The 572,261-nt window shown below is 41.2% G+C and overlaps 11 protein-coding genes and 2 long non-coding RNA genes across 16 annotated transcripts; 11 read left to right on the top strand and 2 right to left on the bottom strand.

Annotated features, from left to right (window-relative positions):
* Positions 1 to 104,925: 104,925 nt before the first annotated feature.
* Positions 104,926 to 115,183, top strand: ifnlr1 (interferon lambda receptor 1). The gene is made up of 7 exons (XM_049584097.1): positions 104,926 to 105,244; positions 106,279 to 106,405; positions 108,142 to 108,314; positions 108,415 to 108,599; positions 108,832 to 108,973; positions 109,927 to 110,054; positions 111,543 to 115,183. Exons 1-7 carry the CDS (start codon positions 105,196 to 105,198, stop codon positions 112,521 to 112,523), a joined length of 1,785 nt encoding a protein of 594 aa, XP_049440054.1. The 5' UTR covers positions 104,926 to 105,195; the 3' UTR covers positions 112,524 to 115,183.
* Positions 115,184 to 128,106: 12,923 nt separating this feature from the next.
* myom3 (myomesin 3) lies at positions 128,107 to 226,636 on the top strand. Its single transcript, XM_049584096.1, has 37 exons — positions 128,107 to 128,280; positions 131,416 to 131,542; positions 142,672 to 142,776; positions 150,344 to 150,497; positions 152,637 to 152,794; positions 155,577 to 155,669; positions 156,110 to 156,198; positions 162,566 to 162,610; positions 167,861 to 167,995; positions 168,079 to 168,240; positions 174,191 to 174,332; positions 177,207 to 177,406; positions 180,580 to 180,633; positions 185,342 to 185,469; positions 190,508 to 190,691; positions 192,323 to 192,497; positions 192,643 to 192,764; positions 196,306 to 196,493; positions 202,378 to 202,504; positions 205,348 to 205,529; positions 205,784 to 205,898; positions 206,152 to 206,308; positions 207,973 to 208,079; positions 208,432 to 208,476; positions 208,576 to 208,712; positions 214,296 to 214,440; positions 217,871 to 217,930; positions 218,506 to 218,573; positions 220,273 to 220,383; positions 220,624 to 220,711; positions 220,971 to 221,009; positions 221,240 to 221,345; positions 224,515 to 224,678; positions 224,770 to 224,806; positions 224,994 to 225,016; positions 225,126 to 225,181; positions 225,297 to 226,636. The coding sequence occupies exons 2-37, from the start codon at positions 131,436 to 131,438 to the stop codon at positions 225,564 to 225,566; spliced, it is 4,278 nt and encodes a 1,425-aa protein (XP_049440053.1). The 5' UTR covers positions 128,107 to 128,280; positions 131,416 to 131,435; the 3' UTR covers positions 225,567 to 226,636.
* A 1,318-nt stretch (positions 226,637 to 227,954) lies between these two features.
* fabp10a (fatty acid binding protein 10a, liver basic) lies at positions 227,955 to 229,023 on the top strand. The gene is made up of 4 exons (XM_049582703.1): positions 227,955 to 228,113; positions 228,334 to 228,506; positions 228,721 to 228,810; positions 228,921 to 229,023. Exons 1-4 carry the CDS (start codon positions 228,047 to 228,049, stop codon positions 228,969 to 228,971), a joined length of 381 nt encoding a protein of 126 aa, XP_049438660.1. The 5' UTR covers positions 227,955 to 228,046; the 3' UTR covers positions 228,972 to 229,023.
* A 77-nt stretch (positions 229,024 to 229,100) lies between these two features.
* Positions 229,101 to 234,686, top strand: srsf10a (serine and arginine rich splicing factor 10a). Its single transcript, XM_049582705.1, has 6 exons — positions 229,101 to 229,417; positions 230,930 to 231,034; positions 231,897 to 232,000; positions 232,123 to 232,291; positions 233,565 to 233,615; positions 233,697 to 234,686. Exons 1-6 carry the CDS (start codon positions 229,353 to 229,355, stop codon positions 233,968 to 233,970), a joined length of 768 nt encoding a protein of 255 aa, XP_049438662.1. The 5' UTR covers positions 229,101 to 229,352; the 3' UTR covers positions 233,971 to 234,686.
* Positions 234,687 to 236,165: 1,479 nt separating this feature from the next.
* On the bottom strand, positions 236,166 to 240,202 carry pnrc2 (proline-rich nuclear receptor coactivator 2). Its single transcript, XM_049582702.1, has 3 exons — positions 239,996 to 240,202; positions 239,239 to 239,457; positions 236,166 to 238,991 (listed from the first exon to the last, which is right to left on the bottom strand). The coding sequence occupies exon 3, from the start codon at positions 238,966 to 238,968 to the stop codon at positions 238,501 to 238,503; it is 468 nt and encodes a 155-aa protein (XP_049438659.1). The 5' UTR covers positions 238,969 to 238,991; positions 239,239 to 239,457; positions 239,996 to 240,202; the 3' UTR covers positions 236,166 to 238,500.
* Positions 240,203 to 246,852: 6,650 nt separating this feature from the next.
* Positions 246,853 to 251,621, top strand: cnr2 (cannabinoid receptor 2). The gene is made up of 3 exons (XM_049584823.1): positions 246,853 to 246,971; positions 249,145 to 249,240; positions 249,930 to 251,621. The coding sequence occupies exons 2-3, from the start codon at positions 249,171 to 249,173 to the stop codon at positions 251,012 to 251,014; spliced, it is 1,155 nt and encodes a 384-aa protein (XP_049440780.1). The 5' UTR covers positions 246,853 to 246,971; positions 249,145 to 249,170; the 3' UTR covers positions 251,015 to 251,621.
* Positions 251,622 to 254,228: 2,607 nt separating this feature from the next.
* Positions 254,229 to 266,651, top strand: akirin1 (akirin 1). Its single transcript, XM_049584156.1, has 5 exons — positions 254,229 to 254,604; positions 262,372 to 262,518; positions 264,374 to 264,502; positions 265,880 to 265,951; positions 266,080 to 266,651. Exons 1-5 carry the CDS (start codon positions 254,400 to 254,402, stop codon positions 266,088 to 266,090), a joined length of 564 nt encoding a protein of 187 aa, XP_049440113.1. The 5' UTR covers positions 254,229 to 254,399; the 3' UTR covers positions 266,091 to 266,651.
* Positions 266,652 to 267,729: 1,078 nt separating this feature from the next.
* rhbdl2 (rhomboid, veinlet-like 2 (Drosophila)) lies at positions 267,730 to 281,502 on the top strand. 3 transcript variants are annotated; one of them, XM_049584396.1, is made up of 8 exons: positions 267,730 to 267,776; positions 268,961 to 269,181; positions 271,859 to 272,102; positions 274,158 to 274,306; positions 276,387 to 276,499; positions 276,699 to 276,799; positions 278,932 to 279,135; positions 279,775 to 281,502. In XM_049584396.1, the coding sequence occupies exons 3-8, from the start codon at positions 271,872 to 271,874 to the stop codon at positions 279,952 to 279,954; spliced, it is 978 nt and encodes a 325-aa protein (XP_049440353.1). In that variant the 5' UTR covers positions 267,730 to 267,776; positions 268,961 to 269,181; positions 271,859 to 271,871; the 3' UTR covers positions 279,955 to 281,502. The 3 variants fall into 3 exon arrangements, with proteins under 3 accessions (XP_049440353.1, XP_049440354.1, XP_049440355.1); XM_049584397.1 differs by having other exon boundaries at positions 267,776 to 267,794; XM_049584398.1 differs by lacking the exon at positions 267,730 to 267,776 and having other exon boundaries at positions 268,762 to 269,181; positions 278,932 to 278,992; positions 279,074 to 279,135.
* Positions 281,503 to 284,965: 3,463 nt separating this feature from the next.
* On the top strand, positions 284,966 to 287,427 carry gja9a (gap junction protein alpha 9a). Its single transcript, XM_049583376.1, has 2 exons — positions 284,966 to 285,018; positions 285,508 to 287,427. The coding sequence occupies exons 1-2, from the start codon at positions 284,966 to 284,968 to the stop codon at positions 287,021 to 287,023; spliced, it is 1,569 nt and encodes a 522-aa protein (XP_049439333.1). The 3' UTR covers positions 287,024 to 287,427.
* Positions 287,428 to 288,658: 1,231 nt separating this feature from the next.
* LOC125892986 (c-Myc-binding protein-like) lies at positions 288,659 to 291,477 on the bottom strand. 2 transcript variants are annotated; one of them, XM_049583375.1, is made up of 6 exons: positions 291,288 to 291,477; positions 290,827 to 290,899; positions 289,655 to 289,703; positions 289,321 to 289,450; positions 289,178 to 289,230; positions 288,659 to 289,144 (listed from the first exon to the last, which is right to left on the bottom strand). In XM_049583375.1, the coding sequence occupies exons 1-5, from the start codon at positions 291,300 to 291,302 to the stop codon at positions 289,183 to 289,185; spliced, it is 315 nt and encodes a 104-aa protein (XP_049439332.1). In that variant the 5' UTR covers positions 291,303 to 291,477; the 3' UTR covers positions 288,659 to 289,144; positions 289,178 to 289,182. The 2 variants fall into 2 exon arrangements, with proteins under 2 accessions (XP_049439332.1, XP_049439331.1); XM_049583374.1 differs by having other exon boundaries at positions 288,659 to 289,230; positions 291,288 to 291,474.
* A 549-nt stretch (positions 291,478 to 292,026) lies between these two features.
* On the top strand, positions 292,027 to 310,757 carry rragca (Ras-related GTP binding Ca). Its single transcript, XM_049583373.1, has 7 exons — positions 292,027 to 292,427; positions 296,215 to 296,418; positions 298,057 to 298,256; positions 302,642 to 302,756; positions 305,013 to 305,155; positions 305,517 to 305,665; positions 308,713 to 310,757. The coding sequence occupies exons 1-7, from the start codon at positions 292,245 to 292,247 to the stop codon at positions 308,865 to 308,867; spliced, it is 1,149 nt and encodes a 382-aa protein (XP_049439330.1). The 5' UTR covers positions 292,027 to 292,244; the 3' UTR covers positions 308,868 to 310,757.
* Positions 310,758 to 323,745: 12,988 nt separating this feature from the next.
* Positions 323,746 to 538,330, top strand: LOC125893232 (uncharacterized). Its single transcript, XR_007449846.1, has 5 exons — positions 323,746 to 323,851; positions 325,986 to 326,071; positions 326,462 to 326,548; positions 440,066 to 440,162; positions 537,665 to 538,330. It is a non-coding gene; the product is annotated as an uncharacterized LOC125893232 (long non-coding RNA).
* Positions 453,960 to 461,341, top strand: LOC125893233 (uncharacterized). The gene is made up of 4 exons (XR_007449847.1): positions 453,960 to 454,036; positions 454,728 to 454,805; positions 461,092 to 461,163; positions 461,252 to 461,341. It is a non-coding gene; the product is annotated as an uncharacterized LOC125893233 (long non-coding RNA).
* Positions 538,331 to 572,261: the final 33,931 nt, after the last annotated feature.

Here is a 572,261-nt window from a genome sequence, read left to right as displayed (position 1 = left end):
GTTAAAAATGCTTTTCGGCAATAAATCTTATACCATTGGAAAGCCTGTTTATTTCCCTTTTAAATGGTGCCACATTTGTAAGGAACATGCATTTGTGGGATGAGCAGCAGAGTTGAGTATGTGGGTTGCGCCCATGAAAAATTTGCCAAATCTTCTCTGGCAATGCCAAACAGCTTTTATTTGCTGTTGCTATTGACTCTTGTTTTGAGCTTCTGGTACGCCCCAGCTCTGCTGCTCATCCCACAAATTCATGTTCCTTACAAATGTGGCACCATTTAGACTTATTAGATTTATTGCCAAGAAGCATTGTTACAACAAAGAAATAATCTACCATACACAAATGTCCTTACTTTTTGTGCTTAGTAAGATAACAGGTTCTTTTTAATTATACAAACTCACTTGACGATCAACACAGGAAACTGAACTGAAGGAAATAGCCTGTTAGCTAGTTAGCAGCCTGTTAGCTAAGCTAGCACACTGTCATATGTTCTCTCCAAAATCCACTCCAAAAGTTCAGTTGTTTTAACATACTCGCGACAAATTCTAGATCAAAATATTACAGATGGGAGGAGATCTGTAGCAGATACCACGACTATACCCACAGGAATAAATAGACTTCCGGTTTCCTTGTCTCCGTACAAGTGGAAACAAGGCGTAAGTGTATTTCACTGGTGTTTCTGACCGCAGATAGCTGCAACTTGGGTGTGCGTTTCTTTGCCACAATAACTTAGAACATTAATAACGTTACCTCTGGCAAAATACCTCAGCTAATTAAATCCCTGCTCTATTATAACAACATTGGTTATGTCAAAGTGTAGGGGAGACCGGGGATGATCGTAGCACTTTTTGTTTGAGGAAGTGTAACTCAGTGGGTTTTTTTGGTAGAGCTCTTAAATTTTGATACGTGGTACCCATATTTGTCTGCTATAAATAACACACACTTTGACCTCTACTACACTATCACAGATTATGGAAATTAATGTCAAATACAAAGAGGTATACAACGTTACAACGTATCCCAGTACCGGGGTGAGTTGTAACACTAGCTGGGGATGGATGTAACAATTAAATTATTGTGCTTAAAAAAGATTCACAATAGGCTAAATTTATTAAAGCACTTCAATGAATAATAAAGAAGGAACAATAAACTTGTAAGGATACAATAATTATAATATTAAAATTAATAGAAATGTATAACATAAATACAGAAAAGGTTGACGTTTGAACAGTTGAACAATAAACACTTTCGAAGAGTAACTATTATCTGAGCAAACTAAGGCATAATACCTATAGCCTATTTTTAATCTGATTGGCAGCTGTGGCAAATGTAGATGTCCTTGCCTGGGGTGCAGGCTTCGTGGGCCCAAAATCCACACTGTTTAAGAACTGTTACAACCCTCCCCATGCCCAGCAGCCGTGAAAGAGCTAACAGTTTTTAGCATTCAGCTTCAAAGCTAGCACTAATGAAACACATCAAATTAAACTAGAGAAACTACTACTTGAACCTATGTAAGTGAAACAATTGTACATACAACACAATGGACACTATGCAAAAAACAATTGTGATGAAAATGTTTGGTTTCTCACCTGAAAAACTGTTTTTGGCTCTAGAACAGACACATCTGGACTCAGAGACATGCGGCTTCACCAGTGAGCTCCAACTGTAAATGGGCATGGACTATGTTGATGATGTCACCACAGCTCATTTCTAATTGGCCAAACTGAGAGTGTTACAACTATCCCTTTGTTACAACCATCCCCGGTCTCCCCTATGCATGCGACAAATATGCCTGGAAATTAATAAATCCATAAATAAGTAGTATATCATTGAGTTGCATATTTTTAAGTGCTTTTGGGGGCATTTTGTACATTACTTAGAGTACAATGAGTCAGAACAGTGACATCATTCAATATTTTTCATATCTAAACATCATAATAAATGTATAGCTGTGTGGGGCCCAGGTGTGTGGCTCATGAAGCACAGTGTCCAGTGTCAAGTTGTCTGTATGAGCGGTTCTCGAGAAAGTTGCAAGCAGCAACACCACAGGCCAAGAAATCGGCTGGTTCCCAACATGCACGTTAGAAACAGGCGCTGTAGGAGTATTTACAGATCTTAAACAAACCTGAATGTGCTGCTTTTTGTTGTATTCGTTTTCCACTACATTTGATTATTTGATTTTGTGCAGCAGGTTGTTACAGTATGTTCGAAGCAAACAACCTGCAGTGAGTCACAAAAGAAGGGAAAGAAACTAGATTCGTTTGCTGCTTACATTTGTTTCGGTGTTTGCTTCCAGGAAGTTCATTACGGATTTAATTGGAGGGGGATGTCTCAGGGTTGTGGAAAGTTCCAGCAGTCGCAAGCAGAAAATTACTAATGGGGTTTAGCCATTGCACCTCTCTCACGGTGTCAGGCCAACAAAGCAAGATTTAATACCGTCCTCCCCAAATGATTCGACTCTACCCGCTGTCGTTTGAATCCTAATTTCGCCCTGATAGCTTCAAGTGATTTTTCATTTGCCTTAAATAGAGTCAGCATGCATTATTGACAGGATTGACATTTAATAGTAATTTCAAAAAATGGTACTTAAATGTCATGGATCTGGTGACATTAATCTTACCGTCACTTTAAAAAAGGACTGTTGCAAAGGTGTGTGAGTTTAAATACTAAGTGTAAATGTAGCTGAGGCCCGTGGTGCTCTGCTACAGTGCAGGAATATTCTGATAATGAAAAGAAGGGCAGAAGTGAAGGGCACAATTTAAGCTCGCCTGGAGACATAAATGGGAGGATCACTGTCCATTTAAATGCACCTGAGGCTGCTAGTGAAGGACAAACACTACAGATAATCCCACCACTCTCATGGTTTTTTTTTTTTTTTTTGCCTTTGCTGCTCCCACATTCCCTGACAAGCTGAGCAGGGCAGCAGAAACAGACATGTGGGGGCTGCTGTCTGACTTGGCAAGACCTTCCGTCGATGTGTAGCGGAGGGGGAAGAGCCGTCACTATCTCTCTGCCACAGTCGTCCTCCAGCTGCCCCAAACGGCTGCAGTTTTACAGGGAATAACCGGCACGTCATGGAGATCTGGTTCAAATATTACTTCATTTCAAAACATTTTCGACTCCACTTAACTCACATTTTCAACTGCCCAGTGATCGAGGACAAAGGAATGACAATAAAATGTTGTTTTCAAGCCAGACAGAGAAAACAGCAAAGCAGTGTGTGTGTGTGTGTGTGTGTGTGTGTGTGTGTGTGTTCAAACTGTGATATATTACGTATTCACCTTACCCTTCTGTTAGGTCAAATGAGATCACACTCTGTGAAAATGTTAACTAAGATTTACAGGCTGATGACAGCAGAGGTACAATGACAGAGTGCAATTAAGTCGCGCTCACACCAGAGGGGAAAACAATTCATCGCTCTGCATTGACTTTGTTTTGCATGAAGGTGCCTTTCTGTCACGTCTGCTAGCAAACAACAGAGAAATGCCTAAAAGCTGCTGTGTGGTTGAATGCACCACTAACAGGGTAACAAAAACAGAACCAAGTTTTTATAAACTGAAAGCAGAAAAACTGAACCTTTAAGAAGACAACAGATGATATTACATTGGGGATGTAACTTCCATAAAGTTGAGGCTATTACATAAGTTCCTAATTTGGCCTGACAGACTGTTGAAGCCAACAAAGCTTTGTAATGTCTGGTTTTGATCTTTGTTACAATAAATAATCTTACCTAGAGTTGAGCCAAAGACTCGGATGAACGATATCTGGTACAAATAATGTACTTCTGATGAGGACAAGTATCGTACGAGTAAAATGTGTCATGATCTGATCTGTAAAACCAAATGGAGCTCAATTCTGAGTTTGTTCTGTAAACAGTTTTCTAATGAACAGTAACTATAGCAACTTCTGATCAAACTATCAGTATCAGGCTTAAAGTAACAACTTCTGTTTAGGTCCCACCCACTTTAGATTTAAACTCCACCCACTTCCATCCTAAAGCCCGCCCATTCCGAGCACAGATATGAATACAGATAATCTAGTTGGTTGAACAGTTATGGACACAGATACAGATAATGGTGTTCTCGCTAATCCCTAATCCTAATCATTTCTGGCCACTCACTGGGATCATTTCTCCAAGATAAGCAAGGTGAGGAGAAGAGGACAGTGACATGTAAAGTGCAACACACACCGCCGCCGTACGCCGCGTGTCAAAACGCCCGCCTCCATTATATTCTATGAACCAACCCACACTGGCGCTGGCCGATGCGTCGCGCCGCTCTGCTTCAGCCCACTGCTCTGTTTCCAGCGTGGCCTGCGCTCATGGCAGCACTGCGAGAAAAGCCTTTTATGTACGTCTCGTCTCGTAGGATCAACTCCAGTTGTTTCAAATTTTTAATAAGACGACTTTGATAAGAAACTCACCCGTGAAATTCAAGTTGTTGTTGCCTCAAACTTTTTCCTCTTCTTCTTCCGTTACTAGCAGTTGGCAACCGTTGGCAACTAGTGTAGGTACAGCCACCTAGCGGGCTGGGGTGGGAAATACACGTTGACGGTGCCGCTGCGCGCCGCTGCCAGTGTGTGTTGGGGGGCGGCCCTTGATGGCCACAGCGCTGCGCTGGCAGCGGTGTGTGTTGCACTTAACTTTTCCTCTCTGATAGACATAAGGCACAATTATATCCTCTGACGTGCTGAATCTAATGTTTTTAGCTTGGTACAGGCACTTTGGCAAAAGCCAGTCATTACTCCAAAAGAACATACATTTTCTTACAACTTGCTTACTTACTACGACTTACAACATGACTGATATTAGGAAAGGAAATGGCAGAAAGGGATAAGCAATACAAATATGAACTAGCTTTACCTCAACTGCTCACAGTTCAGAACCTTAAACTGTTTCATAGATTTCACTTTAACCAAAAATGTTAACTGTTTCATCTGTGATCATCTAAAACTAAAACTTAACTGATAGTTCACCTGCTTTCATATCTTACTCAACATACAACACAACGACTTTCAGAGCTTCCTCCTCAACGGAAATCCCCAGTGCTGATTGCACTTTAATTGGCACTTCATCCGCTTTCACTGGGTACACAATGAACACTTAAACTCCTTTCTTCTCATAAATGAGACCTTAACTGCCTTTGGTGCTCACACAGCAACTAATACTTTGACTGTTTTCAGCAATTTCTCTTTCATCTCAACTTCTGTCAATGCTTACATTCAGAGTTTGGTCCAGAGTTCTGGACTTTTCGGTTTGGGCCAAACCAAAATTACAGGTGTGAAATCTCCCGCCACAACTGTCCAGACCAAACACATGAACCTTGGTCCAATGAAAAGAGGTGGTCTTGGTCCGGGTCTAACTAAACCATGGTTCATTTCGTTTTTGGTGTGAAAACATTTTTTTCTGGATGTTTCCAACCAATTACAGGAGGTTTAGCAGGCTATGGTCAAGTGTTAAGAGTAGTGAAGCACCTCAGTGTATAGTATGTGTTTGGGTTTAGCGACAGAATGAGTGATCGTGGCTGCACTCAAAGCAAACAGCAACCTCCGAGACTGAAAAATGAAGCCCTAAGGAATTTTGGAACAGCTGCAGTTCATTGAACAGCCACTTGGGGCTGGCTCCAGAAGCCGGTCAATCCCCATAGACCAATATGTTAAAATGCCCAACTTGACAGTAAAAATGAACATGCCACTTTGAGTGACAGGCTGTCTGCCGAGAGTGTCCTCGGGAGCACACAAACCAATGGGTGACGTCACGAAAGCCAAGTCAATGCTCAGAGCAAGTAAGTCAAGTTGTCAAATGGTGGTAAATAAATGTACCACATAGATTTCAGTTTGTCCATGAACAACATAACACAACAAAATGAGCCATGAAGAGGAGGAGACCACTTAATAAAGAGTCAACTGGCAAAATTCACAAGAACTTCAACACGTTTCAATTATTTTCTGAGAGGATGAGAGATCAGAGGATCGAAGAGCCCGTCTACAAACCAATCATTGTCAATCACAGGGAGACACAGGTCATGTAGGCAATAACGGTGGGTATTTCCTGTAGAGTTCTTTAGTGTACTCACATAATTGTAACGTGAAACTATAACTAACCAGATCAAATGTATACACTGATATAAAAATGTGAACCTTGGTTCAGACTTTCAGGTGTGAAAAGGCTCTGAAACTGATACACTTCAACTGGTACTCTTACACAACACAGCATGAGAAAAAAATGAACAATTTAAATAGTGTAACCAATTTTCATATTGATTTAAAAGCTCCAAAGACTCAACATGTTAATATATTGAAACTGTTTTAAACATTTCAATTGCAGCAAGGACTTGTAGTGTGAGAATGTGACTATGAGTTGCTAATTATAGGCTATTATTGATGAGGGTTTTTTTATACTGCATGGTGAAAGGTGCTACAGATAAACTCATGAGATAACCAAATGTTCTTTTAAAAGAAGAAGAAGAAGAAGAAGAAGATTTTCTGTGACAAACAACATATCTGACAGGAGGAAAGGAAAAAGCCAGAGCACAAACAGCAGATAATAAAGATACAAGCCAGCTTTTCTTTGTCTTCACCGCTGACAAAGAGAAGAGAAGTGACAGGTTCAGTCTCCTTATCCTCTATCCTAAACCCACCTACCACCACCTTTGGATGAAATCAAAGACTTTGCTTCAAAATCCCTCAGATGTATTCTGGGACAACAATGTCATATCACGCTGAGCTCAAAACAAAGGCAGAGACATCTCACCTGAAGTGTCACTATCTGACAAGGAAAAGATTTAAGTTATTGAATAACTTTTAAAAAGAAACAGTTCAGCGAGTTGGACATCTCATGCCTGCAGTTGTTTTGTTATATTATTTCAGTGGCTGAACGTCTCATTTTGTGGAATGAGGCCCTTCAAATTAAGACTTAAATTTAAACTCCTGTTCCCCCCTCGCTCTGTTCTTTTCCTTCCTCTCAGGTCTTGTCGGAACAATTTCATGGTTTGTTAAACATAGTTATTTGCTCTCAGGGTTCTGGTAAAAAGGAATGAAGGGGAGACGATATGGAATGATGTGTGAGATAGGTCTTGTTACTCTGTATAACTGATGGTGAATCACCTGACTCTAATTGTGCATTAAAACAAGTGAAATTTTCATGTTCTGTTTAGATGAGAAAGAAACAAACACTGAGTTTTGTACTACTTTTTTGTTGAACCAAAACTGGACTATCAAAAGCTGTAAAAGTCAAAATGTCATAGTTTAAAATGCCATTTAAATTTCATAGTATAGTATGCGATTAAAATGACATAAAAATGTTGTAGTATAGAATGCAATTAAAAATGTCACAAAATGTCATATTTTAGTTGCCATTAAAATGTCATGAAAGTTTCATAGTACGGTATGCCATTAAAATGTCATTAAAATGTCTTAGTATGGATTGCAATTAAAATGTTATTTAAAATATGCTATTATGTGAGTGTGTGATTAAAGTCATGAAAAAACGTCTAAGTTTAGCATGTCATCAAAAATCATGAAGAAACATCATAATGAAGTATGTCTTCAAAATAATCTTGAAAAAAATGTCATAGTACAGCATGTCATCAAAAATATTATAAAAACCTCATTACATGGTATGTTGTCCAAAATCATGGAAAAACGTCATAGTATAGTATGTCGTCAAAAATCATGAAAAAATGTGATAGTTTAGTATGTCGTCAAAAAACATGAGAAAACTTATTAGTAAAGCATGTAGTCAAAAATAATGAAAAAATGTCACAGTACAGGATATCATCAAAAATCATGAATAAACATCATGGTATAGTATGTCGTCAAAAATCATGAAAAAATGTCATAGTATAGTATGTCATCAAAAATCATGTTCAAAATGTCTTAGTATAGCATGTCGTCAGAAATCATGAAAAAAACGTCGTAGTTATAGCATGTCGTCAAAAATCGTGTTCAAAATGTCATAGTATAGTATGTCGTCAAAAATCATGAAAAAACGTCACAGTATAGCATGTCGTCCAAAATCGTGAAAAAACGTCATAGTATAGTATGTCGTCAGAAATCGTGAAAAAACGTCATAGTATAGTATGTCGTCAAGAATCATGAAAAAACGTCATAGTATAGCATGTCGTCAAGAATCATGAAAAAATGTCATACTATAGCATGTCGTCAAAAATCATGTTCAAAATGTCTTAGTATAGCATGTCGTCAGAAATCATAAAAAAAATGTCATAGTATAGCATGTCGTCAGAAATAATAAAAAAAAGTCAGTATAGTATGTCGTCAAAAATCATGAAAAAAACGTCATAGTCACAGCATGTCGTCAAAAATCATGTTCAAAATGTCATAGTATAGTATGTCGTCAAAAATCATGAAAAAACGTCACAGTATAGCATGTCGTCAAAAATCGTGAAAAAATGTCATAGTATAGTATGTCGTCAAAAATCGTGAAAAAATGTCATAGTATAGTATGTCGTCAAGAATCATGAAAAAACGTCATAGTATAGTGTGTCGTCAGAAATCATGATAAAACCTCATAGTATAGCATATCGTCCAAAATCACGAAAAAACCTCATAGTATAGTGTGTCGTCAAAAATATTATGAAAACCTCATTACGTGGTATGTTGGCCAAAGTCATGTAAAAACGTCATAGTAAAGTATGTCATCAGAAATCCTGAAAAAACGTCATAGTTAAGTATGTCGTCAAAAATCATGAAAAAACCTTAACCATAGTATAGTATGCCTTTTAAAGGTTGTAAAATATGTTATAGTATAGTATGCCATTAAAATGTCATAAAAAATGCCATAGTATTGTATGACATTAAAATGTCATAACAAATGTCATAGCATAGTATGTGATTGAAACTTTAGAAATATGTCATAGTATAGTATGTAATGAATATGTTATAACAAATGTCATACTACAGTATGTAATGAATATGTCATAACAAATGTCATAGTATAGTATGCCATTATAATGTCATAAAAAATGTCATAGTATAGTATGCCATTAAATGTCATTAAAAATTTCATAGTTTAGAATGTCATTGAGTGTCATGAAGAAAAATGTAATTGTATAGTATGTACACAAAAAACAAAGACAGTATAGTTTGCCATTAAAATGTCATAAAAAATGTCAAAGTATAGTGTCTCACAAATTGCTTCCAAATATAGTATGTCATTAAAAAAGTCACAATATAGTATGGAATAAAAATCTAATTAAAAAGTAAGAATGTACTTTGCCATTAAAATGTCTTTCATAAAAATTTAGTTTTAAAAGTCACAGTATGGTATAGCACAAAAAGGTCACAATATAGTATGTCATAAAAGGACATAGTATAGTATAGCATAAAATATGTCATAACATTGTCACAATATAGCATGCCATAAAAACCCATACTGTATGTCATACCCACATAAGTGTATTTTTTCAAAAGTGTTGAACTCTTCCTTTAATTATGAAATCAATACTTATCAATTAATCTGTTAGTTTTTTATTTAATTATCTTTTTTTTCAGGTGTTTTGCCTTTATTAGATAGGAAAGATAAGCATAACGGAGGTAGCAAGGGGCCACAGGTCAGAATTGAACCCATGGCTGCTGCAGCAAGGACAAAGCTTTTGTACATGGGGCGCTCCCCATACCAGGTGAGCTACTGGGTGCCACATCTGTCAGGTATTTTAACCATCGATCAACTATTCTATCCTTTATAACACAAATGTTTAAAAAGCAAAATCCCAAAGCCCAAGGTAATATCTTCAAATCGACTGTTTTGTGCCATGTACAGTTTAAGACCCAAAGATAATCAGTGTACAATGATGTAAAAAAAGAAAAGCAGCAAATCTTCGCATGTCCCGCTCTGGAGACAGCAAAGGTCTCTAATTTTTCCTCATTAAATGACTTAAACGATTATTCAACTGTCAATACTGGTGTTGAATGATGTGGATTGACTGCTTAATGAATTGGCTAATGGCTACAGCCTTATGATAATAAGTACTTTCACATCTACTTCTGTTGTATTAGGAGTCACCAAAACTCCAAGCAAGGCAGATGATGTTGTTCAAACTGGATTAAAAGATGCTCAAGTATGTCAGTGCTGAAACATCATGTTAACACTTAACTGAAAAAAGGATGCTGAAGGATGAGTAAGAAGATTTCATTTACGCATAATTTCCCTCCTCCCTCATTGTGATTTCCCCTACTTGGGTCTCCTGTCAGCACACTGTAGCTTTACATTAAACTCTGCAGCGGGCCAAGGACGGAGAGATACGAATGAATTTGTTCTGCACAATGAACTGAAAATGGAATTCTTTTCATTAATCTCTATTTGGGGACTCATTCATGAATTCTATTTTTTATGTTTTCTGGGAAATGACAGCCTGCGGGTTGCTTTGGAGCAAAAATAAAATAGCTCTCTTAGATGCAGACAAATTGTTTTTTGGGGAGGAAAACCCTGAAAAGCAGCACAGATGATGCATTTGTCATTGGAGAGATACTGTATTCAGCATGACAGACTTTCAGTCAGTGTTTACCATAACATCCTCGACTTTGAGAAGTTTATACACTGCAAAGTGGATTACAGCGAGTGAGAGAGCTGCAATATTCTCCTCTGTATCTGACAGATTGTTTGAGAAATTAGTGTTTAATATATTTGATTAGCACAAAGATTGATGACTGAATAATCCAGGCATTATGGAAACCCATGCTGCTGCGTCCCCTGCCGTTATCCAATTTTATGATTATTAAAACTTTAATGTGATTATTAAGTAGATTCTGATTTAGGGAAATGATACTACTCCAGCCAGGCTGTCATTTAATATTCATATTCAATTATACATTCTAATTAGATAAGTAATAGTAATGCTAGAAGCCTCCCTTTCCAGTCATGAATCTTGGCAGTGAACATTTTATCAAATTTTACTACAAATGCTGAGAGACAGAGCGAGCCTACGTTGTATGTTTTCGGCTGTGTGCTGTTATGTCAAGTCTTAAAGTGTGTGTATAGTGTGTGTTTCTGCACATGGATTCACGCATGTGTGCACTGAACAGATGCCTCAGCCCTCAGACACAGCACAGTGCAGCTCCAGTGTGTGCTTGTCAGAACATCCTGTGCTACTCGGCACTGCCAACACTTGAAGGTCCGCCAGGCCGGCCTCATCTGCTGCCCCAACACCTTGTTAGCGCCCAGAAGGCAACACAACTGCATAATCAGCTGCTAATACTTCTAAAAATAACACAGGCAGCTCGGGGGTCAGAAGTAGGAGGGCTATGAATCGACAGGTAGACAGCATGCATGTATCTATTAACACATTATACTGTAATGTACTGTGATGTTGGTTCATTTGGGCAGCTTCATGCTAGACACTTTTTTGTGAAGGTCACACTGGATATTTCTAAACAAAGCAAACAAGAGTTGGAGAGATGGAGCTGCATTTATGCTGTGCTTATATAAAATGGGGTTCAAGACATGCTGGGACTCTGTGAGACTGTTCTTTGGCACTGTGGTTGCTTTGAGCTAAATGCTAACATCCTGGTGAGTCACAATTAATGACAATAATAATATGCTGACTTTTAGTAGGTATAGTATTTACTATGTTCACATCAGGCCACCAGGAAGTGGGTCGGGCTCTGAAGCCATTTTAACACAGTGGCCAAACAGTGTAACTACAACTTCTGCGTCCTTAACAAGTTGCCCTGCGGCCCAAAAAGCCTTTGGGGAAGAGACATCTGTAAGTCAGTGGAAGCATTCAGACGCATCAGAAGCACAGAGAAATGACTTGTTTCACTATAGGGATCTGATCCATTTATCGCAAAGTCTAGAAGTGCACGTTTAAATCATTTTATCCTGATTGGAGGGCTACACAGGAAGTAAGCCACTTAGCCGTCAGAGGTTAGCCGCTAAGCCAACAAGCAACTGAGCAACTTTCAAAGGAATGAACAGGGCCCCGCCTCTATTGCAGTCTTGAGATCCCTCCCCAGACAACTTAACACCCATTCACACCTGGACCCACCTTATCCTAATGACACACATGATGGCCAAGTGGGTTGACGACTCACATGTGGCCTCAGTGACTCAATGACCTCAAGGGTTTACACCCACACAGAGTTTAAAGCCTGACTTTCCGCACCAGTCAATGAGAACTGAAGGAGCCTCTTGGATGAGAGGTGAAACGTCTTCAAGAAACTCAAGCAAGTCCAGTTGCCTATGATATAGCATTTAGGATTACCATGACTTGGATGACTGAGAACCTTCACCAACATCGGCTAATTAGCCCTAAACACAAAGAACAGTTGAGGCTAATGGAAATGTGATTAGTTTCAAAGATATTTGATCATAAACCAGAGTATTGACCTGCTGATGGCACTAGATGGAAAAAGTCAGAGGATTACCAACATTATTACAATTCATCCTAAGAGGGGTGCCTTTTTTTTTTTTTCAAAGGCTGGCGAAGGCATGACCCACTCTACTATTCCTCTGAATGGCTGGCACTTGTTGGGCATGAGGGGTGAGACTGGTTAGGGTTGGTGTATAAATGTAAAGGTAGGGCAGTCAAAAGCAGAGTATGGCACAGTATGGCGGGTCAGGCTTTTGCCATCCTAGGAAGAAGGAAAGATCAGGGGATCACCAACATTTTTTGACATTCATCTTCAATGCAGTGGCAATGCATCAGACAGTTGTCAAGATATTTCACTAAAAATGCCTTAGTGGTGCTGGGGGCAAAGTCATAGGATAACTCACTGCAATGCCTACCATACACTAGAGGACTTTAAAAAGACTTCAAAGAATAAAGTTTGACATACTCTCCCACTAAAATAGCTGAACTATTTTAAGTGGGAGAACAGGGGAGTGAGAGGCGAACCATTTCAAAAATCAGGATTTCTTACTTCAGTAAGTGCTGGTTGGTGGATCAGATACATGCCAAATTAAACACAGACTCTTGTTCACTCCATCAGTTTCTCCTCCTTTTCCACAGAACAAGAGAACCAAGACTCGTTCACGTTCTTGTACCTCCCCAGAGTCTCTTCCATGTTTACTGTCTAACCAGGTTTGCTACTTCCTGTTTGGTTCTGAAGAGAGCGCAGCTATTGGTTGTTAACAATGTTCACATCATTGATCTTCATGTGCATGAGCCAAGACTAAAAACTTGCAATTGGAAGTTCAAAATGAGTAAAATTCTGACTTAGAACAGCTCCAACTGAGTTTTTTGACCACCTTACACTTTTTACTCCAACTCTTTTATTCCAACTTCAGAAATTTGTCTGCAACGGTTATATTGATTAAATAGTTGGCCAGCATCGTTCAGATGACAGATTTATCCAGTTGGGAACATGAATGTCTGTACAAAATTTCTATTTTACAGTATCCCTAATACTTATTGAGATATTTTAGCATGACTGACCGACAGATCAACCCTGCCATCCCCAGAAGCTAAATCTACACCCAGTCCTATTAGTTTCAATCACAAATGGGTGATGCAACAATAGACCTACAAAAAGGGAGATATGCCTTTTTATCCTAAATTAATTTCACAGGCTAAAAAGCAGCCACAGCCTCTGTGGCCGAGGCCACTGAAAAGACATCAGGTGTGACAGCTTACAAGCTCCAGCTCTAAGCTGTTTCCATAATTCCTTCTCCCTTTGACATTTATTTCTGATTCTATGGGGGGGATGATAAAGTAGGGTCATAATTCCAATTTATACCCGAACCACTCAAATACGTTAGTCTGCACACTAAATCTGCTTGAGTTTTGAGTAAGCTGTTGACGAACAACATGCGATGCACAAACAGAGGAGCAACTTACAGCTGGGAAAAGTTAAAACAAGAAGCAGATGGTGATTAGACAGCTTCAAAAGGTTCTTGGGCATCAAGAAAATAAACATTTTGGGGGAAAAAATCTCATGCTGTGACTGATTTAATTGGCAGTACCTTTCCAAATGAGTAGTTTGAACTTTGGAAATGCAACTTAAACCAGGGGTCGTCAATGCTTCATGTATTAACATATCCTTTTATGGTGCATACAATATTAAGCTATTAAAATAATAATTATCATCTAATATATTTATACATCATGTTTGTTTCTAAGGTGGACAGTATTTCAGAGTCTCTTGCTTGAAAAGGCACAAAACAATCCATTGTGGCTCATAAGAATATTGTACACTTGAAATAATAATAATACAACTAATTGACCAATATGTTGCAATAGTACAGAACTGTTATCGAACTAATTCTCTCACCAGTATGGACAGGAGCTGCACAGTAGTTTAGCGTTAACTAGCAAAACTTCAATAGTAGCCCGGGCTATAATTTGCTTAAATCACTGAACTAGACAGGCCAATAATAGGGACAGGCGTCTATGTGGGACAGGCCTTTTATTTCATTTTACATAAAAATGTTGCTCGGTAAAGATGGGAAATATGATCAAAGTGTTTATTTGAACCAGTATATCGTACAAATATTTGGCTTCGAATAACATATCAATTATGTGTTATGACACTTGTTTCATGGCAACCGAGGATAACAGCACCTGGCATGCCGACACAACACCATATTATCCAGTTAAAACAATATACATAACCTATTAATTAATTTTAATGAAAAACTCTTTTGATCAGTGGACCTTTACAGACTAAAGAAATATAAATAACTTAGTGGCTTACAGCTTCAGACAAAGGGAGTCACTACTTGTTTTTTCGTCATGCCAGTAAATCTGAATGGCTTATAGTCTTCTCTGGTGCTCATGGTTTCAGTAAAATGAACTGAACTGAGCTAATGATGTGCAACATCTCCATAATGACAAAAATTAAAACATTTATATTTGTACGCACAATCTAAGCAGCTATCTAATGTAAGCTCAAGTGGGTTAGCTCAACAATCCACTTTTATACATCCAAAGAACGTGCATAAGAATAACTGCTTGGCAACCAGATCAGGCATTTAATTGAGACAGGCCTTTATTTGTCAAAATGTGTAGCCACAGTGGGCTAGTAAAAAGGACTGGGCGTTTAATTGGGACTAGGCTCTTAATTGAAGTTTTATGGTACTTGTAAATGTCAAAGCAGTACTCTTTGATGAACTGTTTTACAAATGGGCTGTAATGTAGAGTGGGTGGGTACTTCAAAGATGATATATGGTTTAAAAAGTAAAAGAGATCTATTTAAACCGGTATTATTTGAGGTAGAATAAGCATGGCAGGTTTATGACATTAATATTTGACAATACTTGTGATACTGAGTAATAAATAGTTGTATTCTAAAGCACTCATGCTGATTTTGCCATCTCTGTGGCATGATTGTTCTGTAGTGGCCCAACCTCCTTGTCAATTCAGTGGTTTAATGTTCAAAGGCATTGAGGAGCCTCGTGAGTGGAGTAATTTAACCCAGAATCCTGATGAAAGCTAATGCTAATTGTTATGGTTCCCACTGTCATAAATATTCATTTGTCAACACGGCCTAGCGTCTGTGACACACCACTTACTGCTCTCTATAGAGATTTACAGCTTTGAGGATGCCAGGGAGCGCTCCTTTTTAGTACGGTATGTGAGTTATTTCATCTTTTCACTGAGGTACTGCATTAACTCCACTTCATTAACTAATTTTTGTTAGGGGTTTGGCCAGTCTTACACATTACCTTAATTTATAGCTGTCTTTATTGCAGTGAAGTTTAAAAATAGTGGATAGGATCCACACTGAGGTCTGTGGATTATTCTGAGGACATTGTTTCTGGAAAGGCACATTGTAGTGGCACAAAGGCACAGTTGGGTTTTTCAATTTCATTTTTTGATCCTTTGAGCCCCATGAATGAAATGCCATTCTTCTCAATTGTACTATGGTGACAGCAGAGAGTCTCAGCGGCTGAAATCTCAAAACCTCTGACAATAAAAACCCAAACCATCTGGCTTGAATCGACAGAGTGTGAATATTTTTGTTATTCTCTATAAATTAAGTCTTTAAATCAACAGTTTGGATCTTTTGAAGTGGGGTTGGATGGGGTGATTATCCACAGTCACATACAGCAGGTGTCAGTCAGCAAGCCACCAGTTTGAAGAAGAAGCAGGTTGGAATTCAACACAGAAGATTAGCAATCTACTGGTGTTAAAGGATCAGCAACAAAATGTATTTTAGCCATGTAACATGGATGCTTCACACCCAGACAGAACAGAAGATCTACAGTGCCCTCCAAAAGTATTGGAACAGTGAGGCCAATTCCTTTATTTTTGTTGTAGACTGAAAATATTTGGGTTTGACATCAAAAGATGAATATGAGACAAGAGATCAACATTTCAGCTTTTATTTCCAGGTATTTACATCTGGATCTGATACACAACTTAGAAGATAGCACCTTTTGTTTGAACCCACCCATTTTTCATGAGAGCAAAAGTATTGGAACATGTCACTGACAGGTGTGTTTTGTTGCCCAGGTGTCTCCCAATTACATTGATTATTCAAACAATAAATAGCACTGAATGTCTGAGCTCAGTTTCAGATTTGGTACGATAGATTTTGCCTGTGCAGACTGCATTTAGAGGTGGAACCAACTCGAAAACCAGAGAGCTGTCTATGGGTGAAAAAGAAGCAACTGTGAATCTGAGAGAAGATGGACAATCAAACAGAGCCATTGCACAAACATTGGCCATAGCCAGTACAACCATTTGGAATGTCCTGAAGAAGAAAGAAACCACTGGTGTACTAAGCAACAGACGTCGAACAGGTAGACCAAGGAAAACATCAGCAGTTGATGACAGAAACATTGTGAGAGCTGTCAAGAAAGACCCTAAGACAACTGTTAGTGACATCAGCAACAACCTCCAGAGGGCAGGAGTGAAGGTATCACAATCTACTGTTCGCAGAAGACTTCATGAACAAAAGTACAGAGGCTACACCAGAAGATGCAAACCACTCATTAGCAAGAAGAATAGGAAGGCCAGGCTGGAATTTGCCAAAAGGTACAGAGATGAGCCTCAAAAATTCTGGGAAAAAGTTTTATGGACTGATGAGACAAAGATTAACTTTTTCAAAGTGACGGAAAGGCGAAAGTTTGGAGAAAGAAAGGATCTGCTCATGATCCCAAACATACAAGCTCATCTGTGAAACACGGTGGAGGTAATGTCATGGCTTGGGCTTGCATGGCTTCTTCTGGGACGGGCTCTTTCATCTTCATTGATGATGTAACACATGATGGCAGCAGCAAAATGAACTCAGAAGTCTACAGAAACATTTTGTCTGCTAATTTAAAGAAAGATGCAACCAAACTGATTGGGAGATCTTTCATCATGCAGCAAGATAATGACCCAAAACACACTGCCAAAACAACAAAGGAGTTCATCAGGGGCAAGAAGTGGAAGGTTTTAGACTGGCCAAGTCAGTCTCCAGACTTAAACCCAATAGAGCATGCATTTTACCTGCTGAAGAGGAGACTGAAGGGAGTAACCCCCCAAAACAAACAATAACTGAAAGAGGCTGCGGTGAAAGCCTGGAAAAACATCACAAAAGAAGAATGCAAAAGTTTGGTGATGTCAATGGGTCACAGGCTTGATGCAGTTATTGAAATCAAAGGACTTGCAACTAAATATTAAGTCTCATTCACTTTAATCTATTTTAAGTTTATATGTTCCAATACTTTTGCTCATCTAAAAATTTTGTGTTCCATTACAAATAATGCTGTCTTCTAAGTTGTGTATCAGATCCAGATGTAAATACCTGGAAATAAAAGCTGAAATGTTGATCTCTTGTCTCATATTCATCTTTTGATATCAATCCCAAATATTTTCAGTCTACAACAAAAGTAAACGAATTGGACTCACTGTTCCAATACTTTTGGAGGGCATTGTATACAATCAGCATAGTTTCAAGGTGGACACCCAAGATGAGTGTCACCAATTAAGTACCAAATATCTCCCCTTTTGTTCCTGAGATATGACAATGAATTATGGCCAGAAAAGTGTTCTATGCAGAATATTATGATGTCACAGTGAAATTGACCTTTGACCTTTTGGATATAAAATGTCACCACTTCATTATTTCGTCCTATTAGACATTTGTGTGAAGTTTTGTCATGATTATCATATGAATTCTTGAGTTATGGCCAAAAACATATTTAATGAGATCACACTGACCTTGACCTTTGACCTTCCGCCACAAAATTCTAATCAACTTATTTGTGGATGTTTGTGCCAAATTTAAAAAATTCCCTCAAGCTGTTCTTGAGATATCATTTTCACAAGAATGAGACAGACAGGGTCACAGTGACCTTTGATCACTGAAGTCTAATCAGTTCATTGTTGAGTCCAAATGAACATTTGTGCCCCTTTTTGAGATATCACAGTAGCAAAAATGAAAAAGATAGGGTCACAGTGACCTTGACGTTTGACCAGCAAAATCTAATCAGTACATCATTGAGTTCAAGTGGATATTTGTGCCAAATTTGAGATACTGTTCTTGAGATATTGGGTTCACGAGAATGAAATGCATGCAAGGTAATAGCAACCTTGACCTTATACTCTTGGCAACCAAAATCTAATTAGTTCATCCAAAAGTCCAAATCAGCCTTTGTGCCAAATTTGAAGAAATTTCCTCTAGACATTCTTGAGATATCGTGTTCACAAGTATGACACAGACAAGGTCACAGTGGCCTTGTCCTTTGACCAATGACTAGTCAGTTCATCATTAAGTCAAAGCGGACATTTGTGCCAATATTACTGAAATTCCATTGAGGCATTCTTGAGATATCATGTTCACAAGGATGGGACTTCGCCTCCAGTAACGGCTATCACTAAGGCGGACGCATTAAAAACAATAGCACTCAAAATGTGTGCTATATTTATAATATTTACCGCTTTACCTCACCGTTAGACAGCAGTTTTACTCGGGGAAATTAAGATATTATATCACTCTCTTCAAAGCCAGACCCCACTGAAAAACCAGTGATTTAGCATCACTAAACACAGGAGTTGCTGGTCTACTGTAGCCTCGTTTGTTTATCCAATTGTGTGATTTGGCATTTTATAAGGTATGTTCGGATTCACCAAAGTAACTGACCGAGGCAACAGCAGACCAGCAGCTTCTGTGTTAAGCGAGCCAAAATGTCTGTTTTTGTCAATGGAGTCTGGTGGTTTTGCCGAGAGCATAGATGAGGAACTGAAGGCATTAACGTAACAGATTTTTTTCAGGTGGGATTTTTTTTTTTAGGTTGCTAAAATACGTATTGTTAATGGCCCCATCAACAGCAGTACGCTGTTTAGCTTCCATGTTGACACTGCTGCTGCTTCTCCAAAGAGGGAGCGTGCCAACATCCATCTACTATAGACAAGTAGCCCATACAGCTCTACTTCAAAAAATCAAAACTACCCCTTCAGGGAGACATTCAGAGTTAGGTAAACACACCTAAACACACAGGTATACAGATCATGTCATAGAAGTGTTAACCCAGAGTTTTACTTGGCTTTGGATGGAAAAAGCATTGCTGCTGTAAAATATTTTTTCCCTGGTGAAGTTCTGTGACAACTGTGATTAGTTTTTGCACATGTGGGAGAATATCGGCTTACACTGCAGCACAGGTGTGCGGCTATTGTTTCTGGTTTAATCATTACGTTCTCCAGGCTGAGGGATGTTTGTTTAGCTTTTGTGTTTTTGAAGCAAGTCCAATCTGTTGTTCAGAAACCTGCATTTATGATTTTGACTGCGTCTCAATTATATGTGTTTTGATTCCCAAGAGATAGAGATACTTAGAATTTGATGCTATCTTGAATACAAAGGCTGTTTATGGGATATTTTATTCAAGCTTAGACAAGCAGTAGATTACTTGACAGTGTTGACAACACTGAAGTTTTCAGCTGTGCGTATTTTGTGTATATTGGTAGTTTGGAGTCGTGAGATGGGTTTTTCTAGGTGTCAGTCAAAATGCAAATGAACCGAGTGTTTTTTTTCATGGACTGATTCATGTTTTATACATACACATTTAAACACTGGACACAATTATATGTTATCTGTGTGAACAGGGATACAAACATATGCTAATGCAGGAGAAAGTCTATAAAGCACGAAAATGTACACAGAGAGTGCAGCAAAGCCACAAAACTCAGCAATCTATCCCAAATATGAATCCACTCGGGCAATAAATCAGACCATAAACAGGCAAGGGTTTCCAAAACAGTTCTATCATTTCTGCTCCAAAAACTGGACTGCCCTCCTCGACCACTGAGGCTGACAAATTCAGGCATGTGGTTTCAGTTAGCTCTTCTCAAACTTCTCTAGATGCAGTCTTTTCCTTTGTATTCCACATTTTTAAGCTTTTACTTAATAGCTTTTCTCTTTTTTTTACTGCATTACTCGGACACATTCACACCTGGGAGCTGCTCACAACTACAGTGTTTTACAAATGGACACTAAGCATTTCCACTGGAACAGCTGCATCCCCAACGGTGCTCCATAAAGGCAGTTTTTAAAATGTATTTTGTTGACGCAAACTTAATCATGTCTGTCCTTTCTCCTCTCTGCATGTCTTAACCACTACAGGGGGCACAAATTCCTCCAGGAAGCGTGAGGCCTGGTTGGCAGTGCCAGGACCACACTGGGTATGCCCAGTGCGGGACACAGGCAACGGGCATCACGCCAGCCCACGCTGAGCCTCCAAGCTGTCTGCTCTCCCTCACTGCTGTGGCAGTATGATGAAAGAAATACATTTACATTAATCATGTCGCCATGCTTCTCCAAGGACTTTCCCTTCCTGTTGTCCCTCTCTCCATAAAAAATAACACCCAAGACATAGCTAATTAGGCGTGGATTTTTTTAAAGCAGTGAACAGATTCAACAAGAGCTATTTTAAAGTTTGTAGCCGTTAATAGGCAGCTCTTCCCAGAAAAACAACAACTGTAGGAAATTAGTTTCAGTCATCAAAGGACAGAGAAAACTACACGGCCAGTACAGCTTTAATGGTAAAACACTACAGTAGTGGCAGCAATGATACTATAGCAGTACTATTTCTTATGTTTCCTCAGGTCAGACGTTATGACAAAATATAAGTTACGGGCCCTGATACGCCAAGCTGACGGTTGGCCATCAATCAATGTCAGGCTGTCGGTGAACATCTGTTGCCCTAGTTTTTGCGGTGTGTCCCGCACTGTTGGCTCTAGTTGGCCCTTGTCAGCTTTTTTTTGGGTGATTCAGCATGTTGAATAAGCATCAGAGATGGCGGAGCCCATTGCTGAATGAAATCACTCTGATCAGCAGTTCAACTCAGCGCACGAGAGGGAGTAAGATTGAAACAAACTTGTTTTATGAAGTAAGATTATGTACACATTGCATAACATTTGTTCTTTCATCACTGAGATGTGAGTTGATTCAAGACGCTGTGTGTGAGCATCTTGTGAGCATCTTGAATCTGTAGTGCCAGTCCTCCGAATTCCCTTTTTGAATGACGAAGACAGACTACTGCTGCCTGCTGCTATGGAGAATTATTTCCTCTGACATAGGCACAGAACATACATGCTATTTGGCTGTTGGCTTTAGTCTTTGTGGTGTGTTCAAGTGTGTATTCTTGGCCGAGACACAGGCAACATGAGGCGACACAACAGACGGACTACCCTGGCGATAGTTCACTGATGTCAGTTTGGTGTGTCTGGGCCTTTAAATGTACTACTAGGACTGCAGCTGAAGAATATTTTCATTCATTCATTCATTCATTCATTTTCTGTAACCGCTTATCCTGTTGGGGTTTGCAGGAGGGCTGGAGCCTATCCCAGCTGACACTAGACAGGTCGCTAGACTATCACAGGGCTGACACATAGAGACAGACAACCATTCACACTCACATTCACACCTACGGCCAATTTAGAGTCACCAGTTAATCTAACTTGCCTTTCTTTGGATTGTGGGAGGATTTAAGTTATACATTAGTTATCTTTAGATTTATTTTCTGTTGATCAACTAAACGACTAGTCATTATGCAGTATTGTTAGGCTGTTATTATATAGTAGTTTAATTCTTTCTAATTGTTTCCTCTTTCCACTCCAGCGGTACCAAAATGTTTGGGCAGAGATTATATTTATTAGCAGCAGAGCAATACATTCAACTTGGATCGACTACTTGTCCGTTTTGTGGCTTTTCTCAATTGAATCTCACTGACTCTATTAATTAGAGCAACCAAATGACTGGAGTGTGCTTCAATTTCACACACTGAGAGATGGTGAGCTGGGGATTCTCAGAGGGGCCATCAGCACTGCAAAATACAGCAACATAATGAACTTATCTTGTGCATTCACCAGACAGGCATTATAGGTTTTTAATGTTGGCATAATCACTTGATCGTTATCATAAACAGTCTGAGTGTAATGGGGAGTTTATCCTACTTCAGATCTGAAATCACAGCTGCAGTTTGATTTTTCTCTATAATTTTTAAATTTCAAGGCTGACTTTTGAGTTAACACGGCTGCAGGGGAGCATACAGCTGGTTACTAGTGGAGGGCAGAGCTCATGTGGCATTTTCTTTTTATTCATTTCACATATTTGCATTCCTCTTGCTGTTGAACATGTATGCACTAACTTAACATTTTAGGATTGACCATAAATAACACCACAAATGTATCCTTTGTGTGACACTCTTGCACTTCTTTGTACTATATTTAGTGGTATGTCTGTGAAATAACAATGATTACATAGAGAGATTAGTTGGATTATGCTAAAGGAGCAGCGTTGGATGTTTCAATGGATATTTTCAATTACATGATTAGCTGATCAATCAATTGGCAGAAAATGAGTGCAACTATCTTAAAAAACAAATAATAATTCAATGGTTTTCCAAGCAAATATATCAAACATCCTCTGGTTTCCGCTTCTCTAATATGAGGCTTGGTAGCTTTAGTCTGTTGTATATTAATTGAATAAAATAATTAAATCTTTGGACTGTTGCTTGGACAAAAATAACTTTACTTTTTAGAGAATACATTTATTGATTCATCTCAAAAATAACTGGCAGACAAAAAAATTATGAAAAAAGTTGTAGCCCTAGTTTTGATAATGTTTTGTCACAGAAATTGGTCACCATTTGAATCCATTATAATTGAAAAAAAAAAATCAGGATAACAAATGCTGTTTTCTGCCAAGGAGGAAATTAGACCCAGTTGTCAGAATAAAATGTTGGCATTGTATGTGTCTGCAAACCATGGTTTCCTTACATTTGCATGTTTCATATATATCATCAATGTTTGCAAAGTGAAGTATTAAATGAGGTGAAGGAATGTTGGATGGCATGACAGCTAGGCAAGATGCCTGCCAAGCTGCAGACCACTGTTGGAGACCAACAAACAACAAACAGGTTGTGATTTAACGAGTCATTGCGGAGTTTCCAGCTGCTTTTCAGCCAAAAATCATGGGTGTTTTCTGACAACCTGTCACTGTGTTTCCAGCAGAGACAGTGCCATGAAAAATGGTGATTTTGTTTTCCACTGAGACATCTATGCTGAGACTGTGCCTTCAAAACCATATATTTAAAGCCAATACATGATCTGAACCTAACCACACATTCACTACAGCAGTGGTTCCCAACTGGTGGGTCGCAGTCCAAAAGTGGGTTGCCGATCCATTCTGAATAAACCACAAGTGACTTGCAAACATGTCAAGTTATGAAAAGAAACACACTTGATTTTTAAGTGCAATAAATTCCCAGGACAGAGCTTGGCTGGAACCACTGAGCTATGGTATTGTTGAAAACCTCAGAATTCCATCTCTGTTTTTTGCAGATGATGTGTTTCTGTTGGCTTCATCCCACTGTGACCTCCAGCAAGCACTAGGAGGGAGTTACTGCCTCAAGCAAGGGAGTTCAAGTATCTTGTGGTCTTGTTCACGAGTGAGGGCAGAATGGAGTGTGAGATGGATCAGCGATTTGGTGTGGTGTCTGCAGTAATGCGGGCACTGTACCGGACCATCATGGTGAAGGGAGACCTGAGCTGGAAGGCGAAGCTTTCAATTTACTGGTCCGTCTATGTCCCAACCCTCACCTATGGTCATGAGCTCTGGGTAGTGACCGAAAGAATGAGATCGCTAATACAAGTGGCCAAAATGAGTCTCCTCTGTGGGGTGGCTGGGCTCAGCCATAGAGATAGGGTGAGAAGCTCAGACATCCGGAGGGAGCTCAGAGTAGAGCCACTTCTGCTTCGCCTTGAAAGCATCTGGCATCTGATCAGGATGTTAGGTGCCTCCTGTTAGAGGTGTTTCAGGCATGTCCCACTGGTAGGAAGCACCGGGGCAGACCCAGAACACGCTGGAGGGATTACATATCTCATCTGGCCTGGGAACGCCCTGGGGTCCACCAGAAAGAGCTGTAAACTGTTGCTGAGGAGAAGGACGTCTGGGGTACTTTGCTTGGCCTGCTGCCCCCGCAAATGAAAATGGATGATTGTTGAAACATAGTTTTAATGTATCTGCCACATAAAAATGTATATATGTAATGTATCCGTGGTTTGCATAAACGTAAAATGCTCATTACTCTGATGGTTGAGGAAACTACAGTACAAACCTTTCAATTCCAAAAACTGCAAGTGTCTGACAAGATGTTGAATAGAGTATTAATTTAAAATTGGATGGCATGAAAGACTTTCAAACCAGTCAGTAAATTACAAGTAGACATTCATAATAATATTGAAGGGATATCCTAATCTTAGCCAGATTCCTTTTGCAATAGCAGATGTTAATTAACATACTGAGACTGCAGTTGAGTGACAACTTGGCTCTGTTAATCTCCTCACTAGATGCTATTGAAGTCCTTGATATGTTTAAAACATGTTCTCAGATAGAGGGACAGGAAGCCAGCTGGCTGAGTCTTTTAAAAGCAAATGTTTCCCTCACGAACAGGACTCTACACACATTCAGTTATTGATCTGACCATCGGAAGGAGACAAATGATCATCGTTGTATCCAAAGCACATTTAGAAATAAAATGGCATGCCAGTGGAGGAAGATAAACTACTACACATGCCTCCCTTACCTGTGATGACCCATCCTGTTACATTACATTACAGTGTGGATACTGATGTCCTGTTGTTTTCTCAATATTACTTCTGCTCAGTCTTGGATCTAATACAGGAAAAATGACCATGGATGATCATGTTGGATTCAAAGATACAATCTGAGCACAGTCAGCAGATATGAGTCACTGTGTTTTCCAAAAATACAACAATACTTATCTATGAAATATCTACATTTAAATTGAGATTGTCACGCTGGGTACACAGACGATTGAACCATGTTCTCTCAATCTGCCCTTTACTGTGAAATCTTTATTTTAACTGGATATCCACAGGAGAAATGAAATGAACTATGAGCTGAGCTAGCTTAATAGGCACAAGCCAAAAGAAAATTATCCTCACACACTCTGTACATAATCACCTTTTAGTTCTCTATTACGGTTTTTAATGCTCCAATTTTCCTTCATCTGTTGAATTTTCCACCCTTTAGCCTACATCTGTTGATTAGCTGTGAAGTACTTTGATTTATATTCCAAGTCTGTAGGTCAGAAATAGATGTGCAGTTGAGGGTAACATATAAAGAGACCTTCAATAACACTTTGAAATACATAACCAAAAACAGTATCCGAGTCTAATTATCCATGTGGTCTGCAGAGACCCCGCAATGACACCCCAAGTTCATGTATTTTTTGGAGGAAGGCAAAAACATTATTGTTTACTCTGAATCAGAAAACAAAATAACTTTGAAGACCATCAACCCACGCTCACATCTTGCTAATTGCCCATGAAGTCATTTCCATAAATAATAGCTCCTGTTTATTACAAAGGCCCCATCTGTCACACGAGAGTAATCAAATGAGCACAGTGACTTTGAGCGATGGCACTTACGGGCTTATACTGGAATACGCCACCCAAAACAAATTATGTTTTGCAGCTCATAACACACCTATCATTGCAACAGGTAGAATATCCCCTTAAGTTCAGACTCATATCAAACATCACAATAGAGAATGAAGCAATAAGTCTTAAGAGACCGTGGTCTACAGTGATTTTAGAGCAGCTAAGGGGCGTGGCGGAGTGGTGCGCCTGTTACCCCGTTAGCTGCTCTAAAATCAGTGTACATCAAGGCCTCTCATGACTTGTTGCTTTTATAAAACAGTTACTTCATATAGTAGTTGTATGCCTCCACCAACCAGTCAAGTTCCAGTTTATATCCATGTCTGTCCAGACTCATATGTAGTCATGACAGTGGACAACAGGGCTGCCCTCAATAGTCAACCAAACGTCAACCAGACAGGTCATTTGTTGGCAAGAGCTGAGTGGTTGGCATGACAGGACCATGTGGGAATTTAATTTGAAGTGGCCACACTCAGCTGTAAGACAGGAGTCATTTTAATTTCCTGCGGTTATTGTACAGGCTAGTTAATAACATGTCGGGCAGGAAATCCAAAGTGTGGGATCATTTTGAGAAGGTGAAGGACAAACCCAAGGTGATATGTAAACTCATCTTCATTGGTCGACTACAAACATGACGTATCATCTGAAACATGGAAGTAGCTACATGCCCATTAGCCGCTTAGCACAATCATTACTGCTTTGCTGACAGCGTCATTAACAGGAGGCTCGCTCAGTGTGTGACGTGCACTTGTAGATAAAATATAGGCCTATATTAATGAAGGTTCATTAGTACGGTTTTGTATTTCTCTGTAATGTAGCACAGTGTTAACAATGTTAGTGATACTATTCTTTCCTTCTTTATTAATAGCCCTGCTATAATCAAATTAGTATCATAATCATGCAGGCGACTAGTCAACTAATGGCCCTAAACAACAACTATTGCTCGACTAGAAAAATTCTTAGTCGGCAGCAGCCCTAGTAGACAATGTTTCAAATATGAGTGTTGCTGCAAAGTAGCTACAAATCGCAAAACTTGGATGCTTTACAAACATCTTCAGCCCAGCAGCACCGAAGATCTAAACAATCAGCACACTTAAAAGGTGGACATCCAAAGTAAGTATCACCATTTCTGTATCTGACCAAATGTCTCCCCTTCTGTTCCTGAGTTATGATGTTGAATAATGGACAGAAAAGTGTGAATGTGAAGGTAAGACTTGATCTTTTGGATATAAAATTACTTACATCAAGTTTCATTATGAACTTGAACATAGATTACTGGTGTAGTTTGTCCACTTTGGATGGAGATAAAAGTCCAGACAGACAATTCTCCAACAAGGTGACAGGACACAGTGGTTTCGATTGCTGTTCAAACATGAATCCCTGTAGGCTCTCTGTGTCTTTGGTAGCATCTCTGTGTTTTTTTTGTGTATTAACTGAATGACAGCATTGCGTATTTTTGAACGTTCTTGTCCTTGCGGATGAAAAACACTTTGGGCTTTGACAACTGCCCTCTTTATTGCTCTTTAGCTGTGTCCCATATGAATGGACTGTAGTAAATGGACTGCACTTGTATAGCGCTTTTCTAGTCTTCCGACCACTCAAAGGCTTTTTACACTACATGTCACATTCACCCATTCACACACACTTTCACACACAGGTGGCTGAAGTTACCACACATGGTGCCTCCTGCTACTCAGTGACTATTCACACACACTCACACACCAGTGAAACAGCAATGGGGTTCAGTTTCTTGCCCAAGGATACTTAAACATGCAGACTGGAGGAGCCCGGGATCAAAACGTCAATCTTCCGATTAGTGGACAACAACATTGTACCTCTGAGCCACAGCTGACCAATAGGACAACAGTGACTAATTGGCACAGTAATACCGAAACTATAACATGGTCGTAGCTGTGTGGTTATAGAGTTTTTCTCAATGGCTTCAAGCGCAGCTGAGTCAGTCATAACCAAGGACAGGAACTATCCATTTCACATTAAGACTTTTTGCCATGTTATCACTATTTTAGGGATGGGAATATCTGTCTGTTGGCTATGCTGAAATATCTCACAAAGCCTACAGACTTTGCTGATCCCCTAACTTTTCATAATGGTTGCAAGTTTTACTTATTCAATAAAATATCTTAATATCAATTGAATGAACTAGAACAAAACACATTCATGGTTTTAGCGTTCCCTTGACTTTTCCTGTCGTGCCTCTATGAGGTTTGCATTTGTTGTTCTGAGTTAAAGGTCTTAACAAGTATTGGATGGACTGACATGAAATTTATTATTGAAATTCTTGTTCAAATTTATCCAAGTTGTGAATAGTGTATCCATAGAAGATGCACTGAATTCAGGTAAAAAGAGGGGGAAAAAAAGGTAAAAAAGGGAAATTTCGGTTTATTTCAACCTGTCTCCTATCGTCCTAAATTTGTTTCAAGTGACTAGTGACATAAAAATAATAGTTAGCATGTTAGCCGTTAGCCTAGATACAGCTGGGGCGCATAGTAGCGTCAGACCTGTTAAAACGTAAGTGAACGGGCATACCTTCAAGTGCAAAGTTAGTCCACTAAACAAGCTTTTTTCCCACAAAGACCGCCTCATATCGTTAGGATAGATGTCAGAGAACATATAGAAAACAACATGTAAACGTGTTGTCTTACTTTACCGGTGTGCTGCCATGTTTGTTGTTTACCATTTAGCTCTGCTTTCCAAAGTGCGGCTGAAATATCACGAGAACAAGCAGCGATCTCATACCGTACCTGAAATATCGTGAGAACAAGCAGCAACAGCTGGAAGGCAGAACCGGACAGTAGCCTGAAAAGTTCATTCATTTATTTTATGAAAGATTTATAGAATAATGGCTGACTTTTTGCCAGACTTCGACTTTGTGGAGGAGGAATTTGATTTGGCAGAGTTTGATGGCCTCCCTTATTTATTTGAGCCAGAATACACTGACGAAGAGCTTCGTGAAATTGAAGAACGGAGGAGGAGAGAGAGGCGCAACAGGTAGAGGACGAGAGAGGAGGAATGGCTGCCACAAGGCTGCGTAGCTCTGGAGATTGGTGGTGTAACGTTACCTGTGAATGCTGTACCCCAGTGCCCACAGAAGAGGAATGCCTCTGTTGCAAGGAATAGGACCAGCTGCAGCCTTATTTTCAAAGTCTGGATGTGACCGAGGACGAGACACCTCCACCTGGAGTAGTATCCAGCTGGGATATTTCGGCCGCTCTTTGGAAAGCAGAGCTAGAGGGATAAACAAACATGGCAGCACACCGGACAACACATTTACATGTCGTTTTCTATATGTTCTCTGACATTTATTCTAACGATATGAGGCGGTCTTTGTGGGAAAAAAGCTTGTTTAGTGGACTAACTTTGCACTTGAAGGTATGCCCGTTCACTTACGTTTTAACAGGTCTGACGCTACTATGCGCCCCGGCTGCATCTAGGCTAACGGCTAACATGCTAACTATTATTTTTATGTCACTAGTCACTTGAAACAAATTTAGGACGATAGGAGACAGGTTGAAATAAACCGAAATTTCCCTTTAAGTCTCATGAATGTAGCACAAAGTGAATGTAAAAGCAGTGCTCTGTTTATTTGATTTAGGGTTAACAGTTTCAATACAATTTTATATTTCACTTATCGGAGATGCCCTTTAAAAAAGGACCAGTCTTCTTGTGATGCAAAGAGCCTTCATTAGCTGGAATGAAGCACGAAATGTAAGTAAAAGCGTGCTCTGTACATTTAAATCTCAAAGTGCAATTAGATATTTTTTCCCTAAAAACAATAAATAATCACAACAATATTGATCAAAAATAATTGTGATTATCATTTTTACCATAACTGTGCAGCCGTATTATCCACCTCAACCTGCTACTATTGTAGCACTTGGTTTGCTACATTTCCATTTCCCCTTTCTTTTCTGGTCTTTTAACAAGGTGTTATACAAACAGATGCCAGCTGGTGCCCTGTTAAAAGTGTTCAGCTGACAGTGACATGAACTAGCATGACTGACTATAGCATCGCAGACTTCAACAACCTCTGATTAAACAGACCTAAAGCAGCAAAGCAAGGCAGGATGCTTAGATAGACATTCCAGTATTCTGCAGATATCCACTGCAAACACACACACCAAAAAAAAAAAAACAACACACACATCAGACCCAAAATCTTCACTCTGGTGCTGAAATTTTGGACATTGTCATGCAAGACCACTCCTCAGTGTTAGCACAAAGATACCCAAAATACAGTTTTCGAGGGTAGCTTGATGTGGACAGTGTCAAAGATGATATTTAGCAGAGTCAATTAAGCAATTCTATGCTCCATTTGACTGCTGACCGTAATGTCCCCCACTGTTTTCTGCTTCAGTACTCGCTGTGTCTCTCTAATCTCCATAGAGTGTTTGATTTAATATTGGTGTACCGGCAAATGACTGTTCTCAATATTGCAAAAAGGCTTCAATAAATGTTCAAGATGAGATAATGGCCTATTTGAACTCCTTCAGACTAAAGACAGCATTTTAAAAGACTGAATTTAAGCATATCCTAAGTGTTTCTGAGTGACTGAAAACATAATTAGGAACTGTGATTACATTTAAACTCTGATTAAATTTAAATTCGCTGTTCTATTTACAATAGCCCTTGATGTTACTCTCATTAAGTGGAATTAAAAATGACTGCATTCAAATTGAATAGATAAACTTGAACTTGAGTGCCAGGGGTTTGTGAGTTCCTTGATATTAATGGATTAAGATGTCAGCAAAGGCTTGACTCTTCACCATTAGTCCTGCATCTATTCATAGAATGTGTCTTCTTCCTAGCATGTGTTTTAATGTGTTACACCCTCTGCTACTACAGTATCATATAGCTTGTGGTCTTAAATATTTGACTCTACATGTACATTACAGTACAGTGTTTTGTGTTTTCAGTTTTGGTGCTGGTGGGGCCTCTTGAGTTCCATGACTTGACGCTGTTAGCTGCCTAATGGAGCTGAAGATGCCAGACATGAGGATTTTACTTTTGATGAGATGCTGCCTTGGGCCGAGAGACACTTAATTATATCTTGACAAACAAATCAAATTCTAATACTGTTCCCTGATGATAAGCATTTAGCAGTTTAACTACTGAAGTGACTTGTGGTGCGCCAACAGGTACGTGTGACTGATTAGTCAGTTCCGTAGCAAGTAACTCACAGGCACGGTTGGCTTCACCTGCAGTGTATCTCTAACGGTATGTTTGAGTGTGCATCTTCTTCAGTGATGGATAATTATTTTTCATGGACACATGAATCACACAGATCAGGAGTACAGCATGGAGATGTCATGCATGCCTTTATGAGTTGTTGACATGTAATTTTACTTCAGCTTGTCAACTTACTTCTACGTTTTTTTTAAGAATTCAATAAAGCAACAACAGTAGAGTTTCTTCTCAAACCATTCAATCAACAGTCAAGTGTAGTCCAGCTGACGGACCAACCAGTAGAACTACTGAATTGAGCAATGAGTAGATTTCCCATTAAGGACCCTGCAATCACTGGTCACAAATGTGCCCAGGGCTGTGTCCAAAATCATTCACTCATTCACTACTCCCTACTCACTATATATGGACTTCTGTGTAGAGCACTATATTGTGAGCTCATCTGCAACATTAAATAAAACACTTTCAGAAACTACTAAGGTCATTTTATCAGCACAGTTAATTACGTCATTGCTGTCGCACAATTAAAACATGTCATATCAACGTCGGCTGGTGAACCATCTATAACAAACACTGACATGCATATTTGTGATAAAACATGACATTATACTGAGCGTATTTTCCCCAAATTAATAAATAACGCTACAAAATACTTTGTGGCCATTTGTGTTGTGTTGTGAGATGCGCCGCTCTGCTCACATTAAACATAGGCCTATCGATAAAGTTACACTGGCAGGCGGAGAAGTGGAGAGAAAGCTGCACGATCGCAACCTGTCCGACTAACGCAAGTAATTTTATGTTTAACCTTCATTGTGTTGAAGTTTGTTTTACCAGTCAATCATGTAATAACTCGTGAATTTAATGTATAACATTATGCATTATGCCATTATGGCACAAATCAGAGCTAGTAGTGACCCAGCTAGCTAACATTAGCTAGTGCTATTACCCATACTCTGTACAGTAACTATGAAGCACTAAAGAAAATCTGTTGCCATTTTTTTTTTTTATCTCTTTAAGGACCAAATTGACAGTTTTATTACATGGCAAAAAATCTGGTAAAACAAACTTCAACATGTCATGATAAGTCAAACATTTACAGCAGGTTGTTAAAGAGCTGCTCTCTCTCCTATCGTCCGTCTCGGTGTCTGTCCCATATAGTCTGTCTGTTCCTTTGGCGCAATGCATGATGGGATCCATTGCTTGGTGTCTGACCATTGGTTGGACACTACTTTTCACGGTGCATTGTGGGATACTTTGAGTCCACTATATAGGGATTAATAGTTCCCACTATACATTCAGACAGCACTACAAAATGGTGAACTCACTATACGAGCAGTGAGTGATTTCGGACAGAGCCAAGATTTCCAGAAAATCTGCTAAATAACACACAAATTGATGTGCATTTCAATGCACTTCTTTTAGGCAGACATCACAATAAATGCCAGATGCCACTAATTCTCCAATTGAGAGCAATTAAAACATTACAGGACAAAAGGAAGCAGCAAGGTGACATGATTTTAAACGCTTGAGTCAAACTCACAGGATGGAAAACCATGTGATTTATTCACTAACTTTCCAATGCATCTTAAGGCATTTTGTATTCATAGATACAACTTTTCCAACTCAGTGAATTTTTTTGACAATATTTGGACTTTTTATTCTAATTCCCAGTGTTTCCAGACAGGTTTATTATGCACAAATTTAAAATGTGCATTTTAAAAAAAAAGGTGAATGGAGGCACACTCATTGTGTCAAACAGAAAGGTGTAAAAACAGCCGACACTGGTAATACGGCCAAGTAATGTTTTTCGCGCAAACCTGTGAAAGCCCCTCAGGATTACTGTTCCTCTGTTTTTAATTAAAGCCCTTCTAAAGCATGTAGGCTAGCAACCGCACTGTGTGGAGCAACATCCACTATCACTCCTAAAATACAAAGCATTTTGTTGATGTAACTTCAGTATCATTGTGTAAAATAAATGTTAATTTTCAGATTTTCATTTATCTGCCCTACACATACCTACAAAATACAGTGTGAAGCTTGATACCTCTGGTTTTTGTCACAAGCCAATCAGTGTCACCTCGAAAACTGATGGTGTGTGTGATGAACACACAAGAGGATGCAGACTTGTCATTGCAGTCAGAGTCCTGTCTGAGCGTGAGGATGAACAGTGTGGCAGCTCAGTCAACTGGAAGACAAAAGGTATGATTGGGCAGTTGAGTTGAAAGTTAATGTTCGCCCTGATAGTGTTTTCTTCTCGGCTGTTGCAGATTGATGGCAGTTTTAACCTTGACGTGTCATCAATCACCTGTAATACTGTGGAGATTGCTGGCGTGTGAGAGTAACTGGCTCGGGAGGAAGAGTGAAAAGCAACACCACTCCTTCCACACAATAACGACAGAGACCCAACTTACCAAGATGAAAAAAGGATCAGGGATGAAGGATTGAGTCGACACTGCACTGTAATCATCCCAAAGGGTGTTTACCTTCACACCAAGGATCAATGTTTCAATCCACTCAGGTCTTTGTAAGGATGAAATGATGATTAATGATGTCATTTGAAAACATTACTGCCCAGTGCAGGTAGAATGGGTTTTCACCTTTGGTACATTCCTTAATTAATTTATCTCCTTCCTTTTGTCTCCTCTGTTGCCTTTCACTAATCACTGTCTTTATTTCACCCTGTTGTCTTCTGGGGCTGTTTGAACAACTGTTAAATTTCCACAGCTAATTTGTAACTGGTCCGTTAGATTTTATCAGGATTCCTACCAAAACGGAAAGCAAGAAATGAAGAAATAGATTTTATTTGTGATTTAGAAAAATGTAGATTTTCTGGCAGTGTGGCTGGCTGGTGTGGTATTGGTTGATTGCTGTTTGTTAGAGCTAATATAGCGGTGGAGCTAGCACATTTGGTGCCCCAAGTGAGCACTAGCTTCCGCATGCTGTTTATAGGTGAAGATAACTAGCTCTCCTCCTGCCGATTTCAACACGGATTTGTTGTTTTTTTTTCATTTTCTGTCTCTCCACATACGCTCCTTACAGTAGTGCAGTGGTAGTTGAGTGGGCACCAGAGAAAAAGGCCTCTCTATTATTAAGTATGCTTTGCTACATAGTTATGTTATTGTGGCCTTATGTAATATTTCAAAAACAAAAGTAGTATTTGTAGAAAACAGAAAAGATAAACATTTAGATTTTTTTCTTCCCCGATTTGTGCCACCCCCTGCGGATGATGACACCCCTAGCATTCGCCTGTACTGCCTATGCCACTGGCTGGCACTGAGCTGAAATAATATAAACAGATTATTTTCCTGATTTATCAATTAATTGTTTGAGGAGCCCCCAGGCAGGTTATAGAGCAAAGATGCTGCAGGGGGTCGACCAAAATTTGTTTGATAGTTTAATTTAAATTCATTGTTTTTCCCCTCAAATTAAAATGTCTAAAAATTCAACTTATATTAATATTAATATAAGTTAATATTAATATTATTAGTATTAATATTGTTAGGACATTAAAAGTTTCACATTATAATGTAATATTTGGTCTCGGCAGGTGGTGTACCCATATACTCCAACTGTGATTTGACACTTGGCTATTTGCAATGAACAGGCATCAACATGGCCAAAAACACGGGTAACATGGAACTATATTGAAACTTTTCATTTTCTTACAAGATAAATTATCACGTTATAACATGAATCTATATTGTTATGACGTGAAAATATATTGTTACAACGTGAAAAACTTCTTGTTAGGACAATAAACTTTTCACGTTATAACGCAATACTGATCCATTATTTTTTCCTGATGTAGCAGCAGTATGCTTCCGTACAATTGGCTTATTCATACAAAAATAATAATATACAGTAAACAACACAGCCTTAAGAAGCTGTAACATGCAAATATTTGAATGTTTCGCTTAGAAAATGACTTTCAAGATTAACTGATTACCAAAATAGTTGCAGATTGATTTTCTGGCCAACAACTAATTGACTTATTGTTTTGGCCCCAGTTTGTTCCCATTAATGTCACACTATATAAGGGGTGGGGGGGGAAAAATGATACAACAATTTTTTGAGTGGCATTATTGTATCAATACAGGGATGCCAAGTACAGATTTTTTTATTATATAAACTGTTAATATTGCAAATACAGATTATACTTTTGGTACCCCAATATAATAAACTCAATTGGTAATTTGGTCCATTAGCTAAACTAAAAATGACTGAAGTGAGAAGAACAAACCAAAACATAAACCTTATATGAAAAGAGATAATGACAATGTTTTCCTTTAGGGACATAATTTACAGTATAAAAAGGGTTAGAAATCACAATATATCACAATCTACGTTATAGGAACACTCAGTATGTTGCTAAATGTTTAAAAACGCAGTAATATTGCATTGTGACTCAAGTATCGTGTATCATGGGACCTCTGGTGATTCCCACCCCTACAGTATATTACTTTTGATCTGAGTCATTTTAATGTATGTTTACTAACTTCACTTTGATTTTTGCAACCATCTCTGAAATAAAGATATTCAAATATGAAATCTCCTTTGAAGCGTTTTAAGTGTTGGGATCTATATTCAAAAATGTCACATCAGACAAAGACATAAACAAAGCCAGGCTTAAACCTAAAGGTCAACACCACAGTTACAGCAGCAATATGCAGCCAGGAGAGCTCTTTGAGTATCTAGGTCGCAAAACAACTTGTCATGCACATTCATACTGCAGAACAGGAATCAAAACTAATGAGCAATATGCTGGTAATCTACAATCAGATACTTATTACAAAGCTCTGATTTCCTCTGGTCATGTGACTTCTAAGACAACATTAAGCTGAAAGAGGGAAGAGAGACTGCAAACACTACAACTTCAGCATCAAGGGACGAGATGAAAGAGGTCCATGAGGAGCAGCTGGATTGTGCTTTTGCCTTTTGATTCTTGCCTCCATCTCTTTCTGTTACTCTTCTACTTCCCCTGTCTCGCCGCCTCTCATCTTTTCGCTCCCTTATATTCGTCTCCCTTTTTCTCCCACATTAGTCTCTGTTGTTGAGTCTTTGATCATTTGTTTTATCAATACACTGTCATCCTCGTGTATTTTTTATATTTCTGTCCCTAATGTTATACAATCGGATCTGATATTAAAGCTGAAACTAACTTTGTTTTCATAAAGAATGAATCTATGGATTATTGAACTGAATAACAGCGTACAAAACAATCAGGAAAATGTGTAAAGCGCTCACCACAATACTCTTAAGTCCAAGGTGATATATTGAAATATTTTGTTTTGTCTGACCAACAATCCAAAACCCCAACATATTTAGTTTATAATGATATAATGAAAAGTACGAAGTTCTCACTTTTGAGAGGCTGGAAACAGCAAATGGCATCAAAATTGTTTAATTAATTTCCTTTTGACTGACTGACTAATTATCCAACTAATTGCTGCAGCTCTAACAGACATATACACCACATACTGAGACTCAAGCATGCTCTCTCCTCTGAAGGAAGGTAGATGTTCACAATCAAGGCTACTTATACACTTATGCATTTAGAAATTGGTAGGGATGTCCCGATCAAGTTTTGTTGCCCCGATTTTGTTGACTCGATATGAGACATTTACTACTGAGTATCTGCTGATACTGAGTCCCAGTCCTTCTATTTTTGTATTGGGTGGTATTAGGCCCCAGCTGCATCACACAGGAAGCCAGAAAGAGTTGGTAATGATGTTTACAAAGTCCTTGGCTGGCGAAAGAGCTGTGGCCTTAGCCCAACCACAAACACAGTTCAGTTCAATAACAGGTAACGGTACGGTGGAGGAGCAGGCAGGGGACGTAGCCGTCGAGGCAGAGGACCTGGAACCAGGCAAGTACACAGTCAAAGCAGAAGAAACAATAGAGGACAGGCACCGGGTCGAGGCCAGGCAGAGGTTCAAGAAGTCTGCAGGTAAATTGTCACAGGACACACACACAATGGCGAGTGTGGCGACATGGTGAAAATCTCTGGGCTGTGGGAAACCACAGATAAGCAGACTGGAATATTCACACTGTAGTACTGTCAACGGATGGTAACGCCAAGCAGCCACAGGCGCACAGGAACCAAGGACGAGAATGCATGTCTAAAGGTCAGGGACAGACGGCTGGTGTGTTTAACAGGAAATCAGATGAAGCAGGTAGGTAAGAGGCAGGCAAGGTTGGCAACGGGAAGTCAGTCCGCAATAAAATGCTTAGAGTCTTGCATGAGTGGCGAAGAACAATCTGGCAACAAGCGTCTATACCCAAGCCTCACTAACAGGCGAACTGAGTTGCCTTGATGAGGTGGGAAAACCAGGGTGGATGGAAAATTACTGACTGGGAGCTGAGTGACAGAGAAAAGCAGGTACCAGGAAAGCAGAACTGTGATAATTTTCCTAGATAGTACAGCTGCACAGTACTGTTTCAAGTAGCTCCTTTAAAGTTAATAAAATCAATCCAATGTAGAGCCTGTGCTCGACAACTGAAAAGCACTGCACTGCATTAAGAAAAAAATCCCTCTACCAAGCTGTTCCTTAATGTTTTTCTATATATTCATTTTCTATTTATTTATTTTACAAGATAAGTAAATAAGTATGAAATAACAAACCCTCTCTTTAATCTTTCTGGCCTTATGGCTGTCTCGAGAGAATTTGTTCATTTAAGAGAGTATTCTCTAGTGTTTGATGCCTCAGCGGAGCCTCTGCCTGAGTTACATGAATGAACGGTATTTCAGTGAGTGTTTATCTTCATCATCTTTTGCAAGGATTAGGCCACATTAAAAAGTTACTCATTGGCTTTTTGCTTGGGGGTCTTTTGTTGCATTTGCAGTAGTGTGGTCTGGTTGTCATACAGTAGGCTCTGCACTGCTGTCTGTCCGAGCTGCGCAGTGAAAGACCATGCGCCATACAGTAGATGACAGCTAAACACCGCAGAGTCACACAGAGCTGAAATAAAGTGCTCGTAACTTTTGTAAATGACAAATAGTTAGTCTAGTACTGTGTCTGGCTGTTATGGAGTCTGGTATTTGCCACAGACGGGGCTCAGCCCCCGCTCATACACACACAGAGTTTACCGGAGTGAAGGAGAGATGGAGAGTTAGAGAGCTGACAACGGCTGGACATTGCTTTGCATGAAAGCTTCACGAGTAAAAACACAGCTTGTGTGACAGCTACGGTGAAACAAAGGATCGAATCGGGCTCTACATACCACAACTGGCCCCAATACCGATATGAAAAGAAGAGCAAATGCATCAAGCAAAACGATGGCCGTGTGTCACAAACTAAGGTAAAGACACATCTGCTTGAGTTAAACTTGCCTCAGTTTGAGTGAAAAATGTACAAGAAGGAGAGTTGAGAGGAAAATAAGATGCTGGAGTCTTGAAGTTCCTGGTTCATTTTAAATTTGCACAGTCAGCACCCACAAGTACAGTAGTCAATGTATGTCAATGGTTAGCTGAAGCTGACATCTATGCAGTTAGTGCATTGACTTTGTGACAAATAACCACAGACTGCGAAGATCCAGTGGTCAAACTCTCGTAAAAGCAACAACCATTTTTTTGGTGACTGACAGGCCTTAGAAGAACGGCCGTATTGTCATTAAAATGCAATAGGCAGCAAGTCTGCTCGTGTAATTAGCAACGTAAGCTGTCATAACAGATGGATTGCGAATGCCTGCTGGAGACGATGTTCTGCGGATTAATGTATCTGCTCCTCTGATGGTTAATGTTTGTTTGCTTTGTGGGAATGGGAACAGCCTCACAGATTTAAGATACCTGATAAGAACAAGGATGGTACAAGCTCTGTCTGTTGTTTGGTGAGATCTCTGCACAAGATGCATACTTCACCTTTTTCTTTCCAGGTATCAAACTATGAATAAAGGTGGAAGCAGCAGCCTAACAATAGAAAATGTTTTCCTAGCTCTAATTCCAAAGTAAGTAAATGTTACAACACCATGACTCAGGCATGATCGAGGATTTATCAGCCCAGATGCCAGGATATGTTGGCACTGTTAAAGCATTACGTTTGTATGTTTCTTCATATCAGCATTTCTAAAGTGACATATAACATGAGCTGACCTTGTCATCGGGAGGGGGAGGGAACGGTGGATGGTGTGACATCAAGGCGAGACACCTGCCAAGCTGCAGACAACTGTTTAAAAAAGGAAACAAAAAAACAAAACAGGCTGTTTATTAGTGAGTCATTGCTGGGCTTCTAGCAGCTTTTTCCCCACCAAACTTGGGTGTTTTTTAGCGACTCGCCGCTGTGTTCCCACCAGGGATAGTACCACTAAAAAGCAGGTGTGTTTTTAGCATTTCTAGCCAGGATTGTGCCAGCAAAACTGGGTGTTTAAAGCCAAAACATGGTATTTTGTTAACCATAAGCAAGTCATTTTCATGCCTAAAACTAACCACACATTAACCACAGCACTGATGAAATGTAAAGTTTCAATGTTCCTGCTACATAATATGCAAATGTGACAAATCTGTGGTTTGAATACATGTATGATGCAAACATTATTCCTGGCAATCAGGTTGGATCCAATTCAATCCATCCATCCATTCATTTTTAACCACTTATCCAAAGTTGGGATGCAGGGGCAGCAGGCTGAGCAAAGTATTCCAGACGTCCCTCTCCCCAGCAACACTTTCCAGCTCCTCCTGGGGGACCCTGTGGCATTCCCAGGCCAGATGAGATATGTAATCCCTCCAGCGTGTTCTGGGTCTGCAGCCTCCTATCAATGGGACATGCCTGGAACACCTTTAACGGAAGGCGCCCTGGAGGCATCCTGATCAGATGCACGAACCACCTCAGCTCACCCCTTTTGTCGTGAAGGAGCAGCGGCTCAACTCTGAGCTCCCTCCGGATGCCCAAGCTCATTACCCTATCTCTAAGGCTGAGCCCTGACATCCGTCTGAGGAAACTCATTTCGGTTGCTTGTATCCACGATCTCATTCTTTCAGAGCTCATGACCATAGGTGAGGGTTGGGATGTAGATGGACCAGTGAAACAAAAGCTGGGTTGGATTTATTCACATTAATCACTATATAAATGCCAGCATAGCCTTCTGTGTCGTTACATCAATTTCTCTTGGTTTTAATTTCACCTTCTTTGTTGTAGGAAAACTGCAACATTTCAATATTTTAAAGTTCAGCAACATTTGTAACTTTGTCACCACGCCATCAATTATGATAAACAAGAAAGCATTTCTATTTTCACTTTTGACAAAGTTCACTCATCTGTCTTTGCTAATCGGTACAACTTGTCTACCTTCCACAGTGGCTGCTGTCTCATCTGGCCCTATGACAGGAGTGCAGAAGCTGCACTTCAGCAGCGAGTGATTGGGAAGCGGCAGATGAGCTGCCAGCTTCCATTAAACAGCCTGCGTCACCAGGTATTTGCAGTGTCATTCAGAATTTAAAGCGTACACAGTCAGCAGTGACATCTCAACAGAAGACAGCTTGTCGGATTAAAAACTGCATTCCCTCCAATTAAGAGGCGACTAAAGAATGCATGATTGAGTGGTGGAGTCTCTGCGATTAATGTCCTGACATCAATTTGAAGCACTGCACAGGACTTAATCATATTTTTGAGGGCTTATCTCAGGTGTTTTTCTCCATTCTTCACACTGTCATTAAATAATAAATTACAATAAACTGTATCTCACAGATCCCTAAAACCTGAGTCAATAAATTATTCATACTACACTGAAGTTACATACATTTTATATATTTTCTAGTTTTTCTAGTTTATCTGTATAGTGACTGTATAACGTAACTGTAAATATAATTTAGTACTTCTATTTTGATTAGTGCAGCATTTATATACTTTGTTCTATTTTATTATTTAATTCTACTCTAAATATTTGAATATTTATTTATACATGTCTCTGTGTGCTGGCTTTTCATTGGTTTTTTCCAAGTATGTCTGCAACTGCTGAATATTTTCATCATTAGTTAATCTCTCAGTTATTATTTGATTATTCCAACAATAATTTAGTACATCAGTGTTTACAGAAAATCCAAATACCTTGACCTGTCTGACCGACAGTCTGAAATGAAATTATACACAACAGGGAACAGCTGCAAATTCTGCTGTGAGAAGCTGGAACCAAGAAATATTTGGCATTTTTCCTGATAAACGACTTCAACAAATGATTAATGATGATTAGTGATTAATTAATACAGACTAAATGTTTCAGCACTACCCTGAGGCATCACTGTCTAGCAGCACGCTTGTCTCATTGCAGTAACCTCTCTCACAGTAAACACTGTTCACATCATGGCTGGAAAAATAACAAATAAAAAGACATGATCAACGTGAACTGTTCCACGAGTTATTTCACAATGAAGTGCTGTATTTTACTTTCTCAGCGAACCCATTTTGTCTCAGTCTGCCGTGCTACATCTTCCTGAGTTAGTGATTAAGTGCAATTCCCAGAAGGACTTTCAACAATCCACATGAGAGGGAATACATCATAGGTGCATGATCTCATTTCTCTTATTTCATATCTCCCACAACCTCCGGTCTTGTGTGACCCGCAAATCAACTGAGGTCTTCCATCATTAAGGTAATTTCAGTTCTCCTGCTGCTGCTTGGAGGAGCCAGGAGAAGATTCAAGTCCAAGAAGTGAGGATACAGACCAGCAGGGCTGGGTAATATGGTTGAGATCAATATAGAGAGAGACTAATAAAAGCAAGCGCTCCACTGTAAATCTATAGTTTACTATATTGCTAAAATTGACCATTTGTCAAGTTTAATTGCATTTATCCCAACTTATATTACTGTGTTATTAATTTATGTTGAGCCATCTTTTAATGAAACAACCTTATTTGAGCCTTTCTTTTCTAGAAAACAGAACATGAGGAGTACTGACAGACATTATGACAGTCACCATATCCAGATATTAGACAAATCATAATATGGGTTGTAAGCAGGAGGCCCTGCTATAGCACTTAAAGCTTTGAAGATGGGCAGATGAACAATTTAATAACCTTAACAAACAGTGAAGTGGTGGAGGAAGTACTCAGATCTTTTTACTTAGCTCAAAGTTGTAATACTGCAGTAAACATTAAAGATGGAGAAGATCAGCTACGATTACCAACCACATGGACAAGCAAGATCATCTCTGCCTCCATATCTAGATCGGAGGCACCATGTCAAGCGTGGAGGAATCAAACACTGGTTATGATCCCAGGTGCATGGATCTTTCTGCTGAACTAGCGTCCCTCTAATCGCTGTACAAGTGTTGGGTAATACACTGAAATGAATTCTTTGTTTCACTTGGCTAAATCCTGCAATCCCTGAGAGCATTCTACCAGGTGACTTTTTCTCTATATGCGGATATGCCAGAGCAGAAGACTCTGGTGAGATAAGGGGGAGGAGGTGTGTATTTTATGATGAATTAGGACTAGAGTGACAGTGGAATTGACCTTTTGCTAAGCCTTGCCCCTCTGTGATGGTCCGACAAGCTGTCGGAGTGAGCATGGAGCCCCACTGTAACTAACTGCACTCCCTGATAAATATTATCATATTTTTGGAAAAATGAAAGAGTGATTCCAGAGAGAAGCAGACAGAGGGGTCTACAGTCTGTGTTTGAAGGATATATCCAGGATGTCAAACTGACTCAGCAGCAACAACAGGTTAAAAAGACAAAGATAGTTAGAAGCTAAAGCCGAACTATAGGCTACAGATCACAGTGTGAAAGTGAACCACCACATCACTGCTGATCGCCACACAAGACAATGAATATAAAGGGAAACTTCACTGATATTGAACCAGCTGTGTGGCATCACAGTGTGTGCAGATGAACAGGGTTTGGCTTCACCCCCGTGCCGCTGCCAGCACCTGGACCTCCACCGCTGCACAGGCAGGGATCTCCAGCGGAAGTCAAACAATGTTTATCTGCGCACAATGCAATGACACACAGCTGGTTGAATATCAGCAAAGTTTCCCTGCTTCCCCTCACTGGTTCCTGTACAGCAGTAGGCATTAGTAGACTATGTCTTCAGTAGCTAGCTAGCCAACCCTACACTTTTCAGGGTCTGATTTTGGTTTTGGAACAGGGAAGAAACGTATATCTTTTTCCAGCTTCTCCAGGTAACGAGTATCATTAATACACAACGTGTCCCAGGCACAACATTTAGCTCCAAATCCACAAAACCAGCCTGAAAATGAAGGAAATCTGAAACGATTGCATTAGAGTCCATGAAGCACAGCTGTGTTGTTGTCAGACCCTGGTCTGAGCCGGCATGATGCTACGTTATGATTGGTCAGTCTGCATCCTGGGGCAAGACCTAGCAAAGGGTCAATTGTTAGATGCTGTCCAGTTAGTGCTGGCCCTGCACCACAAAGGATGTAGAGGGGGCTAAAGAGTGGAGTTACTGCCCATGTTTGGGAGGAGCGACCAGTAAGGTGGAAGATAGAGCCAATCAATGGATTTTATTTCTTAAAAAACAGAAGCAGCTGTTCTCAAAACTACAGTTCAATCACTCCAGAAACAAGGGATTACCGGTAGGGCCGTAACGGTACATGTATTTGTGTCGAACTGTTCGGTACACGACTTTCGGTTCGGCATAACCCTGTACCGAATTATTGGGCGCAGGATATTATTTTATTTTGTTTCATTTTAATTCCATTTTTGTGAGCCGAACCATTTAAAATATCTAGTTCCCCGACGGACATAATTGAGTGACGCACCGAGTCCCATAAATCTCCGCTTTCACTTTGTGCATGGTGTGGGTTAAAATGAGTAAGGAAGTGATAAACACATATGCCGTGAGCCTGCTCCGCCTCAAGCCGGTCACCATACACCCGCCGCGAGCCGTTCAGCACCGCGGACAGTCGGACTAATGGGATGTCGAACCAATGACATGGACCCCATGGCAAGTGAGCCTGACAAACCTGAGGACCCACCCGCAAACCTTAAGTCCTCCGTTTGGGAACACTTTGGTTTCAGGGTAAAATACGAAGATGGAAATAAACAAATGGACAAGACAAAAGTGGTGTGCCGACACTGCAGAACAGTGGTCGGGTATGTACTTGGAAACATGTCTAACATGCTAACGCACCCGAGTTGGAACGTTAACCGGCACAACTAGAAAGAGCAATCTGGTGCAAACTACGATATCGTCGTTGTTTAAAAAGAAAGAGCATTTCCCTGACCATCGCACTAAAGAAATAATCAACACCATTGGAGTTGAGTAAAATTGTTTAAGCTGCACTTTAGATATAAGCATGCTTTGTTTACTGCACTTTAACAAAGTGGGAAAGCTAAGTTCCTAGTAACACTGAATCTGAGCAGGCTTTAAAGCTGACCAGCTGCACTATACTTTTTATTTTAATTGAGTAAAACTGTTTAAGCAGAAATTTATATTTATATTTTTCATTCAAAAAATGTGTTAAAAAAACAGCAGGATTTTATTTTTCACTTTTATATTTCTATTTTCATTCAAACAATGTGAAAAAGCAGGATTATATATATATTTGTTTCATTCAAAAATTGTGTAAAAAGAGTTAACTGCTGTGGTGGTATGTTTTAATAAGGTTACCAATAAGTAAAAGATATTTAATTGTTGTCTATTTTTTCATTACTGTACCGAAAAAAACCGAACCGTGACTTGTGAACCGAGGTACGTACCGAACCGAGATTTTTGTGTACCGTTACACCCCTAATTACCAGAACTATCCGAAAAAATGGACAATTATAAAGCAGCACCCAACAATGTAAGAAAAGGCAAAAAAGTAATAAATTACAGTGCACAGCTTGAAGGAGCTAATGGGGTCCCATTTCACTGGAGTTTCACCTTGAATGACTTCAAGCGCAAAAATGAATGATTAATTAATAAAAGTCCTGCACTTTTAACTTTGCTTGAGCAAAAGGTAAAAAAGTATAACCATCAAAATATACTTAAAGTGCCAAAAGGACAAGTACGCATTATGTTGAATGGTCAATTTGAGAATAGTATACATTACTGTACTAAAATTATTGGTGCATTAACATTTTCATTAATTTAAAACTGCAGCTGGTAAAAGTGGAGATAATTTTATACTTTATTCACTGCAAGTTGGTGAATTTCCCTCATCTTAATAGATTAGATTTTATCTGTGCATTATATTTTTGTATGATTAATTTAAATCTGCAACATAACTTAGTTATCAAATAAATGTAGTCAAGTAAAAGCACAATATATATTTTAGAGGAGTCGAAGTGTAATAGTAGCAGAAAATGAGAATACCCGAGTACAAGTGGTTTAAAATCGTACTAAGGTATAGTACTTGAGTAAAAGTATTGTGTGCCTCTCCATCACTGTCACTGAATGTATAATAGCAATAACGTGTCTGTCTGTCTCTGAGTGCAGCTGAAGTTCTGTGTGAAAGCACATGTCAGAGGTGAGTTCATTATTCATTCAGGAGTTTCGGGGGATAAGATGTTTTCTCCTTTCACCTGAACGGTCTCCTCACTCTTCCATGAAGGGTTCATACATCAATACACACACTGTGTGTTTGCACATGCTTGCACACATAAACTCGCACAGGAGAACTCTACCTCTGGAGATAAAGTTTTTTCATGCAAACACCTTTTTCTTTTTGCACCTCAGAAATGAAAAGTAAAGAAATGTTGCCAGTGTTGCCTGCAGAGCTCAGTGGCAGGTTCCCCCATCATCTGCAGCTTCAAAGGCTGCTCACAATTCTTCTATACAAGCTCATGCAACAAAACCACTGCCTGTTCACGGGTCTCTGTTGGCAAAAAACACACCATCTAAAGCCTCTTGGTGAGATGAAAAGAAAACTTTCTCTGCATTCCCTGATCAAGGTAGATCCCATTATCATTTGATATTTGTGTTCATTTGTGCACATTTTCTTCAAGTGGAATTAATTTGTATATTTGTGTATATATATAAATATGTAAATCGCTGGTGTGTGCGTGTCCTCCTCAAGCCCGGGTCCTCTACTAGAGACCTGGGAGTTTGAGGACTCTGCACAGTATTTTAGCTGTTCCTAGGACTGCAGATGTTGTACCTGAAACCACTCTCCCAGTTTGCGGGTCACAGTCCCCAGTGCTCCGATTACCACTGGCACCACTGTTGCCTTTACTTCCTGCATCTTCTCTAGCTCCTCTTTCAGCCCTTGGTATTTTTCTAGCTTCTCGTGTTCCTTCTTCCTGATGTGCTGTCGCTCAGGACTGCTACATCTATCACCACTGCCTTCTTCTTCTTCTTTGTTTGTCGATCAACACGATGTCCGGTTAGTTAGTCATCACCAGTTTGTCAGTCTGGATCTGGAAGTCCCACTGGATCTTAGCTCGGTCATTCTCAACCACCTTAGGAGGTGTCTTCCATTCTGACCTTAGGACTGCCAGCCCATACTCAGTGAAAATGTTCCTGTACACCATGCCCCCCCAACTTGGTTATGGCGTCCCATGTATGCTGTTCCTGCCTGCATCTCACACCCTGCTTTTATGTGCTGAACTGTCTCAGGTATAGGTGTTGAAGAAGATGAGAAATGGGCTTCTGGAACAAGACAGACAAGAGAGATGGACTAGAAAGGCAGTGGTGATAGATGTAGCAATCCCGAGCGACAGCACATCAGGAAGAAAGAACATGAGAAGCTGGAAAAATACCAAGAGCTGTAAGAGGAGCTAGAAAAAATGTAGGGTGTAAAGGAAACAGTGGTGCCGGTGGTAATCGGAGCACTCGGGGCTGTGACCTCCAAGCTGAGAGAGTGACTCCAGGAGATTCCAGGTACAACATCTGCAGCCCTAGAACAGCTAAGATACTGTGCAGATTCCTCAAAATCCCTGAACCTGAGCTTGAAGAAGACACACCACCACCCCATGTGAAGGGGGGTTACATATAAACACACAAACAAACACACACACACACATACACTACTGCGCTTGGCAAAGGAACAAACAAAACAGACACGGCCACCCCTTGAGCTAATCAAGGATACTAAGTTGAACCAGACAAATTTAATCAACACCAGAGTTAGAGTTAATACCACTCTAAATTCACAATTATGATCTTTCAATAGAGCCCCCTGTTTAGGCCAATCAGTGTAATTTTCAAAGCTGTAGCGTGCTTAACATCAGTTGAGGACCCTCATGAAGTCAGTCAAAGCATCACACTTGCGTCACTGTACACAGAGAAACACAGAATAACAGCAGGGTCAACTACAAAGTTTTGCAAAGGTAGTCTTGTCTCAAAGTGAACTAACTGGGACCATAACTTTAAAAAAGTAGATGGTGGAGGAACAGATAGGCAGAGAAGGACGATGCACACGTTAGGGGCTTGTTTGCAGGCTGGTTTCATGGAAAGAAGTCACAAGATGAGCTCAGCAGAAGGTTTGTTTTTCAAGCAGTATCTGCTGCAGTGTCTGACTCATTTCGTTTCTATTAGAGCACTTGAATGAATGGATGAGTCTCCCTTTTGTATGAAATAAAGATGCCACAGCAAATGGATATAATTGGAATGAGATCCCAATGAAACCGAAGTAATGCTTTATGTATCCAGGCATTATTTAGTACGCCTTGTAGCTGTAATAGATGTCTCAATAAATAATGACCAAGGATATGTGGGGCATGCTTACATGGATGAGTTATTCATTTACTAAGGGCTGCATCCTGTTTCAAGGTGTTTGTATGCAGGATCGGATGTGTTCACATGCTGATCTATGTGTCACATGCTTTCTAATCTAAATGAGCATTATTTGCAATAACGGGGAACACCTTGCCTTCCTCCCTTAGAAACTGTGTTAATCCAGTAGTGTGAAATTCCAGTAAAAGTTTTGAATATTTTCATATCACCAATTTTAATGTGATTTAAATAGTCTTGTTTAATATTCAGTGTCCTACAAGTCTTTAAAGCAAGCGATTTCTACACAGCAACAAAAATAAGATATGAAGGACTCACTGATTTCTTCGAGTTCAAATAAAATTCTTACTAGAAAGAATATTCTCTGTTGAATATATCAGAAGCTGCAAATTATCCCAAACATCTGCTGTGCTTTAATGTTCTTTCAAAAAGGAATTATAAGCTGTCAGACAGTTTCTCAGAAAAATATTGCTGAAAATTTTTAATACAGCCTTAAAAGTTACTCAGAATTGTTATTTACGGTATTTTTGCTCACAGTCTCCTAATGCACTGATCAACGTCTTAGATAAACAATATGACAACAGGTAACTTTGCTAACACAACAGCATGTAATAACTTTATATGGTGATAATAGGTGTTGTGTTTTAGCTTATTTTATTAGCTCCCAGTAGCAAAAAAAGATGTAAAATAAAATAAAAAATATATAATAAAACCAAAAACTTAAGAAATTGTTATAAAACAAAAAAAGAAGGAAAGAACAAAGAAGGAAAGTTTAAAAAAAAAACAATCAAGGAAATGACCTGAAAGAGTTTAAAAATTAATAATAATTCTGAAACATAATTTTAAATACATAATAATGATAATAAATTTAAAAAAAAAACTAGCTTTTTTCTTTTTTACCCTACCCTCTTCTGTAATCATTTTTCTCAATCTATTATTTTTTTGCAATTTATGGAACCTTTCTTGGGTTTCATGGGTTTGAATACTTGTGAAAAGACTGAAAACAGCTCAAGAAAAGTGACATCACTCCAGGTTTTAAAGGATTAAACATATATTTTTATAGGAGGACCTGCTATGAAAAAAGTTTGCACTCATATCAGATACTCTCTGATTTTATTAAAAGTGTGATTGAAAAAAACAGAACTAGCAATGTAAATTCTTGTTTTGTAAAATAACAATAAAGCTAAACCTTGAATTTCATGTAATAATCTCATGATACAGTAGATGAGTAAATACAGTATCTTTTCATTGGTTTTTGAAGTATAGCTGCAACCACTAAAAATTTAATCATTGGTTATTGACTCAATTATTCGTTTTTTTTGGTAACTCCAACCATCATTTAGTTCATCAATGACCAAAAATACTATAAAAAAATTAACGCACCAATAAATAGCATATACAACTGTTGTATATGAATAATTATTCATATATTTTAATGGATTTATTCAACAATATTTTACTTATTGTTACGTTTGGATAGAGAAGGTTAAATATCATGCTTTGTTGTGATTGAAGGAGCAGTGACTGACTGTGCCCCCTAGAGGCCTTGTGGCTCTGGTGCATTTGCAAACTGATAGTTGCGCAAGCAGGAGACCAATAGGAGCAATCATAATGCCCAAAAGAGAAATCATTGCACTGTCATGTGATTGAATAGATTCGTCTATAAGAAACAAATTTCCTCAGGGTATCTAAGTCCGTTAAAAAACGGCTATAGCGCCCGTGTGGAAAAATGATATAGTGAGATGCAAAAAAAGTGGACGCACTGACACATCTAAAGCCTGGCAAATATAAACTAATCACAGAGGCAGGGCCCACAGCTCTATTCTTCATCCCATTACTCATAAACCTCTCAGTTTCCCCAGCTGTCTGCTTGCCACAGATAATAAGGAAGCCAAACATTTTTCTCTCTGCTTTATGAGTCTCTCCTGTACCCAAAGTAGATGCTGCTTTTCAGATGTCTTCCTCTCTCCTGCCATAAAGGGCTCTGGTTGTCTTTGGAGTAGAATTGTGATGAGCTGGATACATTTCAAAAATAGGACCTTGCCGATGAGCTTTTGCTCAGAACGGAGGCCAAACATGCAAAATCACTTCTTACCTTTGTATAACTTTGATGTGTTGATTAAACCCTGTAGGTGGTGGTGACAAATGTCAAATGTGAGTGATTTTTTTCGGGATGTTTTTATTATTATTTTTAAACTTGAAATCAGACAGAACATGTTCAATGTCATGTTTGTAGACTATGCTCCATTGACTGAGAACAACTCCATTATTTGTTCCATGTGAGGGTGGTGTTAAGTGGGAGGTGAGCAAGGCTGTGAGAAACAGCAGGGTTTCTGGATGATATTTTGTCCCTGCCAACGCCATCTGCACTGTTGGAACAACTCTCCCTTTTTAAGCAGTCGGATCGGCCGCTACATCTGTTTGCGAATTCTCTCACACTGTTGACACCACTCACGTCATGCGTGTGTGTTCCTCTTCTATCTTTGTTGATGTCCTTTTTGAGTTTTACACTTTCAAGGTGAAGACATCTGTGCGACATATGAGGTCAGTGTGACGGGTCCTCATTGTGAGGATTAATGGCTAAAATTAGATTTATGATTAAGGGCTGAGGCTAGGCATGTAGAGCTGAGCCAATTTGTGAAAAATTATTTATAGCTTTATTAATAAAGGGCAAGCAGTTGTGTGGGCTGATGTTACACTTGTTGAATTGCCTGAAGTGCTTGGATTAGACTTTCACAGGCCAGCCTTTTCTGTAGGTTACCACAAATTACTTGTGGAGGAATTTCGCTTAAGTGTTAAATTATCCTCACCTGGTAGAACGGCTTTGAATGTTACTTGTCATTCTCATTTATTTAAACCAACTTGGTGTCCTGATGAGCTGAATGGTCTTATTTTACATCCTTTTAATATTTAGAGTTTTTCTATTGTTGTTTTATAGATACCTCAGTTATAGGATTCTGATGTATAGTTCTGTAGAGGTTTACGTTATACTGAGACAGACGTATCATAAGTGATCAGGCTGTATATTGCTTTAATTATTTCCCAAAGTGGCTACATCACATTTTTTTTATTCACTTTGTGTTGTAGAGCAAAAGTTTGCTGTGCAGATACTTCTAGAACTGGAGTTATTCTGGTAACCTTCACTTCACCAAGTCTCACTCTTTACTGGAAAACAGACTGTTGTCATGTAGTTGCTGTGTTTACGTTCTTTCATTCATTGTGATTGAGTGGCAATCACAGCAAGCGGAAGATTTTTGTGCAGTGGAGACCTTTTCACTCTGAATAATCTCTACCTGCATCTGAAAACTTGCAGGACAAAACCAAAGCAGCCAAAGCTGCCTAAAAAGCATTTTGTCCATAGAACATCGCTATAGAAGAGACATCTGTTAAACTGTCGACAGGACACCTTGAACTGCAATCAAGGTCAATAGTGACCCTTTTTATCATGAATTTTTGATCCATTGAAGTTTTATATTTGTAAAAAAAGGATTTAAAAGTCTGCAAAATCATCACAATCTATAGTCTACGAGCTCAGCAGGAACTCAAGCTCAAGGACCAGTGGGAGAAACATTACTGTGCATATTCAGCAGGCCACAAACCATGGAAGTAAACCCAGAAGCTTGAAACCTTTTTGGGTATGTACCAGGCTAGCAGCTCTCATTGGACTCCAAGGCGCCATCTTGGAGTTCGATATCCAGCTCTGACAATAAATCCAAGGTATAGGCTTCAAAGCTACATCATAACACATGAATGCACAGTGATATATCCTCCTTAAGTTCTGCAGTGTAGTGCTAATACAATAAGGGCTGGTTATTGTTTTAAAAAATTATGATACAGTACCAACACCAGTACTCTTAAAGTGATACAGATACCAATAGATTACTATGTTTGATACCCATAATGTAAACTGAGTGGCGTCTAGTATAGCAATACTTTCAAACATCTCGGCATGCTGAACTCCCAACTCCATCAATATGCTGGACTACACCACAGCATAGACTGTATGGGTTGTAGCTGCTGCTGCTGCAGGAGTGTGAGCTCCGTGCCAGCAACAGTTGTGAGAGTCCGCCCGGCCGCACACACAGTGACAGAGTTAACTGTTAGCATCACACAGCTAATATTGCCCTTTGGTTATTATCTAGTCTAACAATGAGGTTGAATCATTTCGTTGTCAGTGTGAGGTTGCTGGGACTGTTTAACAGTTTGGTGTTCGATGTTTGCCACTGCTGTTATGTTAGCTTATGCTAACTGGGCAGACATTGAATCAGGCCCCAGAAAGCTTTAAAACCAATTTTCATAGTGGACAAACAGTGAAATTACACTTTCCAAACCCATTAAGTGATGCCACTGGGCCCAGAAAGACTTTTTCCTGTTAACTCATGCACAAACAGGACCTATACATGCACTAAGTGGAGAGATGTCACTGGCGCTCCGAGCGGTTGGGAGGGCTAGTTCACCTCCTGGGCGCCACCTTTCCAGCCACCAGTCTACACTCCATATTTTGGTCGGGACGGGGACTTGAACAGACAACCCTCCAGTTCCCAACCCAAGTCCCTATGGACTGAGCTACTGCCGCCCCATTGCTATTTGATCAGTTTGGCGTGATGACATTTGAAAAGTCTAGAAGAGCCGCAAGATTAAAAAAATGTATCCCCATTTAAGTTAGAGGAGCACTAAAACAGAAGTAGCCTGCTCAGATAGTGGAAAAATCTCGTGCACTTGCTCTATGGGCCCAATAATGCTGAAGCACTGCTGATCACCAAATAATCTTATACATCACAGTTAAATGGTTTTGGCTTCATGCACCACTGAGCAACTTTCATAGGAATGAACAAGGTCCTGCCTTCAATACTGTATCCAGTTCTCTTTATTAATCAACGCATTTTCACGCCTGTTTCCACCACTAAGCCTGTTTTCTTCCACTGTTTTCCCCACATGAATACTGTAAAACCATCCTTTTGTCTATTAAAACGAACACACTGCACACTCTAAACATAGTTTTTTTGTCTCCACATAGCAGTTAAAATGCTCATCCAGTGAGAAAAACCATTTAGCAGATGAGCTCACAGCTAGAATTGGTTCGCCGTGGTTTGGTGGTCCTGAGCCAGATCAGGACACCATTTGGTCCATGGTTCACCCTGCTGGGTAATAATACTACTCACTCCGCTGCTCCTGTGCCCTCGCCATCTGGGGATTTAATGAGCCCAGAACGGCCTTGTTGATGCCAACCAATTGCAGAGCTCACACCCAGTCCTCCTGGTTAGCCAAACCCCAGCATGAGTCAGTAGCTTCATGGAAGCAGAGAAACGCATCCCAAACAGCAGAGTCAAGTGAGACCCTGCATGACGTGCATACTGCTGGAGCCGTACACACACACTGCCGCTCTCTGTCTCACATACATATATTCACACAGTGTGTGTGTGTGTGTGTGTGTGTGTGTGTGTGTTTGTCAACAGACTCTACATCATTAATCTTATAGTTATAACAATAATTGCTTCAAAAATGATGAGAGAAATCCAATGTGACAGAAAACACTCACACATGACTGAGCAGCAGGCTTAATAGTGTTGTATTATCTTAGTTAAACATCTGTAATTAGCAGGTCACACTGTCCGACTTTTCATTAACCCCTCAGAGTTCTCAGGCGTCTAATTCCAAACTATCTGTAATTGAGTAAAGTTTGTTTTTCTTAAAACTCCCAATTTCCACACAAGGACATCTGATAAGACTTCGAGCGGGGGCTCACAGTGGAGGCAGTTTACAGCTCCAAGTCTGGTTGAACTACTTTGTCTCGCAGTATGTGGCAAAAAGATCAATACTGCGTGTTGCTCATGTTGTGCCCTGCAGTGCTTTGAGTGGTGTCATCTTGACATAGTAGCAGCCCCAGCTGCTGATTCCGAGTGCACTGATGGTGGTGAAATCCTCCCTATGATCGAGGACTTTAAAGCAGCAGAGCTCTCCCAAAAGGCCTGAGTGGGGCTCTGTCAAAGCACTCTGATGCTGTTCTTCAGGCTTGGAGAGCCAACAGGGATTTCAAGCTGTATGCATTTAGGTGTAGAAAAAAATACAATAGAGTAAAGGAGATCTCTGCTGTTCTTTTGTATGGTTCTTATGTAATCCCAAACTCTGTTGACGTTCTTACATTATGTTTCGATCCTAAGAGAGGAGTCCAGTTGATTGCCAAAGCAGAAAAAGTATGATGTTTTACTACAGAGATGTGCTTTTATGCTTTGAGATAAGACATCTGTACATGAAAGGTTCTGTATGCAACATTCAGAGCATTGATATAGCAATACGCCACTATGAAAAGACATAGTGGAGTTATGGCGTCCTGAGCAGACAAAAAAAGTCAGTCCTCTTTGTGTGTTGCTGTCAAAGCTTCTCTGTGGTTTGTTGTGGCTAGCCAGTCTGGCTATGCTTGCATGTTAGTGTATGTGTGTATCGTGCTGGCTAGCTCATCGCCAACGCTTTTTACTGCTCTCCTACAGTGGTTACCACTGATATCAGGACAGCGGCTTCATGGAAGCTATCGCTCACCCTCTAGTTCCTTCCCATTTAACAGCATTAGCTCTGTCAGCAGCTCTGTTGCTGTTTTTTAGCACTGTTTATGGAGTTAGCACTGTTAACCATACATTCTGAAATTTTCATGCAGCCCCTTTGAAATTAAGCTTTGCATTAGTTTATGCAGGACAAGGAAGTCATACGCCCCAGCTGTAACCTGATGCCAGCCAGCCAACATGATCATTGCTTCTAATCAGTCACACACCAATCACAGCCCATTCTCACAACAAGGCAGTCCATTTAAATAAGGCCTCCTACTCACTGATACCTACTACACTAATGCTGCCACACACGGCTCCTGCTGCTGCTGCCAAAGCTTTGCCTCCTCCACCCCAGTCTCCACCTTTCCAATTCAGAGAGCTAACAAGGCTTAAAGGTTAAAAGGGTATTTTATGTCTTGCTTTGGGCCCACTCTTGTACACCCTGGGGGGTTTTCTGTATTGCGCTCCCTGTATTGGTGTAGCATGCTGCATGTCTGATCCAGGGAGCATCTTAAGAGTGGAGCCATCAGCGCCAAGTATAACCGTACTTCCATTTATTGCATTAAATGGTTAAATCTATGATGAGATTGGTCCTGACTGAAATGTCATAATTTTAACATTGGGGTGCCACAGAAATTAACCATATTTTCCAATTCTTCAAGTGATACATCAGAGTTAATAACTGCAACAACTTGTGTAGTATTAGTAGTTCAATATTGCATTAAGCCTGCTGAACTCAAATCACATGAGCGTCAACATATTTGGAGGCCAATTCCAGGAGATAAAAACAGGTTTTCTCATTTTGAAGTACAATGCTAATAAAACACAATCTACAAGAAAATGTTGGTGCCAATACAACAGCACAAAAGAATCCCTATCAAATTGTAAGCAGAGGGGAGCTTTGACAGGCTCTTAATCAAATTATGGAACCATCTGGTGCTCTCCTATTAATTTATATATGCTGATACAGGCATTAATTCGGGCCAACAGTGGTTTTATCGGATATCATCAAACTCATATTAATGCCAGATTTTTTGAAGCCCGTCCAAACAATCACACTGAGACTTGTCCTCAGTGGAAAGTGACAGGAGAAACACACTGCTCTACTGTGTGTAGAACAGTAAAGCTAATTAAAAGCATTTAGATGCATTAAAACCTCAGCTTAACTCACTGGTAATTTCCCCAAATATCTACACCCATGGGACGTCTAAAAGGCACCTACCTTTTATGCATTCAGGCACTATTTCCATACAGCTGATCGAACCCTTTGTATTGTTTATTTCAAACCTTTTATTTGTGTTCTCATGAGAAGGTTCCTGTTCCTTTGAGCCATGAAGAAACTGAGCACAAATATGAGAGGAGAATCAAAGACCTTTTTCATAAATGTGCAGCACAATGGCACAGCCAAAGAGGAACTAATTAACCATTTTTTCCATGCTTTTCTCTTAACTGACACCACACAGATAAAAGTGACTTTGCTGGCTTCTCAGTCATGTCTTTGACCAGGCAGACTTTGTCAACACAATTTAATTACTTCTTCATTGGTCACACAGAGGGCTTGTTTATTGATGTTCCCCATTTTATGTGCCTTTGATTCTGTTTTTCACTTTGTGAGACTTGCCTGTTATGCCCTGCAGTTGCATATAGCTAATGAGGAGCTTTGTTTGTGCCTGCTGCTTTTTTTTTTCAACACCCGATCACCGCCACATAGTCGTGTTCCCCTCTCCTTCTCTCAGCACACATAATGTGCCCTTCAGGAGACCCTAAAACTGTGCTCCACAATCTGCACGGAGGTGATCTTCTCTGTCTGTGCCTCTTCCCAGCTGAGACTGTAATTAACTTGCACTGATTGAGCCATCAAGCCCACTCGACGTGCGCTCCTGCTCATTTGAATCCCACAGACGAATCAACGTGAAATACAAGGCGTGCTGCTGTTTGGTTGATGATGGTTGTGCGGTTTCCTTTCTTCCTTTTAAGTTATATTGTGTTTCAATTTCAGACGACACTACCTCCATCTCAACAGACTCGCGTAAATTCCACCAAAGGTGAATGAAAAAGAAAACATCCGAGGATTCGATGAGAGCTCAGTCACATAAACACACGCAGACACTAACATGGTTTAATCCAGAGAGCTTTATTAGCAGTAATTTGGAGTTATCTCTCTGAAGCCTCATAGGCCCTGGCTCAGTGTGAGGCATACCACACAATCCACATGGAGGTCTCCCTATTGGGCCAAATTATTAGAGCTCAAAAAGACTCTTCAAAGGCCTTGCGACCTACTCTGACAACCCACAAGAGCTAATTTCCTGCCATGGGGATTGTCTGGGGTCAGACAGGGAGTTCTTAAAATTGTTTCATGGTACAATTATGCAAAGAAAATAAGCTGTGTTTATTGCTTTACAGGGACAAAAGTACAGCTGACTGAACTCATAAGTTTGGTTTAGAATGTTTAGATGCACTTGATGGGGTTTTTCAGAGGTTTCAGATCTTGACAGTTTTTTCCATTAAAGCAGTCACACTGGCTTAACTCAGAGAGCCGTCTCTTTAGAAATGGAGATTATCAGGACTGTCTGAGATATCAACTTAGAGTTATTTAGATATAAGGAATGACATAAATCATCCACAGAATGGACTTGACACTACTTTGTTGATATGGAGCTTTCCATGATGTTGTTAACGGAAATACATTTTATTCTTAGGGTGGGGGTGATAAAAAAACAATATAACACTGATTAGAATCAAAACTTTTCTTCAACTGCAAAACTACAAACTATGATATACCGCTGATAAACTGTATTGCTTCTCAATGTGCTGCAGTCAATCACATCACAGAATCAAAGCTATTTCTAATCAAAAGCATGGCAGTGTTTTAGCAACAGACAGCCCACTTCCCAAAGTCTGAACCAGGATTGCCTGCACATGGCTATTAACACAGGGTTGGCTGAGCTGGCGGCTAGCTGTGCAAACAAATAAGGTACTAACAATGGCAGTGCTAACAGAGCTAACAGTGTTAACATGGGGAGGGAAGGGAGGTGGGGTGTCATGCTTCCACAACGAAACCATTCTGCCAACATTGGTCAGGACGATGTTGTCAGTAGTAGCCAAAGCCTTAAATGTAATGAGCTGTTATGAATAAAATAAAGGTGACATAAAGTTGGACGCTTAAAGCCTTGTTTGGTTACGAAGTGGATGATTAATTCCCAAATGGGATTAGGCTACTTAAAGTGTGACATGTAGCAGCTTAGCGATGTATATTGTCAACTTTGCCGAAAACTTGTCCCATAAAGTTGGAAAACACCACAAAAACTGAACTACCTAAAGCATCACTTGCAGTGTTCATAACACCAGCAATTATACCCGAACAGCATGGTGCTCAAAGAAACATTCCAGCAACCAACAGTAATATAACTTTACCATCTGCTTTTCTAGCACTCATAGACGCATCACAAATGCTGTTTTGTTTTTATTTCATTAGCAAAAGCATGGTGCCCATACGCACGAGGAAATTAGGGATTTAAATGATGAATAAAACTCATATAAAGAAACAAACTCCCTGGCTGCAAACACAGATTTGCTTATTTTAGGCTGGCTTTAATATCAACAGAAATTGCAAATTCATTTTCATTTTTGATATCACAACATCACCCAGTACAAGTTGTGACTAATCACTCATTCATGTAACAACCTTGGTATATTCCTGTAGCTGAAGAATGTGAGGAAAAAACAAAATAGACAAACGGCTTGGCACTCAGAAGGACACATGGTGTAACAACTGATAAAATCCTGACTCTCTGTGCTCCTCAGCTGTTCTTCAACGTGAATGTCAGCCACATTTATCAAAAACATTTCCCCTCACTTGGCAGCACTGGTATCATGAAGTTAAATGTACACACACTGCCAGATGTAGCTGCAAAGCCGACACAGATTAGAGCATACATTGAAGGTACAGATTCTGTATCTCATGCTCCTGTGTTGCTAGCAGCAGACGTATGAGGAGAAGCTTAAGATTCTAGGCATTGTTTGGGAAACAGCCTGGAATGAAATTAGGAGAGACAGCAGTGAAATGAATCCTGGTTGGTCTCTCGCTCCAGCTAATCAGATAACAACAAAAGGCAGCAGAGCATGGGGGAATCTGTCAGCGGGAAGTTACGGTCTTGAAACTCCAAGAGAGGAGCAAAGAGATGGAGCAAGTACACAGCAAATGTATTTGATTGGGGATGAAAGGGTGCCTGAGTTTCCTTGGAGGACCGTGCATCTAATTGCTTTTGTTATGGATGCACCAGCAGGTGTCAGCAAAGCAAATGCTAACTAGGACACACACCAAACAGCCCCTTACATGAATTATTAACCCTCAGCCTGATGATTTGTTGGGCAAAACTGGAGTATGAGAAAGAGAAAGTTAGTGCAACCCACTGATCATTCATAAGCAGTTGGAGCTCTGTCATCTCGCTCCCAGCTCTTTCATAGTCAGTCTGGCACAAAAACACTTACATGGATGCGCTTACACCACAATCGCAGACAATAATGTCATTTATATTGTCCTCAAGGTAAAAGATCTGATGTTTCGGTATCTTATCTACCACGAAATACAAAACAAATGACACATTTGACCGTGTCAGGATGACTCACTGCCTCTCAGATATATAACAGCAGGAAGTCCTGACTCTTATATTGCCTTTCTTATCTCTGTTTTACAGAGAAACGACGCTGACGAACGACACTCAGGCAGCTGTTTGAACATGACAGCGTCTCATGTCTGAAACACTGTAACATAAACATGTTAATCAAATACTGAGATGTCAGTGTTTATAACTTCAACTGTCTTCAACTCAATTTGGTTGCAACATGGGCTCCATACAGTTGGTGTTGTTAAAGAGGCTAAGTGACTTTACTCCATTTGGGTTTCAGGGTATATTTAGCCCCTTTTACACCGCCAGATTTTCCGTGAATGTTGGGCCGTTTTGCCGGCCAGCTGTGAGTGTTTATACATACAGAGGCGAGTTAATCCGAGGTGCCCAACTTTCCGACTCGTAGGGTAGTCATATTGGCGGAACCCTTTTAGTTTGAACAGACCGAAGCGGCCTTCCGCCACGGGAGGGGCTGTTGATGACTTGTAGGAGGAGCTGTTGATGACGCTGCACATGCGAGCCACTGGCAGTGGAGAAACAGGAAACAGCTGATAGCAGGAATTAGCGAGCAGCTAGTAGCAAGAGGGAAATGCAAATCTGACAGACACTGCAAAGTTGAGCAACTGTAGGCTGTAAGGTGAATCATAAAAAGTCTCACAGAAACTGATTTCCGCTCCGACATCTGGGGACTACACGATCTTTACTTCATAAAAAAGATCAATACATGTTCAGCTAATCAGCAGGAGTTCGTAGCTCATAACCCCGCAAGAGTCCTGTGATCAGGGTCGTAATTCGGCACTTGTTCCGTCTGAGCGTAATGATCTGTTCTGCCTGAGCATAATGAGATTTGGTACGCGAGTGGTGGCACGGCCGTCACGTAATCGCGCTACACCAATAAGATCCCCGCATTTCGCGTCGCCATGGTTTCATTCAGCAGAAGAAAACAGACCTGGAAGTCCTCAAAAGTGAGCAGAAATGAGCTGAAACAGTGCTATTCACATCGCCGTGTCCATGAAACACGATGAGACAAATAGACCATAAGGTGAACTAAGCAAAAATGTCTTAAAACACATTTGATTCAATACCTGGGCATAACCGACGTATTATTACAACATAGCTACGGAATACGAGAAAGGTCATGTATTTTTTTTTTGTATCTCGTGATTACGACTTATTATTTCACTATCTCAATATAACAAAGTTTGTTTTCCCATGATAATTGTCAAGTCTGATGATTGCGCACTGGTTTAATGTGATCGTCTTGATTTCAGCCTACAAGAGCTGCCGTGGTCCTGCTAGATGCCTCCTGCTGTCATCATTAGTCACACTTCTACTGTTATTATACACATATGATTATTGTCACATACCATATATTTCCAAATAGTCGCCCGGTGGCATATAGCTGCCGGGCACCTAATAGCCACCAGGCATCTAATAGCCGCCAGGGGTTTGACCCCATTTTGTGTATTAAATGCCGGTACGATTAAACGCCGAAGCGATTATTTTCTCATTCATTGCCTCAAGGAAGGACAGCCCTGCAGGCAGGGAGAGAGCAGCTCGCGAGGGCTGAGGGACTGTTTGCGCTTTTACGCACAGGTCGGTGGTGAAGTGGCGCACATGACTCGTGCTACAGACGGACGGACGGATGGTCAGACAACCACGTATCTTAAACAGGTAATACATCTGGCTACATCTTTCCCACATCAAATATCCGTGATCACCTACACCCGCGTGCGTAAAAGCGCACACAATCCCGTGTCTTCTCACCGCGGATGCTGTGATTTGATGGCCCGGTACTCATTGTAGGCCACTCTTATAAGACCCAATAATAATAATAATAATAATAATAATAATAATGATAATAAGTTACTGTGGACCTATATGCCATGCCTTTTAATAGAGTTACCAGAAGAGTTCGCTGAAAAGCAGGTAATGGAGGCTGCTGAGCCGTTGGCTAGCAGCTAATGGTGCTAACAGCCCAAACAGTTCTACCAACAGCAACAGCACAGACAGAGCTAACAGGGGGAAAACCAGAGGGTGGCCATTACCCTTTTACGACAACGTTGTTGCTATTATCAGCAGTAACCACCATATGAGTGCAGCGCAGAGCAGCAGCAATTAGCTAGCCAGTGGGACACACACACAGCTAGACCGTCAACCACAATACAGAACAGAGAAACCCTACAACACTTATTGCCTCATAAAGAATAGCTTCAGTGTGGAACATTATGTGAAGTATAATCTAAATAAAAGACAAAGATCCCTATGTGCTCAGTTGGTTACCACTAGCCTTAGAGACTGGAAGGTTTAACGCCACTCAGAGGAGGACAGGATTTGTTTGTTGTGTAATTTAGGTGAAGTTGAGAATGAATTTCACTTCTTGTTTTACTGTACTGTATATAAAGACATAAGGAAGGCACTTCTCAGTAAGATGACCTCTATTTATGTCGATTTCATTTGGTTGGATGATCATGAAAAATTGTGTTTTTGTTTCAGAAGGGTAACCTTTGTTGTGGCTGAAATACTTTGCCAGGCCTGGCATAGAAGGCAGAGTATTCTGTTTCTGGACTGAGTAGTTAAATAACTTGTATTTTTGATTGTTACTGCAACATCATTGTAATGGTGTCTTGTAAACCCACGAGGCTTGGGCACATGTAAGTGTGCATGACACAAATAAAAATCAATCAATCACAACACACATGGTGGGAGCATGACTTCATTCTCTGCTCAGGATACCATTACTCCACTTTATACATTACATTAATGTTCTGAATGTCGTATGAAGAACCTTTAAACAAAAGCTCCGACCATTCTCTGCTTCCAGCATATCCATTAAGAAGACTTGCTGCTCTGCTGTGGTTCCTCATCAGCTAAATGTCTGGATTTTACATTCTTGGTCGAACAAAACAAAACAAAACAAGACAAGACTTCACTGTCTTTTCCTATTTTACATTTTATGGACTTACCATTCACCAAATTAGTGATAATATAATCAACAAGATTAAGTAATGATGAAAATAAATGTCAGTTGCAGCCCTGAATGTTACCATTAAGTAAAAATAATGATCCTCTGACTGATGATCTTTCTAAACTGAAAAAATTACTTGATAATTCCATCTGCTGATGATGGAAGGCTCGACAGCAGCTATTACTCTGACCTTGTAATGTTCTCTCAACTGCTGTTTCCAACATCAAAAATGAATTTGTGACTTTATTTTTTGGTTAATTCTCTGTAGTCGCAGAATGTATTTATGTAATCTAGAAATGTCCAAAGTCATGTCTGCAGTTTGGATTTAAAGCATTTCCTAACAACTTGTGCAGCAGCTGCACTCAGGTGAGTGATACCCAGGTAATCTTTTTCCAGAGGAGTACAACACACAGGAACAGACATTAAGCAGTAAGTAGCTCTGGATGGGGATTCATCATGTTTTTGCCTCCGAGTGTTCGGCAGTTGTCTGGAAAGCTGCTCTGACTGATGCTGAAACTGACTTCTGAAATTTATTTAGTGTAACAAAACTTGGCTTTAAAAGAGGCTTGTTGAGCATGAGCCAAAATTAAAAAAAGAAATGTTCAGTTCACTGGACTGCACAATCCACTGAGACATATTTCAACTTCTGTATTAGTGAAAGGAAACATGTGAAAATATCTCATAATGTGTGAGACAGTGTGTCAGTACTACAACACGATGGTTCTCTAATACCACCTGACAAAAAGTTGCATTTGACAAGTTAATACCTGAGGGTACCTACTGCCACCAGTGTTGTAGAGCCTTATGGACTAATTCATAATAGCTCCTGTAGATGCAGAAAGTGGTAATTATGGATCGTCTGTCATATAGATAGAGGCTGGAGGACGTGGCGGATGAATAGGCAGCCGTCTCTCGTGTAGTGTCAGGTCTATTTGCATCTCCATACCGCCTCAGTGCTGCTTTTAGCCAACAGCTGTCTGTCTCATGTCAGCTAGATCCTGCACTCTCTATTTCACTGCCACTTCTTCTGTCTGTTTTACAGTCTCACTCCCAGGATGAAGAAAAATGAGATTTATGCCTCAAAGTATGACTGACACAAGCGTACGACTCACCATATATACTCATAAAAGTCATTAAAGAATATTGAAGGAGCACAGATTTTGGTCCGCTGCTCATTTATTTACACCCTAATGAGGGATTTATACAGCGTCGAGTTTTGAGAGCAATTATTGAGAGCAATTATACTTTTGCGGTAGTGTGTCTGTGTCACTCTGCAGTTACACCTCCAAAGCACTAGTCCTGACATGCACCTCCCCAGAAATGTAACTACACGTCGCAGCGATGCAGACCTCCTGTCTATTTTTGTAAGCTGAAACCATTTCCCTCAGTGGAAACAAAGCTTTTATTTACTTTTATTTCACAGTTGAGAAACAATAAATTGTGAAGACAACAAAGCAACCACAAAATAGCTGTTAAGTCTTATGCGTGACTTATCCTGGCTTCATATGAGCTAGTCACTAGGCTAATTTATACAATGTAAAATGCCATAGGCCTGTGCTAATAACGTTAGCATGTTACATTTGTTTGGAAAACAGTTGTTTTGTCAGCGAACCCTGCGAATTGTGATGGAGCCAAATTTTGTAACATTACCTTTGTTAAATGTTGCTGCCGTCTCTGGCTTCACATGAGTAGAGGAAAAGTCCACTACCTGCTAGGCTAATTTAAACAATGTGAAATGCCATAGGCTTGTGCTAAAAACATTAGCATGTATTTGTGGGGAAAATGTGTCCAACAAAAGACAAGTGCTTTGTTTGTGAATGCTGCGAGTTATAGTGAAGCTGATTTGTGTACTTGTGTTTGAAATTGTCTCTATTAAGCTATGTTTAATGTGTGTTTTGAATCAACTAAACTTTACAGCACTTTGCAGAAACCGCAGCAGCCGACTAGTGTTTTAGAGGTGTAACTGCAGAGGGACACAGACACACCACTGCACACGTATAAATGCTCACAACGCGTGGGCGGCGTGCATAGGCTCTCACACACAATATAAATCCCTTTTTGCATAAATCTTTCAGCCTACCTTTCATTCTACATTCCTCCCTTGGTAATGTTGTGCATTTTTCATGGCCAGCAAATCGCAAAAAGGGTTTCAAATTATTGTCAGCCCTGACCTTTCCTTTGAAAATTGCCCCGCATGCACGACATATATTGTTAGTGTTTGTGTGTGTGTGCATGTGCTCAGTGAGTATTTATGTGTGTGTATATGAGCGAGATCCATCTCCACAAATTAAAAAAAGGAAAAAAAACCTGTAATCAGAATGCCACGGTCATTACCCTTCATTTCTCAAGAAAGAAAAAAATGAGCGGGTTTACAAAAATCTATTTGCAAAAGGTCAAACCAGACAGTCCAACACTTTGCTGTTTCATTTTCATTTTGTACCGCCCTCCTTCTCTCCCGCCTCTCTCCCCCTTCACTGCCTCCCAGCCCTGTCTGTCTTCCTCCAGAGCATTTCTCATCAGACAAAACAGAGCCTGTCCTGCTTTCCAAAGCAGCCATAGCGCGCAGCTATCAGCTTGTCACATCTTATCTGAGTTTTCGCCTTCTTTCCAGGGAGAGGAGACAGAGCTCCAGAGGAATCACGGCCCATGCGGATTCCCAACCATTAAATACTAATAATAAAAACAAGTCTGGCAAGTTCTCCTGCCGACCTGTTTCACCGTTTCTAAGTATTTTGGGAGTATCTTGGTCGCTGTTGGAGTCCATGAATTTAACACAGGACCGTTGAGTATTTCTGGGTCACATAGGGAGAGAAAGTTGAATTTGACTGAGTTTGGATACACAGAACACAAATTTCTTCATATGGCAGCCCTTATTTAGTCGGCTCTTACTGAAACGCTGGTCGTAATTGTTTGTTTCACAAAACAGCAGCTGATAACACTGACAGAGATCACAAAAATACCTTCAGATTTATTTTTCCATGTTGCACATTTTGCTGGAGACTGTTGTTTGTCAGATATTGTTGCTATCTAAATTGGAATATTTAACACAAAATGCATATTTTAAACTGGATGCTGGGCAAAAAATGCTCATAAACAACATCCAATTTTCTTTTTTTCCTTTTTGTCAGTGGTGCAGCATGTGTGCAGTGCCTTTTAATACAATACACAATGTGAGGATAGATTAGGTTATTGTAAAACCACTTCAATCTGTTTGCACCACAATCTTGTGAATCATGTGCCGATATTGACACAAACACATTTCTTATTCGTTGATGCACTGGATGCTTTGCTTGTGAGAAAATGTTTACAAAACCTTTATCTTAAATGTTTGAGAATAAACTGAAAGATAGACGTCCGTGACAGTCAATTCATCATGTTTTTATCTGGTTAACCCTCAACATATGACACCTCCTGCTTCAGACTTAGTGCTCAGGTGTGATTGCTTTGCACAAGGCTGAGCACATTCTGCTTTAAAAGGCGCAGGAGATGCGACAAAGATTACAGTGATGCTTCTTTGACATTCACTAACGGGAACAGGCATCCTTGCCAACTTCTGAGGCTAGATGGATATTTAAGAGCACAGAAAGGGAGGGAATGGCTGTGTGAAGAGTGGCAGATAACCTTGAGCAAGTCATTTCATATGTGTATGGCTTGGAGCCCTTGTGGAAGAAGTCCAAATTTACATAGAAATGTTCAGCATTTAGCTGACACACCTACTGTACTCTGAGTGACTTATTGTAAGCTCAACAACAGGGAAAGAAAAAAAGGCTTTGAATCTTAAGGGCGACAACATATTCAACACCCATTTGTGCCAAGGTCACACAGGAAACATTAGAAATTAATAGTCATTTATTATTCCTAAAATGTTTATCTATAATGAATTCAATTATTCAAAACCTTGGCAGTGGAAAAGGGACTAAAAAATAAAGTTATTTCTTAAACTAAGAGACGGCTTGAGAAATTCTGCCCTTTACTGTATCCAGAAGGTTAATGGAAAAGCGTCTTATTTAGAGTCTATCAGAACTGTGAAGTGGGGAAAACGGACACAGACACTGTAAATCTTTGATATCTGTGAGTCTCATTTATTTCCCTCAATCTCCCTCTTAATTAGCTGATTAAAAGTGTGAAAAAGTACTCATTTGGATTCTAGATTCATTAATATTTCCAAAAACTTGAAAGTGGTGAACAGCATGTTTATGAAACTTTAGTCATTCTTTCTTTCTTCATTCTTTCATTCTTTTCTAGTTTCCCTTCATCTCGAACTCAGTCTGTCTCCTTCATTACCTTCATCTGTCCGTCTAACCCTTTAAAGCCTGTTTCTTAAGGTGTATTTTTGCCTTTATTAGACTGTTTACAGTGGAGATACAGACAGAGATCGTGGGGGTATGACATGCAACAAAGGTTCCTTGCATGCCAACAACTACACCACCCTGTCTGTCTTTCTTTCTGCTTTTATTTTTGGAGTACATGCTCGGCATCAAGTCTGTGCGTCATCACCATGATGATTTAGACTCCTTCCAAGTTGGCGAGACCACAGTTGGAGACAAACATAATAATGAAGAAATTGATTTATGTAAGAATATTGCTTCTCTGTGGCCTTAAGCACGTAGTTGGCAACAGATGGAGAGAGAAGAGACTGATACAACCATCCTACCTTCCTCTACGTGAGTGATAACAGCTTGATTATCCTGGTTTAATTAATGGTCCAAATTTAAAAGTGTAGCACTCAGGAGAGCATTTACCTGAAGATTATGCTTTTCTATTTTTTGTTGCTAGAAATTTACCCCTGCCATTTCTTGGTTTGCCCCCGAGCTAGTTTTAGTTATTTTCCTCCAGTGAGGGAACGCATTTCAATAAACAACACCAAAATACACATTACTGTGTTTTTAAATATCTTTCTAAATGTAGTGGTTAATGTGCTTCATGTTGAAGAATCAATGCTTGATTAGAAAGAGGAAACAAGAGAGAACATTGAAGGGTCTACTTTGGATTTAAACTTATGTGTTAGCTAAACACTGAGCCCACACACCGTAGCCTATGCATGTGGCCTACACCATTGTGAGCATTTATACTTATGCAGTGGTGTGTCTGTGTCACTCTGCAGTTAGCCCAGAACACGAGTTGGCAGTGGGGTTTCTGTGAAGTGCTGTAAAGTTTAGTTGATTCAAAACACACCTTAAACGGACATTAAACATGGCTTTATAGCAACAATTTCAAACATGAGTACACAGATCAGCTTCATTATAACTCGCATCATTCACAGACAAAGCACTTGTCTTTATCTGGACACTTTTTCCCCACAGAGACAACAGCTAATATTTTTAGCACAAGCCTATGGTATTAGCCTAGCAGCTAGCAGACTTTTCCTCTACTCATATGAAGGCAGGCACAACAGCAACATCTAACAAAGGTAACATTAAAAAAATTCAGCTCCATTACAACTCACAAGGTTCACCAACATAAAAACTGTGTTATACTAAACACATTTTCAAAACAAATACAACATGTTAACGCAAGCCAATGGCATTTTACATTGTATAAATCAGCCTAGCGATGAGCAGAGATTTCCTCTACTCATGTGAAGTCAGTATAAATTCCTGAAGGATATGTTACACCCACAAATGTCATAACAGCCCACAAACGTAATAAACCACAAATGTAATACAACTCTGCAGCTTTGAATGTAATAATCCCGCAAATGTAATAAATTTCCCACAAACGTAATAGCAGCTGCCTACTACAAACATAACACACAATTTTCCACAAATGTAATAACCATTACATTTGCAGGAAATTATTACATATGTGGGAAGGTGAAAATCTAAACTGTAATAACTTCCCACAAATGTAATATGAGACTGAATAATGATCTTTGTGGTTGTTGTTGTTTGTTTGTTTACTTATACACCTGCCAATAGTGATGCGTGTGCTGACAAGCAACCCGCGGGTCGGGTGGGGCGGGTCAGAAAGTGACAGAGCAGCGTTCTGAGTAAGTTAGAAATAACTTACAGAAACACACACACACACACACACATTGGTCATTCCTTGTCAGTTCACAGAATTACTCTGTGGCAGCAAATATGCATTTAATTGGATTTATTTTATTTTCTTCTGCCTCTTGTTAATACAGATTTCTCTGCAGCATCTGGCCTACAGTACCTGTTCAGCACCTCGTTAGTTAGCAACTTGTATAAGCTGCAGATTTTTAGTATTCAGGGTTTATTCATTCAGTTAGATTCAAATTTGCTTTATTGGTGTAAATATCATAACAACAACATTGCCAAAGCATCAAGAATCAATTCAACAAAAATTAATGAATCTCATGAATTAAAACAAGAAAAGAGTAGCATAGTACTGTTAAAACTTGTTCTGTTTGTGGGCGTGCATGTGTGTTCGAGTTATATTATTGTATGTGTGATTTTGTATATGTGTGTCTATGGGGAAGAAATAATTAAAAGAAAAATAATAGTAATAATAATAATAATGATTAAAATAATTGTGATTATTATCACAATTAAGTTATCTTTTTTTATGAAAATAAATGATCATTTAATCATTAAAGATTCCTTCAAGACATGTTTTAACATATATAAATGTTTCTCTTTAAATAATAATGTATGATATAGTTTGTCCACAAAAAATTCAATTATCTTGTTAAAATCCTTAAAATGACATCTACACCTTCTCCCTCATTAAAAATGCTAGAATCTATCAATATGCCAATTTTATTCTTCATCCCAAAGGTTTCACTGTTAAGTCCATTCTCAGCGTATGTGCACGGGAGGCTTCAAGTTTCAAGTTTGTGATGTCACAAATCATGCTTGTAGCCCTTCCAAACAATGAACGACATATTCAAGTTTTTGGCTTTTGATATGCAGACATATTTTAATTAAATGGTTCAAACATAGGCTACATAAGCCACCAACATAGGCTTGTAGCCCTAGCCCTTAAAATCATATGAGCATTTTCAGCAGATAAATGTGAAAACAGCCTTCGAGTGTCAAGCTCTGCACATACAGTACAGGCCAAAAGTTTGGACACACCTTCTCATTCAATGCGTTTTCTTTATTTTCATGACTATTTACATTGTATTTTCTCACTGAAGGCATCAAAACTATGAATGAACACATGTGGAGTTATGTACTTAACAAAAAAAGGTGAAATAACTGAAAACATGTTTTATATTCTAGTTTCTTCAAAATAGCCACCCTTTGCTCTGATTACTGCTTTGCACACTCTTGGCATTCTCTCCATGAGCTTCAAGAGGTAGTCACCTGAAATGGTTTCCACTTCACAGGTGTGCCTTATCAGGGTTAATTAGTGGAATTTCTTGCTTTATCAATGGGGTTGGGACCATCAGTTGTGTTGTGCAGAAGTCAGGTTAATACACAGCCGACAGCCCTATTGGACAACTGTTAAAATTCATATTATGGCAAGAACCAATCAGCTAACTAAAGAAAAACGAGTGGCCATCATTACTTTAAGAAATGAAGGTCAGTCCGGAAAATTGCAAAAACTTTAAATGTGTCCCCAAGTGGAGTCGCAAAAAACCATCAAGCGCTACAACTAAACTGGCACACATGAGGACCGACCCAGGAAAGGAAGACCAAGAGTCACCTCTGCTTCTGAGGATAAGTTCATCCGAGTCACCAGCCTCAGAAATCGCAAGTTAACAGCAGCTCAGATCAGAGACCAGATGAATGCCACACAGAGTTCTAGCAGCAGACCCATCTCTAGAACAACTGTTAAGAGGAGACTGTGCGAATCAGGCCTTCATGGTCAACCACTGCTAAGGAGAGGCAACAAGCAGAAGAGATTTGTTTGGGCCAAGAAACACAAGGAATGGACATTAGACCAGTGGAAATCTGTGCTTTGGTCTGATGAGTCCAAATTTGAGATCTTTGGTTCCAACCGCGTGTCTTTGTGAGACGAGAAAAGGTGAACGGATGGATTCCACATGCCTGGTTCCCACTGTGAAGCATGGAGGAGGAGGTGTGATGGTGTGGGGTGTTTTGCTGGTGACACTGTTGGGGATTTATTCAAAATTGAAGGCACACTGAACCAGCATGGCTACCACAGCATCCTGCAGCGACATGCCATCCCATCCGGTTTGTGTTTAGTTGGACGATCATTTATTTTTCAACAGGACAATGACCCCAAACACACCTCCAGGCTGTGTAAGGGCTATTTGACCAAGAAGGAGAGTGATGGAGTGCTGCGGCAGATGACCTGGCCTCCACAGTCACCGGACCTGAACCCGATCGAGATGGTTTGGGGTGAGCTGGACCGCAGAGTGAAGGCAAAGGGGCCAACAAGTGCTAAACACCTCTGGGAACTCCTTCAAGACTGTTGGAAAACCATTTCAGGTGACTACCTCTTGAAGCTCATCGAGAGAATGCCAAGAGTGTGCAAAGCAGTAATCAGAGCAAAGGGTGGCTATTTTGAAGAAACTAGAATATAAAACATGTTTTCAGTTATTTCACCTTTTTTTGTTAAGTACATAACTCCACATGTGTTCATTCATAGTTTTGATGCCTTCAGTGAGAATCTACAATGTAAATAGTCATGAAAATAAAGAAAATGCATTGAATGAGAAGGTGTGTCCAAACTTTTGGCCTGTACTGTACATCATTCTGCACAGTGAGGCTCAAACATTCATCTGTAGGAACAAGAAGAAAACACATTTTTGAGTGGAGGAGGATTAAGTTATTATAAATCATGGTTTTTAAAAACTTACAACCTGCACCTGACCCCCAGTGAGAGCCAACCCATCCCGCTGTCCGAGGTGCTGAACAGGTACTGCAGGCCAGACAACAAAATAAATCCAATTAAATGCATATTTGCTGCCACAGAGTAATTCTGTGAACTGACAAGGAATGACCAGTATGTGTGTGTGTGTGTGTGTTTCTGTAAGTTATTTCTAACTTACTCAGAACGCTGCTCTGTCACTTTCTGACCCGCCCCACCCGACCTGCGGGTTGCTTGTCAGCACACGCATCACTATTGGCAGGTGTGTAAGTAAACAAACAAACAACAACAACCACAAAGATCATTATTCAGTCTCATATTACATTTGTGGGAAGTTATTACAGTTTAGATTTTCACCTTCCCACATATGTAATAATTTCCTGCAAATGTAATGGTTATTACATTTGCAGGAAATTGTATGTTACGTTTGTAGTAGGCAGCTGCTATTACGTTTGTGGGAAATTTATTACATTTGCGGGATTATTACATTCAAAGCTGCAGATTTGTATTACGTTTGTGGTTTATTACATTTGTGGGCTGTAATTACGTTTGCGGGTGTAACAGGATATATCACATACAAGACTTAAAATGCTATTTTGTGGAGGCTTTATTGTCTGCACTATTTATTGTTTCTTGTCTGTGAAATTAAAGTAAATAAAAGCTTTGTTTCCACTGAGGGAAATTGTTTCAGCTTACAAAAATAGCCAGGAGGTCTGGACTGCCACGAAGTGTAGTTACATTTCTGGGGAGGTGCACGTCAGGCTACAGCGTAGGCCGTGCATTGAGAGCCTACGCGGTATGTATGTAGGTACAGCACCGATTCGACGAAGTATAAATCCTACTTTACACAGTTACACAGGTCTTGCCTCTCTTCTAAATAGTGCTTTTTAAATCAAGATTTGTTACTAACTTAAGGCCACAGTTGGATACTTTTGTGAAAATTACTTTTTATTATGTTTGCTAAAACTGTCAATAACCTAAAAGAAGTGCATGAATCAGTCTGAAATCATTACCCTCCTTCTCTCCTACTGCATCTAATGGCACATGTTAATATCAGACCACAGCACAGTCAGCAAAAACCAATTGGAGCCAATGAGTCTTAAATGCAGCAGTCGATAATGTCAGTCATTCCATGAACTGCAGTCAAACAGCCAAACTAGGCAGCACTGATAAAATACTGCATTGCATATTTCTCTCCTCGAATGATTTCAGAAACATATTTTATTGTACAGTTTAGCAGTATATGAGAAAGTACAGGCAATGCAGCAGCAGAATCTTGATTTGTGTTTAATTAGTGCTGCCTAGTTTGACAGTTCATGAGCAGTGATCGACATGATTGACAGCTGCATTAGAGACTGCTCCACACTGATTGATTGTTTTCATTCACATGCAGTAAGGCCATGAGAAGCACTACAAGGCAAAAGAGGAGGCAGAAGAATATGATTTATTTTCACACATAATCTGTCTCAAATAGTGCTGTGTGAATAGCATATAGGAAAAAAGTTTTGTTTTTTTTTTGTTTGTTTTTTGTTAAGTGACTAACTACAGCTTAAATGACCTCTTCAAAGCTCCCAATATGAAGTTCAATCTAACTGTGCACGAAATAACTACTTGCCCTCATGCTCAGTTTCATCCCTAAAGTTCCTCAGACTGCAGATAATCTTCTATGAAAATTTTATGGGAATGGTTTTCTCTTCTAAGATTTCTGGATCAGACGCAAGAAAATAAAACCCAAAGAAGCCCTCATACAGATTTGGCCGTGCCATCCACAGATCATCGCTTGGGGTCATGGATACATGTCTTTCCTCTCTTCAAAGTGAACTCCTGGTGACTCCTGTGCTAATGTGTTAGCTGGGAGTCTCTCTTCTCACCCGTGAATTAATCAAATCTTTAGAGAAGGGCAAAACAGAGAGTAGGGGTGAGAGGAGGTGGGGAGGCGAGGAGCCAAGGGTGTCTAAAGAGGAAAACCGGTGTGTGTGTGTGTGTGTGTGTGTGTGTATGAGACAGAAAGATGTGCAATGACAGGGAAAGGAGAGGTGAAAGAAAAAAATAAAACACCACAGAATCAGAGATCTGAAAGCAATGGAGGTAAAAGATCAGCTCCACAGATTTACAGGAAATAAATTATTTTTTTAAAATTTTATTTGCAGCATGTGTGACTATTCTGAGAACACTAAGGCTGCTTTCGCACGTGTAGTTTGATTCATTCGGTCCGCACCAGAGGGAAAATATTATATATTGTAGTTTTGGTTGTTTCTGTTCACACTGACCTATTTTTTGACCACTTTGTTTCTCTTCATTGAAATTCATAATCCAGGGTTCGTAGAAAATAAGTGCAATTTTCTGTAATTAAAACAAATAAATTGCCCTGCTTATGGTTTGCCTTATCCCACGGTTTCTATTTTCTTTTCCTCCCTTTACTTCATTGCTTTTTGAAGTTGTTTCTGGGAATACCTCAAGTAGGTGGGAAATCTGAAGGATTGAGGATATACATAGAATAAAAAACTTCAAGAACATAACAAAAGATGAACAGAGCCTGCGGGAGTTAACGAGTCCAACTTCTACCTAGACAGCGTTTTATCCATATCCTTTTCTTTTTTTTTCATAGTTTCAAATTGTCCTTAATTCATCCGCATCCTGTATGTAAGATTCTCCATCACCTGAATATCGTCTATGACGGTCAGCCATTGTTTGTGATTTGCAGCGTCTGTCTACAACCAGCTCTTTGTAATTGCTTTTTTTTTCCAGCAGCAAGGACAATCTTGACCAAATATTGATCTCTATTTTGCACAGTACACTCTATATGTCCCAAGTACAGTACAAGACATGTTCATAACCACAGACCTCACAAAGAACAGAATGTATACCATCCCAGAAAGGCTGTATTTATGTGCAACTTCAGAAAGTGTGTGGACTTCCTTATTTTTATAGTCTATGCTTTTTGCAAACGAACCAAGAGGAGTGAACATGAAGTTCTACCGACGGACAGATAACTCATTTATTAGACAGACTTGGTGTTCGTCATCCTGCATCATCAGGACTCACATGGGAAATAAAATTCCGGTGACTAAGAGAAGCTTATGAGCAGCATTTTACTGCTTCTAAAGTGTTTATATTTATGTTCTTTGGTTTCACAAAGAGCTCATATGGAAATAACTGATTGTGAGCAGGCTATTAGACTGGGCAGGCTATTAGACTGGGAATCAATTGCATGTTATGATGATGACTAATATAGCGACAGGATGAAGAGAAGGCGTCCTGTACAGTAATGATTTGGGCCTTAATACTGTGGCGTCACCGTCACACACTTTTTAATGGACTTAATGAACAGACGAAGTACACAGTCTGATACAATCCCAACAGATTTAACAGCTTTTTAATCAGTGAAAATTCCCCCACTGACATGCATATGTGTTACACAGTTACATGTATGCATTAGCATAAATAGATTACAGGATATACATGGCCTTTATCAGGATCAGTTAATAGATCGCAGACAGATTTCACGATCAGCAGATGGATGTAGCTGCTGAAGTCATGTTAAAATCAAATATCTGCTATCATGAAATCCTGCGGTTGGTTTTCTTTCACACCATAAACAAACAACACCAGAGTCCATTTGGAAGCGGACTGAGACCCCTCTTTTTGAGGGTGTTTTCACACCTGCCATGTTTGGTTTGATTCAATTGCACTCAAATACAGCAATCGCACTCGGGTGTGCACCAAAACGACCGCACCGAGACCTTCTTGAAGAGGTGGTCTTGGTCTGGTTACAAATGAACAAATGAAATGCGGTTCGTTTGTGGTGAGAACGTGTTCTGACCTCGATCCGAACCAACTGCAGTCACATGACACATTGTTTGGGTTAAACATGAGCATGTTACAGTCCTGGAGGATTATTAATGTGCACCTCCTCCTGTACTGCCTTAATATGCACATTCAGCACATCCAATGCATCAACACATTGTTTTCTAGTTGGAGCCGCGCCTCGTTTTCAAACTGTATGGTTTGACTAAAATGAACAATGACAGCAATATAGTCCACGATGAGCAGCGCTAAAATCAACCTGCATAGTTGTCCCTCCATTGTGACATTAGAAAGTGTCACATTTATCTTGCAAGTGTACTTTATCTACTTTTTTCTAAAACTTAAATTTTAGAGAGGATCAGCTGCAGTGAAACCACACCTTAAAACATAAATGTTGTGCATAGACAAACATGAAGCACAATATATGGCTCAATTCTCTTAGAATAAAAAGTAAAAAACCTAAATTGAGTGTGCACGTATGTAGGAGTGCTGTATACTAACAATCCAATGTACTGTGTGGTGAACAAATCCTTTGGCCTGATACGAATGTATTGTTCCCATGGGGAGTTAACAGTATTCAAATGTTATGTGAATATACTCATAATTTCACTTCACTGTTTACAGTCAATTGTCAGCCAACACTGCATTATAGCATATGTAACATTCTTCAGGGAGATGACAACAGTAGAGAAACACCAGGAACTTATTATACAGCGATACGGACTTTGACATTTACTGTGTATTTATGGACTGATAAATTACCATATGAGAAGTTCTTAAAAGGGAAAATATTCCACTCAAAGGGTGGCGGTGTAATGATTCATAACCACCCAGATCAAAAACAATAATAATGAAATGACTAATGAGTACTTTATTTCAGCTTCAACTAAATTATAACTGTCACATTTTTCACAGCTCTGTGTTGTCGTGGATTAAAATCACACTGTTGCTCTCTTTGAGTTTCAGTGTTTTGCTCCACATTTGTCTCCAAGCTTTGAGTCATTTTTCTGCCTTTACAAGGGTTTACAAGAGAATACATACATGTGAATGTCAATTAAAGTGGTTTATTCACTCAAGATCAAGATCTCCTTAACACAGGGGTGTCAAACTCATTTAAGTTCGTAGGCCACATACAGTCTGATTCGATTGCAGGCGGGGCCGGACCAGTAAAACCATTGTATAATATCCTATAAATAACAAACACCTTCAAAGTTTTCCCTGTTTTTAGTTTAATCAAGTACATTTTAAAAGTGCAAATCCATTTACAAAACAGATGACAAACAGGCTGTGATTTCTTTAGAAAAATAAATGCAATTTCAACAATATGTCTCAGTTTTTCCACATTCAGTCAGTCTGCTACTCACTGTCATTACATGTGCATATTTCCATACATTTCCACTCCTGTGTAGTAATGCTGATATCACCACACCACTCTAAAGTGGAGGTTATTGAGGAAGCAGGTTAAGTCTTTACCTGCCTTACAAACCATTTACACATCAAAGGTTTTGGCAGTGTCCTAGCAAGAGGATTCAACCAATATTATTTTAAGATAAAAGTCTAATACAGATTCTTTTGTACTGAAGCTGCTGACTGACAATATTTTTGCACAGTGTTCAGTATCTTTAAAATCTGACCACAGTATGTATGCAATGCTTTTTCAGACCACTGTATTCTGGTCAAGGAGTTAAAATACTATGAGGCAGCATTTTACATGAAGAAGCTACTCACCTTTTAACTTGCTCCTAAAACCTGACACCTCTTAGCCTTCACAAGTACATCACTATTAGCTGTAAAGTCATTCAGTGGGCCTGATTGGACCCTTTGGCGGGCCTTATGTTAGACACCCCTGCATTAAGATATCTTCATCAAATAATAAGAGCCAAGGCCTTCTGAAGTTTGGACAATATTACCAGTTATGGTGCACCTTATGGCTTAAGAGAAAGGTCAAATCCACCAGGTCAAGCCCTGCATAATTGATTTGTATGATATTTAAAATAATAAACTCATATGAGGAAACAGAATAGAAGAGAAACTGCCAGAATACCCTATATCGTCTCCACAATGTGGCCACAAAATGCCTCCCCCTTCTGTTTTGTCTATTAAAAGTACAGTATAGTGCCAAAAACGGCCCCACTCATCAAATCAGACTAAATAAAGCTTTAAACGACACATCAATTGAGTGATCCCAACTACTATGCTAATTTTTTGCACTTTTATTTAGGTTTAAGTTTATTTGCACATTTAGATATAAATAAAACAGAAAAAAAAATAACAAACAAAAGCGGCACGGTAGTGTGGTGGTTAGCACTCTCGCTTCACAGCAAGAGGGTTGCCGGTTCGATCCCGCCCTTCTGTGCGGAGTTTGCATGTTCAGTTTGCATGTCAGCGTGGGTTCTCTCCGGGCACTCCGGCTTCCTCCCACAGTCCAAAGACATGCAGATTGGGGACTAGGTTAATTGATAACTCTAAATTGTCCATAGGTGTGAATGTGAGCGTGAATGGTTGTTTGTCTCTATGTGTCAGCCCTGCGATAGTCTGGCGACCTGTCCAGGGTGTACCCCGCCTCTCGCCCGATGTAAGCTGGGATAGGCTCCAGCCCCCCCGCAACCCTCAAGAGGATGAAGCGGTTAGAAGAAGAAAAAAAAAATAGAAAATAATAAAAACAGTTTACATGTGCAGGTGAGGTAGAAACACAGAAATGGCTTTTCATGGTACCTCAGCTACAGGAAAGAATGAAATATGCACAGATTTAAAAATACAACTTGATGCAAAGTGAAATTCCAATAAAGATAAATATCCACACAATCAACACTACTGAAGAGAAATTAACAGAACATCAAATAAATCAGTGCTATGTAGAAACACAGCTGCCACACAGCACAGTGATGATTTGGACAGTGCCAAATAATTTTGTCATTAACCCACTTGTAACTTTCTTTTTGTTTTGGGACAAGGACATAGAGTCAGTTAAAAAGTTCATGTTTCACAGTTGAGCTCCACAGTATCTTAATGAATACTGTCCTCTTGATGTACAATACATTGGTAGGTGAAGGTTATTGATTTGTCTAGTTGGATAAAAATTAACTTGATAATAATTTTTTACCACCATTCAGATGTTACATTGCACTTGTTTTTGCTTGAAACTTTCACAATTCATTTCTAATTTTAATGCACTAACAGCTATATTTTTTTATACAACTTCTGCTTCACACATTTCAACATTCCTCCACATTTCCCATCATTCCATTGCTGCCTTCCCGACTGTCTTTGCATCTCAGTCTCTCTTTCATAATCCCAGTTTAAAAGAGACACCATTGTCGCCAGTTCAAAAAAGGAATGCTTTCATTTAACCATCTTCTCTCACCAGCCAGTTGGAACCTTTTGTTCCATTATGTATCTTTCGTTTAATTTCATTTCAACGTTGACTGATTTTGAAGGGTGGTGTTATGTGCTTTGGCTTAAAGTCTGCCATGCTGTCAGAATGGGTAAGCAGCTTTCTAAATGTGAGAGAAACCCACGGGAGTATAGCCACACACAAAATGTCACTACCATGCAGAATAATCCTGGTGCTGAACGGCTTAGCGAGTGTAGTTTAATTGAGGATATGATGCTTTGCGAACAAGGACATGGAGGCTCTCTTCTGAACAACAAAAAGTTGAAATGAGGACTCAGACGGCTGGCGTTGAGGGGAGGAAACAAACCGCAGCATGCTGGGTCTCTGTCAACAATGTGAAAACCTGCTAGATGTTTAGTCAACTCCAACAAACTACCCACAATCATAAAGCTGACGTGGTGGAAAAAGAGTCCATGTAGCACGAATCAACCTTGGTGTTGTACAATTTGTTTTGGTCACAGTGGTAAACCTAACTTGAAGCTGGAAAATAGAAAAGGCAGGTGTAACAGTCAATTCATTTTGTGCGAGTAACTTTCCACTGTATTGACTTCTTCTTCCCTTTTTTTTTAAAAAATGGAGGAAAAACAATAAACGCAGCGAGAGCAAACTGTACCAGTCCTCGAAAACGGAAGATTTGCTCAAGGCTGTACACATCACAGATGGCTGTAACAATGACTGAAGCAGCCAGACTAACGGTATGTTTATATTCCAGGCATGTCATTGATGCTTTTATTCACACCGATTTGCAGTGAGTAAGCGAGCTCAGTGTTTTGAGCACAGATAATGTTAGGATGGATTCCTGCGACTGAGAAATAGCCAACATTGGAGCTGTAGAGAAGAAGGTCTGTGCAGCATGACTTAAAGAGTTTTCTGCTGTGCTGTGTGCAGGTCTGTTAACATTAAGAGACAATGGGCAAAGTTCTGTTTTTCCACCTGAACAGAACATTGGTCGGCCAGCTTGTTTGGTAACATTGGTGCTTGAGTTTGGTGGGGGTTTTTTTTTTACTAGTATTATTCTTTGAGTGATGGCATATGACAGGGGTTCTCAAACTTATAACTCACAGGTCTGCATCTAATTTTTACTAAAGGTCGGAAGTGTGGAACAATACCAAAATAACATTTAATCAACTGTAAAAAACACAACCTATTACACCCATTTTCAGGGTCACACTTGTATTTACAGTAAGGTTTCTACTGTCTCTTTCTACCATGAAAAATCACCAATAAAAGCTTCTGAACACAACTGGACTTCAGCAGGACTATGATCTGAAATCAGGGAGACATCAGCAGCCAAGTTTACGCACTCCCCTAACGTTAACATGTAGCTTCATTTAGCACTGTAGTGGTTGTTTCAACAGACCACAGTTCCTAGGCCACTTAGTTTGTGTTTTGTGTCGGTTTTGACTTGTGTTTCTGTTCCTTTTCTTAAGATCCACAGTACTCACATGAGGCAGGGAAAAAGCTTAATGAGGTTTATTGAGAATCCATAAAAGAAAAACAAAATGACAGGCCAAGTCCCTCCAAACTTACATCTTGCAGGGTCCACTACCAACACGACGTCCTATATCTATGTATTCTCATTGTATTCCCATCATTATACGTCAACACTGCATATCGTGGTCAAAAACTTATTACGATCCAAGTCAACACAAACTTCATGTCGTTTTACGCAAACGCTGTCCACAATCTCCTACTGTCATACACACAAAACTGCTTACGCCACCGAACCTGGCGTAAATAACTTGTGCCTGCATTCTAACACATAAATAAAGTAAATATAAACAGAACTTCAGTATAATCCACTACCATACACTATTCAAAATATACAGGAACCATTGTGTTAACTTAAATATCGCCAGAATCTATGATATCTCATATAAAGACAAAAGAAGACAGAAGAATAATATGTGCTTCAGCGGCTCTTTCAAGCAGGGGACCCCCAGGGGTCGCTGAGTGATTTCCCCAGAAAATGAGGAATAGTATACTCTCACCATTTAGTTTGCTACTGAAGTGAGTCCAATGTGATTTAAGTCACTATTCTGATCACAGGTTTTACTTACTCCACAGTTATCTCCTTAACTACAGTGACAACTGTAGAATTCTGGTCTTAATCATATCTAATAACCAAAATCTTTTCAAATGGAGACCCCTGAAGTGAAAGCCTATCAAACGGGGGTCTGTGATCGAATGTGTACCAATTTAGGGGTCCGTGACACAAAATAGATGAACAACCAATAGTGTAGGTTACAAAATGTAAACACTTGCAGTAGTATGCCTGAAGCAGATGACCATAAAGAAATCTGGCACACTATGTCATACTGTAGTCAGAGTAGAAAAAATAGAGCAGTCAAAATAATGCAACACAACCAATCTGGAATAATAATAAAAATAGTAATAAAAATAAATCACCTGTAGACAAAACAATATGGGAACTTCAGCTGTATCAATATAAATTGTAGTCAGTAACTGTAAGATGCAACAATTACCTGGTTGATCCTGCCTGACTCTCCCTGCTGACTCATTCTGGAGTTTTCCCATAGTACTGATACTGCTTCACTGCCAGCGGACGGAGGGACATAGGTTAGGATTAGTTTTAATATACTTTCTTCTCCCTTTTTGTCTTCTTTCAGCCCCTTCCCTCATCCTTTCACCTGTCAAACCTGTAGAGCATAGACACACAGACAGCCGACGCAACCTTGTCCCCTTATGCCCTGACAACACTTAATTTACTGGCCTGTATTCACTTTTGTATTCACTGTTCTTGCTGTTTTGTTGTGTTTTGTTTTGTCTTGAAATAAAACAAGGGCAGAAGAAACGGAGTATTCAGAACAGTCTGAAACCTGACGTTTTTGCTCACAGGGGTAACTTTTACATGTTTAGCTCATTATTTGAAACTTTGATCATGTTTAATATGACTATCTGTCATTGTAACAGTATACAACAGAAACAAAATGTGGAAAAGCACAACAGATCCCCTTTTAAGCAACTTAAATCCAAGTTCAAGACAGTCAAGACAGCCAAAATGCATTCCAGCCTGGTGGAGAAATGGTGTTGTTTGCCTGCAATCAGTTGCTTAAAACTAGGCACAGCTAATCGCAATTAATTAATGTCTCATCTCTTGTCACTGAGCCAGCATGAAACTGAGACGGACACAGCTCAAACAGTTATTTCTGACTCAGACACATTCTCATGACTACATTTACACTAGTTGTAGAAACTAAGTACAAGAGAAAATGAGACATGTTGTGTATCTGTGTCCACAGTAGTTGCTGCTGCCATGACAACGATGGCAATGATAGGGGGGAAAGAAGCCACATTAAAACCACATTTATCCAGAAACAGGATCATTGTGAACGATCTTCAGCTACACTGTATACTTTAAATCACTAACAGTTTATCGATCAACAGAAAATTGATTTTGAAATAGAAAACCTTACACTTCGTAACATCCATCCATCTATTTTCATCTGCTTATCCAGCATTTTCCAGCCCCACCTGGTGGACCCTGAGGTGTTCCCAAGCCAGATGAGATATGCAATGTCTCCAGCATGTTCTGGGTCTGCCACGGGGCCTCCTACCAGTGGCATGTGCCCGAAACACCTCCAATGGACATCCTGATCAGATGCCCGAACCACCTCAACTGACCTTTCGACACAAAGGAGCAGCGGCTCTACTCTGAGCTCCCTCCAGATGTCCAAGCTCCTTACCTTATCTGTGAGCCCAGCCACCCCACAGAGGAAACTTATTTTGGCTGCTTGCGTCCGCAATCACATTCTTTCGGTCACTACCCAGAGCTCATGACCACAGGTAAGGGTTGGGACATAGATGGACCAGTAAATCGAAAGCTTTGCACTTTGTAGTGCACGGTAATAACACAAGGTATGTGCTGGGTCCGATAACAGTAAAAACCTACTGTTCAGTCCAGACTTTGAGAAGCCTTGCTTTACAAAATATTCCCAAATGCCTCACCTTTGTCTTGCAAAGCTAAATATTAACTTATTCAATTGAAAATGTGCCTAACACTTTGCCTCCTTGACAATGGACTTTAAAAGACTCAGTGTGTAGGCTGCCCTTGTGACAAGTTCCACCCTTTCTGCGGCACTACAACATTTATTTCAGCCTTGTTTTTCCTTTTTAATGTTTTGCAAATCTGGAGATGGTAATAAACTGTATTTGCATGTGTTAGTGGTGTTACTTTGTAAGACTGTTAGTGTGCTCTGTAACACTGCATTGTTTGCTGTACTGGCTTGTCTAAGAGCTGTCATATTTTCCAGAGCAGTGTTTGTTCAGATGGACTGTGATTAAAAGACATGCTCTTTGGGGTCGAGGTTCATAACAAAGGAGGTTATATCATTATTTATAGCCCTGCCAGATGTTTTGAGAAATAGGCCACTGTACTCTGCAAATACAGACAAATATCCACCAGTACAACAAGAGACAATGCTGACTCCTGAGAAAGAAAAGAATCCAGAGTCCTCTCTGAAAATGCAATAATAGGAACAAATGGACTTGTGACTTGGAGGACACCTTATTCCTTCTGGAGGGCACATTTTATGACTCCTTCATAATTTGATTCCCAAGGTGAAGCGCAGATCAGTAAAATATTACACAGACTACGGGCTAGAAGCTGGTTTGTGCCTTTAAATTGTCACGTTTTGATTTGTGAATCCTTAGAGAGGCCCAGAGGGGACTTGCATTCATTTACGCATTATTCTGTTGTGATGTATTCTGTCTTTTATCCACGCATGAAATGTCCAATATGCCAGCCTCCCTGGGAAGAATGATGGATAGCGGTTGTCAACCCAGGATGACGCATGGGGCCTGTGGTAAACTCTGTCACTAGCCTGTATCATCCCCAGCTCTCCAAGGTGGCTGCTGCAGATCCACATCACTCACCAATGTTGAGTTAAAATTGACAAGGTTGGCATTAAAACCCTCACAGCTAAGTTCACTGGATATGGGCTGTCTGTACTCTAATAATCAATGATTTACTCAAGGCCTAACACATTAAAGTTCGCCCCTAACATGGACTCATAAATTTATATTTATATTAACTGAGCCAGAGCAATTTTACAATGACAAAACAGTTTGGGTCTCATTTCAATCACAGAGATGCCATTAAACACAAATTAAAGTTAACACGCTACATGCAAAGACTAATGATGGCACGGATTGAGCAAGTGGATCATTTAAATAAAGTTTCACCCTGAAAATTATTTTGGCCACAGTCATTTTGAAGGTTGATTACATTTGTGTGGCCATGTAAAATGTTTTTCAACCTAATTTCAGACTTCCAACATGGTGGGCCTACACCAGGTCTTCAGTAATTAACTCTCATCCTGCATATGCATTTACCACATTCCTGTTTACATTCAGTTTATTCATTTGCAATTACTGCGCACCTGTCTACCACAAATTTATATTAATTTTTAATTTATATATGTATATTTTATCCCTGTATTTTAACTTGATGAGCATTGTGGAAGTGAGCCTGAGATCTAACATTTCCATTGCCAACAACTGCTTCTCTGTGACTGCTGTGCATATAAAAACTTTAAACTAGTTGAAAAGACAGGTTGCCATGGAGACAGCTACTCTGACATCTTTTTCTCCCTCCTCTACCTCAAGTTGTTTCAGACCTGCTATTTCTCACCTGTCCACCAGCCGCCACTGGTGAGTTTGTCTGCTCCTTTCTGTCACCTCTTATAAAGGTGTGTTGCCTCACTGTACGGCCTTCACTGTATCTGTTCATGAGTCTGTGCTCCAGTGTTACACAGGTCTTATTCTTCACCTTTAATGGAAGTTGAAAAGATTGTTGCATTGGCAAGAAATCAAACACAGGGCCTGAGCGCGTCATCTGAGAGTTTGAGCAGGACTGATGCAATAAAGCTATCCTGTGATTGAATGGACAGGAGGTATTAGTTGGTCCTCTAGAGGCCCTGCTCCTCTCTGTAATCCTGCACACACCCTTGCACTGCTGACAGTCTGGCCACTGAGCACAGTTCTCCTCCACTTCCTGTGAGCTGCCTTCTTCATCTGTGTATTTTTGTGAGAACAAAAATGTTGCGGTCCAAGCAAGCAAAGCACAGCCACGCAAGGTCCTGTCAAGTCAGTGTTTACTCTGGCAGCAGCGTGCTCTAGTGACATGGGCTTGTCTGTGCTCTGACCTCGATGCTCCCTCTGTGAGACCAGTTTAACAGCATTGCAGTGGAATATGGCTAGAAAAACATTGGTTGTTATCAAGATATACCGCAAAACAAATTCTTCAGCCTGTTGGCTCTAAGTGACTCGTAACAGGGCACCATTGTCATCAGCAGCTGGAGCCTATCCCAGCTGCCAGGACTGACACACAGAGACAACCATTCATGCTCACTTTCACACCTATGGACAATTTAGAGTCACCAATTAACCTGCAAGTCTTTGGAGTGTGGGAGGAAGCCGGAGTACCTGCAGAAAAGCCATGCTGACACGGACATGCAGACTTCACACAAATTGGCTCCCCCACCCCAGGATTTGAACCCCCACCCTGGTTTTGAACCAGGAACCTTGCTGTGAGACAACAGTCAGTACGTTTACATGGACAGTTTTAATCGGAATGAAAGGCCATTCCAATTAAAATTGGTCATGTAAACGGTCATTCTGATTGAAAAATGGTCATTCCGATTGAAAATTAAATCCGATTAAAGGGGGTGGTTTATTCCGTTTGTCATTCCGAATGAAAGAATTTTGTGTGCATGTATACACTCAATCCTCTTTAAGTTCATTCCGGTCTTTCTGCGCATGCTTGTTTCCTTGCCCTTCTGGTGCGATGACGTATATAGTGCGCATAGCAACGGGATGCATAGCAACGGGCTGAGCTAGAGCAGTCAGACTCGTTGCACTCACCGGTTTCCATTCGCCACAGCACGGTCTTCTGCCTCCCTTCTCCTGCTCAACAGATGAAGCATTAGCAGAACAAGGTTGTTGTCGTACTGCTGCTTTAAGAATATAAGCAAAACACGCCCAAAAAAGGCACTAAGAACGGCTTCGTCAAGCATCTTGTTATCTGGAGCTAGGACTACAGTGTTTTCTTCCAGTAAACATAAACAGGTAACATCCGCCCCGCCCCCTATCCAATCAGAAACCTTCCCTGCCCCAAACCTTACGCAGACCTGAATAAAGGCGATTGAACCGTGTAAACCCTCATTCGGAATGAATATTTGAATAGTAAACTACCTGGAAACACTTTAATTCCGAATGATTTCATTCAGATTCATTTCATTCCGAATGAGAAGCCATCATGTAATCGTAGCCAATGTGAACCACTGCACCACCATGCCACCCCTTTCTCTCTTAGTGTTATGAAAAATGTTGATAAAGCCCATATGTTGCCATTGCCACCTGTTTGAAGGGAGTCAATTGGGCCCCATTCTAGAGATGGTCCATCTTGAACACAACTGGCCACAAATCAGCAATGGCATGGGTTGACTTGGCGTAGCCAAAAGTGCCAATGGAAAAGTCCTACTGGACTCAACTGGTAGACATGTAATCCATCTGTAAAGTACATATTGCTTTGTCGGTGAAGATTCTCAGCCATCCAGGTCATGGTAATCGTAAGTGCTGATATCATAGGCAACTGGACTTGGTTGCGTGGCCACCTGGCCATCATGTGAGTCGTTAGGGTCAGGTGGGACCAGGGGTAATTAGGTGTGAAGTCGTCTGGGGAGGGATCCCAAGACTGCATTGTAGGTGGGGGATAAGTAGTGTCATAAGCCACCCCCTCTCAGGTGGGTCAACGACTCACATTGTGACCTTAACGACTCTGAAACTAAGAGCTCACATGACCCCTACGACTCTGCAAGGGTTCCCACCCACACAGGGTTTATAGTCTGCAACTTTGTACCAGTCATTTAGAACTGAAGAAGCTTCTTGAATGAGAGGCGAAACGTCTTCAAGAAACGCAAGCAAGTCCAGTTGCCTACGACATAGGACTTACGATAACACATTGCTTTGTTTTAAGGCTACACAAGTCAAAACGGTTGGGAACCACTGGTTTAGTTTTGTATTGACACATTATGTGACTCGGCTGCCATCAGCAGTGATCAGGGGTCTCATTTATAAAACGATGCATAGGATTCATACTAAAAATGTTCATATGGACTAGGGATGCACTGAATATTCGGTAACCGAATATATTCGGCTGAATATGGCAAAAACTCACACATTCGGCATTCGGAGGAATAAGTTAAAAGCAAGGCTGAATAATAGCAGCGTGTTTTGATAACGCAATCAAACAGTGTGCCGTGACGTGCGGAGTAAAATGTCGGCAGTGTGGCGATCCGTCCCTCACTCGGATTTGTGACTAAAAATAGTTTTGAGCGAGCAAAATAGGCTTAAATCATTCAGCACGCTGTGTGAGCAGCCTACAGATTTCAACCACCAGCAGAAACGAAAGGCGAATCCCACCGATTGTGGGTTGAATGGGGGTCACAGACACAGACAGTAATGTATTCCTGTCAATACGGCTTACCGGCGACGGAGAAGTCGGCTCCAAAAATATCCTCGTCTTGGCGTCATGACTGCCCAGAAGTACCTGAACAGCCGAGCCAGCCAAACACAGGTATGTGACGTGTCAGAGGAGAAACGAGCCGTTCAAATTTCTCTATTTGCGGCAGGTAACGGCCCACAAACCTCACCGCACTTTAGGGACTGTTCTTTACTTATGAAGGGGAGGAGGGTGGCTGGTTGATTCTTATTTTATTTATTTATTTATTTTGATCCCCCCTATGTTCATCACTCACTGATGCTGTTTTTGAAGTATGAATAAGTCAATAAGTAATTTATTCCATTGAAATATCATTGATGTATTATAGAAAAGTGATTTATCTTTTTATAAATGACAAAAGGCACATCTGCCTCATTTTCGCTGTGGTATTGTGATACTACTCAGAACCATGATATTTTCACTGGTATCGTACCGTGGGTCCCAATTTTGGTCACGTGACAACACTAATCTGGAGGGGGTTCATCTGCAAAAACTAATGAAAAACTAAACAACGATATTCGGTACTCGGTATTCAGCCAAGCGTTTAATATTATTCGGCTTCGGCCACAAATTTTCATTTCGGTGCATCCCTCATATGGACAAAAATGGTGTGCCCCAAAAAATAATGGATAGTCTCTACAATCTGGCTTCCACCTCACTATCTGCATCGCCAATTTCCTGTTTCCAAAATGTTTGTACGCATGAGTCAAAGTTTCTCCCATCAAGTCTGTTTTTATAGATCGTTGGAAGTGACGTACGCCTCTTTCTAAGGTCTCATTTTGTACATACACTATCTTTAACTGAGACCCCAGACCTTATTAAACTGTTTCAGTCAGTGGTGTGTTCGATGTTTCTTGATATGCCTTTTAATATTGTTTCATTGCAGAGCCAGTGTTGGACTGTCTGATCCCTCTCATTCATGACCACTGGTGATCAGGTGTATGGAGATGTGTGGTTGTGTTGCATTATTCAACAGATGGAATACATTATATGAAGAAGCAAAGAAGTCAGGTATACATCAACAGTCCCATGTTGGAGCAGGGAACTGTGACAGACAGAACATATTAGTGTGCTTGCAATCTAAAGCAGTCATAGCCTCTACATTACATCAGCGCATTCCCCTCCTCATCCAAGTATTAATGCCATTCCATCAGTCAGTTTCCCCTTTTGACTCTCCACCCTCACAAACACCTCCACCCCCTGATAAAATTATAATGATCTGCTGTTAATTGATGGGTTTGGATAATGCCATGGCATAAGGCCAAGCATACACCACACAAATCACATTACTGATCAGACCAGGGGTCGTAGCCTCAAGACACATTGTAGATGAGATTTACATTTTAAAAAAATCATTTCTCATTAGCTTATGAAAAGGGCACATCACACAACACCATTACGCTGCCATTAGTGAGCGTGTTGTTCAGGGGAATCAATCTATTTTGTATTGTACTTGTTCAGAACTTTTTTGCCTTATTATAAATAACCTCCTTACCGTGTTGTAGTTAATTAAAATGTTTAGATTTATCTGTGATATCTGTCTCTAATGAGCCATAAATGCTGCAGGCACTTTACATATTTAAATGTCCATTAATGCAGAAGTAAAAGGGTGCAATTTTATGCATTTTAGTTCAGGCTAAGGCTGGTTTGTGCAGCCTCTGGTGAGCTTTTAATGGGAGTATATCAATATCTGTGTTGTCAAGGATTACCAGTATGATTTGAATCTCTGGCTTGTCTTTAAGGGAGTGATCTGTTTACCTGTCTGCGTAGGGCAGCTTGTGTGTTTTCAGCCTATCTTTAGAACTGTATTTTTATCTTGTTCTCATTCTGCCTGTCTGTAAACGAAGCAGCTCGTCTGTTTGCCCGTCTCTCTGTTTGTCGACCTGTCTGTCTGTGACCCATCAGCCGCTCAGTGATAACTTCCCTTAAACACTGTGTGAAACATACCTTTTGCTTTGTTGCTGAAAGGAACACTCAGCTGTCAGGTTTTCATGAACTTCTATCAATTTCACTTGAGGGACAGTTGAGGGAAATTGATGGTTGTTGTTGGAGCAGGTAGCAGCGAGAGGTTTTAACGGGAGACAGGATTCATGGCAGGCAGTACAAGCTTTATGATCGCCATCGCCCTCCCCCAACCAATCTCTGTGATGAGCAGGTCTCTGTTTCAAGATCACATGAACAAAAAATGGACTCTGTTGTCTGTGTTGCCTGTGTTTCTGTACTGAATGCCCACAGCAAATTTGTAATGGGTTTGTTAGACAATACACAAAGGACACTACTGAGAGACAAAAGATGAAAAGGATCATTTTCTACTCCATCTGATTTTTAATCTTCCTCTTCCCCCTCCTCCCTTTCCCATTTCATAAAAAGCTGTTTTTGTTTGGGGGCTACTGCTTTGAGTAGAGAAAAAAGGGAGAAAAGATGTGTTCAACAAACATTTTAACTGGAGGCCGAGAGATAGTGAACTTTTAAAGGTTGAAATAATAACAATAGTTTGGAACAGACGAAAGCCAATAGCCGATTAGTCATCCAATCCCACCCTACAAATACATTTTGACAATATTGGAAATTAACAGAACATCTGAGTCAGAGTAATAAATAACTACATAAATACATTAATCTGGAACTGAACACCAAACTAACCGGAAACAAGAAAACAGGTGGGAGTGACTTTTATCTTACTATATAATGACGAAAACTCGGTCTGTGTGTGGGTGTGTCTCTGTCTCTGTTCCACGTTTTTCTCCTCACTGACTTGGTCAATCCATGTGAAATTTGGCACAGTGGTAGAGGGTCATGGGAGGATGTGAATGAAGCAATATTACATCAATTGGCCAAAGGAGGGCGCTATAGCAACCGACTGAAATTGCAAACTTTGAATGGGCATATCTCATGCCCCGTATGTCATACAGACATGAAACTTTGCACAGAAATGCCTCTCCTCATGAGGAACAAATTTGCCTCAAGAACCCATAACTTCCAGTTATATAGATTTTCTGCCATTTTGAATTTTTTGAAAAACACTTAAAAGCGATCTCTTTCTAGGAAGTTTGACTGATCTGCATGAAACTCGGTGAACATAATCTAGGTACCAATATCTAAAGTTCCCTCTTGGCAAAAGTTGGAAAACTTACTAAAACTGAGCTTCTATAAGGTAATGAATATTGCGGAGGGCATGGCTCATCACATAAAGGTGTATAACATCTCAAGGGTTTCACCGATCACCACGCAACTTTGTAGGCATATGACCACACATAATCTGAGGGGACCCCTCCATTATTGACCCCATCAAACAAAATGGGGGCGCTAGAGAGCTAATTTCTTATCTAGACCTAAACGCCATATTGATTTTTACTAAACTTGGTAGATATGTAGAACAGGACGCCTCAAGGTGACTGGAGAAATTTAACTCTAATTGGCAACTGGGTGGCGCTATAACAACAGAAAAATGCTTAAAAATGGCTAAAATGCAACCAATTGCTGTGGCTCCCCCCGAATGCTGTTTGTTTTTTTTTTCTAATTTTTGGTATGACTAAGTCATGGTATGGTATGCTGTACATAATCATGGAAACTCAATCAGTCATTCTGTCTGTCCCACGTTTTTCTACTCACTGACGTGGTCAGTCTATGTGAAACTGCACATAGGCATTGAGGATTGGCATAGGTAGAAGGTGACAAAGCTACCAATTGGTATGGACTAGTTATTTATTATTTGTGGAATGTGCTACCTGATAAATTGAAACAAAGGACAAATATAAATCATTATAAAAACAATACATAAAAGATATTTTTGGCAGATATAAAGACGAGAAAAGGTTGTATTAGGGGAGTGCTTATTTATTTTGTAACAAAGGGTGGTACAACCAGCTCAGTGGCCTAGCGGTAGAGTGTCTGCCCTGAGACTGGGAGGTCGTGGGTTCGATCCCCAGCCGGGTCATACCAAAGACTATAAAAAATGGGACCCATTGTCTCTCTGCTTGGCACTCAGCATTAGGGGTGAGGAATTGGGAGGTTAGATCACCACATGATTCCGGAGCGTGGCACCGGGTCAAATGTGGAGAACTAATTTCGCACACTCAGGTGTGTGACAATCAGTGGGACTTTAACTTGGACTGTACATAAACTGGATTTATTACTTATTTATTTGGGTGGTAAATAGACGGGGATAGTTGTATATTAGTTGTACATAAATTTGGGATTTTGTTGAAATAATATATGAGTTAAAAGATGAAATGTAAGAAAGGGTTAAGGCATACAAGTTTTACTGCTACCTACTCATTTTCAGACACTGTTGTCCTTGTCTTGTTTGTTTTGTATTATGTTTTTTTTATTATTGTGGTTCAAAATCAAGTTATTTATTTATTAATTCATTCATTTATTGGAGCCTTCATGCAAAACAGTGATCAGAGATGGGCAGAATTTCTGTTACTTGTATTTGAAATATGTATTTCGATTAGTTTTGAGTATTTTGTAACTGGTAAACTTGAAACAAGATACTCCACAGTATATGCAGTAATTTAGCATTTTCCAAATGCTCAAAATACTTTCCACTGATTCATAAAATAAATAAAATAAGTAGGTCAAAACCTTGTAGATGGCTGGACTATGTACGGTAAATACTAGGGGGCTTTCAATGGTGGCATTCACTCATTCACAAACTTTCACTATAGTGCTTCAGCACTGGACCACTGTTGCAGTCCAGCCAAAAAATCATGTAAATACACACACAAGAGAATGAACCTGCTCTCTATGGAGCTTTACCCACTGATCATTTACCATAACCACCTCCTCTTCAGCTCCAGTTGGTGATGTACGTCCTTGTGTAACTGGTGGAGGCTGCACAGACATTGCTCCAAAATCAAACATGAATTCCAAAAATTGGGAAGAGGCATTCTCCAAAATGTTTCTGCTGCACCAGATTTCAGCACAGAAATCATCTTTCAAATAGAAAATCTGGTTTCTCCTCTCCCTGAGCCCTAATCCAGAGCCAGAACCTGCCCAGTCCAACCTGTGTTTACTGAATAAGATCAAAGGTTTCGCTCAGTCTCTCTGACTCAAACAGGCTGGCGAAGGTGAGAGATGCAAGATACATTTGATTTGCTGCGACAGTGCAAAGGATGATTCATTGATGATGTTCTTGAAGTGCAAAAGCTCACAGAAGTACATCACATCTCCTCAGTTTGTGTCCAACAACATCAAAGCCTTTCCTCCTCTCAGGGGTGCCACCAATGTGAATTAATTTGGCGACAAGGGGGAAACGAAAAGGATCTCTCACAATAAAATTCACTGAAGCATAGGGTGAAAACAGGGTGCCATACTGGAGATGTGTCAAACTGTGCAGCATACCATAGATTTCATATCATTTTTTTGTCTGACTAAGTTACATTGAGCTTCAAAGGAAGTAGGAGACTCAGGCACTGAGAAGTCCTGGTGAGAGGACATTTGGTTAAAGGCAGTTAACATTTTTCATCTTATTAACATATCATGAATAACACAGCATTAATTACTGTGGCTTTTCTGCATTAAGACCCATAAGGATCCAAGTACAGATGACATCATCCAATTTCCCTCAGTCAATCAATAAAGTACAGTGGTGGAAAAAAGTTTTCGGACACCCCATGCATTTGTGAAATATTGCATTAAGAATCACTCTTAGGTCTTCAAGTGCAATTTCTTTTAGTACAGTCACAGCCAAAATACTAAATAAATCCTAAAAAAGCCATTAAAAACTTAAAATTGATTGGTTCCATAAAAATACATAAGAAATTTTGAGTATTGGGTCATTTTGGTACCAGTGATGTAGGTCGTTCTTTTTATTAAGACACAATTTTTGTTGCCAAGCTTCGTGTCTACATAAAGCCAGCACAGTTGAAAGTTCTTCAGACACAAAAATGGCTAAAACAAGGAACTTAATGCAGGAAACACGCCTGAAGATAAAGATTCTCAGCCAGGAAGGGTACGGTTGCCGCCAGATAGCCAGGAAGTGCAGATGCAGTCCTTCAGCAGTTGGATACACTCTGCAGAAATACAGACGAACCAACAGCCTGGAAGACAATCCAAGATCTGGGGGTCCAAGGGTTTCTTCAGCAAGAAATGACCACATCCTGATCCGCATGTGCAGGCAAAACCGCCGAATGACATCACAGGAGCTTCAGCAGCAGTGGTCAAACCAAACTGGTGTCCAGTGTTCCACCCACACTGTACGTGGCCGACTTTTAGATCATGGCTTAAGGTCCTACAAGGCTATCAAGAAGCCCCTGATCAATGAGAGACAGAGGTTAGCCCGGAGTCGTTGGGCCCTGGCACACAAGAACTGGACAGCCAGGAATTGGAAGAAGATTTTGTGGTCAGATGAGTCCAGTTTTCAGCTTTATCTTCCTCCTACTAATGTGAGGGTACGCAGAAGGCCAGGCGAAGCATTATCTCCAGCATGTACAGTACCTACTGTCAAGCATGGTGGAGGCAGTATCATGGTTTGGGGATGCATGAGTGGTCATCTCACTGTCTGTGATGGCACATTGAACTCTACCAAGTATTGTACCATTCTCGAAACCCACATGCTCCCTTCTGCGCGTGCACTGTTCCGTCGAGGTAAAAACTGGATGTTTCAACAAGATAATGCCCCTTGCCACACATCCAAGGCCAGTAGAACTTGGCTGCAGGAGCACAGTATCCAGGTCTTAGAGTGGCCAGCTCAATCCCCGCACATGAGCCCCATTGAAAATCTGGATTATCAAAAGGTCTGTTTCAAAGCATAAACCAAAGAATTTAGAAGAATTAAAAGCAGTAATTCAAGAAGAATGGGACAAGATTACCCCTCAACAGTGTGAAAGGCTCATGGGGAACATGCCAGCCAGGATTAGAGCTCTACTACGTGCCAATGGCAGGACTACTAAATATCGTTTTGATGATGTGATGGTTTATTTATTTTTTGTTCAGTTTTGAACACATTCTCTGTTATTTGTTGACTTTGATACCGACAATGTTGAGAACTGACATACTGAAACTGTCAAGAATTTAGTTATGTTAGTTTTTCTTGTAAACAAACAAAAAAATATAATTTGTATTTGTTTGTATCTGTCTAATGCAGCCACACCTTTTGAAACACAAAAAAGATTTTTCCACAAATATTTCATGATAATATTTGAGATTGTGTAAAATTTTAAGGGTGTCCGAAAACTTTTTTCCACCACTGTATGTCTGATTCTGATTCTGATTACGTGCTTTGAACCACTCATAAGGTTTTCATGCGCTGGTGTACCAGGTTGAGGTTGGTGCCATTTTAATTTTATCAAGACTGATGGTGCTTTCAAATGGAGTCATGATTAAAGTGTTAATGAGTCCAAATGAATTCTCATGAATTTGAAATGAAATAAACCAGAAAAAAACCCTCTTTGTTCATAATATCTGGGGCCGTATTCACAAAACGTTCTGGTAAAAGAGTTGCTCATAGTGATGACCATGATGTCATCCCCTTACAGTTAAGGCTGGATCCTGGCAAAGATAAGAGTTATTCACAAAGCAACTTAGTCCTTAAGAGAGCTCCTAAGGTGAAAAACTCTTAGTAGGGTGAGGGAAAGACAGTGTCACGAGAAATAGTCTCCCAATGCTGAATGTTAATGAAATGCTATAGATTAGATCATGCAGGGATAATGTTTGTGGTCAATCTCATTACAGATGCGCTCACATCTCCCACCTTGACACAGTAACGCTTAAACGGCAGAAATGAAAGCGATCACAACACTGCGGTATTCAGCAACTGGAGAATGCAACAGTGCAGCAGTGATGACTTGAGTCTGTCTCAACCTTTCCATCAGCAGAGTGATCACACTAATAATTACAGCACTTTCAAAGTATCATATTGTGACGCAGGTCATTTAATTTACACTGGTTGTCCACACCTTGCAGGCTCACAAAAGGACAGCCAATCACACCTTACAGAAGAATGTATCCTGCCTTGCAATGGGGTCAACCACACCTCCTTATAAAAGGTAAAAGTTTCTGTCCATATAAATCATTCCTAAGTTCTAAGGAGGTTTGCAGCTGAGTGTGACGCCGTCAGGATGTGAGTCAGTACCTCCAAGCCTGAGGTCATGGTTTCCTGCTAGAAACCTGTGGATTGCCCCCTCTGGGTAGGGTGAGGTCCTGACCCACGTGGAGGAGTTCAAGTATCTCAGGGTCTTGTTCATGAGTGAGGGTAAAATGAAGCCTGAGACAGACAGGCAGTTTGGTGCGGTGTCAGCAGTGATGCAGGCGTTGTGCCGGACCATCGTGGTGAAGACGGAGCTGAGTCAGAAGGCAAAGCTCTCAATTTATTGGTCTATCTGTGTTTCAACCCTCACCTATGGTCATGAGGTTAGCACAGTGATAGAAAAAATTGTATCGCAGATACAAGCAGCTAAATGGTCAGCTAAAATGTGCTTCTTCAGAAGAGTGACTAGACTCAGCCTTATGCTGTGTTCATGCTATGAGGGACACAGCATCAGATGATGAGTCATTTTCAATAGAAGCTGGTGACCAAACACTATTTGCTGCGAATGGGTGTGACGTGCTACAAATCAAAGTTGAGCTGGCCTCAAGTTGTTACAGCATTCCAATGACGCAGTGAGGCGTTAACCATCATATGTTTTTGTTTCTAGCTATGATACTGTTATTTAGCTTAGTTAGCAGATGCTACATTAGCTTTATGTGCATTGCGGTGCACACTAAGAATGCAATGGGAAAGCAAAATGTGATGTTAACACGGGGCTCAGACATTGATCAAAAGCACAAATAATTTTTTGGCCAAATACAAACTTTAGATGACGTTTGGTTGAGGAGCTTAGTGGCAAGTATCAGACACAGACAAACTTTAAGCAACAACTCCAACAGCGACTCAGTGATAATTTAGCTTGTCATACTGTTGTGAACACAGCATTAGTGATAGCGTGAGGGGCTCAGACATTCAGAGGGAGCTCAGAGTAGAGCTGCTGCACCTTTGCGTCAAAAGGGTGCCAGCTGAAGTGGTCTGGCATCTTATCAGGATGCCTCCTGAGCAGCTCCCTGTGGAGGATTTACTGGGCATGTCCAACCAATAGGAGGCCCCAGGGTAGACCCAGAACATGCTGGGGTGATTATGTATCTTATCTGGACTGGGAACGCCTTGGGATCCCCCAGGAGGAGCTGGAAAATGCCGCCGAGGAGAGGGATGTCTGCAATACCTCGCTCAGGTTGCTGCACCCACGACCCAGACCTGAGTAAGCGGATGAAAATGAAGGGATGGACTCCTAAGCTAGATTTTTTATGTTAAGACAGGAGCTCTGATAGGGTGACCATATTTTGATTTCCAAAAAAGAGGACACTTAGCCCGGCCACGACAAAGCCTACTTAAATGATACTCGCAGTTTACTCAAAGATGCCTTATAATTTTTATATACAGTACAGGCCAAAAGTTTGGACACACCTTCTCATTCAATGCGTTTTATTTATTTTCATGACTATTTACATTGTAGATTCTCACTGAAGGCATCAAAACTATGAATGAACACATGTGGAGTTATGTACTTAACAAAAAAAGGTGAAATAACTGAAAACATGTTTTATATTCTAGTTTCTTCAAAATAGCCACCCTTTGCTCTGATTACTGCTTTGCACACTCTTGGCATTCTCTCCATGAGCTTCAAGAGGTAGTCACCTGAAATGGTTTCCACTTCACAGGTGTGCCTTATCAGGGTTAATTAGTGGAATTTCTTGCTTTATCAATGGGGTTGGGACCATCAGTTGTGTTGTGCAGAAGTCAGGTTAATACACAGCCGACAGCCCTATTGGACAACTGTTAAAATTCATATTATGGCAAGAACCAATCAGCTAACTAAAGAAAAACGAGTGGCCATCATTACTTTAAGAAATGAAGGTCAGTCAGTCCGGACAATTGCAAAAACTTTAAATGTGTCCCCAAGTGGAGTCACAAAAACCATCAAGCGCTACAACGAAACTGGCACACATGAGGACCGACCCAGGAAAGGAAGACCAAGAGTCACCTCTGCTTCTGAGGATAAGTTCATCCGAGTCACCAGCCTCAGAAATCGCAAGTTAACAGCAGCTCAGATCAGAGACCAGATGAATGCCACACAGAGTTCTAGCAGCAGACCCATCTCTAGAACAACTGTTAAGAGGAGACTGCGCGAATCAGGCCTTCATGGTCAAATAGCTGCTAGGAAACCACTGCTAAGGAGAGGCAACAAGCAGAAGAGATTTGTTTGGGCCAAGAAACACAAGGAGTGGACATTAGACCAGTGGAAATCTGTGCTTTGGTCTGATGAGTCCAAATTTGAGATCTTTGGTTCCAACCGCCGTGTCTTTGTGAGACGCAGAAAAGGTGAACGGATGGATTCCACATGCCTGGTTCCCACTGTGAAGCATGGAGGAGGAGGTGTGATGGTGTGGGGGTGTTTTGCTGGTGACACTGTTGGGGATTTATTCAAAATTGAAGGCACACTGAACCAGCATGGCTACCACAGCATCCTGCAGCGACATCCGGTTTGCGTTTAGTTGGACGATCATTTATTTTTCAACAGGACAATGACCCCAAACACACCTCCAGGCTGTGTAAGGGCTATTTGACCAAGAAGGAGAGTGATGGAGTGCTGCGGCAGATGACCTGGCCTCCACAGTCACCGGACCTGAACCCGATCGAGATGGTTTGGGGTGAGCTGGACCGCAGAGTGAAGGCAAAGGGGCCAACAAGTGCTAAACACCTCTGGGAACTCCTTCAAGACTGTTGGAAAACCATTTCAGGTGACTACCTCTTGAAGCTCATGGAGAGAATGCCAAGAGTGTGCAAAGCAGTAATCAGAGCAAAGGGTGGCTATTTTGAAGAAACTAGAATATAAAACATGTTTTCAGTTATTTCACCTTTTTTTGTTAAGTACATAACTCTACATGTGTTCATTCATAGTTTTGATGCCTTCAGTGAGAATCTACAATGTAAATAGTCATGAAAATAAAGAAAACGCATTGAATGAGAAGGTGTGTCCAAACTTTTGGCCTGTACTGTATATAAAATTTATATGTATGGATAGAAAAGTCAGTTATATTACAAAATAATATCTCTCAAAGACAGAAATTCAGATAGGCCCCAATAGGGGACACATACACACTAGAGTGTGGCGATCCGAGCCCGACGGTACCCGACGGGTCGGCCAGGTTTGGTCAAAAATGTAGCTATAAATTGTATTCGGGCTCGGGTCGGATTCGGTCAGCTTTCAGTGAAAATGTAGTGTAAAAATAAATAAAATCCTATTGTCTGTCCTGTTTATTGCTTGGGCACTGTTATTTACGTGACAACACCTGAACATAACACACACAGACACACATTGGCTGTTTGTTTCTACCTCTCCCCTCTCTGGAAGTCTCGGACCTCCAGCCACCCGCCTCCGCCTTGATTAAACGCTGAAAATAAAATAAAAGAGGGAGACAGGTTTTTCCTATTTTATCTTATTTTGTTTTATTTCTCCCTCTGGCTAGAAGCGTCAGACCTCCCGCCACCCACTCCCATCTCAAACACGGAGGTCTCCCTCTCCGCAGCCGAGCACCCACGGCATATGCCCGGCCTGTTAAATAGCCTGTAACAACTGTGTGACACAAACTCAGTGCTTTGGTCATTAAATAATGTCGGGCTCGGTTCAGGTTCGGACAGAAATATGCTGCCCGTGCCGCAGTCTAACACACACACACACACACACACACACACACACACACACAAACACACGGAAAACCGGACATTATCATCAGTTTATAAAAAAACCCCGGACGCCCCGGACGGGACGTGAAAAGTGGACATGTCCGGGCAAAAGAGGACGTTTGGTCAGTCTAAGCTCTGAGAATATTTGGAGAACATTTATGAATATGGCCCCTGATGTTTTTGTAAAGCCCACCTACTCTTTTTGTATTCATCATGGTTCTACAATGCAGACAACATAAAGACAATCACTACCTTTCAGAAGAGAATAAAGTAGAATATCGCAGTGTCAATTTTTGTTGTCTTGCACCTGTGTTCTCTTAAGTTTAGCCACTCGAACACGAAACATAAAACAGTTCAACATGTTCCATGTAAAGCCAGCGTGATCTCTGAGGTTTACAAATGAGGCAGGGCCCTTATGATTTTGCAGCCAGGTGGCATACTGTAATGACACCGGTTACAGGAGAGTAGTCAAACAACGGCCTTATTAAAATTGACCATCGAAGCAAATCACTGCCAGGATGTTGTTGCCTATAATAAGGTACCACTGACCATAACTTAGTGAAAACAGACAACAGCTGATGATGGACAGATTGTGTACACAGAGATCAGTACATGTAATATTAGGAAAAGACTGAAATCAATAAGGCTTTAAATGAGATTAGCTGAAGTAGACTGCCTCTACTTTGGTGGAATAAATCAATCTGTGCTTCACGTTATTCTTGCAAAGGCAATTCAGTAAAGGCTGCCTTCATGAGACATATTTAACCAAAACTTCATCCATTTAAAATCTGTCAGTCTGTCTGAGTTTAGATTGATTGCTTCTTTTGTATGCGTAATGGTTTGAATCTAAGTATATTTAAAAGTTCTCGCTGTAGAGGAGAAATTATCGCCACACTGTGTTTCACTGGCACTGGAAAAGCAGCACTCTAATTATGACTTAATGCAAATTGTTTAAAATCACTTTTACTTAGCACATGTAGTTTGAACACTTAAGTAAAGTCTGCAAAATCAATTTGCGTTGTACAAGATGTAACTTTTTATTCAAGCAAGACGGGGGAAAAAGCTTTGGTTGAACTGCTGACAACTTAATATAAAGAGACAAGGAGTCACGTGGACAATTTGCTTCATTTGAGGGGAAATGAGTCAGAGGGGGGATCAAAATTAACGTATATTAAAAATGCAACGTTTCCTTTCAAGAAACATAAAAGCTGCAAATACATAAATGTGACATAACTTTAAGGACACATTAAAGGCTCAGTTTCATCTTAAACAGCCTTTTTATGAATATAAATCAAAGCCAACATCTTTAATGGAGAAACACAGCTTTGTGAATACATTTAGTATATTTGGGGGAGTCCTTGTACAGACCTGTACAGAAAAAAGTATATGGGATCTGTGTGAATTCACCAGGCGAACGTTATTGACAGAGAAAAGAACATTTGGGGCTAGAATTTTCAGTCCACTGGAACAGTAGGCCCCCGAGAGTGCAATAAAGAAGGGGAAGCCAAAGGCACATTTGCTTGTCCAAGTCCTGATTTTACGAATGATCAGATTCCAAAGGTATGCATAAATTAAACTGCTGCCCTAACAAAGCAGAATTTATATCTTTGTATTAAAGACAGTAAAAGAAAAACACAGTCCCAACTATCCTAGGGCGAAGGGTTTAAACACCCACAGAGTTCAGACTCCAGTTCTCCCAAATTTTATCTTTGTGAACTTGTTGTTCTGATGAATTGTATTTTGATTTAGTCTGTAAGTAAGTAATGAGTGATGAGGTCTTTTAACTCCAAGGCTATAGGCACAAACTATTTTAAAATTATTAGTTTTCTCACCTATAGGAGAGTTAAAGTTTTTAGTACTAAACCAATTAAACAATCATTTATATTGGCAGGATTTAGCCATACTTCTGTATCCACAAGAGAGTGCAACAAGTGAGCTGGTAGGTGTCCAAGATGAGGATGTTACCCTGCCAATCACAACAGGAGGATGAAACCACTCGCAGCATTTTATGGGTGTAATGTTTGGGTGGCCATGCATGCCATTTGGTATTTAAAGTCATTACTCAGAGTTCAAACATCATGTGTATCTTCATCAACTCTTAAATCCACCCTTTAAACAATGGCGTCGACGCCTGACACAAGTGTACCTAAGAATAACAGTAACAATAGCTGCATTCCTGTCACAGTAGGTGTTCCTGTGCCAGAGCTCTAAGTGTATGCTCGCCTGTGTAGGAAATTAATTCAGTCATCGTGAGAATTATCCGTGAAGCATTCTTCAAAGGCTCAATGTTGACGCTTGCTTTGATGAAGCTACCTGTCCTTTATGTTCATACAACAACCTGGAAGTTCCACCTGCCCACCTCAAACCCTGGTTATCCCACCTGACCATTACCATTACTGAGACTATTTATTTCGTCTTTCTTGCAATGTTGAACTTGTACAAACCTTTTCTGATTATAGCAAAATACAAAAAGAAAATCAACTTTGTACCTTAGTAAAGTAGACATGTTGGAGTACCAGCACCACCATTATTGGAAAGATAAGGCTCGACAATGGTTGCCATTGGTAACCATTTTAAGAAACTCACAACCAATTCTTGGTCTTTGGCCGCCATCAATGGGCACTGTTGTACAAGAGGAAGTTTTTCATAGTTCCAAGAACCCAAAAATTACTTGTGTCTGAACCACAGGAACTAGGAACCATCGTTCTTGAAACGACATTTTGCGCTTGCTACTTTGTCAGCTCTTATTAAAGAGTAGGTACTCTCCCAACCCACTCACCATGATTGATGTAAATTAACAGTGATTGGACCAGACGTCATAAGTGTAGCTGCAATGATTGGTCAAACACAGCCAATGCTGCACTGGCATCCAAAGTTTTTAAAAACCCGTTAGCTGTTAGGGGTGAGGGAAAAAAGTTTGATACAGCATAATATTGCAATATTTTTGTGTGGCACTATCGTATTATCACACAGTGCCAAGTATATTTTTTTATTATATAAATTATTAATATTACAAATACAAATTAAACTTTAGGTAGCCTAGTAGAATAATAAAATTAATTGCTTTCTGATTCCCACCCCTATTAGTTGTGTAAACAACGGACAACACGAAACACAAACAACAGCTCATAATGAAAAAAATTTAAGGAAACTCTGACAAACGGACCAACAGTGAAGTCAAGGCTTTACTAAGCATAAATATGACAGTGGACATACAGTACAGGCCAAAAGTTTGGACACACCTTCTCATTCAATGCGTCTTCTTTATTTTCATGACTATTTACATTGTAGATTCTCACTGAAGGCATCAAAACTATGAATGAACACATGTGGAGTTATGTACTTAACAAAAAAAAGGTGAAATAACTGAAAACATGTTTTATATTCTAGTTTCTTCAAAATAGCCACCCTTTGCTCTGATTACTGCTTTGCACACTCTTGGCATTCTCTCCATGAGCTTCAAGAGGTAGTCACCTGAAATGGTTTCCACTTCACAGGTGTGCCTTATCAGGGTTAATTAGTGGAATTTCTTGCTTTATCAATGGGGTTGGGACCATCAGTTGTGTTGTGCAGAAGTCAGGTTAATACACAGCCGACAGCCCTATTGGACAACTGTTAAAATTCATATTATGGCAAGAACCAATCAGCTAACTAAAGAAAAACGAGTGGCCATCATTACTTTAAGAAATGAAGGTCAGTCAGTCCGGAAAATTGCAAAAACTTTAAATGTGTCCCCAAAAACCATCAAGCGCTACAACGAAACTGGCACACATGAGGACCGACCCAGGAAAGGAAGACCAAGAGTCACCTCTGCTTCTGAGGATAAGTTCATCTGAGTCACCAGCCTCAGAAATCGCAAGTTAACAGCAGCTCAGATCAGAGACCAGATGAATGCCACACAGAGTTCTAGCAGCAGACCCATCTCTAGAACAACTGTTAAGAGGAGACTGCGCGAATCAGGCCTTCATGGTCAAATAGCTGCTAGGAAACCACTGCTAAGGAGAGGCAACAAGCAGAAGAGATTTGTTTGGGCCAAGAAACACAAGGAATGGACATTAGACCAGTGGAAATCTGTGCTTTGGTCTGATGAGTCCAAATTTGAGATCTTTGGTTCCAACCGCCGTGTCTTTGTGAGACGCAGAAAAGGTGAACGGATGGATTCCACATGCCTGGTTCCCACTGTGAAGCATGGAGGAGGAGGTGTGATGGTGTGGGGGTGTTTTGCTGGTGACACTGTTGGGGATTTATTCAAAATTGAAGGCACACTGAACCAGCATGGCTACCACAGCATTCTGCAGCGACATGCCATCCCATCCAGTTTGCGTTCAGTTGGACGATCATTTATTTTTCAACAGGACAATGACCCCAAACACACCTCCAGGCTGTGTAAGGGCTATTTGACCAAGAAGGAGAGTGATGGAGTGCTGCGGCAGATGACCTGGCCTCCACAGTCACTGGACCTGAACCCAATCGAGATGGTTTGGGGTGAGCTGGACCGCAGAGTGAAGGCAAAGGGGCCAACAAGTGCTAAACACCTCTGGGAACTCCTTCAAGACTGTTGGAAAACCATTTCAGGTGACTACCTCTTGAAGCTCATGGAGAGAATGCCAAGAGTGTGCAAAGCAGTAATCAGAGCAAAGGGTGGCTATTTTGAAGAAACTAGAATATAAAACATGTTTTCAGTTATTTCACCTTTTTTTGTTAAGTACATAACTCCACATGTGTTCATTCATAGTTTTGATGCCTTCAGTGAGAATCTACAATGTAAATAGTCATGAAAATAAAGAAAATGCATTGAATGAGAATGAGATGATTTTGATTCATCAAAGCAAAAGAGACATTTCTATAGCAACCACAGGCTGGCTAACAGAACGTCACTTCAGCGACCCTACTGGTGATCTGTACGCAAACGGAAACTAAAGCTCTTGAAGGTATGTAGTTCTCATGGGAGCTCAGTTGTTCTGCCCAAAAAACACTTTTTAACACATAAAAAAACATGCACCCTAAAATAAATAAGTTTTAATATGGTTGCATTAGTGATATGTAAACACTGGCCACCAGAGAAAGCAGAGTTTGCATCATACGGAGACAATGACATCCTGCATTTGTGGAAGCACTTCCAACCTGTCCTACTGAGACAAAACAAATCAAAGAGGAAATGGATTCAACTGAAGGCATTTATTGTCAGTGCATGGTGGCATGTTATTTTAGGTGCTTGTTATTGAGGCCACCAGGAGAGGTTTGCCCACATTCTGATGCTACGTGATGTGGTGTGGCTTTCCCAGTCTCTTCAGTACGGTGATGCTGGGTTCTGTGACATTGGCCCTTGTCTCTGGAACAGCCTTTCTGAGGACATCAGACTCAGATTCAGAAGACCACTTCAAACGAAATGTTCTCATTTCATTATGTAAAGCACTTTGAGTTGCACTTGCTGTATGAACTGTGCTATATAAATAAAGTTATTGTTATTATTATTATTCAGCTGTACGTGAAACAGTATTCAGCTGTCTGAGGAGAACCAAGACAGATTGGAGGTTGTGGCTAAAAGTAGGGGTGATGAACAAACTGATGTTGACTTCAATGCTAAAGGATCACTAAAATCTGTGGTGGGAATCAGCGCAGAGGTCCACAAAACCAAAATTTCAAAGGGAGAGAACGTATGAAAAAGCAACCAGTGACTTGCTGGAGAGCATGACAACAGCTGCTCCACTGGTGTTTTGTATACAGCACCAAGAATTAAGGATGGACATGTTAACACTTATATAACTTAAGATTTAGGGTGTTTTCCCATATAGTTCTTTTGAAATGAACTGAACTCAATCATCTCATATTACAAAAAAAGTGGACCAACAGAAAAGGGATGCAGTTCTTTTTGTGTTCAAATTGTCAGTTCATTAGAAAGAGGACTCAGTTGTCTTTGTGGTCAGCTTCAGCTTTGATGGGGCCTCATTCCTCTTTCTGTTCACACTATAGCCTATAATATAGATATTGACATAGCTTCATTTTTACTTTGATGTGGCACTGCAGTGCAGTTATGAAGCCCCTCAGTTTCAGATGAACTTAAAATTGGAGGAAAACCTTCGTGTTTCTGTACACGCGTACTTGAAGCAAACCAAACTGGTTCGCTGCAGAGGGGTCTAAGTTCTCTTGAAGTGTTCACATATGCACAAAAAATGCTGAGTCACTGCTCTGATTTCAGTGAAAACACCCTCAAATTCTGTAGAGTGCAAAGAGTTTTGTTGAGGTACTCTAATAAACTTTCTTTTATGTCACCAGAACCCCGTCCATCAATCATATCACTCCTGTCACTCTCTGAACTCTTGCACATCCACATTCCCACCCGCACTCTCAGGCCTTCCTTTTGCATCCACCTCACTGTCCTGCCAGCCCAAATTTGATTTTTAAACTGACGTATACAGTAACTGCACAGTATCATAAGTACTCAAAATATAAGATTATTAAAAGCAGCAACAAGGCACGTCTCCCTGCTTGTTTTGAATCATCACTCTAATGCCATAATTGCGCACACCACTATTCATAAATGTATTCAATCAGCTGTTTATTTGCTCATTACCGAAACTGTATGATAGCATTTATGAACAAACATTAGGTTGTTTCAGCTTCTATGTACACAGTGAGCTAAAAACCACACACACACCTCACCATGTGTGTGTAAGCATGTTCTTTCACTTTCTGTCTTTTGCTGTTGAGAGTCTCGATCATTTCCAGTAAACTCGAAACCAGATATAACCTGATAGACGGGGAGAGGGAGAGGGAGAGAGAGAGAGAGAGAGAGAGAGAGAGAGAGAGACTCAAGGTGGAGAAGGGAGGAGGAGGAAAAGGGAAGTCTGGAGAGAGAATGCAAGTGGGCGGAACATACAGTAAGCAGAAAAACAGGAACAAAGTGATAACATATGCCAAAGTACACCTGCACACCTAAGTAAAGCCACTCCTTTCCCAGGACACATGAGAGATGGTTGAGGAACGGAGGCTAGAAAAATGCACTGAAACCCAAAACAGCTTTATAATATTTTACAGCCCTTTTGACATTGACTCTGGTTTTATTTTGGAGATAAGGGAGTTTTTGTTTTGTATTTGTTTTGTGTTCTTTTTTGCAGTATGTATTATATGTTGCTTTTGTTTTGAACTCACAACACAAGCGGCGGCAGCTTCAGAGTAAGATTTTATTTTTTTGTGTGACCCACATACTTGATGAAGATGTGGTCTATGAAGGTCATCATCCTCCTCCTGTTCTGCTATGGTGAGTACAGAGGGGCTTGTGTGGTTTTATGTTTTGATTTACAGATGTTGATTACAGGCAGTCCAATATTTAATGGGTCATTTTTTCTGACAAAGTAGTCCCAATAGGAGACATAAATAATCACAGCAATGCAATAAAGCCTCATAACGTATCTGACAGAGAGTGATTCCCTCTCATTTTAAATGAAGGAGAGCCCCAGCACACAATGAGGACTTTGGTCATTTTAAGTGATAGTGATTGACTGAAAATATGATTTCATTTCACAGTCTGGCTGATGTAATATTGACTATATCATTGTACAGCTTATAAAAATGCTAATTTTTAATGAACCACTCTGTGTGCAACAATCTAACGTCTTTCAAGTCTTCTATAAACAACATGAGCTATAACATTAAAACTGTAACATGCCCTGATCTGGTAAACCACCCGCTCCATTCATCATTAAAATGTGGTCTATGTATGAGTGACTCAAGCTGTAAAATTCAGGATGGCGTTTTGCATCCTTGTTCCTGTACGCCGGCACAAGACAAGCAATTATTTCCTTGTGTCAAAGAACAAAGCATAGTTTTTAGTTTCAGCCACCAGAAGAAGCAAAGTCCATCTTACATAATCTCCCCGTAGTCCTGGAGCCAGTGTATGTGCGTTGTATCACTCCTCAGGCCTGAGGGGCTATACTGTAAAAATTGAGTGACTGTGCCTCTCCCAGGACTTCATATATAGAGGCTGAGGATGCTGGAGCTTGAACGGCTTCTACAGATTGCGCTGTGATTGAAAATTTGGGCTGCAGCAGAACCCGAGGACTAATGGTTGTCTGTGGCTCTTGTTACAGCAGAGAACAGTGTCCTAGCTTACTTGCAATCAACAAAAAATATAAACTATAAAATATACAAAAATTATATAAAAATTGACATTTAGGTTAATGAATTTAACAGATTTTATGAAAATGAAACTAGGCTGACTAAAAACAAGGAAACAACATCAGCCCCGCCATATAACGATTCACAGATTTTGCCCTTGTGCCTTTTTTTCTACAGCTTGTCTTTCAACTGGCAACAAGAGAGTGTATTTTGTCTCCAGAAACTTTCAAAACGAGCTCCGCTGGGACCCCATGACACCGGCCTTCCCTGGACAAAAAGTCCTCTATACCGTCCGGTACTGGAGGTAAGACCCAGGATTATTATTATTACATCTTTACGTCCACTGCCCTCTTGCACCTTTGTGCCTCTATGTACAGATCCATACGTAGAGGTGTGGTTAAAGCAGGAAAAATGTTTTCGCAGGGTAAACACTCGCAGTCGAGGCACGGCACAATGAATATTTTGTAGGCTGGTAGCAAGAGTGTAACCCTGGTCACCAGATGGTCTGGGCTCATCTATGGGAGGAACACACTTTATAGAGACACAATGAATCCAACTTGAATCCAGCACATGTTGGATATTACAAAGTTTTTATCATTATAGTGAAAACAAAGACTATTATTTTACATTAAGGATAAATCTAGTGACATTCTTTGTTTTCTCAATGTGTACAGTGAATTACTGTACCACCTCAATTAATAGCCCGGGCTATTATTTGCTTAAATCACTGATAGCAACAGGCCTATTTCTGGACAGGCCTTTAGTTCCTAACTGTTTCTCAGCAGGAAATATAATCACTTTGTTTGTTTAAACCAGTATATCGATTATAAATCATTGATTTGATTTAGCTCTGACAGACAGCGCAGCAGGAAGAGTCATGACACTCAAGGATTACGGCACCCAGCATACCAACACAACACCACTTTATCCTGTTTAAAACAATTCTCACAATTAAATTCAAAATCAAATAATACAAGATTAATTCTTATGAAAAACCCTTTTGATTCTTTTAATCTGAGGACCCTTACAGACTAAAGGAATATTAAAAACTTAGAGGGTAATCGAGGAATGGACACATAATTTGACGTCAACAACAACCTGGTTTTAAACATCCGCAGAACTTCTATAAAAAATGAACTGCTTGGCAACCACAATTGAGACAGGCGTTTATATGTCAAAATGTGTAGCTACACTGGGCTAGTAAAAGGGACTGGGTTAATTGGGACGAGGCTTCTAACTGAAGTTTTACGGTAAACTGACTTACCTACAACCTCCATTGTTACCCAGAATAGAGACAAAAAAAAGATTATTCTCAGGAAATGATTCAGCCTTTTTTTGTGTATTTCTGCTTTTGAGGTACACCACTCTGCCGCTACGATTCAACTCAACAGCTAGCAACACTAAAGAACAGCTATAGGGCCATTTTCTTGCCATTATCATGGGCTGCACACTGCTCTCTTCATTGAGAGAAGATGCTCATAGAGCATTTTCATGGCTTTGATTTAAAAGTTTTCCCTTCCTCCATTTCACCCGGTCTCTACAAATGATCTCAACAAAGTGGAAATGTCATCTCGTCTAATTACTCATGACGCAGACTCCCAGACAAAATGTCAAGTGCCACCCCTATCCTATTGACTTTTAGCCCATCCACTGTCACCTGGAATTGCCGGAGAGACTTTCAGAATCAAATCAGCTGCAGAGGAAGACTAGTTTTACTATGCTCACTCAATATCAGCTCCTTGTTACAATAAAATGGTGTCATTTGTCTCGCTCAAAGAGGAACTGTGCTTAAATGATAAATGGCTGATTTGGCACAGCCAGGATGATCTTTGTGTGGTTGTTTCTCTGCAGCCGTGTACTGCACAGAATTGATTCAGATTGCAAGTTGTCACAATTTCACACCAAATGCTTAATAATGTTTATTTTTGGAAGTCCATGACTAAAACTAGTGAATACTTATCTGTATGAAATAGTTATTTAAATACCACATGGCTATCATACGCTACAGCGTCTGATTACATCGTATTGCACTTTTTACAGTGATGCTGAGGAGCAGCCGTTCCAGGTAAAACAAGAGTGTCAGAACATCACTGCTTTGTCCTGTGACCTGACTGCAGAGACCCCATCGCTTCATGATGTTCACTACCGTGCTCAGGTGTACGCCAACGGTCGAGTGTACAACAGCACCAACAGGTTCAAACCTATAGCAGAGAGTAAGAATCTCCACGCTCTATCATGCATGTCTTTGTTTCCTCTAAGCCAGATGTATTCTACTGTAACATGTTTTCACTCCTCGTGTTTGTCTCCCTATAGCTATTTTTGGTCCGCCCACGTTGTCTTACTACACAACAGTGTCATCCTTGCATGTTAATGTCACCCTGCCATTGGGGCCGAATGGAGTTTCCGTTGCGGACATCATCACCAGAAGCATAAAAGGGCCCTCCAAAGTTGCATTAGTTTATACCTTAAAAATCACCTACCCAAAGTGGGCTGTGCTGGTGAGTCTTCATTCAGACACTAGGACATACTGTACATATATTCATTCAGTCATATCATAATTTTATACGTTTACGCAAATTAAAGCAGTCGATCTTTAAACTGTGATGTTGTTATCCATCTGTCCCTGTTGTCCCAAATGTTTCTGGATTTGCCGTAGTTTTCTTATCCGTCTGACCTTTGCGATGGACTACATGGATCAGTTGTAATCCACATGACCCTCTGTGTCTCCAGGTCAACAAGTCCACAACTGGCCGGTTTGTCATCAACTTGAAGAACAACCAAACCAAGTACTGTGGCAACGTGATCTACAAGCCTTGTACTGAGCATGGTCGGCCAGAGAGTGAGAGTGCTACCTTCTGTGTCACACTACATGGTGAGGACAATGCTCAATACAACTTCTTCTACTACTTCTGAAACACTCTTAGTAGACGTGCATCGATCGGCTCATTAATGTAATCGGGCTAAAATTTCTAAGATATGTGTTACCAGTATATGATGTGCCCAATACTTTACGCAAATTTAAGGAGTGGATGAAACGATGAAAGTCAATAAATAACTTCATTTACGTCCCTAAAGGGAGCAGATTTACTATTATCATATTTACAAAAACTTTATTTCACTTGCGGCAATAGTGCGATACTCAGCATCTTAGTGGGAGGCTTTCAAGGACCCACCTGCTGTGGAGAAAATGTTGTGTTTTATTTTATTTTTTTTATTTTACTTGAAGTACTTTGTGCTCATCTCCTCAAGTGATTGCAGCCACTTAGAAAGGATGCAGTGTTTGGAAATAAATCAAGACAGTTTCTGTCACATCAGTTGCCTCTTTAGACGCCTGCATCTACCTCACTGGCATTTGGGTGGTGACCTCTCCCTCCTCTGTCATGCTGATGAGACATGAGATTAGATTACATTGTTTATGAAAGCTGATGCTCGTCTCACCTCAGCTCGCCTTATTGTTTATTCTCTACTGCTTAAACTGACAATTGGAGATGACTACAGACAACATATTACGAGGGTTCACGGGCAATTCCACCTTGCAAAATGCACTCAAAGCTACCCCTGAGGGAGGGGGAAATCCACCTCTATACGTTGCTGTGTAGATTTCCGTTGAGATAAGTTCCCTCTGAGAGGTACGTATATGTACCGATATGTCCTCTGTCCTACGTCACACAGGCATGCAACAATGCTACTCCCTGAAAACATGCCTAAGCTTGTGTGTCACTGAGAATTTTTAGAACTCCCAGTTTTAAAGCCCTTGAGGTTATCTGAATTTACAGGTTGTGTTTTCCCAGATTGGTATGTGACACCAACTGCCCTCTCCCTCAGGTGACCCTCTGAAGTTCTTGCCATGGCTTCTCGTGAGTGCTGCTCTTCTAGCCATAATCATAACCTCAGTTGTGTGTATGTGCAACTACGTGAAGGGTGGAAAGGAGAAAAGCTTGCCACCGTCATTGGTGAGACTATTCTTTCTTCCTGTCCTGTGTCCTGTGTTGGTGTGTCGACAAGGAAATGTTGCCTTACTGGCAAATCAAGCCCTCTGGCTTGTGTATTACTGCACAAATGTTCAGAGTCCTCATGTGACGCATCAACCTAAAAGTAATTAAACACTGTGGATGTTGTTTTAGCAATGTGCGAAAGTATTTCAGTGACTCATGGGGCATTCAGGGATGACAAATGCAGCGTGATTGAAGTCTTGTGTGGTGATGAAGACACAATTTTAACTCACATTCAGACGATTCATAAAAAAGCAATTTTTTAATCACATGGTAGCATATACAGAGTTCCCACACAGTTTTACCAATAAAGTTTCAAAACTTTTCTTTAACTTTTTTCATAGTATTTTACCCCATATTCATGACTTTATTTGAGTAGATTAAAATGGGTAGGCCTATATAGCAGTAAAAGTGTACATTATCGAAGAAGCACTTCCCAGGCATTTATGGAGAAGCTAACTGGTAGCATTTACTATCGTCACTGGCTTGTTGGACATATCTGCCACCAACTACCTGCATATGCCCACTGCCAATACATCAAACCAGCACATACAGTCATTTTGTGAAACACCAAGGCTGCATCCCGTTTTGGGGGAATGAAAACCAAAGATCCAGATGCAGATGTCAAGGCTATGTATGTTTGGATTATTATGTTGACAAGTTAAGCTAATGCAAAGGTGGAGGAACAACTTTGTTTGGTCTTCTGATGACGCATTGCTGCGCAGCACCTCCTGTTTGTGCTAGGGGCGGCACTTGACGCGTGTCATGTAATGCCACACCAGTGTGTTTTCAACTTGCGTGTCGTCTGTAAATAACCAACCTGATGATAGCCAACAGTTTGATCCATAGGCTGAGATTTATTTTGAGAAGACAGTCATACTGTCAAGCTGCCATACTGTATGACTGTAACTTACTGCAGCAGCCACACACTAAAGCTAATGTAAGCAATCCATCAGTAGTAACTGTCACAGCATCATTTAGCAATTTACCACACTGACAGTGAATATTTATGTTTCTTATGTGCCTCAAATCTCAGTGTGAAAGCTTTCATTAACCCTCTACACATCAGCTTTACTGCATTTTACTCTCCTGATGTGACAGCGTATTTCTTTAACCCAAAAGGGGCCACAACCTTGGCAATGATGCCTACTGGTCTGGTCTGTGTGCATCATGTAATACTGGTGACATTTCAACAGTCATTGTTTTGAGATTTTAATGAAAATATTCTAAGCAATACGCAAAACAACGTATATTTAAAACTCATCCAACACATTTTGTTAGCTCCAAACCACTTACAGGCAGGGAAAAATGCCCAATTTCATAACTGCTCGAGGAATTTCATGACTGCGGGAACCCTGCTATAGTTCCCACATTTTAATATGTTGGTCATCTACAAAAACCTGGCATTTATTTGACATTAATGAGTCTCTCTTCTTATCTTCAAAACAGGTAACCACTATCAGCAGCCCACCCACAGTACTGCATCCAGATAGGAATATCGTCATTTCCAAACCGGAGTTCTACGTTCAAAGTGAACAAACTGTTTACGCGACGATCCGGGCGAAGCCAAATATGCCCTCAGTTGGGACTGGAGGTTATTCCCCTCAGGACATCCCCTACCAAGCCAAACAAGGCAGCACTGGCTCCTTTGTGAGCACAGGTGGACACAGTCCGACCCCAAATACTGAAGACACGAGCGCCCAGTCCTCCGAAATCTACAGTGTAGTGGCTGTGGCTGTCCACGTGCCTGCTGAACAGAATGAAGGCTTTCAGCAGGCTATCAATGACAACAGACAAACCAGTAACCTGCCACTGTCCTCCAGTGGAGAAAGCTGGGATAGAGGGGGAACAAATCCAAAGATGACCTTTCAAGGAGGACCACCATCACCTGATCTGGACTCTTGTGAGAGCAATCCACTGCTGTTGCACACGGTGCGGGACACCAATGGAGAACTCATTTTGCCTTCACTCACTTTTAAGTTACTGGGCAGCACAGGTGACAAAGTATCACCACGTAACTCAGAGAGAAAACTCCTTTTATCTGACCTCATAGACTCAAAGGACGGGCCATCATTGGCATCCTTGCAGAGCTTCGATGGCTCAGAGTTGACAGACTCAGGGTGTGACGACAGCACTGTAAACACGCCAACCCTACCGTACTGCAACACCAATTACTGCCCATCTCAAATAGTTACTTCATATTTCCAACAGGGATTTCAGAACACACCATCTAGTGATGTCATATTTGAATCAGGTTACAAACAAAACTGGATGCCTTCATCCAAAGACACTTGTAAATACAGGACAAACTATCTGTGTAACCGGACTGCTTATGAAGAGGAGGAGGAAGGTGAGGAAGAAGAGAGAGGAGGAGAGGAGAGATCAAAGCAGCTCCTTCTCGGAGGTTGGGGGTTAAAGATTCAAGAATAATTCTCCTTCCTCTCTATAACCGTTAAGGCCTAAAACCTGCTTTTATTTTCCACTTACCTTAAAGACATTTCATCGCAGTAACAAAAGAGGGAGGAGGAAGTTAATGAGAGCACTGACAGGTACTTTGGTTACAATGCAGACTTTAATGGCTTTGCTGTTTGTTGTGCGGCAAATGATGCAGAGACAGATGTTTAAACTCTCCTGAAATATGGTTCAAACCTCTGGACCCTTATATACATTTCATGTCAAAGATGTGATATACTATGCTCTGCTGTGAATCTGGTATTATTTATTTATTAATCCACGATTACGAAAATAGGTATGAATAGTGTTGAATTGTGAGTTTACAGTTTATATGAAGAACTCAGTGTATATACTTGTAAAGCCCTTGTTTACTTGGTCAAATAACCACATTTTTACAAACAGAATTTGTATTTAAAAGATGTAGAACTGCTGGAAGCTGAACCCAAAGTTTACCTCTTTCATAGGTGATATAATCCAATCTTCTATTGTCATGTCAGGGTTAAGAAGGCAATGCAACCATGATATCCTCCTGAGACCCAAAGTTTTGTTTGGTAAACATTTTTAATTTCTCCTAGATATTTGGGATCAGTAGGACCCAACAAGTTAAAAAAAAAAAAACCTAAACACTGTCGATGATAATTAAGTCCCAATGTCCTCAAACAAGACAACGTTAAAGTCCCAACGTCTTCAAACGGGTACTTCCTAATTAACAGCGTCTTAGTTTGTTACTGTTGCTAAAATTGGTCAAATGTGTTGCCATATCAAACTATCAACATTATTAATCATAAATAAACAAGTTTCAACCATTAAATGTGATCAGGTTTTGGACCTTGTCCTTTTTTGTATCTGGATCGGCTACAGGCTGACTTGGCAGAGATGGCAGCCATTTTGTTTTTACATGGATGAGTGTATTGTGCTCTTACTACCACTAGATGGCACAGAAAGTGTCCACGAATGAGGACAACAGGTCTGAGTGAAGTGGAGTGAAGTTTAAGGTGCAGTAAACCCAAAATGTAATGTCCTCGTATGAGGACATGGAGTCTCAGGGGGATACAAAGTTCGAAGTGTCTCCTATTTTTATTATTTCAGTATATCTCAGTATATTTCACATCAACATTTACATTGTGTCTAAAGCTTTTGAGACAGCTAAAATCTGTTTTGTTTGTAATGGAAAAAACACATGATCACAGTCATCATGTTTGCACTGCACCGTAAGCAGTCTAAAAGGCAGTTTAAATTACTTTCTTGTGGGTTTACTTTTTCAAAAGGGCTGCAATCACACGTAGTCAGCACGTGCATTTGTGTGCCATCACTATGACCACACATTATTGCATGTTAGTACACGTTCTTAAATACACAAACTCAATCTGGTCACTTTTAATTTACACTGTGGACAGTCAGCCTTAAAGATTAGATATGAGGATAAACCTGATTACTTCGTGCCTGAACAAAGCATTAAACACGGCCGTCGCCCACTGTCACGTTCTGAGCTGTTTAAAATGAGACTCAAATGACTGAATTCCTGCTAGATATTAACATATTCCTATTTCTACACTCACCAACATATTTCAGTATTATCAGTGTTTGCATCTGTACATAAAAAAAGAGAAATGTTTTCTGTTTTTCTGACTCTCAGAGTTCATGAACTCATTTTGTTCCCCTCATTGTTTGCTGTTCTTTCAGGGGAAGAAAATAGAGCGTGTAAAAAACATATTAGAAGGTGGGGTCATGGTGCAACTGATAACAGTTTGGTTTTTAATAGCATGAGCTCAATCCTTTATACACAGTTGTAAAGTAATAATGTCAGGTGTGTTGAAACAGTGCAAACTGAGTCATGTATGGACACATTGTGGGGAACAATATAGATTGTATCGAACATCTGTACTTCTATTGTGTGGACAAGAGGGTCTGCCAAATGAATGTAAATGAATGAACGTGATATAAAGTTGCAACCTTGTTTTATTCTGTATTTACAGACATTATTTTCTACTAAAATATACGTTTGAAAGGTCATACTTGAAAGTTTAAGTTGCTAAGATTCTGAAAGGTGAACATTAGAGCAGTGGTTCCCAACTGGTCCAGACATGGGGTCCAGATTTCTCCTTAGTCATTAGTTCAAGGTCCACCCAGTTTACATTCAGCGTCATACTTCTGTTTGGCCATGTCGTTGAACTAGTTTGCCATCTCTGCCAAGAAGCTGTCCCTTAGTCACTCGCTCTACAGCAGAAAACGGCACTTCGAAATAAAAGCTCCGTGCTGGAATTCTACTGTACTGAAAAGTGAAGTGTGTTTTTACAAACTTGACTCATTTGTGAGTCAGTTGAGGTCCATTCAAACAGGGCCTATGACCCACTTTTGGGACATGACCCACCAGTTTGGAACCACTGCATTTGAGAACCTTTTCTCCCAAACTGTAGCTACCACAATCGAAAACTAAGAGACATATGTATTTCTTTGTTTGGTTTGGGGAAGGTTGTGAAAGTATTTTGAACTCCTTCTCTCTAAAGCAATGTCTTCACTCAGTTAAAACTTGCAATCCTGCTGTGAAACAACATTCTTAGTCACTAGTTTCTGTCCTTCGTCTCCAGGTGAGGTGGATAAAACGAGTCAATAATAAACTTGTGTGGCATATTAAATTTTTATAAAGTTTTGCAATTCAAAAGGGAAAATTCCTTACAATATGTTTACTGTCTCAGACGACAATAAAGAGGTGAGCCGGATTGCGCAAAGGATCCAAAGTTCACCTCAACAGCGTCTTGCTAAGTAGTGTGTGTGTGTGTGTCAATCAAGGAAGACAAGAAAAAATGTTTGTGTGTCTGCCCACACGGTTCCCTGTACACATCTAGCGAACTGAACCAACAAGCTGTTTAAATGTTTAAAGCCACAAAACATGATTGGCACCCATGTAGCAGACAGTAATTTAACTAACAAACTCTGTGTTACTGTCTTTTTATGTGGGAAACCTGGATAGATGGATTAATAGTTTTTAGATTATATCCTGCAGTGTTTGCAGAATTTCAGGGTAAGATGATCCAACTGTGAATCTGGCTTGAAATCATCTAAAAAAACGAAGGAGCAGCTTCTGTTACATGGGAGGGGATTTACCTACACGGTTCTTTCTGAGCAGTGAGAAGAGGAAGTGATTTTTCCATTTAACTGTCCAGCAGAGAGAGGGAAACAGCGCATCTATCTGCATCCACTGGACGTTTTCCAGGGGAAAATATAAGCCTTGGGTGGATCTCTGGTTTAATACCCATTGTGTGCTTGGTTATGTAATGGCTACCAGATAGCCTAATGGGATATTTCACAGTAAAAGCCTGACCTATATACAAACATGTGACTAGGAAGAAGTAATAGATGTACCAAATTCATAAGGATCCTTCCTTTGAGGTAACTAATCAACAGTGGGGGATACATATAGAACAACAGTCAGCATTATTTTTCCACCTTTATTAAGAGGTCTGACACAGACGTTGCACCAGATTTTCTTGCTGCCATCAGTTTGACAGACAGGGCTGTAAAAATTCTGTTATAATCTGTTATTACCTGTCATTTTAATTTTAGTTTTCGCTGGCTGATAATGTTATCACTAGACTATTTTATGCTTGTCCTTCATTCTCCACTGCATCAGTTCCTCTGTTTCTATTTTGGGCCTCAGTGCTGGAGGTGTCTTCTCTAATTTAAAATGGGTAAAATCTTCTTTCATTGGAAAGCTGCACGCAGCTCATTGATTCGCTTAGCCCCTCATTGTGCTGCACTCACTCTAAAACACATAGCTAAATGTTACCTGATGGTTTTAATAACATAGTATGCCATTTTGGTGTTGATGTGAGTTTGGTGGGACCAAAGCCTGTATCAATTGACAGATGTTGGATGTTCGCTGCTGCTAACCAGGCAGTAGTAAACTGACCTGCCCTACTTTTTTCACCTCGTTAATTCAGGTCATCATAATAACTGGGCTTTTTAAAGAAACTTAAGACACTCGGCTGCCGGGATATTTTGCAGTGGTATGTAGGGATATAGCCTACCAGTGCAATGGCTAAAGCAAAGAGGTAAGCTGAGGCAGGCTCTTTGGCTTAAGCCAGCTAGACATCAAGGTCATGAACATGACATCAAAGACAAGACTTGACAATTGCTAATTAATATGCATACGCCACCAACTGGACAGGGGTTTGATTTACGTAAAGCTCTCACTATTCTTATCTGTCAAAATGACAGGCAGCCTTCAGATTTTTCCACGATGGTTAAAAAAAAAAAAAATCAGTCAATGATGGAAAAATATTCATTTGAGTCAACTGACAATCACCATAATTCAACATTGTTTACTAGAGATGTCCAAAGACAATTTCCAGGATCTGGTGGTCTCAGCAGATATTTCATTTGTACGAACTCAGGGCCAAATAATCCTGATCCAGAATCCCTATTGTGTAGACGATTAAACAGAATATGTTTTCAAGGGGAACAATAAACCAAAACTCAGGTGCATTAGTCACAAAAACAGAAAATAATAATTCAATGTGACAAAAAGAAAATTTTAAAATATCTTGACAAACTGCAGTGACTGTGCACATACAGTACACGTTGCAGCACATTAGCTAAAAAGCTAATTAACCCTCACCATGAAAAATGTAAAAATTGAATCAATAGATCCTGCGACACTGTATCAGCAACAAACTTCACATTATGAACATGTCAAAAGCTCCAATTTATAGCGAGGTTGCCTCATAGAAATTACTTTATCAAAGACATAAATTAGACTGCTGCATGAATGCAAACAAGATATTTTCTAATGGTTCAACATTCACAGGTTAATGCTTGGATAAAACAAATTATACTTTTAATCTATGCAGTCAGCTGCCATTTCAAAGATAAAGCCATTTGGAGTTGGTTCAGACAGACGATTTACGAGGGCTATTGCTAACTTCAGCTCTGTATCTTCAACAGGACCAGGTACACAGCAAAGGTTTTGCCCAATCATAGGAAAATAGCCACAGTGGAAAAGGATGTTGTTGGCAGCTCATTTTTTTTTTATCTTGTTCTGTGCAAACAGAACAAAAAGTATAAACCAGCACGGCGCATGTTATACTTCATGGCCCTTAGGCATTCTGTGACCCTCTCTTCATCAAAGCCCAACCATGTCAATGAACACGATGCTTCTGTTCTGCTATTTGAGATCAAGTCAGCTATGCTGCCCTTGACACATGAGTGGGCTCTGTGCTTGTAGTGAAAACAGGGCTGATAGAGGAGCAGAGGAAAACGTAGGCATTGTAAAGGATGATTTAACATGAGCGGAGAGCTGAAACTGGCAACACACCAGCGGAGTTCAATGTTGCAACTAACACAAAAAAGGGGTGATGCAATTAATATGTGAATCAGCTCCTGTGAGTGGGAGTAAGTGGGAGGTAGATAGACATAAAAATTGGGCTCGATCCAGTCGAGAAAAATTTGGGACAACTACCTTCAAAAAAATCATGCAAGACATTAAATGGTGAAGTGGAGTGAACCGGGGAACAAAAGAAGATTCAAACTTGTGGCCAGTCATCCTGACAACACGCTGCAGGAAAAAGGAGAGCGTGTTTTCATGCTGAGAGGGATTTACGGCCTCTGGTGAGTTTGGAAAGGACATAGCACAGGGCATGTTGTCCAGCTTTTCGTCGTGCTCTTTCCTTTATCTTCCCATCTTGCTCTTCTTTGGACAGGTGTCTAAAAAACAGTCTATACTTGGCCGGCAGCACTGACAGGTTCTTTTCTTTTTGTCTGCCAGAAGGCTGTCTTTCTCCTCTTTCAACTCTCCACATCCCGAGAAGATCGAACGTGAGATTGCAGGGCAATCCCCCTGTGAGTGCCACAGGCATGACAGAACTTTGAATGGGGAACAGCAGTTTGAATGAACCCAATGCTTCTGCACAAACAGAATTTCGATCACAGCTGCAGATGTGTGCCTGCCCTGGATCAAGTAATGATGGCCAATAAAAGGGATAGTTTGGATTTTTTGAAGTGGGGTTGTATGACGTATTTATCCATAACCAGTGTATTTATTGCATACAGTAGATGGCGGTCACCTTGACCCCCTTTTGCAGAAGAAGACAGGAGTATCGCCACAGAAGCGTGAAATATATTGCTGTGAATGTAGCAGGGGCATAAATATATTTAGCCACCTAAAAAACAGCCCACCTAAAAAAATTCAGTATCAGTTAGAATATTTTCACTGCTTAAAGCGGGATTTATACTTGTGCATCAGCTCTATGTAGACCCTATGCATGTGGTCTACGCCGTTGTGAGCGTTTAAACTTGTGTGGTGGTGTGTCTGTGTCACTCTGTGGTTGCATCTCCAAAACACTAGACAGACGCGGGGTTTCTGTGAAGTGCTTGAAAATTTAGTTGATTTAAAACACACCGAAAACACATTAGAAATGGCTTAATAGCGACAATTTCAAACACAAGTACACAAATCAGCTTCACTATAACTCACAGCATTTAAAGACAAAACACTATTGTTTTGCTGGACACACTTCCCCCACAAATACAACATGCTAATGTTTTCAGCACAAGCCTATGGCATTTTACATTCTATAAATTAGCCTAGCAGCTAGCTGACTTTTCCTCTTCTCATATAAAACCAGGGACAACAGCAACATTTAAAGGGAAATTTCGGTTTATTTGAACCCGTCTCCTATCGTCCTAAATTTGGTTCAAGTGACTAGTGACATAGAAATAATAGTTAGCATGTTAGCCGTTACATGCCATTTTCTATATGTTCTCTGACATTTATCCTAACGATATGAGGCGGTCTTTGTGGAAAAAAGCTTGTTTAGTGGACTAACTTTGCACTTGAAGGGATGCCCGTTCTCTTACGTTTTAACAGGTCTGACGCTTCGGCTGTATCTAGGCTAATGGCTAACATGCTAACTATTATCTGTATGTCACTAGTCACTTGAACCAAATTTAGGACGATAGGAGACGGGTTGAAATAAACCGAAATTTCCCTTTAACAAAGGTAACGTTACAAAATTCGGCTCTATTAGACCTCACAAGGTTCACCGACAAAACAAATTGTCTTATACTAAACACGTTTTCCAAACACATACAACATGCTAACGTTATTAGCACAAGCCTATGGCATTTTACACTGCATAAATTAGCCTAGCAACTAGCACAGATTTCCTCTGCTCATATGAAGCCAGGATAAATCACACGCAAGACTTAAAGTGCTATTTTGTAGAGTCTTTATTGTCTTCACAATTTATTGTTTCTTATCTGTTAAATTCAATTAAATAAAAAATTGTTTCCATTGAGGGAAATGTAAACAATTTTTTATTTAATTTAAATTAAATTAAATTAAAAATAGTTTCCATTGAGGTGAATGGTTTCAGCTTTCCAACGTAGATTGGAGGTCTGCGCCACCGCAGTTATATTTCTGGTGAGGTGCACATCAGGTTAATGCGTAGGGTGCGGCGTCGCTTTGACGCAGAAGTATAAATCATTACCTTGCAATCAGACATCCCTTTCCAACAGGGAACTGAAGCTGTCTTTACTTTCTTAAAAACCATCTGAATGCTTATACAGAAACAGTAATTCTACCTATCAGAAAAGGGGAGTTGCTGGTCTACTGCTGCCTTGATCAATTACTTTGTTTGTGTTATTGTGTGACTTTGGCTAAAATATGTTGCTAACCCCACCCCCCCACACCCCCACCCCTGCATCAAAATCCACATATGCATATTCTGATTCTTTCTTCCCTCAAAATAAAAAACAGCACACAGTGCAATGTGTCCTTGAAACTTAATATCTGTCCTTGAATTTTCTTGATACAGTGTATTGGTAGAGATTAACATTAACATTTAATGACTCCTTTAACAGTCTTTTAGAAGGCTATTTTGGGGTACAGGCAGTTATGATTGCCTAATTTATTATGTTTACTTTCCACATCTAAGGCAAAGTTCCAGCATGAAGAGACAGAGCAAAGAAAAAAACTCCTCTGAAGAAAATGTGTGAAGATGCTGAGAGAATTTAACAAGGACAAGTTTGGGTGTCTTTGTCATAAAACTATCATCCAACACTCCCTATCTTGGCAGTAGCCATCTTTTTCTACATTTATCTTTTCTGATAAGTTGCATAGAGTTAACTGGGTTCATTGAAATGTATGCATGCCTCACCGCTAATGATTCTGTACTCTGATCTCCCAGTTTGATATGGCACCATGGAGTCACTTTATTACCATTTCTCATTTATTCATGAGATAATGGAAAGAAAAAATGTGATATTGAAAGACTGCCAAAGAACAGCCTGCCCCTCTATTTCTACAGGAGACGGCTTGCATGAGTTGCTGGTTAAGAATGTGTTGCAGACATATTAGAGAATGCCATCAGCAAGAATAATCACTTGGTTCAGGTGACACTATGGGAATATACGGAGAACACAAAGAAAAAGTTAAAAAAAAAAACCTCAACTTAAATATTGTTTTGCTCTGGCAAATTAGTAGCCAGTGATGTACAGTATCCATCCCTCCAGCATCATGTTGAGTAATAACAAAAGAGTAAATGGGCTCTGCAAAAACATCAGGGGCTGTATTCACAAATATTCTGAGACTCAAAGAACTCTGAACTTAGCATAAAAAATAGCAAGGAGGGAGTCCCAGCTTAGAGATTCATCTATCCATCGTCACCCGCTCATCCAGGGCCAGGTTGCAGGGGTGGCAAGCTGAGCAAGGTATTCCAAACATCCCTCTACCCAGAAACATTTTCCAGCCCCTCCTGGGGGACGCTGAGGTGATCCCAGGCCAGAAGAGACATGTAATCCCTTCGGCGTGTTCTGGGTCTAACCTGGGGCCTCCTACCAGTTTGACATGCCACAAAAACATGTAACACAAGGCACCCAGAAGGCATGCTAGCCTTTTTCGACACGAAGGAGCAGTGGCTTTACTCTGAGCTCCCACATAATGTCTGACTTCCTCATCCTATCTCTAAGGGTGAGCCCAGCTACCCTACATGAAAACTGTCTACTTCTGCTGCTCGTATCCATTACCTCATTCTTTCTGTCACTACCTAAAAAGCTCATTACCATAGGAAAGGGTCAGACTGTAGATGGCCTTGTAAATCAAGAGCTTTGCCCTTCATGACCACGATGGTCCGGCCTGTCACTGGTGACACTGCACCAAACCATCTTTCTCACGCTCCATTTACCCTCACTCATGGTCAGGACCCCCAGGTACTCAAATTCCTTGACTTGGGAAGATAAGTCACTCCCAACCCAGAGAGGGCAATCCACCATTTTCCATCCGAGAACCATCACCTCAGACTTGGAAGTATTGGCTCTGTAAGACGCACACTAGGCTGCAAACTGCCCTGGTGCACGCTAGAGGTTGTGGTCTGACGAAGCCAATAGAATCCACATCATCTGGTTCTGTTGTTGAATTAAAATGTCTATTTAAATGTTCTTTATGTGGACTGACAACAGCTTGTACGGCTGCATCAATTGCAGATATTTTTCTGTCACTACATTTCATGGATGTAACTAGGTAGTAAAGTCAAGTCAATTATATTAGCTAGAAGGAAAACACTATCCCCATTCTTTATCTCACCAAACTATATCTAATTGGTCAACTCTTTCTGCACTGAACAGCCATCAATTAGCACAAGACAAGGCATATTTGAATACCTAAACAAATCAGACGTTGGCGACTATTCAGAGGGAGGAACCAGGCTACCGCATAATGAAAGCTTCATTTAGCATCATTAATCTGTTCCTGTCATACAGCTGAAGTATTACTGCATATAAATGTGCTCTTGAAAGACTGATGACAGGTACTGTAAGGTTTATGAGCATCCAGCAGACAAACTTCATTCTACTTTTCTACTTTGACGTGACATAAGTGAATCACATCAAGCAGCCCCTTTCCTGCCATCCCCATTGAAAAGACACCTACCTCTCTCCCAGACCAAATCACTTGATGAATTCAAGTCTGCATGTAATTGGATGCAATCACATCGCCCCCTCCCTCTCCCCTCTTGCATTCTAATGAGCTCTTAATGGGTCCTTGATTAGAAAAAGGCATGAAAACAGCTGTCAAGGCTGGCCAGGAAATGATGGATCATCCACGAGACTTTGGTGTCCATTAAGGTATATTCTGGGCCCAATCACGGGTAGGTAAGACGATGAAGAGAAAGTTTTATAATACTGAGTTTCCGCTGAGACAATTCCCCGTGGAACAATTATTGTTTCAGTCGTGAAATTGACAGATGGCTGTTGAACACTGAGAAGAGTGTCCAGTCTGGGCATGCCCATATTTTTTAGGTTGCTCACTTTTTTTTAATCAAACCAAAACTGCATCTTTCACATAAAAAATACAGCATGTCTGGACAATCTCAGACCTCCACTCCTGCTGTGTTATTTGCTCAAAGGCATGGCAGGTAGGGAGGATGTCGATAGAATTAAGTGCTTCTAAGAGGAACTCAAGGAGAATAGCTGAATAGAAATGGCAGATTCATTATATCAAAAAAAAGTAGTGATATGATTATAGCATTGCTTGTCAAAATATGAAGAAGAGCTCCACATCAAAGACAGCCATGCCATGTCGACAATATTAAAATGTCTGATATCCCTTCACATCCTGGCCTCTGGCTCATGTCATGCTACATTTACTGTAAACATGAGCTGCAAACTGAGGAAAAGAAAAAACATTAACACTAGCCTCCGAGTCGTTATTACAAATAGGGCGTGTGTGGGGATTTGTTTGTGCTGTGAGAGCTCAGCCTTTATATCATATTAAATATTAAATATTAAAGCAAATATAGCAAATATTAAAGCTGCAGGTCATCAACTAGTGCAGTCAACTCTGGGTTTTCTCATCCAGCCACGAGCTTGTTCATGTGAAAGAAACGGGTGTGTTAATTACGAGCGACATCATCAGACCCATGAATGAAGTAAGCTGCTTCACAGGAGAGGGAACAGTACCGAAAGTGTCTGGGACTGCGAGACAGTAAAATGTCAATGGCGTTGAACATGAATGATACTTGATCTTATTACGGAAAATGTAGAAACATTGAAAATACTGTCCAAAAGTTCACTAATGGCAGAGGATTAAATTAGGTGTTGGTATCACTAGGCTGTATGTGATATGAGTATACAGTAGTTTTTGCTATTTAGTTAGATGATGATGAAACTACTCTGAATATGTCTCATAAAACACTTAAAATAATGCCAGACTGTTTCTGCTACTGAAGTAAAGGGTGGAGAAGTAGCTTAGTTAATGGCTGATGAGGTCTATTTGACCCAAATGTTGCATTTATGATAAAGGCAGCCGATCAACAGTGTGTGGATTATTTATTATTAGTTCTCATCACACAAGTGTCTGTTATTTTGAGCTGCAATGATGGGCTCAGAGTGTAAAATAGCAACACCATCACTGCAGACTACAATAAACTTTGCATAAGTTAAAATAGTGCTAAAATCATGTGTTTAGTGTTGTAAATGATCTCTGTGTTTGTTAGAAGTTCTGTTTTAAAACTGTGGAAATAGAGCCCTGAAACAATGAAATGATCCTCCTGACCTAAAACAATAAATAGGCTTCTCTTTTTTTACATGAGACTCTGGACTTGTGGCCATGAATACCTTTTTATTCAATGATTTGATTGCTTAGATGTTGGCACGTTAGCTGCTCAACATAAGAACCACAGTGAATTACCCCGATAAAAAGAAAACCAGGTTCGTAGTACTAAAAACCCAGAGTTAACCCTGAAGTTAGTCCTGTTTTGTAGTACAGGCCTCAAGAATGCCTAAAGGAGGGGCGTTGGTGGCTTGGTGGGTAGAGCAGGCGGCCCATGTACACTTAAAGCCCCAAGATTCTTTCTCAAATTAAATGTTTTCAGACACATATTTTAGTGCACTGTTCAGCTGCAAAAAGAGAACACTGATCCAGCTGGTGAGTGGTGCTTGATACTGCAGTTGACTATTTCCAACATGGCGGCCGGCTCACAAACTTATTTTAACTTTATTCTAATTTTACAGCTTAACAGTACAGTGAAATATTTTTCAGGAAAAAAATTTTTTAGGTGAGAAATAGGCAACAAAGTGACAGAATCTGAATTCATATCGGATCAGCACTGCCTAGTTTGGCAGTTTGACTGTATACGAACGTGACTGACAGCTGCATTTGAGACTCCTTGGCTGATTGGTTGAGTCTAGCTAATGCCATTTGAAGCAGTAGAAAGAGGAAGAAGGACATTATTTTTTTTCCACAGACAATCTGACTCATGTACTTCTCTTTGAATACAGTGACAATCCAGGCAAATATGACATAAAAGTAACCAACCGTACCTTTAAACTGAGTTAAAGGTAATAAAAATCTAAATCAGATTACAACTAACAAGATCAACTCTATTCAAAGCTGCAACAATTCTCTTGTGGTGGTTTTTTAACCCATAAATAAAATATTTCAGATTTCATGTCAAACCTTTCCTGCTGTTCCACCATCCTTCACTGCTTTCACTTGTTTTCCACAAAGTGACCTGACGGGTTGGCATATCACAGTCTGTTCTCTCCACAGTGACCCATACATTAAGAGTATGATATCCTTGGCATCTGTGATGTGCAGATAAAATGCAAGAAAATCCAACAGGGAATAAATGGTTGCCACATACTCCCTCTGACGCTGGCTTTTATTCATAATTTATGCAAGTAAAAGCACAGAGCGCGCATGAATTGTGAATAAGCATTAATGATTAATAAAACACGATAAGTCGTTCCGACTGTGCAGCAAATATTTATTCCTCGTCGGCCTGCCATACATGTTTCACCTGGTACATGTACAAATTCATTACATATTTTCTGCCTCAGGTGCTCTGGGAAAGTGCAACCAAATTGATTTGCATTGAATGTTCTAAATAAATCAGGCACTAAGCAGGCAGAAGCCGCGCTGGTGGAGTTTTTAAGCATAGGAGTACTTCGGCAACTTCTCAGTAAAAGTGTTAAAAATGTTCTAATGTGTCAGAGCCTTCAATAAAACAGCAGCGCCCCCACTTTCTACAATAAGCACTGCAAGGATTAGAAGACAACACTGACATGAGATGCTCCTGGTGGACCTGGAAGCTGAGGAGTCTTACAAAAGAAAGGGAACTAATAAAAGGTGGCCCTCAGCTGCTCTGTCCCTGTAGTTATTCTTAGTCTGACAGTCACTGCTGCTCTATGACGAGAAGAGATGGCCTGGCAACCGTAGCTTGTATTGTGTGCTGATATTCCAGAGGCAGGTGTAGCCTCTAAAAGCTTATAAATAACCCCCCATCCTTCCACACAACGCTGTGGCCTTGAGTGATGCCTTCTTTCCTCACAGCCCCTGTGAGCTCTCAGTCCTCTGTCAGTCAGGCCCGCTGGACACACAAATACACACACACAAAACCATATAACCACGACAACACAGATAATTACAATAAAAGGGGGCTTCCTTCAAATCATTTCTAGAGACAGACAGACTTTTCAGCACACACTTAAAATCATACAGCCAGAACGAAACTGATCACTTCAATAAAAAACTGGGTTTCCTTTAAGTTTTTGTTCGAGCAAATAAAACTTTTCAGAGACACTTAATATCACCCAAATGCACACAGTTCTAATGAACTCTAATGAACTCTGCCAGACACAGTACCCTCTTTAATGAGACAGAACAGTGGACAAGTTCCAAGAACTAATCAAAGATCACTGTAAAAGGAGACGAGGAGCAAGAACAAGAGGAATACAGAAAAGGGGGATGATGCAAGGACCTGTTCAAGTCCAATCATGTAGGATTAGTACAGCAACAACTAATGATACCAATACTGGCCACAGAGGAACAGCTTGAACCAATGTACAATAATTAAGCAGTGATGTATGGCACAGTAGAGTATATAAATATACACACATATATAAGGGGTGTAACAATACATCAATCTGGATCGATATATCGATTCAATGAGCAACAACCTTACCACACCTCCTTCCTAAATGCTCAAGCAGTGGTAGCAACCTAGTGCCAGGCAGGCAATGGTCAACAGCCAAGAAAAAGACAATGAGTATATTTACTGATAGTCTCATATCAAGGCCTCTGAATTAAATCAAAACAAACTCTTATCATAGCAGATTTTGTGCTGTGCACCAAAGTCAGAGGGATAAATTCTCTGGGAACCATAAATATACACTGCTGAAAAAAATTAAGTAAACACACTCATCTCAGTAAAACACCCAAGTCAGATAAACTTTAGGGATATCAATCTGTCAATTTAGGAAGCACAAGTGATTGTGAATCAGTTTCACCTGCTTTGGTACAAATGGAAGAGACAAGAGCTACAGTGGAGAGGCAAAAGCAAGACAAAACCCCAAAAAGGGAATGGTTTTACATGTGGTGGCCACAGATAGTTGCTCTCTCCTCATCCTTCCTGACTGATTTTTCTCTAGAGGCAGGACCAGTATCTGCTCCTTTGTGTGAGGAGGAACAGGAAAAGCGCTGCCAGAGTCCTACAAAATGACCTCCAGCAGGCTACTGGTGTGCATGTTTCTGACCAAACTGTCAGAAACAGACTCCATGAGGGTGGCATGAGGGCCTGACTTCCTCTAGTTCACCAGTGAACACCAAATGTGGCAGGTCTACCATTGGCGCCCTGTTCTCTTCACAGATGAGAGCAGGTTCACACTGAGCACATGAGAACGGCGTGAAAGAGTCTGGAGACGCTGTGGTGAACATCATGCTGTCTGTAACATCATCCAACATGGCTAGTTTGGTGGTGGGTCAGTGATGGTCTGGGGAGGCATATCCTTAGAGGGTCACACAGACCTCCATGTCATAGCCAACGGTACTCTGTACTCGGTAGTCTCAGGTGTTGCCTCTGCCATTATTAACCTTCTTCTTTTTACAGAGTCCAAGGTCAGATTTTTAATAAGGTGGAACCAAATGGTCCAAGTCTCACTGTCAGACTCATCTCCTATTTAACAGCTGACTTGTTCCTTTCCCTTTATTTTCCACTCAGATTTTCTGTCCTTCTCCCTCTCCTTCTCTGTCTGACATCTTGCATCTCTCCCCACAGCCCTCAGTCTCCTCTCTTGTCCCGCTTGTCATTTCCCAGCCTTTAATTTTGCATTCTTTGCACCCAGGTGGGACAGCGCTGAGAGGCCTGAAATAAATATATATTTCTCTTAGTGACATTTATTGGGCAGACACATTCATAGTTCCACTGCAGCCAGTTGTTCTCCTGAGGCCGTTCCAGCTGTTCCTCTCAGCTGTTCGGGTCATTTGGTCGGCCTCTCTTATTGTACAGTCTTAGCTGCTTGTCCTCTGAGCTGTCTGTAAATCGATCTGGTGGATGGAAATGATCTGTGTCTGTGTGCCTGTGGTGGTTTTGTGTGTCCAGTGTGTGTGTGTGTGTGTGTGTGTGTGTGTGTGTGTGTGTGTGTGTGTGTGTATACACAAGGGAGGTGTCATTGGTCTATATTTACCAACTTAAAAATGACAGAGCATTGTGCTGTCCACATTCTTGGCACTGAAGGACACTGTGCCCAGGGTCACCCTCATCACTTCATCACAGAGACAGGGGAGAGTGAGGTAGAGGCAGTGAGACAGACAGACATAATATTGACAGGTGAGACAGACATATTGGAGAAGATCTTCAAGGAGAGAGAGACAGACAGGCAGACAGAAACGGAAGTGGGGTATATCCGTCCTACAGATCTCTGACTCCCAGAGGACTTCACCTGTTCCTTTAAAGAAAGCGTGAGTGGGATTTCCTTTTACTCAGCCTTCATCTCGATCTAGCACAAACAGCACACAGCTTTTTTTGCCTTTCATCAGCTAAGACACTGATGCATTAGAGTGCATGATAACCCTCATTGGCATAGAAAAACCAAAACACTAAGCCCAGATAAAATGCGCACACTGTGCCTCCACAGTACATCAGCATAATGCTGTTAATTATTCTTCTTTCTTTGTATTGTCAGAAAGGCTTCTTTCCTCTTGTTGTTTCTCCAGCTAGTTGAACTTCTTAATGGTCTCGTCTTTTGATGGCCTCGGTGGATGTATCTTTTAATTGCTCTCTGGGGATGGCATAAAGCAAGCTCCTGTCGTGTTCAGACAACGCTTTCCCCTTCAACGAGTTGAATAGTAAATCATTTGTCCCCTTGTTCCTCTGTTGATAGTTTTTTTTAATATATTATATATATATATATATATATATATATATATATATCTCATTATCAGAGACCTGGAAACCGAGCACTCAATTGACTCCAGAGACTGAAAACTGCAGTGTGTAGAAAAGAGTGCCGCTTTGCTTTTGCTGTCGCTCCCTCCAGGGGCCCGGGCTCCAGACCTACCCATGGAGACTGATCAATTTTAATGTGCCAGAGGTCGACCTTCCATTAACAGTGTTCAAACAAACCTCTCTCCTCGCACCATAGTGAGCCTCAAAAAAAGCAACAGGGGAATCAGCTGGCCCTGTAGCATATTAGCTTGTAAGCTAACTCGCTGCTCTTTTCCACAATGTAATTGAAGGGGATGGGAAGAAGTAACACATTACGCTTGTTTAGGGTGCTAAAACAGGTGGTTGCTATTGGGAGTGGGTGAATGAAGCTATCACTCAGTCGCGACCTGATTCTGTTTGTTGGGCGCATTCTGCATTCACTTCCCCAGAGCAGTCGCGTGATTAATGATGGGCAGGGTGAGGGCAGCAGCATGGCGGACCTCAACTGATGAATTATTAGTGGCTCAGCGGACCACAAAGGGCTGATTCATGTAACGTGGGACTGAAACACACCTTCTCTCCGCACCTACACCGAAAACCACACTGGACTCCATTGAGATAAAAAACACAACATGATATGCAGAGTGGTTTGATTTGAAGTATTTCATTTTAAAATGGCTAGACAAATGACAAAAATGCAAAAACATCTGTGGATAAAATTAGGGCTCAAAATCAAGCATCCCAGTATTTTTTTCAGGTCTTTCGAAATAGGGCTGTATGTGGTACTTACCAATAGTCAGTGTATTACGTACAGTGGATGCCAGTCGGTATGCCCCCAGTTTGGAGAAGCAGACTGCAGTCTAGCATGGCTAAGCAATGCACTGCTGTGGATGGGGGTCAACCAAAACATATCTTAGCCACCTACTAAAAGTCCCACCTGAAACAATCAATATCAGTTGAAGTGTGCGCTATGCTCAGAGTATTTTCACCACTTTACCTTTCCATCAACAGCCTGTTTCAACGGGGACGCTGTTATTGATTTCAATTCCCCATCTATGTCTATCTCGTCAAAGCCACCAGGCTGTATTGGGAAAAGCTGTAATTTTGGCTCAATGAATACAGGAGCTGCTGGTCTACCACTGCTTCGATTAGATTGTGTTATTGTATGACTTTGGTGAATCTGAACAAACCATTTAAATGCCAAAGTCACACAATAACACAAATAAACTGACTCATCGAGAGAGCTGTAGGCCAGCAGCTCCAGTGTTCAGCAATGTTAAATCACTCTTTTTTTCAATGGGGTCTGGTTTTGAAGAGAGCGAGTGATTCTCCTGTTGAAAATCACTAACATTAAGGTAAAGCAGTCAAAATACCCTCAATATAGCATACACTTAAACTGATACTGATTTTCTACGTGGCTAAAATATGTTTTGTTGCCAGCCCCTCCACAGAGGTTGCTTAGCTTCTATGTTGGACTCCAGCCTGCTTCTCCAAACTGGGGGCGTGCCAACTGACATCTAGTGTTTGTAGTATACTGTCTATGGATAAGTACACACAAGTTCAGAAAATTACATCACTGTAATGAAACCTTTAAAACCAGGGGAAAAATACTTGACAAATTACTGCCTAATCTAACTCTAAGAAGGTGTCTAGTCTCATATGACGATTGATAAATTGCCCAGCTTCTCACCCTTAGCGTCAGGACATCCACCAAGGTCACAAAGACAAACCCACCTCATATAGATGTAATAAGAACTTAATCACTTAAGAAATGTTAATGAACATAAACATGTTTGTAAGGTGCAAATGCAACACCAAGCATCCATAGTTTGCTGAAATGCACAGTGCCAACATTTTATTCTGGCAACTAGGCTGGAATATTTGCTGTCTTCAGTAATCTTCAATATAAGCTAACAGACTATCTTTGAGTTCTGAACTGGGGATCGGACAAAACAAGAAGTAGAAAATGGGTCTGCACTTTCCATTATTTTGACATTTGTACATCGACCCATTGATCGATTATCAGAATAATAAACACTGAAAATATTCAGCCCAAGTTACTTTGAAAGTTCAGTATTTTCTGAAATGTTTTTTAAATAACTCCATATTTAAAGACTGTGTCTGTTTTCTAAGTATTGGATTTCAGACACCAATTTTCCTCTCTAAAGTGCATAAATGACACTTTGAATCGAAACCCATTTATAGTGAGTGTGTTTGGCGCTCCTTTGCAAATGGAAGTTGGGTGGCTGACACAAGTTTGATGTATGATTCTTTTGATCCAGGATGTAATTGCAGCAGATATTGATTCAGAAACATTATGTTATTAGAAGCACCCTGCTCTGTCTTTGGGTTGATTGTCCCGAAACACTCCAAGATATCAGAAGATGTGTGCCCCTTTGATAGCCCTAATCTTTCATAAAGATACATAGTGTAGTATGAGGTCCCATCTGAATACAAAGCACAATATAAATAGTTGTGTTTCTTGCCAAGGCTGAGGTGTCTACAGTGTAAAGAGGCCATTAATTTGGAAACTCAGCTGCACTCAATATGAAGCATACAGCTCCGAGCTGGCTACAGTGCTTTTAGTGTCTGACTGACTCCCATTGACTCTGTAACGCGCTGCCTCCTACACACCTCCGCTCACTCCTAGCCTCCCCTCCCCTCCACAGGTGCCAGTTGGGAGGTTACCATGGAAACCAGGGTGGTGATGCAGCGAGAGCAGGAGGAGCAGTCGTCCCAGATGTCTCACAGCATGCAACTGTCCTCGCAGATCAAGAAGAAGACCTTCACTTCCAGGTGCAAACATGCTCTCCTGACATCAGTGGCGGACGCGGTTTTCAGATCTTTCAGTTAAAGCTATAGTTGGTAACTTTCATGATATTTGCTGACATTGTCACTAAATCTGAACAGTGGGACAAGAGCAGCGTTGGGAAGGTAACTTTTGAAATGTGATGCAACAGATTGCTAGTTACCTTGTTAAAATGTAACAAGATATTGAACTATTTTAATTACTCTATCATTATATTTTATCTCATTACCTTTGATCACTTTTCAAACAATTGTTTTAAACTGGGCAATAAAGCTGAAAAATATCTGGGAATAGGCTTTGCCACAAGACATTCCTGCATGGCGAAAAGATCAAGAGTGACAGAATGAATGTTATGTTCAACATATAAACTTTTTACTGAAAAGAATATAGTCAGATATAACCCCTTTGTAATGCATGTAACATATGCACATATACAAACCAATAGCGTCTCTGCGATCATCTGAGCATTGATGCAAATGACTTTTCTCCGACCTGTTTCTCTGTGCAGGAGACAAACAAAGGAAGCGCAACTGCATAGCTGATACTAATTACATCAGAGCAAGCCAGCATCCCTCTCTCTATACCTGCAGCACCCAAAGCTTAGGCTGGCGCACCTATTAAATTAATCAGCTCACCTCTGCCCTTTCTTTGTGCTACTTAAATTACATAATTCTAATATCATAGCAAAAGAATGATAGAGAAAATAACAGTATTTTAATTCATGCCCTAACAAACGGCCAATCAGACCCGGGGAGTCTCTGATGTAGCTGTCAATCATGTTCATAACGCCTCCTGAACTGCAAACTGTCAAACTGGGCAGTGCTGATCAAATATGAATCATGATTCTGTGACTACAATGCCCATTTCTCACCTCAGATGTTTTCAGAGATATTTTATTAATTCATTTATTCTACTGTGTAGCTGTAAAATGAGAAAGTTTGTGACCTGATCGCCATGTTGGTAACAGTCTTGTGAAGCACCAAGCAATGTCCACAGACCAGATCACATTCAGTACGTTTACATGCACGCAGTAGTCGAGCTAAGCTCATAGCTTGGCTAATCAGTCAAGTCAGACTTCTTGCCTTGTCTGAGTATACATGCAGAAGAGAAAATAGAATTTCTGACCAAGTGCGTCTGGCTCTGCCTCGATAGGCAGCGCAGCATCCCTTTTAATATAGTGCGTACTGAACTAGTTCCGGATGACTCGAAGGAAAACTATCGACGAATGAAGAAGGCGGAGATGTAGTTTTCTCGTCCATCCAGAAGTGCGTCTTCTGCTTCTCGGCCGCCATGGTGTTTGTTTGTTTGTTTGTTTGTTTTTCCAGGAGTTACTGCACTGCTGCTACATCATCTCCTTCTTCTTCTGGGTGAAAGCCCACGAAAGAAAACGTGGTGCATGCGCAGAACACCAAGTCCGACTCCAGTGGGACTAAGTGGATACATGCAGCAATAGTTCCATTTTCAATCGAATTATCTACAGTAGGTATGTTAGTCGAGCTACAGATAGTCCAAATTCAGTCGGACTAAGCTGTTTACATGCATTTAAAAGTCTGGTTTCAGCCGGACTAAGCCAATAATTCCATTATCTCGAGCTGCATGTAAACGTACTGAGTAATAAAGTTATTTTTATAAAAGTTACCAACTGTAACTTTAAGGAATAGACAAATGCATCAATGTTTTTTGTCTTTTAATGAGATTTAACAATAGTAGAATACCGAATATCACCAGCCTTATCCTTTAAGCAACACTCTGCATAACTTTAATAAAGTAAAACAAGGTCAAAGCTCTGAGCTTCCAATCACAACCACAGTTTATAGGATTTACTGTAGATGGATTTACAGTAGAGCTCTGATTCTCTGCCCGAACCTGAATGGGCCTGACCCAACATGCCAGGTTCGGGTCAGGCCAAGCTGTGATATCTCATTATTGCCCCAGGCTTGAATCGGGTCAGGTTCCCCCTAATTTCAATGGCAGTTCTTATGCGTAAATGGCAGAAGTGTTAATGGACTGAATCAAGAGCGAAAGACAGAAAGATCTGCAACTGAGAGAGGGAAAGTGAGGAAACAACGGAGTAAGGAGACTTGGTTGGCAATGTTTCCGTATGCCTCCCCAACAGTAGGAGAGATGTGCGTAACCTGCAGTGAAGAGCAGTGATCATCATCTGCGCCATGGATTGCTGTGCGCGCAACAGGCACTGAGGGGCACAGCCCACTCTGCTGAACATGTCATGCACGAGTCGACAGACTATTAAAATAAAGAGGAGAAGAAGGAGAAGTAGTGTGAGGAGACACATCAACCCTTAGATTGTAATTAATGTTTTAATATTAGAAAACAATAATTTTAATACACTTATTTTACAGCCAAAATTTGGGTGTTTAATTAGACTCAGGCCCCAAACTGCTGCCGTGGGTCTGGCTGGGGTCGGGCATGGAAACTGTGTAGGGACTAATATTTTGGGCCTGATCGGAGCTCTAATTTACAGAGTTCAAGTGCAACAGTCAATGACGCATTAAAGGTGACTGCTGGGGAGGGACAGGAGACACTGGCTCATTAATTTTTAGTACTTTATTATAGTTTTCTTGGTTTGGGAATCTGATCTGCGAGTTCACTGAACACAAACACACTCCCCTAACCTTTGGCACACTGCTTCTGTACTTCCAGCCTAAAAAGAAGCCGTATAATCACCAGTATTATTTGGTAGTGGCTTAAGAGTTACAACCTGTAACACTACAACAGTGAGAAACATGATGTTCATCTTGAAGTCATTAAGTCTCATATTCAGCCATTAACCCTGACTGCAATTACAACAAGAGAAAACTTCTGCCAACAAGTTGAGATAATGCAGTTTTATTTCCAGAGCAGCATCTCTTGTTTCAGGCATTTTTCAGAAATTAGTTTCTTGAAATGAGACAAAAGAAGAGAAATAGCTGCATGAATATCAGATAAATGGCACTTCAGGCTACAAAATTCATGGGAAAAAAAGCTTATTAATGTGGGAACCAAGTTAAATTATCTCCTCCTCATAGGCAGATTTATTCATTTGTTTAAAAAAAACTTATGTTGGATTAAAGGATTAAATTACATATTTAGACTGAGATTGTTTTGCAATAAACCTGCATCTCACCAAGAGCAGAGGAAATTCGCTTGTATCAGAAAAAAAGACGCCTCTGTGGTGTTTACAGTTTCTGCCCTTCTTATAAATAATTAAGAAGGTAAATGTGATTAGTATTGTGTTGTATAAGCTGTCCTGATTGATCACAGCTGATTTGTTTTTTCAGTTGGTGGATGACAAAGTATTTATTAAAGAGAAACATATGGCAGGCTGGTTATTCTGAGCTCAATGAGACATTACATCCACCCAAGTATACCCTGTGGGCCGCTGGTGGTAGCTGCTTGCACAACACATTCACATACAGTATTCACAAACACAGTCTGTCTCTGGTATTAAGACGCCTCTGGTTGGGGATGAATTTACTACCTTAAGCTTTAACTTCAATACAGTGTTTCTCTACATATATATATTAATCCTCTGCAAAAACTTATTCTGACATGGTATCACAGGAGTTTTCAGCTTGTTTCAGGAGCGAAGACACACACTACCGGGTGGAGTACACCACTGAACAAATGAAGACAACTTTGCGCACAGCTGCAGTTCAGTGACTTTGTAGTGTTATCATAGCATGGATATGAGCTGGAGCGTCGAGTCTTGTAAATGAGAGGCGTTCCAGCCAAGTGCATTGAAAGACAAATATGAACAGCAGCAAGTGGGCCTGCAATAACGTAAACATTCTGAGACACATCAGCTCTTAAAATAAGTCTGATTAAAATAAGAAACAGACAGCAGCTCACTTTTAATGTCAGCCTGATACATGAACTGCTACCACTTTGTCCTGGGGTGGGGTCTGAGATATGATGTTACAGTCTGAGTTAATCCCTGACCTTGGAAATGGCGGCTGACAAAACAATCTTAAGATTCAGAATGAACTTCACCTTTTACACAAACACACAGAAAGTACCTTAAAGAGGAAAGTCTGGTACATTTCAACCCCTATATTCCCATGTTTTTGTGTCTTAAAGTTTAATGTGGGGGCGCCGGTGGCTTAGTGGTAGAGCAGATGTCCCATGTATAAGGCTGTTGCCGCAGCGGCCCGGGTTCGACTCCAGCCTGTGGCCCTTTGCTGCATCCTTCCTTCAGGCTGCAACATAATCCTTCAGGGCAATAGCGCACCATCAAGTACGTCCACTAAAGGTGCTTGTTTTTGCCACTGACAGGCCCATAATATTATGAAAGTGTCTAACAACATTATGGTGAAGACCCTACAGAGAAATAATGTTTCACTTGACCTCCTCCTTGATCCTGTCTGTTTATTATTGTGTCTAACGAAGTCTCAGTCAAGAAGAAGTCTCAGTCTGAAGTCTTGTGACAGTTGAGTTGCTGCAGGAAGACAGTAACAAACAGACTGGATCAGGTGAAAGGTAAATAAAAAAAAACATTTATTTCTTTGAAGAGTCCTTTCCATATTGTTGTCAGAAACTTTTAATAACAATCTGAGCCTGTCAGTAGCAAATACAAGCACTTTTAGTGGACGTGCAATGCTCTATTGTCCTAAAGGATTACACTGCAGTCTATTTTGTGGCTGCAAACTGCAGTGCTCTTACTCAATACTAGACCAATTTCAAAAATAGTTGTACCCATTCATCACTTAGGGCATTTTCATATTAATTAGGATTGATTCATTCCATGCCCAAGTACAATTGCCCCCCTCCCTCCCCCCTGCGCTTAGCTTCCACATTTGTACTGTTGCTCTGTACCTGAGTTCACTTGCGTTATCATCTGTGTGAGACTGTGGTCTAACTACAGTCGGGAAAAGGGTGCCGCAGGTCGACAATGATACCCCTTGGACCGTCATTAGCGGGCGCTGCAGGGCAGTGAGGCGAAGTTCTGCTCCTGGCCGGAGGTAGAGCCACTGCTGTCAGTCGCGAAGCTCATCCATCTCCCGCCAGAGCTGCAGGTCGTAGGCGGCAGCAAAGTCAGATCCATCTGATATAGAGGCATCAGTATTAAATTGGAATGGTTAGCGGCATGGTGATGCAGTGGTTAACACTGTCGCTCGTTTTCGCTGGGTACTCCGGCTTCCTCCCACAGTCCAAAGACATTCAGGTTAACTGGTGACTCTAAATTGGCCATTGGTGTGAATGTGAGCAGTCCTGTTATAGTCTGGCGACCTGTCCAGGGTGTACCCCGTCTTTCACCCAGTGTCAGCTCCCTGATGTGAAAGCCCTATTAGACATCTGAAAATAGGGTCAAGGTTAAAAAAAAATCCCAAAGTTTCCCTTTAAGGGGCTCAGAAAAAAATGAAAAAATGAACTTCTACATTCCCATGACACTTGGGCTGTTGATGAAGCTTATGCGGTATGACTGAGAGCACCATGAAACCTACTCAATGGACCTTGAGATGAGTTTCACACAAGACGTACTCTGTTTCTTGTGATGTTTCATTCTAGCTTAAACTGTTTCTGTAAGTCAATCCATTTGCTGCTGTTCAAGCCACTGACTTCACCAGCTTTAAGATGATCTCAAATTATTACTCAAGTAAAACAGCGATGTAATAGCCTATTCCATCATACTATGAGGATATCTGTGTCTCTTCCTACACGTGCACACACTCACTCACTTGTCACTTGGCCTTGTCCAGTTGTGCTGTGGCAGAAGGCGTGAAAAAAGGAAGAAGAAAGAAAATCACACAGCAGGCACACCAGTGCTCCCAGATGGTCCTAGTAAGATCTAATAAGAATCACTTCTGGACCTGCCCTAATAGTCTCTAGTCAAATTTGCCTCCATTTTCACAGGCCCCCTGCTGCAGTGTGTTATTAAATTAGGCTAACCTGCAGGTCTGCAATCTCCATCGCAGAATAAAAGGGAACTGGAGCCATTTTGCTCCTTTGGGATGATGAAAATAAGCAATTATTCCATCAGGGTTTTTCAGCCAAACTTTGAGTTCATCTTTGTTAAAAACAAGCGAGACAGAGAAAGCAGGTGCGCTGTGAAATTTATACTTAGAACATCCTCAGTGGGCTGACACTCAAATTTATCTTCATGTTAGATTTAACAAAGTAGCCTCTGGGTGGGTTTAGCAAACAAAACTACTAAAGAAGAACAGTTTTGCCCAAAGAGTTTAGTTTTAGGTGTCGGACTATTATAAATACAAGTTGTTGACATGTGTACAGCACTGAGGGCAAACCATCCAGTGCCTCTTTCTGAGTTACACCAAGTTAATATTCTGAGGAAGCATGTTGTTTATAAACACATTAATGCACAACTTCCACTCTCCTGCACACAGCAGCACTATCAGCACTCCCGTAAGTGTTTGTTTGCTTGCGTGGGTGCACATGTGTGTGCATGTTCCTGTTTATATGCATGCCGTGAGTGTTTGTGTCCCTGTGTGTATATATCTGTGGGCTGTACTTGAGCGATACTGCCCAGCCGTAGGCTTTGCGCTGCATTATTCAACGGCCCAAGCCTCTCAGCGCACACTCAAAGGGAACCTAAACAAAGGAAAAGAGAAAAATAAGACGGCAAAAGCAGAAGTTGTCCTCTGAATGGGGAAATTTCCCAGCTTACAAACAAAAGAAAACGAGAAGTCATGTCAATTTGCATTGCCATTTGTAAGATGGCATGTTGAAAGTAATGCCTGAGGCGAGATGTTAGCGGCAACGGTAGTTGGGGGTTGTGTAGTACACACCTGGGTAAATACACAGTTCTGGCACACAAGCTTTGAGATTTTTATTTTTGTATTTATCCTTTTCAATGGAGCTGAGCTGTGCTGTATGTGTTTTACTTCAATGTTAGGCAAAAGCATGCTGTAATTAAACAAGCAAAGCATTCAAAGTTAAAATATCCTCTCACTGTGGTTGTAATTACTCATATAATAAGAGCAACAGTCATCAGTGGATGAAGGGGGAGCAAAAATGAATCCCTCTCTTGTTACAAAAATGCCTTTCATTCCCTCATGTGACCTTGTTGCTAACAACAAATGCCCCTCTCCTGTTTATGGGGGAGCACATAGATAAGGTCAGCTCAGTTTATAGTTGGTGCTTTCAACTGAGAGCTCATGCTTTAGTGTAGGCTTACACACATGTGCCTGTTGTCTGTATGTGTGTGTGTGTGTGTGTGTGTGTCTGTGTCTGCATGACCATGATGAAGAGACTAATTTAAAAGGTCCTACAGAGAGAGACAGCAGCTGTCAGCGCTTTTGATTTAGGATCACTTTACTGTGTGTGTCTAGTGACTTCTCCGTGTGTTTGGTTCATCATGTTCAGTTTGTGTTCCAGTTCATCAACTGGAACACGCCCGGCCACCAGTTGACACAGACACATTGTGCATTAAAAACTGAACACTGCGGATAATTGCATGCTATGATGCCACAACAATTACAATTGTCATTGTACCATGAACAACCTATTGGCTCAGAGCCAAAACACTTGGCTCATAAACACTGCATTGTCATCGTTTGCTTACACGCACACATCAGCAGCCACTGTTCTTCCTGATTATATAAGCTCCCTGTATACAATAGCGTGTGTGTATTTGAACACCAGTGAGTAAAAGGGGAACATTGGCAGAGCAGAAGCAGCTGATAATGGTCATAATATTTCTCAGAAACAGGTCATAAACTGCCCTGCTTGGGTACTTGGAGTAGGCCAGAGGTTAAAGTACTGACATCACACTGTAAAAAATCCGCTGTTACAAGTAAAAGACCTGCATTAAAAATGTTACTGAGAATAATCAAGAAAATGTACATAAAGTAATAAAGGAGGAAAATGTCAGCTGTGACATTAATACTATATTTGATCATTGGATTATTATTACTTATGTATTTATGTAAAAGAATTTTACTGTTGTAGTTGGCTGAGTTAGAGCTCAATCTAAATTATCTCCATTAATTGATTTATATTTTGAAAATAGTGAGAAATGACTTCACAATAGAAACCATCAAATATTTTTACATGAAAAAAAGAAAAACATTTAAATGATCAAAATAGTGGCCAATTCATTTTCTATCAATCGTCCTATAGATAAATTTGTTCTCAGTTGTATTAGTACATTCTTAAAAATCGTAAAATAACGAATAACTAAAACTGTCAAATAAATGTGGTGAAGTGAAAACTATTTCCCTCTGAAATGTAGTGGAGTAGAGATTGAAAAAAAAAAGTTGCATCAAAATTACACATACTCAGGTAAAGTATAAGTACCTCAGTTTGTATAACCTTGATGCCTGAAAAGTTGGGACGCTTAATAAAAACAGAATGCAATGATTTGTGACTTGACCTATATTCAATTGAATACAGAAACTATAAACTCATTCTGAGTTTGATGCCTGCAATACGCTCCAATAGTTGGGAACAAAGCTTGACTCTTTATCAGTTACGCCCTAACAAGACCAAGTATGGGGCGAAACCGGTCGTTCCACTGCTGTAACTTTTAAATCCTCTAAACTAATGAAAGCATTTTAACTATGCATTCTTGACCTGATAATAGTGTGCCTGACGTAAGCCAGTGGCTTCCCTCTTTCCCATGGTTGACCAATCTGACTTCATTAGCAGCTTGCACTCACCTGGAGTTTACCACTTTTACAACCATGAGCACCCTATATTTAATCTGGGAACTGGGAAAGTTGCAGAATGCCTAAAACACACTGGAATATTCCACAGGTAAACAGGTTAATTGGCACCAGATGGTAGTATCATGATTGGGTATGTAAGGGCATCATTAAAAGGCTTAGTTGTTCACCACTATGTGAAAAACTGGGTGGGTTAATTGTCGAAGAGCAACAGTATAAGAACGTTTCTCAATACACAGTTGCAAGGAATTTAGGGATTTCACCGTCTACACTCCATGATATCAGCAAAATATTCAGAGAGTCTGGAGAAATCACTGCATGTAAGGGGCAAGGCTGAAAACCAACACTGAACGCCTGTGACCTTTGACCCCCAGACAACACTGCATTAAAAACTGACATTATTGTATAAAGGACATTACTGCATGTGCTTTGGAACACTTTGGAAAACCATTATCAGTAAACACAGTTGGTCACAGCATCACAAGTTCAAATTAAGACTCTACTATACAAAGTGAAAGCCATTTATCAGCAACATCCAGAGACCCTGCTGACTTCTCTGAGCCCAAGCTCAGTGGAGACACAAAGCGGAAACATATGCTGTGGTCTGATGACTCCACATTAAAACTGTTTTTGGAGACCATGGACGTTGTGTCTTCCATGCTACAGAGGGAGAGGAGCATCCAGACTGTTACCAAGTTCAAAGCCAGTATCTGTGATGGTATGGGGGAGAGTTAGTGCCCACTGCCCAATGGGTATCTGTGAAGGCACCATGAACGCTGAGAGGTACATACAGGTTTTGGAGCAACATATGCTGCCACCCTGTTGACATCTTTTTTAGGAACTTCCCCATTTACTCTAGCAAGACAATGCCAAGCCACATTCTGAATATGTTACAACAGCGTGACTTCACAGTAAAAGAGTGTGGGCACTGGGGCACCCACTAGCTCACCTGGTAGGACAGGCGCCCCATGTACAAAGACTGTGACCTTGCTGCAGCAACCACAGTTTCAGTTCTAACCCACAGCCTTTTGCTGCATGTCATCCCCACCCTCTCTCTCTCTCTCTCTCTTCCCCTTTCACGCTAAATCTGTCCTATCAAATAAATGCAAAAAGAAAATGTGTGGCACATTATGAAGTGCAAAATATGACAACCTAGACCCCAGACTGTTGAGCAACTGGAGTCGTATATCAAGCAAGAGTGGGGAAGAACTTCACTTTTAAAACTTCAACAATTAGTGTCCTCAGTTCCCAAACCCTTACTGAGAGTTGTTAAAAGAAAAGGTGATGTAACACAGTGGTAAACATGCCCCTGTCCCAACTTTCTTTTGGAAAATGTTGCAGGCATCAAATTCAGAATAAGTGTATATTTACAAAAAGTTAGAAAGTTCCAGTGAAAATCTTGTCAAAAGGGATTCACTAGTCATTGCATTCTGTTTTTATATATGTTTTATGAAGCATCCCAATTTGTGGGAATTGAGGTTGTACTTGAGTATTTAAGTAAATGTAAGTGGTTACATTCCACCACTGGGTTAGGCTTTGTACCACACGTATGAGAGACAACATGTAGAATAACCAGATAAAGTACTTAGGAGTTTTAAAAACATTGCATGCATTCCTGTTAAAAAAAACAAACCACACAGAAGAGAGTACACAGTTTATATCCAGCAGCTGTGCAACTGACAGTGCTGCCCTCGTAACTGACGTCCTCTTAACCCTCATCTGTGGCTTGTGAAGAAAAGATGGTTGAAATTACAATACATTCACGTCTGAATCTGCAAATGCCATTGTTATATTTAAGAAAACACTGTAGAACCTGTTTATACTGAGCAGTGACAAATCTGCTGTGCCACACAATAAACCACACTTTGTGGCTTACCCTGAGCTGCACAGATTGACAGAGGGTATTAGTGCGACAAACTATACTGAAATCTTATTTAAAAGGAGGGTCTGTCTTTCATGGATTTCTCACTTCTTTGTGGGTTACGTTGTTCTGTTTGATTTTGCTTTGTCAATGTTTACTTTGCCAGATCTTCACAACAGGAAGAGAGCAGACACAAAATATCCATCAAAGCCGTTTTCAGTCTGGAGATAAGATAGAAGTTGTCGGTTTTAAACTAAATCCCTGGAGTGCCTGAATAAATGAAACCCCATGTATATAATGTTTGCCGTCATTAACCAGAGCTCTCTGTGATGTATGGCCACCTCTGCTGTTCAGACAGGGAATAGGAGAACCACTGCTGCTTTCTAGTGGCAGAGGAGAGTAAAGGTCTGATGAACTTGAGGCTGGATAACGTGCCGTGGACCATGACAAAATGAACAGGCATGCTAATGTGAACACTCAATCCTCCCATCAACAGAATAAATAACTGTGAAGGAAGACAAGGGAAAACATATTTTTATTTTTAATCTTGCACCTGTGTCATTTGATGATATGCAAAATATCCTGTGTTAATCAGGCTGTGTCTTATTTTTCCAATGTTCTCTGATTGAAACAGTGATGAGGAACCCTCCTACTCTGATTACTTTCCCATCATCCCCGGTGACGTGATGTCCGTCAAGGAGATCCTGGGCATAGACACCTTCCCCCGCCACAGGACATGGTGAGATATAAGATCTGGCAAAATATAGTGGATGCTCTTGAGGGCTGGAATATGTGGATAAAAGCCCCTACTGGGGAGCATGTAGTTACACATCATAATACAATAGATTTTCCAGCAAATCTAAGAACTTGTAAGATTGAACAGGTAAATTAATCAGACATGAGTGTCACACTGTTGCATCAAATAAAGGTTACGTTGCCATAAAGCAGTCCTGCTCATTGATTAGCAACATCGTGTGCAACAGTCTCACAGTCTCCTGAGGACTTACAGAGATAGATACCACAGCACAAAGCTCTAACAGTATTGTCATATCACCTATCCATATGCTTGGTAATATGGATGTCCCAACAAACTTTACTTGGCCCTTATCAAACTTCTTTCATGTTTGGTATCTGATTATACTGAGCCCAACGCCATGCTTATATTTACAATGCAGCAGATGATGTGTAATGTAACAAGCTAAGGCAGACAAAACACAGTACAGTAAAGAAAGACCTGGCATCTGATCAGTGTTATCCATTAAATTATACCCCAGTATTGATCCTTAGGGCCCGACACACCGAGCCAACTGTCAATGTTGAGCCATCTGTGAACATCTGTCATCTTAGGTTTGGTGGTATTTCCCAAACCTTTGGCACTGGTCTGCCTTGTCGGCATTTATTCAGCCGTTTCAGCATGTTGTATTGGCTCGGAGACAGCGGAGACTTTCGGTGAATGAAATCACTCTGATTGGCAGTTCAAATCAGTGCACGAAAAGAGAAGCGAAATGAGGAAAGCAAACAAGCTAATAAAGTCAAAGACAGTGTGACATCATGTTAACTGGTGCTTTGAATCTGTCCTGACGATAGGGCGGCGCAATTAATTACATATTAATCACAATAATGGCTTCCCATAATTACATGAACATGACCGACTGCAATATTGACTTTTAAAATGCGGGCTCAACTCACAGAAAACTCCACTGCGAAACAAACCAAGTGCTTCCCAAACTAACTGCAGCCTCCACTTTTGAAGAGGCGTCACGCCTGTGTCAAGCTTTCCTGAAAGTTGCAACTGCCGATCCGCAAAATGAAAATCCTCCATCATCAACCAACATCATCATCATTGTTTGGACACTGGAGAGAACATTTCATTTGCAAAGATTGCATGAGAGGTGTCTGTGCTGCAAGGCAACATAACTGACTTGTTAAAACAATCTGAAAAACCACCACAATCTGCAGAATGATAAATGTATAAAGGCCAAGAAGAATAACGTCGCTAACATAACTGTACCGTCATTTCCTGTCCTTGTCGATTGCCAACTCAGACATTCCTACCAGTAACGCCGCAACAAGTCACATCACAGTATCCATGCAGCAGATACGTATCCATTAAAGATGCACTGAATTCAGGTGAATAATTTTATATTCAGTCTTATGCAAGGATTTGATCAGTAGCAGAATGTCAGTAAAAGCAGTGCTCTGTGTTTTTAAATGTGAGAGTACAATAAAAAATATTTTGTTCCTAAAAACAAGGGATAATCATGATAAATAATCATGATCTCAATACTGATCAAAATATTTATGATTATCATTTTAGCCATTATTTTGCAGCCCTGCCTGACTGCCTTTTTGTTTCCCTTTTTTTAAATGATGAATACAGACTACTGCCACCTGCTGGACAGTTATTTCCCCCCACCCAGGCACAGAACATAATGTGCTAGTTGGCTGTTGGGTGTAGTCTTTGTGGTGTGTTCAGGTGCAACTTTTTGGCCGAGATGAGAGACATTGTGTTCATTGCCACCAGTTCTTTGATGTCGATTTGGTGTATAGGCTCAAGACTTCTCTAGCTGGTGACCCCCAAATGTGACACACGTTTATTGTCCATAGGTAGCAAATTGACTTACTACAGAGCGGTTTATATCTAAATCATACAACTGATAAGCTGTACACCCTGCTGGAAACTTAAGAGCAAAAGTAGTTAATCTGATAAAAACATTTTTCAAAACTTCCAGCAGCCATCAACAACAAATCCATGCATGGGGCAGATTCAAGTCTCGTCAGCTTCAGATTAACTGATAATGAAAGTAATCATTAGTTGCAGCCCTACTCTAATAGCCTCCATCTGCAGCTCTCAGCTTGGGAACATTACTTTTTTCCCTCATTTTGGATTTGAGTCTTTTGTGGCCACAAAATTAGCAACACCTGTGAATGAGCCTTTTCTTCTCATGCTGAGCTGAAGGACAGTAAGCAAGCCTCCGCTTTTCTCCAGAGGACTTCCTTCCTGGATGATGTGTGCCTGTCATAAAATTATGCCTCTCCATTAGCAGTCACCACCGCATCCTCTCTCTCCACTCTCTCAAATAAAGCAGAGTGGGTCAGATTTCACTGGTGCTTTGCCCTGCAAGTCATTCACAGCACATGAGCTCTTATGCCAACAGAGAGTCTCAATAAACATCGGAAATCAGGGCTATTTCTTTGCTCTCATCTGTCTGTAAAAGGCCAGCTGGGGACTTGTCCCATCATTTGCTGTCTCACGGATGTCTTGAAGCCAATAAGCCATAGCCATTCAGCTGAGCCTTACAGTGAGATACTTTGTGTTTGTATTGATGGGAAAGAGGAGGAAGCCTCATATCCTGTCGAAAGAAAGCAGTGCTGAAGTGATTACTCAATTGACAGGAAAGATGCTGCATGTTTTCTTCACATTATTTCTACTTACTCATATTTGAGAATGTATAGCTATGAATAGCTGTTTTTTTTGTCTTATATTACAGTAAACTGAATATTTTTTAGTTTTGGACTGTTGGTCAGACAAAGAAAAAAATCACCTGAAGACTTAATTTTGAGTCCTAATTAACTGTGAAAGTGTCTTTTAATCAAGAAAATCACTGGCAGATTAATTACCAATGAAACAGTCATTAGTTGCAGCCCTCGCAGACAGTTGTAGAGACTAAGGACAGGAGAGTTGATTCCAACTGAGAACTGGTTCAAATTGTCGGATCCATCGAAATTGTATGCATCCAAGCTTAGCAATTCCTTTTATCAATGTCGGCATGTTTTTTCTGATAGTTGTGCAGTTGTGACCGAAACAGAACAATCCTGCTTCCAGTCTCTTTTAAAACCCATTTTAAAGTTCTTTTAATGACATACAAGGCTTTCAATGATCTGGCACTGTAGTATATAACTGAGCTTCTCACATATCTATCTGGCTAACTGGTGCTTTGAATCCGTCCTGACGATAGGGCAGCACAAATAATCAAATATTGATGATGACAATGGCTTGCCATAAATACGTGACATGATCAATTGACGTTTAAAATACGCACTGCACTCACAGAAAACTCCACTGCGAATCAAACCAATTGCTTCCTAAACTAACTGCAGCCTCCAGTTTTGAAGAGGTGTCAAGCTTTCCTGAAAGTTGCAACTGCAGACAGGCAAAAATCGAAATGTTATGCGTCCAAGCTTAACAATTCCTTTTATCAATGACAGCATGTTTTTCTGACAGTTGTGCAGTTGTGACCGAAACAGAACGATCCTACTTCCTGCTTCATTTTAAAGTTCTTTTAATGGCATACAAGGCTCTCAATGATCTGGCAACGTAGTATATCATGGAGCTTCTCACAGTACTGTACAAACAGTCCCCTCAGGTCCACCAGTCTGGGTCTTCTAACTGTCCCAGAGTCCATGGGTGATCAAACCATTTCAGTTCATGCTCCTCAGCTTTGGGACAGCCTCCCTCTGAGCATCAGATCAGCTGACTCTGCTCACGTCTTTAAAGCTCATCTGAAAACTGACTTTTACAGATTGGCCTTTCCTGACAGTTGACAGACTTCTTGTGTGTGTGGGAGTGTATGTGTTTGCAGCCATGTGTACATGTATGCATGTTTAATGGTATATATGTGTTTCAGTGTATATGTTGGTGTCGGTGTATGTATATGCTTATGTTTTATTAGTATCACTGTTTTGTATTTTCTGCAACTAGGAAAGCATTTTGTGCTTTCAGCTCAAAAAGTGCTCTATAAATAAAATTATCATTATCATTAATATTATTGGGCATTGCAAAACAATGATGTCACATTAATGCATCTATGCATCTGAAGCTTGCAAGAGGAAGGACTTGCAGCGGAGAGAAAGAAATATGACAACAGTGCTGCTTCTAATGTCTGTAATGATAATTTCAAGAAAAGGTTTAAACACCAGAAATATGCTGAAACATTTTTTTCCACGCAACATGGGCTTTAATTCCAAGACTAAATGTATTGGACACTCTATGCTCGAGTGCCGCTGCTTCCCAACCGAGTACATGTCCGTTACTGAGGGTAAATATCCTGATATAATAACGTTAGTGCCACACGGGCAGGGTGAGCACATTCTTTATTTGCCTAAGAAAAAGGTTACAGTGGAGCTTTTGCACACCAGAGTGAGTCACATGTGTGTTTCTACACGGTGTTCAGACTCAAGAGATAATTAGACAGTTGTGTTGACGCTAAAACCCTCTGTAAGCCCTCTTTTGTTCCCCTCCCCACACAGACTCGATAATGGCATTGATTTCAATAAAATCATATCAAATCCTATCCCTAGTAGAGATGAGACAACATATAACAAGAAGTTAAGACCCACAGAAGTAACAGGTCGACTGAAATTTTAAAATAGAAGGCAGCCGACTGGAAGCTGGACTTAATTTCCTGCCAGTACAGAAAGTCTTTAACTTATTAGTGAATCAGAATCAGAGAGGATTTCGTTGATGACATGTATGAGCCATCTTTTACTTTTTAAGTGTCTTATGATCTTGTTGCGGGGACAGGATTACTGCTCAGCTGTCATGGAGAGGATGTCAAATATCTTAAAATAAGTCCCAGAATAGGGAGGTTTAGGTCACCGAGAACAGGAAGTGAGGGGATTGTTGCCTCTTGTGATGGGATTTGCTTTACCAAAATCTCTTTTCTACTGTTGGGGCACCTTGTCCTGTCTAGGTCACACAGTCTGTGTGCAGCACTTTTACAGTTGGAGGCTTGGTGGCAGCGTCTTTCCTGTTCTCTAATCCGTCCAGAATAATGTTTTCTTTCGTCTTCAAGCCATGAAAAGAAGCTATTGCTGGCAACTGTAAGTGGGTGAATGGACAGAGGTCACAATGAGTATTGAAGGAGAAGATGGGTAATACCAATAGATTGGTTGCCAAGGAGGGAGAGTGAAAATGGGGGAAGTCATAGAGGGTGCAATCACACCCTCTTGAAAGATAAAACACATCTGACAGCGAGCAGCCTCAGCTGCAGCGACGTGGCCCTGCCAACTTGGCATGTCATTAGGTGCCCTATCGCACACCACGACAAGTGAGTGTCAATCCCATCTGCTAACATGCTCAGCACTAATTCATCTGTGTGGTATCCCCTTCAAATTTTTCCACTCGTTAAAGCCTCCTACCTCTTCAAACAAGGTAGCTTGCCTCTCGCAATTTCACCATCGAGCTTCAATTCTCCACAAATCTTATCCCCCTGAGAGGTGCTGAGACGAACATGGTATGGATGGATATTTTAAGGTGAAGGCTGGAAATCTAGCAATGCTGGAGATGATTGACTCCTCCCAGGATAAGAGAGTCAGGACGGAAGGATAAAGTTGAAAGCTCTCGAGGATTGGCACACTATTTCTGGAAAGGCCTAAGTGGTGCAGGATGGTGGAGCATGACATTTGTTTTGATTTGTGTGGAAATGAATGCACTAGATCTTTGTGTGTTGGCAAGTGTGACTCCAATTGCACATCACTATGTGACTCACATAATGGGTTCTCTACTATCTTCTCCTCATGCTGAGGGGGTAACATGTAAGTTATGCAGCTGAGTCATGCGTGCCTGGTTTGTCTTGGCAGGAGGGGCTTGCTGTTGTTCGCGCCAATAAGCAATATTAAAATTTCCATTTGGTGCAATAATTAAGCCATAAAACCCTCTCATACCCACTGACTTGATGTGTTCCAGTGGTTCATTCCCTCAAGGCTTAAAATCTCTGAGCCCACAGAGATTAAAAATACTGACAGGCACACTCTTTACTAAACGAGCCCGTGGCAGAAAAAAGTCAAAACCATGTTTCAGAGCCTCTGGGAGTGCGAGTGTGTGTGGGGACGCACTTGTCTGCATATGCATCTACGCATGCACGTATTTTTATTTGCATATTTATTCATGCTGTTTGTGCATTTTGCTAAATTATGGCAAGCATCTGTAGGGCCATTCATGCTCTAGTGGCCATCAAAGCTCAGAGAAGTGTTTGTGAATATTTAAGATTCTGTCTTTCTGTTTATTGTGGCAATGTGTGTGTGTGTGTGTGTGTGTGTGCGAGCGTGAGTGTGTGTGAAGTATGTATTCAAATAATTAAGCCCTGGGGACTGTCAATCAAAAGATGGTTCAGGATACACACCCCTCTGGTGATGAGAGTGAGGAGTATTAAAACGCATTTATAAGGGCAGTAAAATTCACAGTTGTGTGCGTTGGACTGCGTAAACTTCAATGCATATGGATGAACTGCATGTATGCAGGAGAATGTGCGATGTCGTGGACATATTGATATATTCACAGCTACAGCATGCCATTCACATGTGCATGTATTATTGACTACAAGAGGGCCTTCTGGTTTTGTTTGCAGCCTTTCCAATGAGCTCAGAGCGCAGGTTCAGCACCCACGGAGCTGGTGGGGATTCAGTGTGTTGCTTTACAAACCCCTAACAAGGACGTATATCATTAACTCTCTGGACCTATGCCACCTTGCTGCCCTGACAAAGAAAGATTAAAAAAAAATTTGTTTCTCCTGAGTGAAAAGACCGCCTGCCATCTCCATGACAACCAACCTGATGAAAGGGAACTCAAGGATGTCACACAGCAACAATTTGAACTGTCCACACCTGAAGGAGTCCTGGAGAGGCGCACATCATCATGCGAGAGCACCGGCAGCAGCGTGTCTCTTCACAGTGATGTGAATCAGCAGTGGCAGCGGGGCTTGATATTCCGCTCATAAAGACCAACTTCTACAAAACCTTTGAACGTGTGTGTGAGAATGGTGCTCATGTGAAATGACACGTAGGTTTAAATGGAGCAGCAAACCGCCCGACCTCGTCACCGAGCCTTTTAAACAACCAACTGCCAAATATCATAAAACTAGCGTTTGTCTGCAAATGGACCGGGACAGGAAGAAATGTTTATGTGCCAAAAGAAATCAATGTAAAATTGCCGTTTTGTTTCGCTCAGAGGTCGACCCGTGTTGTTACAAACCGTGTTCAAGCCTTTGTCTGAATCGCTGTCTCTTCTTCTAACCTCCTTTGATCAAGGTCTGAATTGTTTTGACAGCCTACTCAAATTTTCAAAAAAAAAAAGCAAATTACTTCATGTCCACTTCTGGTTGAAAATACACTGAAAATAAACACTTCAGCAGTAAAATGTGTGAGTTGGAAATTTCATTAATGGGTTGTTGTTAAGTTTGCAACAAGTACGCAACCATCTATGTGTTCTGCGTCTGCATTCATCACACTTATTAGCTAATTACAGTTACAAATATAACAAAAAAACAGTAGTTGTGAATATATTAAAATGGGCTGTGTTCCACCAGGGAAATCCTGAAGGAAACTCTGTCTGCCGGTGGAGAGTATTACAGAGAAAAGTGGACCAGGTTTGGGAACGAGGCTGAGAAGGTGGAGCTGGACGTGATCAGGAACCAGCATTTGTTACGTACACGCGTTGACACGAAGGCTCTACGCATGCAGGTAAAAGTCAAGTTTTGGTCGCAGAAATGTCCAAGAACTGTCTTATAATCAGCTTTGTAAACACAATAACACTTAAATTCTCAACCCTGTTCATCAAGTTCTTGACTAGAGGTGTTCTGATACCATTTTTTCATTCCCAATACCTGAACTTGTCATATATGCCTTGCCTATATGGATGTGGAATGATTGCTATCATGTTTTATGACACCCTTTGCAAAACATGAGTAAACACACACAGAGAGTAAACCCCATAGAAATTGTCAAATTGCTGACATTCTGCTGACGGCTAATATTTCGCTATATACCAGGTATCAATTCTTCTTTCTTCTTTGTCATTTAGGGCCATTAGTCAACTAGTTGTCCGCATGTTTTACAATATTAACTTAATTAATTAATAATAATTATAATTATTTATAATTATTTATAATAATTATAATTAATTAAATAATATATTTTGGGCGGGGCAACACAATGATTTGAACTCAAGGTCTGAGAAAGAATAGTATCACTAACATCATCAACACTGAAATACCAAACCGTACTAATGAACCTTCATTAATATAGGCCTATATTTTATCTACAAGTGCACGTCACACACTGAGCGAGCCGCCTGTTAATGACGCTGTCTGCAAAGCAGTAATGATTGTGCTAAGTGACTAATGGGCATGTAGCTACTTCCATGTTTCAGATGATACGTCATGTTTGTAGTCGACCAGTGAAGATGAGTTTACATATCACCTTGGGTTCGTCCTTCACCTTCTCAAAACGATCCCACACTTTGGATTTCCTGCCCGACATGTTATTAACTAGCCTGTGGAATAACCGCAGGTACCAGCCCTGGAAATTAGGCACCGTACACATGCTGCGTCTTTAGCTGCCTGGAAACAGCAGGTACTAGGCACTACTCTTGTGCCTTTTTTGTGCCAGCTTTCAAGAGCATGGCAGCAGGTTGTGTATGATGTTGCTAAGCAACCTTAACAAGCATCATGTAGCCTATTTACCTAAAATCCTGAGTGCAGAGCTGATCTTCTTCCAGGAGCTGTTTATAAGTGTGTAGGCCTATCGTCCGTAGGACAGATGTAAAGCTCTGGGTAACCCTGCACTAACATGATCAACCTTACCGTGTTCATCACAGACTGATATTTACCGAAGAAGGGAAAGATATCTGTCAGCTGTGACTGGTTTGTAACGTGACCGTAACCTAACATTTTTTTCCTGTGACTAAGTGACCAATGAAATCTTGATAACTAATGACCTTTCAGGTGGACTAACGTTTGGTCGACTATTAGGAGGCAGCCTTATTAAGTCCCCAGTGATATATAGTTGAGAACCACTGATTCAAGTAACAGATAAATGCACTTGTCACAATTGGTGCATGTACTTTCAGTTTTAGAATCTAATGACAAACTCTGTGTTATGTCATGCTGTATCCACTAAACTACTCATGATATTCATGCAATTAAATTCTATTAGTTTCTGTTCTGTCTGACTGTTGTGTCTGGTTTAACATATATGAGCTAACCAGCGCTTTAAGGGGCAAACTCCATCCTGTTTGGTAAATAAAATAAAACCATCTGATGTTAATAAATCCAATTTTAAAAAGTTATTTGTAGAAAGACTGTAAGACTTTAAATTTAGATCTTCCAGGTTTGTGATTTCCTATCTTTAATACACTAGAACATAATGTGCTTTTTAAAATGTCCCCTGCACTGAATAAAATAAATACAAAGTGAGTGTCTGCAATTTCTTTGAGATGGGCTGCAGAGTGGATGTTAAAAAAAAACACAGCACTGTGAAAAACAAGGTCACATCAGTGACCTAGTTTAATCAACTTTGATATATCAGAGATAAAAATAGTTGGTGGCTAAATATATGTATTTTTTCACTTGTTATTTACGAAGATGTTTCACATGTATCACATTATTCAGACCATTAACAGTTCATTTTTAATTTGTGTTTCCTTTGTTTATTTGTTTCTTTTACTTTGTTTGAATGACTTGTAAAGTACTTGGATGCTTGCTATAGAAAACAGAGTTTACTTGATAGAAATAAATATAATATATTTATCAGAACATTGCTTTTGCTCTTATCTGTAAAATCAGTTTATTCAGCATGTTCCCGGCTCTATCTGCACTACAGGCTGAAAAGAAAGCATCTGCCCACATGAAGTACCTGGAGCGTCTGAGTCAGAAGGCCCCAGACTTTCCAATCCCCCTGAGGGCTCACACTGTCTGGGAGGGCATGACGGTCACACTATGCTGTACCGTACAGGGCTGTCCACCCCCAAAGGTCACATGGTAAGAACGTCCATCTCTGCTGCACTCCATTCTTTTGGCCTCCATTGGCCTATGGTAATTCTTTTTCTAGGAGTTTCTGTTAAAGTCTCCGGTCGCACTGCAAACTGGTGTCATTTTAATTTAGTTTCTGCTTGGCTGGAGCGGGATAGAGCAGAAAAAGTGTCACGGCCCAAAGTTTTAACATTTACAGAACAGCTAGACAAGGTGTATAAAGATGTGCCAAACTGATATCTAAATTCAACAAAGCAGAGAACGATCAGTCAATTAATCAGTCAGTCAATCAGCAGAAATCTAATGGACAACTCATTTGATAAATAATCATTTAAAAGGGACACATGTCAATTTTTAACCTGCTTTGTATCATAACAATGTGGGTCATATGTGTAGATGAACTGTGTAAACTTCTCCCCAGCTTATCAGCATCCAGATCTCCCTTCTCATCCCTCAGCTCAAAACGTATCATCCAGTGGGGCTGTGGCTCGGACTTTAGATTGTATTCCGCATTTTCATACGCCCGCCACAATAGCCCCGTTCCCACCATACACTGTCAGTATGGTGTTTTTGGGACCAAAAGTAACCCTTCAGATATGGTACCTAGACAATAGAGTTCCCACGGCAGACGGTGTTTCATGTGGGCGGGGTTGTTGACACTCACTGCTCCGTCCAGCACTCACTGTATTTGCTCATTACTGGTGACACAGAGGGAAGTCTGCACCTTGTTTATCGTCCACAGAACGAGGCTGCATGCTGACATTTTCAGAACAAAATAGAACAGGCTGCAGTGAGAGTCTCTCTCTGTGGGATACTCAAAAATAGCAGGTTTGTGCATTTAGTCCTTCTCAGGCAAGCTCAGGGGTTTAGTGTTGCCGGAGCCCACAGGAATGATGCTCGTACGGATTGGGATATATGCCATCCCTATCAAAACTTATCTATATAAACACTTGAAGATCCACTCATTACTAAAAGCGAATGTCATATAAAAACTAATGGAAAGGCCAAAGTTGTCACAGTGAAATTTAAGGTGTGTTGACTGATTCAAGTCGTCACCTCATGCATTGAGTAACATTACAGGTTAACGTTCCATCTTTAAAGTCGCCAGCAGTTGACACAGTGAATTAAGTTATTTTTGCTCAGACTCCAGCTGCTGTGAGAGGCAGTAAAACATCCTTTCATTTTATAGTTACAGTTTACTATTAAAACTCTCCACAGTATGAAAAGTGGTTACATGAGCCTCAAAACCAGTCACAACTCAGCCCTGAGCAGAGTGACCATCCTCTACTGACCAATCAAAGGATTGCAGTGTTCACAGCTCCACCTTTTAGGTGCTGGAGTGCTAGGTATCCCAACAGAGGGAGGACCAAAAATGGGGACGATACAGAACGGTTCCATTGGTACCATCCACAACTTTTCACAGTGAAAACGGGGAAAAAAAGCGTACCGCACTAAACTACCGTACGGCTTGGTGGAAACGGGGCTAAAGAGTAAAGCAGCAGAACAAGAGGGAGACCCCTTGCTCTCTCTCAAAAGCAGACCAAACTCATCAAATGGTAAAACTAAGCAGTGCTGATCAATTAAAACCAAGATTCTGTTGCCGTATTGCCTATTTCTCCCCAAAACACAACTAGAAACATATTCTAGCTTACCGTTTAATTGTAATTTGAAATTGTTTGTCACCTGCCGCCCACCATATTGTTTCCTTTTGAAAAATGGCCAAGCTCCCATCATGTCACTGACCAGCGAAGGATTTATCGCTCTGGTGAGAGGTAATGCATTTTGGTGGTTGTAATTTCTACCTTATGAGCAAAAGCAAATGCTACAGCCCTTTTCTTCTTTTTTTCTCTGGTCATATGGCACCAGTTGCAAAGGATTTGTGTCTTTCTACAGTACAGACAGCCCAGTTTCATAAAAAGATAAATTAAGTAATTTATCACTTCTTAAATTTGATCTTTTGGTGCTTTTCTTTATTTCATGTTACTGCAAATTAAATATATTTAGGTTCTGGACCATCAGATGAATAAACAACTGAAAAATTCCCCTTTTGGCTGTAGGAAATTGCAATTTATCATTTCACTATTTTCTGACTATTGAAAAAAATATTGAAAAAGACAATAGTGCGTAGTTGCAGCCCTACGTTGTACTAATAATTCATGACTCATCCATAAAACAGTGACATACTGTTGAATTTGTCATGAGATCATTAGAGGTACACAGTGTGAGAGGTAAGGTGCTAGGTTAGGTAACACACATGTACGCAAGTGATTGAACACAAAGACAGACTCAAAGCCTATGAGCTGCTTGCAACAAAAAAGAAAATCATGACACTACAGTTCTGAACCCTGACTTGAATATCGCCCTCTGTATTAATATGAAATTACCTGAGTTAATTCAGGCAACGTGCCGAACTGTCAGCCTTGATACTTGAGCTGCTGTGAGACCTGCTGATGGATAGCCTGAGTGTGCTCAGTATTCATGGATCTAAGCTGAGATCCAGAATAACTTGAGGCTTGCGGGTTTCACCATCCCATATGGGACCCATCGAGCCCAATGAGCTGCAAAAGGCTGCCCTCAACAGTGCCCAGCACAAGACAGAATGAGAGATCAAAGTGCCCCGCTGGCTGTTATGGATTCAGCCAAACTAACATTTGATTAGTCAAAGACGAGCATAAGTAATCAGCAGGCAGGATCATGAACCATAAGAGAAGCCCATTGTTCACTTTCCCTTTGATATCCAAAAAACCTAAACTTTCACTGACTCTGATTTGTTTCTAACTTCCTGCCTCAGGTATAAGGATGGCGTGCTACTGAGAATGCCTGACCAGCCATGGAATTACCACCTCGAACAACATTTTGGTCTTAACACACTGGAGATCAGAAGGTAGGTCGCTAATTAAGGCTAAAAATCTTTGTATGAGTATGGGGTAGGGCTGATTAAGATGGGGCATGTGTGGGGAGCACGACCTTGCCTTTGATTAATTGAGGATCAAATTACTGATTTAAGAACCTTGTGGGTGAGGTCAGGAAACTGTGGTGTTATGAGATAAAAATGTGGCTGTCAAACTGAGAAATAAATGCTGGTGCTGTTTTGTAAGTTTGCTCCATTACCTAACTTCAAAGAACGAAGAGTCAATTAAGCTGAGTGGTCTCATGGTAAGACGCCACATCTCCTTTTGTCTTTATGTTGTATTTGGGATTCATTTAACAGCAATAACAACAGAGTAAAGTATGCGGCGGGTAAAAGAAAAGTGCAATAAAAGCATATATTTGTCACCCTACAGATACATTTTTATTTCAGCTACAGCTGCTTAATGTCTTTAGGTGCTCTCCTGATGACGCTGGCGAGTATAAAGTGATAGCCAAGAGTCCCCTGGGTGAAGCTATGACCTTTGCAACACTCGTGGTGAACTGTGAGTAGTTTCTTGTTTCATATGCTTGCTGGAAAATCATTATGGATACAAAGATGGAAATGAGTGAAATACAAGAGCTCTGTCACAGGCTCTTAACTGGTTAGATACAGAGACACAGAGAGGATATCGGTACGACAAGCTGTAGGTCATATGACCAGTCCAAAGAGCATTAAGTGCAGGATTTAGACTATGACTGCTTTTTAAACCTGGTGCAAACACCTTCAAAATCATACACCAGTCAGCATCAGCAACTGTATTTACACAAATAGTCCATAACTCCACATACAAACACTGCTCAAAAACTTAATACATTGATGACATTGCCCCTTGATAAATGTTCAAGTATAAACAGACAAAGAAGCTTAGTCATTTTGTACACAAGCTATAATACAGATAATAATGCAGTGTTGCATTTGAGGCAATACAAACCTTCCTTTTTATGAAATCATTAATCCCATATAATCTGTTTAGATAAAATTAATTACTTTAGCTCAGGGGTCTGCAACCTTTACTATCTAAAGAGCTTTTTTTTTGCCAAAACAAAAAGAAAAATAAAATGCCTGGAGATGCAAAAAAACATATTTGAGCCTTATAATGAAGGTAACACTGCCTATTATGAATTAGCATTCATTAATATGCTTTAACACAATGTGACTGCTCTGAAGTGCAGTTTTTATGATTATTTGGTTCGATAACTTTGCAGGGTTGGTGGTGAAAGCAAATGAACCTCTCCACTTATTAAAATGTTTTGTCTTTTTTGGATTTAAAATTCATAGCAAGCTTAGCTAGGGAGACACAACACCAGCCATTGCTCTCAAGGTTTGCCAAAACTTAGAGGAAAAGGCACAAGGCCATATATAAATCTGAGTTGTATATAAAACTGAGCCTACATTGATAGGGCGGCCTCAAGTGCCTTGTATAAACATACCTTTATATGGTGCATAAAATACAAGGTGATGAAATTTTAAAGCTCTTTGTTATTCAGTGTGTAGACTACATACGTTTACATTTGGCGAATTTAAGAAACACTTTCTGCCTAAAATGGTGATGAATGAAAATTAAAATCTGAAATATTAACATTATTTATTTCCATATAATAATTTTTTTTGAAGTCACAGGGAGCCACTTGAGAGGGGTCAAAGAGCCAGGAAGGCTACCCCTGCTTTAGATTAAAAAAAAATAAAATTAAAAATAAAAATAAAGCTGTCATAACCAAGGGAAGCAAACCTGGATTTACACTAACATATTTGGAGTAGATTATAAACAGAATGCTTAATCAATGCATTTATTTACCATATTTTATACATGTATCATGGTCATCTTTTATAATCAAAAGCAACTTTCATGTAAGTGGAAATTGTTCCTGACTAACAACACTTACTGATATTTGTAGATCTGAGTACCAGAGTCTGTAAATAATGTTAAAGCGAGTTCTTGCATTGCATTAAATATGATAAATCTCAATGAGAAGTCAGTTGAGGAAACTGTAAAACAGGCATAGAAGAACCTCAAGATCAACGAGGTTTGCGAACAAGCTTGAACATGAACATGAAGGAATAACCAACATCAGGACCACTGAGAGCACTGACCAAACCACAAACCAAATTACTGAATACACAACAACAAGCCCAGCAGCAACACAGCACACAGAGCAAAACACACGTCCCATGTGTGTGGCTGGCCTACCCACCGTCATCCACAATTCAGCACCACTGAGGGCAATGTTGACAAAACTCCAAAAGCAGAGATGCAGCTGCATAACATGATACAAACAACCAATGCCAGCGTTAAATAAACAAGAGAGTACTCACCATTAAAGTCAGCCAGGGTTGGAGTTGAAGCGTCTCAGGGTGGGAGTCAGTCATTTGGGATCTGCAGGAAGGTGTTTATCCAAGGTCAGCGGCTGGGCCATCAGTGTGTGAAGCGTGGCTCCTGGATGTTCAGTCAAAACCGTAGAAATGTTACCCAGCATGTCTTGGCAGTGACGTATAACCAGTCTTTGTCGTGATACCATCACTAGTGAGCGTTTAAAACTTTTGGATAAACAGTCTGAGACGCTGTGAATAGCTACAACACATCCAAGCGGCCTGTGGAAACTGGGAGGTAACAAACCGCACCTGTCCAGCATGAGCCAATTAGCTGCAGGGTCCGCACCATAACCACACCGGCATACGCCTGTTGTGCGCCGAGTACGTGGAGTCTCCTCACCATTTGACGTGTATTGTGCGCCGGAGCCGCCGCTGAGCAGTGACAGACAGCAGCAAATATGTGTCAGCTAGGTAAGCTACTGTGGCTTTTGCCATGTAGGTCGACATTGATTTGTTTGGTCAGCTGACAGTTAGTGGTTGCTGCCATTGGCCGACAGAAAACACTCAATTTAAACAGCTATCCCGGCCCTCGCCGTTACGCTAAAGCGGCGCACCGGCGCACTAAAATGTAGCGGACCCGCTGATTGCTTCAATGAGGAGCAACTCCGCTCACTGTGCCTTCCAATACCCATACTACTACGCTATATAATATGCCAGAAAAAGATTTAGTATATTCCAATACGTAGTAGGTGAAAGCGAGAGGGTCATAGTTCACAATGTAATGTTCGTAATGTAATGAGGAAGTACCATGTCCTGATTGTGTGCATACTGCATGCAACAGTGTGTACATTTTAAGGGCATCTGCAGAACTTACTGGAAGTAAATGTCAGACTTATAACAATAAATCCACTTGAATTCCATCAGTCTTTATGAAAAGCTGAAACACTCCAATAACTTCATAGAAATGAATACACTTTTATGAAATGAACACACGAACCATTAGCAAAAGCAGCCAAGGTGGTGCTAAGTCACACGCCATATGCTTTATATCATGGGTCTTCAACAGGGGGTCCGCGGCCCCTAGAGGTCCTCAGAGTTACTATTGTTTGTCATTTTTAGATTTTTTTTTCTTTTAACTAGAACAAAATACATACTTACATTAATGCAACCAATTATTAACAAAGATAAATTGACCAGTTTGTAAAACAAACAAACAAACAAAATAGACCCATTGCTAAGCCCCGCCCCTTTTTTGATGGTCCATCACTGTAACTAACTGCACTCCCTGAAGAAATATTATTACATTTTTGGAAAAATGAAAAAGTGATTCCAGAGAGAAGCAGACAGAGGGGTCTACAGTCTGTGTTTGAAGGATATATCCAGGATGTCAAACTGACTCAGCAGCAACAACAGGTTAAAAAGACAAAGATAGTTAGAAGCTAAAGCCCAACTATAGGCTACAGATCACAGTGTTAAAGTGAACCACCACATCACTGCTGATCGCCACAGAAGACAATGAATATAAATGGAAGCTCTGCTGATATCGAACCAGCTGTGTGGCATCGCAGTGTGTGCAGATGAACAGTGTTTGGCTTCCAACCATGCCACCGCCAACCGATGGACCTCTGCCACCCAAGCCTTCGCTGGCAGACGGGCGGGGAGCTCCAGCTCCAACGTTCATCTACACACACTGTGATGACACAGAGCTGGTTGAACATCAGCAAAGTTTCCCTGCTGCCCTTCACTGGTTCCTGTACAGCAGGGTTGATTTTTATTTAGTGTTACAATCATTGAAAAGCAAAAGCAGCATGTGTGTACATTCAGTTGTACCCTCAGTAGCTAACCTTAGCTAGCTAACCCTACACTTTTCAGGGTTTTGCCACAAATCCAGCTAGAAAATAAAGAAAATCTGGTGTGATTATGTGAGAGTCTGTGGAGCACAGCCATATTGTTGTCGGACCCCTGTCAGAGTTGGCAACTGCTACAGTATGATTTGCCAGTCTGCGTTCGAGGGGCGGGACTTAGTGAAGGATCAATTTACAGTACACAATGTCGATGACAGGCTGACTGTTACACATGAATCCTTATCAAATGAACCCATGATGTATAAATATATTAATCAGTCAAAAGTTATGGTTTTAATAGCTCAGTATGTAATGCACCATAAAGGTATGTTTATACGAGGTACTTTAGGCTGCCCTGTCAATGTAGGCCTAGTAGGGTGAACATGCTCTGTCTCTCTTTCAGCTGAGGGGTCCTTACCCTATAAAACACTGAAGAGCCCTGTCTTACATTTTATGAGCGTGCCTATTCTTCAGGCTGTCAAATAGGCTAATAGACTAAATTGATCATGAATGGAGATGTGTCAGAATCTGCGTGCTTTAGGCTGCCACCTCGGATGAACAATTTCCAAATTCTGCACTGGGGATTACAACGTGACTATCTCTTGTGACATTGATTATTTTGCCAGCTTTCAACAAGGCCAAAACTCATAACAGAGATACTAATAAACTGGCCACATGAATTGATAGCCTTGTTGTATATGTTGACCAATGAGGGACAAAAAAATTGCAGTAGGCCACACTTAAAGGTCCAGTGTGTAGGATTTACAGGGATATATTGGCTTAGTTTTCATGAGTGTGTCACCTGAAACTGAGAATCGTTGTGTTTTCCTAACCTTAAAATGAGCCATTTATATTTGTATACAGAGCTGGTCCACAGTCCGCCATGTTGTTTCTACAGCAGCCCAGAACGGACAAACCCAACACATTCTCACTCTGACCTCGTCACATATCGACTTATGGTCATGGACTTTCCATGTCCAGGTACGACATGCGTTGGTTGCTGACGTTCTGAGACACCGCGTCAAGTTCTGCCTGTTACATGCGTTGTCTTTTTTCAAAATACACTTCTGTTTTCACAGGAAATTTAACGTTTATATACAGTCTCTTTCAAAATAAACGCACTACATCAGTTCAAGACCATAAAAATTGGCATTTTGTTCCCTTCAACAACAAATGCACATGGTTAGGTTTTGGAAAAAAGAACAGGGTCTGGGTTTATAATCTTACAGGATGTGACCACTGCTCTCTCGGGTGAAAGTTGGTGTTTGTTGGACCCACTCATCCCACCTCCAGCCCACCCCACTTGGACTTCTGCCACAATAACTTTCGTTCTTGTCCCACCACATTTCCCTCTGATGCCCGCTGGGAGCTGTTAAACTTTAACAGTGACTGGCCGCGTATCACGCCGACGTTAAAGGAGGGTTTTTATCATCTGTGTCTGATGCTGCAAGTCACCGCCAAGAGCTGGATTTCCACAGCTTCAGAGTGAGACCAGGTCGACAAACCAATGCATGAATTTTCATGTTTTCACACTTTTGCATCTCCGTGTCGGCCACTGTAGTTCATCTACACGCCACACAGAAGTTTCATCTGTGAACTCACTGCTAGATGCCACTAAATCCTACAAACTGGACCTTTAATATGACATGTTTGAGGTAATTTAGAAATGGTGTCAGCACTACTTTGTCCACCACATGGCAGTAACGTTTATTTTTCAACTTCATGACATATCTAGTTCTTAAATATCAGTTCCATTTAACCATCAGGAATATTTGATGCTGCAGCTAAAGTTTGAAAAGTGGATATCAGCTACAGATATATTGTTATTAGATTTTTAAACTTTCGACTATTAATATTGTATTGGCCTCAGGAATCCAATATCAGTCGGGCTATGAAATGAGCATTTCAATTTTCACTTTATTTTGCAGGGGCACAGACTTTTATTGATCCCCCCGGGGTGCTGACACTGTCTTGGCCAAATTTTACCACATATCCGTATTTCCATCCTCCTAATACCTCCAAACCTCCAATCTTGTCATTGCTCAAGTCAGATATATTTTCTTCTTCTTCTTTTTTTTTTTTTTTTTAAAGAAAGCCCATAGGGAATGATTTCTACTTTGGATGCTATTTTTCCCCCCATGCACAGTGTAGTTTTCTGTCCCCGTTATCCTAGTTTCTATATAAATTTGATGTGTGGATGAGAATCAACACCAGACGAAAGTGATGAGTAAAACAGATCTCATTGCAGGATTCATGCATTATGAATTATAATAAGGACAGTGGTGACTAATAGGCAGACATCTGCAGTGAGCATCATGGACTTATATCATTGTGACAGAAACCTTCACAATAATCGTGTTTTGTTTTTTCTGTGCACCTTTTAAATGACCCACCCTGTCTGTAAAGGGCTCGGTGCTCTGCAGTGAAGTTCCCCAATGTTGTAGATCAATTAGACAGTCGGGGCTTTTAATGATGCACTTCAAGGTTTCTCCCTCTCATTTATATTTCACATGCTTTCTTCAGTTGTTAAAAATAGGTTAAAGGGAATATTAGATGTGACTTGCATAAATGTGGCATTGCCAGGTTTGATTTGTCTGTTGTGCCTCTCGATCTCATGCTCCTTCAGCTTCACAACATCTGTCTCTGTTTCTGTCTCCATCTCTGACCCTCGCTGCCTTTCTCCAATCTGTCCTGCTCTGCCGCCCTGCGATTCAGCATATCAAGGAGCCGTGGCTGGTTCAGAGTACTCGCAGACCCCCGGTAAGTTTCACACCAGGGTCTAATGAAAAGTGTCCCCTTTCATTTTCTCTGCCACCCTTTGAAGTTCTTTCCCTCCACCAGTGAACGAAGGGAGGGCTGAGTTAGCTTTGAAGACTGTGACGCAACGCTGCGCTCTGCTGTCCGTGCTGCACCTCATAAAGACAGATATGGATGCATTGAAAGGGAGCGGTGCATTGATGGTGTTTGTTTGTCATGGGAGTTTATGTTTCTGCGTGGGTGGGTGTGCGTGTCGATGGGTGTAAGTAAGACTATTTGTGGGATAGATGCTGTAGGGATAGAAATACTTACTACCAATTGAGCAAAAACGAGAGTCATGTATATTTCATTTCAGGGACAGCAGGGGATTTATTCCATTTTGCTCCAAGCTGTGGAGCATCTCATATTGGCTGTGGCACTCTTTGGCCTAGATTAGGCTCCACCATGTGTGGGGATCATGACATTTCCAGCCTGTATCTACATGATTGCTCAGTGTCTGATCTGGCTAGCTGTTGATGAGAGCTATGATGGTATTTTGCCTTGAATAAGGTTATCGCCAGAAAAACAAAAGCATCTTCACATCAAAAAAAACCTGTTTAATTTGACCCTGCAATGTGAATTATGACTGTTGCCTAAAGGAAACAACAGCAAACGTAGCATGATTATGTTTTAGTGTCAACCATTTCCTACCAACACTGATTTATTTTGATCATGACCACCATATCTCACTCATGTAGTTCTTCTTTTTAACTGTGATCACAAACAAAGCTGTTTACTACCCCAAATTTTTATGTTTACCTAACCATTATCGGCCAGTTTTGGAAGGCATTGAGTGATTCTGTCTTGCTGAAAATACAAATATGAGTTGCATGGCAGGCAGTGATGAATGGTATCATTTAAAGCTTCATATGGAGGGCCACCCACATCTCATAGAGCCTGTTTATACCTGGTATTAATATGGGATTTGGGTGATCCAATCACAAGTGGACAGCGCTAAATACAATTGTAAACAACCACCAAGATGTATTGTGATCCAATCACTCAAACCACTAGCCGAGGTGGTCTGGAGCACATTTGACCACATATCTGTTGTAGTATGAACTACATATGCCTCCTGATGCTTCTTGACAGGCACTAAGTCATAAATGCAGGATGTGGTGGTTGTTTTGATGGCAGTGTGCTAACACTCTAAAACTTGCTCATTTCACGATGAGTTGGACAAAGTGTTGTGTGACCATCCATCATTTTGCCCTATGGAAGGAGACGTGAGATTCTGCTCGCAGTGATATCTTCAGCTGTACAAACAAACCACAAGAAAGACAAGAGAGCATGCTAACTAGCAGCTAGTGAGAGTGTGGACATAATAACTGCACGGGGCCCTTTGACCTTATAGTGTAAGTAGTGTAGGCAGTAACCAAATCCAAACACAAGTGGTCAGCTGGAGATGCATGACAGACACAGGTGTGAACAGCGATGTCTCTTGGCTGTCCCCTTGTGTTCAGTTCGCCGAAACGTATGCTAATATAATCACACTCAAAGAAATACGTAAAAAGGATGCAAGGCCTTTTTATAATTTTTTAACAACGACTTTCACAGCATGCGAAAGTCTCCACAAACATTGACTTTCAACAAGGAAACCACTGTTAGTGTTCTGTCTGAAGCCCGTTATTTAAGTAAGCAAGTTTTCGTCACTTACGTCCCACACAGTTATTTTAACCGAAACCACAATCTTTTCCTAAACCTTACCAAACTGTGAACGTTTCACAATGTCACTGTGACTATTCATAATAGACTTTGCATTGGCATTGTTTTCGTGTTGCTAGCATGTCATATTAACACAATTTATGCCCACCACCATGTAATGTGTTGTTAAGAGGTTGCATCCATTCCACGTGTTTCTGTGATACTGTATTGAGAGGGCTTCTTTAGAACAAGCGGCAACCTTCGAGGCTGAAAAATTAAGTCAACACAGAAGTCTGAAAAACTGCAGATCCTCTACTGGCCACTTGAGGCTGGCTCCAGAAGTGAGTCAATCCCCATAGACACCCATATTAAAATGCCCAGCATTACAGTAGAAATTAACATTTTTACAGCATCGTACAAAAACCAGCTTTGCTCTGTAGCTTATTTCTCCATTCATGATGAATGTACAAGGGGTGAATGTTTATAAAACCTACCCGTTTACATTTTATTAAGGCCTGAATTTATACATTAATCAAGGGTGGGGCCACCTGAATGACACGCTGTCCTCTAGGTATCACTACTACAGTCTATGAGTCAGATCCACCCTTGTTATTTGACAGCTCCACCCTCTCGTCCACATATGGTCACTTTTGACTCCAAAAAAAACCAAGATGGTGATTGCCACAAACCGATGAGTGACGTCACTGAACTACGTCCATTATTTTATACAGTCCATGGTTGAGAATGAGACACAGTTCTTATAATTACCCTTTCACTCCCATCATACCACACACATATTTGACATTTCCCAGGTCCTGATAAAGCAGTTTCGTATATGTACATATTTATATATATCCTGTCAGTTATGAATAAGATTTTGAACATCATACAAAAACTCAGTTGCTTGGATGTGGGGAAGCAGACACCCAGCTAGAGACTGCACTTTACAACTTGGAGAAAAACAAACAGAAAAAAAACATGAGCATTCAGACGATATTTTTAAATTCACTGTTGAACCATATAAAGCACTCGCTGGTATTTGGAAGTAAAAACGAAGTTATATTCTAATCTCGCAGCGATTCATTGAAGTTCTGCTTGAATCTGCTGTTTTAATTGTCAGCCCGGCTGTGCAAACATGCAGTTTTACAAGGAAATAAACGTTCTTTTAATGAGCGTTCTGGGTGCATCCTCTCATTTTCACAACCAGTCGTGGCTTACATAACTGGATTAAAGTTGGGATATGTTTAGCTGTTGTCTGCTTCTTTGACTGCTTGTGCTGTTTGCCCTGTTGTCTAGCGTCACATTAAAGTCCTCACATCTCAGCTCACATCTCAGTCAGTAAGTCACCAAGACACACCAAACCAACATTAAAGAACTAGTGGCAATGAAGGCCGACTGTTGCATCACATCGCTTGTGTCTTGGCCAAAAAGTTGCGCATGAACACTTTGCAAAGACTACAGCCAGCGGCCAACAAGCACATACGTTCTCCATAGCAATCGCTCTCCACACCAGCAGACGTTGGTCGTCTGTATGTGTCACTAAAAAAAGGGAAAAGATGCTAGATGCAAGATGATAGTTAGCCAGTTAGCACATTTACAACACAACCCAATGTTAAAAGAGCAAATGATATTCACCGTGCACCAGTGAGCAACAACACAAATAATAATGAACTGTTTCTGCTAAAGAGCTTGATGGCTAATAAATAATCTTTCCTAATTTAAGTAACAAGTTTGATCGATCCCACGCCCACTTGACTTCAGCCATTTGTTTACTTTCCTCACTGTCATTTCTCATCTCGGGCAGAGCTGAACTGCCAGTCAGAGTGCTCCGCCTTCTCTGACACTGATTCAACATGCTAAATTGGCTGAAAAACAGCCGTCAAGGGCCGTCTAGCCCCAACCTCAAGAACTAGGGAAACAGGCGCACACGGCCTGACATTGACAGACAGCTGACTGTCGGTTTGGGATGTCAGGGCCTTTAAGAAAGTATCGATGGGCAAAGATAATTGTTCACATGATCCCATTTTCATTTAAAAGAAAGTTAATACTCTTAGATCTGGCCTTAAGTTGTGAGTAGATTGTAAATGAACTGGTTTAAGACTAAGACAATGCTCTATATGTGCCATTTTTTTATTTTACTTTGAACTGACGTTGCCAAACTTAAGCCATCCTACACACATCTAATCTTGTGAATACACCTTTGTTTCTGCAGAAGTAACATGTAGGTGCAATACAATGCAATAAATTCCCCACACACTCAGAAATTAAGTGGCAATCATTTTGAATGAAGCTTCATCAGCGTGTAATGGCCGTGGGGCCTGTTTGCTGCGTGGAGTGCTGAAGAATTGCATGCTGCCATTTTTATGTAACTGAATCTTGATTATCTCATACGGAGCAGATCATATTTTCCAACATGAATCACTCAATACACAAAAGCGAAACCAGGGTGAATTTATCATAATCATCGCTGCCACTGAGGGAAGGTTTGAATGATGAGAAACAAAGATCCAAGCGGTGTGTTTTTTAATGAAGCCATATGCACATTCCTGTGATAGCCCAGCCTGCTAAGCAGAACAAGATCATTATAAGAAACATGTCACAGTCTCTCAGATTCATCGCCGAGAATGGGGTTTGACAAGACCTCGTGGCACACATATATCTCTCACTTCCAGATTGTATTGCTTCAGTGCTTTGACAAGTGAGAGAATGGCAGCTGAAGGAATATCTTGTCAGGAATTGTTCACTTTCAAAAAAAAAAAAAAGTGTCACATCTTGAGCTTTCTCTGCCGTCTTCTGTTGTTTCCTCCAGGGGATGTCTCTTCTGGCTGTCCTTTGTCTCTTCGCGCTCTCGGATTAAGCAGAGGGTCTTTGTCTATTATGGCTTTGCAAGTCGGCATAAGATGGTCTTTCTAGTTAATTAAGACCCTCTAGGTTGCTTTGTTCAGTTTCACTCTCCGCCATTGGTGAGAGGAACTGAGCAAGGAAGAGCTTGTTACTGCTAGCTTTGCAGAGAATAATGAAAACCTGATGTCATAGCTCAAACCTGATGGTATAGAGACATCAGAGCTTTTTTGACCAGGTTTGGTGACACAGCAGGGGAGATGAGCTCTCATTTCTTATCATCAGGAATCAGCATACTTCTCCCTGTCTACCACTTACCTCCTGCACATCCTCTTCTTCCTGATTCCTCTCCCCTTTACCTGTCATGCCTCTTTCCTTTGCAGCAGTCCAAAGGAGGTCTGTGCAGTTTTATAGTGCGACAGTCACCTAAAATGATTACCATCTGCAATATGCTGCAGTAAGGCCGTATCTGAAGTGGACCTACTTTTCAATATCAGTTTTATCTTTGCCCAGCATCAGTGAGGAAAGCAAATGTGCTTAATGAAAAGTGCCTCTGTCCTTTTCATTTTTCTTTTTTGACTTTATTTTTTTACTTTTCTTACATCTTGCTGATTCATCAGCCAGTTTTCCTGCTATTTATTCATCTTCTCTTTCCTCTCCCTTCCTTCCCCTTAATCCTCCCTCCCCTCTCACCATGTCACCTCCTCCACCTTTGCTCACCCTCTACAGCCTTTAGGCCTGAAGTCGAGTTTGACACCACCTTCCCCCCGACATGGGTGAAGGAGGGTAACAGCCTCACCCTGCAGTGTACCTTCTCCTCAGCTCTACTGCCCTCCCAGCATGGCATCAGCTGGTTCAGAGATGGTAAGTACTGTTAAAGATGAGCCAGATGTTTGGCTTTTTAAATGTGTGCTAAAGGTTTGTCAGTTAATATTGTCATTCTCCAGGTGTCCAGCTGCATCCGTCTAACAATGTTGACATTCAGACAGTCGACAACAAGGCCTCCATCACTTTAAGGGCTGCATACAAGGAGCATGAAGGTGTTTACAGTGTTCAGCTGAGGACCTGGGATGACATCAAGGAGCACAGTGCTTTTGTCTATGTCAAAGGTGAGGACCAACATGACAGGTTTGGATGTAAAAACTGAATGTATCTTCAGTCTTTCCTAATCATGTAGCATTTGTAAAACGTTTGATCATTAAATTGTTTCTTAAACATCAAGTTATTTTTCTTTAGAACAGAATGTATCCGTAATCATTGCGTTTGAGTATAGAGGTTAAATTTTGAACACTGAAAATCATAGTTTGGCCAATCAATCTAAACACAACTCACTCAATAGCTTTTCCAAAGGCTTTCAACCATTCACAGTTCTTATCCGCAGATGGAGTTTCCATGATTGTGATGGACACTGAAGCTCCATACTTAGGCCATATGATGATAACTAATTCCATTCACTGATGAAAACTGAGAGATGGGGTGGGTTCGTAAACCCAATCTGACGTTCTACACCAAAATGAGAGTGCTTTTGTTTGGGATAACGGAGCGCTCGATTTCTACATGAATTAATGAGTGGTTAAGTTAATCACACATTCACACCATTCAGCATTCTGCTGCTCCGTCTCCCCAATCAGAGTGCCAAGTGTGCGGACTGTCGCTCCAAGAGTATGGTGCTCTGAAAAACTGAACGGTACATTCCAGCAGCACTCTGAATTTGTGACATCAACATTTAGGCAAATATGCTTATAAAATTCTTGAGAGTTAGATTAAAAGATCAATACCACTCTCATGTCTGTACAGTAAATATGAAGCTGCTGCCATTTGGCTTAGCTTAGCATAAACCCCAAAAACAGGCTCTGTGTCTGAGATCCCAAACTATGCATACTCAATATGTGTCAAATCGTTCAACGTACTTTTGTGTAAATAAACAATGGCATGTATCTTTTCAGATGCACTAAACCTGTAGCCTAATCACTACATCACTTTCTGAGAACCTCCTTGCTGGTTGGAGACACGTAACCATGGTAACCGGTGCCAACCTTCACACACTGGCAGTTTTACATTAATTTAAAAAATATATTGCACCTTGCAAAGTCAATTCTTACACTTAAACTGAAGTGTTACTGACGTTAAAGAGCTGTCTTGGTCGCTGTTCCCTATAAATGCTGTCCTCCAGTGCATTGCATTGTGGGATATTTATGCTGGTGTAGTGTCCTGTGTTTGCATACTGTATTATTTCCACTGGAAATAGCATCCAATTCATTTATCATTGGTTTCAAACAAAGGTTTCTTTCGCACATACTGTTTAGCGTATTAAATAGCATGTTAGCATCGTGTATGCAGCTGTCCAAAAGTATTTTTCTTTTCTTTAATAATGGCTATTTAATTTAACAGTATGGTACAGTCAATAAACAGTATAATTCAAACACCAAATGTGTAATACATGTTTAAAGTAGTTTGGGCCCTGAAATAAGAATTAAATGATTAAAACTTCCATTTACTCAGTGTCTCCATAATGATGCATAAGAGGGGAGAATAAACTTTTTTTTTCCCTCAGGCACACCTTGATGTTGAATTTGTTTTCAAGTCCAGAAAAGTAAGTGGCCCTTAATCATTATTGAACCACAATGGTGCAATTAGGCTCTAACTATTTTGGGAAGCCATTTTTCTTTGGGCCCTCTGCAGTCTACTCAGAGGTGAGATTGAATACATTTAAACTGTCATTTGTCTGTCCTTCCATAGTATATTCAGCTGATGACCCCTGATCCAATTCCAACAGTGCTAACCTGAGACTATTTCCATTTAAAAGTTTGAAGAACAGCTTTGCTAAAACAACACATTGCTTGTTAACTCCAGCTTGTTAGAGGCATTATTGTGCACTTGACACTGAAACAGGAACATGTTCCTATTAAATCCGCACACTTTGTGATGCTAAGCTTCCAGTCTGTTACCAACGACTCCTGCTCAGAGGTGTCTTTGTCTCTTTCTGACCTTTCAGTCATCAGTCTGGTTGAACCACTGCTCAACGTTTTGTTCTCCATACAGAACAAACCCCTCATACAAACAAATATAACTGTGTAGAAGACTTTCTACAACTATGGATGGATTACTGAATGGACCTACCGGGCACAGACTCAGGGGCCCACGTGGTCTTACAATATAGAATATCACAATAAACATGTATTGACTGGGATTAGTCTCAAAATGACCTCAAAGAGACACAAAAAGACAACAAAGAGATGCACAGGAACTGCAAAGACACAAAATAACCTTAAAAAGTCACAAAATTACCCCCCCTCCAAAAAAGTGCAATGACTACAGACACAAAACAACCAAAGAAGAACCAATATTACTACAGAAACAAATCGACTAAAAGAGAAACAAAATTACTTCAAAGAGCCACAAAACCATAAAATGGTGCATCAGGACTACAAAGAGATGCAAAACAACAACAACAACAAAAGAGGCCCAACCACCACAAACTCTGTGTCTCTCTCCTTCTCTGGCCTTTTGCATGTGTGTGCCCAGGGGCCCGTTGTCTCATAATCCACCCATGTATGCAACCTAAATGCTTGAAAAGTAAAATATGAAGTATTCCTCTCAGACGTCTGACTGTGTTAAATAAATCTTTTGTGGCAGGCAGTCTAAACTTTTGAATGGCAGTGCATCTTGTTCTTGTAAAGGTGTAGAAACAAACAAGTTGTGGTTATACGGGTTATTATGTGGTTATTCTTGGCCGTGCACTTTGACTGTCTGGAGTCTTGACATCACAAGCATCCCAAAATGTCAAACTACTCCTTTTAGGATGTTCTTTATAAAGTCTGCATCTGCTGTGGGGCACTATGGCAAGCATGTAAATAGCTGTCACATCAGATCAGATCAGAGAATCCTTCCAATACTGAGTGGTGTCTCTGAAGAGTCTGCCAGACGGCTTTTTTAAATGATATGTTTCATTCTGAAATGATCCATTTAGCGTTTGAAAAACCTGACAGATGCTTCAGAGTGACCTCAAGACCCTTGCATATAAAAATACCAGTGTTTTCAGAGGATGGAATCATCATTTGTTGTCCCAAGATGGATAAATAGTGTTTTGACTGAAACCTTCACTCAAAACACTATTTGTATTCACCAGATTTTGGTGCTACTTTCATTTCCTGTCAGCAAACTACCCTGATTCATATGGGGAAATTGCACCATCAATCAAGCTGTTCTGCTGTAGAGGGCTTGTTAACTTTGTTCAATGAAACTCTATATTCTTCACAGACTGCTATTTTCTCCCGTACATTGTTTGCCACATGCATATAAACCAGAGAACAACTCCCACTTGACTCATCAAACATTTGAAATGTGTCTGGGCAGCTCTGCAAGGAGCCTCAGCATCTTTCAATATAATACCAGTGCTTACTCATGTATGTATTGCACTCTAACTGCCACAGTCACGGTGTAATGTGCACTGAATCATTCATGAACCTGGTGGTGTGCACATGCATCAAAGATTAACATGCACTGGCCCAAATGCACACACATATGCAAACACTTTAATGCAGGATGAATCTTCCTGCAAAGCTCCCTTTAACATCTTGGCTTAGGACTCTCTTTCTTATAGAGGAGTTTCTTTTTTTTTTTTTTTCTTTTCCAGAGCTGGAGGTACTAATTAATGAATCAACAAACTTCTCTGCTTGTGGGTTTTCTCCTTCATTCACCCGTCATATTTGCATTACAAATACACAGTACAGGAGAGCAAAAACAAATGAGAGAGAGAAGGAGGAAGAGGATGCAAAGTTAAAACAGGAAAGAGGTGTCCTTGATGTTGGCTTGAGTCTTTTGTCGGGAAAAAAATAAAAACATCTATACCTAGCCTAAAGAAAAGGTTTGGGAACACATCCTATCGCTTCAATCCGCTTTGCATAATTCCCTCATTTCTTATTCTCCCTTCTCTCTGTCTCATCCACTGGTTGTGATTATATGCTGCATGTTGAATTGTTGAATAGCATGTGTTGATATATCTACCAGCCGTCATTATTTACTCTGTGGCCCAAATAATATGTGAAAGCCATGAGCTGGAATACCTTAAATACATTTTCCTCATCTGCTCTTGTTTTTCTATCTCATCTGCTTCTTTCCTCTTCCTCTATATTTCTGTTACTCCAGTCTCTCCTTCTTTTTCCTTAAGCAGGATTTATAGTTGTGCCTAAGCACGTCACCTATGCCGTTGTGAGCATTTATACTTAATACTTGTACAGTGGTGTGTCTGTGTCACTCTGCAGTTACACCTCCAGAACACTAGTCAGCGGCGGAGGTTTCTGTGAAGTGCTGTAACAAAACACACATTAAACACATTAAACGTGGCTAAATAGCGACAATTTCAAACACAAGCACACAAATCAGCTTCATTATTACTCGCAGCATTTAAAGACAAAGCACTTTTCTTTTGCCGGACACATTTTCCCCATAAATACAACATGCTAATGTGTTTAGCACAAGCCTATGGGATTTTACATTGGTTAAATTAGCCTAGCAGCTAGCCATCTTTTCCTCTCCTCATGTAAAACCAGGGACAACAGCAACATGTAACAAAGGTAACGGCACACAATTTGGCTCCATCACAACTCACAAGGTTCACTGACAAAAACAACTGTCTCATACTAAACACATTTTCCAAACAAATATAACATGCTAACATTATTAACACAAGCCTATGGCATTTTACATTGGTTAAATTAGCCTAGCCTCATATGAAGCCAGGATAAATCCCGAAGTATTAAATCCCTTAAGGATAAATAACACACACGAGTTAAAATGCTATTTTTGTGGAGGCTTTATTGTCTTCACAATTTATTGTTTCTTATCTGTGAAATTAAAGTAAATAAAAGCTTCGTTTCCACTGAGGGAAATGGTGTCAGCTTACAGAAATAAACAGGAGGTCTGCGTCGCCACAACGCGTAGTTACATTTCTGGGGAGGTGCACGTCAGGCTCAGGCTCCATGTTGACGCAGAGCCTACGCAGTAGCTATAGCGTTGATTCAATGCAGAAGTATATATTCCTCCTTAGTTTTTAGGGATCAGATAGCTCTGCTGCTAGTCCCTCTTGTATTTGCCAGTATTCTCCTTCTCCTGCTTCTCCTTCTCCTTCCAAGATAATCCAACTTCCCATGCATGAAAATAAACCAAACTTGGCACTCGGGTCCAGTCCCATGCTAAACTTCCTCAGCGGGAATAAAGGGCCAATAGTCCTGATGGTGGCGCTATGGCAACTGTTTAAAGCAGGGGTGTCAAACATATGTCCCAAAGGGTCCAATCTGGCCCACTCTAGATGATTATGATAAGAGGTGTAGGGTTTTAGGAGCAAGGTAAAAAGGGAGTAGCTGCTGCATGTAAAATGCTGCTTCAGAGGCGTTTCCACCCTGACCAGAATATAGTTCTAAAACAAAAAAAACAACCCAATACTCATAGATATATATTACTGACAGCATTTTGTATTCTGCCATCATGTAGTCTATTGCAATCAATGGAAAAAGAGCATCTTTAAGCATAATTTTTTCACTTATGGATCAATCAATCTTTGTAAAAAGACATCCCAGATGTTACCTGTGTTGTCTACCTCAGTGGTTCCCAACTGGTTCAGCCCCAGGGTCTAAACTTCTTCTTAATCATTAGTTCAAGGTCCACACAGTATAATATATTCAGTGTCAGGCTTGCCTTTGGCTATGTCATTGAAATAGTTTGCTGTCTCTGTTAAGTAGCTGTCAGTTAGTCACTCACTCTGCAGAGGGAAATAACACGTCAGAATTAAAGCTGATGAAGTATGCAATTTCTCCAAATTTTGTCGTGATAGCTGAAATAGTGACACTAGTCTAAAATCTGCCTGTGTACATATGTGCTGCTGTTATGCTGCACCCTGCTGGTTGGCTGTATCATAGTGTGATGTCACCTCTAAACTCTACACTAGTGAGGGAGATCAACTTGATAACAACTTGCTATCTGTGTCTAAAGGTTGTGAGTTCAAGTCCATAGGTATGTTTTGCACTTGTTACTGACTCTCTCCTCTTGATGCTGTTGCAGATGCATCAGCTGCAGTGGTGGGAGGCCCCGCCTCTCCTCTGGCTGTCCAGGTATCTGACATCAACAAGGACTACGTCTTCCTCACCTGGCAGCCACCCAGTGCTGATGGAGCCTCACCTGTGCAGGGTTACTATATAGAACAGTGAGGACTGGCCTGAATCACCATTCAATCGCAATTCAAATACTTCATATAATCATAGTGAATAGAGGGAAATAAAATGGCAGTGACACTGAAAATTTCTTCTTTAGCTCAGACACAGGAGTCCACACTTTCACCACAAGGTTCACTTGGTATAAAGGAGCACTTGACTGTATCGCGCAGCCTTCTTCAAACAGAAAGAGTTGTCAGTGAAATGAAGATGTTTGAATTTCCATTTCGATGACAATTTTAAGGACTGTTCTTCTTTACTTCTCTGACAAATATGTTGGACTATGGAGCTTATTGAGGATAATAATATATATCCAACATTCCATTTTATTCACAAGAGTGAATACAGACTCTTAATAACATAAAAAATTCTTTTCCCAGCGGCAGCTTCTGTAAAACCTGGAAAATGACCGACAGGTGTTTGGTTCAGCAGAGAAACTGTTATTTAGAAACAGGCAGTAGGACAAAGCTGCTTAAAGTTTGATGACTGAGTGCCAACTTAGAGAGCCAGCATATGATTGAGGGCCGCTCAGGAAAAGTGCAGGTGCCAGCTGTCCATCTAAATCACCAACTTTAGCTAACAGCACTAACACTGGTGACAGAATGTAATTCCTGTGACATTCATAAGGTGCCACTAGTTGGAATTCAACCAGTAGCTCTAACAAGTTGTAATTCCTACGTGACAGATGCTTGTTAGGAGGGCACAGTCTGCAGCAGTTGCCTAGTAGTGTATTGAATATAAGCTATTAAAAGTGGAAGCTTTGATGATTAAAATGATCTGATTAAAATGTAATGCATGCATTTCATTTCATGCTTGGGGGCTGCACAAAATGTTTCTGAGGGCCAGAATTACCCCATGGGCTGCACTCTGAGCAACAATGCAGCCGGAATATCTCAAATTAAATGTAATAATCTTAATTTGCAACTAATTATTGGTTTAATTATCAGTTCATCTGATTACTTTTTTGATTAACCAACTAAACATTTGATATATAAATATAAATAATATAAAATTGCCCAAGCTGACATAAAAAGATATCTAATTAAGTTCGATCAGTTGGCCAAAAACTCAAAGATAATTATTTTGCTGGCACATTAGACAAAGGGAAGTAGAATATCTTCCAAAATGAGAAGCTGGGACCTTTTTGCTTGGGAACATATTTACTGAAGAATGGCCAAAAAGATTAATTGTCAAAATAGGTGGATTGACTAATTGATCAATCAAAATCGTCTCTAAATAAAATCATTAAAAAAAAATAAAAAAAATTTAAAAAAATATATTTTTAAAAAAAAAACCTGAAATAATGTATGTATAATATATATAATGTATGATATTTTTTATATTTAGCATATCAGATTATTGAGGCTTTTTTTTTAAATTAAGAATTAAGATTAATTAAGATTAATTACTGGCTTATTGATTTGTCCATTCATTTTATCAGTTAGTTAATAATAACAAACTGCACAGTACAATCTGCTCATTGTTACACATGACCAAGGGTGTGTGTTTTATTTTAACACTGAGAATGAAACGTATGAAACAGGAGGTTTGGGGGTCCTCCGCCACAAAATTTTAACACTTCATTTACTGCATTTGTACCTTTTCTGAATTAATTTATGATGTAAAGGTCTTTGATTTCGTCAAAATAAAAGTTCTCTGCTACTTTCATGTTTTTATTGAAGGGGACAAATGCACATTTTCTATTGAAGGGACCATGTTCCCTATGCCCCCCCAAACTGGCTACTTTAAATGTATCTAGAATAGTAATTTGTTCTATCTTTTTTTTTTTTTTTTTTTTTTAGGTCAGCTGGGTAAAATGAGAGTATGCTTAAATGTTTTTTAACTGCATTTTATTTTACATTGCCAGAAAGACTAAGCACAAAGCTTGAGTCTCTTACAGTGAACTCACATTTACTAAATCTCCATAAAAAAAGTCTTATTTTTAGATTGTATATAAAGCCATTTCCTGTACTGTAAGTCAATAATAGACCTACAGTGAGACTATACAGCTCAACCTTGTCTCGCTCTGCGCACTGCTGGTGAGGAAATTGGATTGGAGCAGATAAAGATGATGGTGGCAGCGGCCAGCAGTAGTGTTGTTGTATCCATTTGGCAGAGTTCACATGAGATGAATGGTATACATGGTAATTATCAGCCCTCGACACAGAGTCAAAGACTCCCGCAGGAGAACAGGTGCTGCACTTATCACCAACACCAATCAATAAGGGTTATCCATTTGTGTGCATGTGTGTGTGTGCATATGTGTGTGTGTGTGTGTGTGTGTGTGTGTGTGTGTGTGTGTGTGTGTGTGTAGGGAGAGAGAAAGCTTGTTCATTAGTGTGTGCATTTTCTTGTTTTTGTGAAATGGAATTGTATATATGAAGTATATTTGTATGTGTGTTTTGTGTTCTTGCAAACCTTCTTTATTCAGTGCAGGAGTTACATCTCCTGAATGTTATTGGTTTTTGGGTGAGGAGAGGAAAATGTAAGATACTTCCCAGTTCCCTAGCAACCTCCTTATGGTTAGAAAACTGCACTATTTTCTGTCTTTGTTTATTGCAAGTGGCAGCGGTTTGTTATCGATGTTGTGTAATCTGAGCTCGCGTTTGACTTTAAAAATCAGTTTTTACTGTGTTCGGAGGCCCATTATTTACACATGATGGTCTCTGGTCACAATTATGGGTCTTGGTGGGATACTTACAGACTAAGATGTGTTGTTGTGCAGACTAAAATGCTTTAAAATTGTTTTTTTTATAATGTTACACTCTGCAGACTGCACATAACATTGTTCAGATATTATTGATTTTGTTCTTTGTTTACCTCTTATTGAAATGTTTTCCTCTCTTTCTTTCTATCCTCTCGTACAGATGTGACCTCAGTCAGGGTGAGTGGGTACGCTGCAATGTGCATATTCAGAAAATGTGCCACTACCCAGTGTTTGGGCTGAAGGAAGGAGCTCTGTACCAGTTCAGAGTTCGTGCTGTTAACCAGGCTGGAGCAGGGCGCCCCTCCAAGGCTACGAAGCCCATCCGTACTGCAGACCCCATGGAACCCAGCAGGACTATGGGTAACACATTACACACCCTGCCAGTCGAATTGCCACATGAGAAGCTGCAACATGTTGCATCACCACAGCTGAAGAAACACATATGGGTGACTAATTTCAAAGTGGAGATGAAATGAAAATGCTTTTTTTTTTTAACCCTTTTTGGATCACATCCCCGGACATTTTGTGCACCTGTTTAACAATATATGCCAAAAAAAAAACCAAAAACACAAAAACTAAATTTCTTTGTCATCATGTTTTCTTCCACTAAAACCAAATATGACATGTGCTTATGTAAGCTAGCACCAACCAGTTTCCACCAATAATATTATGACATCCACTCATTAATCATTTTGCAACTTTTACCCACACAGAGCTAGCGCTGCAATCCATCATACTCAGAACTCTGAAAAAAAAAATACCTTCAATATGGAAAAGTGCAATAGAACGGTACAATTTGGAAACTTTCTTTGGACATTTTCTTTATCTATATTACTGTACATAGTGTTTTATGTGTTTGTGTTGTGAAACGTGCTGTTTCCTTGATAGAAGTATTTGCAAGCTTGCTTATCTTTGTCTCGTGCCCCACCATACGAATTCACACAGGAACTGGGTGGAAGGAAAAGGGCCTAAAGGACTTTTTCCCATATTCTTACACTGGGAAAGAGACGTCTGTAAATCAGTAAATAAAATTTTTAGTTAGCATCACAACCCCCGCAAAATGATTTGTTTCTCTATTGCGATTTGGTCGGATATCATTTTGAAAGTCTAGAGGAGCCATACAAATAAATAATTTTATCACCATGTAACCAGTGGATTGTAGTGTTGTCTGCGTTGTGTTGATATGAAAAGGCCCAGACCATGGATATCTCTGGAGGCCATCTCCATTTATTCCTGACAGCTGACAACAAGAGGTGAAAACAAAATCCTCTGTCAAATACAACCATATAAACTCCAGCCCCTACAGAAATGAAGTGACACAGGAATACGTTAGCATAAAATGAACTTATAAACAGCTTAACAGCGCTAAAACACGGAAATTGCTATGAGGGCAATGTCACTTACCTCTCCCATGGAGCACAACAGCTAAAGGGGAGAGATAAGCCAGGACACACCCCTTTATAGGTGGGGTACCACCAAAGGTGAACGTAGGGGTATTGACTATGGAGGTCTGAGCGTGTCAGGTAATATCAACTGAAACAAATTTAGTAAATTTTAATACTTAAAGGGATAGTGCACCCAAAAATGAAAATTCAGCCATTATCTACTCACCCATATGCTGAAGGAGGCTCAGGTGAAGTTTTAGAATCCTCACAACACTTGCGGAGATCCCAGGGGAGAGTGGGTAGCAGCACAACTACACCTAATGCAGGCTGACGGCGCCCAGGAGGAGTTGTTCTGCTACCTACTCTCCCTTTGGATCTCCACAAGGGATGTGAGGACTCTAAAACTTCACCTGAGCCTCCCTTGGCATATGGGTGAGTAGATGATGGCTGAATTTTCATTTTTGGGTGAACTATCCTTTTAATATCACAAATGTACATTTGACTTTGTAACACATATCACTGCTGTATAACTGACCCTGGTACACCCATTCAAGTTACAGGAGGCCAAACCAGAGGTTAGCTGCCTGGCTTGCTAAAGTCAGTAGTGCGCTTATAATGTGGGAAGTTAAGGTAATTTATACCCAAGAAGTCAAACTTGTAGGCTTCAGGCACCACTGATCAGGGCCCTGCCTCCAACTCTGTATCCTGGTCACGTTAAACATCCATGGTTTCATCAAGACTTTAAAGCAAAAACTACAGGGTTCAACCAAAATTCATTTGTGTTGCAAAAGCAAAACAGGCCAACCACAGGATTTAATGACTGATATGTGATTGTAACTGTAACTCAAAAGCTACACCACCTCTAAATCAACATGCTGATCATGAACACTCGAGAAATCTTTACAATGTCATCCAGTAACGACGTAGGCTCTTCTTTCAGAGAAGCTAATAAAAACAGAGGTGTGCTGAGTTTGTGTCCCACACTGTGTACTTAACCAGCTCCATAATAACACAAAAGTGAGTGAAGCAACTATCTATCCCTGCTTTAATGCCACATTCAGACTCCTCTACCTGTTCGTAATGATACACGAGGCTCGGTTGCAGTCTATATTATTTATGTTCACACTCAATTATTTATTTTCGAGCTCACCTGAGAAGATAAATAAATATGTGATGCAGCTGAAGTGCAGCATGACTTGCTGTTACGTGGGTCCATGTAGCGCTAATGTTGTTGAGCTGCCAGAGCAGCTTCAATTCAACTCTTAAGTCCTTTAAACTCCGTTGGAGGGATGAGCACCATTCTTACAAAAGATATTTCTTCATTTGGTGTTTTGATGATGGTGGTGGAGATGATTGTTTAACACAGATATATTCCATAGTTTGGGTTGAGGTTTGGTGACTGTGAAGGTCATAGCGCGTGATTCTCATCATTTTCCTACTCTTCAAATCATACGGTGACCCCCAGTGCCCCAAACGGAAGCATCTGCATTCATTATGTTTCTAATGTATTCAGGTTTTTCCTTGAGTTTGTTGCCTGTTTGCATCTGCTACTACAAAGAGCATCAGCAATGTGTTAGTGGCTCATTCCTGCTGTTGCCTCACCTCATGTGCCTCGGTTGCTGTGTTTACACCTGCACAGATATCAGCGCTACGAGAGAAAACAGATGTGTGTGGATGCGGTGTCTCATTTTATAAAGCCGGAAGGTCCTCGCAGACGTTAACTGCGACAGCTTTTTAATGGCATCCATTTTGTTTCTTAAAAGATTACTTTTACGGTGTTTAAGGTTTTTTTAAATACTTTATACAGAGGAGGGATGAGGACGATCGAATGAGGAGACTTAACATGGGTCGTTGAGTGTGTGTGTGTGTTAGAGGGAGGACAGATGGGATCTGGTCAGATGCTGTGGATCATTAAACACAGATGAAGGACAGACAGGACTTGCCTCCAGCCTGCTCTCCATCCTTCCATGTTGCTGTCTCTCTCACCTCTTTGTGTCTCTGGCTGTCTTATCAGTGGATGCTCCTCTAACATTAGCACTAATAGTGTTATCATGGCTGCTCATATAACTTCATTACCCTGATATGACTTTGTTCTTTATTCCCTCTGCCCTCAACCTATCTCTTTCTCTGTCTCCCCGTGTCTCTCAGTGGTCAAAGTACACGGAGGGAGGACGATCACCATTACAAAAGATGATCTTGAAGGTGAGAATGCTGTATTTTTATTTCCTCGTGTATAATTTTGTCATAAAAAGATGCCATTTGAACATTTTCACCCCTGATTTCAAACAGCATCTACGTTTTACTGGCATGCAGGGTGCCGCCTCCTCACCTCTGGGCTGCCTCGGGCTCGTGGCTTAATGTATCTTCATATTATATTTAACAACGAGTTGCAGTAATTGTATGGCTGAGGCAATGAGCATTTTTCCCATTTGCAGAAGGGAAAAGAATGAACAGTCCCCCGGTGGTGTCCTAGTAAATGCACATAATGGCCAGAGGAAGTGTGAATGCCTGTGAAGGGGGCTGATAACCTTGGCAATGTAACTCACAGGCAGAGACAAAGGGAGAGAAGGAAGATGTTTAAGGAGGCAACCAGAGAAGACTCCATACTTCCTTTATCCTGTTCTTTAATGGAGCAGAAAATGTGTTTGCATGTGTTAGAGAAAGACAGAAAACAAGCATGCATATGTGTTTCTGCTCAATAAATGCATACAGTCTCTTTTCCAATAAACTTAAAGCATAGATTAAAAAAAAAAAAAAAAAAAAAGGAATTTACTTCCTTAGATTTAAGAACCAAAATTATGTGTTTAGGTTTATAGAAAAACATCCTGGTTTGGCTTAAAATAAGTACATTTATTATCAATATACATGACTACTGTAGCATGCTACACATACTAGCACACTACGTTGTTATTAAAATGACTTGATTGACTTCCGGTTTCACATGGCAAATAAACAGCGGCCTCCTGAGTGAAAGTCAGAGTTTGTTTGACCCGTTCACCTCCACTTCCACCCACCCTATGCAGACTATTTTGCTCTTTATACTACAACAGTTGCACAGAGTTTCAAAAAATGCCACTACCTGGTGTGTCTCATACCACTTCTAGATAGTGAATGGTGCATCAGTATCTGTTGCCGAGGACCACTGACCAAGCGTCAGTATTTGACTAGTTGGGAGTGAGACCTGGTTGCCCATGGAGAGGTAAATTTTGCTATCAGTCAGGCTTGTTTAAAAGCAAATCATTGTGTAATAACTCGGCATATGTACACCCATACTGTCCACACATACAGTACAGGCCAAAAGTTTGGACACACCTTCTCATTCAATGCGTTTTCTTTATTTTCATGACTATTTACATTGTAGATTCTCACTGAAGGCATCAAAACTATGAATGAACACATGTGGAGTTATGTACTTAACAAAAAAAGGTGAAATAACTGAAAACATGTTTTATATTCTAGTTTCTTCAAAATAGCCACCCTTTGCTCTGATTACTGCTTTGCACACTCTTGGCATTCTCTCCATGAGCTTCAAGAGGTAGTCACCTGAAATGGTTTCCACTTCACAGGTGTGCCTTATCAGGGTTAATTAGTGGAATTTCTTGCTTTATCAATGGGGTTGGGACCATCAGTTGTGTTGTGCAGAAGTCAGGTTAATACACAGCCGACAGCCCTATTGGACAACTGTTAAAATTCATATTATGGCAAGAACCAATCAGCTAACTAAAGAAAAACGAGTGGCCATCATTACTTTAAGAAATGAAGGTCAGTCAGTCCGGAAAATTGCAAAAACTTTAAATGCGTCCCCAAGTGGAGTCGCAAAAACCATCAAGCGCTACAACGAAACTGGCACACATGAGGACCGACCCAGGAAAGGAAGACCAAGAGTCACCTCTGCTTCTGAGGATAAGTTCATCCGAGTCACCAGCCTCAGAAATCGCAAGTTAACAGCAGCTCAGATCAGAGACCAGATGAATGCCACACAGAGTTCTAGCAGCAGACCCATCTCTAGAACAACTGTCAAGAGGAGACTGCGCGAATCAGGCCTTCATGGTCAAATAGCTGCTAGGAAACCACTGCTAAGGAGAGGCAACGAGCAGAAGAGATTTGTTTGGGCCAAGAAACACAAGGAATGGACATTAGACCCGTGGAAATCTGTGCTTTGGTCTGATGAGTCCAAATTTGAGATCTTTGGTTCCAACCGCCGTGTCTTTGTGAGACGCAGAAAAGGTGAACGGATGGATTCCACATGCCTGGTTCCCACTGTGAAGCATGGAGGAGGAGGTGCGATGGTGTGGGGGTGTTTTGCTGGTGACACTGTTGGGGATTTATTCAAAATTGAAGGCACACTGAACCAGCATGGCTACCACAGCATCCCGCAGCGACATGCCATCCCATCCGGTTTGCGTTTAGTTGGACGATCATTTATTTTTCAACAGGACAATGACCCCAAACACACCTCCAGGCTGTGTAAGGGCTATTTGACCAAGAAGGAGAGTGATGGAGTGCTGCGGCAGATGACCTGGCCTCCACAGTCACCGGACCTGAACCCAATCGAGATGGTTTGGGGTGAGCTGGACCGCAGAGTGAAGGCAAAGGGGCCAACAAGTGCTAAACACCTCTGGGAACTCCTTCAAGACTGTTGGAAAACCATTTCAGGTGACTACCTCTTGAAGCTCATGGAGAGAATGCCAAGAGTGTGCAAAGCAGTAATCAGAGCAAAGGGTGGCTATTTTGAAGAAACTAGAATATAAAACATGTTTTCAGTTATTTCACCTTTTTTTGTTAAGTACATAACTCCACATGTGTTCATTCATAGTTTTGATGCCTTCAGTGAGAATCTACAATGTAAATAGTCATGAAAATAAAGAAAACGCATTGAATGAGAAGGTGTGTCCAAACTTTTGGCCTGTACTGTCCACACATACACACATACAGTGTGGTCTGTAAGTAAGATGAAAGGAATGCTTTATGTCATTGGTTTAGCACTGGATTTGAAATTTGTTTAAATGGGAAGCAGACGAACAGTAAAGAAATTGTGGTCCTTTTCGTTAGTAATCCCCCAATTAAGGGAAATACATTTAACTTTAAGAATATTTAGGGAACCAATATTTATAGGACAAATTAAAATAAGATTAAACAGGGTCATAACATTAATGTTTGGTTGCAAATTGTTTGCTGTCACTTAAATCTATGACCTATAAACAGCGTGCATCCACTCAGAGGCATAAATATAGATGGTGCAGGCAGGGGCACTGGGGCCCATGAGGTGCAGGGGCCCAGAGAGAGCAGGTCCTCTTCCAATATGTAGGAGAGAGAACGGGGCCTTGCAGGTAATTCAGACTGCCATCTTAGATATATGCCTGTGTTAAAAAAAACTCACATTTAATATAATGTGAGTTGTAAGTGCCATTTGCTAGGCTATATGCGTTTGAAAAAGAATAACCCATCACCGTCATGGTTTTCTTAGTAACAATCTATAACAAAATATGTCATAAAATATATTCTTATTCTACACAAACTATAAATTAGCTATAAAAATATTCAATTTGGGGCGTCGGTGCCTTAGTGGTAGAGCAGGCACCCCATGTATAAGGCTGTTGCCGCAGCGGCCTGGGTTCGAATCCAGCTCGTGGCCCTTTGCTGCATGTCATCCCCTCTCTCCCCCTTTCATACTTACCTGTCCTGTGCATTAAAGGCAAAAATGCCCAAAAAAAATCTTAAAAAAAAAAAAAAAATTCAATTTAATGAATAATTCTTTATCTTCTTTGGTATTTTTGTCAAATATGTATATGCAATGATTATTTCTGGGTAATATGTATGTTGGTGTTATACAGTGTCTCCATTTTATCATGTGACAAGACAATAAGATTACACGGTAACAAGTTTCGGCACATAAATAGTAACTAGCATGCACTGGGGCCCATTGTAACTGCCTTACCCCACTGCATCTACTGCTAGCTCACCTAGCACCACTGAGCTAGTTAACCTTACAGCTCAGCCCAGTAGGACGCCATTCCTTTAAATACAACAGATAAAATACACCTTTAAGTGGTGAAAAAGAAATTTATTTATTTGAGGTTTTGTATCAGATATTTTGTCATCAGACTCGTCAGCTTGTGAAACACATGTTGAAATGAGGTCAGGCAACTATCTTGACCTATCATGAACAGTTTCCCCTCTTTGACCCTAAATCCCTCTTTGGTTTGGATTCTTCAGCAGCGTGTTTTGGATCATTTTCCTGCTGTATTGTCCTAAAATACAAAAGGCCTATGAGTCCTACACCGTTCACCCAGTGTGGCAGTGAACAACCACCTCACCCTTAAAATGAAGTATCTAACCTCATAGTCACGGTTTCATTTCAACTCCAATGTGCTTGTGTGCAGAGCTACTACAATGAAAAAATACTAACAGACTGCACTGTGCGCACCCACACACACTCACGCACACACAGGACTGCTGCTTCTACCAGATCAGCATCTCTCATTTCACCGCACTCTCTTTGCTGTGGAGTTCGTCTCTGATCCACGCTGCAGCTCGGCAGCTCTACAAATAAAGAGACAAGACTTACAGAAGACTTTTGACTAAATCTGAACACTTTCATCGTCCTTGAGTCACTTGGAGAGTCATTGAAAGTGTGCTGACTCAAGCCATTTGACTGCATGTTATCCGGTATACTTATGTATTAGGAATGGAGGTGAAATTCAGGGCAGCGAGGTAAATCTCACCCATTGTGTGAGTGACTCAAATTTGCCAGACAAAGCATTAAATTTCCTGATGCAAATATTTCAACAAAAGAGCGTTAAAAAAGGCCTCAGCAAGCACTTTTTGGACTCCACATTGTCATTCTCTCTGACCTTGTTCTAACTTTTTTCGTTTTCCTTCTCCTCTTCCTCCTCTCTGTGCTCTGCAGGTGAGGTCAAAGCTCCTTTCCCTCCCACAAATGTCCACGCCTGCGAGGTGAGTGACACCTATGTGGTGCTCAGCTGGACTGAGCCTGAACCCAGAGGCAGGGAGCCGCTCTCCTTCTACGTGGAGCGGGTCAGTATCTTCACGGACACACACACACACACACACACACACACACACACACACACATATAAATCCATATTACAGTTACAATCTTGTGTTTAATGGCAATGAATTTTGAGACACATAGGAGGTTTAAAAGCTGATGCACTGAAGGAAGCACTGACATCTGAAGTTTGAGAGCAGGCTGCTATTTTTGAGCCATGTTGTCATGGAGAACTTAAGTGATTTGGTGTGTTAAAAAAATGTTTCTGCCAGATCCGGGTGCTTTTTTGAATACACTGACAAGTATATACATTTTTATGCCTCCGCGCTGGCCATAGCTGAAGGTATAATGTTTTGGGTTGTCCGAATGGGTACTTCTGTACATCCCATTGCCATGAACGCAATATCTCAAAAATGCCTTGAGGAATTTCTTCAGATTTGGCACAAACGTCCCCTTGGACTCAATATGATTTGATTTTGGTGGTCATAGGTCAAAGATTAAGGTCAGTGTGACCTTGCATACATCTCATTCTCATGAACACGATATCTCAAGAACACCCTGAGGGAATTTCTTTAAATTTGGCACAAATGTCTACTTGGACTGAAGAATAAACTGATTTACATTTAGTGACTGGAGGTCAAAGGTCAACCGTGAGTGTGACCTCACAAAACATATTTTTGGCCATAACTCAAGAATTCTTAGGCTAATTATGACAAAACTTCACACAAATGTCTAATAGGATATAACTGATGAAGTGATAACATTTTATGTCAGCTTCACAGTGACATCATGATATTCTGCATATAGTACTGAACTCTAATGTTGGGTGCCCACCTTGAAACTGTGCTGATTGTATAGATCTTCTGTGCTGCTGGGGGGAAGTGTGTATGAAGGTGAAGGTCAAGGTCACATTTATTTCTATAGCACATTTAAAAAGACAGAAGTCACCAAAGTGCTTTCCAAGAACATTATGAAAAATTACAATACCATACAAATAGAATGATAAATACCAGAAATATAAAAACAGATACAAAATACCAAAAACAACAACATCAATTGCACATAGCAAAACCTGAGACAGAGCACACCTATATCACACAAAGTCAAGTCTGGCTCACAGCGGATTCAAAAGCCAACGAGAAAAGGTGAGTTTTTAGCGATGATTTAAACCTTTCCAGGGATTCTGCATGTCTAACATGCAACGGCAAGCTATTCCAGAGCTTGGGAGCAGCCACTGAAAATGCTCGGTCGCCTTTGGTTTTAAGCCTTGATCTGGGCACTTCAAGCAGCAGAAAGACCTAAGGGCTCTGACTGGATTGTGAGCTTTTAACAGCTCCACCAGATACTGAGGGGCCATTCCATGTAAGATTTTAAAAACAAACAACAACATTTTAAAATGTATTCTAAAATGAATAGGAAGCCAGTTTAAGAACATCAGAACAGGTGTAATATGGTCCCGCTTCTTGGTGCCAGTCAGGAGGCGAGCCGCTGCATTTTGGACTAGCTGCAGGCGACGAAGGGAGCACTGATCTAAACCAACATAAAGAGAATTACAGTAATCAAGTCTTGATGATATGAAGGCATGAATGACCCTCTCCAAATCCTTGGAAGAAGATGAAGCGTCTATATTTCACAGACGTGGATGTAAACTAAGAGGAACTTGACTGGTGCACAGACATATACAACTGTGGGACGGCAATTCTAGTTTAAACATTTCCATACAAGTTTGACACTTTCTTTGTGCTTATTGTACAGCAATAATAATAATGATGACAAATAATCATCATTATTATCATCATTATGTATTTTATTTATAGCCGCCTTTTAGAGCCCTCAAGGACACCTTACAAGAAACAGTTAAAAAACAAGCAGCAATGTGTCCAGACATCATTATATGAGGCAAAAATAATAATTATAAGAACTGGGTATAAAATCATCATCAGCGCAAATCTTAATTTGTGTGTCACCAATGGATCAAACCGAATATGCCAGCTTAAAAAAGTGTGTTTTCAGACAGGACATGAAAGTGGAGATAGAAACAATCTTATTGTGGGAGGGAGGTCCAAAGGTCGGGGGCAGAACGGCTGAAGTCTCTATAACCCACGGTGGTCAAGTGAGCAGATGGTGAAGTGACTTGGATTGCAGAAGAGGACCTGAAAGTATGGTGTGAGGGTGTGTAGATAAGGAGTTCAGAAACTTAGATTGTCTGTGAAGTTTTGTCTCGGTCATTGAAGTGATCCAATGTCTGAAGGAAGGAATGATGAAAACCACTCTGTCTGGAGTGTTGACTGAAGATGTTTTGTCATTCTTCAAAAAAAAATTATTTGGTCTCTTTGGTCTCTTTTCAGGACTAAAAAGGCATCAGAGGTCAAACTTCTTGAATCAAAACTCAGTTACAGTAATTTTTGACTCAGGTTTGTTGGAGATTAGACTTTCTGAATGATTGATATGGTCCTTTAGTTTAGTGGCAGTCTCAAGTATGTTTTTTGGTCTCTACAAGTTAATCTGCATTCCTTATTTAAATGAGGAGAGACCAATGGCTGCCTTGAAAGTGGGAAATTAGTCTAAGAATTTATGGTAACCTTAATAAAATGGGAACCAGTTACATGATTATTAGTTTAAGCTGCTGTAATTGATATTTGTATATAAAAAATGCATCAGATGGTTTGTGTAATGTAAAAAGAGGTCACTCTCAGTGACAAACCAACAAAAAAATTCACGTGAATCCACTTTAAAAAGTATTTTAGCATATTTCAGCATAATGTTGTTTTTTGTTTTTGTTTTTTTAAGGGTTGTTAAGGGTTTTTACAGCAAATTTACTGTTTTGAGTCAGTCTTGCTCTTATAAACCTACTCTTTGCTATCTACCTGATACCAAACAACAGATAGCAAATAAATCGTAAGGGCAAAAAAGGATGGCATTGACCACCTCGATACATTTGCACGTTATTATGTGCATTGAAAAATTACGTTTCAATGATGTGGTTATGTTTAGGCAAAACAACCTCTTGGTAATGGTTAGGAAAATATGTTTCATCTTAAAATACCTTGTTTTGGGGTGCACAATCCCAGCAGAAAAAGAAGCAATGTCTTAGTAAAAAGTAACAGCTTTTCATGGCACTATCCTCGCCGACTGGACGCTACAAAACACCCACATTCAGAGTCTAAAATGCTGCTGGAAACTCAATGACTCGCTAAAACACAACCAGTTATTGTTGTTTGTTGGTCTCGAACAGTAATCTGTAGCTTGGCAGCCTCCCACCATATAACGTTGCATCAGAGACATTGATATGATACAAATGAAACATGTAAATGTAATGTAGTGAAACATTTAGCTGCTCATGAGACAGATATTTCCCTCAGGAGTGGGTGGAGAGTCAAACAGAGCTAAAAGGAGACTTGCATTAGTCAGACTACCAGACACACAACTTCAAATAAATGCTAATCTTGCTCCAGATATGCTGGATGAAAAAAAAAAAAAAGAGAGAAACTGTTTGCCCCTAGGAGCCCTTTAAGAAAGTAATGAGCAGGAAAATGCCGATACTGTGAAGCTTCTTCATTAGTGTAGAAAACAAAAGAACACACACCCACACACACACAAACCTACAAAGAAATATTCACTAAAACAGTCAGATACAGAAAAGATCTTTCTCACTCACAAAAACACATGTACACAAGTTTAAATACGTTCAAACATGGCCCATTGTTGTAATCAGTAATACCTACACATCCACTGAACACAGTAATCAATGTTCTTGCATCATCAGTTCCTCCAGTCGCTCGCCGGGTCCGGGCAGTCAGGTAGTGGAGCATGAGCCAAATTAACAGCAGGCTCCTGACCACAGCACTAATTAAAGAGACAGGGGGAGGAAACACACACAATTCTACCACTGTGGTATCAGTTTAAATAGGAATTTGTGGACTCATTAAAAGCGAGCAGACCTTGATGTTGCTCTTTCGCGCTGTGTGCTTCGGCTTCGGGGGTTTGATTTTCTTGCCTGCGTGCTTGAGTTTTTTATTTTGTAAGTGGTGATTTAAAACTACCTGGATGTTAGATCTAAAGGTTTTGGTTAGCTCAAAATAAGCCAGAAGTTCTAGTTTTAATAATTAACGTAACCTGTTTTTAATGATACACACAAGGTAATGTCTAGAAAAGAAAATCCAGCTTTCTGTCACCCAACACATGATTCAAAGGATGGCAATATAACATTTTCCTCCAACATATCAACTGACCTATTCTATACAACAATAAAGGGCCTCCGCTCTCCAATATCAACCCAGACGCCCGACAGCCTCTAGCTCCAATAATCAGAAAACTGCCACAGGAAATAGATTTTTATTGGACTTTTATAAGTTGCCGGGGTAATAAAACTGTCAAATCTGTCAAAGGCATCTGAAATTACTAAAGTCTGCAGCCTCACTTCCGCTTATATAATGAAGGGAACATTCAAATATCCCTCTCGCCCTTAAGCAAGCACTTTATAATCACTGATCTCCAATATCCTTTTGTTAGGTTTTCCTCCTCAAACAGCTAAATGACAGTGAGGAGAAGAACTGAAAAGTAAGCGCAGACTATAAAAGAGAAGGCTCACCATCATTTGCCAAAACGACTAACTGACAAAGATGGATAATATATGTCAGGATGAGTCACTGGTTGTTTACCTGCATATCCATCTGTCTTTTTTACTCGCTATCTGAAATTTCTTTTGCCTTTCTGAATCTGAGAATGTATTTATCCTTCTGTCTGCATCTTTCTTTCACTATCACACCAAACTGCCAATCCTTATTCCTCTTAGCCTTTGTCTGCATGTTAAGTGGTTTGCTTCAAACCTCTGCAACCGCCAGTTAAACTACAGAGTGACTGTACAAAAATCAGAAAGCGTTGTTGGCCTTTTTAAAGAGCATTTGGCAGTCTTGGCACATGGATCCTCCTGCATATTTGAAGGATACTGAATAATGAACATGTCCTTGAGATAGATGCAGATAGATGCTTTTGAAATTATCTTTGTGTGCGTGTGTGTGCGTGTGTGTGTATGTGTGCGTTTTTATGTTGCTCTTGGATCAGTCTCTGGCAGGGACGAGCACCTGGGAGCTGGCCAATCTGGACATGGAGGTAAACTCTCCCAGGTTCCCAGTGTTTGACCTGGTCAAGGGCAAGCAGTACCGCTTCAGAGTGCGCTCCATCAACAAGTACGGTGTCAGTGACCCCTCCGAGCCGAGCGCACTGATCTCCTTGGGAAAGCCACAAGGTGAGAAATGTGCTATGTGCCGTACTGTAACTGTTCATCACTCTGCCTGTTGTAAAGGTCAATTGGATTTTGTAGAGGTGTACCTGCTGCAAGGGCGGCACAGTGGTGTGGTGGTTAGCACTCTCGCCTCACAGCAAGAGGGTTGCCGGTTCGATCCCGGGTGTGGGAGCTCTTCTGTGTTTGCATGTTCTCCCCGTGTCAGCGTGGGTTCTCTCCGGGCCCTCCGGCTTCCTCCCATAGTCCAAGGTCCTAGGTTAATTGATAACTCTAAATTGTCCGTAGGTGTGAATGTGAGCGTGAATGGTTGTTTTTCTCTACGTGTCAGCCCTGCGATAGTCTGGCGACCTGTCCAGGGTGTACCCTGCCTCTCGCCCAATGTCAGCTGGGATAGGCTCCAGCCCCCCCGCGACCCTCAAGAGGATGAAGCGGTGAGAAGATGAAGTACCTGCTGCAGTTGTGCAAACATATATGATCATAACAGGTTATGTTCAGCTTGATCTCCTAGGGATTAGTTTATATGAGATCATTTGTTTGCATGTGTTGCTGCACGCTGCGTTGAATGTGCACAGTTATCACTCAAGATTAGAAAGAGTAGTGATATGCGTGGTGATATGAATAGGTCTGTGATATGTTTCAGAGGCTAGAACTCTGATACTCATACACTTTGATAAAGTATAACAAGCAATGTGTTACCATAGAGATGTCTGCCTTCTTTCTAATATAATGGAACTAGATGGCATTCAGCATGTGGTGCTCAAAGTGCTGAAAAATTACATTTAAAAAACTCAACAGCAATGTCTTTTTCCAGAAATCATGACCTGGTTACTCAAGATAATCCACAGACCTTGTTGTGAGCAGTTTCATGTAGGAACTATTTTCTTTCTACCGAACTACACCTGCCAGCTGTATCACTACACAGAAGGAAGCGTGCGAGCAAATTACAGCCTTAATGTGTGAGAGCACCAGCCTCTCAAAGCACTTAATGACAATAGGAGTTAGTGCTACAGAAAGGTAGGCATCTCACAGCAGGTTTTTTGGGCACTGTGATAATCATGTAGGTGTGAAGCATGTTGGGACAGCAGCTTGTTGTAATGACAGGTTAAATATGTTGGTTAACACTCCTGTAAGCTGGCCTTTAATACCCACCTGGGCACTTCATCTGAGCCAGCTGCCTTGTTCACGTTGACTCCCCTCCGGACGGCCCTGTTTAGAGCCAGTCATTGGTTTGTCTGATCTGGAGTACTGTAGAAACATGGTAATACAAAATGGTGGATTCTGTGGACAAGGAAACGCTCCCTATGTAGATGTAAACATGTCATTTTAAGGTAGCCTAAAGACAACGCTCAATATTTTCACGTGATTATCCACAGAAGAGAACACACTTATTATCTTATATTCCATCTCTGCCAGTACCTCCCCCTAAATCCTACACACCCAACCTTTAAGTGCACTACTTGGGTAAATTATTTTGTCTCTTTCCACAAAGGTTAAACTTATGTGCATCACTATATGAGGTTTGCTCATTTCCAAAATTAAAGGATGAGTTGATTGAAATAAATCTTGTAGTTAATTTTCATTTGACGATTAAAGCTAAAGTTTTACGTGACAGTCTGTCCTCTGATCCCCATCAGCGGTGCCAGCTCCACCTCACTCTGTAATAGCCTACAGAGACACAGACACCTCGGTGCTGCTCAAGTGGCAGGAGCCTAAAGACAAAGACGACATCGTGGGCTACTACGTGTACTCCTGTGAATGTGGCAAACAAGACTGGCAGACCGTCAACAACAAGCCTGTGACCAATCCCAGGTAATAGGACACAACAACGTTAAAAAATAAAGAAACATTTCCACTAAATATTTCAGTTAATAAAGCCACACTGAACTAAAGGTGTAGTCATAGACCAGGATGTGACTCATATTCAGTCTGCCTGAACTTTATCCCCCCTCCTCAGATTTACAGTCCATGGTCTCAAGAACCGACGGAAATATGTGTTCAGGGTGAAGGCTGTGAGCCACGCAGGAAACAGCAACTACTCAGATGAGTCTGACCCCATCCTCGTCAAAGCCGCCATATGTAAGTGCACCCACGAACAAGGTCCCAAAAATAGCGGGCATGATATTTCCTTCAGGACACAACATTTTCTGTTGCTTTTACTAATCAAGAAACTCTTGCAGAGGTTTATTTCAAAGCAGGTAATATCAACTGCTGCATTTTTGTCAAAGGGTTTGTAAAGATTTCTTATTCTTAGAGCTACCCAGTGCTAACACAGTAAAGAATACAGATAGATAGATGCTCCACATTACATCAGAGACATTTTCTGTGTAACTCTGAGTTAGAGTTAGACCAATACACATCTTTTCTCAGCATGTAAGATCAAAAACTTTTGCTTGTGTGCAGTGCAGTGTTGACTGGATCTTATCTTATAAGTATAATTGTCAAGAACTTTCCAAACAGACTTATTGATGTTTGTAGTTTTCTTTTCAAAGCCTCAAGAGCCCTCTCTGATAATGCATTCTGTGAAGTTGAAAAATCTATTATAGAAAACTTTGCAGCTTGTCAGGTAAGACAGAAACACTTAAAAATGTTTAGTTAAAGGTCTTGTATGTAACTTTTTACGTACATTAATTGTTTTTATTGCCAGTGGGTGGATGGATTGTAATCTAACTTAAAATCTGAAACCTTCCCCGACTTTCTCAGTTGCCTTTAACAGCCTGTGGATGTGATGAACCTTGACCAAGAACCCCTGTTCTGGCAGCTCCCTTCAGCTCCCCTACAGCGCTGCAGTGTGCAACAGTAGCTAACAGCCACGAAATGGAGCCCGCTAACGTCAACAAATGACCAGCACCCACCACAACACAGAGGTCACACTGTGTTTCTGTTATATCTGTAGTGGCAGCAGTAGCCCAGGGACGGACCTTCACTTATTGCTGAGGTTTGTGCCGACTGAATTTGAGCTATTATAGTCACTAACTGAAGGTTCGTCTCTGGAGCTGCTGTCCGCTCTCCTCTGGGCAAAGTAATCTCTGAGCAGCAGGGAGTGAAGCTAGTAGCAAATTTTGCATTCAGTAGCCTGACACCCATTAACCAGTAACCAACCAGTTCTTTTTTTTTTTTTTCGTGGAAAAAATATAACCCTTTAATTATATAATTCCCTTTAGTCCATCGCTCCATTGAGTCAGTGAGCTTCAGGGCTGCATTCCAAAGTGTTCTCCACTTAGAGGTGGTGAAATTTTAATGTTTTGTGCTCAGTTCAATTCAATTCAATTTTATTTATAAAGCCCAGTATCACAAATCACAATTTGCCTCAGAGGGCTTTACAGCATACGAAAACCCTCTGTCCTTGGACCCTCACAGCGGATAAGGAAAAACTCCTCAAGAAACCCTTTAACAGGGGGAAAAAAATGGTAGAAACCTCAGAAAAAGTAACTGAGGAGGGATCCCTCTTCCAGGGCAGACAGACGCGCAGTAGATGTCGTACAGAACAGATCAACATAATAAATATACGATAATCTGTATGACAAAATGGTGTATAAAGTGAGACAAAAAGAGATGCAGGGCAAACAGTAATGACAATAGCTACAATGACAATGTAATAATAATGTAATAATAATAACAGTAATTTTGGTAGCATATGTTGTAAGTATATACCGATATATGATAGTATATGAATATTACAATAATAATCATGTGTGTATAATAACAGTACAAGTATGACTAATAATAACAGCAGCAGTAGGACGCATCAGGCAGGACCACAGCAGCAGCGTAACCACGACACATGATCCAGGCATAGCCGCGATACGAGGGAACCTGTGAGACAGTGGAGCACAAAGGCTCTGAAGAAGAAGTTAGTTAGTGACATGCAGTAAAGCTGAGTTTGTGACATGCAGTAATAGGACATGACTGTTAGCAAATGAAGAACCAACTTTTCAGAATCTGAGAGCGAGAGAAGGAGAGAAGAGGCTCAGTGTATTATAGGAGGTCCCCCGGCAGACTAGGCCTGTGTCAGCCTAACTAGGGGCTGGTCCAAAACAAGCCTGAGCCAGCCCTAACTATAAGCTTAAATAGGAAATCAAATCAAAAAGGAATGTCTTAAGTCTGCTCTTAAATGTGAAGACGGTGTCTGCCTCCCAGACCGAAACAGAAAGATGGTTTCACAAAAGAGGAGCCTGATAGCTGAAGGCTCTGGCTCCTGTTCTACTGTAAATGTCTTGCCTTTTATTTTAGTTTCTGTTGGCTTTGCTGACAAATAGCCGGCTAGCAGCACTAACATGCGGAATCGTGCCAACTGCCCAACCTCCAGTTTCCACTCGTTAGTCGCTAGCCTTGGCTGCTCTGCATGTTACATCACCTGGGTGGGAGCTAGCTAGCGGCACTGCTAATTCAGAGATTACTTCCATAGATTTTAATATTAACTAGAAACCGGATGTTTAGATGGCACCTATTCATTTCAGTAGTGTCTCTCCCGCTGGCTCCGCCTGCAAGTTTGCGCTGGGCTCAGAGACTTTACATTATGATGGCATCACATATTTTTAAATCATTTTTCTCAGCCATGGATCAAAATTCATAATAGAAAGGGTCATAACGACCTCGTTTGCAGTTCTAGGTGTCTTGTCAACACTTCTATGGACGTCTTTTTTACAATGGTAAATTTTTTCACTGCAATACTACAAGTTGCCACTAAAAAAAACTGACAGCAAGGCTGAACTGTATTCCTGGAGGCCTGATGGTGAAAGATGATATTTTGTGGCAGCCAATCAACGCATTGCACTGGCAGAAGGGCTTAAATTAGTGTGTCCACCTGGGTGTGTTCCATCACTGCTGATAAAAGCCAATCAGAGCTGGAATTTATAAATACCCTGAATACTGCAGAGTCATTTGTCTTGAGAGTGAATGCCAATTGTAACCTTTCCCATTAAATACAAAAGCCAGATGTTAGCGGGTATTAGTGAGTTTTGTCTGGTGGGAAAGAGGCTATAAAAAACCTTTAAGTTGGACAAGGAAGAAAAGTATGCTCGGGGAAGAACATCTTATAATGTGCGAAAACACTTTTTAATACAGCTGGAGTCATATTCTTCTTTTAGATTGTGCTCCTTCCAAATGTCAGTCTCCTTATGTTTTTCTGTGTAGCCGTCACCTGATGACTGTACATCAAATGAATGCTTCCTGTTATTGTGGCTGGTTTATAGCCATGTGGAGACGTACCTGTTGAAGAGCCACTGATCCTTCTTACTTCCTGCGTTGCAGCCTCAGATAATGTGCTCTGCAGTCTGCGGCACGTTACAATGATGACTCATTTTGCTTGCCACTCACTCACCAGAATATTCTCACATCTACTCTGCCACTCAGCCATTACCTGAGGATAAATGGCTGCAGCCCAATTCTTTGTGAGGAATACATTTTTATCAAACAGTATATGAGCTGAATATTTCTTCCTCTCTCATTCAGGAATGCTCAGTATGAGGCTATGAATTTGCAGCTCCAGATTGGCGTTGAAGTCGGCTCAGGAGTTATTGGCGTTTCTCGGTCTATTTAGCAAGAACGGTTGCCTGCTGAGATTTTTCTCCTCTATCACCTATATTTTTTCTGTTTTAATTCCTTCTGGTTGCTCCAGCTGTTCCCTCTGCTCCTTCTGCCATCGCCCTGTTGCTGTGCACTGAATCAGAGATGGTGTTGGGCTGGAGGGCCCCTGCCAGAAATGGGGGAGACCCTGTGCGTGGATACTACCTGGACCAGAGGGAAAAGGACATGACAACGTGGAGAGAGGTCAACGCCAAGCCTGTCAAAGAGAGGCAGTATAAGGTCAGTAAACCTGCAGCGTGATGCAATTATGGCATGGTGTGATGCTAGCGGTATGTTCACAGGTCAGTGAGTCGCTCCTAAGCCCTGAGGAAAAGCGCTGAGCTTTGAAGCCAATTTTCTGTAGCCTGTATTTGTCATTCAAAAAGGCAAATCTGAAGACTGACAGGTAGTTAGCCAGTTAGCACATTAACAACACAACCCAATGTTAAAAATAAAAATGAAAACTACCGTGCACTACTGAACATTAACACAAACAATTACAAACTGTTACTGCTAAAGAGCTCAATGACTAGATGCATAATCTTACTTAGAATAACAAGTTTGTTTCAATCTCACTCCCTTTTGATTTTGGTCTTTTGTTTACTTTCCTCATTTTCATTTCTCATCTTGTGCTGTGAGCTGAACTGCCAGTCAGAGTGATTTCATTCTTCGACAGGCTCAATTGTCTCTGACGGTAATTCAGTAGGTTGAATTAGCTGAAATAAAAGCCAGACACAGATGACCTGACATTGACTGACAAAACTGAATAAAATAAAATAAAATAAAATAAAATAAATTCTTTGCAATAAAATCCAAAAAGCAAGACATGCTTTTCTACAGCTCTTTGTTGAGTAGTAGACATTAGCATTTTGCTTATAGCACCTGCTGTGCCTAAGTACAGCCTCACACAACTGCTAGCATGGCTCCAGACTCTTGTTTCTGGTGCAGACTTTTTTTCTTTACATCATATGCATGAAGCAGTGTGGACAGAGGTTTTGCATAATGCACATGTGAACTTGCAGTATCCATAATGTACAACAATGTATTTTCTGTTCACTGACACATGTATAAGAACAAAGAATTCTTTTTTTTCAACTTTTAATGAGAACAGGGCAAAAAGAGTCAATAAAAAGTCCCTCAGTAAGCACAACGAAGAGATTTCTAGCACCAATAAGGGCTTTACTTTCAATAAGTTACCTCTCCATTTAGCAGTGGCCTCAAAACAATGGAAATATTGGCTAAAGCTCCCTCATCCACATTGACTGTGTCACTAGGCAACAAGCAGTGTCCATGGAGACCTGGAGGAAAGTTAAATCTTTAACCTGTCTCAGGGAGATTACAGGTGCTCCGTAATTAGACATTGTGCGAGTGCGTTATATGTGAGTGGTTGTTTTTAGCTCCCCAGAGAAACAAAGACAAAGCCAATAAGAAAGAAAATGACTGTGTACGAAGATTAGCCTGCTAAGTTGTGAGGTGCGGAGTCTTGGGGATTGAAGACCCTTTTCTCAGAAGGAACCCTCTGATGAGAACATGCAGCTCCACCTTTTGGGGTAAATGAGCAATTTCAACAACCTCACGTCCTCAAAAAGTCCATTCTCCTCTTTTCATATTACCTGCTGTATGATGTTATTTAAATTAGGCCTCTGAATCCCTGTAGGTAAAGTAAAATAAACTGAAAATTGTTTTTTTGTATCCTTTTTTTTAACGGATTGGAGCAGAAAATGTTGTGAAATTTAGCATGACTTAAACTGTGAGGATGTCACCAGTTCTGCCTCATCAGAACAAAAACAGATGATAACCTTTTGTGTTTTTCTCTCATTGGATTGAAATTCCATCACACACTATCTGAAAATATGCAGATAATTTATCCCAGTTAAAGTATCAAGACAACAATATAAAAATGCTACACTACAAGCCAAAGTTTTCCATTTAAAATTCTACTTAACACTCAGAAATAGAGTTCACAATAACAAAATGACTGCGATATCTACAGAAAATTTGAAAATATGGTATATAATGAGAATGCTATCAGTCAAATTCATCTTTAATTTTGTTTATTGTGCATTTTGTCTCTGTTGTGGCATATGAAAAGTGTTATATCATAGGCGACTAGACTTGCTTGAGATGTTTCACCTCTCATCCAAGGGGCTTCTTCAGTTCTAACGGAGTGATGCAGAGTTGCAGGTTTAAACCCTTTATGGGTGTGGACCCTAACAGAGTCGTTGAGGTCACATGTGAGTTGTTCACCCATCCGTCATGTGTGTTGTTAGAGTTATGTGGGTCCAGGTGTGAATGGATATTAAGTCGTCTGGGGAGGGATTCCAAGACTTCATTGTAGGTGGGTGATAAGTGGTGTCGTAGGCCACCTCCGCTGTTTAACAATGGTCGTTCCAATTTGACGTAGATGGCTTCTTTCACGCCTCTTTCAAACCATCTGTCTTTGAAAGACATATCAAGACACCACTTATCACCCACCTACAGTGCAGTGTTTGGATCCCTCCCCAGACGACTTCACACCCACTCACAACTGGACCCTCCTAAACCTAAGGACACACATGATGGCCAGGTGGGTCAGCAACTCACATGTGACCTCTGTAAGGGTTCACACACACACACACACACACACACACACACACACACACACACACACACACACAGAGTTTAAAGCCTGTATCTCTGTACCTCTGTTAGAACTGAAGAAGTCCAGTTGCTTACTGGAATTTCTCAATTGTGGGATCAATAAAGGTCTATCTTATCTTATAACACTTAAGATTACCATGACCATGGATGACTGAGAATCTTCAACAACATACACTAAAAATACGAGTGTTGGGAGGTGAAGAGAGTCTTTTAATCATAGCTGCACACAATTGTACAAAAGAGCAATTTCATATATTTAAATATCAGTTATCGTCAATGCTGATATCTCACAGCACCCATATATCAAAAATAAAAATACTACAGAAAAAAATTATCCTTTGAGTGATATGACACGATATATCACATTATTAGATTGCTAGTACTAGCTATTAAAGTAGATTTGTGTGGTTATTGTCAATATAAGGGTCGACCCCCTCTGAAGACTCACAAAGTTAGTTTTCATGAGATCATTTATCAGGAATGAAAATAGAAAAAACAAAGATCTGCTTAGCAAATTCATATCCACTTCTCTGACTTTTGTCTACAATCTTTTTTTTTTGTGGTGAAACTGGATCATTTTCCCTCTTTGAGCCTCGATCAAAGAAGAAGATTTCATGAGAAATATCTCTTCAGTGAAACATGACAACAGGCTCAGCTACAGGTCAAACATGTTTTAATGTAATGCATTTCATTTTATAAGCTTATCATAACTATTCTAATGTAAAATCCTAACCTGTAATGTGAATAGTAACTATAGCTGTCAGATAAATGTAGCAGAGGAAATGTTGTAGAGTAGAAGTAAAAGATGCATTCAAGGGACATACTCAAGTGAAGTCATAATTGTACTTAAGAATTGCACTTATGTCACTTAGTTATTCCCCCATCACTGCTAAAAGTAATTATAAATGGAGTATTAGGATTGCTTAACTGTAAGCAGGTTTGTCATAACTAAATCTGCTGATGTTTCCCACCCCAAACAAAGGCTGACTTCCCACCGGTGGATAAATGTCAGTGAAATTATTCAAATGCAGCCTGTTTGCCATCTAGTGGATGAAAGCTGTACTTTTATTTTGACAGACAACCTTTGCATTTCTCTGGGTAGACTGTATATCGATCTGATAAGAAGGTTGCCGTTCTATCTAAATGTGGTTAGAGCAGGATCTATAGATAATGAAGAGGGTGGTAGGTGGGGGGAAATTGGTTTTTAGATAGCGCTTGCTATTGCTGTGAAATAAGCTCCCTCTGGTTGTGTCAATTAGTTGCCAGGAGAGAGGCGAGAGCAGCAGCACAAGTTCACAACTGTTCACGGAGGCGATAAGGGCCTTAAAATCTAAGTGGCTGTGAATAGGAAGATCAATGAACAGATCAATGAGGCTGAATCCCTTCTCTTCCCAAAGCCAAAGTGTCTCGGGGGCTCAGCAAAAAAATGCTGTGGCAGCAGCAGCAGAGCTAATACCTTATAAAATGCCTGCTTGAGTCTGGTGTGACTGTACGCCCAGGGAACTTTTGCTTCTGTATGACATCTGATTTGTGTTTTCCTTAACAACAGCTAGAATAACAGTGTGTGATTTACATGAATGAGCTAAGTTTTAAGGCTGCATACATGTTTAAACAGTGCTTCAAAAAAGTAAAAAAAAAAAAAAAAAAAGAAAGAAAGAAAGAAAATACATTTAAGAGAAGTAAGTAAGTATGTTGTTTATACAATAAAATTCAGAGATCACTGATAACAGATGGGCTTTATTACACTGCAGTAATCAGAATAAATACAAATGAGATATTCCCTCTGGCCTCCTCTGCCAGGCTTTTCAGTTAACAAAGTTACAGGGACAGTTCAACCCATAATCAAACAAACATATTTTCCCTCTTACCTGTAGTGCTACTTATCAGTCTGGATTGTTTTGGTGTGAGTTACCGAGTGTTGGACATATCAGCTGTAGAAATGCCAGCCTTTTCTCTAATATAATGAAACGAGATGGCATTCAGCTTGTGGTGCCTAAAGCACAAAGAAAAATACATGTGAAGACCGACATACAGACCGTGTTGTGAGCAGTTTCGTATAGAACGTAATTTCTTTCTACAGAACTACACTTTCTGACCGTATCACCACACAGAAGGAAGCATGCATCGCCCTTCCATGAGCCTATGTGGAAAGCCTGGGACAGAGAGAGCAAACCCCCCTGCCCCTCCATGCGCCGACATGGAAAGCATAACTAAAAACATGCAGATATTTGTCATTTCAAAAGTTTAACTACTGGATACAGGATGTCCATTTATGGTGCATACACAAGATTTAGGGGAACACAGAAACTTCCCTTTGTCAGCAGCTGAATGTGAAAACAGTGAAGGTCAAACATCCAAGTGAAATAGCCATAAGTAAAAGATATGTTTGACTTTACTGAGACTTTAAAGGGGCTCTAAGCAAAATTTAGCAGCATGAGTTGTTATGGTTCTCAACACTGAGGTGGCTGTTGCATCGTCCTTCCACGCCCCTATGTGGAAAGCCTTACGCTAGAGAGAGCAAACCTCCCTGCCCTTCCATGCGCCTACATGGAAAGCCGGAGAGTAGCAGCAAAGACCCCCCGCGAACAGAACAGAGCAGCATCGATGACAAACAGAAATGACATTGATAATACAGACACAGCATGAAAAGGAGGAGCTGGGGTGGAGGCAGGTTGCAAAGCGGCTTGCAGAGGAAGCAGCAACAGTAGGCAGGCCAGAGCAGTTTAAAAAGGGGGGCCCTGAATGAGATGTGATCTATCAGCTGACTCCCTTCCATCAATCAGCTGCTCCATCAGTTGACTGGTCTGCTTGACATCAGCTCATGTAGCTGGGATGTGAGCTGAGGTTGACATCGTGTCCTGCCTGAACTAATGCTATGCTCAATTTCATGTAGCACTAACGAGCTAGCTAAGCCACTGAGACAGCCAAGGAGGACACCATTAACATTTAATGAGTCTTTCGTCCTTGAATAGGTGCACACCTCCTTCTGCGCGATAATATGGTTGGTAAGAGGAAAAATATGTAATTCTATTTTGGGGTGAACTGTCTCTTTAAACACATCAAAATTAAACAACGGTGTTTGATCATCTGTACCTTTGGGATTTGTCAAACCATTTAATGGAAAATTGGCAGTCATCAGTCACACTTTCACTCCTAAACACTTTGGATTCTGCCACCTCAGTGGCCAAAGAAAAAAAAGCAGTTCTCAACTGTACAACTGTGAGCTGTGAGATGTAATGTATGATCCAGGAGCACAGTTTTTTTTTTTTGTTTTTTTGTTTTTTTTTTAATATTCACACATGTCCCTAACTTTGGTTTGGACAAGATATTTTCAAGCCATTTGTCTTCTTTGAATAGAGTACAATGTAAATGTACATACTGTAATCTGCACCTGTTTGCCTTCAGCTTGACTCTGAGAACAGTAAAACCTTCTTAATCATCTTAGTGAATCAACCTTTCTATGTCTATGTATATATTTTCACAGGTTTGCAACCTGACAAGTGGACACTTTTACGAATTCCGTGTGATTGCTGCCAACATGGCCGGCGTCGGGAAGCCCTCTGAGCCCAGTGAAGCTTTCCTGTGTGAGAAGTGGACGATGCCAGAGCCAGGTGAGTTGGAAATGTTGATTCCCTTTCAAATCTTTCAGAAACTATACTGAAAATGCTTCTCTGCACACCGAAAAGTGTGACAGGTGCATCAGAGGGAATACAACTGAAAACACTCCAGCACACTGTTTTGCTCACTGCTGGTATGATTATATAAGTGTCATCTCCAAACATGTGTTAAGACACATAAAAATGAGTCACTTTGAATCATAACTTGTGTCCTTTAAGGTTTTTCCAAAACAAAAAAATGAAATTTTCCTGGTTAGAAAATGGCATTAACCCCTTTGCCTCATTAATTAAAAACATGCAAATATTTGTCATTTCAAAAGTTTACCTTCTGGATACAAGATGTCTACTCATGGTATGTACATGAGATTTGGGGGAGCAAAGAAACTTTCCTTTGTCAGCAGATGGATCTGAAAACAGTGAAGATCAAACATCCAACTGAAACAGCGATAAGTAAGAGGTGGCTGAGCTAGTGGCTAGCAGCTAACAGTGCTAACTTCATAAGGGGGGAACCAAAGGGTGGGTGCTACGCTTCTGCAACAACTCCATCCCAGTATCAGCAGCAACAGTCATATGAGCATAGTGCAGAGCTGCTGGTTAGCAGGTAAGCTAGCCAGTGAGATACACACATGTACAAAGATGCACATGCGGCTGGCTTAGGTTACCACAACAAATCATGGAAAAGTTCAGACTATGACACACAGAGGTAGCATGACTTCATTATCTGCTCAGGACGCCATTATTCCACTATATCTTTACACAGGAAATGGTGGTTTGCTGCTGTATTAATGCTCTGAATGTTGCATGCAGAACCTTTAACATTAGAATTAATCATTTCTAAATTAAGTTACCTCAGAGCATTGAGAATTGAAGCCTCCACTATCACCACCCTGACCTGCAGTTTCTTCTTGAGGCTGTTAGTTCACAAAGTGTGAGTTAACTGACCCTGGCCTGGAAAGGAAGGAAAGATGGATACAATGGCCATCCATCACCTGGATGACCCATTACTACTCACTAACATTTTCTTTTCATTAAAAATTACACCATTAAAAGAGCATACGGTCATCTCACAACAAAATAGATCAGGTCAAAACGGAGCAACTGAATAAAAACGGGATATTTGCATATTATGCCATTAAATTGCAGAATGGAGGCAGAGGTCAGCGGTGAAGTGCGTAACACAGCTGTGAAATAAAAGATAAAATGATGGGCTCGGGTTAGAGGTAGTTTGTGGAATTCATTATGTGTTGCATATGTATGACTTGTCCTTTACTACTGCCCTGGGTGGTGGCTAATCTGTCTATGCTGCTGAAGTGTCCTTGTGCAAGACACTGGATCCATTATCACCTGTCACCCTGTGTGTAGGTGCTCTGAAAGGTGGTGAACAAAAACAGATTTAAGTCAGGGCAGTTTTATTTATATTGTACCATTTCACAAATCACAATTTGTCTCAGGGAGATTTACAATCTGTACAGCATACGACACCTCCTCCTATCCTTCACAACCCTCACTTCAGATAAGGAAAAACTCCCCAAGAAGACCTATAATGGGGAAAAATGGAGGAAACCTCAGGAGGAGTAACTGAGGAGGGATCCCTCTGCCAGGATGGACAGACAGCCAATAGAGTGATCCAAGTGAGACTTGGATTTTACAGCAGTTGTGTAAGAGTTTGTAAACTTGTTTAACAGTGGACCCCTATAAATTCCTCAAGAATTTTCTCAGTTTTTGGGTTCTTTGTTCACCCTGAAGGTATGTGATAAGAACAGTTTTCCTCCCAAATTCAATGTGAACATTGGGTGAATAACTGATATACAAATGGTTGTTTGGAGGGAGAAGTATTCCTTTAATCTAGCACTTAAGAAATAATGAATAAATTGGTAATGGTCTTTTCCCAATTAATGGCAGTATAGCAAAAACATTGAAATATAAAAAATAAAAATTCTACACTGATCTGTGTTGTATTGTTCATACAGTAACAATACATAAAATCATGTTTAGTTTTCTTGATAGAAATTCTAATGAGGAATTTTGTCCTTCACTGTCTTATCTTTGATGTTTTATTCAAGTATCTTTATAGGAGAATAATAACTGTAAATAAAAATATACATTACATTACATGATAAGAAATACATTAGGAAGACAAAGAGGTTTTTATCAGCTCATCTCTTCTCTTATTTGGACTGTGGTGGCTGGACAGTAAAAAGACTATGTTTAGAGAGATTTTAACCTGAAACAATAAAAGTGGAGAAGCACAAATAGGATTTTGAAAAGTGAGGGGGCCATGCAACCCCTATCCCCCAGTGGAAATCTTCTACACACTTGCATTGTTATTACAAACACACACACTCACAGACTTGCCCACAAAGTCACTCCTGTATGTTGAGCAGACAGCAGTTCTGGCCCGGCTTCTATCAGCTTCTTGTGACATTAATATTGAAAATGGAGAGAGGCTCTCTCACACACGCCACTTTTAAAGCCCAGCTCATTAATCTTGGCAAATGGGCTTTCCTCTGTGCCGTTAATAATTTAAAAGTGACCGAAAATCATTAAGCAAATTAACTACCAAGTGCCGGCATTGAGTCAGTGGGGGTAGATTAAGGAAAGTCACTGTACTCATTTTGACGCTACTGTTTTTCTGATTTGTTTTTGTTGTGACTTCCCATTGTGACAAAAATGACCAGTTTGGTTGGTTTTGATATTTTTCTTTTAGGTCATTTCAGTGTGAGCTTTCAGTTTCTTGTCCACACAAACACTTTGTTCCTCTGCACTCGAAGCTCCCCTGCACAAAAGCATTGACCCTGATACACAGCTTGTCTGTGACCCTTGGTCCTTTCTTTCAGGCTGTCCCTATGATGTGGAGGTCAGGGAGGTGAGAGACGACTCCCTGGTGCTGCTGTGGGCTGCTCCGCTGTACGAAGGACGGAGCCCTGTCACTGGCTATTTCCTGGAAGTCAGCCAGGGTGACCAGTCTGACGATTGGACTACTTTGAATGAAAAGCCGATTTCTGACACACATTACAAGGTAAGTGAAGCTGTGAAAATGTTTAAAAGCTTCACTTCAGCATAACAGAAACTAAATGTACACTCATGCATTTGTTTTTTTAAATCATGCTTTATAATTTATCAATTACCTGATAAAGTATAATTGTATTTGATAGTGTAAATGCCAGTAAATTATTATTACCCTGCTTCAGTGTTTCATTCCTTTGTGATACTATGGTTGATGAATTATGACAATGATGTGTAAATATTTGATGTGTTTCTGATGACACCCAGGTGTCAGGTCTTCAGACGGGTCAGACCTACCGTTTCCGTGCGTTGGCTGTCAATGAGGCTGGAGTGGGCTCTGCTTCTCTGCCCACTGAGCCGGTCACAGTTCAGACAAAACCAGGTCAGCCATCACTGCTCCAGAAACACAAATATTGTAATTAAAAAATCACCTCCACAGCTTTTTGGAGCGGCAGGACCTGAGATACAATACATAATAGTCGGAAAAGCATTGACACACTCCAAACTGTATAGTAATTATCAGTTTCCTTCTTTAACTGAGTAGATATACGCTTATTTCTTGCTGAGAGTAAACATAATTGCTGATGATGTCTGCAGCACACTGCAGCCACACTAACCAACCCTCTCATCCTTAGGCACCAAAGACATTGAGATTGGAGTGGATGATGATGGTTTCATATTCCTGAGCTACGAGACCGATAAGACGGACGATGATAGCAAGTTCCTGTGGAGCAAAGACTACACAGAGCCCATTGACCCTGAGAGAGCTCAGGCAGAAATTAAAGAGAACGCGTAAGGGTTGTTCATGTGCAACACTGTATGTAGGAAACCTGTGGCTGTCTACATGAACAAGAGGTGATATTTAGAAAGGCTCAGTCCTCTTTATCGCTCAGCATCTCTGTGCTTTTCACACTAATTTTTCCTCTTACCTGTAGTGCTGTTTATCAGTCTAGATTGTTTTGGTGTGAGTTGCAGAGTGTTCAAGATATCTGCTGTAGAGATGTCCGCCTTCCCTCAAATATAATGAAACTAGACAGCGCTCAGCTTGTGGAGCTCAAAGCACCTAAAAAAATTAGGGCTGTCAAGTGGTTAAAAAAAATTATCTACTTAATTACATGGTCTGTGATTAATTAATCTAAAGTAATCGCATACATCAAAGCTGCTGGATTTTGGACACAATTGTCCCCTACCACCGAAACTGGTCTGCAGTCCATTGTCATCCCTTTGGCAAGGGAATTAGTTCGTCCATCTAGGCATGTTTTAAATGTTCCATTCATGGGGCCAAGCAGCACTGTCTCGTCTGCCTTCATCATGTGACAAAGCCTTCAATAATGCACTGGGTCAAAGGGCACCACAGAATGTGATTCATCAGCTTTGATTTTTTTTTTTAAACGTTATTGTTTCTGTGATTAATTAATCAAAATTAATTTGACAGCCCTTAAAAAATACATTTGAAAAACTCAACCGCAGTGTCTCTTTCCAGTAATCATGACTTGGTTACTCAGAACTTGTTGTGAGCAGTTTCATAGGAACTATTGTCTTTTCTACATCCACCACTGTATCACCGCACAAAAGGAAGCGTGCATCTACTAATGACAATATGTGCATTGCATCCTCCTCAGCTGAGCTATAACATTAGCTAGCTCATGGTGCAAGGTGAGCTAGCAGTAGGTGCACGCTTTCTTCTGCCTGGTGATACTGTTGGCGGGTGTAGTTAGGTAGAATGAAAATAGTTCCCATATGAAACTGCTCACAACAAGGTCTATGAATTATCTTAAATAACTGGCTCATGATATCTGGAAAGAGACATTGCTGTTGAGTTTTTCACCCATCTACTTCCATTATATTTGAGAAAAGGCAGACATCTCTATGGATGATATCTCCAACACTCAGCAACTCGCACCTAAACACGCTAGACTGATAAATAACACTACAGGTAAGAGGAAAAATATGTTGGGGCGAACTGTCCCTTTGGTGCTGTCTTTGGTTTGTTCAGCAGTGACCCAATAAATGCAGTTTACCCTGCAGCTTTAATTTCAATGTAACCAGGGCCATGGGATAGAATATCATATGCAGTATTACTTTTGTTATGTGTTTAAGTAACAGGATTTTAATAGAGATTATATTAACGTAAGATGTGTTTTTTGGAGTATTTCTCACTGGAATTCCTACTAAAGGCCTGTCTCTTTTAATTATCCCTTCCTTTAGCTTTAGGGAAGCCTGCATGCCAGCTCTCACACTCATTGATATCATTTAAAACAGTAATTTAATTTTAAGTTCAGCTGGCTGTAAGGCACTGGGATAACACTGTTGGGACAGAAAGTACTGTGAGTCCTGATGGCTGACAGCACAAAACAGCACCTACATCACCCACTGCTGCAGGATGGATAGATAAACAAGAAGCCCAAGGTGCTCTCTACTAGATGGATCTGTCTGTTTTTCAATTTGTCCATCAGGTCAGTCCTCACCTTCACAGACCCCACTGAGGAGGATCTGGGTCTCTACACGGTGGAGATGAGCGACGACCCGGAGCTGTCGTCCAGCTACGACTTCACCGCTGAAGGTAAACTAAAAGAGAGTAGAGGGTGAGGAGACTGTCTTGTCTTATTCACAACTTCATATCGGGCACAGGAGCACAGTTCAACATCTGTTGTCTCCTGTTATCGAAAAAGCTGACGGCAGCAGGACTTTTAATTTTAAGGGTTATCAAGCTTTTCTCTCAAGCAAATAATTATGCCTCTCACAACCACTTCCACAAGGTCACTCGTCCAACTAAGCATTTATTCTCAATCAACTTTCAGCTTAAAAGGAGAAACGTGCATGCCATTGTTCTTTGACAATATGTCGGTATTAAGAAATGTAGGTCCTGTTCAAAGTTTAATTAACCTTCTGCTACTTGTTTTACTTCTTCGTAGACCTTGAAAGACTCAAAGAACTCAGCTGGCAAGTCAGAAATCCATGTATGTACCAAAGACATTGTGCTGTATTATGGAAAAAAAACTGACATTTAGGAGAAATTACACATGTCCTGAAATGCCCTCTGTTTGTTTGTTTGGCAGTGATCGCTCTGAAGTCAGGCTGGCAGGTGGAGGTTTCAGAGAAAGGTGAAGTACGTCTCTGGCTGCAGACTGAGAGTCTGAGTGATGCTGCTGAGCTCCGTCTCATCTTCAATGACCACGAAATCTCCAGCACTCCGGTAAGGACTGCTGCACAGGTCATCCTGCAACACTGCAGCTCAGAAAGTACGAGCATGTCACTAACCTTGTCAGGGTTAGAGGGTTTTATATCCACACTTCTTAAAAAACGTCTGTATTGTGAGGTAAGGTATTACTGTAGTTAGATAAGAGTCCTTTAACCTTGTCAACCTGACTTCATGGTTGCCAGTTCTGGACATTTAATAGACTGTAGAAGGAGACATTTGCAGGGCCCATTTTAACCCACCAAACCATATGCAAATAATTTCGCCCCTGCATGGTGGTGAAGTGCGTGCGAAATGCTATACTACATTTTCACAGTCATTTAGCTTAGCACACCATTGGGTTGGCTCGCATTAACAGAGATTTGTAAATTATGCAATTTCTACTTATATGAGGGGATTAATCTGTTTTAAACTGCAAGTAAACAAGGGCAATGACAGTTAGAAACATTTTCCCATTCTCTTTCTTTAGCTGCTTGTTGGCACACTGCTGACATTGATATTGCTGTTTCTTTGCAATAAATGCAACAATACCTTGTAAAATCAATTCTGTTTAGCAGCCATGATTATACTGTGAAAGATGAAGAAATATATGGAAAAGGTTTTAGAAATAAGGGTATTAATTTCCATTACAAATTACAGTCAAAATAAACTATAAACGGAGAGATCACAATAGATTCATGAATACATTTATGTTATAATGATAATTTACAGTTGTATTCAGTTGTATTGGATTCATCACTTAAAAATATACTTTACAAGAAAATTTAAATTGACCTATTGATGGCGGATTTTCAGAAATTTTCTGTTTTTCTTCATTGTAAGCTAACATAAGGACTAGCTTGCGTAACTGATGTTAACGTTTTAAGCTAACATAAGGACTAGCTTGCGTAACTTAGGGTGACCATAGTTTGATTTCCAAAAAAGAGGACATTCGGCCGGCCATGACATAGCCTATTTAAATGATACTCGCAGAGTTTACTCAAAGATGCCTTATCATTTTAATATATTTAAAATGTATGGATAGAAAATTCAGTTATATTACAAAATAATATCTCTCAAAGACAGAAATTCAGATAGGCCTCTATTGGGGACACATACACACACTAGAGTGTGGCGATCCAAGCCTGACGGTACCCGACCGGTCGGGCGGGTTTGGTCAAAAATGTAGCTATAAATTGTATTCGGGCTCGGGTCGGATTTGGTCAGCTTTCAGTGAAAATGTAGTGTAAAAATAAATAAAATCCTATTGTCTGTCCTGTTTATTGCTTGGGCACTGTTATTTACGTGACAACACCTGAACATAACACACACAGACACACGCTGGCTGTTTGTTTCTACCTCTCCCCTCGCTGGAAGTCTCGGACCTCCAGCCGCCCGCCTCCGCCTTGATTAAACGCTGAAAATAAAATAAAAGAGGGAGACAGGTTTTTCCTATTTTATCTTATTTTGTTTTATGTCTCCCTCTCCTCTCGCTAGAAGCGTCGGACCTCCCGCCTCCCGCTCTCAAACACCCACGGCCCGCGCCCGTCCCGTTAAATACCCTGTAACTGTAACAACTGTGTGACACACAACTGTTATCACCAGTTTATAACCCCCCCCCCCCGGACGGGACGTGAAAAGTGGACATGTCCGAGCAAAAGAAGACGTTTGGTCAGCCTAGCGTAACTGATGTTAGCATTCTAAGCTAACGTAAGGACTAGCTTGCTGAACTGATGTTAACTTTCTAAGCCAACGTAAAGACTAGCTCGCTTAACTGATTAACATTCTAAGCTAACATAAGGACTAGCTTACTGAACTGATGTTAACGTTCTGAGCTAATGTAAGGACTAGCTTGCTTAGCTGCAACATGTGCACTAGTTTAGTGTTTATTCTTGTAATTTTTTGTGGATAATTACCTGCCAGTATCACTAGGAAATCTATCAAAAGGCCAGCTCTGGACTACTACTCTGATAATTTTGGCAGATAATTGTGGAACACTGCTTGTGTTTATTCATGACTGACATAACTGATGATTTATGCTTTTACTCTGATATTAATCAACGCAGAATCCTGTCCAAAATGGTGACCACGCTATGTAAAGAATGTGTTGCCTGTTGCTATTTTAACTTCTTTGACATGGAGGTGGCTGAGCCGTCGGCTAGCCATTAACAGTGTTAAGTCCATAAGCAGCATTAAACAACAGCAACAGTACTGCCAGAGCTAACGCTGTTAACCAAGGGGGAACTAGAGGGTGTGTGCACTACACATATCAGTGCTAACCACTGTATGAGCAGAGTACAAAGCGGCGGCGTAACACTGAACTAGCCAGTGAGATAGACACATGCACTAACATGGACGCATGGCCGGATCAGCTTATCACAACAAACCACAGAGCAGCTCAGACAAAGGAGTGTGACTTCATTCTCTGCTTAGGACACCATCACTCCACTATGTCGTGGTTTGCTGCTACAATAATACTCTGAATGTCACATAAACCTTTAAAGAAACATTTCACATTGCAGGGATCAATGAGTTGATAGTGGTTCGACCAAAGGGACACTTCCCCTTAAAGCTCTCATTTGGTTTCCTTTAAATATCAGCTTGAGGCCTAAGGAGGTAAAACTCTCCAACATATGTGCAAAGAAAAACATTGATTGAGATTGGAGAATAATACAAAACATATTTGCGTCACAGAACTTATTTTCTCCTCTTTCCTACCTGATAAATTATCTCATGACTTGTTAGATTTATCTTGTGACTAAACTATCTGACCTTGTATAAAAAGCCTAGATCAGCTACAACAGCTAAAAAGCTGCTTGGATCTGAATACTTTTCCCACCACTGGTTATCACGGCTTCCATGTTGACAGGAAAGGATGTGTGTAAGATACAGCGCTCACTGCTGATTGGTTAGAGCAAACCCAAACAAAATACCTCCCCTCCCTGGCGGAAATCTGCTAACATAAACACACTGTCAAGCTGAAGGAATGAAGTGAAACCAAACAACAGTTCAGTCTGATTATCAGGCTAAAAACTTTCCATTCATAAAATTCACAATATCAAATCAAATATTTTAAGTAAGTGACAAAAACGCGGCTTTAAAGTTTCTCGATCTAATGTTGAAAGAGTAGGAAACAGCACAGATGTCATGCAACTCTACAAGGCTTATGTAACACTGTGTAGGCGCATACAGCTGCGAATATGACAAGTCACTATGACTCGAAAACAGCAATTAGTGTTTTAATAAACATCCTGAAAGGCAGCAAAGATGCTGCCAACAAGAGATGAAGAGCAGGTGTTCAAGGCAGCAGAAAGGTCTGGGAGCTGAGATAATTTCACAAAGTCTGGGAGACAGGAGGATCAACTGAGCTTAAGGTGGAGCGCGCACATCTGGTGAATGTGTCAGTTTTGGTTGGATGCCAAAGAAAAGTAAAGGTAGAATGAAGAGACAGTTTGGACAGCTTTCTTCATTTCTTAGGGCAATAAATCATCAGTATCATCAGTATGTCATTGGGTAACAGTGGGTCTGTAGCAGTTGCTGAAATGGCTCTTTGAAACTACTGTGTACATGTAAGGCTTGATATGTAGAATATATTTAGACATGATAGACATATGTCCCCTCTGTTAGTGTATTTCATATGGCATTCTTTTGCACAAATCATTTGCATACTTACAAGAGCACTGAAAGCACTTAAAGGAGCAATGTGCACTCGCCAGCCACTTTATTAGGTACACCTTGCTAGTAACGAGTTGGACCCCTTTTGCTTTCAGAACTGCCTTAATTCTTGGCGACACAGATTCAACAAGGTGCTGGAAACATTCCTCAGAGATTTTGGTCCATATTGACATGATAGCATCACGCAGTTGCTGCAGATTTGTCGGCTGCACATCCATGATGACAGTCTTCCGTTCCACCACATCCCAAAGGTGCTCTATTGGATTGAGATCTGGTGACTGTGGAGGCCATTGGAGTACAGTGAACTCATCGTCATGTTCAAGAAACCAGTTTGAGATGATTTGAGCTTTGTGACAGGGTGTGCTATACACTGAGGTCATAAAGGGATGGACACAGTCAGCAACAATACTCAGGTAGGCTGTGGTGTTTAAAGGATGCTCAGTTGGTACTAAGGGGCCCAAGAAAATATCTCCCACCCACCATTACACCACCAGCAGCCTGAACCGTTGATACAAGGCAGGATGGATCCATGCTTTCATGTTGTTTGCATCAAATTCTGACCCTACCATCTGAATGTCGCAGCAGAAATCGAGACTATCAGACCAGGCAACGTCTTACCAATCTTCTATTTTCCAATTTTGGTGAGCCCGTGCAAACTGTAGCCTCAATTTCCTGTTCTTAGCTGACATTAGTGGCACCTGGTGTGGTCTTCTGCTGCTGTAGCCCACCTGCTTCAAGGTTGGACGTGTTGTTGGTTCAGAGATGGTCTTCTGCAGAACTTTGTTGTAACAAGTGGTTATTTGAGTTACTGTTGCCTTTCTATCATCTTGAACCAGTCTGGCCATTCTCCTCTGACCTCGAAAACACAATTATTATTATTTCCAGGTGTTCAAACACTAAATAAAACATACATAGTACATTATATTCTATTTATGTCAATATAACCCCCAAAATCCTACACACTGGACATGTAATATGTGTTCACATATCTTAAAAATGACCTCCAAATTCTTTTTTTTTTTCAGTGAAAGCAATGCTATTTGCAACAAACAGTAACAAAATTGTCCTTCTTACCCTGTTATTGACAAAATAATTTAGGCCTAATGCTACAGCAGGAAATGGATATGAAAAATAGCAACATGATGAATTTCACTCACTATTCTAAAGTGCATTTGGACCTCAGATGACCTAAAACAAAACAGTATAATCATCAAGGAACACTAACTGAATGTGAACAACCCTCCTCAGCACCAATATGTGTTGTGACACCAAGTTAAAAATAATCAACGCTGCCGTCAAGGTTATTGAACCGTGCACTGATGTGTCCACAGAGGGTGAAAGCAAACACAACACAGTATATTTATTGTGCTTTCACGACTCTGTCAGATACATTTTTGTGTGTCTATGTTTTGCCCAGCTGCTTTATATTCAGGAGCTTTCATTCATCGCTTCTATTTCATTTTCATTTATTCCATTATTTCCCAATATCAGGGCTCCATCTGAACAGTACTGATTACACGTTATTTCTAAATGATCACAGCTGAGGTTTGTGAATTCAAAAGCCATTTAGCTGATTAGGGCCCTCAGGCTTGCCATACATCACAAATCACATCCAGCGCTGAGGCCTATCAACATGCAAGGCATACACTTATCTCGATGAACATATAAGTCATAAAAATGAGCTTGAAGGCTACTCACTGTTTGTTTGTGTTTCTGTGTGTGAAGTATTTTGTCTTCAGAGTGTATTTTGTCATTTCAGACCCTTTTCATGCTCTGATTCACACTATATTCTTTCTGTATAACTACCCATCTACACCGTAGATTGCACACGCCGTGTCTACCTGCCATCTGGGCTCATCTGTCTGCACATGAACTCATGTGTACTGCACTGTATGTGTGTGGCAATGCTTGTTTGCTCTTCTGCAGCACCGTAAGATCAACTTTGACAGGGCCAAAGGTCTGGTGGAGATACTGTTTGACCAGCTCACTCCAGAGGACGAGGGCTCGTACACGGCTCAGCTGAAGGACGGCCGCGCCAAGAACCAGTGCACTTTGGTCTTTGTGGATGACAGTAAGTTGTTCACTCAGTTGACACTAAGTTGTCATGTACAAACTGTACCTCAATGAAAGATGCACTGGAGGAATATAACAAAGTACATTTACTCGAGTACTGAGGTAGTTGTACTTTACTTGAGTATTTCAATTTTATGCTACTCTAAACTTCTACCCCACTACATTTGGGAGGCAAATGTACTCTATTACATGCACTGGACAACTTTAGTTACTAGTTACATTCCTGGTTCAGAGAGGTACTCCAGCCGCTTCCCACAATCCAAAGACATGTAGTCTGGCAATAGAAAGTCTGGTGACCTGTCCAGGATGTACCCCGCCTCTCGCCCAAGGTGAGCTAGGATGGGCCCTTTTTCCAACAGGATAAGCAGTTACAGAAAAAGAATTAATGAATACCCAGTTGTATATACGGTAGTTAGAATTAGTCCCACTTTTACCAGCTGCAACATTAAAGTGATGAACACAATGATGCATCAATAGCCACCTTGATTTTACTCCCAATTTGTCAAATACAGCAGCTTGGTCGATGGCCTTCTACATCAGATACAGAGGCACAGAGGCTCCCTTTGGCAGCAGTATGAGACACACTAGGCAGGGGCATTTTTTGATACTCCAAGCAACTACTATAAAGTAGTAGTATAAACAGTGAGATAGTCCACATAGGGTGGGTGGGTGGGTGGCAGTGGAGGTGGATGGGTCAAACAAACTCTGGACTTTAACCCGGGAGACTGCTATTTGTGTCCCATATGAAACCAAAAGGGTTTTTTTTCCTCTTTCTTTTTATTAGATTTTTCAAATAAAGCACAGACATATATAAACAAATAAAGCCAACCAACATAAACAACACCTATACATAAAGACAGACAAGACAGAGGGGTATAGTAAAGAATATCCATACCAAAAAAAAAAACACCCTGAAAGAACAAACGCTGCAGTACATTACAACTAAGAATGAATAAGCTAATGAGTTTTCAAAAAAGAGACTGTACAACAAAGTGGTATTGACATCAACAGATGGAGCAATCAGTTTCTGCTCTCCATGGATAAGCAAGTCAGAGTTTCTGGAGGAAAGAGTGTAATGGTTCCCAAAATTGCCAGAACTTGTCTGATTTATTATTGAGATCATAAGTCAATTTCTCAGGGGGAAGCACAGCTGATATCTGTGATAACAATATGTCAACCATGGGGACCTGTGGAGCAGACCATCACAGCAAGATGCACGTTTTAGCCAAATATAAAAGAACTGTCAACAAAGATTTGAGATCCTTATCAAAGAATTTTTTTCAAAATGTGATGCAACAAGTAGAACAAAGAAGTTAATGAGAGCTGTTAACCCGTAACCCCCAAACGTTATTTTAATAACAACGTAGTGTGCTACTATGTGAGACATGTGACGTTACATTAGTAACAAATATACTGATTTAAAGCCAAACCGTGATGTTTTTTTTAAACCTAACCTTTTGCTTTTGTTGCCAAAACCAAAGGAAGGAAACCTAAAACAAATATGTTTACCCAAAACTGTCCAAAACTGATGATGAAACAGGGAAATGAGAGTGTCATAGTTGGACATGTAGGGCCACTGACGAAGAGCTGATGTTTGACAAGTTGGGAATAATATGTATGTATGTATGTGTGTATGTATGTATGTATGTATGAGCCATTCTGCCCTAATTATTACTTTTATTTTTGGTACTTTAAGGATTTTTAGATGCTAATACTTTTGTAATTTTTTTAATGCAGGATTTTTACTTCTAACAGCGTTTTTTTATAGTGATTACTACATTTACTTAAGTAAAAGATCTGAGTACTTCCTCCACCACTGAAAAGACGAGCACAAATGTAGAGGAGCAAAAGAGCAGACCAGTCATTAATGTAAATGTAACATTGCACTACCTCAATTTATACTGACACAGTGATAAAATGTTATCGTTACTTCCTGAAAGTGATGTAACTTCCCTTTAAACTGGGTGTTTGGTTCAGACTCAGGCTGTAGTTGCCACTGAGGTCATGTCCTCTGTCCTTTTTCTGTGAATTTTTTGGGTTCCGTAGCAACTTTAGGAACTATCCTATTATTATTATTATTAAATTGTAATTACTTACATTCATTCATCTTCTAACCGCTTCATCCTCTTGAGGGTCGCGGGGGGGCTGGAGCCTATCCCAGCTGACATCGGGTGAGAGGCAGGGTACACCCTGGACAGGTCGCCAGACTATCGCAGGGCTGACACAGAGAGACAGACAACCATTCACGCTCACGTAATTACTTACAATGGATAAATAAATCAAAATTTCCCCACCACATTTTTATTCCTGGCTGAGTAGAGAGGACTTTGAATGTTTAGGTCTTCATGTCGGGAAATAAAATGAACCAAAAAAAGACTATTATCTGTTTTTTAAAACCAAAGATATGACCCTTTGAGACACATAAACGGGATTCATTATTTTAGGAAAATATGAAGAAAGTTTGTGGGGGTTTTTATATTAAATAGATAAATAAATGATGGAACATCCAATATCTGGTGAAACTAGTTTCTAAAAAATACAATTTGCAATGCAAATGCTTTGGTGTACAACTGTGGCTTTTTTTTTTTTTAAAAAAAAAAAAAAAAAAAAGCTTACTTACTTAGATGAAGCAGCTCATTTGCATTTTCTCCCTGGAATTCCCGAGCTACTTTCATCAGAGGACAACCTTGATTACTGTAAACTGTGGCGGTTGTTTGGTGTCTCCAAATGCAATAACTTCAGTGTGTGTCTTTCATTTTTAAACTGATCTGCTCCTGTTCTGGGTATTTTTTGGACTAAAGATGAGTAAAAACAGAAAATGATTAGCCTGAGTCAGGTCAGGACTAATAATGTTGCAATTACATGTAATGCATCTTAATCACTCGACCACCAGGACCCACAAGAACCAGATAATTCTTAATTATAAATCAAAGCGATATCAGTTATGGGGCTAGATTAAGTTTTTGGGATAAGAAAGGTGGAGTCACAAGAGTTCAAAATGTGTGATGGTATTATTGTTTGCAGTTTTCATTAACATTCACATGTCCTGCAAGAGATCACATTTCAGGAAGTCTGTATTCATGATGCAGATTTTTCTGGATGGCAGATATCCAACTTTTTTAATTGCCTCCTTCTTTCAAGAACAATTAAGGGAGCTGATTTGTGCCACAATGACTTCAGCAGAGAAAATATTTTATACAGCAATGGCCTGTTCATAATTCATTTGATTATTTCTCTATCTGTTTCTACAATGGATTGTTTAATTCTACTATTGATTTTTGGCCACTGTCACTCAAAAATTCCTCGCCCATACATACACCCTTCCTAAAATGTGAATAAGAACTTTTTGGAGTAACACCTCATCATCACGTCTCCCCATACGACCTGTGTGATTCTGTGTTTTTGCACTCTGTTTCTATCTCTGTCAGAGTTTCGTCAGACGATGGCCCAGGCTGCTAAAAACCGACGTGACCATCAGAGAAAGTCTGGTAAGAAGTCTCCAAACATACTGTATAGTAAATACAATTACATTCAGTAGTTGCAACAGCTTTTTGACGACCTGTGTGTAGTGACACAGCTGACAAACCTCTCTAACTAAACAGTCACATAGAGAAAGAACAGGAGCTTCCTGTGCTACTGAACTCTGTGTTTTTATCACCTGAGCTCTCAGATGCGATAAGGAGAAACTATACAACTCTTTTGTGTGTAGAGGCCAATGTCCCGGTGTCCCCTTGCGCAAACAGACTATCTCACATCATGTCTACTACTCAAAGTCCACGTGAGACTCAGAGGCCACATACCACATTTTGTATATTTCCTGCAGACTAACTCAATAATAAATAATACAAAAATTGTTTACCACTTGGTGTTGTTAGTCCCACCAGTCTTTTCCCAGGCAGCTGTCACTGTCAGTTCTCTGTTTTATCACACAGCCATAACTTGCAGTAATTGCCACAAACTGCCATATTATGATGCATTAGTGTCTCAGTGGTTACTCCAAATAAATTACCGTCTGATGGTTGTTGTTTCTAAAGGGATAATCATGTGTTCTGTTTTTTCCAAGGACCGTATTTCGAGGAATACTTGTCATGGAGTGTAAATGAGGATTGTGAAGTGATTATAAAGTGCAAGGTACTTTTACATTTTACAGAAGAAATTTGCTACATGCAACAAGAGAACTAACCTAACATCATATTTAGATCATTTAGATTTCATGTTTAATTATTACTTATGAAATTACTTCTTTTACAGGTGTAAATTTGTGTTCCTAAATTAATTTGGAGCCACAACAATGTTATCCTTTTAGTATTACAAATGAAAGGAGTAGCTCAACATTTTGGGTTACTTGGGTGAAGTTGTTTAAGCACAGTAACAGTTTTTGTACAAGTCAAACAAACAAGATGTAACATGTTAATAAGTGAACTTTAGAGGTGATGGTAGGCAGATTTTGTTGGCACTGGACCAGTCTCATGTAGCCAGCGCTGCGTCAGTGCTAGAGAAAGTTCTGGAAGCATGCATTATCATTCTCCTGTAGGGGAAGAAGTGTTGTGGCTTGTTTGTGTTATTTTAAACCAATCATCATCGTCGTCACTAAGCCCAGGATGTAGTGACCGTGCTCTTGCAAAATAGTGGTGGGTGGGGGGCTAGTTTTGGTGAAACATTTGCATGTAAGGAGGTGAGTACTGTCATTAAAATGGCTAATTCTTTGCGAAAGAAAAAAACAGACATGTTGACTGTGTGATTAAACCAACAACAACAAAAAAAAAAACAGTTGATAATTGGTACGCTAAAGGTGAAGCCTGACTGTACTTTAGCTCGGCTCTGGGGGAGCTCACTGGACCTGTTAAAACCACAGACAGTTTGTTAATTGTAAATGGCTCTTGCAGAACATTATTACAAGATATCAGAGAACCTTGTGTGAAGTGGTAGTAAAGTCAGTCACTGCGACAAGCCGATGTAAGAGTAAAAACGTGTGGCAAATCAACTCCAACCGGCCGTGTTACAAAGCGGATCAACATCAGGCGTTAGAGTCCTGCAAGATGGAGTCTGGGCTTTTCTGAAGTGCGTTAACAAGTTGAGTTATTTGATGTAGACCTTTACAGCAATTTATTGAAAGAGCAAAGCAGCCATACCTTATAGCAAAATCCAAATGTTCCTGCCAATGGCAGGTTTATAGCCACAGTCTACATCTGCTGAGTCAGACTACCTTTGGACAGAGCCAGGCAAGCTGTGTCCAGTCTTTATGCTAAGTTAACTGGTTTGTGGCTTCAGCTTCATATTGAATGGACGAACCTTTTAGAGTGGTATCAGTCTTCTCATCTAACTTTTTGCAAGAAAGCGAATAAAGGCAGTCCCCAAAATGTAGAACTTTTCCTTTAAATTGGTGGTTCCCAACTGGTGGGTCACGGTCCAAAAGTGGGTCATGGGTCCATTTTGAATGGACCGCAAGTGACTCGCAAACTTGTCAAGCTAGTAAAAAACACACATTTCCTGTACAGAGCTTTTATTTTGGAGTGCTCTTTCCTGCTTTAGAGTGTGACAGCTACTTAACAGAGATAGCAAACTAGCTCGAAGATATGGCCAGATGCAAGTATAATGCTAAATATATTTAACTGCGTGGACCTTGAACTAATGGCCGAGGACAAATCTGGACCCCATATCTGGACCAGTTGGAAACCACTGCTTTGATTTCTGTAACTTTTTTTAACCAGTTATTACTCTTTTCAAGAGTAAACATGCTTTTATGACATGAATTAATTTTAAACCAGTCAATTTAAGAGGATAGCATTTACACTCTTATTCCAGGTATGGTATATTTATCCCCTAACAGGTGACAAATACAAGCAAGGACACGTCACTCAAATGGTTTAAAGAGGGTGCGCCGTTGACCAAAGTTGCGTATAACCAGTCATCAGGGGAGAGCACGTTCACCATCTCACAGGTATCCAATATGACTCTGCTCTGTTTTCAGACTTTAAGGTTTGGAGGGGACCAGGATAAACAGACAGTTGATGTTTATATGATTTCTGTACTGAATTTCCAGGTTCACCTTGGACTGTATTTTAAGTTTAAGTAAAAGTTGAATTTAAGTATTTGGTTGTGCTCCAGAGTTATCAATATTTCATTTCAGAAGCTATGAATATGTTTAATTTTAATATGGCTGATGATGGTCCCCCCTCAGGTTACAAAGAAAGAGACAGGCTCATACAAAGCTGTGGTGTCAGATGGGAGAGGAGAGGATGTCAGCACCTTAAACTTACGGGATAACGGTGAGACCCGACCTTGTCACCAGCAAACAAGTCTCCACAAACAGTCGTCCCCATTTGTTCCTGTGTGCATTTCAGCTGGCACATTTCCATCCATAATGGAAGTGAGCCGATTAATGTCTTTTAGTTTTCCCCCTTCTTATCTCATTACGTGTCCTCAGTATTCAGCTACCTACCTCTAATCTTGCGTTTAGTATTTATTGAGTTCCAAAAGCAATATAAAACACTGCCTGAGCGCTTAATTGTTCTTTTTTATTTACAGAGTATGACAAGCTTCTCCAGCAGCTGAGTAAACAGTGTGGTGAGTTATTCACAGTTGGAAGCTCTATCTTTGTGAAATGTGCCAATGACTTGTTTTTTACAGCAGGTGTGCTGTGTTGGGATGAGGATAATGCAACTGAAAGTCATGTTAATTAACTGTGTTGAGGGTTGTTTCAGAATATTAATGTGTTTAAATTCAAATCGCCAAGGAAACTCAAAATGTATAAGAACTAACCAGGGGCGCTGCCTTCTCTTGCTCTATCTCTGCAGCATTGTCGGCCAGCCCATTGAAGATTCAGAGCACCGCTGAGGGTTTCAAGCTCTACTGCTCACTCAAATACTACATAAGCTACCTGAAGACCACCTGGTACTTTAAGTGAGTCCACATGTAGAGCACCTCTCTGACCCAACACCCTATGTGCAGCTGCTACTGAGGACAAAGTGTTCCAAACTTAACTTAAATTCTGACCAACTTTAAGTAAGGCCTGAATGAATATACTGAAAATAATTATGTGCGTAAACACCTGCACAGGAAAGCAAATGAAAAGTAGCTAAATTTAACATACTTTAACACTTTAACACACTCAGACATTGATAGAACAGCCATCAGGAGCAACTTGGGGTTCAGTATCTTGCTCAAGAATACTTGAATATGTAAACTGGAGGAGCCGACTATCGACCACTGATCGTCCGATTAGTGGACGACCCACTCTACCTCATGAGCCACAGCCGCCCCTAATACATCTTATATCCTAAAATCTGAGATTCAAATGTATACTGGGCAAGCTAGGTTAGGTATGTCACAAATATGAAGGTCAGTCGCTGTCTGATACGGAAAACACACATCAACGGGGGGAACACCTGAGTTAACATTAGCATAGTAAAAGATTTGACAGCAAACTGGACCGATGTGAACACACCGAAATATCGTAGCAGATATTATAGTATGTTTTACAACCACTAATGCAATGTCAGCTGCTGACAGTTATCCTACAAGCTAACAAGCTAACAAACAACATAAACAAAGAAAAGATGCTAACTACACAATATATCCTCATATAACCATTTGTTTGATAGCCAATCTTAAGAAAAAATGACATACACTGTTTCATATGATATCCAACAAATTAGTGCCCGATAAATGGTGTCATCATGTTATGTACTTAATGTAAAGCTACGTACTTAACTTAAAGTTACATTGGTTAAGTTCAGAAAAAGAAACATGTTGACAATGTACCGTGAAATAACTCAAACTTCATTTCCTGGGGAAAAGTCCTGTAATTTTTGACCAATCCACCACCCCCACCTGCCTCCTTATGCAAACTTTCACTATTTATACTACTTCCATCTTTACACCCATCAGCGCACTAGTCACATGATCACAGCCCTCTCAATTAAGTGGGTTATATACAACTTAGTGTTTCATAATTAAGTGGGTTATGTACAAATTCTGCTGCACTACCTTTTGTAGGTAAACGTACAAACAGTGCATGAGAACAGCCTGAACTATACTCACCATTCTGATGCATCTGCTAGTCACTGATTGTGGTGCACAACAGACTCCTCATCTGATTCTGGGTCTGAGTGTAACTGAAACTAAAACATGTATGGCCGAATCTCTCCGATGTTTCCTATAATGCTAACACTAACCATCTTGAAGTGCACTTGTCTTACACTGGTCAACTTATGCCAAGCAACAGCAGTGGGCGGAGGCCAGAATGACTTAAGGGAGACAGCATAGATCTGCTTCCATCACCCCCCGACCCCATTTTTTTCTTTCTATGTGAAAAAATGGTGTTAAACAAAATCTTGGTCATAGCAGAGTATTTTTTAAGTTTTATAAAGTGTCCGTTTTGGCTTCAGCACCATCCAGCAGTAAGGTCACATTGTTCACTGATTGTCACAGAATTACAACACTGTAAATGCCAAGCTAAAGACAGGACGATGCACACAATACTGCAGAACTCTCTGACCAGCATGGCAGATTACTCTATGGCGTGCAAGGTACTGTAGGCAAACAACACAACCACAGTTGCAGATCAGAGACCACAGACCATAAAAAGGAAACCACACATACTGACTGCTGCACAGACACACACACACACAAAACCCAATGGAGGCAAGAGGTATATTAATTTGCTGTGACATTTCTCTTCATGGTGGCAATGTCTGGGGCTCCTTTACTAAAGTTCAGCCTCTGAAATGCTTATCAAAGTTCACCTAGCGACAGCTTAAAAAGTTTGAGATCTAAATGTGAAAGTACAACCTGATCTTGATGTCTGCATGCAAATGTTCTCATATGGCAGCTGGGACACATCTGGACACTGAGACACCTGACTCATCCTGCTTATCTGCTGTAATCCATAAACATTGCACATAATTCAGTGCAGCCAAACATTGTTGATACCCACAGAAATTTATTTAAACTTAAAGAGGAGGCCAAAAGTTTTAATGGAAACATTCTCCATAGATGTGTATGAAATGATTAAAAAAGACGTGTAAAATAACAGAGCAAGAGAGAAAGCAACTCCAGAAAACTGTTTCTTAGCTTAAACACTTAAACATGCATGTACGTGTCATCACATTGAAAGATTTGAAAGATCCAGTTGCATTAGATTTAATAGAATTGCAATTACTTGAAGGAACTATAGTAGTTACACCTAAACATAATGATTACATGGTTTATGGTGGAACTGCTTTCTTTAGTAAGGCTACTAGCACCACCTGCTGGAAACTTTAAAGATCGCTTTTATGAAAGAGTGACTGAAGAAAATCTCTATGATGTCCACCCTCAGATATTCCCAACCCTGCCAGTCTGAGCCCTAGCTGAAAAAATACCTGAATTTTCAATTCACCCCTGGACACAGATGTGCAGAAGGCCCCACCACATCTCTGTCATAGGAGATGGACAAACAGAATTTATAGCTGTTTAACCTCTTTTTTGTTGTTGTTTTGCGTCTCTTTGTGGTTGTTTTTCCCTTTTTGTGATCATTGTGAGTCTCTGTATCTAATTGTAGCTGTCTTGCATCTCTTTGAAGCTGCTTTGTGTCTCTTTTTTGGTCTTTTTATGGGGGGTTTCTTGGTCATTTTTAGTCTCTTCTGGTCAGTACGTGTTAATTTGAGCGATATTTTTGAGGTGAAGGCCAGGGGGCCCTGACATTTTGGGCCCCTAGGCCTGTGCCTGGTAGGCCCATTCATGTATCCATCCATGTCCTTCATTACTCTCCTCTGACTGAAAAATATGAGGTTGCAATGAAAAGGAAGAAAAGATGGTGTTTAATTGCCAGCTACATTTTGGACACATCACTTGGTTTTGTTTTGTTTTGTTTTTTTCGCATTGAACTGATCATAACTACCAGGAGCAGTGTTGGATGTGTCTAGTGACCAAAGAACCAACTATAGATCTGAGCACAGTGCTTTGGTGTAAGGGAAAATTAAGAGTATGTCTTTAACATGCATGTTTTGGTATGGATTTGGTTTTTGAAAGTCTGTCTAAAGCATACAAAGCAGTAGCAAAGAATAACTTTATATTTCTGTCCATTTAGGGAGAAGAGGATTGACCAGGAAGCCAGGACAAAGCCTGGTAGCAATGCGCAGGAAGTCTGGATTATAATCTCTAACCCAACAGAGAATGATAAAGGCAAATACACTTTGGAGATGTTCGATGGCAAAGAGACACACAAGCGGTTTCTTGACCTGTCTGGACAAGGTGGGTAGACAAAACATGTTGACATTAAAGATCTAAAAAGAGAAGATTTCAGAGCACATATGGTAATAGTTTGATTATTAATTATTTTCAGCCTTTGCTGATGCCTTGCTGGAGCACCAGAGGTTGAAGTAAGTGCTGCACAACATGCAGTAGATGATGCATCAAGCATGGCTTGCTGTGACACTAACAGAATGCACTGAGCAAACAGAGGTAATGGAGTTGAAAACCATTCACTGAGAATGTCTCAACTGAGATTATTGTTGTCTGATACTGTGCAATGTCATATTGATTCGACACTTTCTTCTCATCCCTCAGGCAAGCAGCCATTGCTGAGAAACGTGAGTCACATATTGTGTGTTAATCCTGAATTATTTCTGTTCACAGTGTAGGTTAAATAATCCCATGGTGGCTGTATGCAGGGAGTTAATGTTGCTTGTTTTGTTTCAGATCGGGCCAAAGTGACAAAGGGTCTTCCTGATGTGGTGGCTATCATGGAGGGCAAGGTACGACACTGTCAGAAAAACATTACAGACACGATTTAGAGACACATCCATGAGATTTTAACATTTTTGTGGTCTATAATTTATGATTTTTGATTGCTCCTCATCCTGTCCTCAGACTTTGTGTCTGACGTGCTTCATCGAGGGCGAGCCACACCCACAGATCATGTGGTTTCGGAACGACAGGGAGATTGTTGATCAGACCCATTTTACCATCACTAAAGAGCCCACATGCAGCACCATCACCATCCACAACATCACATTGGAAGATTCTGGAAAATACAGCATCTGTGTGCGCAACCAGTATGGCTCTGAAACGGTTGATGTGACCGTGAGTGTTTACAAGCATGGAGAGATACCACCAGCACACGCAGTGATGATGGGTTAAGACTGAAAGCTGAGTCAGAAATGAGGGATTTTGTGCTTTAGACTGAGAATTTTCTACATAGGCAGAACAAGGAAAACAAACATAGGGATGGAATGATGCTGGATTGTTCATTAGGAAATTTTACTAAGCATGTGAGATCTTATTGAGCCTTTGAAAAATGTCCACTTATGTTTAATCAAAACAGTAATCTCCTATAGTCTGCAAACTTGATATAATTTAATTTGCTAGACAGTGCATGCCATAAAAATGTCACATTCAGCCTGTGATGGAGATGCAGAACTGCAAAGACCTGTTAGTCAAACTCATTTAGCTGCCTTCATGGACATTCGATATAAATACTGTTTCTTTATTAAAGTGAGACCATGTATCTTTTGAAATGAGAAATTGCGTCATTTTCTTCCAGCATATAACAAGCTGACTTCATAAGCAGTAAAATGCACCATTAATCAATTCAGTACACTCCAAGGATTTGCTGCTACAGACTTAGCCTACTTGGTCTGTTGCATCCTAACCGAGTGCTGCAGGGATGACATCTTTTAGTAGGTCAACATGAGGTTACCATCACCCTGGTTCAATGGGAATTTTCCATAGGATATTGGATTATTGCAGAAAATAAGTTCTGTGTCAAAAGTTAGCAACCACCTTCTTTAAGACACACAAAAACCTATAAATTCATGAGTCTGGTATTTACTGAAGTATTTTATGTTGTACAACCAAACGTTAAATCTCTTAATCTTGTGTGAACTACAGATCTTACTTCAGGCATCTAACCAAAAACAGGTTCACATCAGATAACATTAGCTAGTTGCTAATAGCTACCATAAGTGACTGTATGTTAGGTAAAATGGGCTACAATTAGCTGGAAGCACATTAATCAGCAGGTTAGATTGCTTTATAGCTTCTGTAACTGACATGACATGGCCAGTTTGCTGACTTTGACTCCTCTCTACCTGTGCTGCTGTTAATGTAACATTTAATTATTTACCCTTATTGGATAATTGTCTTGATTTAAGTGTTCGCTAAGACTGTCATCACAAAAACTGCAAAACACTCTGTTACTGGAGAGCTTTAGGTGAATCATTGTCATTTGATTGTGTGTTGTGAATAAAGCAAATTCAAGTGATTGTAACTTGTGTATTATTTTTATGAACACTAATACCATATTATATATTAATATCCTTATTCAGATGTGGTCTACAACTTTTTTTGAGTATGATTTTGCAAGCACAGATTTTGTATTGCACTTTAAAAGCACACAGTCCGTAGGGTCATTAACCCTACTACTGGGCCCCGGTCAGTTGGGTGGACTCACATTAGGAGGTTCAACGACACTCTGTGGAGGTTGCAGACATTTGTTAGGTTTATTAATGTTTAATGAGTCCTGAAATAAAATGCATGTGGATAAAGGTAATGGTGTTTTAAATAAATCATTTTCTCATTGTGATCCTGCAGATTTCCATCCTCAAACTTTACAGTAAGTGAGGATCATGCAAATGATTATTAGCTGCAAAAGCGAGGGGCTTGTATTGTTTTTACCTTGTGAGTCTGTTATGTGTGTGGGGGTGTGTCATCAGGGCAAAATGTGATCCTGGCAACACCTATTGTAGCAGGAACTGCCACAGTTGTACCAGTACTTTGCCAGCATCACAACCGTCTAAGATGTAGTCATGAAACTTTACAGATGTATAGTGCAGATCAGAATGAAGGCCGACTGTAAAGATGGGTATGGTCTGGTGCCGGAAGTAGGGAAGAGGCCCCAGACCACCCCATTTCACGCCCTGGCTCGTGAAACTTTACAGATGTGTAGATGAAATCACAACCAAGGCTGAGTTAGAAGATTGGTGTGGCCCGAAAAAGGGCATCTAAAGTAGGGGGATAGGACATAAGGAAGGAGTCACTGGCCCCTCAGTATACACCCCCAACGCATGAAACTTTACAGGTGTGTTACTGAGATCAAAATAAGGCAGAATTTGAAGATTGGTGTGGCCTGAGAAAGAGTGTCAGAAGAAGTGGGTAGGAAATAGAGACAGGAATCCTTGCCCTCCACTTTATGCCCCTGGCCTATATTTGTTTTAACTTGATGATCCCATCACAAGATGGTGTCTAATTGGCATTTTAATAACTTGGCCTATGACAGCCAAAGCACCTTCACGGAATGATGTACATATGAAAATCTGTACCTTTTTTTTCTATCAGGAAAGTGCTTGAACACACCTGACAAAAATGACCATCTAAATTCATCTCTGGTGTAAGTTGAGGTTAGGCCAAACAGGAGTAAGTGAACTCCAGGTTGTTCAAACAACAGTGATTACTTCAGAGGGGTTTGTTACTCATTAGACACAGTTCTGGGACCCTCCTTGCTGTCCTCTATAAGAAGGTGCAGCACTACAGTCACATCCTCCACATTGTGTTGAGCTTCACACAGCTGTCTCAGCCTCCAGCCCCGCTTGGTAAAGGAGAACCCAGATCTTCTAGAAAACATGGACTTCAACGGAACATGGCAGGTCTACTCCCAGGAGAACTACGAGGAGTTCCTCAGGGCAATGGGTGAGACAACAAAACCAGGGACTCTGACAGACATACAAAAAATATGAATACATCTATTATCTTTGGTAGCTGAAGACAAAGTGGCTATTTTGATGTGGTCACACCGTTCTAATATTTATCATAACCACACAGTGGACACAACTTTGCAGTCAAGATTCATCAGTCCTGACCAATTTTTCTGTGCAAGACTTAACAAAAACATATGTGCTTTGCTCACCAGAGCTCCCAGAGGATGTCATCAAGATGGCCAAGGACATTAAGCCAATTACTGAGATCAAGCAGAAAGGCAATGACTTTGTTGTCACCTCCAAGACTCCGGGAAAGTCTGTGACCAACTCCTTTACCATCGGCAAGGAGGCTGAGATCACCACCATGGACGGCAAGAAGCTCAAGGTTCGTTACTTTAATTCACTACCTTTTATTTTTGATTTCTTGTCTGATTTAGTGCAGTATACATACATGTAAACAGCAAAACTGTGTGTATTTTTTTCTAAATGAAATGTTGAAGTATACTATTTGTTAGTAATGAGCCTACAGGTGTACAGTGTCTCTCATGCCTGTTTTGGGGGTTTCTGTGACATGCATTGTTTCCTCCTCTGATCCCCAGTGCATTGTCAATATGGAGGGTGGCAAAATGGTCTGCAAAACCGGCAAGTTCTGCCACATCCAAGAGCTCAAGGGAGGAGAGATGGTTGAGGTGTGGCACATCTTACCAGAACTCACACTTTGTGGTTTACCTCAATGAATTATGTAATGCCTCTCCTGCTCACAAATTAAATGTGTTTCCTTCTTCCTTATGCTTTTCAGACTCTGACCATGGGCTCAGCCACTCTCATCAGGAGGAGCAAGAAGATGTAAACTTGGCAGTGAAGAAACCAATGTCTATTTAAATAAAAGTGTTGCCTAATAAGTTTGGTTTGAATCATCTTTTTTTTGGGCAAATAGCTCCCTTTGCAAAGGTCCTTTGTATATCTGTCAGGCAAGCAGCAGGCCTAAATATATAAGTAAAAGAAAACAATGGAATAATGTAAATCTATATTACATAATAGTTTGATGAGAGGTCAGGTGTGTGTATGCCTGTCTTCGTGGCTGTACATTTCTGCGCATGCGCAGTGTGCAGGAAACAGTGTGACCACGTAGCTGAGTTGGTGTCGGCTGAGGTAAAGCAGCAGGGTTTGAAAATACAGCCTAAGTAAACAAATTCACGGCCGCTAAATCGCAGTATCGGGCCTTTACAAAATGGCGAGGTACCTGAGGCCGCCTAACACGTCTCTCTTCGTTAGAAACATCGCCGACGAGTCCAGGTATGTTGTCATTTTACCCCTGCTAACGTGCACGGACAAGCTAATGCTAGTCAGTTAGCAAACATATTTGTCATCACCAAAATAGCTACGTGACGTCAACGTTACGAATGTTTACAATCGGGGATGGACCTTAAAAGGTGTGGTAGTTATTTTTTAACCGAATATTGTTTCGGATATCAGCTAACATCCCATCATTCAGTACATTTCCCCGCATAAGGTTTGCTAACTGGCACCTAACGTTAGCAACCAAGAAGCTGGTGTTGTTGCTGCTGACGTCACACCACTCCCCCCTTAAAGCAAGATGCATTTTATATTATGGGCATACAGGTATATTAATAGTCCAGCGTGGCTGCAGTAATAGTCTGTGTTGTCTGGTGGGAATTACGTTACGTGCACATTGAAGACAAAGTCTATTTTTGTTTTAGACCCTACCGTTAACCCTTAATAAACGTCACGCCCCCAGTTGAGTCAATTATTAATGTTACCTAACAGGAGCATAAAATAGACATGCACCGGATACTGTTGCAGGCAGACTCCTATGAAATGTCAAGATAAGGTCACTGTACATTTACATGTCGGAAACGTAATAAAGGAAGGCGAAATGCCTCATTAAGCCTGTAATACTTGTAGTTTTCAACACAATACATTACGAGAAATTCAAGCCAATTAGGTGTGTGTTGCTGACATCTTTTAAAGTATAATTAATCCTCCCACTTAATGTTAAGAAGGCAAAAACTGTCTTCACTCAGCTATTGCAGACTTTTGTATGTATTTGGAATTGCAAATACCTCTCAAGAAGTACATGTTGTTTCTGTTATTAATGAAACACAAATAAACAATGTCGTTAAAGTTAACCCAAATCACAAAAGACATAATCTCTCTTTTGCCCCAAGAGATGGCTATCTGGCAGATAATTTGGGATTTATGTGTGCCAGTGCCAGGGTATTAAGATGTCCCCCTCCGAAACTCATACTACCACCCCAATACAGTGTGAATGGAATTTGGTGCTAAAAAAAATCGCAGTTACACAGACCTTGCTCTGCAAAGTTTTTAATTGGTTTTACGCAGAAGAAATAGTTCCCAGCAACTCATTTACATTTAAATGTGTTTCTGTTATTTGACCCTAAAATCTAGTGTATCCATGTTCAAAATCCTTGAATTGCTCATGTTGTAAGTCCACAGAACGTCTGAAATGTCACTGTAATAAATTTAGCAAAATGTTGGTCATTTTCAGGTAACTAACCCCCTGTGATTTGACCCCTCTGTTGAGATATAATGCATGCCATATCTAGCTTCAGTGGCTGTTACAGATGTATGAAGTTGGCTGGCTGGGTTTTTATTTTTAAATAAGGAAGCATACATTTGGAGTGAGACAGTAATTGGATATGTCTGCAAATAAGTTTTGTCATATGCTGTGCTGGCACCAGCTCTTGTGTATACCTTGAACACTGGGCTCCAGCTAAGCTCATATGTCAGCCAACAGAATAAATGTTTTATTTCATGACACTTTAGGCCAGAGGATTTACGACGTGAGTTTGGTCGTTATGGGCCTATTGTAGATGTCTACATTCCACTTGACTTCTATACACGACGGGCAAGAGGATTTGCTTACATTCAATATCCTTTATTCTTTTCATGTTAATTTAGAAATTGTGTTTTCACAAAGGGATTGTAAAGTATTTAATATATTTTTTGGGTTACAGTTGGTTCGGTGACACCTGACCTGACAATGGGAATATTTGTTTGTTTTTTAATGTAATTTTATTCTTTAGGTATGATGTGTTATCTAGTATATTGTTTTCATATTTAAACTTATTCCTAACCAATATTTCTTCTGTTGTTGTTGCCTTAGAATGATAAAGATACAGTTCTGGAGACCCCACACCAAAGAAAGTTGAAAGGCGGTTGTAGAGTAGATTCAAGCCAAAGACACCCAGGCGACAAGCGGTAGTGGAATTGGGAAAATAAAGAGAGAGCAAAAGCATGAAGATACAAAGAGGAGAAAAGAGAGCACCCAGGCTTCCATTTGTCTACCAAAGGGAGGAAAAGCAAAGTGTTTATTGGGCAAAGACAAGCAGGAAACCTCAAGTTCTTCTGCCAAGACAATAAAGATCAAGCTCAAGGTCAAAGGTCAAGCATGTTAAAGGTAACAGTCTAATGTTTTGTATCCTACCGAATTTGATCACCATCAATATTTGTCTTGTCTTCACAATTTGAAATCACAAGTGGGCCCATTGATTCAGTTTTATGTTTTTTAATTGCAGACTGAAGACAATGAAATTTCATTAATTTCACTTTTAAATTACCTGAAATAACTGATGTTGCACCACACTGATCTAACTCCAGTAGCTGTGTTTTATAGACTGCAGCTGCCAACCTGTGTGGCAGCCTTTATTTTTGTAATTGTTGTGCATGTGTGCAGCTTTTTCTGTCCCAATTTTACACATTTCAAAATCAAAAGGCCTTAACAATACAGCACATTTGAAGATGTCCGGGATGCCGAGGACGCTCTTCACAACCTGGATCGTAAATGGGTTTGTGGGCGTCAGATCGAGATCCAGTTCGCCCAGGGGGACAGAAAGAGTATGAACAGTTTGCAGTTCAAAGCAGCGCACATTTAACTTCTGTAATCTGAATTCCACATCATAACATACTGAGTTCATAACCACAACCACATAATGTTCTGATGTAAATTCTTCATCAAGCCCCTAACCAGATGAAGTCCAAGGAGCGCCATTCTCCTCGCAGTTTCTCCCGCTACGACGATGATCGGGATAGTCGTCGAAGACGGTCCAGGAGCCGTAGCTACGATAGACGCAGGTCTCGCAGCCCTTCCTATGAGCGCCGTCCCCGGAGGTCTGAGAGCCCTAGAGAGTGAGTTGTTGGTAACTTTGTTTTATTGCACCTACAGTAGCTCTTCAGACACTTCAATGAAAAACTAAATTGTTTATCACTTTGTTATGGAACCTATGATTTCTTTGTTGCAATGCTGAGGTTTATCATGTTATCCACACTCAACTGACCCTTCACTAAGCCCCGCCCCTTTGTGATGGTCCGTGAAGCTGTCAGAGTAAGCATGGAGCCCACACTGTAACTAACTGCACTCCCTGAAGAAATACCATCATATTTTGGGAAAATGAAAGAGTGATTCCAGAGAGAAGCAGACAGAGGGGTCTACAGTCTGTGTTTGAAGGATATATCCAGGATGTCAAACTGACTCAGCAGCAACAACAGGTTAAAAAGACAAAGATAGTTAGAAGCTAAAGCCGAACTATAGGCTACAGATCACAGTGTGAAAGTGAACCACCACATCACTGCTGATCGCGGGGATCTCCAGGGGAAGCCAAACAATGTTCATCTGCCCACAGTGTGACGACACACAGCTGGTTGAATATCAGCAAAGTTTCCCTGCTTCCCTTCACTGGTTCCTGTACAGCAGGGTCAGTCTTTTTTTCACTGTTATAATCATTAAAAAGCAAAAGCAGCATGTGTATACATTCAGTAGGCTATATCTTCAGTAGCTAGCTAGCTAACCCTACACCTTTCAGGGTTTGATTTTGGTTTTGGAACAGGGAAGAAACGTATATCTTTTTCCAACCTCTACAGGTAACGAGTATCATTAATACACAACGTGCTCCAGGCACAACATTTAGCTCCAAATTTTATCCAAACTAAGGTAGTGGGAAAAGTACTGTTTCAGTGTCGGTACTGACATGACATTATATTGGCTCTGGTATCAAATATTTTCAATACCTGACCCTAGTAGGGTTTTTAAGTGAACCCACCTGTGACTTAAACTAACATCTAGGTTACATAACATCACATGATACATCATAATGTCATATCTGAAGCACCATGTGTGGTTTTAGTTCAGGTGTGATCGTTCTCTTCATTCCCCAGCACACTAATAAAAAGAAAAAGAATATCTAAGTGCAGTTAACCGTAAGGTACTTGTGTATTCTGACTATTTTAGGCACTTTGGAGCTGGTATAAACCAGTTTGGTCTTTAAAAAAGCAGGAAGTTATACACTGCCAAATTACAAGACGTCATTGTTCCTCTATCCAGGAATAAGGTGGTGCACCAGGTCTTTTATAATGTCTAAGTTACACCCTGAAAAACTGGTTTGTGTTTTTGTTCTCTTTACAGATCTCGGTCCTATAGTCGACACAGACGGAGCAGAAGCCATGAAAATGAAAAGTAGGCTCATTGGTTGTCTTGTAGTATGTAAAATAAGTAAAGACTGTTGTATTATTTTAAACATAATGATCATCCTTCCAGGTACAGAGGTCCTCCTCGTGAGCACCACAGGACACACCATGCAGCAGGCTCACGTAGCCACTCTGCGTCCCGCTCCCCTTCACCCTCCAGACCCATGCCCAAAGGTAAAAAGAGCCAGTCCAGATCCCACAGCCCGGCGGAGGACTTCCACCCAACCTCCAGCTCCCACAAACAGCCCGGTGGACGATCCCCGTCACGCTCCTACTCTAGATCCCTGTCCCGGTCACGCTCTCGCTCCAGGTCGTGGGCTGGACGCAAGTCCGGAGGCCACTGACTGACTGTCTCACCAAAGCCGTGTTAATCTGTCTCTGAGGATGTTTCTGTTCGGCTACGATAAGTAGAGTGTTTGCATTTGTTATCACCACATTATGAAGTCTGTTGCCAAAGGGAAGAGAGCAGCAGGAGCTCAGACATTTGTTATAGAGAAAATGTTTTTTGTTCTAAAGTGATCTATGAAAGCACAGATGATCGTTATCAGTTTAAGCTCGGACTTGTATAATAAGAGTTGCTGAAGGTAAAATAAAGTTTGGCATTGCCAGTATTTTTGTACTCTGAGTTAGCAATATTTACATCATTTGTTAGTATGATGCCTGTTTCACTTTGGCTCTATTTTTTGTGTGTCATAAAAACACAAATTACTAACCTGAATTTCAGGCCCTGACTAACCAGTATTAACTAACTATGCTGTTCTTGGATGCCTGGTGTCACGGGCACTGTTATACTGCTGTATACTATAGTAGCTGTAAATACTGTTGCAATGGATGATGAATGGAATGACAGTTATTTGCTACCTTATACTTTGTCCAGTATTGTATGTAACAATATGTTTAAGATAAACTGTATTCATTTCTCTTGTACTTTGTTCCAGCGAGTGAAACAAAGTCAGTTGAATATTTCAAGTGTTCCTTAGTACTGTTATCCTAGTTTACTTGGTATGCTTTGTCAATAAAGAAATGAAGAAGCCTTAACGCTTATTTTCTGACCCCACAAGTTGAACTGTGACTCGGATTGCAATGAATGAACGCTCCTGCAGTCCAGGCTGGTCCGCAGGTCATTAAAATCTTAAATTCACTTTTATAAATATTAGGTCTTAAAAGTCACTTAATAGTGGTCAAGTTTGAATTTTTGCTGTCTTTATTGCCATGCATTTTATCTGATTTCATTCATTCATCTTTAATCCCTTTTTGGTAAAACAAGTCAAGTTGTTCTGTATTTAAGTCCACATTTCTGATGGTACACATCCTTAAGCCTTCCACTGAACCCAATACTGTCTTTTTACTTTATACTTACCTGTTAAGAGTACTGTACATCAGGCCTATTTATCTGGCCCAGGAGCAATCTGAGTGGCCTGGCCAGGGAAACGTACAGAAGCCCAGAGTCAAATTAAAGACAGCCAGTACTATTGGCTCTTACATCGTTACTTGCTAAAGGTGTGGTTTCATGTTTGTGTTTGCCACTTATCTAAAATGTACCTGAGGTAATCCACCTGCAGACAGTCTCGCAGGAGAGGGTGGACAGAGAGCAGAATGAATGATTAATACTGATGTCTGTGCTCTGTCGATAACATCGGTAGCTCTTCTTAATTGTTTTTCTGCACAGTAGGATGTTCATCGGTCAGATATGTGACTAAGAATATTTTATTTAAAATGTGAAACTGCTGTAAGAGGGGATTTATTTTCATGAGGGCGAATCAAGTACAATTTCTTGTTTTTCATTGTTAGTTACTTTGCAGCAACATTATTTAATGTTCAGGACACTCATTTAATTTGCTCCTCACATTACATTTGGGAACTATTTACTATTGCACAACTTATGTGCAGGTAATAAGAGTAATGAAGTTTGGCGGAGTGATAAACAAGAGGTGAGATGCCACTCTTGTCTATTGGGAGTTGTCCTTCCTTATTTGGGGAGATGGAAGTGGAAAGTGAAAGTTCCTTGGAGAAGCTGTCTGTGTTTTACTTGACCCACAGCCCTTTGATAGATATTTCAGTAACCAGTAAGCTTATAGATACGACAGGAGGCGGCAACCTGCCGTACACTATAAACATTGCTACTTTTACTACATTGATTTGCATTTGGTCATTACCAAAAGCTAAAAAGGTTTTTATAGGTTGCTTGCTGCTGAAAATGTGTGAAACTTTTCTGGTCCCAGCCCAACTGAATTTATGATGTAACAATCCTGCTGTAGATTAACTAATAACTACAGAAAACCTACCTTTGCAAAGGACAACATACATATTTGTTGAGCCTAAAAATTACCTGCAGTGCATTATATATGAAAAGCTAAATTGTCATGCTTTGGTCAGAAATGGCATTGTAAACATCTTTAAAACCAGTTAAAGTGTCCTGTAGACACCCTGCTCTAACAATCACTGGATATGATGGCAATGAATACATTAAGTCTATTCCTGGGTGATACTAATGCTAAATGTTAGCACCAGTCAGAAGATACTCAAGCACAGACAAAAATAGGGGGAGGGGGAAAGGGATTTATTTTTTCTTTTTGTAAAAATTTGTCATCAATTCAGTGCATTCTTTTACATTTGCCTTTTTTTAAACATCCAATTCATACCAATCATTAACAGGGCATTTTCATTTTATCTTCGGTGACATTTCATCAGGGGGGACAAATTAACAGCCAATTTGTTACATGTTTAAAATTTTGAATACAGGAGACTGCCATGCACAATTCAATCACAGCAAGAAAGAAAATGTTAACATGAACCCTTCGAACGTAGAACTTAAACAGCATGGGGCCAAGTTCAGTTGTCAGCTGGCGGAAGAACAGCTGAGAACTGAAGATGGTTCTGGTTTAAAAAAAAAAACAACAACATTTGGTCAATTTGTGGCATTGCCACCTAATGAAAATATTCAGTTTCAGCATGGATTTCAACTTAGGCACAAACAGGTCAACTCAAGATTAAAAGCATCACGCTTACAGACTGTAAGCACATTCAGAACTTGAATTCATACATGGGCAAGTCTCCTCTAGGATCCAATTGTGTTTTGCAGTTTTATGTCATTTGCACTACGCATATTTCACCCTACACTGCATAATACAAAACAATAAAAAACATGTGCAAGATCTCTGGAAAGATAACAGTGCAGGGGTACTGAGAAATGCTATAGGCAGTTTTTTTTAACAAAAATATTCTTCAGTATTGAAGTCAAGACACGTCCTTAGCATGTCTTATACATTCAGTGTTATTACTAAAAATACTTTTGTCATACAGGCCTCAAACTCGGCCTGCAAATGTACATATGCTACAAGTACTTTATACATTTCATTATTTCATTATTTACATGGCTCTTGAACACATTAACAAGCTCTCATACTTTGTTTTGTCATCTTTAGGCTGGCTATAAACACCAACAATTCTGCAAGGGGAAAGCAAAAAGAGCCTCAGAGGATTGAATCACAAAAATAGAGAATCCATAGGGAGATAGTCAATTACGCCTCCATCATTTCAATAGCATCCTGGCCTGTAACTTATTCAAAACTAGTCTGATTGCAGTGCAAGAGGGTAAACAAGAGGCAGAGGCAAGAGGCAGAGAGTGTCTGTTGATTATGGGATGGTCAACCACCACGACCTACTTTGTAAACATAAACACCAGCCTGCTGCCTCATGTTGAGTCCCTGGGGCCACTTCAATTCAGAAAGCGTCCTCAGCTCTGCCTTACACTGCTTACAAATGCATGCAGCCAACAGGACCACGTCACATGGCTTAGAAAGTGAAACTCAACAGTCCCACAACTAAGCCAGGCCCTCTTCCGCGTGTTAAAGCTGCAGCTCTGTCCTGAAAAGGCTGAGACTGAGGAGCATAACAGTACTGATTGGAACAGATGAACAGCTAGAAGTGACCCTGGGGGCTCAGACCCATTCACCACTCGGGCTGGCAAGGTTAGTGGCAAAGGCAAAAAAGCCGACCACATTTGTCCAAAAAAGGAGAAAAAAAAAAAAAATACAGCAAAAACATTGCTTTGGTTACAAACACTTCATACATCTTTCAACCACAACAATCAAGGACTTGTACAAAATAATGCTATGATAGAGTGTTGTAGGCCGAGGACCAGCCCAACTCCTATAGTGCATGTGCGCACAGCGCAATAAAAAAGGTACAGGAGTTGACAGTCCAAGGCCCGTGTGCCATGGTCTCTTTTTACCCTTCAGTTTGAGGTTATACTTTTGACCTCCAGTAAGATAGCTTCTTTCCCTGCAGAATTGCAGTCGAGTGTCTTTTCCCATTCCAAACAAGGATTGTCATACATAAATGAAAAGGCGGGCCCTAGTCAAAAAATATGCTACAAATGTGATTTTGCTTTAGCACCTGAAGCTTTAGAGGTGACCCCAAAGGCTCATCATAAAACTTGTGAAATGAAAAAGCATGTCTGTCCACAGAAATGGACCGTAAAAGTGATGGGAATTTACCTGACCTATCCTATAACCCTTGTTTGTGGTGGCAAAGCACACTCAATCTGCTTTTGACAGCCAACAATAAAAATAACAAAAACAGAAGTAGAAAGGATATCCAGTTCATCAGTCACAGAAACTGACTCCGCTGAAGGCATTACCGACCAGCAAGACTTCAAAGCTGTAATATTTTGAAACATTGGTTTAAAAAATTGAGTGTTGAATAAACATTCACAGTCAACATTACTGCAAATGCTCTCTACACCAAAAGAGGTCGATCTAAAAACAGCTAAAAAGTATTACAGCACTGAGGTGTTCCTGGTGGGTGAGTGGGTGCCCTCTGAAGAGTCCCAGTTCATACATTGGCTTTTCAATCGAGTGTGGGTATCCCTCTCAGGCTTGCACCTTGAGGAGGCTCTTGAGCTGGAAGGCCATCATCTCCCTGTTGTCACAGGAGCCTATTGGGAAGGACACCCAGTGGCTGGGGGGTTTGGGCAACACGCTGGGCGAGGGTGGCTCGCTGAACTTAGGCCCTGCGTAGCTTGGACTTCCCTGTGTTGCCAGGAGCGTGTTGAGGTGAGACACTGCACCCTCCCAGTTCTGATCATAGGTGGCAAAGCGGACAGAAGCATTCTTCTCTGCAGACGCGGCCTGCCGCGCCTCCGGAGACCTGTGGTATGCAACGCCTTTGTCACTTCGGCGGTGGCCGTGATGATGAAGACCACCTGCCCCTCCTGCAGAAGCTGCTACTCCGTTCTGGTCACGGCTTCTCTGCTTAGCCCGGCCAAGTTGATGGTTCTTCTTTGGCAAAGGGCGCTCAGGGTGGGAAACTGGAATGTTATATCTCTCTCCACCTCCCATACTGCTTCTGCACTACGTGTCACCTAAACGATTAAAATATATTATTACTTCAGTGCACTGAAATCTTTGGAATATATTGTGATCGATTACATTTCTATTTATTGTCAGTGTAAACGTGACAAAGCCTAATCCGTCCACACAGCACGTACACACTTGCACCAGCCTCGACGAAAACAAGCACAGAGGGTTACGTGCAGGAACACCAGACAGCCAAGCCTGCGCCGCCCCTCCCCCACACACACAGCCCAGAGCAAAACAGCCCCAGCTCACCTCTTTGTTGTCAGAAAGTTGATGAAGCAGAGCTCTCTCTTCAATCTTTCACCTCCAACCGGTCCCCAGGTCCTCGAAGTAGTCCTCTGTCTACTTCTCGCTGCACTTCTGTGTCCAGCAAGGTCTGAAGTTTTCATGTGCCAATGAGCGTTGTTTTCCCGTGGAGCCGAGCTGAACATCAATTCACCTCGGCACACGATTGATCCAAGAAGTCGAAGGCTATGGGGGGGGAAAAATGTCAATTAGAGATGCTAAATAATCTTAATAAATTAGCAGTGCTCGTCTATAATTTAGAATAGCATAGTGTTGTCTTTTATGATGGGACGTCCTATTTTAGAGTGCGTCATTGCATCCAGCAATGCAAAAAAAAAGAAAAAAAATTTAAAAAAAATCAATAACTGGTGTAACATTGACCACGAATCCTTTCGTCAGAACATAAACGTTATATATAAAATGATGGCGACTCATAACAAAATCTTACATAAGCGTACTGCGATGTTATCCCACTTTTGTTTGTGCGCCTAACGGCTTAATGCAGACGCTTTGTCCTACCAAGAGGATCATATAAAGTAGATCTTCTGCGACAAAAAGACGTTTAAATCATCATTTCGATCCACGTTATGATTTATATACACCCCCAACATTTGGTTAAGTAAATAACGCGTCAAAATTCTTGGTCACACTGCTTTGGCACCAAACCAAAACAAAGAAACGGTGAACTCAATATGGCGACGAGGCACAAAACTGATTCTCTTACCGACTTCCTCAGGCTTGGTTGTCGAAGCCTTTCGTCCGAGAAAATATGCGGTTTGAACGTTGAGATCCCTCGGCGGACTTTGTAAGAAAGCACAGCAAGCTATATTTCCCACAAATCCGTCGCCCTCGAAGGTTAAGTGGTGTTAACAGTGGCCGTAGGACGCCACTTCTTCCTCTCTCCTGACTCCGTCTGAATTGCAACAAAATGGAATCTACAGCAGAGATATGTAGCCCGTTCTAACCCAGATCTGACCAATCACGCGCCGAGTTCCACCGCGACGACCAATCACCGACGAGAATGACAGACGCATTCACGCCTGTTGCCAGACTGGTGACGTCAATCGCTGACCCTCCTCTCCTTTCCTTTGTTGGAGCTCCTGAGAGAAGTGAGAAAACAAGCGCTTTCAAAACGGCATAATCCGTCTCTGTGGCATAAAAATGAACTCTGCGCTTACATTAAACACCATATGATGGTTTAAATTCACAATACATATAGTTTAGTGTTATGTAACGTCAACCCTTTGTTCGAATAATAAAGTAAATGCGATTTGTTGACCCATTTCCTACTTTTTTCTGCGAGGTGACAAAAGGATTTGTTGCTCCTCAGTTCCTGTTTGCGCAGGAGAAACCTGTTGTGCTGCTCACACACAGCTGCAACAGGCTGTAATGATATGGCTCTTGTCTGTAAACTGCCCATCCCCCATGTCTCATCTGTCTTCTTGCTTTAACAAAACCTTGACCGTTTTATTGAAACCAGTCATTTAGCCCTCTCATCATATTTCAACTGGTGCAAGAGTAGTGAAATGAAAAGAAGAAAGGAAATGTGAACTTTTGATCCTTATCCATCTTCAAATATTGATTTACAGACTATCTTCTGAATACACAAGGTAGGCCTACTGTATGAAGTTAACCTTTGTGCCATAATCCAGTGTGAGCGCTGATACAAAGGCCGAATTCAGAGTTAAAGTACCACACAAATGAGCACCATATAAATGTCACACTGTTTTATACCTGTAGTAAGTCATTACAGGTCATTCAGTGGGAACATTCCTCCCCTTTAATTTTAAGTTGTGCTGAATTAACCCACAACACCTCAAATGGTTTTTAGTAGACTCAGGTTTGTATGGGAAAAAGATTGTTTAACTTGTAGAGAGTACGAAAATGACAGTACATACAAGACTATTTTGGGCATTTGCTAATATGGTAATGGAACTTCTTAATATTTTTTGTGTTATCTGGGCTCTTAAATCTTAAAATTTGCCCTCTATATCGTTCAACCAAAGTTACATTGTTTTATTGGATTCATTTTCTCTTCTATTACCGTTCAGCTTTTGGGCTTCATATTTCAATTTTTAGTGTTTCTTTCAGCACTCACTTAATGTTTGCTTTTGAAAGATGCCACTCTAACGTTCCTGTCTTTATAAGGACATAAGTCATGGGTGATACTATCACAGTTGTTTTTATGGGAGTCTGCAGGTCCAAGTCTAAAAAATACAAAACAACTACCATGATAGATAAACTCATAATATAGGCTACAAGTCCACGGTCAAAGTTCCCTTCTACTTTGTTTAAAGCGTCATAGGACTTGCGCAACACACTCTGTGTGTCAGCCAGAGCTCACAGCTGCAGGCCATGGAAGGACACTCCCCAAAGCTAAGCAACCTTTGGAAGGGGGGCTGTTCCCATCAAGAGTCAACTATGTATGGAAAGTAGGTCACAGAGAGGCTTCTGTAGGTCGTACATGACATAGTAGGCGGACAAATATCCATATTTCAGTCGCATAGGCTTCTTTACAGAAACCACAACATAGTTTCAGTATCCTACAGTCGGCCATCCTGGAAAGTGGAATGAAAAATATACGATTCAAAACAACAGCTGCTGTTTTTTTCTCCCCACACAACATCTAGATAAGCTCCATGCATACAGACCGACTCCCTCAGTCTCTTTCTCTCTGTCTCATAGGCCGTTTACAGTAGCCATTGGGTTTAAATGGTTGCACGTGAATTTGAATAGCCTGAAAGTTCTTGTGAAACACACCCACACAAAGTGAAGTGGGAAAGAACAGAAGCGGAAGCAGTTTCACACCTCTCAGCAATAAGTTTGACCCATATCAATGATCTTTTGAAATACTGGTAAACACATTCAAATGAAATCCCTGCTTTCTGTTGCCAAGTTCTCTTTTTCTTTTTCCCATCTAGTTGGTGTGGGCACAGTAACGTCACACAAAGGAGACTGAATGAACCCATACAAGAAACATACACTCCCATTATTGATTGTCTGCGTACAGTCTGGTCAAAGAGACACAACTTTGTCTTTTGAAATCCTTGATTTATGGCAGATAAGCAACGCAAATACTGTACAGGTCCAGTGCCAGGATACACGTAACCCTCGTTCCCTATTGTGTACCTTTAGCTGCTGAAACAAAAGAATAATGAAATCAACAAATAATGTAAAAAAAAAAAAAAAAATACCATTGACAGTACTGTAAAGTTGTTATCATGTGTTTCGAACATGAAAAAAATCTCATTCAGCACAGTATTTCATTTTCCTCCTTCAAGCAGGTAATCCTGGAGAATCGAGATTTTTACAGGCCCACACCACAGTGAAAAGTTTGTTGGATCAGTCACTCAACATTTTTCAGGCGCTGACATGTCTGGCCCCCAGCAGTCTTTAGAATTTACAATGTCTTAAAGCAACTGAAATGTTCAAACAATCCAATACACCTCTTTCCCTACAGGGATAGAAGGAAATGTGATGGGTTTATGTTTGTTATTACCAGAGGTGGAAACAAGTCATTGTTTTGCAAGTCATAAGTAAGTCGTAAGTCATAACGGGTAAATTTCAAGTCAAGTCCCAAGTCCTAAACTTTGACACTCATAATGTGTTCTTGACAAAAGTAAATGTCTACAATGGAGTAAATAAAAAAATCATATATGCTTTTTAAAATTTGCAGTTTGTTAGAAGTTTTTGTATCTCCATCGGTAAGTTTTGACTCACATGTTTTGCATACTGCAATTCTTTTTCTGTTAACCACCACGTTTTTGTACGCAAAGAAAATTAACTTTGGTGTCATGTTTTCCAACTGCTGCTCAGTAATGTCACATTGTTCTTCATGGTTCTCTCCTGTAACTTTGGTTACATTGGTTCAAACAAGTGAATCTGGGAAGTTAAGTTGCCTTAATGTTAGTTTATTCAGGAAATTTAGGGAAATGAACTGATTTGTGGCACACTTTTGATTTGGGGAAGGTATCAAATATTTTCAAGTCATTGGTGTTAAATTCCAAGTCGAGCTGCAGTCTTTTTCGATTTTGTCAAGTTGAGCTCAGAGTCATCAAATTTGAAATCGAGTTCAAGTCGTGTGACTCAAGTCCACACCTCTGCTTAGCACACATCAGTACAAGCAGGGTCATAGAGACCACTGAGGTCAGGTCCTTTGTATTTAGTCTGGGAATTTGAAAGTGTGTGTGTAATTTTTTCAACCTGGGTGGACTTCATATTCTACACTGAAGATCTCAAACATGGTGGGTATTTTATAATAATTTGACTATGTGAAGTTTTATGTTGAGTAAAAAGAGGATAGCACTTTATATTAAGGGTATACAGTATCCTCATAATTTTCTAGAGAGAGTTTCTGGAAAGAACTATGTAATATTTTTCTATGTACATGAAAAATAAACAATGCTTTGTGGAAGATATTTTAACAAGTATTGACTTTATAAACAAATGTTTATTTTCAAAGGATTATCCTTGAAATTACTATGGCTATATCCATCACTGGCCATGTTGTCCTGTCAAGGTGGACACAGTTGCCCCTCTTCTGCTCCGACTTTTCTTTTATCATGGAGATATGGCATTGCCACATTGGCACTGCAGTATCACAGCCATAAAATGTGGTTCTTGTTCTTGTTGTAAAAAAAAACAAAACAACAGCAACAACAACAACAAAAACTTAGCTGTTGTCCCATATTGACATCATGTCAACTAACAAATAAAATAACAGCTTTTCCACTTACATTAACTTTATGGACTCACGGAAAGTCCTCAACATTTAGATTAAAATAGTGCTTAATGTCATTGTAGCACAAAATATAGCCTAACATGTGCTCAGAATATTGAAAAAAACATCATATCCAATCCAAGTCATCTACAATGACCAGGTCATTAGAACTGATGAAAACTCTGAATAAACAAATGGGCTGCTAGCCCAGCAACTGCTGATGTGTGCTCACCTTTCTTCTCAACTTAATGTTTGCTCATCTTCTTTCTGATCCATAATAATCTGTAGAGGTGTCTTCCTCTCCAAAACAAACAGACCAGGCAATTTCAACTGGTAAAACCACTGAATTAAGCACTTTCACTTTTAAAATATCAGTGTATTCTGATGCTCTTGCTGCTGAAGGACAGCTGACTATGTAGAAATCATGAAAGTGTAAATGTCCCCATCTAGAGGCATGTTTAGTTAGTGTGTTCTTACTATCGTAGAACAAAATGACCTCAGTGGATGAGGACCTGCTCTGTATGTAGAAATAATTTTATAACAAAAACACAACAAATCTTATTTTCAGATGATTATACACTAAAGGAAACACACTTGTTATATTCTACTCCATTTCCTCCAATATACCTCCCTAAATCCTACACACAGGACCTTTAAATGTTGTGGAAAACATGACTGAACAGCTCAGTAGATATGACTCTTGACCTCAATGCCATGAATGCAAGTACAAGTAAACACACGTTTTTAATACCCCTTCATACTGTTTTGGTAAATGCTGAATGCTTAAACAGGAAATTAGGTTTTGTACTTTACAGTTTACTTGACGAAAGCCTGTTAATTTTGGTCTATCCATGTAGGCTACATTTGTAGTTCTCAATACCACTTTTGATTTACAAATTTAGAATTCAAGCATTTTACTACTGCCTTATAGTATTCCAAGAACCAAGTAAATAATCAAGTCTTATTAAATAATTTACTGTGAAATAATTTGATTTGTGTTTGATCTGTTCATTTTTTTTCTTGTGTTTTTCACATCAGTGATCTGATCCTGCTGTCTGGAGGTCTGTTCTGGCAATCTGGAAATGAGGAGAGGAAATTTGATTAATGGATTCAACCGGAAAAACAGCAAAGTGAGCCCTGATGTTTCTGTCCAGGGTGATTTCTAAAAAAAAACAAAAAAAAAAACTTTGGGGCAGGATCCAACCAACAACTGAACATGTCAGGCTTTATTCTGTCCTGTGGTCTGTGCTCTTGTGCTGCACCTGAACCAGACAGTGACTGACAAGAAATCTTATTGGAGCTGTGCTGTCTGCTCCTGTAATCTAATTTCCTGCCTTCTGGCCTGCTGGATCTATCAGCTGAAAGGAGGAGAGGACGCAGTGCACCAGATATCAATGTCTCATTACAAGACCTTTTTTCCCCCCTCCAAATCATAATTTACTTGAATGCCATCTAAATATAAAGATGACATTAAACATCCCTTCCTAACCTATTTTCCTCTCTTGTCATTTAATAAATTTGTTAGTCCCAGTTTCTGTTTCACTTAGCACACTTTTCTCTTAAATAGGATGCTAATTCATTTCAAAATGCCTCCGGTATGTGATTTCATGACCTGATTGAATTGTTATCGAACTACTAATCGACTTTATTTTCACCAGAGGGACATCAGCCAAATTAAACGGCCTTAATTGCTGAGGAAACTGCGTCTTGACCTTAAATTTTTTGTATTATAAATGATGAGGATGGAAACACTGAACAACCTTTCACTGCCAGGTTACTCCTGATGTCCACTAGCTTATGGCTGCTTAGCATTGCCCTCTGTTGTACTGTAAGCAGTACTACACTCTGACCCACCCACTAACATGGCCTCAGTGGGCGTTATTCAATTATGTAATATAAAAGAAGCAATAAAAATGATTGCAAAGTTGAAGTTGAAGAAAGCTGGTTTGTACACTTTATTAACCAAGAAAGCAATCAAATGTTTGCAAAAGAGCTCTTTACACAGTCTTCTCTCATGCACACAATTAAAATCTTTAAATTAACAAAGCAGACGTAATTAAAATCTTACTTTTTATCAACTTGCTGGTGCTTTCCATCCACAAAAGGCGAGAAATTTGGATATGTTTGTATTCCTTTAAGAAGTATGATGTGAGGGAGTGTTGTGCATGTGTGATGGTAGATACTGTCCGTCAAATGAAGATGAGTGGAAAGTAATTAGCAAAAGAGGTGGAAGGAAAAACTGTCACTGCACAAATAGGAATAATTCGACGGCAAGATGTTTTATAGCCACCTTGATTGGATGAGACAAATGAGGTTATGAATATGAGCATGAAAGTTCATTCTTAACCTGGGGGATAGTAGTATGGCACAATAATCTTAACTCAACATGAGCTTATCAGGTTATTAATGCATTAGAAAAACACTCACAGGTTTGTGATGATGGATTCGCAGCCAAATCTGATTTTTAAAGGTCATTTTGTGCACATATTTTGAATAAAGGTCATATGGTGCGTTTTTCTCTTCTTTTTTATCGACATGTTCTTCACACCTGCTTAAGTGCTCTCCTCCCCTGGAGTCCACCCTGACCCAGACTGCTGGAGAGGCAAGAAGTGTGTGATCAATACTGCTGGCCTTTATTACTGTGTAAATGTTTCATCTTGTCCCTTTCACCTTTTGCTGTTACAATAAAACATATAAAAATGGGACTTTATTGCTATTACTTTATTCTCCTCACAGATTCCAGTGTACATGTAGGTCTCTGTCATCTCTCCACATGTGTGTGTCTCTCTCTTTCTCCCTCCCTCTCTCTCTCTCTCATGTCATCACAACCACCCTCCTTATCTTCTCCCCTCACTCATGCACTTTGCCACCAGTCAGGTCTGCAGGACCGTGCGATCATGCTGTGGTTGCTCTGTGGCTGAGACCTGATTCGGGTGCTGCTATAGCAGGAAGCAAACAAGGAAACCAAACGTAACAAACGGTAAGCTCTTTTAAGTTTATTTTATCACACGTTTAAGATGCAGAAATAATAACTTCCTAATTTGTATTTGAAAGGTATTGCCATATCTATGAAAATGCGATTTACATTTCATTTTATTCACTGTGTGTATTCATGCACTAGATGTGTGCTACTTTTGACCTATTTTTTAACGCTTTTATTCTCTCCTGCTACTACGAAACACGAGACTTGAACTAGTGTTTTTATTTTTTCCCCCCATCTTGAGCCAGAAGGGCTTGTGATATTTTGAAATAATGTGGCACGGTGCAACACTGACTCAAGGGGTTATTGCCACACTGTATTTCACTGTGCATGTCGCCAGTGATGTGACTAAAATGGATGCCTGTATGTTTTTTATTATATATGGAGGTTCCTGTATGCACTGCTCCTGTATGCTCTTGAAGAGACAATCATTTTTATAAGTCTGACTGGTTCTTAAGAGTCAAAGCACAGCACTGTGTCAATCAATTTTTTCTGTCCTCACCACGAGGGAGAAAAGAGCCTGAGGTGGTGTAATATCCACAGTGCTTGCACCCATATGGCCTATATTGGGAAATATTGCCCCTCAAGCCAATAAAGGGCTTTCTGGAAAGTAATTTACTCCTACTACTTTTACCCACATATATATTTTCTGTGCTTTCATAAGGCTGTGTCATATTTATGATGAAAAACAGAAATAATGGTTGCCGGAATAGAATAAAAGGAAAACAAGGAATTGAAGGACACAGTGACCTGATTTGGTGAAAGTGCTCCCTTTAGTCTATAATCACTTATACTGCATCACATGCGCCAACTACTTCCCTCAGTCCATCAGTGTTTATTTTTATGTGATGTATGTAATATCCCAGCTTTATCTTTAAAATCAATGTGATTTACATTCATATTTTTTTGTGTGTTTAGATCATGTTTTGACTATAAAATATATTCCGTTTAAACCACTCTCTGCAAGCAATCATAGGGGGCCACTCTCTGTTTATCACAGCATTATTTACTTTAATCAAATCCCTCTCACACCGGCTTCCCACACATACTTTAATCTATTGATTGCATACAGGTGATGCACTCTGCAGCAGATTGCTCATCTCTGTGGTGACCTTCAGCCTCTGCTTTACCGTTTAGTTACAATACAGTCCCGTCTAATTCCAAAAGGGGGCAGTCTTCATCCTGTTAAATGTGATAATAGGCCAACAACATGAGGCTGCTGTTATGTTCATCTCTGCAGATAACTGAATGCACTTAGAGTAAAATCCCTGCCAAAGTGATTGTGGAAATATGGATTAAATATTAATTCTCTGGACTCAGTTAATAAAAAAAACACTTAAAGCACAGAGGATGTCTTGCAGAAAGAGATTTTCGAAAGTTTCATTGGGCACACACAAGATGCAAAGACAGCATCATCATATATGAGCTGCATGCTTAAACATTCGTGAGACATGCATTACATTCACATTGAAAAGCACCTTAAAAGGTTGCCATGTTAATCACACAGGTTGTAGTACATATTAAAGAAGAAGAAGAAGAAGAAGAAGGTTTTTTCTTGAATAAAATTTGGCAATTGTTCATTGAGTAAGAAGTGGTTCATGTCTTGCTTAAGGCTCCTTGCAACCATCTCTTCAATATCAGCCCAGGCAGATACTGTAATGATCATTGACCTCTAGATGACTTTCTGTCTTGACTCACAAATGTTAATGTTCCCTCTAAGCACCAAGTTCAATATTGACAAAGAGAGGAAAAGGCATTACATCTTCTACTTTATCTGTTTTCCGGAAGTTGCCTGTCTTATCCACTTGTATGTACAACTTTTAACAGTGGATGTACAACGTAAAACATGCTTGTCATCAAATATTGACACAGTGACCACACTGATTATTTCTTTTTTTCCTGTAGATGTTTTGATTGTTCTGTCTTGTCTAATCCATTTACTTCAGTTATCGTTAACTTATTGCTTTTTACTTGTATTTTTGTTTCTCAATATGACATTGTTTTTATGTGCTTTAGAAGTTAAGATAAAACTGAAAAGGCTTAAGATGCAGTACTTTTATTTTTAAAATTTCTGCTGTTAATAAGTCTTGTTCTTTTGCAACAGACAGGATCATAATCTATATAAAGAATAACATATTTAAATCATTTTCTTTATTTTCTACTTATAATCTAGTACTGGCTCATACAGTAACAGTTGCTATGGAGGAGTGGGAGGTTCACACATCTTTAGGACCCACAGAAGCTAAAGGGAATGTCTCATCCCCAATAGGTAAGCACCCTCAATCTGAAATGGGGTTTTCCAGCAAATGTAATACTTAAAGGAACAGTGTGTAACATTTAGGGGGATTTAGTGACATCTAGCAGTGGGGTATGCAGATTGCAATCAGCAGAAACTTCTCCTGGTTGGGATTCCTTCAATGTTCATTGTTCAACCAAATTATCTGCAGAGGTCTCTTCCACTCCAAAATAAAAGAACCATGCGTTTAAAATGAGTGAAAACACTGAATAAAGCATTTTCATGTTAGTGCTTCTCTGACAACGTGCTAATGTATGCTCACCTTTTTTGCTCTGATAACTTAAGATTCAGACATTTAGTAAGTACCTGTAGAGGTCTCATCCTCTCCAAACCAAAGAGGCCTAGTGATTTAAACTGGTAAAAACACTGAATAACGCAATTTTGCAATGGAAAAATCAGTGTTAGCATGGTGATGCAACATGGCGGACTCTGTAGACGAGGACGTGCTCTCTATGTTGACATAAATGACTCATTCTAAGGTAACAAAAGTACAACGATTCTTATTTTCAGGTGATTATACATTAAAGAAAACATACTTATCATATTCCATTCAATTCCTGTCAATATATCCCCCTACGTCCTACACACTGGGCCTTTAATGGTGCATTTATTCGTGCAGTTGTAGTTTCAGTACACTGTTTATACCTGTGTTTTTCTCACAGTGAACAGGTCTTGTGAGAATCTGGAATGCTACATGGTCCTCATCAAGGCAGAGAAGACAGCCATCGGCTCCATCTGTTTACTGGCAGGTCCCATCACACTGCTGGAAAATGTTCTTGTGTTGGGAGTGATCGCTGCCACAGCCACCCTGCGGCGGCGGCCTTCCTACTTGTTCATTGCCAGCCTCGCTCTGGCAGATGTTTTTGCCAGCTGCTTCTTCACCACCAGCTTCCTGGACTTTCACCTGTTTCGGCACAGCGACGGCCCCACTGCTTACCTCTTCAAATTAGGTGGTGTCACCATGGCCTTCACCAGCTCAGTGGGGAGTTTACTGCTGACTGCTCTGGACCGCTACCTCTGTATCCAGCAGGCCTCCAGGTACAAGGTTCTGCTCACCCGCCGGCGAGCTCTGCTGAGCCTGCTGATCCTTTGGAGTGCCACCATCGTCATCTCCTTCTTGCCTCTGATGGGCTGGAGGTGTCCCACAGGGCTTAATCCACCTTGCTCACGCCTGTTTCCCTACATCAACCAGGGCTATCTGGCCTGCTGGACCAGCCTCACTCTGGTGCTCCTGGCTCTCATTTTGGGGGCTTATGCTCTCATCCTGTGGAAGGCCCACCAGCATGAGTCCTCCATGACCAGCCTCCAGGGAGCAGCAGGCACAGGCCAGGCCCGCATGAGGATGGATATCAGGCTAGCGCGCACCTTTGGCCTGATCCTAGTCATACTAGTGAGCTGCTGGCTTCCTGCACTCTCCTTCATGTTGGCTGATGTCACTGTGATCCTGACCCACAACCAGCAGAGGGCCTTTGCCTTTTGCAGTACCCTCTGCCTGGTCAACTCTGCAGTCAACCCACTGCTGTATGCACTGCGCTGTCGAGAGCTAAGAGTTGCTCTGCTGCAGTTGCTACAAAGGCTGCGTATGTTTGGAAGGTGTAAAAAATCTACAGAGAATTTAACCCCAGGATTACCCTCTGCAGAAGACAACAACTGTACTGCCGTAACTGAGGATGAGATGCCCAAGACCAGAACCACCCGACTTAGCTCGATCTCAGATATGGTGAATGATCAGAAGCAGAAAATCTGAAATTGAGTAGCGGTGCAGGCAGTGTCTGTGTTTGTGGCAGCGTGCTTAGGGTGTAGAAATGGACATCGCTGAAAACTTCCCGTAGATTAAGCATCAAAACCTTCAATACAAATGAGCAGAATTTCTTTCGATCAGATTATTAGTGCTGGCAAAAACTTTAACTTGTCTTTTTGATCAAGGTTATTGCAGTAAGGCTATAACACAATAAATATTGTCAGTAGAAAGATCAGACAGTCTATGAAATGTAGGAAATTTGCTACACATAGTTTTACTTGCAGATACAATATACATTCAAAAGGCAGCTTAAGAGAACATTAGACTTGGCAAATATTTTGTCACCATTACACATTAGTTGCATCATAACACAATAAGTATAATTAACATGCTATAATTTAAAAATATAGTTAGAACTAATCACTAGTAGCAGATTCCAGTGGAAATAGAGTTTCTCATCTCTGTGCTTTGGTTCAGGTCAGACAAAAGGTTAAATTTATGTTGGACTGAAGTGAGATGATGTGGCCATTTGGTGTAGATTTCAGAGGTGACACGCCCGAATATTTAGAACATATGCATTTGTTCCCTTCAATAAAGACATGAATGTGGCAGAGGACCTTTGTCTTGACAAAGTTAAAGACATTAACAACATAAATTGAAGCAGAAAATGCACAAATTGGTGCATAAAAAAATCACCAGAATGCAGGACATTAGGTTTTTGATGCTAAAATGTTCTGGTTGAGTATCTACCCCCTTCACATGTTTCCCCCTCCAATGTTGAAACAAAACTTGCACCCATGATCTAACCTTTAACCTTTGACCTCACTGCCTCCCATGTCTGTGCTTTACCGCTCTCACTCCTATGACTTACACTGTGTGCTGTGAACTGAAGTGCTGACTTAACTTTTGGGCTCACCACATGGTAGAAAATTGGATTTGTTGTTAGTGTGCTTGTTTATGTTTGAGTATTTGTCCCCGAGTGTGCACGAACAGAGGACACTGTGGGTTATCCCATCTGCACATGAATGCCAGGACTCCACAAAAGCCCCATGCACGTGAGGATTTCACACAATGTTCACCACATGAGTCCAAGCAGTGTGCCGAGGTAAATGGGGCACATGCCAGGAAGAGAACGAGCACAGACACTAGAACACTCTTTGCGATAGTTACAACTGGCAGCTGCCGTAAAACACGTTGACACATTTAAACTCACAACTGCACGTACAAGACAGAACACATGTTTCAACCACAATTTCCACTGATGACAATACTCCATTTTGACTTGTTACATGTTTCTTTTTCAGCAAATTCTATTAGTTAATCTTGCTCTGTGACAAAACAAACAAACAAGGTGGCATGCTGAACACTGGGAGTCTGCTATGCCAGAAAATCAGCCATAATACAAAAATACTTAATTCTGTATGGGCAAGAGATGGGAGAAGAGAACAGATGAATGCAGGGCATTCTGTATGTACACTGTTCCCTAAAAGTTAAAGTCTAAAGCAGGGGTGTCAAACATACGACCCTGGGGCCAAAACCGGCCCGCCAAAGGGTCCAATTCGGCCCACTGGATCACCTTGCACACCTAGTAGTGATGCACTTGTGAAGGCTAAGAGGTGCCAGGTTTCAGGAGCAAGTTCAACAGTGAATAGCAGTGACCAGAATACAGTTCTTTTCTTTCACTTCAGTTTAGTGTGGTGATGTCAGGATTACCACGCACGAGTGGAAATGTATGGATTAATGCATATGTATTGACTGTGAGTAGTCGACTGACTGAATCGGGTCTAATAAAACAACCCTGCAATAAATCCCACCTTCATAAAGGTTAAGATTTTGTTAAAATTGTTGTTGTTTTAGAGAGAAGTGATAAGATTTGTTAGACTGTAAGCTGGCATTTGTATTTGTTCATTTACGTTACATGAATAATGGTAGATTGAACATTAGAAACACCTCTCACTGTAATGCAATACACTTCGACACTTGCAAAATCATTAGCAACTGCAACAAAAAAAGTAGTAGATGAGGAAAATATAGATGTAAGTATCATTTAATGGAATATCAAGAATATGATTGCCCATATTCTTTTACATGGAGATGCTTAAATGCTATTTCATTTTTAATTGCTAAATACTTCCCAGCAGTTTAAACTACTCTAACCTAGATTAAAGTTATAATAAATACTGCAAAACAGTGTCCCGGCTGCGTGTTTAGTTCTTCCCATGGGTTTTTTGATAACAATTATTACTTTTGTTTTGTTTGTATTTGCCCATAGTAATTTATTATGCACTAAAAACCCAGGATACACCTGTAAGAAAGAGTTTTAATCCCACTGAGAAAGTTACTGTCCAATCAGGTATCAACAAAGTTAATTTTATTAGTTTACCTTGTGTGCAGGGAAGCTTTTTGCAATATTATCACAGTCAGATGAACACCCAGTAGTGGAGACAGCAGGACATATAAAATTATTGTTGATTTTTTTTTTTTTTTTTTTTTTTTTCTTACTGGACATTGCCATTTTCAATAAACAGACAATAGATTGCAGTGTGTGACTGGTTGTTGATGCATGTGATACAATGGGAGTGGTATAGAGCATGTGGCTGATACTACAAAGATAAGATCAGATAGGACAAAACAAATGTGTCTGTGTTGTTTTAAAACGACACAGTTCCTGTTTTTAGTTACAGTGTACACGTTGCTGCTCAGGGACTGTATTTCAGGTCATCATCACCATGCAGGAACGTTGCCTATTGTAAAAGGGTATTTATCAATGAGATATCCTCAACCTTTGTGTTTGTTCGCCGGGATTATGTGAAAATACAATGTGAAGCCTGTTAGTTGTTGACAGACGGCAAATAAATAAATAAAATCTGCTTCCTATTGAAGGAGATTAATCCTAAAAGCACTTTTTAATCTACCTGATTTACCTGACCACCACCAGCAGACGTCTCGTGAACCTTCAATTTGAGTTCAACGGAAAGCGATCAACAACAACAATAGGGTTGGATGGCAAGATATCGCAGCGTAAGGACGCCAAAATAGAAAACAAAATCACAATTTATCCCACTGTTTATAAAGCAATGCGTTAAATGAATTAGGGTTTGGTAAGAAATTCTGTTTAGATCGGTGAAATAAACAATATAATGTGTTGTAAATATTTGAGAACCCCCCTCTTTTCGTCAATGGTACGGTCCGCCATTGTGACGTTTTAAAAATTCAGCAGGCAGGGCTGGCAGTTGGCTTACTACTCAGAGAAGAAGATCCGTTGTTGTGGAGAGGAAGAAAGGTTCAAGAAATTAGAGCGACGTTTAACGTACAAACCCCGAGCGTTAAACCCCAGTTTTTGCGGGTCGTTTTTCCCCCAACGTATATTTTCCCGTTTTGTTTAGCTAACATGGCTTGTGGAGCAACGTTAAAGCGGTCGATGGAGTTTGAGGCCCTCCTCAGTCCCCAGTCTCCCAAGCGGAGAAGGTGCAATCCACTACCGGGGACTCCTGGCACTCCGTCCCCGCAAAGATGCAACCTCCGTCCCCCAGTCGACAGCCCAACGCATTCGATGTCTCCTCCGGCCATAGGAGGCGAACACAGGCTCACTCCAGGTATGAACTGAAACCAGATTTGACGTTTTTTCCTGCGTTTCAGGGTGGGTGTCATGGGGGAGGGGGTTTGGGTGGAGTGGAATGGATAGCTAGCTAACGTTAGTTGAGAGAATCAGACTGGGGGTTGGAGGCTAACCGTTAGCTTAGCTAAGCTAACGTCAGGAAGGAGGACGTCGTCGCTTAAGTTAGCGACACAGATCGTTTTAATATAACTTACCACAATAAATCAGCTGATGCGCAAAAGCAGAGGTGGCTGTCTATCGGTATTCGTCGGAGGCATCTTGCCAGCTCATTGTATTGAGGGCTGATTTAGCTTAACTTAGACGGGCTAATGAGGGGCACATGAAAATACTAGCTTCAAAGTTCTTTGCATAGCTAAATCAAATACCATTTCCAGCATTGGAGAAATACAGCTAAATCACTGCCCTTTTCAGCTTTGCCTGTACAATCTGCAGCTATATTATGGACCAGCATGGCTATTTTATCTATTAATATATTCAACCTAACGTGTATCTAAAAACTGATAGGATTAAACAAAAGATCCTGCTTTTACTTTAACACATGGGTGACAGCCTAGCCTGTTGGCTCTCCTGAAGACAAATGGCATCACAGCAGCAGGCACATCATGGCATGCTGTTAATTAGGAGCTGCCTGGGTAATGTTCCTCGGCTTTAGTGCCACAATTGTCTTGCACTGAGGTGGGGGTTACCATTATGCACCACGACCATTTCTTTTCCTCTTCAGGTCTGGAAGGCATTGTTCATTTCCTTTATGTCTCTCGTCTACTCTCTCCTTGACTTGAAAAGCTCCGCTGTGAGCATTGGACGGGTGTGGGGCACCCAAGTAGACACAAGATAATTACCTAGATGCCTGCACTGCGATCCAGTGAGGCTTATTGTTTGTGCCAGTCACTCAGATTGGGCAGCGTGATAGCAGTGAGGCCTAATCCTTGCGCTTTTTGATTTTTAATTAAAAAATTGCTGGACGTCCTTGAATTTATGTGATTGCTTCATTGCTGTGAAATGTGAGAGGATGACAAGATGGAGACAGCTGTACTACCTGTGCTAAGCCATGCTGTTAACGCCTACATTGACATTATGTGCTCTACTGTGATTAGAAATCCATTGCTGATAGCACAGCATATTATAAGGAGCAATGTTAGGCTACGTATGGTGTTAGTTAGTCCTCCTGTTGCTATGATGTGTACTGTCTTCCATCTTGTCACTAAATATTGACAGTGAAGAAATCAGAAATGTATAGATGCATTCCACATAACCACTTTTTATTGGCGAGGAACTGCTTGGAGAAGAAGTGTTGTTTTGATTGGAGAGAGATCAATCCTTCATATTTACTCTGGCAGTGTGTTGAGCCACGTCTTTCTGCAGTTAAACTGGTTAAATGAGGTTAACTTCTCTCCATCACATAATCAACAAAGGTGAGGGCAAATGAAATGTTATTCCCCCCCCGTAGTTCTACGCTTCTTGACTCAGGTTTCAGTTGGTGTTCTTTTATGGACGATTTACCTGAAATAAAAGCGAAATGTGAGCTATTTGTGAAGATTATTTTCATTAAAACAATAAACTATAAAGATCCCACTCACCCCCAATTTGCACAATACTGCGTCATTTATAGGACAAAGGCCGTATCATGGCATCTCTTGTTCCTGTTTTTGCACTGGTTAAAAAAGTGCTTTATGGTGCACATCGCTGCAAGATGAGATTCGGGGGGTTTATGCACATCGCTCATAGAGAAAGCCAGGTTTGCTGAGTGCATTAACTCACACACAGATGTAGGTGTTGATAGAGATGGCGTCACAGCTGGCTTCCTGTGAAATGCATTTATTTCAGCTTCTGTTGAACCGTGTAACTATCATCCTGCTTAGCTAAATATTTATAATAACTGAGAGGTGTTTTGTTTCTGAGAAGGTAGATGGCAGTTCCTTGCAGATGCCTGGAGGTGAAGACATATTTTCTTGCCCCCACTACTGCTCACACTATTTATGCAATCTGACTTGCTTATTTGATTCCCTTACAGAGTAGTCCTCATGGTGGAGCTATGTTTATGTTAGTGCAGAAACGAATCATTGGGATCATATTTTTCCAGGTTGCCTGGTCTGACGTCACTTATTTAGCTTGAACTTTATGTGAAGAATCCAACAGGCGTCTTGTGCCTCTTGTTCCACTCCTCCCAGAGTTCGTCTGCCTAGCTGAATCACAGCACAGCAGCTGCAAAGGGTGAAGTAATGTAGACTTCTCTGCTGCAGACATGAGGTCCAGATACCAGGTATTATACTCACCTTCACCCAGAAAGAGGCCCCTCATGGGACTGGTGCTGCAAGCCTGCCTTTCTGCTGTGGTTTGCCAAGTGAAAGCAGTTTTGTATTAAGTGAAAGGTCAGCTGTCATCCCTCCCACCCGTCTCTACCCACACATGCTTTCCAACTAGTCAGGTTTGCTTGTGGTGAGAAAGGTTGTGTGTGTGCAGGCCAGACACAGGGATGTGACACTGCCAAGGTATCTTTGGGTAATTATTTCATAACATAGATAGGATCACTTTCTCTGTTCTCCTCCGCCTCATTCTTGTGTGGCCGGTCTGGGCTTGTGATTTGGTAGAATTCCCCCTAGATGAGGCTGTTTTTTTTATCCTGGGACATGATGTTATCTGAAAGGCTGGACTAGTTGACGTCTGTCATGGTTTTTTTTTTAAAGATTATTTTTATTGGCTTTTTGCCTTTATTGACAGGACAGAAGGTGAAATGGGGAGACAGAGAGTGGGGACTGACATGCAACAAAGGGCGGTGAGCCGGATTCGAACCCGCAGCCGCTGCAGTGAGGCAATGCCTCTGTACATGGGGTGCCAGCACTATCAACTACGCTCCCAACGCCCCGTCTGTCATGTTTTACAGCTTTGGGAGAAAAGTGGGCAGGGCATAGTTCAGGCCTGAATCCTGGGTCAGGCTGCAACACTGCTCATGTATTCTGATCTAAACTCGGCCTGCTGTCTGGTCAGGAAGCTCTTTGTAACTATTTAAAGTTGAATCTTTTGGACAAAGTAGTCACTCTTGAATTTTGTATTGTCCGCTGTAAATTGCAAATGGATGTTGCTGTTAAATATAAACCAGTTTTAGATAAGTTTCTGTTTCTTCCCACTTTAGCTAAAATGCCATCAGATTTGAGTAGTCAAAATCGAATATGTCTGGGGATAATTTATTCTTCAGTAACAAGCTCCTGCGAGCCATGTATTTAGTTGCCATTTCCCATGTCTGCTGTTTTCAAACTAATGGTCACTATTTCGTGCAGAAGGGCAACTTCGACTGACCCATAATACATCACAAGCTACTTCCTGGCAGTCCGGACATTTTGAACCCACCTCCCCCCACAATTCTTTAGCAGCGGAGGGTGAAATGAAATGAGTCAGCTTTGTTTTCTCTCCACCACCACGTCCAATCTATCTGGCCGATCTCCTGTCGTATTCACTGTTTGGCCTGTGCCTAAGCCTTTTAGCCGAGGCTTTCTCCACTGTGTTCCCCTGGCTCCCGGAAGTCTCTGTGATTGATTGCTTGGCCTGGTTGTGGCAGGGTCATTGTTGCCAAGCAACGCCCACAGTTGAGCTACTAGTAGTTGGCAGAGCTGGAAGTGACAGGCAGCAGGAGAGGGTTTTCACTTGTCAGTCAGATGTACCCAGGAGTAGAGACGTCCAATTGGACCCCTTCATTTAAGGCTGCTGTCACAGGTTAATCCCTTGTTGTCAGAGACTCAAGTCTGCAACTGTAGGTCCACACAAATAAACACAACATGGTGGAATTATACAAAAGTATACTGGCATATAAAGTTAGTTTTGGTTTTAGTTCTTCCTGGGGCCCACATGTTACTGACTCTCGCTCACCTGCTCATGCAGTCTTTGTTTAAACAACAACCATATTGAGAGGGTTTCCCCCAGGAAATTGGTAAGCGGTGGTAAGATCTGCAACCCCACACCACCCGACCAAAATACAAAGCAAAACAAAACACGCTACACCAGTGTTTTGTTCACACACAATATGTCCTCTACTCCTTGAAAGTCTGTGACTGGGCTTAATCAGTGGGGGGAAACTGACAACCTAAAGGACCACAGTATTATGGGATTTAATTTGAAAAATATGTTACCTCGATTTTATTAGCCAGTTACGTGATTTATTATAAAAATCCGTAGAATACACGATTATTAGAATTTCAAGAAATGCAGTTGGGGCTTAAATTATCGTTTCTTGTAATGTTTTGATAACCTGTTTTTTGTTTGTTTTTTGTTTTTTTTAGAATTAATTGTTAAGTCCATGTAATGTCAGAACACAGTTAAAAGTGCCCATCACAATTTCCCAGATCTGAAGGTCATTTTATGTTTTGCCTTGCCAAACCTACATTAAAAAATCCAAAGATATTTAATGTACTTCCATGTAACATGTAATTCCTAATAGATTATCAAAATTGTTGATGATTTTTCAGTCAGTTTATTTCTTGTTACAGCCCCTTTTGTGGGCTGGGAAGTATGTTGTCCTCCTGCAGTGACATGGCTTTATTATGAGTGAAAAGCCCTGTGGTAGCTAAACAAACAGCCCGTCAGATCAGGGTCCTGTATTGTAAATGCTGGAAGGTTTTAGAGGCCACATACAGCAGGAGGAGGGGGACGTCACCAAGGCACCAGTTCAAAAGTGCACGACCACAATATAACACAGCTGTCTTAAAATGGCTTTGTGGAGAAGATCTTGATTTTCTCACCGTCTAAACAAGTGCACAGATGAGCAGGCTGAAGTGGCTGCATGGCTTCTAGCTCTCTCCCCACCCAAGATAAATGAGGCACACAGTTCCTCAGATAGAGGTGCAGCATGAATAGAGACATCACCTCCTGTATGAATCGACTAAGATAAAGCCTCTTTACATTTGGTTATCAGCTGTGCTAGAGCCAGTGCTGTTTTTCTCTTGTTTTTCCCAGGACTTTTTTGAACTTTAACCTTATAATAAGATATGTGTGTACTGGTTGTGAACCGTGTTTAAGCTGTTTTGACACTGGACAGCAGCTGCAGCGTAGGCTTCATCCTTAGGAGGACACATTTGAGATGATAAGCGGCTAGCAGCTTTCTGGGCCTTTTTATAGCTTTCTGCATGTGTACCCACAGTACCTATATTACCTTTATTTTAATCACATTAATACCTGTAATTTAATGTGTGTATCTATGAGTTCAGTATAAATAGCTGCTTTGCATATAAAACCATACATTAGTGCACTGTCCAGATGGAGGGCAGGCAACTGAAGGCAGAGACTTTCAACACTGCACTAATGTCTATGATACATGCTGTTTACAGACATTCCTATTGATCAAATTGGAGAAAAACAAAGGCCACTTTAAATGCCAAAAATAGTAGGACATAAACAGGAGAAGTTAAAACAGGTTAGGACCTCTGGGAATGGTTGGCCTGGTAGGCAGAACGAAAGAGATCTAACGTTAGCTACTAACATTAGCCTGACAGTAGTGGACATTCATGTACAAAGTTAAAATATAAAAGCCTGTTACACTCAAGCACCTGGTTAACCCACCTGGCCAAAAACAAGATGATGTCATTTCAGTGGTGGACCCAACCACACACTAAATATTTATAGTCCACTAGACTATTGTAAGCCTTCATCGGCTTGCCATATAACTTAAGTAACATAAGGAGGTCTGGGGGAAGAGGTTATTTGCAACAACAATCATGTCCACATTGAGCACATTGATCAAGTTGAGAGAAAACTCATCTTTCTTCATTTTCCATGGCTCACATCCAACATGAGTTTCAGTTTTCTGAAAACTGCTGCCCACAGGTTCCTCCAACCCCTTTATGTAGTCACTGTCCTTTTTATATCCAATTCATGCAGTACATGGATTTATCATTTTCTGCACTCCATCTGAATTTGCACATCACAATAGGCTACAACTAACATTATTTTTATTATCGAATAACTATTATTCCTATTATTTCCTGCCTGTTTTGTCCAACCAACAATCCAAAATATCAAATGTGGTATCATGTAAGACCAAGGTAAGCAGCAAGTTCTCACAACTGAAAACCTAATGCAACCACTGTCTCTGTTAACTTGAGCATGGTCTAAAAATGTCACAGTGGAAATGCATTTGTGAGCACTTACAGCACGATCTTCCTTTTTTCCATTACCTCTTCATAGACTTAAGATACTGTGTGCTTCCTGTTGATCTGGTTTGAGTCTGACAACATAATGTAAACCGTGAATGGCAGACACTACCAGGACACAAATATTTGATATATATTCCTTGAAAGCAGCAGCAGCAGTGTACTTATAGTGAAACTGAGATAAGTGTGTTATCACAGGCAACATGGCAGTTTCACAACCAGAACCAAAAATTGTCGCAGTGTGCAAACAACACAATTTTCAGAGGGCCTGGTTCACTGCCCTCATCATACTGCGAACTGGTATTGACTCCAGTTTGTTGATGTGCTTTTAAATGTTGGTCTTGGTGCCATTTTCCAGTTTCTGTCCTTGTTTACAGCTCGGGTAGATTAAATGATTGTGACACCAAGATGAATCCAAACAAAGCAGGCAGTTTGGAAAGAAAACCACTTTTAATTACGTCCCTGAATGCACAACAATCTATCAAAACTTTTTGCTGCTGTGTTTTTTTACATTGTAAAACTGCAGTTTCACTCTCAAGGCCTCAGGAACATCAAAACAAAGTACAAGGTTATTTGATTTTTCTGTACCTCCTACATCTAACTGCAGATAATCCTCTTAAGCGTGCATACTACCTTCGAGGGAATGTGTCATTGTCACATGAATTAGCATGATTTATCAGGGATGTTCCCTTACAGTATGTAGCTGTACTATACCTTAAAGTTAGGCTAGAAGCACTCGTCATCAAGTAATGTCCCGTTTTAAATTGTCTGTGTTGCAGTCTTGTATCACACAGATCTTTCCACACAAATCAGTGTATTTTGTACATCTACCAAAACCTCAGGCTTCTATTCAACCACTAAATAGACCATGGAGGAATGAGAGGCCCTTACTTTGTTACAGCCAAGTAAAGAACACTGATTTATGTTATGACCTCAATGTAAGCCTCTCTGCCAGCTGTACATTGGCATAATGCCAGCGTCATGAAAAACTTTTGGAAGAGAAGTGAAAGTGATACAGTCACAGGATCAGAAAGTGTGTCTTAATGTCAGCTGTGTGTGCGTGTGTGTTTGTGTGTGTGTGTGTGTGTGTGTATAACAGCTGTAGTAGGCAGGCCACGTCCTGTCAGTGATTGTGTTTTGGAACCCATGTTAGGTGAGAGAAGGCAAAGAGGAAGTGAGCATAACTGTAGAATATCTTAAGAAAACTGGATGAGTACGCCTTCCCGTAATAGTGCTGGAATCCATTCAGCATTGTATGAGTGTGATTGTGGTGGGCGTAGTATTGAAAGGACGTGCATTAAAAACTAAACAATGAAAATACTGTTAATGATAATGAGTCACTGTTAAAGCCATTGAATGGTAAGCAACGGGGACAGCTACTACTGGACAGATTTGCCTTTTGATGATCAAAATAAGGCCTCTCACAGAGCAAAATGTTCTTCTGAAAACCTGTATCGAACTGTGAATAACCTGCCTAGCAAGCTGCCATGGTCAAAGTAACTTCTTCATGTCTTATCTTTTTGTATGACCCTGAGAATAAAAGTTTTTGGGTGTCCTTTGTCTTGGTTTAAACAATTTCTGTGCTTGTTTACATTTGCTCCCTACAGAGCAGATCTTCCAGAACCTCCGCCAGGAGTATAGCCGGATCCAGAGGCGGCGGCAGCTGGAAGGGGCCTTCAACCAGACTGAGGCCTGTAGCTCCAGCGATGCCCCCAGCCCCAGTTCCGCCCTCAACGCTCCCAGCTCCCCACCAGGTAGGAGAGTTTACCGTTGGCTGAATATAGACATTCATTTTATGCTTTTACTCCAAAGGCTACATCTTCTGGTCATGGACAATTTAAACATGTGCACTTTGTTTGTATTTATGCTAGGCTAGGTCAATTGGTGACTCTCAATTGGCCGTAGGTGTGAATATGAGCATGAATGGTTGTCTGTCTCTATGTTTCAGCCTTGTGATAGTCTGGTGACCTGTTCAGGGTGTACCCTGCCTCTTCCTCTAATGTCAGCTGGGATAGGCTTCAGCCCTCCCACTACCCTACTACTACCACTATAGGATAAGCAGTTTCAGAAACTGAATGAATGAGCTGTTGAGTCATCCAAGTCTGACTGTCCAATTAGAGGAACTCCTCTCTTTTTCTGTAGAGCACTGTTTAGACCAGTTTGAGGTTTTTGTTGACAGCTCTAGGAGGGTGTAAGAACATTTGCTGTACAGGTGATTAAATAACATGTCTGCTTTGTTTTCCGGTTAGCAAATCCTTGACCATCAAACCATTGACCAAAAAAAACCCCCAAAAACCCCCAGAATGACATCCTTTTGTAAGCTTACTGTTTGTAACAGTTACGAACGCTAAGGTCATTCGTTCTATAAGGTCTGCCAAAAGACCCTTGGCTGGACCTGCATGACCAACTAAAGTCCCAAGAGGCACGATACTGCTGCTCATCAGAGCTATGACAAGGGCAGAGGGATTGTGATTCCAGATGTGAGTTTGTGGGAGATTTATAGCTCTTGTGCCAAAACCAGCCCACTCCTGATATGGAGATGTGCCTCTCTCATCTGAGTTCGGTCATATCCTGTTGAAATTCCTGAAGAGGTCTGCAAATAAACAGCACTTTAATGGATAACAAATCAAACTGATATGAAGTGCAGAAACTGTCATGGAATTATATAGATTTACTGTGGTGATGTGAAGACTTCAAAAAAATGAAGAGATGATGCAATCTTTTCTTTTTAACCAGTTAATAAATCCAGATGTCATACGAATAAACATCTGCATCACAGAAGATTAAACCCAGAAAAGCAAATTTGTAATAGAATTCAATGATGAGAGCAAACAATGTTGAAGTTTCTTTTCTTTTTAAAATGGCAGTCCACAGAGGCATAACTTGTCTAAAGATTTTTACGATCAATTTGTCTATTGAAAATATACAAAGGTTAATAAGTACTTGCTACATTGGCACCTGAAATATGTGTGGGTTGCGACAGATTTATAGTTTATATCAGCCCATTGTTTGGTTACACATTTTCATCATAGAGAAAAATATAACTCATCATTTATATTGACAAACATGGTTACTTTTTGGTCCAGCTCCTCTTCAGAAACACATTTGTGTTGCAGCAGTAGGGATGCACAATTTGGCAGTTTGGGTGTGAGATGTAATCCAAGCCCCAGGCTTTCGGGCTCCAGTGTTTTTCCTTCTCGCTCCGCAGGATGGTCTCATAGATCACACTGACTGCACTGTTGCTAACCCGGCCTCTTTCTGTCTCTGAGATGGCCATTAAACCTTCATCCTCACTCTGCCATCCCGGCCTGTGATTTACAAACATTTTAGTCTAAATGGCTTACAACAGACCTCAGTGACCACTGAGTAAAGGATGACCCAGCTAAAATGGGCTCTAGTTGCACTGAGACAGAGACACTGGGCAGAGAGGGGGGCCCACATTAGTGCTGCATGACCCCGTTGGCTGGCAGAGGTGAGGGACGACAAAGCAACACTGTAAATTTGCACCTGGTCGAGCACCTATTTCTGGAGAGAGGACATTTCTGTCGCTGCAGCGGAGATGAGAGTGATTCAGCCTTTTTAACAGATTCTGATTTTTGTGTGACTCAGGTGCCTCAAGGAAGGACCAGCCCTCGTTTACACTGAAGCAGGTGAGCTACCTGTGTGAGCGACTGCTTAAAGACCACGAGGAGAAGATCCGGGAGGAGTACGAACAGATCCTTAACACAAAACTCGCAGGTAATTAACATTCTTTTCTAAAAAATGAGCACAAACTATAAGACCACAGCACATTTACAGTTCATCTGGACATACTTTCTGCATTCAGGCACTTCGGAACAGTAAAAGTGTCACCGTGAAATGAGAAACATCCTGCACCCCTCCCTTATGAGTATATTTTCATATCATCACTGATAACTTCTGCAGTGCTGGCACCATACGGAGTTTATACGCTTGTGGATGCCAAGACTGTAAACAGGCAGGAAACAAGCACAGTAAAGATGGTGGGATTTTGTTAAGCAGCTGAAGCAAAAGACACTCTGACAATGTCCACATTGAATCAATCTGTTTCTGTTTGCTGGTCCTCCCCTCTTAGCTGGTATTTTTTGTACCCAATTACAGCTTTTCCAGAGTCTTTAAATTGTAAAATGTCTGCTTGGTGTTTAACTGGAAAACTGATGTGCGCTTTTGCAAAATGAGGATGTTCAGTATGGCCCTGATCACGCAGGACTTTTGTAGTGGTTTTTAATGAGAATGAAGGTTTTTGCGTTGTGGTGCGTCTCACTTTTCTACGTTCTATGTGCTTGGTGTTTTTGCCGGAGCACCCTGAATGCCTCAAGTTGAAAAACCGTCATCTCACTGCGGAAAAACTCTCGTCTTTTCCCTATTGTCCACTCCAACGATTTGAGAATCCTTCTGTGGTGGTCATGACAAATTTACAGTTGGTAACGGGAGGTACCACCAGTTGGTCCAGGAGCTTCACCTCGATGATGGCTGTTTCCAGGCATATTTTAGGATGATATTTTAGGATGTCTATCGTCGGGCCGTATACCCAGAACTGTCAAACTGCCCCCGAGTCATCCTAAAATCTGCCTGGAGACGGCCATCATCAAGGAGAAGCTCCTGGACCAACTGGTGGTACTCCCCATCATCCACCCTCTTTATTAGGGTCTCATGTACCCACACAGATCTCCATTTCCTTGCGCCCGACAAACTATTAACTGACAGCCTCTCACCCTCAACCAGAGCTACAGCAAGTACCCTCTGCCTCAACATTTAAGGGACTAGATACTATTTACCTCACGTCCTGTGTGATCAGGGCCTAAGCGACCTCAGTCACAGTTGAGGGGTTGGTGCCAGTACTCTGAACTTGAGAGGACGACCTTTGGTCACCATTTACTTTTTCTGTGGTCACTTAAATGTCAATATAGGTGATGCATGTGTACGGCTGTTGTCATTAAGCTGTATTTATGTTTGTTTGTTTTTTTTAAACTGTATTTATGTTGATTTTGTGAGGTAATACTTAATCACCAGAATGCAGGAAGTGAAGTTAGATTGAGTCTTGATTAAATTATTCTTACAGAGATACTTACAAAAACGCCATCTTCTCTTCCCCAGAACAATATGAATCTTTTGTGAAATTCACACAAGACCAGATCATGCGAAGATACGGAGCCCGGCCTGCTAGTTGTAAGTAACCACCATTCCCTTCTCTGTCTATGTACACATTTCTTGTGTAAATCAGTGTTCTGAGTTCAAAAGGATGATGTGATTGTTATTGTGTCTGACTCCAGTATTGTGTGTGTTGTGTGTTTCAGATGTCTCCTGAACTCACATTGATGAGATCCCAGCTTCCTCTCACAAGATGGCTGCTCTTCTACTGCCCCCTCCCTCTTCCACTTGATTTTCATTTTATTTCCCCATTTTCCTCCCCCTCCCATCTTAAACTGTTTGGGTGCCATGGTTTATCCTCTTTTCAATCCAAACATTTTCTTACTTCAAAACTATTGCTGCTGGCCAAAAGTTAGAAGAATCTGAAAGATAAACTGTGTATGAAGCCCACCTCCTTTTTTGCCCCATTTTTTCTTGTTCATACTCTCTCTCTCTCTCTCTCTCTCTCTCTCTCTCTCTCTCTCTCTCTCTCTCTCTCTCTCCCTGGAAATCCTGACTAAAGCTGATCTGTGTCAAATCTCTTGCCGGCGCTGTAGAAAAAGCTTATTGGCTCATGTGATCATTCTGTATAACCTTACAGCAGCTGTATTTAATGGCTCCTGCTTCTCATATCGTCCCACTTTTCTTGCCCACTCCTCCCCGCTCCCTCCTCACAACTCTTTACCTGAGAATGTGGATTTTTCTCCCTTTTGAAAAAAATAAAAGTTCTGTGATTAAAGTCTTGTCATCCTGAATGATTTCCTTGAAGCATGGGTGTGTTTTTAGTCGTATGGATAGCTGACAAGCTTTCCCTTGCATCACATGATCTCAGCAGATGAAGTTTGCCTAGTTTAACTGTGGATGTTTAAATTTATTCCTGGAGCACCTGAATATTTCTCATCTGCATTGGCTCACAAATTGAACTTGGAATTTCAGTCAAGACAGTCTCATCACCAGAGGATCCATGATACCATATTATCCTGATACTTAAGTCACGATGCAATATTACTGCAATTTAAAATATCTTGTGATATGCTGAGTATTGCGATAAAATATAATGTGATATATTACCTTTTTTCAACTGTAAATTATGTCCCCAAAGGAAAACTTTGTCCACATCTGTTTTATCTAATAAGTTTTCAGTCTGTTCATCTCACTTCAGCCTTTTTTTTGTTTGTTTGTTTGTTTTTGTTTTGCAGCAAAATGTATCTAGTGGACTGAAAAACCAATAGATTTTTATCTTTTTTTGTAGGCTCCCTAAAGTTCAATTGTATTTGCAGTATTAGTTACTAATTAGATAATAAACTATTTTTAAATTAATAATTTAATTTTGATTTTAATTGATAAACATTTATATTTAAATTTTTATATACAAATTAATAATGTAAAATGTATATAATTTTATTATTTTTTTTTAATAAAAATTGATACTTGGCACTGCATGATATTGCCACACGAAAATATTATGATACTATGCTGTATCAATTGTCTCTTCCCCCGCCCTGATGTATAGCTCAAAAAGGTGATAGATGGAAAATAATTTTTGATCATCCAGTAACATTTGACGTTTTTAAAGGTAGGGTCTGGAGGATTTTCCAGTTGCTGTTTGTAAACACACATTCAAATTCAGCCCCTTCTATCAGGCTAAACTCTCCCGGGTGTATGGAGCCAGAGGTATGGAAGAAGGCTTCACAGAAGAGGTTCAGGCAAGGATCGCGTTGGTGCACGCTCGGACACGCTCAGGCACGGCACCTGCGCTCTCTCATTGGCTGGGGAAATATCCGCCCAGAAGTGGTCCGAGCTCACAAAAACATCAAAATACAGTTAAAGGACAGGAGCTCTGCAAACAGAATCGCCACCACACGTGAGTAGAAGCCCATAGGTGATGATTAAGCAGGATTTCATTTGTATAAGTCTATATTTTGTTTTGTTTGAAAATCCTCCAGATCCTACCTTTAAGTAACAATGCTAAATCTTGTCTTTTTTTAAAAAAAAATCATTGTATTTAAATTCACATTGTGGATATCCTTGGGTGTGAACTCTTGTTATTTATTTATTTTAACAGCTTGCCATTTTATAAACAAAAAAGATTAATCAGAACAAAATTGGTGTTTTTGTGAAGGACCAGCTTCATTAATATAATGTCTTAAAATGTATTAACCTCAAATAATTCTGATTAATAATAATAATAATAATAATAATAATTCATTTTATTTTAGGTGCCTTTCAGAACACTCAAGGACACCTTACAAGACACAGTAAAAAAAATTATATACAATAAAAGTTAACATAATGACTAGGAAAAAAATCAGAATTATAAATATTAGGTATAAAATCGTCATAATAAAATCATCATCATCAAATTAAAAACATTAAGTAAAAGTGTATTTATGAAATGAGAACATCATCCACTGTCAGTGTCAGAGGGCTGCACGACCTGCTGGTGACTCAAGTGATGGAAATGTACAGAAATCTGAAAAATACCTTTTGATTTTGAGTGAATGGGAGATTGTATATAGACGTACAGTGTTTTATTTGCCTGCAACCCATTTAATGATCCATCCCATTGTTCTTAGTTCTGGACTCTATTCCCACCTTGTGGTGAATAGGAGGTAATGCAGCATTAATAATAAAGCAGCTTTAACCTGAGTGCTCTTTGATGAATTAGACTCTGTATAATCTATTTGAATATATGGCACCATGGATCAAAGATGGTCGCCTTTATTGCCCTTTTCCCGGGCTGTGTGGGTGGAGGGAGGAGGGAGGTATGTGTGTGTGCGTTAGCGAAGCTGGATAATGTGAGATAACACGACGGTGACGTCACTGATCCCAGGTGTGGCACGGTGAAACAGGTAGGCTGTTGATGTCGCGCGCAGGGCTGCAGCCATCTGTACTCACTGCTGTTTCTGTAAAACTGTCCTGTGTCTGAGAGGAAGAGGGGGGCATCTGAGGGTTGTTTGCACTGAGGAAGGAAGCAGGAAAAGCAATGAAATGTCTATAATTAACTCCAAGTGCTCCTTCTTCTGTTTTTTTCCCCGGATCTCACAGTGACGTTTGGGTTGAAGAAGGGACTCCGCGGTGTGTGTGAAGACATGGAGGAGTGGTGCTGAAAGCGTCATTGTTGGGTATATTTTTAACTCCAGTACAGTATATGAACTTATGCACTCCTCAGCTCTCACACTGAGCTTTTTGGATTAGTTTAGCCGGATCAATATTTATGCGTTTGGGACCGTCTGGAGCCATCTGCACTCTTCCTGGTGGAGGTTTAGGTGAGTACAGACCAAGGTGAGGGTAAAAGAAATATGTGAGAAAACTTTACAATGGAGAGGAGCATTGACTAGATTTTATTTTTAGGTTGAAAGGAATAGTTTGGGATCAGTAGCCCACAAAATCTGAGTATCAGCAACGCCCAGTAAACAGGAAATGCTAATTATCAGGCTGCTGCAGTTACTGTAAAAGACTACTGTACACTACTGTAACTGTGTCAGCTTCTGTACAGCCAGGGAATATTATAAAATATGGAAGTTAAACTAGGTTATTTCTTGTTTATATTTGCTTTTAAATTCTGCTTTTTGCACATTTTATTTACTAAGAGTTGTTCTAAAGCAAGATCTTACTGAAGGAGTGTATTTAATTACACCTGAAACACACTTATTTTATAGTGTGGATGTTACAGGTCATACAAGCAGCACAAACTGGACATTTAGGAGTCATTTTAAACAAGCATTCAGTCAAACAAAGACTGTCAATTGAATGACATTATCAGGGAGAAGGAGGCAACTGAAGTCTTTAAACATCTATAGATTTAAGGGGCTTACAAATACAAAGGTTATTTAGATAGATGGGAAAAGACACGTGGCCTGACTCAAAACAATGACAGCTCTCTTTTCTTATCTCCTCAAAAATGCCTTTTCTTCTTCTGTGTATTGGTTGTGTTGTACGTGACCACCACCTGCATACACTGAGCTCCACCTCTAAATGTGTGGAACAAAAGAGAAATGAAGGTAATACGATGAACAATTTGCATTAATAGTGAAGGAAAAAGAGGAAGAATATGATTGTAGATACCTTTTTAGTTTATACAAATGACCAGAGGTAGGTAGTAACTAGTTACATTTACTCAGTTACATTTACTTGAGTAGCTTTTTGGATAAATTGTACTTTTCAGAGTAGTTTTAATGCAAAATACTTTTTACTTTTACTTGAGTTATATTGTTTTAAAGCAACAATACTCTTGCTTGAGTACAATATTTGGCTACTCTACCCACCTCTGAGTACATAATTACATATATACAGTATATATAAGAATATATTTGTGTTTCTTGTGCCTTGATTTATGTTATGTTTGCAAAGATTTCATTTATTTTTATTTTAGTTAAAGGGGTATTGTTTAAAATACATGAATTTGCAGATTATTATTTTTGATTGATTACGTTCATGTTCTTATTTTACAAATAAATCATTAGTTACTCAACAGTTACTCAGTACTTGAGTAGTTTTTTCACCAAATACTCTTTTACTCTTGCTCAAGTAATTATTTGGATGACTACTTTTTACTTTTACTTGAGTAATATTGTTCTAAAGTATCAGTACTCTTACTTGAGTACAATATTTGGCTACTCTATCCACCTCTGCAAATTACATTTAGTGGCTACAGTGTTCTTCTTTCCAATTATGTATGTTTTTAAAATACAGATACAGATGTGTTGATTTTAATTTTGTTGTCAGATAAAGCTGCAACAGTTAGTCAGTTATTCCAGTATAGTCAGTCAACAGAAAACTTCTTTCAAGGGAAAGGGGGGGGGCAAAGGGCTGCATATCATCACCAAGCCAGGTGAGCTAGTGGGCGCCCCATGCTTTTCCAGCTTCTCAAATGTCACGCTTTTCTTTGTTGTGCATGATAGTAAACTGAATATCTTTAGGTTAGGACAAAACGAGACATCTGAGGACAAAATCTTTGGCTGTGAGAATTAGAACTGGATTTTTTAATTTTTTTTTTTTTTTTTACTATTTTCTGATAGATAAAATGATTAATCCATACTGAAAATGGTCACAGGTTTAGCTCTAGCTGTTCTGCCCACCTGTAGGACAAAGGTTTGTGAGGAATAGGCCTGTGATAACACATATATGAATTCATGGTGATTAACTTCTCTTAACTTCTAGGCACTTTAAAACATGAAAGAAGTAATCAGTGTCTTTGAGGTGAGCAATACAGATGAAATCACAGTATGTGTAATTTAATGCTAACAGAGGTGCCAGTTTTTTGGGTACACCCAGCTAAAACGAATGCAGCCTAATTCAGCACGCCTCTTAGTAAATCCTACCATCATGAAGGTTGTAATGTTCCGTTTTTCTTGAAGCTGTTTTAAAGAGATGTTGATTCAACTTTATGGTTAATCTTGGAGGTGGTAATTTGTGGTACGGTTGTTGAGTCAGTCTCCCCCTCACTCTCCGCCTCAAAAAACCCTCAAAACACACCTCTTCAAAACTGCCTACAACCTCTAAAATCAGTGTACTTTGCCCTTTCTGCCTATCTCTCTGTCTATCTTCCTATGGGTTATTTGGATTACTTTTGTTTTTCTCTGTAAAGCATCTTTGAGTATCTTGATAAGCGCTATATACATCCAATGTATTATTATTTTTATTATTGTTATACTATATCTCTGTATCTCCCTGTTTGATGCACTACAATTCAACAGCATCACAAACTACAGCCTCTAAAATGACCAAACTTTCAAGGTATGGCCAAAAAATTTGTGGAAATTCAATTGAGAAATTATTAACTAACTGTATAACTTGCAACACTGCCCACAGTGACCCAGTACACTCAGAGGTATTACAGTGGTTGCTACCATGGCATAAAATCTGCATTGGGAGGCAAATGTTTATCATCTCAACGTATAAATCATGATTTCAACCCCAAACTGTGTTTAATCTGCTGTTCAGGACTGACACAGTGATGGAGGACATTGACATCGAGCAGCAGGAACCGCTTCCTGTCGACCGAGATGGGAGACCGCTCAGGAACGCAGGGGACGAGCCTGACAGTAGCAGAAAGATGGGATGTTGTGAGAAGTTCCAGCACTCTGTCTCCAAATGGATGCTTCCAGCAGACGTCCGCAGCAAGTACCTGGAACGGGCCAACTGCTGCCCGCCCCCCATCTTCATCATCCTCATCAGTATTGCAGAGGTAACCCTTTGCCCTGACTGTACACACCATACTGCATGAGCACTGGGGCGATCAGTATGGATTCTGTGATGTAATTCAGCATGCAGCCTACATTCGGCTTATATGCTGCCAGCGTGTTAATTACTGTATAGATCTGCTGTGATTGTATTAAGTAGAGCGGATACTGAGCTGACGTTATAGAAGCCTGGGTGGGACATTTTTAAATCATGACACTTAATGACACGTCAATGAAAACAGTTGTTTCCATGAATTGTAGCTTCTAGGTTAGACCTGGTGAAGTTGATCCTGACTGGTGGAACTCAGAGATGCCTTTTCTGAATGTGTAAACAGGAAGCCAGTGCGTCTTATTGACTTTCAGATTCAGGTAAATAAATGTGGAATGTGGAGGATCAGTGGGTGATTTGTTGAAACAGGAAGAGGGGGGATGCTGTTGCCGTGTTTTGCCCCCCAGACTACAGCTTTGAAGGGAGGTATACTGTCTTTTATTACAATGTAAAGCCACTAGGAATGTGTTTAAGATCGACTGACTCCTCCCATATCTGGTGACATTTCAAATCATAATCTTGATTTGGACAACTGAAACAAGTTCATGCAAACAGTTTTGAAAGCACAGTGGAGTTGATGTCGTCCAGTCTTTAAAAATAACTTTATGTAATATTACCTTAGAGTAATGAAAACAAAACAGTGAATCTCTTTAGTTATTTAACCTGTTTCTGCTGTTTATTTAACAATTATGAATACAGGAAAGTACAGTCCTCCATATTTTGTCAGACACCACTGCTTTCCCAAGCCTTTTTCCCCCAAGTGTCTTAATTGATTTTAAAAACAATAATCAAAGACATACACATACACACATTTCAGCATGTGTGTATATACACATCCACAAATATGTAAAAGACACACGAACAAAACCTTGGTACAACGGCTGAAGTTTTAACACACATATATTCTAACCACACTCCAACTGTATGAATAAGAAAAATAAATAAAAGAAATTCGATAAAAATAAAATTCAATTTAATTTAATAAAATTCAATACAAATTAAAATAAATTAAAGTAATGAATTAAAATAAAATAAAAAATACACTTCAATTTAAGTACACATTATATTTATGTATAAATTTTTGACAAAAATGAACAAAAAACTTTTTTTTTCTTTTTTTTCTTTTTTTTTTGGACAGATTTGGACTCAGGAGAGGTACATTTAAAGCATATCCCTCGCTGCTTCCATCATGTGGGTTAAGTCTTTCCTCTCTAGATAACACATGAATGAACCCTAGATGTTGTGAAAGACTGATTGATTCCCCCTGATAGCATATGCATTTTTCTTTTCTAAGTGCAGAGTTGGTGATAATTCAGAAATCCATTTACCCACACTCAGCCCTCCAACTTCCTTCCGTGAAAGAGCTATAACTCTTTTAGCCAGTAACAGGCCCATTTCTAAAAAAAAATTGATTGATCCCAGTGGATGCCTTAGGTTGTTTAGTTTCACAGGATACCACTACTCTCGTGTTAGCTTAAAAACTGGGCGTGCCACAGCTTCTTAAAGTCAGTAATATTGGCCTCCAATAGTATCAGAACGGCTGCTGTTTACTTTCATTTTTTATCACTGTTTTGCCTCTTCATACTTGGTGATGAATAGCTCAATCGTTCAGCTCACACATGCCCAGTGTCAGTGCATTTAAATGTCTGTGAATCCTCTTATTTGGGGGAGGAGGCACTTTTATTTACCCGTGAGAAGATGGTCTGAGGGGTAGTGTTCTTTCTCAGCGTGCCATCTCTTCACATTCCCACAGATGCAAGCATTGAGTTGTCTGAGCTGTGATGAACGATCACACTGGGGGATTTTCTGCGGTCGGTTAAGCACACTTCAACATCTGTATTTCTGACTCAATCTTTATTTTCTCGGCTGTTTGGGATTTAGCTTCAACCCCCACACCTGCTGCTGCTGCTGCTAACAACAACATAAAGGCAGATAAAAGTAAAATTATTTGATATTTTTAAAGCTGGTATTTAAACACTAACTTGTGTGTGTATCTTCTGTTCCTCATCAGCTGGCAGTGTTTATCTACTACGCTGTGTGGAAGCCTCAGAAGCAGTGGGTGACCCTGGAGGAAGGCATCTGGAAGAGTCGCCTCACATACAAGCCTGAGTGCAGGCAGCAAGCATGGCGCTTTATCTCCTACATGTTTGTCCACGCTGGGTAAGCACCGGCTGTCCTTTTTAGATACTTTAATTACATGTGCAGGGCTTGAGTCACTGTGGGTAGTGGACAAATACCCGCAGTCACTTGAAGCTCATAATGATGTGGGTTTGTTGCTGCTGTCAGGTGTTGATTAAATCCTTTTGTCATATGAAGGTGTAATATTTGAGACTGCAGGTTGTAACCACTGCACCTCTTCATACATTGCAGCATTCCTGCGTTTGGTTTTTGTCGTCATGATTGTGACACTTCCTCCTTCATTACTTCATATTAACAGTTACAAAGAGGAGCACTGGAAAATCATGTGATGTGGCGAGCAAACATTCTCAGAAACCATGAGTACATCATGAGCACAGAAGCCACAGGAACACAGGAAAACCAAAAATCATGACTTCACGGAAGAACGTTGGAAAAAAAGATTAGGAAAGAGAAACAGCGGTCACAGTCACTCGCCAACACTAACTGAAACACACCTAACAGGATGTTTGCTTTAAGGATAAGGCTGGTGATGTTCTACGTTGTTCTTACTGTCAACAAGTCCCATGAAAAGACGAAAACCAACAACTGATTGGTTATACGTCGTGCTGTGGACCCAAAATACATTAAAAATACGTAACAGATTTGCGTCAGTCTCATGTCAGAAATAGTCACTGGTGCACAGGGTGACCAGATCCCAGCAGACCAAATGTGAGTATGTTTGTGTGGGACAACGTGGGAAATGTCACCAATGCTGAGAGATGGTGCACTCAACTACTGTGTTTAAACACCTGAAAGTCACTAACTTTTTTGGTGAGGGTAACATTTCAGTTTTATAGTATCAAAGGTGACTATTGTGTGGACTAAACATATTCTAAAACTGTGGCAGATATATTGGAAATGTGTTACTTTAGTTTATAGACAGAGGAATCAGCCACATTTTGATTTAAGATTTGAACGTTTGTGATGAGTCATGGTAGCTGTAGTAGATGGCAGCTATCCAACGCACATACACACCTAGCACACAGTCTGTATACAAGTAGGTTTTGTAAAAGTGAAGCCATAAGTGTTTCTCTGCATCTTCAGCATTAACTCTCCAACCAGCAGCTGCATGTTGTATGTCCAGTAAAACACAGGACACAGAGTAGTAAGGATCATGTGGCACAGACACTCCATGAGTGTGTTTGACCAACAGTCAAATGATAAGCTTATCATCTCACTGCGACACGGTTCAGTACCATCACCTGACTGTTTTATCTCATGTCATTTCCGCATTCTTGTGTCTGATATTGTGGCTTGTGATGTAGTGGTTAACAACCCACCTCTCCTGCATGTAGCTGGACATAGCTGGACGTAGCTGTGTGTCTGTAGCTATTCTTTTTTTTTGTTACTTTTGTAGTATGCCACAAAGTATGAGCTTAAGTAGAAGAGCGTCTGCCCTGCAGTGGTTTGACCTTTGTAAACTAGAGCTGATCAAAATGTGGGACGTTGTCTCCATATGTGTGACACGGGACAAGAGATAAAAATGCTGTGCAGTCCCTCATAAAGTGGGACATTGTGTCACCCTACTGGCTACATCAAACGTGTTCTAATTTACAGCTGAAAATAGTTCCTGTTTGAGTAACGTTTGTGAAAACATACAGTGCCCAGCTGTTCTAATATTACTGAACAATTTTTATTAATAGATTACATATTTTGGGGTTCCCAGTAGCTCAGAAGGTACGGCAGGCGCCCCACGTACAAAGGCAGTGTCCTTGCTGCAGCGGCCATGTGTACGACTCCAGCACAAGGCCTTATGCTCCATGTTACTTCCCCTCTCTCTCCTCCTTTCAAGCTTCAAAAACTATCCTGTCATTAGAGGCAAAAAAGCCCCAATAAATGATCTTTAGAAAATATAATAATAAAATAAAATGATGAAGTGCCACAGACTCAGACATGGGATTTGTTTACAATAATAAAACTACAGAGAAGCAGCGGTCTTACCCTTTAAAACACCTACATTGCTCTAAAAACTACACATCAACACCTGGAGGGCTACAGGTGTTTCTAATATTCTGTCCACCCTCCTATATCTCCTACTCATTCCCCACCTCTCTCTGTGTAGTGTGGAGCACATCGTGGGCAACCTGGTGATGCAGCTGCTGGTGGGCATCCCGCTGGAGCTGGTTCACAAAGGCTTTGAAGTGGGAATGGTTTACCTGGCCGGCGTCCTGGCAGGTCAGCATCACCTGTTTTTGTTCCACATACAGTAAATGTGGGTCTGCTGTTACACAAGCAGCTTACAGTACAGTACAGTAAGCTAGCTGGATTTGTTGAGTGTTTGTGCAGACAGATGTCCAACACAAACTGGACTCTGAAGTTTGTTTTTCCTGTTTGTGTTGGAGCGAGTGATGGTAATGCTTGTGTTTCCCCTCAGGATCGTTGGCCAGCTCCATCTTTGATCCTCTCAGTGCTTTGGTGGGAGCGTCTGGGGGTGTGTATGCTCTGATAGGAGGCTACTTTATGAACGCAGTGGTGGTGAGTTTACATACAGTTCAGAGTTGGTATGAACAACAGCGTTTCAGTCTCAAGTGTTTACTGTGTTGTTTATGTGTGAGAAGAGATTGTCCACAGCTCAGTGTTTTAGAATGTGATGTTTGTGATGTATATTTTGAACCCAAACTTTTGGAGAACAGACAAGACTACAGAAGAGTGTGTGTTCAGTACCAGCTCACATGTTAATGGTTTCTTTATATGTGATTGAACTGCAGAGCACACATTCAGTCCCATAGTATTTTTGTTTTGAAGCATATTGCTCCAGAATTACTGTCGCTTTTCTGCTTTGTGAAGCCTTAACTGTTTTTTTGCTAGGCAGTAATTGTAATATATATTTAGGTATGCTCAAAATGTCCCCCTGGATATATTGGTAAAAACTGAAAAGAAAAGAAAAATGCCATGAAAGGAAACCACACACCACTGTCCAAAATTGTCCTTCGCAAATGTAATTATAAAATTGCCATTATTATTATTATTACTGGTTCTAGTATTGTGGTTGTTTGTAGGGGTATAAATCATGACACAATATAATATTGATTCTTTGGAGAATGATAAAATATTTGCAGATATCATAAAGTCTGCCACGATATGATTCTGATTTGAATCAATTCAGGGGCCTGTGATCGATAAGAGATGATGCTATTTGCCCTTTTAACATAACTGTTTACTAAAGACACTGCTGACCCTTTGGTTTTTGCCTTTGACCTTAAAAGATAAAAACAGCAGATTAATAATGTAAATAATAGTAACTGCTTAAGTGCAGTAAAGGTTAAATTGACTCCACCAGCACTCATAACACTCATAATTTTAACCCAAACCATGATCTTTTTCTTGAAAACTTCAGGTCTGTCTGGCTTAAAGCCCTTCAGGCAAACTTCTCCCAACAGCCATAACACATGGATTAATGAAAAGATCATTTAACAAAAAAACAAACAAACAAACAAAAAAATTCGGCTGAACGATAACTGCCAAGGTTCATGGTCACCTTTATTAGCTCAAGCACAAATTAGCCCAGTAGCTAGCAGACTTTCCTCTACTCATACCTCAACAAGTTACATGTATTATTTATACTTTATCTTACTCACCGGTGTTTAAAGTCACTGCATTTCCTAACAGAACAGGACAGTTTAATTTCAGCCCGCATGCACGTTTTTTCAGCTTAACTTTGGTGAGACAAAGCAGCTAATATCACTGTAGCAGAGTGAGATGCCAGACAGGCAGGTAGATCTTGTTTCCTGAGTTTCCTGAGTATCCTGAGTTATCTCATAACAGCGTTGTTTACATACCCCATGTGCTTTATCTGTTGACCATATATTCTTTGAAATCCCAAAATGTTTTTCACTGTGGTGATTTATTCCTGAGTAAATAACGTCACCCTCATTGTCTTTTTCCTGGCTGCTTGTCCTTATGTGTCTGCCACTGTTTGATGGTGACGCACAATTTCAAAATAAAGGCGTTTTCTGAAGATGATAATATGGATTGCTGTTTTCACTTTGCATTGATGATACTGGATCATTGATTATTGAAACAATACATCGATCATGATTGATGGATCGTTACACCTGTAGTAGTTTGTGCAAGTGTGGTACCCCAGCAGAGGCTGTAGCTCGACTGCTGTGGGAAGGTACCATCAATGTCAAACACTGTAGTGCCTCTAAAGCCCTGTTTCCACCAAACACTTCCGGTGTGCAACCCGTCAGACATGGTACCTAGACCCTGGTGTTTCCACTGCAAACAGTCCTCTTAAATGTGGGAGGGGTTGTTGTCACTCACTGCTCCGTCCAGCACTCTGGACTGCACTGTATTTCCTCATTACCAGTGACACAGGTGGAAGTCTGCACCTCTTTTATCGTCCACGGAACGAGGCTGCACGCCAACATTTTCAGAGCAAATTGATTAATTGATTAAAACTCAAGCTAAGATCTTTGTTTCAAAATGCTCTGAAATGGTCCGTTTAGCTGTTTTACTGGGGAAATTCTCCCCAGAATCCAGGTGTTGATTGAAAATGGCCCCTGTCAGTGTTACATATGTGTTTACAGCCCTGATTTTCAGGCTTATTTGAGGGGAGAATATCAGTATTGTTCTTTACAGCTGATGACTCTTACAATTTACAGAATTTCCGAGAGATGATCCCTGTCCTTGGAGTATTTCGTATCCTCGCCATAGTGATATTTGGTATGTTATCCTGCATGTTTCCAGCCTATTTTGTCATTTTTCTAACTGCTGTAATCACACTTAAAATACTTTTTTCTCCAGTTGCCACAGATTTTGGATTTGCCTTCTACAGAAGATTTGTCAGCGACGATGCTGGCATGAAGGTATGCTGCTTTCCCTTCCCCTGTACAGCCCAGGACTTTACTAGAATAAAAAAAACCTTGCTAGACATTTTCAGATAAGCCTCAGGAGTGATCCCGCTGATCCAGCTAACCTCCCCCAAGCTGACAGTGTTTGGTGATGGATTTAATCTGCTTGTGGCTACAGGCAAGATCAGTAGTTCGTGTTGGGACTTGATTATTTTTCCAGACAAATACCTCTCTGCATGGGCAGATACTAATGGACAAAGAACGGAAACTAACACACTTTTCCCGCAACCTGCTTCTTTATTTTAAATCAGTATTCCACATGGTGAGAAATGGTGACCTTGTCTTTTGATTCTATAGTTTCTCTTCCAAAGAATAAAACAACAGAAGGCATTCTTCCTGTTGTTCTCTCTCTTCAAAGAAGCTTGTTGCCTCTCCACCTGATCACTGCAGACTCTAAAAACCTGATTTCTTATTCCCTCCCCCACCTTTTCAGCGTCCTTCTTTTTCCCCTACTCTTTGCTTTGGTTGTTAAACTGGTCCTTCAGGTTTTTAGGGTGTGAGGTCGGATGACAGCAGTCAAGGGTCTTTATCCAATTTAATTTCGCCCCACAGGCTTACTCTGAAACCTGACTTTACCTTCTCTCCTCCTCCCAGGTGTCCTTTGTGGCTCACTTTGCAGGGATCGTGGCCGGTATGACCATCGGCTACGTCTTCTTTAGCGCTTACAACAAGAAGCTGCTCAAAGACCCACGCTTCTGGCTGTGTATACTGGGATATGTAGCCTTTGTGATCTTCGCTGTGGTCTTCAACATCTTCCTGACCCCAGCAACATAAGAACATGAAGCTGCACCAACCCTTTATTTGTTTTTAAGTTAACACGAAATGCCTTAATGTCACACTACTCAGGAAGCTGTATTTTACTGATGTTGTTCAGAGGAAAGTTGCAGGGAGTTTGTAAATGTAGTGCAAAGGGTGTTTTTTTTAAAATTATTTTTCTATCAGATTTTCCTTTTTAGAGCTGAATGTGTGCGCTCAAGGGGAAGGGTGCTTCCTGCTGTTCATGTGTAGTATTGCAGAAGGCATATTTTGCACTAAAGACAATGGTGAGCAAAACGTGCCTTTAAAAAGTGAGTAAATTAGAACTGAATTAAATGTTTATGTACTTTTTTTAATATGTTGTCATTGATATTTGTAGTTTTTTTGATGTGAGATCTCTTTGTGCTTGTCATCAGGATATTACTGAACACACTGGTCCTATGTCATATCATTTTTCTTTAAAAGTAAATAATGCTCAGGCTGTTAAATCATCAAGGACTCTTATGGACTCTCAGTATTCATAAAATGTGCCTTAAACATGGTGACATCACTACATTAAACACTAAATTTGACGAGTCTCAGGTAAACATGGGATATTTTTAAAAAATCCTGGTGTTGCTCCTGACGTCTGTAAGGAAAACAGCTGGTTTACCAACAGGCCGTGGCTTAATGCCAAGCTATTGTTTCAGTCACATCCTGTTGACCAGACACGGCCAATTACACACGAGTTACAGATCTCTGTCGGTCATGCTCGTTGTTTTTTAACCTTGGAAATAGAAAACTTAGGCTTCAAACATCAACACCCAGCTTTTAAAACGTCATTTACTATAGTGAAAATAAACAGTGGTTGGTATTGTACAATACTCCCACTTAACTTGAGGGAAACTGTTGAACGTTAAGTGGAAGTTACAGCTTTCAGACGGTACATTTTCTGTTTCATGAGCATGGAAATGGAAAAACTAAACTTGTGGTGTGAGCAGAGGGCATTGGGTACATGTTGAATTTAGAAACAGATGTTATGTTTGTACTTTTATCTAAAACCACAGGTAAATTACAACCAAAGACACCTCCTACACCTGGCTTTTGCATTTCCACGGCTCAGTGTTTAAAGTATTTTATTAAAACCTGATGTTTTTTTTGATGAATTTGATGTCAAATTGAATCTTCTGTAGAAACAGGACAAGATTATTGATTTTGTCTGATGAATGTGAACAGAATTAACACTAAAAACTACATTTTCACTGGTTGGTCTTCCAACTCATTGTCAATTAGCAGATAACATAGTGTGTGTATAGCAGTCTAATGTTTGATGTTGTGCAGACTCTGCTACATATATTTGATTGTACCCGTATGGCAGTGACAGCTTTTTATAGTATGGAAAGTTCCATAGTTTCCAAACAGCTCATCAATATAACTTAGTGCATCAATATTCAATTACCATGAGCTTGTTTGCCTTGACCCTGAAACAGTGGGAAATGGTATGTTGCCCTCTCTAGCACAGCAATCGAAAAAAAATCTGATGTCACAGGACAGAACTGCTGAAACATTAAAATCTGCCAGATTTCACCTTTTTTTTATATCTTAAAATCAATATTTGCTGCCAGGCGGTCACTGCTGTAGTGTTTCATGTTCACTTAATGAGGATCTTGCTTTAAAATACTGGAAATAAAACTGGGTTTCTTAATTTGGTTTGGCAAGGACCAAACGTCTTAAAAATGACAGAAACAGTGGCATCATTTCTGGTGAACATTTTACAAGTTACCTTATCATATGTTAATTCTTTTAGACCACAAATACTCGACTTTTGCCAATAAGATAGTCAGAAGTGACACAAATTATAAAGATCATCTCCAGCAATATTTTAAGACATAAAACATATAAAACAATCTGTCTGATCTGGTTTCTTCACACATACACATTAAGTCATGCAAAATCATGCATGTAGGCAGATGCCTTAAAGAGACAGTTCACCCCAAAGTTAAAAATACATATTTTTCCTCTTCACTGTAGTGCTTTTTATGAGCTTCGATTGTTTTGGTGTGAGTTGCAGAGTGCTGGAGATATCGGCTGTAGAGATGTCTGCCTTCTCTCCAATATGATAGAACTAGATGGCACTCGGCTTGTGGTGCTCAAAGCGCCAAAAAAGTACATTTGATAAACTCAACAGCAATGTCTCTTTCCAGAAATCATGACCCAGTTACTCAAGATAATCTACATGTAGGAACTATTTCCTTTCTACCAAACTGCACTTACCAACTGTATCATTGTGCATCTCTTCATGGACGAGAGGCTCATGCTTGTGACAGCACAAGATATAAACATTAATCGTCCTCCTCGGCTAGAGCGGGATTTATACTTGTGTGTCAGCTCTCTGCAGAGCATATGCCATAACCTACACACATGGCCTATGCTGTGTGGTGGTGTGTCTGTGTCACTCTGCAGTACACCAAACAGCAGTTGGCGTTGGGGTTTCTGTGAAGTGCTTTAAAGTTTAGCTGATTCAAAACACACATTAAACATGGCTTAATAGAGACAATTTTAAACACAAGTTCACAAATTGGCTTTACTGAAACTTGCAGACCTATGGCATTTTACAGTGTATAAATTTGCCTAGCGGCTAGTAGACTTTTACTCTACTCATATGACGCCAAGGACAACAGCAACATTTAACAAAGGTAACGTTACAAAAAAATTCATAAGGTTCACTAACAAAACAACTGTATTACACTAAAAACATTTTCCAAACAAATACAACATGCTAATGTTATTAGCACAAGCCTATGGCATTTTACATTGTATAAATTAGCCTAGTGATGAGCTCAGATTTCCTCCGCTCATATGAAACCTAGATCCTGGAGTATAAATTCCTGAAGGATAAATGACACACAAGACTTAAAATGTTATTTTATGGAGGCTTTATTGTCTTCACAACCTCTGCAAATTAAAGCTTCATTTCCACTGAGCGAAATGGTTCCAGCTTACAAAAATAGACAGGAGGTCTGCGTCACCGCGACACGTAGTTATATTTCTGGGGAGGTGCACGTCAGGCTACAGTGTAGGGTACTGTGTAGGCTCTCAATCAATGCAGAGCCGGAGGTACAGCATTGATTTGACGAAGAAGTATGAATCCCACTTAAGCTGTCACGTTAGCTAGCTCAGTGGTGCTAAGTGAGCTTGCTAGCTAGAAAGAAAATAGTTTTTGCATGAAACTGCTCACAACAAGGTCTGTGGATTATCTTGAGTAACCAGGTTACGACTTCTGGAAAGAGACATTGCTGTTGAATTTTTCAGATGTAGTTTTGGGCGCTTTGAACATCACAAGCTGAGTGCCATCTAGTTCCATTATATCTGAGAGACAGCCGACATCCCTACAGCCGACATCTCCAACACTTTGCAACTCACACCAAAACAAATCTAGACTGATAAATAGCACTACAGGTCGGAATTTTTTTTTTTTTTTTTTTTAATTTGGGCTCATCCGTCCCTTTAAACTCATAAGAAATTTAAGGTGAGCACAAAGACACTTTCCTTCTTGCACATACATCCTTCTGCACAGAGAATATCAAACATTCAAGTGAATATGTCTCGTATCCTTTATGACAGCTTACAAAGTTTGGTAATTTATTGTCAAAATACGTTCATATAGCTACTGTGTATGTACTGTAAGTGTGATGTATACTGTACATACATCACCTATTTGAATTTCTGGCAATTCATCTTCTCTCAAATATTTTATTGATAATAAAATTTAAAAACTTTTTCAGGTTGCAGACATAAAATTCCACCTAAATGATTTTTTTTCCCATTCTGAATCAATGAATTCTGTTGACAGACAGTCAGCCAGGGGACGCCCTTTGGAGGGGTGACGTACAAGTGAACATTGATTTTTTTTCTTAAGAGGAAATGACACTATGATTTCTAGGATTTTCCCAGTATGTTGCCCGAGTGTAACCCTCTGCGCCCCTAATGTTTTCGTACCAGACTGGTTTGAATCAATCCTGCTCTGCTGGGCAGAATGAGATGTTTGAGATCAGAAGTGAAAAGCTTCATATTCACAGACAATTGATAAACATCTGAGCTGAGCTGGTGGGTTGAATCTTGTCGAAACACACAAATTAGCCCAAATATTCCCACTCTAGACAGCTTGTCTTGCTCCATAAAGCTAAATAACAAATAAACATGTCACATCAATGGGGTGAAGCTCCTGACTGACCTCAGATAACAAGCATATTTATCACACAGAGGCGTTTAAAGGTGTTTAGAATCGGACGGTGTGTTAAGTTGGCGACCAGCAGTTGGCAAGCTCGCTAATCCATTGTGATAGATTTCTTGTAAATGGGATAAAATAATGTGTCAAGTGCATGAGAACTTCATTACATCCAGAGAGAGGCAGCAGGGTATGAAATCGGACATGATGACTCATTGATTACTTCGCTATAGTAGAAAACTATTGATCGTACAAGGCCTATGTGGATAACTGAGTGGTATTGATAATGTGGGGATTCCAGCCACAGTGGCTGTTTCCTTCTTTTTCTTCAAATTCACTCCAACAAATGAGTGCCAACAAATCCTGAGCATGTTGTCTGGACTTGCAAAGCACTTCTTTGGAAACAGCTTGGTTATTTACTCCCACAGATATTGTACACACCCACATGAACCATAAAAATATGTTCAGTCAGTTATTATCACAGCTGCTGATGCATGCAGCATTTCTATCTAAGGTCAAACAGTCTGACAAAAGGACATAAATTAATCCTAACCTGCAAATATTGCAAACAATATCTGTGTTACAACCGGTTGCAAGCCCCTCACTGTGAGGCCATGATTTAAATGCATCAATGAAGCTGTTGGTATTGACTTTCTCTGGTCAGAGTAGTTGGCAACCTTCCCTCAACAGCTCAGTTGTTCCCACTTTGTTTCTGGCAACACTGCAGCAGAGGCGGGTCACTGAGGTTTAGGTGATGCACAGGGACTCATGTGGAGGGTGCTAACGATTTTTAAAACTTTTTGGTGACCGTGTCAGGGCTGCATGACCCGAGGAGATTTAAGTCACCACCGGCAGTCTGTCCACGCCGCTGCAAGGTAAATGGAAACGGCAAGTGAACTGATCTCTGCCCTGGTCTATATAATGACACCGCTGAGGGGAGTTGTTTTATTAACACAAAACTGGACAGCTGACCAGCCGAGGGAACATATCACTGGATGTACAAGTCTTTCCTGTCTACTTTTAAAACCTTTTTTTGAAAATATGTGACACTTTGCATTTTCATGTCACTTGCTCTCTACTAGTTAATGTTTCATTTTTTCCATTTAAGAGGTAGTGTAATTTTTTGACACTTGTTACTGGGAAATCTACAGAATTTCCTCTTTTTATACTGTTATTTTAATCTGTAAAGGCTGCTTAATTTGCCAATATGCTTTTGCTGTCTGTCTTGAAGTCAAACTAATTTCTTCAAATGTGTGCTGTCACTCTATTTGTTGTAGTATTATGTTTCTACACACACATTTTTAACTGTTTCAGCAGATTTTCCTCCCTAATTATTTCTCTCTCCATCACTGACTTTCCACCAGTCATAATGGCAGAGTGAAGATGGGGGACTGGAACTTCCTTGGGGGGATTTTGGAGGAGGTGCATATCCATTCCACTATGGTAGGCAAGATCTGGCTCACCATCCTGTTCATCTTCCGTATGCTGGTCCTCGGGGTGGCAGCCGAGGACGTGTGGAACGACGAGCAGGCTGACTTCATATGCAACACCGAGCAGCCCGGGTGCAGAAATGTGTGCTACGACCACGCTTTCCCAATCTCCCTCATCCGCTACTGGGTGCTGCAGGTCATCTTTGTGTCTTCTCCCTCACTGGTTTACATGGGCCACGCTCTCTACAGGCTGCGGGCGCTGGAGAAGGCACGGCAGAAGAAGAAGGCTCTGCTGCGGAGGGAGCTGGAGTTGGTGGACGTGGAGTTGGCAGAAGCCAGGAAGAGGATTGAGCGGGAGATGAAGCAGCTCGATCAGGGGAAGCTCAACAAAGCTCCTCTGAGGGGCTCTCTGCTGCGTACCTATGTGGCTCACGTTGTCACTCGCTCTGTTGTTGAGGTGGCCTTCATGACAGGCCAGTACTTGCTTTATGGCTTTCACCTCTACCCACTCTACAAGTGTGAGCGGGATCCTTGTCCCAATGCTGTGGACTGCTACGTCTCCAGACCGACGGAGAAAAGCGTCTTCATGGTATTCATGCAGTGCATCGCTGGAATTTCTCTCTTCCTGAACATCTTGGAGATCATGCATCTGAGTTACAAGAAGATTAAGAAGGGCATCTTGGACTTCTACCCTCACTTGAGAGACGAGAAAGATGAACTTGATGATTACTATGTCAACAAGTGTAAAAAAGAATCTGTTGTGCAAATTAGCACCAGCGTACCCCGAAAGGCAACGATCGCTTCTGCACCCAGTGACTACAACCTCTTACTGGACAGGGTGCAGGGCACAATCATGTACCCAAACCTCATCAAACCTTCAACTTTTCTACCGCTTCAGAGCGAGCTGCCCACTCAGCACGATTTGGATGACTCCAGATGTTCAGTTCAAAGCCCCCCACATTGTAACTGCACCTTGACTACAAACGAGCCCTGCTCTCCGTGCTGCGACTCCCTGATTAACCCAAAGCAGGAGGCTGAGGACTTTTTGCATCTTCCCCCGCACAGTAAAGAGAATGGGGGCAATGAAAGAATGAGCCCAGACTCTCCGAAATGCCCACAGAAGGCAGTGGACACTTCCTCCTTCCCCACGCTGCCAGTGAGTGCATCAAGGAGGCCTTGGAGAGCCCAGGGCTCTTTGAAATGCTCCACGGTGTTGGAGGGCAAAAGCTCTGACACAGATTCATACGGGGGTGCGAAAGCCAGCAGTGGACCTCCCATCACTCGAACACAGTCGAAATCAGACGGCAAACATCAAAGCCGGCCGTCCACCCCGGAGTCACTGGATGACTCCAGCTCAGAATCCAGGCACGCCAGACCCCCTTCATCCAACTGCAGAGCATCAGTGGCAAGTAATGCGAGCAGCAGACGAGCAGCAGACCTGCAAATTTAAACCTCAGATACAAAGTGTGTTCTTACAGCAATTCATGTTACAGGTGTACTGATCTTACTGTCATATCTACATTTAAAGGTATACTTTGCAAGTTTTTCCAAAAAATACAATGTATAGACTCTCAAACATCACTAATGACCCACTAGAGTGTGTGGCAGTGTATTTATCTGCAGAGACTCTGGCCCCTGTCTGTATTTTCTTATTTTGCTGTGTTTGGGACATTTCCTGGGCACAGCCTGCAGCTGAGGTTGGGAAAAAGTAGCAACCAGGTGCCAGACCATAAACAGCATGCATCCAAGAGTAAGCTACGAAAATCACGGACACAGAAATATAGTGAGGTGAAACACCGAGCGGACAAAGCTGGGGTTGGCTTTCACTTTCGCTGGTGATACTTTTTTTTTTTTTTTTTTTTTACAAACAGTAGCTGACAATTTCTGTATAGTATAACTCATGGATTCAACAGCACTTTAAGCTGCCTCCGCACTGAGAGTTTGCTAATATTGTGTTTTTGGTTTCAACTTTTGACACCTTAATCTCAATAAAATGGCATGATTTAAAAACTTATTGCAGTTTGATGAATGAAATTAACATTTTTAATTGTTTTTGGAGACATATTATAATGTAAGGAACAAGAGAGGACATTGTACTGTGTATTTTATATTCTTTTTCCACCTACTTTTGGAATCAACTTGTTTTCTATTGTGACTAACTGCATGTACTGCTACCCAATTAGCATGACCTTTTTTATGTTAACCATATATCTAAGCTCATAGCTGCATCATGATCTTGGTGGTCTATATACAAGATTAGGTAGGCCTGCATTGGGCCAAATATAGATGAGACGTCTCAAGTGGTATTTTTCTTTGTAGTGTGTCATTTAAAAATTCCAGTATTATTTAAACAGAAAAGAAATGTCAATATGTTCTGGCTACTGCACTTGCTTTAACATAACTTGCTTCGGGACCTGTTCCATTTTCTGCATGTGCATTTACATCTGATTATCATGACACTTCAAGAAGTCATATAGTTGGTACAATTTTAAAGGTGTTGTATGATTGAGTCTCATTCCCAGGTCATCAAATACCGACGCTTTGGGTCAGCTGTCAGATTAAATCACCAACCCAAAGCGTTGGTATCTGACAACCTGGGAGTGAGACTCAACAATCAACTATCTTTCTCATGACAAACATGTACACTTATGACGGGCCTTTTGCAAATCGTCTCTCCCATAGTAATGTGAGCATTTGCACAAAATAACATCCAGATATTTTTGTAAAGATTTTTTGTCTCAAGTTTGCCGTTTAATTTTATCTCTGTATTTTTAGGGCATTACTGGGGGCATTTAGTCGACACTCATCTGTTTCCTGAGCATATCAATAAGACGCTAACACTGCAGCACTATCCTCACCAACACGAATTCTGTTGGATTACTGTCATAGAAAACCAGATGTGCTCTGGTCCCCAAAGCCTTTATTTGTCTCTGTATTGTTGTTAAATCTGGTTTGCTTCCTGAGAAGTTTTTAGCCTCACTGTAGAATGTTAAGTAAAGATGTAGCAGTGTTGACACACACATCTGTATCTGACCACAGTATCAACATCCTGATATTCCAATAAAAAGCCTGATTGAAACATTGCTCATTTGAAATTGGTTTAATCAACAATACAACGATGATCACAAAACTGTGCTTTTACTGGTGACTTACATTTTTGCTTTTTCTCCCCCCACAGCTGTTTACCGAAACCAGACCTTAAGAAACAAAGTGTAAGTGTGTCTTTGTTACACACTGTCATGGATCAGGACAGAGTGTGTGTGTTCATAACTATGCCAGAAAAATAAAATTGACAGTAGTATAATCAGGCATTGGTTATTTTCTTTCATAGACCCCTCAAAAAAATAACACGTCCCACGTCTAAAGAACTGACTCATGCGGTCGTATACAAGGGCACTTTCTCAGTAAAGTTATACTAAAGACTGAACAAACAAGAAACAAACTTATTTACATACATGTACAGAATAAGTTAGATTATAAGAAACACAGAAAGTAAGATTTACAAAAGCAGGTACCTAAAAAATCTCGGCCTTCACTTAACAGTGTTGTTGTGTCTTGAAAGTGACAAAAACAAAAACTACATTATTTCAGCCAAAGCACTGCTGTGGTCTAGTCAGCTGTGGCGCCATCTTCAGATGCAGGTTCATATTGCTGCAGCTGGAGAGATGGAGGTGAAAGAGCATCTACGTTACACTGTACGTTCTTTTAAATGACATGCACAACTTTTAAGAACAAGCAAAAGCTTACCTTTGTTTTGAGGTCTTTGTTTTCCTCTACCAGACGTGTACACCTCTGCCTTAAGTCATTCACCTCCTGCTGCAGAGCCTCAGCGTCTGCTAAAGTCTGAGCGGCAGCACAGAGATGCTGCTGCACAAATCTGGGAAGGAGTTGGTTAAAGACTCTACAGCAAGCTGTGGCTTCCTTTATTACCCTCTTAACATTTCTCTTTATTAGTATTCTTTTATTTAGAGTGGCGAGTGTAGGCATGAATTTCAGTACAAGGCTCAACACACTACCTGCTAAACCAAAAGACACTATCTGAAACCACTCAGTGGTTCAGGTTGTGTGCATTGAAGGATACTCCAGGGCATTGGTGGGCCTTTCAGGTTGTTCATACAAAGCCACTAGAACTGAAATCAAAGAGGAAAAAAGACTTTAATAAAGCTGCATGAGAACTGAGGCAACAACTGATAGAGCTGGGTATCAAATATCAGTGCTTTTTTTAGTACCAGCTATATCTGACACTGAAAGTGAATGTTTGCAGCAAATCCTTGGCTGGACAGATTTTGTGCTCTTCATCTGTTGTTTTGCTCAGATATTCCCTGACCTTTATTCTCTGATAATTCACTGTGTGCTCACCTTTTTTTTTTTTTATCTTTTTATTTGGACATAATGGTTTGTAATGGGGGCCAACTTATTTGCAAAACTCTCTTCTCCTCCATAATAAACAGACCAGTGATTTTAACATCACTGTTTTTCTGACACTGTTGGGTCATCGTAGACTGACTACTATCTGCCATGGCCAACGTGAAAATGAATGTCCATAGACGGTCCTATCTAGAGCCGGTGATTGGTTTGTCTATTCAGGATTACTGTAGAAACATAACAGTGAGACACAACGAACAAATAGATGAAGACGGCTCCCTAGCTAGATACATACAGCTCATTGTAAGCTAGCAAAAACAAGACAATTCTTTTTTTTTCTCAGGTGATTATACACTACGGAAAATATACTTATTAAATTATATTCCATTGCTGCCAATATATCTCTTTAAATCCTATACGCTGGACCTTTAAAAAGACATTTGGTCATTTTAGGTTGTGTTTATTTGGGCAAAATTCTTGCACTGCTGCTTTGTATTAGGCTAAAATTAAAATGGATGCATTTGTGAAGTTTGGCTTAATTTTTTATGAAGAAAATGGGTTTTGTAGAACAATATTTTGTATTCCTTCATATGAGATATCAAAATGTTTTGTTGTGAGCACTGGATTTCTGCTACTGTGTTGGCACAAAATGTCAAATACATAGCCCTTATTACTAAGAAAGTTAATTTTGTACTAAAGTGTGACATTAGATGATTAGTTGGTATTATTTACAAATCACAGCAATTCAATAGTTTGCTTTTCAGAGGATTTGTTTCTAAATAGATAGCAAGTTTCAGTGTTAACCTTGTCTTCAGCTCTCCTGGGTTGCTTTATAACAAAGTGTCCAAGCACAAAGACAGAAATAACTATAATTAAAGAGTGCCATACCACTAGTAAGACTGTCCACAACACCAGTTTTCTCCAAATATCTGCGAAACTGCTCCCTTTTGGAGTCTGGAGCCTGTAGGAGGAGAAAAATAAAACAATTTCACTACCAACCACACCCTCAACTGTCAGGTTTAGTAACTTCTAGCAAGTTTAAGTCAGAAAACACGATTAAAAATGATATTAAAATACACAAAACTGTCATATTACTACCTGCAGCAGAAAATGGTGGTCAAAAAAGAGTTTGTAATGAGCCTGTTGACATTACCTTAACTTAAGTTTATCCACAAACATTTATAAACTTCAATGATAATGGAAACCAAAAGCTGTCACAGGTGTTCTGTCTATGCACTGATGAAACACCTAGCTAGCTAATATTAGCATAGCTAGCTTACAGTTGGTAGACAAGAAAACAGTTTCTACTGGGCATGGGTGTAACATGAAGCGACAGCAAACATACTTACTCTGTAATGTGCCATAATGATGTGGGCTGTGAAGCTGACTTTCTTCTGAAAGATACAATATTTACGAGTACCGGTTTCCACCGCAAACCTTGTTTAGAAACGCCGACAAACCGCCCGAAAAGTTAAGTTTCGTTTGGTTCATCACCATCGTCCATGCAACGGGTCTGCTGCCTTCAGGTGTGCCTCGTAAAGAACATGCACCGAACACAAGCAGAGCAAAAGTCATGACACATGATTAAAAATCATAAAGTCGTGGCTATGGCTCGGATAGAGACGCAAAGCTAACTAATTAGCCATCTAGCTCATATTTGCCTCATAACAAAGTACATCCTATGTTCTTGAGTTGAAATGAGTGCTTGCAAGTTATAGACGCTTTTAGATCCGACAATTTAAGAAGACCATGAACGCGTACACTTTATGAAATGGATGTCTGCCGCCATCTGCTGGTGATATCGCAGAACACCAGCGCTGCCTACTTTCTATTTGATAATAAATAATTTAATAATAAACGTCGTCAAATGTTACTTATTTTACAGAAAATAAAAATATATAAATGATATGTTGTTGTTACAAACTCAAACGGCTTAAGACAGCTGCGCAAAGAGTGTGTATTTACCACTTATTCGGGTGATAGGTCACAAAACAGGTCTGAGTACTAGTCAGGTGACAGCGACAAACCTCAGTAGAGTGACAGGCGGTTCGACCAATCACTTTTCGTGTTTTAATTCCGACAGCCAATCAGAATCAAGGGGTGGGAACAAAGGGTGAGTTTTTTTCAGGGGAGAGGAAATCCTAAGGAAATGTGTGGGATCACGCTCGGTGTTTCCAAGTAGCCAGGGCATTATTGATAAACGATTTCACTGTGTAACGTTAGTTTGTCTTGGTGTGATACAAACACGGGTGCAGCGACCGACAAGTAAGGGGGGGAAGAGGGGAAGCGACCGTCGTTAGGTCAAAATGTCGATTCAGTACGAGGTGGAACAGCTGGCTGACAGCTACGGGGTTGCGGACTCGTTCCCCAAAGATTTCGGCTATGGTGAAGAGGAGGCCGACATTGAGGACAGCCCGGCGCCGTCCGACACCAAACCGAGAATCCTGCTAATGGGTTTGAGGAGAAGTGGCAAATCATCCATACAGAAGGTAGGCAGAGATGGTGAACTATTAGCCTCTCGAGGCGAGCGGCGCCTTCCCCCTGCTGCACGCAACTAAATGGGACGTTAGCCAAAATAGCTAGCGAGTTGGTGATGATAGCTATGAACCAGCAGATAACATGTCTAGCTACACGAGAGTGTGAGAGCTGAAATTAAAACCCCTCTTTCCTGCAGCTAACAAGCAGTTAGCCTTCAGTGTTAGCTAACGCTAGTGTAGCTGTAGCAGTAAATTATTAACCAGGTGGACAGCAGACGCGCGGTGCATCTGTATTGATACATGGACACAAAGCATGTGACTGTTTGGTTAACAACTTATCCAACATGCCAAATATATCTTAGTCCCACCCAGCTGTGAGGCATTGGGCAGGTCTGATGTGTAGATCTCACATGACTGCAACCCGACCACACCTTCCATTCTGCAAGTCATAACACTTTGTGTTAAATCACTGCATCCGTCATAGCACCTGCAGCCAGGACAACATGCTCATTAACTTTAAACATGGCTGGATTAATGAGTCAGGAGGCCCCTGCTGACCCCCCACCATCAACTGCCCCGTGTGCAATATGTGCCCTGTGGCCTGCATTAAATCCAGAGCTATCAGGGCTCCCAAGGTCTCTCATTGAAAAAGTTATAGCTGTGGCAGTAAACCACCAAGATCCTGACACAACTCGTCTTGTGATCAATGTGCTTAGTGCATGAAGGCCTAAACAACAGCCACACTCATTACATATATGGCTTCTGCTGTGGGAAAAGCACCTCTGTTTTTCCCTATAGTTTAATGGAACGGTGTGTACGATTTTGGGGGCTATATTGGCAAAAATTTAATATCATATAATCAGTATGTTTAGTTTAGTATTACCTAACAATAAGAATCAATGTGTTTTTGTTACCTTTACCTCCTGAGACCCTGCGTCCTTGCATGAGCACATCACATTTTAGGTTTACTTGACCTTATACCTTATTCTACTTAACTTAGACCTGTTGTCCTCGTTCATGGACACTTTTTTTTCTGCCATCTAGTGGCAGTAAGAGCACAATACACTAATGTGTGAAAAAACAAGATGGTAGCCATCTCCAAGCAAAGTCAATCTGCAGCCGATGCCAACACAAAAGTGGACAAGGTCCGAAACCTGATCACATTTTATGGTTGAAACTTATTTTTTTATGATTAATAATGGTTGTAGTTTGATTTGGCAACAAATTTGACCAATTTTAGCAACTGTAACAAGCCAAGACACTGCTTATCAATCAGTAAGTACTCTTTTGAAGACTTTGGGACTTTCGTTTTTTGTACTTATCGGGTTCTACTGATCCCAAATAGTTAGGAGAAATTAAGAATGCATACCAAACAAAAGTTCGGGTCTCAGGAGGTTAAAATAAGTCAATTGTATCTACATACGGAGTGGGTCCTCGTCTGCGGAGTCAGTGTTTTGCGCCATGTTTCCACAGTAGGCCAGTAAAGACAAACAAAATACTGGCTTTGGATGGGGCCAGCCGCATATTCACATCAACCACTGTAGTAAATGGCCCCTCCGCTGTGCCAGATACCATTGGAAAAACACAGATTTTTAAAGTAAAACTTGCTTTATTCAGTATTTTTATCAGTTTAAATCACTGGGTACGTTTTTTTTTGGAGAGGAGGAGACCTCTGTGGATAATTCGGCTCCCAGTAAATACCTCCTTAACAATGAAAACTGAAGGAATCCTAACCAGGAGCTCACTCTTGGCACATGGAAGAAGTTTCAGCTAGTTGCAATGAGCAGTCCTCACCCCTAGGTGCCACTAAATCCACACATTGCTCCTTTAATGTATCATTTGCCAAACTTAGTGGCAATGGCCTGTTTTTAGTTGAGATGGTCTACCTCTGCTATAAAAACTGCAGCAAAAACCTGACCTCTGTACTGCAGTAACATTTATTTTGTGTTCATTTGTGTAAATTTGATTGATTAGCAACATGCACCACGTGAACACAATATTAACTACAGTAATAAAGCTCTTAGAATTAGAATATGACACAGGGCCCCTCTACAAGTCATGGCCACAAAGTTATAAGTCCTAATTTGTATTGTACTTTAGTAGTGTGACGTCCCTAACAAATGTGCAAGTAATCAAATTATCAAAACCAACTGACATGCAGTAAACCTGGAGCCCAGCTGGTCTGCCTCTCTGATACAAATGCCTTTTCTATTTTGTGATCCAGCCAACATTTACAGCAAGGTTGGCTGTCTCAGTTATATTTTTCAAGTCAACCGCTCTCAGACGGGCACTGCGGTTAAATAATAGATGAGATGCAGTTTTGCCGTCTATGATATTTTATTATTTATGTTAAAATCCAAGTGGGACGTAGAGTCAGGCTGGATATAGCGTGACTCACCAGGAGCTTATCCTACACACAGAAGAAACAAAAGTAAATGGCAGTTTTCTGAACTGAAGCACACACTCGTACTGTTTTGCAGGAATCCACACACCGTCAAGTCTCAGACTAATGTTCTCCTGTAAGCCTCCGGTCTGGGCTGAAAAACATGTGATTTGGCTTTTTGCTGGTTCATTGGCCTGTGACCTCAGTGGCCCACAAACTGTTTTAAAATGGCAGTGCTGGGGAGAACACTCCCAGGTCCACCGCTGTCACCCCCTGCAACTTATTTTCCTCCTGTAACTGTATTCAGTGGACCAAGACCTTGATCAACCCTTAATCACACTTTACTTTACAGCTGCTGTCTGCTGTTTGAAAGCACGCAGCTATAAAATGCTGAATGTTGAGTGATGTGAGTTACATCAGAGTGAGTCTGCAATGTCTTGGCCTTTTCTCTCTTGCTCTGCATGTGACGCCAGAGTTATGCCTTTGTGCTTGAATTATAGCGTAAAGGAAGAAAGTCATTTACAGTAAATCACCAGCTGTGTAGTAAAGAAACCCCTAAAAACACGTTCAAAGATTGTAGTCAGTATATAAAGTTATTATATATTTGCTGTATTATTAAATGCTCAATATTTGTCATAATTTTACAGGCAAATAATGTGTTAAAAAGTGTTTAACAAAATGTTTTAAGTCTCAGCTATTTAACACAAGTTTAACAGTCATTTAACAAACATTAAAACCAAGCAAAAGCATAAGTTGAAATGAGACTAATCACTGAAGGTGCATCGCAGTATGTCGGAAAATTAACTTTCAGGGAATTTGAACTTATAAACTTCATTTTTAAAAATCTGTATGATCCACCTTAGAAAACACGGTAGTGAGAATGATTTACAGTCCATTAAAATGAGTCTCTTGGTTGTACATAGATGCCAAATACATTTTTAAACAAATCTTGGAGTGGCAAAAAATAAAAACAAAATATTAAATTGACTGATATGTAAATTCCATAATGAGTACCTTCGATAAAGTCTGTCTGTAAAACTTTATATAATATCTCCAAGTTGATTATTTGTCTATGTTGTTATTTTCAAGCGTCACCTGGGCTCAGTGTGGTTATATTTATGAGATTTTACCGTCACCAGCAGTTTTAGGGAACTGTAGTTTCCGTAAGTCTGAAAATAAACTCATAACCTGCTCTTCCACTGTTGCCATGTTCATTTGGCTAAAGGTTTATCTGGAAATTACATAGCAGTGTTGAAACTGTTACCTGCCTGTGATAAAATACCAGCTTTTAGGACAATTTTTATTTTGTATCCAGTATAAACTATTATTTAAGGACTTCAAGTTACCCACACAAAATCCCCAACACATGTCATCTGCATTTATTCCACATAAACATTACAACAACTCTGATTTCAGGTGGTGTTCCACAAAATGTCTCCCAATGAGACCTTGTTTCTGGAGAGCACCAACAAGATCTACAAGGACGACATCTCCAGCAGCTCCTTTGTCAACTTCCAGATTTGGGACTTCCCAGGTCAGGTGGACTTCTTCGACCCCACCTTCGACTATGAGATGATCTTCAGAGGAACCGGGGCGTTGATATTTGTCATTGATGCTCAGGTGAAGAACAGAAAGTGTTTATCTTGTCACTGACGGGGTTTTTAATTGTAATAATACAACATCTGACTATATTCAGACTCACTTCAACACACATTCTGTGTCATCAAGGTAAAGCTGCACACATAAAGCTCACTGTTAGGTCCAGTAAAAGACCTTGAGAGTGAACTCAGTGATGGACAGCCAGAATAGCCAGAAAAAAGACAATTACATGCCGTGGCTTTGATGCCAGTGCTCTAAGTGCTTTCAAGAACTAATCTCAACTAGGATGTTAGCCACAGCTGATCTGATTGCAGGGTTTATTTGTACTCAGAGAGTTGCATCAGATTCAATTAGTCTCAGCAGTTTGGTCACACGGCGATATCGGAGGAGACTTGTTTTTCTCCTGCTGTTTTGGAAGATAGCGCAGCAGTATATTTCCTCATACCTGGTTTAAAGCTGATGAGAGCGTACACCTCCCTGTCCTGGAGCAACACATGATTGTGTTTGTGTTGTCTCTGTAACACTTTGAAAAGGCAGTGTGTGTGTGTTGACTTTCCTGTTCATCAACTAACAGGAATTAGCTGTGGCGTAGATGTAATTGTAGGTTATGTGTTAAGTATAATCCTTCGCTGGACTCAAGTATTTAAAAGGGCTCTTTACCAGGTTCATAAAGGCAGAAGAAAGTCACATGCAATTTTGAGGTATCTAAAGGTCAAAAGAGGCTTAAAGCAGGGGTAGGCAGAAATCTGGAAAAGGCAGAAAAACAACAGATTTTGAAAACACCTGCAGCTCTCTCTCTCTCTTTCTGACAACCATGGGCACATGCACGCACTCCATTCAGCTACCCAGTGATGTATGATGTACCCATTGATGTATTTAATCATATGTTTTATTGTACGCTGTATGGACAGCTGACACACTGTGATTCGAGGCTCTAGCTAACATTAGCTACATAAACATAAACTTGAAGCTGCAACCCTGAGTCTTTGGCTCTTGTTAGCAGAAAGCTAATCCATAGCAACAATTTCTGTTCATCTCAGAGACACTTCTCCAAGATTAACACGTTTTATTTTGTTTATTGTCAACTCTGTCTCCCTTTTTGGGTTGCTTTGCAGCGCAGGCAGTTGTTGCGAATGCTGGAAAAACAACTTTCCCTGCAGGATTGTCCACCACTGAATCAGGCTTTCACCATCTGACGGGATGTGCACACACATCTTTGTAGTACAGCCAAAAGGAATGCTTCTCTCTGAAATGACCTGTGATTGGCCAAAGTCTCTCATCACAGCCTACATTTTCTAAAGCCTGAAAACAGAGCCAAGAGGTGTAGAAGTCTAGTGTTCACTTGAATTTAAATATGCTCAAATGTTATGGGATTTTTGCCCAGTGACACCAAAGAAAAAAAATCTGCGTACTCCAGCTTTAATTGTTTTGCTCTCAAATGCTTTAACTCAGCTGACAGTATGACAGAAAAAAGGTGATTAATTATATGGTGATTGTGTGCATTAATACATTCATAAAAGAAAATTGTGACATAAAAAAGGACTGTTACGTAAAGTTTTGATTTTTGTAATGCATTTATGCCCAGTATTATGATTTCACTTTCTAAACAGATGTACGTATTGCACATGTGTATTAATATGTTTCCTTCCTTCCTCATAGGACGATTACGTGGAGGCCTTGGGCAGGCTTCACCTCACTGTGTCGCGGGCCTACAGGGTCAATCCAGAGATCAACTTCGAGGTGTTCATCCACAAAGTGGACGGCCTCTCAGACGATCACAAGATCGAGACCCAGAGAGACATCCATCAGAGAGCCAATGATGATCTGGCAGACGCTAGCTTAGAAAAGCTGCATCTCAGGTACACTTAATTTAACATGCTATCATTTTACTTCTACATCTGAACAAGACTGAAGAAGAAATAATTTCATCCTTGTTGCCTGTGCAGTCATAGAAGATGTTGGTAAATAGAGTTACTATTGAGTTTGTGACTAAAACATACACACCTTTTATTGATGCATGTTTAATCTTAGTTTGCTGTCCTATCTCATCACTGCATGGCTGTTAGAATCATGCAAATAGACCCTTCTCTTTCTTTCTCCTTAACATCTGAGTCCCTTAATATAACATGTAAAGCTTTTTATCACAAAGTGAGACAAATGTCTACATGAATGGGTAAGATGCAAAATCAAGGCACCCTAGAGCGGCAAAACTAGAACTCTGTTTAACAATGACTCAATCCATTATGAAAATACACTAAAGCATGGGGTGTCTGTCTGCAGGTCCTTAAAGAGTCTAAAAAGGTCCTAAATTCAAATTAACAAATTATTAAGCCTTTAAAGTCATTAAGTAGCCTTAAATTTGAATTTTCTTAATTGCCACAAACATTTTACGTAATTTAATTTGTCCATTTTTTATTTTTGTCAAAATGAGTCAAACTCTTCTGTGTCAAAGTCCACATTTCTGATGTTACAAATCTTTAAACCTAATGCTGTTTTTTTACTTTATAATATTAAGTGTGTACAGTAAGACTTTTCATGCTGAGCTGATTTAATACCCAAATATGATCAAAAAGAAAGGCACAGTTTAGAAATAAGCTCTGACAGGTACAGCAGCTAATCAGAAACCTCAAATGTCCTCCAAAAATAATTTCTAATTCAGTCCGTTTACTAAGCTAACTTAATTGAAGTTGCTATACTTGAATGTAACTAGAATCCAGATGTCTTCATGTGTCTTTCGCTTGATGGGATGAATTAATAGGCTCACTCTATATTAATTTGTAGGCCTGGTTTGGTGTAATTTCAATCGTGGGAGCCTACCTTGATGCAAATAAAAAGTAAGTTCGTTAAAATTAAATCCATCAATTCAGTTCAACTCCCTGAGTTAAAACAACTTTGTGCTTCCACAAGACGCGTAGGTGTTAACAGCTAGTCACACCTCCCACTGAATCAAATTTGTGTCAAGTCTGAAAGTGAGAATAAGGCTGCATTCATAAACACTGTAAGGTGTGCTGTTTTTTTTTTTTTTTTTTTTTTTTTCTCAGCTGAGTCTGTACATGTAGTACAACGTCATCACCATTAGTGGCATATGACTTGTAATTTAATCTCTCAGGAAGAGTGTTATCAAGATATGAAACTTCCTGGAGCAGCAGAGTTATGGTAAATGACAAAATATGATAGTGTGTGTGCATCAGTGGTAACACAAGAGACGGCATAAACTCGAGAGCACATACTGTAACTGACATGTGTTTGAAGTTATTTGTGTGACACAGTCGTTCAGGGCAGAAGCTTATTGGTTGATAAGTCTTGTACTTTCAGTTGTGTTGGTGTAGCCTGTGTCCTGCATACTCTCAGTGTTACTGTGAGATTCCTCTCTGACCTCCTAATGAGGAAACAATGACCTGTGGTTCAGATACCAAAGCTGTTAAGATTCACATTCTTAAGGTCTGACACATTTAAGAAATAGAAACAAGGCTGAAGCACACGTGTGTCGTTTTGGTCCATATTCTGCAGTGTCACCACACAGTCGTTTACGCCATCACCAGTGTAGGAGATTTGTTGGTCTGTTATTTTCTGAAAATATTGCTGCGTCATGCAACCTGAGGAAATAGCCCTTCAAAAGGCTCGAGTAGAGCTAAAATGATTACTTGATTAAAGGCTTAGTCCAGGGTTCAGCAACCACTGATATTAGAAGAGCTGTTTTGACTAAAAAAATAACTTTGTGGAACCACCAAACATTTTAAGCCTCATAATAAACGAGGTAACAAAACCTATTAAGTCTAAATTAGCCTATCAACATTACAAACAGGTCTAAATGAGCGTTCATTAATATGTTTTACCACAGGTTGGCTCCTCTGCAGTAGGATATTTATGATTATTTGGTTCTTTAACGTTGCAGTGTCGGTGGTAAAAGCAAACAAATCTAACCACCCACATTTGAATTCTCTATTTTCCTATCAAACTCTTCCTGTTTTGGATTTGGAATTAATAGTTGGTCTACCTAGACTAAACACAGCTATTTAGGTTCTGCAAAATTTAGAGGAAAAGGTGCCAGGCTGTAGACATGTGACGCACGTTGCAGCTGATGAAATGTTATAACAATTTCAACAGAGAATTACAAGTGCTATCCCCCTTTTTTTGTAAACGGAACAGGAACAATAAAAATGGTCTCTGCATGGGGGAAAAAACAGACATAAGTTTGTACATAGTTGTGTACATAGTCCGGTTGTAAATAAACCCCCAAATTAAGTGTGGTTAAAGAGAAAGAAGGTAAGGTTATAGATAGAAGAATAAAAATCAACTAAAAATAAAAAATAGTAAATAATACATTTGTAGCAAATTAATTGATTTAAGAAAATTTTATGTGTATATATAAATAAATAAAATAAAAGACAGGGTTGTTATGGAATTAAAGAGAATTTAAGTTTCCGAGTGAAGTTATCAGAGGAGCCTGTCACTTATTTTCTCAAATTTAACAAAGGCCATAACATCCTGAAGCCACAGTGATATAGACGGGGGTTTAGGAGATTTCTACAGTAGTAAAATACGACGTCTTGCCAAAAGTGAAGTAAAGGTTAATATTCCTGACTTTGAGGAGTTAATTTGGAGTTGTTCGGCTGATACCCCAAATATAGCAATAAAAGGATCCATTTTTATCTGGACTCCTAAAACCTTTGTTACAACCATAAAAAAGTCAGTCCAGATTTATTTGGCTACACATTTTTACAGTTGGACAATGTCATAATCACTTAAGACCTACAATAATGATGAATTAAAATTAAAATGTTAACAAATAACCATTATTCATATCCATTTATTTTTTTGTCAAAGCCACAGGGAGCCACTGGAGAGGGGCTTACGAGCTACATGTGGCTCGGGGGCCGTAGATTGCCTACCCCTGGTTTATTCAACAGACGGAAAGCTAATTCATGACAGTATTGTTAATTGATTAAAGACATTGTTTAAGTCATTTTTCGATTAAGATACTATGCTCTTCAAAGGTGTACTATGCGGGAATTAAAGTTAAGCCAACCATAGCTTTGTCAGCTTGGTATTTTCACCTCACTTTATTTGTGTTGCTTGGTGCTGTGTCAGAGATTTTTGTAACTTTCTTTTGGATGCGTGCTGCTTATAAAGTCCAGACTTCACCTGCGTGCTGTACCCAGGAGCATCCTGAACACGGCAAAATAACAAAAAGATCTGAAAATACAGGCAGAGGGCAGAGTCTCTGCAGAAAAATACACCACCACACATCTCTAGTGGGTCAAAGAATTTTGCATAGTATACCTTTTAAATGTGAAGATTTGTTTGCTTTTCACAAGTTGACTTCATAAATTGAACTTTGGCATATTTGTGATAGCCGTTCATCACATGATTTTTGTAAGGCATCAACAGTTTTATTCGTTATAGAGCTGGAAGAATGACCGATTAGTGAATTAAGCAAATAGGGTTGGTAACATTTTTGGTAATCAATATAATGTTTCCTATCAATCCAAAATGCCCAAAATTCTCTGGTTTCAGCCCCTCAGATGTTGTATTTTTTCTTTTTTTTTTTTAGTTTGTCAGTGTATATTTATTATTTTTGGTTTTGCAGCCCTAATCAAAAAATAAAACTACTCATTAATAGCCTTTGCCCTGACTCACTGTGCAGAAACTTGTGGTGTACAACATTAAACAGGCTGTCCTGGCCGATCCCGGTCAGCTCTGCCGCAGCTTTACTGTTGACATTTGGTCTATGTTGGCACACACTGCTCTGTGTTTTATGTGGGGTGAGATTGTTGTTTATTCCGGTGAGACAGCCAGAGCAGCTCCGGATATATAGTGGAGCTGAGGTTTTTTTTTGCTCTGCCTTGTGGCTCTCTGGTGCTTTCCTCACTGTAATGTATTGCAGAGTTGAGCTTCTGCCAAGTGTATTCAGACATTTGGCTCAGGCCACTAGCTTCAGGGTCTGACCTTTTTATTTATATATCGAAGCAACCAAAGTCCACAAGTCATGTGTATCCAGTTTTGAAATATGGTGATAGGTTTTTGCTAATAATGTGTTTTTATTTCTGTGTTTCTGTGTCTGAAACTGGCTTTGATTTAACAGCTCCTTTCTATCATCCAGTGTCTGTTTGTCATGTGAGCTTGTGACTCTTTCTATTTTTACCTGCTTTCATATGTATTTTAAGGAAGTGAGAAGTGTATCCTGCGAGTAACTGCTTTATTCACTTCCTCCTTTTTTTTTTTTTTTTTTTCTCTCATTCAGCTTTTACTTGACGAGTATTTACGACCACTCCATCTTCGAGGCCTTCAGTAAAGTGGTGCAGAAGCTCATCCCTCAGCTCCCCACTCTGGAGAACCTCCTAAACATCTTCATTTCTGTGAGTCAACAGCAGACGGCACTTTGTGAATGAAGCCATCTTGTGAGTTTGTCATTGGCCAGCGTGATTTGTGTGTGACCGCATGCGTCATGTGAGTCACTGCCAGCACATATAGCACTTTATGATTGGTACTTCCTCCACTGCCCTTACAGTCTGTGATTGTGATGCTGGTCTATGGATATTGCTCACATTCACAACGACATATACGACAATATATAAAACCCAACAAGCTGTGCTGCTTCACATGATATTTGCAAATTGCACTTAATATTTTGGTATCCAGGGACTTTAAGTAGTTTAAGAAAAGTCCTCCGTGACAGAGAAAAATATCTCCTTGAGAAGCTTTAAGTGCAAAGCTCAGACTCTGTCTTTGGATGTTACATTTCATGACTAAGTCCTGAAAAACACTTCAAAGAGCAGTCAGTTGAACTTAGTGCCTCTGCCTTTGGGATGACTTGCAAGATTCAGCTTTGAAAGGTTTGATTTTTGGCTGTGTGGATGTCGTCTGTTGGCACACATCCTAGCTTCACTGGGTGATTAAAGCTGCATTTAAAACATTAAGGAACACGTAGTATTTTGAAGCTTTGTGAACTCAGCTGAACTGAACCGAAGTGAACCCAAGTTCTTCTTATGACCTCATTTTCCATGTGGATAAAAAGGGATCACAGTACTGTGTATGTAATTTAAATCACTGTCATTGTATTTACATCATTAGTACACATGATAAAATGTGCCAGAAGGTGAAGCCCAGTTATAATGTTCAGTGCAGTTTTGACTTGTCAGTGGTCTCCTTAGGAATGTTCACAAAACTTCTGGCAGATTTTAATATGTGTATTGATAAGTTGTGGCATGTAGAAGTTAAGTACCAGACAAATTAGGGGTGAGAATCACCAGAGGCCCAATAATACGATATTATTATGATACTCAAAAGAATCCCCTAACCCAGTGGTTTTCAAACTTTTTATACCCAAGGCATACCTGTGTTTAAATCTGTGCACAACAGCCTCTATAATAAGTGTTATCACTCTAATCACAACGTTAATGTTTGTTTTTATCTACTGATATCAAATAACAATTCAAATCAACCATTACACAGGAAATATTAACAAAATGATTTAAGAATTAATTTTAAACTTTTTTAAAATTACATCAAAGCACCAATAACACATCCATTTAAATGGGAAATAATGTAAGATAACGTGATGTGTCACACACTTATAATTCCCTCGTGCGAACGGTGACAAATAGCATCCCCATGAAGGTCTATTAAATTAAATCAAATTACATTTTTAAAGGTAGAGTTTGCCTCTTTTTATTAGGAAATGGGTGCACACAACATACTGATTCAGTCAATTAAAAATTCATTCATAACTGTGGTTATCACAAAATCCCACAGCACACCTGGATTTGCATCGCGGCACACCATTTAAAAACCACAGCCCTAACCCATGTGTAAATCACTTACTCACTACATGTGGCGTTAAATTCATAAAGATAACTTTGTTTTTCTCGCACCAAAAGTTAAATTGGTATTTGCAATATTAATAATTTATGTAATAAAAATAAATACTTGGTGTCATGTCATGCAAAATAACATGACACTATATTGTATTGATTTTTTTCCCCTGACCCCGATGACAAATAAAGATACTTCATCATATTGATGCAAATCATATAAAATCCAATATTGCCTACAAGCCATCTCACTGATTTGTGTTATTAGTTGACAATGGCCTAAATACTGTACTTCGATAATAAAGGGATAACCAAACATTATAAATGGCATAAAAAAAATCTAGGGCTAGGACAAACAATTAGTAGACTAGTTCATTAGCAACAATCTTCATATTGATTCATCATTTGAGTTATTTTGAAGCAGAAATTCAGCAGATCCAAATTTTGAAATGTAAGTCTTTGCTGGTTTTGGACTGTTGGCTGAACGAATGAAGCAATTTTATCATGTCAATTTTAACTTAAGAAAACTGTGATGTTAGTATTGTCTGACGTATTTCAGACCAAGCGATTTATCGAGAGAATGATTGTCAGGGTAATGACAAATAATGTTTAGTTGTTGCAGTAATAAAATCTGACAGTTGCCAAATTGGTATTGTTTCATTGAATATATCATCATATTGCCCACCACCACTGTATTGATAACAAATGTCCGACGTACCTTATCGATGTCCTAACATCCTTTCTCTTTCCTTTGTCTCTTCCTCTGTGTCATCCTCGTTGCCTTCTATTTGTCACTGACAGAATTCAGGTATAGAGAAGGCCTTTCTGTTCGACGTGGTCAGTAAGATCTACATCGCCACAGACAGCTCTCCTGTAGACATGCAGTCCTATGAACTGTGCTGTGATATGATCGACGTGGTCATTGACGTCTCCTGCATCTATGGGTGAGAGTGCTTTATTTGTACATGAGTAATGGAGGTCAGAGTTGTTGTTTTTTAGCTCTTCCTGTCATTCAGATGCTAGTTGTGTTTTGTAGACTTTAACTTTATAATAAGTGCATTAAAACAGAAGGAAGAGTATCTGTGGGGTAGATTTTGGATTAACTTTCTGTATAAATTAACATGTTGAATACCAGAAAAACCTACATTTCTTAATGATTTAGGATCTAGAGTTTACCCCTGTGTTGTCTCATTGAAGCATAACTTAATTTATGCATGTGTTTGCTTAATTAATCCACAAGCTGCAGTTTATTTCACATTTTCCCCTGAACACTGTGGTGTGGTGTGTTGTATTGTGCCACACCAGTCTGAGGGAGGACGGCAGCGGCAGTGCCTACGACAAGGAGTCCATGGCCATCATCAAGCTCAACAACACCACTGTGCTGTACCTGAAAGAGGTCACCAAGTTCCTGGCCCTTGTCTGCATCCTGCGAGAAGAAAGCTTTGAGCGCAAAGGTAAACTGTCAGAGAAATCCATGATCCCCTGGAGCTCATTTGGCTTAATTTGGCTAATGGTGACGTGGCCTGGAGTCAAGTGTTTTCAGATTTTCTTCCAAATTATTCTAGCACTGCAGCCGATGTGTATCCACATGTAGACACAGAGTATCAAGTCAGAACAAGGACGACTTTACATTGTCATGTGTTGAAATAAATAAATACATTAAAGGGAAAATCCAGCAATGTAATATTTCACTTACATGAGATAGATTTTTAGAAACAATAATAAAAGCTTATCCATATCGGACTTTTGGCTTTAAGTAGAGAACTTCCGATTCCATTTTTTCCTGTCTGATACTGATTCTGACACTAAGTATTGATCCAATGCCATTGTGTTAAATATAAATAACTCACAATATTCTACTCATTATTTCGGTTGCTGTCCAAACAGCACAGATCTACTGACGCTCAGATGGGGTGAATGTCATGTTATTCCATTGCTCATGTCCTCTGGAATCAGCACCGTTACGCACACAGCAACACAATCTCTGATTTGTCAACAGACTTGACCCAATGCATCAGTGGATACATCTTGCGCTCAGCAGGCTTCAGCTAACGGCCAACGACAATAAATGGATAAACAATCACAAAAGACATTATTGTTAGAATTATTCGTTTTTAATTGACTCAAAATAAACAAGCTGGATTTCAAAGCTTCTGAAAGGGATATGATCGCATCTGAGCCCTCGTAGGAAAGCTATAATGGTGAGGAAGCAGAGGCAATTTAAACAAGGTATTTTTACTGGTAATTCAATAAAGATATACAGAGCATTAATAAACAAACGCAGAACCAGTAAGGAGAAAAAGACAACCCCACCCACCCATCAAGCCAGGAACAAACAGAGAAAGCCAGACCAGTCAAAGGAAATCTAACAGACAAGAAAAAAAACAAAACTTGTGTGACATAACCTAGGGGAGTACAGCGTGTGTCACTACAATTTTTCAACTTCCATATTTGCCACGAAACTTAAAAATGGTTGCCAGTTGGCGAAGAAGAGTGCAGTTGATCCTTTAATAAAATGACAGATTTTCTAAGCGGAGGCAGTTTAAAGTAAGTTCCAGAAATATTCTAAAAATAAAAAACAAAATAAAACATTGACACCCTCATTAAAGTTTATCAATAAAATATGTGTTATCAGATCGGTGCAGACTCACAGTCACTGATACATGATCTAGCATTGTAGGGAGTATGGGAGGCATTTCAGTTATTGGAATCGGAACAACTCTTTAGATTATTATTATTTTTAAATTACTTTATTACTTGTCAGTCTTCACACCCCATACTTGGTCCCCATGGGGACTTGAACCAGCAACCCAGCCAAGTCCCTATGGACTGAGCTACTGCCACCCCTAGTAAGGGTCAGGTTCCAAAACACTTTTTATAATGCAACTTAATGACATATCTTGTTAGACCCTCCCTCCCTGTCAAAGTCCCAACTCACCCAGACTCCATGCAGCCAGTTTGTAACACAGTGTTTCTTTAAAAGGCTCAAGCCCAAACCAAGCTAACCCTGATGACTGTCTTGGTTATTTTCTCAGACTTTAGGAAGCTCCTTCAGTAGCCACAGAGGAAGTGGCATAACTGTACAATCTTAGTTTTCCTTGTAAAGAGTACCCTGATCTTCATCTGTTAAAATGGTGGAGTGCCCCATAAACTCTGCAATAAATGCTGCATTTTGACATTGGAAATCTTAAGTCATTTTTATATTTGTAGTTTGGTGTGTTTTTTTAATTACTTTAATACATATGTACACATAATATTATTAGATCAGAAAGTGTTGCTGTTATAATGCAATACAATACAAGCTCATAAATCAAAGCTCAGCTTCTCAGAAATGACCATCTAGTTAGGTTAACACCTGCCAGTCTCCACAGGGATTAAACATCATTAACTTTTGAAAATGTTGTGGTTGGATTTGGCAGTGGATTTCATTATTTAACAGTTGTTCATGTTATTCTGTCTGTACCAGGTAGAAGTTGCTTTTTTTTGTAGTATCACATTTTCAGATTAACATTATAACCTAATTTATGCAGAAAAAAATTCAATCTATGGATTTTTGATGGATGAAAATAAATGCACAAATTAATTAAATTAATTTTGATTCGTTTTATCACTACTTCTCCTCAGACTTTTCATTTTCTTGCAATACAAGAGCCTTACATAACAAGACTTACTGACACTTAACCAAATAATTACATGGGCACTTTTTCCTTCAGTTTTCACCGATTACAGTTTGTTTTTAATTTTGGGACATAATTAAGCCTATGGCTCTTTTTATCTACAGATTGGACCAACTTTACTTTATTTGCATCCCATACAAATAATGTAAAACACAACAACATCCTGACTTTTTTTCAGGGTGGTTGCAGGTCCCCAAAATGTCTTAAATTAAGATTGAATGGGTCTTAAATTGGGTCTTAAATGTGTTTTGATCACATCACCGATGTAATTTTTGGTGTTGATGATATAAGAAACATAATTTTAACAGGAGGGAAACACTTTTTGATGGGGTACCATACTTCGACGCAACACCTGTATGTGTGCAACGCTCCTTTTTTTGCCCCCTCAGAGCACTTAGATCACATGATGAGTCTGCATCGTTAAACTAGGACCTTGTGAGCTATGGGAAAAATGGGAAAATGCAAGTGAAAGCACAAATCGCTTATGACAGTGCCCAGAAATGTCCATGAAGTAAACTGCGCTCTATGTCGAAAGTGTTTTAAACGTGGCAAAACAGGAATCAGGGCGGTGGAATCTCACATGCAGAGCCGTAAGCACAGAAAGTATTACTGTTCATTTTGAACTGACATCTATGTATTTACCTGGAAAGAATATAGTTTCCTTTTTGGTGTGTATTTCCATCGCAAGTTTTGTCCAAATTTAATTCAAAGTGGTCTTAAAAACTCTTAACTTTAAATTGTTTACACCTGTAGACACCCTGTCTTTGTGCAGATATTGTCACAACAAAATCTAATCATCTGTTGTATCTTTTTCGCTTCTTCAGGATTAATAGACTACAACTTCCACTGTTTCCGGAAGGCCATCCATGAAGTTTTTGAGGTTGGCGTTTCCACCCAGCGTCCAGCGGGCCCCAAGGCGGTGGGCTCGCCCTGCAGCAAGGCCGTCGCACTGAACGGCACGCCGCGCAACACTGTCTAGACACTGATGCAAAATAAAAGACACAAGAGTGTAGAGGAAAGGAAAGATGGAGAACGGCCTGAGAGCCTGTAGAGGACAGACTACTAAACGCACCGGCGCGCCAATCACAATCCCTTGCTCCCAGCACCCAAAGTACTGTGAGACGGCTTGAGCCGCGAGCGTGTGAGACAGCACTGGAGCACAGCGGGGGTCAGGCCTCTCAAGCTGGGACGGAAGGGAAATTCAGGCATTCTTTTTAGGCGAATGCAAGGCACCGTGTTGGCTGTGAGGAGGTCCGAGAGAGTAAAACTGCACCTGGACAGGAAAAAGGTTCAGGATCTTTCTTTGGATTTTCCTAAAGCGGTCAAAGGCTGTGATAATTAGCTGCTGGTCCCTCTAAATGAACAATGTGAGGAGGGAACACAAACCCTCGTTGTAAACCCTCTCGCTTATGGACGAACTGTGATGTCAGTTTGCAGGAATTTCTCTAGTGATGAACCCACCCCGACCACTTCTGTGCTGATGAAAAAAACAAAACAAAAAAAAGATGGTGGATGTGAACTGCAAGTCCTAACCCACACATGTTCAGAGATGGCCTTATGTAGATGAAGCTTGTTGCGGTGCAAGCTTTCTCTCACCACCACTCACCTCACCCTACCTGAATGCTGCCCAAAACTCGCTTTTTGGTTTCACTTGTGAAGGGAAAACAAGGTTTTGTGTGCAGACTGAAAAGGGATTGTGCTGTCCATCTGACTTGGTCTTGTTTATGAGTATGTGTGTGTGTGTGTGTGTGTGTGTGTGCGCGTGCGTGCGCACACGTGTGTGTATATGCAGGTATATATGTGTGAGTGTGTGTAGGTGTATATGTTTGTATGAATGGTTGTGTGTGTGTGTGTGTGTCAATGAAAGATTTTGATTAGATCCCAGAGTGGGACCTTTACAGAAAGAGTTTATGTCCTCAATAACAGCAGCTTAGCATAATTAAACTCTTTTCAATCAGTGAAAGTAACTTTTCTGTGTGTGTTCCACTGAAAATCACACTTTTGATCGACTTTATGATAGGTTGTAAAATTAAGTATGTTGGGAATTTGTTAATGGTCTTTGCAAAAGCACTGCCAAAATAATTACATGACTCAGAAGCAGTAAAATAATGAAAATACGTCATGATTAAAACCTCATTTGTACCATTTTAAAAAAAGAAATGTATTAGGTTGAGATGCAGGACTGGTGGAGGGGTTCACACTCCACATTGGCTGACTAAGGCATTTTGGGATGATTATATGAACTGGTTGAAACTTGCATGTTTTTCCACCTAGAGTTTCAGTCCTGCCCAAAATTATTAACCCATGTTTTGTTTTTAGTTTGGCTCTGTTTAAGCAGGATTCACAAAAGCGAAATATACCCATTCCAAGCATGCTTACGTCGGTGTGTTGTCAACTCGTACTGTTCTCAACTATAACACTGCTCATTGCATTCAAAAGGTAAGAAAGTGAAAATGAAACTAACCAAGACAAACAGATAAACCAGGAGGGGAAAAAGACCAAATTTCATAATTTATCATTACAATGACACACAACATGTCCATGCCTGTTTTATATCAGGAATGAGATGTGGGAACTCTGGCTGCATCTAAAGACCAGGAGCCTGACTCACGAAGCATCTGATGATTCACAGGTTATCTCGATACATTTGCTGAGTAAAGTGCCTGTAAAACTTGTTTTGGATTTTACTCAGCAAAGTTTTACTTGGGTAACTTGGTGAACTCGCTTCTTGAACCAGGCTCGAGATCTTCTCGACCCATTCATTATAAGTCACCTGAAAATACACACTTGCACATCAGAACTGTGATGGATGATTGATTTCATGTATTGTGATGCTATACTATGTGAAATAAATGAAAATTTAAATTTTGTTATTGTCGGTTTTAATGAGTGAACCAGCTGCACATTAAAGGAAGTTTATTCTGAAATCAGAAGTACATATTTTCCCCTTACGTATGGTGCTATTTATCAATCAAAAAAGTTTTTCGTGAGTTATGAAGATATCGGCTATAGAAATGTCTGCCTTCTCTTGAATGGAACTAGTTGGCACTCAGCTTGAAAAGCAAAAAATACTTTTGAAAAACTTGACAGCAATGTCTCTTTCCAGAAATCATGACCCCATTACTCAAGATCAGCAGTTCCCAGCTGGTGGGTTGCGGTCCAAGAGTGATTTGCAAATGTGTCGCTGGTAGAAAAAAAAAACCTTTATTTTGAAGTACTGTGAATATCCAGCTCTGAGCTTTTATTTTGAAGTGCTGCAGAGTGAGTGATTGACAGACAGCTACTTGACAGAGACGGCGAACTAGCTGTGGATTATCTTGAGTAACCGGGTCATGATTTCTGGAAAGAGACATTGCTGTTGAGTTTTTCAAATGGATTTTTTGGTGCTTTGAACACCACAACCCGAGTACCATCTAGTTCCATTATATTGGAGAGAAGACAGACGTCTCTATGGCACTAGGCAACTCACACCAAAACAATCCAGACATCAGACATGAAAAAAATCCCTTGTATAGTTGTGAGTCAAGAGGCAAAATGATTTATCTACTGTAAGCCTACAAGCAAACACAAGATGGCGCTGCAGGACTACTCCACTGTACCCCCTCAGTGTCCTGTTATTAATTTTTGCCCCTTCTCCAAACCCAATAACTGTTTTCATACTTGTTAAATGTACAGTAAGCATGTATGAGTTGCTGAACCTGTATGGTGAATTATACAGTCTGTTAAAGTACGACCATAAATGTCAGCAGCTTGTGTAACCACCATGAGCAATAGAGAGAACCCATTTCATTTACTGGGCCTGCAGTGTGACCATAACAATAGAGTAAATTGGATTACTCAGTATTGATGTAACATAGGCTTTAGCTCACATCCAATTTGTAAAGAAGTGATGTTGCACGGATATTTCCTGTGTTCAAAGTCTAAACGACCTCTTTAACCTTTGCTATAAATGCTCAAAATAGTATTTCAGCGATTCTTTAATATGAAGCCAGATACACTGTTAATTGTCAGTTTTCTTGAGTTGGCTGTTGTTCTTCTGGCATTATAATGAGGGAGAAGGGGGTGGGGGGAGAAAAAAAAATCCCCTTACTGGTTTAGTGCATATAAAAACAACTCGCTGAATAGCTTCGCCATGCAAGTTATTCACCAGTTAAGTTAAATAAGCCTCACAGCTACTGTCACGACCCATTATGTGGGGAGTAGGCGAGACAGCTAAACACCACTTCCACACAATTTAGATGCAATAAAACACTGACAGCTTTTTTATCCACTTCATTAAGCCAGTAATTTCTTATAAAAATCTCCCGCATTAATCCTGGCCATGGTTTCCCTGCGGTTCCTTAAGCTCTCCTCCAACCTTAGCCGCCTTGCTTTGATGCTTACTCAAATAGGCGCTAATTTGAGATAAATTATGCATCCGCATGTAGACTACCCATGCCAGGGAATATAAAGTGTGACACTCTGAAAGATGGTGAATTAAAGCAAAGTGTGATATCTCGACGGCCTAATGGCAGATAGGTTAAACCTGTCAGCCTGATGGTTTGTTGATCTGCGAGTCACTTGGCGTTCAGAGAAGGAGAGAGGTCACGTTTGCGATCTTTTGAAGGTCATTTGGAGCTAATTTTGTCAGACCTCAGAGTGGAGGCAGTGGGCCTTTAATGAAGTTACTCAAAAACTATTCTATGATCTTCATTGTTCTTTCAGAGTTGATAACATGAGAGAAACAAGACAAATGTTATTGATCCCATGAAGGTGAATTCAAGTGTCACAGCAGCAGAAATAAAAGAACAGACGCAGAGATGGATGGATTACTGAACGGGCCTAGTGAAGGGGCTCAAAGTGTCACTTCACTTGCAAAATTTAAAATGTCAAATTAACATGTAAGAACCCAGAAGAGACTCAAATGGCCACAAAGAGAGACAAAAAAGTGCAAAAACAGGCAAAACAACCACAAAGCGACACAAGACGACCACAAAAACAGACACAAAATTACCTCACAGACTGACTACAAAGAGACTCAAAACAACAAAAAGTTGCATAACATCTACAAGAATACACAAAACCATCACCAAATCTGTCTTTGCGTTACAATACCCATACTACCATACTATATAGTACGCTAGAAAAAGATTTAGTATGTCCCAATACATAGTATGTCAAAGGCAGTATGCCAGAAATACCAGAATGTTCTACTACATCCGGTCCAATTCCGCAGTATACAAGCCAGCATGCTTTTCTGGCTATTCTGACCCACAACCCTCTGCACAGTGGATGATACGTCACATTGACAAAGCTACAAACAGATAATAGCTTAACAGCTGATTGACAGCTGTCAGAAGTCCCAATGTTAGATGACAGCGCATTCAGGTGACTGATGAGCAGCCGATTAATGATGAAAAGACTATTAATTATTTAACTGAATAAAATAATCATAAAAATAACCAACAAAAAAGGGTGTAAGTACTAAATAATGCAGTTTTACAATTCTGAATATAATATGTTAGAATCTACCATGTATGCAGTTAAATCATCGCAAAATAACAACATCAGAACTGTCCGGGTTGACCAGACGGCATTTTGTTTTACCTCCATAGTAATGGATATATGAGTAACAGGGTCAAAGTTCAAGGCACAAAGTTATGAGGAAGTAGTATGTCCATATTGTGTGCATACTGCATGCACTACTTTTTATGGGCAGCTGCAGTATATAGTAAAAGTAAAAAGAAAACCTACGTGATTCTAAATGCACCCTGTGTGTCTGCTCCTGTGTAGGAGAGGTGGTGGGACCCTTTGCATATCTGTGCCCAAGGGCCTGCTGTCTCACAATCCACCCATGGATGCACAGATAAGTAAGTTTAAAAGGGAAATCATATACATTATAATCATCTACATACAAGTAAAGCACGAAAAAGTAAAATAAAAGGTACCAAATATATACACATACATAAACAGTAACCATGAAGTGTACTGACATAAAAAGTAACTCGAAATAACATTTAAGGGAATGAAACTGGGTGGTGCTTAAAGTGTCTTGTGTCTGCAGATACCAGTGTTACAAGCTTCAAAACAAAACAAAACAAAAAATATGAATGCACTTGTTGCCATAGGTGTAGATGTCAAGGGGGGGCACAGGGGATGCATCCCCCTCAAGTAGGACAGGTCTCTTATTTTGACACAATTAAAAGCAATCTCCACCATAAATCAATGTAGAAAATGAACAAATTGGTGCATAACAATCTATTTAATGAAATATAATCTAGACCAGTGGCTCCCAACTAGTGGGTCAAGGTCCAAATGTGGGTTGAGGGTCCATTCTGAATGGACCGCAATTGAGCAAATGTGTCATGCTTGTCAAAAACACACTTTATTTTTAAGTACAGTGAATTTTCGGCACAGAGTTTTCATTTTAAAGTACCATTTCTTGCTGGAGAGTGAGTGACTAATGGACAGCTACTTGACAGAGACAGCAACCTAGCTCGACGACATGGCCAAACTCAAGTATGATGCTGAATGTATTAAACTGTGTAGACCTTGAACAAATGACTAAGAAATCTGGACCAGTGGCTGGACCAGTTGGGAACCACTGATCTCGACTAACTATTGCTAGATTAAATACACCATATGGCAGCTGCCTTTATCCCAAAACTGTGCTAATTCTTAATAAAAACCTTCTGAATGAGTCATTTCAGTTGTAATAAAATAACATTAGGAACCGTCTTTGAATTTGAAGTGATTTAAATAACAAGCTCGTGGGATGACTCAAAATTTCCAAACTAAACTGAGATGAAATTCTGATTAGGAAATTGGTAAAAATGACTTATTTCTGTATGTGGACTTTTAGAGCAATTGGATCATTTTATATCCACCCAGTAACACAGTGACTTAATATAATCTCTAGATGGGGCTGTTGTCTGCTGTTTCAGCTGCTGCCCCTCAATCCTCCCTCAGCCTTTCTGCTCCACAGTGCAGGCAACATGGAGATCAACATCACACACAGAGTCCTCCCAGATAGAGAGAGCTGGAGAAGAGGGAGACTGCGGAGAAGTTGAGGAAGCAGTCGAGAGAGAGCTGCATGATGTACAACTGTAATTTGGTGCCGTAGCAGCTGCTGAAATTGCCTTGCTTTATCAAAGGCAATGCTGCTTCACCCCCTTGTCCCTAATAAGGAAGCTTAAGCAATAATGAAATAAAGCAAGCAGAACACACTTTTGCCTGTGATGTCACGCTCACTTCCGCACGCCGGCCCACCCTTCATCTTAGATGTCTTAGTATCATTACAACAATGATATTGCCATTACGTTCTTAATAAAACTCAGTCAGCGGTGTGTTATCTCCCATCTTTACATTTTATTAGCCATGCTCATGAAAGACGAGGGGAAAATGATGAGACCAAGTGAGACGTCTTAGATAGGTGATGGATGTAATACAGGCTTCATTTGTTATATTGTAAGGTAGCAGTGAGTGTAATTATGCAGCACTGACGAGGGGAGTTGGTGCTGAGAAGGACAGTTTAGAGAGCTCTCTACAGCACGTCTCTGACAAGGATTTTGCTTCTTTATTTATGGACAAAATGGGACATTATCAAGTTTAATAATGCAGTTATAACATACTTTGATTGTAGGTCTTTTGATATTTATAAATGTTTGTACCCAGTGCAATAATGGTAAAGATAAGAGCTGTAAAACTTACATAATGGCAGGCATTACAGTATAAGTCCAGACACTCAAACGAAGCTGTTGAATTTGAGGGAAGAGTCTTAAAAGTAGAAGCATAAATAATCTTTGTGCTTTGGATGTTAGTCAAAGTGCTTCTATTTCCATCTGAAATAGAGAGAATGTCTGTGATGTATTTCATTTTACTGCCCTCCTCCTGTTAGAAATTACTGTTTTAAAACCGTTTTTGTTTTGTTTTATTTGAGATTAACTGAAGTCTGTTAGAGGTGATGGGATTAGTCAACTGACAGAAATCTTACTATCAGTTAATCGTTTGTCATTTTTCAAGCATAAATACCAGTTCGTTTCTCAGTTGTGAGAATGACCTGCTTTTGTCTTACTTGATAATAAAGTGAATATCTTTAGATTTTTGGGTGTTCGCTGGACAAAGCAAAGCATTTTTTTGACATCATCTTGGGCTGTGGGAATTTGTGTTTTGCTCCTATTTTCTAAAATGCAATAGGTGAAATGATTAATCCATTTAATAAGAAAGTAATCGTCACATTAATCAACAGTGGAATTAACTGTTAGTTGCAGCTCTTAAGTCTATATGGTTGATTCACAGGGTTCATGGATTACATGTAATCAGGATTACCTGCTCAGATTACAAAAAATAAGTAACTATAATTGGACCAGATAACATTTGAAAAAAATGTGAATTAGATTTTAGTTACATTGTTAAGGATTACTTGATTACATTTTTGATATTGTCTTCAAAATATGGCAATTTTAACATTCATTTAACTTTTTTTAAGGGTGACAAGTGCTCCACTTTGTGGCGTACTTGGTGGGAGAAAAGAAAACCCTGTCGAGTAAAGGTGGAAGGTTGAAGGAATAGCAGCAGTCGCTCCAAAACACGCCCTCATTCTTGGCAATATCAGCATTTGTAGATCTCAATTTTTGTGACTGCATCCATTTTGTAGTATAAGGTGCAATATTTTTTTAAATGTTTGATTTAAAGTAATCAAAAAGTTGTTCAAAAGTAATCAGATTAGACTGCACTTTTTAATAATCCAAGAAATTATGTTACTGATAACAAATATTGCCATGTCATCTGTATTCAATAACTGACTACATTTCAAAGTAATCTGACCCAACCCTGTACACACAATTGAAATATCTGTGTTGGAAAATGGCAAATTCTAAGGTATCCGGAAAAAAAGATCAGCATAAAATCTTTCTAAATGTTCCCATATAGCTTATACACTGACGGAAAACCAAGTGTGAGACTTCCGTTGCAATTCTAATCTATCATGAAACCGAAACACACCTGCTGCTGGATGCTCTCTTTTTTTAAGTTCACACCTTTCCAGTTTACCAAACTACTTGACTACCCGTAATCTGCAGCAGAGGGAGGAGCTGGAGGGGGGACAGGAGAGGGGAAGGATAACGAAAGTGGGAGCTAAGGGAAGGGACAGGCGTCTCCTGTATTTTCTTGGTCAGGCAGCAGAGCGTGGAGCGGAGAGGCCAGCGGGCCAGCAGCCAGCTAATGGGGACCAGCAGTGAGCAGGGGCCGGGGACAGGGCTGACAAAAGGAGCAGCGACAGATGCCATTATCTCAGCCTCATGCAGATACAATGGAGCTGGACGACGCAGGCCCTGACACTGACAGACGTGCATGAGCGTGTGTGTGTGTGTGTGTGTGTGTGTGTGTGTGTGTGTAGGGCCTGTGTGGGCTAAGAGAGAGAGCGTGTGTATACACTGTGAGGTTAATGGAACACGATAGAGGAGAAGTGGATTATCGAGGAGACTACAATTTCTTGGTAACACTTGTCTGAGCTCCTCTGCACCCCCATGCATGCATGCATGTATATGCGCACATGCAATTGGAGCGTGTATTTGAGTATAGCCTACATGACCCTGTCTTGTTACAGTAAAGACAGCTAGATCAGTCACCCATCACTTGCTTAGAATTCAGGGGCGTCGTGAAAAGCACACCACATTTGGTCCCAGATTTCACTGGGTGCTACTCTTGACCTTAAAATATGCAGCATTCACTTCACCCAAGGATGTTCTGGTCATTTGGAGAACCAAAAACGTGTCAGGGTGGGGTTTTGGAGGGGGGACATGAGGGGGATATGGCGATGTGTTTAGCAGGATTGGCAAAGGCAGAGAAGGGCTGTTAAGCAGCAGTTTTTGGGGGGGATAAGAAATGTGAGCTTTAGCCAGTGTAGTGCGGTGACATGGGACAGTGTTATTGACTGTGGCGGCGCATGCTGACAGTGGATTGTCAGCCCCTGCAGTCATTTGCCAGACTGAGCGAATGCAGGGATCAGAGTTTTTGGAGCTTAGAGAACGAGAGAGAAAAGATGAAGAAAGTGAGAAAGAGAGGAATGGCAAGGAGGAAAAAAAGGAGAGAGCAAAGACTGGCAGCCATACAAATGCTTGAGTATACACATAGCACACACGCACACACAGACGCACACACTGAGCCGTGGATGCCCCGCTGAGTGTCTGACACTGATGCTGCCAGACTAATCAGGGTGCTCTCTCTCTCACTTGCTCATTAGTGTTAGAGAACAAACCAGACAGTTATGACGTTGTACTGACGTCGTGTCTTGCTGTTGTACCTGTGTTCGGTGTGAGAGGCTCGACTTTTGAGTTTAGTGTTAAGTCCCAGTTTTCGTGGCGCTCAAAACAGGTCATTGTCCTACTTCTAATGGTTCCCCACATACACAAGTAGCAATAGTTTTTATCTTTCTCTTAGTGGTATAGGATAAATTCTGCTCGCTTTATTAGACTGAGACTAATGAGCTAACTCCTACAAACACATAAAACACTTCAATGAAGATTGGTGATAACATTTTTATTCTCAAAGAGGTCGCCTGTTACAGAGTAACGTCCAGTGATGTTAATTGGACATATTTCAATAAAACTTTGGTCGATTAGTCTGAGCCAGATTAAAGGCAGCAGGCCTAAAGTAAAGGTTGATGGTGAACTCAATGCAGTTTTTTAAACTGGAGAAAAAACTAATTGTAGTTCAATGTTGCATTAAACTGAAGAACCAACGTGAGGTATCCCTCAGTAATGCTGTATGCACAGCACAATGATTAACAGAGACTTGATGTTATTTATTCCAATACAGGATAAATGATGAACAGTAACAGATTACTGCCCCCCTTAGGCTGTTACATATGGATACATTGAATATTTTTTCAAACTCTGCACTGAAAACAGACTGTCCGTTAAACTTAAAGTAGGAAGCGGATGATGGGAGCCCCGTCTAAAACTGAACTGAAAAGGACTCAGCTTACATGGGGCGCACACTCAACAGCGATCAGCGTCTGTTGATGACACATGCTTGATTACAATGGTTCTGCTTAAAACTGGTGAAAACGCGGGCTAATTTGTGAGATAGGACCAAGGTTCCAAAAATCCTGAATAGAACCGGTTAAGAACCAGAGCTGTTTGGTGGGAAAGGGGTGAAACAGTGGTATGGTACCCCTAGGGGTACTTTGGAGTACTGCAAGGGTTGTGTGAGATTTTTTTTGAAAGTCAGAGGGTACTTGGCTGAAAAATATTTCAAACCAGGTACATTATTAACAAAAAAGTTTGAGGACCAGTCTTCTAAAAGATATTCCCTCATTTGGTGTTTTGATGAGGTGAACTCTGCACATCTCAAGTTGCTGGATTCACATCATGTTCATTCTCATCAAACCATTCAGTGACCCCCTGCAGCCTGTATGGAAGTGTGTTTCTCTACTCATCTATTCAGGTTTTTTCCTCTAATTTCTCACCTGTCTGCACAGCAAGTCCCTGTCAGAGACTTAAATCTGCATCTGTGTGTTTTTGGTGAAATTACATTTCTAAAAAGTCTTCATTTTCAGGGGAGGCTTTGATTCCATGAGAAAAAGAGGGGTTTAAGACTGAGTCAATAACACTGAAAAGGATCCTAGACATTTAAAAAAAAAAAAAAAAAAAAAAAAAAAAACTGCTCCTGCATCCTTAACCAGTTTATGATATTTCAGCAATAAGCCCTTCACAACACTTTAGGACACAGACTTTATTAGCCTTTCCATTAATGTTTGGCTTCTTTATATTTTCTCTTCACAGCCCAGGCATGTCCTTTAGCCATTTGACTTTTATTTTTCTTGATTTGTTGTTCCTGAAGGGAGCAACAGCAGCACAAAGAATACTGAAGCAGCTCCTATTAAAACAATAAACAGGCTCCTTGGTGTTGAATGGTGCTGGGCAGCAGAATAGTGCTGTAATAGCTGTCAAAAAAGCCTCTGAGAATTTCTTGTGGCGAAGTGCAGTTAAAGATGATGGAGCGGACTCACGCTTAGAGACTGAGGGGGGATTGTAATGCAACAGAACATTAGAATCAATGATCCTCAGGTCACATATAAACCTTGGGTCCCCTTAACATAAAATTAAAGGTGTATGCTTCAGATGTAAAACCTTATACAACATACACACACTCAACAAGCAGTGGCAGAGGAAGTATTCAGATTCTTAAAGCAGGAGTATCAATACAAAATGTCAAACATCAAAAGTACTCATTATACAGAAAAATGGTCCCTGTGACTGGTGCGTCATTATTTATAACATTATTAGTGATGTATGAACATGTATGTAGCATTTTACTGCTGCAGTTGGCTGTGGTAAAGCTTGCTTTAATATACTGTTAATGGTTAATGGTAATTTGGTTGAGTGGTTCCCAAATTAGGGGTCAGGTTTTAATTAATATGGTAAGAAGTTCTGCAACAAAAATATGTAAGATTTATCCATCTAGTTCGATTATATTGAGGAGAAGGTAGACATCGAGAAAGGGAAGGCTCTTGTCATGGTTTAAAGAAACCAACGCTGACTGGCGGTTGGAATGAAAAAACATAGTTACATCTAAGAAATGCAGAGGAGTAGAAGTGTAAAGTAGCTGAGAGTAGATAGAAATATCCAGGCAAAGAACAAGTACCTCAAAATTGTACTCGACTACAGTACCTGAGTATATTTACTGTTACTTTCCACCACTCCTGGACAGGCAACAGACACCGATACATAAATGAAAAGAAAGTTTTGCCTGATGAACTTAGGTGAATGTAGAGGTGCCAATCATCAAGTGTAGAAGTGGCTGAGACAGGAAGTGAAAGGTCGGAGGTTCATGTTTGTCTCTTACGCCTGGATACTCACTTGTTTCCTTAGAAAACTTTGGAAACTTGGGTAATTTCTTTTTGTCCTCCCTCCCTTCCTTCCTTCTTCCCTTTCCTCCTTCCTTCTTCTCTACCTCTCAATCTGGCAGTCATGCTAATGACCCTGCTGTCTGCCCCGGCAGTTTCCCATAACACAACTTATCAGCACCGAACAGGAGTATGGGCATTTTTAAACTCTGCTGCAACCCCCCCCTCACTCTCTCTTGCACACACACACACTTGCATGCATACTCTGTTACTATTCAGTAGACTTGCTGGGAACCTGTGCTGAGGTCCAGATTGAAAATGTGATGTGTGCTAATGCATTCAGAACAGAGGTGAGGCTGGTCCTTCCCTTTTCTGTAAGCCAACAGTGGGAACACCAGCCCCAATACGGTAAGCTAGAAAGGCGAGCACATTACAGCGGCTGAGTAATGAGAAGCATGGAGCTCCAAGTCATTCCCACCTTCACACACGCACACACACACATGCCTGCACACAGGCTGGTCTGTGGGAGTGTGTGAAGCAGCGTAAGACTCCAGCAGAGTACTACCAGCGCTATGCTCTCCTGATGGTGATGCTGTGTGAAGTGCAGAGCTGTTCGACACAGACTCCAGCTGCTGCTGCCCTGTATTCAAATGGCACCACAAGACACCAGCACGCCGTCTCTTGGTTCTTATTAGACTCAGCCTCTCACTCTTTTTGTCTCTGTCTTCTTTTTTTCCCCAAAAGTCTCTCACAACTCCCTACACCCGCGGCATCCCACTTATACTTTGCTTCCCTCTTCTCTTTACTTCTCTCCTCGACTCATCTTGTGTGCTGTGTGACTGTTAGACATCAATTTGTGGCACATCACAAGAGGAATAAAAGAAGATGCATGCAGAATAAAGTTTATAAGTATTCTTAAATTATTGTCTGACAGCCTTCAAAGGATCATCTGAGAATTTTAAGTGCTTTATCTATGTAACTTTAATTTCACAGTGAGTTCTTCTTAAAATGGGATCACTCAGACTGTGCGCTTATAATGGCACAACAAAGTATGTTAGCCTGTGTATTTCTGTGTGTATACATACCAGTGAGTAGGTGTTCTGTGACAGCCAAAATTTTCATGTGTATGGATGAAAGAAGTTGAAGAGTTGATGTAAAGATGCTGTTGCAGACTGGTTTCTGTGATTATAAAGAGAAAGCAGTTAAAGTAGAAGGTGAGGGAGTTGAGTGTCAGAGCATTTTAGATTCTAAGACATGCATCGCATTGAGCACAGCATGCACCGGCACATCCTAGACACAGATAAATATATATATATATATATATATATATATATACACATACATACACACACATCTCAAGCATGCACACTCAGTATCTATTTTATCAGTTGCACCTTCCCTTTTCTCCAGTACAGAAAAACTACAAACAATGAGTCAGCTATAAATAAAGGATGCACAAGGGGCTGAGGTGCAGTTGCTGTTCATCTAATCTAAAGGTCAGAAAGAACAAGGTTCATAATTTAGATGTTATGTAAATGTAATATTAAGGCATATTGTATGGTCTCACACATTAAGCGAGGGCATGCACATCCACAGTTCTTCCCAGGTGCTGGATACTGAAAGTAAACAAACATTACTCATATAAACATATACAGAAAAACAGTATTTGTTGACAATGCAATTTGCTGTCATTTGAGTCCTGTATTAAATGAAGAATAGACTTTATATTAATCTCTGTGTACATGTGTTTAACAGAGTGCCAGTGGCTAAGACTAGTGGGCTGTTGCATACAAATTAAAACAGACCTAGTAGTGGTGTAACACTGATTAATGAAAATATTATTTTAAAATATAAAAAATAAAATATTCACATTTAACTCCTGAGTACAGTGGTAGAATATGGACAGGAAAACAACAGGAGTAAAATGTTTTTAACTTTTGAGAAAAGCTGATTAATATCTTCTAGCTACGTAAGCAAGGACGACTAGCTGATGCGCCATGTTTGACAAGTGTTGTAACGTTAGCATGTACATTATTGAGTTTAACGACTACACTTGTACCCTACCTGTTGTTTTGCTGCTTTTACTTGTGACTGAAATGGACTGAATTCTCCTAAAATGTTACCGCGAAGCTAACTGCATTACCCCCGTGTATAGACCTCAAAACAACACTCGTGAGTTTGTAGTTTTAGCTGTTGTCAGAGCTAACTTTATCCTATAAACGTTTTTGACAGCCATTTATCAAGAAGGACAGTCCAGCACCTGGGACAACTTTTACCAGCCCATAATATTCTGTTTAATGCGCTAATTTCAGCGCTAATTTCATAAAATGTTAATTATAGTGAGCATATAAAGGGGTAAACTCAGAGTTAACGTTAGCTAAGTTAGCTAAAACTTGCTAGCTAACGTTGCTAAAGAACTCCCAATAAGGGCCGTGTGGACCCAAGATCAAAGATATTCAGTGGGGATGCTGTTAATTGTATGCTGCGTCACAAACGTCAGCAGCAGTTGGTGGTGCTTACGCCGCATTCGTTTGGCAATCCAGGCCGGTCATTCCTTGTCGGATTTATGTGACCGTATGACACCTCTGATCTGAAAGCGTTTCATTGCAACAGTATGGTCCGGAAAACATGGCGGCGCGCCGTAAATTTGTTTTTGTTTGCATGGTTGCTGAGCAACGGAGACTTTGCTGGTTCAAACGACTTTAGGCTACAACGGGCTTGCACAGACTTTTTTCCAACACAAATCAACAGTGGAAATAGAAATGCCATTGCAAAGTACTTGTATGATTTTTACAACACAAACGCTTAATTAAACAGCATATATGAGGACAAATTGAGGACAAATAACTTTGTTTACCATTCACAATGTGCGTCGTGACGTCAATTCTACCGACTCGGTCTACCTGGACCTTGCCCGTTTGATGACGAGACCTCCGGGTAGAACGGGTGTTCTTTTGTACCTTTCCGGACCGGAAACCGTATCAATCCCGGTCCCGGCTACCAATAGAATGCAGCATTACCTATGGTGCTTACCGCCATCTTTATCCATCACTCAGGTGAGCAGTTAAGTCAGCCACACTTGAAGAACAGGTGGGCCAAGTTCGTCTGTAAAGAGGCAACAAGCTGCATCTTTGGTGAGTACCCTTATATGAGTTCACACTTTTCTTATACACTCGCCGGCCACTTTATTAGGTACACCTTGCTAGTACCAGGTTAGACCCCCTTTTCCCTCAGAACTGCCTTAATTCTTGGTGGCATAGATTCAATAAGGTGCTGGAAACATTCCTCAGAGATTTTAGTCCATGTTGACATGATAGCATCACGCAGTTGCTGGACATTTGTCAGCTCTACATCCATGATGAGAACTGGATCGAGATCTAGTGACTGTGAGGCCATTGGAGGACAGTGAATTTGAGATGATTTGAGCTTTGTGACATGGCGCGTTATCCTGCTAGAAGTAGCCATCAGAAGATGGGTACACTGTGGTTATAAAGGGATGGAAAGGGTCAGCAACAGTAACGTACTCAGGTAGGCTGGTGTTTAAAAGATGCTCAACTGGTACTAAGGGGTTCAAATTGTGCCAAAAAAATAACCTTCACACCATTACACCACCACCTCCAGCCTGAACCGTTGATACAAGGCAGGATGGATCCATGCTTTCATGTCAATTACTCCAAATTCTGACCCTACGATCTGAATGTCGCAGCAGAAAATGAGACACAGACCAGGCAATGTTTTTCCAATCTTCTATGGTCCAGTTTTGGTGAGCCTGTGTCAATTGTAGCCTCAGTTTCCTGTTCTTAACTGACAGGAGTGGCATCCGGTGTGGCCTTCTGCTGCTGTAGCCCATCTGCTTCAAGGTTTGATGTGTTCGTTCAGAGATGGTCTTCTGCATACCTTGGTTGTAACAAGTGGTTATTTGAGTTAGTGTTGCCTTTCTATCATCTTGAACCAGTGTGGCCATTCTCCTCTGACCTCTGGCATCAACAAGGCATTTTGGCCCAGACAACTGCCACTTACTGGATATTTTCTCTTTTTCGGACCATCCTCTGCAAACCCTAGAGATGGTTCATCATCATCATCATCATCATCATCACTTTATTAGCCAGACACAGGGTCCAGGGCTGTGCATAAAAATCCCAGTAGATAAATATAATACTCAGACCAGGCCGTCTGCCACCAACGACCATTCCACGTTCAAAGTCACTTAAATCACCTTTCTTCCCCATTCTGATGCTCGGTTGAACTTCAGCAGGTCGTCTTGACCATGCCTAAATGCATTGAGTTGCTGCCACATGACTGTTTGCGTCAACAAGCAGTTGAACAGGTGTACCTAAGAAATTGCCCGGTAAGTGTATGTCCACATTGTTGTTGAGTTTTTCATTTAGTTTTTGCCCAGTTCATACAGTATCATTATAAAGGACAGTTAATAATTAACTGCCATGGAATGAGGTGTCAATAAAGTCCCTTTTGTTTGAGGTATTTTTCATGAAAGATATTTTGATGTGTCACAGTAGGCGAGGCATACATGTGTAAACAGGGTTGGAAATTAGCAACACCCAGATGCCAATAAAATATGTAATTGGCTGCTGTACTTGGTTTACTCACCAGCCAAACAAACAAACAAACAAAGAAAAGAAAACAAACAAGCATAACAATGGTAATTTATAAAGTGTCTTGTAGATTTTAAAATCACCCAGCTAAGTGTTAGGTGGACAAAAAGGTAATTTCCGTCCCAGGTGAAAATATGATTATAGCCTAGCTGCTTTAGTCTTTGGGTCTTAGTATTCTTGACAGATCCCCATTAACTGCTACTATGGTATCAGCTACTCTCCCTGGGGTTCACACACAACAAAACAAACAACATAAAACAAGACATATACACATACAAAGTCTCATTAAGAGTGTGTTCAAGACAAGTACAAGACAAGTAACATTGCATAGCATTAGACAAATAATTCATAAAAGTTCACATATAAAAACCTCAGTTTTATACAACATAAAACTCTCAATAAGAGCATTTTCAAGACGGGTAAGTATCAGTTACAAAACCTAAACATAACAACATATCAAACTGCCTACCATCTTTGTTGGTTTGTATCGTACAGGCTGGTCTACACTGTCATGGCCTACTGAGAGAGAACAGATAAAAACCACTGTTAATGTTATTAACACCTCTGGTTTTCTGACCATGAGAAGTCAAAATGCCTGCTATGAGAGAAAGACCTTTTGTAAATGCTAACTTGTGAATCTTCTTCATCACTCAAGTCGACAGATACATTATCGACACCACTGTCACTTTAGGAAGAGATGGGCCAGATTAATCTATAAAGAAGCAACAGGACACATCTTTGGTAAGTACCTTCAAATGGGTCCACACTTTTTATAATATGTACACATTATTGTTGAGTTTATCAATTAGGACAGTTTGCTAATGATCACTAACATGGAATTAGGTGCAAGTAAACTCCCTTTTGTTGTGGGCATTTTTCATGAAAGACATTTTGACATGTCAGAGTAGGAGAAGCACATGTGTAAATAATAATTACAGCTGCTTCAGTTTCCTTCTCCGACTGTCATAAAGGCTGCTGCACTCAAACTGTCATGGCTTACGAGAAGAAGAGATTGAAACCATAATTAATGTTATTAATACCTTTAGTTTTCTGATGTCAAAATGTTTGCTGTGCGGATAAGGCCTTTTGTTAATTCTTACTTGGTGCCTTTGAATCTTATCCATCACTCAGGTTGAAAGATATGTTATCAACACTGCTGCCACTTGAAGAAGAGATGGGACAAATTCATCTATAAAGAGGTGACAGGATGCATCTTTGGTAAGTACCCTCTAATGGGTCCACACTTGTTTGGTTTATCAATCAGTTTTTGCCCAGTACATACCACTGTTGACTGTGTCTGTTTGCTAATACTACCATGGAATGAGGTGTCAGTAAAGTCCCTTTTTTTGTAACTGGCTTTTTTCATGAGAGACATTTTGACATGCACAGTAAGAGAAATGCGTGTGTAAATAATGAAATTAATGATGGCTGAATTTAATTGAGCTGCTCTAGTTTCAGGGTCCTTCTTTGTGCATGGTGATTTGCTGTATGTTGGTAGTATAACCTGCAGTTTTCTGACAATGTCTTCTGAGAAAAAAGCCTTTCATAAGTGCTAACTCGATGCTTGTAAATGTGCACCAGCACTTGAAAATTGTCTATAATAGCTCTGTGTTTATATGGTTATAATGAAATGGAGTTGAATTAATTTAGATATGTTAAATGTTAGTTTCACCGGCTGTTTGGGGGCTTGCTGGGGCCTTACTGGGGTTGCATGTTCCCCCAATGTCTGCATGAGTGGTCTGGTTTCTACCCACTGTCCAAAGGTGTGTGTGTTAGACTTAGTGGTGGCTCTGGGTGTGAATGCTTTTTGTGTGTTTAGAGTGGTGATGTGTATTGCCCAGCATGAGCTGGAAGACTGTCCAGCCCCTGCTGCCCTGCACAAGATGAGCTGATATAGACAATGATAAATGGATGCATGGATTTATTTATTGTGGTTGAATTATAAACTGGTAAAGAGGTTGCTATTGTGCTGCTTGTTTGAAGTGACTTTAGCAACAATCTTGGACCCATCAGCTATCGGTCTGATGACCAGACACCCTCTGGGGGCAAGGAGCAATATTTCGGGCTGATCTGGTATAGTCAGCTAACACCTTACTTACTCTTCTCTCTCGTGGTAATCTGTGTAGGCATATCAAGGCACATAAATTAAAAAGGCTAACTCGTTGTCAGATGAAAGCTGAAAGGTTACGAGATTTCCTTTTGGCCGATGCATTCCACCACTCCACATGGACTGTTTACCTGCTGTTCAAACTTGATTGATCAAATTCTACTCTATACTACTACAACCAGAAACCAGTACACTTTCAACACTAAAATCTTGTCCCCTCGCCTTGAGATCCTGCATATGCAGTTTTCTGTTTATAGAGATTAGGACTAAAATAACTGTGTAACTAAAATTCCTGTTCGTTGAAATAGTCTCTGATATTGCATGTGCGAGCTCATTGCATGAATGTTGGTAAGCTTGGTGATGCTCATAGTGTGCCATCCAAATGGTTTCTTAATGACAGAAGTGCTGAATGAGCGTTCTGCTGATAAAGTGCCTGATATAGTGCCAATCTAGACGGCTGTAATGAAGACACTTCACAATAAGAGGAAAACTTGAAATGTCTGTTATTTCTGAGGTGAAAAATAAGTCTGAAACCCTACAGTCAGTCCTCCCTTGGCCCAGCGCTATATTCAATTTAAAAGACAGGTAGCTCATCCACTGAGGGATCCAGGGCTACCGGTGCATGCTAATGGGGCAGCTCCATGGACCTGGAGTTTCTCATCATACAACCTATCTGCACAACACAGTGGCTATATGTATTTTAGACAGTGCTGCAGCTTGCCTCCCTCTCTCTCCTTCCTGTCTCTGTCTTACTATCTTTTCTCAGACTCACATGTATGTGGATGTTTGAGCACAAGTGCACCTAAACTCACACACATACACAAACATGCGCACACACGTACACTCAGCAGGAGTGGGGCCCGCAGCTCCTGGGTGTTTTGCGGGTTGGATTCACACCGATGCTTTCTCTGACTGCACTATTGTTATTTAAATGTGGGAGGGCGATCAGCAGCAAGCATTAATGGCATCCTCAGCACTGTGGATGAAGCACAAGACACACACACCCGCACACACAAAAGCATACACACATAGACATCCACGCATGCACGTGCAGACACACACTTTCACGCAAGCCTTGTGGATGCACCTTGAGGGCCATATGAATAACAAATACCTCTGCCATCTGCAATACCACAGAGTATTTCCAACCATTTCGGCACATTAGTCAGCAGTCCTTTGACTTAGGCTCTCCACGCACCACTTGGTGTATTAGCAACGCTCTCCTCAGCTACGATACACTGCGTTTAAGGGTGCAGTTTGAAGAGAAGTTTGTTTTCTAAGATTAAACTTTATGTCGCTGCTGATCTGACCTTGTTCTCTCGAGTTTGATGTAGTGGGAGGTGCTTGAGTCGTTTGCTGCGGCGATGTTTTGTTCTGTCAAGGCCAATCAGAGCCTAGCTGGAATACCTGTGGTGATGGTATCGTTTTAAACTGGTGAAGACCTCCCCCACCCTCCCGACACTGCCAGACCAAATGAGATTAGACAGGCACCCCTGGCCATTAACACTTGATCCTACCTGCTTTCTTTCTCCCTAGAAAACCATGCCTGAAATAGTTGCACATGTTGTTACCTTTCGTCTGTTCCACTGGAAAATTATAGTTTTGAATTCAGTTGGACGTAACTCATGGACAAAAGAAAATGTGGTTCATATTGTTGCTCAGGGGCATTTAGATAAAGGTTGGGGTCAATGATTAAGGCTTCAATTGTAGCACAAGCGGTCCAGCAAGAATTTAGATTTTCCTCCCAACCTTATAATATTATAGGAAGAATATGCAGAAGTGCATTATTAAGTTATTGCTGGTGCAAAATTATGCAGTTGAAGCATAGCTGAGTGCGTCCAGCACTGAAGTGATGTAGTCTAGAAGAGATTCCAACCATATAGAGCCTCAATGATTACTCAATTACACAATTAAATCTATCAATAAAAAAAATCACCAGCTATTTTGATAAATGATTAATCGTAGTAATTTTTCAAGAAAAATGTCAAACATTTGCTGCTCTCAGCGTCTTTAATGTGAGAATCTGCTGCTTTTTTTATCATTTATTATAGTAAGTGAAGAGTCTTCAGATTTTGGTTTGACAAAAGAAGCAATCTTAAGCAATCACTTTGGGCTCTGGGAAATTGTGATGAGCATTTTTTACATTTTTGGACATTTTATAGATTAACCAATGAATCAATTAATCGTGAAACTTATCAGCAGATTAATTGAGAATAAAAACAATCATTAGCGGCAGTCCTATTAGCTTATCATAGATATATAGCTTAGAAATATTGGTATTTATGTATGTGTCGCCTGATGAATTTAAAAAAGATATATTTGATGTAGATCTGTAACAGTGTCACCATAGCATAGTTTGTCCAGCAGAGAAAACTGGCAAGTTATGTCGTTGATGTTTATTAAATTTCAGATTTTTAGATATTGATTTCAGTATATGCCTGAGCCTTATTTTGACACTCCCAAGAAAATCCTAACACTTTTACTGATTGGTGATAAGACCAGACATGACCATTTTTTAAACCGTTGTATGTATTTGAAACTGTTATAGACATGATAAAACAAAGACTAAACTTATAAACATGTATGCACTCAATTGTATAATAATTATAAAATAATTCTATCAATTAAAAGCAAAGGCAGCAAAATATACTTGATAGATGAATAGTTAAACAAAAACATAAAAGAAAAGATAATGGAAAAGTACTTAAGGCGTACAATTTGTCCAAACTTATCAAGGTCTCAACTTTATACTTACAGAAAAATAAGATTTTTGTATTAAACACCCTCTTAAGACTACTTTTCAGTAAGTCCATAAATGATCCCCACATCTTTTCACAGTCTTTGGATTTTGCCTTGAATGCAAATGCTAATTTGTCCATAGATTGTGGGCCTTAACATCATATTAGCAATTTGCTAAGAGATGGCTTTGGTGGACTTCACCTTAAAACTGCACCATTTACAATCACGTACAGTAGATCTCTTTGATATCCTTGCCCATGTCTGGATTCACGAGAAGTTCTGCAGCAGTGTGATGAAATACCTGAATTTTCTTTGGAGGTTTAATTAACTAAACCAACCAAAGACAGACCTCTAGTTATATTACCTAGAGACAATTTCACAATTGAATTTACCCCCCAAAATGTGCTGTATCACAACAGATGTTGATATCATGGTATACCACCCCTGGATCACTGTGAATTGATCAAAGCCCTGTGTGTGCGTGTCAGCAAATCTGCTGATGACTGTGTTGTAGCTTCAGACATGGAAGTTGCTTCTTATCTGTGTCCATATTTTTTGAGCAAGTCAGTTTTATACTTTTCTCATCTCCCCTTGAGTAAGCCTTTAATTTATGATGATGACATCACCTTAAACACATTGAAATGTTAAGCATCTTTCTAACCCCAATTTGAAAAATTTCCATATGTCTTCATAGCCTCCATATTATAATGTTTTATTCTGCCCTCCAAAGAGATGGTAAAGTAAACAATTTTAAACACTTCTTGGTTGATGAGAAGATAATGTAACTCAGGGGCATTTTACAACATATTTGAATATTTCCCTTTATTGAGATTTAGGCTATATCATAACTATTTCTCTTCCTCACAGTTTAACACGGAGAGTCTCCAGCCTGTGTGCCTCTCATCTCTGTGTAATTAAAGCAACACTGTTAATTAGCTGCTCAAAGTAATTAATTAACTACAAAGCAACTGCTTTCAATTCAGTTTATCAAAGACAAAGAATCAGTTGTATTATGTAACAGAAAAAAGGCCATCTCATTAGAAATGGCCAAGTCACGTGAAAGAGATGCTGTGTTTATGCTCATAAACATCACTTAAGTCTGGCTATCTTGGGGGGTCTAGGTTGCTTCGGTGATTGCTGTATATCTGCTTGTGTGTTTAAATGTGACCATTTTGTTGCAACAAGCACGAATATGCCTTTTTTTTTGTTTTGTATGTGTGTGCACAGGAGTGCATTTGTGTGAGTCTCTGTGTGTGTTGCAGAGTGTTGTCAGAACTGATCCCATTTTCATTACTCACTGGCTCAAAGAAGGAGGTGAGGCCCTGGCTTGCAGCAGTGATAAATGCATTACCCCAATAAACCCTGTCTCCACTGAGGTGCTGAATGCTGACACACACTCACACACGCACACACACACACACACACACACTGAGAAAGGGAGAGAAAGCAGGTTGGTGACAGAGAGAGAGAGAGAGAGAGAGAGAGAGAGAGAGAGAGAGGTGGGTAGATGAAAGGAGTAAAGAGACAATCAGATGGGATGAGAAAGACAGTGACAGGTAAGAGGAGATGAGAAAGAAGAGATAGAGGAGGAGAATGGGGGGGAAAAACAACAGAGATGGGAAGACAGGGAAAAGTGAAAGGAAAAGTGACAGGTGCCGAGGAAAAGAGAGCGACAGGAAAGAGAGGAGACGGAGGAAAAGAGGCAGACAGGCACTGGGCTGGGAGGGAGGTGGTGGGCGCAGAGAGAGACAGAAGGTTAGGGGTAGAGGGGTGCTAATGGCTGTATGCAGAGCAGGACTGTGGGGCATGCAGGGGGCTGCGGGGGCAGAGGGACTGGGTGTGTTTGTGTGTGGGTGCATGGATAGAGAGAGGTAAAGATGGAGTGATGGGAGGGAGGTGAAGGATCAGTGGTGTCCAGCTGGCCTCTTCCTCCGCCCCTCATTAGAGCAGCACAGGTCTGTCGCGAATAGTAATCCTGGAGGAGACGGGGGAGAAGATGTATGTAGTGAGTGTGTGTTTTAAAGAGAGTGAATACACCTGACTGTGTGTATATGACATCATGCATGTGTTTGTACATTTTGAGATGACTGTAAGGGCGAGTGAATGCACATGTGTGTGTGTGTGTTTATGTAAGTTAGTGACTGCAAAAAAAAGAGTGTGCATGCATGTTTCCCATTGCATGTGTGTAAATGAGTGGGTATGTGATAACAGATACTGTATGTGTGTGTTTATGCATGCGTGCATGTGACTGAAAATGCTTGTGTGGGCATATTATAAGATGAATGTATATATAAATACACTATGTTGCAAAGTGTGTGTGTGTGTGTGTCTTTAGTATGAATGCACCTGAGTGTGTGTATAATGATGGAATGTAGGTGTGTGTTGCGCAGTGTGTGAGACAGTGCATGCTTTTGTGTGAGCATACATGGCATGGGATTATTTAGATGTGGACCTGTGTGTGCGCTTTGTGTTTCCATGAATATATGTGAATGACTGTGTGTGTGAGTGTGTGAGTGTGTCCTAACTCCCTAATCACCAACTCCCTCTCTTTCCCTCACTCTCTCCTCTTTGCCTCCCAGCCCACTACCTTTGGTAATGAGGTGAGGGTTAGAGCGGATCAGAACCCTTAGCAGAGTGGACCGGCCCCGTTCTCAGTCGCAACTACATGCGGGTCAGGCCTTCCTCATTAGCCGCCATCACAGTGACATCACAGGCGAAAGTGCCAGTGTGCAAATTGAAAACACCAAGTTCACCGAATCAAATCAGAACCTCAGCAGAGACCTGCCGAGTCTGAGCTTACAAAAAAAAAGAAAGGGAAAAAAAGACAAGCAGGTCTTTTTAATGTCTTTTTGGGATTCTTGAGGAATTAGAGGAGGAGTTGGATGTGGTGTGTTGGGGGGTGGGGGGGTCAGATGGGGAAAATGAGAGGCTGAGAGGGGTGGAGGGCAGAATACAATTAAAAAGGAGCAGAGAGTCAAGGGGACTGACCTGGTGATGGGAGAGGAGAGGAGAGGAGGGGAGAGGGGGCAGTTCTTAGTGCACGTGCACCACATAATGAAAGGTTGAACTTTTTGTGGCCGGGGTGGCATACCAAATCAACTCACCCTGGGAGTGCGGAGAGAGAGGGAGGGCGAGCGCGAGCATGGAGGGAGGGGAGGGAGAGCGGACTGCAGAGCGAGAGAGTGAGGACGGAGAAATGGAAACAACAGGCGACCTGAACGAAAGAGGCAAAGGCGAAGGAGAGGCAGAGACTTTAACGAGGGACAAGGGAGGCAGAGAGGGACTGAGCATGGGAGGGACAGAGGGATGCAGGCCGACTCGCTGAATGAGCGGAGACGATGAGGATGGAGAAGGAAAGGAGGGAGAGACAGAGAGAGTGAGAGGCCCCCGCTACGTGGCTGCCACGGGGGCCTGAGTGACAGAAATTAATAATTAGTGACAATGATTGACAGCGCTCCCTCCATCTGCGGCTCACTGCCGCCTCACAACGCCTGCCTCCGCCAGCGACCGCGGGCACAATGAGCTCCAGAGGGATTGTGGGAGACGCACTTGATTGACAACTGCCTCCTGGAGAGACAAGGGGAGGGTGGAGGGGTGAGCAGAGGCAGAGGGGAGAAAGGAGAGAGTGAAAGAGAGGAGGGGTGGTGTACAAGAGGGAGGGATGGAGGGGTGACAGGGGCAAAGGGGGACAGAACAAGAGATGGGGGTTGGGGGTTAAGGAAGATGGTCAGAGATTTTTTTTTTATTCTCTCAGATTGAGGAAGGAATTGCTGCCATCAACTCCTCTCTGTCCTCTCGTCCATTACCATACCTACTTCCTCCATCACACCTTAGGTTGCTCATCTTGCCATCCCACTTCCACCAGTGCCTCACGCCACTCTGCACCAGTGTATAGCACCATTATGCAAAAGTGACAAATTTACCACAGAGGGAAGGAGCAGGATAAATAAAGAGGAGAAGATGAGAAAGGGGGTTGAGGCCTCTGGTTTCTGCGGTGCGAGGGAATAGCCTGTAAATAGCCATCAGCTGGGAATTTGTCACTCTCTCCACTCCTGTCCTGTCTCCGTTTTCCGCTCTTTATCCTAGCTCCACCCTTGTATCGCTCCTGCTAGCCATCCCTGCTGTCTTTCTCTTTACTGTCAGCAGTGACACCATGAAGTGTCTCAGGTTTGCAGTACGTCTTGTTCTCTGGACGTGAAAATGCATCCGTGTAGGAGTGAAGTCTTGTATGACGATGCAGTCACACAAATGTCATGTCTCTGTCACACTTTTCTCTCTCTGTCATATATTCTTTCTTGTTTTTTTTTAATCTCTGTCCTATTCCTTCCTTCATATATCTCTTCTATGCCTGCCCTCCAATCCTGTTTTTCTTTCGTTTTATTCTCCTCTGATCCCGATTTTTTTTCCCCTCTCCTTTCCCTCTGGTGTACCCGCTCTCTTCATCCTTTTCCCTTCCATGCCAGGCCTGTTTCAGCCTGCCATGACATGGCCTGGGCTAATGTGCTCCAGTACGGCTTAATCGCTGCACAGGTCTCCAAGGCTTACTGCTACACACTGTAACAAAGTACACTATTTACCTCAGGGCCACACAGAGAATAGGCTTGCACAGAGCACAGCGAAATCCAGTGGGGAATCAGTTTCACATCACAACACATTATTGATTTCCACCCCCCCAAAACAGACATGTTATTCATTGTTGCCTGAGCTTAGTTTCCTATCTCTCTGTCCCTTACAGAGGTGGGGAGGGAGCTCAGGATTAAGGTCATGCCCTAGAGGTAAACACTGTAATGCGTCTTGTATTTTTCCACCAAAACTATTCATTTCACTGGTTAATGGCTATTTCTACTGTCACTATTACTGGTTGTTACTATCACTTGTTAGTTTGCTCTTTTTTTGTCGTATATCTTTTATTAACAGCAGGGGTGATTTTTCTTACAATGATGCACGGCTGCAACTAACTGTTTTTATCCCCAAGTAATCAATTAAGTCTTTAAAATGCCTGGACATGGTGAAAGGGCACATCACAACAGTTCAAAACAGACAGATATTCAAGTTTTTACAATGATTTTAAGTCAGAGAAAAGCAGTATTTGTGAAATTGAATCCAATCAGTAATTTTCTCGGTCAGCCAAGCTGAATTAAATCCTCCTGTGTCTCTTGGGTGGTCAAGGATACACATATGACTACGTCCGCTTTTCAAAATAAAGTGTTAAACTCAGTAAAATAAATTTATGAAAATAAGATTAATTGGTTTATATTTGCAGGATGTTAAAACAGGTAACCTGCGTCCTTTAGGCTATAAATAAAAAAATTAAATAAAATAACTAAATAAATACATTTATTCTTTGATGTTGGGTTGACAATGAACATTATTCTTGGATCCTGCAGTCATCCAAAAAACTGAGAACTCTGAATAATAGTTAAATTTAGAGCAGAACAATGTGAAGCTCAGATGTGAAGCACTTCTTACATCTTACAAAATAAAGGAATGTTTTGTTTTGTAACTGTAATTAAGCACTTTATTTGATTAAAAAATAGTGCAAAGTTGTATTACATCAAATTCATTAATATTCATGAAATTTTGAATATTTTTTTCATCCACTACATGATTATTTCTGATGACAAAATGTGCTAAAATTCAGAAAAATTAAAACGGAAAAAAATAAAATGGAATTCATAGGGCCCTACGATATACTTGGTCAATTACTTTAACAATTAATTGATTACCAGTTTTGTTTTCTGTTCAACAGGTTGACTAATTGATTAAGCAATTAACTAATTTATCAGTATGTGTAGAGATGATTTAGGGGAAGGCAGTTTAATAACATGTATTTCTGATATTTGGGTCCTTTCCCAGTATTTTACTGTCTTACATGGTCTTAGAAACTGTCAGTCAAAACCATTTATCTCCACAGCTGTGACTTGATTTGTGGATTCAGCACCTTTTTGTGAAATTCAGTTCTTGTGCGTCCACGCAACTGTTGGTAGAGGATTTGTTTTTTTTGGGGGGAACGTTTGTTGAATACAGGTAAATGTCCTTGAAGGTCCCTCATCACTTTCCTCCTCTCTGTCCATGGCCCAGCTGAGGCGTGTAACTTTGCTGCAACCCTTTACTCTTTGGGCGCACGCACACACACACACACACACACACACTAAACAGACGGCAGAGAACACGTGGGGTTGACAGCTGGTAACTGCAGGGCCCAGCAGGTGCAGTGTGTGTGTATGTGTGTGTGTGTGTGGTTGGCCCCAGAGGGCCCCTGACTCATGGCCAGAGAGGCAGGCAGAGGTGTGTGTGCGTGTGTGTGTGTGTGTGTGTGTGTGTGTGTGCGTGTGTGTGTGTGCGTGTGCATGCGCGTGTGTGTGTTTACGTAGATGTAATGGGGGCTTGGCTGACTGACTAGCCTGGAGTTGACTTCACTTCAGCTCCAGTGATTGATTGGAATAGGCCTGGACATGGGGCGATGTATTGCCTTTGGTCACTACCTTTGACTACCTTCATTACATCAATATCCCTCTCTTTCCTCTTTCCTGTTTTGTTTTTGTTATTTGCGTGTTCTTGTGGCCTTTTACTGAACTTTTGAAGAGTTCACTTTATTATGATAATCAGTACAAGGCATGATTTCCTGGTCCAGGAACTTCATGGAAAGACTTGCTCTCTGATCTGCTTTCTGAAATTGATCATTACTTGGGAGCAAAATGACAGGATTAGTTCGCCTTGAACACACTGCAGATGGGAAGTTTTTGAGGATTTAGTGCACGCTGAAAAACTATTTATCTATCTGATTCTGTCTCTCTTTATTTCTCTTTCTCTAGAACCAGCTTGTTCTTGGTCAGTATGCCATTTGATGGAGTGTGCTTGCCAGCCCGCCTGCCTCTGGCTATGGTGCCATCTTGAAAGGCGCCGCGGCACACACACCTGGCCCGCCGGCTGCCTCTTTGGTCTGCCTCACCTTTTGTCAGCACCATGTTAATGAAGGCCCTGTCAGTGTCCACCGCTTGCACACCGGGGCGCCTTTTAATGAGTTCGCTATTTGATCGCTATAGACACCCGGCATGAACGATGCTCGTTTTTTTATCCCTCGTGGACGATGCTCCTTCGCTCTTGTATATGTATGCATGTTCACAGAAGTGTGTGTGTGGGGCTAAAGGGGAGGGAGACAAGAAGGAGGGGGCCGGTCAGCTGATTAGCACTAGTTTATAATAAAAGAGGGAGGGTGGTTGTCTTTAAAAAAAAAAGGGAAAGAAAAGAAAATTATTATTTTTATTCCCCCCTCCCTCTGTACCCAAGTGAGCCGTGGTTCTCCCTTTTCAGGGGTAGATGAAAGCAGCTGGGCGCAGGGCTTCCAACAAAAAGTGCCAAGCGATCACAAACAAACCTTCAGATGAATCACATCAAAGGCGCTGCCCCAATTGTTAGCCCTCTCGTATCTGCGGAAAATTGGCTCATTAAGGGCAAAAAATGACATTGTTTACATTAGCCGGGGCCCTGATTAGTGCCAGCCATGTTTGTTGTGTTGCTCTGCTGTCCGCTTACCAACAGACCACTTCAGCCGCTCTGCACAATCGCTCCTTTGAAGGCTTTCTTTCTCTGGAAAAAAAGGAGATAGAAAGAGTGAGGACAACAACAACAAAAAGAAAGGGAAAAAGCAGAGAGGGGAGAAATACACTCGTACACAAACACACACAAACACATACAATTGCTGTTCCAAACCCACACAAATGGACATGATAGCTGGTCTTTTCTCTCCCTGCCTCTTGACACTCCTCTGCTCATCGGCTGTTCTCTGTTTAGGACTAATTAGGTTGCTTGTGGAAATGGAGGCGATAGGAGAGGACAGTTGGGCCAATGATGAGTCTGTTTGTGCTGTAATTGCACTGATAAAGAGGACGTGTTGTTGGCGGCAAAGAAAAGAAAAGAAAGAGCTTGACAATGAAAGGATGGGGGGCTCTTCTTTGCACCAACGGCCTCGTCCCCATGGAAAAAAACACCTTTTGTAGAGCGAGGCTTTTGTAAACTGAGATGATTTCTAATCTGTGGAAAGTGCCATGTGTTTTAGACAGGCACGTGTGTGTGGGTGTGTGTGTTTGATCTCCTAGATCTAAGGTGTAAGGGTCCTTCTACCTTCTCATCTCACACTTGAACTCCTTTCTCCACGCTTTTTGGCCCCCTCGTTTTTCTTTTTTTTTAACCATTATAGAATCTCTAGGATCATTTAGTACTGGAAACCTAGATTAGATGTAATAAAATGAGATAAGTTTTATCTTTTTGAAGTGATACTGAACTTCTGAAGCCTTTGGATACACCATATATTCTGTGCATAGACAAAACTGCACAGTATTTGTGTCTTCTCTTTATTGCAGATATGTATAGATGTCGAGGTTTATAAATAAACATGCATAATATTGTCCCTCCGAATGAATCTGATCAAAGTTAGCATATTTCTTCGTGAGAACATTTCTATCTTTTTGATTCTAAGACTTTTTGTCAAACTTCACCCACCAAGTTCCCTCAAAAACATTTGACCTATTAAGATTCAGGAGGGGACATTTCATCTATCCCAGCTTGGTCTGGCAGCAGTGAGAGAACGAGACAGTGGGTGACAAAAAAAAAAGAAGCATTTCAAAAAAAAAACAAAACTTGGGGAGTAAAACTTTAAGTTATAGGTGAGCAGGTCAAGCTGCACCGCTAACGACAGCCGCCGACCCCGAGCTCGCCCCGCGTTACCCTTCACCTTCCGCCACTCCCCAGGCCGCCTCACCTTTGCCCTGGGAGAGAAATGGAGTCTGAGATAGGAGAGGGGGGACGGCATTGAAAGAAGTATGGAGAACACCTCCCCCTCAACATAATGATAACCACTGAGATCTGGCCACCGTCCCCCACTGGCCCCTGGACACTCAGCCCCGCGGCCCCCAGGTCAGCTCAGCACATTATACCTCCTCTCTCCTCCTGAACTCTTTGACTTCACATTTACATACCCACCACTTTTTTTCCCCCTACATTCTCTCTTTTTTTCTGCTACACTTCCTCCATTTTTTTCTCACTACACCTCATTTTCTTCTCTGCCTCTCCCTGAACTCCTCCCTTTCTCCTCTTTGTCTTTTGCATTTCATCTGTACAGTCCAGGTAGTGTGTATGCGTGCCTGCAAGTGTGTGTGTGTGATAATTACCATTTAGAATACTAGCAGATCTCTGAGGGAGGGAACCTAAGTTTGCCAACAGCGAGGCATTGTGGGAGCTGTTTGGTTTGTGTTTAGGTGCCCTTGGTGTGCTGTGCTGAGGAATCAGAATTTCCTTGACTTTTGACCGCCTTTGTCCCCAGGGGGGAGGCAAGGAGGGATAGAAGGGCACGGACTGACTTCCATTTGCCGTTTAAGGACCCATATGGAAAATATAAATTGGTAGCAGCAGGAAAGACTGAAACCATTGGCATTCCGGGCATCGCCCATTTGAATTCATGAGGTTGTGTTGCGTCTCTGCCCACTTCTCGATTGGAATATTTAAGAATGTGTCACACGAGGAAAGATGGATAGAGATGTCGACAGAGCTTGTTTCTGTCATTGTTTTCTGTCTGAGATCTTTTAGAACTCTCTTTTTGGGTTTTTTTGCTCATTTTGTGGTAATATCTGATACATAAATCAATGAATGAATGTTGACAGCGAGGATGAAGTGAACATTGAATTTTGTAGATTTACAAAATGCTGTAGCATGGTGAAATGCTTGTACAGCCACAATCTTGCTAATGTTTATATTCACATTTATGACATCTGGCAGATGCTTTCATCCGGAGAAGCTTACATAATGTGTTAGACTTAAGGTTACACTATCCATCAAGTGAAAATAGGCAGTCAGCAGCAGTCAAACCATCTCAGTGAACAGGTGACCATAAGTGCAGGTGGTACAGAAGAAATATTTAACTTTTCAACTGTGTTTAGCGTTAAAGATACTATCTGTACCCCCTACTTACTACTACTTACTTAGATTCAAAAACTTAAAAGGAGCTGGTCTAATCTACACATTGGTTCCCAAACCACTGTTTGCAATGAAATATGACGTGATTACTACATGTGACCTCTCATCTCATGTTGTATGAGTCAATATGTTATGAGCAGTTTGATCAAAAAGTGATTCTGCTTTTCTGACTGGTTGACTTAAAGGAGCTATATGTAACAAATATAAGGCAAATAGTCATAAAATCATCCTAATATGTCACAGAGACTAAGGAATAATGTTCATATAACATACTGATCTCACCGACAATAGTACGGCCAGAATATTCGCATTTAAAAAAAAATTTTACGGTCCGCAAATCATGTTTATGTTTTGAATTGGTGTTTTGGCCTGTTGCGCCACCCACCGCCGTCTACCAGTCACGCAGTCAGTAGAGTCTCAGCATCAGGGGGGCGGACACGACTCGCGGCAGTATTTTGAATTTGAGTGCAGTAACCGTTTTGGCCACATTCTTACATACAGCACCTTTAAAAAGTTTGATACCTGTTTTTCAAAAGAAAAAATGCTATAGAAAGTTGTGGAGCAAAAACATACATTTCTTTTTTTCTCATCCCACTTATCTTGTGGCCTTGCAGAGTTGTTGTGCGTTCCTTATGTTGAAAAACTCCTCTGTAGGCCTGTTTTCTTGTATGAACTTCACACAGTGTCTGGAGAATCCAGTGTGGACATTGTGCGGAGTTACCTGCTGTGTGCTACACAGCAGGAGATTGTCTATGTTAGAAGCATTCTTGCCTGTTGGAAATACTCCGTTTGGTGAAGGGTGGGTAAGGTGGGTAGCCTGGGGGCAGGACATGATGTAGATTACACTGTAGTTACATAGCTGGGTCGTAATTTGGTTATAGACAAGAGTCTCCTGTGTTTCCTTTAATTTGTCTGATGATTTCTCACTGGCAGAAGTTCCTGAATCTTCTTGTCTCTATAGTAAGAAACTTTCATTGCTGTCTTTGTGTGAACAACCCTTCTTCTTCACCCTTGGATGTTTGTTTTCTTTTGCTCCAGCGTGAGTCTCGTGATAGAAACACCGTCCACACACCCACTCACTAGCAATGCATTCTATGGACTATGACTTGCCCTATTCACACATGGGCTCAACGAGACATTACACAGACTTTGTACTAGGGTGTTGACATTTATAAAGTCTGTTTAAAACCTGATCCAGCTGATTGGTTCTCATGTACAACTGCTCCGGGTAATGTCTAGATTTTTTCAGGTTTGCAGTTCATGTGTGAAAAGGACTTAGGATGAGTTGCTAACTGTATTACAAATACTTTCAATTTATTATTATACATAAGTAAATGTAAGCAGTAAGCCAAAGTATTGTCTTTTCAGGGACTATGAAAAGTACAGTCTAAGGATCTGAGTAATTAATTAATCTAATATGTTATCTATTTAATCTGTATGTTTTTAGTTAAGTGTTTAAATGTTTATTAGCCTCAACGTCAGCGATTTCCCAGAGCTGACACCTTTATTTTACTTGTTTTGAGTAAGCAACTGTCTAAAATCCAAGAATATTCGATACACAGTGATAAAACATTTATAAACGTAGCAAATATTCACCTTTGAGAAGGTGGGACCAACAAATATTTGTCATTTTTCCTTGATCAAGACTTACATAATTGATTTATGATCAAAGTAGTTTAATTCATTTTCTGCCAAATGTTTTTTTAATTGACTGACTGCATTACTATGGAACAGAACAGTTTTACTCAACAGTTTAGCTTGTTAGATGTCTATTCTATGTTGAAATAACCCCTAAGTGTTCAATAAAAATGAAACACTACCTTGTGACACGTGCATAATGTCTTATGTCATGAATCAGTACTGTATCACATTGACGACATAATAGACCTCCCGCCTTACATCACATCCCCCCTGCCTCCAGCAACCATACACGATGAGCACAAGGCAGAGGAAGCACGGAGTAAAGCTTCCTAGATGGATGGGCAGGGTGTACTGTGTACTGTGTGTGTATATGTGTGTGCTGAAGAGGAGGGGCGCTGCAGTGAGTATATGGCTTCACAGGAGCAGGCCTAGTGGGGGACTACATTAGGCAGAGGTTGTGTCCTGCTCATGGGACAAGGGACCAACGGCGACCTTGTGGATAATAACTGCCACCAGGGGTCACAGCCAGTCGCAAAGGGAGAGAGGCAGAGAGCGAGAGTGGGTTAGAAAGAGAGGACAAAGCTTCATCACTTCCCCATTCTCTCCATCTCGCTCCGAGTGCCCTCCCGCTCATGTCACCGCTATCAGTTTAAATGGAGCATTATGCAAAACGGAGATGATTTTGGCTTCAGGGGGTGTGATAGGGAGAATTGCGGGTTAATGTGGGAGAGAAAAGAAAAGAAAGATGGGGATTTTGTTGGGCGGAAAGAGAGGGTTAGAGTGATAGTAGCAGGTTGTGGGGTTTGGTGGGGGGTTTGTTGGAGGGAAAAGGGGGTATAAGAGGGTTAATAAAAGTGACAAGTGAGTGTTTCATTCTATCTAAGCCACCCTCCTAGACAGGTAACTCACTTAGAGGATTCGCTGAGTGAGGGAGTCAGGCTATTGGGGGAGATCGTCACTTCGGTGTCTGTCTCAATATAAGCCAGAGGCGACAAAGGACCCCAGGGTCCGGCCTTCCCATATAACAGCCCACCTGAGAGCCAGCACAATAAAGGCCACTCAGCCAGATGCAATATACCACAAAGAGAATTTCCTGAAAAACTAGATTTAAGCCGGAAAGGAATTGAAAGTTATTTGCAAAAAGCGATATCCTAAAATTATATATCCCTGGTTCACTTAGGAGAGTCATTCATATAAGATTGACTGTTATCTACAAGCTAAATGGATTTGGTTTTACCTGACTCAAAAGAAAAAGTTATTGGAAAGCACACTTTACTGAGTCTCTTGTCTCTTCCTGTGGACTGTTGAGGTGAAGTGAAGCGCTGGATATATCCTCGGAGGATTTCCCATTTTGATCGCTTACACTGTTTTGAAAGGGGAATCAACTTTTAAAGATGCTGCCAAATCTCAGACTTCCTACAAGTTTATTGCACTCGCCATGAGTCAAAGATGTGATTGTTTTAAAAACATTCTGATTCAGTCTAATGAGAATTTTACCTTAGTCATGTGTTCAGCAATATTCAATTCCCAACCCAAAAAGTAAATACGATCTCCTTTGTTATCGACGATGTGTCTCTCTAGATTGTGTCAGATTAAAGGCTGAATATATTTTTTTTGTTGTGGGAGAATTAAATAATTTTCTCTCTGATGGCCATCTCACTTAAATAGAAGGAGTCTGTCTGTATGTATGTGTCTGTCCTTTGTCTTTTTCAACAACTGTTCATCCAATAGACTTTACACTTTGTGGATGTATTGCTGAAAACTTTAAGAAGTGCAGTGTCAAGTGCAAGCTCTTGAGATCTGGTGCGTTATGTATACACTGTGTACTGTATAGAGACAGGACTGCTTTTTACTGTCAGACCACTGAAGCACCTATGCATGCTGTATACAGCTCGCTCACTTGCTCTCCGGCTACAGAACATTCAAAAACAGATGAAGAGAAAGACTGGAGATATTGGAGATGTTACATTGTAGAAAACGTAAACATTTCAAGCATAAGCGATAATGACTGCTTTTGTTGGTGGCTTCCTGAAGGCCATGTGAGCCTCTTCACCCAAATGACTCAATGTTCTTAAAGAAACTACAGGCAGCAAAACTGGAGGCCAAGCAATCTTCCATTCTGAACAGTCATGTCTTGAATGCACTGTGGTAGTTTTGTCAATTGCAGTGTCTATAATGCATTTAAATCTACCTGTCAAATATTTATTTGTGAAACTTGACATACATGAAAGGGGTTTATTGTTGATTTGAAAAACATTTTATATGAAACCTCACTAACTAAAGTGTGATGTAGAAATGTAAAAATGAGTACCAGAACTGCACTGTTACCTGTTTAGCATAAGCATGACATCTTGGCTGACAACAAATGATTATTTTTTACCATAGAATAATCAATTTATTGTTTATTTTGGATATCCATTAATGTTTTAATCTGTAAAGTATTAGAAAACAGTGAAAAATGTCCATGACAGTTGCGTGAGTCCAAAGTGACTTCTTCAGATGTCCTGTTTTGTCTGATCAACAGTCTGAAACCTGACGATACTTAATTTACAATAGTACAACATAGATAAAAGCAGTAAATCCTCACATTGGAGACACTTAAATCAGAGAATAGTTGGCATTTCAGCATAATAAATAACTTAAACTAAAAAACAATTATGAAACTTATGCAAGGATTATTATTATAAAATTGTTGACAGATATTTTCTTGCTAAATTTAACAATGTATATCATCTATTTAACAGCTAGCTCGATGGAGGTTAATGTAACACTTCTTGTCAAGTTTACACATTAATGCATCTGATCTAAAGTATGATCAACCTAAAACTTTGCAAGTGCTACAGCAGGTTTGAAGTGCAGCGTCCGTTATATCATTTGAACTTCTGGCTGATGCACTGACACAGTTTGTGTGTATGAGATGTGAGAGATCGTACTGGCGTGTGTTCAGCGTTTTCTGTGTATCACTATTACAGAGGTTAACAATTATTTTCTCCTTTGAAATGAGGGCGCTGACCCTAATATGAGGCCACTTAACACCCATAATAAGATGATAATTGGCCAATGATGATGGTCTTGCCCCTCTCCCCGCCCCCAAATTAGTTATTTGTAATAGATTATCTGTGTATTAGTTACATTTATCATTTCCGAAATGAAGCACATGGAGATGTGTGTACGTGTGTGTGTGCGTGTGCACTTTGCATGTCTATGAGAGTGATTATCAGTGGGGGAGGGCCGGCTGAGACTTGAGATAATAATACTTCATATCATTTCCTCCTTCTCCATCCTGATATTTTCTCTTTACGCTCGATGCCCCACTTCCTCATGTGCGCGCTTCACTGATGACTGTCGTAATTGCGTGTTCACGGGCTCGATTTCCCCCGAGGGGTTCCCCAAATTAAAAGAAGTCATCCCACTCTTCCCTCATCTCCCTTTCCTCCAGCACCCTGTTTTCTACACACACAGACACACACAGACACACACACACACACACACAGACACACACACACACGCAAACACACGCACACACTTTATCTCTCCCCCTTGTTTCTCTCTCTTACAATGCCGCTCCAGGGATGCCATGCCTATTTGAATGGAACTTTCTTGTCTTTTTTCTTCTTCTTTTTCAAGCTGCGTGTCACTAATGAATAAATAAAACACACACACAAGCAGTGGATTGACTTTCATGCATGGATGCACTGGCTTTGATGAGACCCCCCTCCCCTCCAATCTTATAGACAAGCTGCTGAGGACAGTCACTCTCTGCTCTGCTAGGCTACTGTTAAACATTTGCTCAGTATGCAGATGATGCACATTTTGAATTTTACAGGGCCTCTGCTGGGGTCAAATAAATGTAAAGACAAAGGAATCCAGATTTCGTAAAGGAAAGCTATTGTTGTTGCTCTGTATGGGTGTTTGATGGTGATTCAGACTGTAAGAAGCTGAAAAATATGTTGAGTTGTGTATTGAAAAAAGCTTTTCAGCCATTTATGCAAGTTGACATAATACCTGTGGTGAGATCTACCAGTTTGTGATGCGGCAGTGTACTGTATTTACCGACCTTTACAACCACAGTTTAAAATGAAAATGAAGCCCAGACTGGCAAGAGTAGCCTGTGCTGGTACTCGTGCAGCTAAAGCCAGCAGTGTGTGCCCTCTCCTAACTGCCAAGGGCCTGGCATGCCGGGCAGGGCAGGGGGATCCTGGCACTAATTAGCTTGTAATGACATCATAAATTACAGACAAATCAAGGCGATGCACCGGACAGACGTTTTAATGAAAAGTTGTAATGGGTCAGCCCTGGAGGGCTGAGGTCCTCTCACCTGCCAGAGTCATCCATCACATCACAGCTAGCAACAGGATTGGATCCACAGACTGGTCCAGACACAGTGTGGAGGGTCTGGAGGCTGGATTTTTCATTCTGGAATTTCCATTCTCTTCACCGCCGCTACCTGTTTGATTGTTTTGTCATATTTTAGATTCTCTACCTGGCAGAGCTGATATCAGATATTCCAATGAAGCAATCTTTTTTCCCTATTCAGCTACATTACATCACCTTGCATCACATCTAAATAGATGCATATCCATAGAGTTTCACACACACATGCCCACACACCACACATGCATCAATTTCACACTTGTGATGCAGCACAGATGATGAGTTCTTGATTTTTTCGCAGACAGAGGTGCCTCTCTTTCACCTAGAAATCTTTAAGAAAATGGACATCAATCCCTGGAACGGATGGTCAAATAAAATCATTCTGGGACTTATTGATGTTTCTTTTGTCCCTCCATGCAAGACCCGATAGGGTTCTGGCCGCGGCTGCCAGATGAGCGTCTGAGAATCATTAGCGAAGCTGATTTGATTTACGTCCTGTGTAGATGGGGCCACCCAAATGATCTGCCTCGCCATGGCCGTCATCAATCACCGCCAACCAGAGGGCACAGCAAGCACGCATGGGAAAGAGAGCGGGGTGGCACACGAAAGCACCCACAGGGCTGTGTATGTGTGGGCACGAGTGCACATACTTTGTACAAATGTTTGTGTGTATGAATGTATGCACATGAGAGTGTGTTGGTGGGATAGAATTTGGGTGTGTTTGATTATGTGTCCATTTAGGGGGTGTATTGTTTGTATTCAAGTGTGCAAAAGTGTGAGTTTGTGTGAGGATATTACACAACTTTATATGGATTTGGATGTGTTATAATTAAAATCTACCATTTAATTGTAAGTATAATGTCACCTTTCTATCAGTGAATTCATAAATTAAAACAATACATTTTTTCTGTACTTCTCAAGTTTTGTTCACATACAGTAACTAACGCCCAGTCAGTTTTATTTTACAAAATAATCAATATGAATGAGGTACATTCCAGCTTTATGAAAAAAACATCTTAATAGTAGGGGTGGAAAAAAATTCATCCACTTAACTCTTTTTTGTTGTTTTCTTTTTATGTGTTTTTAATAGATTTTTTAATACCTTTAATTCAAATGTAGAGATGGAAATAAGTTGTCACTTTTATCATGCCAGTTTAAGGGGCGTTGCACACGCTGTGTCTTTAGCTGCCTGGAAAACGCGAGGTCGTGTGCTACTTCTGTGCCTTTTTTGAGTCAGCTTTCAAGAGCGCAGTGGCAGGTTGCGTCTCAGGTTGCTAAGCAACCTTAACAAGAACCGTATCAAAGCCTATTTACCTGAAGCTGATCTTTTTCCAGGCGCTGTTTAGAAGTGTGTAGACATATCATCTGTGGGACAGATGAAAAGCTCTGGCAGCCCTGCACCAAAATGATCAACCTTTCCGTATTTATCACAGACTGATACTTACGGAAGAAGGCAAAGATATCTGTCGGCTGTGATTGCTTGTTCGTTGTCACATGATATGCAGTGCATGCGGCTGCATTCCAAAAGCTGAACTCGGTTTATCTTAGAGCGTAGTTGTTGCGCTCTGAAAAATGGGTGATCGGGAAAGTGTGTGCGCCGCAACGGCTTTCCTTGGCGTTGCTCTGGCGTTGCTCTGGTGTTTCTCTGGTGTTTCTCTGGCATTGCTCTGGCGTTGCTCCGGTGTTTAAGTGTCTACATTAAAAATAAATAAATTTGAGGGTGCAAAAAACGCAGCATTCGTATGGCCCTTCGAGAAATATGACATTTAAAAAAAAACAAAATTGAAGCGAGGAAGAAGAAAATGGTGGCCCCTCTGAGCACATGGATCTTCAAATGCTTGAATAGCAGTTCATACTCCGCCGTTACATAGATTTGACCTAGCCCACTGGTTCTGGGATTTGCACAGCCTGAATTCAAGTTGCTACAGCCGCTACTGAAAGCTGTTTCCAGATCTTCTGCCCACTTTTCTCCCAGCAAATAGTCTCCTCTGGCAGTGGAGAGTGAGGCGGTGGGACCACAGGGTGCGTTAGCTAGCTAATTCTTATTAATATTAATAATAATATGTTGAAATTGTTAAAAATGAGACCATATAGATAGATAGTAGTTTATTTACAGCTTTTTTATGGATGATACTGCTGGAATAATAGTCAGAAAGACTGACTTCCATGAGTGCGTTGTTTTTGGAAGTTTGTTTCATGATACAGACTACTGTCTCTAAAAGAATTTTCCATTGTCTGGAGTTAAACAAAAATTGCAATAAATCAATTTATTGTATTGCAATACTTAAGAATTGCAATACATATTCAATCAGCATCCAAATATCGGGATAGTATCGAATCGGGAGGTGAGCCTATCGTCCCAGCCCACTTTTCCAAAAAAGTAAACCAAGTTTGATATATTCTGTCCTACCTTTTTTCATGTTTGGCCTTTGCTACTAGAGTACAGAGTCACACTGCAGTAGGATGTGGTACTTAAGAATAAAAGTCATTTCCAAAAAATCTTTTTCTCTTCCAAATTAAGGTTTTTGCTTGATATTATGACTAATATAACCAGAAACAGATAACATATGTCTGAATTTTTATAGCTACAATACACATTTAACTCTGAATTAAAGATCAGTGTAAATGTATCACATTGCTGGGACTTATAGGAGATAGTCTCAGATGCCTGTACAGCATGTCTACCAGATACCAACTTCATATATTTTGAATTCTGTCCAGTGAGTAAAATGATATTCTAACCTGATTCTGTCTGACCTAAGGCTGAGCTGGTGAAATTCCCATGCTGTTCATGAGGTCTTGAAATCACAGTGAGATTCAGTGCAGCTGCTCAGGATTAATCAAGACATTCTGGGAAATTTTCCCCTGAAAGTACTTACCCTTTCCTTTTTTTCCCACTTTTAGTGCCCTTTTGTGTCTGTGTGTTTGCTAGTGTTTGCATGAGTGTGAATATCCGTGTGTCTGTCTGACAAACTGAGTGAAGTGGGGGGCTAGTGAGAAATTGGTGCGTTTCCATTTGAGGGCTCATGATTGACGGCCAACTTCAGCTTCCCCGGGAGTATGTTGTTGCTGGCAAGAATCCATGGCGCCTTGTTCACTTACAGAGAGTTGGCATAGGTTCCACTCCACAGCGGCGCACAATTCACATGCCATCGCACTGTTGCATCAGCAATAATCTCTTAAAGCCAACAGAGACAGGGAAACGGATCAACGTTTCGTTAATCGAAATGCCTTTATCCGAACCTCCTCCCATCGTAACCACCTCCACGCTAAAACACCATGGCACTTGTATTATTGGAACATGCATGCTCAAATATCTTCCTGTGATATGGTAATGAAACACTAATCCTTTATAGTGTAGGTCTATTTGCACTTTTATAGCGTTCAGACACCAGTGATTCCATTGGATTCAGGTTAAAGGAATATCAAATTAGATATGCAGTATCAAATCCTGAATTTATGACTCAGATATAGGCCTATTTGTTTTGTTTTTGCTAATACGCTGGAGCAATAGTGACGATCTTCAAACATTCAATACTGTAAAATACTCACCCACATAGAGCACACACATACTGTGGATTATATTAGCAACATGAATATCACACATTGGGGAGAGGAGGGTTGTGTGTGTAAGTGTGCGTGTGTGTGCAGGGGGTGAAGGCCAAATTAGCCAGGTTGTATAAGCAATTATTGGGGCACACTATGTACCTAAGCACCCTAATAGGTATGTAGAGGAGGCATTATTCAATTAGAGTGGCAGTTTGCTGTAGCGAGGAGCAGAGCAGTGGTGACAGCGCTGGTGTCTTCTCCTTATGAAACAACCTATTTAAGCTAAATCAACTCCCACTTAAGAGCTGCGGTAATAAGCGCGCGGCGACGCTCACCGGCCCGCGGGGGCCCATCCGTCATGCTGTAATACGGAATCAGAATGAGTGATAACACCTAGTCCTGCTACAGCGCCTTAGCTGCTGCCGCAGGAATGGCTCTCAAGCACACATACACACACGAGATAACATACACACCTGCGCACACACGCACACAAACACACACATGCACACACTGCTAGCAGCAGCAATACTGCTGGATGGCTCTGCTCATTTCCCTCTCCCACCCACCTCCTGCTCCACCAACTTGCATATGCGGAAAGAAATTGTGTTTCTATGGATTTGCAAGTATGAGTCTCCTTTTTTGTTTTGTTTTTTTGTCATCGTCCAAGTGTGAGCACACTGTACTGTGTGTTGGTGGGGTATGTGTGTGTGTAAGTGTGCATATCAGGGTTTGTAATTAGTTCAAATAGTTAATTATGTTTGTAGATATCATAGGACTGCAATGGACTAATTATTTTTATGAACTCATTCATTGATTCAGTCATAATTCATTGATTACTCTGTAAAATTTCAGAAAATGGTGAAAGAAAAAAGGCCAAAGCCAGAGCTAATGTCCTCAAACTGATTTCAGGCATTTTAACCCCCTTGAGATTTTAATTTACAATTTTATAAAAGAGATAAAAGCATCAATTCCTTATACTGGAGTAGCAATGATCAGACAGTGTTTGATGTTTTTGCTAAATAAAAGACAGTATTTGCTGATAATTACGTGCTGATTAATTTTCTGTCAGTTGACTAACGATTAATTCACTAATTGTTTCATCTCGAAAATGTTGTCAACATCCTTTCTTTACTCAGTGTCCATGTGCTGTTAAGCAATAAAATATGCTCTCACTATTTACATCCTGTAAAATTGTTGTGTGAGTCAAACAAGGCATATTTTCATTAAGTGTTACTGGTTATATTAAGCTCAGTTATTATGTAACATTCCTTCTTTCTGTTGTGGTATTTCTGAATCAGGCCAACTAACCACTAGACAACATTAAGTGGCTGACAACTTACATCACCTGACTGTGTGCGCACAGGAAGAGAAGTTAGGCAGTTACACAATAAGTACACTGTAAATCCTTGTTGGGAAAATCTGGCTGATCAAGTTTGCAAGGAGGGAATAGTGAAAGAAGAAGCAGCCACAGTGAACTGGTTAGATAAGGAGCTGCAGGCGACAGGCACTCGCTGCAGTTTGACTGAACCTCAAAGCTCCAACATGTCATGAGGGTATTAAACTTTTACCTTGCAGTTCCTGTCTTAAGGAAAGCCACACTGATCACAGTTGTTCATGGTACACATGGAGCAGTTATAGCAGCTGTATGAGAACCCGGCATCAGTTCAGCCATTTTCAACACCTACATGGTTTAAAGGGATGTCCTGGGGGTGAAAAATAATGTGCCAAATGTGCACATTGGTGATTTATGTATTCTTGATCAGTTTCTTAAAGCTGTTTAACCAGATATATGTCACTGACATCCCCAGCTCTGTTATGTAGTGGGTGCTTTGCCTTGCACCACAGTATGTTAAGTTTTTACTGTACATTTACACCTTCTCCTCACCACTGGTCTGTGCACAGAAAAAAAGTTATTACAAAGAACCAAAGCAACAAATATAAACAAACAGGAAAAAGATGTCGAGTATTTCCCCGATTTGAATTATGAATAGATGAATGAACAGATGAAAACAACAACAAAACATCTACAGAGTGATGAAAACAGAGGAGGGAAAAACACTCAATAAGCGGCATGCTTGAAATGTTTGAGAAGCCTGGTTTCATGGGCATCCTTCTTTTTTTTTTTTATATCTTGTTTGTTTTTCTCCTCCACTCATTCCGCATCTCTCTCTCTCCCTCTTTATCCTACCTCTCTCTCTCTCTGTGGCTCATCAGTGTGGTTGTTCATCGGTAATGACTCCCACTGTGGCAGGGCCCCTTTAAGGTTGAGGTCCCCCCCCCCATCCCTCCATCCTTCCCCCCTCCTTCAGTCCCATCCGCCATGCATTATTCATGGCTTCACAATCAAATGAGGGAACTACGGTTGGTAGCAGGAGACATGGTGCATGGCTCTTCCTCCCCAAAAGTCCCCCGAGGTGCCCCAGTCTGGTACCCACCATCACCCACTCCCCCATAACCCCCGCCCTGGTCCAATCCGCCACCTCCCACTCACCCCTCCTGACACGGTGACAGATTTTTTATTTTTTTTTTATATTATTGGGGTGGGGGTCCAGACACATTGACTCCATCCCACCCTTCCCTGGGGTCATTGGCAGTCACGCTGGTCAGTGGTGACCTCCTTTGCCCTTTGGAGTACTCATCACTTCCTCTTCCTCTCCACAGGGATGCACCCAAAGTGTCTGGCACCTTTTTGGAGGGTGGCTAAGGATGGGTGGGTTGTGCTTGAGATAGGTCATCCTTTTTTTCAAAGGCTTTTCTACACGAGCTGAGGCACTGGTTTGACATCGCTGACAAGCTGTTAAACTTGTAAAGATGTTATTTAGTCCAAACTGTTGTTGCCAAATCTAACAGCCCCCCTGTTTCCCCTTTGAACTTGGTGCTCTGTAGCAACCAGAGCCCATTGTTTTGCCAGGACATCATCATCTGGATGACTCCTTTAACTGGAGTTCAACATAATACATAATTCATTGCTCTGAAGTGCATATTACCTTTTCCACACCTGCTCAAAACAGGACACTGTGGAAAAAGAAGGCAGGACAAACTTAAATCTCCTGCAGTAGTCCTCTCAGATCAGAAGACAAGCTAATCGTCTGAAAACACACTCACTCACCTCATCTAATGCTTTTTGAATGGAATGGTACAAATGTATCTAAAGCAAATGGGAAAATACAAAAGCATCTGCTGTGGTTGTTTGTGCTGCAGGAAGACATGCACCCAGATCAGCACAGGTACAGGACAGCAACTAGAGTAGGTCTGTCTCTCTGTAAGTAGTAGTAGTGATGATGATGATGATGATGATGATGATACCTAACACTGGCTCCATTTACATGCACACTAATATTCTACTATTATTCCAAATATGACAGTATATGATATGGGCCATGTAAACAACATATTCCATCTAAATATTATGAATTAGGCCTTATTAGGCCATATTAAGCATTTTCTGATTAGGACAAGTGGGATATGCCAGTATTATTTGGGTTTTAATAGCATTATATGGACTAGGGGTGGGCGATATAGCCCTGAAATAATATCACAATATTTTTGCGATAATGATATTCTTGACGATATAGCAAATTTGTTAAAAGTATATTTTATTATTAACTTAAAAACATAAAATTGCAACAAAATAAGTGATAAAGTTTTACGTCAACCTAAAAGTTTGATGTAAATATTCAGTAAAACAACAACAACAACAACAACAACAACAACAGTAACTCAGAATGAGATACAGATTCTATATACAATATTAATAGTACAACAAAATAAAATCTACCAGTTACACATGTAAACAGCTCCCAAATACAAAAAAATGTGCCCTGGAATCTATATATATATAAATCAATATTAGATTTCCTTCTTTTAGCAAAATCCTAAATGATTGAGTTGTTTTTTTTCCACCTGGACCTTTATGCTCTGCCATTTCTCCTCTAATCGTCACACTGTAACCTGTGACAGGCTGTTATGTTACTATAACTATCGTACATTGACATTTATGTAGGTTTTTGTCGAGCCACGAGCATCACGTAGGTTTACATTACCAAATGTATATGACAAAATCACTTGATGACACTGATTCTCGTGTGTGCATGGCGAGAGAGAGGAGAGAGAGACACTGTGCTGCTGACGCTGAATGAGTTCCCTCTGAGCGGTAATAGAGTCTGTAAAGTTCGGGGCTGTTCATAAAACATTCAGGACGCCCAGGCATAACGACGCCACAGTTTATTACACACTACTGAAGCTGCTCCTCTTTTTGGAACCACCGCAGAGTCTGTAATAATTTCGCTTTCAGCCATGCTTGTTGTTGCCATGAGTAACGTCTATATGTTAACAAGTGGAAATGTCGCAAGTATCATGACATGAATTCATTTTTCATATATTAAAGTGAACGAGATGATATGGCTCACACAGCACAGTTTTCAGCGTTTCAGCGTTTGGGTTTTTTACTGCAGTTTGCGTCATGTAGCCTGTTTTCTGTTTGCAAGGCTGCTGTAGAAATGCATGCAGAAAGACCCACAATTCTGTTAGGAAGAAGAAACAAACCTACTTTAAATATTATGAAAGACTTCGAAATCAACATGTTTTTGGATATGCACAAATTTTACAACACCGAATTTTTCAAGGAAGTGGTTGAATGAAGGAAAGAGAGAGGCTGAGTTTACACGGTCCAACAAGTTTGCTATTGGTAGGAAACTGTTTTGATGCAAAGAAGCAAAACGACAAGCAGCTTCAACTGTTGTACTTTTCCATATTTTGACGTGATAAATGACATGTCAGGGCATGTTAATCAGATGCACAGCTACATGTAAATGGGAATATTAGTGGAATTGTCTTTTTCATTGGCCATGTAAACAGCTTAATAGGAATATTGTCTTTCATGGAATGAGGGCAAAGACTGGACTGTTTATGTATACTCACTGCTAACGTAGGCACACCTGAGCCCGAGCATGTGGCTCTCTGTGAGCACTAAACATAAAGTGCAAAAACACTTTAACTAAATACTAAAAGTATTTTTGCTTTTGCTGGGGCATAAGTGCTGGATGATAGGAAGTGAAAAAGAGAACCAGAAAGAGAGTGAAAGTGGGCAACCGAGAAGGAAAAGAGAAATGACGAGTGAAAGTAAACTTTATTTGTTACTTTATTTCATTACAGTTTCCACATAGAGCTACAGGTATTGGTGGGCTCCCCCCCTCCACCACACACACATAACATTGCTAATTTGGAGACAGAGCTCGTTAGATAAGTGCTACACAAAGTTTATTTTAAGTGACTAGTGTTTTTTAAGGTCGAACCGGATGTTTAAATGACTAATTGGTGAAAAATTCACATCCTTAATTCCCAGCATTCTTTCTTGTAACCAGTGCCTGTGGCGCAGTGAGAAGTGTCAAGATTAGAGTACTGGAGAGAAAGACAGAAAAGGAGAACATTCCTTCAATGTGGTGCCTGTACTGTAGTAGAATAGTTGAATGAAGAGGAAGATTACAGATTAACATATTAAATGCCAAGATAGGCCCACCTGGTGTGTGACAGATCTTTTACACAGCGCAGCCAGTGGAAATGGAAATGTATCATAACTGGGTCTCTTGTGAGTCATTTCATTCTGATCACTCCTTGTTTACTCGTTTGCTGCTTCTTTTATAACAGGCTTTATATATATATATATATATATATATATATGAAGGATTAAGTCTTGTAATCATGTTGGTAATTGAAATTGCAGGCTGGGATATTGTACACTTCTTAAAGCCATACAGTCTCACACCTGTCTCTGAATCAGAGTTCTCCCCTTTCCTCCGCTGCCAGTCGGAATAACCCAAATCACTGCAGCCAGTCTCTTCTTTTCCTAGCCAGCCCATAAATATGCCATTATGGTACTCTTATTATCCTCATTATTGGGGTGGCTGGAGTGGCGCCTGCGTCTATCACAGCCCTCTAATGTGGGTCTAATGGTTCTGACCTGTATGGGACACAGGTGGTCCCCAGAACAGCCTTGATTGGGTCCATTTATTAAGCTGCTCTGGCGCCAGAGACGGTCCAGTTAGTCATTTGCGTGCGGGGCAGGTTCCATTCCCAAGGCTGTTGATGGGCTGGAACCCCCCCTCCCCATGTGACTCTGCACCCCCGTCTCGCCTCATAGCCCCAGCTTTGTTCTTTCCTAATGGCTCAATTAAATAGGTTAATTCGGAATGGGGACCCTCTTCAAATCTGTGATTATCACCTAGCCCCCTACCCTGCCACATCACCACCAGCACACATACACACACACTGCTATTGCTCCATTGCTCACCCCCCCAACTGCAAGCCCACACATTTATTATTCATCGCAATCAAATAAGTGAGGTGGTTGAAGAAAGTTGCTTTTCTCTCTCTCTCACTTTCTTTCTTACCTCTCTCTCATTCTCTCTACCTCCATCCCCTCCCTGCGCCTCCTCTCCTCCTCTCCACTCGTCACCTCTCCTCTCCCAGGGAAGAATTTCTTTTATTGCGACAAACACTCTGTGGAGCCCTCGGCTTTCGGCAGCCCCAGCCAGTCATTGATGCAGGCAGTCAGGGAAGCAGGCAGCCAAGCAGCCAGGCAGCCCTCCCCGTCAGGAAAATGAGCAATTCTCTCATTGTAATAATGCGCCTCTGTCATCTTCCCATTATCGGCATGATAAAAGATGAAATATTCAGGGAGGCTGGCCTCCTAACCTGATCTGGGCGCGATATTGGGCCTGTGGAAAATGAGTTTTATCAGCTTTAATATACTCCTTGGCAGACTGACCCTTGAAATTAAACATTATTACAGAGCGGATATTTAAAAAACCGGGGCCACAAATTACATCAAAATGAAAATATTAAGGAACATTACGAATATATCAAGTGGCGCTTCTCTCCCTCTCTTCTCACGCTAGCACACCGGCTCTCCTCATCCTGACACCCCCTTTCTCATCCAGCCTCGCCCGCCCCACCATTTCACCCCCCTCAACCATCCTCGATGAGCGTGGTTGGGGATGCGGCAGCCGACGTTGTAAGTGTCACTGTTGTGGTGTGTGTGTGTGTGTCTGCTGTGGGCTGGCAGAGAAATAATAACAATGCTGCCTGTCCCACCAGCTTCATACGTCTGCATAAACTAATTAGACCTCGACGCTCTCATCACCTGCTTTATTGAGAATGGAGGGGAGAACACTGGCAGGAAGTGTGGGACTTGAGTAGCAGAGTGTGTTCCTACACTTGTGTGTTTGTATGTTTGGGAGGGAGTGTGCAATGGAATTAGTGTTTCATGTGTGTTTGTGAGGGAGACAGAAAGTGTGTGAGCTTCTTTGGCAGGGGTGGTGGGACTTAAAATGCTATATAAGTTGTACTTACGTGTGTGTTTGTGTGTGTGTGTGTGTGTGTGTGTGTGTGTGTGTGTGTGTGTGTGAGGTTCAGTTACAGATTTGTCGGATAAATAATCCTCACATCAAAATGATTCCAGGTATTTCACCTGCATGTTTTTGTCAGGTAAAGTTATCTCTGGACTCCTAACATGACAACTCATGTACAGTAATGCTCATGGAAAATAATGGAAAAACCAGTAGGAAGTGAGTTCCTCTAATCACTTTAAAAGTAAAAATCCCCCAAATCTATCTGTCCCCCAAAATGCAGAGAAAGTGATGTTGGCTCTGTGAAGTGTGTGGTGATTTGTCACTTTGTGATGGGGGGATATGAGAAATGCAATAAAAGGCGGAGGAGAGATGTGATTTGAATAGATTTCAGAGGAAGTCGGTCCTTGGGGGAGTTGGATGAGTAAGCAGTGTCCCCGAGGACCGAATTAAAACTTTACTTTTGGTCACGGCGCCCCCTCCCCATAGTGCTCCTTCGCTTATCGCCTGCATGTGCGAATGTGTGTACGCATGGGTTATATTATGTGTGTGTGTGTGTGTGTGTGTGTGTGTGTTGGCGTATGAACATGTATGTGTCTGACTTTTCTGTTTGTGTCTCTGTGTGTGCAAATGCATTTTCAGATGTGTGGGTTTCCACTTGTGTATGTGTGTCCCACGCAAATGGAGCGCCCTCCCCTGCCCCTCGCCCCGAGGTTATGGGGGGATACACACAGCTCCCTCTGCCAGGCTCAGATGAGTATTCACAGCAGCACGCCCCTATCCCTTAACCCAGCACAGGGGAGCTTTGCATATTGAGGCCGTGTATGTATCTTAGTGTGTGTGTGTATGTGTGTGTGTGTGTGTGTGTGTGTGTGTGTGTGTGTGTGTGTGCGTGTGCGTGTGCGCGCACCAGCCTGTCTCCCCTGCCCAGAAAAAAACAGGGGGTCCAGTTGATTCCATGCACATGCATTGTTATTATTCCATTGGCGATTCAGCTGGCTTGGTTGGTGCCAAACTCATACAGCTGTGTGCATGCATGCACATTGGCTCAACATGAACTGATGCATGCTGCCAGCTTACATTTAGCTGTGTGTACATTGTGTGAATGCTCAAAGCTCCCGTTCTTATTGGTATTGTTAATACTGTATGTCTGGAGCAGAGACAGAAATGGTACAAAACGCATTGGAGGGCATCAAATAAGCTCTTGAGTGTTGCGTCCAGTCTAACCTGTGATGTAAACGCTGTGCTGAAGGAAGACGGAGCTTTCTGATCAGGCCAAGCAAAGAAATAAAAGGGGGGGGAGGGAAAAAAGGCAAATGCAGAACAGAGGGAATAGACACCACAGGGGTTGGTTGCAGAGAGGGGAGAAAACAGCAGAGGGAAAATGGCTTTCTCCATCCCTTCCTCCCTTCCACCCTCCCTCTTTCTCCCCCCTCCTCTCTCTCTTACTTGATTCATTATGCTGATATACACAGTATTTGCTTCCTGAGTGAGCCCCCCTGCACTCCCGCCCTCCTGGAATGCACACACTGGTGAATGTACACACACACACACACACACACACACACACACACACACACACAGAAACACACAGCAAGATGGTGGTGGTGCCATAAATATAGCAAACGACACAGCCTAGCAGCCGAGCAAGGTCAGCTGCGGCCCAGGATGACAGTGCCGTGGGCGCTGCAACGAGCTCTTGTTAGAAATGCACACAGATAGCTCATTAGGACGGGCCCCTGAGGCCCCCCAAACACACACGTGCACACACAAACATATACAAACATTGATCCATTTACTATTTAATTGCAAAGTTACAGTGTACGCTCCGCTGTAGAACACGAACCTCTCTTTGACAAGATTCAATTTGCTCCCCTCATCAGTTACTGCTTTATTCCATGTGCGGTGATGTCGGCTGGCTTTCAGTGTGTGTTTGTAACGTGTACCTGCAAGAGTGTACATGAAAAGAGTGTTTTTAATTTGAATATCTTCAAGGTAAGTGTTAGACTCATGCATTTACACATGACATATACTGTACATGTTGCAATTCGCTGTATGTGATATCCTGTCCCCCAGTGCTGGAGCTGTGTATATAAAATGCAGTGAGCACTGCAAACTTGGCTCAGTGTTGACGGATAAGCACTTCTCTGAATGCAAAAACTGTCATGTTTACATAAGTACAGGACGGCTTTGGAAGATATCACACAGATACACACAAACAATAGAGCTGTCTTTGTGTTTTCTTACCTCCTGTAAAAGAAGACATCTTATTAAAAAGTGAAGAGGGAGATGTTGGAAGAGGGAGAAGAAAGAGTAGGGAGCCATTTAGAGGGATGTCCTCTGTCCTGCTGGAACAACAGGGGAAAACTGTACATGTCCAGGATGACTTTGCATGAACTTTATAATTGCAGGGTAAAAGTTTGAGTGTGTGTCGGTGCGATGAGCTGCAAGCATGTACATCGCTCTGCGTTTGTGTCTTTGTGCATGGGTGTGTTACGTGTGTTAAAAAAAACGGCAGGTGTGCACGTATAGGAGAGTGTGTGTTTGTGTGTGTGTGCTTGAATGTTGTAGAGGTACTAGGCTCATGCTCTGGACACGCCTGAGAGACTCTGTGAGTGTTGCCCTCCTCCCTCCTCCACGCCAGCTTCAGACACATGCTGGGACACACACAACTAGTTTTTCACTCTCCTTTATCCTTTTCTCTCCCCTATCTCATTCTTTCTTCTCACCGGCAGATAATACATGACTTTTATCAGCCAGATTTTTTTCTGACTCAACTACAACACTATTATAGCTGCGTACTGTGTGTATTGCTATCTATCTATTATATGCTGAGTAATTGCTGTCTATTGCGTCCTCTCTTGCCCTCTCTGTCTGTACCACCTGAAAGAACTCAGTCATAGACCAAAAGTGGGCACAGTGGTGCACCACTGACTCTCCCTCCTCTCAGTGCCCCCCCACCTCTACCTTACTATATGAAATAGATAAATGCATTGGATACTGATTGTCCCCTATGCCAACCTCCACCTCCATACACCCCTTCCCTGGCCCCCTCTCCTGCCCCCTCTCTACCTCCTGCCCGGCCGGGGGTGGTGTCAGTCTGGCAAGCCTTGGGGCCCGTCAGGCGACCAGTGGGCTGTGACGGGCAGCAGCTCCGCGTCCCTCTCCCTGCAGTCTGGCGCCCGCTGGGGTCTCGTCCAGGAGCCCAGCCTGCCAAAGTGACCTCACTCCAACTGAGAGGAAAAGAAAAAAAGAAAAAAAAAAAACTCATACAGACCACGGTTCACGCCATTTTCACTCTGCAAAGTGGACAACACTGCAAACAAATGATCCAACACTGGCCACTGTGCATTTAAAATTCATAATTTACACTCACAATAATAAGTGCTCCATTAAATATTGCAATAGAAATGCTGACTCATCCCGCCAGATAATTTAACCAATATTTTTACATATATTACTGTTCATTAAGTCTTCACTGATACGCCATCACTGATTTGTGTTCAGCCCAGAATAATCATGTATGTGTTTGCACTTTCACAAACAGTTTTTTTTAGCTTGGTGATCATTGTTAAAGCTTTTTGATCATTATCATAGTTTATCCTAAAAAGGTCCAGTAATGGTTTGGGATCATAAAACAGCACCAAAAAATAAATCTCTTTGTGCTTTTCCTTTACAGTCAAGTATAGATTATCATTCCGCATCTCTAATAGACATGCATCATCATTTAGCCAGTCTCAAAGATCATCATAAGTCTGTGCTGTTAGCCATCTTGTTAGAAAATTTAGTATTTTAGCATCATATTGGGCCTTAAAATAAGATTTTTTTTTCATTAAATGAAGTGAATTCTCGACTTTTTTGTTGTAGAAAGAAGCATTAATGTCTTGAGATTACTCCTGACACTGAAGTTAAAATAGGTTAATTTGAATTTTGATTATCATTGGAAGCAAATGAAATGATTTCAGCTTTTCCTCATGTATTTACAAAAACATGTATTTCGATCCATCAGCACTATAACGCCTGGATTTCAGAAACTTTAGTCAGCTGTAATCTCCGTACACACGCTGGTAATCTCGTCACAAATGCCACTCACTCATTTCCAATCATCATTTAATGGAGACACTTCTAAATTCATCTTCATTTTGAGGACTTTCGAGGCAACATTTAGCTGCTCTTGCAGCAGATGAGGGGAGTAATTATTAGTGTGCCAGAAAAGATCCAGGTGCATTACACAAACAATTTCTCTGCCACCATCTCTGGTGGCAAGAACACAACATCGCAGTCTCTCCTGTGACCGAGCGTTGAGCTGTGCCTGCTGAGGCGAACCTCCCCCCTGCATCCCTGAGAGGGTGATGCAGCGAGGTGACACCGTTAGGGAGGAGAGCTCTGGGTATGTGTGTGTGTGTGTGTGTGTTTGTTTATCTGCATTAAAAATAATGTGTGTGTGTGTGTGTGTGTCTGCTGCAGCAAGCGTGCATTTTTCGCTCTTCCTTTCTGTGTGAGTTCTGGTGACTTCACATCCAGTTCAGGTACTCTTTCCGGTGTGTGTTTACGAGACAGTATGTGTGCTGTGTGGTGTCCCACTGTATGTGTTCATCCAAAAGTGTGTTTGTTGTGTGTAGTTGCAGTGTAATGTTCTGTGCTTTACTTCCAACCCCTACCTCCCCCTCCCCTCCCTGTGCCCCGCCCTACCTCAGCCCCATGGAGATGCGTCGGGGTCAGGGAATATGGGGAGAGGAACACAGGGAGGCCGCACTCCACAACTTGAAAGGAATTCTAATGAACCAGCACAGTCGCACTGCCTATTCCCACGACAACAGGCCCCAAACAAATAGCTGCATTTGAAGTCCCCTCGTTTTATGACTTTGAAAATGCTGTGTGTGTGTATGTGTGTGTGTGGTTGTTTTTGTTTTTGGGGGTACAGTATGTGGTTGTTGTGTGTGTGCCTGTGTGCACAAGTGTCTACCTCTACAATTTTTTTTTTCTAAGAAATTGGCCTGGGAACTGATTTACTTTAATGCCTACACAAGAGGATGTAATTATTGTCTGCTATGACCAGAGATAGACTTTTTTATTTGTAATTACCAGACTCATATTGGTGTGCCTCTTCCCCCAATAAACACTTCACTTGTGCTGTGAGGAGATGCAAAGTCTGCGACGCATGTATGAGAGGATAATTAGAGGATAATTTCTGTTTTATATTTAACATCAAGATACTTATTTAATCCAAGAGGCAGGTAATCATTAAAACATTTATCTTTCTCAGTGCCGATAGTGCGTTTTTTCATACCTCTTTGCAAATTCTTAGATCTTTTCAATTACTGGTATATTTACATATATAATTGCAGAACTTGAGTCATAGATAGTTTTGTAACAGATCACAATAGAAATTGTTGCCCTGTTTTCTTGCTGGATTTACAAGCATTACTGATTCAAACAAACCTTTTGAATGATCTGAAAACATGAATAACTTTGACTCTGTGGAGCGAAAGCAGGTTTCAATCCTGTGTTTTGAATTTTGTTGGTGTGGTGAACATTGTGATAACACTGAATCTCCGGATTAGGCCTTTAAATCATGTTGCTTTCGGCTATAAACCCATCCTGCGTGAGGAAGAATTTAAATAATTCTCAATCATTTAGTAGACGAAGGGGATTTGCTTTGTTTTTTTATTACCTTAGTATTACCTTGGAAAGAGAAAAGTTTTATGTCATTCTTACTTAAGTCCCTGGCTGAGAAAACACTCAAGTCACATGACGAACAGAAAATACATTGTGCACCTGTAATCATGCACTGCCCTTTTTTTTTAATTCGCACAAGAACCACTTTAAAAGAAAATGAAGAAACAGATGAGTGGGGTGGTGGCCAGTTAGGTATCTGCAAAAATATTAATATCAGCACCCCTTCAGTGCCCCACCCACTCCCACCCTTTTTCCAACCCCCTCTGTGCATGCGTGTGTTTTTCTTTGACAACCTCAGGATGCATGTACAACGGCTCCTATGAACCGAGATGTCTTTTATTTCTCAGTCCAGTGCCTTTGCATCAACTGAGCGTGGCGTGGAGCGCGTGGCTGCCCGGTTTGGTTGGCTGCCTGCTTCGGCTGGCGGGGCCGGCTTGTCTGTCTGCGGCGCGTCTTGTTTCGCCTGCTCTGCGCAGACGGCGCGGGTGAGAATGTCACTCCACAAAAGCAGCATGAGTTGAGCTGTGTAAACAGTAAATAATAAACAAGTGCTCTAATACATTATTGAGAGAATCACTTTAGGCAACTGGGACAGCATGAAACGCATAACCCCCCGAAACCCCCCTCCCTTCCCCTCTTTCTCTTTTCAAACTTGCGCTCTTTATGTTTTGAATTGGTGATAGTGCAGACAGGCTACAGCGCTGTAGAGCTTGTATGCACTGTCATTGCATATTAAAGCTTTTTTTCTTATGCTGCATTAAAATAACTTCAATATTCTTTGATCCCTTTTGACACGTGTTCTGTTCTCTGTATTTTGAGATGGTGATCCTGCAAATATTGCTACCCTGATAAACTGTAGTGTATGGCTTTAAAAGCTGCAACTTATGTTTAATTCCATTATCCATTAGTCTGCTGATTCTTTATAATTATTCAAGTAATTGTGAATGTTTAAATGTTGTGTAAAAATGCCCATTTCTATTGCCCGTCGCCCAAGGTGAAGTCTTCAGTTTTCTCGTTTTACCCGACTAGCTGCTAAAAGCTCAACAATATTCCATTGACAATATTTAAAAACAGAGAAAAGTAGCAAATCTCAACCTTTGAGAATTTGGGGCCAGCAAATTATCGCCATTTTTGCTTCAAAATTGAGAAGAATCAGGATTAATTTTTACCTCTTTAACTGATTGACTGATCATTTCAGCAGTAATGGCTTTGTTGTCCATTTAATGTTAGAAAAATCTGTAATTTGATGATTTTTTAAAACTTACCAAGTCCTTCATTTAAAACCAACCGTTCTAAAATGCATAGATGGTACCTCATCTTAACCGTGAACTAATAGCAAACCCTTCTCAAAATGTATGTGTGCTCTTTCTCCTTTAACCAGTAGCATGTTTGCTGATATTGTGCGAACATAAAACAGCATCTGAATCTACCTGCTTTAGAGCGTGTAGTAAATGGAATATCCTCCTCCAGTGGCTTATTGAGCAGAATAATTACATTGCACATATTGAATTCCACTAATGCTCCAAAGGTAGGTCTTATTTAATACCACAACTCCCCGAGGGTGCAGAGCATGATTTGAAGCACACATCTCTTCACTGTACCTAATGCTGCAGATAGATTTGTACATAAAAAAATATGTCCAGAGTCATTCCAAAAGTAAACTTGGCTGAACTGGTCTGAAAGGTACCTGGGAATTAAGACATTATTTCTGTGAATGTCTCTGTGGCGGCGTAAAGCACTGTGATGATTTTGCCTTCAGCTTGCCATATATTTATATGGGGACTCTCCTGCTGTTCATCTCCCAGACATAAACCATTCACGCTTTTGAGGAAAATGATTAAGATTTGTATAAATCTGTAAGAATTCGAGCTGATAATGTGCATTTATGTAAACAGATGCCGCAGTTAATGATTATGTGTAATGTAAGTCTTAGGGTTATGGCTTCTACAAATCCTTGAATGAAATTAGAAGAGATTAGGGGTGGGGATGTCTAATTTTCATGAAGGAACAATCACCATGTTTAGCTCTAGGGCTTCTAAGTCCCATCTATGTGTTGGGTGGGTAATACTCCCAACAGCCTGAAGATGGCAGCCAAAACCCAGTCAGCTGCCATGTGAATTTACAGGCCAGTTTTCCTAATATTACTTCATGGGTCAAATGTATCTTCTGTCTCGAATCATGTTTTACCTGCATATGTTCATTTCACTTGAAAAACAGCAGTCAAAGTAGCAATAAGACAAATTTAAGCTTTGTTAGCTTTAAGTGAGATGCATTTTCAATGTTTTGCAATAAAACAAAGGTTAAGCATGATGGATGACATTTAGAAAATACAGTATAGCTGTTGCTACAGTGAAAACAGGAGAGAGAAAATTTGTATGATTGGGCAGAAAATAAATTGAGGACGTTTGCTGTTTTATCAACACTTTCGGGACTTGAAATGTAAAACTTGTGCGAGGGGAACGACGTAAAACACGAAAATCACTCAAGGTCTGTGCCTTAAATAAAATGGCAAAAGAGTTATGCTAATTTCTAATTAAATAAAGTATGAATTTGTGTTCAATTAAGAAGAAAAAACAAATGCTAGTGATGCAGGTAATTTGCTCCCAGATGGATTTTACCCACTGTTGCAGTCTCACTTTTGTAAGTTGGGCGTTGGCAAAGAACGCAAACCATTTTTTAAAAATTTTGCCTGTATGATGAACCTTCCAGCAGACAGTTCTCTGCATCAGCATCCTTCTTTCACCCGCTGCTCATCCCTCCATTCTCAGCTGAGACAATGGAGGGGAGGAGAGGAAACAATGGGAGGTTTGGGTGGACGAGTGAGGAGAGGGGAGGGACAAAGGGGGGTTATGGGGAGGAAAAGGGTCTGTGTAGGACACACACACATGCACACACGGGACAACAAACACACACACACACATACACACACATACATACGGGCCAACTCACAGACAGAAGGAGGGTGGCAAGAAGGAAAAGGTCACATAGGTCAGCGATCAGGCTCTCTTTATCTGTGTGTGTGTGTGTGTGTGTGTGTGTGTGTGTGTCTTTTAGTGTGAGCTTGCAGGATTGTATGGATCCATACACACACACACACACACACACACACACACACACAGAAACATGAACTCCACACCATGGGCAGTCTGGGTCATGCCTGTCCCTTCACAGTCCACTGCGCCATTATTGACGGCTTGAACTGATACCCCAACAATGAGGGTGTGCATGGTCGTGTGTTGTGTGTGCTTGTGTTCATGTATGTGTCTATGCATGTACGCGCACATGCATATGCGTGTGTATTTGCGTGTGTGCTTGCATGGAGGTGTGAGGACGGCGGGATTGGCCGTTACTCTTAAAGATGTCAGGGAGATCCAGACTCGTCTCTTTATTTTGTTCTTTCCTTCTTCTTTCCACACACACACACACACACACACACACACACACACACACACACACACACACAGCCTCTGTTGACACACCAACTGCTGGTATTTTGCACACATGCACACGCAGGCACAATAGGAGCTGGGTGGGGAGCCGAGGAATGGGGCCCCTGCGGGAGGGGCCTCCTCCTGGTCCAAATCAATATATGAGAAGCCATGCAAGTATAACAGAATCATTACTCTCACAGGGCTTAGGAGGGTACAATACACAATATGGTTTGTGTGTGTGTGTGAGAAAGTATGTATGTGTGTCTGCGCTTTGACACCTGTTGTCTCCATCCTGCTGGTGTCATTTTTAATCTGACTTTCTTTGATACCATTAGCGTTAAAAGGAGAAGATTGTCAGTGTGCATATTCATCGCTGGTTCTGTGGCATCTTCAGTAGTCTCTTCTCTCACAGAGCTGAATGCAACAATACAACTGCACACATCTAAGTACCCAGTGTCACACGTGTGGTACTGTAGGTTCAGTGCGGGGAACAACAAGCTATCGCTGCCTCAACCTGTGTGTAACAAGACTTTGTATTTTTCTCACTAATCATGATTACTGCCACAATCTTCCCCTCCAGCCCACCTCTTTCTACCCCCTCACACATCAATGACAACCTCCTTTCATCTGCCGGCGTGCAGCACCACATCCACGATGTATTTACAAGGCCTGAAATGAACAGAGCAATTATTATCAGTCATGTTAATTCCGCAGATAATGATCAAAAGCCGAGTCCTGCTCTTCTTTCTCTTTTCTCTCTCCCTTTCTGCCTGCTCTGGGGAGCTAACAGCGGTGACAAACCTCCCCTTTTATTATTTCATGGCCTGTTTAAAGATTTAGTGAGGCCCACAAACCACTACTTTTAATGACCAATTAACAGGAGCAAAGCTCTCTTCGGAGCACCGCGGCCTCGTTCAGGATCTGCTAGAGTAAACAGTGGTGCGGCGCCGGTTGTGGTGGTGGTGGTAGAGGGGGCGTATGTCTCGTTACCGGCTCACCGTTCAAACTGGCACACATACAAACAGCCATGCATGTACACAAACCACACACACACACACACACACACACACACACACACACACACACAAACCCTCTGCTCCACTGCTTATTAAAACCAGGAGGAGCAGCAGTGCTTACCAAAACCTTGAGAGAGAGAGTCAGTCAGCAAGAGTCAGAGTGAAGAGTCCCGCTCCCACTGGGTATATGTTTTTTTTTTTTTGTTTTTTTTTTTCCGGCAAAGGAAGGGTTGAAATCTAAAATGATAAAGCTTGCTGCAAAGTCAGCCCAGCTAAATCTGATACGAGAGCCAGCGAAATGGTGTTGAAGAGGGAGTAAATGAGTAGAGCCTGGATCATTAGCATTGCTCAATAATGTAGCTGGGGGGTAGGACAGCACCACTCAAGGCCACAGGCTTTCTGAGCGGCTAATTTGGACCCGTCTTGTTTATGGGTATAGCAAGCAAGGCCCCTCAAGATGACTGTCAAGCTGAGGCTCGCTCCCCAAACTAAACAAACACAAATGAATACACACTCCTTGATGAAATCCACAGCATGCATGAGTGATCAAGCATACACCAAAACACATCCATAGATGGTTCACTGCTGTAACTTCTCCGCAGTTGGGGTTTGAAGTATGAATGCCGCTGTGTAGACTTCACCTGTAATTACGCCATAGTCCATTTAGCTTGGGATCTATATATTTAATCTAAGATTTTATATGAAGCAGAAATAAAGATATGTAGTGTGTGCAATGTATGAAATTTAATTTAACTGAGGTTGTAACGGAAGCTATCAGTCAATTAATCGATTAGTTGATTGACTTCTAATCAACAATTATTGTTTTAGGTCAAGCAAAAATACAAACTTCTCCAATGTGAACATATGCAGATTTTTTTTTAGACTTCTGTGATAGTAAAGCCTGCGGGTGTCAGACAGTTGTTCAGACAAAACAAGCAATTTGAATATGTCAACTTGAGCTAAAGGAAATCGTGATGTGCATTTTTAAAACTATTTTCTGACATTTTATAGACCAAATGTTTAATGGATTAATGGAGACAGTAACTGGCAGATTAATCAATATTGAAACTAATTATTAGTTGTTAGTTACACGAGGTCCCGCATCATCAAAATAAGCGTAAAATGTAATCATGTACCTTTTCATTAAGTATTGACAAAGTTAATCATCTTTTATTTGATTTCTGTCGCTTCTGTCAATGTTTTTTCCCCTTTTATCTATTTATTTTCTTCATATTTTACACAGCATCTTGTTAATTATCTTTATTATTTAGTCATGAAGCACTACCATTCTAATATCGTACCTAAGGCACCATATAAATAAAGTTTTTTTTGACATGAACACCAATATAGAGATACAGTATCAGACTGAAGCCCCTTCATTTTGCATATGGCTGCTCTTCTGTTTACTTTGTTCAAACTAAGTGATGGACCTAATAATGCCTTGTGTTATACACCCTATATCCCCCTTACCTTTTCCCAATTATAAACCAGTGGTGTATTGTGTGCATATGCAAACCTGTATTTACATTCACTTGACAGCATCTCCATCAGCACATTGTAGTGTACAGAACACACATGGAGCAAGGCATTGTCTTGCAGAAGAGTTGCTGGGGAGGATCAGACAACCTGGTTAATAAGACAGTGTGTTGATTGTATTTGTTTTCCATTTGTCTATCGTTTGCATTGAAGACGCTCAGCGGTAATTAAGCCACTAAGTGAATCTGAAACAGGCGAGTCATGGGGCGAGCGCCACGGCAGCATTATGAGATGAGAACAACAGACGCAGAATGACAAGAGCTTGGTAGAACAATGCAGGGAAATGGAAATCCCCCCCATCAGGAATATCCTATTGTAACTGAAGACAAAACTAGAATAGACGAAAAAAGAAAAGGACGAAATAATACCACAATGTCGGATTGATGCCAAAGTGTTTAGCATAACATAATGAAAGCATGACATTTGTCGGTGCGTAAGTGTATGAATATTATAAAACCTATAAAAGCAAGACAGGTTTTAAACCTGCGTGGGAGGTTCGTAGGTGAAGGAGAGATCAGGAGGAGAAGAAGGCACCGAAAAAGCTGTGTGTAAAATAATTATGTAGTAATGTCCATAATATGGCAGAGGGTTGACTGAGAGGTGGTGTGTCATGTCACTGAAAGTCTTGTCCACCAGTGACTTGAAAGTTCAACTCAACTTTTGACTTTTGTGTTTGCAAATGTAGTTTTGAAATACAGAATGCACATAAACCTAAACACAAACACTGTAGACCCAATTAGGGCTGTGACTAATAATGATTTTCAATTTTAATGTTATGTTGGACAGTATGTGATTAATTGTTTCATTTATGAAGTGTCAAATAATAACTTAAAATCGCCCATTATGTTTTTGAGAGACTTTAAATTGCTAGTTTTGTGTAACTTAGTCGAAAACCATCAAATATATTACATTTTCAGCTATGTAAAATAGAAAAAGGCACCAAATCCTAACATCTGGGAAGCTCTTATCAACCAAAAAGTGGTGTTTTTGCTTAATAAATTACTTAAGTGTTTCATTTTCTGCTTTCCAATTCTTCGAAACAAATGACGTAGTAGTTTCAGCAGTAATATAAAATAAAACCTACCTCAAACAATCCCATCAAATACATTGTACTTAAAAGCCTACATAAAACAATTAACGTCAATCTCCAACCCAGTGTCCTTTCTTTCGTCCCCCAACTCACCTCTCTCTCTGGAGGTTCAAGAGAAGGACAAATACCCTCTCTCGGTCTCTCTTGGATTCCCCTCTTTGGTCTACCTTCCTTCCCCTTCTCCTCCCTCTTACCCAGTGAACCCCAGCAACAAATCAATGGCCAGGGATAAACACAAATCCCCCGTAGAGGTGACTTATAGAAAACAATTTGAACCTGCGCACCTCAGTTAGGCGGCCCTGCCCAGCCTTTTTACTGTATGGTTCTAACCTCAAACCTCCTCTGTCTGGCAGTCAATTGAAATTAGATTCCCAGGTAGATGGTGATGGGGGCTGGGGCGTGGGGGTGTGCTGGAGGGATTGGGGTGGAGTGTCAGGAGCACCGTTCCTACGCTGGAGGAATACACGGTTGTGTAAACACAGCCGAGGAATGTTAACATTAACAAATGCTGCAGCCTTTGAAAGGAAACGGAGGTGGTGTCACTGTCAGATAATATTTTATTATCAGAGAAAGACCGTATTGATACTGCAATTGAAGACACTGATTCACTTCGAGATGTTTTGATATGTTGGTGGATAATTAATGAACATGTATATGTATGTAGACGAGGTGTGTGCATACTTGTGTGTCGAGGGAGTTCAATGTCATTATTGATCTTATTCTGTTTAATTCATCCATGTTCTGAAATGAGCAAAAGAACTCTACAATATGTAAAAAAAAAATCACCACACAGTATAGTTTTACCTCAAACGCATAGCGACCTTATGGAACCTAATGACCTACAAAATCAAATATGACACACAGGATCTAATGAGAGCAAGTCTGAAGAAGACACAGAGATGAGGCCTCCGTTTCCTCAGGGGAAGACCTGGGCCCAGGGCTCGCGTTGGGGAACTCTGGGAGGTGGCAGGGGAGTTAGAGGAGCTTGGGTGAAGAGGCTGCGAAGGAGGAGGAGGAGGTTGGTAAGACCAGGGCCTTGTGCTGAGTGGGCCCTCAGAGAGCTCCATCCCCTATTTGCAGATTTAGTGAGGTGGGGGTGCTTTTGCATTACCTCCTTCTTTATTCTGCTCAGTCCCCCCCCCCCCCCCCCACTCTCTCTCTCCCACTCTCTGTCTCGGTCTCTCTCCCTCTCTGGTCATGCTAATTGCTCCCAAGGTCAGAGCGTCGGCTGCGCTCCCCTGAACGCCCCCCAACCCCAGCCCTGGCTTTGAATGGCATGTTTTGATCAGGCCTAATTTGATTGGTCGACGCTGTCTGGGGTGGATAGGGACAGCGCTTTACAGCCCAGTGCTTTTGATGTGTGTGGATGTGTGCATGTGTGTACGTGTCAGGGTGATGCATGTCAGGTTATGAAGTGTCTGTGGATGAGTGCATGAGAGTGTTACACGTCAGTAGGGAAGTGTTTTTTGAGGGGTGTCAGAGTGTGTAAAGGGGAGTGTGTGTAAAGGGTGGTTTATGTCACGGGCGAGGGTGTTTTTGTGTACTTGAGTGTCAAGGAGAGTTTGATGTGTTTTGATACAGCATATGGCAAGTGTGTTGGGAAATGTGGTCAGACATGGATTGAAATGCTGCCGCTCAAATAGTAATCCCCATACTGCCAATATTTGACAAAACTCAAAGTGTGCGGAGTGTGTGGTCTGAAAATAGGACCATAATATTAGTTTTATTGTAGGAAACTGATTAAAAATGTTCACATCTCTTGGTATGGCCTGTACGCTGCTCTTTTCATCCTTTAAAGCTGATTATTTTCATCAGTAAATTAAAGGATTTATTGTTTTTGATTAATAATGCATCATTTAATCTATCCGTAGTTATGAAGATTATTTCCCGTTTGAATACGCGACATGGACTGGTTGTTGTCTGATCATCCTCCCGTCCTCCCCAGTTGAACTTCTTTTGAACTTAAGAAAAATCCTTTGTTTTGCTTTGGTCGTCCAGTAATTTCCATTTTGTATAGTATTCCTTAGATGTTACGATACATTATTAGACACATTTTAGGTGTTTTCAGATCAATTATTGATGGTATAATTGTCTCAGATGTTTGTGAATTTTCATTTTCTAATTGGCTAGTGCAGCCTGCGGCTCTACTATCAAGATGTTGTTTCATATTGTCGAATTTTATGCCTGGTCAAGGTCTAAAACCGAAATGTTTCATTTTAAATAAAGTTGGTGCTAACAGTGTACAAGAATTCAAACTTTTTTTTGCAATATTTAATCTATGAAATTGCTAAAACTTGTGACTAGTAGCAAATTCTTACATTTGAGAAGCTAAAATGAGCTTATGTTTAGCATTTTTGCTAGATTACAATAGTTTAAGTCTTCTGTCTATTGAAAAATGGACTAATTATTCCAGCACTGAATAACTGAATATTAAAGATATGTTGACTGGCAACAACACACACACAAAAATTGTTTTGCTCTTAATATAATGAGGTATAACATTTGAAAAATTCACTACAAACCACTGTCAGAGCATTGCTTGAAAAACTTCCCAAAACATCTTGCAAGTAAAACAAATGGAAGGATTTCTGACTCATGTCACCCCTGTTCAAGTCCTGCCAGCAGCATCTGAGTAGCACTAAAGTATCTCCCTCTCTGGAGTTCAGATACAGCAGCATCCCCTCTGTGGGTCTCCCTATCTCAGCTACAGTCACATCCCCAGTGAGCTCTAGTGCGCCAGGTACAGTAGGAAGTCCTAGGCAGGCAAACAGGCCATGTGTGTCTGCTGTCTGACAGCAGCGCTGATCCGGCCCCTATGAGTGAGATTGATAGGGCCTGTGATCAGGGACGCCGCGCTCCCTCCATCGCCGGCGAGATGGATCACATCACACTGCCGTCTCCTCCGCTTCCAGGATAAATGAACTGAGGGGGAATCTATCACTCCCCGAGAGGGAGAGGGAGAGAGAGATAGAGGGAGGGACAGAATACCTTGCAGAGATACTGATGAGGATACAGAAGTAGGAAGGGACGGAAAAAGGTAAAAAGTGAGAAAGGCAGCTGGGAAAGAAAGACAGGGAGGGAGGGATAGAGAAAAAGGTGGATTGGACAGAGGGAGAAAGGGGCTAGTGAAAGAGAAAAGGAGGTATGGTGGAGACAGCTGTGGAGGCCTGCTGCGAGGTCTGCCCCCTCCCTTGCCCCAGTCCCCCTCACAGGTTAGGTGTTAGGGTGTGGGCTTTTTTGTGTTCAGCTGTCAGCCAGCTATTTGTCACAGTGAGCGATCTGATGCTTCGCTGAATCAATCACGCAGAAGCGCTGTGGGTTGTGTGTACTGTATACATGTGTCTGTGTGTCTGAACGTGAAACTGTGTTTGTGCGTATACATGCATGAATATAAGTGCGTGGAGGTGCGAAGCCAAGAAAAGAAGCACGTTCCTCTCAACAGGAGGCCGCACTGAACACACACTTTATCTTCCTCACACTGGGCAAAGGACTGTCTTTTTGATGGGACCGGTCTCATCCCTCCAAACTCTTAAAACCACACTTTCCAATGGTCACGATCATTTACTCTGCCCCCAGACTCCCTCTCCTCTTGCTCATTTGGCCTGGCATAAATTAGACTTTGTCATGGCTGATTGGGAATAGGCACCTTATTGCATTAGGCCATGGCTTATTAAGCAAATGCTCTTAAGACAAGCCTTGCTTAACTTGGTGACAGCTTCTCAATTAGGTCGTCTGTGAAATATGCCCAGGCTAATTGCCCCCAAACACGAGCCCAAGAATTGGATTAGAACTTATTTCATGTGACTTGTATGGACAAGTTATTTAAACCCTCCCTTTCATATTATTTGTGTGTGCGGCCGCTTAAGGCACCACATTTGTGAGTGTGCTTGTGTGTGTACAGCCAACTGACACGCCGGATACAGCGCTCATGAGATCCCCCCTCTTCTCCTCTCCTGGTGGAATGACAGCTTCAAAAACCTTTCCCCAATGATTATAATTGACTGATTGGTGAGTCCTTAACTTCCTCTGCCTCCTTCAATAATCCCAACATGGCTCTCAAGTGGCTCTAGGCTGTCTTTATGAGTGCCTGCTTGCGTACTTTATGATTGCCTGATGTGAAAACGGCAATGGTGGTACGAAGGGGTAATTTGTCGGAACTCAACAAAGAAATGTTGTAACAATTAATCACGGGGTGAACACCGAAGAACATGGTAATTATGTTCATTAAGTGGCGAGCATGAGGGCAATTATCTGGCATCAGCTTGGGTTGTCACAGGCGTGTCAGGCCGAGATGTTGTAATAACTCACCACTTTTAAAGGGTTATCCTCTCTCATCATATACGGTCTGATGGGTAAGGGTAACATGTTAGTAGCAGTATGGCCACAACAGGGTCACATGGTTGATATGCTGTTTAAAGGGCTACGCCCTGTGTCCTTGAGTTTCTATACAAAGCCAGTAAGCAGCCGACTGTATGGGAGAGCTAAAAAAAATACACTTATTCAAACTAATGTCATTTGCTTCTCCCATACAGAACACATAGAAGTGGCCATTAACTTTCTAAGGTAACTTGGTCACGCCACACACTGTCTCCAGTATGTTATGGTCATTTAATTAAATAGATGATCAGTGGCTTTACAAACAGACAGACTCATTGTAAGGAAGTAACATTTGCCATTTAGTGGATGCAGTTATTCACCACACAAGAGGCACAAGAGGAGGGGGCAAAGTCTCACCTTCACCTTTGTTAAGCCGCAACAAGGTAATGATAGTCAGAAGAAGAAGTGATGATAATATGGAATTTATTTTTTAATAATGAATTAATATTAGGGAATTTACACTCTCCTCATCATTCCACAAAGTTCGTTTGTCACTGTTTTTTTGTCTCTTCAGTTGAGCGGAAGCTTTAGTGGATACTGATTTACCTGCGAAGCCTGTTTCCATTGCGCTTTTACTCCATCCTGCTTTTATTGATACGTTTCATCTCAGCCAAGCATAAAAACATTTTTGTGACATTTAAGGCGAGACACCCCAGCTGTTATGCACTGGCTGAGTTTGAGATTTTGGGCTATATTGCTTTCATAGCATGTCTTCTTTTAGAATAGTGAAGGAAGACATCAAGTAATACACATTTAGGTGTTCAGATTTCTGTTGTGGAATTTTTGCACAAAGTGAATATTTAGTTAGATAATGCCTCATTTGCATACTTACATAAAATTTCATAAAACTCGTATGTAATTTGTATGGAATTTGACACTACATATCTTTAAAAGCTGTTTTCTCAAAATATGTTTTTTTCTCAAACTCTGATCCAAATGTCTCCACTTAATTAGCATTTACATACACCAAACGTTCAAGTTTTATTCCTGTCTATATTCTATATTCATAGCCTGATTTATAGAACATTTTATCCTTAAAAACATGGTGAAAATTGATTTTTTTAGTTAAAATATCCTGGATACGGCCGCTGCCATCTTTCTCTAGTGATGTCATTCAGAGCCAGGGCCTGTGCAGTAGCTATCTCTACAGTATCAACTTTACTGCCCATATACCCATCCGACCAATTATGGGGAATGCACTGTATGCGGGCCTCACACATTTGTCAGTCATGTTTTAAATCCCCGTTTTATAGCATTAAGTTACTAATTAAAACCAAATTGGTCAGAAAAACGAACACTTGAATATACAGCATTTATGTGCATATTGAAAATGCGCATAAGAAACAGGTGGATGGAAACCCATTCAAGTGGAGGTATGAGATGTGATAATTGTCCAAATGGGATTAACGGAGCACATTTTTGGACGGTCTCTTCTCTAAGGCATTCCTGATGTTGCACTCGATTGCACACACAAAAAGTTTTAAGCTTCAAAATTGTTGGACGCAACCCCCACATATCCAACGTCTGCAAGATGAAGAGTTTCAGATGCTGTGTGATGATCTGACAAGTGCTTTATGTCAACCAAACTGATGCTTTAAGTGTCATACTACACAGATTATTTACCCAGGGCAACAGTTTGCCCCTGAGATAAGTTTTCTTGTAGACAGAAAGACTCATTTCTATTCTCTTCCCAACACGTACAAGATGACTTACCACCACACCTGGAGGAAAAAAAACACCTGTCTACACCTGTATGGAACTCCTAGCAGTGCTTGTCTGATGCATATCTACTTCCTGTCTGACTTACAGTGAGAGACTTGCAAGCCCCAGTGAATCCTTAAACAAAAGGCTGAAACTTAAATCCTTACTCACAAATCCCAGCCTTGTAGATACAAAACCTGGAAATACCATCGGGCTAATTAAACTGATTGGCTCAGTCTGTCCTGAAAGAGGGCCAGCCTGCCAGTCAAATGTGGATGTTTCTGCTGTAACAAACTCTGGCAGCGGCTTTTCTTCCCCACTTGAAGTCGGGGGAAGAATCAACTTGACAGTGGAGCGTGTGATTGGACAGAACTGTGCAGGCTGTAGTTGTCAATCAATCAGCGAAGAGTTGAGTATTTCTTACCCTTTTCACAACGCTGCACACCTCTGAAGCTGCCAGGCGTGAAAATAATAGATACTTAGGTTAAAGACTCCCAGTATAATTATACAAACCTGCAGAAGACACCCAGTCCTCCACTTTGTGAACACACAGTGCACTCAGTTCTCTCCTGACATACTCTCTCCTCTATCTCCGGTTTAAAAAAACATCTCCAGGTATCTATGCTCTCGAGGAGGGCAAGGCAAGAGAAAGACAAATAGCGTGGGCTTTTTATCACCAAAGCCCTCCTGGAAACAGACAATAGCCACACAGGTCTTATTTTAGTCACTGCCTTTTGTGGCTGCCAGCCTTTCTCAAGCTCCCTCTCTCCCTTTTCCCTTTTATTTTCTTGTGTTTTTCCTTGGGCACAATTCTCTCTTCCTCTTTCTTCCCTTCTCTTTCAATCGCAAGCCTATTTGGAGCATGTTTGTTTTCACGCTTTCTCCTCTCGTTCTCAATCTCTCCCTCCCTCTCATTTTCTCTTGCCTTCCCCTCCTCCCTCTATTCCCTCACAGTATCTGTGTGTGTGTGTGTGTGTGTTAGCTGTACATCCATCGATGGATGCGAGGCGTGTATAACCTCAGGTAAGCTCAATGAAGCAGCCCGACTAGCCAGAGTGTCTGTGGGAGGCTCTGGCTCATCTCTGCCTGCATCCCTGTAGCCTTAATCTGTGACAGACCATTTCATAATCACAGCCAAGGGGGCTCCTCTCTCTCCCTCTCTCTGTCTCTCGCTCCTCCTCCTCCTCCTCCTCCTCCTCCTCCTCTTCTTCTTCTTCTGCTTCTTCTTCTTTCCTGTGCTCCTCATCTCCCTCTCTCTCTTCCTTCTTCTTTCTCTCCCAAAGTGCAATAATTCACAGGCATGCACCCTCCCACAGGCGGATTAGCAGGCGGCGTGCTCGTCCTACATAATCGCAGCACAATGGAGCCCATACGTGCTGCCGCCACAGCCACGCCATAGGGCACAATGCATCTGCGCCGTCCCCCCTCACCAAATGACACCGGACAAAATGGACCCCATCTAGCACCCACCACCTGCAACAAGCAGGCCAGCAAGGGCCTAGTCCTTGTTCTGCTGCCCGCTGTGGACTGAATGTGAATGGGATGCATCGGTGATGACCTGCGCTGGAAAAAGACAGAGAGAAATTCCCTCATTCTCCAGATACATTTGGAAACTCTCTTTGTGTTTGTATTGGAGTGGCTTCTCATGAAAGCCAACCAAAAAAATCTCTCAAGGGAATCTTGTAATCAATATTTTCTTGTTTTTTTTAGCCCTCATAATTTAGACTATGTAGATTAGTTTGTGTCTGTGTGTGTGGACTAAGAAGTAAGAAAGACAAAGAGAATCACCACTCCTCCAAAAAGCGAAGTTCTTCAAATGATAAAAAAAGAACAAATTGTGGCATCCTTTCTTTGATCTTGATGTCACATAAAAATATCTGTGAACAAATTCGCCTCACAGTTCTCGCCCCTGAATCTTTCCATGAGCCCAGTCGATTACAGTGTGCGACATTAACATATTGTAAAAAAAGGAACAAGCATCTTATGATTCATTTTCATTGTCAGAATAATAGCTGAGCCGATTAGCAGCATTGTTGCCATTGGAGAGGCAAAACATCATTACGCTCCTCAATCTGTTTGAGTAATTAAACCATTTGGGAGAATCATCTCACGTGTTTGCTGATTCAGTTGGAAGAAGGAAAAAAAAAAAAAACCTGCTGTTGAGCGCTGCAGCTATATGTAATGTTACATTTATGTATTAGCTTTAAAGGGCTTAAGTGTGAAGCTGTGCACAACTGCTCTGGTAACGGAATGTCAAATAGGATCCATCGCTCCATTCCATTGCATTTCATATAATACTATAATGAAAGGCGAGGATTTATACCGCATTAGTATCAAGCTCCATCAGATTTAAAGCCATAAATCCATTCTATATCCTCCAAGTTTTTTCTCTAACATTTTCTGGGCGCTTAATTTAATTTTCTCCAAAAGTGCCAGGCGACCGCTGTTCTTTGGTCTCAGGTGAATGAAATAATTTGCACATACTTTGCGCTTAAACTGTGAAAATCCAGGAGGCAATTGCATGCTTTGCTATATCACACAAACGCACCAAATCTCCTTTTTCCTGTTACTGTGTTGTTGAAAACGCACTATTAGGCTCACTTTCAAAGTTGGAATACCTGCGACTATCCTATTTGATTTATCCAGCTTTACCTAAACTAGATCTGCTGTGTTACCTCTATAAAATCCACACTCCATCTTTCCATTCACTTCTTTCTGTACACTCTAACAGCAATAGATGACATACATTAACGTCTCCCCCAGCAGGATCCAATCAAACTGCTACAGGTTTCCTGGAGACTCGGCCTGTATGTAAAACACAGACACGTTCAGCCTGGTATAGCTTCCTCTCCTCCACTTATCCCTTTCTATTTTGCCACCTCAGCACAAGCCCACACTGCGGTAATCCCTCACAAGTCAGGACAAAATGAGTGACACAGGGTGGGTCGCAGCTTGAACACACACGGCCGCGCATAAGATATCTCCCAGATTCTGCCCCTACCTGGGCTTACGGACAGACTCGGAATGTATTAGCGATTTGGCGAGCATTATGGCCCGGCAAGCTAGAGCCTTACGCCGTGTGGGCCTTTTCGCGCATGCAGGTTTAAACACACAGGACTTCATTAAAAGCATCACTGCAAGATGATGCTCGCTATATGTAATCCACATGCATTTTCACCCCCTTCTGCTTTGCAACTCCAAAGAGGCTTGTTAATCCTTGCCTGTGTTGAGGTAGATGGTGAAACGCACAGCCAGGTGAGCACGCACTTACTGTATGGACATGCATACACTTGTGTATGCACACACGTTCACATTTAAGCGCACAAACATTGTTTTTTGAGTGTTTGACATGAAAAATATTAATATAAGATCACATGTGCCAGGTGCGTATTGTGATTTAACTATTAGCAGTTTTTCTTCTGCTTCTCCTGAAAAAAAAGTCCCAAGAGCATCTCAATGCTGGAGGTATATGCTTGAATAAATAAAGGTAAAGGGTAGGGGGTCAGCATGGCCTCAAGAATGAGGGGCTACGCTCATATATGACCTCGGCAGAATGGAAAAGATGAAGTGTGACATGCTCACTCTATTAAGAAAGAGAGGAAAATATATGTTTTTGCTGTTTTACAGTATAAACGAATTGTATACAAGCCATAGAAAGAGTTAATCCTGTAGGTTGCTGGGGCTAAACACTGGTAATGTGATGCTGTTGTTGTCTCACTTTTGCTTTTGCTCTATCTCCCTCTTTCCCTTTCTCTCTTTTCCTCTCTCCCTCCCTCTCTCTCCGTGTCACTCCGCTGATTTATGGCTCTGTTTAAGCGAAGGCCACACGTCTCTCCCGACGCTGCTATTTGTTTCAACGCCGCTTCATTTTTCCACTCTTCCCCCTCTGAAGGCAAGCAGGAACCAACAAAAATTAACCCTTGGCTCATATGCACACAGCAGAGTGTGTTTTGTGGCTCTTCCCGGGTTGTACCTGCTTTGGGGAACTTGACAGGGCTGCACGGTGACTCCACTGTTGTTCTGACAAAGCGCCTAGCAGGCCCAGCCCTCTGCTGTTGTTGTTAGGAGCGAGTTGGAGATGTAGAAAAATGACATGCCACAAGGATGCCATTAATAACGCTCACAGGCAAGGTTGGAAAAATGGCCGACGTCACAAGGCCCTTTTATCAGCCTAATTTCATAAGAGGATTTCATGTCTGAGCAGGGAAAAGTGGCTATTTTTCCTCTTCTTTTATATTGTAAACAGCCATTACTTGGAGAGGTATACAGGCTTGCTCTGGCAGTAAGTGGATATGAATTTCAAGACGAAACCATCCTTTCATATCAGGCTCTCTCACAAACGCTTTGACATAATCGTGACATCAGACAGGCTTACTTTTTTTCACTGCACTTGGAATCCAACTGCGCCATGATTCATTGCATTTTCTTGATGAGACTTTTTTTTCTTCCTATTGGTGATACTGAAAATTAGTTCTTATAGATTTTCCCTGCAAACTAAAGCAATTGTTTGACTAAATCAAAGAGGCAGCTGGAGCCACAATTACATATTGTGAGTGTGATTGTGTTGCCATTGATTCTAAATGTCTAAAGCACTGAGAGGGATGCGTCTGACTTGGCTCTGCGTATTGTGGCTGGGTTTTCTGCTGCCATGCAGTATTGTACTATATTTGCACTTGTTCTTCCCCTTTTCGCTGTCTGTGCCTTTGTGGCAGGCTGGCATGGAGGAGGCTGTTGTTTACCCTGGTAAGCTGCCCATTGTCTCTGGTGGGAATTCCCTTTGGGAGAGAGTGCCATGGGAACACGTCTTGGCACAGCGCAAGAAGCTAACTGCAGAGCTGCTAGCGCTGCATTGGTGGGGCTTCCGTGCATCCACTGGGATCTGGTGCCAGGGGTAAAGATGGCCATCTCCTGGGACTGGAGGAGATGGCGAGATAGAGACAACAAAAGGGAATAACGGAAAGACTGGCAACAGAAGGGGAAAAGGGGATAGACAATGGATGAAAGTAGACAAACACACAGGAGTGAGAATTCAAGGTAAAAAAAGTACCTTAGAAATAGTAGTAGAAGTATAAAACCCAGAGTTACATGAGTGCTGGATAAAGAGAATAAATAAAAATAGATGTAACCAAAGAAGTGAACTAATGTCAGGATCTAGTATTTGATATAGGACAAAAATAGTGAGGGGAGAGACAGAAATACATCAGAACTGGAAGGGAAGCCTAACCCTTGTCTAACATATTCCACCCCCTCTGCCAACCCATCATCTCTAAAACAAAGCTTCCTGTAGTATGACCTAACCCTCCTGCATCTTTGCACAACAGTCAGTGCTGACTCGAGGCCCGGCATGCTTGGGGCCGGAGTGGAAGGCGTGCCCCAGCTCAGGTGTGTTGGTAGTGGACGCGGGGCACTGACAGCATGGGTTAGTCTCCTGGCTAGATGTGACTTGACAGCAGTTAGGCTTGCAGGGCCCGGTAGGCAGGTTGGGTGCTAAGGGCCTTATAATGAACCTACGGCGCACAGGACTCAAAGGGGGGAAAAGCGCACAGAACAGCACTGAGTCACATCTCAAGTCGAACAGGATGAGCTGTTGTTCAATCAGCGTCACTCCCTATTGCTCTGCTGTTTCATAATGATAACAACAGACAGCTGAGGAGACACTGTGGACTTCAATAAACATTTGATGTTTTCAAACTGATGTTATCAAAGGAAAATTGTCTACTTATTATAATGGAAAGCATACAACAATGGCAATCATGAAATCTTGTTACCATAAAGCAGTTTATCTGTCGAAATGAGAATCACTCTTGGTTTTTGAAGATGCAGACTTAATGGCTTTGCTTAGTTTGGGAGCATTGCACCACTTTGGAGGAGGTTGAAATGCCATTGGTTAAGATAATGGAAGAGAGGGATGTAAAGTTCAGTGGAAGGGAGCCTAATGCCTTCTTAAGGTGAGCCATTTCAGCACGCAACCGCATTTGTATACGTCTGCGTATTTACCCGCGAAGGGAGGGAGGTGACCTTTCCATGTGGAGATGGTGTCTGCATGGAAACGCTGCTCGCTGCATCCTAATGGCCACCCAGGGCCACCTCGCCTCCGCGGCCGTCCTGATATTTGCCTAAACGCGTGGGTGAAAGTTTTTTTTTTTTTTTTTAACCCATCCCAGAAATATTTACAGAGAATTTGTGGTCAGCAGAAATGACGTGAGAGGAGCGAGGAGGTGTGGGTGAGGGTCACAGGGTATATGTGGTATTAGACATACTGGGAGCTCCTGTTGGCAGAGGTTAACAGGGTGTTAATAGGTGGTGGTTTAATGTTTTATATTCAAATGAAAAGAGTTTTAGCAAAAGGCCAGTTGGACAAAAGTGAGTTTTGTGTTTGACTTTGAGCTGAAAGTACTTTATACTGTAAAGGTTCAGCTTGTGCTCCAGATAACAACAAGAAAATAAGTTTACAAACTGACAAACACACTCAACAGAGTAAGAGTGGCACAGTATCATTAGCAATGCTGCTGTGAGTGAGGGTTAAGGCAGAGGTCTCCCAGTCAACATGGCTTCCTGCCTCCTGCTGCTCTGTGGATCATTAGGAAAATGAACGATTGGAGGGCTGTGTGTGTGTGTGTATGTGTGTGTGTGTGTGTGTGGGGTGGGTGTGATTTCTGTGCCACTGGGCTGTGGGCAGCCTGATTACTCCGCTCTGTCTCCTACTTACCTGCCGGCCCACTGACTTACCTTCAGCATACTAACTCCCTTCAGTTCCCTCCTCCCCTCACACACACACACACACACACACACACACACACACACATATGAGAACGAATCACAAATGCATTAATTTGTCTAGATTCATCTCTGCAAAACTTCTGAATGTATCACATCTTGACAGACGATTCTAGGCCAGTAAATCTATTCCTCAGGGTATCTGTGTACCTTTGGAAAAAAAAAATCCCTTTAGCTTGCAAAACCCCTCACTACCACCCGTTTTCCCTCCTCTGTTTTATGTGTGTATACCCAATTGTATACTGGAAGGCAAATGGCACACATACATTTTAAAAGCACATCAACGACTGGGGCGAAAACCCCGAAAGGTGGGAAAAATTACAGGATCAACGATTGATGTCAGGGGAACAAATCTGAGCAAGGGGCTGGAGATTTTTCACTTCTGCTAGGGCGTTTGTGTGAGCTGTCCCCATTAACAAGCAGAGGAGATAATGTTGGTGGGTGGACACAGTGTGTGAGAGTGCGTGTGTGCCGTGTGTGTGGATGTTGCCGAGACTACGTCACACTGTACGTGCTGAGCCTGACAAAGCAAGGGATTGGAGGTGATGTTAGGCATTTGCTAAACATTTGGACATTATTGTCTCCAGTTATTTTAAAAGTGAAGATGTCGTTTGGGGAAAAATATAGATTTATATACTGCAAATGTGTTTTTACAAAATACAGAATTATGAGAATTTATGAGCAAAATCACAGCTACTTTTCTTTTTAAGAACAACGCCAGTATGCCACCAATCAGTGAAAAAAAAGAGTTTGTAGTTTTCACAATTACAAATTGATGAATTAATGAATTTCAGAATGTATATATAAATCCTGTAATTTCAGCCGCAATGGATTACAAATCCACCCCTCCTTCTCTGATTACCCCAATGCTCTTCTAAAGAGTACAAAGGAATGGAGCTGTCTTCTTTTTTATAAATTCCCACCATTCTTTATTTTGCAACACAAACAAACTCACACATTTCTGTTCACACATTAATTATGCAGTTAGAGAAAAAGCTGCAATGGTGGAAAGGAAGGAAGGTGAAAATGAGGAATTCAGTTTCTTATGCTCCCTTGTTGAATATTCATATAAAATCAATTTTTGATGCTTTTGGGCGTTGTTTGTTCCAGGGCGGCGGAGTCACTTCCTATTTGTGAAACTGTTAGGTACCAGGAAATGGGTGAATCCGTTTTGGTGAGAGGAGAAAGGTGTCTGTGCTCCAAGGTAGACATATGTGAGGTGTCTGTGGAAGATATTTAAAGCGTGGCTGGATCACCAGCCCGACTCCCACCCAAATTGCACTTAAATTTCATTTGATTAAATTTGTTTAATATGTCATTCAGTGCCGGCGCCACGGCGATGTTGATTTGCTCTGACAGTCAATGCGGCGCATGTCTGACGAGCACTTTTGTAGCTCTTTCTAGTTACCCGTCATAATTTTTCTTGGAGCTCTGCACAGTTTGTTTCACCTCTCCAAGATGTTTGAGAGCACTTAAAGATAATTATTGCCAAATGATGCTCTAATGAGGGGAACAACTGTCCTTAAGTCTTTGCGTGAGAGTTGGGCCTGCTTGCTGTGACGCCACCTTTTTAGGCTTCATTTTGTTTGCCCGTTTGACAGTGTCAGACTTTCTATAGATGTTGCCTCAATCTGACGCATGCCATAATAATTGGCTGGGCGCAGGAGATGCAAATTGCTGAGGATTTATTAAAATGCACCTTAAAGGGGTTAGAAATGTCTGTTCGCAAGTCAAATTACCATTTTGCTCTCTTTGAGTCTTTCTTTTTTTTTTGTCAACCTCTCTTAAACTTCCTGCGCTCTTGGAAGAGGTCAGACGCAGCCCTTCATTTGTGGAGGAGGATTTTCGTCTCCTGTGGAAAATTGCAAGGCATTTAGAGCTATCGGAGAGGGTCAGGGACCTTTCCTTTAATTTCCCTTTATCTTCTCTACCATGCTGCACGACCCCAAGCACATCACAGTGCTGATGTCTGGCCTGTCTCTATGCATGCTGTTTATTTGTGTACCTGTTTTTTCCTTCTCAATCAAACGGGATGGAATTTTCTTGCCAGAACTTGGCCCATGCCTCCAAGATATTTGGATCGTTTTTCATGCCTCTCTAAGCTGTATGAGCATGATGTACTGTTGTTGAATTCAAATCCCAAATCTGGAGTATTAACTTTAAATCTTGTGAATTATTCTTTAGATGTGACGATGAGATTAACGTTGAGTTGACTGAGGTGATGCATTTGCTGGTAGAGCCTTCCTGCAGGTAAAGCTTTTGTGTTACCGCCTGAATCTCCACAGGAATATTAATGACTTTGGTCGATTGTTTCCATTCAACACGCCGCTTCCTTGTGGCTGTTTTGTGTCTCTTTGGTATCTTGAAAAGCCACGGTTGCTACGGGAACACACATTGTGTCACTGGTCAGCCATGAGTGACAGTTGTTTCTCATCAGTGACATAACGACACATCGATGAGCACAGAGTGTTCTCCTATAAGCTTTCCAAGAGGATGTTAGCACAAACATTTCCCCAATAATCCGTAACGGAGACTCGCAAGCAGGGGACTGGAACTAATGAAGACAACTATTCAATTACGAGCTCAATTAATGCAAGTGCCTGGAAGCGCAGATCACAGATGAGCAAAGCAGCTAGCATTAGATGTTGCGGACCACAACTGGAGGCGAACAACACACTGAGACATTGAATTTCTCTTTCAATCCCTTGGCTTAGCACTCATGGCCGTCTCCACTTTAGAAGGGCTTTATGGGCTCATAAGAGGGATCTAAGAGTGTGCCTCAAATCTCTGACTTCGTCCACTGTGTTGGGTCGTAAGAACCTGAATTGACTTTGTCTAGATATGGACCCACAATCTCTTCTTAAGTATTACTCTGTTATTGCCAATCTCTCCCGAGGTTCATCTCTAACTGCACTATATTTGACCAAGCACAACAAAAAGTCCAATTTAGCCTGATTTCCCTTATACCAGCTTTGATTCTTGCTTTGGCTCATATTGATTTCATACAACTTGTTATGTTCTGTTTCTTCTCTGTCTTGTTTTTTGGATAAATCCATGTTGTTTACAGTGTGCGATGACCCGTGGGGCGTCAAGATTATTCTTAACCCTCTTCCTCGCTGCGGTTTTGTGGTGTATCGATAGGTAGCCATGTTTGCTTATAATTAAGTCCCTACCACACCACAGATGGGACTCAGTTCAGACCTCTTGGCCCAATTAAAACAAGCTTTCCTACTTCACTACTACCTGCTTTGTTACATATGTAAGTGCATTGGTTTGATAAAGACGTTTACGGCGGTAAGGCGTTTACACTGGTTGATTCATGACGCCTGCATCCTCACTATGCAAAGCTACTCTGCATTACCAGAGAATATTACATCTTAACATAAAGCTGTTCCACACTGATTAAAGATTAAAGATGAAAAAACAGAGGCTTTGCAAAAGAAAAAAAAAATCTCTAATTATTTCCCTAGAAATAAAATAAAACGGTATAGGCCACTTGGGAGTTGGGTCTAAGTATTTCATTTATCTGTAAAAGGCCTCGTGAGGATTTTTCCTTCCTTTATTTTAATTTCTCTTCTCTTTTTACACCTTTAGCATTCTTCTCCTTATTGCATCTTATTACATCTCTTTCTCTAGTTCATCTTCACAGTACATATTGAGGACAATAATTGAAGTGCATACATCCACTGGATTAGACATTGATGGTAATTAGTGCAGGTGACTGTGAGTAATTTAAACTAGTCCACGGTCCTCTGTGACTCATTAGCTGAAGCTATGCTCTGTAGACCTTTGCTAACGCCACTAGCAGGAAAAGGGATCCCTTCTCTTCTTGATCACACATTAAACACCATAATTTACATGTTATACATTAAATAAGTATTTTTCTGACAGTAATGGTTGTGACCTAACTTAATATGGAGCTCATTCTGTCCAATCTATGTTGTATCTAGTATCTGTCTATCTGGCATCAAGACCATCTACTGATAACAATTACAGGGCAATAAACATTTTTTATCTTTATATATATATTTCTTAGTTTTTATTAACACACAGTCTTCTTAAAATCTTTGAATCTGGCAACACATGTTAATAATTACATAGCTCACAGCATGAGATTTGCAATACTTGTGTTTTTTCTTATATTATTAACCTAAACTCCTTTTCAAAATGATTCTTAACAGAATTATCTTACAGGAAACTCATTAGCCTGGATGACTTGTGCTTGACTACATACTTCATGATATGCCAGATGTTGGCTGCAAACCTCACCGCTGTAGTGTTTTCCATGTTATGGTTTGGCATCGTCTCGTTAGACTTACGATTGTAGCTTACATTTTGAACCATGAAAAAGGGATCGGTTATCCACCACCATAAATTTCACCGTTGATGATCATGTGTCTTCATCCCTCCAAACAAAGAGCACACTTCCTCTTGGCCTTTGTTGTTTTAAAACATAATCATATTCCCTTGCATGATGCTCCTGCAAGTGTTTTATCGAGTCTTTGGTGTTAAAGCCAAGCGACACTGATTGCGTCCCTTTAAACACTCATGTTGCACTCATGACAGTCTGTCATTGTGCCCCCCCACCATCCTTTAACATAAAATAACATAGCTGACATAATGACGGCCGCTGTGGCTACTGGTGTTAACACATGACATGTTGCTACTTCTCATTGCAGTTGTGTGACAAAGGGTGCCTATGGAAAATGTTTAGATGATGCTTAAGTGGATATTTTTTTAGAAGTTGTCTCTTACTTAAGCTTCATTAGTTCTGATCCAGTGTTTCAGTGTTTCTTTGCTAAAATTGGACTGATACAGATGCTGGCTGTTCGATCAGCACAGTCCTAACTATGACCAAGATTGGTGCTGCACTGCTCGGGGCGTGTGTGTGTGTGTGTGTGTGTGTGTGTGTATTTGTGTGTTAGGAGCACCCAAAACAAGGTTTCCCTAGTGAGGTGACAGAGGCAGCTAAGCCAGTAAACAACGATGACAGTAATCATATGTGTTTGTGGTGCTATGCTTCATCACCTGTCCAGCACCAAGGCTTGTTAAAGGACAAATGACTCTTAATAAAGCATATTCTTTCCCCTCATCTCTCTCTCTCTCCTCTCCGTCCCTCCTGTCAGTGTTCCTTTGCTCCCCGCAGCCCTGCCCCCACCTGAGGAGGCCAGGTTGCCAGGCCGTGGGGCGGTGGGATTGGCCAGCTCCACGCTGAGATTGATTACCCCTCTAATCTTAGGACTGCCAGTGTGTCTCCAGGGCGAAAACTCCTGCATGAACCCCCCCCCACACACACCCCAACTCCCACCCTTTCTCTGTCTCTCTACCTCCTCTCTCCCTCTTCCTCCATCCCCTTCATCCCTCTGTCCCTGTGCTGCCAGAGGCACTGAGGGACGATACTAAGTCACAGCTCCAGACAGGGCCACTCGCTCGCAGTGCCTGCCTTGTTCGCCATATGTCACGGCAAATGGGGCTCCCGTGGACTCTGCCTTGGACTCGCAGGGAAAAAAAATGACAAGGGGAGGTGGATAGGGGATGAGGGTTGGAGGCTGCACGAGTTGGGCAATAGAGTGGAGCAGAAAAAGCCAGTCCAGCTTTGATTCAAAGATCTTTAAAAATCAAAGTGCTCTAGTGGGAGCTGTGCAGATGCGAGAAAAACTAAAACTCTATATAAATATATAAAAAGAGACCCTTTGCCTTTATTTGCTCTTGGGTGTTAATGTGCTTTGTCTCGTGCCGTTTTCACACTTGATTTGTTGAGGGGTACAGGTGATGACAGGACACCCTTCCAGAGTGCGTTATCACGACATCAAGGACACAAGACACATGACAACTTGTAAAGTTGACAACTGTGATGGTATGACGTGTCATCCAGAAGCTGATGAAATTAGCTCTCTTGGTGGCACTCAAGCTCTCTAGATTTAGAGAGTCTTCTGCTGTGGCTGGGTGGTGACGTTACCTCTCAGAGTGTCACTTTGGCGTTCGACTTCTCTCGTAAAGCATGATTTATTTAGGATGAGAGTGGGAACAGAGTGGAAACCCACTGACAGAACAATTAGCTTTGTTGAGAATCTGCACTTAGGAGCAAAGTGGAAATAATGACAAAGAAAGAATCTACAATTTCATGTTATTCCATTAATTATAACATGTAAATGCCTAACTGAATAACACCATGGTCTTTAGTTAATGATAATTCCAAGCTTGCAAATGTTTTTACGTATGCTACATGGGTCACATCCCCCTTTCTTTTAGGTCTAGTGATTAAATTAGTTCTTTTGGTCCTTCTCATTCAAGCCTAACCAAAATATTGTTAGTTTTTTAATTCAGTCACACCTTTATTCCACAACACATGCAGGATAAACACAGGAAAACATAAACCCTTGCGCCATATGGCTTTGGTGGCGACCTGTCCCATGATTCATGGCTATAGTAAGGTGGGGGCTGGGTTATAGTATGGTTAAGGTGTGAGGCGATGTTGTTGTGATGTAGCGTTTACATAGGTCTGCATGTGTTTACCCCCAAGGGTCAAAATTGAGCATGAAAAACCTTGCAGCACTTAAAATATGATACGTTGTCGGCAAAGTAGCGGTTGAAACAGTCCAGGAAACAGTTTAATTTTACTTTTTGAGTTGTACATTTAAATTTATTTCCAAATATGATGATAATTGTACAAGATGTGTGATTTAAAAAAGCAAACAAACACATATTTCAAGGTGAAAATTTACATTTATGAATCCACTTGCACCAAAGCCATATAGTGTTAACACAGGATTACTAATGCTTAAAAGCTGAGTTCATTTCGTACATATGAGCGCGTCCCCAAAAGCACATGGAAACGGCCAGACAACCATCAGAAGGCTCTTTGAAGTGCTCTTTCAGGCCACCATGGATTGCCCACACACAAGTACTCACAAACACACACTTGAGAAAGTCTTTGAGGGCACTGTTTTCTAATTCACCTCTGCACCTGTTTATACCTTCTCCCCATTCTTCCTTTTTTCCATGTCTGAGTGAGTCCGAGTCATAGGAAAAAAAAAAAAGGAGAGAAAAGCAGCGTGGGTGAATCTGAGCAGAGAAACATCCTCTGGGTCTTTTTCCTTTTTTAAAAGAACTCCTCCAGATCTCATGTTTAATTTATGAAGGAGGGCTCAGGCGTGATACATCCTGGCATGACAGGCAGAGTCCATCTTTGTCTGGGAAACATGGATCGGACCGGACCAGGGGTGATATGCCAGTCCCCATCAGGGCCGCGGGGTGCCACAGACTGGTCAACAGCTGGGGGCGAAACCGACCCTTTCATTGGAACCAGAGCGTGGTTAATTAAACAAGTTCCCCTCGGTCAGAAAGCAGCTGGAGTCGGTTTACTCCATGTGCCAGTCAGTGCCAGGCTGGCTGGAAGGCACACTCCACCACACAAAGGAAGAGGAGATGCGACAGTGTTCTTCAACGTAGGAATGTACAGAGCACAAGACACACATGAGAGGATGTTACTGTTTGGGAGTATTTAGATTTAAAGATTCTGAGTCTAAGGAGAGGAGTGGGATGTGCTTGCTTTGGCTCTCCCACATCCTACTGTAAGCATCAATCCACAGCCCACACCCTTAAACCCAACTCCATCTTTATGTGCGAGCACATGATGAACAAATTTAATTTGTTTTCGGCTCTCCAGATCTGCATACTTACAGTTCAGACAAACATACCAACACGCACAGGCGCAAACACAGCCACAAACAAACTCAAACGAGAGAAATCTTGTCAAGCTGAGCACCGAGTAAAGATTAGGCATCCTTGTCCGCCTTCACAGCCTAAGACGTCGTGGTCAAACCTGGGGCGATTTCAGAGAGAAAGATAGAGTGGCAGTTGATAGTTGACGGGAGAGGATGTGAGAGAAACAAGACGTACTTGGAGTGCTAAATCGCTGGTAGGGTTGCAAACTGGGGGAGGGCGAGAAAGAGAGCAAGAGAGGAAAAGAAGAAGGGGGGGGGGGGCTGGGTACAAAATAGCCAATTTCATAGTACACATGTGGATTAAGTTCCCTCCTTTGAAAACACGCCGGAATGCCCATGTACCAATTACGCCCCGGTGGTACAGGCGGGAGCTGTGGGGCCATGTTTTTGGATGTTCTTGCGCCTGTGTGTGCTCGGGCTTGCCAGATTGTCTGCGGGCAGCGTTTGTGCCTGCTTTGATTCGGTGCCAGTGAGGCCTCGCAGGCTCTTGGCACCCTGACACCTCCCCATCAATACGCTGGCACCGTGTGGTAGGGGTATCAAAAATGACCCAATTAGAGGATGGCAATGTGTTCTGACAGGCACTACCTGGTCGGGTGTGTTTAAAACAGCCATCTTTCCCTTTTTCTTTCTTTCTTTCATTCTCTTTGGTGCACACTCTCTAACTCTTCTCTCTCTTTCTGTTTCTCTCTGTATTAGTCCTCTGCATTTCTCTACTCCATGTGCTACTCACAGCGGGTGACAATGGTAGAGACGTGAGTGGGTCTGCCTGCCTTGACACCCTCTCTTTGTACGCTTCTTTCAGCTGTTTGCTATAAACATCCCAACACTTTGCAAGTGTACAGATACGAGGGGATTGGTTTTGACTAAGAACACTGTGATTAGAGCGCTCAGTGACAGAAACATTATCCACAGAGTTGGCTTGTCAGTGTTCATTGCCATGACTGACAAGTCTCTGGATCTCCCATTCTCTTTTTCTATGTCTCTGTTTTTCTCTGCTGCTCTCCATCCCCCCTCGATATTCTTGATCTGTCTGTCTTTTCCATGTGTAGCTGGAGTTCAGTTGGAATTTCTGCCAGCGTGTGTCAGCGCGAGTCTATCTGTTTGCAGGATGCTCGCAGCTCCTTAAAAAGTCTAAAAATGTTTTCTGTCGAGTTTTAAAAATGTCAAATGTCATTACATCCTATCAAAGCAGGATGTACTTGTTATTCATTTCAACCTTTGATCTAATTGTTTTTTTAATTTTTCTTTATTTCTTTTGGTCATAAGGTTGTTTTTTCAGCAACATGATTTGATGGTTTAATGGCCTAAAGGACTGAGGACTGCTTGAAAATCTAAATGCCTTACATTATATAAATATTTTGTACTTGTACTTATCTGATGAAAGGCCCAACTTCCTTTACACATAGCTTACAGCTGCCTCCTGAAAGTCTTGACTCGATTCCTCAAGTCGAGCAGTCCTTTTAGTGTTTTTGGTCAGTGTGCATTGCACGTCTTGGTGGCCAGATGTAGCTGCAGAGTGATCATTCCTCATTTTCACGCTGCTCTGTGGGCCAGGCAGCTGAGGACCCAGACCCAGGGTGAGCCTGAGTGAGACAGAGGCAGCTGCCCGGATTCAGAGTTGTCTTTGCCTGGTCGAGATAATGTCATCTTCTGCCTTCTGCTTAGAAGTGGTGAATTTACATCTCGCAGAGACTTAATATGATATGTTCTCTGGCTTTTGTTTAGTATCTAGTGTTGGCAAAACAATATTGTTGTACATTTTCAATTTGGCATTAGTGTAGTTAGCATGCATTAGCTTGGAGAGGTAACTTGGCTTGTTAAATATATATTACTTGGACATCCTGCTAAACCCCATTCAAACTCTCACACTCTATATGGAGAAAAAAAAGGAATGAATAGTTGAATATTTGTATTGAACAGCCATGTCCGACTGACATAATTCTGAGTTGGGCACAGCCCTATTACAAAGATCACAACCTGACCTTCCTTTGTTACTCTCTCTTGATTGAAACTGTTACTAGATTTTTCTTGTTTTAAACCTACAATATTGTTACTACATAATGACCCCTGTGCTGAAGCAAACATTACGTTAACGATACAATACTTTTATTCTGAATATTGATGTCTCTTCTTTCTTAGCAAATTGCTTTTTGTCAATAAATGAAAGGGAAACTACCTCTCTGAAGTCACTGAGATGTTAGTGCCACTCCACCAAACACATTTTCAGTTAATTGAAAATAATATTCTTGTGTGTAAGACCTTAGGTTGACTTCAAATAATGACGCCCTCTCAAGTGATGGCCTTTCTCCTGCTCCTGTCTGTTTAAGAAATCTTTCCTTTGGCCCTTCTTGAATACTTTACCAAAAATGGTCTTAAGTGAAAATGCATTAAAATTGATAAATTTGTCATTTTCTGTTTTGTTATCCAGCCATGAGTGCTGGGCAATAGGAGAAAATCAAGTATCGCACTATTTTGACCAGTTAAACTCCCAGTCCCCTTTACTAGCCTGCTGTGGCTACACATTTTGACAAATAAATACTTGTCTCAATTATACGCCTGGTCTGGTTACCTAGCAGTTCATTTTTTTTTAAAGAAGTTCTTGGGATGTATAAAATAGGGTTGTTTTCTACCTAAAATTATGTGTCCATTCCTTGATTACCTTGTAAGTTATTCATATTCCTTTAGTCTGTAGAATAAAAAGGGTTTTTCATAAAAATAAATCCACGTTGTGAGTATTGTTTTAACAGCATTAGGTGGTGTTGTGTGCTGTAACTCACTCTCTCTGATGTCTGTCGGAGCTAGACCAAATGAATGATTTATAATTGATATGTTATCTGAAGCCTAATTTTTATACAAGCAGTATTCATACTGGTTAAGATAAACAATTTGATTGTATTCCCCGATCTTTTCTGAGCCACAGTTTTGTGTGAAAGGAATTAAAGGCATGTCCCAAATATAGGCCTGTTGATTGTAGTGATTTAAGCAAATATTAGCCCGGGAAAATTACATCACTTAACTGTAATGCAGTCTTTAAAACCAAGAAAAGATAACCTAGTCTCATATCACTATATGGATATAATAATGTTGCATTACCCAGCCCTAAGATAAGCCATATAAATTAACTTTATTGATTAATACCACTCCGTACACTTATATCATGAAGCTGCAGCAGAAAGGCTGCATTCCCATGGTCTTCAATTTCCACCAAGCAAACGTGCAATTATATACCATGACTTTCAGCTCCCACTAATGTTTTGACACACCATGATGCAACAGGCGGTCTGTGTTAGCTGTATGGAATTTACTCTAGACAGGGATTTAGCAGAAATTGTTAAATGTTTAATGTAGAGAAAGGAGAGCGGAGAAAGATTCTGTCAGACCTTCAATCCACTTCAGAATGAATGAAGCAAAGAATGAAAGTTGCTGATGGACTGAGATGGGATTTTATTTGACGAGAGCAGCAGGGAAAAGTTTTACAGATCTGAAACGGTTACTATTTACCACTGTTTTCTTTTGATTCATTTTCAAACTGCCAAATTGCTTTCCACTCATTTATATTAGCTCTAGTAAAACTGTCTATTGAATTACTTTTAGTTCATCCCTGTTAGATTTAATGCCTCAGTTGCTCCATCTGAGATCCGACTGTGAAGGTTTGGCATCTGATACCCTCTGGCATTATACTGGTCATGAGCTGAGCCCTCACAGGTCTCGACTGGCATGTTAGAGCAAGCTGCCAGCCTAGATGGGCAGTTGGCGCCAGGTCCACTACCAGCTGGTGAGGTTCTGTGCCATTCTCAGGGCCATCAGGCTCATCTGTCAAAACTCCTACCACTCCTCCTCCTCCCATGTGTATTTAATGAAAGTGTCACTCTGTACTTTGAGTAAGCATAAATCACCCACAGAAACCTTGATTTAAAACCAGTTGGTGGAGAGAGGCAAAATAAAATCAGTTGTTTTTAATGAATATCATAGTTTTTGTGACACACACATAGTGAATTACTTGGGAGTTTGTATCTCAAAATACATTACTCTCACTGAGGTAACAGAAAAGGATATATTACTATATGTAGAGCACCGGTCACTGTGAAACCTCGCTGCCAGTGTACCCACTATACATCTTCTCCACTTATTTTTCGACCTTCCCCAGTTTCTCTCTGAGCTATTAACCTTTTGTGTAATATACTTACTCATGTACTGTGTAGTTTCTGTGTGTGTGTGTGAGCTTGTGTGTCTGCTTCCTCTGCTGATTGATTGGATGCACGGGTTAAATGATCAAAAAAGCTTTTACGATTATAGGACAACTCCTTCTCTTAAGGCACCTGTTAAGTTGTTTGTTGCCAGGAGAAACGGACACTTCATCATGCTACCGTAAATGATTTCCCTGCTCCCTCACCCCAAGCTCCCTTTTCCTCGTTTCATTTCATAGAGGGGATATTTTTGCAGGAGACCTCCCATTTTTTAGTGGAAAAAGCAGGGAAGGCTAAAAAGGGATGTAGTGCTGTTTGAGGACAATAGCTTATCTACGAGTAACGGTGCCTCAGCTAATTTGTACGACTTGCCACATCCTGCCGTGGCGCAACAGCTGAGTGCTTTCAGAGAAAGACTGATTTGACTTTGGCCATTATCTTTTGATAGATAAGGGGTCTGCAGGTGCTTTTCTCATCCCTCGGGGTGTGGTTTTGAAGATGGAGGACATGTTTTTACCCATTGACATTGATGCAATACAACCCAGAAGCAAGGGTGCTAATGTCTCTGTGGAGTCCACTCAATCCTGGTGCCTAGTGTCCTCTCCTTGCCCCGGCCACAGCCTGCGGAGCCCTCTAACCAAGGAGTGTGCCCACCAACCATGAGTCATTAAGGCCTGTGTTTAGACAGGGCTAGGGGTCATTGTGGTGGAAGGTAATATATAGTCTCAGGATGGACTCACAAATCAGACGCAAACACCTTTTTTCTTCAAGGAAACAAAGGAGAGAAAGAAATGAGAAGTAAAAAAGTGAGATGTTTCTGTTGCAAAAGTCTGAGCAGAAAGTGGTTTTGGGTATGTTTCACAACTCATTTAGCCGAGAATTATGTGTTGATTATTCGAAAATAACTTTAAATACAGGCAAAATGTTTTGGCGAAATTATCATATTACCCTGATTGCAAGCAAAAAGACTAAAATTGGTATTTATCTTGCATAAGCGGAGCGATTTCTGTAGGTAAGTTTTGAATGGCAAGAGTTCACGAGTATTGGAGAAAAAAAAAATCACACTTTGCAATTAATTAAAGTAAATCCTTTCAGTGTAGTTTTTACCACATTTAAAAGCCTGAAACTTGACCATTAACCTCCAAATGGATGTGAAACACCACCAGTGTTCCCCTTCCCCTTTCTAAAAACAATGTGCCACAAAAAGGACTGTAAAATGAAATGATGAGTTTTAAATGTCTTTTTTCAGGCAAACTCAATTAGCAACATGTTTTTTTCTCCCCTTTTGCAAAGAGCCCTACATTAGCACCAAGGCTAGTTATTATTTCCAGCGCGGACATCTTTACAAATCATTTCTCTTTGCCTTTCCACCACTGCCTCCCGTCTGCCACTATGTTCCAAAGTGGGCTCCAATTATGAAAGCATTAAAAATGCTAGTGAAGGATTTAGGTACATTACACCACTCAATGACATTCTACTCGCCATTATGTTATTAGCAGAGTGCTATGTGTAAAAAGGGCCTTTAATTGAGAAAGTGTTGTAGAAAATACATTTAAAACTGCCACGGTTACGCTGCCTCCTGCACTGGCAGCTGTGCTCACAGTGAAAAGCTTCTCATCTCGGCCGATTTGGCTAAAATCCTTCACTCATGACAGGTCTTTTAGGGTAGGACCTACAAAAATGCAAGTATGTGCACATACAGGTATTTTTTGTCTACTCTCAATCTCTTCTCCTTTTTATTAAAATCTAAATAAAAGACAGAATTAAGAAGGTAGGCCCCTCATCTGCAACTAATGATGATCCTCATTACTGATACATCTTCAGATTAATTTCTTGATTAATCAGTGAATATTTTAGTTTATAAAATGACAGATGGAAGTGTTAAATTCTCATCTCAGTTTCCCAGAACCAAAGGTCATGTTGTCAAATTGCTTATTTTGTCTTACCAACAGTCCAAATGCCAAAATGTTCAATTTGTCATTGTAGAGGAGTAACAAAACAAGACAATATTTAATTTGGAGAAACTGGAAAGATTAGAGAATGATCAGCTTATCAACATATCCTCATAGAACGTTTCGTATGATATGCTACGAATTAGCCCTCCATGAATGACATCCTGTCCTTAACGAACAGTTACGCAATTAACTTTAAGTTAGGGAGGTTGGGTTTAGACAAGTGAAATTACCGTAGTTATGGTTAGGAAAAGAATTACGCTGAGGACGTAACTTAAAATGACTCAAAGTTCACTCACAGTTTACATGGTTCCAAAATGCGACTCCAGGGAAAGTCCTGGAGGAAAGTCTGGGTTTTTGTGACCCATCTAAGACCTCATCCTGTCTTGTTACAAGACTGCTTGCGACTGCTTCCTTTTTTATTCTCGTCAGCAAATTGGTCACATGATTGCAGCCTTTCAAAATACTGAATTTGTTAGTGGTGTTACTTTTTGTAGAAAAACAGTTTGTGAGAGCAGCCGGAAATAATTGATTAATAAACTTATAGTTAATCAGTGCTGAATGGTGTACCTGTTCATGTGGTATACTGGTTGTAATTCCCCGTATAATATGAATTTGAACAACACCATACCTTTGCATAGCTGAAACAGTTGCTGCATCTCTACAGTGAGCGGCAAAATACATGTCAGTGTTTGCCATGAGGAGCACTTTGGTCAAGGCAAGGTGTGTATTGAAGGTATCGAGAGGGGAGTTCTATTAATTACATACCCTCCTCACTAACAGTCAACGTTATAACACAGCAGTTAATACCCACAGCCAGTTCTTTAACAGGGCAAAACATCATGGCACACGTGTGACACATAAACAATTTGTAACACTAATAATTGTACATTTGCAAAAGTACACAGCTGAACGGCATGCTGGGTACAGCTCGCTGGCTAACAGTCTGTCAACAGCTGGGAGAGGCGCCGTTGCTACAGAACTTTGAAGATCAGAAAAGACAGATGGAGTATGATGAAAGAGTTAAGTTTCTTGTGCCCAAAAAAAATCTGACTTGGGTGTGTCCAAAGGTAGAAATCCACTTTAAAGAATACACAGCAGAGCTTACTGGTAACGCTAGCCTGCAGCTGCACTTTTCCAGACACCACTGCTGGAGTTGGAGATAATGGAGAAACAACAGAACAAGAAAATCCTCCTGCTTCCCTGAAGTCAGCGGTGTGGCTACATTTTGCCTTGCCTGTGAGTTACTGGTACGTTTCATTTGCACTGTGAAGTCAGAATTCCTGAGTTCACAGATGGAAACTTCAACTGGAACGCCCCCAGAAGTCGGATGAACCTCACCAACCCTGACCTCAAAATCTAAGATGTCTGCTCTGTGCATCAACAGTAGTGAACGCTGACGTATTTATTTATTTATTAGCACTTCTGTCTCATTATTGTCTCATTAAAACAGTCATACACACAGTCCTGTCCAACTTCTATCTGTGGATATTTGGCTACAGTTTTGTGTGTGTACAATACGGTGTAATATGTTATTAATAACTGGTATCGCTAGCAGTGGCTGACCTGGATTGAACTGGTTTAGCTAACAGCATCTTGGTTTTCCAACTCCGGTGTGACGTCATTCCCAGCTCCAGCCTCCAAATTATGAGGTGAATGAACTGTAACACAAGTAAACAGTGAATATGTCAGTGACAGACTGGTGAAATAATGTTACATTTTAAATACATTATATAAATTTGAACATCCTGCCTGTGCTAAATCCCCACCACCTGTTAAAACGGGAAAAAATACCAACATATACCATGACACCAGAATCAATATTGTGATAAAATTTTTGGTCATACCGTCCAGCACGAGTTACAGCTAAAATTATTTCTCAATTCAAGATGTCATCTGTGGGTTTTCTGACTGTACGCGTGTGTGTTCACATCTGTTGTTCAACCACATTTTTTGTTTTCATTGCATTATAGTGTTCATCTCATTGGTTTGTGACAGTTATAGAAATTCTAAGGTGAATTTCTATTATCTTTTTTAAATTGAGAGGAAATGTTCTGTGTTTTAGATTTAAACAGTGTGGCGTGTTTCTCTTTAAAAAAACAAAAAAACTACATCTTGCTCTAATATGGCAGAGTAACAGATGGAGTTTGGGTTCTGTCCTCTGCTGCATCCACACACCCTATGTGTCATCTGTCATTACATTCAGGTCATTGTTTGGAGCTCAGTGGCAGCGTGACTGAGTTGGCCACGGCTTGACAACTGTCTCTGTTTCACACAGACAGGGAGAGAATATGCAGACACCCTCGCCACTCACGGGGCAGAATCTGTGTGCCATTGTGTGGCCTAGTTCAGTTTCCCAAATTAGGACTCTGTTGTGTGTTGCCCGCTGTCATGCATGTTTTTCTGCATGATATCTATGATGTTTACTGTGCTACCTTACAACCTACAAACAGAATTTCCTGCAGGACAACAGATGGTGTAGTGTCACACTGTATTGCATTATAAAACTGTTTTATTGTGTGCACCAGTAAAATATTTATCTTTTCACTTACCTGGGACACAGAACCACCATTGCAAGACATATAATCCAAATTGAAACAGAGTGAACAATGAAAGCTTACAAACAACAGACATAACTGGATCATCTTAATAATGACGGAGGTGTGGAGATACACATAAAAGATTGTGACATATTGTAACTCTTACTCTGTGATGATGACTTGTCAGGGTCTCTGCCGTTTGATGATGGAACTAGAATTACTTTGCAGAGCTTTACACTGCCGCTATCATACCTGCAAAGCAGTAGAAGAAGCAGCTAGCACCCTGCTTTGTGTTACAAGCCTGTTTAGCAGACTTGTATAAGTTGTGCAGATGCATCCACCCTCAGAGATGGACTATTTTGACATTTCTGTATAGAGAACCACAGTGTACAGGGAGGTTTTGTGCTTGTTTCACCACATTCGAGCATTGTCTAGTACTGTGTAGTCAGCTGGTAAGCCACAGCTGCACGGTCTCCTATGCCTCTTTGGCCTCAGTTGGTTTGTGGCGGTCAAAACCAGAGGTGGGGCACATACAATTGGTCTGTGGGAGATTACAAGCTTTACACACTTTATCGTGAGTTAAAGAATTAATATTTTTCCAGGAAATTAGACATTTTCTGTCCCGGAAGCAGAAATATATTATCCCGGGAATCCCGGACATTGACTTGTTTTTAAGGTCACTCCAGCTACAGTCAAAACACATTGATCATATTTCAAGCAACACTAACAAGGTGAAATTTGCATTAACCAATGGCTCTAAATCTGATGTCTTTAGTGTTTTAATGGCAACATTAGTAATGATTAATGTCATTTTATCTATTTTATCAACTAATGATGCGTAAGGTGACCCACCTTATACATGTATACCATCAACCTGCCAGGGACTGCAAATGAAAATTATCCTGTATGTCTAAATCTGGCACATATATGTGACTGAAGGGACCATGTTAATTAATGTGCACTGTCCCTTTTTAAATGAAATAAACTTGTGGTCGGATGTGATTAAAACAATTAATCTAATTAATTAGAGGCTTTGTAAATCTCGATTAATCGCATTTTTATCAAGCTGGGTCAGACAACGCTATTTGTAGCCCCTTTTCCAGCCCCTTATTCTGTACCACTGGAAGTGGTCTGTAGTCCACTGTAATCCATTTTGCCAGAGAGTTTGATAATTTGTCAGACGTAGACTTACTTATTTTAGCTCTGAACCCCGTCATCTGGTCTATTGTGGGCTGGCTACGCCGTTTGCCTGTACCAGGACTGTCGTAGCTAACGTTAGCTCTGGTGTTTTGCATTGAGGTGATACCATAGGCTTGAAGAGCTAAGGTTATAAAAAAACTCTTTGTTGCACAATTTTCACACAACCATGTTCTTATTCAAGCTGCCCAACAAGCCAAGCAGTGCGGTCTCATCTTTTACCACTGTTCACCAAACTTTCTTTTGTGCTGACATCACTCATTGCACCCTGTGCATCTTCTTTGCGGCTGGCAAATGAACTTTAGTTGCATTACCACCATCTACTGGGCTGTCAATTTGTACATCAGTGTTACTGGTGTGTCAGAAATTAGGGAACTGAGAAAGGTGCGATTAAATGTGTTATTTTTTGAACGCATTATTTTTTATGTAATTAAATTAATCGAAATGAACGCAATAAAGTCCCAGCCCTACAATAAACATAAACAACCTCTGGGACCTGGTCAGAGGGATTTGGGTAAACTTACTAGAAAATATCAAGGGTTCAGGCAGTTCAAAAAGTAACAAAGCAGCGTTCAGAGTAAGTTATTAATAACTTACTTAAGCATTGAGTGCAATAGTCCACCTTCCACTTCTTTTCCCATCCCTCTGTCACACTCTCTGTCTCTCTCTAACATACACAGACACCTCGGAGGGCGCAGCGATGCTCATTTCTTGTCTTTTTTGTTGTCTTGGTCCTGACAATTGTGCAGCTATGATGCATAAAGTTGGCAGTTTGTGGGTTGGGTTCAGGTGGGTGATTTACCTAGTCTACGATAGATGAGTTTGGTGGGCCATAAGGAACATAACCATTATGCAGCTCAGTTCTGCATCCCTGCTGATTCCAAGAATTGCATCCACACAAAAGGATGTAAAAAAACTTGAGTACAGAACTTATGCATTTCTGTAGTAATACGTATATTGTGTACCTATCAGTCTATTTGGTTTATATTTATAATTTAAGTAGTTATATCTGTTCATTCTTATTGTCTAGGAATTCCGTTTCCCAGGATTAAACCCAAGTGTCCAGTGTAACAAAAATAAAAAAATATATGGATGATGAAGCTGCTCCACACTGAGAAATAAAATCTTCAGATAGGGACTGACTCTTGTGACTAAGCCTAGACAGAGAGAGTAGACACTTCTTTGTCTGTTGTCACTTGCAGGCACTGAAGAAAAGTTGGGTAAATGCAGTAGCACTAACCACAATAACAACAACGAAGGCCTCCTTAAAGTTGAAAGTGCCCTTCCTGATACTGATTTACTCTGAGTGTCCATGCTTAAACAGTAGTGCTATTCCTTGTTTCTGTTACAGTAAGATTTAAAGAGGTTTGAACTGTCATCCTAGTTCTGTATGCTTGTATATTGAGGTTGTATTGGAAAAGTTTATCTGCAAAAACAGTTTTAATTTGTTTTCCTAATTCATGATTTTTTTTGGGTGTGTATGCACAAGCCAGGGAATATCAGTCAAAATAGTGTTGGTGCTTTGGATAAGAGAGATCTCTGTTTCTTTAAATGTTCATGAATCATGTTTTTTATTGTGCACTCAAAGAAATATCAATCAAACTGAAGGTGTATTCATTTTAAGAATGACTCTTACCGGTATCTATTCTTTTAAATTTTTGTCTTGAAAGTCTTAACAGTAAGGTTTCTGCCTCCCAATCCAGTTTTGCAAATTTACAAAAGCTTCATCACACTCACTAGAAATCACCAGAAAAGTGAACTGTACCACCACACCAGTGTCATCTTGCCAACACAGATAGTGTCATCTCTCTGACTTGTTTGTTGAAGTGGCTGATGGCATGTTACAAGACTCCCTTTCCACACCGTCATTCATCCATCTCTCCATCCAACCATCCGACCCTTTTGTACTTTCCCTGAGCTCCTGCAGTGGTTGATGGGACAGGTTGTTATTAATGCCTGTGGAGTTTAGACTTTTCAGATGCATCTCTCTGGCCTTGCTCTGAACCTGCAGGGTCAGGGCTACCGTATAGGGCTGCTGATTATATATGTATGCATAAATCTAACTATAAGCCGGCCTGACGGTTGCTCATACACGTGTTCTCCGTACGTGTTTGTGTGGTCATGTCAGAGAGATAGCAAACCTGTGGGTGCAGGCGTGTAATGTGTGTGTTTGTGTATATGTGTGACCAGATGAAGTAGACATGTGCGTGTGGTTACATATGCACCTGCTTGGCTTTCTGTATTCTGATACATCTTTAGTTGCAAGTATTCACCGATATCAAAGCCCCTTGTCACACAGTATGTTCATATATCAGTAGCATAGCCTGGCTTAGCGGTGCGCTTCAACCGCAGGTTTTACATTGGGTGAATAAAATATATCCATTTATTAATGAGAACTATTGACCAGCAGTATTGACTCAAGGACAAGGGTATCCGATAAAATTTGTAAACCGTGTGCCTGCAAGGAAGTGTGGATTCAAACCTAGTGGAGGAAGCAAAGGGAAAAACACAACAAAACATGTGAGTGTATGTTTTTATCCCAACATATGTTTAGTAATTTAATGTTTTAATTTTAGCGTAACCCTCAAACACTGCAGTTTAACACAAGCGAAGCAAATCATTGCAGAAATGAAACTTGTGTGTCCTCCTTCCTTTTATTATCATTCTGATTATTTTGATTCTGTACCTCTAGCTAGCTATAATGATGACAAAATGACAAACCTGACTGTTCCCTCTCGTAATTCTTTACACCTTCCCACACTCGTGCCTCCACCAGTGGCTACAACCGCATTTTCTTTGTGTCTGTGTGTGTGCATGTGGATGTGTGTGAGTGCAGCTCTGCCTTTCACTACTGGTTAGGGGGCTAACACCTCTTTCAGGTTAAGTCTTTTTTTTTTTTTTTTTTTTACCTCAAAAAAGCAGGCGAATAGCAGCATTTTGTGTTCCCTCCTCCCTCCTTCCTTTCCTTGCCCCACTCATCTGTCAATGAAAGACACAGTTTTGCCACAAGGCATTGTGTGTTTAGCGGTGGTGCCAGCAACTGCCATTTGGGTGCAGGGAGGCAAGGGGATCCACCCCCTTTGAACTGCTGCCAAGCCAGCCAGCTTGCACCTTCTTTAATAACTTCCCCTGAAGGCACTTCCTTCTTTTTCTCTCCCTCTCCCTCCTCTCTCTCCTCTTTTTTCCCCTTTCTCTCATTCACTCCCACCCTCCTGCCTCCTCTATTTTTTTAAATGACTGCAGTTTTCACGGGTAAAGCTGTGATGCTGATAAGAAAGGTAAGGCTGCTTTTAACTGACAGCCTGACATCAAATCTCTGTGGAAAACACATACACAAATGAGTAGAGGGTTAAGAGCATGTGTGGACTTACAGACAGAGGCTTACAGAGTGTGTTTTCCTAGAATAAGATTTAGTTGATTTTTGTGAAATTTCCCTTAATGTGTCAATGTGTTCCTCTGTAATTTGTATAAACCTTAAATACGTGTCCATTAAGTCACACACATCTGTGCCTGCATGCCTCAATATAAGACATTTTTAAACCAGAGGAAGCATGCTATGGCAAGTTTAATGCATTTTGATGGCTTATTTGTACATAGAATACTTAATAATAAAAGCACTGTCTGATAAGATTCATATTAATGTATTTATTTACATGTTGCCAAGGAGAAAACTCACAAAGGGAATAAGTGAGTCCTTTGAAGTAAGAAAGTAAAAGCACTTCTACTCTGTGTATACATATACAGGGATTCTGTGGCTCCTTAAAAAGACTTTAAAGGCATTGAATTATTCATTAATTTTAAAAAAGCCCTAATTGGCATTAAAATGACTTAAATCAGTCTTTCAGAGTCTTAAGTTAAGACATGGGAAATAGGTTTTTCTGAATCTTTTTTCTACCGTTGCATCATCTCAAAATGATTGGTAACATCTATTTCTTGTTTCGACAGCAGTTTATAGAGCAAAACATAAAATATGATAAGCAAAGTCATTTCTCCTGCTGTTCAAATTTTAAGAACTTTGTAGATCATTTTGGGAGAGATTGAGTGTACATATATAAGCGCAATATGTTGGAGAGATTTGAGGAGGGATTAAAGAGGAAAAAAAAAAAATATATATATAATATAAAATAAGAAAATAAAATGAATAGAGTAGTAGTCAATGAAGTTTGTTTGACTAAACATCATAGGGTCTTTTGTACGATACCTCCACAAAGTCAGGTCTTAAGGGTCTTTCGTACTTCACCCATTTCGCCCAGAACACATTTTTCTGTAGATGAAGAGAAAAAGTAATCTTTTCCATATTATTTACAATATCTATTCACTCCTCTAATGTGGGGGGTTCAGGAAGCAACCAGCTCCTTGTGAGGGCTTTCTTGCAAGCAGATATCAAAATACCAAACATATATTTGTCAGAACGCTTCGCCTTAAGATGCAAACATCCTTGAAATGATAAAGAACATTCATTCATTCATTCATTCATTCATTCATTCATCTTCTAACCACTTCATCCTCTTGAGGGTCACCGGGGGGCTGGAGCCTATCCCAGCTGACATCGGGCGAGAGGCAGGGTACACCCTGGACAGCTCGCCAGACTATCGCAGGGCTGACACATAGAGACAAACAACCATTCACACCTATGGACAATTTAGAGTTACCAATTAACCTAGTCCCCAATCTGCATGTCTTTGGACTGTGGGAGGAAGCCGGAGTGCCCGGAGAGAACCCATGCTGACACGGGGAGAACATGCAAACGCACAGAAGGGCTCCCACGGCCGGGATCGAACTGGCAACGCTCTTGCTGTGAGGTGAGAGTGCTAACCACCACACCACCATGCCGCCCGATAAAGAAAATTGCAAAGGATCTCTCTAATAATATCTCTTTTAGTGGTTTATGAAATTCTGTCCAGAAAGGTCTGGTCACTGGACACTCCCAACATCTATTTGTTTTTAAATAATTTAGTGAATGAATCTCACATTAACGTCATGTAGATCAACATAGCGGAAACAACAACACTCATATTTTGTTTGCTCACATCAGAGATCCACTATCTGTTAGCTAGATGTCACCTTACCTTGGATGACATGGGGAAGTGCAAATTATTAAATAATTAATATTAAAATGATTGTAAAATTGGTCTTAAATTTCAGTCTGAGCAGCATTAAAAAAGTCTTCAAAGTCTTAAATCTAACTCGCCTTAAACTGCAGGAACCTTCATATAGTGATGCAAAGAGTTTGGGGGAGTTGAATGAATATAAAATACATTTAATAAAGTCTACTATAATGCAAAAATAAGACAAAGAGACAGTATATGAGGGAAAGAGAAGCAAAACTCAAACAATGGCATCCTAATTTTTGCCCTGCCTCACTGTGATTCTTCTTCCTTCCTCCGCCTCTCTGTGGGCCTCTCAGGGCAGCTTTAACTCCACTATAAAGGCACCCTGTGAACTCCCGACCTGTCAGTTTCACTGTACAACACCATGGCCCCGGGACAGACAAGCTAGAGCACAGAGGTAAAGAGAAAAAAGGCAGAGAGACCTGGCTAAAAGCACAGTAGGCAATAGGTGTCATATTAAGGGTGTGTAATACACTATGTCACCTCAATGGCGTATGGGCCATTAAGGCTATAACCTCATACACCGTGGCGTTTATTTTGTCACTAGGGATTATTTGGAACAAACGGGCTTGCTGGGGAATGTGTGCTTGTTTGTGTATGCTTGTATTCTGTTTGTGAGTGTTGAAAAATGTATTGTTTGCGCACGGTGTGTGTGTGTGCACGCATTGATGTATATTATCTTCAGGATATTTCTCTCTAAATCCATGGCCACCTTATTTTTACGTATGCCTCCAGTGTGTGTGTGCATATGGTGGGTACTTTGCATGGTGTGTCAGTGGCGGTGTATTAAAGGATGGCGGGTTGGAGGGTGGAGGGGTGGGGGCTGAAAATGAGAATGTAAATACAGGCGTGAGCTCACCCAACTCTCCCCCCACCCCATCCTACCACACCCCACCATCACCATCACCTCCTCGTAGTCGTCCTCCTCCTTTTCCTCCCGTGTGAGGGTGAGCCAGCTAGGGGGTGACCTTGCCCAGTGTAATTAAAGTGAAACACCTTGACTTGTCACCATTGCCTGAGACAGCTTAAATCTCCCTAATGTAAATGGAGGCTGCCGCTGACGTGCTGCTAGGCATGGCCGCGGAGAAGATACAAGCGCTGGTGATCCATCTCTGTACCAGTACACACACACTAACACACACACACCCTCTCTGTCTCCCTCTTTTGCTTTTTCTCACTCTGCCTCTCTTTTTCTGACATACACATACACACACACAAATGTACACAATCTTTCTTTCTGTCCTCTGTCTTTCATAAACACCCTCCTTCCTCTCTCCTCACACCAATCCCTGGCATTCTGCAACCCCCACCTCATCTTGCTGTCCACTGCCTTTATTTATTTTACACCCCAGACAGCACAATGCTTACCTTTATAGCAGCAGCAGCAGCAGCAGTGCCTCATGGGATAGCTCAGGTGCTGTGGTGATAGGAGGTACAAACATGGAATGATTCAGATGGTAGTCAAATTATCAGTCATATTAACATGAACATAAATAATCTTCCTGTTGTCAGCGTCATGATTTATAAGAGGAAGATACATATGCATTTAGAAGTGGGTTGGATGCAGCTTATTTGCTGTTTACAAGTGCTTCATGACATTTTTTGGAGACTTCCCATGCTGCTCTGCCACTTGTCTTTGTATTCTGGGGCACTGGATCAGGTTGATTGATTGATCCTGTTTTCTCACTGAGGGCACACACATGGCTCATATGTACTGCCAGTCTCTTCGGGAGCAGTGCTGGATCGGCGTTCAGAGATGGCAATTAGCAGCGAAATTCTGTTGTCTTTGCCCTTCAATTAAAGCTCTGTTATACAAAAGTCTTGTTGACCCTTCTGTCCTGCCCTCCATTAGAAGTCATGGCAACACATTGCTGAAAGACTGCCTACTAAATTCCAGGCTCATTTGCAGTTTGGGGAACTGGGGACCGCCTGAAACGACAACAGAAGCAGGACCAGGGGCTCCTGCCAAAAATCGCCCTGTCTGAATGCCACAATGGCATGTGAAAGAATGCTATGTGCCCCCTGTGCCAACTTTACCAGTTGCCGGTGCCCTGTGCCAGGCCTCTTCCCCCCTTCCCTCCCGTGCCCTGCCCAGGCAGTGGGCACCGTGACAGGAGCCAGACGCCCATCATGTGTCTGCACCAGGCAGCATGCCCTCTTGCCCTTATCCCTGGGGCAGTGCGGGTACTGTCCCGTACTATTCTCCGGAAGATGCCAAGGATTGTGGGTGGTGCCAGGCAGCGGATATGTCCCGCAGTACACACACACTCTGATGGGCTTTGAGGAGGCCCGGTGGTTGCATGACTGTGCCAACTCAATGGGGAATTATCCTGGCAGAGAGGGTTGTTTCTCTGTTTTTCTTGCCCTCCAGTAACCGCTCTGCTGTGGGCATCCTCCCTCCTTTGGTGGATACCTGTAGGCAGGCGCTGATTGAAGCATAGTCTTTAATGTCTGATTGCCTTACCCTCTCCTCATAACTTTAGTATCATATGGATAGAAAACTCTGGAGAAATATTTTATGATCCATGAGGAGCTGCATGTTTGTGGATCTGACCAGTCAGACATTAGTTCATGTGCAAAAGCAAATCCATATTTCCACTCTGACATAAAGTCACAGACCGAAGACAAAGATCGTTTACCTGCCTGCGTACTGTAGCCTCATAGACAAGTACAGGTTTAGACAGCAAGGCAACAGAGAGAGACAACAAACAAGCATGCTGCTATTGTGATGGACAGCCTCCACTGTGAGGTTCAGTATGTCAATGTGTTCGGTGTGTGATGTAGCAACTGCTTCAGCCACGGGGGTCTATAGGAAAAAAAAGAGCGAGCAAGTATGAGAGAACGCGTGGGAGAGAGAAAAGAGAAAGAGAGAATGAGCAATGAGCTCAGGTGGGTCAGACATCTGCATTCACTTCCTGTCTTTTTCCGAAGGGGAGGGAGGGAAGGAGGAGGGAGAGGAGAAAAGGAAGAGATGGTGGGTGAGGTGGGGGTGGGCTTGAAGAAAACAAGTGCAAGATGAAGGCCCTTCTGGAGGCTACAAAGGAGCTGCACACTGGAAAAGGGCTGGGGAGCCCTCAATAGGGCTGAAGAACACACAGACAAAACTTGGGAAGGAAGAAGGCATGCCTTACAATGGCACCGGGCCCCATGCTTGGTTCAAAGAGCCAGTCAGAAATACAGATGGACCTGCTGGGAAGTATAGTCGTCGTAGCAGTGGGTGGGTGGGGGGGGATTGGTATATATGCTGGGCAAAAGGCCACCGAGTTTTCTCAGCTATTCATTTGAAAACAAACTGTGCGGCACAGTCAAACTGCATCTGGGTGTGGAGTGGATTTTATTTTGGTCCTCCTTATATAAAAAAAGAAAAAGGCCCACCGGTGCTCCATGTGTGGCCCTATGCCAAAAGTCAGGCCGAAGAAGCAGAGAGAAGGAATCGTTTGGGAGCAAAAAAGGGTAAATAAGGAGGGAGGTGGGGAAACAAGAGAAAACAAATGAGGAGAGTTGGTGGGAAAGGAAGTGAGAGTGAACAGGGGATGCACTATTGATGATGTCATACCATTGCTGCTGTGATTCAAATAACCCACACTCTTATACTGAAATCTTTTCTTTCATGCATGGTTACAGCTACAATTTCTCATAATTCACACTCTTTAGTGTGTTTTATTATTTTAGAATTAGATTGCATTTGGATTCAATATCTGTTTTGTGAGGTTTATAAGAGCAAGAGTCAAAGGATTGCACTGGTATGGCAGTTAGCCCGGGCGTTTTTTGTGGACACAGCACACAAAGAGAGAAACCCGAGTGACAGTGAGCTGTTTGTATGTCCTTGGGATGCCAGTGTCATTGTCAAGGCTTATCAGAATCTAGGGGCAAAGAATGAGCGCAGGGAGGGAGGGAATGGGAAGAAAAAGGGGGACGAAAAATGCACATGGCTTTAATAAAACTTTATCAGGAGTTACCTTAGCTCTGTCTCCCTCTTCCACGCCACCCCCAACCCCCTTCCCTCTGCTACCCTGTGACACCATGGCTCTAATATTCAAAGAGCTCCGGCTGCGGGAAACACGTTTAACTTCACCAATTTCTTATTGCCTGTCAGTCTCTCTAATTTGATCTGGCGTAGGACAGTTACAGTTTTGGACAGCGGAGTCACGGCACATATTGGCAGGGAGACTGGCAGCTAATAAAAGCCAGCTTGGTATTTACTCCCCTTTTCCTTTTATTTATAATATATCTCAATATTGTTATTATGAATATATATGCATTTAAGCCTCACCTATCTCTCTGGGTGGCCTCTCGGTTAATAATATGTTATTGATTTCCATACCGGACTGGCTGTATATCTGTTTTAATTTAAAGGCCTTATCGCTCCCTCTGTGATTCATGTGAACCCTTCCTTTATTTCTTTTCCCTTTTTTCTTTTTTTTTTCCTACAGGCATTATTAAGTCTCTGTAGGAGTATAGGTAACATGTTTTTACAGTCTGACTGGTTACTTTATATGAGGGAGGGATACTCATTACAGACCCCACATCTTCCCCAAGTCAGCCTTCATCTTTTCTTTGACAGATTGGATCAAGGGCAGAGCAGGTCAGATAGTGTGCCTAGATTTAGATGCTGACAAATTAGAATAGAATAGAGTAAAATAGAAAAGAATTATATTTTTACAGACATGACCTGGTTCTTTACACAGGAAAAATACTGACCTTGGTGTAATTTTGTAAAAGTCATTAATAGTTCATCCAGATGCTGGACTTTCCTTCCCAGTTCATCTATACAGAGGACAGCACGGACATGCTGCCTCACCAGTGAAACCTTTGGCCAGCCCCATTGGATAGTTAGACCTCTGAGGGCACTGCCCCGCCCTCTATCCCCTTGACCCATCTCCTATCACCAGAATGTTAAAAGGATGGAGATGAAGGAGAGGAGGGAAGGAGCAGGAGGAGGAGGAAGACGAGCAGGGCTCGGCGAGAAGGAGGAATAAGCAGTGCATGTATATATGCGAAATATATGCGCCATCAGCAGAAAAGGGCCTGAGTCAGCCATTTGCCGGGCCTTGCCGCATGCTAAAACACATAGAGGCAAAGCCCATTAAAAATGAATGCCACACGATAATCACATTCACACTTAAAATTTAATGTTGGCACGCTGCGGCCGACAAAGAGAAGGCGGCATAGGGCGCTGTAATTATGACCGTGTCTCCTGTACTTCCTACTTTGAGGTGACGCCTTTGCGTGGCCTCTGGAAGTGCTTTCTGATTCAGGGGGAACCAGGGGCAGGTCATGTAGTCTGATTATTGCAATTAGCTTAAAGGACTACATAGACCATACTGACATCTTCATAAGGGAGAGAGACTCTTTGTCAGAAATGTATTGGAGGATAAATCCCACCTATCTTTTCCCACCTTTTTTGTGTCCAGATCAGACCATTCTAGAAGAGGGTGTCTCTTTACTGAGGATTTTTACCTTTAAAGATGTTTTGGGAGATTTTTTTTCTAACGTGAGGGTTTAGGGACAGAGGGTGTCATATGCTTTAAAAATGATAAAACCTATTGAAATTTGTTTTTTTGTTTTTTTAAAAAAAAAAAAAAAAAATGTTATCACTGAGTTAAATGGGCATTATCAGTGGTTACCATCCTCATAGATACGGGTTAGAAGGAGCCTGCTGCAACGATTAGTACACTGATTCTCAAACTTTTTTGTACCTCCTTTTAAATATGTTTTCATGCAAGTGCCCTCTGACCAGCTCAAAACATTTTTGGTGATTGCGTTTGTTGCGGCAGTTGACAGGTGACGGAAGTTAACGATTGCACTGAAATAAGAATATTGAATGTAAAATATGCTTTACTGAACTTACATTTACACATTTTTATTAGACTTATTGTAGTATTTCTACTTTTGGGATTATGCATGCAACAAACTTACCTTCTACAGTACGTCAAAGTACCCCTAGGGGTACCCATACCCCCATTTGAGAAACAATGTACTACTCCTACTACTACTACTACTAGGTTCAGAATGCTGTTATCAGCCTTTCATCATTTGTGATTGGCATCAGTGTTGTTAGGTTTCATTTTCACTTGCGTTAGGGTTAGGCAGCAGTACTGGTGGTTAGGTCTACAAAAAAGGTCATGGTTTGGGTTAAAATAAGTATGTTTTTTTTTACATAACATGACGTGACGAACTTACGTACATCAGTTAGAATAAGTCAGCGTTGTCTTTTGGTTTCACACAGGACATGAACTCCAGTCTCCTGGGTGAAAGTTCTATGTTTGTTTGAACAAGCAACCACCTGACATCCTTCCAACACGGAGTGTCTTGCTCTTTATACTAAATTTGCGTCACCTGACTTCCTCCCTTGCTCCTGTTATAGTTCTTATGGCCACTGGAGGTCGCTGCCTAACAGAAGACATGGCCATTTAATAGACTATTACGAACCTACTAGTAGATGTAGCAGGACCCTTCTAACCCATATCAATTAGGCTGATGACCACTGATAACACCCATTTAATCAAGTGATAACACTAGAAGCGGGTGTTTTGGGCTTCATAAATGTATAATAGTTCACTGCGCATCACAGCTTCATCCCTAAACAAACATTTTCTTCTTTTGAAAGTAAAGAAAGGACAGTAGAAAATGGAACACCTCCATCACCAACTAGTCGACCTAAACGTTCGCATGCAGCGTTGGAGCCCCCCCTGGTGAGAGTGCATGGGGCCTGGGGGGCCCTCATTTGGGGAGGCAGCAGAGACAATGAGTGGGTGGGTGGTGGCGGGAAGGATTGAGGGGAGGTAGGGACTCCACTCCAATTCTAGCTCAAGTGGGCTGAAGATGGCTGAGAAGTGCACTTCCCTATAAAGAAGGCAAATTAATGTTCTTCTTGCCCAAACATAATATTGTCAGAGAGGTGCACAATAGGAGACTCTCGCCAGTGTATTCTTGTGCGTTTGTGTGAGTGTGTGCATTTATAGTATGTGTGTGTGTTGGTGTGTATGTGTGTGTAAATTTGTGGCCGTGATGGCCCCACTTAACCCACTATCCTTGGTCCATAAGAGAGTAGGAACCTCCTCCTGGTCCTCCTTCAAGGTCAGGCTGGAGTTTCTGAAAGACACTCTCCCAGTCAATTTTACCTCCTTATTCAGGCAAAGGATATCTCTTTTAACCTTTTCCCCTGCTTCTCCATCCTCCTGTCAATTACAAAAACCCTGGGCATCTTCTTTTGACAATGACAGGGGTCTTTGGAAAGAGAAGAAAAGACAGAAAAAAAGAATAGCAGCACACTTTTGAATGAATTAAGAGAGACAGCAATGCAGTCTAGGCTAGCCAGAGGTTGACTAGTTGAGTGCAGCTAGTACTATTCATCTCCCAAAAATGCAGATTACCTTTTGCTCTTTTCGTCTTTTCTCTTTGTGAAATGTTTAAATGAAATAAATAAACACTTTTTTAAATTTAATTTGATTTAGTCGTATACCAGATCATTCTTCTAATACCAATTTATTGAAATCATACATATGTAAAGGTGAAAATTATGCAAAAGTCTTCTATTTTGAGACAACTAGACCAATAAAATGAATAGACAAGTGTCAAACACAGACGAAGGCAGCGCTACCTATAAGAGTGAAGTTTTTTTCTTTATCTAGGTCACAATATGTGGAACAATTTCAACAGATGGGCTGCATAGTACTCCCCAGGCGAACAGAAGTTAGTTTCTCTCTTTCTTTCTCTTACTGTTGCCCCTGTACCCCTCCTCTGCCTTAGAGGTTTCCATCATCGGTGGTTTGTTGCAGGCAAATTCAAGTGCATGTCACACACATATACATCCATGCATACACACACTCGCACATACGGACAAACTGTATGGACTTTGTGGGAACAGACAGAATGTGGCCAAGTAGGTCAGAAATCATTATTATAATATTTTTTTTACTTAATGGTGAAATAATAAACCAGCAATGACCAAATGACATTGAAAAGTTTGCTTTAAATAAATGTACATATCATATTTTTAGGTTTCAGAACAAAAGAAAGAAAGAGTAAGTTCTAGAAACTTGGGACGTGACAAGCTTTAAAATTTATTTTTTTAAGTTGGGAATAAAAACTTTCAGGAATGAGTTTGGATTTTCACCCCTTCCTGTGAGAACGAAAGAAAGAAACTAAGCGGGAAGCACTGGTGGGAAAATGAAGAGCAGGCAGAAAATGGCCATGATATGGATCATGTTGGAGTTTCTTCAAATCCCTCTCTCACACAGACATACATGCATGCAAACACACACATGCACACACAGCCCATGGGCAGAGAAAGTGAAGAAAGGCACCCTAGGGAGATGCGGGATGCTGTTTGGAGGTCTTGTGGTCCAACAGCAGCACAGACAACAGAGAGGTAGCTTTGGAAACACACACACCCACAACAGAAAAGTGGTGGTAAGGTGGTGGAATGCAGAAGAGTGTGTGTGTGTGTGTCTGAGTGCTTGTGTGTGTGTGTGAGTGCGTGTGTATGTGTGTTTGACTGTGTGTATGTGCTTGAGAGACATCAACATAGAAAGAGACAGTCGGAGGTGGAGTGTGTGAGTGTAGAGGGGGTCCCATATAATGGAGAGGCTCCACCTGTTTACACTTCTTTGCCCCCAGCATTCTTGAGCGGGCCCCTTTAGAGGGCCCTCGTTCCCGACAGCCAGCTAACTGCTCTTGGGGAGCCCTCCGCAGGGACCACAAAAACAGCTGAAGCCTGGAAGGGCTTCCTGAAAGGGAGAGGGAGGAGTGCGGGGAGGCGAGGGCATGACAAATAGGCAAGATAGAGCAAGAATAATAGCAATAAAACTAAATGGAGAAAGCAAGCAAACAGACAGAGGCAACTTAAAAGAGTGTATCACTAGTGAACCACTTCCAAACAAGCCTTTCTAATGAGGTCCGCTATTAACACAGAAAGGGAACGGAGAGAAAAGCAAAAGAGGGGAAAGCAAAAAGCAGGAGGGGCTGGTGGCGGACAAGGAAAAGAATGAACGAATGGGTGAATGTGTGCGAATGCCATTTGTGTACTGAATCACTTTATCTTTGTTTTTCTGCGACTGTACAATGACCTACGACAGTAGCGGGCTGAGGATGGGGATGAAGAGAGGGGAGGAGGAGGAGGAGGAGGAGGCGGAAGGGGGTGTTTGGGTAGTGGGAGGCTAACAGGCTAGACACCAGGCCTTTGTGTGCAAATTTCCCAGCAGCGCCTTACCAGTTAATTAAGGAGGTCAGTGAAAGAGGGAGAGAGAGAGGGATAGAGAGACGGAGAGAGAGATGTGGAAGGTGGGGGTTGGCCCTAACGAGCTGTCCGCAGCACATGAATGAGGGGTTTGTCCTAAACTAAGCAGCGAGAGGCCAAACAATGTCAGCAGCAATTAGCAACCAGTGGTGGGCAGCCAAGGGCCTGTTGACTGAGCAAGCAAAAGATGTGAGAAAAAAAAAATAGGAACATGGACATGCAGACACACACATACACACACATATACAGTTACAAACATCCAGGAATAAATAGGTTGGAGCTGAGCAGCAGGAGGCGGGCGGCAGTGGTGGGTAGTAGAATAGGCAGAGGCGGGTCATGTTGCCTTCACCTCTCCACACAGCAAGGCCTTGACCCTGCTGGCTGAGTGCTTTGAATCTACAATACTGGTGGAGGGTAACAAAGGCCATAGGTGTTGCAGTGTGATCTGTATGCTCAAGTTACACTTGATATGGTAGATAGAAGCTCTGAGGGTGTGAAGCACAATTTTCTCAGCACAAAGCTAAAGCAAAGGGCGCTTTCTCTGTACTCTGTAAGATTTGATGAGATTGAATTATCATCATTGTTGTCTTTTGTAAATTGCTTCATTAGAAAGGCATTTAAATCTTTTTTTTTTGGACAAGTCACACCACTCAGCTCTCCAGCAAGTCTGTTTTTGGCTCCTACCATTCTCCTCTCCTGTCTGTTACCATTCTTGGCACAATACGAAGACTTCAGTCTTTGTTTCATTCTAATCTTGGAGGTGAAGTGGCCCTCTTGTACCTCGGGCTCTAATCGCTGGCAGGGACAGTGTTCTCTAGTGGTGCTGGACTGTGATGAAAACCCGACATCCCCACAAAGAGAAAGAAAACTGCTGCGTTCCGGCTTTGTGTGCAAATATAAAAGCATACAAAGGCGGGAGCCTGAGATAGTGTCAGAGTTAGAATGTTTTCACTCTCCAGTTCTAGATATGGATTATATTTTTTTAATATGGGGGTTATTTGTTGGCCACTTGTTGGGAGGGGGTGTGGGGGGACTCAGTGGCTGTGAGAAAGTGGAGCCTGCAGACTGGGTTGTGAAGAAAGTAGGTTGTGATGTCGTGGAAAGGCGAGAGGGTTCACCGGCTGGTGGAGGAGATGGTCACAGAAGGGCATGAGAAATGTGAGGATTGTACTTTGTAATTGGCAAACAGGTTTCTGAATGTGCTCTCCGGCTTTTAATTTTGTACAGTATGTGTATATTCTTATGAAATGGTTCTGAGCAGTGTTCTAACTTTTTTACCATGGATTATGAATCAGAGTTTGGGCTATACCAGTATAATATTGACGTAGATATTGTCTCAGATTTTGGATATCTTAATATTATAAGTGTTGTCGTTTCCTGGTTTTAAAGGCAGCATTACAGTAAAGTGATGACATTTTCCAAACTTAGTAGACTATTCTAGCTGTTCTATCATTTGCCTATATCCACCGAGTCATTATATGTACATATCTGATGGTTATTTATCAAAAATCTTGTGTAAATATTTTGTGAAAACAATAATAGTCAACCTATATTGAGGTATTTACTCAAAGATATTGTGATATTTTCTTTTCTTTGTATTGACTGACATTAATCAGAGTATATTACAAGTGTCTCGATGCATTTACACAGCTCATTCACACTAACTGCCCCATTCCCTTCCTCAGATATCTCTGTATGCAGATAGATATTGCTCAAAATGTGCCGATAAACCAATCTCCAATCCATCTAATCTACAGACAAATAAATCCATTCATATTCTCACTTGTGAAATCCCGCCTCCCGTGTACTCTAAAGGAGGGAGAGCGATTCATTGGGATAAGTCCCTCCTGTCCTTCAGAGCAATCCATAATGCTGCTCAGCCAGTAATCAGGGCATATAGGGGCTGGGTGATCAGTGACAAAAGCTAGGCAGGGAGACATCAACCTGCTGGAGGAGAGTTGGGGAGACGAGGAGGAGGGGGGGTGCCTGGCAGGATGCACGTCGTGGCGATGGAGGAGGAGTAATCAGAATCCCATCCAGCCCCAGTCTCCAGAAATTGCCATGCAGATTTAAAGCCCATAAAGGAGGATCCTTGGGACTGCTCCTTCTTCCCCACTGCCACTCCAATACAGCACAGACCTCCGCTCCCCTCCTACCTTCCTCGCTCCCTCTCTCTGTCGTGCCTATTGGAGGGAGGTAGCCCCCAGATGCGGGGCCCAGGTTACCGTAACCTTGGTGGTTAGATCGGCTGCTCGACTTCATGCGGCCAGCTATTCATCAAGATGGAGGGGTGGGTGAGGGGGCTGGCGGCAGAGGGGGCAGAATATGCAGCAGGGGGAAATGAGCGTCCAAGACAGCTTCCCAAAAGGGTAACAAATCACCCTCCTCGCCCTAATCCGCCAAGAGGGGACTTGATGGACCAATGGTCACAATATGTGGCTGCAGAGATGGGTTTGACAAATCAAATCTGTGGGCTCATCTGGGATAAGAAAAATCAGGTGATAATACTCTCTCAGATGCTGTGACGTGTGTACTCTAGCTCTGCGAAGTGCAGAATACTCCAATAAATAATAACCAATAGATCTATCTTTGTTTTGCAATATTAATCCGGCCTATACTGTACATGAATATTAGATGATAGACCTACAGACTGCTGCAGCAAATGCAAATCGCCATGCAAGGCTGTACAGCAAGAGTCTTATCAGCAATATCCCACTGATCGACCGCTGTGGTTGCATTATCAATCATCCATCATCGCATTGATATCTCTGCAATACCTATAATCTCACCTGATCAGAATCATCGATCAATACTGTAGCAGGATTGATCTCCCAGTGCCAGCTGGATTGGATGACAGTGACACAGAAACGTTGCAGACGTGTAAAACATTTGCAAATGAGCAGCGTAGACCATGACATCCGCTCGTACTAAAAATACAAAGTGCAAATTTAAATACATGCCTGCAAAAATAGCAGCCAAGCTGTGTGGAATATATCTTTTCTAAATTTGAAGCAAAGGGAATCCCATTCCTGCTACAAAGAAATATTTCATGTGGCATATTACAACGTAATTACCCCTGATCTTGCATTTGTGATGACGGGTTCCCTCCCCATTGGAGAATACTGAGCTAGTGGCTTGTATTCAGCAGGGAAAACAGGCAGCCACGGCACAGTACCACTCAGAATCTCCTCTGCATAGGACCTTAATCATCCCGGCTCGGTGTGCATGCGCATATAGGGAGATTTGTGTGTGAGCGGGTTGTGCGTGCGTGTGCATGCATGTCTTGCAGTGGGTGTTTTCCAATAAGTGTGTATATTTGTGTGCAGCTGTGAAAGTGTGTTCTCGCTGCTGTGTGCCTATGTGTGTATGACAGAGGGAAAGAGAGAGAGGGGGAGAGAGATTGAGAGAGAAAACTCGTCCCACCAATTCCCCCGTGAAGCCCTCTACACCAATTTTCAACCATGGGCAATCACTCACTCAGCATACACATCTACATAGAGGCTGATGAGATCCTCCGTGGGCTTTACCATGTGACCGGAGCTCGTCATCTACTGTATGTGCCTCCCCTTTGAGCTCCTATTCCAATACTATAGCCGCTGGGGGGGAGGAAGGGGTGGTATGGATGATCTACATACACTTATGATACATAGGTAATCTCCGAGGGGCAAATCAATGATACTCCCTGCTATGTTTCTCTTTGAATTCTAGAAGAATCCGTCATTTTTGCATGCCCATTATTGGTAGAGGTGATATGTCTTCCAGGTTTCGATGTCCTTGCACCTGGATAGGGGTGCTTTAATATATCGTGCTAACCAATGACTGATATGGATGGATGTAGGGTTGTAGACTTGGGTAGATAGATTAGAACTTAAAAGAATGTCCACCCTCCAGCTGTGATGTTAACATGGGGCACTGTGTGCTGAGAGTTCATTAGTGTAATTGCCAGAATATTACCCATTGGCATGGTCATAATGTATAGAATATTAATACGATAAATCTCCATTCCTCTTTCATTCAGCGGGGTATAGGTCCAACCAACATCATTGCATATTAATGAAGAGAATGAACTTTTTTTAAGGAGAGGCGATAAAATGATAGTCTCAGCCTGTCACTGCTCTTCCTACACACCGACAGCCATTTATATCCACATCTGTTTTGTTGTGCATGTATATGTGCTGTAGCTGGCTTTGTCTCCAGGGAGAAATTCTGTTTTGACGGACTAAGAGAGGGAATTTCCTCAGAGTTGCACAACAGGGCACCCACCCACCTCCTCTTTCTAACAACCAGCCCTCCACCTCTCTCTCTGTGCTGATGTCAGCACATAGCCCACCGTGATCCTGGGACCACAATTGCTATTTAAAGAGTAGACAGATGTGTAGGTGGAGGGTCAATATGGGGTTTTGAAATTATCCCATTGTTTTTTAGAATAAATAATAAACTACTTTGTGATTTGTTTCGTGTTAGGTGTTGCGGTGACTATAGACAATATCATATTCAGCAATTAGCATCACTCAGGGGGCTGTATTATGACCGAGCAGCATTTTTATACTTGATCACCAGGAAATAGAGCAGCACTTCAGGGGTCAGGCTTTTATGTGCATTCACAGCCTCCGTCTGCTTTGCTCAAACTCTGTCATACAAGCTTTTAACTCATCATGAACTTCTGAAGAAGTTCAGAAATGTATACATTCAGAGATATGTAAGTGGGCAGTAGAAATGACTCCTTTATCTGCCGCTGGGTTAAAGTGTAAGGACATGCACCTGTATTTATTCTAAGGCCAAAGCACACTTTAAAGCATTTATAGTGTTGCTTTAACATTTAAGCAGGCATTAGAAAGGGGAGGCTGCAGTAGCATATTCTGAAAGCACCCATTTTTTCATTTATTGATCTGACCTTCTACTGCCCAGCCGCTGAAAATACCTCTGCATTTTCTTTCACACACTCCTACATTTCGCTTTCCAGGCTGTTCTTACATATACTGTGTTACCTAAAGCTTTTCAAAGTAGTATGCATGTATGTTGTATGTACTGTTTTGAATACTGTTTGCCTGTATTTAACTGCATTATTCATATGGATACATTTATGTTTGAGCAGCATTTTACTGCTGGAGGTGGAGCTGTTTTAACTGCTTTATACTGTAAGGTAGTTTAATCTAGTGGTTCCCAACCTATGGGTCAGGCCCTTCTGAAGGGGCCGCAAGAAACTGACTTGTGATCGATATTTTTTTGTGCAATATTGTAAATTTCACCAGTTTGGGCCTCAAACTGTGACTTAAATTAAGTAATGTGACACGTTTAGAGGAGAAATGCTAATGTTAAAAACTCAAACATCTAAAATGTGACGAGGTTACAATCCAAAATGTTGGGAATTTATAATATGTTGTCAATCTTAAAGGGCCAGTGTGTAAAATGGGTTGAAAACAGTGACATCAGTGGTCAGATTCTAGATTGCAGGGCTCACTCGCTCACCCCTCCCATCAGGTAAATGATGGTGGCCTTGTAGAGACAAAAAGCCTTGCGCAGCCTTGCGTTTTTCAGGAGTAGGTCTATCTAGCGACGAGGTGAATATTTAGAAATCTAAACCATGTTACGATATTGTAATGAATCACTCACGAGCAGGAGACCAGAGTAGCGTTCAGGAAAAAGGCCAGTTTATTTGAGCACTCCAAAAACTCCGGTAACACTCCAGGGGGTAAAAGACTCCGTCCCAAACTCTGACTCTTCTAGCGTAGCACACACTTCATACACACATACTCGTTTACCATACTGAGTGGGGACCCCTTCCCCTCTCTGCTCCGCCAACCTCCAGCCCGCACACTGACTGACAGCTTAGCCTGTAAACAGAGCTCAGCTGTTTATTTAGCCTAGCAATATCTCCGGACTACAGCAGCTGCAATGGACGACTTTGAACGCGATTTTGAAGAGTTTCTTGTAGCGGACACAGACCCAGAGCCATACCTGTTTGAGCCGGAGTACACTGAGCGGGAGAGAAGAGAGGCTGAATCCTCCGCTCCCATTTTGCTACACAGAATGGGATTCGGTGCTACCATCGTTGGGGAGATATATCATCAGGAGGAAAAGCGCCGCAGAGAGTGCATCACAAGGAGTGAAGTTGTGTCTTCTTTTCCTTGCAGATGACGGTTCGGGTTCATTCTCTCCTGTTGCGTGGTAAGTGTGGTCCATTCGCAAACTTTATAACTAAAAAAACTTTTCACTACTCTCTATCGACGAACTACTAACACTCTCTGCTGTTTCCTCCTCCTTCTTCCTTCCTTCCGCTGTCTTCGTTGGTATACACGCGAAACGCGTTCTTGGGCTGGCTGGATTGTCCGCTCGGTCTGCCGTACATACATGACGGCGCAAGATGACGACCTCTCTAAAGCAAGGCCCTTGCTATATATATATATATATATATATATATATAAAAGCATAATTATAAGGCTACGAAAACCAAAAGAATTTTATTTTATAGCGATTATACACTTATATAAACATATTAATGGGTAGAATATTCATATTCACATTCAGATTTGACAATAAACCATGCCAAATATTACACACTGGCCCTTTAAACACTGTCTTGTATGTTATAAGCTTGTCATATGATTTTGTACATTTTGAAATGAAAAGTACCAAGGAAATAAAGCTGTCGGATAAATGTAGTGGAGAAACAAGTACAGTATTTCCCTCTGAACTGTAGTGAAGTATTAGTATGAAGTAGCATAAAATAGCTAAGGTACAAGTACATCAAAAGTATTCTTAATATAAGTACAGTAATTAAGTAAATATACTCAGCTACATCCTCAGACTGGCTTTCAATACCCATTATCTACTAAGCTTGCTAAATATCAATTCATCTTGCATATTTTTATTGCATGAAATCTGTCGTGAATATATTTTATGATGCCTCCCACCCACCCTATGTAACACTATGCCAGTTTTTTGAGCAAATATTTGTTATGTGACCAGAACAGTTCTGAACCCAGAGAGTGTTTCCTTATGGCTGCTGGCCACTTGTCTCTCGCCAGCTGTTAATCAATGCTGAGGAACAGGTAGACCATAATGGAGGATTTATCTCAGTTCTTCACACCACTTAGTGCCCAATGGACACCTCCATACAACCTCCTCCTCTCTGTACCTTCTTACATTTTCTCTACACTCACCTCCACCCGTCCCCGCAGCCCCCCTCCGTGCCAAAGGCCTTGATGGAAACACCACTCCTGAGAGAGAGTTGTGGAGGCGGAGGAGAATGGGTTGGAACGAGGGACAAAATAGGTTGAGAGGGTCGTTAGATAGTGAGCAAGGGAAAGAGGTCAGAACAATGTTGCTGACACGGTCAGAACTGTTAGCGCACACAAGAGGTAATTTTAGTGCGTGTGTGTGTGTCTGACCTCGCACGGATCATAATAGTAATTTTCAGCTGGGTCTTTGAAATTGAATAACTTCCCATGCACATTAAATACATAAGGCCCTTATTTATATTTCATAAAACATCCATGTCTTCTGCTGGAGTCTCACCGTACAATGCATAAGCAGGCTTGCTTTAGGAACACCATTATCCATGATGAATCACTGGGTTAATAGACCACAAGGGTTAATACTGGTTAGTGAAGTCCTGGACTGTGTAATGTGTTAGTGACGTTAAGAAAAGCCTCGAGAAATGCAGGTGTTTGCATAGTACAGGAGAATTTACATGCACACAGGAGAGTTGGTCATTTACTGGCTGCAGTGCTGAGTGATAAATTGGAGAGAAGAGCAAGTTAGATCATTAGCAGAGAAGACTTCCTTCTGAGGTTGTGTGTTTTGTTTACATCCTTACCTTACTGCTTGTCCAGTTCACACCTCTCATGTACGGGGCACGCTGTTGCTTGTATACATCCCTTGACTTTTCATGCAAATTTATGTTTAAGCATACTTGTTTGTGTGTACAATGGGGAACACAAACACATACACACACATGGGGGTGGAGGGAGACCTAGAAGGGGGAGTGGGGGGGGGGTATTGGTGGTGGTGGTGGTGGTGCAAGGCGGTGACAGAAATTGAGGGGGACGGGGTGGCAGCTGCAGGCTGCTCGGTGCACTGTCAGAGCGGAATGATTAATGAATGGCGGCCCCAGCTGAGCCTAACCTTTGGAGAACCGCACAGGACATCTGCAGAACTGTCAGCGCTCTGACAAGGACAGAGCTGAACAACCAATTATTTCGCCATCACTAAGGTGGGCTGTCAGCTTAATCCTAGCCATTCACTTAGGCAAGGACAGGCAAATTTCTCCTTTACATACACACACACACACACACACACACACAGCAGACCACGGTCCTGCATGGACACACACATACACAAGTGAACAAACAGGCATGCATGGACAGGAACACATGCCCGCGTGGACATGTACACAAAGTGGACTGGTACACTCACACAAACACATGCGCACACTCACGTATTCACACACAGGCATGAGGTCCTGGACAAAATAGAGTTAACCCCTCCACTGCCGGCGGTGGCAACCCCTTGCAGGTGACATATAGTGAGGCGAGCAGGGGAGGTTTAATGATGACAAAACAGGGCTGGTGGATGCTGGCTGGGACTGTGAGCTGGACATGGGTGGGGCTGCATCCTGGGGAAGACATGATGTCTGGTACATGTCGGGAGGGAGGAGGGGTGAGTGGAGGGAGGGAAGGTGGGACTAGAGAGGGAGGGGGGGTGCCCTTATGTCTGCAGGATGTATTTACATAGAATGCAGGTATATATTTAATTTGCAAAGTACTCAGAATATTAGAGTTTACTCCCTGTTCGAAATCAAGAATGTGATTTCACAAAAAAGTTACAATCAACAAACAATTTTCCGTTTTCATCTTTTGTCAGTAAACTTCGCCATGATTAGAGCACATCACAGATGAAGTGCACGTAGAGGAAGTCTGAAACTCAATGGTCTCCACATTCTACAGTTTGTACATTTCTATATCCTCCAGTGTGGAAATAAAGTATTGATTGACCTTATGAATTATACAAAAAGGATCCTTTTGCATTGAGGAAGATTAAAAAAAGAATATTTGAATAAAACATGATAATGATCATGATACCAAATCATGTCATGTCAGGAAAAAGTGGACTCACGCAGTGGAGAAAACGATTCAATTTGTGAATGTTAGAACAGCACGGTTCTCAGTCAGGAATTAAAGACAAACATTTGAACGTTATTGAGATAAAAAGGAGCAAACATTGGATTTTTTTCTTTTCATCCTATGCCATGAATTTCGTCACATCATATTTCTCCACTCTGTCAAAGCAGGAACTAACCCTTTTACTGTAATTGGGACTAATGAGTATACGATCGCTGGATTTATTGATTAACCAGAGAGACTTCAATAATAACAAAGGTGTGTATGAGTGTAAATGTGTTTGTGTTTACATTCTTCATTTATCATCTGTTTCTGTGTGTGTTTGCGCGCAGAGTTTGGTGCTGATGGGCAGTATGAGTGACTGATTGGGATTTGATTGAGGCGTTTCAGAGGCGATAAGGGATCGAGCATGGCTACGAAGCCTATTGACAGACTGCTGATGAAGCCAGAGAGAGGGAGGGAGGGAGGGAGGGAGAGAGGCGGAGGGAGAAAGCTGAGGAAATTAATAAGGGGATAAAAATCAATTAACTTAAAAAATTGCCCCTCATCAGTGGCTAACCACATGTACGCGTGTGTGACTGTGTTGTATTTCCTTCATATATCTACGCCATCAGGCATTCATCTACAGTAACTACACACCAACGGTCTGCAACGTTTTGGGTGGATTGACCTCCTGCTCGCAGACAATTAAAACATAAAATGCCAAGTCAAGTCACTTGAATCCTAAGCGCTGCTTGGCTGGTGCGTATATTCATGAGTGAACCACCTACTACTCTCTGTGAATGGTGAGGACTTTAAATAGCTCAGCTCATTTGACCAGGAGAATCCTAATACGGCTTTACGATTCGCAGACAATTATGTTGGTGTCATCTACAACTTTAGAGCCTCATGTGAATTTAAAAATCCATTGACTTTGGTAAGTTTTTGGTAGTTCACATTAGTTTGAGTCAAGAAAGCAGTCAACACATTTAGCTTAAGTTATAATGGAAGACCTTTTCTATATATATGTTAGAGTTAGCCGATCCTGAACCAAGGCAGACATTTTTAATGAATCAGTATCAGCTAAAATAAAACTGATCCTTTCTTTGATTGTTTCTTTACAGTGTTTTGCCCTCTTCAACATGCTGCTCTCTTTACTGACAGTCAGCATCTACACTGGTAGAATCTCACTCCATATGCAAGTGAAAATTAAGAGTGTGTGAATGTGAAAATGATCCTGTGGCACTGGTGATTGACTCCAATCTGGCACCAGGGTTGGCAAAATACACTGATTTGCTCCAACTGTAACAAATCGTTCATCTCACCTCACTTTATGGCAAAGAGCAGTGAACTCACATTTCTCATCTTAGCTGGCGCTAAAGCCCTTTTCACACTGAGTTTGTATTTTTAGCGTGCATTTTTTAAATCTGTCATTTGATAAAAATCATTATGCACAGAAACTTGTACGCTGAGTCTGATGTGTTTTATTGTTCTGTTCGTTCAGAAAATTCCAAATACAAGACAAAATATAAAGACACTTTTGCTTCCTTGCTTCGTACCACTGGAGGTACCTACCTGGCTGTCACAACCCTCTGCCTGTGTCTTACATTTGATACCGCGGCTATCTGAAGGGGTTGAGCTGTCCTCCTCCTCTGTCTCCACACTCTCTCCTCCTTACCTGTTGAAATAGGCTGTCTGAGTTATGAAATGACACTGTACATCCCGTTTCTCTCTCTTGTTGCAGATCATGTGTCCCACAAAAAAGGCAGACAGTCAAACATGTTCCAAAAACTTTTATGATGGACGGTGTTTCAGAGTAAGTGTGTAAATGTGATTGACACAATGTGAGGTCATATTTAAAATGTGTCCAAACAGTTTTGGACAAATAATATGGACTTGGAGTGAGAAGGCCTCAGCTGTCGTTTTCACAGGTTAACATGACAAACACTGTGGGCACTAGGTCATATCAGCTGTTGCTACTTAAGGTTTATTCAGTGAGTAACTTGATGACAGGTTAAAATTAAACTTGACTGTTGTCGAATTTGTGGCCACACTGCCAAACACTGTTCATGAGGTAATAGAGGCATCATTTTAACAGCACTGTAGAGTGCCTTTGTAGTCACAATAACTAACAGAGTGACATATCTCACTAGTGGATCTTGTCACGCTGATTTCAGGAGTCGTATTCTCCCAATTAAATTTTCACCTGTATCCTATCAGGGCTGTCATCAAATGAATTTGAAATTGGTTCCGAATGAATTTCAATGCCCACCTCTACCAGTGAAGTCCATCCGTCTGTGGTAAGAGCGAGTTTCTTATCCTTTGTTATAGCCTTTTATGATTTCCTATGTTGTCATACAGTTGCACTATAAGTTTTGAGATTGTGATATGAATTGGAATTTTATTTCGTTGTTCCAGTTCTGTCATAACATCCTTAAACCCCTCTCCTGTACCAGTACCAATGGGCCACATATCTTTGCATATAAATCTTGCTGTCTTGGTGGTGAAAGCATTTTTACGAGCTTCTGGCAAGCAGCTTGCTGAAGGTGATTGTGCCGAACAGTCAGCAGTCAGACGAGGTTGTATACTTAGCGTTCCTCCACTCGTCTGTAGCGCCTCCGCTGCCTCACTTTGGTGGCAAGCTAACATTAGCTGATGAGTCCACAGATTTGTAATTGTAGACTAAGACAGCTGTGATATAGAACCCAAAATACGTCCACACACTGCTTCTCAGATGCTTTGGTGACATTATTGCCCACTCAGGACAGCTGTGCTAGCCAGTCTCCTCCATTTTTGTAGCAAATCACAACATTAGCATTTGTGCTTAAGCTTACTACTGATAGGTCAAGAGGGCAGGCCAAGCTGAGAGTGAAATTTTAGAGCGCCCTCTGCTCATGAGGCAAACTACTTCAAATGGTCTGCTGGCATATAGACAATGAAAAGATGGTCCATTGCGCTTATAGATGGTAAATTTTGAATTCCAACAGGTCATTATGGTTGGAAAACTAACTATGTTCAAAGAAAACATTAAAATTTTGAATAAAAAGTGACGGTTCTAAACCTATTTTTAAAGCTATTAGCGAGATGTTTGAAACCCAGTTGGACCCCAACCCAGTCTGTGCACTTTTTGGTTTAACTTTAAAGGAATCACGTGCTATCCTACTAAATATAGCCCACGCGGTTATAGCTTTCGCTGCTCTCCTAGCAAGACGTTCGGTTCCTCTAAACGCACTCCCCGACCCTTTTCTCATTGGGTTGGAGATGTTTTCTTAAAGTTAGAAAAAATGAAATACACACTCAAAGAGTACTCTCAAACCTTTATTAAGATACGGAGTCCATTTTTGGACTTTTTTGATTCGATACAGGCACCCCTCGATAAAGAATACGGGGGTAGCTGTGTTTGCTAGCTTTGTTTGTTTGTTTTTTCTTTTCTTTCCTTTTCCCCTCTCTTTCTACATTTGGGTAATTAATACAATTATTTGGTGAAGTTCTGTTAGCTTTCCTCTTTTACCTGAATGTATCTTGTAATCTGCAGTCCTGTGGATGGGTGGGCAGGCTGGCAGGGATGCAAGTTGTCAATATGTATAATGAACATAGTTTCTATATAGTCATGGGAGGAATGGTTGAATTGATGTCTAATATACATATTTGGTATATTTTTAGGGGTAGAGACTTTGAAAACCAATAAGACATATTACAAAAAAGTGACAGCCTATATCATATCAATCATTTAAGCCTCTCAGCTTCATAACTTTGAATCAGGACTGAATGTGTCAGATTTACATTTATCGACTTTTAGGTTAATACAATAATTGGATCAAAGTCTGTAACAGCAGAAACCCATTATTAAAGAAAAAAAAACTTGACCGGCACATCCCTGGTTAGAACTATATCAAATGGAAGTGTGCGGATTTACTGTGCAGTAATATAGAGACAGCTGTGTTTACAGACAAGTGTGTCTGCACTGAGGTCTCAATCTGTAAGTAGTTTTTGGAGCTTTGCACTGGTGCACGCTCATAAATGCTGCACATACACACGCGCACACACACGCATGCACACACACACTGTCAGAATGTAGTCATTAGAAGCGTAGTCCTACTAACAGGGCTGTCTACTGTCCCAGACAAACTGCAGGAGGAGGTGTCTGGCTGCTTGCTTTTAAATTGGGTTAGTGGACCAGAGAGGGAGAGGAAGAATGAGAGAGGGAGATAGAGAGCATGAGGCAGAGTGGGAGAGAGAGAATCTGAAGTCTAAAACTGGGACGGGGTACATGAGAAGAATTTTCTTCATCAATTGCGGTGGTACTCCCCACTGTGTACCCCTTTATGCCACATGTACTCGTGTTTTTGTGAATGTACTACCACGTGCGGCTGGATGCATCACATGCACCATCTTGTCTCAGGAAATGTCTATTTATTATGGAAAAGTTTTACATCTGTCATTTTTTTTAATGTTTTCATACTTGAACTCCACTGGCTTCCTGTAATGGACTGGATATTTGTCTTATGCTTTGCTCACTTCAGTCTCCTGCCCTCAGTTGATTTAGGAGCCAAATGGCAGCCCATTAACATGTGAGAATGATTGTGCAGCCTTGGGGTTGTAGCACAGCAACCCACAGAGAGGGTTTTTCGCCGCACATCTCTATGATTCTCAGTCTTTGCACTGTCGACGAGAGTTAAGCATCAAAGGCGAGAACTAACTATCCTCACCCTCAATCGCTCCCTCTGTCTCTTTTTGGCCTCTGGGTTCACACTGTAATTTGCTCTCTCACTCTCTCCCTCTTTGTCTTTCCCTCTCTGTCTCTCCCTCCATCTCTCTCAGGGCTTGGGAATGGGGAGATGGAGGTGATGAGGTCAAAGTGAATCTTCTCCTTGCTGAAGATGATTATGTCTTAACCTGCCGTTATTCAAAGGAACAGGCCCCGTGGCCATGAGCTGGCCTGCCAGCCACGTGTCGGCAGTGAGGGGGCAACACCTCGACACTGTCACAGAGGGAGAGGGAGCTGTGCAGTCAAATGGACTCCCAGGGTCAAATGTACAATGCCTTGCTATGTGTTTCATGTGACTCACTGCCCCATAGATCCGCTTGGTTGATGGATGCTGGTCGTTTGTGTAATGGCCTAGATGTCCAATCGTAGACCCCCCAGATTGATTACGGATGCTGGTGACATCAGCGGGAGCAGACATTAGATTATAAACTTGCACAAGAGGTTGATGTAAGAATGAGTCAAAAGCTTCTGAGCGGATTTGATGTACCGCAGGATTTCGAGGAAAGTGGTGATGCTAGTGGTTACGCCGGGGGTGTTAATTAAAATCCAGCTAATTAGGAGCTAGCGTTGGTTAATTGGTCAGTCTTGGCTAGTTGAGGTAATCGAGAACAACACCTCAAATGTGCTCTGTCTCACTGAGCAGGGCTCAAGGCTTCTCAAAGAGAAAACTGTTGAGTCTTCCACCTTTATCTTTGTCCCTCCTGACTTTTCTTTAAGCCTCAGACTTCATATTCAGCAGCCCCGGGCTTGAGCTATCTGTCTCCCCCTTTTTTCAATTAATTCTTTTTGAGGTGTGACACACTATAAACTTTAATACACTTTCACAGATGGACTCAAGTCACATGTGCACACATTCTGCAGATACAGTATTCACACATGAGAACACACATGCTTGGAAAACATGTTTGTTCACACACACTTCATGGCATTTAGCGTAGGTAGCTAGGAAGCCAATGAGCACTTATCTGAAATCCACCGACAGCAATAACAAGCCAGTGTGAGGTGTGAACACAGCTGTTTGAGTCACAACAAATCTAATACGCATTTCATCACTTCTTAAACAAGCCATCAGCAAGTCTAATGCTCTGGTATGGAGAGCGACACTCAATGATACATGTGCCTTCAAAGCGTTTTCTTAAACATCAGCACTTAGCACATCCTCCCCGCACCTCGGCATCATGCATCTACTGTAAGCGGTGCTGCTGATAAGTCAAATTTATCATTTTTTGCGATTCAGATTTATAAAACTAACAATGCCCTAATTGATAAGACCAAACAGCTGCCACGGTTTCCATCGCTGGCACCTGATCTGTGTGAAAATTATGTCTTAATCAGCGATTATCAAGCAGCATGTGCCAGAATTGTGAATGCAGCTTCATTTTTCTTCACTTTTTTTTTTTTTTTTGGAACGGGACAACATGCCAGAGCCGTCAGTGTCACTCACGATTGAGCCAAGCGAGCTGTAGGGATTCACCCTGCGTGTCTGTCTCAGGGCTTAAGAGTTACTCTCTCATGACGCCTTACCATTTTAAACCTTATTTGGTTTGCAAAAGTGAAACTAAGCTCTTTCTGTGCCACTCTTTTTTTCTCCAAGTTCAATTTTTGGATTGCATAGCTTGAGACAGAGATAAGGGGGGATATGGGGATAACTTTTGGGGACAGTGGACAGCGAATTTCAAGAGGGGGTCACTAGGGGAAGGGAGGGAGCAACAGAGGGAGAGGAGGAGAGCACATGGGAGGATAAGGGGGGACGGAGGTGTGGAGTCCGGATGGGGTTGGGAGTGGGGGGGCTGAGTTTGGGGCAATGAGACACTCCAGAGAGTTGACAGAGCTTCAAAGGGAAGTTTTCTGCTTTGACTGACAAGCCCCTAGAGTGAAGGGGACCTGGTGGCAGGCGGCATGCCCCGATCCCAGGATGCCCTGCGGTCTCCATGGCGCTCACCCCCCATCCCACAGTATTCAATAGAAAGTGGGGTTGAGACGATGGGGGTCAAGATGCGTGGAAGGGCTGCACTAGATCACAGCTCAGTTTTTCATGGTATATTGCCCTTGGACCAAAAGTGTGAAGGACATGATGGCTCCTTTAAATAGGAAAAAGGAAGGCTGGAATACCAAATGAACATTTATGTGCAAAAGCATTCAATTCAATCAAGTGTTTTTGGGGTTGCTATTAAAGGAGCCCGGTAAATCCTGTTGCTGTTCCATGGATCAGGACAGCAAGCGTGAATGATAGCTTCACTGCTGCAACAAAACACCATAGTCATTTAGTCTCAAATGCAGCCCTCAGGACTTTTTTTTCCAAGTTCAAATTCTGTCAAAGGCCACATATAAGTGTTTTCCCACTGCAGTTTCCCATCACTTTTCAGTCTGGTGTCAGAAAAACAGCCCTTGATTCCTATCACGTTGGTTAATGTTTTTTTTTTTTTTTTGTTCACTTGGTCCCACACATACAAGAGAAACCTTCACTCAGAAAAAAGGTAGAATTGAGCCTTTTGATCACAGAAGCTGCACCTTTATATCCACAAAAATAGCATCATTAGTTGCAAATTTGTACCCACAGTAACATACTGAGAGCTTTCATGGTGGTTGGAGATGTACCCGTGGTGGTAACATTTGTAAGCACTGTACTCTTGAGTGCACAAAAAAATGTTTTCCCCTTGTCACAGTATTTCTTGAGTGCATCATAACCCCTGTACAGTAAATGTCTGTTTCGGGGGCCAAGATAAATGACACCATCATTCTCGGTCCTGCACCCGGGTTGATAGATGAGAGCAGGAGGGCTGTTTTTAAATGTGTCTCAGTAAACACTGTTAGGCCTGTGTAAACAGCAGTGCATTGATCAGCCCTCTATTCATGATCAGCACGTCTCTGCCTGCACTGGATTAGTCAACATACCGAGCCATCTGTTTGCTCCACTGTAAACTGAGGCCAATGTCAATGCCAAAGCCTAATTGGAATACTACACACTGTTGGGGGCATGGTTGCATAGATACTAGGGATGTATACTGATCTGGTATGACTTTTTTTGCCCCTAAAAAATATTGTAATATTCAAAGTAATGATCACAATGTATTTATATTTTGTTTATACATAAAATAAAGCATGCACAGACTCATCACGCACAACAGACAGTCCAAATTGCTCCTTTGCTTGTGCAACTCCTGTAGTATCTACAATAACAAGTGTGACAGTGTGTCAGTGGAAACCCCGGATCCATGAATATCAGGCTGGTGCCACTAACAGCTTCTCATCTCACTGAGCTCCTCAGAGGAATGGACAACACTGGTTGGCTAGGCAGTGGCTACTGTGTATAGCAGAGAAAACAGAGAGTTAAGAGAGTGACAGAGATGGAGAAAAAGAAGGAGCGGGAGAGAGGGAGAGAGAGAGAGAGAGGCATCGAAGCGTGGAGGGCAGCTGCATTGTATCACCCCATTTTAGCCCATTACACTATGTATGGGGGCCTTTTCCCCCCTCTTTTGCATGGTAATTATTTTCCAGCCCAAAGGTAGCTGCAGGCAACGTCAGCCACTGCGTCAGGGCCCACTGCATTAGCCGGCCATTGCATTATTTATTTGTGCGCGGGCAGCCGGATGGATACCCCAAATCCGCCGAGACACGGGGGCCTCTCAATGTCACCTCGTGCATTGTGGGAGGCAGTTGCGGCCGCTTGGACTTGCACCAGGAAAGCTTAGGCAGAGAGTGGCTCAAGGGCAAAATGGTATCTAGGCGTTGGAGGACACGTGCGTGGGAGTAGTAGTTAGGTGCGTAATGTATTCTGAAATGGGTCAGAGGTTTAGTAAGTGCCCTCACTTATGCAAGAGTCAACTGTGAACGGTTCATTGTGACGCACTGGATGGCCATCTAAGGGGTCCTACAGGACATCATTGAGTACCAGTGTAGTAAAAAGTATAAATAGAGGGTCATACAGTTCACACTGCCTAAAGGCTTTTTGTGTAGCTATAGATGGTCACATGTAGTCGGTTACCCCTGGGTATCATAGGTAAATAGATTTGATTTCAGTGTGCAGGAGCTTTTACATTATGTCACTCTCCCCTGTGTATCAATAAAGGGTTATTACACCCAAATACCAGTGGGCTGGTGCAGGTCAAGGCATGTCATGCTTGTGTGGGGAGGTAGAACGACACGGCACAGTGATTGTGATGTTTGGGAGGTAATACCCTGGCGTCCCCTTTTGTACTACAGTGCACACACGGACACACAGAAGCACCCACACGCTGCTCTGTTGGACATGAACCCCCGTGACATGTCAGCCCCGGCCAATCGCACCGTAGCGCCCGGAATGACAGCTGAACCACTGTCCCTGTCATGGCTCCTCAATGTAGAAACACACACATGGACACAAACACGCGTCTCCACAACAACAGCGGTGCAACATCAACATCAACTCCCGCTGGCCCCTTGGATCTATCTCTCTGTCTCCCTGCTTGCCAGGCAGCTCGACCACACGAGACGCTCAGACGGCCTTGTGACATGACAGTGACAACGTACTGATACTCCGGAGAGCAACCACAACACCGTCCGCTTCACCCCACGCCGCACACACTCGCTCTGTTGACCCTAAGGGAGATGATCCATGTTTCCTTCTCTCCATCTCTCTCTCAAGAAGGCTGAGGGGAGAAACAAACAAATACACAACAAATGTAAATGTTTCAGTTGTTCGGTGTTTGGAGAATTCAAGTTTTGAGAGTTGTTCTTCTTATAGATCAAACTTTATACGACTCTCATTTGGGTCTGGAAATGATTAAAATTGGTAACACTTTACATATAGATATATATGTAGGGGTAGGTGGATGGACAGATAACGTTAATAGCTTAGAATGAGAAAAAAATGAGAAAGGAAGACAGACAGAGAAAGAGAGGCAGTGATAGAGATAGTTAGACTTTGCCCTGGCGCCCGGCGTTCCCCCTAATGGGAGCTGACACTGCTGAAGCGACCCGGATGGACGGAGGGGAGGACCAGCGTATTGCAGGCGGTAGACCTCCCAATTATTTTTCTGGCTGATAAGTGCTGGTGCTTGTTTAAGGCTGCAGCATGGATGGAGGGATTGGATGGAAAGGGAGAGATGGAAGGATGGGAGAAGAAGAGAAGGAGGAGGAACAGAGGGGATGTGGCTGGGGTTGGGTTGCATGGCTGACAGGTCTTGATCTGGCAGGATGGCTGGCTGTCACACACACAACCTAAGACGGGGTTTCTCCTCAGGGCTTATGCACACACACACACACACACACACACACACACACACACACACACACACACAAGAGGACACAACTTGTACACGCTTATACACATCATGCATCATGTAAGCGTGTGGAAACAGACAATAATGTACACACACTTGTTTACAAACATGTCACGACACACACATATACATACATTGTTTACATGCAAGTGTATGGACTACTTTGACTGACAGTCTTTGGACTTGTAGCGCATACACACTGCAATTATACCATGTTACTGTTGCTGTGTTACTTCTGTCACATTCCATTGCAGAGGCTATCTTATCCAGACTGTCCAGGAAAATAATTAATAAAATTATAACACAAAAACTTCGAACATCAAAATCAGTTTTCCAGCATGACGGAGAACAAATTTGCACTCAGCATTATCTGTTCCTTTGTATTTAAGAGGCCTTTTATTGCTGTAATTAAGTTGATGATACAGACAGTTCAAAGCCTTTTTTTATTAAACCAATTTTGACTGCTTTAGACCTTCCTCTCTGAATGGAAAAGTTTCAAAATGTTAGATATGCTTGAAAAAATATACGTGAAATTCTGAGTAAATTTCTGTTGTGATCGCTGATGAGCCTGTGTGTCCTTCAGAGATGTTTGTGTGAGAATATTGTTGAGAACAGACCCATTGTTGTGCAAATATACAGCATTTCTATCCACTCTTTCTTTATAGTTTTGCATAATCAATTTACCTTAGAAATACATGGGGAAAAGAACAGTGTTAAACAAAAGGTTTTCTTGTGATTATAGGGCTTTTTCAAGAAGATAAAAATCAACTGAGCAAACCTATGATACACAGTGTTCATATTGCTTACTTTTGGCTTTATGATGACCATCAGCCGGATCAAGCTACAGCATCGGATTTGTTGTGGATCTGGTGCTGCAGTGTCCAGGATTTGCTAAAGGCTGGGGTGCATAGCTGGACAAGAACGAAGGCTTTGCCGGTGGAAAGGCAAGCCAAATGAACAATCAGTGCTTCTGTGCATGTGTGTATAGAACTGGCAGTGGCAGTTGCGTATGCTTGAAGGGCTGTGTTTGAGCAGGAACGTAGCTGTAACAAGCAGGAAGCGAAGACTAAGAGCGTTGAGCTGTTAGAAAAAGAAGACACTCTCATTTGCTCCTGGATGGCAGTGTGTGTGTGTGTGTGTGTGTGTGTGTGTGTGTGTGTGTGTGTGTGTGTGTGTGCGCGTGTGTGTGTTGGCAGGAAATGTGAAGACATGCTTGTATTTAAAATTATTTAATCAGTCTGAAAAAAACAACATGAAGTTTGAAGACAATTCATTCGAAAATAAGGCTTTTCAGAAATAATTATATACTTGGAAAATAATGACATGCTTCAGATCAGAGATACTTCACATCAGAGAAATTGTTGCATCAATCACATCAGGCCAAACCACGCAACAGCAGTTCCTTAGTGTCAGCTCTTGTCTAAACAGCCGTGGTATCTGTGTCATGACAGCCTATAATTTGCCTCATGTTAGCTTAAATGAACGCCATAATAAGGGTTATCCAATCCACGCTAAGTGTCATAATCCAGAGCAGAGTGGCTACATTACATTGGTGTCATTGCTGTGTTGTTAATGCCTCAGTGATCACGGCTCCTGCTAACATGGCCCACAGCCAGAGCAGACTGAGTACTATCAGAGGAGAGGAGTTGTCTGTTTGATTTCATATCAGCCAATAAAACCCGTCTCTGTTCTGCCCAGAGAACTTTTCTCCAACATTCCTTTTTATACTTTTTTTTATTCCACCTCCTTTCTGCTCACTGTGGAAAAAGAAAAAGCAAGCAAGAAACCCTTCCTCAGTCTTTTTACAACTCATACTGTGTATTTATTGCAACTCCTTTCATTATCTTTTTTTTGATATTCTTTATGCATTGCCCAAGAGGAATTTTCTTTTGCCTAGCCGGGGTGCAGCTTCAGCAACTTTGCAGAGCTCCCGGAGTGGCTAGGGGTTAAGTAAGTATCATTCAGGGATGCTTCCACAGGTATGGCCATATTGAAGAACAAATCGGAGCACCACTGGGCGAAAAAACTCACTAACCGCTGCACTAACCTGCCAGCTTTACCTATTGTATAGCCCCTTGTATTTCCATGTACAAAAACCACTCTGGGATACTTAGTTGTGCAGTTTGAAGGTCCCCCCTAGTGAGGAAGCCTTTGTGTGTGCCTTCTCTCAAGCAAGAGTCACTCCTTTTTGCTTTAATTACAGTAAGTACAGCAGACCCCCCAGGCTTGTTTAAACAGATCAACCAGCAGAAGAAAGAAGAAAATGCTAATTAGTCCCATAATGTTGCTGACCACGCTAGTTCCTTAGCACTGCTGAGTTTTATTGACATAAGAAGGACAATAGGAATCTGTATTCAAATGACTCGCTCTGCCCTCGTGTTAGGGTGCAGCTGCTGCTGTGTAGGCTGCTCCTTACCACATATTTTTTATTGTATTGTTCGACAGAGCGAAATTAGACATGATGATATGAGGGAGTCGATATGTGTTTGCATGTACCTGTTTTGTTTCAAGTGTCAGAGCCTGTGGGATTCCGGCATTAGGGTGGGCTTTGCTGTTTTACATGTGTGAATATTGAAAAAAAAAAAAAAAAAGTGTGTGTGCGTTTCCATTTGTGTGTGTGTATGCATGTGTCAACTCCCTATCCTCAACTTCGGTGCAATGCAGAAAGCTCCTAATGCATTCCATGTTTCTGAGCTGTGGAGCTGTATGTGCGCTTGTGTGTGTGTGTGTGTGTCTGTGTGTGAAAGAGAGAGTCAGAATCAGGATCAATACTATTGACCTGTTTACCTTGGTGCCGAGCATACAGGCCAGCACTCTGGTTTACCACTTGAAACATTAAAACCAGACTATTAGTAATACTTTGGTCCTTCTCTTTACTGATTGGACGACCTGCACTGGGGCACTCCACCTAACAGACACGACGGGAGGGGCTGAGACGAGGGTGAAGAGGTGGAGGGAAAAAAGGGGGTTAAAGAGAGAGGGAGAGAGACCCTGAATCTAATCCTCTTGATTTAAAGCCATCGGGTTTCGCCCATGTCTCAACGCTCGCCTCTAGACCTGATGTGGTCACTCAACCCTATCGAGCTGCAGGGCATTGTGGTCCGTCCGTTTCTGCCACACTCACCCCCCTCCACCCTCAGGCGCTTTTGTGCTCCCGGCTTCCCACCTCCCTCCCCCCTCTCCTTTTCTCATCCTCCTCCACACCACCAAAACAGAATTTCTTTAAATGCTTAATTTTTCCCCCCTTTGGCTTCCTTTTTGCAAGCGCCCTCTCACTTGTTTGTCCATCGATTTTTCATCCCTCTCCAGCCGCTGCCCCCCTCCGCCTCCTTCCCGTCCTCCTCCTCCCTCTCTTCCTCTCGCCTCTCCCCCCCAAGCCCTTCGCCTGCATCTCCCCAGTCTCTCCCGCTCTCCTCTGTTGTTGATGCAAACTGATTTATTTATTTATTTTAAGCTTGTTGCCCAGGTAATTTGTGGCAGGTAATGACTTTCAGTGAATCTACTTTGCGCTCTTTGAATTCTTTTTCCGACCTTTGCATCATCCAGGCCCATCTCCCTGCACATCCCCTTTGTCCCATTTGCTCTCCTACCTTTTTTTTTTTTTTCATTTTCCTCTTTTACCATCTCACTGTCTCTCCTCCTCTCTCTCTCCTCTCTGCTCTCTGCCAGTGTATTTTTAATTCCCCAAGATATTGGAGGTGCACAGTACATGCGTGTGTGCGTGTCTCTGAAGCCCACCTGAGGAGGTGATTGACACCTGGCCCTCTGCTGTGGAGGCCTCTCACTCCTGTTTTCCTCCTTTCCCATCACCCCCCCCCTCCCTCCTATCTCCCCCTTCTCTAGCCATTGTTCTTGTGTCCGTCGGGGCATTGGAGGAACAGTACAAGGCTCTGGGAGTTGGGAGGAAGAAAAGTAAGGTAAAGTGGAGGGGAAGTAGTCAGGATTTGCCTAAAGTAATTTGGAGGTATTTTCCTCGTTCCCTCGCTCTTTTAGAAACAATGATATCAAATGAGCATTCTAATTCAGGACGCAAAGCTAAAGGAGCCCTTTTTCTCTCACGAAATGATCCCCGCATCTCGTTAACTGGCAAGGTAGGGCAAAGAGGGCAAAGAGGGGTGCTGTGTGTTTGTGTGTATGAGTGTGTAGGCATGTGAAATCTCAAGATGTGAAAGCCCCCCTCCCACCACACAGTTCCACCTGCACTCCTCTATCTCTTTCTCTCTCTCCTTCTGTCCATCTTTCCTTTTCCTTGCTCCCTCCTCGTCTCTGCTGCGGCCCCGGTAGCATTGCTGCATTAGTATTCATAGGGGGGACTATGTTGGGGGGGTAAATAAGGCTTCTGGCTGTTCCCCCTGCCAGCTGGCATACTGGAGCTGGCTTTAGAGCTGGACTGGACACTTACAGAAAGGAGTAGGTACTGGGAAGAAATAATGACTGGGGCAAGAATTACAGTAAAATGGTTCAGGATGTTTTAGTTTTAACAGAAATAACCTTCGCCTGCTGTATACCTTACAGTACAGCATACTTTACTGTGCCTTACTATACAGTAGGATGTTAAAAGGGGGCACTGTCACCCTCTCCTGATTGCAGACGCAGAATTATCCCTTAAATGAATGCTTTCAGCAAAGATCTGCAGTATGGTACTCACATTTCATTATTTGAAGGACAATAAAGTGCGTAGATTAAAATAGCACACAGTGTGAACAAATACACAGCTCACTTCTGAGTTTGGTAATCAAAAAACAATAAAAGTTTAGCACACTGGGTTTTCTCGCCACTTCCTATTAATGCAGACATAAACTCTGGTTTCTTGCAGTGAAATTTTCCTTCACTGAGACCCTTGAACAAAGTGAGGGAGGTATTGTTTTTTAAATATTAACAGATGTCTAAGAAGAAGCAGCATTAAACAACATGGTTCTGTATTGTTTGAGTTTTGACAGAAGTGCAGGGTCCTAATGAATGAGTTTCTCGGCGTTGTGAGTGTGATGGGCAGGTGTCAGTGTTTGGAAACCAGCTGCCTGGTCCCTCCAGGAGGGGACAGTAGAGAGCAGAGAGACCACATCTGCCTCCCCTTTATCCAGGATGAGGACAGGAGGAGAAACCTAAACAGAGACAGAGAGACCCTCTTCACATCCAAATAGCCAGCAAGAATCAAGGAAGGAGATAATTTAGCGTGGAGCAGAAGAATGGTGAAAAGACATTAAGAGCATTTGTTTTTAATTAAAAAAAAGAATTGGATTGAAGCGGGGGAAAAAGAAAATCTCATAAATTTTAGATAATATTTCCAAACGTCAAAAAGGACGTACTTGTATACCAAGTGCTTGCGCGTAAACACACATAGACACACTCACACTGATACTCTGGTACTTCCTTCTGGCATAATCCAGAGGTCAGGGCAGAATTCATCACCCTTAATCATGCAGATGAACATGACCTTGGCCGGCCTTGGCACCCGGTCACATCAGCACCCTCATCCAGCCTAGCTTTGCATCTCTGATTGTGTTAAATCATGTTTCCCTAACATCAGCAGACACTGGATGGACAGCATCCTTCTCTAAGCACATCCAGAAAAGGATAATTGCCAAGACCTTTAAAAGCCTTTCAGAAAGAAACAGGGAAATCAACATAATTCAGATGAAGGGGAATATCGGAGACGTAAAGTTAAGTATGCCAGGCAATATTGGGGGCTGGAAAAAAAAGATGCAAGAGTTTTAAAACGGTGGGTCCTTGGCATTATTATGATGATGCGTTTAGCCATGCAGAGTGGGCCAGCCCATTGGAGGGCCCCTAAATGAAGAGGCTGACCTTCAACAAGCCCTCTCTCTGTTCATTAGCCACGTGGTGCTTATCTACAATAACACTGCTGAGGAGAATATGAGGCCAGCGGGCCCAGCCAAAGTCAATGATGCACTACAGGTGGAAAGATGAGTGTCGAAATTTAGCTTAGGGTGCTGGTCTTTTACCCTATTACCCCTACCGCCCCAATCTCCCCACAGCCCTATTAAAAAATTAAAAAAATATTTCAAGTTCATGTAATATCAACTTAACTTTTAACTTTACTTGTGGAATTATAAGAGAAAGAGTGTTGAAGAAAGTGAGACAGAGTTCAGTAGGTTGTGTGTATACCTTTGTCTGTATTCTTCTGTGCATACAGTATGTTTTGACACGTGTCTATTGCAGTCTGAAAAGGTGCAGTATATGTGGATTAGAGTTTAAACTGAAATGACAAAGGTGCTTTAATGAGCACCTGAATTATGCGCAGCAGATGAATGATCAACAAGACCTGTTATTCTGTTTGTTTCTCATTTCCAGACACAAGAGGACCAGCCTTCACTCACGTAAGGATGGCTCATGTGGTGTTTCCATTCCGGTGTCATGGTTGGGCATTTATTTCTACAGGATTGTGAAGGTAAGAGCATAAGACTGTGCTTTTCTCCACCAGATGCCTGGCAGAACTCAGTCTCAACTAGAAAAGAGCACTCAGTAGAGAGTAGATCTCTGCCAGGCGGCTGCGTACTGGCAGCCTGAGCTGATCAAGGCCACTCTTGACAATTCTTGTTATTCCAGCAGATGCATCAAAGCACATTTAAGAAAATACAATATAATAACGAGGGTGAATGTTTTATTTTTTAATAAGGAAAACATAGCCACAAATCTTTGATCCATAACATTCATAGCTGGACTTTTAACGATAGCCGGACAACACAATAAAGTAGGTAGTAACAAAAAACAAAATTAAAACAGGCAAAGAAAGTAACAGTTTAACTACGTAGCCTTCTCACTTACTTATGGTAGAAGTGCAAATATCAACAAAAAATGACCAAATCTATGAAACCAGCAAGTCCAAAAAATTGTACAGGCAAATCACTTCGCTTCAGAAACCCTGCCATGATGTGACGCCATGTGGTGGGACAGTTTAAAACTGGGTTGAAGCCAGAACGTGATGCAGCTGTGCCCAATTGGAATTGCCCCTCCTGGCTCCCGTACACTCAAAATGGCAGCCAAGAAAACAAAATCAGTCGACTTATTCATTTCATATCATGCTGAACTTTAGTGGATCATAATCATATCGAGTAAAGAATAAATCTTTAGATGTTCTGGTTCCAAATGAGAGTAAAACTTCTCTATGTATGTCAATTTTTGAGCCACGACGAAGCCAAAATGTGGCCTGCTACAGACAGTAAAGCTTGTTGCTTGTTGCTTGCAAGACTATCACCCGCAGCAGTCGTTTAAGAGGAATGAGGAGTCAGCAGTCAATGACGGTATAAAACAGTCAGTAAAACAGGTTTTTCAACAATTTTGAATCACAGCAAACACAAGAAGTCCTTTAGCATAAAGTCATTTAAGTAAACACAAGATATTAGGCTGATAGGTCTGGTAGTTTGCCAGATTAGCTGCGGACAGACAGATACACGTACATACACTCACATATGCACACATTCCCCTATGTGTGCACATACATGCATGACTAAACGCATGAGCCCCTCCAGGCTTATACTTGCGAAGATTTAAAAAAAAAAAAAAAAATTCTCATTTTGGGCAGAAAATAGAGCAGTCAGTCTGATAATATAACCACAGTATGCCATCTGTAAGTGGCAGTTTAGAGTTGAAAGTAACAGTGTGCAAGTAGCCCAAATTCAAAAGTACCAGCTCCCTCCGTTCCAGCGAGTGTAGACCAGGTTCAAGCACTGATATGGGGGTTGGGAGGGGGGTAAATAGATGAATAGAGAATTGAGAGGGGGAGAGCAGACACAGAACGTGGTCGATAGTGTCAAAAGCAGATGACAGATCTAAAAGAATGAATATTGATCTTTAGGGGGCCTTTACTCAGGCGACCTGTGGGAGGTCAGCCTGTGTAATTAGACCAGTGGAGGTCTAACGCTGAACTGAGGATGAGGCTGGCGTTAGAGGAGAAGGCTGGAGCTGGGAAGGATGTTGGAGACACTATCGTACTTGGACATGTGGACCTAAAACCTGTGCTAAAATGATTTCAAATGCTTAAAAATTTTGCCCCAACTGTCACCTACAATTTCTTTTAATCCCTTGATTCAACTTTTGCTTTCAGAATGTCAAAATTCCTGAATCCCCCCTGCTGCAGTTTCCATCCTCTGTAAGCTGTAAAAATATCTTTTTATGTAAAAAATTAGTGCTCTGCCAGTGGTTTTGTGTGGCGGGAGTTGAAGTGGTAAATGTGGGCTCAGTGCGACATGGATAAGGTGCTGTTTATTGGAGTGGGCTGGCGGTGGATTAGAGTCCATACAACCCCGGGCTACAGACACTGCTCATACAGGGTTCTGCTTGATGATGGCAGTTAGCGCTACATGTCTCTCTTCCTGTCTATCTGTCTACCTTTCAGTTAGCAGTGTAAATACACACTTGAATCTGGTGTGAACATGCATTCCCAAGCGTATACACAAACATGCACGCACACATGGACGGATGTATAGAGGCACAGACCCATGTAAAGTCCAACTCACACCCACAGACTCACACACATGCATGCGCTGTCTCTTTATCTGTCTGGCTTTGGATAAATGCGGGCAGCGTAGACTGAGTGTGGCTGTAATCCGTGTATCATTGGCTTTATCCACTGCAGTAGCACTGCTGATTTAGTGCTCCACAGCCTTAGTAATGGGCCCCTGACACACACGCAGAGCACACACAGTACAACATGTAGTGCATTCACCCGCACATACGTTGTCCTCCCTAAGATGTTACTGCTCACTGGCTGACCCTCAGTTCAGACACACATATGCGCACATGTTTATGTAAAGATAAAGAAACATGCAAGCATGGATGTACTCGCAAGCAGTTGCATGAGCTCACACACACACACACACTCACACGCTGACAGACACACACATCAGCAGCAGTGTGGTTGTCACCGCCCGGGGACGTCTCATGGTAAGGTGAACTCGGAGTGAACCTGCTCCAAACATAAATAACATCTCTCTCTCATCTCTCCCCTCAGTCCTTCTTCCTACCCTCACTCTCTTTTTCCTCTCCTTCTTTCTCTTAAGTCCCTCCCTGTTCCTCCCTTCCAGTTTCCCTCACTCTTTCATGTGAGCGGCGATACGCAAAGTATAAGCATTAACACAAAGGGATGTTACGCATTCTTGCGGCTCGCAATACCCACACACAAACATAGTCTTGGAAACACCTGAGGTCATGCCTTGAAGTACCCTTGCTAGCACACGGCAACTGTACGCCAACATTGCCACAGTCACATCAAAGTGACTTTCAAAAGACTTCAGATCATATTTTATTAGGTGATGTCTTAGATCTTTTCTTGGCCAAAATTGCTTCTACTCTTCTTGCGTAGTTGTTTTTGCAACAGTACATTCATCCTACCTCTAAGCAAAGCGCTGAGGAACACAATCAGAGCACACAATGCAACATCTATCACTAATAACCTGCCACCTCCCCATGTTTATAGCTATTTATATCAGTAAATGCCCCCCCCCTTCTCCCTCTTTATTGCTGTTGGTCCGCATCTTCCGTCCCCTTGCTAGCACTTCCTGTTAACACACGAGGCGTTTATTGATAGGCCATTCCCATTAGTGCTGTTTACCTGTCAGGGCTCACTGCACTAATGAGAGAGCTTTGGGGAGGAAAAATGAGTAGGGACGGTTAACCACTAATGGATGTTTACAGCCTCCCTGGATACTACTGTGTTTGCCGCCACCTCTGCTGGTACCACTATCACTAGCCCCAGACCCATTCGCCGACTAATTGGTACAGCGCTGAAGAGCCAGTCTGGGCCTATTTGATTATCATGGGATTAGGATGGGTGGAGAGAGGCAATGGTAAAGGAAGGAGCCAGATAAGTAGGGGGAGGATTGGCGTTAGAGAGTGGGAGTTGCAGTTGGGGTCGTGGGCTTAATCAATATCTAGAGACCAGGGGCTTTGGAGGAGCTGAGTGCAGACGTTGGAGTGGGAGCTATATGGGGGTTTGAAGGGGTATGTACGAGGGTCACAACATCAGCCCTACGTCAAAAGGTTCTCTTAGAGCACTATTAGTGCTGGTGGTGAAGGGTAATTGTGCCATTAGAGCTATAAGTGATACTAAATGGTGCAGGTATGGTAAAGGAACCACTGCGTATAGTGAGCTGGCAAGTCATCTAATGTAAATCTCCAATCAGGCATCTTAATAGCTTATGTATCCTTGAGAAAAGCACCCGTAATTATTTCAGTATGACAGATGTGCTTAAAATATCTCAGTCCTACCAAGCCAACTTGCCTGAGTCATTGGATTTGGTCTCGGGAGCAGAGAGAAAATAAATTTCATTCATTTTATTTGCAGCGGTTCGTTGTTATGCAAGCAAGGAGTTTATTTTAAGGATGTTTTACAGTGTGGAGCCTGGGAGGCCAGTTTCTTGATATCACTGCGCGTGCAGAGGAGACTCTACATTGTAGTATATGCATTCTATATTGCATGATCCACAGAAAAGATCCATTTATGCTTTTATTAGATTATTACGGATATTTTCTAAGTGCCGGATTAGCTGTGGAAGGTATTTGTCTGTTTATCGAATGGCTGGGCTCCTAACATCTCCTCGTTTCCTTCTCAGTGTCCTTTTTCCGTTCTTTCCAACAGTGTGTACAGTTTACATGATGGCAGATGATCAAATATTGTATGATGTAATGTTGGTCCTTGGTGTCAGCTTGTAATCCCCATTTTCTGCTGAATGGATTAATTTTACTTGTCCGTTGTTAAATGAGGGGGTCAGAGGAACTCTCGGCAGAGCAAAGACCCTAACCTTCTTTCTCTAATTCACTTGCTCCTTCTCTTTTTCTCAATTGCTTATCAGCTCTGTTTCTTCACTAATTAAAACCACACATGAAACAGGGGGATTGTAGACAGACAAACACGGGCGAACACATACACACACACGGAAAGAGAGAGAGATAGTTGGAGCTACAATTACCAGGCAGGCCTCTAGTGTCTCATTGGGTGTCTATTAAGAGGGGGGCCTGGCTCATTGTAATGATGGCAGAGTTTAATTACTTCCACCCGGCGCCTGTTGTAAAACATGCTGATAAATGAGCCAACAGGACGGCACATCATTATTTTTCTATAGTGCCAGGCTGCTTGTACATGATTATGAGAGCGGGAGGGAGGTTCCCATACCTGCAAGAGCCTGAGAGCGCACTCGCTGCACAGGGGAAGGGGAGAGGAAGGTATGTGGCAGTGTGTGTGTGTGTGTGTGTGTGTGTGTGTGTGTGTGTGTGTGTGTGTGTGTGTGCACTTGTATTCATGACATATCAGGACATTTTTATGATAACACACCTTCAGTATCAGGACACTTGGAAAAATGAGGACATTTTTGATGTCCTCATTTTTCTGAGCTCTCTACAGTGTTCTACACCCTCCCAACATGCTCCCAGACCAAAAATCTCCAATGTCCTGAAACATCACAATTTTATGAAAATAGTGTGTGAAGTGTGTTTAGCGTTTTTGCTCATTTTCAGTTACGCCAACTAGTGGCCAGTTTTGGAACTTAACACACTTTTCACACACTTTCAGTGACGTCACTTTGCACGTCCTCATATGTCACTTTGTTCAGACAAACTAACACATTTGAAGCAGGTTTTATCATTACTGCAAAACACATATTCCATATAATTAGAGTCAAATAAAAACATTCTCAATTCTTACTGTTGATCTAATCTTGTATTTTTCTTGTATTAGATTTGCCTAATCAAAACAATAAATTTCTGACATCCCATTGTTTTTAATATTCTCATCAATAATCAATCAATAATACTACCAACAGTAGCCTAAAGTAGATCAAATGGGTGCAATGTGACCTTGTGCAAGAACAACACTGTTATATAGCTGGCAATTATGGGAAGTTGAAATGTTTATTATAATTATTACATTTTTAATAATTCTAATCAATACTCTTCAACTCTATAGTGAAGAAGTTTTACGCACAGTAAGCAGCACCATAAATTCTCACAATGAACAACAATGTTCTCAATCAGTAGTGAATAGCTCTGTACAGTAAACATCTCATTGTTCTGTATAGTAATCAGTCTGAAGCAGAATAAGCACCACTCCAATTCTCACAGTGAAACAACAACATTCTATATTCTTAATAAGAGTCTAGGACAGAGGTCGCCAACCCGTCGATCGCGATCTACTGGTAGATCTTCCAGACTTTTCCTGTAGCTCTCCAAAATAATAGAAAATCAGCTTAAGAAATACACAAATAGCCTACACCCGCAATATTAATGTTCTGTTTTGCAAGCACCTCTCTCTTGATCCAGCTATTTGCAGTGTCGTAGACACTGCATCAAAGTGACCAATGAGATAAGAGAATATTAGTCACCTCTATGTGACGTACACGCACACAGTCACGTGACTGACACAAGTGCACTCAGTCACTTAGACGCACACAATGAGACGGAGGGGCTAGCTAGCATGGCAGAGGGCTCGCGTAAGAAGGCAAAAACATATCATTTCCATCCAGAATGGGAAGAGGAATTTCTGTTTACCTTGGTGAAAGACAAGAGTGTTTGTATGTTATGCCACCAAACTCAAGCACTGTGTAAAGAGGAAATCTGGAGCGGCACCAGAACACCAACCACCAGAAATTCAAAGACGGCTACCCGCCAAAGAGCACAATCCGTGCAAGGAAAGTTGACGAGCTGAAATCGGGGTTGAAGGCCCAGCAATCACTTTTCACCAAACCTGCTTCTCAAAATAAGGCTGCAGCTGAAGCATCATTTCGTGTAAGTCACCTTTTGGCTAAACACAAGAAGCCCTTTACAGATGGAGATTTAGTTAAGGAAGCAATGGCCATTACAGCAGAGACTGTTTTCAGCGACTTCAAAAACAAAGAAGAAATCAAAACTGCACTCTGTAGTGTACCCTTGGCCCTGCAACGGTCACTCTCAGAGGACGTGGACAGACAAGTGTTAAAGGACTTGACAAACTGAATATTTCTCACCACAGTTCGATGAATCCCTGGATATTAATGGACACAGCGCAGCTTGTTGTATTTCTCAAAATGGTTTTACCGGATTCTACAACAAAGGAGGACTTTCTCACTCTTTTGCACTTAAAGGAGAAAACGAGAGGTGAGGATATCTACAGTGAGTTCAAAAAATATGTTGGCGATAATGACATACCCATTCATAAACTGGTGGTGATTACTGCTGATGGGGCCCCAGCAATGCGTGGTGCGTGCAATGGATTTATAGGACTGTGCCTGACCCCAATTTTCCTTACTTCGTGAATTATCACTGTGTGATCCACCAGCAGGCCTTGGCTGGGAAGGTCTTGAACTTTTCTCATGTAATGACGCTGGTGGTGAAACTAGTCAACTTGATTCGGCGGCGTTTCAGCACTGCTTATTCAAAGCACTCCTGGATGAGCTTGATGCTGCTTACGGAGACCTACTTCTTCATGCTGATGTGCGGTGGTTGAGTCGCGGCAAAGTGCTGCAGCGATTTGTCGACTTGCTGCTCGAGATCAAAACTTTCCTGTCGACCAGGAAGCAGGAGTACAAGGAACTGTCAGAGGATGCATGGCTGCTGGACCTGGGGTTTCTCACAGACATAACCGCAAAACTGAACACACTCAACAACGAGCTGCAGGGAAGAGACCGACTCCTGCCCCACATGATAAGTGCAGTGAATGCGTTCAAGGCCAAGCTCGGTGTTTGGACGACACATCTCACAAACGGGAGGCTGACACACTTTCCCAGCCTCGATAAGATGGTACAGGCCTTGGAAGACAAGGATGCTTTTCTCCCTGAGCAGTACTGCTCTCACCTGGACAAACTGACAACGGAGTTTAATCGGCGTTTTGGTGAGTTAGACGTCATGGAAGATATTGCTGCATTCATCTCAAACCCATTCCTGTGCATTGATATAGAGCAGGTAGCAGCCAAATTCCAGAAAGTATTTACTTTGCCAAGTGGAGTTGACATGGAGATGGTTGATTTACAAAATGACATTGAGCTGAAAGCTAGATCCAGGGACAGTGACTTTTGGGGACTTGTCAGCAGAGAGAAGTTTCTTCTCCTCACTGCATGTGCACTAAGAGTGAGTGCCTACTTTGGATCCACGTACCTATGTGAAATGGCATTTTCACAGATGAAAATAATCAAATCAGAGTACAGGAGCCGCCTTACTGACAGACATCTCACAGACTGTCTCAGACTGGCTGTCTGTAGCTATGAGCCAAACTATAAAGCACTCACAGACAGTATCCAGTCACAGCCATCACATTAACTTGATTGAGTAACACGACTGCCTTCTGATGTGAAAAGTGATGCTGCATAAGATGACTGCACGTAGTACTGAGAAAAAATAGCCAGATCTACTTCATAAAATGCTTATATTTGTAAATGACAGTAAGTAAGAATAAGTCGGTCAAGTGTCAAAATGAAGAGTGATAGGCTACATATGAAACCTAGAAGTGATGCTGCATGAGGTGACTGTGCTTAGCACTGACTGAGAAAGCAAACATTACAGTTCCACTTTATAAAAAATGTCTGTCAATGATTGCAAGATATTAATACATACTTTCAACATATTGTACCGCAGTAGCCAGAACTTTAACTATAATATTATTACTTTCAATAATGTTGTTGTAAGCGACTGTCATTACCTGCATATCTCTCTCTCTCTCTCTCTCTCTCTCTCTCTCTGTCTCTCTCTCTCTGTCTCATTGTGTCATACAGATTACTGTTAATTTGTTATGCTGATCTGTTCTGTACGACATCTATTGCACGTCTGTCCGTCCTGGAAGAGGGATCCCTCAGTTGCTCTTCCTGAAGTTTCTACCGTTTTTTTCCCCGTTAAAGGGTTTTTTGGGGAGTTTTTCCTGATCAGCTGTGAGGGTCATAAGGACAGAGGGATGTCGTATGCTGTAAAGCCCTGTGAGGCAAATTGTGATTTGTGATATTGGGCTTTATAAATAAAATTGAATTGAATTGAAAATTGAATGATAAGTATGAATAATAATAAGTCCAAGTATCAAAATGGGAAGAATGTCAATATGTTGTTAGCTGGTATTCCTCATGCCTTTATTTTTGTGTTAAGAAACTACATGACTCTGAAGTGAATGTTATTTTGTACAATTCTTTAAGCAAGACAGCTGTTTGATAGGCCAATTAATTAGTCTTTTCTTGGTTGCATCAATTTGAATGTTGCAGCAAGGTGCATGTAATTCAAATACAGGCAAATAAAAGGCCTCAAGTAGGAAGTACACAGTGTTAGCTGTCTTTTTCTATCAACACTTCAATAGGTAGATCTTGCCTTTCACCAAGGCCGAGGTCAGGGATCTTGGACTTAAAAAGGTTGGTGACCACTGGTCTAGGATATTGTTGTGATTGTTCTCAATTTTGCAGTGAGAATGTATAAGTTGAATACGCTGACCATGCTGAGTGCGAGGAAGATCTTCAGGATCCGTTGTGCAGGGCCAGCAGCTCTTGTTTGAGAAATGTCTGGAAATATAAAAATTCAAAATGAGTCTGTGGATGCACATCTTCTTTGCCATAAGGTGCTGGGGAGATGGCATCGAGCTGTGATGTAAATAAATTGAATAAGCTGGTGAGGAAAGGCAGCTCTGTGATGGGGATGGAACTGGACAGTGTGGAGACCGTAACAGATAAAATGATGACAGGACAGCTGAAAACTATCATGGGCAGTCCCTCTCATCCTCTCTATGCTAAGCTAAAGCTGCTCAGGTGCACTTCAGCCATAGACTCATCCAGCCACATGCCTCAAAGCACTCTTGGGGCTTTTTCATACCATTAGCCATCAGGCTGTATGACATCACAGATCCCAGTATCTCCCACTCCATAATTTAAACAAGATAATGTACCTTTTCAAAGTAGAGTACTGTATATAATCTTGTAACCTGTCTGAAGGAAATCTTTAAGCACTGCCAACTTTGAAATAACTGACTACTGAGGTAGTCAAGCTTTACTTGTTTTCACTCAAAATGTTTTAAGAGACAACAGCATTCAGGCGGGTAAGCAAAGAGCAATTCATGGTGGGTTTATAACATTTTAGTTAATTAGTATTCTACCTCAGGGACCTTTAGGTGCAGCAAAAATAGGTTGAACTTGGAGGTTCCTGCTGCTGCTGCTGCTGTCGTCATCTGATTCAGTATGGTCATCATTAGCGTCAGTCTCCTCACTTTGTGTATCTGTAAGTATTGATTGACATAGTCAATACTTCATTAACTTCACTTAACTTTCCTTATATGTTTTACAATATAGTATAAAGTGCAGATGTTTAACAACTATTAACACACTATTAAAAAATGCACAGTGCCAGCTTATTTTGGTTATTAATTTAGTATTTAAAAGTGGTAATGAAGTCACTTCATTCACTAAGCAACTATAAAATCCTTCAGAACAACACATTATACTACATTTTTAAAGCATTTTCCTCATATCTGTATTTTCACCTGAAGGTCCAAGATTGCTGCTCTTGTGTTCATGACAAATTAGGACATTTTTATGATAACACACACTTAGCCTATATAAACACACCAAAATCAGGGCTCCATGAAAAATGAGGACGTTTTTGAAGCGTCTATCAAGTGTTGTTAAAGAACAGTTTTACATGCAAACGGGACCAAATTTAGTGTAAGAGCAGTTTGCAAAACATTGTTGAGACAATTGTCAGTAGGTTAGAAAGATTGTCCTTACCTGAAAACGACTGGAAACCTTTGCTGGAAACACGACGGTGAAAGTCCGTGAGTGGTGAAGATCCTGCATTAACCACTTCCTGTGAGTCTCTTTCTTTCAAAATAAAAGCCCTCTACAGTTCCATACACAGCCCAGTCTTATTCTGGGTTTCAGTTTTGTTTCCGTTTTATCATTCAACTGCGGGTGGAATCCAGCTTTACTATGTTTGAGATCAGCGCTGCGGCACGTGAGGCATTCATTACAAACGCAGCCTCTAATTGGTCGATAGACTCAAATCATCTAAAACAGATACGACCGCAGCGGAGCGCTCGGTGAACGGAACATCCGGGACCTTCAGCCCACAGGAGACATTTAATCCTTCGACGTCACGCTGGAACAATCACCTCATGAGGTAAAGTTGGCTAATTAGCGAAGGGAAATTCAACACGCAGTGGACTCAAACTGTAAGGGATGCATGATGCATGATAAATGGTAATTACTTACTTTAGCTTTATCTTCAACAATAGACAGCAGAAGTTGTTAAAATCGCTGCATGAGTTAAAGGGACAATTCTCCAAACAAACTTTTTCAGCTTGGCTGCAGAGACAGTCCAAGTTGTTTTTAACTGTTCTTGAACACAAATTTGATTTCAGCAAAAGATATGTTTTCTGGAATTTAGATGATAATATTAATGTTTTCCTATGTAACACAAATTAATCTTAGTTAGTCAGTATAGGTGATGGTAGTGGAGCGAACAGTTTTATAATGATCTCATAGCAACATTTATCTTTGAAGGTGCTTTGGTAGGTTAATATTATTTGTTAAGGTTTTTTAATGTCACACTGTTATCACATTTGCACAGGGTTCACACCGATCTATTAGCCTGATCAGCAAATGAGTAATGAATAATACCATTTTAGAAGTCCTGTTTGATTTAAAGTAAGTACTGTTCTTTCTTATATTTGTCTCACTGACTTTTTGTCATCTTCCCATGTAAATGTTTGCAGGTTGAGGTGTACATGGCCAAGTAAAGAGCATGTCAAAAAGAAGAGCCAGACTTCTCCCTGAAGCTGAGGCTGCTCAATTTATTTTATCTGGAGTTGACAAGCCTTGTTTAAAGGTCCAGTGGATCAATGACTATAAAGGTATGTTATATATTATTCCCTTTGGTTACTGCATGAACGTCACTAGACATTATAGACATAATCATGCAAGACAACAAACTGATAATGACATTTGCTGCCAATATTTTAATAATAGTTTATTTATTGGTTTTATTGATTTGTTGTTGCAGCCCTAAACATCAATTTCAAACATCACTAAACATCATTCAGATCTTTTCACACTGTTAAAAAGTCTTATGTTTATTCTGCATATGTTTAGTCAATAGCTGATTAGCTGCAGTTAGTGAACCTGATTTGGATTGTATTACTTGACACTAATTAATGATCTTTGGTGTATTAGGACGTGGTGTATTTGCCTGTGCACCGATTGAAAAGGGATCCTTTGTGGTGGAATACCGTGAGTTAATCTCACAACATGAACGACAAGCGGCAGAAAAATACACAGAGAAGCAAAATGCTTTCCTGTTTGATTTTGAATGGAACAACAGCACATGGTGGTAAGTAAAGGCCTATAGAAGATCAGTTGTTCTTTGCAACATTATGGTTTTAGTGGAGAAAACTGAGATAGGTTTCCTTGTTCAATTTTAGCATCGATGCCTCCCATGAAGATGACTCAATGGGCGGCTGGTTAATGATGCCCACAAGTCCCCAAACTGCAAAATGAAAAGCTGACAGTCCAGGGAAAACCTCATCTGTGCCTGTTTGCAATTGAAGACATCCAGGCAGAGAGTGTAACCTATGACTATGGAAAATCTCAGTGGCCATGGCGAGCTCTGGTAAGTAAATTCTTTTCATAGATTATACAGTAAAAGATAAGTATGAGGAGGTACAAAGATGTGTATTTAATTCAAATGATTGACAATAATTTCTAGTAGGAAAGATCAGTTTACATCAGTGAGGGCTTTAGAGCATTCTTTGACAACAGCAGCAGAAGTTAGAAGTGAGAAACATGGACTGTATATGTGTTCAGTCGTCATGTCCTCATATTGTTTTAGGCTGTGAAAGACTTGACTGTGTTTCAGGTGACGTCCTCATATGTTCTGACCCAACGACTGTAGAGTGTGTGTTACATTGTCCTCATATTGCTTTAGGCTGTGAAAGACTTGAGTGTGTTTCAGGTGACGTCCTCATATGTTCTGACCCAACGACTGTAGAGTGTGTGTTACATTGTCCTCATATTGTTTTAGGCTGTGAAAGACTTGAGTGTGTTTCAGGTGGCGTCCTCATATGTTCTGACCCAACGACTGTAGAGTGTGTGTTACATTGTCCTCATATTGTTGGGTAGCAGATGCTATACAGTGTTAGTTGTTACTATAGAGTCTGGCATAATGAGCCCACATCCTCCTGTGAATTAAGTTCACTGAAACAAGTATGATCATTACTTCATTAATTAGTGAGGATTTATTTTACAGAATATTTCTGACACTGTATTGTTGTGTTTTGTTGCAGACACCAAGTGTTGACATCCTGACTCAACCTTCTGCAGACCAAGAAGTGAGCGAGATCCACTTCATCCTTCCAACAGGTAATTACACATGAATTTCTTCTCTTTGGAATTAAGTATATGTCTCAGTTGGGCCCAGTGCATAAATTTAATACCATTTCACTGAATTTAAACAGTCAGTTTGTGTGAAATGTTCACAATATCAATGTTAGCATTACTTGTGTGTGAATAGCATAGCTGATAGAAATTGGCCGTACCATTTGTTAGCTGTAACTCCCCCTTAAAGCATCAAATTAATCTTTATTCTCACTAAATTTGATATTTTTTGTCCTCTGGCTCATGTTTTTGTCCATTTCACCTCCTGCTCATCAGCTTACATGATTGGATTTCTGGGGAAGTTGATCAGTTTACATCAGTGTGGGCTTTAGAGCCTTCTTTGACAACAGCAGGAGAAGTTAGAAGTTAGAAACATGGACTGTATATGTGTTCAGTCGTCATGTCCTCATATTGTTTTAGGCTGTGAAAGACTTGAGTGTGTTTCAGGTGACGTCCTCATATGTTCTGACCCAACGACTGTAGAGTGTGTGTTACATTGTCCTCATATTGTTGGGTAGCAGATGCCATACAGTGTTAGTTATTGCTAGTGATGGCGGAATGAAGCCTCATGAAGCATTTTCTTCATTTTCGAGCCCAGTAGATGGCGCTCTTGGTTTAAGGAGAGAGGCTAGAAGAATAGAAATCTGGTGTGCTTTAAACCTTTTGTTGAACAAAAGCGCCATCTGGTGGGCTCAGAAAATAAAGAAATTAATTTATGAGACTTCATTCCGCCATCACTATTTATTACTTTAGAGTCTGGCATAATGAGCCCACATCCTCCTGTGAATTAAGTTCACTGAAACAAGTATGATCATTACTTCATTAATTAGTGAGGATTTATTTTACAGAATATTTCTGACACTGTATTATTGTGTGTTTGTTGCAGACACCAAGTGCTGAGATCCTGACTCAACCTTCTGCAGACCAAGAAGTGAGCGAGAGATCCACTTCATCCTTCCAACAGGTAATTACACATGAATTTCTTCTCTTTGGAATTAAGTATATGTCTCAGTTGGGCCCAGTGCATAAATTTAATACCCTTTCACTGAATTCAAACAGTTTTGTGAAATGTTCACAATATCAATGTTAGCATTACTTGTGTGTGAATAGCATAGCTGATAGAAATTGGCGTACCATTTGTTAGCTGTAACTTCCCCTTAAAGCATCTAATTAATCTTTATTCTCACTAAATTTGATATTTTTTGTCCTTTGGTTAATGTTTTTGTCCATTTCACCTCCTGCTCATCAGTTTACATGATTGGAATTCTGTGGAAGTTGATCAGTTTACATCAGTGTGGGCTTTAGAGCCTTCTCTGACAACAGCAAGAGAAATTAGAAGTTAGAAACATGGACTGTATATGTGTTCAGTCGTCATGTCCTCATATTGTTTTAGGCTGTGAAAGACTTGAGTGTGTTTCAAGTGACGTCCTCATATGTTCTGACCCAACAACTGTAGAGTGTGTGTTACATTGTCCTCATATTGTTGGGTAGCAGATGCTATACAGTGTTAGTTGTTACTATAGAGTCTGGCATAATGAGCCCACATCCACCTTTGAATTTAGTTCACTGAAACAAGTATGATCATTACTTCATTAATTAGTGAGGATTTATTTTACAGAATATTTCTGACACTGTATTGTTGTGTTTTGTTGCAGACACCAAGTGTTGACATCCTGACTCAACCTTCTGCAGACCAAGAAGTGAGCGAGAGATCCACTTCATCCTTCCAACAGGTAATTACACATGAATTTCTTCTCTTTGGAATTAAGTATATGTCTCAGTTGGGCCCAGTGCATAAATTTAATACCCTTTCACTGAATTCAAACAGTCAGTTTGTGTGAAATGTTCACAATATCAGTGTTAGCATTACTTGTGTGTGAATAGCATAGCTGATAGAAATTGGTACCATTTGTTAGCTGTAACTTCCCCTTAAAGCATCAAATTAATCTTTATTCTCACTAAATTTGATATTTTTGTCCTTTGGTCATGTTTTTGTCCATTTCACCTCCTGCTCATCAGCTTACATGATTGGATTTCTGTGGAAGTTGATCAGTTTACATCAGTGTGGGCTTTAGAGCCTTCTTTGACAACAGCAGGAGAAGTTAGAAGTTAGAAACATGGACTGTATATGTGTTCAGTCGTCATGTCCTCATATTGTTTTAGGCTGTGAAAGACTTGAGTGTGTTTCAGGTGACGTCCTCATATGTTCTGACCCAACAACTGTAGAGTGTGTGTTACATTGTCCTCATATTGTTGGGTAGCAGATGCTATACAGTGTTAGTTGTTACTATAGAGTCTGGCATAATGAGCCCACATCCACCTTTGAATTTAGTTCACTGAAACAAGTATGATCATTACTTCATTAATTAGTGAGGATTTATTTTACAGAATATTTCTGACACTGTATTGTTGTGTTTTGTTGCAGACACCAAGTGCTGAGATCCTGACTCAACCTTCTGCAGACCAAGAAGGGAGCGAGAGATCCACTTCATTCTTCTCCTTAGTAATTACACATGAATTTCTTCTCTTTGGAATTAAGTATATGTCTCAGTTGGGCCCAGTGCATAAATTAAATACCCTTTCACTGAATTCAAACAGTCAGTTTGTGTGAAATGTTCATAATATCAGTGTTAGCATTACTTGTTTGTGAATAGCATAGCTGATAGAAATTGGTCGTACCATTTGTTAGCTGTAACTTCCCTTAAAGCAACAAATTAATCTTTATTCTCACTTAATTTGATATTTTTTGTCCTCTGGCTAATGTTTTTGTCCATTTCACCTCCTGCTCATCAGTTTACATGATTGGATTTTGAGGAAGTTGATCAGTTTACATCAGTGTGGGCTTTAGAGCCTTCTCTGACAACAGCAGGAGAAGTTAGAAGTTAGAAACATGGACTGTGTATGTGTTCAGTCGTCATGTCCTCATATTGTTTTAGGCTGTGAAAGACTTGAGTGTGTTTCAGGTGACGTCCTCATATGTTCTGACCCAACAACTGTAGAGTGTGTGTTACATTGTCCTCATATTGTTGGGTAGCAGATGCTATACAGTGTTAGTTGTTACTATAGAGTCTGGCATAATGAGCCCACATCCACCTTTGAATTTAGTTCACTGAAACAAGTATGATCATTACTTCATTAATTAGTGAGGATTTATTTTACAGAATATTTCTGACACTGTATTGTTGTGTTTTGTTGCAGACACCAAGAGTTGAGATCCTGACTCAACCTTCTGCAGACCAAGAAGTGAGCGAGAGATCCACTTCATTCTTCTCCTTGGTAATTACACATGAATTTCTTCTCTTTGGAATTAAGTATATGTCTCAGTTGGGCCCAGTGCATAAATTAAATACCCTTTCACTGAATTCAAACAGTCAGTTTGTGTGAAATGTTCATAATATCAGTGTTAGCATTACTTGTTTGTGAATAGCATAGCTGATAGAAATTGGTCGTACCATTTGTTAGCTGTAACTTCCCCTTAAAGCAACAAATTAATCTTTATTCTCACTAAATTTGATATTTTTTGTCCTCTGGCTAATGTTTTTGTCCATTTCACCTCCTGCTCATTAGTTTACATGATTGGATTTTTGAGGAAGTTGATCAGTTTACATCAGTGTGGGCTTTAGAGCCTTCTTTGACAACAGCAGGAGAAGTTAGAAGTTAGAAACATGGACTGTATATGTGTTCAGTCGTCATGTCCTCATATTGTTTTAGGCTGTGAAAGACTTGAGTGTGTTTCAGGTGACATCCTCATATGTTCTGACCCAACAACTGTAGAGTGTGTGTTACATTGTCCTCATATTGTTGGGTAGCAGATGCTATACAGTGTTAGTTGTTACTATAGAGTCTGGCATAATGAGCCCACATCCTCCTGTGAATTAAGTTCACTGAAACAAGTATGATCATTACTTCATTAATTAGTCAGGATTTATTTTACAGAATATTTCTGACACTGTATTGTTGTGTTTTGTTGCACTGACACTGTATTGTTGTGTTTTGTTGCAGACACCAAGAGTTGAGATCCTGACTCAACCTTCTGCAGACCAAGAAGTGAGCGAGAGATCCACTTCATTCTTCTCCTTGGTAATTACACATGAATTTCTTCTCTTTGGAATTAAGTATATGTCTCAGTTGGGCCCAGTGCATAAATTAAATACCCTTTCACTGAATTCAAACAGTCAGTTTGTGTGAAATGTTCATAATATCAGTGTTAGCATTACTTGTTTGTGAATAGCATAGCTGATAGAAATTGGCTGTACCATTTGTTAGCTGTAACTTCCCCTTAAAGCAACAAATTAATCTTTATTCTCACTAAATTTGATATTTTTTGTCCTCTGGCTAATGTTTTTGTCCATTTCACCTCCTGCTCATCAGTTTACATGATTGGATTTTTGAGGAAGTTGATCAGTTTACATCAGTGTGGGCTTTAGAGCCTTCTCTGACAACAGCAGGAGAAGTTAGAAGTTAGAAACATGGACTGTATATGTGTTCAGTCGTCATGTCCTCATATTGTTTTAGGCTGTGAAAGACTTGAGTGTGTTTCAGGTGACGTCCTCATATGTTCTGACCCAACAACTGTAGAGTGTGTGTTACATTGTCCTCATATTGTTTAAGGCTGTGAAAGACTTGAGTGTGTTTCAGGTGACGTCCTCATATGTTCTGACCCAACAACTGTAGAGTGTGTGTTACATTGTCCTCATATTGTTTAAGGCTGTGAAAGACTTGAGTGTGTTTCAGGTGACGTCCTCATATGTTCTGACCCAACAACTGTAGAGTGTGTGTTACATTGTCCTCATATTGTTGGGTAGCAGATGCTATACAGTGTTAGTTGTTACTATAGAGTCTGGCATAATGAGCCCACATCCACCTTTGAATTTAGTTCACTGAAACAAGTATGATCATTACTTCATTAATTAGTGAGGATTTATTTTACAGAATATTTCTGACACTGTATTGTTGTGTTTTGTTGCAGACACCACGAGTTGAGATCCTGACTCAACCTTCTGCAGACCAAGAAGTGAGCGAGAGATCCACTTCATTCTTCTCCTTGGTAATTACACATGAATTTCTTCTCTTTGGAATTAAGTATATGTCTCAGTTGGGCCCAGTGCATAAATTAAATACCCTTTCACTGAATTCAAACAGTCAGTTTGTGTGAAATGTTCATAATATCAGTGTTAGCATTACTTGTTTGTGAATAGCATAGCTGATAGAAATTGGCGTACCATTTGTTAGCTGTAACTTCCCTTAAAGCAACAAATTAATCTTTATTCTCACTAAATTTGATATTTTTGTCCTCTGGCTAATGTTTTTGTCCATTTCACCTCCTGCTCATCAGTTTACATGATTGGATTTTTGAGGAAGTTGATCAGTTTACATCAGTGTGGGCTTTAGAGCCTTCTCTGACAGCAGGAGAAGTTAGAAGTTAGAAACATGGACTGTATATGTGTTCAGTCGTCATGTCCTCATATTGTTTTAGGCTGTGAAAGACTTGAGTGTGTTTCAGGTGACGTCCTCATATGTTCTGACCCAACAACTGTAGAGTGTGTGTTACATTGTCCTCATATTGTTGGGTAGCAGATGCTATACAGTGTTAGTTGTTACTATAGAGTCTGGCATAATGAGCCCACATCCTCCTGTGAATTAAGTTCACTGAAACAAGTATGATCATTACTTCATTAATTAGTGAGGATTTATTTTACAGAATATTTCTGACACTGTATTGTTGTGTTTTGTTGCAGACACCAAGTGTTGACATCCTGACTCAACCTTCTGCAGACCAAGAAGTGGCGAGAGATCCACTTCATCCTTCCAACAGGTAATTACACATGAATTTCTTCTCTTTGGAATTAAGTATATGTCTCAGTTGGGCCCAGTGCATAAATTAAATACCCTTTCACTGAATTCAAACAGTCAGTTTGTGTGAAATGTTCACAATATCAATGTTAGCATTACTTGTGTGTGAATAGCATAGCTGATAGAAATTGGCCGTACCATTTGTTAGCTGTAACTCCCCCTTAAAGCATCAAATTAATCTTTATTCTCACTAAATTTGATATTTTTTGTTCTGGCTCATGTTTTGTCCATTTCACCTCCTGCTCATCAGTTTACATGATTGGATTTCTGGGAAGTTGATCAGTTTACATCAGTGTGGGCTTTAGAGCCTTCTTTGACAACAGCAGGAGAAGTTAGAAGTTAGAAACATGGACTGTATATGTGTTCAGTCGTCATGTCCTCATATTGTTTTAGGCTGTGAAAGACTTGAGTGTGTTTCAGGTGACGTCCTCATATGTTCTGACCCAACTGTAGAGTGTGTGTTACATTGTCCTCATATTGTTGGGTAGCAGATGCTATACAGTGTTAGTTGTTACTATAGAGTCTGGCATAATGAGCCCACATCCTCCTGTGAATTAAGTTCACTGAAACAAGTATGATCATTACTTCATTAATTAGTGAGGATTTATTTTACAGAATATTTCTGACACTGTATTGTTGTGTTTTGTTGCAGACACCAAGTGTTGACATCCTGACTCAACCTTCTGCAGACCAAGAAGTGAGCGAGAGATCCACTTCATCCTTTGCAGACCAAGAAGTGGCGAGATCCACTTCATCCTTCCAACAGGTAATTACACATGAATTTCTTCTCTTTGGAATTAAGTATATGTCTCAGTTGGGCCCAGTGCATAAATTTAATACCCTTTCACTGAATTCAAACAGTCAGTTTGTGTGAAATGTTCACAATATCAATGTTAGCATTACTTGTGTGTGAATAGCATAGCTGATAGAAATTGGTACCATTTGTTAGCTGTAACTTCCCCTTAAAGCATCTAATTAATCTTTATTCTCACTAAATTTGATATTTTTTGTCCTTTGGTTAATGTTTTTGTCCATTTCACCTCCTGCTCATCAGTTTACATGATTGGATTTCTGGGGAAGTTGATCAGTTTACATCAGTGTGGGCTTTAGAGCCTTCTTTGACAACAGCAGAGAAGTTAGAAGTTAGAAACATGGACTGTATATGTGTTCAGTCGTCATGTCCTCATATTGTTTTAGTCTGTGAAAGACTTGAGTGTGTTTCAGGTGACGTCCTCATATGTTCTGACCCAACTGTAGAGTGTGTGTTACATTGTCCTCATATTGTTGGGTAGCAGATGCTATACAGTGTTAGTTGTTACTATAGAGTCTGGCATAATGAGCCCACATCCACCTTTGAATTTAGTTCACTGAAACAAGTATGATCATTACTTCATTAATTAGTGAGGATTTATTTTACAGAATATTTCTGACACTGTATTGTTGTGTTTTGTTGCAGACACCAAGTGTTGACATCCTGACTCAACCTTCTGCAGACCAAGAAGTGAGCGAGAGATCCACTTCATCCTTCCAACAGGTAATTACACATGAATTTCTTCTCTTTAGATTTAAATATATGTCTCAGGTGGGCCCAGTGCATAAATTTAATACCCTTTCACTGAATTCAAACAGTCAGTTTGTGTGAAATGTTCACAATATCAGTGTTAGCATTACTTGTTTGTGAATAGCATAGCTGATAGAAATTGGCCGTACCATTTGTTAGCTGTAACTTCCCCTTAAAGCATCAAATTAATCTTTATTCTCACTAAATTTGATATTTTTTGTCCTCTGGCTCATGTTTTTGTCCATTTCACCTCCTGCTCATCAGCTTGCATGATTGGATTTCTGGGGAAGTTGATCAGTTTACATCAGTGTGGGCTTTAGAGCCTTCTTTGACAACAGCAGGAGAAGTTAGAAGTTAGAAACATGGACTGTATATGTGTTCAGTCGTCATGTCCTCATATTGTTTTAGGCTGTGAAAGACTTGAGTGTGTTTCAGGTGACGTCCTCATATGTTCTGACCCAACGACTGTAGAGTGTGTGTTACATTGTCCTCATATTGTTTTAGGCTGTGAAAGACTTGAGTGTGTTTCAGGTGACGTCCTCATATGTTCTGACCCATCGACTGTAGAATGTGTGTTACATTGTTATTCTATTCCATCCTTTTAGATTCCCAGCAGAGCACAGCACTTCAACTACATTCATCCCAGGCATCCTCAAAACACCCCAGTGGAAAGCAAGGTTTAAAAGCAATTTGTATCCACATCATTAGCTAAAATATTTTCTATCCTATCTTACTTTTTTTTTCTTTTGTTTCTATTCATGACAGCTGGAAAGGTGAAAAGCAAGTGGACAGATGATGAAGTGAAGGCTGTTGAGCAGCACATGTTGCATTTCATAACAAGCTGCAAAGTACCAGGTAAAAAGGAATGTGACTCCTGCCTCCAAGCAGAACCACTAGCTCTGAAAGACAGAGACTGGGTTGCCATCAAATACTACATTCACAATAGAATCGTAGCAACAAAAGGAAGATGAAAAGCTAGAACTATATCATGTGGCCCAAGTACAATTCCATATCAGTTGAACTTAATTTTATTTTCATTCTATATCTTTTGTAAATGATGATACTCAGTTGCTCAAGTTGCTCTGTGCTACCAAATGTTCAGATTGAAGAATGAGTATTTTTTGTTTAACCCCCCACTCTCTTGGTTTTATTCACAGTACCTGCCATAATTTCTTTTAGAAAATTATGTTTAAGATGATAGGTGCATACTCTGCTCTTTCAACAAGCAATAGAGAAAGTATTTGAAAGGTTTGTTACTTTAAGCTATACCCTAAGTTTCCAGCATTGTGTTGCTGGTTTTTGAACTGAAAATTCACTGGAATTTTGGAGAAATTTGGAGGCAAGATTGCTGCATTCTCTGTGATCTATTCTGGATTCAATTTACATATTTACTAGTAATTAAAAAATTAAGAATGGCAAGATGTTTTCCATGTTTTTATTTAGATGAACATTTACCACAAAATTCATAAATGCAATACAATAATACTACTTAAAAAGTAGAAAGATCACATTTTTGATTATTTTGATTGATTATGTATCTATGGGTTTCACAATTCACCTAAACATGAAAAATCTGTGTGTGATGACTCATAAGTCACATAAACTTGACAAATCTGTGTGTGATGGCTCATAAGTCACATAAACCTGACAGTGTCCTCATAAGTCGCATTAAAATCAGGTTTGACCAAAATATAGCCCTAGCCAAAATCTCAACAGATACACACATTCCTGGAAGCATGGGGAAGAAACACTTTGATTCCCCAGCCTCTAGGACCTTGGGAAAGGTACGTTCCCATTTGTCACATTTTTGTCATATGTACTGATATGTCCTGAAAACAAGTATGTGTGTGTGTGTGTGTGTGTGTGTGTGGCTTCTCTCATTTTGTCAGTGTGTGTACATGTGTACAAGCACAAGGAGTTGAGATATTTGATGGACCCGTAGATGCCAAATCAAACCACAATAACAAGCCGTTCCACCAGCACATGCCGGTGCAGTGATATCTGGCCACCCATGAGATAGATATATATTCATAGCACACAATGGGCAATGTTATTCACTGAGCACAGGTCTGCTGCTGGGCACTGCATGCACTAATGCAGCTCAAATACAAGTCTGCACACACTGTACGCCGCATCTCACAAACAAATATACATATTCATAGTCATTAATTTTGCACATTTTTTTAGAAGGGGGGCACACGTGGACCCCCTCTGATTAATTGTGTTCCTCCTCCACCATTATTAAATCGCTGAGGCAAATATCCCCCATACAATAAATCCCTCTCAGCCCATGATTAATCAAAAGGCACACAAACCTAAGAGTGGTGGCGGGCAGGTAGAGTTACAGTGCTAAATCATCTTTATTGCACGACGAGCAGGTTTGTGCATGTGCTCGGGGTCCAGTGCCATAGCAGAGTGGAGTGTATGCCTGGCTTCTGGTCAGCCACCTCAGGGTCATAGACACACACTTTCTGACCTGTGTGTCATTGATTTGCCAGCCTGACCAGGGCACAAAGGTGAAGGAGATGGTAGCAAAATAGACTCTGAGGAAGCCCAGTGATTAGAGGGACTTTGCTGTCCCATCGACAAGTTTACCAATTGTCCCCAAAATTAAAGTCCATTTGAAGCCGTTTTATCCGTTTATGTAGGAAGGGTGTGTGACGAAAATGTTTAACCTTGCCCACTTTAGCCTGTAACATCAATTGGCATCTCCTCCAATTAGTGGTAGGTCATACCGTGATAATAGTGGGTTACATAATTAAAGTGGTTGCCTCCCTGTCACTGCTGGCACGTGGAGGCTTTGTGGGGGAGCAGTCACATGAAGCAGACATGGAGAATCTACAAGACCCAGGTTCCTGGAAACCTCAATTAACCTAAATGATTAGCTGTAGCCACGTAGCGCACCTCTCTAGCTTGACATTTCTCAACCAAGCTAATATTAGCATAGTGACTTCATTCTATCACGTTGTACTTCATCACTGTCCTTTTACCGGGAGGTCTTTCTTGTCTTATTGACCGAAAATGACAATGTTTGGAGTATCAGAGCCTCCTTATTTTCAGTTCAGTACAGAAGTGCTGATGCTAATTTGGTGGTTGCATAATGAGTTTTACATGTATTTGATTAATAGGGTGTAGGGTAGCGGTACAGCAACAGAGGCTATTGTGGTATTTGGTTTAACTTCACCTTATGTTAAATACTAATTGATTGCAATGCATTTTTAATCACATACTAATTGGCGATTACACTTTTAAAACATGCCCTGTTGCCGCTCTGGCAGAATCGCGGGGTTGTTGAGTGTGAAGATGGAGTTTAAAGGGCATAGTCTTCTTAGCATCCACAACTAAATGTCACAGTTGTCTGTTAATGTGTCAGCCAAATCAAACATGCACAGTGGTCGAGGGGTGCTAAGTGACAGGTGACCTTGGTGGCGTGATGGAAGACTGGGCTGGTATTTGAGCCCTCTGATCTTCGAGTGGGAAACCCTGTCTGGTCCTGTCTAGAGATGTACGCCCGACCAATTAGACATGAAATGGCAGTGACACTCACACCCCACTTATCAAAACAGTCTTCAAGTGTGTTCATGAATTCAAATGAAATATGCCTCTTTGCTTCAAACATGCAGACAGGGACATGTGAAATCCAGGCTGCGTTATTTGTATCTAGGTCAACATGTATAATGATTGTTGCAGAGGTCAAAAAAAGGTTCTATTTCAAGTGTTACCCTTTTAAGACATACAACCCTACACAAACAAAATCTGCCTTAACCTCTCGTACTTGTCTTCTCACCTTGTCAGGTTTGCATAATGTCCAGAAAAACTCCATCTATTCATTCATCTTTTTTTCTATTCTTCCCTTACCCCTAGTTACCCTATCTTGGACAGCCATTGGATGACTCACAGAGGGCCCAGACACCTGGTTGGGTCGTCTGCGAGGCATCTGACCTCCCATACACACAGCTGCCCCCCTCCTACATCTATTACTGGGCCCCACAGTGTTCCATAATGTTCTGAGTAGTCAAGCATATAAATAAAGGTGAAGCAAAATGACTGCCTCTGTCTTGACAGAAGTGCTGAACCACAAAGAACACCTTGAAGGGCATGTTAACTGTCAATAGAGTTCTGTGTAAGCCCCTTCAATTAACATAAAACTTAACAGCTCCCCAGTTAGCCGCTATATAACCCTGGCGCTGTCTCCCCTCACCCATTCGCTATTTTACCCCCTCCGTGTTGGCTGCCGTCATGCAGTCTAGCCGCCGAAGAGGCAGTAAACAACATCTCACCATGTACTTGCACAGAGGCGGTTACAAACACGCATACGCATAATGATATTCTACACACACACATTCAGTCCCACATTCACACACAAGAAATTCAAACACACACTGGCGAAGCTTCCGCAAATTACAAACCCAAAGAGGCTGTGCTCACATTTTGCACACACACACACACACACACACACACACACACACGAGAATGCACACGCACACACAAATTTGAAAAATCCCATTTACTGTGATGCTACGTGACTGAAGCGTAGCGTAGCTTACCCCTCTCTCCCAGGCCCATGGTAATGCTGCATGAGATTTGTGATGCAGTGGGGAGATGCATATGGAAGGCCTGTGCTCAGATCTCTCGGTCATGCACCCCATTAGGTCCTGCTGTTGATGCTGTTGCTATCAAAGCTGAAGTAAACTGCTCAGCAGTCGGCTGTATGCCTAAGCACAGAGACAGAGACAGGCTAGCGATCACACTATACTGCTAGGATAGGCCTATCTATCTTGTAATTAGGATGTGTGAGTAGGCTACAGGGAGGTAACTTAAGGCTCACAAACAGCAAAGTATTCTCGTGTAAGATCAGCCTGATTTGGGGCCGGCGGTGTGCTGCAAAGTGCACCTCTGCTGTGCACATACATAGCATGATATACTGGGTGATTTTAAACTAATGGCGCATTCCTTATAGGATTTCAACTACAGTGAAGAATTTCATCATGCAGATTCTCAGACTTTGCAGAATCAAAACCAATCTAAAGAGGATAAATTGCCCTCAAGACAAACAGAATGATGAAAATGCCCAGAATGAATGGGCTGAAAGATTCAACCCTCTATGTGCTGAATAGCCCCTAATGTGTTTGGGTTTTGAGATAACATGCAGTAAATACCCGCATTCTTCGGCTCATCACAAAAAATCCAATGGCAGCTTTCACATTTGCTTCCCATCACTGGTGATTCCTGGGGAGGCGTTATTTGTGCAGCACACAACAGTGCTGCTCTGTTGTAATTGTCTAGATTTTGCAAAGGGCCACTCATCTTTCATTCCCCTGCCAACACACATGCATATTCGTGGAGGTGAAACTAACATGCTTAGTTGTTGTTTTCCTGCTTTACCATTCTTCAGGGAGACTTAGTTCTGGTGTGGATTTGCTCCCATCGCGCCGGCAGCAATGTGCCTGTGTCTCAGGGAGAGGGATGGCATCAGCTGGCATCGGATGGCATCAATTCAAACCATGGTTTCTTTTCTGTGGGCGCTCCTGTTCAGCAAAGTAGATTGCTGGGGGAGGTTGCTATCTACCTTCCTTCCTTTATTTCTTCTTCCTTTTTTGATTTGATTTAATTCCATTCTTTACCCCCACCCTGTGTCTGCGCCTCATCCCCGCACAAACATCGTTCTGCTGGCTGCACTCAGGGATGGCCGATGAGATGGTTTCTCTTCAGCGAACTAGGCTGCTCGCATTAGAGAATGAGCGATGGATATAGGGAAGTGAGGCTGGATAAAGAAAGAAAACACAAGTCTGTGTAAAACCCAAAAACATCAGATTGAAATGTGATCAAAGACTAGAAGTGAAAAGGAGATGTGAAAGAGGATAGCAGAGACAGACAGTGTTCGGCACAGTCAAAAGAGACCAAGAGGTGTCTGTGAGTGACAAAAGGTTGCTCATCCTATTGCCACCCCGGCCTTATCCCTTTAGTGTAACGCGCTGGTTTTAGGTTTGCAGAGAGACTCCGGCGTGAAATTCTGCTAAGCATGGTTGGGAGCCGCAGAACATGGAACACGGATGAGCTGGGATTAGGGAGGCCCAAAGCCCTCCCTTCATCTGTGCCTTGCAGGGCGTCTGTGATCTGGATGGTGCTCAGTGGGCGACACATGCCTGTCAATGTCCACTAGCTGCAGACACAACGACTTGAGGTCTTGCACGCAGTGACGTGGCCACACGCCACCTCCACAAATCCTCCACTCTCCCACAGTGCTGCTCATCTATACACCTCAGTCCGCCAAGATGCCCCCTCCTCACCCCCCCACTTCCAATCCTCGTCTTTATCTCCCCTCCTGTTCCCTCTCCACATGACTATGTGTTCTCACTGTGATCTCATCACGTCTCAACCGCACTAGGCCTCTTAGCCAGATGTATATGCCACTGGATGTGTTGTGTGTTTACAGGGGTTTGGATGTTTGCCTGTGCGGCCTTATACAAAATAATACAGAACCGAGCATGGGTGTGAATTTATTGTCTGAGCTCAGTCTTTGTGCGTCCATCTGTGTGCACTGATGACTGTGCGTGTCAAGGGCCCATATGCTGTCCTCCTGCCTCCTCTTTTTGTCCTGTCCTTAAGGCCGGCCATACTTGCACATGCTTTTCATCTGCAGTCAATACCTATTGAGCTGTTCATGAAAGGGAAATGACAGCTAGTTCATAACTTCCAAGGCTGATCGATAAGTACCTGCACCAGCTCAACTCATTCCTGAATCACTCCTCTCTCCAAGAACTCATCCCCCAGAAGCACCTTTTCAAACACAGCATACCTGATTGAAAAGAAAGCCCTAATTTATGTGAAAAATGTTTGATGTTAACACATTACTAGAAGCTGTGTAATATGTTCTCCAGGATTATGAATGATACAGTAAGTGCTTCAACACAAAAGAAGCTGTTATTTATACTTGACCTTTTAGCAGGTGATACACAAGTGGTTATTGCGCAGGTGTTTTGCAAAAAAAAAAAAATTAAATAAATTCAATCCAATTAAGACTGTAAAGCATCAGCAAACTGTGATTTATATGGTGTAAATTTGTGCATGGATTTTAGAGTGTCTGAGGGCACGTTCATAAATATCATGAATTTGCGAGGGTGTGAGTTTGACTGGTGCACATATTTTTTCAGTAAGTGTGAAAGAAATGAGGAACAACTGCACTTTACGTTGACTTATCAGCTGAACTCAGGTGAAGTCTTTGATCCTGTAAATCCATGGTGAGTCAGAAAGGGAAGATGTAGATGAAGCAGAGGCAGTTAAAGGGGATTTTTGAGTATTAAGTCAACAACTGAGATATTGATTCTAAACTACTCATATAAGCTGAAACTAATATTTGATGCATGTGGACTGTGTTTGACTGCTTGTATAGGTGTTTGAACATATTCTTTATTTGCTTGAATTCATAGCTGTTAATTGTTTCCATTTGCACACATGCATTGTTCCTATGTGTTAGTGTGCATCCCTGTATTTCAGCACTGTGCTGGTAAGTGGCCATTAATGGCTTGGCATCTCAGGGGTGAGGTGCAGTTACAACAAAGCCTGCGGCCCTCAAAAACACACACACATTTGTCCCCTGAGTCCAGGGATGTCGACACAGAAGACAGAGGAGTCTTTGAGGGCCAAACTAAGAAAGCTCACGGCCCGGGAGCTAAGGAGTGGAAGAAAAACCAGGACGGAGGGGGGGAATAAATGATAAATATCTTTGCTTACTTTTTCAAACATAAGGAAGAAAAAAACCTCCTCCCTTGCGGAGCTTGAAATGCTGAACTTTGTCTAGGTCCGGTTGCGACCAGCCAGCAGGCAGCTGTGGCTCCAACACTTCGCTCTGTATCTCTGACTCTCTCTCCCTTTCTGATGCTTTCTCCCTCGACCTCCCGTTCAAAGCAAAGTTGGCTCCTTATTTATGTGCAAATTTGCTCTTAGGCCCTACGAGGGTGGCGCGCATGCTGAATCTCTCCTTTCTGGGCTTTAGCAGATTATCCCGCTGCTCCCTTTGGTCCCCGTCGCCCTAAGCCCAGCTGCCCCGACCTTTTGTCATTGAGACTTTCTCTTCTCGCCTTGGTGTCTTTCTTTACCTCTCTCCCCCCTCTCCCCCCTTCCACCGTCACTCCGTACACTTCCCCCCATGCCGCAAGGCCTGAACTCTCCTTTCCTGCTCTAGACGCCACAGCCGTCACCCCACCCCCCCATCCTCCTCCTCCCACCTCCTCCTCCATCTTGTCCCTTGCCTCTCTCCTCCGTCTTCTGCCTCCCTCCTTCACTCCCTCTCAAAGGGCCATTATATCGCTCTCTTCATGGACAAAGGACCCTGGAGAGACAGAGGGAGAGGGAGGGAGAGAAAGAGGGAACATGGCTGGTGCTTTGCTGCTCTCTCGTCCCTAATCGATGAAAGTGGCCCACGTGGAGCTCTGAAGGCTAATCGATACTCTTTTTTTCCCTTTTTTTTTCTCCCTATCTTTTTTCTTGACCGTCCGTTTTGTTGCTGACTCTGACAAAATGCGATGGCAGAACAGAATGAATGAGTGGGGGGAGAGGTTGGAGGATGTGTTTGGAGGGGACACCCCCTGATCACATCTCTCTGGGGGTTCCAGAGGATTGGTATATATGTGTGTTTTCATTGGTGTGTGTGTCAGCCTGTGCAGAGCAACTTTGTGTGTGTGTGTGTGTGTGTGTGTAGGGAAGGGTGAGTGGTAGAACAGTGGGTACTTGGAAAAGCGGAGCTGACAAAAAAAAAAAAAAAATAGAGAATGAAATCAACAATGTGACCTCCTCCGACCCCATCTGTATCCCCACACCAGCCTCCTATCCCATCCCACCCGCCCGACACACACTTGCCCCTTTTCTCTCACCGATGCCTCCCTGCCGGGTTAGGTTGCTGAGCAAACAGAAGGCAAAGAGTTGACTCTTTCTCTGCCTCAGCTCGCCGTATGGGCGCATGGAAGGATTTGGGAAGCCTCAGCCCGCTAAGCCACTTCATTGTATTCTTCTCCATCTTCCCTCTCTCACCTCTCCCCTCTCCCTCTGTCTTTTGCTGTTCTCACACTGTCTACGTCTGGGCTCTGTCTAGTCCGCATAAATATAAAAGCGGTGTCGTCATAGAAAGCCTTACACATCTGTTTGATGATAAAAAAAAAGTAGACTTTTTTTTTTTTTTTTTTACAGTTTTACCATCTTTAGACAGTGAAGATATACAGATAGTTTATTGCTGGTAAAATATGTCAAATGAAATTGAATGAATGAATGTTTATGCTGTGCGTCATTAGAGACTGCAGCTACTGTACAGAAGCCATTAAGTTTTACGAAATCCACCCTTAAAGATATACTCTGCAGGACTTTCCTTTACACAATGTATGGAATCATACAGACGAAATCCCTCTCAATCATCACTTATGACCCATTAGAAGTGTGTGGTGGTGTATGTTTCTGTGAAGACTCCTTTGCCCTCTGCCTGTATTTTCTTACCTTTGTCTTGTTTTCTGTGTTCGGGATGTTTATAGGTGTGTACCCCCACAGTGCTCAGGTGATTTTGCAGCCTTATGCAAAGGTAGCGACCAAGGGCCAGACCACAAGCAGCAGGCAACCAAGAGACAAAGCGCAGAAAAATCGCAAATTTAGCAAGGTGAAACGCCAAGCATGGGTGAATCTGGGGTGGCGAATGCATTTCCAAACAATAACCAACAATCCTGCATAGTATACCTTTAAGGAGTGTTTTACGTAAGTACGTTTGAACACACACAACTATATCTTTATCCTTCATGGTGACAGGTGTTAGCCCTGCCACAATCTTCATCCTTCATTGTCCTGATGACGGTCATTTAAACTGAAATGTACTAAATAGTAAGTGAGGAGTTTTTTTTTTAACTTCTGTTCAAGAACATTTCCAGCTATCTTTGTCTGAACGTGCCTGACTGTTGTTGAAGTTGATTTTCCAGTAGTTTCAGGGTCTCTGTATTCCCATACTTCCTTCTGATCACTTGATCACTGATTACTTAGATTCACACACAAGCTACACTGAAATATACAGTATGAACAAGACAGAATTAGCTCAGTATGTGACAGTGTGCTCAGCAGCTTGAAGAACTATGACATAGGTGTTGCCAGACGCTGGCCAAATAGCCTTGACCCATCAATTACCAATTTCAGTAATCATATATTCAATTACTGGTGTCATAGAATAATTGTTGTTCATACACAATCATTTCCCTACAAGGTTTTCCTTTTTTTCTGTTTTCTAATACACTGTAAATTGAGGTTTTAAATGAATTGGATGATGTGATTAAAATCAAATGAGGTAAAATGGATTCAGACAGAGGAAACATGTTCTCTCAGTCTAACTCTCTCTCTCTGTCACACACACACACACACACACACACACACACACACACACACACACACACACACACACACACACACACACACACACACACACACACACACACACACACACACATCACATATATAACACTGCACCTCCAGGACCTTGTGCTTCCCTCCTCATTGCTTCACACACCTGTCTAACTGGATATTTAACAGCTTTTTCCCTTCCCTATCACCCTCCCAACACCAGCAGAGAGAAACAATTACGCTCAACTCTGCCACTGAAATGACAATGCGACATCCTCTTCACTTTACACCACCCGACTGTTAACCGTATGTGGTAATTACCTTTCTACGGCATCTTCACAGTCACTTTATTAGTCTCCTAACAAGGCTTTTTAAAATATAAATAGCAGCCAATGAAATGGCAATTAACCTTGCAAATAGGTATAAATGACTGTCCAGGAGACAAGGGTATTGGCAGGGACTGTCAGAGCGAGGGAGGGAGAGGAAGAGAAGGAGAGGAAAAGGAAGAGATGTGGATAAAGAGGGGGAAAGAAACAGGCGGGGAATGGTGGGAGATGATGCAGCCCATAGGCAAACTGCTCCCACGGGCCATTGTTTGTTGTGTCTGCGCTGGACCATTGTTTCGGTCCCTATTAACCTCTTGGCCCTCTGTGCGAGAGCGGGAAAGGATGGGCGGATTCAAAATGACAGACATGGCCTAGTGACAAGGGAGGTGAGGAGTGGTTTTAACAGGGGCTTAGGGGCAGTGGGGACCCTCGCTGTCTGGCTAAAGGAGAAGGAGGGGGCTGTGTGTGTACGTGAGAGCGATGGAGAGAGTGTGTCTGTGCGTGTTTGGGTGGGAGGGGGGTATGTCTCGCTGACCAGAAGGGGGAGGAGTTGGCCAGCCCAGTGTAATCTCTGTTGCTGTCTGCGTACGTCAGACAGACAGCCCTGATGCTGCTCCCGCCTAGGGTGAGCCTTTAAACTTGTAGGATTTTACGTCATACAGTTATACACTTGGCATGAAACTCTTTAACTCAGTATTCTTAAAGTTGCTCTGCAAAATAGTCTGTATGCTACCTCTGGAGCATCTTGATCAAGAACTCTCCTGTGGTGTAGTGTATTTCTGCTACATGCCAACCGTTCTCACCCTGGGGACAAAGTTCTGATGTCAGCCCAGTATCCCTTGAAATTATGTCCATTTTGGATGAATTTGGTCCAATGCCAATAAGGGAAGTGTGTGTCCTTTATGTGTGTCAGGATGGTGCGCAGGTGTGTCTGACATTCATGCAGGAGAACATCAGTTTCCCATTACAGACCTGCCTTTTTATTAGAGTAACCATTATCTCAACCAAGGGGTTTTTAGTTTCTTATCTTTAACTATACCCTAACTTTAGTTTGCCATAATCGTGAGCATGATGTAACCTTGATGATTATTTGTACATCAGTTTTCTTGCATTAAGTGTCGTCTTGATACTGGACCTTTTAACTTTGATACAATACCATTTTTGATGATATTGGAAAGAATTTACATCGATACCATGCAGGTTTTTCTTAAAAGATAAACATAAAAAAAGCTTTAACATGGCAACAACAGCTCTTTTTTTCTTAATTAGTGGTGGAGAACACCACTACCGTGTGTTTTCTTTACCGCAGTAAATGTTAACAATAAGAGAGAGTGAGAAAGCACAGCTGGTAACAGTGTATGGGTACTGCGGAGAAAGAGTATTGAAACTGTTTCAAATATTCACAATCAATATGTATCCATCATTTTTTATTTCTGACTACTTGCATGCCTCCATGGTGAACACATGTTTCAAAAACAGAGAAAACTCTTGATGATTTGAAGTAAAGGGGGACCGCGTTTAAATGCAGCAAAACTAAATCAAATCATTCATCTAAAACATTCACCCAACTCCAGCAGAATAATCCAAGTCACATTCATCCAGTTGTTAAAACCTTACTATTTAAAACATACGAGTAGCATGCCTGGACAAGCGTGTGCATTTGAACTCTGCTCAATGAAAAACACAAGTAGAGTTCAAACGCATGTATTTGCCCAGGTGAATTTTCTCCGTTTTTGGATTGTTCGATCATTGTGGAGGCATGCCAGAAAAACGAAGTTTGCTTCACAAATTCAAGGTACCACAGGGTGGGTAGCTGATATATAAATGATAATTTTGTGGATGAAGTATTCCCTTAAACACGCTGTTGTTGCAGTAAATGGACATTGTAAGAAGGAATTTCAAAAATGTTTGCTTTGACATTTTAAAAAAAAAAAGTTAAAATGTTACGTTCTTGACTGGTGTTAGGGTTGTGGTTTACACTGTGACTCTGCCATTCTGTATTTGCAGTAGTTTCTGAGTAGCTCTTGGTTGTATATTGTAATTCTGTATCTCTATTTTGAAATTTTACAAGTTATTTCTATACTACTCTGTACTCTCTCATCTCACTTTTTTTTTTTTTTTTTTTTCCCTCCGTGATCTTAACAAGGTCTAAGGATATAAGATGCGGATTGTGTATCCCTCTGAGATTCTGCAGTTTTGGAAAATATATTAGACTTAACATTACTTGATCTCCTACATTAATACACTGATAGCAAGGCAGTCAGTAGAGCATTCACAGGTGTCTCTAGGTATATTTAAAGGATCTTTTCAAGGCCTATATAGAGGGAAACTTAAATAAATTGCAAGGCATTGGGTAGCAGAACTTGTTTTGCAATATATGTTGACATGATATATTTATGTCACATCTAAAAGATGATAATCACTGTGCTTGTCTTTTACTTGTGACAGTTAAAGTAGATGTATAAGTATTTCAACGCCAGTTTTTGTCATAGGATTTCTGATACCAACAGCTTTGATATTACTTGAAGTTTAGACTTAGACATAAGAAACTTATCCAGTGTAGCAAAATCCCCCCCTCATTTTCCCTGACACTTGTTAGTGACAACGTACAGATGGTTTTTGTTCCTCGTAAAATCATCATTCCTTCATGAATAGATGCGGCGCTGCGTGAGACACTGTCACTTCAAGAAGCCGCTAGAAAAAACCTTTGTCGCTTTACATGGGGACACACCATTTCCTGCAAACCAAGGACGCAATCTCTGCCTCCTCTCATGTGTCCAAGTATTACAGGATTCTGAGAACAGACGAACTTACCCCTGTGAGCCTTACCTGTGCTCTAGTCAGGAGTGAAACGACAACTCTTTGCCACACATTGAGAGCCAGTGGGAGGAAGATGCTGGAGGAAGGTAGCCCTAAGAGGATGAACCGTGGGATTTAGAGTCCTGTGGGTAGGGCAGAATGCCAGATATTCTAGCCGAAAGTCCTGTGGATCAGATGAAGCTGTCAAGCAGGGCAGTGAGATGAGAGAGCCATGGGGAGAGGGAGCTTGGAGATGGAGGCTAGGCAGGGAAGCTCAGCGGATAGCAGAGACAGAGAGCTTAGGCTGAGGATCAGGGTTGTTTTACAGGAAACTGTCAAAGGTAAGGAGAGAAAGGGAGCTGAGATAGTGTGTGACTAGAGAATCAATGAGGTGAAGAAATGGAAAGTTTAACACAAAATAATTCCCACAAAGATCAGATTGAGAAACTAGGTTAAACTCAATTTTGGCTTGATTTATATTATGTACGGGGAACCTCAGTGTTATAGGAGACAACTGTGGGGAAACAGGTCACGTTCGTGAAATCAGCTGCCACATTAAACGAAAACCACTTGAGTTAGAAGACATAAAGGGTCAGGCAGTGAGAATCTCAGAGTAGACTCTACAAGACATATGAGCAGCGTTTAACGTGTCGTTGTGTGTCTGGACTTCACTCGTCTGGGAGGCCTGGGAAAGTAGTGTTAAATTACGCAGAAGGAGATAGCGCGACCCTGTCAGGACATGGCGTGGCGTTGTGGAGAGTGCAGCGGATGGACGTGGCACTGGTTTGTGCCCCCCGGAGTGCCCTGTCAGGCCTCATGACCGCATTGTGCAACCACATACACTATAGCGAAGAGGGGAGATTAAAGGGCACATGAGGGAAAGGGAACCATGGACTCTATCTCTTTCCGTATCAACTTCTGGAGTGTTGCACACTTAGATCCATTCTACCTCTACTTTCTACACTTTATTGGTTCCACTACTGTCCATCCTTGATGGAAGTTGATAAAAATCTAAGTATCCAGTACATAAATTGGACATTGCAGTGAGTGTAGGGAAGCACAGATTAAACTTTTGTTACATTTTAATAGTGTTTTATTTTTAGGTTGTTATATTGTCAGCACAGTAATACACAAATGGTGTTGGGGTGTAACTAGTTACATGTAATTAAATGTCAAATAAATGTAATTGTTATCAGTTACAGTTAATGAAAAAAACATGTAATTAGATTTAGGTTACTAATCGTAACGTTGGTCATTATAAGGGGGTTACAATCGAATATACTCATTTTGTATTTCTTCAAGCTTCATGCTTGTTGATCTTGAAGAAGGCCCAAAGGCTGAAACATCATCAAAATAAAAGAAATGCATATGGAGCCAGAGTGTGCGATGCTTGTGTTCTACCATCAAGTAAGGGTAACTGAACCACATACTCTGTGCTAACAAGTGAATCAGTTTTTACTAAATGTGATTTTTCTCTGTTAAATATTCAAAGCTGAGCTACAACCATCTCTCAGCTGCCACCAAGTCCCACATTGAAACGCCATATACAGCCCGACAGTCAGCTTATTGATCAGCAAAGCATTGATCATACAGCCTGACAAACTGTTGCGCTACTCATTAAACCAGCAACAAGCATTAACATGCATTAACAGTGTCAGCTGTCTTAACCTAAAGCAGGTGTTTTCGTCACATTTACCTCTGGGCAAAAGCATCCATCAAGTTATTACAACGCTGGCCTTTGATCAAATCCCATTCAACTGCCATCATCAGTGATGAGGAACTGGCTCTGGATCGTTTTTGTTTATACTTTTATTTATTTTTCAAATGAGATTGCTCTTTAAAAATCTTTGACTTACCGAACACGAAACCAGTGAGTCAGCCGGTTAAGCTGACATTGTTGTAGTGTTCATATCCACTGTTTAAGACTTGTCAGTTGTCTAACACCTCTTCCTTACATGTAGTGAGTGAGCGAACTCTGGCAGATAGAGCATAAAAAAGCGTCCAGATATACTACAAGCGACAAGAACATTCAGGCAGCCTTTTTAGCCCTGAGTGAGTCTCAGCAACGGCTCGCTGTTGCTCTGAAAATAGGTTGGAGGTGCCCAAAACTTAGCCAAAACAGAGACGGGGCAACACGAAAGAAGTGTCATAACTGGCAATATTTTTAATTGAAAAGGCTACCAACATCACATCATCCGGATTTTGAATATTGTTTGTTTCCCCAGATGTTCTGACAGCATAGTTCGTAAGTACTGCAAAATGGAAGCATCACACCAGCACATAGATGCATCACACAGACACAGAGCTGTTCTTGTTTGATGACAAGTGACCCCAGAACTGCATTTCAACAGTACAACCAGTCGACAGGTATTCAGTTTGGGCAGACAGGATACTGGTCAGTCAGGCAGCTGCACCTTTCCTCATAATTTAGATGTATTCCTATATTCAAAATGTTCCCCAGACCAACTTCAGTGAGCATGCAAAGCCACTTAGAGTTCATGAAGACTGCATAAGACATATTAGTGAATGCTCTTTAGGAATTCCAAATCCCTTCGCATTCTTTAAATAATGGACACCACAAAAAGTGTTATCATACTGTATTGAGATATGTAATATGTACATGTCCTTGTACCTTCTCTGTTGTTATCTTCTGTCTCTATCCACTGATTCCATCAAACCTCCTTTGTCTGCTTCAAGGTGCCACAGAATGGCATTCAACCCTCAACCTGACTCTCTTTTGTGCGCATGTGGAACTAAAACCTTGATGTGAAAAGTTGGTGCTTAGCTGACAGACATCGTCAGACCTTTAGGTTGGGACTGTAGCAAACAGGTCAAAGTCTTCATCTGGCGTGTCTGCAGCATGTTAAATAAGGTGTTGGGACACAGCACACAAGTGGAGCATCTCTTCGATGGCTAGGGTGTGAAGCCAATTGCATTTTGGCATTCAGCATATTCCGCGACACTTCAGGGGTTACAAATCGGATTAATAAACGCTTAATTACTTTAAAAGGAAATTCCTCTGGCTTTAATCGAATATTAATCACTGCTTATCGTTGTCTTTTAGTCACACTTAATTACCATGCTTTTCCGCTTTTTGCCTCCTTCTTTTCTGTTTTCTGGGGTGTGCACGGATAATACAGTTAGTGTTCTGCATGGCTGAATCACCGCCTTTATTTCTAATACACTTGATTATCTTCTATATCCATCTATTTTTTACTCCATCAAAACCCTGTTTTACGGTGGATTGGTGGGACCTTGAATGCATATTTCCTGCGATACTATACATTAAAGCATTTTTTTAAAAAACAGGAAAACAGCATGGAAAAAAATCTCCTCTGTGAATGAACACACTGTGGATGCTCAGCTGTTTCACGTGTGGTAAAAGTGATGAGTTTTGAACAGGATAAATCTAGCCTAAGTGCAGGTCAAGCTGAACAGTTTACATTTCTTGTTAACGTAGATTTACAGGGTAACGTTCACTCTCACTTCACCTCCCCATCCATTACCTGTGGCTATTCAAAGAGATGGACGTTTTTGCCAACCTATCACATGTGGAAACTCAGGCATTTGTCTCCAGGGCACTGACTGACCACACGAACGAGGCTTCGCTGTGTCCAACCCGAATATCCCCTGACATGTCGCTCTGGCGCCCAGAGAGTATAATTCAACCTGATTGGCTAGCTCTGCTGGAAGGCATGATTCTGGCCTGTCCAGCACCGTACATCACTGTGGCCCAAGGGCATCGTGGGAAGGGGGGAGGAGTGTGTTATCCTGGTCCAGTTAACACCGGTGATTTAGATGAAGGAAAAGTCGATTGGTTAAAACAGTGTTATGATGTTTGGGCGAAAATCCTCCCGTACCAAAATGTTCTAGTTGTCATTCATTCAGGGACTTTTCCTCCTTTTTTTTTTTTTACTCCTTCGTGTTTGTGCTGTCTGGACACTTTCTTCTGTCCTGTTCTCTCACACAGTGTTTCCTCCCTAACTCATTACATCCTCACACACACATATATGTGCAAACGGTGTGCGCTCTAGCATGTGCTCCTCTTTTGTTTCTCGATTGTGACACAAAGTGCTATGGGCCAAACCGGGCAGCGCGAGGGATGCTTAGCCCGATTCTGTCTCTCTTGGTGCCCCTGGATGCCCTGCAGGCTTGAGGAGATGGCCTGGGAGACTTCGCCATGTGCCCTGCTTCCATCGTATACAACCAGTCCACTCCTAAAGCACTGGAAAACTCCAGTAGTCTGTCATTGTTAAAAATATATCAATTAACTGCTTTATGGCTTTGCTAATGGTCTCCAATGTTTGAGCTCCAGTGAAGTTTTTTTTTTCCTTGAGCAATGAATGAATTGCCAGTGAACCAGGAACCATGTTAATTCACTGATGCTCATATTATTTGGTTTTGCTCTCACTGTATTACTCTTTCAAATTGGGTTGGGTGTACAAAATCGTATTTGGTGCACTATTTTTGAATATGAGTAATCCAGCGAGCAAACATAAGGAAAGTAATATTCCCCAGAGTGAAGAATTACCTGATTTTGTTTTTTTATTGCTGTTTTTTTTTAATGTTTTTTAACGCCATGAAACCCCCCCTGTCTCTGATATCAGTGATAACAGACATACTGGCAAAGAGCACAGCAGGAAAGTGGTAAGTGCAGTTCCTCTGCCACATCCTGGCACCACGCATCCTGCGGTAGGTATCACCAGCTGGTTTTCCTTCCTTCCTGCAGAGAGTAGGAGCACCAATCTCCACCGTAATAGCAGCAGCAAATTAGACTGTCTACAAATGAACCATGCACCCCCCCCCCCACCTTTTTCCTTTACCATATCATCTTCAAGGCGGGGGGAGAGGGTGGTGGTTATGGTGGTGAGGGGAGATGTAGAGCGCAGCCGATTATCCCCTAATTAACGCTGATACCTCCCCCATGGACAATGTCCCATCTCATCAGTGGGCCGCCGCGTCTTAATGTTAGGTGCTAACTGCCTCCCTCGCATATGTCAGTCCTCGTTAAGGGACTATGCCGTGCGGTAATGTCCTCCCGTTTAATGGCTTGTAAAAAGATGGTTAACACTCACTATTTGGCTTCCGTCCTTTTTTCTTCTCGCCGCCGCGATGAGATGACAGATACAGTATGATCGAGTACTCATTGGGGGAAGTTAATTGCAGGCAGAGAGTACCTTGGTGTTTGAAGTGAGCTAGTTGGGAGAAGGTAAATTATTGTCCCTTTGGCTATATGTTCTAATGTTAAACCAGTCATAGTCACAATTTGGTTACGGGTGACTCGTTAGGGTGAGTGTTGTCTGGCCAGCCACAGGCTAAATAGATATATGAGATCTGAAATTATTAGTTGTCCTTTATTAAATTATTCATCAGACCAGGCTGCTTCATTAATAAAATACAGTTTTACCACAGCTATTCCATAATCATTAACAATGACCGATGACACATGAGTGCACACAGGCGAAACCTCATCAGCGCCTACCTATCTGGACAATTAAATGTTTTCCTTTTGAACTCCACTTCTGCATTCATTAACCAATAACCATGTCTTAGAAATCTATTACGCAGCATAACTTTACTCTGCCATTAGTCTGCAAGGCAGTAAAAGCAAGCAAACTGTCTCTTCTCAATATGCGTGTGTTTTTGTTAGAAGACAGTAAGAATTCTTCTAATGTCAAGAGCTGTGCTTCTTTTTCCTCTCTGCATCTCCTCACCCGCCCTGCACCCCATCCCTCTCTCTCCATCTATGCATTCGTGTTGTATTATGAAAAAAGCAAACACGATTATTTTTGATTTCCCGTTTGCCTGAGCAGTACATTTGGCCCACCCCTCTCTCCCCCGACCCTCTTGATTGAGGGCTAATGAAAAAGCTGTCCTGAGCGTCGCTCCCTCCCTGTATCCATTAAGAATAATTAGACGGGAACAATTTTGATGCCTGTAACCTCGGCGAGTGTGGCTAATGGTGTTATAAATTGCTCCTTGTCCTGGGCCCTGCACGCATTGGCGCGCAGTGGTGGGGGCGAGACGCTTAATTCAAAAGCACTCTGTCAACAGCACTGATTTGTGTGGTTAATGAGAGCGTTTAAAACAACAGGCGCAGCTCATGCATCCTAATGCCGATGGCAGGAGCAGGTTCGATAAAGAGGCTTGTCCACCATAATTAGCCGCGACAAACGCCCAGGATTAAGAGACAGGGGCCGAACACGGTGTGCCCTCTTAAAATGGGCCCCGTTTGCTCTCACTCTCGCTCTGCCTCTCTTTGACTGACTCTCTCCTTATATCCTGTCTTTAACGGCATGACTAACTGCATTGTTTCTATCATCTGTCTCTTTTCCTCACTGTAGCTTTTCTTTCTGTCTTTCAATATGTATACTATATTTGTTTCTGAGTCGGAGAAGACTCTCTGGGGCAGGGACTTCTGGCGGGTGGGGGCGTTCAGACCTTACCAGCAGGGATGCATGTTCTCCTCTCACTAAATCTAACATTTTCTCCCCCTGAGGAGTCAACCTATTTCTCCACTGATCTTCACTACAATTTTTTCCTCACTCTCTCTAGTGAACTGCTCTGTCTGTGTCCCCTCCACCTGTTCAGTCTCTATTTATTCATTTTTTTTAACCTCCTCTACCGCGCGTTGTTTCTATAACATAAACTGCTCTCCCTTTTCTGTTTCTGTCCACCTTCTGTACCTCACTGGCTAATTCTTACAGCAGTGAAAGGGGCAGATAGCTGTATACTTTCAGGTTAAAGGCCTCAGGCAAGTCATAAAACTTTAGCAAAGCCCAAAAGCTGTCCCTTTTTGCTGAATCGAAGAATAGGAATGATATTCAGAGATAGGAGTGTGGAGAAAGTGCATGTGTTTCATAAAAATTTTAGAATAGCCAAAGACAAGGATAAGAAAAAATCGAGGGAGACAGATTGAAATAGATATAGAGATTGACACTGGAATCAAGGACTTTCATGGCAATGGACCTGAAACGGTATAAAACGGTTAAAACGAGGGTAACTTTTATCCTTGCCAGTGCTGTGTGGTAAAAGAGCCTCTAATATGTTTTAATCAGCCGCGTTCTGCACAAGGTCTTCCAAAGGACTGTGTCTGTGTCTCTGTAATGGATGGAGAAGGAGAGAGTGACAAAGCCAGGCCCACTTTAAAAGGTGTTCAATTCCCCTGTAAATGCATGCTGACAAGATTAATTGAGCATTGCAAATGGTAAACTCTGAAACCCACACCTCAAAAAAACGGACACACATGCACACAGATAAACACACATGCAGGTGTTGACACACTGATGCACGGACCCACACAAACAGGCGTAAACACACAACCAAACACCCGTATATACATACAGACACCGACATATTGTTTTCATAAACACACATTAGTCTGCACATCCCCACAAGTATGCACACCAGTGTGCTAGCTTGCACACACATGCATGCACACGCCTGCTGGCCTCCCTCAGCCTACTTCCACGTGTCTTGCCCAACACAAATGACTTGATGGGCAGTTAAATGCAGGGGTCGGGGGTTAAATGAACACCGTTGTTTATGAGGATGCGGTGTGAATCCATTTGCATTCTAATATTCCCTCTATTCTGAAAGACACACACATGCACACACACACTGAGGGCCCGTTACGGGCAAAAGGGAGGGTGCGAGAGGAGGGGAGATGACTGGTGGACGGCTTGTTTTAAAATCCCATTATCAAGTTATTTATGGAATTCATGGCCCGACAACCTCTGTGACCTTGTTTTGTTAAACATGAACCAGACACGATTCCAGCACGTGGTGCTGCCTATTAGCTTTTGTTTTCAATAGCCTTAAAATGTCAGCAACTTCAATCACCCCTTGGGCAGCTTTCCACTTGTGTGTTTTGGCCCTCATCAAATGGACACATGGTACACATACACAAACACAGTCTCACACATTTAGACATACACATCCATAAGGACACACATGCATGCACACACAATCATTCACGCACATAGTTTGTCTGCATATAAACATACACACTTGCATGCAAACATAGAAATGTGCACACAACTGTCATACAAAATCCAAAATGCACCTACAAACAACCAATCCCACTCCAACTGTCCCAAAACCAAGGCCTGAAGGCAGACATCATCCCATCCCAGACCAGACCCCATTACTCCCTGTCTGTGTTTGTGTTTGTTTGGAGTTTAACCTGCTCTTTATGGCTAGTCATGGACTGACTGACACACAAGGATGAAATCCATGCAAATCCCAACAACCTCTTTACCCTAATGCTCCTGTTTAAACATGGAAGGCCTATTCGTTTCCCTGCAGCTATCAACAACGCACATCAGTCCACAACCACTCATTACATGTAAACAAACTAAAGGATTATTCAAAGATACTGCCATCCCTCTGACATGTGAGAGTTTCTGGTGGGAGATGGGGAGGAAGATGAAGTGGCTGAGGGTTTGCAAGGTTGTATGCAAAGAAAGACTTTAAGTGGTGAAAAGTGCACGTGTTTCTTTAATTTATCTGTGTTTATGTGTATACGTGTGGGTCTGAGTAATCACGCCGTTAATATTCCCTTACTCTGTGACTGACATGTGGGTTACACTTGTTGGCCGTGTAGTGTGTCGTGGCAGGATCATGAGCATCATCTAGCTGCTCTCCATCATTCGTTGATGGACTCAGGGCTCTATTTTCATGAACCGTACCCAATGCATCATGGGCAGAGCACGCTTTGGGTATTCTTGTGGATTGCAGAGCTGGTAAGAATCGTTATTGCCACTTTGGAATAAAAATGTTTTGTGTGTGTCATTACATGCCAGCTGGTTGAAAAAAACATGCAATAAAAAATGGAAAGATGAATGAAACATAAATAAAGGTGTTTGTGTGATTTTAGGGAGGTCAATATGGGTATTGAGGCGCACATTATCATTCTGCTATAGGAGAAACAAAATACCCTGGCTTCTTTGTATTTTTTTAAACCAATCACAATTGTCTCAGGGCGGTGCTAAACCCAGGATGCAGCAATGGTACCCCCACAAAATTGTGTCGGGGGGAACTTTTCAGTGTCACTTTTACATGAGGGGAGGTTAGCAGTGACATTAATGGTTAATTATCTGCAAAAAAGCAAAACAACAACAAAGCAGGCTTGCCTTATTTCAAGATCTATATCTTCATCAAAAGGTGGCATTATCAGGGTGTTGGTTGTAAGCTTGGAGGTTGTCGTTTCTTAGTGGATCAGGGGAAAATGCCTGCCTGAATTAGCCAACCAGTGGAAAGCCTGTAGCCACAGTCTACATCTGGTGAGCTGGACAAATATTTGTGTGTCTTCACCAAGTATAACCAGAAAAAACTTATGGAACACAAGTGAGTTTAGCGGTCAACCTTCTCTGAGCAGACACTATCTTGCGCACCGTGCAAGACACACACATTTTTGGTACCAAGATTTTAGGGTGCTGCTGGATAGGAAATAACTTCAGTGTGTCCTAGGAAAAAACCAGTCAGCCAGTGTCACACTGCGTTTGTGCCCTGTGCAGACAAAAAAACAAAAGCCCAAAGAATCAAAATGGAACACGGAATTCAGAAACATCAGTAAAAGTCGAAAGAAAAACTTACTATTTACCATACTTGGCAACAAAAATCAAGACTCCCTTTACCCATGGCTTTATGAAATAAAACCATGCTGTTGCAGTGTTGTTACACTTGCACTCAAAGCACATGCTTGGCCCTCAGCAGTGTCAGTACATCACAGATCATCATTTCCATTTAAAGTAACAAGAATTGGTAATGCTGAGAGGTTCTCAATGCACACAATATTAATTGTTTGATTCTAGACACACATTTCCACCTCCAATCCTTTATTCCTCAGCTTGCCTCCCTATTTAATGAAACCGTTCAGTGTGTAAATATATTATGATTGTGCCTGTTTCAATTAAGAACAGAGATAACATCCTACAGTTCTACAAATACTCCATCATCTTCTTCTTGGTATTTGCCCACAAAACTCTCGACAAACGCCACTGGCAAAGAGCAAGTATTTGAAGAGGGCAACAGTAAAATCGAGCCACAGACTGCCCCCGTGTGTCTTACATTATTCAACGAGGCTCCAGCTGTGAGGCATAGAAGATTAAATCCCCCACATTCTAACATATGCCAACTAAAAGACTTTAACACTGGTGTGGGCCAATGCCACCAGGCAAAAACTGACTGAAACAACAACAGTTAAGCAGCCCTCGTGTACTTCATGATACTTTTCTAACCCTTTGAGAAGATCAAGCCTAACGCTGATTAACATTTAGTGATCAAATGTGGCAGCTATAGGTCTGCCACAGGCCAAACTTCACTACTCAAAGTCAATCCATTATATATTGGCTAAAAAATATAGTTAATGGTCTTAGAATTGAATACATTATCCTTGGGTTTGTTTGCAGCCGGCAACAGTAGCCACTGAACCAGCACATTAACTGTGGTTTGAATATTGATCTTAGTTCTTTCAGTGTCTCTAGGACTTTAACACACACTGCTTTATTTTTATTTTTTAAAATAATACACACATTTATTGAAACGCAACAAAGGAATCATATTAAAGAACTGTTTCACAAACTATCAACCAGAATTTCTCTTTGAAGGGACGAGCAGATAGACACACAACTTGTCACAACTGGTCAGGAAACAAAGCAAGAATATTTGACTTACAGACAATTAAAATATTTTCTGAAAATAAATTTATCCCTTTATTTAATGTGTTTTCTTTTATGTTAGTACAACTGAAATTAAATTATATTTCTTAAAAAAAATTATATATTTTTTTTTTGCACCAAAATACCACAAAAGAATATTTAACTGATTAAATTTACCCCATGTTGACAGTGCAAGCAACACAATCAGCAAATCACTAAAAGTCCATTAATTTCCTGCAAAGCTGTGTAACAGGGAAGCTCAGCTGATGTGTGGACAGTCAACAAGCTTGTAAACATGGCTCAAGTATTCACAGTCATCAGCTCTGGAGAGCTAATCAGATTTCTGTGCTTCCTTGTGTCTCTACTGTCGCAGTTTTGTTTCATTACCAGTGATTCTGAGTTTAAAGGTTGTAGTAATAACAAAAAACTTCAGACGATGCTCAGAGAGAGCTTGCATCCTCTGCAGGGGTTGATTGCGAGCTCTGACATAATTTTATTGATTTGTTTTTCCAATTAATGCAACCTAATTAGCACTTGCTAATCTGATTTGTTGACTCAAGAGAAAGTAAGTTAAGGTCAGGCTACGCCAGCTTATCAAGTTTCTTTGCAGCCTGAATGCAGGGTTATTGTCTTACCTGTACTTAGTGAGTTGCAATACGCAGAACAACTAATACATTTATTTAATATGTATTTTTATCATCATGCATTTGGTTTTGGTGTGCATGCATGTGTGTGAAAGTGAATGTGTGTATCTGTCTGTCTGCAGCTAACACTACATGCTACCAGACCAATCAGCGTAGTTTTTTTTTTTTTTTTTTTTGGTCTAAGGACCTTTTGTGACTGCTTTGTACTGTCATTGACTGCTTACTCCTCCTCACTCCTTTAACTAGACGGTAGGGGCTGCAGGTTTTTCAGAAATCAGCTTAGCTAAAAAGAGCAACCTTTAATGTCTGTTAAAGGCCTTTTTTTGGCCTTCGTTGTGGCTCAAACACCAAAATCCTCACAAAAGCTTGGTCTCATTTTGAAATGGAGCATCCACAGACCAATGTCATACCTGATATATTATGATCTAGTAAAGTTAGACACGGTACAAGATGAATAAGTCAACTGTTTTTGTTATCTTTGCTGCCATCTTGACATTAAAGCCCCATTCAGACCAAATATTCACAACGAGAAACATGCAACTACTTGCAATGCGCTGTCCTGCAACGTTCTAAAAACCTGCTGGTTCACACCAACGCAGCTAGATGAGACAGTGTATCATCTCTATGCAACGACTCTCTGTACCTCTGCTCTGTTTGCAGCTTTTCAGGCTTATTTTGTGGCTGAATATAATTTGCAGCTTCTTAAAATGTGAATAAGGATAGTGAGAGTAAGATACTGGCTACAGTTGCAAAAGCACACATAAGCAGCGACCCACCATCCAATACTGGCACATGTGAGGACGGAGACAGAGGGCTCAGCTGGAAGAGAACACCTGCCACTGCAAGCTGATACGCCGTCTGTGGTCATTTTGACTTGTCCAGGGGACTTCACAACAAGCCAACTTGCTGTAGAAACAGGTGACGTGTTTTATGTCGTAAAACCAGCCGCTGGCAAATTTGATCACAGGAGTTGCATGTGACACTATCAACCAACTTGAGTCGAGCTCAGACGGCCAGTTCACACTGCTGCAACTTTTCTCTGCAATGTTCTAAAACGGTTTTGTCCCGTTGCAAATCTTTGGTCTTACTGGGCTTGTGGGAGTTGGGAGGGATGAATCCACTGGGTGTAGCTGCGCAGTGTTCTGGCTGACATGGTCGTGACATAGTGTGAATAGTGTGAACAACATGGCTGTGTTTCAGTTAATAAAAATACATTCATCCTTTTAATTATATTGTAAATATATTTTATATACAGTACCTGATAGCAGGAAAAGACAATGTGTCCTGTGCACATCCATCCATCTATCCATCCGTTAATCCTTTACCCCCTTGTGAAGTTTTTTTCCTGATGACGCCTTGCGATTGCACATCACAGCTTAATACTGCAGGTGCTCATCAGCTTGCTTTTCTCAGCTGATTATCCCTCCCTCTGTATGTTGAAGAAATGCTTATTAAAGCAGGCATCACACAAGTGGCAGATATGACTGATGTGATAGCATCTTCTGTTGTGATGATAATAATAATGATTGATAATGATTGATAATAATGAACTGCAAATATCCTGTTCTGGAGTACATTCTCAATCAAAAATATTATACACAATTTCACCTGAGCATGTGCTGACGTGTGTATGCAGCTGATACGAAAAAACATACACACCAACTCACAGAATGAGGTGCAGGTGGTTGTCAGTGCCCCGGGAAAGAGTCATTTTCACTGAGGGAGAGGTGCCAAAATAACTCAGTCCAGGCCAACAATTGGGTGACTGCTCTGCAGAGAGGAGGAAGAAAAAAAAAAAAGAAAAAGTTTGAGAAAAAGTTACTGAGCTGTACTGAGGTGTTGACTCCAGGATGAACCACTATACCTCCTCTTACCTGCCACTTTATAGTATTTAGTCTCTACAATGACTTTCTTATGAGGGAAAACCTAATAAATTCTAGGAATGGATAAAATGGAGAGAAGTGTACTGCAGAAAATATGACAAAATACATTTAAACCAATAATTGTAAGAATATAACCCCTGCTGTGGAGTTTAATGTATGAAATCACACTCATATGTTTACATGCTATGTAAACATGTATGTATGGGTTCTTGTGTAGTTCTTCAATGCCCTGACTGATATTGTATGTTTATGCTGTTGCTAATATCAATATTTGAGAGTTGAATAGTTGTTTTCCACGGCTTTTTTTGGTAGGTATCCCTTTATTTATGTAAGTTTTCATTTGTGAAGAATGAAATATGTGCTGAGCAGGACACTGAACAGACCTCATAACAGCATTTTTGTGCTATGTCCTCTTACTTATTGGCCAGCATCATCAATACCAATATACCTGCAATAACGTAATACTGGCAGCTTTATTGTCCCTGGAATTTATTGGTTTAACTGAAGGGCAGTAGAGTGCTGCAGTGAGTAATGCAGTGAGTCCCACACCTGGAAATGAGTTATCATTTTAACACTTCCAGTTCCTTTGTATCGCAGTAGATGGGTTTTTGTGCGGGCACAGAGGTGTAATGGTTTTGGGTTGGCCCGTCCCATTCTTTTGAACGTAGTATCTCATGAACACCTTGAGGGAATTTTAACAAAAATCACCGCATACTGAACTGAGTTACTGTGATTTTATGAAGAGCGAACAATGCGTTTCGCCTGTGGCTTCTTCAGGTTCGCTCAAGAAGCCACGGGGTGAAACGCGTTGTTCGCTCTTCATAAAATCACAGTAACTCAGTCCAGTGTGTGGTGATTTATTGTAAGATTTGAGATGTTCCTGTGTCTGACCAGCACCTGATACTTGAGACTGGCTGTGCAGAGGGAGTTCTGCTTACTTACCTTGAGGGAATTATTTCAAATTTGGCACAAATGTCCATCTTGAGATGAAGATGAACTGATCAGATTTTGATGGTCAAAGGTCAATGTCAATCTGATTTCGCGTTCATCTCATTCTCGTAAACATGGTCTCTCAAGATCACTGTAAGGGAATTTCTTCAAGTTTGGCACACATCCACTTGGACTTAAGAATAAGCTGATTTGGTGGTCGGAGGTCAAGGTCACTGTGACCTCGCAAAACATGTTTTTGGCAATAAATCAGGAATTGCTTTGCTAATTCTGAAAAAAAAAATCACACAGATGTCTAGTACAGTAAAGTTATGAAGTCCAATCCAAAATGTCAAAGGTCAACTTCACTGTGACATCATCATGTCCTGCTAAAACACTTTTCTGGCCATCATTCAGTGCCATAACTCAGGAACTGAAGAGGAGACATTTGGTCAGATACTGAATTTGTGACACTAATCTTGGGTGCCCACCTTGTGAACCATCCATTTCCCGGTTGACAGGTTCAGCATACAACTGCGAGATGGTCATTCTAGTTTGAATTTTACAGCCTCTTATTGTGACATGAAGTCGTGTGACCGCTGTGTAGTGTGTTTATAGCCTAACATTAGTTTTTTTCACTTCTGAAGATTGCACTTACACTTCAGAAATCATAAAAGTGGTGTTCATTGATAAATATTACCATGCTGAGCAAAACAAAGTATCACAAACACATGTTTGCCACAAAACTTATTTTCTGCTGTAATCCAGAATCCAGTGGAAGAATCCCATTTGATTTTTGTCAAAGGAACCACGGCGATGCTAACTTCTGGGTTGGCCTACAAAAACACTCTGCCGTCCCTGCAGCACTCTATAGAATCCAGTGTAACAGATAACCCGGTCATTGAGTCATTTTAGAGTATCACTTTGCTTAGTGTTAAAAAATTATATTGCTCAGTTTTTATTTTTGTCAAAAGCAAAATGTCAATTTGGAGCTCATGTGTCCGTCTTTATTAATCTTCAAATAGAATCGTTTGTCCAGGTTTCTTCCATAACTTTGCTTTTTTTTGGGTCTTAAAGGTGCAGTGCTTTGGCTTTCTTTTACTTAGTCCAAGAATGTTCTTTTTTTTTTTTTTTTTGCTTTCTCAAAAATTCACATAGTACACACGCTGTATCAATACCAGTGCTTTTCCCAGTGCCTTCAGGACATCAGAGCGGGAACCACACCTGTTTGAGTACATCACATTTTTGCCTCAAACCTGAATTGATACTCCCTCCCAAATCCAAAGGTGGTCCACGGGGCCTCTTGGGCGGAGAGCCTGCTCCTCTCCCTCCACCCCTTACATTAGTTACCTCTCCCGGGATTGTGTGTAAGTCTGCGAGTGTGATAGTGTGTAAGAGTGTGTGTGTGTGTGCTAGGGGTGGCAGTGCTCCCCAGTGTAGTGTTGGCCCCAGGCAGCACAAGGTAACATCAAACGATTCTTCTCTTTATGACTTATTTATTTATTATACCGGCTCGGTGTGTGTATGCAGCAGAGAGTAAAAGAGGGAGTGTGAGTTCGTACTTGAACAGGCTTGTGTGCATTTGTCATCTGTGCCAGTTTGTTTTCATTCTGTCTTGAGACGCCACTACCGGTTGCAGCAGCGTCCTCCCTGGTGGCGAGCAAAGGGAGCCAAGGGAGAGTGGGGGGTCCCTGTAACTCCAACTTTGGGACCCCCACCGGTCTCTGAGCTCCAGCCTCCTCTGTGTTCAAAGAATATGGGAACCTCCCTCATCTGCCGTAACTACCGTCCCAGAGCAGGCAGATACACACGAACACATAAACCTGAGGAAGAGGGATGTTTATTGGCACTGTCACTTTGAATGAGTGTGATTTCCAAGACTGGCTTCATGCCACGCACCCTGGGAACGCTACACATATGAAACCCTCCCCTGGTGGAGTTGAAAATACAGAAGTCACCAAACAAAGGCAAATGTGATAAGGGAAATTCTCCAAGGCAGGTGGACATGGCACCGACATCCAAAGCAAACATTCATACCACCTCATTTATTAAGATTTACTTTGTTGTCCTTGTGTTTTTGCAAATGCTGCAATTTAACATTCAAAACAGAGTGTGCGATTTATGTTAACTGCCAAGACTGAAGATATAACACCAAAGCAAAGCAGAGGCAAAAGAAAAATCAGTCAGTATGAAGAGTAGCAGGATACATTAAGTACATGTGCGTCAAACTTGAACATCTTCCTTAGTTTACTCGGCCTCCCCTGTGCAGCAGACTTGTATTTGCAATTCTTTGATTAGTTATTGACCGAGCACTTTCTCTGGTTGTGCATATGGGCCGCCCGACAGCTCAGAGAGGCTTGAGACAATCAGGGCTCCTACCTACTTTACCTGTGATGAATCGCATTACTGCTGGACCAAGTGCTGGCCGAGCCCCTTGCTGAAAAATCGGCCAGCTAAAACAGGCGGACGGGAAGCCGTATGGCAGAGCACTTCGTCCCGACACGTCCCCCACCCCTTCCCTCCCTCCAAATGAATATCCAGCCCCGTCCTCCATAAAGTGCATTAGGCACGGAGAGTCATTAGTACAAATGGGCTCAAGGTACTTCTGCAAGGAGGCTGTGTGTGTGTGTGTGTGTGTGTGTGTGTGTGTGTGTGTGTGTGTGTGTGTGTGTGTGTGTGTGTGTGTGTGTAATGGGGCTGTAGGAGGGGAGGGGGGCCGAGCTGGAGGATGCTTATGTCTCTCCTGCCCGTTGTTTGGCGTTCCCACCTAATCCTCTCTCTCTCTCCACACACACACACACACACACACACACACACACCTAGTCTGTGAATCTGCACCTATCCCTCGTCACCCCCACTCCTTTTCCTCTCCACCATTCCTGTGGAGAAGACAGGGTGCCCCCCTGCCCCTTGTTCTCTCCTGCTGCGATGGGGAAGTGCATCCTCATTTAATAATGTATCAGAGAGAGAGAGAGAGAGCTCTGACCCAGACGAATGCAGCCTCTCCATTATTTAGCATTTACAGACACCTTCCAGCTCATTTCTGACTCAATATTTAATATAGCAGTAGGAGAGGGAGGGCATTCTCTAATACTCACACCCGCTTGATTTTTCACCGCTAGTTTGTATTTTGGCCTAATGAAAAAAGAGAGTGTATAGGCGTATTTGTAGACCTGCATTGGCCTGAGAAAGGGTGAAAAAGGATGTGTGTGTTGGAGGGGTGATACGCAGGAAGGAAGTGAAGTAGCTCATAAACATACAGGAATATCTGCCGGTCCTCGTCTTGACCTCCTCTTCTCTTTTGTTCTGATGGGTAGCATGCGAATGAACAGACAAGAGAGGTGTTCATATGAATGGTCAATGAGTGGGAGGTGGTGTGTATTTTGGGAAGGTATTTGGATGCCTCAACAGGGGATATGTGGCACGGAGGGACGGACGGTCTTAAAAAGCATGAGTTCTAGTTTGTCAACATGGCCTGCTGGGACTTATGGCCCCTCACCCCACCACCACCACCTCCACCTCCACCACTCTGCCTTTTGTCTGTACAGAACACCTCAGGGTCAAAGATTACACTCATCCATCCAAAGAAAGAGAAAGCAATTGTTGACCACCATCAGAGTGCACCCCACTGTACTGTACATGGTGTATGCTGGAGTTACTATACAGTCTTTGATCCTGTTTAGCAGTCTGAGGACTGGGAGACCAGTTAGGCCACTAACCTTTAAACATTTGTTTATGGAGCACCAGAAAATCAAGATTTGTTCTGCTGGCATAAGATGATTCATATAAGATACATATATAGTACTGTTTCAGGTGATAAATATAAAATCATCTTTTTTCCTCCTCAACATATTGACTTAAATTTAAATGTAATATGATCCTTCTTTACTCTTCTCATTAAAATTTAGTTTACTTCTTCTATTCTTCATCTAGCCTTAGGAAATGGCCGTTGGCAATGAAATAAAAATGCAAGATTATTTCTGAGATGTGACTCAAAGAAGGTTTTTGATTTCACCAGCCATTCAACATTGAAATGCTAAATTTACATTGAAGGTGAAGTATTAAAACCCAACCCTGTCTCCTAGAAATTACAACTGTATGTTACTAAACTGCTTTCTTAATTATGTTCTTGTGGCAACGTAGTCACTGCCTGGGTTATGTTCTGAGACAATGTTTCTTTCAGGTAGCGAAACACTACATGTATCACACAGGCTTTGGAGGGTGGTGTTTGGGAGGATGGCGGGCAGTCTTAGGTTTAGGCAACAAGAGCACTTTGGTTAAGGTTAGGAAAAGATAGTGATTTTGGTTACATTTTAATAAGAGACATAATAACTAAGACTCTTGTTTCAGGTTTAGTCATCAAATGCACTTTGGTTAAGGTTAGGTAGACGTCTTGATTTCAGTTAAACATTAATAAATAAGGTAATAAAAATAATCATGCTGCTGTAATCCCCACGAGTGGATACTATTGCTACATTGCCTATTTTGCCAGAAAACTGAAATAGTTTTTAGTGAACATTTTGCTGCTATATTAAGTATCAACATTTTTTGCAACTTGCCAGATACATTAATAAGCAGCATTATGATAATAGAAAATGTACTTTGTGTTTCAAATTAGTTTTGAATGAATGTAATTTTTAGTAGACAGGTCTGTTAAAACTAGGGATGTACCGATTTTGAAATTGTGGGCTGACACAGATACCGATGTTAAAAATAACAATTTGGCTGATAGCTAGTAACAATGTTTTTATATTGTTGTTTTATTTTGTTTTTGTTGTTTTTATTTCTCCTTTTGTGCCACTGAAACAAAGAAATCTACATTACAAAGTAATAAATTAACTGTTTTAAAGTAATTAAGCCCTTTATTACACTACCTTTGAGTGAGCACAAATTTAATCATACAAATTTATAAAACAACCTAAACAAAATGCTTTATAGGACTTTTTACTATGTATAATATATCAACATTCCCTCTCTCCTATCTATTTTACATTGCTGTGAATACATCAACATATGTCTCCTTCAAACAATTATTTAGTGCAGTTTCTCACGAAAAACTACATTTTACAAGATTACATTGAACACATCATGAGAACGTTACAATTTATCTTTGCCCAAAACTCCTTTTTACTGAATAGAGCTTTAACGCATCATAATGTAACTCCATGAGCTGTTAGTTCCAGCTACTGGCTGCTTAGAGCTAACGTTAACTGGCGCTCCACAGATTCATTGTTCACATTGTGGCACGGTCAAGGAAGCAAAAGGCTACATCCTCTAAGATGACAATAGTGAGTTTACTGCATCCTTTCGTCAGGAAGACGTCCCGAGAGAGATCTCTGTTCGTCCCAAACACTTTTTCCGGCTGCTACTAGCCTGGTTGTTACATAACAGTGAGATCACAGAGCCCATTTGCCGAACAGTTATTGTGTTCTTCTTGTACCTGCTCATTAATCTAAGTTTATGGCTGTTAGCTTGAGCCTTGCTTTTTAGCCTCCGATAGACCAATGACAGTCAAGGTGAATATCGGAACACTGGACTTTTAACCCTTTGTTACCCCTGGACATTTTTGTCCATTTCCAAAATTCAAAACTCCCTCACAGACAAATTAAAAGGTCACAGGGGGGTGATTTTTTGCATGGGGGTGTCATTCTGGGTGAAATTTCAAAATCTCACCTTTCAGCATGAAAATCCATTATTTGACCCTGTTATGCATTTTTATCCCATCCATGACCCTTCAAGTGGACAAAAATGTCTATTTTTTAGAAAGTGTCCAACAAAAGGTCACAGGGGGCTGATTTTTTTGCATGGGGGTGTCATTCTGGGTGAAATTTCAAAATTCCAACTTTCAGCATGAAAATCCGTTATTTGACCCTGTAATGCATTTTTATTCCAGCAACAATAACAAATGGCTAAATGACAGGTGGACATTTTTGTCCACTTGAAGGGTCATGGATAGGATAAAAATGCATTACAGGTTCAAATAATGGATTTTCATGCTGAAAGTTGGGATTTTCGAATTTAACCCAAAATTACCCCCCCTTGACAAAAATCACCCCCCTGTGACCTTTTGTTGGACACTTTCTAGAAAATGGACATTTTTGTCCACTTGAAGGGTCATGGATGGGATAAAAATGCATTACAGGGTCAAATAATGGATTTTCGTGCTGAAAGCTGGGATTTTGAAATTTCACCCAGAATGACACCCCCATGCAAAAAAATCACCTCCCTGTGACCCTTTGTTGGACACTACAAAAGTTTCTAAAAAATGGACATTTTTGTCCATTTGAAGGGTCATGGATGTAACTTTTTTGAAGGGGAACACAGTTAAACAAAGAAGAATCAAAGGTAGAACATCATCATCTAAAAGAGATAATGAAGGTATAACCAACTTAATTCACCTTGTCTCACATTAATTTGTATTATGTGTTATACTTTTTTAATAGTGTCATCAAAACAGTGAAAATTATGTTTCTCACAGTGGGTTACTAACATATTCATTTGTTAGCAAACTGAGATAACATGCAACAGAAACAAATCGAAGAAAGGTGTGTTTGCGATGTTTCGTGTGACTGCTGTAAGGTGGCTAACAGGTTGCGAGACAACATCACCGATGCCAGAAAATATAAGAAGAAGGGAATTTGCACCTTTTTCTGAGTGTATTTAACAGTTGGTCCAAGTCACATGAAATATTTATCACCCTTTCGATTAACTTTTCATCAGAAGTAATGAATCCTCAATTAACTGCGAGGCAGTATCTGCTCCTGTGTGTTTCTCTACCTGTCCACATAAAAGTGTTATAAGCATGTGAAAATATATGTACAGTACACCCATACATGCATATATATGGGTGTGCATGTTTAAGTGGATGCTCACATGCACATACAGTATATCTGCGTTTTAATCACAGTCTGCTGTGACACACTGGGCAGCAGTTGGCTTAAGACCAATGGCTTTTAACCTGGCAGATATGTCACGCTCGTGTATCATTAGTTGCGGCCGAAGGAAGGGAAGGACATGTAGAAGGAACGCAGGCTCTTTATATGCAAATACTTGGCCCTGGCTTGTCAGGGCTCACCTCTGTCCCTGTGACAACAGAAGGAGCAAGGAAACAGAGAGAGTGATACAGGGAGAGAGATGTGGAGGAAGATGGAGGGAGAAAGAGAGGGAGGTTTGTTCTCTAGTTTGCCAGCGGACTCCTGTGGGAAAACCACTAGCCAGTGTAAATAATGCTCAGGCACCATCAGGAAGTGAGCTAGATGCAAATGATGCTCGGTCTCACTGTGCGTAGCTTGCTGTTTCGTTGTAAATCACCTGGTCAGTCAGTCTCTGCCTCCATCTCTCCTTTCTGTACATATCAGTCTTAATGTTATTTCTGTACTCTCATGTTTTAGTTTTCTTTTCTTTTTTTAAGTCTGTCTTTCTCACACCTTACACAGCATTACACAACTTTTCAGTCATTTATGAGATGGCAAAATACTGCTCTTACAGCACAGAGTTATTTCACTTTGTGAGAAAGCTCCTCAGGCAGTGTCATTTTTCAGGTTGTGTTAAAATCACTTTGTCAGGGGTGATATAAATTACCTAGATAAACGCTGTCTGACCAACTCCACTCGAACAGCTCCCTTGGTTCCTGTTTCTAGAAGGAGATACAATATGGCTTCATGGCACAGTTTCTTTTTTAACTCGGTACATGTGAATTTTTCTCTCTCTGTCAGAAGAATTCCCCCCAGTACAGAAAATAGTGCTGCTTCATAAATTGACAACACTGATGGCTGTCACTGGAGACGGCAAACAAAAACAACAAAGGAGAGGAAAAAAAATAAAAACTCCATTAAAAAATTAAGCCAGCCTACGGCATCACACGGCCGCTCTGTTTGTTTGTGTGTGTATGTGTGTACATGTTTGTGTTTGGTGGGAATTTATGACTTCAGTGTGTTAGTGCTTGGCTTTTCCACTGCTCCCAACAACACTGTTGCCGGCGGAGTCAAAGCTGTTAGTGTGGACCCACTAATTATTTAATGCACTGCCTCATTTGTTTACATTGTTTCCATGTTGAGCAGTTGCAAGCTGTACAGTAACCCAGAGGAGGTTTCTGTGCTTTCTCACTTTTGCTTCCTCTCTTCAGTTGTCTTCTTATCTGCCACACACACACAAACACACATTGTTATATTGCTCTACAATGCAAATCTACGAAAAAGGTAAATCTAGGGGGAAAAAAAAGTTGCTTTGGTTTATCTAGAGTAAGTTTTTATCCTGTGCAAGACGGGCCATCTGGGAAGCTGGTCGTGTAATTTATTTTTACAAAATTAAATGGTAGTGATTTGTAGTACAAGAGGCAGAAATGAACCAAACAAAACAGACATCTGTTGCTGGCAATACTGTTTCTGTTTCACCAGCTCATTCTCATTTTCAGTAACGACTATGGTTGTGTTGTGGAGGGTCACACGCACTCAAACTCCATTTCAGTAGTAGCTGCAGAAGGTTGCTCAAGTTAAGTGAGAGAAAAGCTCCACTCATTCAATATCTGCCCAAAAAATGTCCACCACAATTCGGAGAATTCGGTGACCTTCCAGTTATATGTCTGCTTGAGCAAATTCCTTAAACGGTTCTTGTTTCACCTCACTGTGTTGCCCATTTTCTATTTTTATGTTCAGTCCTCCCTCTCCGCTTCACTCTGCGCGTCCTCCACACTCTCACTGCATTTGTCCCGAAAGCACAGGACACACACACAAAGAAAATCCATCCTTAAAAAAAAAAAAGAGAGAAGCGGATGAAACGGACACGGCTGCTGACAGAATTGTGAATCTGACACAGAAAATGGAAGCGCACAGCCACCAGCCACCCCTTTACCCCTCTCCCTCTTTTACCTCTCCTTCTGTCAGTGCCCACCACCACTGCCATTTCTCTTTTTCCCATGGAATCCATTTCACGTAATTAAAGACACTCAAATGAAATGGACCCTCAGGAAAAGTGGCTTTCAGCGAGGAGATTGTGGAGGAGGAGGTGGATGAGAGGCAGAGAGCTGGGAGTGGGGTATTGGTTCTTCAAGGAGCACCCCTCCTCGTTACCTCCTCCCCCTTCTCGATGGGGGCCCACCCTGAAGGGAGGCAGAGTGGCTCTGGCCCCAGTACGGATCAATATCATCTCCGTTATTAATATCAAAAGCGCATTACTTTGTTTTGCGTCTGGCAGCGGGCCAAGGCAGCTTGCGGGGCCCTGTCCCGACCGACGGCCGTTTCCTTCCTTCCTCTCCACCCCACCCTTGCTGGCCATTTACCGGGACCATAATTTACTTTGGTGAGTTTTTAGGGTATTGTTTTGTCAGGGCCAATCAGGGCTGAGTAACAAATGATCCCAGTGGAGTGGTGGTGGCCTGGCCCCAGCCACCCCTCCTTCCCGCTCCGTAAGTGACACACGTGGCCAAATTCATTTTTGAAAGTTTCGCATCAATTGCTTTCGTCCTTGACTCCGGGAAGAACGGAGAAAGCAGGAAGGGTGAAGAAGAAAACAAGGTGGGGGCCGCGAGGACAAGTGGGTGCCATGGTTAAACTGGACAGAGTGTGCCATTCACTCCCTCGCCCTGCCCCTCCCGACTCTCACCAGGGATGAGGTAACAACACAAACAAGCATCCCTGCAGTCAGAATTAGACATGACGGTACCTCTAATTGGCCCATTGAATTAAAGGGGCCGCGGTGGAGCTCGCAGCGAGAAACAAAAAATATTGACCACTTAAAGGAAGAGAGGGAGAATTGATTTTCAAGACGACAGCGAGCGTTTACCTCATACGGCGGAGCTCACTTACTCCACAGAGCACACTGTTAGGCATGATAGCTCAACCACTGTTTCTGTTGAACGTCTCTCAGTTTACGTGATGCGTATCTCCAATTTCTGACGAACGCAACACAATCATGTAAAATTTGAAAGATTTTCAAGTCTCTCTTTTTATTTTTCCATGCCATAAACCTATTGATTGACTTCACTGGATACACTTTGTTTTATCCATATTGATCACTTTGCAGTCTTTAACACAACTTTTTGTAGTGATAGTAATGTTAGAGAGGAGTGTGGAATCATCTCAAATCTTAACACTCTCTCAAAGGGGAACTCCATTATTTTTCAACCTAGACTCAGTAGAAGTATGACTAATAATAACAGCAGTGGTACGAGGCATCTGGCAGGACCACGGCAGCAGCATCACCACGACACACGATCCAGGCTTAGCCACGATTCGAGGGAACCTGCAAGACAGTGGAGTACAGGGGCTCCGTAGAGGAATCTGAGTTAGTGACATGCAGCAAAACCAAGTTAGCCATATGAAGAAGAACCAAATTTTCAGAAACTGAGGAGAGTGAGAGAAGGAGAGAATGTGCTCGGCGTATCATAGGAGGTTGCCCGGGAGACTAGGCCTATGTCAGCCTAACTAGGGGCTGGTCCAAAACAAGTCTGAGCCAGCCCTAACTATAAGCTTTATCAAAAGTCTTAAGTCTATTCTTAAATGTGGAGACGGTGTCTGCCTCCCGGACCGTAACAGGAAGATGATTCCACAGGAGAGGAGCCTGATAGCTGAAGGCTCTGGCTCCTGATCTACTTTTGGAGACTTTAGGAAGGCATGAGTAACCCTGCGTTCTCAGAGCGCAGTGTTCTGGTGGGATAATATGGCACTATGAGCTCTCTAAGATCTGACAAAGCCTGACCATTTAGAGCTTTGTAAGTTAGGAGAAGGATTTTAAATTCAATTTTGGATTTTAGTCTTGTCTTGGGACCAACAGTTTTTGAAAGTGGTTCAGTATTCAGAGAAAGTGCTGCAGCCAGCAACAGACTGCAATGTAACATCTTGGGGAAGGTGTGCCTCTTTATTTCAAGTTCAATATTTTAGCCACTAACAGATTCATATTATTATTATGAGTGTCTTACAACATTACATAAAGGACCCTACAGATAAATAAAATGTTTTTCCATACCTTTCTCTTGTTCGTTCTGTTATGTGTCAATGTCTTGCTAAAGGGGATGTCTTGATCTGAAGGTACACCTTCTGTACTCCAACACAACATACTATTTCTAGCACTCTCTCTCCAGCTCTCACTCATGTTTCCACCATTTTCTTCCTGCAACAAGTCACATATCGTGATATTTCACTACAAGACTTCTCCTTTAGCGAGACTTGGGCACAGAACAGACCAGAACAAGCAAACGGTACAGGAAAGTGTTTAATTTCTATGTCGTGATGTTATAAGACACTCATAATAACTATCTGAGTCTGTTTGTGGCAAAAACAAGCACTTTAAACGAACGTAAATTGACAGGGCTCACCTGCCCCAAGTGGGTACATTGTAGCCTGTTTGCTGCTACTGGCTGCTGCCATCTCTCTCAGTACTACAACAGTTTCAAAAATTGTTGTTCCCATGAGTCTGGAGTTCCCCTTTAATGTTCATGATATCTTCTATGCACACAAACAGAAAAACAATTTATAATTACATAGGTATAGGCACATAGGTGCAACACACATGGAGGACTACATGGATCATGTCTTCTTTGACATCCAGAAACAAACCTCACTTCTTTTGGACATTGCTGTCATGATGGTCAGATGTATGTAGATGAATCTGCAGTGTCTGCAGACCAAGCTGTATCCGCTCTTCACATACACTCACAGAGAAAACAGGAGAGTGGGACTGGAAGAGGGAGAGGATGTATGAGTCTATTTTTTTTTGTGAGGACAGACATATAAAATACATATTGCCCTGCCATCCCCTGCACCTTCTGTCTTTCTCATGTGCAAGAGTGCCACTAATGAATTCTCAGGAGTCTTCTTTGTCTTCTGTCCTGGTGTTCATCACGTTTGTGGGACATATTAGATGCCCAGATGTCGCCCCTCCTCTCACTCACCTTCCACACTCAGACACACACAAATGCAACACAAAGGGTTGATAATAGGTCTTAGCCTGACAACAGCGTATGAATATTTCACTGATGATGAAATATTAATTTGGGCCTGTTTGTTTTTTGTCTTTCATTGGACTGCTCTTCTTGCATTTTCATTTGTGTGTGCATAATACATCTGTTCATCTTAACTGTCATTTCAGATCATTATTTTTTTGTGAGATTGAGGGAGGAAATAGGTGCGTCATAAGTGAGGAAAGGAGAGCGCAGGGATAAGTAAAGATGCACTTTCACAAGCATCTATGCAAATTCAAAATTGAAGAGGAAGACCTCAGGGATGTACTTAATTGGTGTGTCTGTGCACCTATTTATATCGACCGATTTAATTGTATGTGTTTGTGCATGCATTCGTGTGCCTATACAGATGCTTATGTGTCCGATTCTGGAAGTCTAGTTTAGTGAATATGTGTGAGAATTGGTGACGGCGGGCAATTGTCTAGCATCTGCTGAATAGTGACATCTCCTCCCAACCATTTGGCCTCTGACAGTACGCGCTCACAGCTTGCTTCTCGCTCCATATTGATGTTGCGCACCAGGAGGTTGCTTCAGGGTGCCATTGTAGAGGGCGCTAATTTATTCTTCTTTCAGGGCGCACAACACCAGGCACTGCAAACATCGCAGCATGGGTAAACACTCAGGTGCACTTCCCCTCTCTTTCCAACCAAAGTGCAAACGAGAATCAATGGAATTAAAGAGAGACGTGAGCCCTGCTGAAAAGAAAAACAAGCCACCTAGGTTGAGGTGAGATGGCCAGAGGCAATCCAACGTCACAGGGTAGATGGTGGAGAGGGGTGGATGTCAGAGTTAACACAACAAAAAAACACAGAGTAAGTAATATTTCTCCGCCTCACCTCCGGCGGAACAGCGGTGCTTAGATGGGCCCGTCGGGGATCCAGAAATACTTTGAAGCGATAAAGACATTTGTTACAAGTCAGGTTTAGTGACAGTTTGTTTGAGACGTTCACCATCCCTGATTAGGATGTGAGCTGAAACTGAACAATTAAATCTGACAGTTCTAAAAACAACAAAAAAAACCCCCACAAACATCACAGTGTTTTTTTATTTTGCTTAAAAAAATGCACAGTAAAGGCAATGCTGCTTTTTTGTAGGAATGCAGCGTTTATCTAGTGAAGTCTGGTGGAGAGGTGAGAGCGGCAGGTGGAGCAGACAGCAGGTGGTTGCTGCCATGCCATGTTCTACTGTTTGACATGAGAGTAACGTGTCAATCAATGGCTTCCTCCCAGCTTCTCCTATGGGGCCTTGTGCTATTGATTTCAGAGTGTGTTAGAGTGCCAGGGGGTCTTTACAACCACGCAGAAGATTCACACCACACTGAAAAAGATCTTTCAAACATAAGCTCTTTACTACCTGAGTAAACGAATGGATTAATGGCGCAGTTATTAGGACTATTAAACAAAGAAACGCCACAATTAAAGATGTTTATAGAGCTGAAACTTCTCGCAAATGTGTCTGTCGGAAAGGATGCCCAATGACACGCCAGGAATTTAATTGATCCCATGCTTTTATATCCTTGGCTTACTTCTTTATTGTGTTAATTACTTGCTTATCAGCTCAAGTCTCTTATTTAATTTATGTGTGCCCCTTTGAGTGAGTGTAGGGCTCTAAAACAATCTTTAAATATGGCTGCACTTTTAAATAGTTCACAGGCCCACCGTTTCTCATTAACCATCTGAGGACAAATCATTAACAACTCATTAAATCATATCTCCTTCCGTATCAGCGAGCCTTCTCTTCCACCAACAAATGGGCAAGGTAATAAATCCCATCATCAAACGACCTCAAATCGTAGATATTGTGGTGCCTCTTTGTTATCAAGGAGAGACATTGATTAGACGGAATAAAAGGGGTCCTGCGTTTCGTTTGTGTATAGCCTGTTGAAATTGGGACAAAAAGATGAGATGAGAATAGAGATGAGAGTCTTGTGCAGATGACATTAAAGTTGTCGTTTTCACTACACAATTGTACAGTATCTGCTCTAGTTTCCACTCTGCCTCTCTTCCTAGCACTAGAGATAGCAAAGGCACAATACTGTTATTTTAAAGAAGTGGCTTGACTAAGATATCAAGGGGCAATTGTTGTGGTGGCGTTATTAATTCAAGATTTAATTGCAAACTCTTCATGTTTCACCTTGTAGTAGGAAATGACTGTCTCCATTGTCTCTGGGATTCAAGGACTGCTCTCTCCTTTCAAGGTGTTATTTTCATGGCCAAGAACCTTTGATTGTCTACAAAGGCTTTGCCAACAATCACTTGGCATAGGATGTACAGCGTGCATATGATCTTTTTGTTTGATTCAATCATGTGTCACAAAGTGTTGTTTGAATACGTAATTAGCATACTGTGGATGCTGTAATCACCGTGCTTGTCTGCTTGCCAGCCGCGCTTATCTGAAGCTAACAAGAATTGGAGCAATGAAGCAAAGTGAGGTCACCCGCATTGTTATGCAGTGGCCAGGCTTCTTCTCTTTTACTTTTATCTCTGTGAGTCTCTTTTACTTTCTATCCTTTTTTTCCCCTTCCTTACTTCTCTTTCTACTTCCACTACCACCTCCCTCCAACCTCTCTGTCTCTCTGCGCGGTGGGGGGAAGATGTATGCCGGTGCCCAGGTGGAGAGGGGGAGAAATCAATAGTGAGGGTGTTTGAAGTTTTCTGAAAGACTTCCCAGGGAAGACGCTCTTGTCAGGGTGATAGATAAAGCTCGCGCCTCAGTCAGCCCCGGCAAGAGGCGGCCAGAGGAGAGGAGAGCGCCTCACCTTTTTAAGTGGGGCCCTAATAATAAAACAGCATGAATAAAACATCCTGGCTGAACCACGCGCTGCATTAGCGCTGCCGTCCCGTTATAAATGATACCGATGGCCCTGACGCCATTTGGGTAAAAGCCCGCAGCACTGCTTTAAAAGAGGGCGGTGCACAGGGAAAGGGAGATAGATTGATATGTGTGTTCTGCACTTATTTATTTATATGTTAAGGGGCTCAAGGAAGAATGAGGGAGACTAAGTAAGTTTTAGTGTTTTGCAGGGTGACTTATTGTTACTTTATTGCTTGTGGAGAGTTGGTGTGATCAGCAGTGGGAGATCATTATATTTGCCGGCTATTCTTCCTTCCTAGTGACCTAAAAAACAGAAATCAGAAAGCACATTTCAAGGCATGCAACAATTAGAGAAAGAACTGTGACAAAAATAGTTGTGCTTTTCACCCAGTTCTTGGTTTCTACTGCTGTCCATATTTCTGCTGCTGTGTCTCAACAGTTACATCAGATGCCCTGAAGCTCTTATATCCTAAACTTCTACATTTTTAACACTGTGAACTGAACACTTGCTCTCACGGCTTGTTTATCCTGTTGGTAGTGTCATGTCGAGACAAGTGCAGGTAACTCTTTCTAGTGCCACAGGAGAAAATTCAGTTTACTGCAAAAAATGATAACTCAATCTTCAGCATATACAGCAGCTGACAAGGTCATTTCCTTCCCATGTTACAGTTTAGCCTCCTTTTTTCAACAATGTCAATACCACAGCAAACTGCAAAAACAACATGGCAAGGTTGTACAAATTCATCATTCATCAGCAGCATACAAACCGTAGCTTTGAGCTCAGTCTCCCTGCCAGAAGGCTATCTGAGCTTCAGAGGGACATAAATCTCCCAGCGCTGCTGCCCTGACCTCGTTTGTTCGGCCCTGACCGATTCTTACTCCGGGCCCGCGGTGGAAGGGTGGGCCACAGCCACAGGGTCCTGGACCAAGGAAAGCTCCCTGAGCCCAAGGGTAAGCAGGGTCAAGTGGCCTGTCGCAGGGGTCAACAGCTCTCAATAACCCCACTGGCCCAGAGGTCAAACCCTTGACCTCAGCTGCGGCCGGACACTTCGGAGAGAGGCAGAAAGAGAGGTCAAGCTTTCTCTACCTCCGCTTTCACCTCTGCTTCCTCTGGCCACACAGGTGTCAGAGGCCCCAGTCCTAGCTAAAGGTCAGAGGTCTCAGTGCAATAGGGGGTCCACTTTAATATGTTGGATCGGGCCATGATGGGCTGCTGTAAGAGCTGCAGGAGGCAGTGTGGACTCAGAGGTAGCAGGTGCCGGAGCTGTAGGTGCATGAATTTGACTGAACAGTTTTGCATTGCTAGTTGAATCCTTGTTGGCACCAAGCCATGGGGTCTTGTTTGTATAACTTGAGTGCTTAAATCTGTGGATGAGGTTCTGTTAAATCCAGATTATAACTGTGGAGAAAGCCTGCCTGTTATCAAGCATTAAAGTCTCCAGTTCTCTCCATGCTAATTACTCCTCTGTTCCATGCATACTTAAAAATTAAAATTTAAAAGATGCAGATTGAAGTGGCATTGACATAAGCAGACTTTGTGGTCCATCAGCTGCTGTTTGCCCAGAGCACATATAGGAAAAAGTGTTAAAGGAATACTTGAGGAACATTGTGAAGGACATTGAGGAATCTTGAAACAGACAAATCAAAAAAAAAAAAAAAAAAATGGAGGATGTTCGGGAAGAACATGTTGAGAGAGCAGAGAGAGCGCAGCTGGAGTGTTGAGAGTTTGTTGCATGCTGAGGGAAGATATGCGCCTAAATCTGACAGCACCCCACTGAGACAATCACAGAACTGGGAGTCTCCTTATTTGTTTAGCAGCCACCAGATAAATAACAACATTCTGCTCTGAACTAAAACACTCTCTGTCTCCCTCTGTCTCTTGGTCTCTTTCCTGCTCAGATCTCCCTTTCCCCCCACCGCCTCCATCGCTCGCTTTGTCTCTTTCTGCGCCTTGACAGTTATTTGTATCTTTGTTGCTCTCTATGTCTACCTGTCTGCAGCTACTCACACAGCCAGAGGCTAGCTGTTTCTTTCCTCCTCTATGAATTGTAATATCTCCTCCTCACACGTTTTCGCTACCTTTCTGACTCACTCGTGTCGTATAGAAAACACATATCCACAAAATTGGTGTTTTTCAGGAATTAGAAAAAAAAAGCAATTGAATATGTAAATAACCATGCAAGTTTCAATCCAAAGACTCACATGCTTCATTTTCATCAACAGCAGAAAAATACTACTCATGTATATGTGTTTCTTTTGGCCGTCTCCCTGTTTTTTGAAAGAATATGTATCAGAGAAAAGACTGTGAAGAGTGTGACAGTGTGATATCTACCCACTGCCCCCAGTTGTATCCTGATTACCTGGATATGAAAGAGCCAAATTTGATATTCAGTTTTGTCAACAAATTGATTCATAAAGATTTATTGTTCCTGTACTTGAAGGATTATTCTGGCCAGAGAGGATGATAAGCCTGTCTCCCAATGTGTCCTGTTTGCCTTCTAAAAATTCATGTGGCTTTTACTTGCCATTATCAGATGAATTGTTATCATATGACTTCATCTACACTTTTTTTTTCTCAGGCTTTAACAAAACATTGTTTTGTAAATGAAATCTTGTTCCTATTCAAATGCATCTGAATATTTTTGAATTAATGCACACTGGAAAGCCTACAGTGCTTAAAAGGGGGACATAGTAAAAAAGAATAATTGATTTTAAAAAGTGATAACGTGACTTGCTGAGCATGTTTTAACCTTTGCTTATAGTTTTTTTTTTATGCTCAAAGTCCCGCATTTAACAGCACTTCTCACCACTTGCCAAAGATAGTTTGACCTTACATTTCTTAACTGCTGTTGCACTTCAAGATGTCTTCCCGCAGAAACATATGGACAGTACAAAAGACTTAAGCCATCGGTTAAATGATACCACAATATACAGGTTATTCCAGAGGTTGACAGCTAACAAAGTCATACCAGGTACATGTTTTAAAACACAAAATGCTCACCACAGAGCATGAGATCATCAGCAGCGCCCCATTGATCGGCATTAAAGCCTTCACTCTGGAGAAGCTGGTGTGCTTAGTCGCAGAAATTTATGGACACATTAGAGCCCCTCCTATAGACCACTGGATACATCATGGTGAGAAGTGTGACAATAAAGTGTTGGTGTGTTACTTCTGTACAACAAGGCCAGAGATGTGAGCTATGGACCCTTAATTGTTGTTTGTTAATTGACGTTAGGCAGGTCTTTTATTTTAAGCTTGATGGCATTGTTGAAAGGTTGCTTGTTCATGACAGGCCGTAAGAATAACTGTCCAGAAGGTATGGTGTTGGAAAAACTGTGATATATTTATGGTAATATGTTATTTAAACAGACATTTTATGTTGTAAACCACCAATTTTATTTGGTTTGTCTGAAGCTCAGTCTGCAGCGCTTGTGTTGAGCTGCACTGTGCCTGCAGTGTGTTTTCACATGGCTGTTTATTGCAGGTTGCCACTTGTAATACCAGTTGTGTGTGAATGAGAGCTTGACAGGGGATACCTTGGCTGTATTGCTCCAGGTTCTGTAATTAAATTTACAGATGAAATATCGGAAAGCCAGTGAGAGTAGAGGCCAAAACCTGGAGAGCTCGGACAGAAAGTGCTGAGCAGCACATTTTGCCAGTTTCTCCCCTCGCACAGGCTTAATGTTACTGGCCCCCGACAGATGGAGCCCGGCTAAAATAGCAGTGGGTGCAAGGGTGGCAGGGGCCAGACGATGGAGGTCCTTGAAAATTTATGAAGTTATTGATTGACTCGTTGGGCTATCACTAACCTTCGCCCGTCACATGAGGGAAAGGGGAGAAAGATAATAAAGAATTTTTTGAGTGGGTCTTTTTCGTTTTCTGCCCACTCTACCAAATATTAATCTCCTAATTTTTAATTTTTAATCCGGACAGAGCGGGAAAATAAATGCCTCTGTCCGGCAGGCCATGGTAAATAATTAAAATTGAAAATTGATTGTTTGCACCAGAGCCGGGATTTATGGGATAGGGGCTCCACCGCACCCCCGGGGGACCCACTCCCACGTCTGCGCTCACCGGCCTCGTTCCCGTGTGCTAAGCATTTTTTCACATTATTCTCCACCTAATATGCTAAGGAGAGTGTGTAGGGGGGGATGGAAAAGACGACGGAGGGAGGGAGAGGAGCAGCAGAGGTGTGCTTCGTTAGATGAGTACTATGGTATTTTATTTTTTTCACAGAAATCAATGGATTGGAACCTTCCCCCCTCTTCCACATGGCTCTAATATTTATTTAAATGCCCTGTCAATAGATATAACAAGGTTAGTTTTATAACGGTTTACCTGGGGAATTCGATTCAAGGGAAGTTATATTTGTTATGCCCGATTAAAAACAGGCAATCGATGTGGTTGAAACTACTACACAACTACCTCCCCCTTCTTCTTCTCTGCCCCCCTTAACCCCCCTCTCCCCCTTACCCTTTTCCCACTTCTCCCAACTACCTCCCCTCTTTGGCAACAAGCAATATGTAATGCACCTCTAAACACAAAGACACACCTCCTGTCTGCATGGTTACAAACGGAGGAAATGTCCTCGCCTCCCAACTGTGGTGGCCCACCACGTCAGCCCCACCTGACTAATGAACACTGGGAAAACAAATAATGGTCCTCCGGTTAAATTAATGAGGGAGGGAATGCGCCTCGCCTAACGTTCGTTTTTTATAATGCTGACCGGCGTTAGAGCATGTATGTGGGTGTTCGCCTTAATGATAATTCATGTAGCCTCACACATCAGGATGAATCTATCTAGTCACCTGTGGCTCATGGTTTCACTGGTGTGTTTGTCCCCATTTCCACTGCACAAAGAAACACTAACATGCGGCTTTTGTATTTAATGGGAAAGGTTACAATCAGCATTCACTCACGGGACAAATGACTGCAGGAGTCATGGGTATTTAACGGCTCCAGATGCGATCGGCTCAGATCGGCAGTGTTAAAAAAAAAAACACCTGGGTTGTTGCGCTAATTTTCACCCCTTTACCGGCACGATACAATCATGCATTGCCACAAAATTTTGTCTGTCTCTGTCCAAGCAGCGTTTGAATGTCGTTCAAATTAGTTAGCACCAAGTTTGAAAGAGCGACTGGAGGCCTGCACGCAAACTTGAAAAGGGGCCTATTGCTTAGTGTTTAAAAAACCTGCATATTTTTGCTAAGTTTAGTGGTAAAAAGAACATTACAGTAAGAGAAACATCGTTTCCAAATCATCATAGCCGGACCTGTATCCAAAGCCGAATATTATTCGCTAATACTTTTCTATGCTTTTTTTTCAGCCTATCATATGGCTGTGCAATTAGAAGTTTTATATAACATCCTAACAATAAAATAAGAACCATGAAAGTGTCACCCCCTGCTCTGTTTAATTTGTAGCACATTTTCTTGTATCTTTTTACTCTTTTCTTCCCCCTGAAGATTCAGAGTTCAGTTCTTGAATTCTATTGTCCTTCAATCGTGCCACCTCACAGTGTTGCTCTCGAAGCACTGTGCTGGCAAAAATTCAAATTTGTTTCGTCTCTCTAGTTGCTGGCAGTGAACAGAGAGATAACCTCCATGGTTCTATCTTAATAATTAAAACACAGTGGTATGAAGTAGAGCGCTGCTCCTTTATTTATGAGAGGAGCATACACAGTGAAGTGATTGTGTTGAAACCAGGCGAGTCCTTGATCCCTGACATAAGGGTTTGTATTTTCAGGGCATATTTGAATATCAATGCTGAGACATGATCACCCCACTAGCACAGCCCGACCACACATACCCTCACCATCACTCCCACCCCGCACGCACACACTCACAGAAGCAGCGGGCCTGTGGAGGTACAGTACAAGGGGAATGATCAAACACTCATCAATCATCTGTCAAATGTGCACACCTATGTGAATGCATGTACATACTCTCAGTTTAAACATGAATGCATGCCTCACTATACAGACCTGCATGCAGTTAAAGGGTAGGTTCACCTATTTTACAAAAAACCTGTTTTCTCACTTTGATGGTGTGTTTTGTGGATTACCTTCAGTAAAAGGGATATTATTTAATGTCATTTTCTTAAATGTAATTTCTTAGGGCTGTATGTGATTCCGTTTTTTGTCAATTTTGTCAGTCCAATCAGCTTTGACTGTTCAATACAAATATTCAACTATTGGCTCCTTTTTTGCCATGTAGAGTTTTAAAGTTTGAACAGGGTTCAGCAGCACATTCAGTGTGACAGTGACATTCACGAAATGTAATGACGGATCTGAAAAGTGTAACAATTAGATGTCAAACAAAAGCCAGACTGTATCGTACTAACTTGCTTTGCGCTGTAAGGTCACAACTCTTAAGGAGAAGAGAGAAGATGATGTTATCTCAGAGCATTAGGGCGCAAAGCCACTCCTTCTCCTCAATAGCTGCTGCCTCTGTGTACGCAGCTGCCTGTACAGAAGACCAAAATGTCCTAATAAGTACACTGCACACTGGCTGACAAAAAAAAAAAAAAAAAAAACGACTGCTGGACTTGGAGACTCCTGTCACCTGAGGGGTCTACAACTGATGATTCAAACCTCTGACTTACACAGGGCAGCCCTTTAATTTTTTAATACTGCGAGCACTAAGGGTGAGGGAAAAACTTGATACGACATAGTTTGCGATATTTTGTGTAGCAACATTTTATTGCCTACTAGAAAAATTTAATTATTGCTTTTTAAGTCCATTAGATGCATTTTGCTGCAATAAAAATGAGATCAAAAGACTAAAAACGAACTAACTAAAACAGATGTTGGCAAGAGTTTCCTTTGGGGACATAATTTGAAGTTGCAAAAAGGTAATGTATCACGATATATGTTGTTGCAATACTCAGCATATCGCAAAACATCATTATCGTTTCTTAAGTATGGTGATAACATCCTATTGTGGGGCCTGTGATGATTCCCAGCCCTAGTGAGCATCATAAATTAAATTCAGTTGATTTGCGTTGTGTTAAGGTGGAGACAGACATCTCAGAGGTGCTGAACCTGAACAAAGTAAGCCCGAATTATCTGCATTAATGAGAAAATACTCTTTTTTTCTTTTATAATTTTGGTGAAGCAGCCTTTCTCTTCTACATACAGCACATTCATGGGTGATTGATACCTTCATGACCTCAGAACATATAGCCTAGCTGGTCCATGTGTAAGCCTGTAAGCCCTCTCTGTCCCCTACAACCATTGTCCCACCAATACCAGTAAAGGCAGTGATTGTCCACTGTGGCAAACAGGCGCTAGCTCACTGGCAACATAATCCCTCAGTCCTACTTTAACTCTCTCATGCATCAGTGCCATGTACGTGTGCACTGACAATACATAAAGACTATGAGCTTCCTCCACCGATGCCACCGCCACCACCATAACAGAGAATGCAAAAGAAATCAATTACTCCCAGGGCGGGCATGTCGGGCTTCGGGCGAGAGCCCATACATCCACTAGGGTAACTGTTTAGGAGGAAGAAGGAAAGGTATAAGGTGGGAGGAGGGAAGAGGTGGAAGGATGTGGCCTTGCTGAGGTCTCCCATCCACTGCAGCTCAAAAGCCTAATCCCTCAAGGCGACATGGGCCCATCTCCTCACATTACTGCGCCGATACACTTCTCAATCCTGCAGGGCCGCCGACTCATTAGATCCGCATTAGCTTCCCCTCCCTGAGCCCGCTGCCAAATTGCCCGATCAGAAGCGCAGGGGAAAACAATACCTATTCAGCAGCATGATGCATACACATGCATGCGTGAACATGTTCACTGACACGCATGCTCGCACACACACACATACACACGGACGTGCACACATGCATACACACAATATAGGATTATTAAGTATTTTGTATTTGGGCAGTGAGAGTTTCAGTGATTTCAGGATCCAAGTATGAACTAAAGTGAGAGGAGTGTCAGTGTGTGTTTGTGCGCTGCACATATATGTGTCTGTTTTTAATGTGGGAGTGATATGGTTATGTGTAAAAATATGGAGAGAGAAAACAGTCACCTCTGTCAACACACACCTGCCCAGTGCATACACTCGCACACACACAAACACACACACACACACACACGCTCATCCCCCCTCCCTCTTTCACTGCCACGAGGCTCTTTGTGAAGACATTGATACCACAACACTATGTACAACTTCAGCTCAAGAAAAGCTGGTTGGGGAAAATGAAATATTACAAATCTACTTCTACAAGGTCGGTTATTAAGGTCTAACTGATGCGGTAGTCTAGATGTTGTGTGTCTTTACAGTAAGGCCCCAGGTCACCAGTTTCATGTAGCAAACATGGCCTACATTAATACAAAAGAAGTATGATAATCATCCATCATGTCAAAGGTGGCTCACACTGAACAGCCGACACTACTGTCATCAGATGTCTTAGGTCAGTGTGCACTATTCACCCGCTACTTAATTATTTTCTTTTCTTACAGCAGAATGAATATATTTCTTTTCTTTTCTTTTCTTTTTCTTTTTTTTTTTTTTTACAAGAGTGAAACAGTTTTCCGCTTCCCTTTGGGCTCCGACTGTATTGAGTAACCTTGTTTACACTGTTCACGCATGTATGAATGTTACGGAGCGCCGTGATGAGCTCAAGTGTGTTTTCCCTTTCTCCTGAAGTGTGATTGTTTTGATGTCCTTGGAAAGTTTCACATTGACTTTAGTGTTGTACTGAACATTGTGTGGCCATTTTTGTATGTTTTTATGTGTGTGTGTGTGTGTGTGTGTGTGTGTGTGTGTGTGTGTGTGAGGAGGGGAGGTAGCATCAGCTGGGCTTAACACTGTCTTGTTTTTGCATTTTAATTCACTAATAATAATTGTTTGACATTATGTTTCTACACATCTTTCCTTGTGCTGTTTTGATATGACCACATGCTCAGGTCTATTCAAATCTGGCCAAGTTGAAATAAACTGCAAAGTTGACAATAGCGTATTTAGCAAATTCTCAAACTGTCCTAGTGTTAAAATTACCATACATAATATTAGGCTGTATAATTAGCCTGTGTTACACTGTATTTATACAATTATGTGATAATGAGACAAGATAAAATGGAGCTTTACATATTGTAACCTAAAATTATTAAGACCATAATTAAGAGCTTGGTTCATTTGTTGTAAACCAATCATGTTACAGATCACACAATCATGATTTCTGATTATTTAGTTGTTGATAAGACAAAGTATACGTTCAGAAATCAGGTTTAAAACAAGCACTGCATACACGACATTACGATTATTACTGTGACATTATTATCTTTAGCTTGACGTGTGATTTAGCTCTTCCTCTTTCTTCTCTGTATTCTGCTTGATGTTTCTAAGCTCTTGCCACAGACATTGACTCTGAGCAAGGAAGGGAAGCTTTTCTCTCCTCATCGCAATGTAGGGGGTGGAGAACCAGAAGGATGTGGGTTGGAGAGGTGGGGAGAGGAAGAGTCTTAGGGCCTGGTTGGGGTCTCAGGTCATTAAATATCCATGCTGAGGTGGAGCGCTCAACACTTCCAAACTTCCAGCTGCATCACACCGCATCATACCGGCTTCAAAAACCACACCATCCGCTTTTTCTCTCGCGCAACACACACACACTCTGTTTCCAACCTCTGGAGACTCACACACACTAACAAACACACACACATGTGCAATCGCAAAATCATACCTCAGCCAAAATCCTTGCACACTCCATCCAGGGTCTCACTCTCTCCGCTCTGCAGCCCCTCCCTCTGAATTGGCTCACAAACACTGACTTTGCATTGCTGCTAATGATTGGAGAAAGATACAGGGTGTATCCTTACTCTCACACACACATACACACACACTGAGAAAAAAACCACACTCTCCACTACACAGAAATGTTCTCCCATCTCAGGACCCCCTATGTGATTCTATTAATAGCTAATACACACCACCATTAGCATGCATGGAAACCTCCCCTGCACTATTAATAGGACATGTCCAAATCACTGCTGTCGCATTAGCGGCTAACCGCTACAGCACGGGGAGTTTAAGTGTTGCTAACCGAGCGTGCCTGGTTTATTATGCCTTGTGTGAATAATAAAATACCCCTCTCTCTCTCTCTCTCTCTCTCCTCGTCGTCTCTCTATTTCTCCAACTCTCCCTCTCTTCCTCTCCCTGCCACACTCTCTCCCGTCACAGCACCTCTACATACATGGGTGAACTTGGCAGAGCACTTTGTTTGAACATTGAGTAGCTTGCCTTGTATCGTGAATATTTAACTTTCTCTGTCGGGCTGCGGCTAACGTTGCTACAGAGGGGGGCAGATTAAAAGGCCGTGCCACTGATTAGCTGAGCTTGAGCTAATGTCAGTCACATCTCGCTCTCTGCTCCTGCTTGGTTTTCTTTGCCTCTTTAAAGGTGCCACATGTCGCAGTTTTAAGCATCGACATATTATTGCCAAATGAATTGTGATATATTATATGTAAACAAAAAATATGGCTAAGACAAAATAGCTCGTCTCATATTGGTGATGTCTTTGGCTTTTATTCACACAGTTTTTCATGCGTTTTTAAAAGCTGGTGTCACATTTATCATAAACCTGGAAGATGATCTGTTTCATTTTCACACAAAAAAGATGACCATGTTGGCAGTAACGATGCCATCACCCTTTACTTAATTAGTCCGTCACTGTTAGTAGAGTTGAAACAATTAGTGGAATCAGCTATTAGCTGATTGTCACAGTTTTGATAATCAACAACACAGCGCAGTCATTTACAAGACAAAGTACACAGTTTGCACATCTCAACTTTGAGGATTAGATGCCTTTCACTGTATATGATCTCAAACTGAATATATTCGGGTTTTTGACAGTTGGTGAGACAAGACATGTAATTTGTAAACATCACCTAGGGCTCTGGGTAATTATAATCTGCATTTTGTACTATTTTCTGACATTTTACAGATAACATGAGTAATTAATTAGTAATTAACCAAGAAAATAATCAGGAAATCAATTGATAATTAAAAAAAAGTATAGTTGCAGCCTTAATTGTTAGAAATGTTCCTATTTCAGAGTGTTACATTAACATAAATCAATGACTTTTGAATTATATTAACAGACTACAACGCTATTGTTTGGGAAATGTTTTCAGGAAAGCAGGACAAAAGAAGTCTTCCATGGACTTTACTCAAATCTAGCGAGAAAAAACTATATTAATCAAGTCAGTAAAGCATTGCTGAGAGGGGTGGGGGGCCCTAAAATAATATCACAATATTTCAGACTATGTTTGCGATAATAATATTCTTGACAATATGAAAAATTACTACAAAAAAAAATCTCTCACTTCTTTAGTTTGTAAACAACAACAGTAACTCAGAGTGAGATTCAGATTCTGCATACAATATTAATAGTACAAAAAATTGAATTTATTACAAATTACACATTTAAACAGCTCCCAAATACAAAAAATGTACCCTGGGATCTATATATATACATCAACAGGTGATTTCCTTCTCTTTTAGCAAAATCCTAAATGATTGAGTTGTTTTTTTCCATCTGGACCTTTATGCTCTGCCATTTCTCCTCTAATCATCACGCTGTAACCTGTGACAGGCTGTTATGATACCAGAACTATCACACATTCACATATATGTAGATTTTTTTTCAAGCTGTGAGCGTCACGTAGGTTTACACTACCAAAGCATTATGACAAAATGATTTGACGACACTGAAACGTGTGCGCACGGCGAGCGAGGAGAGGGAGAGACACTGTGCTGCTGCCAGAGGAGCCACTGACTGAGTTCCCTGCGAGCAGTAACTCATTAAAGAGTCTGAGAAGTCCGGGGCTGTTCATATAACCTTCAGGACGCCACAGTTTATTCCACACTACTGAAGCTGCTCCTCTTTTTGGAACCACAGCGGAGTCTGTAATAATTTCACATTCAGCCATGCTTGTTGTTGTCGTGGGTAACAATATGACGCCAATATGTTAACAAGTGAAATATCACTAGTATCACGATAAGTATTTTTCATATAATATTGAAAAATATTCCGGTATTATTGTAAATGAGATGATATGGCACACTCCTAACTGGGAACATCCCTTTCTTCTTCACATGTAAACATACATATGCTTTATATTGTTGCAAAATGAAAAATGTATTATTTTGGAATAAAAAAGGTTGGCAGAGGGGAATCTGATCTGAATTAGTGTTGTAGGACAAGTATACAACTGTCAAGTGGTAAAAATTCTCCCAAAAGACTTTACTCTATACAAATTTAGAACACAACTTTATAAACTATGTCATAATATGTTACAGTTTACAATCGCTGTGTGTCTATCTCATCTAGAACCTCTTCAGAGTTCTCTTTTCCTTTGCTGCTCTCGATCTTCTCCTCTAACTAGGTTTCCCTTCCCTCCCTCTCCCCCCACCTTTCCCTCCTTCCTCTTTCTTCTCATGTTCTCTGCTCTCTCTTCTTCTATCCTTTCCTCCCCTCGTCTCATGCAGAAGAGGTCCCGTGGGACAGCGTTTTCATGTAACACGCCAACAAGCGGCAGAACAAGAGGCGAGGAGTCTTAAATGTCCTGCTAAACTGTATGTGCTTTTCCCTGTCTGTGTTTTTCTACCTTCCTCTGTTGCTCTCATTACCTTTTGTTTCACACAGGAGGCTGTTAGCTCTGCACATTCTTTGTCACAGTTTGTTTTTTTGTTCGCTGAAAGAGCCGTGCTCACTACAGTTTTATTTTTGTTGTTGTTTGTGGTTTTGATTTGAATTTGAAATCATGAAGAATTTTTGTGCTGTTCGTGTAATTGACAATCTATCCTGTAAACTGGATTTTAATACACATTGTGGCATAATTAAGTGCACACTAACACAAAGAAGTACAGTAATACTTTATGAGTGGTGCGTTTGTGCTATGTCTTAACAAGTATTTCCCTGAGCTAGTTTGTTCCATCAGGTAGTACACCTCAGAAAGACTGTGGAAGGCATTTTAGAGTCCGGCTTTTCCCTTCATTTCCCGATTTTCCATGTTCCAGGGTCATGATTCTTAATGGGCCAGGACCAGACCTTCATCCCGGCCTCCTTGAATTTGCCATTAGCCTATCACGAGGTCAAGGGCTATGGGCAAGACCCAAAACAGCAATGGCCCATTATTTCTCAAGGAAATTGATTATTGATTGGGAACAACAACAGAACTGATTGAAGCAGGAGAGGGAAAGACAGATGGAAGGGGAGAAGGAGCAGGAGAGAGACTGAGGGCTCAATAAAGAATGATTGAAGCATGTCACACAGCAGGCGTATTGGCTGGACGGGAATCGAAGCGGAGAAGGAGCACAATTTACCTACGTCCCCAGTGGAACTGACAGATTGCTTTCGCCCCTACCTTCATCACCTCCATCCTTCTTTCCAGATATTTCTTGGCTTTTGTTTTCTCTTTTATAAACTCCTTTAACTGTTTGTCTTTCATACCATCTTGCTTTTTTATTTCCCTTTTATCCTCATCATCCTTTTCGCCTAAGTTTATATGGTAGTGTATCTGAAGTCGTTGTAACTGCGGCTGGTTATTTGTGCATTTTAATGTGGCTGTATTTGTATGTTGGTCTGAGTGATGGGATGTATAGCTGTTATATGGACTCTATATGATCGTGTGTGTGTTTGTGTGTGTGAGGTCCAAGTTCCTGCGGTGTTGACAGGTCTCTCGCATGTCCCGGCCACTCTAGACAAACCAAGGTTGGGTTTAATCTTATAATGGCTGAGAGAAGGCCTCCTTAAAGCAAATCACAATGCATTGACCAAAAGACTCATGCATTATTCAGAGTTCTTTTTTTTTTTCATATCACACAACCTCAGCAATGCTCACACACACACACACACACACACACACACACACACACACACACACACACACACAGACAGAGCAACACACACAGGCTCATTTGCACTAATGTTTGTGTGTAAAGTGCACGCACACTTGCTGCTGGATCTCTATAGGCCCCGCGAACAGTCAGACTAGATTTTGTTGTAATTCAAATAATTGGTATGTATCTCTGTTTTGATTGGATTAGCGCACTAGAGCTAATTGAGGTATCCCTTCAGTCAAAACTGCATTCCCAAACTCTATTAATTTAAGTGTGTTTCAAATAGCATTTGACAAAAACGTTTCTTCTGGCGTCCAACAGGAAAATGTTTTAGGCTCTGTGTATTTATTAATGTGCCTGATAATAAAGAAGTTATGTAAAATTTTCATCGCAAATGAAATAAATTACATGAAAATAGCCCCTGTGTGTAAGATAAGTTTAGATTTAGTACAACGAAAGATTTTGAAAGGCCCGTTGTGAAATATTCTCGCGCACCTGCATGCCTCTTTGTCCGTGTCACAGTGAACACACTCTCTATCACCCTGTAGTGTCCGATTACAGCCCACACTAATTACAGCTAGATTAAATATTCATTAACAGAGCTATTAGTAAAATAATCTGATGGATTGGAACAATGAAGACGACGACAGACTCAAGTGTTCAACAGAGAAAAGAGTAATTTATGCTGGAATCAGAGCTGTTTTTATGTTATTGGTGTTCCCTTTCTTCAATATAAATTAACATACATCACCAATTAACTGGCGATCACAAAGGCCTTCGTCTCTGTGGAGGCTCCACTTCAGAAAATCACATTCAACCAGTTTTATACATGTAATATCTGGCATTTCCCATAATTTATGAAACATAGTTTAGCCAAAATAGATTAAATCCTTAATTAAAAATCAAACTGAAAACCAGATGCATACTGTTGTGATGAGTGTATATGTTTTCCATGACCTTGCATGAAAATAATGACAGGTTAAAATACATGTTCACACACAAACACTTGTGCTGATACACACTGGCTTAGTCGCAGTAGGGTTTGTATACTCAGCCCATGTGTGTCCTGCCTTCCTCTAATTGGCTCCTGTGCACTGCAGCCCTGCCATTGAGACTCGGGGTGTGTCTCTCTGTCTTGCTTCCTTTCCATCCTTCTTTTCCTCTCCTGCCTCACCTGCATCCTTAACCCTCACCCTCGCCTATACCTACCCTCTTTCAAAGGGCCTTGGTGTATTCTCTGCCCATCATCATCTTACCTGAACTCTGAGGCTGAGGAATATAATCCAAACAAAATAAAAATTGGTGTATAGTCGAGGTGTTCAAGGTGTTTTCCATCAGTGACAACAACAATTAGAAATCAGAAATAAAGTGCGTGTTACTGCTAAATGTGAATGCTTAACTTGCTTGTGCTTGCCCTTCAACCACTCTTGATTTCATGGTCATTAAACTGAGGATTTAAAATTCTATGTTACGTAAATTGATGTAAATGATAAGTGAAAATATTTGAAGTCTTATGACCTTTTTTCTTTCTTTTCTTGAGTCGTTTTTCTGTTTTCTTCCTTTTTTATTTGTGTGTGTGTGTGTGTGTGTGTGTGTTATATCACATGGTACACAGTAGGGATGTGGTAGAAGGTAGTAACCTTTCAGGCTGACAATATTTTTGTGACATTACATGATAATGATCAGTGTAAACAGCTTTAACCTTATTCAAGTTACTGGATGGGTCTTTTAAGGGTGACGTTTTTTAATAGTTTATTGAAAATAAGAATTTATACATTTTGGCTGTTATGCTTCATGATCGCTGACCTGAGGTTCAGACACATTTTATTAAACTCCTCATTACTGATGACGTAACAGGACTAAAATTTGGTTGCTATTGGTCGTGGATCTGTGTGCTGCGGATACAGACAGTTGTTTTTAGTTCAGCATTTGGAATATTGTCCCTTTTTAAGAGACAGCTTAACCGTATTCGGCCTGAGGGGACACTTATAAACACATGAATATGCCCCGACCCAGACACAAAGAGATGACACCATACATAAACACACACACTCACACACATGCATGCGCATGATATTCACACACACAAACAGATATATGTGGAAAGACAGACACAAACACAGACAGTGTGGACACAAGCAAGACTGTGCAAGGTGTTTTATGCATGCATAAATACACTCATGCATGCATGAACACACACACGCACACATACACACACATGCAGGCCCGTACTTCTACTCACCTTAATTGGCCCACCAAGCATCACTTAAGAAGCCTTTGAGACAGAGAGAGTGTGAGATAGACATGGAGGAGGAGAAGGAGGGGGAGTTCAGAGATACAGACAGAAAAAGGAAAGAGACAGAGTCTCGGAGAGAAGGAGGAAATCGGGAAGAGAGAAGAGAGGGAGGGCAGAAGGCATGAGGAGGAGAGAGAAAGAAAGCTCCCTGTGTATTTCTGGGGGTAATTACAGATGCAGATTTGCGTTGCCACTTGCAACATGGCTGAATTCATTTCCATCTTCGCTCTGCCCTTCCCCGGTGCCCCTGGGGAGGTGGAGACAGAAGTGTGTGTGTGGTGTGTGAGGTTGTGTCTTGTGTGTGTGAGTGTTGAAGGAGGCGAATCTGGGAATCTGCATAACAAGCTGGGAAAAAAAGGAGGAAAGGGGAAGGAGAGTATGAGAAAGAGGAACGGTGCTCTGAAGAGAGGTGTGTGTGCGTGTGTTTGTGTGTGTGTTTGAGAGGGCACCTCAGACAAACCATGACAGCAAGTCAATAATAAATACATGTAATTCATGATTTAAGGAAACACACTGGACATATAAGTATTACAAATACTTGTATATCACTACAAAGTTAACTATATTTTTATGCTTTAACGATTGCCAGAATAAGCAAACCAAATATGATACGTATTAAGGATATGATTAGTGTCAGGTTCAACAATGCATGACATGATTACACAAGTGGAATTCACTTCACTCTTCGCCTTGAACAAGCTCAAACTTGGTGGAAGTGATTAGGTCAGCAGGTAAAGGAATGCCAAACAATTACAGTACATTATGGTTACTTTTAAACTATATACAGTAGGTCCCAACAATGAAATCAGTGCCGCAAAGTTTAATCAATCACAGGACAATATTTGAAAGTCAATTTGATCCATCTCTGTGTGATTGATAGCTCAACAGAAATACCTGAATTGCACTCCTGCAGTAAACCCCACCCACCTGCTGTCCCATGCAGATTAAAACAGGAGGTAAAAATAAATTTACTCACTTTAAAATAAAATATTTCCCTGATTTTTCTGAACTTGTATCGATTCCATTTTTAACTGTAATTATTATTAGATGATTAGAGACACTTTGTACTTTTAAGGTTCAGTTTCTGCCCCCCTGTGGAAGACCAGAAAGCTATAGAAACCTGACACACTGTTTGTTGTGTTTCAAGAATACAGGTGTTTGATGCCACAGCAAAAACCCCCACGGTGTGTTTACCTCAGACTTGTCCTTCAGTCAGCAGAAGATTGATGGAGAGCCACACGCTCCCACAGCACGCTAGTGTTTGTGTAGTGACAGCATATGGCCACCAGGGGCTTACTGATCACAGTATTGTGTGTGTGTGTGTGTGTGTGTGTGTGTGTGTGTGTGAGAGAGATAGAAAGAGTGACAGAACAGCAGAGACAGAGTGAAAGGCAGAAAGACTGACACCAAGAGATAGAAATAGACAGCAAATGTGCATGTCAGTCAAAACAAACATGCATTCTTGTTAAACCTTTCCAATACGTGTGTGCGAATGAGGCGGCGCGCATGTGCTTGTGGGCTCACATGTGTAAACCCTTTGTTTTGCTGTTTTATGTCCCCCGTGTTTGTTTTTGGCCATTGTCTCTGGAGAAAGACAGAGAGGGAGGGAGAGAGATGAAAAGTCTATCACTGAATCTCTCTTAGTTTTTCATCCCTTTGTGCAACATAACACACACAAAGATACACACACACACACACAGACACACACCCTTTTCCTGTAAGACCACCTGGCTTCCCGCTGCCAGTCCGCCAGCCAGCTCAGCAGCCAGAGACTTGGCCCGATTAATTATCTTCCTGCTAATTGAATGTAGAGGGACTCTACAGGGATGGGTCATTAAACTGATGCAGCGTATGTTTGTCTCCACTGTTTATCTATCCGCAGCTAAAAGATACATCAGACACACACTGCACACAGGCACAAGCGCACACAGACTCACACACACACTCACACATATGCGAGGGTACCAATATGTGCTAACACACGATGCTCATGCACACAAGCTTTTGCTCTCTTTGCCACTCAAACACATGTACAGGCAGGAAGACACACACATGCGCAATTAATTTTGGTTTAATAAATCCTCGACGGTGTTTCCATCACAGGTCAGAGCTAGAGCTGCAACTAGTGATTATTTTTTGGCTTTTGGTTTTGTTGTCATAATTTTTAAGAGCCCAGGGTGACATTTCCAACTTATTTGCGTCGTCCAACGTGATATTATTTAAAAAAAAAAAAAAAAAAATCACTTTTAAAACTGGAAGTGACCAGAAAATGGCCAGAAATTCCTTAATAAATTAAAACAACAGAGCGGAAACAGTTGGCGAACTGATCAAGTAATTGATTTACAAAAAGCAACATATTTTTTTGTCTCAAGCAAAAAAGTATCTTGTCATTTTTGGGGGTTTGGCTCAGACAAAAAAGCAATTTCAAGACTTTAATTTGGGTTTTTAGGAAAATATAACACATTTTTCACTATTTTCCAACAGTTTAAAGACCAAACAATTAATTTGTTAACCTAGAAAGTAATCGGCAATTTAATTGATAATGAAAATGCAGCCTTAGATGACTAATTATCAGAATCTTTAATATATTTTCTGTTGTATGACTAGATGATTAATTGACTGATAATTATAGCAGCAGCTAGAACAATCACAAGAATATCAGGAATGTAACTTAAGAATATTTTTAATTCAACTCCTGCAGAGAGTTTCCATTGCTATATCCAGGTTTGACAAACTGGTTTCATGCTGATCATGATCATTTTGCATGTTCTAGGTGTAATGCATGCTCTTCATGCTTGTGCAGCCAACTTAGTCCATCTCAGAAAGGTTATATCAACCCATGAAACATGATATCCTTACTCTTTATACTTATTTCTAGTGTGGCATCTGGTCTCCCCCTTTGACAAAGAAGTGACAGCAGTACAAACACTACAAGAGCTTACACAAACGCACGCACACTCATAGACCACGTGCCGAGGCCTTATGGAAGTCTTATTAATAGAGTGTATATGGGGTGTAATTAATGCAAAGCACTTTAGGTGTGACAAGCAAGCCCTTGGTCTCGGTATTAAGCCTACATTGTTTCAGTGCTAACGAGAGGGCTCTCAGGGGAAGTGGCTCTCTTTCTTGTCTTCTCCCCCTGTCTTTCTCTTTATCACCTCCTTCATGATATTGGTGTCATGTAATCCTTGCTACTCTGACTCTGTAATGATATGCCGTCCAGGAGACGCTACACAAGGGAGCGTAATGTTGATGGTAAACGGGGTAGTCTCAGTAGAAAGAAGGTCTAATGCTGGACAAATATGGTGAGATTAATTGATAATGACATTAATTGGTTGTTGCAGTCTTAATACACTGTACTGATTTGAATACCTATATCCCTTAATTATACTTTCTAAAAAGTATTAATTAATATTAATGTTTTATTGTGTGACAACACTGAATCAAATAAGTTCTAATGCATTTTTTTTAACCCAATCAACAGTCTAATGTCAAAGTGAGAACAAATCTCTGCAAAGTGATCTGAAGTAGTTTCAAAAACCACTTAAAGGAGCTATATGTAAGAAATCTAAAGCAAATAGTCATAAAATCATCCTAATATGTCACAGAGACTAAGGAATAAAGTTCATATAACATACTGATCTCACAGATAACAATAGTACAGCCACAATATTCGCATTTAAAAAAAAATTTACGGTCCGCAAATCATGTTTATGTTTTGAATTTGTGTTTTGGCCTGCTGCGCCACCCACCGCCGTCTACCAGTCACGCAGGCAGTAGAGTCTCAGCATCAGTTAAAGTTACGACTGAGCTACAGCAGCACTGCAAGCAGCATTAGCAGTGTCCCAGAACATAGCATTAGCAGTCTCCTCAGCTGTATCCCGGCAGCAGCGTTAGCAGCAGAGAAGCCCGACTTGCTCGAACGGTCCGCTGGAAAACCGAAGATCAAGGACGCGGTGACGCGGCCCTGCCATGGCAGCCGCCCGTGGGCAAACAAATCAGGCTCCAGCGTGCCGCTGTCCAGCAACCTCAAATCTGTAGGGGAGGGGGGCTGACACGACTCGCGGCAGTATTTTGAATTCGAGTGCAGTAACCGTTTTGGCCACATTCTTACATACAGCGCCTTTAATTAATTACACAATGATCAACTATGTGTATACAATACAATAGATCCAAGGAAAGTCAGTCTAAAATGCCTTAGTAAGGTGTTGGGCCACCTTAAAGCTGTTTCATATGACCCCTGGAAAGTGTCCACAGTTACCGTCTTACACATGTAGCATACAGCAGAAGATTGTCCACGACAGCTGTTTTGTCACGTACTGGAAATACTCCGTTTGGTTTAGGCCAGTGGTGCAGTGGTCTGTACATGACGCAAAAAGTAAGCTGTGTAAATCCCCATGTTTTGTTTATGTAGCCGGTTTGTAATTTGGTCATAAACAACCAAGTCTCTTATCCCACCTTGAATTTGTCTGACAATGTGGGCATCAGTCCTACCAATAGAAGTTCCCGAATCTCGTCATCTCTCCAGTTGGACAGTTTTGTTGGTGTCTTCATGTAAAGACCCATCTTCTTCACCCTTGGATGTTTGTATTCTTTTAGTTTTGTGCCAGTCACATAATACAAACATGACCAATGCGCCCACTCCACTATGAAATCTCTGGACAATGACCTGTTCTCTTCACACATGGGCTCAATCGGACATTACACAGACTACACATACTGTTCCAGGGAGTTGGCAGTTTAAAGTCCAAATGGCCAGTCCAATGAATGCGGACATTTGAATTATCATAAGAAGTGCGGCTCCTAAGGGTAATTCTTCAAGTCTCTTAAAGTTTACTAGAGGGATGAACGTGATCATTTCAAAGAATATTCGCTTTATTTGGTGTTTTGATGATGGTATTGAAGGGTGCTGTCTAACGTGTTAGTCCAAAATATCCCACATTTGTCATAGTTGTTACATTTGTCTTTTAATTTGTCTTCCATCTGCATCTTTCTCAATAAAATATAAACATGAGTTACATTCCTCACATCCAATCCAATTCAAACATCCTCAACAGTTCCTGTCATGCCTTGTTTTCATCCGTCTTTCCTGAACAGTGAGCTGATACTATTTCGGTGTATTTGTATTTAGTGACCTGAGCAGGGTATTCAGCCACATATATTAGGCCCATTGTTGGCTGGTAAAAGCTGACGGCCAACACAGAGGCCCATTCCCCCCCACATGCCTGCACACACATAATGGCCATTTCACAGCTCGTCTGGGGGTAATGGAGCCTGGCTGGGCCCACCGAGATGGATCACCCCCAGATGGGGATGAAATGGGTGATCTGGCAGGATTGACGAGGCCTTGAGGTGCTTTTAGAAGACCCCAAACCTCCACCCTTCCTCATAGGTCTGCATTTGGTGTAAGTTATGTGGACCGGGTTGAGGGTAGATGATGGGACACTGATTTGGAAGATGGTGTCATTGTCACAGGGTCTGGGTTGATGAGAGATGGATTGGGCGTGTGATATGTCTGTGCATCTGGCTCCTGGTTTATGTATGCATATGTCCGTCTTTGTGCACCCGTACATGTATGTGTGTCTTTCTTTTTATCTGTGTGTTTATGTGTTCAAGTAGAAGAGAACACAAAATACAAAGCTAAACCGATATTGACCCGGAGCAATCACTCTAATCACCCTGCCCGAGCTCACAAAATCCTGAATCGCCTGCACACCCCACTCTCCTCCTTCAAACTCAACACAACCAAAACACAACATGACTGTGCTGGTATTTCGACTGGACCTTTGAGGCGAGCGGCGGCTGACGTTATAAATGGCGTGTGGTGGATAATGTCAATACTCTGTGATTGGACCGAGCCTGCTGAGTCGCTAAAGGTCAGGGAGGAGCACATTGCTGATTGTTTTCCAAAGACAGCCCATTGAAGTTTGTCTGATAGGGGTCATTTAGTTTAAGACACGCTCAGAGGCTAAGTTATCAGTCTGTGTCACTGATGCGCCCTCCTTTAACAGTGCTGTTTAGGTGACAATAAATGATTTTGGTTCTAGCCCGTTTGATAAATTGTACTTCCACCTTTTTGGAATTTGCAGTTATTTAATTAATGTAAATTATTATCACAATTAAAAGCAAATGATTATTGTGGCTTTTAGCTGTCACTGATAAATGAACAGGCTGCCTGTCATACTGCTCCCTGTCAGATTGATGGATTAATGTCATCGAGGCAATAATATCTAGCACTGGTGTGTCAATACCCTATTAGTTTGCAGTTGAGCATGAGATGTAGTGCTGTCTTTGAAAGACACTGTCATGCTGTGAGGTGTGTTTTGTAAAAAGTGTGTGTCGACCACAGTCAAGTATAAAACTGACAGCCATAGTAGTATTGCATTTATGAAGTTCTTTCATTTCATTGTGTAAATATATTATTTACTGAGGCATCACCAACAGACAAGTGCAGTGTTTGTGTTTTTTTTAAACTCAGGAAACCCCCATTGAAAATGGGCGATACCAGAGCAGTGTACATGGCTCTGCAGCAGGTGAATACGCCTTTCGGGTGTGTCACCATCGATGTCATGAACACTCAAGAAAACAGGTTCGTAAACAGCAGAAAGCAACATGGAGGCCACTTTTTTTTATATCTCTTACCTTTTCAGTCTCTATCTCAAACTCGGTGGCGACTAATTCAGAATGATGTTTGAGCACTGCTTGGACAGAGATAGACGATATTGCGTGACAGAGCTGGAATAGATAAATACCCGTGACTACTGCAGAGTCATTTGTCACAGGAGTAAATGCAGATTGTAACATTTCCCATTAAATACAAAAGCCAGATGTTTGTGGTTGTTATTGGGTTTTTTGTCCAGTGGGAAGGGGGCTATACAGTTACCTGCAGAGTAAGTGAACATATCCAGCCACAATAAATGCACAGGTTTTTACACAATTCATCCAGGTGGCACTGAGATTCTCACAAATACACTTGAGATCTGTATTGCAATAAGCACAAAAGCACTCACCTTGAAATTAAAAAGGTATGCTTTGGTTGAAAATGCATTATTAAGTAAAATCTATTCAAAAAAAGAGGAGCAAACAAAAATTAAAAGCATCTTTATATTAGAATGGCTTAGAAATGCAGCTTCTCATTTTGCCATAAAGGAAAATGGCATGACCAATTAGCCCTCCAAATGTAAGAGAACCAAGAGTATGTCCCCATTAAAAAGATATAATTAGATGGTTAATTTCATCAGTTGTTGCCATGAAACATACATAGAACATATCCTGTCCTCTTACAGCCTTTAAAGATGCTTTAATCTCAGTGTTCTTAATGTCCATTTAACCACATACACCACTCCAAACACATGTGTGCATGTATTATCATCTGCTAACCTAGGCTTTTAGGTCTAATTCCACTGACGGTGTTCCTTTTGTGGTATATCCGTGAAAAGTGATCTAAAAAACACAAGATGCAAATGTGGATATTTGCTATCCTATCCACCCACATCATTTGGAAGGTTGGTGTATGTGTGTGTGTGTGTGTGTGTGTATGTGTCTGTGCAAGGTGCGCACATTTGCGCTCACGACACCCCTCGTCTCAGTGCCTCTTCAAAGGCATTGAGTGGTGCCCTTTGTGGCCCCCGCTCCCTCCCTTTTCACTCTCCCTCCTTTTGTCTTAGCGTTTCATATTTAATAGAGCTGGCTCGGAAACAGAGCAAGGATAGGTACCTGAGGCTGAGGGCGAAGGCCCACTGATGCCTGGGTGAAGTGTCTCCTCTCCCTCTGTCTCTCTGTCTGCATCCCTCTCCCTCTCTGCCATGATCCTTTCAAGCGAATCTATGAGCAGCAGATCAAAGGGATCCACAATGATGTCCCTCTATTCTGTTGGGACGGCACGGTCGTTTAGACACCCTCCAAGCACACACACACTTGCCCGCTTTCAAACAGGTGTCTTGACTGATAAGTGATACATATATGGAGTGGCAAAAAGAGATGGAACAAACATGGAGTGCAGATCCTCTCTTTTGCCTTCATCTCTGCCCTTCCTTCCTCTGCACAGCATTCAGTCTTCAGTCCAGCCCTTCACTCTATCATATCTCATTTACTCATAGTGTAATTAGATTAAAGGGGACTCCTTCAGTTTGAAGGTAGGAGCATCTCTGCTAAGCTTGGAAAAGAAAAAGCAGCCTTCCCATGTCTTCCTGTCTCCCTAGTGCTTTGCTTTTTCTCCTTACTGTAAGGTGATGAGAGCCCATTGGCGTCTGTCAAACTATCGGACTGATTTTATAGCCGGCTTTCAATCACCTGCCTTGTAAAGAACAAGAACACATGTACCTTATTGATCATCAATCAATGATCAATTAAGCAAGCCATTTGTCCAATTAGAGCAAAGAGTCCAGCCAGACCATGGCTTATTTAGCTGTTTGATTGGAAGGGAGCGGAGGGAATGGATATGCTTGCATAATTGATCAGGACCAGGTCTTTAAACACTTATCTCATCCAAGTCAGATAGTGAGGCCATTCAGGTTGATGTCGAGGAAATCTGTTGCCTTTAACGGAAACCAAGTAGTTTCTTAAAGGGTTTTAATCCCAGTTTAATAGTAAAACATTTGCTGGACAGTTTGCTATATTTGCTATAGTTTGCTATATTTATTGGTAGACGGTGCTGCCTGTCAGTTTGTTGGGCTGATGGATCAACATCTGGTGTACATTACAGGACTTAATGCCGATTTTTTTCTTCCTGGACTGTTCACATTCATATTTGAAGTGACCTGTAGCCTATCTGACATCAGTGTAAATGGATCTCAGCCCTCAAACAGCTCACATGAGACCAATACCATCTCACATATGGAACAACAACAACAACAACAAAAAAAAAGTCACATTTGCGAAACATGCATTTGGGGGGAAATAAATGAATGAACACAGCAATGCAAGTTTCTTATCCTGAATGATTTGCTGTAGAGGTCGGATGACAATTTGGACTGCCCGCTGCTCTGAAGACCTTTGTCTATTTTCAGAATACTGGACTATCTTGAAATGGGACATTTTTCTAATTATTTAGGTTTCCAGATTATGACGTGTATGCAACAACGTGAGGTGAGAAGAAGATGGAACAGAAAAGCTGTAGTTCTATTAGCAGTAGTACTGTGGAGAGAGAGGAGTGGGTGTGGGAAGAGTCGGGAGTGGTGGAGCTGCGATGTGGAAGGTTTCACCGAGCAACAGTTTCTCCAAAACTTAACAATGTCCAGGGCTACATCCCAATATCTCTGCTGGTGCTACACAACAACGCTGTTATGGCATGGAGGCAAGTTGTTTGCGTCAGAGAGTGTCTGGCAGTCTATTGGATGGGGAAGCCTATTGCAGCAGCAGTGAGGCTACAGTAAGGCTTTTGTAGTTTCATCGGACCACTCTGACACTGTATGGTGAGTAATCTGTGTTGTTTTCCTATCGTTCAAAACTAATGCCTTAAACATAGTCATTAACTTTGAATGTGTTGGTGGTCCAGTTTGTCTAATCTTTGTGGTTCTTGTGATGCAGTGGACCCAAACATGAATGAGATGAGGGAAGTTTCAGTTCCTGTGTTTAGTTCCTAGGGTTCCTTGGGTCCTGTGAATATTTTGTCATAAAGGCCCATCGGACTCCTCTAGCCCTGACTCACTCTTCTTCCCCTCATGACAGTCCCCCCTTTCTCCCCTATAGTTCTCACTACAGAGGGGGCGCTATTTCACCATCCTCACCCAACAACTCGAACCTCAAACCCTCTGAACCCTCTTCCTCCTCCTCCTTCTCCTGCCACTTCTTTTGGTGGGGAGATTGTTTATTTGGGTCAAATAGTCAGTTATCTCAGGGAAAAGAAGAGGGGGCGTCTTCCACCCCAGCCATCCCTTTTCCCAAATCCTCACCCTCCTTCTCTTTCTTTTCCACTTTTTTTTCCACCCCCAGCCCCTCCATTTTGGTTTTCAGCCATTTAACCAGTCAGCAACAATCAGAGCTGACAGAGCGACGGGAAACAATCGAGGCAGGGTCACTGGAGGGGTGACCTCAGAGAGCTGGGGGGTAGGGATCGAAGTGAGGCCCAGGCAAAAAACCGCCACCCCAGTGCAGTGTCCCGCCTGGCTCTTTGTTGCAGTCAGCCAGTGAGAAAATGGGGACACTTTAACTCTCCTCTGCATCCACCTCTCTCCAACAACCCCTCCACTCTCTTTTCCTTCCCTATCGCCTTCTCATTTGCTCCTCTCGCACTCTTTTCTTGTCCCTCTTTGTGCCATCGCCCAGAGAGGGGGAACTGAGGGGGCAGAGAGCGATAAAGTGACTGACGGGCCACTTTTCCTCCCATTTTTTTCATCTTCCCGTTAAGTCCGACAGTGTCTGTGACTGCGTGACACTCGGGTTTCTGATTGACAGGGGGCGTGGAGGTGGAGGTGTATGTGTGCGTGTGTGTCTGTGTGTTCAGGAGGGGTCTGGGGACAAAGTGACTGTGTGTCTCTGTGCACAGGGGGGGGGGGGACCAGAGTGGCAGAGGGAGGAGGGCGGATGGTAGGATGGGGAGAGTCGAGGGGAGGAAGTGTGAGGATGAAGAGAGAAGTGGGTGGGGGAGTTGGGGGTCATCCACTCATTCTCTCACCCTCTCCGTGACAGTTTGGAGGTTTCACACTTAGCTGCCCCTGCGTTTGTTTTGTCTGCGCTGCTCGACCAGGTTCCCACGTGAAAGTGCGCTCTCACTGTCCTCTTGCACTCATCTGACCGTTGGGCGTCACAGCAGTCAGAACCGGAGCTGAGACGAACATACACAGAGACTGACAGCTGGGCCCAGGTCTGCAGACGACGGGCGCACAGCACCTCAGAAGGACTCCCTTTGGTTCCCATGCTAGCAGCCCACTTGGTGACCTCATGAGTTTGTTTACTTGGGTCTGAAGGACTAATTACACTGCATGGCATTTTGTGGCTACAGCACAATCACAAATTAAAAAAGTCTGTTTGTGTGGGCGCATTTTGTGTTGTTTAAATTATCCCATATTTCAAGCAAAACACTATCCGCAGAAATATTTCAAAGCTTTTATCTAGAAAATACATCATCTTGAAATGTCTCTACTGCAGTAACAAATTTCTTAAGGTGACATATTTTTTTAAATTTTCAGACAGCCTCACGGGTTAGCATGATGTCACACTATTGTTGTAGTAATGTCTGGCAATTTGTTAAATAAATCACAGTCATTGTACGCATATTATTGCTTTATCTACTGGAAAATGTCAAACTCGGTTGAGTTCATTCTCTCCAAATATCAAACTAATACACTGATACGCATAATTAGAGGTCATGGGCTGGCAATTAAAACAGTATCCCTTCCTCTCACTAGGCTCATCACAAATGTATGATAATTTAATAATTTTGCCACTGGTGTCATATATGGATGATTGATTAGAGATGGAGAGAAAGGGGAGAGAGTTGGGTGGAGGCGAGTCGAAAGGAGGCAGAGTGGGAGGGAAGGTGGGAGGGAAATAAAGGGGGAGTGAGGGATGAATTAGTGACGGGACGGAGGGAGAACGAGAGGGAAGAAAGGAGAAAGAGGGGGGAGGGAAAGAGGGAGCGCATTCCTGGGTGATTCAGCACGGTAGACCAGCGTGAGGGAGGGACGGCGAGTGGATGGACAGAGGGTGGGATGGATGGATGGAGGGGAAAGGAGGAGGGGTGACAGGGCTCCCCTCTAGCAAGTGTGGCGACAGGGACAGATGGCGTCCCTCGGCGGACAGAGTGAGTCCCAGTTTTCACCTGCGGCCCCATGGGAAAAATCCGCCTTCCTCACACATGCAGCCATACAAGAGGCCCTGGAATGCTCGTGCAACACTACAACAAGATGAAGGATGTACTCCGAGGAGGCGGGGGTGGAGGGAAGGATGGAGACGGGAGGGGAGGGAAGCAGAGAAGCGGGTCAAGGGAACAGCAATATAGGATAGTCTGAGAAAACTTTAAGGGAGGAAATACGCAGAGTGGGAAAAAGCATGGAGGATTAGGAGATTGTGGAAAGGAGAAATTGAAGGAAGATATAAAAGGAGGCAGTAAAAAAATCAATAAGCACAATGTTTGAAGAAAGGAAAGCAGTGGGGAAGCCTTCACACTGTGAAAACTATTTGACAGATACTTTCCGACAGACAGCGCAACACCCATTCAGATGCTTCTCGTTCTCCCTCGCTTTCTCTCCCTTTCCTTCCCTCCCTCCTCGGCCGTCATCTCCTTTCTCCCCGCCTTATTTTCTTTCCCCTTCTTGCCCCATCTCTCCCTCTCTCTCACTCCCTGACTGTTGGGTGATACAGATGGTGCTTTTGAGGACTGTGAATGGGGTCAGGCCGGGTCGGGAGGGGAGGGGGGTGCAAGGGAGGACCAGACAATAATGTAACGATTCGGCCGGCCCCCCGGACCAGCAGGGCCGTGGAGGAGAGTGAAAGTAAACAATAGTCCGTCGCTGAGGGGGTCAGTGGGAGGGGAGAGGGGAGAGGGGAAAGGGGTGTGCAGGGGGGGTCAGTCTCCCAGGGTCTTGACGCAAGCCGCTGTTGGGAGGGGGCCGAAAAATGTGTGTGGGTGAACGTGTACAGGTTGGCTGCAGAGGGGTATGGGGGTCACAAGGTAGCAGCACTCCAGTGTTGGCATGTGGTCTGTGTTTTGGAAACTCATTACTGCACCATTCCTTTAGCCTGCTGCTTTTGTTTCGTGCCTTAACATATTTTCTGTTAATAGATACTTAACAAATTTCCCTCTTCATGCGCTCTCACCACCACTGAAGTATGACAGATTTCAGCCAATGTAAAGCCAACATGTAAATTCAAGATTTAGTTTTCCAGGAACAGAAATCATATGGAAATTCTCTGACAAAATGTACTCTTAGGAAATCAAAGAGTTGCATGTCCACAGAAACACTGAATAGCTTCACTGAAGGAGTTTGGTATTGGGGCCTTGCTCAAGGGCAGTAGTAGACAACACTTGTCAAAAACTGCCCTTGACTAAGGCTACAAGGGCAGTAGAAGTTAATAGTTATTTAAGTGTGCCTTTAACATATTCTCAGCGCATGCATGGTTCAAATGTTCAGGCTGCGATACGTTCTGAGACTCTTTTTGGCTTGTATTAAGTGCAGCTGTGCTGTTGACATTGACATATACAGTATAACTTTAATTATTTAGAGTTAGATATGCAAAAATACGTTCTTGCATTTCACTGATTGTATGATTTGAAGCTTGTGAATTGTCTGATGATGATCATTTTCTCTACAAGTTGGTAGAAATTACCCTCACTTTCAAGTAGCTGCATTCAACTCTCAAAACCTTTTTTGTCAGTTTCAGATTATTGTTCTACAGGCTGTAGTGGACTGTATAGGTTACCATCTGTGCACTGATAGCATGTGGTGGAGTACAAATGAAAGGGATAGTAGAGTGTGACAGTTGACATATGGCTAAGCAGCCCTAAAGATGCCCCATTGATCTAATTGACTGGAGAGGCAGGAATCAATACCAGTGATCAGCACGCCCCCGAAGTCCAATAATTTACACAATGCCTTAACTTGCCTCAACTAACCAGATGTTGGTTGTACTGAAGGCACTGATTTGACCTCATCAGTGCTGCTTGAGAATGAAATGCAGGACATCCTTTGGCACTATCAACACTTTGTTTCATTAAGGGAGTAAATTGTGACCCAATGTGAAACTCTGTTACATAAACACTAAGACACATTTCTGTTTTTCTTTGGCTCGTTTCTAACATGAAAGTCAAATCATAAACTTGATGACAAAACTTCAGAAACTTGAGAAAACAGATTCAGTAAGTTTTTTTCTTTGTTTGTATATTTCAGTTACCATAACTTAAATGCACAAGCTCCGTTCACAGATAAGTTTCCTACATTTAATTGAAAAAATGTACATCAAATGAGGTTTAAGCCTACAACATCACAAGTGACAGTTATGTGATATCTAAACTGGTTAAGCCCTTTACAGTATATGGTAACCCCTATCACCCCTGTCTTTAGCCCCTTTGACACAGAGATCACAATATAGGGGCACAACAAAGTTTCTTCTTTATGCTGCCTTTGCATTTTTCCACAGAACCAAACAGCATTTGTCAGCATTGCAGAATCAAAAGAGGCATGAAAGGAGTGACATGTAACACTACAGCATCGGCCTCTAGAGTAACATATAACATATGCACACCAGGCAGCGCTTTATAAACGGTAACAATGGCATAAAATGGCAATAACAGTCATTTTGCGTCTCTGTTAAATTGTGGTTGATCTCGCCCTCTGCTTGGAGGAGCTCCTGGACTTCATTGTTTTCCCGATTAGCGGACAATTTTGGTCATTCTTCTTCTTCTTTGGGTCAGCTGCTAACTGCTAGCAGCTACTTTTTAAATCTTTCACGGTGGGTAGCACACGTAACACGTCATCAAAACATCACACCTGTGCCACCCATGGTACTTGCACCACTGGACTAGTGCTTTTTGGGAGTGACAGGCTTGGTCAGGCCTGGGCTCAGTTTTTTGTGTGATGGTCTGGGATGGGTCGGGTCCAGACCTCCTCTCACACGGGTTGGTTTGGTTCGGTTGTAGTTTTTTCGGCCTGTTGAGAACTCATGACCATGGTTGGGACAGCTGTGATGTTTTAATGGTGTACTCTTTGTGTGACCAACCACAGGGAGATTTAAAAAGCAGCTACAGGCAGTTAGCAGCCAAGTCAAAGACGATGAACAGCAGCTGAAAATACCTGCAAATTGGGAAAACAATGAGGTGCGGGAGCTCCTCACCCTGCAAGCAGAGGACAAGATCAACCGCCATGTAACATGGAGAATTGTTATTGTTTATGAAGTGCTGCCAACGCGTATGTTATATATCACAGTACAGGCCAACGCAATTGTGTTACATGTCACGCACATCACATCTCTTAAGCTTCTGGTATGCCGGCATGACTCCAAAATCACACACTGGAGCAGCATCATGCTGCCCCTTTTTTGGTTCCGTTAAAAAAAATAAAAAAAAAAGCCAAGGTGGCGTAATGAAGGGACTTTGTATAAAATTGCTCAGTGGACCTCTGAACTTAACCAGAATATGAGAAAAAAGGTATATTCTGCAGCCCTATCTGTGTCTGTCACACATTAACTGACCATCTTAAAACACTTAGACACCATCTAGCTTCTTTCATGGTTTTCCCCACTCCTTCCATCTGTGGCTTTTGATTGACAGCTGCTGAAAAGTGGAAAGGGACCTTCAGTGCAGAGATGAGAAGGCAGGCAGCAGGGGTCGAGTCCCCAGGCCCCGGGGACTTGCCTTCTCTTCCACTTCTATTCCAGGCCAAGGGGCCTGTGCAGGGGCAGAGAGATGCTGATCGAAAACCTTCATTGTCTGTGAGGCCCTCACACGTCAGAGCTAAAAGTCAAATAGTGTTGTGACACGTTGTGGGAAGTGTAAGTGACAAACACACACATACCAATATCCTCTGGCAAGGTGGACACAAATACCTATGATGCACCCATGTGTCTGTATGGCACATTTGCATGAGACACATGAGCAGAGAGGCATTCACACTCAGATAAACACACCCACACACACTACACATACTACAAACCACTCTATTACTGCCACTCTAAATCTATCCCTCAGCTCAGACGGAGCTGTCTGCAGGAAAAGATGAAACTTTTAAGCGATGATAGCGGGAGAATACACTGACCTGCCTGCATTTGTGAATGTGTGTGCGTGTATCTACGTGTGTGTGTTTGCATGTGTGGCAGGATTTAGCCATATTTGAAATGCCTACAATACATAGCTCACTAGTCATGTCATTAACTGGTCCTACTGTAGAGAAATAATGTTTTATATTTGCATTTAGAGTTAGAGGAGTAGTTAGGGTTGGTGGCTTTTGATCAGACAAGGCCTCAAAGGAATACATTACACAGAAGTCAGTTCACTGCCCTCACATATATCTTGACATCACAAAGTATTTCTTTGTAGAATATCTTTGTTTCCATGTCTTTGTTTTGCCTTACTCTTTCTCTGTCAGCCTGTGTCTCTATCTACAACACTCATCTGTGTATCTGCTACTTTCCTTTAGAAAGGCCTCCATAGAAAACAGCAGCCCTGTCTCCCAGAAATTAAGTTTGCATATTACTAAATTGTTTTCATAACATGTGGTGGTGAGAATGTAATCACTGCGTAGATAATGTTCAGAGATTTGATGTATGAAACACTACATATATATGTACTGTGCTGGGATCTCAGGCAGGTGGTCGGGATTGAGGGTGGATATACCAAGTGTAGGACGTTGACCTGAGGATCCTGGTTTCACGTCTAGACTCCTGTCTGTGGTTAGGTTTATGCAACAAAAGCGTTTTGATCAAGGTTAGGGAAAGATCATTATTTAATTGGTACTAAAAAAGGTAATAATAATAAAATAATGCTGTAGTAGTCACTACGAGTAGATAATGTATTGCAAGATTGCCTATTTTGGCAGAAAACAAATAAAAATACGTTGTCGGTGAACATTTTTATGATATGTTCAATATCAACATTTTTGTGACTTGCCACACTGATTAGCAACATTGCCTTATTATGTTAAAAGAAAATGTAATTGGCTCTGCATTAAGGTTCTCTCGAACCTATTTGCTGTTTTAAATTAGTTGTATATAATATGTAATATCTAGGAGACAGGGCTAAAAACAGTCTCATTCCCTAAGAGGTGTAATCTTATATCAGCGGGGCCCAGATATGTGCATGAATATTGCAGGAGGGTGGTTGCATTGCAGCTGAGGCAGCAGTACAGAATCTGTGCACACCCAGTTAATCTCAGGAGGAAATAACAAGGGGACTTTTCACCACCCGGTGAAACAACTGAATAAAAGCCATTACCTCAACTACTTCTAGATGCATCCAAGTCAGATGGAGCAGGTCCTCTCAGTTATGGATGAAGATCTGAGGAGGCGAGGAACAGCCTGCCAAGAGCCAACTGAGCCACGACAGTGACTGTCTGTGACATTGTATTAAACAACACGTGTGGTCTTGCATTTAACACGCTTTATCTCTTGAATAAAAAATGTAAAAGTGCAAAAACTAGAGAAGGAGCATACATTAATCTTGTACAGTAGCACATTGTCAGTGAAAAACCAATGACCATTATCTTGATTAAGTAGTAATAGACATCAGTTTAGAAAAGGATGTAAGTTGAAACACTTTGTTGAGGAAAAATTTTCAAATAATATCCTCTAAATATATGATTCACAGAGAGTAACAAGCAGAGTAATACTGAATAGTGCTCATTCAAAGTTTTGTTACTTTTCAAAATGATTCTAAGCTAACAATGTATACCAGTAAAAAAAACCCTGCTCTGTAGACTCTTGAATCGATGAATGACCAGTAGTTTGACCTTTTAAAGCAACTTCAAACAGAATAGCTTTGGAACATTTAAAACCTAGAGTGAAAGTGTGAAAGTTAAAAATGTCCTTCAGGGTAGAATGTCCCAGATGAGAGGACACTGGTAAAAACATGTAGCATTGTGTTTGGAAAGAGGAGTGCCTGGACTTTCTGCATCAGGGTATTCAAAGACGGGGATGGATATCGCTGTTGTGTGTGCTGTGGCTTGTTGCTTTTCACTGTTTTATTTCTGTAGTTAATGTTGTAGTGTGACAGGTGCTTTCCTCTGAATTTAAGTAAGTCTAGGTTACCCCCTAAAATTTCTATTTAGATTCTGTTCATGTAGAGCTGTATGAAACAAAAAAGGTTTTTATGTACCCACAAAGACACTTAAGCTCTTTATCCATAGCTTCAAAACCTGTCCCTCTCAGTCACAAAGGGAACAAATTCATACACCCTGGCTCGGTACTGTACTAAAACATCTTAAAATCTTTACCTAACCTTCAAAAGTTCTGTCCTGCCATAAAGTTAAGGGCTTGCAGAGGACAATTAAAAAGAATATAATTCTCTCAAAGCTGGGTTAGGCAGAAATCAAGAAAAGGTAAGGCAGAATTTGAAAAATACACCCTCCTCCTGCAGGTCTCCATTCTCTGTCCTAAACCCCTCCGACCAGACAACCACACAACCCAGTCTCCCATACATTCATTTATTTAAACTTATTTCATTCTGGAGCTCTCTCTGTTTATCAGACCACAAATGACAAAAGAATTAGCTAGCTAGCCACCCCATGGCCCCTCCGCCTAGCTCCCAGCCGCTGTGGACTGCTTCGTCGGGAGAAGAGCGGGCAGCAGTTCCAAAAATGGTCCTTTGATCAGCAGATATAGCAGTTTAAATTTGCCCAGCGTAGACTGCCCAGCACCAGATGTCACAGCAGGTTGTTGCCTGATGGTAGTGCCAGGTCTAACCTGTGTAATGGCAGCAACAGAAAGTTTCCTGGCCTGTCCAGTCTCCTGATGCTGACGTTTGCTGGATTGCTCCGGGCGCTGACTCTGCAGCTGCTGCCCCCTCTTCTCCTGACGAGATGGACTGTAGCAGCACAGAGTGAGGTGAAGGACACACTGGGATTTGAGTCTTTAGCTAATGTTAACTACATAAACATGAATTTGAAGCCGTGGTCGTAAGCCTTTTGCAATGGTTAGCAGAAGGCTAAACTGTGACTGAAATGCTTTGTCAATACTGACACAATTCTTGTTTTGTTTTTTTTTGCCAAACTCTCCTTCAGACTCTCTTTTTGATGACTCCATCTCCACTTTTGGGTTGCTTTGAAGTATAGGCAGTTGTTGCCAGTAGGATTCTCCTCCACTGAATCAGACGTCCCCCAATCCAAAGGGATTCGCACGCCAATCTGCATTTGTACAACAGCCAATAGGAACGTCCCCTCTCTGAGATGACCTGTGATTGGCCAAAGTCTTCCATCTACTGCTCAATTTTCTGAAGCCTGAAAGAAGAGCGAAGAGGAGGTGCAGAAGTCTAGTGTTCTCTCAGACCAATTAAATTATAACATGCTTGAAGGTTGTTATGGTATTTTTACCCAGTGACGCCCAAAAAAATCTGTCTACCCTTGCTTTAATCAATGCAGCAGTGTCTGAGATATCCTGACTTTTAGTAACTAGTATAGGTCAAACTTCAAAAATGCTCGACATCACACAATGCAACTCCTTACCACCATTTCATCAGATCCTTCCTGCTTGGTACATGTACAATTCTTTCAGATGGCACCCTTCTGGTTTGTAATACAGACATTTTTTTCAAAGGTTTATTGTTGCCAAAGTTCAACAGACACTTTTTTCACAAGGAAATTAGGTAATAAACCGAGCTTGATGTGCTCGGTGATGTCTCGGTAGGTTTAGGTTGTCATGTGATTGTGTGTATTCTTTGCTGTTTGTTATCGTCATGCCACTCAGTCACTTTCACAGCCATGCAGCGCAGTTAATTGCATGTTAACAGTATTCTGAGTGCCTGTGGAATACCAGCATAATTTGATTCATCTGTTTTAGTTTAAACCGTTTCAAAGTTTTATAATTACAACGTGCATTGAAAAAACATTGTAAGGTCTTTTTTATATTTTATTTCTTAGTTCTCTTTTTTGCCTCTGCCTTTGCTGGCGCAGCAATTTCACTTTTGCATTGTTTATAACCTCCAAAGATCAAATTACAGATAGTGCCTCCAATGTAGCATAATGTAGTCAGACAATATCAGACTTTGCATTAGTTTGGAACTGAACGTTTTCGGACATTATTACTCTGCATTATGACTTAGCTCCTCATGCATGAAAGGGCTAAACACAAGATGCTGAAACATTTGTATTCTTGCTGTTTTATTGTGCACTAAACAAATTAACAATTTTAATGCTGTTTGTAAGAGACAATATACTCTGCTTATTCATGGATTCATGACATATGAAGACTGATCAGTGTAGCCAACAGCTGCCGCCTTGTAGTGGAGACAGTGTTATACGTGCATGTGTTATGGACACCTGCAGGGCAAAGGAAAATGTCAGTCTGCAAGACTCACCCAAAGAAAGAAACATGGAGGAAAATTAATCATGAGTTTTAGAACTAGAAGAGTTTTACAAATTTGATTAGAGTGATAGATGGCAAGCAGACACTGTGACAATAATAAACCCAGTCAGATTGTGAATTATGAAGAGTCTTTTCAATTATGCTGCTTGCATTTGCTGATAAGAACTACAATTTTACTGCTGTACAAGGGGGGGGGGGGTTTTAAAGGGCGAGTGACAGAGACATCTAAACTCTTATCACGCAGTTTTATGACCCAAGTGGAGAGCCAGATAGGCCGATGGGTAACAAAACCGTGCAGGTGCACATTCCTCCTGGAGTAATGGAATCAGGAAGACAGCCACACAGTAGTGGGAGAGGCTGCATTTTCTAAAGCCTTTTTTCAGAAGACGTCTCCTAGGATGGATGCCATCTTTAGCTACAGACTCTCAAGGGCTCACAATACAGCAGAGGAAGTGTTTGGCATTCTTTCTGCCAGATGCCAGGCCAGTCAAATGAAACCTGAGAAGGCTGACTCACAGGCTATGGCTGCCTGCATCTTCTGTAACTGTCTAAAAGCAACAAACATTGGCTAAAGAAGGCAGAAGCTCCGCAAGGAAGCAGGAAGAGAATCAATCATGGAGCATCCCGACAGAGCTCACCAGGGGCTTTTTGATTCAAGGAGAAAGCTTAGCTGTTAGATCATATTGGAGGCAGGACAGCTGTCCATTGAGGACAGGACACAGTGTTACCTGCATTCACATTTTAACTATAAAACAATCATAACATTTTGCTAAAATGTAAAAATGACATTTTGTGGTGTTATGGAGGAGTTGCACTGATGTGCACTGTAGCTGCCTGGGGTCACCGCTGGTCATCTCAGAGTGACGACAAGATAAGTCAACAAAAGAGATATTACATGTTAATTATTGAGCTTTAGAAGTCCTGTTAGGCGTCTTTTCTTACCTTTAGACAGAGTCATGCTCGCTGTATCCCCCTGTTCCCAGTCTTTGTGCTAAGCTAAACCAACCAGCTCCTTGTGGTAACAGCAAATTAACCATACAGACTGAGAAGTATCATCACTACTAAACTAAACTCTGAGCTAGATTCATTTGTGTGATTCAAAGTATCAGTGTGGAGACTACTGTGTGCGTGCTCTGTATTTTATTTTTGTTGTGGTTGTTGTTGTATCACTCATTCAACACTATATGTTTGGAATAGGTTATTTTCTATGCCGAGACAATGTTTTGTTCTTGGGTGGGTGGGGTTCGTCTTTTGAGGCCCCTGTGGATATTTATTTCACAACAAAATTTGGGACAGACTTGTAATTTTATACTATATAATATATCTATATATATATATATCTATATATATATATATATATATATATATATAGATATATATATATAGATATATATATATAATGTTAAAACAACATTGATTTCTGGTTTCATAAGGGAAATGAACTTCAGTCTCTTACACAGACTTTCTCCCTTATTATCCTACGTCAGTTGCTCTCAGTGTCAAGTATTGCCACAGATGGGTTTACATTTGAGCCAGTTGAAAGCCCAGTGCATCTTACAGAGATGCTAAAGGGTGTATTGTGCATCGATATCATATGCCAAAGGCCGTGACAAGGCATTTGTATCTGACAACCTGAAGATGAGAATGGGCTGTAACAATCCATGGTGCATAGCCTCAACCCTAAAGCTACATTTTTCATGGCTCTGTAATGCACTGGGTGAGAGCAATCTGTGTGATATGTCTGTATGATTTTATCTGCTGTATTGTGGTCAAACAGAATTTGACAAACATCTAAACATGTTATCTGCCAGAGCAGCATGAGTTCACGGTTCCCGGAATGATCAAACAGCTCTCCGTCTTCGTCTTAGCCAAAGCTCACATCCAACATGTGGAGGGGGAAAAAAAACTTGAACCAAGGTGCACTGACGTCTGTATATCCTCAGTCAAGTTCTTCATCCCCCGGTTGAATCACTGTGCTTTTATATCAGTGTGATTGGCAGCCACAGGAGCCTTATGAACACCCAGCTCTGTCAAAAGGATGTACATTTCTCAACCTGGTCTTTGTGGGGCTTTACCCGGCAACATGGCTGAGATGGAATCACACGGAGAGAAAACTCTGTGGACAGATACTACCCATTCTTCACCTCTCCACTACACCACAGAGGCTCATAGAGAGAGTGACAGCAGTTATGTGCATGTGTGTGCATATGTGAAGGTAGATTGTGTGTGTATTATTAACAAAATGTGTGTGTTTCTACAGTGTGTAATGGCGGAGGGGGGGAATTGGTCTGTATAACAAGCAAATGTGTGTGTTTAAGTGTGTGTGTGTGTGTGTGTGTGTGTAAGCTGTGGTAGACATGTAGGAGATGTGAGAAGGTAGAGGTGCAGATGAAGGACGCATGTGGGAGAAAGAGGGAAGCGACAGTGAGAGAGAAAGTTGGTAGGGGTTTATAATGGGGCACAGCAGACGCCGGGCCCTGGCCCTAATTGATCTCTGGGTAATGCAGAGGGCCCAGCCTCGGGGGCCACTGGAGGGGTCATTAGGATGCAAATATAACAGAGTGTTCCTCCTGCACATGCTAGACAGACACACAGAGAAAGGAGGGAGTGATAGAAAGAAGAGGAAAAGGGAAACAGAGAAATGTGCTCTTTGTCATTCACTGTCTGATCTTTTTTTGTCCCCCTTATTGTCTATTACTCGCTGTATAATACAATGTAAGCTTTTTGTACTGTCCTGATCAAAATATGCAGCTACTTTGACCAGATCTCATGGACAAATTCTTGCTCAGACCAAACCAAGAAGATATATTTTATTAAAATAAAATAAGATAAGGCAATAACTGGCAGGTGGTGGGGTCTGAAACCTACGGGAATTCTAGATATGGCATTACAAGTGAATATTCTAATGCTGGCACTTCCAGGGTCTTGTTGCATTGCGACTTTGCAAAGTTTTTTTGACATGTTGTATACTGATGCTTCATCAGTGGCCTGACACTAAGGCAGGCACCCTTTAGCAGCACTATGAGATCCCCTGGGTGTCACCATTATTTACCACTTTGGGTAACAACCTTAGTGTAAAGAGCCAGAGTCTGTGTTAGGTGGATGGGTCAAACAACTGCTGGACTTTGACCCATGAGCCCGCTGTTTGTGTCCCGTGTGAAACCAAAAGTCCTGTTCTGCGTTTGCATCCTAAGGCTGCCTTGAAGTAGTGGGAATAAAGAGCTTGGCCTCCGGTTTGTTTTTTCCTTGTCCTGATGATCGACATGTATGGATGAGATTAGTATATGTTGAATGTTTCCCTTCACATCCCCGACAACTGCAAGCACAAAGTCCCATTCTTATGCATAACTTTCTCTCCGGTGCTGCTGTAGCTGACCAGCACACCATTAACCAGCAGGTGGGTCCTCCAGCTCCAGTGTATTAAGTTGTGCTCATCATAGTGACTAAATGGCATGCCATACTCAGTATTTGTTTATTGTGTTTCATATCATAGGTCCACAAATCTTCCAAGTATATTCATTTATTTTAAAAGGTCTAGGCTATTTAATTGTTCACCTATATCACCACGTTATTGTTGATATAGGCAGGGGATTTTAATTCACAGTGGTAACCACTGTATGTGAATGGATGAATGGGTCAGACCTGTGCAGCACTGGATTTGAAATGAACCGTAATTAACTGGAGCTTATGTGCTTTGATTACCTGCTGTGAAACAACATGCCCCTCATCCGCTTAGATTGCCTATTTGTTCTTCTGAGGTCATTATGTTGAAAGTAATGCATAAAATAGTGTAATAAGTAACTTATTACTCTACACAGAGTACTATTGTAATGTAACATTTCTATTAAATGAAGATATCTAGTAATGTGTAATATATCGCAATTTGAGAGTAACTTGCCCAACACTGTTTGTAACAAATGTAGTTATTATAAGCCAAATTATTATTATTTTTTTCTAAACTTGTTGTTTCTTTTGTTTCCTAAACCTGAGGAAGTAAACCTAAATGTTTTTCAACTATGCTCAAAGTTTGTTTTGAAAAGAGACAGCAGGCATTTAATGAGCAGAAACGGTACTTTCCCTGTGAAATTGGACGTTTAACACGCCATCCCTGAATGTCCAAAACTGACGCAGAACGGGTACCTAGCGCGTCGCATTTTGACGTGACAGGCCACTGACCAAGCAGCAGTATTTGATGAGATGATAGTGAGAATATGTTGGATCAAAAGGACTTACATAGAGTTCTAAGTATTTGATTACATAAGCTCCATGCCCCAAAATCAATCAGCTGAAAACAGGTGAACAGTTGGGAATATGAAAATCTCAAGTAATGTTTAGTCACTGGTGTTTAGAGATGCTTCATGCCAGATTTGGGATGTTGAAGTTATTTTGTCATATCAAGACAGAATATAGAAAATACATGATGGCATTTAATTAAACAAGCATTGAGTGGGCAACCTGATTGAAAAAAAAAGTACAATCTTAGAATCTAATTTCAAACTTTGGTTTGGATACGAAGATTTGTCATTTCCGCTCATTGTGTTTATGCTGAAAAGCCAATCATGTCCTTCCACTCAAACAAACCTGGACCTCTGCCCTTTTCAGGATGCATGCTGGTTATCCAAATGCTGGTGCCCCGCCTCTTGTACACATCTCTCATTATTTGTCTTTTTCATGTCTCCATTTTTTTAAGACAAAAGCTGAGGATATCCGTGGCAGGGGTTGGAGGCTGGAGGCCAGCAAGAGTGGGGATCGTTTTTTCATTCTCCCCTAATTGACGTGAACAGTTCTTTTGACCCTAATTAGCGCTCTGTAATCTCTCATTTGCATATCACAAAGGCAACAGCATTTGCATATTTGTAAACGAGATGGGCCCTGCATCTGCATGCATTCCCTTGTTTCCTTGCCTTTCTTCTTTGCCCCTCGCCTTTCTCTCTGTCTCCCTCGCCATCTCTCTCCCACTCTCACATGGGTACAATGCCAGAAAGTGGCAGCGACAACAGGGCAACATGCAGACAGGGACAAGAGGCAGGCACTGGTTGCTTGGCACGCGCCCTGGCACGGGCACTGACAAGGAGAAAATTAGGCAAAAAGGAAGGGAAAGCAAGTTTGAAAGAGTTTGTGGGTAGAGGAAAGATTGAGAGAGAAATGAGGGCACAAAGGATGAGCTAGAAAGAAACATTATTGAGTTTAAGGCGGAGTGATGATGGAGAGAAACAGAGTGAGATAAAGACGATAAAGGGAATGAAAAGCTATGGCACCTAAAAGCAGAGCTGAAACTTCTGTATTAAATTGATGCCATACCTACAGCGTAGGCTCTGCGTAGATGTGTACCCCATGCCGTAGCCTAACATGCCCCACCAAATATAAAGTCCCCACCAAATAGTATTTTAAATCTTGTGTGTGATTTATCCTGGCTTCATATGACTAGAGGAAAAGTCTGCTGACTGCTGGGCTAATTTATGCAGTGTCATGGGCTTATGCTAATAACGTTAGCATGTTATATGTTTTGGGGAAATTGTATCTGGCAAAAGATAATTGTTTTGTCCATAATGGCTATAATGGAGCCAAATTTTGTACTTTTGTTTAATATTGTCGATATTAGGCCATGTTTTATGTGTGTTTTAGATGTCTTAGTTGAATCAATCAGACTTTATTGCACTCTGCAGAAACTCAACACAGTGGCATAGTAACCAGGGGCCTGATGTGTAGCCTGTGCCCATCAGTATCTTAAGTTGTTTCTTTTTCTTAACACCTTTGTCTGTCGAACACAGATCTGTTCTCCCGGAACCTTTACTCATTTGTTATTCCTACTGTGTTCCCTATCTGTGTTGTCACTCCCTCAAAGAAAAAGGGGTGCAACCAACCAAACAAAGAAGCTAAAAAAGATGAAGTGCTCACAGGCTGGTATTCACACTATCTCACTGTCATCATCTTCATTTCCCCGCTCTTTCTCTTTCCTCCCCTTTTAAAAAATGCTCTATCAACAGGAGTCTTCTCGTGTAGCTATTTGTTCTGCAACACTCATTATTGGTAATCACTACCACTTAGTGCCACTTGTTGTAAGTCACTATTGACGTCGTGGAAAACGGCCACATCAAATTGGCCACTTGTCTTTTGCTCTCTTCTTTAATTTCCGTGATAAATTCATTGCTTTTTCAAAATGCGCAACATCCTACAAGGTCAATGAAATTATTAAAATGTCCAAATCCCAAGGTGACATCAAGAGACTCTTCCAGAGACTACTCATCCACATTTGGCCCACAGGGAGGGTGTCTTATTTTTAAATGTTGCCAAATGTTTTTGAGTGAGATCCCGCCCTTCTGTCAGCATCCTTCAGTGCTTTCCAGTAATACTTGTATGATTTCACCTCCCAGCATCACCTTTTTTGGCCATAATAGAGGCTGGCATCGGTGTGCCTACAGGTATACTGACATCTCTTTCTCTCTCTCCCTCTGACCGCTCTCCCCCTCCCCTTGTCAGTCCTGACCCTAGCGACGCAGCGCTCTATTACTATGGTAATGGGGGCTAATTGAATGGCCGAGGTGTAATGGAGAAGACAACACAGCCTACATTATGATAAGGAGCCTAGACAATAGCCCCACGTCCAGGGTCACCACTCACCAATAAGGTGGGCTTAAAGGAGGATAGATGTCCTTCTTGCCCTCTCCCACCCCTCGCTCCCCCCACATCCCCTTCGTCTCTCTTTGTGTTTGTTGCTGGCTGTCTCTCATTCTTTCTCACCCTCTTTTTACTCCTGAGGATCCTGCATGAGCCAGGCTTTGAATCTTAACCCCACTGCTTATCATTCAGGATTGTCATGCCGTTATTTTGCAAGGTCAAGGTGTAGGCACAAATGTAGTGTGCTGGGTAGATACTATAGGTAGGAGATGTGTGTTTCAGCGTCGTCCCACGGTGGGCGGGGAGGTGGATATCCGCTCACGCAGGTATGATGAAAAATGTAATGGGGACGAATCGTTGTTTTCCATCCCGGCTGCCATGAGGCCGGGGTGCTGGGGAAGTGAGCGGGCATTCATTTGCTCTCATTCCACGGGTCCTCTAATGTATTCAACAGGGAGAGGTACTCTGTCAAACGTGAAAGCGAGGGGGTCCGCTTGTGTTTCCTTTTTTGCATACGTGAGATCATCTCCTGATTGCAGTGTTTTGGGACAATGTAGTTGTAAACGCTGCGCTTTCACCATTTTGACGCTTTAAATATTCACACGGAATATAAACACCAGGCCTGCCATCAATGAAAGCATCGAAATAAGCAGCCACATATTGCAGGGGAGGAATAAAAGAAACATAAAATGCTGTAGCGAACTTTCACTTTTGAAATGGATAAGATTTACCAAGCAATTAGATCACCATTTAAATCGCAACTTTTAGGTTTGGTGCTGGTCTACCATCACTGGAAGAGCTGCAGAGAAAGCTGATTAATGATAATTTGGGTTCCTAAACAGCCTCCATTATGGTTTCCTCTGGCAAAGGAGAACAATACGTTTTTTTACAACAAGGAGAGGTGTTTCTGTGAGGTGGACCCAAATTCACTTACTGAATAACATTAAAGAGGGAACGTGGAAGGGAGAAAGTGCTGCTCCCTTTGATTTTGTTTATGTTCTGGAAATTGCATCGCCTTTGCAATTAGCCTGGTGCAGTGTTTGAGTCTGTGTTTATGTGTACTTAAACAGATAAAAGAATATGGTGAGAGATCAGAGAAGAGGCTGTTTAAGTGTTCAGAGTGTTGTTAGATGTAGCCGCTACCCAGCCGATACTTCCTGTTCTCCTTTTTCTTTTTCGTTAGATAACAAACTTTCTCCACCAACACCACCACCGCCGCTGTCTTCTGCAGTTATATTTGCTGAACCACCTCATAAGTTTCATTTCTGCATGGTAGACAGGGTAATATTTAGGGCTGGGACGATAGCCTTATCTCCCGATTTCCAATGTATTCTAATAGAATGGTTTGTATGATATTCTGTGAAAAATGCATGCACAACAGTTCATATGTTAGAGTATGAATTAGCAACCTACGAATGACGTTATGTAATTGACATAAAGTTATGGATGTTAGGGTTGGGCAAGCAAAGTAACTGTGGTTAGATTTGGGAAAAGAAACACGGCAAGGACGTACCTTAAAGTGCACTCATAGTTCATATGGTTTCAAACAAATTAGTATAAATTTGGGTGCATTATTTTCATAGGTTTGTGACAATAGCCTGTACTATCAATATACTTGGGTGCTGATTTGAAATGTTTTGCGATTTATTGTGATTCTACAAATACTGCTATTCAATAGAACTTTGGGGTTTTTTTTGTTTTTTTTTACTTTTTTAACACTAGTCCATGGGAAAAGGTTGAATCATACATTTCTAGAGACTGTATATCATGAGATATATTCCCAAAAACAATGCACATCTTATGCTAGTCAGTCTTTCTGACCGTTATTTCAGCAGCACCATAAACTGAATAGAAAAGTGGTGAATAAACTAATGTTTTTATTGTCTTATTTTTAACAATTTTATTGTAGTTAAGCACTTTGTGATCTTGTTCTGTGAAAGGTGCTGTAGGCTATTGATAATTCAGGTCGCTATTTGAGCAACCGAAGCTCTGTGTCTGTGGTCCGTCCACCATTTTCTGCTTTCTCACTTTGGCTTCTCACTTTTTTGTTGAAACCAATATGAGGTCACGTTACTCGTAGGATACCACAATAAAAGCGGCAACCTTTTTCCACCTACTCATTTAATTGATATAGATTTAAACATTGAAGAATTGATTTAAAAAATATATAAAACAGAAAAGAGCAAGACTTAAGTGAATCCATCATCAGAAGGTCTGGCTGTTTTTGCTCATGTTGTTATGCCACCAACATTGGAACGTTCGAGGTCACAAGCTGTTTGCAGTTCTTTGTTATTGTTCCTTTGCACCCAAATGAACTCCTGACACATTACTCTTAAATTCTGCTCCACAGCAATCACGTTGACTGCTGAAAATTGTGTGCAATGTAATTTTTGCTCGCATTGATTGGTCAGCCAGCTTCTATATGAGCCACATTTCTTAACATCATGGGCGGCTGTGGCTCAGAAGGTAGAGCAATGGTCTGCCAATCAGAAGGTTGTAGTTCCATCCCTGGATCCCTGGCACCTTGCAGAATTGTCCTTGGGCAACATACTGAACCCCAAATATCTCCCAATGGCTGTGACATCAGTGTGTTACTGCATGTGAATGTTTAACTGATGAGCAGATGGCACATTGTATGGTAGCCTTGGCCAGTGTATGAATGTGACAAGCAGTGTAAGGCGCTTTGAGTAGTTACTAAGACTAACACCCACATGGTCCTCAAATCATTCGTCACTGTAAGAGACTTAAGCAGTGTTTGCACATTGTTAATAACAGTGAAGTTAAATGGTAATTTATAGTGAAATGTAATGTTAGTTTTCTTAAATGTTTCCTGAAGTTCCTGGGATTGTATTTGTGTACCAGCTACAATCACTCTCTATTGGCTAAAAGCCTTTTCTTTCAGTGCTCTGCCTCACTGACTGAATTACTGCTTGAATCTACAACTGTTTACTCCGAGTCTTCTTCCTTTCGACCCACTCCTCATCCCCCTCCCGCCATCCCTCCTCACCCCCCAACGCCCTCTGCCAGTATGTCTCTCACCTTTAGCCACCCTTCGCACTTTGTTGATGTGAAACTCCCCGACCTGAGAGACCCAGCGGCCATGCATAAAACATGTCATACAGTGCTTGCGCTGCTACTCAGGGCTAACCACGTTTTCCTTTAGCATTTATACAAAGTGCTATCTTCTTTTGACTTTTCAAACCCACAGAAAGAACTTTCAGAAGTTGGGCTCTGCTTTGGCTTTTAGAGCCTCGGAAGTCTCTTAGGTGAGCCAGAGAAAGGGAAAGAAAGAGAGTGAAATAATGACAGAGAGGTGGACAGAGGGTGGTTTCTTTAAAAACAGACCTTCACAGACACATACACACACACACACTGGGTCTGGTCCGAACCCCTGCTTCGTCTCAGCAGCAGGGTCAAGCGGGCTGCACTTCCCAATCTCAGCACTACCCCAGTGAGCAGAGCATCAGTGAGGAAAAACAGAGAAATAGAAAAAAAAAAAGTGGGGACAGAGAAAGTGAAGGCAGAGAGGGAGACATGGAAGGAAGATGAGGAATGGAAAGAAGAGAGGGAGCCAGGAAACCATTTGATGCCATCTCCTGTCGGAGGTCTGGGTATCCTCCACCTCTCTCCTTCACTCTCAACCTCCTCTTTCTCTTCATCGTGTTGTTGCTGTGTTTTCCACCCCTGCTGAGGGCCCACTCGCGCCCCCCTGCCTCAACCCCATATTGGATCTCAGTAGGCATTTTGTGCTTTTAAATGAATAGGCAAATGAGAAACAGGGTCCAATCGAAGGAAGGTGAGGGCGGGTAGGGGTAGAAGAGGGGGAAACGAGTAGCAGGGGAGCGGAGGCAATCGGGTCTCTGGGCGGAAGCACAAGCCCCCACCCCTCACCCTAAACACTCCACACACACTCTCACACACACATACACTCAAATGTCAGGGGTGGCTAAGAGCCTGGGGGAAGGCACCTCATTTCAATATGGCCTCCTGCCGGGCGCCCCTGATGCAGCGACCGGGAGACCCCCGCTCGGAGACCCACTGATCTGTGATAAAAGCTGCCCCTTGCATCCTCATCATCCTCTTCCAACTTCAAAATCCAATTCCAACTCCTCCAAATTGCTTATTGGTCTTTTTTTTTTCTCCTCTCGGTACACTGCACCTTCATGTACAAGAACACATTTGTTTGAGGTCATATTGTGCCAGATATTTGCTTCCTTAAATGCACCTGTAAAGGATAACTCCAGTTTATTCAAATTTTATAGTTTTTTCAGTATTGTTCTTGGTTGGTAATACTAAAGTTGTACCGAGTTAATTGCTTAGCTCTGGGAATGCTACGACATTGCAAAAATAAAGTCAGATTTTGTCAACCAATGACTGAAGTTGCCTGCTGCCGCCATTTATATTTGACATTAGTTGTGTTACAAGAATGAGTTTCACGTGTTGGTTCGTAAGTCCTAGTGGCATGAATTGAAGCTTATATTAATGCTTATTATGAAAAGAGGTAAAGTTTATAGTAAAGTGATGACACATGCTCTCACATATGCACAAGCGCAAGAAATGAAGAGGAAAGAGCAAAATAAAGGACGGGAGTCAAGACAAAGACACAAAGGTTGGAGCAGTGAGGTGAAGCAGGGGTACTGCCGTGCACCCATGCCATGGTGGTTTGGTGGAGCCGGTACAGGGGTCTCCAATAAGGCCCGTTGAAATATTAATCCTTTCCCCTCCTACAGCTGGAATGTGACACACACACACTTGCATCAACACACACAGTAGCTCCCACCGGCTCCCGCACCAAGCCTGCAGAGGGCCCTGAAATATTAATGCACAAAGTAAATTAAAGCTGCAACAAAAAGAGATAGGGTTTTCTCTGTCGCTTCCTGTATATCTGACTGTCTATTCTTTATGACTGGGTGAGGGGGTGGCAGTCGGTGCAAGGGAGGAAAAAGAGAGGGGAGTGGGTGGATGAATAGAGGAGGGGAGGAGGAGGTGAGGAAGGTGGGTGGCAGATAAAGAGAGTACGACATGTCTAATGACTTAGGGCATAGGTTTGTGCTGTTATAGTGTTGGACCATGATGATGAGCTGGACGACTTCACAACTCACAGGACTAGACAACATTAAGAAAACTTAAGTAAAATGCGAGGAAGAGAGGGAAGACATGAAAATAATCATGTGAAGTAAGAAATCACTTGAAGGGAAACGAGAAGAAGAAGTTGACGGAGAAGTCAAGAAAAGGGCACAAGTTAGATCAGTATTACTTTGACAGGGTCTGGGGTCATGTTTGCAAGAGTTGAGAAAGAGAATGAATAGACACAGGCTTGTTTGCATGTACATGCACACTCTACTGCTTGTTTGTGAATGTCGGCCCTAATTTTTGCCCTCCTGCTTGTAATAGAGCTGCGCGGTGATACGGGTGAGACGGGTGAGAAGGCCCCTGACCCCTTCGACATTGACTGGCAGCTCATCACACTTCTACAGTGAGTCTGAGAGAATATGTTCACACACCTGCACAGAGCTACACACACACCCAGAACCACACACAAGCAGAGAATCTACGACGCTGATCAGCAAATACACTTCCCTCTGATACACGTGAAGCTAAACACACTCATCTTGTTTCACTCACACATTTGTCAGTCTCTCAAACACACACATGCCATGGCCTCAGTTCCTCATGTACATTTCCATATTTGCTGGCTTGTACGGTATCAGCTAATCAAATGTTACAAAAAGTACCAATTTTCAAACATGTTCACACAGCACAGACTCATCCTAAAAAGCGTCAAATTGCCACCTGATCAAACACCCGCGTACAGACATTGATACAATCCATAAATCTTTCTCTGCCTCATTCTCTTTCTTTTTACACACACACACACACACACACACACATAGAACAGCAGCAGCGCAGACTTTATCTCCACCATCAATTTCTCCTTTCTGCATATGGCTGGAGCTGCTTATGCATGTGCCGCGGAGCTGTACTTTATCAAAGGACCCGTCCTGGGCTTGGGGCCATGCATTATTAAACACAAGCACCACACACACACACACACACACACACACACACACAGACACACTAACTAGTAAAGGGCTTGTTGCAGGGCCTGGCCGGACAGGTACACACACACACACACACACACATACACACACTGCAGTATTTGCAAACACCGTACCAGGTGATAGAGGGCAGACACCACTGGAGCTTATTCAGAAATTCAGTCAGACACACAGAACTCATACGCAAATATGTACATACAGTATAATATGAGCACAGGCTCTGCAGGAAGCTCATGGAGCCATGATGGCAGTGCACTGGTGAACTCTCTGTACACAAATGATGACTAAGTATAATGGCTTATAATGATCACTGCATAATACTATGTCTGGAGTGGAAACTAAGTACACTCACTGAAGTGATGTGATGTACTTTAGCAGGGTACAGCTCTGAGACACTAAAATCTTGTACCCACTTGACTTTTTACATTTCATACAACTGTATCCTTCTCCCTCACTGTATTTTAGAGTGGAACATGTACTTTTTATCAAGTGCATTTATTTTGTTCCAGTTACATTCTCCATGCAAAATGTTATGAAAAAGGATCAGTTGTAACAGATTAAACTACCCAATAGTGTGTAAAGTAGTTAAAGGGAAACTACACCTAATTTTAATACTCATACATGCGTTTCAAAAATCCCCAAATATTAGCAAACATGAATAAATCTCCCAAAAGTCCACAAACTATATTGTCAAAAATCCATCAACAACCAACCCAGTCTCACTCCAAAGTCGTCAAAATCCAGCACTTGGGCAGTGACCTGCGGCATCAGACATTGATGAAAATAGCCGACCTTTAACATCGCTCTGATACCCTGTTCTTCTTTCCGAAATCTAACCAAGTGCATTTGTTGCCTAAACCCAACCACATGTGTTTGTTGTTTGAGGGGGGGAAAAAAAGTGCATTGTTGAACTGACATAGTGCATTATTTTGAAAGAGACTGTATGTAAATGGTAAATTTCTTGTGAAAACATAAGTGTATTTTGAAAGAAGACAATACATGTAACAGGCATAATTTGACACGGCGTCCCAGAATGTCAACATCAACAAACCTAGAGTACCTTTAACGTCATATCTGGATGTGGAAAGTTCACAAACAAATGTAGATATGTGACAAGGTTTGAATGTGAATGTGTTGCAACAACAGTCCCTCTTGGGGAGACAACTGGCAAATGATATTAATTGCCTAGGTATGTCAAATCAGCAGTCAGCAACTTGTTTATTGCTGTTGTCATTTTTAGCTGTAAGATATATTGTTAAACACAGTGGTCTGACTTATCTGATGTTTCTGCTGTGCTTATTTTATGTACTGTGTTGCTTTGCTAGCATCCTTGATAAACTAAATCTTTCACTATGCAAGCTAAACGTGTACTCCTGGGGACTGGGGCTGCAGCAAGACATATTTTAGCCACCTAAAACATCAATATCAGTTTAAGGGAATGATAGATTTGAAATATTTTTACCGCTTTAGCTTACACACTAACTCAGGAGTAGGCAACTGGGAACTGCCCATTGGTCCGACACCCCATTGTTCCGACCATATCAAACCCATTGTTTCGAAGTCCGTTCTGAAATCATCATGATGCCCTGTGGTTAAGGTCTGGTTAGGTTTAGGCACAAAAACCACTTGGTTAGGGTTAGGAAAAGATCATGGTGTGGGTTAAATTGTTGTAGACTGTAACATCAACTAACATCAACTAAAATATGCGTCATACGTCTGAATTTCAGTAGCAGTAGCTAGGCGGGAGTCTCTGTAGCATGGCAAGCTATGGATTCCAAATCCAAAAAGGAAAACGGATTTAATAGTGTGTGAGCAGATTCATTTGCTTTCACCACCAATGCTGCAAAGTTAAAGTACTAAATAATTATAAATAGCCGACTGCAGGGTATCCACCTTGCAGCAAATCATAATAATGAATGCTCATTTATACCTGTTTGTAATGTTGATGGACTAATTTAGACTTTAGACTTTATTCAAATACAGTTTGTTTTTCTTTTTTTGGCCAATGATGGCCGACCCCTGCACTAACTGATAAAGGCCGCGATAGACCTGGTGGCTTTGAAGAGAGTATGGATGAATACAAAGGCTTCAGTTCCCCAATGAAAAGTGCTGTCTAATTGCATAAAATGGTGAACAAGTATAGCGTTAACTTAAACTGATAATGTTTTTTTAGGTGGCTGAAAACTAACCAAATGAGGTAGCATTCGCTCAGTGCCGTTTCATTTCATGTAAGTGACTTGAAGGTTTTCTACCTGGAAGTTACTGTAAACAAATATTGTGATTTGTTCTAGATAGGTAAATTTTCTGTTTCAAAACTGAGCACACTACAATAGAATAGTTTGAGAGTTACATATGTGGTTTCTGGCTTTGAGTGAGAGTAGCTCATGTTCACAAATATTGATTGAACTTTCCAAGGCCATTGACACAACATATTGGAATTCTTAATTTAAGTGGTGTTCCCCTCGGCCAGCTCAACCAGCTCAACCAGCTACAACATAAATTGGTAGCTCCACGTCACTGCATATGTAGTAATAATAATGCATAATAAGACATATGGTATTCTTGTTGTACGGTAAACATTTATGTTTTGTAAAGGCGTCTTACAGTAAGGGTAGTGGATGGACCACAAGACCACATTTTTCTGATCTGATTTACCTTTTTAAATGCTATACTTTTACTTTTAATTGAGTAATTTTGGTGTTACTACTTTTACTGAAGGGTAAACGTCTCAACACTTTTTCTACCACTTCTTTTCTGGCAAAATCAATGCCAAAATTCCGAACAGTTCGGACACCCCCGCTCGCTGTACCGTGAGCAGCTTTGATCAAAGCCCATGATGCAACATGGCATAAATAATTTTCTACACAAGAGGACATGGCTGCTTTATGTCACAAAACCTTCTATAGATCTTTACATATACACATAAAACCACACACAAGCGACTAGATACATATGTTCACACACACACACACACACACACCCACACCCACACACACACACACGTTCAGCCTCTGTGCTGTGAGTCTGGCTGCTCACCAGGGTAATATACCCTGTCACGCTGCAGAAAGTGAATTTGACAAATTGAGCCTCAAGTGTTTGGTACACTGAGCTTTGGATCTGAAGTACTTTTTTAAAAAAAAAAATCCCTTCCAGTCTCTGCTTTGGAATAAAAAACGGGAATCTTTTGTTCCAACACACAGTAAGGATTTGTCAAATGGTAAGATTTTGACATGTATGGTACACAAGTGGGTCTTCACGAATGAAATGCTGCTTGCATAGTAGGAATTCTTATGACACAGACATGCTCTGGTCTCTGCCTTTGGATTAAATGGTTGATGAATTTTCCACTAATGGCAGAATAACTACACGAGAAACCAAGGCTGTGCTGGCCATTACCACATGCTTGCATCAGCCATTTATTACAGCCCGTTAACACTGTAATATGGTGTGATATGTGCCTCCTTCGTGAACAGGTATGAGAGTCAGTCGAGGTAACCAGCTGCTGGGTCGCCCCCTCTCTCACCTCTCTCACCCCCTCTGTCTGAAAGAAACTGGAACATTTACAGCGTTAGTGGCAGGAAGTACCACAGGTGTATGTGTGTCTGTGTGTGCGTGTTGTCATAACATACCCAGCCTCACCCAGACTCTGACATGCCCAGCAGGTGTGTGAGGAGGTTCTTGTGATCTTGGAGACCTTTCAAAGTTTGATACACTCTGATTGGAATTTGATTTATTGCTCGATTGGTGGATTTTTATATCACCTGGAAGAAAGACTGCTCTGCACCCATCTTAGGACAAGAAAGAGTCTCTACAAGGAGTATAAAGGTTCATTGAAATAGGAATCATGAAAGGAAAATTCCCCTTTTTACCACCTGGGTCATATCTTTGTAGTTTTACACACCATTTCTATTGGTTAAAATGACATTTTATTCACCAGCTGCAACTTTGTTGAAACCGAGGGACATCAAAACAGGCGACATTGGCAGGAGGACAAGGAACACTTGAGATCGCACACACTTGCCATTGAAGAGAAAGTATAGGAAAACTTGTATTTTGTCAACAGACTTCCTAACTGACTTTTGTCAACTGACTCTTTTAAGTCCAGGCTCAAAACCGTCTTTTATTCATTAGCAATTGAGTCCCCCTGATGTGGCTTTCTCTGATGCATGCCTGTGTGTGTGCCTGTCCGTTATGTTGCCTCTCATGTGTGTGTGTGTGTGTGTGTTTAGCATCTTATTCCTTTTGTGCAGCACTTTGGTCAACGTGAGTTGTATTTAAAGCTGCTACAGGGAACTTTTAACTGGATATGCAAAAGTCTCTCGTTTCTGCTGATGTCTGAGCGTGACCTACAACAGCAAATGAGACCATCGGTGTGAAAATAAGCTATTTCTATATAGTGTATATTCATACCTTTAGGAAGCTGTCTCCGGGTCCGCCCCGGGTCGCTTTCAGGACGAAACGATTTACAGCACTCAGACGGCACACGTCATCTTACCTAGCTGCTTACATTTATAGTGACTCTTATAAATAGTCGCTATTCCTCCTCCTCGACCCGACGTCCGCAGGGAGTTAAAATAGCAGCAATCATCGGGTAAAAGTTCTGTGAAAGCACTGGACTCACCAACAGTCAGCCACGTCTCAGTCACACAGAGAAAATCCAATCTTAGGGAAGTCAGGAAATCCTTCAGGATAAACGTTAAACGTTGTTCACTAGCAATCTAGCATTTACCAGCCGGAGAGGTGGGGCGCGGCAGAGGTGAGCTGGGATCCCCGATAGGAGCGGGGGCAAAGTTTTCCCGTCTTGCGCTCAAATCTTTCCTTTGCAAGAAGGACGTTTTTTCTGTTTTGCCGACTGGATACGGCAAGAGTCTAATCTACCAGTTAGCTCCGCTGGTAGCGCTCGGGATACGTCACCCCATGTATTGTTCTGATTGGTCGTAGTGTTATCCAATTGCCTGCAGTGATATTTTCAAATGCATGCTTGGTGCTACCCCTCGAATTGGGCCATTTGCATTACTCATAGCCAGACCCTAAATCTTTCTAGATTTGGGTCTGGATTTCCAGGCTACAGCTTTAGTGTAATGAGCAATAAAGTCCACAACAGGTGAGGAAGAGTAGAGGGGGGTGAGTCAAACTCACCCACTTCCACCCAGGACAACGTAGCATCTAATAACAACGTAGCGTAGTATGCTGGTATGTCTAGCATACTACGCCAGTGATGTATGTCTTCTGAGGTATGTGACATCACATTAGCAAGAAACGTAGTTACTAGCCAAACCATTATGGGGGTTTTTTCTAGACCTAACCACGTACTTTTGTTGCCTAAATCTAAGGAAGTAAACCTAAAAATGAAGTAAACCTATGTTGGAAGTTTATTTTGAAAAGACAGTGCCTGTAACAAGTGTAAATTGACTTGCTGTCTATGAGCGTCCAAAACTGACACTGGAGGGGTACCTAGAGCGTTGTAGTTTGACATGTAGGGGGTGTTCTGTTGGGATGGAGAGTGTGGTAGTTCAGGCAAAGCACCAAAATCATGCTTCATCATCAACAGCTGCTCAGCCACCAGCTGACTGGTGAAGTTCAGTCATTTCCATATAGGTATGGTAGAAGTAATCACATTCACATATATTTGGGATCACCATTATTTCCAATGCCGTTATTGTCTTTTGTTTTATTTGGTTGGCTCTATTTCCTGAATAAAACTATTTTTAAAAAGTAATTTTTTTGTCTTTAGTTTTAACTGGACATTACCTAATCTTGCCTCTTTGTTCACAGTTTGCTGGTATTGTAACGTACATGCTACCTGTCCTTAAAAAAATCCCATAAACAGACTTAGAAAAACAAATAACAACAATGCTGATTAATGATTGGTCATTATGTGCGCACATTTACAGCTCACTGTAGTTTATTTTAATAATTAAAAAACATTAACAAGGCATACAGCACGGTCATTGTAACCTCACACTTTACCAGTCTGTGTGTTTGATTATCTTTGTGTTTCTATGGTATGTCTTTCTTTTGTCTTGGCGTGAAGTGTGATCTAGAGAGGTGCTGTATAGATACATTTTACTTACTTTTATTTCGCTGATGCCAACATTTGCTGCAGCAGCTCCCTCCATCACCCCAACCTCCTACTCATGTGTCACAACCTTAGTATTGTGGACTTTACAAAGATCTGACTGCTCATGTTCCTGCTGGGCTATGTTATTGTAATGTTGCTGCATCCCCAGATGTCAGCGATTAACTTAGTGACCAGAATTTTGTATTAACCGACAGGAATGAAGGACAAAACTATGAAAGTGAGACACAGGTGTTTCTGTCATTGTCATGTGCATGTAGTAGTATTTGAGACGTGAGTTTTAAACCTCAGATAAAGTGCTGTATATCGACATCATTCAGTAGAAAAGAAGTTTGTCTTTTCTGTATGCGTGGCTGTTTTGAGGTATATTTACTGATATATTTCTCTTTGACCTGCAGAAATGACAAACACTCAACTCTTGTCACAGACACGTCTTCTCTGCACCCAATGTTTTGTTGTATGGCATTATAAAGGGCTGTGGTTGGCATTAATATTTAGGACATTGCCGGCACCTTAACAGGAAGTGTTAGGTGTACTGATGAGCTCATATTGTCTGCATTCAACTCTGACCCTCAAAGCACAGGCAGCAGAGAAGGTGGTGCACAGCAGAGGGGTAGAGAGCTCTACACCAGTGTGTATCGGTCATCAAGGTGACTGGGGCGCAGAGAGGGCAGTGGATGACCGCTGTGTTCTCCACCCTGCATGTCTGTCACGACTCTGACCACCGTCAAGACCGTAGCCTTTGCAAATGAGAAGCAGGGAAGCGATGGACAAAATGCATGTTTATTCAGGAAGTGAACCGTCTGGAGGGGTTTCTAAACCCCGCCATGTTCAAGAATGAGTTGTAGACATTTTGTTGTGTCCCGCCACAACAGGAACATTTACAAGGGTATGTTGTGGGTTGTGACCCAAAATAAGATCAGTGTCCTCTACTGCAAAGTCAAAGAGAACACAAACACGGAGGAGTTGATAGGAATCACTTGCTTTCTTTATCAAACTGCATCTTCTGTGTAGCTATGAACTTCTTTAGATGGTTTGAGTTGAACACGCTAGGTAAGGTTCACAGAGGTTGTAAGATTTGGCATTCATTCATTGTTTGTAGCTGTTAGGCAGGGGCTGGACTGCTGGGATGCGTCTGTGACCTGTGGCATCATGTAATGTGTTTGACAAGTATTTCCGCCCTGCATGGCCCAGCATGGTGTGTGCTTGCCAGCTTTGGCTCATCCGTATCTGGGGTGATGCTGGCTGAGTTTCCTCTCTGGATCCTCAGCCAAAATGTATCCACCAGCTTTCTTTGCTTTGAATAATGTAATCGGATGGGTTATTGCCTAGAGCATTTGTGCTGTCTTGAATGTTAAGAGCTGATAAAAAAAAAGCACATATCGATAGTGTTTTCATAGTTTTTCGTGATAATTGTTTTCAAGGTGTCTCTGGGCAGTCACAGCTCACGGGTGACAAGCTGGAAGAGCAGTCTAGCACATTGTGTCTGCCTCATTGCACCCGCGCCCAGCCGCAACATGCTTGCTTACCCCAACAAAATGAAAAATCAATACATGTCTCCCATCTCCCCCATCTTTTGCAGGACAATTGACCCTGACACCATGATCTCTCAGTGTGAGTGATATTATTTCCACTAGGTTGGGCAAGAGGTAAGAGACACATTTTTCAATAGGCAAGCAGGACACCTCTGAAGGCACCTTCCTGCCAATGGCCAATAAAGTCAAGTGTATGCTATCGAACAAATAAATAGTTGTGGCAGGTTTAGGGTCTTTAAGGGCTTGATAAAAATCCAGGCATTTTTACTGGCGGTTTGAAAAATGTGAAAGTTGCAATTTACAAAGGTAAACATTTTAAATTTTTCTCTCGTTGTACAAACAGCTGAAAAGGAACATGTCCACAAATTAAAACATAAATTCATCCATAAATTAGGGGTATAGTTAGGATCTATCATTTTGTGATTATATTATTTTAGCCTTGCTAATCTGTAATTTTGCCTCAGGCTGGTAGTTAAATTTGTTTTACTATAAGAGAGAACATCTGAGTATGGACAGTAATTGTGGCAACAGGTGAGATGTTTTTTGATAATCAGAGATATTTAAAATATGAATATATAAATGTATCATATAGGATGAAAAATAAACTGCACAGATCCAAGAGTGCGGAAATTTCTTCAGTCAGTTTAGACTCATTGATACTACGTTTCAGCAGGGTGGAGCTGTGATGATCCTTCGTGATCAAAGATATTTAGAAATGCTCTAATTTCTATTTGCATATGAGACCAGGCAACTCTGAGGACAGCCACCAGAAGTGCGACAAGATCAACAACCTCTTCTCACTCTCAGACACAGACGTCTTTGGCTTTCCTCTGGATTCGGCTGCATTCCTCTCGTTTTTGCCCCAACATGCCATAACTCCCAGTCAGGGACACAGACTTCCTGCTGAGGTGTCGCGCTTTGAGCTTTCTCAAACTCGGCCAGGTTTTAATGTATTAAAATACACTCTGTCAGCACATTTCCGAAATTATGGGCTAGATTAAACGGCAACTTTGACCCACCTGTCAGAAGATACAAGCTTTTTTGCTGAGAGAGATTAATGCTTTGCTCTAACATTTTCTCCTGAACCCCCCTGAATGTTAATCAGAGCCCAAGAGCAGCAGTAGGGAGATTGGTCATTAGGTGAGGTGGAACACATTGATTTTTAATTTTGACATGCAAATTTGTTTGCCACCCTATTTGTACAGTAAGCTGACCTGCTTGCGTTCTTCTCAGCACTTCTCAGCATCATGGGATACTTTGTTTCAAAGTGAGTGATTAGTTTACTTTCCTGGCAAGTTGTGTGAAAGTAGGAGTTCAGTGGTAGCTGCGCTTTGCTTTTTCCTATTTGCAAAAGAGATTTCAAGCTTGACATAACTCCACTACGACACTGTTTATTGTCATGTTTGTTGATATGAAACTAATCCATTACATTCAAGGTTTCTTTTGTATGTTTTATTTTAACTTTTCAAAATATACAAAGCACACAATCACAAATTGACAATACACAGATATCAACTTAACATTACAAACATTTGAAAAATGAATTAATAGACAATGACATAAATTGACACATAACAATGCAAATAAAATGTAACTAGTAAAATTAAATACTTCACTGCAAAAATGGGGGGTTTCATTCTAAGTTTAAAATTTACAATGCACTTCAAGGCTGAAATGTTCATGAAATATGGCACTTGATACACATTGATGATGATGCAACTTAACAAAAGCACAACTCAGCATTTCATAAAACAAAATTAACAAAACAAAAATCTCACGAAACTTAAATCTCACACAAACATTCCACTAAACAAATTAAAAGCTCTGCAAACAATATGAACCTCTAAACATCATCACACAAGCATTATGACATGCCACAAAACCAATTTAATTTATCTAATTGTTAACTTTCCAGCACACACTGCCTTTTAACACAGAGACGCAGAGAAACGGCATCACTTGTATGTTTATCTTGTGTGCACGTATGTGTACATATTTTTGAAATAGGAAACTCTACATGTGGATTTAAAAAAATGTCACTTGAGTTAACAGGGATTAACATCAATTTAAAACCATTAATTGTTTTGTGCATTTAAAATAACTGAAACAACATATGGAAAAAGTACTTTAAGGCTATCATCATGAAATTATTGAAAAAATATATATTGCAGGATTTTGCTAAAAAAAAAAAAAAACATGTACAGACTCATACAGAAGTGATAACTCTCAATCATCACTATGACTCACTACAAGTTTGTGGTGGTTTATTTTTCAGCTCTGCCCTCTGCCTGTATTTTTCTTATTTTCTGTGTACGGCACATTTATGGGTATGTACCCTCATCGCGCTCAGGTGCGGTCGGGGCTTTATTAAAAGGTAACGACAAGGTGCCAGACAGTAAGCAGCAGGCATCCAAGAGACACAGCACCAAAAAAAATAAAGCAAATATAGCTTTGGGAAATGCCAAAAGGAGTGAATCTAGCGTTGGCTTTTAGTTTAACTTTCACTGGGGAACGTATATACAAACAGTAACTGACAACCCTGTATAGTTTACTTTTAAACTTAACGTAAGTAATTGCAGCAACTAATACTATATGATCTTTGCATTCATTTTCAAGTGCAACTTGTGACAAAACCACATAGCATAAAAACTGTGAACTCACATATTTAAATAAAAGTCCTTAAAGGAAACTTCACCCACAAAATGACCATTTGTAAATCAGTGAGTCACGCTGTGTTACTTTGACTGCATGAAGCAAGCCGTGTTTTTCTCACATGCTTCCATGGAAATCAGTGAACATGTTAACATGAAGTTTTCTTGACGAGTCCAAGGTAACACGGCATGACTCATTGATACCCAAAAGGTCATTTTGTGGCTGAAGTTTTCCTTTGAGAACTTAAAACAAGAAACCCTCTCTGTGAGAGAAGCGACTGACAGACAAGAAAGACCGCAGAGGAAGTCATTAGGTCACAAATCTAACCTTACACCTCAACAGGTCATTCATTGCCTTCACAACTTTCTGCAACATGTGCACAGTGATCGATGCAGGTTGAGGAGGTGGCCATGTTTCTGACCTCTAATCCCCACCTCCTTAACAGGGCTGAGAAACAGGCCTGGAGGCAAGCAGGGATCAGGCCCCTTAGGAGAAGTATACCAGTGAGAGGAATAAACAAGACCGCAGAGGGAAGAAAACACACAACGGCAGCATTGTGGAAGGGTGGGAGAGGTGGTTTAAAGGGATGTTATATGGATGAGAATGGGTTATACCAGAGGCTCAGCTCCAATTGATCCATTCACCTTCCCTCACACCTCTGGCATTACTCTTACTGTCTCTGCAAAACACCTGCTCTGTGCAAGTTTTGTCTTTGACTTTCCTCAACACTGACCTGCTCATCTACATCTGTTTGACTGACCTGTGTCACTCCCGCTGTTGGAGGATTATCTGAAGGGTTGTGAGGTCACTGATTTGTATAGGTTCTTCCTTTACCTCACACTACATCTGAACCTGTCTCACTTCCTCCAGCTCCCCTCTGCTTGCTTCGCTGCACAGCCGGACGAGCCACAGCAGCAGCAGCAGCAGCAGCAGCAGCAGCGCATCTCTGCCTGCCACTGTGATCGTTGCTTCAGAAGCGTGTTAGCCATATCAGCGAAACAGATAACTCACAAAACCCGCACTCTGTCAAGGCGAGTCACAAATTTAGCTCAGCGGGCCAGAGCGCCTGTGGCACTGTCAGGCGGAATTAGAAAAAATTAAGACATCCATCCCAGAGACATCCAGTAAAAAGATAGAAGGAGAGACAGGCACCAGTAGATTGACATATTTGCCACATATTCATTTGAGCGTGTTCATGGGAGCACAAGCGGTGTCAGTGACAGCACTTTCTCACCTCAGTGACAGTGAAAAAGCCGCTGTGATCAGTGCAGTGGAAGGCGCAGCATGGCGGAGTTGGATTAGCTATGATAATATGATGACAGTAATTGAGCTTGTCATAATTGCTCAATCACTGAGCCTTTCCCCGGGGTCTGAGAGGCAACTGTTAGTGCTGTACAAGCCTTCATTAAAGGGGTGTGATATCAGGATAATTCACTTACAGTAGGACGACTGGCACTGGGATCATTTTGTGCGCGTTGCCAGGTTTGGCCACTAAAGAATGAGGTTGAAATGATCTTAACTGTCTGATTTATTGAATCAGCTGTAGCATACATTTATACTGATATTGCTGGATTGTTCATCTAAATACTTGCTGTGAAATATTGCACAGAGTTGGTAATCTAATGTACAGTGATCACCATGAAACCTACTTAGAAGTGGGAAGATTTTCAGTGTTGATTGACTCTGTAACAACCAGAGGGCCATAAACAAGCACATCACAATGCCCCCCAGCTCTCACTGTCCCTTATAGACAAAGACAGAGGAAGAGGATGAGAGGGAAGGCAGGAGGGATGAAAGAAGGGAGGGAGGGAGAGAAATATTGGGACAGAGAGGTGGCGGCGACAGGACCACCTCACGGCGGAATTTACTGTCAGATTTTCTCCACGAGAATCTGGACCGAAAGCCCCCTCGCCATGAACGAGAGGACGGAGAGGAGAGGAAAAAAAGAGGGAAATTGGAAAAAACAGCTGAGGGTGTAAATAATTCATGCAGACAATATGACTTTTTTATGTAAATTCAGTGCATTAACCCTCTATTATAATGATGGACGACAGATACGGGTGATGTTTCCTTGGTAAGAGCTAATGGATGACCATCATAAATTCACTGCACATTTTATTGTGTTGCCGGGAAAATTGTGCCTGCAGGCAACGTTGTTTACTTTTATGTCAGGGAGGAGGAGAAAAATCCCGCCGTCTTCAAAAGGAGAGAAGGGAAAAGAGAATGGGGAGTAAAAATAATGGGGCCCACACAGAGCGCCTTGTTCCGTACCTTCTGCCATGTTTGGAGCCGGCGATCCCCCAACTGCCTCGGTGTGTGTTCTTCCTCCCGCTCATCCCTCTGCCTCTCCTTCTCCTCCTCTTCTTCCTCCCCTCCAGCGCTGTCTTCCTTAGAGAACAGCGGGGTCTAGTCGCATTAGCAGCGCTGCACTCCTCCACATCGCTCCGATTACAGATTACTCACTTTTGCCGCCGCTGCTAGACTCGAAATTTGGGGAGGTAGAGGGACATCATTTTTCATTACCGTCTTCTGTGAGCAACATGATACTTGCCGGGCACAAGTGCTGCGTGTGGCATCAGTTTTCATAAAAGAAAGCGTGTTTGAGTACTGATCCATAAAAATACAGTTTCAGCCATCAGTGGATCAAAACGCATAATTGATTAGCTTAAAATCGAGTGACACTTGATGGTGTTTAACGCTGACTTTGAAGCAAATAAGTGTGCAGCTAACAGACTTTCTCTTGCCACTTTAGTTGTTCACTATTGATGAAAGGAAGAGAGCTGCACAGGCCTGATCAACGCCTGGTTAGTCAGTCTATCATTCCCCTTTCTGCCTCGTAGGCTGCCCCCAGGCCCTGCTCAAATCAACACCCTGCCCTCCCTTGCTCACTGTTTCTCACTCTCTCTTTCCCCTCTCCTCCTCCTCCTCCTCCTCCATCCCTCCTCCCTCATCTCCCTCTCCTCCAAACCTTCCCTCCATCTCTGATTTATCTTGTAATATTGGCTCCCTAATTAACACTAGAACCGTATGTCTCATGTGTCTTGTTTTGGGTGGATTTTAGCATACTAACCCCCCAACCTCCCAATCTTTCTCTCTTTTCCCTGAGTCTGTTCGATAGAGTAGGCTTGCTTGGAGCAAATGATTAACAACCAAAGGGAAAAGCTAACATACACTTGATAGTCTTAGTGTAGCTTTCAAAGAAATGTACATCCACTGGGTTTATTAATTCCAAAAATAAATGACAGAAGAAGAGTCTTCTTTCTTCTATTTGAAAGGGAACCTTAGTACTTACATGGCATGTTTTACTGAGCATTAAAACCTCTTAAATCAGTTAATATTACATTTATGCGTGCATATGTAATTGCAGTTTATACTGAGGAAAAAAAGGCCTACAACACATGGAAAACACACACATACAACATATACACATTCTGGGGCTGCTGATGTTGAGAAGTAGCAGATGGTGGGAGCCAGCTGTTTCATACTGAGCCGGCAGTGGGCACACATGGAGACACTAAAAGACTCACACGCACATCTGGGCCTCCTGCTCACCAGGCTCCCTAGCTGGATCTTCATGGGGTCACTCCCTCACCTTCCCCAAGGACATCACGCTACACCCGAGTGAAGCTTCCGCAGCCACCCTGGCACCGCAGTATGGGTCACACACCTGCATCACAGTCCAACGTGCCAACTATGGCTGACTTGCCAACACCTGCAGCGGGGAGACGCTGCCTACTGTTAAAGCAGTGAACATTTGCAATCATCCCCCCACTCACACATACACACCACAGCGCTGAGCTAAATGGGCCAACTAAGTGGTTAAAGCACAAGTCATATATGTTGCCCTGGATAAGGGCGCCTTGCTAAACACATGATGATAATTACCCACCCAGCTGCCTGGTGCCATGTGCCATAATAGGTCTCGCCTGAGCGCCGGGTCCTCCGAGACTTTCCCACCCGCACATTGCTAATTTCTCAATTTGTCCGCCACATTTCCTCTCTCATTTTACCATGCTTAACCTTTTCCGTTGGCTAATGTACACCTTCCCAGCCTCTTTGTCAAATCTGGGCCAAAGTGATGCTTCCTAATGATTCACTTACCAGCAGAGTCATTCTGTAGATTCAAATGAACAAACAACAGCTCAAACCTCACCGGGGAATTTGATAAATAATACCATGTACATAAGGAATTGACAAAGTGAATGAATAATATGCTTTGTTCAAATGGCAAGCGAGCCTTGCTAGGTATTTAGTAGATTTTGTTTGTGCTTAGAAGTTCCATCCTGTGCCTCCGGCAAAGCAGACACTTTGTACAGTGTAGGACCACTTTACAGAGCCCAGCAAGTGTCTGGGGAGCCCATCTCCATTGCAATTGCTGGAGGAAAACCAAAGCTTGGCGTCGTTTCCCCCTCTTGTTTGCGGGCACTTGGAGGGTGTTTATCTAGAAAAGAATAACAACTTGTTTTATTCATGTTGGGGATGGAAGACACCATGCCCTCCTGAGAGATGGGGTTGATCGGTTTTAGCGGAAGAGGGATAGTCGCTTTTTATTGTAGCATACGTTGTGTGTGTGTGTGTGTGTGTGTGTGTGTGTGTGTGTGTGTGTGCAGGTGCCTCGTGGCACTGATGGTACACATGAACCCAGGGGTATTGTATTTGCTGGGGGGCGGTCTGCTCTTGAAGTCCTTACTTTGCAGAGGGCAAAATGGAAGCTGAACACTACTGTTGCAATCTCAAATTGTTAAGATAATATGGAACCATTTGCCACTTAAAAGAAAATGTAACAACCTTGCAACAGGGATGACAGCCACAAAAAACAATCTCGTAACTATACAGTTCAGAGTACATAGTTGCACAGATTGTGTATTTCAAAGCTGATAAAGTCATCTGTAATTGTGGTAACAGGTTATGTTGTCCTAAAACACTGTTCGTACATATCCCTATGAAAGTAATGCACCACACTCGTATATAACCCACGTTGTCATGACCCAGTGGTATAAAGAGCAAAAGTCCACATTGGGAGGCAGGTAAGGGTGGTGAATGGGCAATCTCAGTCTCACTTCTAACTCATCAAATACCAACACTTGGTCAGTGGCTCATTGACATCAGACACTGATGCACAGAGGCACCCTCAAGCAGCGGTTTAAGACGCACCAGGCATTTGTTCTCCCTCTGGGCAACTACCATCCTATAAAGAGCGTGAAAGACCACATAGGATGGGTGGGAGGGGAGGTGGACGGGTCAAACAAACTCTGGACTTTCACCTGAGAGGCCACTGTTTGTGTCCGGTGTGAAAGGACATAATGTGCTAGTATGTGTAGAATACTATGGTTGGTGACACGTGATGTGTTCAACATACGTCATTAACATTTTGTTAGTAACACACACACTTATTTTAAGCCAAATCATTATGTTTTTTTCCTAAACCTAACCACAGGTTTTTGTTGCCTAAAGTTGCCTAAGTTTTGTGTCTGTGAAAAGAACTGTCTGCATGTAACAAGCAGAAACTGTACATTTCATGTGAAAACAGATGTTTATTACTGTAGAATGAACACAAGACGCTGTCAACGTGGACAACCTTGCCAGTACATAGTTTAGACTCTCATGCACTTACATGCAAAACCTCATGTAACTGATTTACTTTGTTTTTAATTAATGAACACATCAATCATCTTGTCATTGTAAAGCTCTAAATGTGTCTTCTCTACTCCAAATCAGACCTGAAACAGACCTGGTAAGTTAACTCTTCACAACCCAGTCTCATTCCAACGTTGTTGTGTATCGGCACTTGGGCAATGTCTACTGGCGTCAGACACTGATGAAAAAAGTTGTCCTTTCATGATACGCACCCGTTGGCGTCAGGGGTGGGACAACAACACAAGTTAAAGGTAGCAAAAGTCCAAGTATGGTGGGCAGGAGGGATGATGGATGGGTCCAACAACCACTGACTTTCATCTGGGAGGTCAGTGTCTGCTTCCTGTATGACTGTAAAGCCAAACCCTGTTTTTTTTTTCTCTAAACCTAACCATGTACCTTTGTAGCCTAGATGCAACCATATGCATGTGTTGGCCAAATGTAACCATGTGTGTTTGTTGTTGAAGGAAACAACATCAACTGGCGGTGTTTTACCAACGTAGTGCATCTATTTTGAAAGCTACTGTATACAAACTGTAAATTTTCTGTGAAAACGGAAGTGCAATTTGAAAATGAACAATACATGTAAGAGACTGAAGTTAACACGGCGTCCCAGAATGTCAGCAGCCAACGCGCACAGTCGACATGGAAAGTCCATGACCAAATGTCAATATGGGATCGACTGCAATAGGATCGGAGTGAGAAAATGTTGCTTTTCACATTGAGAGTGTGGCTGTTTGACGTCAAAGTCACTGTGACAGAGCCAGTAGTGAAACATGACATGTTTGGCATTTTACAGCAGAGCGCAAAGGACGTCAGCATCTGTGTCTTTTAAAGCTTCCCTCTCAATGCGAGTGGTATTTAATCTGCGGCAATTAAAATATTAATCATCTTACTATTAATTAAGCTGGTTGGGTGCAAGTTGTGGTTTTATTAGTGCCGCCATTTAGTGGTCTAAGTGACAAACCTAATGGGGCCACTCAGAGAAAAAGACAGTAATTGGGTTTGGCAATTCCATTTCCACCACCGACCATCCTCTCACCCACCCGCTAGCTCATCAATAATTTATCTAATTACTGATATTGTGGCATGAGTCACTCTCAATTTAGGAGACAAACATGATTATTTAATAATAATAATGCTTCCAAACATATGCAATGTCTCCTGGCCTGCCTCACTTCCCTCAATTTTTAATGACTTGTTAACACAATGGGCAAAAGAGACCTCAAACAGCACAACAAAAGAAGTCCATCAGTGACCTTTACCGACTAATATTAAGAGGAGAATTACAATAATATGAAGCTGCAAAATACAAAACCGCCTTTGTGAGTATGTGTGTGAGTGTGTGTGTGTGTGTTTATGTTTGACTATATGCTTTATTGATAAATAGAAGCTGGAATAGGAAAGCTTTGGTAACCTTTCATGAGAGGTCTCCGAGATTCAAAACTGCAACAAAAAGGGGTGGGGTTGGAGGGGGAGGGGGGCATCTGAATACTATCCACATCCCATAATGATCTCAATAATAACCCTGACAACACTCATGGACATAAAAATAGTGTGTGATATGGTGATATGAGTGCATGTATGTGCGCGTGTGTATGTGTGTGGTTGGCTCGGATTATGAGGAGCAGTAAAACACAGAGAAACTCAGTGAATATGCTGGAGGTAAATGAAGTCCCAGGGGGGTAATATTCACCTCGCCATAATAATTCTGCCACTGTCAAAAGCCAGCTAGCTTTTGCTGTAAGTGTGTGTGTGTGTGTGTGTTTGTGTGTGTGTGCATGACGTGTCTGCTGAAACTAGCACACACGCTCCCTCTCTTTCTCTCTCTCTCTCTCTCTTTCTCCCCCGTCTGCATCGCGAGCTGAAATCCGACTTCCCTTGTTCTTTTTCTCTCTCAGTGGCAAGCTCGACAACTCGGAACTGCACCTCAGTAGTCGGCTGAGGCGAGCAGGAGGAAGTGGTCATTCATCCAGTGTGTGTCAACCACAAGTTGACTAGGAGAATGAGCAGGGAAGCAAAGCGATGTCTATTTCTGTCTCGGATGAGTGAGAATGGTCAGGGAGGAGAGCACAGACTACCCACTGAGGGAGACACTGGGTTTCATTGTGAGCTCCAGGGCTATAGGGAGCAGTGATCGGAAGGTTGGATCTGTTGAAAATGTGTCTCTGTGTGTGTGTGTGTGTGTGTGTTTCTGCGCGTGCGTGCTTGACTCCTCTGCACCCAAATGCAATGAATGGCACTCATTAGCCTCATGTTAGCCTTGCTAGCTGCAATGCCCCGCGGCAACGAGGTCACATACAAGGTCATGACTTGATTACATGGTAACGCACTTGCTGGCATCAGTGTGTAAGTAACACATACCCTCAACAAATATCTGCCATGCAGTTTCAATGCTGGTAACATACACATCAACACATACCCTTTGAAAAGAATGGAGCTAGCACATATTGGACTGACTCTCTAATGAATTTTAAAATGATTTATTAATTGTTTTATTAACACTTAACAAATGTATATATGTAAAAGATTATATATACACTTTTAACACAGTTTTTACAGATAATACATTTTAAAGTCCCCATGAAATGAAAATTCAATTTTTCCTGTGTTAGCTGCTAATTTATCTCTCGTAATATTCCAAATATGTTTTTAAAAAAAGTATTTCCACTCAAAAATCCCAATAATTTCATTTTTGTAATACCAGGTAAAAATGGTTTCAAATGTTAAATGACTCATGGTCGACTTACTAGCCACAGCAGTCACATGAAACCACACTATGTGGGTTGTCGTAGTTACAAGCTAACAGAGCAATATGAATAGAGATAGAAAGAGATGTGTGTTTGATATCAGGGGCCAAAACCTTTGTTTTCATGTCCTAAATAATGCGGCTGTAGTCTAACTTATTCATCTCTCACTTGTCCTCCTTCTGATCTCACAATGATTGAAGTGTGTGTGGAGCAAACAGTCAGCTGTAGCTCTGTATCATGCTAAACTCAAAGCCCGCCCACTTTTTAGCAGTCCAATCATATGCAAAGGATTTGATTTAAATCCCTCTTGTAACTGTACACCGTTAAAATATTCGTTTCACTGTGAAATATGTCACAGTATAGAAGCTCAAGATGCTCTAATTTCCATTTCATAGGGACTTTAAAGGTTCTTTTTACTAACATGTATCAGTACATACAATACTATAATAATACAACACACCCAAAGAAGATGCACAGAAGTGGTTTTAAAAATGTTTTTTACATGTGAGTGTTCTTCAGTTTTTTGTCTTTAATTTAATGATGCAGGTATAAAGAAAAAAGAGCCTGAGGGAACGCTGTGCTCTCTGTCATCAACACTCATTTTTGCTCCTGTTGTATTCTGTGCAGTAATTGTAGCTGCTGTCTTCCACCTGCTTTTCTTTTAATATCAAAGCACACATGTCCACATTCAGTTTGTCAGTTTATGGTAGTACATGGTGCAGTAGGTCTATTCTGTTGGTCAGTCCGTCCACCCAGCAAAGTTTAATTATCTTAGCATTAGACACTACTTTTCATTCAAATTTGCTATTGATGGTCATGGTCCATTGGAGATTATGTTTAATGTTTCTGGTGATCCCTGACCTTTTCATCAGGCCACAAGTTTTACTTATCCATAAAAAATATATATGATATCGACTGAGCACATGCATTCTCCTTAGAGGGCAATGCCTTCCCAATTTGAATAGTCAATGAGCTTTCCTTGGCATTATCTTCAGGACAATATGTACATGTTTTTGTAAGGTTCTAGTAAGGTTTTAAGAATACAAAAATAATAATCAAATTGTTTGTTCTTGTTCTCATATTGTGGCAGAGTAATGAGGGCTTGGAGATATGGCCTTTAAATAATATTGCAATAGTTTTAAGCTATAATGTGATACATGATATATATCTCGATATTTTGAAATCTCCTCTAAACTCCTGCAGACTTCCACAATACTAAAGCACAAAAAACTACTATTATATTATTAAAACATATATTATTAAAATAATACATATATATACATATATATATAACATATATCATTAAAACAATATTAAAACTATTATAATAACATTAAAATATTGTTATAATGAAATTAATTAAAGTGGAACCACTAGTGCTTTCATCTGAAGCTCCCAGCTCATCTAAGGCTGGAAGTGTTGATGTTTTTGCTGTAAACTTGAGACTTCCTATCAACAGTTCAGCGTTATAGTTGCAGTTAGCGGGAAGCTAAATGGTTGTGGTGCCATTAAATGTGAGTATTTATTCCCTGTAAGCAGAAAACAAACTGACAGCTCCAGTTCATGTATTAATAACACTTGCAAGTGGCACTGGTGCTCCATGGTCGCAAAACACGCCTTGACAGCTCACATACTTTTGCTCAGGAAAGAGTAGTGGAGTGTGAAAAACGTATCGTGTTTGAGTCTTTTTTCTTTTTCTGTCTGTGACAGGGAGTGAGCCATAGGAGAAAACTGAAACACCAAAGCAAGTCTCATGCTGGTGGCTTAAAAAAATAGACATTTTATAATATTATTCTATGATTGCAATATAGTCATTTTATACATCCCACATGGAACAGGCCACAGTACATTGAGGATAATCGATATATTGCTCTTTTACTTTTAGTTTTGTTATCACTCCTATAACTATATTGTAGAACTTGACAATAAGAAAAGAATAAAAGAGAAAGAGCTTCTTTCTTTTCTCCCCA

This window comes from Epinephelus fuscoguttatus, linkage group LG8 (genome assembly GCF_011397635.1).
Source record: "Epinephelus fuscoguttatus linkage group LG8, E.fuscoguttatus.final_Chr_v1".
Taxonomy (NCBI): Eukaryota; Metazoa; Chordata; class Actinopteri; order Perciformes; family Serranidae; genus Epinephelus; species Epinephelus fuscoguttatus.
Note: the sequence above shows the minus strand (reverse complement) of the source record. Positions and strands in the feature narration are given on the sequence as shown.

Bases quoted from the DNA above. Each gene is read 5' to 3' on its own strand.
- ifnlr1 (XM_049584097.1), top strand. From the start codon at position 105,196: ATGAAGATGTGGTCTATGAAGGTCATCATCCTCCTCCTGTTCTGCTAT. The intron at 106,406-108,141 runs GTAAGACCCAGG...CACTTTTTACAG, and splicing joins TATACCGTCCGGTACTGGAG to TGATGCTGAGGAGCAGCCGT. The intron at 108,315-108,414 runs GTAAGAATCTCC...GTCTCCCTATAG, and splicing joins GTTCAAACCTATAGCAGAGA to CTATTTTTGGTCCGCCCACG.
- myom3 (XM_049584096.1), top strand. From the start codon at position 131,436: ATGGAAACCAGGGTGGTGATGCAGCGAGAGCAGGAGGAGCAGTCGTCC. The intron at 208,080-208,431 runs GTAAACTAAAAG...ACTTCTTCGTAG, and splicing joins CTACGACTTCACCGCTGAAG to ACCTTGAAAGACTCAAAGAA. The intron at 220,712-220,970 runs GTGAGACCCGAC...TTTTATTTACAG, and splicing joins CTTAAACTTACGGGATAACG to AGTATGACAAGCTTCTCCAG.
- fabp10a (XM_049582703.1), top strand. From the start codon at position 228,047: ATGGACTTCAACGGAACATGGCAGGTCTACTCCCAGGAGAACTACGAG. The intron at 228,507-228,720 runs GTTCGTTACTTT...TCTGATCCCCAG, and splicing joins TGGACGGCAAGAAGCTCAAG to TGCATTGTCAATATGGAGGG. The intron at 228,811-228,920 runs GTGTGGCACATC...TATGCTTTTCAG, and splicing joins AGGGAGGAGAGATGGTTGAG to ACTCTGACCATGGGCTCAGC.
- srsf10a (XM_049582705.1), top strand. From the start codon at position 229,353: ATGGCGAGGTACCTGAGGCCGCCTAACACGTCTCTCTTCGTTAGAAAC. The intron at 229,418-230,929 runs GTATGTTGTCAT...ATGACACTTTAG, and splicing joins AACATCGCCGACGAGTCCAG to GCCAGAGGATTTACGACGTG. The intron at 233,616-233,696 runs GTAGGCTCATTG...TCATCCTTCCAG, and splicing joins AGAAGCCATGAAAATGAAAA to GTACAGAGGTCCTCCTCGTG.
- pnrc2 (XM_049582702.1), bottom strand. From the start codon at position 238,968: ATGGGAGGTGGAGAGAGATATAACATTCCAGTTTCCCACCCTGAGCGC.
- cnr2 (XM_049584823.1), top strand. From the start codon at position 249,171: ATGGAGGAGTGGGAGGTTCACACATCTTTAGGACCCACAGAAGCTAAA. The intron at 249,241-249,929 runs GTAAGCACCCTC...TTTTTCTCACAG, and splicing joins GAATGTCTCATCCCCAATAG to TGAACAGGTCTTGTGAGAAT.
- akirin1 (XM_049584156.1), top strand. From the start codon at position 254,400: ATGGCTTGTGGAGCAACGTTAAAGCGGTCGATGGAGTTTGAGGCCCTC. The intron at 254,605-262,371 runs GTATGAACTGAA...TGCTCCCTACAG, and splicing joins CGAACACAGGCTCACTCCAG to AGCAGATCTTCCAGAACCTC. The intron at 264,503-265,879 runs GTAATTAACATT...TCTCTTCCCCAG, and splicing joins CCTTAACACAAAACTCGCAG to AACAATATGAATCTTTTGTG.
- rhbdl2 (XM_049584396.1), top strand. From the start codon at position 271,872: ATGGAGGACATTGACATCGAGCAGCAGGAACCGCTTCCTGTCGACCGA. The intron at 274,307-276,386 runs GTAAGCACCGGC...CTCTCTGTGTAG, and splicing joins TACATGTTTGTCCACGCTGG to TGTGGAGCACATCGTGGGCA. The intron at 276,500-276,698 runs GTCAGCATCACC...GTTTCCCCTCAG, and splicing joins CCTGGCCGGCGTCCTGGCAG to GATCGTTGGCCAGCTCCATC.
- gja9a (XM_049583376.1), top strand. From the start codon at position 284,966: ATGACCCGAGGAGATTTAAGTCACCACCGGCAGTCTGTCCACGCCGCT. The intron at 285,019-285,507 runs GTAAATGGAAAC...ACTTTCCACCAG, and splicing joins TCTGTCCACGCCGCTGCAAG to TCATAATGGCAGAGTGAAGA.
- LOC125892986 (XM_049583375.1), bottom strand. The intron at 289,704-290,826 runs GTATGGCACTCT...CTTTGATTTCAG, and splicing joins TGTGGACAGTCTTACTAGTG to TTCTAGTGGCTTTGTATGAA. The intron at 289,451-289,654 runs GTATCCTTCAAT...ACTCCTTCCCAG, and splicing joins AGGCCCACCAATGCCCTGGA to ATTTGTGCAGCAGCATCTCT.
- rragca (XM_049583373.1), top strand. From the start codon at position 292,245: ATGTCGATTCAGTACGAGGTGGAACAGCTGGCTGACAGCTACGGGGTT. The intron at 302,757-305,012 runs GTGAGTCAACAG...TGTCACTGACAG, and splicing joins TCCTAAACATCTTCATTTCT to AATTCAGGTATAGAGAAGGC. The intron at 305,156-305,516 runs GTGAGAGTGCTT...GTGCCACACCAG, and splicing joins GACGTCTCCTGCATCTATGG to TCTGAGGGAGGACGGCAGCG.